The following is a 410,062-nucleotide window of genomic DNA, read 5'->3' as shown; positions in this document are numbered from 1 at the left end:
CTTTTTAAATCCATTTATATAATAAAACTATATATTCTAATTTAGGTCACATACCGGTACAAAATAGTAGCCAGAAATGGTCTCGTTCACACGATCTTGTAATATGTTAATTCCATGTCTTAGAATTAAACAATGAAAGTAATGTGTGAACCTTTGTGTTTCATAGTATTCTAAAAATACTACTCTCTGGTATCATCAGGTACAAAGCCCAAGAATTCGTCTTCATTTTCTTAGTGACCAGATAATCCTTTTTGGCTGTCTTGTCGTCGTAAATATTGTCCAACTCTTATTACTCGTCTTTACTGTCGTATGCCCTTGCATTTTTGGAGACCGAAAATTGGCTCTGTCAGAGATGCCTTGATCATACAGTCTGTGAAATCTATTAAAGGATGCATCAGAACAGGTTGATTTTGTGGCAAGATCACAGGGAGTTCAAATAACCACCGTCTGTTTCTTGGCATGGAACAAGTATCGAATTCATGGCTTAATCAAAGGGTTGTCATGAAGGAAAACAGAGGATACTGCCTTTACAAGATAAGCGATAAGGCTAAGTGTGCAGAGGGAGTTGGCACTAAACAGGTATCAAATTATTGACTCGATCAAAGGATTGTCAACTTTAAAACAGTGAGTGTTACCTTTACAAGCCAAGGGCTTATCGGCCACATGCACTGAAAGATAACTTTGGGAATATTAAATCAGGTTTATGGAAAAGGAAACTTTAAAACAAATAATAACTTGTATTTCGTCAAACACAGTGTTTATACAGCAAAACATAAAATAGAATACAAATTTGATTTATTTGGACTTAATGAAATTTGAAGCAATATACTTGCTAGTAAACACTCACAGTAAAAAGCATCGAAGTACACTCCAATTTGCAGTGGTAATATTTAATTTACCAGTAATATTTTTAAATTATTTAAATCCAAATAACTATCAATAGCAAGTATTGTGTAATGAATGCCATCATTAAAATGAATAAATACAATTTATATCATTTAAGTGTTTACGAATTGGAAAGCGGTAAACTTGGAGATATTTGACAGTATTTATACACAGTACCAACAAAGTTTCCAGTATTACTGTTAGATTTATCAAATGTTCTATATGTAATTGCTTATAAGATGACCTTTACACTGCATGAATCATCTTTTATAAAACATTTTATAAGTGAGTGTATCTGGTATGTACCCTTACCAAAGTTTGTGGATGGCTCACACATATGTAAAATAGAAACTTACAAAATGTGGGATCAAGTTCAAGGTCACTGACTTGAAAAAGAAATATATTCTGTTTATAAACACTTTAGTTATGGACCATATACCTTGACCAAATTTTTTCAGGGCATGCATTTAAGGTCAGGAAGATGCACTGTTGACTTTGATGCCAAAGGTCAGGGTCATTGGGACTCAGAGAAATATGGGTTTTGCACAGTAACCATTGTACCAGTTTGGGTTAGTTCCTTCACTAAGCTTTGTAAATGGCTTGCACTTGGAGTAAAAAAGAAACCTAAAGCAGTCTAAAAGTCAAAGGTCTCTTCTGCAGTGTGAAGTTGAATAAGAAAATAATGGTTTCGACAATACTGCATACCTTGACCTTTGGTCATTGAGATGTACTGATCAGTAACTTCCAGAATCAACTATGCCGTACTAGTGTCTGCAAAGAGGCTATTAAACATTGGTGAGTGTATAATGTACCAAATATGTTACCCTTTATTAGCAGACAGTTTTTGCATTTAATACATGTATGCTTCATTATCACTCACTGTCCTACCAAAATTGGGTTGCTGCAATGCATTTAATCACCTCAAGGTTTGGGAATAATGCAGCAAGCAATCATACCAGGCTTGTTGAATTCTATTTCTGCTGTTACTATATTGTTAAATTGTTTCAGGCATGATGGCCGTCCTATGTCAGGGGACAGGCGAGGTGGCTGGGAGGGGCAGTTCTTCCCCCGTAGTGACAGAGGAAACAGGGGAGGGTATGGAGGAAGCCCTAGGTTTAAAGATGACAGGTACAGTATATATGCCTATGTTTCACAAGCACTGGCCCATGAATTGCATAAACCCTAATCTGCCATTGCATAAATGTTGATCTACCATCACATCAGCTCTGGTCTACCATCTCATAAACCACAATCTATGAGAACATAAACACTAATTTACTATCGCATAAAAGTTAGTGTACCATCAGATAAACTTGGGGACCACTCCACTGGTCTAGTGGCTAGAGCATCAGCTTCAGATGCAGGAGGTAGCAGGTTCGAACCCAGGCCAAGTCAGACCAAAGACTTATAAAAATGGTACGAACAGCTGCCTCACTAGGCACTCCACATTAAGAGGTTAGTGTTAGGACTGGTCAGCCCGGTGTCAGGATAATGTGACTGGGTGGGACATCATGCTACCATCATAAAACCCAGATCTGTAATCATGTAAACCCCAATCTACCATTGCATAAACCTTGATCTACCATCATAAAACCTCTGTCATTGCATAAACCTTGATCTACCATCATAAAACCCAGATCTGTAATCATGTAAATTCCAATATGCCATTGCATAAACCTTAATCTACAATCACACAAACCCTGGTCTCCAGTATCACAAACTCTGGTTGACCATCAAATAAATCCTGATCAAACCAAGATTACTATAAAATACATCCTGATCTACCATTGTGTAAATTATGGTACAATATCATATAAACCTTATCCTTATCTTCCATCACCTAAACCCTTATCCTCCATCATATAAACTCTTAACTTCCATTATATAAACCCTTATCTTCTATTACTGAAACCCTTATCTTCCACCACTTAAACCCTTATCTTCCACTACTTAAACCCTTATCTTCCATCATATAAACACTTATCTTCCATTCATAATCCCTTATCTTCCATCACTTAAACCCTTATCATCCATCCATAAACCCTTATGTTCCATTCATAAACCCTTATCTTCCATCCATAAACCCTTATCTTCCATCCATAAACACTTATCTTCCATCCATAAACCCTTATCTTCCATCACTTAAACCCTTATCTTCATCCATAATCCCTTATCTTCCATTCATAAACCCTTACATCACTTAAACCCTTATCTTACATCATATAAACCCTTATCTTCCATCATATAAACCCTTCTCTTCCATCCACAAACCCTTCTCTTCTATTCATAAAACCTTATCTTCCCACCATAAACCCTTATCTTCAATCATAAACCCTTATCTTCCATCCATAAACCCTTCTCTTCCATCACTTAAACCCTTATCTTCCATTCATAAACTCTTACCTTCCATCCACAAACCCTTCTCTTCCATTCATAAACCCTTATCTTCCATTACTGAAACTCTTATCTTCTATCACTTAAACCCCTATCTTCTATCACTTAAACTCTTATCTCCTATCACTTAAATCCTTATCTTCTATCACTTAAACCCTTATCTTCCATCATATAAACCCTTATCTTCCATCCATAAACCCTTATCTTCCATCCATAAACCCTTACCTTCCATCCATAAACCCTTATCTTCCATCCATAAACCCTTATCTTCCATTACTTAAACCCTTATCTTCCATCCATAAACCCTTCCATTCATAAACCCTTACATCACTTAAACCCTTATCTTACATCATATAAACCCTTATCTTCCATCATATAAACCCTTCTCTTCCATCCACAAACCCTTCTCTTCCATTCATAAAACCTTGTCTTCCCACTATAAACCCTTATCTTCCATCACTTAAACCCTTATCTTCAATCATAAACCCTTATCTTCCATCTATAAACCCTTCTCTTCCATCGCTTAAACCCTTATCTTCCATTCATAAACTCTTACCTTCCATCCACAAACCCTTTTCTTCCATTCATAAACCCTTATCTTCCATTACTGAAACTCTTATCTTCAATCACTTAAACCCCTATCTTCTATCACTTAAACTCTTATCTTCTATCACTTAAACCCTTATCTTCCATCCATAAACCCATATCTTCCATCCATAAACCCTTATCTTCCATCCATAAACCCTTATCTTCCATCATATAAACCCTATCTTCCATTACTGAAACCCTTTTCTTCTATCACTTAAACCCTTCTCTTCTGTCACTTAAACCCTTATCTTCCATCCATAAACCCTTTTCTTCCATCCATAAACCCATTTCTTTCATTATATAAATCTGCATCTTTCATCACTTAAACCCTTATCTTCCACCATAAATCCTTATCTTCCATCCATAAACCTTTATCTTCCATCCATAAACCCTTTTCTTCCATCCATAAACCCTTTACTTCCATTATATAAACCTGCATCTTTCATTACTGAAACCCTTATCTTTATCACATAAGCTCTGATCTACCATAATGTTAACCCTGTTCTACCATCACATAATTTACAGAAAGATCATAGTCTAAGCTGTTCGTGGATGTATGTGGGAATTAATTTATTTATAAAATATTTGATCTTTATTTAATGGAAGCACATAAGAGCATGTACTATCTTTCTTGTCATTGTTGTCATTTAGTTACCATTTAACTTCTTCAGCATCCATAAAGAATTACATACAATGTGATCACATTATAACATGATGGTTTGGGTCCATAACTAAACAAGTGAGTTAGCTGAAGAAAAAAGCATGCACCCAAAAAAAACAACCTGGTGAGGGGTATGTAATGAAAGCAGGCACAAAAATATATGCTTCAGTTACCATCTTAAATCGGTGCATATTAAATATTGTTCCATTTTGCAGAAGTACTTGAAGCATGTTACTTGTTGAATATTTATTTTTATGTTTACCAGATCTGCAACATAAACATAAATAATTGTGTACATGTAATCACCAGTCGAATCTGTTTTTGTCCTTAATAGTAATTCCATAAAAATGTGTATAATGAGGCATGGTTTCTGTAATAAAATGTAGTTTTCATGAATGACACAAATATACAAATTTTCAGGATTCATGCCACAGTCATGTTATATCTGAATTTGTGCTATAATGAAGTGTGCTATTGTTTGGTTACACTGTAATTGATTCTGAACTTTTTTCTCCCAAGTATGGATTAATATTGTGATATGTTTACTTTTTCCCATCTTAATGTTTTTTAGCATAGTATCCTAATAAGAGCCGTTTGCTTATTTTTGCAAACCGCATCTTAACATGGTGGGACGTTGGTTATGTGACTGTTTAAGACTATGACATACGATAATGCAGTACTCTATATGAAAGAATTGCATATACATGACTGTTTAAGACTGTGACATATGATAATGCAATATTCTATATGAAAGAATTGCATATACATGACTGTTTAAGACTGTGACATACGATAATGCAGTACTCTATATGAAAGAATTGCATATGCATGACTGTTTAAGACTGTGACATAGATAATGCAGTATTCTACATGAAAGAATTGCATATACATGACTAAGACTGTGACATACAGATGAAGGAATTGCATATTCATGACTGTTTAAGAATGTGACATACAGATAATGCAGTACTCTATATGAAGGAATTGTATATACATGACTATTTAAGATTGTGACATACAGATAATGCAGTACTCTATATGAAGGAATTGTATATACATGACTAAGACTGTGACATACAGATAATGCAGTACTCTACATGAAGGAATTGCATATACATGACTAAGACTGACATACAGATAATGCAGTACTCTACATGAAGGAATTGTATATACATGACTAAGACTGTGACATACAGATAATGCAGTACTCTATATGAAGGAATTGTATATACATGACTAAGACTGACATACAGATAATGCAGTACTCTATATGAAGGAATTGTATATACATGACTAAGACTGTGACATACAGATAATGCAGTACTCTATATGAAGGAATTGTATATACATGACTAAGACTGTGACATACAGATAATGCAGTACTCTATATGAAGGAATTGTATATAAATGACTAAGACTGTGACATACAGATAATGCAGTACTCTATATGAAGGAGTTGTGTATACATGACTAAGACTGACATACAGATGAAGGAATTGCATATACATGACTGTTTAAGACTGTGACATACAGATAATGCAGTACTCTATATGAAGGAATTGTATATACATGACTATTTAAGATTGTGACATACGATAATGCAGTACTCTATATGAAGGAATTGTATATACGTGACTAAGACTGACATACAGATAATGCAGTACTCTACGTGAAGGAATTGTATAACATACAGATAATGCAGTACTCTATATGAAGGAATTGTATATACATGACTAAGACTGTGACATACAGATAATGCAGTACTCTACATGAAGGAATTGTATATACATGACTAAGACTGTGACATACAGATAATGCAGTACTCTACATGAAGGAATTGTATATACATGACTAAGACTGTGACATACAGATAATGCAGTACTCTATATGAAGGAATTGTATATACATGACTAAGACTGTGACATACAGATAATCCAGTACTCTACATGAAGGAATTGTATATACGTGACTAAGACTGTGACATACAGATAATGCAGTACTCTATATGAAGGAATTGTATATACATGACTATTTAAGATTGTGACATACAGATAATGTAGTACTCTGCATGAAAGAATTGCATATACATGACTAAGACTGTGACATACAGATGAAGGAATTGCATATGCATGACTAAGACTGTGACAAACATAATGCTATACTCTACATGAAGGAATTGCATATATATGACTGTTTAAGACTGTGACATACAGATAATGCAGTACTTTATATGAAGGAATTGTATATACATGACTAAGACTGACATACAGATAATGCAGTACTCTATATGAAGGAATTGTATATACATGACTAAGACTGTGACATACAGATAATGCAGTACTTTATATGAAGGAATTGTATATACATGACTAAGACTGTGACATACAGATAATGCAGTACTCTATATGAAGGAATTGCATATACATGACTAAGACTGTGACATACAGATAATGCAGTACTCTACATGAAGGAATTGCATATACATGACTGTTTAAGACTGTGACATACAGATAATGCAGTACTTTATATGAAAGAATTGCATATACATGACTAAGACTGACATACAGATAATGCAGTACTCTACATGAAGGAATTGTATATACATGACTAAGACTGTGACATACAGATAATGCAGTACTCTACATGAAGGAATTGCATATACATGATTGGATTATCCATGCTTACAACTGAGTAGGATGAAGTTGGCATACACTGAATTAATTAATTTGCATTTAAATACTTGCAGATCATTTAACTTTACAGCAGTGAAACTCGGTTGACATGGTTGATACATGTATATATCCAGTGGCATACACTTCTTGAATTTAATGGACACTTCAGCATAGAAGGCCTTACATTATATGGTATAACAGTATTGTTTTCGCTTCCAGATTCCAGCAGGGATTCAGAGGAGGAAGAAGAGATATACCTGGTCGACATGTGCGGTCATTTACGAAATGATTAGCTACATACAAAATAATGCATCTTTAAGTTTGGTCCGAGTGTAATTATTTGTCATAAATGAGACATTCTTTTAAAATGGAGCAAATTGTACCAACACCAAAAGTAGATGCAATAAGCCACAGTGTTCAGTATTTTATTATGTTGAGCAATTGTTTTTTGTCAAGGCTGTGGAACTTTTGTAATATTTTAATATGTGAATTGCACCCTGGACATGGAAATGCAACATTTCTCTAATGTGAGTTCACTTCACATCACAATGAACTAAATTATGGAATGCCCATTTTAATTTTTGAATTCATTCTGTTTTTTCATCATTGAATCAATAAAGAAGAACACATCACTGTGGTTCACTCTTGTTTTTTTTGTTCCCCAGTACATCTGAACATTTGAGGTACCTGGAGAGTCAACAGGAAGAGTATTCCTTGCCAAAAAATCCATTAGCAATGTTTTTGGTCACTGCTGATCCTAAACTACTTTTAGAAAAGTCATGAAATTTTACATCCTTTAGTTTAATTGCTCTTGTATGAAAATGATGTCCTTCAAACATCCAATATGAAAATGTTGCTGTTGCTTTGAGTCCTGAATGGATGGGTCGTGCCAACACAGGATTTTTATCTCACCTGACTGTAAAGCCAAATGAGCTTGTGGTATGGCCCATCATCAACAACAACAAAAACAACAATACTAATAATAATAATTTATATTTATGTCATTTTTTCAGTCCATGACATAATGATGAAAAACTGCTATTGTCATCTTAAGATAAATAAACATGAAAGGGGCTTTAGCAACAATTTATTTATATAAGATCTTTCCTGAGAAAAATTTTTTTTCTTCAATTTAGCTGACATTCATTGTGTCGTCCATCACGTATGGCTCATCAGTCAATAATTTCTGTTTTCAACTTCATCTCAAATGCCACTAAACAACATTTTTAAAATGGAAAAAACATTGAGTAGTTCTTCTTGGCAAAGAAAAACTCCTCACCTGAAGAGATTTGCGATTTTTTTATGAATGATGTTGATCTGCCGTAAAATGCTGCTTTCATTACTAAAAGTAGAAAACTCTTAAAATGACCTCTTTCCATAAACTGCTTAACAGTTTTTGGCTAAGTTTTCATGGAAGCATTCTGACATAAATAGAAAAATAATATTTAATTGACTCTTTTCTGAAATGGCTGAAAAGAATTTGAGGAAATTTAACAGCATCATGACACCAGAGTTACTGCAAAGACAAGTAAATGAGGGAATCACACAAAATTTCAAAAAATTCACACATGCTGGAGAGCAACGATGTATGAGAACTCTTGCAGATTAGTTTAAAGTCAATTACATAAAAACTTACTTACTCTATGCAGTATAGTTTTTATTTAAATGTTAACCCTTAAAGTGCTTGTTGCAACGTCATTCCACCAGTTAAGGTATCTTAGTGCTTCTTGTGACATCTGCCTCTTTTTAGGTAGGCAACTGTTTACACATCTGGGTTCTTCAGCTTGACATGAATGGCTGTGAAACTAAATTTGATTGGCATGTTGAGCCCTTGAACAAGCATTCTATCATAGTCTGAACGTTTCATCAAGGAAGTTGTACAAATGTGTGTTTAATACAGGCTAGCAAGAAAAATCAAAATGGCTAATTCCCACCATAGTTCATCTTAATATGAAGATTTCATTCTGCAAATAATGGCTGATGACATTGGCAGTGAGTGATATTTAACCCAAAAATGATGTTGAATATGAGTCTGATGTACATGTTGGATGGACAAAAACAGATGGCATGCAGGTCAGCCTGTCTTTCAGCAGTATTTCAAAATTAGATGTAGAAAAGGCAGAATACCAAGCCTAATTAAAATGCAGACAATTTAAAAGTATAATTCAATTTTCAGTTCTTTTCTCAAACAGTTTAGCCTTGTGGGATCTTGTGCTACAAAACTATACATCCTTATAAGGTTTAAGATAAGTTAAACTAATAAAAACCTAAAATGAAATTAAAAAGTAAAGATGTTTATTTGATTAAAATACCTCTATCTTAAAAAGGATAAACCCTAATATGGCATTATGGAACAGACAAGAAATCGGTCATAAAAGTTGGCAAAGCACAGGTTTAAGAAAGTGAAGTTTTGGAGGAGCTTATGATGGTGACATTTTATTTTGGAGCAATTTTATCCCCCAAAAATAATACCCATGAGCTTTGGAAAAAAGCACATAAGTACAGAACAACCACAAAGAACAGTTTTCAAACTGATTCCAGCTGGCCAAGGCAACTATGAATATGCTTTTTCATACAGCAGGCTGTGAAGGATGAATCTGAGCACAGTACAGTATTAATACACATATGGAATAGATTAAGCTCAGAAACAATTAACAGATTAATGCTTTTACAACTAGAGACATTTTTCAAAGTTATTTGATTTCAGTAAGGCTCTAGTAGTGTAAGCCTTTCAAGATGAGTACAAATTATGCCTCATTGCCATCAAATGTAGCCATCATTACTAACAGCAAAAAAAATTTGAATGACTTCTCAGAAACAGTTAACAGAATTTGAGCAACCTTGCCAGAAGGGTTTTGAATTCTGTACATGTCATGACAATCCACCATCACATTTGGCTGCTGTTACTAAAAATGAAAATACAATTACCTCTCAAAATCCACTGATTTAAAATAATTCAACCAAGTTTGTAAGGAGGCATCTCGGCTTGAAAACCTTTCAAAATTTAAAAACCTTCCATTAATAAAACATGTAAACAGACGGAAAACATCTGGGCATAAAGGCCTTTTAATACTGGACAGATAATAATGTGCCATCAAATATGAATGAACATACAAAGAACAGAAACCTTGGAGCAGTTTTTTGCCTCCGTAAAATATGATGTAAACAGCATTGGCAATAGTCTTTCAGAAACATAATGCCAAAATTGTATGACCAAGTGATATAAGACTGATGCCTTCCAGATGAATGCATTCACTCCAACTTTGGCCTCTTGTTACTAAAACATCTCCTATGATAAATGAAAATGAAAATTATGTCAATAAAATCACCAATAAAGCTGCTACTGCAGCCATCTTGAAAATACTTTTCCAGAATGGATACTTGTTTTGACATGGTTATTTTTTCCAGACTCATCACAGTGGCTTACCTCCCTAAGTTAGAATAACACCACAGCTACAGTGATGTAAGTTTAGCAATAAAATGCCACATGGGAAAAGCATACACTTCTTCACATTCAATTAGTACTGCATTTGCTGCAGTCTTCTCTCTATAATGGTTTTGATGCAGAATGTGAAAATTTTGCCAAACATGTAGGAGTACGGAATTCTTTAACTGCAGTAATGGAGTACAAGACTGATGATGTTCCAAGATAGCATGTGTCACACTATACTGTTGACTCAGTGAAGCACTTCTCAGCCTCCAAACAGTCTGGTTCTTTTTGCCTTGTTTTGTACTGATTTCAAACTGATTATGTATAAGGTTATATCCAGTCAGTGTGCTTGTGAATTAATGTGCAAACCCAGCACACTAAGATGACAGTGGAGTCATAACAGCCTTCTGAAAGCATATAACATACTAGTTAACAAGTGAACCCCAAATAGTTATAAGTCCAAAAGTTTCAAATGAATTCCAATATTGAGTGTGCTGATGTTCCAAAAGTCTTGAATAGGTTAATGTACCAGCAGTCATGATGTATCACAATGATATAATCAAGAATGCCTTTGAATGAGTCCTTATTGATCCAAAAAGTCAATGGGAACTTTGTAATTTTTGTAATTACAATGAATAAGTTAAATAAATGGTTCATCTCAAATCATATCTGAACACAACTAAGAATAATTCCACAGACTGAACTTAAAGTAAGAATGATTTTGTTCACTTTGTTTACAAAAGACACAATAAAATGACCAAGATGTGGGTCAAAAGTTCATTTCCAGAATATTCTAAATTTTTGTAAATAAGGCTAGACTTTGAACTCAAATATCAGTAAACAACTTATTTATAATTTACAAACATTGATAAAACGTAGCTATCCAAACATATATGCAGGTGAACATTTGCTTAAAATGCAACCTAAAATCTTATATATCAATTCACATCATAGCTGCAATTCTGAGATTTATGCTGCTTGTGTTTCTGCACTTCCACTGAAATACTCCTCAGTTCAAAGTCTGTAGCTCCAGTATGGATGAGACTTCAGGTGGAGCAATCCAGAGCGAAATCTTCCCAAGACAAAGGGTCTGTGTTGAAATGTGTGAAAGACGACTTCATGGATTCTTTGAAGTGTTTTTTCTGACCATTTTAAGACAACTTTCCCTCCTTAAGCTTGCGCAGCAGATCTTTAGTAGTGGATGTTCTGACAACCTGATGACATGGCCTGACCATCGCATATGTGATCACCAGAATGTGGATGCCATAGAGTCACTACCTATGTGCAGACCTCAGTGTCTTGGACTCAGTCCTGGCATGTTATCCTCATCAGTTTCCTAAGACAGCCCATGTGAAATTGGTGCAGATTTTTTGCATGTCATCTGCACCCTTTCCAGGTTTCACGTGCATTCAGCAGGATTGGCAACAAAGTGGCTTTGTAGACCTTACGTTTGGGGGCTGTTGCAGATTGATGCCTCTGCACTCCAATACATGTGCATATAGCACCAGAGGTCACATGTACTTTAGCGATTTTGGCATTGGTTTGATCCTCAATGTGGACTGCATATGAGACTGTAATGCCAAGATCAGTGACCTTGTCCACTGTCAGAAGGGTTTGGCCATTTGCTATGATGGTAGGCTCTACATAAGGCTTTTCTGGTTCAGGCTGGTGCATCATCTTGCTACTGAGTTTGAGACCGAAACTGTCGCAAACTGAAGAGAAATGGTCCGTACACTGTTGCACATCAAACACAGATTTGGCATTTAGGGAGAAGTTATAGATCATGAGCAGTAAGTAACTTTCTGTAAGTTAATCTTGGTTGTTAGTCTCCTTAGATTGAAGAGTTTGTCATCAGTCCAGTAGCTGATGTCAATCCCAGTGCCATAGTCATGGAAGGCATGACAGAGAACATCATACTGGAGGGGGTTGGGGCCAACGTACAGCCTTGTGTTATCAGTGACACGAGTGAGCATGCCTTAATGAAATTGCCGAATCAATGTGATTAATTTCTATGGGCAATTCAATTTTGCCATGATCGTCTAGTGTCAAAGGATTTTGTAAGGTCGATGAAGAAAGAAAAAAGTCGTGTACAGGTTGGATTTTTGTTCCTGACATTTCTCCTGGAGTAGACGAGCTACAATCACCATGTTTGTAGTCCTTTGTCATTTTCTGAAGACACAATGACTCTGCCTGGCGCCCTTGATCAATGTGTGTACAAGTTGATTCAGCAGAATTCTGGCAAATATTTTGCCAGCTATTTACAGCAAGGAGATAACCCTATATTTGTCACATGATTGTCTCTTGTCTTTCCGCTTGTACAAGTAGACAAAGGATACATCCGTATATTTCTGGAGTATAGTTCTTTGAGTCACCATTGACTGGAAAAGTTCAGCTGGTTTCTGTGCTAGGTGAGCCTCCGGCTTGGTAGACTTGGCTGATATAGTTTCTGTTCCAGGTGATCTGCAAATTTGCCATTTGCTTTCTCGGTTTCAATCAGCATTGGACGATCTGCAAATGACATGTTGATTTTAAGTTGGGCAGTCGATCGAATGCCTCCTCTCTGATAGATGATTGTTGATTGAGGATGCTGTTGAAGTAATATGCCTATCTTTGTCGTATCTTCTATTTGTCATTGAGCAGTGTGGTGTTGTTATCACTCGGTAATGGAGATGTTCCTGATAACTGTCACACGTAGATTGTCTTCAAAATATCACAGAAGTTCTTCATGTAATTCATGTCTGTGTTGTAACGGCAACATTAACAGAAGAACAAGAACTGAAACAATCCGTGAGTTAGCATAATATACAAACACCAAGAGGTGCAAGAAAATCTGACACTTGCAACAACATTTGCGCTACATCTGAAGGTAAAATAGCTTTGTGCCATAGCAACATGATTAAATATCAAAATTCCTTCCAGGGCAAGCGGGCTAAAATTGTACACATGACTGAGGATGAACAAGGCCGCCAATGCATCTCAACCACAATCACCGCTGAGGCAGCCAAGTATGTTCACTAACAAACCGTTCCAGAATTTAAGTTGCATAAGTTCTCGTGTGATCTTCCTGATTACCAAGCAATTATCCCAAAAGTATATTAGCCGAACTGAGCCACTGTAATACTATCAATACATATGCTCTGGGTTTCATATTAAGACTGGAGCATGTGGGGTGAAGCGGTGTTGCTGCCTAAATTGAAGGTTGATGGTGTTCTCGTGTGGAATATACCATACCTGGTCATTCAACCAAAGATGGGCAAACTTAACATTGTATTTCCTGCACACCATACTGAAAATGTTTGAACAACTCAACCCATATATTGCTGTTTGCTTGAATAAAAGCTTTTATGTAAAACAATTTATCCGCTACGAAAAATGAGCTGTAAAACATTGATTTGTTGTTGCTGATCGACATTGATGATTCAGATGCGAAGTATGACAGCGTAAGAAAAAGGAATCTTTCCAGGTTTGTGTATCAAAATAAGAAGCATAAGCGAAACAAGTTTCCTTGCTGACACTGCTTCATATTTAGCACGCAACAGTTGTTTGACAACCATGTATGTAAGTCCAGCAGACAATGATGCCAGAACGAAGCAAAAAACGCGACGTTATTGCTTTGCTTGAATTTTTGAATGTTCCCGTGGAAACCACTGCTTCCCCAACCGACTGTTCCAACGATATTCAGTCAAATACAACGCAAGTAGTTGAGTAAGTACCATGCAGGTTTGTTTCGTCGTCGTCAGCAGCGACGGAGCGACTGAGCAACCAATGCTGTATGTGGACAGGACCCAGTTGTGGTGTTTATAATCACTCAAAGTTACCTCGAAATGGATGCAACAACAACTCTCATCGCCGACTAACATAGCTGTGATTAATGATGATATTCGTAAGTTTTCGACAGCCAGTCATTGCTGGTTTATGTATTAAACCTTGCCGCGAGATGGTAAAGCCGTCCAACAACAAAAAATGTTACTGATTACTGGTGCATCACTGCAGAGGAGCAGTGCACCAAGGATGCAATCTGCGGTTACGAATTTATTCAAACAAACTCGAATTCCCGTAGTGCTTCATAATCTACGCGAGTTCGACGGTCACTTAATAATGAAAACAGTCTCAGAATTACAATATGTTTTAGGCTGGGGCAATTACAGTTTATTGATTCGCTGTACTTCCTAAATTCCAGTCTGGATAAACTCGTGAGCTATCTTTCAGCGGGAAGCGACCTCAGTTTTAAAATCATTCTTCAATACAGTTAATATGGCCCTGAAACGTTACTCACCCTCAAAGGACTTTATCCCAAAGTACTTGAGAGACTGGAACAAGTTTGATGAGACACAGTTACAACTGACTGAAGCATTCAATTCATTGTTGTCTCATAAAAGTATTTTCGCAAACGACTACGCACGTAGCAAAAATCTCTGATCCATGTTTGGTTGATAAATCTCGGTAACTATCACGACCCGTGTTTGCTCCTAGAAGTGTTACCGCTCGTGATGTCTTTTGAGATGTTTCCTGATACAACTAAGCGCGTGTGCAATTTCAATCCCACGCACTACTTTTCCTCACCTAAATAATCTGGGATGCGCTCCTTCAAAAAACAAGGTTGAGCTGGAACTACTTACCAATATTAACCAGTATCTGTGTGAAGTTCTAGTGACTCCCTGTTATGCGTTGGGGTGGGGTGCTCCCAATATTTATTTGAATTACTGTGGAATTTCCACCCTGACTCGTTTTTGTAGGAAGTGAAATTAGTGATAGAGAGAGGTAAAGCTCCGAGCCCCCAGTCAGCAATACCGACAATTAAATTTTTAAAAACAGAAAGGTGAAATCCAAAAGAATAACAATTTAATAAAAATTAAACGATATTAATTTCTCAACCAATCTACATCCTCTCGACCGTGTGACAACCTATTTCATCACGTGATTATAGTGTGAGATGGCTTCCCCTGTACTTGTTTCTACTCATCTGTGTTTACTACGCCAATTGCTTTCCTCCATCCGGCGTTCTCCGATTCTTCCTGTCCTCTTCCCCTTTTGTCTTCTTTCTCCTCCTCCTTTTCTTTCTCTCTTTCTCCTTCAACGAGGCTTGTTCCCCGCCTACTTCTATTCTCTATTTCTCCTTCAACGAAGCTTGTTCTCCGCCTACTTCTATCCTGTCTCTCTGAGACTCGGGACTTGACTACTTTGTCCCCAAAAGCTTCCTACGAAAAACACAAGGACGTTAGCATTTGTGTTAGCCATCTCGCTCACACTAAATCAACAATCAATCAATCATCCCATCAAGGTTATCTACATCTTTGGTCACGCAATCGTGCACATCGAAAAACACACACGTTCTTATAGAAACAACGTTGCAATAAGAGCGGTATCCTACTTATCATAAAGAAATCACTAAATTGCGTCACATCAATATATATATTTCCTTAATTTCATTATTCTCGACAATATCACAATAATCCGACGCATTTCTGTACATTACACTCCCACAAGTGTACTCAAATATTCAAATATTCATATTATTTAAATTTACACACTGCAGCCATTTTACAAGCTACCATTTAATTCACAATGGCAAAATCTAGAATATCACATGAATAAATACACTAGTTTACTACGAAGTAACTAAATAGCGAAATACAATATTAATTCTGACGAGCGAGCAATCTACATAATCATAGCTCATTTCTCACGTACGCTAGTAAATTAAACAATACAAGGGTAATTCTACGTGCTAACGATTCTAGTAAGTAAATATACATACTGCACTTAATTACAATTACAATGCCGTAACATTCTGCAGCAATCGAGCAAATAACTCACTGACCTTTACGAAGCTTTCTGTCCTTAGAATGTACTAAGAGTTTTCCCGCCAAATCACGAGTGGCTCCCTCGGAGTGAGTATATTCTGCTTTACCAGTACGACGGCTTACAAATCACTAATTCGTTATCAGTCCGACTAACTGTTAAGTTCTGGTTCGAATTGATGGCCCCACCCTTCATCAGTTCTGATTGGATATCAATTCTACCCCCAGTCGGTCTAATTTAACAGACGAGCCTCAGGCCATCTGTCAAAGCGGGGAGATTTACAATAGCGTTGAGGGTCCTTTGTTCTTAGAACAAAGCTTCTAACATCTATATGCGAGAGTTAACACCTAACGGGGGGCTCTTGTACAAACACAATCGCCGTAACAATGCAGGGTCGACATACTCATTGCGTTAACCCATTCCTTTGTTTACCGCTCCGGTGGCCTAGTGGTTAGAGCGTCCTCCTCGGATGCGGGAGGTCGTGGGTTCGATCCCCGGCCGAGTCATACCAAAGACTTACAAAAACGGTACTAACAGCTGCCTCGCTTGGCGCTCAGCATTAAGAGGTTAGTGTTAGGACTGGTCGGCCCGGTGTCAGGATAATGTGACTGGGTGGGACATCATGCTACATGTCTGCGGCATGATGCCCCAGTGCTAGACATCACTATAAACTGCCACATTGCAGACATCGTAGCGATATGACTGAAAAATTGTTAAAGCTACGTTAAAAATCCAAATCACATCACATCACATTGTTCCTGACTTACGTAATCGCGGGCAGGCAAACGTGACAATCTGTTTGTGGCACGTGCGTTCAGAGGTGGACTTTCTATAGAAAGATACTGATACGCTCGTACAAACAATCCAAACGTGGACGGATACGACACCGCTATATCAAACAGTTACATCATGTATTTTGTAATCAACAACCTTTATGAATAGGCAATGATGCAGCCCATACCTGTTTGTGGGTTTGAAAGGTTTGATTCCGATCAAATAGACATTGACAAACATATACACTATTACTACTGTAAGAGCGATCATGAATACTTCTTTGAAGTTGATCTAGGTTAGCCAGACAAACTTCACCACACCCATAATGTTTATCCGCTGACACCAGAAGCGCTAGTGGCGATTCGTGGGTGGTTTTTCCCGTATTAGTGTGCACTCGTGGACGAATCCTACCATAAGCTTACCGAATTTACCAAACTTGTCCCAAATATTCAGACTAAAAACAACTATGTAGTAGTCGACGTACGAAACCTGCAGTTGTAGTTATGGCTTGGAATTCATATAAGCGAAGTGATGAACGGCAACAATATCAATATGTTGAACATGGACACAGACTCGCTTTTGATGTACTTAACCAATGACGTGTACACGAGATGGCTGAACCGAGTTTAGCTAATGATTTTGATATCAGCAACCATCCGACCACTGATTACTAGCAAAAACATAAAGATTGGTTATAAGTTCAATCATGAGTGTTTAGGAAAGCCAGTTGAAGAGTATGTTTGCGGAGCCGCGAAAAGTACTCGATTTTGATCGGTCCGGCAAAAGCATAAAGAAAGTGAAAGAAGTTTCATGGGTGTTATTGCAAAAGATCTCAAACACGACATGTATGTGAAATGTCTACGTTATCGACTCGAATTTGCACACAGAGTAAATCTGATTCGATACGAGTTTGTTACCGTTTCAAAAACAACCCGTGTAGAAATCAAAGTTGCATACGCCAATTCAAAAATTTATCGCAGACACGACAGGAGATCTTTCATAATTCCCTAAGGTTTGCCGCTATAAAACCCGCCAATTGCAAAGAATTTATGTTGAAGCATAATTATACGAACCCGAAACGTATTGAAAGTGAATGGCGAAAATGGTTATTCCTGGAGTGGATTGGAAGTTTTAAGTTAAGCAGTACAAACCATCAGATGTGGGAAGAATTTAAGGAGCTTACTGGCATACAAATAGATCCTACGAAAAATGCAACCCATACTTTGGTGAATTTATGCGCAAACGTTACATCTTGAGAAACGTCTATAGGACTTATCATCTGAAGCATCAAAAAAGACGTACCTCCTGTTATCTATATTTAATTTTTGTATTGTTTCTTGGTTTTTCTCCATGCTTTTACTATATATATATATATATATATATATATATATATATATATATATATATATATATATATATATATATATATATATATATATATATATATTGACAGAGTATTTCTATAAAATGATAATTACAACCTAGGTCAAGTAGAGGGGTAAATAAATTTGTTTGCATTATAATTGTTCATTGTTCCCTTAACATCCGAAGCAGAATCAGTCTTATAAGTAGGGTGGATTTATTTATTCAAATAATTATTCACTGTGAATACAAGGTGTTCAATAATATTCTTAGAATAAAACAGTAATTTGAAATTATAGTGAATTGAGACAAGTACATTTTGGATTATATTATTGTAATACATCTCCACATTCCAAGGCCATTGACACAGTAGAACATTTGTGACTGCAGGCACACCAACACATTCAATTTTGGAATTTATTTGGAATACCAATATAATTCAACTGGAGCTTCATACACTTGGACATGTGATATAAATATTGGGACTATTTGGGATTTCATTCACAATACTGTAAGTTCTTTTTAAATTTTCACTGTGTATTCTAGAAAAATAAAGTATTTGTTGAATTTCACAAAACTTCTTGTTTTCGCTCTATCTGTTACTTAGTTTAAAACCACAGAGTCGTTACACACCAGAACATGTACCTCCATAGGAAGAAGCATATATCTCCCCACTGATGGAGGAGGATCTACCAGATGGAAAAGGTCTTGCTAGTCTGCATGCAAACGTGGAACAACCAAATCGTTTATGAAAAAGTGTTTAAAACCGTAGATTTCAAATTTTGTCTACGGACCAAGAAGAAGCAAATGAACTCGTGGAAACAGTAGTGGGATCACTTCGCGAGGAAAACAGCGCATCAGAAGCCATTAATGAGGCCGCATCGATGTCATTAGTGAGGCCGCATCGATTGGTGTAGCTTCTCACCAATGATATCATGTATCTGGGTTGGTGTGTGTGATTAGGATTTTTAATGTAGCTTTAACATTTTTTTCAGTCATATCGCAGTGTGGCAGCTTATAGTGATGTAGCACTGGGGCATCATGCTGCAGACAGGTGTCCCACCCAGTCACATTATCCTGACACCGGGCCGACCAGTCATAACACTAACCTCTTAATGCTGAGCGCCTAGCGAGGCAACTGTTAGTACCATTTTTGTAAGTCTTTGGTATTACTCGGTCGGGGATCGAACCCACGACCTCCCGCTTTCAAGGTGGACGCTCTAACAACTAGGCCACCGAAGCGGTTCATCATGTATCTGGTGACGTTATATTTGTTGATGCACAATCTCTTTGAATGTTTCTCACGAAATCTATGTCGTGATGCAGCGTGTCGTTGTAAATACAATTCCGAGCATAACTTGATGATTGCACTCTGTTCACTGAAACTATCATTCTTTGTGACTTTCTCCACACTGATATTCCCGCCAATAATTCGTTTGTGTTTTCGATCGGTGATGGTGCAATCAGCCAAGAAGTTGAACTCTTCATGCGGGCTCGTACTTCATGAAATCAGTCAATGACGAAATTCAACGAAGGATTTGTTAAAGACCAACATAATACAATTTTCGTACTCTACCATGAGCCCACACTCAACTTTGTCATCTCGAGCACGAGGTTGATATAGCACGGTCGTCAAATCGAACAATTATGGGTTGTTCAGAAGACATTAATGAAATTCCCGAGAGGAAACTAATTTTATACGCAGGGCCAATGATATCCAGGTGCCATATTGCACCAGACATTGTTAGGATTACATCAACGATTTAGATCAATTTAACCTGTGACGCCAGCAGTTTCAGTTATGAACGCGGAGCTTCATCAATCTTTCAGCTCAAGGTTACACACTGTTCGGGTTACCAACAATGGAGAAACCGAGGTATTTGATATCAAATACTACCGCAGCACTAGTGTATCTTCTATGTCACAATCCACGGTTGACACAATTTGATTTTACTCTTGCGGACCATGACAGGCAGATGATAGATCTATGTGGGAAGACCTTGGCAATACACCTGTACATTAGAAATGTTTAATACAAATCTGTGTCATTCTTGATACTATTCCACTTTATAATAAGTTTATCTTGGCACTTCATTTTGGTTTTTGTAGGATATGCTAGCAGATAATCGTTAAATAAAGACTGATATAATTTATTTTTATCCATTACTATGGGCTGCCGAAAAGTTATGAAAATTAAAATTAATGTAACACTGTACACATTACGTTGTATGGTTTCAATAGCGTAAATGTTACTAGTTCCGCACTCTTGCTCAATCCTCAAAGTTCTTCTCTCCCCTCATTCTGTCTTTTTTAGACTGTTTCTAAAAAAATAATATTATCAAGCTTCAAAGACTCTTTGTACTAGTAGTACCGTTTATAATCTAGCACATCAGTGGTGTCAACAAAACGTTTTAATAAAAAGAAAGAAAAAAGTTAACATTTGGTATATTTATTCCCTTTAATGTGCGGCGTCCCCGCGCGACACAGGGTCCAACCTTGGCGCTACTCACCTAATTACATTTGTTGTTTTTCACATAAAAATATTAAAAGATTAAGCGTTCACTGCAGACCGAATACCGTCTTTCAAAGTGCTAAACTCGTGTGTTTGCTAAACTCGTATGTCTTTGATCTCGTCGTACTGTTGTCAGCATGGTAATAACTTGTCAGCCTATTGTTTTGCTTGTCTTAAATCTAAGTTTAATCACCAGTAGTCCTGCAGTTTATTTAGTCTACATTTTGTTTTTAAAGTGTGTATTACGTTATATTATAAAAAGAATTACATAATTAAAAAAAAAACACAACAGTTTAAACCTGTTAAAGGTTATAACAATTACCAAATATTTCATCTGAAATGACAATATTAGTATAAGTCGTCCACGAGAGAGTTGTTATCTGTTGCGGAAAAAAGTGGACTGAGGATGCAGATCACAACAAAGTTATTTTTGTTCTAACATTATTTTTTAAAGAAGGTTCCACACTCATATTTATTGTGGCGTCATATTTCTTTACCCCCTCCCCTCCTCGTCACACTTCGTCACACTTCGTCACAAAAGTTTGACCCCCCTCAATGCGTGACGTCATATGTGAACGACCCCTTAATCATATATTCGGGGTTAGCAGATATGTTCGAACGTCCATTTTCAGAGTCGAAATACAATCACGTTGTACCGAAAATCCAAGGATAAAGGTATGCTTCTGGTGTTTATAATGGCAAAGTTGTATTGTAGAACTTAATATTGTGGATGCTTGTGATAATCTTTTCGGTGGCTGCAGAAGCACGTTTGTTGTTTATGAGTTCTGGAGGTACATCACTGCCAATATTTCACATGCTCGAGTCGTTGGAATTATGAGGATCGTAAGGAAAGATAGTTTTAGTTTGGAGTGGTAGTGAATTTATAGAGGAATTATGGATTTTTCTTTATTTATAAGTGGAACTTACTATAATAGATGGATAGGGGTAAACGTGTGCTGAACAGTAAGTGTAGGGTTTTGATAAAACATACCTGAGAGGTGAATAATAATATATCGATAGGTATTGTTCAGTCAAAGTGTATGCAAAACATATGTACGTTGTAGACATTATGTTTCCCATCAGAGGCCAGAGATCCCCACCTTGTCAATTCTCCGTAGTATTCTTTGTGCTATTCTCATGAAAAATTCCCCTTGTCCCCCGTAGTACCATTTCCGTGTCGAATGCAATTTTAGGTCCAGAGTACCATTCTCATGTTAAATTCTATCATCGGAAAAATGGCGACAAATGGCGGCCTAATATTAATTTCCTGTTAGATCCTTTTAGCATAAGATTCATGTTTGACTCCAGTTCCACAAATATACGCTAGATTGAGAATCAAGCATGTACGTTCCAAGTTCTAAGAATGCACGCTAAGTTTTGCCTTGTCACCAGACAAGCCATTCATAAAATTGGAAACGGTATAATCGCTTATGCTAAAAGATATTGAAATTATCACAAAACAGATCTTCTGTCATTTTTTGTAAGTGAACGTGGAAAATATCCACTATTCGTATAGAAAGGTCTACAAATTTGTTACATGTTATTAATTCGTCCATCATATAAGACTGGGCGTTTTAAACGACATTATCCCACCAACGGTTTCGTAGCGTAGGAGCCAGAGATACTCTTAAAGAAATAATTTTAATTCTGAAATATGATTTTGTTGTTTACAACTAACAAATAAGTCTTTTTTCACTCAACTATCAAATTATGGAACAAGTCAGTATATGGCTGGCATTTATAGCATTTGTCACCCCACCCATCTCAGTTAAGATGCTCTTCTCATAAGATGACGGTCGACTCACAAACGATGTACGAACACTTCGATAAATCAGTGTGTATGTCTTTTGTATGATATTGACTGTGAAGTGGCAAATTTTATGTCGATCTAACAAGAATACATTAGTTGAGACCAGACAACCATTAATTATATTTATGGAGACAAGCGCGTATCATATCGCCATACTACCGTGTACGGTAATGTCCTTTAGAGGGAGAATTCCGTTCCTAATTAAACATTTGTTTATACAGCAGCCGGGCGGACAATTTAGGACAAGGAAAACTTCATTTTCATGGTAAAGTTGTCACAATTGAGAGAACGCAGAAATCCTGTTACTCAAACTACCAGGGTCAAGTTGACCCTCACTTTGGCGCCTCTGGAAAAAGGCGGCAGAGATATTTGATTCTGATTGGTACGTTAAATGAGAGGGCGTGTTCCAACACAAAATTTCATAGGTTTTAATATCGCCCGCATCGAATTTTAATCATTCTAAGCTTTTCTACGTGAAAACCAAACTAGGACTCCGAGAATTTGCAAGAAATTCTCGTTAAAAGGAACTGTTGTCCAAAAAGGGGACGATTGTCGAAAGGAACCGACGAACTAATTTACCGATTGGAGGGAGGAACGTTGAAAGCAAAGGTAGTGTGACAATTCCATGTAATTTGTTGATGCCATATATAATGCTTTGCTGAAGTTATTTATTTGTATCTGCATGAATCTTTTTTCTACATTCGTGTAATAATTTGCTTTATGAAGTATAAATGTGTTGAGTTTATGCATAGGAAGTTGTACATTAATCTTCTTTAGATAAATTTGACGAATTGTTTGAATTTGTCGTCTTGTTTGCATAAGGATTATGTTCTAAGAATTTAATACATTACATTAGTTAATTTGATTACGAGAATCCGTGTGAATTCGCCGAATTTAGAAGATTTTACGTATGATTAAGAATAAGTGTGTATTGACGGAAATGATCTAGTAATTGATTGACGTGATGTATCCTATTTATTCACTGTGTAAATTGAGGCTGGCTCAGAACCCCAGGCCTCGCGTATGTGTTAATGTGTAAGGCCAAGGCGTAACGAATTATCCATTTGACTAACTAGGGTCATTATAGGACATGTGGAGTCGATTGATAGCCTTAGCGTCTGTTTAGCACTGACAGTGAAATCTGATAACGAGGGAGAATAATGAAGAATTAACCGTTTCATAAATAACGGGAAATTTAGGTTGTCTCTATTTATATTTATTTAAAAGGGAGAAAATAGCTCCAGAGACGTATGGGACGAATGAGGGATGTTATTCTGAGACCTATACGGAGAAGCATAGAGAAGAGTGCAGTGAGACGTATAATCCTGTGACGCAATCCTGCGACGTATTAATTTCTGAAGAAGTATTTTGAGAATATCCTGAGATGGGTGGTAGAAAGTATCATCCTGAGATCCAAGGGTCTGAACAGCGACAGAGGAAGCAAAAACAGACTGAGGACGAGCAGGTTATGAAATCGTACAAGACGTTGACTTCGATTGTCCACTCGATCCTATGATGAACTAAATCTATCAGTAACGGATCGGCTATCTTATTTAGATCTATTTGCGTTTTCTTTGTATTTCGGTGAAAGTTAAATTTCTAAAAGCAGAGTACATTCCTGATGTAATGAATTTTCACAGTGCTTGTATGTAATTGATTAAATTGTTTGTTTACATGTACGGGGGCTCGTGTTGGTTTGTTCTATATACCTGCTCAGATCTCTATCTATTCCACCTATAAGTTTCACCACTTATATTTATATTTACTCGAACCGGGCAATAACATCTAGGTCGGTCAACACCTAGATAACGAAAACCAAATACGGAGGGACATTCACTCCCCCCGTGTAACATTGACCTAATTGATGGTGAATTTCATTGTGTAATGTTTTATCCGGCCTGTGATGATGTTAAACAACATTTTAAGGAACAATATGTTCTGTATCAAAGTTATGAAAATTATTTTCATTAGTAAAATCAAAAGTCCCACTTATTACTTGTAATTTTGTGCATTGACCACTTTTTTCGAAGGTAATTTCTGATATTAAGAAGAACAAACTATAGGAACAGTGGGAATATATAGTATCTACTTGCTTGTAATATATTATTACGTTATTTGTGTAAGTGTTATCTTGAACTACATATATTCACTTTTGTAACCACCACTTTATCAGTGCTGCATATAATTTGTATTCTATCACAGTTTCTAATCCGGTACTATTTGTATTTGCTCGTTCTACAATTAGTACCACCCGGAAGATAAAATACTCTGCTTGACTCATCTAAGAACGATGCTTTATCACTAAACTGCTGTTGGAAAGTGCTCATTAAGAATAAAGAGGATCAGAACCAAAGGAATATTTTCAAATGGCTACTGCAAGCGGCGATTCATCCTCTAAAGACGGACATGGATGCCCGATCTGCTTAGACGTGTTCACCTCGCCCCGCCAGCTCCCGTGTTTACATTCTTTTTGTGATCGCTGCCTTCAGGACTATGTAACCAAGAAAGCGACTGGTACGATCGGAGTATTTGAGGAGTTTCTTTGTCCTGTGTGTAGAGCAGTAACTAGGCCCGCAGACTCAAATAAACCAGTGGAGGAATGGGCTTCGTTCTTCCCCGAAAGCCCCATTTCATTGATTGTCGAATCGAAAGTGAAAGTGGACCGACTCTGTGAAATCTGCTCATCAAAAACGTTGTCGAACCTCGCGACAAAAGTATGCATCATTTGCGAAGAGGCAATGTGTGATGACTGCTCCTTTGCGCACCAAACGATGAAAATGAGTAAAAACCATCAGTTGCTGAGTGTTGAGGAACTGGAGATTAACCCACAATGTCGCATGAGGCTCGCAAAAGGATTTGGATGTCCCGAACACCATGATAAGGAAATTGAGTTCTACTGTAAGATTCACGAGGCTGTTTGTTGTGCCACATGTTCATTTCTTCACCATAAGACATGCACAGAAGTACAAGAACTAAAAACAAATCTTGCCCATTTACTGAAAGATATGAATTCACATAAAATTATGGAAGAACTTTTAAAGCTTGAGGACTATTTGAAAGTATTTGCAGAGATGAATGAGACAAACATTGGCATCCTGGAGTCACGAGTGAATGATCTGACTGCACAGGTATGTGAAATCAGAAAGAAAATAAATGCTATACTTGATGATATTGAAGAAACAGTCAAAAGGGAAGGACATATAATTTATAAGGAGGAAATGATAAGGAAACAAGAACAAAATCAACAATGTCAGTCCTTTATAAATGCCATCAGAAATTCCCATGCGTTTCTAGAGACGGTCAGCCAGCATGGGACTGATACACAGAAGTTTATGGTGACCAACAAGACGATGAAACAGCTTAAGTCTTACAGGAGTCAGATTGAGGAGAAGTTTGAAAAATTGGATTCAATTAAAGTAATGCTTGACTTTGATAGCCATATGAAAGGTGTACTCGCAAAGGATGGAACAGGGCTTGTGAAGGTATTAAGCATAGAAGATAGTACGATCATGTATTCTACAAGCAACATTAAACCTCTTGGAGAACGGAAGGTGGAGATGTTAAGAGGTATGACTGTTAACTGTCCAAGTGGCTGGAACCCTGACTACAGAGGCATTGCCCAGTTACAAGGGGGAGAATTGGTGCTTGCTGACTCTAACAATGAGACATGCTACCTATATGACTCATCGTACAACTTTAGTACCATGTACAGATTACGTGACTGGCCATCTGACATATGTCTGATGGATGACCATGAAGTCGCCGTGGCTTTGCCTGTGATAAGAACAGTCCAGTTTCTGTCCACCAGTGATCGCACCATAAAGGACACGGGGACAATAACAACCAGGTATCGGTGTTATGGTGTGGCAGTTGTCAACACCGATGAGATCGTTGTGTCTGGTCATTGTGGCGGTGATCATGGTAGTAACAAGTGTTATTGGAGTCTTATCTCCAAGGATGGTATGGAAAAGTTCCATCATGAATTTGATTGCCAGGAAACATCACAGGCTTACATCGCTCTGAATACGTCCAAGTCACGTGTGTACATCTCTGTAAAAGGCAGCAACGCAGTGTATTGTTTTGGTCTTACAGATGGAATACAATACTTTGTCTACAGCTCTAGCGACCTGAAGTCTCCACTTGGTGTTGCTGTGGACAGGGAGGACAATGTTTATGTTGTGGGATATAATTCTTGCAACATCCATAAATTATCACCAGATGGGGTAATACTTCAGATTATTGCTTCTTTAGTTCCTAAATATCCAGGTAGAATGACATTCATTTCGAATAGAGAACAATTTATTCTCACAAATAGTAGCAGTGAAGAGTGCAGAATTCTTCACCACTTTATACATAAATAAGTATCGTATCAGATGCATTGAAGAATTTACAACACAGTAATTAATAGCTCTTCATAAAGAAGGTAATTTTGTTTTTTGATGGCTTGAAATGTATAATTTAAAAGTTATGATGTATTGCAGGCTACATCATTAATACGTTTGCAGTATGTTTAACTCACAACAGGGGCCCATAGTGGCCGAGTGGTCTAAAGCGCTCTCCGTTACGGACCACTGCCATCTCACCTCGGTCTGCGTGGGTTCGAGTCTCGGATTCGGCCAGTATGGGTATGTGAGAAAGTTTGCCAGTAGCTTCTCGTGGGCAGGTAGTTCTTTCCGGAGTTTTCCCGGGTTCTTCCTCCACCATTAATACTGACCGCAATGTATAGCCTATCGTGTGCTGGAAAATGGCGTTAAACCCTGCAACAACAACAACATAACTCACAACAATATAATATATACATATAAATGATGGAATCAAGAAAATAAGTCATTATATTAAATGCATGGTTTTTATTTTATTAAATCAACACACATTCTCGTTTAAACTGTTGGAGTATGATAGCTTGGAAAAAGATGATTGAGTACAGACGAACGCGTCTTGCAACACATATTCAATTTTGTTTTGTTCATGTATTTTATTGATGTGACCCATGAAACAAAAGATTCGCAAAGAGAGAGAGAGAGAAAGAGAGAGAGAGCTATAAATACTCTGACAGCTAAAAAGGGAGCGACAACTGTTTGAAGATGATGACATTGAAATTGTAAGCACAAACGTTGATGCCAACTTATTTATGCTGATTGTGTATTAAGAATAAGATTTATATTTTGTAAAGAACCTTTCAAGAACAAATAAATTTGAAAACAAGCAAAGGATACCGTTGGATTTTAGTGGCTTTTTATCGCTTCTCTTTTGTTATTCCACTGATCCATTCAAATAATCTCATACTTCCAGCACAGTGTTGTACTAATTTCCAATATCGTCTGCATAAATTCGAGGCTCTAATGTTTAAAGATTGAGGGTACTGAAATGATGGAAACTGGTCTGACCTGCCCATGAGAATTAAGTTTCTGAAATATGGACCTCTCTCACAATCTATTATTAATGATATGTCCCATCGTATTAAAAATTGGTCTCGTGGCTAACGTCTCTAAAGTTACAACAAAGATGTGTTGTTAATATATAAATCAATTTAGACTGACTTTCTTTTTTAATCGAAATCTTGTGCATGGAATCACAATTGCATCATCGTGCTAACTCAGTATTAAGATTGTACTAGATAAATTATATAATTATGTGTTGCGTTGAGGGAGAAAATTTATACAGGTTATTGCTAAAATAAAATAATTGTGGCTAATACATGTACTGGTACAGAAATGTGATTGACACAGTAACATAAACGGTATAGTGAACAAACTTTATCACCAAGAGTGTGATGAATGAGAAAAAGGTTAATACAAACCTTTTTATCAAAAGAGTTTCCTGAATCTCCTTGCTTGTATAGTTTCTAGGTGGTGGTTAAATGTTGAACTCGGTGCACATATTAGTGCTAATGATGGTATCCAATGAGAACCCGATTCCACGAGGCTTAATTTTAGACTGTTCTTATTCAAATTGATGAGTAATATAAGCTACAGAATTATATTTCTTTCGTCAGCATAAGACTGTGCAGAAAATGTTTTCATCCAGCAAGAGGTATGTCCTTCTGATAATACTAGGACTTGGCAGTGTAACACGCCTTGATAAACATTCTACAACGGCAATATTTTTCCCATTGTTTGCTAACTTTCGTCTTAACTCTCAATCATTTTCAGGCATCCATAATCGTACTCGATCAGCAGCAGTCATTTACTAGTATGGTGGAGCTCGTGGATGCTGGGGGTGGGGGTGGGGCGGGGTGGGGGTCAGGCAGGGGAATCTTGATGATTTTCTTCCAACACAGTGTAGTCCTAATGTTGGCACGCAATCAGTACGAAGCTGTGCAGGGTGGTTAAAATTATCTTGAGCAATAATTTTGTTGGGTATGTGATAACGGGGAAGAAAGAAAAAGGTAAGACATAAGAGAGGCTCTATCCACTATTCCTTGGCTTGTGCCTATTGGTTGTTATGTCGGCATCACGACTGTATTGGATGATTAAAGGTTAATGCATCATTTCGGGTCAAATGATCTACTCATTCCAGAAAAGGCTTGTGCTAAATTCCATTATCGTCATTGTCGAAAGACTGTTCTAGATAATCACGAATACGTTATTTTGAACTGTTGGAAAAAGAAAAGAAAAAATTGCGTGAAAGATGTATTACAGATTGGCAATAATTTGAATGCTCCTTTTAGGCTGACCATTCCATTTTCAGCAGTTAGGGTGGGTGGGGTCTTTCTAATCATAATATTTTTTGTGCAGCGCAAGGTAGTGAATTTTTTTTCCAAGTAATATAATGAAATAAATAATTGCTTTCTTGTTGGTTAAAAGTCAGAGCAAGAATTTTATCGAGCTTGTTGGGGCGGAGTTTATTTTTCTCACATAAATTTCAGCCTCCTTCCCCACCCTACCCCACACCCGCCTTTAATGTGCAGAGAATTTTGTATTTTATCAGCATGCACATCGTATTGTATGAAGAAAAAAATAAACATATAGACCCATTCTGTGTTTATAGATGGTAAAGATATTTGTAAAATTTTGAGCTGCCTGCACAAACAAGTGTCGCTGCTTGTATCCCATTAACAAGACAATGTACCACACGTATCCCATCAACAAGACAACGTACCACATGTAAAATAGTTTTGCTGCACTGTGAATGTTAATGTTAAATTTTGATAGTTTTTAAGATCATTGTCCATTTATTATGCCATGGGTAAAAATTGTATGCTGTAAAATTACATTCCCCTGTCATCACAGTGTGCACATATATCCATCTTAATCAACATAACATTTTTCTTTATCAGTTTCAAATGAAGAGGAGTCTCTTCGTAAGTTTCATGTTGTGGTGCAATTTAATAAAATATTATTCTCCCACCCCACCCCCAAGCATAAGCTAATTATAATGTTATTTACTACAGTTTCGCATAAATTAGAATTTATATCTTGACTGTAAAGTATTGTTGCTTTCAGTGCAACTTTCCATGTCTCTATGTTAATCATGGACAACTGTTAGCACAAAGATAAGTCAAACAATTCTCAATCGTTCGTTTTGTCAGTTAGGTGCTATATATATTTAATTTGTATTGTGTGCTTGACCTTTGTCAGTTATTGAGGGTAACATAGTTATAGCCTATCTGACTTTTTGTAATGTTTGTAAGTTATAAATAAGCTGTGTACTGATATTTGAGTTCTAGGTCTAGTCTTATATACAAACGTCCTAAAAGCGAGCTTGTGACCCAAATCCTGTCACTTTTGGCGTCTTAGATTTTTATATAAGATTGTGGTAAACAAAATTATTAATTCCTTTTTTCAATATCAATCATCGAGAATCTATAATCAGATTTTCAGATGTGTTCGGGTATCATCTGAGATGAATCATTTGTTAAATATTATTGATCAGAATTACACACAGTGCTCATTTACATTTTGGACTAATTCATTTGTTTGAGATTGTTGTAAGTTCGTTCAAAGACATTCTGGACTATATCATTATGATACATCAAGACTTGGTACGTCAGCATATTCAATACTATTGGTACATCAGCACAATCAGTATTAGAATTTATTCGGAGCACTCTATACCTTTGGATTTGTAACAGAAAAGTTAGGACTATGTTGGATTTAATTCATAATACTGTAAGTTCCTCTTAAATTTTCACTTTGTGACTTAGAAAAATAAATTTATTTGTTGATTTTACTATACTTGTTGGTTTCGCTTTTTTCTTTTACATCGGTTAAGACCACAACGTAGTAACAAATAACATATGTTAACATGAAGAAAGTCAGTATGCCGCTTTTCATCTGTTTTCCTTTATGTCAGTTAAGGAGTCATTTACTCTCACTCTGGCTAAGAGGCATTGACTCTGTTGCTGGGAAATAGAGACGTTGACTCTGGGTACTGCGCTTTTTTATCAGTCAGACAAATAATATGTGGTATGCAAAGTAAAGAGGGGCACTGTCTCTGTCTCGTTTGGAAACCTTGTTGCCGTCGTTTCAATTTTAAATTTGTGGAATTATCGATTATTGAAATTCTGTTTTATTTTTATGGAGTGGAATTGTAAATATATAGTGTCACTGTATGTTTGACATTTGCAAGGAATTTATATGCATCAATTAGTGAAATGAAACAATATTATTTACCAATAAGAATTTATTCTTTTTAATTTATGAACACTGTGATTATAACATTAGTTTTGTTACTGTAAATGATGTTTTTGCAGTCAACTTCATGATTTACGATAATTATTATTGAAAATGAATTCACATTTTGAAAGCTATAAACCTTGAATGTTCGACATTTATGGTGTAACATTCAATATGTTGTATTTAGTTGAATTTAGAAATAGTTGCTTCTTAATATATCGCAAGTATTTGGCTGTTTTGATTTTATTTTTAATTATTTACAGAATTTTATGTTTCGTAAAAGGAATTCTAGGGAAATATAAAGTTGGTAGTCCTTAATTAAGTATATTAATTTCATGTGCAATTTTAGATGTCTAGTGTTGTTTTGATTTAATAAAGCATAACTGTATGTGCAACCTGGAGTTGTTTTCTCTTGTTACAGATAGTATCGAATCCAGACACATCTCCCATCCAATGAAAAATGCTGCAATCTGTTCCAAATTCCCTGGATGGAATGACCCATATGAAGTCTTTGTGACAAAGCGAAGGACGGCATGCTTAACGAATTCTTACCTTTTTTGGTTTTGGGAGTTTTTCCGTCAAAAGCTATATTTTGGATTCACGGCGAGAGAGCAAATTTTTCAGTAAATTACGTTTTTCAGAGCATACTTACAAATACACTCTTTGATCAAAAGAACGTTAGGAGAATGGGTAATAGGAGGTGGGAATGCTGATCTTCCTACCTATACCACAGGCGTCTTAAGTAGAAGAAAATACTGGTGAATCCAGCAAAGGTGAAAAATTATTTATATGAGAAGGTTGTGCTGACGTCAGATGGGTCTAGTGGTTGGTCATATGGGCAGAAGACCAAAGACCCACCCAATTAAAATCTTGTCTCTGCGAATATGGGTAGCGGCTACGGTACCAACCAGATTCAGAACTTGCCTCTGCGAATATGGGAAGCAGCCGAAGGACCCACCATATTAAAAGCCTGTCTTTGTGAATATGGAAAGCCAAAGAACACACAGATTCAAACCGCATTTCTAAGAAGCTCAAAAAATGAGATAAAAGCTCGAAAAGATCGAATGTTCATGCCAGTCAGCAACTTCTATTACATCCCAAATGTACACGTTCGAAAGCGAAGCTCGTAAAGAGCGCTCTAATTTCATAAACTGAAATCTTCACGAGGCGACTCTGATCTTTTGAGACTTCAGAGGTTATGGTACGATGCCCTCTTTTTTCCGAAATTCACCTTTAGAAATAGCGTGGTGTGCGTGTGTGTGGTTGTTCCAGGGCTTTCCTCTGTGTGCTTCACACTGACGGCAGCCTATTCTTAGCAACAAAGCCTGGTTGTGTCATTAGGATAACGGAAAAATCAGTTCTGAAATGGATATATTTCGGGTCCACTGAAATCATATGTAAATCAAGCAACCTGGATGATAAAGCTAAAAAAAGTCATAAGCAAGTTCTGTATAATACTATCTTCAGTGAGATTCTGGTTAAATGCTCGAATGTATCTGAAATGAACCATATCAAAACCCATGACAGCCTCGTTCACGATCATGACATTTTGATCGAGTGGACTGGAAAAGAGACTCCACTGAGCGAGCAAGGTCGTTTGCAAGGGACACGAAAAGACGACCAAGCGGATCCAGATCTGTTCTCGCACTGAATAACCCAAGGAGTTGCAAACATTCTCTCACTGTAATCCACTTTGCGTTGCAAACGGACTCTACGAGTTTGACGATCTCTATCACGCGAACACGGATGAGTATTACGAGATTGAGATTGGTGATAAGCTTTATACCTAGGTGGACAAAACACTAAGATAGATGGAGCAGATCGTTCCTGCCAATGACAAGAACAAAACTTGCCATTCGTTTCTGGTTGATATCGCCCAAGAACGTCGCCGTCGCTGTGGATGACGTCAATCATGACAGGATGACAACGTAGTTCATAATCCTTCTAATGCCCAAGGGCTGATGTTTTCAAGGAAGGGAAGAACTAGACATTTTTTATATTGCCTAGATATATAATTCGGAGGAATTTCCGCTAAACCGGAAGGATAAGAACATAAAAGAATGCATAGAGACTGATGGCAAAATTTGTCCTTCCGATGAATCAGACTGTTCGTGCCATCTCCAGCTTGCATTTCGGCGGAATTGTGCATTGGGTGGGGAGGTTACCTTTTGCATAAGGAATAACTTGAAATAAAACCCGGAGATTGTGACTTTCCAACAATCTCAATTTTCCGCTTGTCGATTAAGGATAAGATATAATGCTGCATTATTTCGTTCTTCTCCGGATCTAACGGTATGTCCGTCATGAGCTGAGAGGACTAAATAGGACGGGGTTAGATGAACGAAACCTGAAGCCCCACGGAACCTAGTAGGATCGCCCACTCGTGTTGTCGAAATAGAGCGACAGTTGAAATGCAGAAGTTTGGTGCCCACATGTACGATGTCTGCGGGCTGTTGAGTTAACGGTGAAAGTTAGGAGGGTTGGGTAAAGAGATGCTGTTTCTTTCCCCATCTCTAAGAATGCCTCCTACAACTATGTGATTGTTGCATCCTGACATTCGATTGGCATGAAGAATGATTCTGTGGTGGGTAGTCAATGACTCCTTATCTCTTTATCTCTCATCTCTCCAATCAAATGATTTGACTTATAGGATTATCAGTAGTTAAGGGGGACGGTCTAGGGACTAGGGCAGTTCCATGTTAAAAAGGCAATATCCACTCCGGGGACTATGGAAAATTTAACATGGGAGAAAAAAATATCCACTCTGGGGACAAGGGAATTTAACATGGGAGAAAAAATATCCATTCTAGGGACAAGGGGAATTGAACATGGGAGAAAAAAATATCCATTCTAGGGACAAAGGGAATTGAACATGGGAGAAAAAATATCCATTCTAGGGACAAGGGGAAATTAACATGGGATTTGTTTTTTTTTTTGTTGTTTTTTTTTAAAAAAAAAAAGAGGTTTGGCAATTGAAAGTCAATCTCTTTTCGAGACCTATGAGTGGCCCTGAAAAGGGCCTTTGGATTTATGTTAATATGCCCTTAACATAAAGGACATCTGCGGCATCTTCTTGTCCTCAAGCTGCGTCTTACTCGAGGGCCATAAATCAGTGTCCTCTTGAGGCAACCTTGTCTCTCCACGTACACTCTTCGTATCCACAGACTGGTGTCTGACTTGTGGACAACTGTCCACTTGGATCGGACATACATTAGCATGTCCGTAATAAACATCATTGAAGAAACAAGGGTGGATGATTCGACTGTGGTCCACATCTTGAGGCGCCGAGAACAGGTGAATCAATGCAGTGAACTGCGCTTATTTATAGGGGTAGGAAGGATTGAAATGGATTGAGTTCATTGACCAATCCAAACACGCGTTACAAAATTCAGTCAGTACGCATCCAATCCGAAGAGAACAGTCTGTGACGTCACGTGGTCTATATAGATTCGCTAGCGCCTGTGTGCAGTCAATCGATGCGAGACAGTGATTCAACATGACGGAAACTCAGAAAACGATCCATTGGGGTGCACCAGCAGTGGAGACCGCCCAAGGGAACCCGGACTTACTTTCAGAAGAGGTAAATTGGGATTTTGTGGATTTTCTTACCTCGCAAGAATTTGTTCCGGAACCTTCGTCTCCTTCTTCATTACCGCAAGTGGAGAATTTTAGACAGAGACAGAAAGAAGAATTGGAGAAATTTATACAACGACAAAAGGAAGCGGAACAAGCTTTTCTCCTACAGCAACAGCAGCAAGAAGAGGTAAGAAAAAAACAAGAAGAAGAAGAAGTAGCAGCAAAGAAACAAGAGGGTGAAAGTCAAACCGTCACGGTACTGTTGGACATTTTAGCGGAGTTAAGAAGTCTGAAAGAAATGTATCAGACTTCTTTATCACGACCGAAGAGAATACGACCTTCCCGAGCTAAACACGCCAACCCTGTGACTAAGCCTACCGTACCACCCTTAGTGATTTCAACCAAATCATCATCATCAGAAGTAGGCCTCGGCCGTGGCAAAGGCTTAAAGCAGTTAAAGTTGATTGCTTAAACTCACCCCTACACCAAAAAAGGCCCTTTTCAGGGCCACCCACGTCTCTCGAAAAGAGATACACTTTCAATTGCCAATAACTAAAAAAAAAACAAAACATTTTACCCCTATAGTACGTGTATATGAGTGCGTGAGTGTAGCTTCTTATTTTAAAATCAAAACCCAAAGACACTTACCTTTTTTATACCTAATGTATTCTTTTCTCAATAGTTACAATCCAATTCACAATTCACAACAGATCACTTTAAAAAGTACATTCACTTCTTCTGTTTCTTTTTTTACTCTCTCTGTTTTTTAAATTTCTTCACCGTCACAGTCTTTTCCTCCTCTTCCTCCTCACTTTCTTCCCTTCTTCTTTTCTTCTCCTGTTTCTTTTTCTTCACCTGGCTGCTTTCTTCCTCTGAAGAATCCCTCTCTTCTTCTGAAGAATCCCTCTTTTCTTCTGACTCCTCTTGTTTCTTTTTTGGGCAATCTGGAGACCAATGTCCTTTTTCTTTACAATAATAACAGGTATCTTGACTTTTGTCTCTTTTAACCCCTGTTTTTCTTTTTTGACGGTCTGGACACTCTGAAGACCAATGCCCTTTCTTCTGACAGATATAGCAAGTATCTTCACTTTTATCTCGAAAGGAAGGAGAGTAGTCCGTCGGCTGGTCTGAAGAAAATTTTCTAATGACCCCTCGCAAAGCTCTGATGAAACGTTCGATTTGGCTAGTCTCTTCCATCGTTGTGCTCGGTTAGAGAGTGAAATGAATAGTGAAAGGACAAGACACATGCCCTTTATATACGCTGGTCTGCCATGACTATAAATTAGTCCATGGTGTTTAACCTTGAGTCATTTGACTTTTTGCACTCAAGATGAAACGATCCAATTCATTTGAGAAGAAAAAAGAATAAAGTAAGAGGCAGAAACGTGATCTATCGCCTCGTACCAGGGCTGAAGTCTTGGCACAAATTCATGCCAGTGATTTTGAAGAGGACATGAGTGAACCAGAATCCGAACCCTCTAAACAAAGTTCACCACCCTCAGTCAACCCTGAAAAGTACTATTCCATTCGAGAGACGGAAAAGCGCTCCTCTAGAAAATTTAGAACCACGGCTTACAAATACACGGTGAAGTTTAAAGATTTCAAGGCTAAAGTACCGTTAGAGAAAGCAGAAGGGTCCATCACCGGGGTGTGGGATTCTTTGCTCACCACACTCAAGCGACAATGTCAACCCAAAGAAGACGATCGCTTGAGACTTTCCATACAACACGACGGTTTGAAATCCCCTGTTTGGATCGAGTTTAGCACCCCTGCAGAATTGACTGCTTCCAAAGTCATGGACAAGATTCAACACGTACAACAATCCAATGACCAGTTTGACATCACCGATGGAAAAGCCACACTCGACATGACCCATGTCTCTCCTCCTCAAGGGACCGGACAACGCAGTAAGGTGTTATTGGTGAACGACCTTCGCATCACCAAAACGAGCCTCGTCCAAATTCACAACCCTCAAGACCAGATGTGTTTAGCCAGGGCTATCGTGGTGGGATGAACCTATGCCAGCAAGAACGACACGGTAGAATGGAAAAGAGCCTGGGAGAACATTCGAAAATCGAACCGAGCCAAACAACGAAGTGAAGCAGAACACCTGTTGCAACAAGCTGGCCTGTCCAAAGACACACCCTGTGGCATTCCTGAGATGCAAAAATTGCAAGATGTCCTAGCTCCACGATACACCTTGAAAGTGTACCCTCAAGAAATGCGTGGGCCTCTGTTGTTTCGAGGGAAAGACTTTAAGGATGGAAAATACATTCATGTCTATTATCACGATGAACATTTCGATACCATTACCAGTATCACCGGATTCCTGGGATACAAATATTACTGTAAGAAATGTGACCATGGTTATAATAATTGAGAGTAACACAAACATTGCGGATTGAAATGCTCAGGATGTTTGGCCTCTCCACCCTGTCTGAGCCAAGGACCAGTGCATTGTTCAACTTGTCTGCGCACGTTTGTCAACCCTACCTGTTACCAACAACATCTGAAGACGCAAGGTTCACAGCAGAAATGTGCTTGCCAACTGCTGAGATTGTGCCCTATGTGTGGACAAGGCCTACGTACCAATAATGCCAAGGCACACGTATGTTCAGGAAAGAAAAAATGTCACATTTGTCACCACATAGTGGACTTGGAACACCAATGCTTCGTGCAAAAATACCAACCCCCACCAGAGAAAGAGGACGGTCACAAGAAGAAAGGCAATTTCACCTTTTTCGATTTCGAATGCATGCAAGAGACTGGTATTCACATTCCTAATTTCTGCGTGGCTCATCGAGCGTGCGAGAAGTGCATTCAAGAACCTATCTTCAGTCATTGCCCTTACTGCAGCAAGATTCCTGGAAGACGTGAAAAAATCTTTCGGGGACCGAACACGCTAGCCGATTTCGCTCGATGGGTCTTAGACCCCATCGACAAGACGTGGAACCAAGAGGACATCGAACGTTACGGAGATTGTCATCGTGATGCCACGGTGATGGCTCACAATTTCTCCGGATACGATGGACAGCTTCTTTTGAGGTACTATACGGAACATGGCACCGAACGTCCTAAAGTGATTTTGAACGGAGCCAAAATCATTTTCATGCAAGTGGGACAAGTACAGTTTAAAGATTCGATGAGCTATTTGGCCATGCCTTTGAGCCGAATGCCTAAAACGTCTGGAATGACAGAAATGGCTAAAGGGTACTTTCCACACTTTTTCAATACGGAAGCCAATCAACACGCCGTTCTACCCCATTTACCTGAGGCTCACTATTACGACCCCGACAACATGCATACCGAACAACGAGAAGCTTTCTACGCTTGGTACCAGGCTCACGCCTCGGACCCTTTCGACTTTCAGGAAGAAATGCTAAAGTATTGTCGTTCCGACGTGGACATTTTACGGCGTTGCTGTAGAAAATTTCGAGAACTGTTCATGGAACACGGAGGGGTCGATCCTTTGAAAGAAGCTTGCACCATTGCCAAAGCGTGTTCCTTAGTGTATCGACAACGATTCATGCCTGAAAAGACCGTTGCTGTCATCAGTCCTCAAACGACTCACTATGTCAAACGTCAATACTCGGTCAAAACCCTACGCTGGTTACATTACTTGTGCGAAAAGGAAGACAAATGGATTCAGCATGTCCGCAACGGAGGAGGCGAAAAGACCATCGGAACGCATTCGGTCGATGGCTGGGACTTAGAAAACCCCAAGATCGTGTACGAGTTTAACGGTTGCTTATTTCACGGATGTCCCGTCTGTTACCCTGACCGCGACACTAAAAATCAGTTTTTACAACGAACCATGGAAGACTTGTACCAGGCCACTTGTCAGCGACGCCTAAAGTTAGAACAGGAAGGATACCAAGTGGTGGAAATGTGGGAACACGAGTACGATCACCGTTTGAAAACCGATCCCGAGTTTAAACGCCTCGTGGAAAGTTACCAGTTCATGGACCCGCTGAACCCGAGGGATAGTTTGTACGGAGGAAGGACCAATGCCACCTGTTTGCTGTACCAAGCCGACGAAGAGAAAGGAGAAGAAATCAAATACTTAGACGTGTGTTCGCTGTATCCTTACGTGTGCAAATATTGTCGCTTTCCTGTAGGGCACCCACAATTGTTGACGGAACACATCGACCTGAAAAACATTCGACAATACGAAAGTCTGATCAAGTGTAAAGTTTTGCCTCCCACGGACTTGTACCATCCCGTCTTACCTCACCATTGCCAAGGCAAACTGATGTTTCCTTTGTGCCGTACTTGTGCCGAAACGTGCAACCAAGATCAGCCTTGTCAGCACACCCAGGAAGAACGGGCCTTGACGGGAACCTGGGTCAGCGTAGAATTGTTCAAAGCTCTGGACATGGGATACCAACTGTTAGAAGTGTACGAAATTTGCCACTTTCCCAAGACACAACGATACCACAAGGGTGACCCCACGCAGAAAGGCATTTTCGCCGACTACGTGGATGCCTTTTTGAAACTGAAGCAAGAAGGCAGCGGCTATCCTTCCTGGTGTCACACTACGGAAGACCAAATAAAATTCAAAGAGAAATACTATGAACAAGAAGGCATCTCTTTAGACCACATCGAGAAAAACGAAGGCAGGCGATCGTTTGCCAAAGTGATGTTAAATTGCTTGTGGGGTAAAATGGCACAACGACCGTGTTTACCCAAGACGGAATATTTGACAGAACCTTCCCGCTACTTCCAGATGATTCACGACAAAACCAAATACATGAAACACGTGGACGTCGTTCGCGAGGATTTGACCTTGGTCAATTACGAAGAAGATCTGGACTTTGTACAAGACGGCCCCTTTGGAAATGTCATCATTGCGGCTTACGTGACAGCCCATGCTCTCTTAAAATTGTACGAAGCTTTAGAACTGTTAGGGGAACGCGTCCTGTACTTTGACACGGACAGTTGCATTTACATCCATCACCCGAGTCAAGAGCACCCTGACATCGAAGGAGACCGTTTAGGAGCCTGGACAGACGAGCATCCCGACGACAAGATTCTAAGTTTTGTCAGTGGTGGTCCTAAAAATTACGGCTACGAATACCGGGACAAACAAGAAGTGCACACGCAGTGCAAGGTGAAGGGATTGACTCTGAATTATCGTACCAGTCGTGTGGTGAACTTTGGGGTATTGAAAGAAGCCTTGCAATCTGGAAAAGATCAACACTTTAAAGTGACCACCTACCAGCCCCACAAGATTGTACGTTTACCCACTCACCACATCGTCAGTCGACCCTTGGAAAAAGTCTATCAAATCGTGTACCAGAAGCGAGTGCGACTTCCCAATCATTTCACCTTACCGTGTGGATACGTCGGTATTGGTCTGTATATAAAAAGGAACCCTAGGCAAGATCGATAGTTCATTGGGACTACCAAGACCAAGCGAACAAGATGAATACTTTCAGAGAAACACAAACCAAGTTTAGAAAGGCACAATTCAAGTGTGGGGCTTCTGAAGTGGAATGCGATTGTGAGCCTTGCGATGGGTACGATGCTGTACGTTGTGACCTGAGCGATGCCGTAAAGCATCATGGGAACTTTGTTCTCACTATCCCTATCATGGAAAGTGATGCTGTGCGTGTCAAACCTGAGGGATGCGAAAGCGATGCCGCTCGTCCTCTTGGACATTTTACTGGGTTTCGTTTTAAAGGGGAATGTTCACCTTCACGTCTACCCCCCTACGGATGTCATCCAGCTCTGAGCAAACTCCTGTCCATGTCACCCAACCCTCATCGAAACGAACCTGTGAAAGACGAATATTCGTTTCCTGTGCGTTTGTCGGAATATTGCGACTTTGAAAATCGTCTTCAATCGTTCAAAGGAAAATGGCCTAAGTATCTGGGAGGACCGACCCCCGAAGAATTAGCCAGAGCCGGATTGTTCTACTTGGGCGAAGGAGATAAAGTCAAGTGCTTCAGTTGCGGTGTGTCACTTCACCACTGGGAACCACAATATTCGGCCTACGTAGAAAATGCTCGATGGTCACCGAATTATCATTACTTACCCTTAGTGGGACCGAGATATTGAAGTAACTTACCATGTCGTTGACGAAGAAGAAACCATATTGGGTAGGAGTCAAATGTTGGACATCACCGAGACCAGTATTTAAACTTCATTTCAAAAACGATATTGAATCATTACCTAAAGAACTGCAAGAGAAGATTTACAAAGAAGTTTGGCAGGGTTTTGCCAGAGTGAAATCTCAATGGGTCACTGTAGAACTTTTGTGTCGAGAAATTCATAAGAGGAAAGTGAAAAAAGTCAACCAGTGTGTTAGATTTCTTTGGGTCAAGGGTGCATTCGTCCTATTGTATTACTCTAGACCGTTTACATCAAAAGAGTTCAGTGACATTCTTGGACGTTACCCTGAATGGCAGTGGCCAGAAATTACTCACTATGTGGATTACTTTTGCTCTAGGAGAAGATTGTGAATTGTACGGACTGACCTATTCATGCATACTTTACAAGAGAACATTCGTGCTTTGCCTGTTGAGTTAAGAGAACGCATTTACCGAGAGCTGGTCAAAATACAAGTCAAACGTAAAGAACAGTTGCATCGGTTACGTCACCGGTGTTTGAACCACTGGTACCTGAATGCTATACAAGGACTGATTGAGTTGAAAGTGTTCCATTGGACAGACATTGATCAACGACCCCCTGGTTTTAAAAAGGAATGGTTTGGTATGGATAATTCTATCTACTACATTGTAAACGTACTGGATCCAATTCCAGAGGAAGAGTTAACGAATTACCAACATCTTTTACGCAATGTCAACTTAGTGAAAGAGGAAACTTCTGAACGAATTGTAACGTGTAGATTAGTGTTTAAACGATTTAGATTCGACAATGAATTAAAACCATGTCTGTGCAAACAGTACATGTCTTGTGTCAGACAAAAGAGGATTTAGCATGACCTATTCATGGATACTTTACAAGAGAACATTCGTGCTTTGCCTGTGGAGTTGAGAGAACGCATTTACCGAGAGCTGGTCAAAATACAAGTCAAACGTAAAGAACAGTTGCATCCGTTACGTCACCGGTGTTTGAACCACTGGTACCTGAATGGTATAAAAGAACTGATTCGTCAGAAATTGTTTCAGTGGTCAGACATTGTTCAAAACTTTGAGGTCTCCAATGATCGACATGTTCATAATTTTGGTTAATTCGAGATTCACCTAGTGCAACGCATTGAGGAAGACAAGGTAAATGATTACCAACATATTTTACGTGGAATCTACTTAGCGGAAGAGGAAACTCCTAAACAAACTCTGACGTTTCGGTTACAGTATGCAAGATTTAGATTCCCTACTGGAGAACGAAGATGTCTGGCTAGAAAGTACGTGTATTGCATCCGAAAAAAAGAGAATATAAAAAGAGGCTGTCATGCCACGACTTATGTCACATGTAATTGAACAGATTCCGTGGAAGGAACTCAGTGACCATATTCAAACCGTGGATCATTACCATCGATTATTACAAGAACTGTATCCATTCAATTTGGGTCGACAAGTGGTGTGTGTCTTAGTGACTTGTTTTCTGGGATTTCGTTTACCAGCCGATTCCTTGTGGACTCTTTACGAACAGTATTTACCACCCCATTCAACATGAAAGTGGTGCCTTTAAATGTTCACGAGAGACTCATTTTGCTCAAAGCCTTACGTTTTCATCTGGATACTTCTCGACCTCTACGGGAAAAAAAGATTCGTCAACTTTTAGCTACCCAAGACGTGTATGACGATGTGTGTGTAGCTTGTGACTTACACCCCCATTGAACAGATGTCCGTGGCTGGAAAAAGAGGGGTTTTGAGGCTTGGACCCAAGAAGTGGCCCAGTATGCACGAGAGTTGTGATCCTTCCTTTCAATGTCCAAAGAAAAAGTTACTTTTCAACCTGTGCTAGTGACGGTGCCAGAAGAACCCGTCACCCAGGACAGGACTGTCGTGGACAGGCCTGAAAGACCCTTTCGGGAGGACACTTGTGTAACCTTACCCCCTATAGAACTGGTCAGAACTTTACCCAAAACATGTTGTACAGACACTTGTTTTTATTCCACGTTAATGATTTTCATGTACCTTTTATCGTTGTACTTAAGCCTTTGGCTTTTATGTATTTTTGTCTTTCGTATTCATGTTTAAAAAATTCAATAAACGTGTTCTGAAAAAAAGTATATAAACTCTCGTCTTGTTTGTTTTCGTGTCACAAGTGACATTCCTGACACTATGGCTACTTCTGCTGTCTCTGCTCCCTCTTCCTCCACTGTCAAAGTCATCGACGAACACTTAGATCGTGCCAGTTGGGAGGCTTTGTATCTTCGCCATCCCTTTAACATGCTCATTGCTGGACCTAGCGGTTCAGGCAAAACCGAATTCGTCAAACGTTTGATCGAACATAAACATCATTTGATCGATCGACCACCTCAACGCATCGTGTGGTGTTACAAAGAGTGGCAATCGGCGTACAGCCTCTTGCGAGAAAGTCAAGGCGATTCCATCGTGTTTGTGGAAGGCATTCCTAAAGAAGACGACGGCATCGTCTCTGACTCCCGTCAAACCCATTTGGTCATTTTTGACGACATGTTAGGAGAAGACGAAAAAGAAATTAAACTGTGGTTCACGCGCAAAGGGCATCACCGTAATGCCAGTGTCGTTTACATCACCCAAAATTTGTTTCAACAAAGTAAAGCCCATCGCACGATCAGTCTCAATGAGCATTACGTGGTCTTGTTTAAAAGCCCTCGAGATAAATCGCAAGTGCAAGTCTTAGCCAAACAGTTAGGAACGCCTTGGCTGACTCAGGCGTACGACGATGCCACTCAAACTCCACACGCCTATTTACTCGTCGATTTGAAACCTACGACCCCCGAGGATTTGCGATTTCGTACCCACTTGTTTCACCACTGGTGCCAAGACGGAGGGCCTGTCCTGTACACGTCTCCGTCCTCGACTTAACTTCATTCCACAAACAAATCTATAAAAACCTCAGACCCTTTTCGTCTGTCTCACATTTTGAACATGACGTCCCTTCAGTCGCATCTTCCCGTCAAATTGATTCGTGCTTTGTATGGCATCAGTCGAGAAAAAAATCCACAAATACGAGCTCGTGTCTTAGAAGCTAGTCTCAAAGAAGTCTTACGATGGTTCACGGTGACGGCACGTCAATTGCTCCAAGGAATCATTCAGATTCCTCATCAAACCAAACGCTTTTTTGATCGAAACAAAGTCGCTTTGACCCAACTGGCCGATCCCCGCATCGACACTCAAACCAAAAAACAAATCATTTTGAAACCTGGAGGGAGCGGTACTCTAGGAGGGGTCATCATTCGCTCTCTCTTAAGATGGGATCCTAATGCCCCCAAAGTTCTCCCCAAGAAGAAAGTCAAACGAAGCTCCAAGAAGAAAAGACCAGGTCCCCAAGGAGAACTTCTCCAGTGGCGGGACCCTCCTCTTACCAGACACCACCCCGGAAAAAGAAAAGAAGCCCCCAGAAAAAGAAACAGAGAAAAAGTCCCCAGAAAAAGAAAAGTCCACAGAAGAAAACTATTCGCAAGAGAGGCACTTCGGCCAGGAGGCAACCTTACACTCGCAAACCACGACCTGCCACGGCGGTGACTGCGTCTCCGGCATCCTCACGTTCATCCACTTCTCCGTTGATGACACCAATAACTGAAGAGTACTTGGAGACGTTGATCACACCAAGAACTTCTCCGTTGATGACCCCAAGAACTTCCCCAGTGGCAGGGCCCTCCAATTTAGTGGCAGTGGCTGCTGCTCACAAAGTACCTTCTCCCAAAATCAAAGTCCAAGAAAGATCGGGCATGTTACAAAGTTTACTGGATTTGTCCAAGCAAGAACTGGCTCGATTTAGTCCGTTGTGTACCCCTGCACGACGTGTCATGCCTGTCCTGAAGTTGATACGACGTAAAGACAATCAGTGGCGACGCGTTCCAGTATAAAAAAGGCCTGTGACCAAGTCGGGGTATCAGTGTTTTTGGTGCTGAAGACTCAAAGATGTCACCCTCCAGAAAACATCCCTCTTCTAAACATCCCCAAGGAAAGAAAAGAAAAGGACTGCCTCCTCGTTTAGTCAAACATGGGGACATGTTATCTGTCCTGTCCAAAGCTTCTCCACCTCTACGAAAAAAACTCATTCAATCAGCCTCCAAAGAGGTCATCGATACCGTGTGCGAATGCTGTTTGAATGTCTTGAAAGGCACGATCCCTTTGTCCAAACACCAGAAACAATGCTTAGGCAAACATCGTCACGTTCTTCGCCAAATGGTTCAAAAGAAAATTCCCATTCGTCAAAAGAAGAAGATGTTGATCCAACGTGGAGGCATTTTACCCCTCTTGTTAGATCCCTGACTGAAAGGAGTCTTGGGAACCATGTTGGGAGGACTGGTGGGAGCAAGATAAAAAGGCGCTCTGAAGTCCCAAGATCTCAGAATCGACCCCTGACAACCCCATGGAAGGATGAAAACTAGCTTTAGTGTCTTACAAACGATGGATGGAATACCATCGTTGGCAAGAACAACGCACCCCGCATTTACCTCCCAATCCCCATTTGAGCGAGATGTCCCAGTTACAACACGAATTGCAGTCCTTGATGGATCGCCAAGATTTGTCCGAAACAGAAAAATCGCAAAAGTACGGTCAACTCTTGCAACGACTACAACTCTTTCACCAGAAAGCTTTAGACGAAACAGCTCTACCCACTCTGAAAGATTTTAAGACCTTGATGAAAAGTCCAGCACCATCACCAGTACCACCACCACCACTACCAGTGACCAGGACAGAAAAAGAAGAAGAAGAAGAAGGGTTTCAAACTCCACCAGAAAAAGTACGCAAGTTAACAACACCAACTACCTCCAGAATTGGAAGGATTAAAAAGATGATGACCACCCCTTCTTCATCACAAGAGAAAAAGAAAGTGAAGACAGAAGTGAAGACAGAAGTGAAACAAGAACCGATATCCCCTGTTCCGACATCCTCCTCTGCGAGACCTATTGCTGGTCGCACACGCAAAGCATTGCAATCCAAGAAAGCACCCCAAGAGAAAAAGAGTAGCATCTTCCAAGAGTGGGTGCCTTATTAACACAGAAACACAAAATGGAAAAAGTGTTAGCCAGCATTTACTACGATCCCTCGCATCCTGCAGGTTACGCAGGAGTTCAAAAATTGTATCGTGCTGCTAAAACGCGACTGAAAAGTCTCCGTTTACCTCAAGTGCAACGATGGTTACAAGAACAAGCTACCTACACTTTACACAAACCCATTCGACGCAAGTTTTCCAGAAGTCGCACCTAAGTGGAAGGCATCGATCATCAATGGCAAGCCGATTTAGCCGATGTCTCTCATTTGGCCAGCTACAATCGTGGCTACAAATATTTGTTTTGTGTCATCGACGTCTTTTCCAAATTTGCCTGGGTCGTGCCCTTGACTTCCAAATCGAGCAGCGAGTTAGTGCGAGCCCTGCAACGGGTGTTGAAACAAAGCGGTCGTCACCCTCTTCGATTGCAAATGGACAAAGGTACCGAATTTCTGAACCAAGCTTTCCAAAAAGAATTAAAGAAACGTGACATTCATTTTTTTACCACCGAGAATCCCGAAACCAAAGCTAGCATCGTGGAACGTTTTCAACGCACTTTGAAAGAACGCATGTGGAAATATTTTACGCATCACCACACTCTGAAGTACATCGACATCTTACCGCACCTGGTGCAAGTGTACAACCAATCTTACCATCGAAGCATTGGACGTGCCCCGCAAGAAGTGACTCCCGACAACGAAGTGCTGGTGTTTGAGCGCCTGTTCGGTACGTCCCCGACGAGGGCTGTCCCCAAGAAAAGTGGAGAGGTGACCGTAGGAGATTGGGTGCGCATTGGCAAAACCAAACGCACTTTCGACAAAGGTTACTTACCTAACTGGACGACCGAATTGTTTCGTGTCACTGGACGAGTGCATGGCCGTCATCCTGCCGTCTATAAATTGGAAGACATGAACGGAGAAGTGCTCAAAGGAACGTTTTACTTGCCCGAGTTACAACGTGTCACCAAAAAAGAAGACGACGTGTGCGACATCGAAAGCATTCTCGAACGCAGAACCCGTAAAGTGGGCAAACGACATGTCAAAGAAGTCAAAGTACGTTGGAAAGGATATCCACCCAGTTTTGATTCTTGGATCGACGCTTCGCAAGTCATCGACTATAAAAAGAAGTGACCATCATGCCCTTTCACACAGACGCAGCTACGGCGACCATTCTTTCACCCAGTTCTTCTCTGCAAGATTTACAAAAACAACCTTTGTGTGTGTGAGGTGAACATGTGCCTAAAACGCAAATCGTCTTTTTCTGCCAAATCTTCGTGGTGTATTGTGTCATCGGGGCAGCCATCGCCAATTTGAGTTTGCAACAAGGAGACAAACAATTGTGGACCATTTTATTGAGCAGTTGCATCGGTTACCTGCTTCCCAATCCCTCGTTGAAATTCTCCTCGAACGGGAACCTTGTGTCCAGTGCCAGTGTCAGTCACCACTCCAACAACAACAACCCTATTTTGGGCGGAGACACGCCTCTGACGTCCAGTAACCCCTCGGACAGCCACAGAACTCTGGAATTATGAGTCACCAAAACCAATTTTACTTAACCTTACCTAGTGACAGTTCCATGGAGGTGTTTCCCAACAACACGTTGTGCTGTTACACGGCCAAATTACCTCAGGCCATCCCATTAGATCACGAAGCCCATTGGGAAGTCGCTTTAGTAGAAATGATTCACCCGACCCAAGTCCTCAATATCCTTCCTAATCAAAACTTTTGATGTGGAAGTTTTGACGAGCAAATGCAACAGTACTTGGATACCCATGGCAAATATGACAAGAAAACCCTAGCACAAAAAATCAAAAGTACACCACCTATCATTTGTTCGTTCCCCCAGGCTATTATTTTAGTGGTCAACATTTGGTGAGCACCATTACCTCCAGGTTTAATGTCGTGTTTCTGAAAGCTTTGGAAAGTGTCAAAAAAAGTGTCACTATGGAATACCACAAAGCAGCTCGTCGCTTCTTGATGAAATTTGACGGGAGTAAAATCATGTCCATTTTATTTTGTCCTGAATTGTTTGACATGTTGGGCGGAGACATGGACATGAGAAGGGCCATACTCAAGAAAAACGAATTGCCAATCGTTTACGACAACGAGTCTTTTAGCAAGTTATTTCGTGCCCCGGTAGAACTGAACCAAGGACTGAATTTGATGTTTGTATATTCCGATGTGGTGGAGTACAACGTGGTGGGACACACCTCCGCACCGTTACTGCGTGTCATTCCTTTCAAAGTGGATTCTGCCACGATCGCTGACGAGGAAGGTGGAAACACTTATCACGTCCACCGCGAATTTGTAAATCCTCACTATTTGCCTGTAGCAAGTCTTATTTGGACACGGTCAACATTGCTATAAAAGGAGATCTGGGACAAAGTATTTCATTCACCAAAGGAAAAGTCACGGTGAAACTCCATTTTCGAAAACGGTTCTCTCACGACTCGTAAGTCATGTATCCAGTGTACCGAGGGGTTGCTCGACAGCAAGGACACGGTTTAGGAGATATGTTAAAATCGGCTTTTCGTTCGGTGGCTCCGGTGTTGAAACCGATGACACGCGGATTGCACGCCTTGAAAGATGCCGCATTGACACAAAGCAAAGAATTTCTCCAAAATGTCATCATCGACAAAGAAAACCCCAAAGAAGCCTTCATGAGGGCTGGCAAAAATGTCTTGCTGCAAACGGGTAAAGACCTTTTGGGCCGACGAGAAACACCTATAAATGCCCTGCACGCTACCGAGTCAGGCATTCAGCAAGGACAAGGCAGAAAGAGACGACGAAGAAAACACCCTTTCACCAGACTTCATACCTCTAAAGCTAGAAAGACAAAGAAAAGAAGAACTGTTCGAGACTTAGACGTTTTCGATTATTGAGAAAGAACAAAAAAATGATGCACCGAGAGTCTTGCGCTTGTTCCAAGTCGGAACTGGATCTGTTTGCCATGCCCCCCACCATGATGACCATGCAAGAATCCCAGTGGGTGGAACTTCACCCCGTCTCCTCTTTGACAGCCTCAGCTCCCATCGAGTTTGAAATCAAAGGACAGCCCGAAGATTACATCGATCTGAATAGCAGTTACTTGTACCTGAAAGTCAAAGTTGTCGATGAGGATAATACGCCCCTAGATGGTGATGAGGTAATAGCTCCCGTCAACAATATCATGCATTCCTTGTTCAGTGGAGTGGACTTGTACTTGAATAACAAACTAGTCAGTAGCAGCATGGATACTTACCCTTATCGAGCGTACCTGGAAAATCTCTTGACGTACGGAATAGACGCCAAGAACACTCGTCTCAATGCCTGTGTGGTATGGGAAGCTGACGATGCAGGACAGTTTGAAGAATTCGAAATTAATATAACCAAAGAACACAATGCGGGATTTGTAGAACGAAGAGACAGAATCAAAAGTGGAGATAGTTTAGAACTGATGGATCGTTTGCATTTGGACATGTCTTTACAAGAAAAGTATTTGCTGAACGGAGTGAATGTTCGCCTGAGACTGAATCGTAGTAGTGCCGCTTTCCATTTGATAGGTACTAGTGCTTGCAAAACTGTCATCGAGGAAGCCAGGCTCTACGTACGACGCGTGGAAGTGTTACCTAAAGTGGGTAACGACATCAGTCAGACGTTGAGCAGAACGACCGCCAAGTATCCCATACGACGCGTGGAAGTGAAAACCTTCACCATTCCTACGGGGCTGCGATCCATGATCGAAGATCATCTGTTCTAAGGACAGTTACCCAAACGTTTGATCCTTGGTATCGTCGAGAATGCAGCCTTCAACGGAGCTTTGGCTAAAAATCCTTTCCACTTTAAACACTTTGACGTGTCCAAGATCGAAGTCAGTCGCGATGGCAAGACCTTGTGTACCCGACCTTTCGAACCTAACTTTGACAAGAAGAATTACTTGAGGTCGTACTTGTCCCTGTACGAAGCCACCGGTCAGTTAGGAACCAACACCAGTCACGGCATTACGTACGAGGATTACGCAGGAGGCTACGCTTTGTGGGCTTTCGATTTCACTCCAGACCAAGGCAGCGACGAGGGACATTTCCACCCTATAAAATCGGGCCAGATTCGTGTGGAAATTCAGTTTACTACAAATCTAACAGAGACGGTGAACATCCTCCTGTATGCCGAATTCGATAATACCATAGAAATCAACAGTTTGAGAGAAGTCATTCTAGACTATTAGAAGCCATGGAAGACTGTTATCCCTCTTTACCTAGTGGAGAAACTTTGAAGATGGAATGTGAGGAGACCGTGGAAGGAGAATCCCAAGACAAAGACGATGAAGTTATGATGAAGTCAAGATGGCCAGAACAAGAAGCCCATTTAGTCTCCTGTTTTGCCAAACACTTGGTCGAAAAAATGAGGGAATTGATCAAGAAAGATTGCTATGGATGTCAAAACGATCATCCCAGTCAAATTCAACACGATAAATTCCTGATGCTGAGTCAAGAAGAAAAGTTGGATGAGTATCTGGACGAAGCTTGGAGTCTCATCTCGGACGATGTCGTGTTGCATCAGTGGTATAAAGACTTGCGTGAACATTCTTGTCCACCATTAACCACGCAAGAGATTCATCGTATCGAAGCTGTCCTGAATCAGAGTGGGGAGACGAAGCGAAGAAACGGTTACTTGTCAGACATTTTCAAGCAAAAAGTCAGGATCGAATTGATCACTTATCATTACCTGTGAAGAAGAAAAAACATGGATACCTGGGAACTTTATTACCTTTTGAACCACAGTTCGTATACGGCTTCTTGGAATCATGTCGTCTGTGCTAAAGATGAACTCCCTCATCGCAAACCTCAAGACCATCTAGCTTATGTGATCAACACGGACGACAGTCATCTCCCAGGAACCCACTGGGTAGCCGTCTACTTTCCTCAAGAAGGATGTGTGGAATATTTCGATTCGTACGGATTGCCCCCTTTGGAAGACGATATCATTGACTTTATGAGAAGAAATGCTCAGACCACCCGATTCAATAATGTGAAATTACAAGGCACAGATTTCTTGGTGTGTGGACAGTACTGTGTGTATTTTCTGCATCATCGCAGCCTGGGATATTCCTTAGAACATTTAGTAACTCATTTTGATCCTCGTTCTTCTTCAAGAAACGATGTGAAAGTAGATTGATGGTTTTGTGACCATTATGCTTATCTTTTGTCTCAAGCTAGGAAATGTAGTGTCCATCAATGGCCTAATGACTTCCAACAGTGGAAATCACAATTTCATTCACAACGTTGTCAGCCCTGTCCAAAATAATGTGTAAATTGAAAAAAAATGTTTGTGATTTGAAAAAAATGTTCGATGTTATATTGTTGGATTATTGTTAAAAAATCTTAGAGTTGTTTGTTAGTGTTAAGTGATTTTGAATAAAAAATGTTGTGTTTTGAAAAAAATGCCTTTGTCTTTTGTTTGGCTATAAGAATGTTGACTCATGCTCTTTGACTTCTCTCTGTCCCTCTCATGACACTCATTGAACGTTGCGGCTCGAAAACCGTAGAGGGATGTTTTCCTTCACGTCAGCGCTTTGACTTTAAGAACCGGGGTAGTTTCCAGTCTAACCATCCATTGTCGACTCATCCTCCTACGAAGATGTGCTCCAAACTAGCTAAGCTAAACGAAGCCTACGTGAATTTGCATAGGGTCAGACACAGTCTGATACCGAAGCCAGAAGAGATAGAGAATGTGAGAATGTTAAAAGTCACTGAAGACCTGATAGAAGAGCTCTTCAGAGAAGAAGTGAACAGGGAGAAAGAAGAATGGACAGAAAAGTACAGACTTCAGAGACAGCAGCAACAGCAACAACAACAGCAGCAGCAGCAACCTGAACCTGACAGAGGCTTTGTCGATTGTCGTATCGACACCAAAGAGTTCTTCTCTTTCCGAAGAAGCAGACCTATCGTCAGAAAGTCTATCCTCAGAGGACGTCGCATTCTTAGAAACTAAAAGATTGCCATAGCAAACAAAAAACAGCCCTTTTCAGGGCTACCCAATACTCTAGAAAAGAAATAACAATCGATTTGCCAATGTGTGTAGGTAGAGTAGTGTGAATATAAGCACTGACTCTTTTTTATAGTGTGAGTGTATGTGTTTGTGTATAGGATTGTGTGTTTGTAAGTGCTCACGTACGTTAGTGTGGATAGTAGATTAAGATCATGTTTTTTGCTGTTTGAGGTGTGGGGAGAGTAGATTTGGGGTTTGATTGGATTGCTTTACGTATGTGAATAGTATATTGAAGTGATTAATGAAAATTTTTTAGAATAGTGATGGGCAGTATAAAAAAAGTGAGTGAGTGTTTCATTTAGGTCCGCGCGTTTGTTTGGTCATGATCTAGGTAAGATCAATTTTGTTTTAGGGGGATGTTTTCTTTCACGTCCGCGCTTTTAGTATAAATTGAAACTCGCTGGGCAGTCTAGCTACCCTATTCATTCGTTAACAAGACAATGAATACCAGAAATGTGAAACTGCTAGAACTCCAGATGCACCTGGAATATGCCAGGCGTATAGTAAATGAACTGGCCGCGGAGGCCATTGTCGAAGAGGGAAGGATGAAAGAGGAGGAGGAAAGAAGAAAAAAAGAAGAGGAGGAAAAGGAGAGAAGAAATTTCAGAATCCCAGAGGCAGAAAATTGGGATTCTGAAGCCACTTATCCCGCCTCTGCACTCGCAAGAAAAAAAGGTAAAAGGAGACTGGGGAAGAAGATGTGTGTGTGGTGCCAGGCCTGGAAGGTGCCATCATTAAGCAGGTGTCACTGGAGTTCAAAAACAAACAGCCCTTTTCAGGGCTACCCAAACCTTTAGAAAAGAAATAGTAATCAATTTGCCAATGTGTGTGTGTAGGTAGAGTAGTGTGAATATAAACACTGGCTCTTTTTTTATAGTGTTTGTGTTTGTGTTTGTAAGCGCTGACGTAGGTTCGTGTGGATAGTAGATTTGGGGTTTAATTTTAATGCTTTGCGTGTGTAAATAGTAGATTTGGGGTTTGTTTATTGCTGGTTCACGTATGTGGATAGTAGATCATATGAAATGAGAAAAGTAGGGGATGTTTTCCTTCACGTCCGCGCGTTGTTTGGTCATGATCTAGGTAAGATCAATTTTGTTTTGGGGGATGTTTTCCATCACGTCCGCGCTTTCACTATAAGAACCCACAGTATTCGTCGTTCAAAGCGACTAACACGACCGTTCAGGGACCTGATTAACTAAAACAAACTAAGGAATTACTGTTCTCAAAAAACTGAAATTTATACAAAAATTTAAACACAAATAATTAGGAACTGGGACGGCCGGATAGGTCCTGTGGGTTCACGGACCAACACGACCGTGCAGGGACCTGATTAACTAAAACAAACTAAGGATAAATCCAAACAATTATAAGCAAAACAAATCCACTGGCTGATAAAACTTTACAAATAACAAGAATAAAATAAAAAAACACCAACCACAAAAAAACAACTAGTACAAAAACCAGGAAGGAATATACAGGGGGGTAGGTGGTGAAAATAAAAATCCTACTCCACTCCTCCTTACCTTTCCTTCTCCTAACATCCTAACCAACAGCTACAAAAACTCTTTTCTCTATGCATAGGTGACAGCTAAGATAAACCTAGATATAACTATGTAATCCCAAAAATAGAACGCATAAGGTGGTCACAAGAATAGACCATCAGGGATACCCTTATTAAGACCCCAAAACTTGCAAATGTGAGGTAGTCGAAAAACCCAACGACTATCAGGGCCGGCGGCACAATGCTGCAAATATAACAATAACATAGATCAACACCTCAAAACATTACAAGCATAAGGTAGTCAAAAATCCCAATGACTATCAGGGCTGGCAGCACAAGGCTGCAACCAAAACTTATAACTAGAAAAATAGGACCCTAAATAATTACTCAGTAAGATGGAAAAAACACCAATTCCATCCAGGGCCAGCAGCACAATGCTGCAAAACAAACCAATCAAATTGCTGTCACCTATTAGCTAACATCTACCTCAATAAACTCTACCTCTCTTAAAAAAAGCACAGAGTTTTTTATTCAAATTCCAAAAGACGGAAATTTAGAACAAATATCCAGGATCGGAAAAAACCCTGCTAACCTGTGGCAAGAAAACTCCGCCCGAGCCCGACCACTTTCACCCATTACCACGGACAGACATCAAAACCCATATGTGCAGTGCACGCATCATAAATTAAAACGCGAACTAGATTGAGTCCAATCCCACTGGTCGCTCATCAATGCAAATGAATAACAGAGTGCGTGCTGGGTCCAATCCCACTCATACAAACAAAAATATAGGCCTTACAATCAGGTTGATATGTACACAAAAGTACTTCGATCTGACGGCCCAATCAATAAGTGTTCTGTGAACACATAAATGCCTGGAGGAAGTGGCACCATTCCTTCCCCCAGGAGTAATCAAAAAGGTGCCTGTGGCATCACAAACCAGTGGTACATGCTCATTGCGAGCGCACACCACTATAATCCAACTCAACAACAACAACAAAATCGTTCAAACCATTCTACAAAGAATAAAAAAGAAGATGGCTTCGAACCAGCTTGATAAAATGAAAACATTGCAAGACGTCCTGGACAATTTGGGTATGATGGAGCAAATGTTAGTGAGGTTAAACGAGGATCACTATTCTTATAGCCCCCATTGAGTGAAGATGGAGATTAACAACTTAAGAAAAGTAAAGGAAATGATAAGTGCTGTGATGAAAGAAATAAAGGAGGAGAAGGAGGATGAAGAGGAAAGGATAAGGATAAGAGCATGGAATGAAAAAATTGAAAAAGAAGAAGAAAATGAGAAGAGGAAGAAAGAAGAGGAGGAGAAGAAGAAAGAAGAGAAAAAAGGAAGAAAAGAAAGAAAAGAAGAGAAAGAGTGTAGGACAGAAAATAAGAAGTTGGTGGAGAAATAGAAGAAATTAGAAGAAGAAGAAACCCAAAGGCCCTTTTCAGGGCCACTCATAGGTCTCGAAAAGAGATTGACTTTCAATTGCCAACCCTCTTTTTTTTTAATTTTAAAAAAAACCACAAAAAAAACAAATCCCATGTTAATTTCCCCTTGTCCCTAGAATGGATATTTTTTTCTCCCATGTTCAATTCCCTTTGTCCCTAGAATGGATATTTTTTTCTCCCATGTTCAATTCCCCTTGTCCCTAGAATGGATATTTTTTCTCCCATGTTAAATTCCCTTGTCCCCAGAGTGGATATTTTTTTCTCCCATGTTAAATTTTCCATAGTCCCCAGAGTGGATATTGCCTTTTTAACATGGAACTCCCCTAGTCCCTAGGCCGTCCCCCTTAACTACTATTATGGAGGCTGAATGACCAATTAACGAGGCAGTTTCTGAACTGTCGGTCTTCTCACTTCCTCGATTTTGCCTCCAGACAGCAATGGCGACCAAAGAAGTGTTGTTCTTGTGCTGCTCAGTTGACGACTTTCGTAACTCGAGCCGATGACTCCCAGGCACAATCATTACCAGATTTTCGGCCAGCCGCAAAAGATCACAGCAACGATAAATGCAACATCGATGACGTGATTACGATAATACGTACTGGTCTGAGTATATCGTGAAAAACGTTTATGTCAACTTTGCAGATAATAGAAGCAGTCACGTTTACAGCCGCAAAATTCTTATATTCGGCTAGAAAATACATCTGAAAGGCGTCCCACTGTGTTTCATACTAGCGAGATGGAATTGTCGTTACCAATCGACTGAGAAAAAAGGCCTTAGAATTACTGGGCGATATATCTTGCTGGAGATGGTCTGGAATTTCCTTCATATCTGACGACTGTGGAAAAAGACAGAAGGATGTACTCTCCTCCTCCTCTAAGTTTACTGAAGCCCTGATCTTACATACTTAAGTTGTGGTAGGGGGTGGATAACATTCTGAAGTCAGCAATACCCAGTACATGCCTTCCACAGTACCCTTAATGCTGAACCCAGTTCTCTCCATAAATGGATCGGATTGCGTTAGATCTTCACACTAATACAGTGGCTTCAACTACATGTATTTGGTATGTTCCTGATGTGACCATCTACATTCACTGGATATGATGTACTTATAACTTGATGGCTGGACAGGCTGAGAAGTAGTTGTGATGGCATAGTGCAGTATTACATTATGATATAAAGAACCCTTTGTGCCCAGACTTACAGACCTGAATGATGGCAAATGTGGCTTATGTGATGTCAAACATTGACGTACGTTTTGCACAAACTTTAAGTTAACAGAGGGAGTCAAAGCATTTGGGACAGAATGATGAACTGCTCTGTTGATGACTTTCACAGTTCTAAATATCGACTCTCAGGCTTGATATTTTGATAACTGAGTAAACAAAAGTGAGCGTATAAACATGAACAATAAGATGTGTGAGTAATGTGTTGGAGAATATGGTCTGAAAAAGGAATTCTAAGAATTTAACAAATTGACATAAAAATTGGTCAAAATTAAATAAAATGTATACCACCTTCGGAACATTCTTCACTACAAACTCAAAACCCAAAATCTGGGATGGATGGCTGAAAACAGATTTGATATTGCATGTACTGAAGCTAATGCTTACAACTGAAAAACACCTGGAGGTGGCAGAGGAAGGTACTGGGCAGGAGTTACTTTGTACATATAATATTAGATTCAGAAAGTCCAAGCATAAATGTGATTAAAGAACATATTTGAAGGAGAATTAACTCTCATTACAAATTGATGGACTACACAAATCTTATAATGATAATATCCAATACACAGGAGAACAGCATTTTAACTGGGATAGAACTTTTGATGGGCATCTTATAACAACTGTAACAATTTCAACTTAAGGTGCTTTCAGCTCACCTGGCTGCAAGGCTAAGTGAGTTCAAGGGATGGCCATACATCTTTTGTCTGCACGTCAGCAATTGCTATTTACACTTTTATCCCAAACCACTGGACCGGGTTTTAGTAACTCTGACAGATCATCTTGGTATTATTTTTATTATTATTATTTCTATGGACAATACCCATCCTTTACCAAATGAGGTCACCTTGAGTGATAAAAATGTGTGTGTGATTTGGATTTTTAACGTAGCTTGAACAATTTTTCAGTCATTTCAGAAAAAAAACATCTTCTAAAAATCAGCTTAACATAATTTCTTTACTTTCATCTAAATCATCCTGGCAAATAAGCCCTTTAAGTTGGTACAGATCATGCTGCTCTGCCATCAACGATGACAGTCGTTATTAAAAGTACTAAAAGTTTTGTGCAACTTCTCATAAGAGCACTTAAAAATTTTACCAAATTTTGACAGAAAATGTCCTGGAATAGAGGTCTTTCAGCTTTTATGGAAATGATGCTGATCTGCAATCAGATATGGCCTCTATTTAAATCTGCTATCAAATATGGCCTCTATTTATATCTGATATCAGATATTGCCTCTATTTATATCTGCTATCAAATATGGTCTCTATTTATATCTGCTATCAAATATGTCCTCTATTTATATCTGCTATCAAATATGGCCTCTATTTATATCTGCTATCAAATATGGCCTCTATTTATATCTGATATCAGATATTGCCTCTATTTATATCTGCTATCAAATATGGCCTCTATTTATATCTGCTATCAAATATGGCCTCTATTTATATCTGATATCAGATATTGCCTCTATCTATATCTGCTATCAAATATGGCCTCTATTTATATCTGATATCAAATATGGCCTCTATTTATATCTGCTATCAAATATGGCCTCTATTTATATCTGCTGTCAAATATGGCCTCTATTTATATCTGCTATCATATATGGCCTCTATTTATATCTGCTCTTCCATCTCAGGAGAATGCTGACAACAATATTCAGTTAGCAGTAAGTTGTACAGGGTACGGCTAAATAGAACAGTTCCACTTGGGCACCGTACAATAAATTAAATGCCAAAAGAGTTAAGAAAAGAAAATGTAAATGGGCCTCAATATCTAACTAGTTTTTATTTGCTAGGTTTGTAATGGTACTTTCAGCACTTTATTTGCCTTTATCATGCTGAGGAAATCAAGCATTAAGTGCCTAATTTCCAAGGACACAATAAAACAGCTGACCAGTGCTGGCTTGGGTTGGTTACAAGCTCAAAGCTTTGCATACCGAGTTTGGAAAATTGTAGCTGCATACATGCTGTAAAATTTAGACAGTCTTTCTTTTGCTACTGGTTACCTCATAAGCGTATTCTGTCGAGTGACCTTCTATTTCCATCATAGGTCTCATGATTATTTTGATTAGCTTTGGCATCAAGACTGTATTGTACAAATCAGACTGAGGATTTTAACGTTTTGAAATTGTAGATGTCATGCCTTATCTGGTGGAACTCTGATATCTAAAATTTTCAACCAATACTTCCAAGTCTTGTAAATTCAGTGCTTTCTTTTGCGCTTATTGTCACTGTTTTGTAATTGTCAAAAAGAGTATGCATGTATGTATATAGACCAATGATTAAGGTATGTGGTCTTAAAATAAACACTGTGCATAAGCCATTATTTTCTTACTAGTACCACCATGACTGTCTGATTCCATTATCTAACACTTTCTATATTATACTAAGTGCAAGCCATCCAGAAAATTTAGTCAAATAAACTTATTCCAAAATGAATGTTGGTTTGCAAAAACCATATTTTGTTAGTCACAATTTTCTTGACCTTCAACTTTTTTACTCCAAAATCAATGGGTCTCTTCTATACCTTCTGTGCAAGCTCTTCAGAAACATTGAACAAGGTATGTAGTCTATATACTCAAATAATCATACAAATGAAATGTTTTCTTTCGATCAGTGACCTTGACTTTTGACCCCCCAAATGAATAAACTTCTTTCTTATCCATAGTGCAAGTCATCCATATAATGGTGGTGAAGGCAAATGGTCAAGAAATGAAACTTTGTGCACCAACCATTTTTTCAGCCAGTGACCTTAACCTATGGAGCCCAACAATCATGAGGCTTTTTCTTTAGCCCAAGTGCAAGCCATTCACAAATTTACTTAATGTCTGTCATGTAGAACTAAAGTTATTGTGCAGAAACCATTGTTCTTCTTTTTGTCAGTGACCTTGACCTTTGACCATTTTACCATGATAATAACAGGCTTCAGTAGCACTAAACAGTTTCAAATGATTAGCCATGGGATAAATTCATGACTGAAAAGACATCCACATTCGATCTCCACGTTTCTCTCTCATTATTTACAGTCTTGTCAAAAATGTAAAATGTTTCATGTTGCATGCAGATGGGGATGATTCCTGTGCTGACACATTTGTGCCAGTTGGGTTCATGTTTTGGCCTACATTGTGCATGGGAAGCTACCCAATTGTATGTTTACCATAATTTTCTGAGAAGGAAATTAATCTGTTCATGGTTCACTTTATTCTCCATTAAAGCAATATCTGAATGGCAATTATCACCACCTTATACATGATATATCTCTTTGATTTAGTATAGGTTCTGTGTGGGATTAAAAATTTAGTTTTAGAAATAAACATGTATGAGGGAGGGGGCTGGTGTGACCATAAAGAGGGTAACCGTGGATGGATCAGCTTTGTTGTGACAATCATTTTACCGATTCAGTTTCTTCATTCTCTTATGAGTTTGAAATGCACAAGTATGCATATGTAATGCATTTTAATGATGGTTATGGGGTTTTGTTTTTACAGTGAGTAGCTTCATAGGTGAGAGAGTACATTCTTGATCACAACCGAACACACTTTAGTGCTTCCTTTTCCTTATCCCATATATAATTTAGTTATTTAGGTAATAGTAGATGGTGGATAACTTAATTTATTGTGCAGAAGCAAAATTAGGAACAGAAGGAAAGATGGGCGGATGGATGGAAAGCTAGATGAATGACATAGTATGGCATGCACAAATAAAAAGCAATTCTCCCTCAAAAACTTGTTGGTTTATTACCAGCAATATACACATAAAATTGATAAAGTCAATATTACAATTATGTTATATACAAAAATGTATGACATTCACATACATCACTCTACTCCAGCACCAACAATTAAAAGAATAAAGGATATCCCTTTTATGTCCAAAACTTCTATTAAATTCATTACAAAACTTTTAACTGTAAAGATTATTTCCCTGAAGAGTTCAATGAGTGGTCTAAAGTGCTCACCATTATGGATCACTGCCATGTCACCTCTGTTTGCGTGTGTTTGAGTCTCGGGCTCGACCAATGTGGGTATGTGAGAAAGCTTGCCAGTAGCTTCTTGTGGGTCAGTGGTTCTTTCCGAGTTTTTCCTCCACCGAGTTTTTCCTCCACCATTTATGCCGCGACGTATGGCCTATCTTGTGCTGAAAATGGCATTAAACCCAATAAGGGCTGTTTAATTTAAACACACATGGTACCCAAGGAAGACATTTTTAAAAAAAATATATGCCATGGCACTTTAATTTCATAGAGTTCATATTAAAATGACGAGAAAATTCTAAATTGCATCTATGGGTGAGTACCCCACACCAAAAGTGCCTTCCCTGGTATGTTTTACTAGAACAGCCCTAACAACAACATTGACGGAAAAGAAAAGAGAATATAAATATACTAATGTACACACTATGTGACAAACATTCATCAGTAACTACTTTGTCTTTACAAGCTGGATAAAAACCTTAGGATGACGTTGCAAAATGACAAATACCATCATGTTCTTAATATTTCTACATGTAGGCAATGAAAGATGTTAACATGCACTAACATTAAATGGCTTGCTCTGTAACATGGTTGAGGTTCAGGACTGAGCATATTAAATCACAGTACTGGTCAATTTTTCAGATCCATTTGCAGAGTGAGGTTTAACAACATGGAATAAATATGTTCCTGTTTTCATATTTTCTTGAATTTTTACATATAAAAACTCTCATGGTAAGCCTACGATTATGGATAAGTCCACCACCCATCCCCAATTTTACAATATCCCTAACACTCACTTTTACACACATACCCCACCCCAACTCTGACAAAGAATTTTAAATTTTTTAATATTAGAAGGCTTTTTATTATAATAGGCTCACCTATCAACATTAATTATATGTTGGCCCACAAGGCATAACACAGAAGTACTATAAATAAAATTGTAGCCAATGTCTCAACAGCAAATCTTGAGATTTTATGACTAGAAATTTCTTGTTAATGCAAAGCTTAATCAACACTGCCCAATGGAAGGAAACCTGCAAATAAAACTGATACTTCGACTTGATGTCTGAAGATTAATTGATTGTGTATAGTAAATTTGCTAGGATTCGATGCCTGAAGATTGCATGATTGTGTATAGTAAATTTGCTAGGATTCGATGTCTGAAGATTGCATGACTGTGTATACTAAATTTAGTAAGAGTCACAGAATTTTTATAAATCAGCTTTTACATACCACTCATGTTTCATGATGAAATATCCCAAAATAACCACATTCCAAGGGCTTTGTTGGCATGGGTTTAATTCTCAAGTTTCATGTTGAAATTTCCCTACATAAACCACATTCCAAGATCTTTGTTGGTATGGGTTTAACATTCCTATACTTTGCTGGTGTGGGTTTAAACCTGTTGCTACATGCTGAATTTTAACCACATTCCAAGTAATTTGTTGCCATGGTGTTTGATCTCATGTTTTATGCCAAGCTGTCCCTATAAAACCACATTACAAGCACTCTGTTGGCATGGTTTTAACCTTCCTGTACTTTGCTGGTGTGGTTTAAGCCTGTTGCTGCATGCTTAGTATTCCCTATATAACCACATTCCAAGTAATTTGTTGGCATGGGTTTAACTGTCGTGTTTTATGCTGAATTTTACCTACATAACCACATCCCAGGGACTTTGTAGGCACGGGTTTTGATCTTAAGGTTGAGTTTTGTGCTAAATAATTTGTACAAGCCAGACAGGAGAACAAGAGTCCCTCAGGACTGATACTCTACAAATAGGATAACAACAGTCCCTTGAGACTGACACTCCACAGATAGGATAATAAATGGGCTTAAGTTGCCAGATTGCAGAAAGTAAAAATTTAATGAATTAAATTAATTTGGACAACACAATTTACATAATGCACAAAATTATGTAAGACATACAATATCATAACCTATAACTCTTCATAACACATGAAGCAAAGATGTATGACATACAATTATACAATAACTTGAACTCTTCATAATGGATGAAATGATGTTGTAAGGCATAATGATATGATAAGTAACTGTAAGTAATGCATGAACGATGCCATAAGACAAACAATGATACAATAACAAGTACTTTACATAATGCATGAAACAATGTTGTAAAAAATACAATGATGCAATAACCAGCAACTCTGCACAATGCATCATTCACAAGTCAACAGGCTGTACCTATGAATGAAATGCTCAGATCTTTCATAATGTACTTACTGGCTGAATCACAACTCACACCTATGAATGATCATGATGAAAAGGCACAGGTAAAATCAAGTCTTCCCCAATGGGGCTTACTTTTTTCAGATTGAAATCAAGACTTCCTTTTTCAGACTTAAATCAATGCTTTCTTTTTTCAGACTGAAAACAATGCTTCCAATTTCAGAATGAAATCAAGGCTTTCTTTTTCAGACTGAAATCAATGCTTTCTTTTTCAAACTGAAATCAATGCTTTCTTTTTTTCTCAGACAGAAATCAAGGCTTTTTTTCTCAGACTGAAATCAATGCTTCCTTTTTGAGACTGAAATCAATGCTTCCTTTTTTAAGACTGAAATCAATACTTCCTATTTCAGACTGAAATCAAGACTATTTCTCAGACTGAAATCAAGGCTTTCTTTCTCAGACTGAAATCAAGTCCAAGGTATAGTTGATGTCTGCAGTGGCCTTCCAAATTTTCAAATTATTCTTTCCCAGTGCAAGTTAATTTTCACATCAGGATCTAAATATCCCAAGGAAGATTGCCCAAGTGTGGAATTGTATATTAAGATTTAAATGAAACTTGTAGTGTCTGTATCCAAAATTTGTAGTGACTGTATGTGAAACCTGCAGTGACTGTATGTGAAATTTGCAGTGACTGTATGTGAAATTTGCAGTGACTGTATGTGAAACCTGCAGTGACTGTATGTGAAATTTGCAGTGACTGTATGCAAAACCTGCAGTGACTGTATGTGAAACCTGCAGTGACTGTATGTGAAATTTGTAGTGACTGTATGTGAAACCTGCAGTGACTGTATGTGAAATTTGTAGTGACTGTATGTGAAACCTGCAGTGACTGTATGCGAAACCTGCAGTGACTGTATGTGAAACCTGCAGTGACTGTATGTGAAATTTGTAGTGACTGTATGTGAAACCTGCAGTGACTGTATGTGAAATTTGCAGTGACTGTATGTGAATCCTGACTGGATTGTCATTTACTTTAGATAATACAATGGGAAAGTTTACATTTTAATGGGCAAGTAAAAGTCAGATACTCAAGGTATCAAATGCAAGCAAACTTTTAAAAAGTTTTCTAAACTGCACACTTTAAGTCTTTGCCACAGAATGACCATGTTAATTAAGTGGTGTCAATCATCAGAAGGTTTCATAAACTTTGTTGTTTTCTTCTTCTTGATTTTGTCATCTTCTGCAGAATTGTCTTTTGATGATGATTCCACTTGCTCCTCATCCTCCTGGCGTCTCTGTCTCTTCTTGGTAAATTTCTTTGCTACTGTCCCAATTAGAGACTCATACCTGATAGAATAAAATGTCATTTGTATAAAACTACTTCAATTAGATACAGCAGCAATGCATACAGGACATACAGTCATAGATACAGCAGCAATGCATACAGGACATACAGTTATAGATACAGCAGCAATGCATATAGGACATACAGTCATATATATAGCGGCAATGCATACAGGTCATACAGTCATAGATATGACAACAATGCATACAGGACATACAGTCGTAGATATGACAGCAATGCGTACAGGACATAGTCATAGATATGACAGCAATTCATACAGGACATACAGTCATAGATACAGCAGCAATGCATACTGGACATACAGTCATAGATATGACAGCAATGCATACAGGACATTCAGTCATAGATATGACAGCAATGCATAAAGGACATACAGTCATAGATACCACAGCAATGCATACAGGACATACATAGATACAGCAGCAATGCATACAGGACATAGTCATACATATGACAGCAATGCATACAGGACATACATAGATACAGCAGCAATGCATACAGGACATTCAGTCATAGATATGACAGCAATGCATACAGGACATTCAGTCATAGATATGACAACAATGCATACAGGACATACATTCAGATACGGCAGTAATGCATACAGGACATACAGTCATAGATATGACAGCAATGCATACAGGACATACAGTCATAGATACAGCAGCAATGCATACAGGACATACTGTCATAGATACGACAGCACAATGCATACAGTACATACATAGATACAGCAGCAATGCATACAGGACATACACAGATACAGCAGCAATGCATACAGGACATACATATATACAGCAGCAATGTATACAGGACATACAATCATACATACAGCAGCAATGCATACAGGACATAGTCATAGATACGATAGCAATGCATACAGGACATACAGTCATAGATATGACAGCAATGCATAAAGGACATACACAGATACAGCAGCAATGCATATAGGACATACAGTCATAGATACAACAGCAATGCATACAGGACATACAGTCATAGATACAACAGCAATACATACAGGACATACAATCATAGGTATGACAGCAATGCATCCAGGACATACACAGATACAGCAGCAATGCATACAGGACATACAGTCATAGATATGACAGCAGTGCATACAGGACATAAATAGATACAGCAGCAATGCATAAAGGACATACATAGATACAGCAGCGATGCATACAGGACATAGAATCATAGATACAGCAGCAATGCATATAGGACATTCAGTCATAGATATGACAACAATGCATACTGGACATACAGTCAGATACGGCAGTAATGCATACAGGACATACAGTCATAGATACAGCAGCCATGCATACAGGACATACAGTCATAGATACAGCAGCAATGCATATAGGGCATTCAGTCATAGATATAGCAGCAATGCATACACGACATACAGTCACAGATATGACAACAATGCATACAGGACATACATAGATACAGCAGCAATACATACAGGACGTACATAGTTATGACAGCAATGCATACAGGACATAATGTCATATGTATAAAGTTACTTCATGTAGATACGAAATGTGTTGCCTGCACTGTGCTATTATATTTGTCTGTGCTCCAGTAACTCATGAAAACATTATCTAGCTAATCTGAAATGAGATGCACCATGGAATTCTGACCAATAGTGTACACCTATTATCTACCATAAATTATTACAATAAATACCTAGCTTTTCTTTCCAAACTAACAATCATTTAATACATGACACATTTTATATTTGCATATATTCAATTAACCTTCAATCTCAAAATAAATTAAATCTTCCTCATGACAGGAGTGAATTTAACTTCAAAATTACATTACATTAATGTCAGTCAAACAAGTTATACTGCAACTGAGTAGACTATTACAAGTTTTGTTTTCATTGCCATATATACTGTTTTAACTTAGTTATTCACTGTCATCTTACAGCTGTATCACCTTTTGTGACTCTAGACACTGTCATCTTACAGTTTTACCACTTTTTTGTTTGTGTGTGTGTGTTTTGGATTTTTAATGTAGCTAACTGTCATCTTACAGTTTTACCACTTTGTGTGTGTGTGTGTGTGTTTGGATTTTTAACACAGCTAACTGTCATCTTACAGTTTTACCACTCTGTGTGTGTGTGTTTTGGGATTTTTAACATAGCTATCTGTCATCTTACAGTTTTATCATCTTTTCTGACTCTAGACACTGTCATCTTACAGTTTTACCACTTTGTGTGTGTTTTGGATTTTTAACATAGCTAAGTGTCATCTTACAGTTTTATAACCTTTTGTGACTCTAGACACTGTCATCTTACAGTTTTACCAGTTTGTGTGTGTGTGTATGTGTGTGTTTTGGATTTTTAACATAGCTTTAACAATTTTGCAGTCATATTGCTACGATGTCTGCAGTGTGGCAGCTTATAGCGATGTCTAGCACTGGGGCATCATGCCGCAGACATGTAGCATGATGTCCCACCCAGTCGCATTATCCTAACACCAGGCCAACCAGTCCTAACACTAACCTCTTAATGCTGATTGCATAGGGAGGCAGATGTTAGTACCATTGTTATAAGTCTTTGGTATGACGTGGTTGAGGTTTGAACCCACAACATCCTACATCCAAGGCAGACACTCTAACCACTAGGCCACTGGAGCAGTCCCACTTTTGTGACTGCAGACTCTGTCATCTTACAGTTTTATCACCTTTCGTGACTCTAGACACTTCTAGTGCCAATAGAGCATGGGTGAAAACGCACACCCATGAGGGCACATGGGGTCAAGATTTGGGGGACATGGGACAAACATTTGTGGGAAACCCATCTGCCAGCACACTGTGTACAACATCGTATAAATATTCTTCTGTTGGTATATCAATGAATATTGGCAATAGTATGTTATATGCATAAAACAAATATAGTTAGCTATGGCAATTGTTATGTATATTTGATTTAATTTAATTGTTTGTTGGTAAGTTTTAATTTTATTATTCCATTACATGTTTTAGTAATGTAATTTTGTTTACTGGAATTTGACATTTTCCAGAAATAAGTTTGACCTGTTATTTCATAAACACCTAATAACAGAACTTTGTATCTTTATGCTGACCTAGTTCCTGACCTTGATTCAAAATTAGTAACAGCTGAAGTAAACATTTTAGGGTGTAATCGAGGCTGTACTTTGTGTGTGTGTGTGACTTTTTACATGTAATAGCCTCAGTTTCAAAATTCTGGTTTTACCAGAATTGTGCTGTAGTCAGGTTTAATACTGATATTTTGAGAAATAATTTCAGGTGGGCTTTTAAACTCTTAGATATCAAGGTGGGTTTTTTTCTGCTGTGACCAGTTAGAGTTACATTTTAATTTTTCTTGAAATTATTTGGATTCTAAACGATTAATTCTTTTCCCTGGGAATATTAAAGTGTTCAAACAGAATTCTTGGACAAAGACATTTATTGAAATTTGATTCCAATTGAAATGCTGGATTACTATTTCCTCTGGTACAACAAAGAACTATGACATGTCAATACTATACTGGCTACAGTATAAGTCATTGCCTTCCAATCTGGATTTTCATCGGGACTTGAACTCACATTAATTAGAACATTTTATTACTAGGACTTCTAATTTTTAATTCTTGGAACCATAAGTTCTTTTTTCCATTTTTACCTTGTTTTTCAAATGAAATAAATTATTTGTTAAATTTTACAAAGCTTGTTGTCTTCATTCTTTTCTTGTTACTGTTTATGAGAGACTAAACACATAATACAATGCATACCAGGAAAAGTAATTTTTCTGGGAATTCATTTTTTGCATTTTTGCTTTAGACTGGATTATATAAAAAGGTAACAATCTGGAACTAAAGGAATTTTACAATTTGTTAATATGTTATGTATATTTAATTTGCATTTAATGTTAGGTTTTGATATTCATTTAATGATTACATACTATGGATAAATGTATTTTGGACCTGACCTTGTTGAAAATCAAGTTCATTTTCTAAATGACCTGAATCATTGATTTTGGTTTTGTAAACAACATGTTTTACTCAATCTGAATCCACAACATTGGAAAACTCCAGATGAAATGCTGGGTCTACCTGTTGTATTAATTTTATCAACAGATCTTCTAATAATAAAGATTTTATCTTGTAAACATTGGAACCTTCCAGAATTAAAATTTTCCGTTAGGAAAAGCTATTTTTTAAAGAAAATGTTAATTGTGACCTCAGGTCAAGTTGAGGACTTAACAATATTGTTTATTTTGAAACTATTTATTCATGGTGTAAGATCTGAGCAGAATCAGTTGTATTATTGCTGTGTCCAGTATTTTATATGGGCTACAATTTATTGATTCAAATTATTAAATTCAAATTATTCTTCTCTGGAAGTACAAAGTGCTCATCTAAATTAATACTCCTGGAAATAGAGACTTGATTTTTATTGAAATTCAAGTAAGGATATATTCTTGGATATTACTATTGCGATTCAGCAAAAGACTGCTGACTCATCACTATGATACATGCCATCAAAGGCACATCAACACTTCCAGCATTGGATTTATTTTGGAATACCAGTAAAGTTTAATCTAAACTATAATCATTAGGACTTGTGTCAGAAACTCTATGAATTTTTTTGGATTTAACTTGCAATACAGCAAGTTCTTTCTTTTTACATTTTCACTTTGTATCTTTGGGGAAAAAAGGTTTTGTTGAATTGTACAAAACTTGTTGGTTTTTACTCTTTTCTGTTACTTTAAGAGCATACAGCCATAACAACTCAAAACATATTTTTCCTGTGTTTCCAAATAATGACTAACAAACCTTGCAAATACATAATAATCCATCTCTTGACAAAATGTAAAATATGGGAATAAAAACCCCTTTCTCATAAGTTTTATTCAAAATAACATCACCTGAAAACAATGAAAAAATGGTCAATTAACAAAAGCGTTTAAAGCTACTGACCTTTCTGCCATCTCCATATCATCCACCCCAATCTCACTCTCTTTCCTACTTGCTTCCTCTAGTTCAATTTCCTGCATCTGGGACTTCATCAGTTTCTGCAGGAAAAGGGACCAGTCAATATCCACATCTTAAATGTACTAATATTTGGCAGGTTTAATGTGATTCTAGAGGACAATAGCTCTCTTGGTTCTCAGATTTTGGTGTCTTACTTTCTAAGAGGGAATCGCCAGTAGATTTTGGTGTCTTGCTTTCTAAGAGAGAATCCCCAGTAGATTTTGGTGTCTTGCTTTCTAAGATGGAATCGCCAGTAGATTTTGGTGTCTTATTTTCTAAGAGGGAATCCTCAGTAGATTTTGGTGTCTTACTTTCTAAGAGGGAATCCTCAGTAGATTTTGGTGTCTTACTTTCTAAGAGGGAATCCCCAGTAGATTTTGGTGTCTTACTTCCTAAGAGGGAATCCCCAGTAGATTTTGGCGTCTTACTTTCTAAAAGGGAATCCGCAGTAGCTCAGTTGGTAGAGCACCATACTTGTAATCTAAGGATCGCTGGTTTAATACCTGCCCAAGCCTGTTTGAAACAGCTGACTCAATATCCTTGGGAAAGGTACTTTGCTCACATTTCCTCTGCATGATCTATATAGCTAATAATGTGTTTAATTGGCCATTAAAACCAACAAAAACATTTTTTGGGGGAAGCTGCTTAACCCCTTTAAAAAAAACACAGTGGAAGTGGAGTGCATGCATCAAAGAAATGTAGCCCCGTAAATACAGCCCCAGACCAGTCTGAGTCAATTTGAGTCTTCCTAAGGACCTTATTATAACATCAGCCTTTACAGGAACCCCTTTTGTAAAAGCAGGGTTCAATATTGGCTACTTAAAAAAAATGTAAGGAACAGGAAGGGAAGAATAAAAATCAAGATATTTTATGAAGACATATAGTATGAATCTTGAGATAAAGATAAAATCTTTACTTGACTTGTCTTATTAAACCAACCAAAAGCATGCTCTTACAAACTAGCTGTCTCTTGAGTCCAGGTTGCCTCTATCTTCTTCAACACCGTTTTTGCCTTTTGCCAAAAGTAACCCATCCCAACATGTGGTTAGCAAAACGGATTTTTTTAAATGTTGACATAACTTTTAAGAAAGTAGGATTATAAGAATCAATTTGGAAAAAAGAAGAGAAAATATGGAATGTGACAAATAAAATAAAAAATATATCAGGGCCATTAGAAAGGCTGTCCTTGGTTTACCAACACCAAAATCATTTAAAGGTCTTTCCAATAAAACAAGAAAGGAAAGATAGAAGTTTTTAACCACTAAATCTGGTTACAGAAATCAATACATTTTGTGTACATGCTACAAATAATTACTGTAGTAGCTGAGTCACAATTTGAAATATTACTACTGAGTTGTTAAAGCGTTTGATTTAAATTCTTTTTCCAGGTCCATTACGGTTGGAAGACATTATGAAGCATATGGCACTGTTAATAAATTTGTGAGATCATTCTGGCTCAAAGATTTAGTGACAGATTAAAATGCAAAAACAAAAAAAAATCTAGATGACAACAAAGCATCTTGTCTCCATCAATTAACTAGATAATGACGAAATGGTAAATAACACAGCTAAACAGATGTGACCTTTGTATTAACAATTATGAAAACAAATGCTTTTTCAATGACATACAGATAAAATGGCTTGTTTTCAGAGCAACTTACAACAGAATTCAAGTAAAAAATGTAAATTAATCATTTTAAAGACAAATTCATATATTAACATTTAAATGTGTACATTTGCAATGAAAATAGCAGTACAAAATACCTCTTATGGGCTACATATGTTTCAATTCTTTTTTTATTATTATGGATCCTACAGAACATATTTAATTTATTTGTACCTCAATTTCTGGATTGCATCCTTTGAAAGACATTCTCCCAAAAAGCAAATCCTCACATCTGACATAACTGGGTTCCACAAGGTATTGGCTTCTGAAAATGTATCCAATGAACGGTTACTTTTAAAAAATATAATGACTGCTGTTATGTGTTTAGGCTCAAATAAACAGTAACACAAGAAAGAGTGAAAACAACAACAAACATGTCCGTGGCATGATGCCCCAGTGCTAGACATTACTATAAACTGCCACAGTGCAGACATCGTAGAAATATGACTGAAAAAGTGTTCAAGCTACGTTAAAAATTCAAATCACACACACACCAAAAATAAAGGGAATTAAAAGTTCTCCGATCTTTGAAAAAGACTTATTAAAGAGTCGAAAGCGCTGCCCCACTGCAGACACCATAGCATTATGACTAAAATCATTAAAGCTGCATTAAAAATCTAAATCACACATGCACACACACATCTCATCTCAAAAGCATGGAGTCTTCTCTCTAGTTCTGCTGTCAGGTTCATGTCTCATGCGTACATGAATATGGACATGATGAGGGAGCACATAAGCTGCATCTTGGACCCAAGTGTAATGTTTCTTGTAAAATCCTGGAAATAAGGTCAGGTTTGAACCTTCATCACAGGTTAAAGCACCTATAAGCTTATCAATACACCCAGCTTCTGACCATTTCATTCTTATTTCCTTTGGATGCCACATGGGTTGTTTGTCATTAATTTGGTCTTTTCAGTGCTGATCTCCATCCCATACCTTAGTGATGCTTGGCTGAGACAGTTCACCAAGGTTTCCAGTTCTTATTCTTACATACATACATACATACATACATACATACAAACATACACATTCATTCATATATGCATACATGCATGTATGCATATGTATGTACATACATACATACTGCAACATTTACACCTACAAACAGCTTTGTGTCCTTGCAAACATTTAAAAATTGTTAAACACATATACAGTGAAGAAGGAATCCCACCCCACCCCATCCCTGTTCCGATTAAATGATACATTTCACATCACTGCTAAAACCAACTGCTTAGTATGATTTTTAATGCTTTTCTTATACTATTGGAGATGTTCACATCAAATGCAAGGAAACAGTTAATGAGAATTGATTGTAGCACCTTACACAACTGAACACATCTGGTCGACTTCCCAATCTTGCTGGCACAAAATACTGTAAACATTATTTAATTTTGAAGAGAATATCTGATGAGTATCATTCTATTAAAAAAAAACACCACTTCAAGTCTGTAAGCCACTGCAGTTTCTTACAGTCACTGTATATACTAAACAAACATCCTGCGCAGATGTCCAGGTGTTACAGTCAACTTCATTATAGATTTTTTCCTCATGCATATGTATATGGATAAAACAATATCATGACGACCCTAAGGAGGCTTGTGCCAGAATTGTCCCATACAGTGAACAGATACATGCTTAAAAACTGGATACTGTCAAAATAAAAGGAGAAAGGTATGCAGTAGATGAAAAAATGGCAAGCTGAGTAATGAGAAATTGGCAAGCTGAGTAATGAGAAAATGGCAAACTGAGTAAGGTAAATGTATGGAAATCACATTAAGGGTTTTTCAAAATGTCTATCAGCTCCAAGCCTAATGTACATTTTGGCAGAAAGGTAAAGTTTTGAATGGTAAATGTTGCAACCTTAACATGCATGCATGCATCCATACATACATGCACACATACATATATACAGTTTGAAACCATAAGTGAACCTGTAATGACAGACAACAATGTGTCTAAGAAATAGGACTTCATTGTCTGTAAATCATTAGGTAAATATATTAAGTAAAATATACAATTCACAGAAACAAAGTCTAAATATTATGTGGTAGAAGATTTAGCAGTTAAAATCTTCATTTTGTTGGTTTAAATTAGAAAGTGCTCTTCATTGATTTCTTAAAAGACAAATTACTATTTACATACTGATGCTTAAATTTCCCAGCAGAAGTATGTTTTCGTCATCAAATGGTAGGCCTAACTTGTAGAAGTCAGGCAGAGATCAAGGGGTCAAGCTAGATTTAATTTTTGGGGATAAGTAACTTCTCCTTTTGGACAGAACTGGGAGAAGTGAGAGCTAAACAGGGATAAGTGGAAGCAAAGCAAGATACACACATACATATTGTGCATGTATGTGTTTGTTTTCATTATCTGATTTGAATTATACCCTCTATTTCTCAGGATTCATATCTGCATTTAACATTGGTTTTAAGCAATATTTTACATTCAAGTAAAAACTTTCTAAGTTGTAAGTATATTATAAAAACATGTATTAAGCGTATAAAAATTATCATATTCATATGCAGTGTATTTTGGCCACAAGACTTAAGAGCACTGTAGAAACTATACATTGTAATGAATTTTAACTTATAACAGTAACTAACTAGATTACAGTATTGTAATTTCAAGTTAGTAAAAATGCTTAATCAACTTCCCTTAAACAAGAATTAATTTTTTCCAACTTTGACAGTTCACTATAAAATGGCAGTTGAATTTTTTTTGTAAACTTGTTTGAAACAACCCCTGTAACATGTACATGAGAGCAAATGCACGTGGCTTCATACCATTTTATTTGTCTCAGTTTCTTCGTTGCCAATAAAACATTACCGTAACTATTCACAAATAAACATTACCGTAACTATTCACAAACAATACAAAAAAAGCATTAAAGTTAATATATGAATGAACTAAAACCTTCTTTCCAGCTACCAAAATGTGAGTGCATCTAATTTTAGAAAGAGGGGCTTTCTTATTGTAACCATGCACATTCTAGCTTCGTTACAACAATCCACTGATAGGATGCAAATGTATGACTTTAAGATTTGTCTATGTACATGTAGTAACATCAGGCATAGGTTAGATAGTATTTGCTTTGCTACTTCTTTTCCATATTTTCAGAAAAATGAGTGAAAGCAATTTTGACTTTACATTGGGACTTACATAATTGCATTTTTATGCTAAATCTTGAATAACATAATATTTAGACTTTGCTTTCTATGAGTTGAATATTTTCCTTATTATATTTGGTCAAATGTTGACGAAAACAGACAATCAAACAGAGTGAAACTGCCCATGATAGGTTCACTTAATTTCAAACTAATTTTATGAATAAAATAATGCACACACAGCACCGATTCTGTTCTTAAAACACAATTTTTTGTAACATACTATTAAGTGTTGAAACAAATTTGTATGCTTTTATCGTCAAATGATAACTTGCAGAAATCGGCCAGTGATAGGTGCTATAACTTTCACACATCTCTGCTATAACTTACTCGGGAAAGGGTAATGGTCAAACACCTATCAAAACACGTCTGTTTGTCAGTGCAATTGAAATCAACATTTATTTGATGGCTACATTTCACCCTGATCTACAACACAACTCCAGAAATAACTGGCTAAGGCAAAGAAGCATCTCAAAACCTATGGTCACTCAATGTACATCCATAAAATCACACGGTGAAGTCATTTTCGCTTTCCTAACAGAAAAATGTAAAGTTTTCATTATTCAGCCAACTTAGTCACTCACTTTGCCAAGCAGCATGACCCCTGAGTGATTAGTAACTCAGGAAAGGGTTAATGGTTAATCAGCTAATAAAACACATGCCTGATATATATCAAACCTGTCAATAGTGAACACTGATGGGAAAACAACACTATATAGCTAACAAATTGCTTCAAGCCTCTCTCATTAAAGATAAAATGTTTACATACTAATTCACATGAGATGCCTTTATTTAGACAATGCCTTGTTCATCAAACAGAAGTTTTATCTGCATGCTTAGAACAGTCACTCTTGATACACTACAGTGATCACTTGAGGCAAGCAAAAACCACTGTTGTTCATGAAACAATTGGCCACTGACCTCAAAAGGCAAGTGACCATTAAATATCACACAGTTATACAGGAATCTGCTTGGGCAATAAGAAAGGCCATGGTGACCAGGTGGCCACTATGTAGAGGTGACAGGACAGTCTTTAATGTATATACACTCACACACAGATTTACATTGTTCTTTTGAGCGTGTGTACCTACTGTCTGTGTTGCTTCTCCCCCTGAGGTACGGCCAGAACCCAGTGTTCTTCATCAATCATTTTTTGTGCCTCCTCTTCATTTTCTTCTTTTTCCATCCGCAGCACACTTCGCTGCATAAACTGAAAGAAACACAAGAAAAATATCAGGATTACCCATAAATTTTTATATATTTTTGTAGCATGACTAAGCACCAATATACTCTGATGAAATAAGTTTATAAACACATCTTGAACAGTTGTAATGAAAGTCCAACAGCTGAGTTAAATTTAATGAAAATAAATAGGGGTACGGAAAACAGTACATGTATTCCTCAGATGGCTACCGATGAATGCTACTTACTATAGCATTAATACTTCATCCTAATTAAAACTGAAGCTATATACACCTGTTTTACCACTATCAAGAGTTTCAATCATGGTAGCTTCATATGATAATGCAGGTTCTTTGGGAGCACAGTATTCAGGTTTTCAGTTCTGCATAGCGCCACCTATTTAGTACTTATCTTATATACACTGGATGACCATAAGTTACTAGTTCTGCATCACCAGTTTCATTTGTGAAAATGTTTTAACTTTTTGTAATTATGCAAGGATACTATTTTAAAATTTAAAATGCACTCATGAACTTCACTTTTTCAAATATGATGGCCATACCCCATGTAGTAGTATAGAGAAAGGCTGATACAGCTCATCTAGTCTAGAAACCTTTTTTTTTTCCAACAAATAACATCTACTACTAAGAAAATAAATCAGGAAAAAATCATGATTTTTAAGGTAATAGTATAGTAAAAAGCTGATATTGGCTCAACCGGGTCTAGAAGCCTTTTCTTATCAAATTCTTTACCCCCAGCCCATGCTCATCTTTAACCAGAAATTGAATATAAATAATGTTGCTACCGCTACCATCTCAGTTTGTCATTATTATTATTGCTACAATACAGTATTAAACTGGCTTGATATATATGGATATGAAATTAACATAATAAAAATGATTAATATAATTTGTTTTTATATCTTCTACTGATGAGATGTGATTGTTTTCTGTTAGAATAAAACAAAAAACATGCAAGATTTTTTGTTGCCTTTTAAAGTTTTTTTCTAGGCTGCCCACAGCTCAGGCTATTACAGCATCCATCCCCCTGCACAAACAACTTCATTTTCTGTGCTTTTATTTTACCCTTTTAAAAAAATAATACTTATGCTCCTCTTCTGACAATCGTATACTCATTATTCCTACTACGAAAACGAAGTCATATGGACAACGTTCTTTTGCATACCAGGGCCCAACAACGTGGAATGAATTTCCCACTGAACTTAGACACAAAGACACAGTGATCCCATTCAAGCGTTCTCTTAAAACTTACTTATTTCGACTGCAAAAACAAACTTAAAGACCTAATAATGTTCCCTACCTTAAATATTTTCAGCATGTTTTTATGTTTTCTAATTTCATGGTGTTTGTATTTTGTAATAATATCATTATGTTTCTTATCTTATAGGTGTTGTCTAATGTTGTAAAGCGCTTAGAGCTTCTAAAGATTAGGCGCTACACAAAGTCCTCATTATTATTATCATTATTATGGCATAAAAAATATCAGAACAACTATCCAATAAAAAAAATAAAAAGTATATACAGTACTGTATTTCACTTTTCATAGGAAATATTGAGGAAAAATATATATTTTATGTAACCCTGATATCATATTAAAAATATTTTTCAAAGAATTTGTCAAAAACATTTCTCATACAGTATGGCATTTATAAAGAATAAATACCTGGACTGTCTCGTTAACATATCTTTATTTGAAAAGCAAGGAAGGGGATGTTACCTTCTATTTTTCACTTTCAACTGAATAAAATGTAAATAAAGATGAGCTTTTCACATAATCTGGCCTTTGGATTGGATATATAATCTCATAATTGCAAATTCTATGTAATAAAATCGCAATGTATGGATTGACAGTCTCAGCATATTCACTAGCGCCTGCTTTAAGAATTACCCCCCTCCCCAAAATATGACATTCCCCAATTATTTCCATTATATACACTGTACAAACAAATGCTCACCTTTAGGAGAATTTTTTGTTGCAAGCAATAAAATAAGTTGTTTGCACTATCCGCAAAAACTATGACAAAGATTATATTTTATTTGGTAATTAGTGATTTCTGATGCTTTGACCTTCACAAAAATTACATTTTCATGAACATGATATTTTAAATTTGCCTATCCTGTTTTTCTACAAAAAATTAAATTTAAAAAAAAAAAGGCATTTTGGGAATTGCACACCCTACTCCTCAAGTCTCCGGAAATCGGGCCAGGTAGCATAACAGAAACTATGCAAACGTTATTTTCATCATTCTTGGATGCATCTCCGTTGAAACAAAAAAACAGCTTGGTTTAGTTTAAAACGCTTGTAGTTTAGTTTTCTTGTTCTGTATCTACGGGGGTGGGGAGAGAGAGAGAGAGAGAGACAGAGTCTACCTTCATTTGCAAAACATTTTTGGACAATTTTGATTTTGATGAGCCAACCGCCATTCTGCCAAGTGCTTAAGTTTAGTCTCAATACTAGTTGTGGCAAAATGATGTCCTCACGTTTCGATATATAGGATGAGAGGAAACATGTGTCAACACCGACAGTTAGACATATTGATTATCCAGCTCTCTATCTAATATGTTTAAGAGCATGATTTGGGAACCGGACTCTTCGGTTCCTATTAAAACAAAGTAAAGACGCGCAAAGACATACAAATGCGGGTTAAAGACGGTACAGGGATGTTTGCCCGGTCTTTTTGAAAGAATTTGTGCTGTCATAATTATGTCTTTTCGTATTTCTGTACTGTCTTTGCTTATTTGCATTCCTTATGTAATAAATTATTATAATGAAACATTTTAGAGAGTTACAATAAGGACTATACATAGTCAATAAAAAAAATAACAGTAGACGTGTCTGATGACGGAAAGCTACAGTATGGCAAAACGAAAATAACAAAATGAAATTCGTACAAACAATACCTTTTACAAAATCAACACATATCAACATATAGATTATATCCGTATGTCTCCTATTTCTTTAGAGAAACTTGTATCAATAACAGAACATTTCTAGCTAATTAAGTTTAAAATCGTCTTTGCGTATCCGTAGTATATGACGACGATATTATCTCTTGTGACTGTTATAAATAGTCGAACGTTTACGGGACTTTAACATGGGAAAATCTATGGTCGAAAGTTAATAGCCTCAAAGGAAGGAATTTATGGTCGAAAGTTTGAAACCCCCTACTGGAATTTAAAGGGGACAAACTACTGTTGAAAGTTTATTGTTGACACTATCTAACACATATTTTTATTACTATCAAACACAAAGTTTTATATACTATCCAACACTTATTTATTGCTATCCAGTAGATGTTTGTTTCATTACTATAATAATAATAACAATAATAATAATGTCGCGAGGGCTTAGTACAGATGAGCTTAATCTTCAGAGGCCCTAAGCGCTTTACAAGATTGGTAAGCATATAAGGAGATATATAGAGACTATGTTACAAAAACAAACACCATGAAAATGCAACAAAAAGAAAAACTTCTGATAATAATTAAGGCGAGGAAGCTATGTGAATTCTTAAGGTTTTCCTGCTGTCGAAATAGGCGAGTTTCAAGAGCGCTATGCAGAATGAGATCACAGTGTCCTTGTATCTAAGTTCAACGGGGCAATTTATTTCTGGTAGGTGAGCCCTGGCACGCAAAAGAACGTTGTCCGTACGACTTCGTTTTGATTATGTGAGTAATGAGAATACGATTGTCGGAACAGGAGCGTAAGTAACTAAGAGTGTAAAAGTGGGTGAGGATGGATAGTTAGTATGGACTGGAGGTAGTCAACATAATGTAGCAGAAGGAACAAAAATTGTGTTTGATTGTGGAGCGAACAAGGGAGGGTACATAGCCCGGGAAATTAGTCCTCGGCTATTGGTACTGCAAGGATGATCTGAGCAGCTGTGTTTTGAACTTTTTAAGTTTCTGTATTAGATGCTGAGCCAAACCAGATAGAAGAGAATTACAATAATCCAGTATAGAAAACACTAAGGAACACAACGTGTTTTAATGTCATCAACTGAAAGAAAGTTGTGAATGGAGGTCATATGTCTCAGCTACATGTATGCAGCCTTGCATATGTTGATGACATGTTGGTATAATGAAAGAGTACTGTCGAGAGGGACATCCGGGTTTGGTATAGATAGTGTGAATTTAATGTTGGTGTTACTGATACTTAATGTTTGAGGTAAAGGATGGGAATGAGAAAGCATTTGTACAGTGGTTAAAATGGCTTCTGTTTTATTGCTTTCATCTTCAGCTTGTTCATGTCAACCATAACTACGGATCGGAAATGCACGTCTCTTCGGCTTGGATGATAGCATCAACTTCCGTTGGATGGCTAGATTTGCAATAGGTGAGACAGCGGATGACGATCTATGAAACTTAACATTTGAGAGCAGGGTTGCGGACAGGGTACGATAACAGGGACATAATTCCGTGGCCCACAACGGTCAAAAAGCCTAATGCCGTCACAATTTGTGATTCATAGGGGCCTACTGGAGATTTTCTCTTGGGGCTTTCAAATTTTGTCCGCGGCCCGGCTTGAGAGTGTAGAGAATGTAGATACAACGTTTCAACTAATAGGGAGATCCATAGTTGTATGTGTGGCGTCATACCTTAATTATATAGGTGCCGTAGACTTACATGGACTTGCCACTTGGGGGTAAAATCGTAATTATATAGTGCCCATAGCATTGACATGGGAATGTCATTATGGGGTCAAAGGTGTTTATGGGGCCTAACGGGAATGGTAATGGTAGAGGATTTTAAGTTTTATATTGTTGTTATTAACATAGACATCGCCAAACAAACAAACAAACACAAATGGCAATGCATGAGTAGTATCTTTGCTTTCTATAGATGTCGGTGTCAGGGTTTTCTTCTACTTCTTTATCCCTGACCACAATTTCTTCCATGATGATTTCGTGGAGAATATTGGTTCTTCTTTTTCCTCAGTAAGGATCTAATCTGGATGGCCCAAGTTTCGACAAATTTCTGGACCTGCATACAACTGTCATTGCGACGTTAAAAGTTGATCTCTTTCTTATGTCGCTCCTCCATTTCTGTTCTCTCATGGAAGGTGGCCTTGATCTTCTCTGCTTCCTCCGCTATCACTTCTTTGACAAAACTCTTTGCTGTTTGAAGCGCAGCCACTTCCGGGTGAACACGACTTAGGGTGAACTATTGAGCCTCTTTTTATTCTAGGAGCTGTTCCAACACCACTATCAAATCCATCGCTTCAATAAACTTTCCCACATTACAGTGTTTTTCAACTTTTGTAATTCTTCTTGGTTGAGGACGAATGGTACGGCTATCTATCTGTCTGTCTCGGAGTTAAGTCGCGTGCGGTCATTAGGCCATGCGCTATAAGGGAGTGTGCACGAGGCGTAATACTTAATTTCTCCTCGATACTAAACTTTTTTTTTTGATAGCCCCATCGACACTTTAGTGTATGTGCCGTATACGTTTAAAGTTGCATGTCCGGAAGCCGGAGAAGAGGAGGAAATGGCCTCGTTCTGATATCACTAGATGGTTTCTGTTGTTTCAAGGTTGAGACTTTTTCCAAAGCGAATGTTGTTGTCTTGCACCTGGTTATTGAATTTATAATATACAGATTCTGTTCTTTTGGCGGTTTGGTTAGTAAGGTATTATTTAGAGTGGAGATGGTTATATTGTATATCAGATCACGAAAGTAAAGCATATTTTCTAAATTTGTGAAGTATCTGCAACTATATATTGAGTTGTAGTGTAGGTTTGTCTTAGTTTAATCAGTTCCACCTTGTTTGGATGGGCCTGATGGTTTTGGTTTTTTTTACCAACTTTTGCACTCTTATTTCGGGGCTAATTTAGTTATGTGCATCTGTTGGAACACTCGCTTACTTATGTTTCTGGTGTTTGTTAATAATCTCGTACCCCAGTTGGCTTTTGTGATCTGGAGATTCGACCACCTTCTTTTCTTACGTATTTTGGGTCAGGTAAATTGGTCCTACCGTTATTTCCTTGTTAGAGAAAGTCGAAAGGAAAACCACATGCAGTCAGGCGATTTTCGCCAGTCCGTCTTTGGAGACGTCCAACTCGAGTAGCAGACTGGCCATTAGCTGCACGTGGCAGCATGGATCCGTCATCTAGAGGTACTTGATATACTCTAGACGCACCAGAGTTTCACATTGCTTTCAGGCTTTGTTTTTGTGCATTTGTGTCTGGTTGACGACGAATGGTACGACTATCTGTCTGTCTGTCTGTCTGTCTTGGATTGCGACTGGCCAAGTACGACTGCTTAATGAGCGCACTGCGTACTACGTAATTTCTCGTCGATTGGTAACTTTTCAGTGCCTATGGACACATTAATGTATCACGGCATAATTTTTAACTTGCATGTCCGGAAGCGGGAAGGGAGGTGAAGGGTCAGAAAGGACTGCGCCTTGATGTAACTGGATGGCCCCTTTTGATCCACGGTCGAGATTTCGCCGAAAATAAATGGTGTCGTCTTGAATTTGTAATATACGGACTCGGCACTTTTTGGAGGATTTGTTAAGTTAGCTTAACTAATGATGATCCGAGAAAACTGCGATTAGGTTTCTGTCACGTTTTCGTTTTGCACTGAATGTCAGTTTAATGCTTGATTCCAAGCGTAGATATTGATCTTGAGTGGATCTTTTGTTGCGGAATCAACTTCGTTTTGGTATAACAAATTTTTACTTAGTAAGTGGTGCTTCACTCCCTTATTAATCGTTGTATCCGTTATTTGTTGATAAGGGAGATGGTGCGAACTTAAATCGGACGGATCCTTTCCGGCTTTCGCAATTGGAATTACAATTGCATATTCCAGACTTGTTGGTATTTCTCCACATCGCATTCAGCAGGTCCAAAATCGCTAGCTCATTTTGTTCAGGGAGATTTTTTTATTAAATCTATTAGCCTAGCTTGTCCTCCCTAGGGAAGTGGTTTTCTTGCTGTGTTTGAAGAAAGTTCTGTAGTCAAGAATATGACTGACGCAAATAATAAAACTACGTTTCTCAAAATTAGAGTGTGCACGGCTGTATTTGATATCCAATAATTGAATGCGTCTTGTTTCGGAGGAAGGGAATGAATGTCATCCAATGTTGACGTCAAGGGTTCCATCGTTTCGGTCAATGGTGAAATCCAAGACTATTCCAATGCAAAACGGCACTTCTAGATGGCATTTGTCCAGACGATAAAGCCGGGAACAATTATTGCATTTTCTCCATTATGTCACAAACTGAACGAAGTATGTCGAACTGCTTTGAAAATTGAACTATTCTTGATTAAGTTGGAAATTAGCAGACGCAATTAGGATAAACTAGCAGTGTTGGAACTACCGAGGGGTGCGGACTGGTGTCTTCTCCTGTGTTATATTGTTACAGGTTAGAACCTCCCCCCCCCCTTGATTCATGGACGGATACTCCAACTTTTCCTTGTAACGAACCTCTGTGCCTGAATGTATGGTCATAACAGCTTGGAGTTTTCACTGAACTACTTTGTATGGGGCCTGGTTAGTTCTGAATGAAAATGGTGCCAATCTGACACTCACTATAGCCGTTACAATGACCATCTTTAAAATCTTGCTATCGCTATTCCTCGTGAATGGACGGTGTAAACATGGGGGTTTCTACTAAAAGACTTCTTATGATGTATAGTTCTAATTGGTGACAGTGCCGATCTGACATACAATATGGCCGCCACAGCGGCCATGGGGAAAATCTTGTCATCGCTATTCCCCCTACATGGATGGTTATGTCAACATGGGATTTCCAATAAAAGTCCTCTCATATGATATCTAGTTGGTTCGAAATTAAAATGGTACTGATCCGATGTCACAATATCGCCGCCGTAGTGGCAATCTTGAAAATATTGATATTGCTACTCCACCTACATGGCCATAGGAAAATTGGCTTTTCGCTATAAGACGTGTATGATGTCTAGCTGGTCCTAATTGAATATGGTACATATCTGACACCCAATATGTCCGCCACAGCAGTCATCTTAAAACTCTTGTACTTGCGATGCCTTCTGAATGGAAAGTCCTATATTGAAAATATTATCTGTATTCCTCTCCAAATCAATGGATATGTCAACGTGATGCTTTGATCAATATACTCTTTATGATATCTGCCTGGTCCCATATTATCTTGTTTTTCATACGGCCCTCTCCCAATCGATGATCATTATGACAATGAGCTTTCAAATGCCCTGAATGAAAATGATACCAGTCGTACACCGAATTTGATTGGCCTGACGAAGGTCTTAAAAATGCTGTTGCTACCAAATTCCAAGAATGCGTGAACATTATGACATAAGGTTTTCGCCGAACGTCTTACAATGATGTCTACTTTAACCAAAAATGAAAATGGTATCAAGCTAACATACAGGATGTGCACGACAGCAAGTAATTTGAAAATCATGTTATCGCTGAAGAATATCAGAGATACTTTCAACACATAACAGCAAAAAGGAAGAAATGATCATATCTTGAAATTCGATCTACATGTATATCAAGCATGTGTTTTAAATTCCGCACCTACAGCATTAGGTGCTAATATCTGCCATGAGTGTTCTGAAGTCATATCTGCAAAAAGAACTGAGATTCTATCGACACAGCATTGTCTCTATTTTGTTTAGTTACAAACAGGGATATACTCTTAAAAAATATTAGTTTTACTTTTTGTTATCACCAACCAATCGACCAGCAAAACTCCAGTGTAGCTTCACTCTGTTTTAGACTGGTTCCCATTCTTATATATAACTGGACCCAGAACACAATGACTTTTGACATATATTCTCTACATTTGTTTCATAGTACTGAACTTTCTTCTGTGTGACAATCAATACAAATAATAATCTAAAATACATTCAAAGATGACTTCACTGTAAAGTTTTTGTCATAGGTTCACCAGCATTATTTTTGAGAGGCTGGACTGTAAACAATCCAGCGTACAACGGAACACAGATTTCACTTCCGGATCATCACTAAGATCTTATTACTCCCTGAACACTGTCGCCGAAACACACACACATACAACCACACCATAAACTCATATTCTAAAGAATAAACAATTACCTTTAAATCCATACCAAGACTGCATAAATCTAACTGTTGTATCACCACCAAAAGGAGACTGGAAAAATGTTCTAAAAATGTCTAGGACTACATTCGTGGGTACTGAACCTGAACTGTTAATTGTGATCAGTTTCCAGTTAGCACCGAGAGTCCTTTTCCTTGTAGTCTCGAAACAAAAGAAAGGGACAAAGACAGTCCGCTAATGTAGCCTTTGTTTATTTAAAATGTATGTATCCTGTCGAGAAGACCGTTGTTGGTCGGGATCTTTCTCAGTAACGAAAAGCAGGTCATATTGTGTTTTATATTTGCTGATATGTTGAAAACTGTGCAGAGACTGAAACAAAACTTTCAGATTAAATAAATATAATAAAGGAAATTTACGATAATACCAGCATAAGTGTCCATAAAAACAATTTTCTTTAAAAATAATGGTTCTCATCGACAACACACACTCATACACACACACACACACACACACACACACACACACACACACCGAGGCTTGCTTTGGTGTGATTATGAAGACCATTAGGGTTTATCTAAACATTCAAAATTTCCACGAATGCCAGCTAAAATATCAAGTCCTTAGCCAGAAATTATTTCATTGCGATATACAAAAAAATTAAGTTTTCATGCAAAACGAAGCATTCATAATGTATTGGATTATATCTGGGCTTATGAATTTTAATCTATCTACTGAAACATTTCATGCTGACATCTGTAGATATTTCCGTTGCTAACGGATCAGTCATCAGTGGTGTAGTATTAGCAGATCGTTATCCCAAACGGTGCTATTTGATACTTTAATTACTTGACAGTGCTGACGTGTAACGTGGGCATCGCATTATTAAATAATAACTGCTTAACCATTGTGTATATATTAGGTTAATTTTATAAATTGGTGATCTTAACATTTTAATCTTAGTCAATTTCGTATGACAGAGTCATATTGTTTTAAGCAAGGCTTACTTTCCAGTAGAGTTGGGTATCACGAAAAAATGAAATGGTCATTCCCTTAAAGTAGGGAGGTGAATTTGCTTTTTTGATGTTAATTGTTGAATAATTGGTAACTGGTAAAACATGTAACTAAAATAGGATGATTAAGCTTATACTATTGCTGAGACCATGTGAAAGACATGGAGCTGTCAGAGAGCTTGTGATACAAATAGGAAGTGTTAACACTGAAGCTTATACTTTCCTACCTGTACTATTGATATAATAGACAGGGAAACCTTGAGTGGGATGCCAACACTCGGGAAAGATATTTATAAAAGAAGTCTGGTAAACACAATGCACAGTAAACAAACTAGAAAATCTTACGATGACTGCCAAAATTACAAAGGAATATGCGTATTCTTAACACATTAACATACGCTATAAAGTAGTAAAAAAATAATTACAATATTCTTTTTTAATCTGAAGTTTTTCGAAAGGTTGGATTTAGTCCGAATAGTTTATGCAAAATCAGATTCGGATATCTCATTGACATTCACGTCATTTGTCATGCATATGATTAAAGGTTCAAGAGATGACAATTTCATAGAACGGCATTTGTATATATATTATATTTCTCTGGGCTCTACACCAAATTTTCACTTGCCTATGGGAAATAATCAACTTCCAAGTTTCAAAAGATGAGTGTACAAATGTATCATAATTCAGATTACAATGTTATTTTATATTAAACGTGATATATATATATATATATATATATATATATATATATATATATATATATATATATATATATATATATATATATATATATATATAATTGTTGTGTCCATTTTTGTATGTATATCTTTGGCCTTCTGAAGTTAACTATTAATAAAGCATTTGATACTTGCACCTGGTGAACTGTTATTAGGAAGACACACACACACACACACACACACACTGTATTAGTGTATTGAAACTTAAGTCTTTCCTGCATACAAAGTATTAACTAATAGTGAATCTTTAATTTTAAAAAAGGAACTCTATTTCATACGAACTCTACTACACCCAGGCCGTAATAACTGAAGCTAATTCTTTATAAAAATTAAAACATGATTATTGGTACTTACTATCAATACACTAATACATTTTCATATCATAATGACTTAATAACTTTCCAATGACTTTAATTTGTATATATATATATATATATATATATATATATATATATATATATATATATATATATATATATATAGAGAGAGAGAGAGAGAGAGAGAGAGAGAGAGAGAGAGAGAGAGAGATAGTGTGACCCGCTCTAACACACGGTAGTTGGGAGCCATATAACCCGACCGTGTTATCGAATCGTGTTACAGGCAACCTGGTCAGTTAGCTGAAGAAAATGATGCATGTACCCTAAACAATTTGCAAGGCTGGTAGGTAATAAATGCGGGCGGTAATTACGTGCTTCATCGGCTCAGTTACCATCTTAAGTCGATGCATATTAAATGAGAAATATACCTGTAGTGAAAACAGAGATGGCATATATAATAATTTACTTTATTTAGAGAACCACGAAATGGTACATATCTGTGAACATTGTGTTAAATATAAATGTCTAATGTCTAATGCATAGCATGAATAGAGTATCAACACAGTGTACTCACCTGCGAATCTCATCGTATACATTGAATCCACAATACAAGTGATTCCATCGAAAATATGCACACACAGAGATTTAAAATATTCAATAATTATGTCACAGGTCATATAAGTCTAAATTCAGTGGAAAAAACATAGCCCAATCAAGTAACGCATGACGAAGCACATTTATTGTTCAGTACGTCCCAAGTTGGTAATTTGTTTTTTAAAAAAATTTGGGGGGGGGGGCACCAGACAGATGCCCTCCCCACCTAGCCAAAGAAGTGGAAATTGCTTATTTTTTTTATTATTTTTTCCCCAAAGGTGTGTTGTATGTGTTATTTCTATAAAAAGAATTTTGAAATGAAATATTTTTAAATTTAGAAATTTGTTGGGGTATTTCTAAGAAGTCCCTAGTGTATCTGTAGGGGAGTTCATCCGCGAATGGTTTCTGTCACCTCCTCGGAGTTCGTTCCCTACTTCGTTAAAGTTGACCTTTGCTAGGGGTCGCCCTATGTACCCAGTTGTCCTAGCTTTTCCTATGAGTAATGATCTCAATAGGAGATTTGTGGCAGTTTTGAATTCTGGCGAGTCAGCGATGTACTGCTATATAAATTAAAACCCTAGTGGTTTATATATGTGCTATGTTGTGTTCGCTCTCGTTTTTTTTTTTTTATTATGAGATTAACTGTGCTCGAAGTGGGGTCCATACTTTTTTTATTAATTGTACTTCTCCCATCTCGAGCAGGTTATCTTTAATTTATTTAGCTGCCAAAGATAAAAAAAAAAAAATTATTATTATAGATGTATATATAGAAAGAAAAGTGAGATTTGTGAGGAAGATACTAGAATCCTATAGAAGGGGTTAAAGGCCTGGGGGTATGTAGTATAGTACGGGAGCTATACTGTTGTTAGTATTTCTAGAGGGATATAAACTTTGTTTCTTTGGTTTTGTACGTATTGATGTCACCTATAGGGGTTGTTTTTCCGGACTCTTCCGTGGGCCTGTTCACTTCGCGTAGCGCCATGTGACATAGCCCCACGGCATCATTATCTCGTACTTCCCCATAGGTGGTCCCTGTCCCCCTTGTTTAAAATCAAAATAATTTTCACAGAAATTTTATATAAAATAATCATGAATTTTGATATACTACTATTAAATTTCCAAAAAGTTTAAACATTAGCCCGGGGTGGGTGTGGGTGGGGGGCTATGTCCCTTTTGGGTAAATATCCACTGGGGATAGTATCATTGCCCCTCCCCCAACCCCTTTAAACCCTATCTTCCTATTACTATTATTTGGCCACATGCCCTCATTGTTGTGACAATATAGTCTGTTCTCGCGTATAGCGTTCTTTTATTAAAGTTGCCATCTAAGTATAAAATGTTTTGTTTTCTGTAATTATAGTTTTTATTTATTTCTACTATGACTTTTATTATATTATCCTTGGATTTTTCACATTGTGTCATAGTGTGTATTTTGGTGAAGGGCCCTTTTTTGCACAGTGGACATTTTGGCAGTACTCTGACCATGTGCCGTCGCACTGCAACCTCTCCCGTCAACCATGCATCGTGCATGTATTTGAAGGAGAGGCTTTGAATTTTTAGGTCCAGTACCCCCATTCTCTGTTCCAGTTTATGTGTAAGTTTTCTTTCTCTACCTTACTTTTTAGATTCTTTGTAATGTCTTCTCTTACCCAATTGTACGTTAATTTCACCTCTATTTCCCAGAGATCTTTTTTGTCCCTATATTTAAGTAATAGCTCTTTGATATTTCTAAATGTTCTGGGTATTTCTAGTTTCTTGGTAAGTTTATTATTTTTATATATATCCTTTCTGTTTCTTAATGTAAATCCATACCATTATATGTAAATTTCTTCCCATGGCGACTGGGGTTCTACTTGTATCCTTTTAAATCTGTTTAAAATATTTGTAACTTTCATTAGTATGGGGCTAGGAAGTGCTAGCCTCCCCCATCTCTGGCCCTATATAATGTTTCTTTATTTATATAATGCATTTTAAAATCCCAAATAAAGTCGATTATTTTATTATCGATTGTATTTAGTGTCGCTTTGCTTATATCTGTAGATTTTAAGATAAAGTTAGTATTAGCGTACATATATGTTTTTGCCACTTGGGCTCGTTCCATAAGGCATAGTGGCGTTAGTGCCCAGATTTTCACATTTTTTTCAATTGCTTCTTTCATTTTTTAATTTTTCTTCTCATCGCCTGCTCCGAAATAGATTCCTAATGCTTTGACCTCTTCTCTGATTAGATGTGGGGGTAATCCTGAGTGATTTTCCCTCCAGTTTCCTATTTTTAGGATTTCAGTTTTGTCATGATTGATTTGGGATCCTGATGTTTTTCCAAATTTTTCAAATTCCTTGATTAGGTGTTTAAAGGAATTTTGATCCCTTATAAAATTAGTGCAATAATCAGCATGTTGCAGCATTTTTGCTTCAGCTTTTACATTGGGAACTTTTATACCTTCAATGTTTTTGTTTAGTTGAATTTTTATACTTAGAATTTCAATTGCTATTACGCATGATAGCATAGATAGTGGGCAGCCATGACTCACTGATCTTTTAATATCAAACTTACCTGTCTTTGGTCCATTTACCTGCACTCTTGAGGTTATTATATTGTACAGGAGTTTAGTCCATTTCCGGAAATTGTTTCCAAAACCAAATTTTTCTAGCATTTTCTGTATATAGTTGTGTTCCAATCTATCAAAAGCTTTTTCCTGATCAAAAAGTACCATTACAGCTTTTTTTCCGCTTTCATTTTTATATTCTATAATTGTTTTAATGCTCAAAATATTGTTTTGGATGTCTATGCCCTTCGGTCCACCTGTCTGGTTTTTGTTTATAATTTTTCCCATTCCGTTCTTTATTCTCTCCGCTAGTACGTTACTTAATATTTTATAATCCGTATTTTAGAGGGAGATGGGCCTCCAATTTTTAAGATCTTCCCTATCTCCCTTCCCTTTATATATTATAGTTATAACCCCTTCCCTCATACTTTCTGTCATGGTATCATCTCTAAGTAATATATTGTTGTACAACCATTCTAATATAGGCGACAACTCACCACAGAATTTCATATAGAAATCCGTGGTGAGTCCATCTCCACCTGGGGATTTTCCTTTAGTGAGATTTTCTTCTTGCGAGATGAATTCATCACATAAGTCTTTATGTTCTGTTGATATCATCTCGCATTGAATTTCTTGTAGATATTCCTCTATTTCCGTATTTACAATTTCCTGTGATGTATGTAAGTGGCTGCAAAATTCCTTAATGTACTGTACAATTTCCTCTTTGTCTGTTGTACGCTTATTTCCATTTATTTTTAAACTATCCATGATTCCCCCCTCCTAAACTCTTCACGTTTGTATAACCCCTCTGCATTTTTATATAAATGGGTATATTTTCCTGCTCTTATTTCCCTACCCCATCTCTTTTCTTTTATAATTTGATTAAGTCTATCTTTTAAATGTTTGTCTAGTTCTGTTGTTTTGTTTTTCTTTAGCTGTAGTCCGATTGCTTCCAGTTCCATTTCCAGTTTTTATTTCTTATCTGTGATATTTTAATTGCAATTTTTTTAAATTTATTTTTTAAAAGGTCCCATTCACTAATTGTATCCTTATTTCCTTTTTCCACGAAAATTTTAATTTCCTTTTTTATTTCTTTTACAAAATCTGGGTCTTCTAATATTCTGTTGTTTAGCTTCCAACTTCCTTTGCCCCAGTTGCTTTTATTTTTAAATTTCAATCTTATATATATTAGTTTATAATCGGAAACTTTGAAATCTGTTATCCCTGCTTCTCTATGTGTTTTTTCATCATAGTTAGTACATACAAACTTGTCTAGTCTACTGCCTTTATTAAGTTTATATTCAAATGTGTATTCCTTCCGAGGCATATTTAATCGTCAATAAACGTCAGTAAATTTAAGTTTTTATATAAAATCCTCCATTTCTGGTTTGAACCTCATATCGTTGGTTGTTAAATCACCTTCCCTATCTATATTGTCCCATACCCAGTTCAAGTCCCCTCCTAGTATAACATTTTCCATAGTATATTTTTCTAAGTATTTTGATAATTTCCTCAGGAATTCGTGCTTGTGGTACTTATTTGCAGTCATATACAGGTTTATAAAATGTATTTTTTCAATTACAATATGAATTAGTCTACCTTTAAAATCTTCTCTTTTCTATCCTTTCCCAGTTTATCCCCCGTTTATTTTTTATAAGGGTTGCCACTCCCTCTCTTGTATCTTCTCCTTCATAATCGTTTATTTTTAGTATCCCATTTAGGTGGTTCTCAAAATAAGCTTTTAAATCATTTGTAAACCCATTATGTGTTTCCTGCATAAATAATATGTCATAATTTAAGTCTTTTCTGAATTTTGAGAGTTTCTTCTTGTTTACTCCGTTTACATTTATTGAAAAAACTTGTAAGTTTTTTCCTTCCATTTTTTTCTCCACCAGGTTGTCGCATTAATGGTTGTTCATAAGCTATTTTAGATACTAGTTTCCTTAAGTGGGTTTAGGATTTATTTGGAATTTATTTTTCTTCAGTGGGGGCACTGGTCTCAACCCCCCCCCCCCGTAGTGTTGTTGGGAGAGGTCTCTTCCCCTGTGGTAGTGTTTTCTGTCTTATTTTTTTGGTCAATTGTGATTTCCGTTGTGTCGTTATTTGTTTCCATTTCTTGTGTGTCGCTTTGGTATTCGTTTCCGGTACCAAAATTTTCATCATCTTCTTCTTCGCCATTTTTGTCATCATTTTTCTGTTCACTTCCTGTTTCGTTTTCTATCTCTCCTTCCTCATTTCCTTCCGCTCTTTTCTTTTTGGGTTTGATGTTTATCTTCAGTGTCACGTTTTTCTCTTGATCCGCATTTGGTGTATTATTACTGGCCCCCTTCTCCTCTTTCTCTTGGGGAGATTCAAGGCTTGAGTCCGCTTTCCTCTTACTCCTAATCTTTTTGGGTATTGGAGTAGACCCTAATGGTTTAATCCCTATCGGGGCATTTTCTGTTTTTTTTTTCTTCTTCTTCTTTCTGTTGGTTTCTCCCCTTATATTTCTTCCTCTCTTAAAACTTCGAATCTATTTCGTAGTGTCACAGTCTCTTCCTTGCCTGGAGTCTTTAACTTTTCCGTTTTATTTGGGCTCAGATAGTTTCCCCATTCTGGTGTTTTTTTGTTCATCTCCTTGTATCTCAGTCAAGTCAGTGCTTGGTAAGGAGTTAACTGTGTCAGTTTCCTTATCATTATTGATTTTTCTATTATTTCCTTCCTTTTCTTTCTCTGCTCTGATTTTTTGTATCAAGGTTAATATCTGGTCTTGTGCGTTACCGATGCAGCAGCTTTACTCGCATACGTGGATGTATTGGATGTTACAGGCTGTGCTGCTGGGCCGGGACCGGGGCACTCTCTTGGTCCATGCCCTGTTTGGAAACATCGTGGGCATTTCCGGTCGTTCTCTGACCCGTTATACCAACTCTTTAAGTCTAAATCCAAGTACTTAGAAGAACATGTGAATTTTCACTGCATCTTCTCTATCTACATAGATCACCCTGATTCCAGACTTTATTGATGCGAAACCCCATATGGTAGCCATTTTATGGGTGATAACCTTGGCGTGGAATTTTTCCTCTATTTTCCTCACTACTTCTTCAGTTGTGACTTCGATAGGTAGGCCTATGATGTGGACTTCTGTGGCCCTGGGTTCAATTTCTGTCTTCTGTACTGTCGCTGTTAGTCCTTTTATTTCAGTAGATGCCATTTCTAGTAAAGGGGTTGGATGATTAGGGTAAATCACATATTTGTTTAAACCCCAGTGTTGTAACCCATCTATTTTGCCAATATCAATGCCCATTGTATGTAATGCCATAAGGATTTCTCCTTGTTTTGGTACTGATGCTGCGTTACCAAAGTCAAGTGTCTGACACCTTTCTGGTTGGCACACTATTCACTTCCTGTCCTCTACTCTTGTGTTGGTAAAAGTTAGCGTTTTAAGCTGCTGTTGGTAGCGTTTGTAAATATAAACGTTTTCCCTGCAAAATGGAAACTTTCACGGCACAGTAACGAGTCACGTTGGAAAATGTTAAAGTCCGTCAGAATCCATTACTTTTATTTAAGTTTGGTACTGACTTCCTTTGAAGAAAAGTTTTTTGTTTTTATCGAAGAGTGTAGTCGGCTTTCTTTGATGAAGGGTGCGTGGGTTATTGAAGTCACCGTATAAGGACAGCTTTGGGGACGTCCATTAATTATGTCAACAATTTTTAGGCAATTTTTTACCCCCCTCCCCCCTTGTCAACAACCGTCAAACTTTCAGTGCCCCCCCAAAAAATTGTTTTTACCCCCCCAGAAACTAACAATATTTAATACGGCTGGCTTTTATGCTAAAAATAGAATTATGGAAATTAAAAGGTCCACAAATAAATTTTAATACATTTTTTTACTTGTTTAACAGATTTCAAATTGACTATAACACTTTGAATTCATGAAAATATCGAGAGTTTATATTCTAGCTTCTATCATCTTCCCACGGGGAAGCCAAATGTTCCTCAGTTGTTACAATGGGCATAGTGGCTGATTCATTAAGTTCTTGTGGAACCGATACTCCCGACAAGTCAACATCATCTTCATCGAACCATTCTGCACTTAACATCTCTCCATGAGCAATAATTGCCATCAGCTCTCTCTCTCTCTTTTGGCAGCCACTCGTATTGGCCGAATTCTTTGCGGTTGAGGAGCATGTGGTAATTACCTAGGCCCAAGATCGCGTTGTCGGTGCTGTTGAACATGCTTCTTCAACATGACTTGTGAAGCAACATAGAGGTGGCAGATTTTGCAGATCCGTTCAAGCAACGAAAACTGAATGGAAGGACAATATAGATCATATGAAAGAATTTTGAATGCCTTTGCCGATCGAGGCAGCATGTTATCAACTTTTCAACTGATTGAAGAAAAGAGATGGAAAATCTGTGCAAGTCGCTCTCAGATGCATCTGGTGCTTTAAGGCCTGTCTACAGTCTACAATCTACATTGAATAAAAGCAAAATATGATGATGCAAGACTATGACTTCCTCGGCAAGAGCTCAACCGGTTTAGGATTAAACTGGTGGACTGTTGACGGGCGAGCGAGTGTGTGCCATACCAACGCACCGACTAATTTCCTATTTTTTGATTTATTAAATTTATTGTAAAAAATAACATTGTTGACGTCAGTTTATCTTGAACAACCCCCTCTCCCATGTCAACAATTGTCAAACTTCTTCAACCCCCCCCCCCCACCACCATTTTGTTGACATAATTAATGGACGACCCCTTTGGAGAACCAAACAAATGCTCATTTCTTAATGTGGCTGCAACATCAAATAATTGTAATGCATTATTGAGACCGATTTTATCCATCTGCTGAGTATGTTTTCATAACAATCGGTGCTTCAAATGATCTGTTTCCTTTGAAATTTCAGCTTACATTTAATCTGGGTATATTTTTAAAAAGGAATTGGCCGTTGTTTGGTCTATTATAGTTACTGAATGTTGAATAAACCAATAAGATGTGGTTTTTTTTTTATTTTTATACATTTGTTGTAGCAGCGTGATGCTGCCTTTCACGTATGCATCATACGTCGGACGATAGAGACGCTAGTGTTCTGGTATGATGACGGATTCTTACAGAAAATGTGAGTGTTCTGAAGGATTTAATTCTGAGTGAAAAGAAGAGGAATTTTACTTACCATCCAAATACAAATGTCAGTCTACGTAAATATATTAATTACTAGACAGTGGCCGAAAATCCGACGAGATAATGCCTCGTTTGGTTGATCTCCATTACCAGAAATGTCAACAACAAAAAAGCAGATATCTCACAACAAAGTGTACTCATGCTACATGTCAAGATAAGCAAATTATGATATAACAATGCACTGTTTAGATGGTTTGTCAATATGGAAAAAGAGTTTGTTTATGCAGCAAAAGAAAAATTTCAGTGTATTTTATATCCAGTTTGTGGTTTCCTTTTATGGGGCCTCTGAATTTCTCCACTCCAACCAATGGTTGTATATACAAGTTTAAACAGCCAACAATTTCGGCAATTAAAAAAAAATCTCCAGATGGTATATTTTGCCGCCAATAAGGGGAAAAAAAATCCAAATTTGCGACATTGGCGAAGCCTTGCGAGATCCCAGAATAAACTTTTTACACGTTTCGTACTTTTAAGAAGAAAAAACTACTTTTTCATGTTCAAGAAAAATACATAAAATTTCAGGACCCACGCCACAATCGTCTTGTACTATCCATACGTGAGCTCTTCCCCAAAATGATATTACATTTTTTTATGGGGTTTTATTCGTAATTTTAAGAAAGATTTTTTTCGTGAACTAGAAAAATACATGTGTATGAAATTTCGGGAGCCACACTACTATCGTGTTATATCCGAATGCGTGTTATAACGGATCGTACTATAGCGGGACCACACACACACACTATATATATATATATATATATATATATATATATATATATATATATATATATATATATATATATGAATGTTGTTAATATCTCGGCATAAAAAACAACAAATTAATATTACAATAATGTCAAAATTGTTTATTTACAAAAATATTGTAAAGAAATGATGTATTCACCTGAAGAGCATCCATAAAATGATGTAAAAGCGTGAGAAGTAATAAAGGGAATAAGGCATGGATATATCTTCTGGTCTTCTGTTACATTAACTAATTTTTCTATGTATTACCCCAACACATGGAGAGGTTCTTTTTGTCATATATATATATATATATATATATATATATATATATATATATATATATTGTTACAACTCTCTGGTCATGATCTCAGTAACTGAAATAAGCAAAATCAACAAGTTTTGCAAAACTTTAAAGATTTACAGAGCTATCTCGATCAACATACTTCAACATACTCCTTTAACATATTGATATGGCAGAGCTGTTTCTGTTTCCGCCTCACAGGAGTATCGATATTATAATTTATGTCACTTACTTTCTTTTTAATTTCAAAAGTACCTTAATATCTAATCTTAAGAGGATTTTGAAGTATTGGCAAGAGAGACAGAACTTGATAACCAGGTAAAAGTTCTTACCTTTGTAGCTTTTACCTGCCTTAATTGTATTTTATTTTTGTGTGATTAGACAGAAGAGTATATTTTTCTACCACACAATCAAAGATATAATCTTAAAGATTAATGTCAGAATCCTCTGTTCAAAGAAGTTCTTCTTTTCACAATTCAAATGGTCCATGGTCAAGATGTTCAAAAGAACTAAAATATTTGGAAAATATTTGAAAAGATCACTTTTAATTTCTGGCCATTAAAAATTATGCAGAATCTTTTGGTAAGTCTTGACGTCTCTTAATTGACCAGTCAAATGAGTTTCCTGTGCTTCATTAAGAATTTCCTGTATATACAACTTAGGAGGAACAATTTCATAGCTCACTGACATCTGTCACTAGTGGGTACCTCAGGTGATCTCCGTTTTCTCATAAGGATACGATTAAGAAAAAAGCATTTTGGTAACCTAGCAGAATAAGTGTCACTAATAGCCCTCTGAAACATTTTCCTGCTCGACGACAAGTGATTGTGATTTGCCACCCTGTTCAGAAATAAGAAAAAGAGTCATAAAAAGAGATCAAAGTGATCAATATCTTTTGATTTATCAATGCAGGAGCAAATGTAAATTATTTGTTGAAATTAAAAGAAATACCCACACCTAGGATTTAGAAGCTGTTTTGAAATTAATGTGAAATCATTTAAAGACATTTTTGGATTATATCAATGTTATGCATCAAGACTATTGGCACATCAGAACAATAGACTGAACTTCATTCTGAATACCAATATAACTTAATTTAAGACCACAGCACCATAAGAATACAGACAAATATGATAAATACATGTACTTATTTCGATGACCATTACTGTTTTCTTTTTTTTCTCTATCTTCCTATGTATATACTTGCACAAATATACAAGCACAACTATGAAATCACATTTTTACTCTACCACACAAGTACAAAAGAAAAGAAAAGCATTTATTTCTTAATTTATTGATTTTTATTCTTTGAACCTTCAGGATTTACTGTCTCCTCTCTCTCTTCACACAAACCACACACCTAAGCACCAAGATAAAATATCAATTTAAAGTTATCTTTATTTCACTCTCAAAATATTTTCTATCTGCGCCTGTCACTCTTTGCACATACATAGAAACACACAGATGTGAAACAGTTCCTTTCACGCAACTATTCTCTCGTACAGAAAGAAACCTACATTTATTTATATTCCTCTCTCACCATCTCTTTTTTAATTGTGCATCTATCTGTCTCTTCACCCTATCCACACAAATTAGATTAACATTACACTTTAATATATCACGTAGGAATGATAACTCGCCGATGTGGCATCTCATAAAGCAGCAAATTCATGGACTGAAACATATCCAACAACAACAACAACAACAACAACAATAATAATAATAATAGTAATAATAATAGCAACAACAACAACAACAATAAATGTGTTCTGGAAATGTCATCATGTTGCAGCTATCATCGAAGAATGACTATTTAGTAAATTAGTCCCAATCAATTAGCAACAATTTCTAGTTTTCAACAAAAGTCATATAATTTCTGGGATTAAGCTTCAGTGTATACTATTCTATCCTTGTACATAAACCAATATATGTTATAAGTGATGCACATTTTGTCACGTTTTAATCAATTTTTTTGCTAATCAGTGGGGTTTTTTCATTGATTTAATTTCTGGAAGTCAGAGACAACTGTCATGTTTCCTCTATTATGAACTGCTAGGAGTCTATACTCTTGAAATAAGAAACAGAAAAGCGTGACTAGCAAAAAGCTTTGTGAAATTCAACAAGTAATTTATTTCCCTAGAATCCAACATGAAAATGAAACAAGAACTTACATTATTGCGAATAAAATCCTAAAATAATCCTAGAATTACAGACACAAGTCTTAACAATTTAAAGCTTTGAATAAACTTTAGTAGAAATCCAAAATAAATCCAATGCTGAAGTGTTGATGTGTATGTGATTACCTGTAAAATGTTGATGTGCCAACAGTCTTTTTTGGAAACATGGTAAGATAATTTCTGGTTTGAATTCACTATAAATCCAGGTGAATGTCTCTGTCCAATAATATTATTTTTTACGCGCACTCTGTATTTCTAGAGAAAATAATTGCTAAATAAATAATTTAAAGAAATAAATTCCAACCCAAATGAACAATAAACACAACAATAATACAAACTGAATCTGCTAGATTTTAAGCACAAATGAATAATGTTTCCAATGACAAGATTATACAGTCCTCTACTTGACCTCAGGTCACAGTTAACATTTTCTGAAAAATGTCTCATAACTTCCTAGAAAGTTCTTAATGTTTACAAAATAAAATGGTAGTAAATATTAAAAGTAATACTAAAATTATAATATATAACCCAGAAAATGTCTGGTACACCAGGTAAATTTTATGGAAATCTCAATAATCTAGATCAAGATCCAAACATTTACTTCTATAAATGATGATTCTGATAATAAACCAATATACACATAGAATTTTAGCCGTGTATTAGTTGTTTGTATAATAACATTGAAAGAAAATAAACGAATAATCAATAATTCAGGTCAAGTAGAAAAAACAAAACTTGATTTTGGACAAGGTTAAGTCCAGCATACAATGTTACATTACAATAGCATATAATAATAAAATAAAAACTAACTAACAACCAATGCAAATTAAAAATACATATGTTATGTATATTTAATTTAATTGCTTGTCTGTTAGTTTTAATCTTTTTTTTTTCATTACATGTTATTGTAATGTAACATTGTTTGCTGGACTTGACCTTGTCCAAAATTGAATTCATTTCTGCTTGACCTGATTGATTTTAAAAAAAAAATTCTTTTATGTAAACAACTAATAATAGCTTAATTATTCTCTATGTATATGAGGTTATTATGAGGATTATCATTAAGGTAAACAAGAACTGGTAAATATGTTGATCAGGGTCAGGGTTTTTGGAGATTCCTAAGAGAATTGTTTAAGTTTTTGTGTTATAAGTAAGCAAGGCTCATTAGATCATTCTAGAAGGTTATTGTCTATTAGGTAATGTTTGTTTTAGAAAATGCTAATGTGACCTGAGGTCAAGCAGAGAACTATATTATCTTGTGAATGTTAAGTTTTTACCAGTAGTTCTTTAACAGCTAGCACTTTAAGTTTTATTATGTTTTGACCAGTTTGGGGTGAATTTTATTTTCTTCAGATTGTTGAATTCACGTGATTATTTTCTCTGGAAATACAAAAGTGCTCTGATAAATTTCTTGGATAAAGACATTATTTGGAATTTATACTGAAAAATTCAAACCTGGAATAATATTTCTCTGATTAAGCAAGAGACTGTTGACACATAATTACTTTGTATGCCAACAAAGGCATGTTATTGTCTACAATTTTGAATCTCTTTAGGACCTGAACTGAGTTTTATTCAGGACTTTTTCTTACTGGGACTTGTGTCTTTAATTCTTGGATTATTTTTGAATTAAATTCACAATACCATAAGTTCTTCTTTCTCATTTTTCATTTTGTTTTCTAGGGAAATAAATTAATTTTTAAATTTTACAAAGCTTGTTGTCTTCACTCTTTTCTGCTGCTTATTTTAAGAGCATAGCCTCGTAACAAAAAAATTGGGCTCTCATCCTTGGGATAAGAATTTTGCTAAAATATTTTAGAAAATTTTGTTTTTGAAATTTAAATTACCCTAGTTTCTGAATTTTTAAAATCTCAAGTATTAATTCACAGTTTAGAAAATCTTTAGTAAAATCAACAAGCTTTTTTACAATGTCATCAAATGAGGAGATCTTTATTTCAAATCATACCCAGGAACAGTTTGACTTCTTGATAAAAGATGAATTGCTTCAACTTGCCATATGATCTTTCTGAGGCAAAAGCTTCTTTAACGATGCAAGAAATATGGTAAAAAAATATTTTGGTCTGATATTTGACGGAAAAGAATGTTTTGGATAAAAGTGCTTTCGTTTTGATTGTTAAGTCTGTATCATACTCTAACATAAAAATAAAGGAATTAAAATTAAAATACAAGATGGAATTAGAGTTAAGAAAGTTGAACTTCAGAAAGAGGAAGAGAAACAAATGCAAATGCAAAAATAGTAAATCAGGTCAAGCAGAAATGAACTCAATTTTAGACAAGGTAAAATCCAGCAAAGAATGTTACAACACAATAACATGTAATGAAGTTTTTAAAAAAATTCAAACTATCAGACAAACAATTAAATTAAATATACGTAAGACTAAGGAGTTAATGTATCTGCCACTTTCTAATCCTTTGCATTACTTAACTGAGCATATATAGACATTTATACATAATATGTTGGGCTTGAAGTAACCAACGAAATAATGATTGGTCAGAGTAATTTCGTAACCCTATTAAATCCCACTCCGTTTCCAACGAAATAATGATTGGTCAGAGTCATTTTGTAACCGGTTTAAATCCCACTCTGTTACCAACGAAATAATGATTGGTCAGAGTCATTTTGTAATCCTATTAAATCCCACTCTGTTACCAAGAGGAAACTAAACAAGATCATCTCATTTACGCATTATTAATTGTGAAACCATTTCTGATGAGACATGGTGAGCTATTGCTTGCTCTTGTTATTAATAATGTTTTGTTTACAGGTTGGGTAAAATTTTAAAACAAATCAAATTCCTCAATCGCAATGTTCTCCGTGTTTGAGTTACTGCGCTTGGTTAATTAGTCATATGGATTTTAGTTTGGTTGTCTGCTTATATTCTCATTATGTTGTACCATGCTTTTACGAATTGTTCTGTAACTAAATCTGTCTGGCAAGTGCAACGCTGGTATCAAAACAAAGCAGAGAAATCAGCTAGGACTCCAATCCTAGATGTCCTTAACGAACCGTGTAATCGGCTAGAACTCCGGTCTCTTGCTAAATAAAATATAAATAATATTTAATCTCAAAAAACATTAATAATACATAACTTAAAGAGGCAATATCTAAAAACTTATAAATAACATAACGTAGGAAGCACACCCTAAACACCTCGACTAGTAATACCATAATAACCTTGAAAGTCTCTCTTCATACATGATTTCTACTAACAACCTCTATATACAGCATAGACCCCCCCCCCCTTTTAGAACATTTTGAAGAAGAAAAAGAAAAAAAAAAAACAAAGAAGAAAAATAAAAAAGGAAAAAAACAAACAAACAAAAAAAAAAAAAAACCCACAAGAAACACCAGGCAGATGCAACAAGAAACCAGCGATGTGAGCAACCAGGACCGTTCCCGAGCTCTCCTTCCCACTAATGACAACCAACCATTCAACTGTAAGGGACCTTTATGGACCCACAGATTGAGGCTAAACTATCATGTTCCTTGAACCCATAAAAGACTTGGGGAGGTGGCACCATTCCCTTCGCCAGGAACAACTAGCAGGCTGCGGTGCAGTCAGAAAAAAGTGGCACATGCACAATTGTGCGCACGCCACTATAATTAAACTCAACAACAACAAAAGCAGGCAACCAGACTATGGTTTTGTCAATTGGAACATTTCGTAGCTTTCCCCGTACTTATGGCTTCTGGTCAGCCCTCATCTAGTTCGAAAGAAAGTGCGCGCAGCAGCATCACAGGTATCGCAGGTTATGATTAGGGGGCAGGGTCCAGTTTTTATGTACAAATTTAATGCCGCAATCAGCGACCTAGTATAAAAAATCATAAAAAATCAAATACACAAGTGAAGTCAAAAAGGTCCATATGTTTAGATACCTATATTACAACAAAGCTTAAGAATAGTATTCACTTGACCAGAGAAGTCAATGGCAATTCATTATTCACAGCAGAAGAGGTTTATGCACCCAACCCCTATTTTATACCTGCATTTTTCACATCCAAATGCCATTTTTGACAGCATGTGGTGCTCACAGTGCAAACGCAAGCCCTTTCCCTGGATGAAAATTTTGAAAAACATTGTCTACTAAATAGTTTGATGCAATTCAGAATAGTTGTCATCCAAGCCGTTTTTGAGATACTCTAGTTGAACCCACGTGTCTACTGCTATGGGAGGCTAGCTCTTCTTCCTAGCCAACTATTGGTATTTCACTACCAACATACTGCAGAGCAACTATGGAAGGTGTACATGCCTGACATCAATTTCAAGAACAACACAAGCCCAAAACACCTAGTTCACCAATATATCCATATCTATAAATACTAAACAATAATAGCTGAAAAAGTCACACCATAGCCTTAAGTTAAGAAACTTTCCAGGGGCCAATGTACGAAACTGGACCCTGCCACCTTAAGAATTTGGCTGAAAATGGTTTATGTCAAAAGTTGTGTACATATCACATATTTAGACATGATCTAGTACAATGGTATAAAGGAAAACTTTTTGTGCACAAAACTAAAAATGGTATTATGCTTTTGAAAAAGTTACCTCTTTGCGGCAAAAAGCACTGCATTATTTACATTGTGAATTATGACTGACTGCATTTCTTGAAAAATTTCAAATTGTTTGCAACCTACAATGGTTTTGGTCTTTGTTTACCACCATAGCATCAGTACAAAATCAGAATTCCTTTACGATGTTTCATGAATGTGAAGAAGAGATCTGGACGTTATAAATTTTAGGAGGGAATGACAGAAATGCTATGTTAGGTGTCAGTGACTGAAGTCAAAAATTTCTATAAACTCTTTTAGCAAACTTAAAGAAATCACACATTTAAGTAAATCATGTGCTTTAGAAGTACTCTTAGACATATAAAAGAAGTGATTCCTAACTTTTCATTATCATTCTGGAGATGTTAATAGCAGCATCAGTGTTGTGTCAGTGTGTGTTTTGGGGGGGGGGGTGTAATCGCAACACAAGTCTAGCTAGTCTGGAGAAGTCAAAGTTTAATCAATTAACATTAGACAATGCTGGAATATTGATATACTGATGTGTGGGACCCTAAAACTTACAAAGTGACATATCAAATAAATTCATTGATACATAGCCAATGAAATTGACCATACATATACAAATTACTCAATACATTTTAACAGAGAAATTTCTTCTCAGACACCAATTTACTTACAACTGACTTTAATGTTTTCTGGAGTTTACAAAATCATAGTAAATAATAAGATAAGGTATAGAACAAATATTTAAAGTGGAAAATCCAGTTCAAGGTAAAAATCATTTCACTGGCTTTGCTTTTGATAAGCACGTACCATAAAACAACTGCAGAAGATAAATCTGCCCGTCAAAGTCACTCTCTTGTGCACTTAGATCAGAATGAGTATCTGGATGAGATTGAAGCTATTGTTTCTTTCAGCATGACTTACCGATTAATCCTAATCTCCTACCACGCAAACTGAGACCTGCAAAAAGAAAAGAAACCAGTGATATTGATGTACATTTAACATTCAGTGAAAAATAAGACTTTCAGAGGAGAAACTGTATGTGTATTGTCAAATGCATGAAGCTACCACTTAATTTTAAGCTTTTCCCCCTTTGTTAACTGAACCTAGAAATTTCAAGATATATACATAACACTGAAACATTTTCTATTATCACCCAAGTGTGAGATATGAATCTCTTATGTCAACTTCAGAGTGGGGTCATGAAGGTAGAAACTATGTCAGTGTGCTAAAACGTTCATTCTTTTCACCAAAATATAGCAAGTAATATGCCATATGCATCATTATTTCTAAGACCGTTCCACTGGTGATATTAAATGTTCACAACAGTATGTTTATGTATGATTCCTCTGAATTCTATCTGCTCCTGTGGAGTTAAATTACTTTAAAGAATACATGTTGACATGCTATGCAATTGTTTAGGTGTGTCTGTATTGAAATGTGAATATTATTCATAAAAATAGGGGTGCAAAACCTTGACAGCTACAGAAAATACAAGACAATACATTATGGTTACCATTTTGTTCCCATATTTAGTAAGTTAAGTCCAAAATATGCTACTTTGTCATGATGTAAACAGTTCTCACATGGAGGTACAAAACACAGTTACCTCCCTCTCCAAAGAGCATTACATACAACACTAAGTGATATATGGAAAAAGGAAGGAGATATAATAAAGTTAATGCATACAAATTATTTAAATAAACACAAAGAAACAAAAAAGTATAATAGATGTGGCTGACTGCACCATCAAAAAACTCAATTTTCCTTAAGGGGGCAGGGTCCAGTTTTTATGTACAAATTTAATGACGCAATCAGCGACCTAGTATAAAAAAATCATAAAAAATCAAATACACAATTGAGGTCAGAAAGGTCCTTATTTTTAGATACCGATATTAAAACAAAGCATAAGAATAGTATTCACTTGACCAGAGAAGTCAATGGCAATTCATTATTCACAGCAGAAGAGGTTTATGCACCCAACCCCTATTTTATACCTGCATTTTTCACATCCAAATGCCATTTTTGACAGCATGTGGTGCTCACAGTGCAAATGCAAGCCCTTTCCCTGGATGAAAATTTTGAAAAACATTGTCTACTAAATAGTTTGATGCAATTCAGAATAGTTGTCATCCAAGCCATTTTTGAGATACTCTAGTTGCCTTGAACCCACGTGTCTACTGCTATGGGAGGCTAGCTCTTCTTCCTTGCCAACTACTGGTATTTCACTATCAACATACTGCAGAGCAACTATGGAAGGTGTACATGTCTGACATCAATTTCAAGAACACAAGCCCAAAACACCTAGTTCACCAATATATCCATATCTATAAATATTAAACAATAATAGCTGAAAAAGTCACACCATAACCTTAAGTTAAGAAATTTGCCAGGGGCCAATGTACGAAACTGGACCCTGCCACCTTACCTCCTTACAAAGCCATCTTAACTTTAATGCATAGGTAGCAAAACATATTTTGCTTATAAATAAATGAAGCCCAAGTTGACAAATAGAACTTAGAAATGCAGTTGATATATTGATAGAGAGAAGGTTCTTGCCTTCATTGCTGAGTGATGCTGGTTCCTAGCATAAACACCGCCAAGAGGTGCTCGGCACTAAAAAGTAAAAAAGAACACCAAAGAGGCACAAAGCAAACGCAGAAAGGCACTAAAATGTACAAACAATCAATGAAAAGCTCAAATTGTTGTTATGCAACTAAATCTGCAACAAAACATGTTTAATTTCTTAATGCCAGTACCTGAATATGGGATTTATGTCTGAATAGGTTGCTCCGTGCTCCAAGTAATTCATGAATATTAGAATTTTCCCTAGATTATCCAGACCTCATAGCATTAATATATGTAACAAACCATATGATTTTTTTAGAGAACAATTTTCACATGTGAAGTACAAAACAGAAAATTTTTGAAAAAAATTTGTGTGGTTTATCATCAAATATATTTGTTGTGAGAATGACTTTATTGGTGAAACAGGAAACAGGCAGGGTGTTAGAAACAAGGATTAAATACCACATCAGTAGACAGCCAATGGTAATGCATGAACATTGCAGCAATATGGGATATTTCATCATTCCCAATCAAGCCAAGGGACAATTCACGGAAAAGGAAGGTGAAGGAGGCAGTTGAAGTATAACAGTAGAGGACATCACTAGGCAGGGATGAGGGGCTTGAATTGCCACCCATAAACATCAGTCTCTTAAAAACATGTGACCGTTATAAGGCATGTGATGAACATTAACCACTGATGAAGGCAGTGTGATATTGCCAACAGTTTTTAACTATTATGCTCTGAGTAAGGGAAAATTATAATTGATAATCATTGCTTAGATGGTGGTAAATATACTTTGCACACTTAGTGGTCCAGATATTTACCCCAAACACTTAATACCACCTAAAATACAACAATTATTACAATTACAGTTATTATAAATAATATGAACTAGTTTCTAATAATAGTAATAATATTTTACACATAAGAATGACAATAAAAAAGCACAAAGAATCAGAACAACCCTAAAACTATTTTTGAAGGTAGTTATTATGTTAAGAGAAATTATACTTGCTTTCAATACTTAATATATTGTTTATTATAGACACAGTAAGAAAACAAAAATCCAACTGTAACAGAAGACTCGTATGAGGTACATGATGACAGATGTAATTTTCCATTACTAAATTCAAGTCACATGTTACGGAGTAAAAAGCTGTTTCATCCAGCTTTTTTATTTTCATTGTAATAAATTACTACTATTTTTGTCAAAATTAGAAAATGTGGGTAGAGGCTAGTTGTGTGGCTCCATTTGGCAGGAATTGCCATATATGAAAAGAAAATAAATATAAGTATAATTTTCTAAAGGAATAACATTTATTTCTAAAAATATATTTTAGTTTCCACATTTAATTTATTTTTATCTTTTTCTGATTTGAATGTAGTGAGTCAAATTTCATATAGGTATTCGTTTTCTTGTCAGATGTCTTTGTGTACCACACAGAAGGAGTGAATTTATGTCTGGAGACCTTTGGGTTAAGGCTAATGTTCCCCATGCCATACATAGCATGTTGCATGTCCACCATTTGAACTCAAACAATATTATGCAATCGCAAGAAGGGCATAGTTTGTTTTACACCTTTGAGTGAATTTTGATAACAAGGTATCCTTTTTGACTACATGTTTTATATTTAAATGCCTTTTTTTCGCATGATTCCAATAGAAATGTGGTTTGACACATTCTAGATTTCTTACCATTACTGGCAGGTATGAATATACCATTACTTCAAGACATGGGTATGAAATTACCATAAGCCCCTAAAAAGATGCTATCATTCCAAGAAAAGGATATTGAAAAAATGGCTGAAAAACTGTTCTTTTTGATATCTAGTCCTTTTTTGTAAATTAAAGGCATTCAAATTGTTGGTTTGTTTTTATTAAGTAGTATGTCAGTAGATTTCTTCCAACAATAATATTAAAAGGAACATGTTTAAAAAAAATATTATTAAAACATAAGTATGTTTTTTTGTTAATTATAACTAAAATTTTTTAACTACATGAAACCATTTATGCGTGATCCACATTCTTTATCAGTGGTGAGTGGTAAGAAATCGAAAACATAAAAAATAAATATTGTTTAAGTAGCAACAAACAAAACAACAAAAACAGAATAAAATATTTGTTCTGCTGCCTTATTTTGTTATAGTGTTATAATGTTTTTTACTGTCAAAGTAAAATACAGCTACAAGTATTTATATTGACTCACAGATAATTTCAATAATTTATTTACATCATGTTTATAATAATAACTTTATAATTAATTGTGAAGATCAATGATTTTTCTATTAATATTTAAGAGTCATGTGAAGATATAAACTGGAGTCACCGTTAATAAAATTAACACCGGTCTCATGTCATCCTAACAATAGTAATAAAGTAATAGTGCTACTATCTATTTTAAAATGTTAATCTATGTTTAAATTACACTTGTCAGCACCTTACTTAATTCACAAATGTGATGTTTTCAAAATCTTAAGTAACTTAAGTAGTGTATTAAACAGGTTTTGAAGAAGAGATGGATTTTAAATTTCTTAAGTACCTCCTAAGATTACTGTTATGATTTATAATTCAAATAAATTTACTCTTCAAATAAAATGAATAAATACATAAATAAATTTGATGTGTTTTCAGGTGTTTATTTTCATTGTAACATAAAGATATTTTTTTTATTAACAGAGTTATTAATGTACTTATTAAATTTTTGCATGTGGAAACAGAATGACAATTTCAGAATGTTGAAATGAATTACAAGTGATCATTTAAAAGTTGTGGAGGTTCTATGTGCTTTTTATTTTCATTCTTATGTGTAAAAAATGTTAAAATCCAGACTAGGTGATGAGTATGCATTTTGCACATGGTGTAGTACTGACACTAAGGTAGCTGATGGTGTTTGAACAGATTTAGAGACACTAAAATAAAACATCTGAAGGCTGAAGGAGATGATGTAATATTTCTGAGTGTGCATTTCTTTGTCATTCTTGTGGACTATAAATTTATTTTATTCTTAATTGATGTGTTTTATATTGCGATAATGGTAGACATTTCCTTGCAGTTTGAAAGATTACTTTTTTGGTATTTTTTGTGAAGTTCAGTTGCTAAACTAAGGTTTATGAGGGTCAGTAAAAATAAAATGTCTAAAACATGCATTTGCATTAAGGACTTTTATGCCCAGCAGTATAAAGAACTACACCAGATTGCACCATTTTTGGACTGTCTCTTCCTACCCACCTCTGCTTGATATACCGTTGCACTTCTGCCACTCAACAATGCTCAGATTTTATATTCTCAAATGTTGTTCTTTCTGAAAGACAATGATGTAACCACAATACTGTATTATGAGCTGTTTTGCATACACACTGCAGCTCGTTGTTAGTGATGGCATTATGTCGCAAAGAGCTGTCAAAGATGTTTTGGCGATTTTGCAATCCATAGTCGGCAAGTTCTGGCACACCATCCTGGCACAACAGCAGCTTGAAGAGCAGCAGGAAAAATTTGGCATTGCCCATAAGAAACTTGTCCAGGATGTCCAGACACGCTGAAATTCTGCATATAATATGTTTTGTTATATGAACAAAAACAAGTCTTGGGGGCTTACGGTACTCTCTATGACCTGCCTATTCTAACAGCCCGGCAGTGGACCTTGATTAATAATATTGTGGTCACATTAGGCCCATTTGTGGACATTACCAAGGAAGTAAGATATAGCCAAACATCAGTATCCATCATTCTTCCTATGTTGAAAATACTCTGAATGTTGCTGGCTTGAGGGCATGAAGTGATTCAAGGTATTCAGACAATGCGCCGCAATATGTTGATGTCACTGAACACGTTTTGCTGACATTGCCAGCAACAAGAGGCTTGTCCTGGCCACCATCTTAGATCCACAATTCAAACATTGCCTATTCAGTGAAGAATTACTTATAACCAGATCCAAAGACAGGCTTCGAGCAGAATGCATCATAGTTTGCATCAGCTGACAAGCAGAAGGAACCCCCGACCATAAAAAGAGAAACTGAAACAGATGCTTCTAAAGATTAGGTGCTATACAAGGTCCTCATTATTATTATTATTATGCCACTGGACCAACAATGTCGCATCTCTGGGATTTATTTTTTATGGCCTGTGATGAACCTATCCGTACCTTCAACAAAACAACCCACGTGGATGATGCCGTTGATGCGATGCTTGAGTTGTGTCTGGACAGCCCTCTGTTGCCACAAGAAGAAGACATGTGGCTAGTGGAATGTTCACAGGTTTCAGTTCCCCTACTTGGCCAGATTAGCTAGCTGCTATTTGTCTGCACCAGCTTCAAGTGTTCTGAGTGAGCAGCTGTTTAGTGGCGCAAGCCAAATTTTTTTTGATTGTCGTGGATTGTTACTGGTGAGAAGGGAGAAATGTTGCTGTTTCTTAAATACAACCTGCCTCAACTAGGCTTTCAGTATTAGCTGCAGCCAGCATACATGAAGTCTAACTTTAGTCTTAAAGCTTGCGTATTATTAATTTTAATTATTATAGGGCTGTTGTTATTAACATTTTTTAGTCATTTATTGAAATCTAGTAATGGCTACCTGCATCAATGAAGGTAAGTTAAAAGACTAGCTCTGTACATTTTCATTCATTTATATCTTGAATTGGCAAATGATAAGTTTTATCAGTGTTAGTTTTATAGTGTTTCAAGTTTTATGTTTGTGTGATCATTGTTTTCTATAAATAGCAGCGTACTGATCAGTTTCTGTTTGTTTTTGTATAGAAGTTCAAATTCACTTGCTGCATAAACAACCTTGTTATGACTCATACGGCAAATACCTGCTTGCATTACACTAATAGGTTTTTGTTTCTGAACCAGTCATTGTTATAAAACAAATAATAATGAAATAATCGGTCTCATTGGTATTGACAATTTTAATAATCGGCTATACGCTGTATCGGCATAATCGGCAAAAAGTGACATCGGTACAGCTTTATTACATAGCTAATATATCTCTATGATTTTTGATTATGTTTTAAGGTCGTTATTACTGGAGGTACACCTGTTAACTTTTATCAGAGATTACTACATTAATTTTTTCAGTTAGCAATTCCTGATCGTGTTGACAACTTAGAATGTTCTAGAAGCAAATTGTTTAAGAATTTGGTAGGAAGTTCTATCATCCTGGTTCTGTTATTGTGTCATAGCTTTTCATACCAATGTTGTTTACTTAAGAATTATTATTCCTACCTTAACAGCCAATGTGGAGTCAGTCTTATTGTTATGTTTCAATTGGAGTTGGGTACTGCAAAAAAATTTTGTACCATGGTATTTTTGAATGTATTGTGATATGTACCATGGTATACCACAATTACATGTATATATGGGGCTAACAATTCAATGCTTGGGGACAGGTGCCTGACATTATTTTAAAGAAAAATTCCTTCTGTCAATTGCTGGAAAAATATATTGTTCTGATTTATATTAAAATAACCACATATCATATCCAATTATTGGAAGAATGAAAGATATGATGCTATAAAAAATAATATATCTCAGCTCAAAAGAAAATTGCCCCCCCCCCCATTAAATGGTCAGTACCTTATATCAGGTGAATTTGCTATTTGTATGTTAATAGTTGTATAGGGTGTAATTTAAAGACTGTAAATAAAGTGAGTTGATTAAGCTTGCATTATAGCTGACACCCTGTAAAAGACAATGTGGTGACATTAGAGAGCTTGTTAATATAAATAGGAATTGCTAACACTAAAGTGTATAATTTACTAGTTGTAATATTGACATAATAGGCAGGGAAACTTTGAGTGGGATGCCTACACCCAGGCAAGGTATTTATAAGAGATGGCCAGTAAACATAGAACACACTGACTCAATAAATGAAAAAATATTTATTTGGACTTGAGAAATTTTGTAAATAGAATGCAAATGCTCTCTTAAAATTTGTAGGATGATTTGAAATCTTACAAAGGAGTACTTGTCACTACCTTATGCTAGAAAGTAACTAACAGCTGTCATCTATTTTTGGTTTTTGGTCAGAAATGTTTAAACAATTTGGATTTGAATAAAAAATCTTTCACAACATCCCATTTTTCCACCTCAATGGCATAATTGACAGGTGTCAAACAGGTAATTAAAAGATAATGAATCTAATTATAATTGCAATATTTTAAAAAAAGTTACATTAATTCTTGCAGTACTTTCTGGTTGTGTTTAATATCTTTTATATTCTTGGGAGCTTACATTTGCTGTTCTCTTTTTCCAAATATCAACTTCGTTTGGCCTTCCCTTTACCTCCCCCCCCCCAGTTTGGATAATGTTTCACATACAGATTTAGCAACTACAACATGAACTTGATTTCAGCTTGGTTTTCAAACACTTTATGATAGGGAATCAACCTTGCAGTTAGCTTCTGGGAAAAGACCAGCTCTTAAATAGGGATTATACTGGGATAATACCAGTACATTAAAATTGGAACACCCCAGCTCTTAAGTACAGATTATACTGAGATCACCCTTGTACAGACCTTGACCCCAGGTCAGTAGCATATTAGAATAAGGGGTATAGCAAGGCTGGGATTGACCAGCCTTGGGCTAATTTCTTTTTTCTTCAAGTGCGTAATTCGCAAAGAGAAGCCAGATTTATTTATATTTTAAATATATTGGGGAAGGTTTTCCAAATTCTAGAGTAACCATTAGTATGCTTGTAAGTCATGATATTTAGAATTAGATAACATTGTTTACATGACATTCTGGTTCCATTTGTTTAGAGATGTACATATTATTTTATATAGTCAATCAGAGAAGATATGAAATTGAACAGGCAAGTACTGGTCTTGATTTGTGTATAATTTAAAATTGATTTGTGACAAATACAGCTGTTTTAAAAAAATAATGTCTTGAATTATTTTATCATGTAAAATGAAAACTTGCTGTTAATAGCATGGAATTCATGACAAGATTATTTAGGTATTTCCATACATTCCTTACTGATCGAAACTACACAAGTACTGGTAAAGCGAGAAAGTACTGTGGTACATACCACAGGAAAAATATGCTGTGGTAAACCAGTATACCATTCACCTCTAGTTTGGTAATATTTGAGAGGAATTATTTATTTAAATTATTCAGTTTAATTACAAAGTACTCTTTGATTTATAGATTAAACCACTATTTTGGGATTACTGTGAATTAATTTAAGGGCTTTTTGGATTATATCAAGACTGTTAACTGTTATGAATCTGTGGTCATAAACTAAGTAACAAAAAGAAGAAAGACCACCAAGTTTTGTAAAAACTTAGTAAATAATTTAATTATCAAAGTTATAAAATGAAAATTTAGGAGGAACTTACATTATTATGAATTGAATCCAAAATAATCCTGAAAAGGTCCAAAAGAATCAAATATTCTGAATGATTTTCAGATCCTTGAATGTATTGGCCTGCCATCATATTTTACTTGTGACAATGGCACTGTCCAGAACTCCTTCGAATAATTTTCAATAGTCTGAGAATAACATCTTAGTCCAATGAACACTTTGTAATTCCAACACCTATCTCCTTAAATTATCTAAACACAGTATTAAATACATCTGTAGGCTGACATTAAACAAGAACATTTGAAATAAGAACCCAAAATAGGAACAAAATCAATTGCTTTGTTCTCTCCTTATACACAAGCATCCTAAAACATTTTCTTCTAGTGCTATGTGATTTTGCAAACACCTGATCATAAAAGAACCCAAACTGATGACTCGTCCAATGAAAAAAAAATTCTAAGAACCCATCGGATCGACCTGTCCAGTGGGAAGCAGGTTTGTTATTAATATTGTTAATAATCATAAACAGAGGCCCTGAGCGGCTGGGTGGTCTAAAGTGATTACGGATCATTGCCATCACACCTCTGTCTGTGTGGGTTCAAATCTTGGGCTTGGACATTGTGGGTATGTGAGAAAGCTTGCCAGTAGGTTCTTGTGGGTCACTGGTTCTTTCCGGGTTCTTTCTCCACCATTTATACTGGCTGCCATGTATAGCCTATTTTGTGCTGAAAAATGGCGTTAAACCCTACAACAACAACAGCAATAATCATAAACACCTATTTATAGATCCTATGCAATCTATTAATATCTTAAAATAGATTTATACCCATGTTCAGAATTAGCTGTGTAATATCTTGCTAGATAAGCAATTTACAGTCATGAACAAAATTTACAAAATATATAGATATACATCTCCACATTCCATGCTGTTAGCACATCATTACATTAAAAACTGAATTTGTGTGATCACCACTGGAATTCATATGGAACTCTATACTTTTGGACTTGTGATAGAACTTTTATGACTACAATATTTGGGATTTAATTAACAATACAGTAAGTTAATTTTTTTATTTTCACTTTGTTTTAGGGAAATAAATCGTTTGTGGAACTTTACTCAACTTTTTGGTTCTTGCTCTTTTATGTTACTTAGCTTAAAGACGTAGAGTCATAACATGGGCAAATATACATTACAAAATAAGCAGTGTGTATCATTGTATGTAAACTTGAAGCATATTAGTTGTGGCCCATTAAACATGCGAACTTTCATATATGGCCCGGATGTCTTTCCGCTCAAAGCCAGTGACACCATAGGGTCATCTGACCAGTAACCCTTTTTCAGGTTCAACAGGTGTGATACCACAAGCATTGAAGTCTGCATGTACAGATGAAAGGTACAACAAATTCTGATCAGTTAACCTGTATAAAACAAACATCTGACAAATTACACATGCTGCACATTTATGAGATATATATATATATACACACACACACAGTGTGACCCGGCTATAACACGATACACCGCTCCCTTGATAACTCATGCATAACATGGTCCACAAAAATAGACAGCACTAAAAGTTAGCACGAGTTATTGAGGGACCTCAAAAAAAAAAAAATTGCTTTGACATAATGGAAATAGGGGGAGTGGCGTTAGGGAACTGTGCTGTTTATTGACTGAATCCTCATTTTACAACCATGTCTATAATAATTTTGAATAACGCACTTTTTCTAATGAAGTTGTCCGTTATTCTGTTTAAATTACATTTATTTTCAAAATGTCCAACATATGAAAGATCATTACGACTGGCTTCAACCATCATGTATAAGCGAAAAAACTGTATTACATCACTGCATTTTGGTTTCTTGATGAGTCTGGTTCCCGTAGTGGTGTTTAACATCTTCCTGCAAAATCGGGAGTCCACAGGGCAGGGAACTAGACTAACACCATCAAACAAGTTTTTTTTTTTAAAACAAGAAACATTTATTTCATGAGACAATTGTCTACGTTGAAACTCAATTTTTGTATTGTTCAATTAGTACAATATTGATGTTGTGATTTCATTGGAAGTAATAATGAAACTTCTTATCATCCTTGAGGATATCTCTAAGTGCCAGTTCAAGAATTCTCTGAAACTTGCTTGCCCACAATGGTCCATATCTGTGAAATCAAGCTCTTTATTTTATGAAGTATTCATTTCACCTTTCTGCTTTGTTATTTTTGATCACAGTTATGAAACAGTCGGTTAATTTAAGATAGTTTATGTTACATATATGACAACATTGATAAGTGTTCGATTGATCAAATGAAGTGAGTTCACCCGACTTACGACCAGGGCCATTAGATATTAAGTTTGTAGGATTTTCGTGCCTTTTAACTTAACTTTTATTCTACCTCCTTTATTTGATTCAGAAGACATAATTAACGTGATAATTCAAAGGAGACCGGTTTTTAATTCAGTGCAACAAAACAACAAATACTTCTGGAAGTCAGTTATCAAAACAAGATTGGCACTTAATTAGGTTTCAGAAAAACGCTCACAACATAGCTGTTAGGGTAGATTGACGCATTTTACGTTTAATTACAAGAGGACACATTGCATTTATGACAATCACACTTAAAAGGAACTAAGATAGAACTAGGACACAAATTTCAATTGATAAATTTTTTTTATTTATTAAAGTACTGCATTCACTTGTAAGTGACATTTTCATTGATTGAAATTTCCTTACATATCATTAACTGCGGTGTACTAGGAATGCCGTTTGGAAAGAAAATGTAAAACATTGTATGATCTATTCTTAAATTTGATATTTCATAGTGTTGATTAAAATTTCCATGTCCTATCTACCATTTTTGACGTCAAAACGAGCGATACATCAAAAATCCCATTGCCAATTTTGATTGTGATTTTCTTAAAGTTAAAGATGGTATATTTTGCCGCCAATAAGGAAAAAACATCACTGTTTGCGACATTGGTGAAACCCTATTCAATCCCAGAATAAACTTTTTACATATTATTTTTCATACTTTTTTTGTGAACGAGAAAAATACATATAAAATTTCAGGAGCCATGCCCGATTGTCTTGTATTATTCATGTGTGATCTCTTCCCCAAATCGATAATAAACTTTAAACATTTTTTCTTCGTACTTTTATGCAAGTTTTTTTTTCGTGTATGAGAAAAATGCATGTATATAAAATTTTGGGAGCCACACCATGACTGTATTATATCAGAATTCGTGTACAACGGATCATGCTATAGCAGGGTCACACTGTATGTGTGTGTGTGTGTCTGTCTATATATATATATATATATATATATATATATATATATATATATATATATATATATATATACAGTTAAAGAATTATAATTACTGTATATCAATGAATAAGGAAGAATTCCAAATAATATTGCATAGATCATTGATAAAATAGATTATTGATAAAGGGTCTATTATTTTTTTTTGTGAAGTAAAGGCCACATGGCATACTATTAGGCCTAGGTGTAGAAATTGATCATGTAGGCTGTCACTGTATTGTTAATATTTGCCACTTCTTTGAAATGTACCGTACAGCACGAATAATGATCACAGAAATATCAAAGAATAATGTTTTTATTTCTGTTTTCAAGCTTTCAACATAAAATTGTCACATTTAAAGATGTAGTGAGTTGTAAATCATTATTTTTCATGGTTTTTTATAACAAAGATTTTTAACAATATATAAAATATTTGAATTAAAAATGTCAAAATGAATACTTTTCTATTAGATGCATTTTTTTCTAACATGATATAAGAAGTGCATATTGTAGTAACCAAATTGCCTTTGCTTCGCAAAAATCATTGTGGTTTTTCCACTAGCATACAAGTACTGAAACCATTCATGTGAACAGCCACCCTGACCTGGAGAGCCAACACTCATTCCAGGGACATAAGCATATGGCAAATATATTGCATTAATTAAATATTTTCATTTTGTTTTCTTGAAATTGAGTTGATCTAAGTACTAAGTGCATAAAGATGAACTCTTTCATTAATGAAAGGAATATGTTGAAGCTTTCTGCAATTACACAACACAGGCTGGACTTGACGTCTTTTTGACTTACAGCTGGATGCAATATATGAGAGAATTGTTTTGTAGTTTATTGCCCTTTTGGCTTGCAGCTAGGTGCACTATATTACAGAATTTTGCACACTACTCCCCTTGGTTTTAGACTTATTACATATTAAGGTCATCATCTGAAGATATTCATCTTGAATATTTAGTCTACTTGCACCACTTTTCAGAAGAATTATGTACATTGTTAACTATGTACATGGTTCATGTACTATGGCTCATCTTGGTCATATGGGATGTGGTGGGCTGGGCTGGTATGAAGTGGACTAGGGTATATTTGCATGAGCAAAATTGCTATCCATTCCACTAGTTCCTAATAAACTTATCCTGTTGAAGAAAAGTTTGTGTAAACCTTACGAATCAACTGAAATACATGCAAATACTAATGTCTCCTATCTTGTTTCCTTTCAGAGTGTATAAAGCCTGTCCACGATGGAGGGGCGCATCCTTAACATTGCCGTCGTGAAGGTAAGAATGAATTGTTTTGTAGGTTTTGTGCAGTTTTATCTTTCGATAGGCCCCTCACAAGAGAGGTCACTCCCTGATGAGGTGCCCCTTACAAGAGACCACACCATGATGAGATGCCACTCACAAGAGACCAATCCCTGGCAAGGTGCCGCTCACAAGAGACCACACCATGATGAGAGGCTTTTCTTAAGATAGGACAGTCACTGATGATAGGTCCTTGTAAAAAAAAATGCCACTTTCTGATAAGATGTCCTATCAAGAATGACCACTCCGTGTTTAGAGGTTACAATCTATGATGAATTGCCCCTCTCAAGAGAGGCCTTTCCAAGATGAGAAGCTATAATCTATGATGAATGGCCCCACAGGTGAGGTCTTTCCAAGATGAGAGGCTTTTTTCAAGAAAGACCAATTCCTGCCTTCTTAAACACCAAAAACAATGCAGACAAAATCTTGCATTAGTAGAAAAACCACTTAGTGTTTCCTAAAAAGAACCAGTTGTTCTGCATGTATATAAAATGAATCATATAAACTTTTCAAACCACACTTATGTTCTGTTTGTGTCAAAACATGTCCACAAAGAAATATACTGAATTAGGGCATTTGTAGATGTGAATTTGTAATATCAACAAACATGGGAAATCCTTTTAATTTCTGCTCACAAATACAATTTGTCTTCCAACTATGCTGCATGTATAAAGTTTGGTAAAAAGTATTATTTTGAATTGTACTGTAACTGCAATATTTTATGTCCCTAGGAGCCCGAGGGAAGGAGCCAAGATTAATATCCACTTGAAGATCGTTATCATAAAGTGTGGTCATTCTCTGATCAGTGGCCCCTCTCACTTCATGTTGATGCATGGGGATGGAAAAAGGTCATCAAAAGCCTGACAATACAAGATACAAGCTGAAAAATATTTGACCAGTTAAAGGCATTTAAAGTCCTGATCAGGAGACAGGAATCTTTAAAATCATAAATTTAGGAGTATTATGTTGTTGATTTTGAAAACATTATTATTGTATCCAGTATTAGTATATAATGGTATCAGGTTCTTATTGCTGTTTTGACAGCAAGTTATATCAACAAATATAATTATATCATATGTTGTCTTCATGGTTTCATTGTTCCAAGCTTGCTTTTGGTTGTTTGTTATACAGTGTTTTCCCCAGCCTATTTTAGATTGTTTGTTAATCAGTGTTTTCCCCTGCCAGTTTTAGATTGTTTGTTGCAGTGTTTTCTCATGCCTGTTTTGGATTGCTTTTTATCATGTTTTCTGTAGCTTGTTTTAGATGTCATGATGCAAATTATTTTCTCCTGCTCATTTTAGATTGCTTGTTAGACATTTTCATTTCCTGTTTTAGATTGTTTGTCGTAGATAGTTCGATTAATACAAGGCATCATGGAAGATCAGTGATATAATTATAGTTCACCTCTCAAAGCAATTATTCTTATTGCTTTTAATCTAATTTTTAGTTCACCTCACCTCTTTAAATAATTTGGTTTGTATTAATGACTCCATTTCTTGTGCTGTAGCCAAATAATGTGCATCCTGTGCAATCACAGCTTTTTAATCTCAGTATAAGATCTAAAAGTATATGTCAGGTGGCACACAACTTTATCATCATATTCATCACTTTCATCATCAGCATGATTGCTTTCACAAAACTGCCACACAAGTTTGCTCTCCCAGCTGTTAGAATTATCCTCAGCAGGAACATCATTCTCAAAATTATATTGGCACTCAGGGTCAATGTCCACTCGTCATTCATGAGCCAGTCAAACTATGGGAATATTGTTCTTATAGTCATTGTTATTGATGTTATCATCTGTATTAATAGGAGGCTGGCAACTCAAAGCACATGTTGGTTGAAATGGGTGTGTTGTCTCGGACCAGCTTTTGAAATCAGTTTGGATGACTTTCAGCTGAGTGATTTGAATCCATTGGACGACTTTCAGCTGAGTGATTTGAATCCATTGGATGACCTTCATCTGAGTGATTTGAATCCATTGGATGACCTTCAGCTGAGTGATTTGAATCCATTGGATGCCCTTCAGCTGAGTGATTTGAAATCCATAGGATGGTCTTCAAATGAGTGATATGAAATTCATTAGATGACCTTCAACTCAGTGATTTATTTACACTAAGATATTATCTATACTTGTCACACTGGCACAAATACAGATACATGTACGTAACAATGTTGGTATGTGAGAAAGCTTGCCAGTAGCTTCTCGTGGGTCTGTGGTTCTTTCCTGAGTTTTCCCGGGTTCTTCCTCCACCATTGATACTCGCCACCATGTATAGTCTATATTGTGTTGAAAAATGGCATTAAACCCTACAACAACAACCACAACAGATACACAGCTGTGGCCACTTAAGGCAGTCAGACCATTAATTGGTTAGGAAATGCATGGTCACTGACCGTAAAATGTAGGTATCCAATATATACAGAACAATGGGAATAGCTGCTGTGAACAGCTGACCACTGAGAAAAGATGACAGGGCAGGTTTGACTGTATATATGGAATCATAAAACTTGACAAGAGGATGCGCCTTGATGAGTACTGCATCCTCATTGTAAAGTTTGTCACTGAGCTATATTTCACACTTCACAAATGTTTGTTCAGTTTCACATATTTACTGTTAGTGCTTTAATCATTAACTACATCTCACTTATTAATACACCGATATTAAAAATGATCACTGTGACCTATATTTCATATTTTACTGGCTTATGTTAAGCTTTTGTATTTAGCTCATTGTCACATTGGTCTTTATCATGCTTTTTGCATCCTATCCTAGAATCATATTTGGGGATGGATCTTGATGAGCACCATTCATTCATTTCTGTAGTAGGTTGACCATATTTTATCCTTCACTAACATGGGTTAAATTTTGTGCCTGATGTTAATTTCATGGGCACTGTTCATGCTAGAATTGCAAACATGATGACGATATGCATCTCATTTACTACCGGACTTGTACAACAAAAGAGGGTTATTGTGACCTCTATTTTATCTTTATATGGCTTTGGTTACATTTTTGGCATTTAAATCATGAAACTTCGTGACTGAATGCATCTTGATAAGTTCTACATCCTGTTTGACAAATGAGGACTCTTTGACCTATATTTCATGCTCAATGACTTTCTTGAAATTGTTTGAAAATTCTTCGTTTCTTGAATACTTTTTATGTTCCAGTCATGAAAGCTCTTAGTTGGATGCATCTGTTATTACTACATGTTTAAAACCAAAGGTGACTGTGACCCACATTTATGCTTTACAAACATGGATTAAGTAATCTTGTTTATGATCTCATTGATTCATATATGCTAGAGCTTTATACTTCCTCGCTTACACAGTGACTCTTTCAGAACAATGCATTTTGAAGCACACTGCTCCGGTGGCCTAGTGGTTAGAGCATCCACCTCGGATGCGAGAGGTGGGTTTGATCCCTGGCTGAGTCATGGCGCTCAGCATCAAGAGGTTAGTGTTAGGGCTGGTCAGCCTGGTGTCAGGATAATGTGACTGGGTGGAACATTATGCAGCATGATGCCCCAGTGCTAAACATCACTATAAACTGCCACACTGCAGACATCGTAGTGATATGACTGAAAAATTGTTAAAGCTACGTTAAAAATTCAGATCACTTCACCTCCGCATTTTGAAGCTGGAATAAATATGTTTATTCATTGATACATATGACTGTACTTTGTAGGTATGTTACCATTGGCAGATTAACTCTGTATTTTACATGTGAATGAATATGGGAATTGGGTGAGTGGAATGCATGTTGCATGCTTTTCATGTGAGGCCTTACGGCTAAGCAAGGTAATTATTGATGCATGAATTATGTATTAATGTCTGTCACTCCTAGGTTACTTGTAGCCTGTAACTTGTACAGTATATGGGCAGTGATAATAACTTCTCAAGCAGATGTTTAAGTACAAAGATTAAAAAAATTAATGCAAAACAATAATCTGTTTATTATTAGCATATCACCTATACTTCGATATGAATTTCCTATTCTTATTATGTTTTATGCCTTGTTACAGTAGGTATGTAAGTAAATAATTGGGGAGGTAGGTTGATGGTTTCACACAACAAAACACTTTCGTTATAGTTCCAATTAAAAGTTCATATTTTTTAATTTAAAAATGACCGCAAATTTAAATGTAACGGTAACCAGTTTCAAAGCAAATCTTTAATTATAAGAAGGGGATAAAATTACTGCAGTCTTAGTTTATTTCTGCATGATAATGTTTGCAATGGCAACAAGAGATTAAAAAAGTAGAGCTCAGCTACTTAATCATTTATTGCACTCATTATTATTAATATTACAGTTATTATTATTTATATTTTCCTTCAGATCTCAGATCCAAGTCACTTTTTGGCCCGTATTATTACCAACGATGAAGATTTTCAGAAGTTATGTGAGGATATGAACAGCCATTTTAACAACAGCCAAGTCATTTCAACGCCCATAGAACGACCAAGAGGAGTAAGTATGGGTTATTTGCAGAACGTTTAGGAATTGTCAGATTTGGGGTTGGGGAAATCTGAAATCTTTTCCTTGCTCAGAGTTAGATACATGATATGTCATATTATAAGCCAAGCTTATGGGATGGCCTGTTGTGTGGTGTCCGTCCATCATTCATCATCTAGCCATCTATTTGTTAGCACAAGTTTGTAATCAAGGCATATCCTTCTAAAGTTGTTGGATGATTGCCATGAAACTTGACATGCACGTCCAGCCATTGGTTTAGTTGGTCCTAAACGAAAATGGTGCTATGGTGCTGCTTGGACAGTAATGTCTGTCCCAGTAGCCATCTTGAAAATCTTGTTATTACTACTTAGACTGGATGATCATGTTGGCAGTGGTTGTCATCAAAAGACTTGTGATTACAACTCCTCCAGACTAGAAAGTTATATATATGTTGCTGCTCAGGCATCCAATATGGCTGATACAGCTGCCATTACAAAAATCATGTTATGGCTTCTCATCTAGAATGGAAAGTCATATTGTCATATTATTTCACTGGAAGTTATAATGTCCCAAATGAAAATGTTGCCAAATCTTACATCCAGTCACATCAGTCATCTTCAATAACTTATTATTGCTGTTTGTCTGATATGGATGGTCATATGAATATGGTGATGTCATTGAAAGACTTCTTTTGATGTGTAGTTGGGCTTGATTGAAGAGATGCTGGTCTGACATGCAATATAGCCACCATTTTAGCCATTTTGAAAATCTTGTTATGGCTACTTGTCCTGAGCAGCAAGTCATATGTTACGAGTCTTTGCTCATAAAATAAGTAACAGAAAAGAGTGAAAGACAACAATCTTTGTGAAATTTAACAAATATAATTTATTTCCCAAGAATACAAAGTGAAAATGAGATAAAAGAACTTAACAGTATTGCGAATTAAATTCCAAAATAATCCAAGAATTACACACAAGTCCTAGTAATTTAAAGTCCTGTATAAAATTATATGTGTGTGTTTGTGTGTGATTCGGATTTTGAACTTAGTTTTAACAATTTTTCAGTCATATCGCTACTATGGCTGCAGTGTGGCAGTTTATAGTAATGTCTAGCACTAGGGCATCATGCTGCAGACATGTAGCATGATGTCCCACCCAGTCACATGATCCTGACACAGAATGGGTGGTCATATTGGCCTGTGGTGATTTCACCTAAAAGTCCTCTAATGAAGTAAAGCTTTTTAAAATGAAAATGGCGCTATCTTTGTCCAGTATGGTCACCATGGTGGCTAATTTGAAAATCTTATTGCTGATGATTATCTGAGCTGGTTTCTTCACTCAGCAGTTACAAAAAAGAAATTGTTTTATTTTGAATTCCTGAAAATTCATTATAGAAAGTTGAGTATCAGTCTGTTCGAGGAACTCTTGTTTGACATTGTGGTAATGTCTGATTGAGCTGTGTTTTCATGTAGCAGCTGTTTTCTGTCTTAAAGTTTTTGATGAACAGGAACTCTCAAGACACCCTTAATTTATGTTGCACAGGTCACTAATTATAAGCTATGCTTTATAATTCTGGACCATTGATTACAGTGACCCAGGTTTGGTCCAACATTGATTACTATGACCCAATTTTGGTCCAATGTTAATTACAGTGACCAAGTTTTGATCCAAAGTCAGTGTTCATGCCAAGATTCAGTCATGATGCAACTTTGTGGTAAGTTGGTTAAATTGTGTTGGAATAAGGGTCCATAAACAATTTATAATAAATGAAGAAACTGTCAAATTTAGGGCATTTAGTAAGGTGTGCAACAAACTTCCTTTCTGAGATGCACTTACACTGCAAGTTTGGTCTGAGTTGCTTTATTTTATACCCAGGAAAGGATGCATGCTGAAATGGATGAATAGTGAATTGTTTATATGCTTCTTGCTCCCATTCTCTTGTGTTCCTTAATCATGACATATTTACTGTTTCATAGCTGCCAACCCTCATGATTTTGGCGTGAATTTCACGACTTTTTCAGCGATTCATGGATTCATGCCGCAAGCAAAAAATTCACAAAGTCTCCAGTTCTCAATTATTTTAAATCTTTAATAAAATGACTGATTTCCCTTTAAGTGCTAGTCGTGATATTGTCAGTTGCCGAAATGGTCTGGTACTGCTGGTCGTGATATTAGTAGAACTACAGCCGATTGGTACAGTTGGCCCGGTAGCAAACATTTTAGCCTATTTTAATCTATATGTATAGGAGTGGTTTTCCAAATGCTTTTGAGAGAAAATGTGGCTTAACCAGAAGTTTGCTCCGCGCATGCGTCACCAACACTGATTTGAATTACTGTTCGGCATCGCATGTAAGATCTTGAAAGTTTAATTTGGAATATACAAAAAATTGGCTGTGCATTCTACCATTAAACGCTGATATACATCATGCTTTTTGCACGGTGTGCCACAATATTTAGTATTTGGCGTAGTGGCAGAGACATTATGTGGAAGCACATCTGTTTCAAAAAGCACATAGAAGTTGGGAAAATTAAGAATTCAGATTTCAGCTCTGGAATATTTTAAGCCATCGACCGAAGACCTGCAAGCTACCAACACTGAAGTATTATTTGTGAGTTTTCTTGTTGAACACAATCTATCTTTATAAGCTGGAGACCATGCTAAACATTTGTTTCGACAAATGTTCTCGGACTCAAAGATCACTTCCAAATTTTCTTGTGGAAGAACCAAAGTGCTGCAGCTCCTGTGCATTCCTCACAGCAACAGTGACAGTGAAAGAGTATTTTACCTAGAGAGGAAAAATAAGATCCTCCTTAGGTGCAGACAATTTGTCGGCAATGTTAGTCACCAAGATCAACCAGCAGGCAAGAAGCATGAACTGTTTTGAAAACACATTTACGATCAAGCAGTTGAGGAAGTTCACGTCTGCCACAGTATCATGTCTTGATAAGTAATCACAAGAACAAGTGAAGTTTATGAATACCATAATAAATAGAAATGCAGATATGTAGTGTATTAGTTATATATTGCGATCCTGATATAGTGTAGTATGGACTGTCAGAGTGGTTGGAGTTATTGTCATGGTATTTTGCACTAATTCATGTCCAAATTCACAAATTTTTATCCCTATTTTCACTAATTGCGAGCCTGGAAGGTTGGCAGCTATGCTGTTTCGATTCTAAATTAATGATATCTGCATGTTGTTTGTAGCTTGTTATTGTGAAATGTTTGATCTTAATAAATAACAGTCTTGACAGGTCATCATTAGAAAGTAACAGGAATATACAAATAACAGTCTTTGACATGTCATCATTAGAAAGTCATAGGAATAAACAAATAACAGTCTTGACATATCATCATTAGAAAGTCATAGGATTTGGATTTGGATTTTTTTTTTTAACGTAGCTTTAACAATTTTTCAGTCATATCGCTACGATGTCTGCAATGTGGCAGCTTAGAGTGATGTTTAGCACTGGGGCATCATGCCGCAGACATGTAGCATGATGTCCCACCCAGTCACATTATCCTGACACCAGGCCAACCAGTCCTAACACTAACATGACTCGGCTGGGGTTCAAACCCACAACCTCCCACTTTGGAGGCAGATGCTCTAACCACTATTCATAGGAATATACAAATAACAGTCTTGACATGTCATCAGTAGAAAGTCATAGGAATATACAAATAACAGTCTTGACATGTCATCAGTAGAAAGTCATAGGAATATACAAATAACAGTCTTGACAATCAGTAGAAAGTCATAAGAATATACTTTCTCTTTACTCAGGATCCAAAAGAAAGCCTCTACATGTCATGCTTAAAGCCAAATTTCATTTTCTCTGGGCTGAATGAAGTCATTGAATTGATGATGGTTTCAAATGATGCAGCTCTTGTTATATCATTGCCTTTATTTACATCTCAATCGCTGTTGTGGATAATAGGGGCCATTTTGTTTGTGGATAATAGGGGGCATCGTTTTATGGATAATAGGGGCCATTGTCCTGACAACTTGATGTTGTCCCTTGAAGTTGCAGTTGCTGATGAAGCTTTCTATATATATATATATATATATAACTAATCAGAGGTCTCGCTAGGATTTTAAAACTAGGAGTCCAGGACTCCCATTTTGGTAAAAATGGGAGTCCCATCAAAAGTTGCAGTCCGTTCTTTCCTTCAGAATCAACACAGATGCGAGTGCATCTATTTTTAGATGGAGAGGTTTTCTTAATGTAATCACTCACTATAATGTAGCTTCATTACAACAGTCCATTGACAGGATCGCAAATTTGTGGTTTATTTATTTGTATACATACTTGTAGTAATTTTAGGAAAATAAATAGTATCTGATTTGCTGTTTTTTTTCGTATTTTTGCAAATACGTTTCAAGTCAGAAAACAGCTTAGACCATAAAGTGCATCTCGTGAATTCCACAACATAACATTGTCCCATACATTTCTGACCTACATAATTTGCATTTTAAAGTTAAATCTTTAATAAAATCTATACCTAGGCATTGGTTTCGATGATTTGTATATTTTTTCTGAATATATTTGCCCGTTGATTTAAGAAAACAGAGAGTCTAATAAACTGGTACATCCCAGACTTAGTGAGGTCTGCCATTATTTCCCGTTATGCCTACTGGTTCACTTACAGATTCAGACTAATTTTATGATGAAATAGTGTATAAGAGGCAGTTAATATATATCCAGATCACCGATTCTGATTTTAAAACACAAGTTTGTATGTTTTATCATAAAAGAATAGCATGCAGGAAATTGATAGTTGCTACCTTACTCAAAGTAATTGATATAAAAACTAGGCCTAGCTGTTGATGCCTTGATGAATACATTTCGCTAGAACACTAGAACTAACTGGGCTGAGGCGAGGGGCATTAAAAAAAATTTGGTATAGTCAGTCAATATACCTCTTAAATAATGACAGGGCGAAGTCATTTTTGCTTTCCTAACAGAAGAAGGTGAAGTTTACATTATTAGGTGACTTGTCACCCACTTACAAATGGCATTTTGTCTAAGTCTCAATTTGTCTTAATTCTGAGGTCACGTGCGCTACTTATTCCGCTACTTTCGGAAAGAACACAATAACGAAAGCTGAAGTTGTTTGTTTGATGTATTTTTATAAATGACCACATGTACATCTCTGGGTCTTTCTGCCTCTGAATTCAATCACTGTAAATATCAGTACATTTGCCCACCTGGCTGCCAGTCAGAGCCTGTGAACTTGCTGCACAGCTATTGCATCATGTTCTTTTTTATGTACTCTTATAAAATGGCAACATGTATGTACATCAAGGGATCTTTCAGTCACTGAATTCTGTCATTGTAAAAATCAGCACAGCTAATTGATCAACATTTTCCCACAAAGCAGGTGGCTGAAGCAGGATTGGCAAGTCTTTGAATTGTGTTGCACATCTATTACATGCGTACAGGGGACTCCCGCCTCAGTGATTTTCTGCGTTGCAGAAAAAAAATTGGCATCCAAATACGCGTAATTAAGCATTTTCGAGATCTCTGCTAATGATATCTTCAAATACTTTCTTTGTATATGGAATTCATATTAATTAATCGTCTGAAAAAATCTTTATTGGATAAAAAGTAGGCAGTTAAATCAAAGACTTAACAGAAAAGAGATGAATAGTGAATAGACTGGAAGAGTAGTGTACCCAGAAAATATCATCACATCAATTAGGAAGTTTGGAATCTATCCCTGTAACATGTCCATAAGGATGCACCGGTACACAGAAATGAAGAGGATGAAATTGAGCAAGGAAAAACCTTTCTGTAAATGAGAAGAAACATCTTTAGAAAAGATGGGTGACAATCATAATAGTAGAAGAAAAGCCCAGAAGCTGATTTTTGTCTGGTAAGGGACAGGTGATGTTTAATCCCACTGGACTCACTTTGTGTACTACTTCAAGAATTGATGAGTGATTAACTGGATGTAAACATAGAGACTTGTAATGATTGTAAATGTGTAAATGCTTCTGAAAGTCCAACTCTTCTGCTGCAGACAGTGATTTGTTGTGTTAATAATTGCATCCTATTTATTTTGTAACATATTTGAACTTGAGAATCCAAGAATCTCATTTAATGTGGGGCCACATTTACAACGTTTGCTGAATTGATGATGATCATAAATAAACGTGTATGGCAACTTTCATTTGAAAAAGTTTATGAGTCATATTTGTTTAGGTCTGTTCCCAGGGAAGACACTTTTAAAGTTGGGTACTCAGCTGTAGATGCAATGTAGAAATTTCGTATCATTTTAATATGAACTCTGAAATCAAAGTACTCTGCATATATTTTTTAAAAAACTGCCTTCTCTGGGTACCATGTATGTTTAAATGGAACAACCCTTAGTACTGTGATGTATGGCATACCAGGCTATCATAATAAATACAATTGGAAGGAGGGAAGCAATGCATTAACAGTACCCTAATTATTTATATTTCATATTTCAGAATGAAATTTGTGCAGCAAAGGATGGAAGAAATTGGCATCGTGTAAAGGTAGAGGAAATTCTGCAAGGTGGAACAAAAATAAGGTAAATCTTTATGTACAGCTACATATGAATAGCAGATGAAAGGAGCTGGGCAGATGGAATGTTGCTTCAGTGGCACAGTTGACAAAGTGGCAGTGTTTTATCAGGAATTTCAATTATTAGAGATTCACTTGATTCAGTTACTGCAAAAATATGAGTCAGTTCCAAAAAATGGAGACATACTTGAAGAGATGGACAGTCTCCCATAATTAATATCATGAAGAGATAAGTGGTAAGTGGTAAGTGGTCTCATGATGTAAGTAAACTGAAACACACTGGAAGAGATCATCAGTCTATGTAATGAGAGTAAATAGAGATGAAACTATAAGCAGTTGCATGTAATGTGTGTCTACTCTTTCAGCCAGTTGGGAAGTAATGTGGACATACGTCTTCCCTTCATCATTTGTGATTATGAAGATGATTAAGAAAATGAGGGGCATAGACTACAGATAAATCTGATGTCCCTCACTAAGATGAAAAGGAAATATCTTGGATCAGTGATCTGCTTGATTTACTTGTAGTGACCTCCATTTTGCTCAAGCAGTAGGGATTGCCACTATTCCATCCATGTGCAGAAAAACTCTCCGGGATGTCCTAATTGAAAAGGAGTTAGAAACTTCAATTGTGCAGAGGACCACAACAGTAGAAGATTCTTCACTTTGAAGACATACAATGGGAAATCAGTGACCTCAGACTTCTGTTTGCACTCATTTCATGATGGCTGACTTCATTATCTTTTTCTTTGAAGACCATATATTTGGTGGCGGAAGAACCTAGGAAGACCAATGGAAGAACCACTGACCTTCAGGTTGTTACTAGCAAACTTTTGTACATACTAATGACTTGAACTGAGTCTGATAGGTGAGATGTGTGAGTGCTCTGTAAAGTGATCACCTTAGATCACTTAGCCACTAGGGGACTCCACTATAGGTAAAACACCTTAGATCATTTAGCCACTAAGGGTACTCCACAATAGGCAAAACACCTTAGATCACTTAGCCACTAGGGGACTCCACTATTGGTGAAACACTTTAGATCACTTAGCCACTAGGGGACTCCGCTATAGGTAAAACACTTTAGATCATTTAGACACTTGGGGACCCCACTACATGCACTTTTTGCATCTCTGTGGCCTTGTGTTTGGTCCACAAAGCAAATATGCATGTAAGGGTACATGATTACCCATCTAAGATTGGTAGTTCCTGGTTCCCTTGTATTTGTATGCCTCTATCCAGCTGCCAGATTTAGAGGTGGAGCAGATAGTGTTGCACGTGTCTGTTCTGTCACATTGTTTTGTTTAATGTTACATCTGTCACTTGCATCATTTTTACTCAGTTATCTTTTGCAGGACTTAATGGATATCAAGCAAATTTGGTGTAGAACGTTATATTAAGAAGTCCAGAGTCGTGTTTTATTTTTAGACAAAATTCAGGGAGTTTTGGTGCCTGTTTGACTAAGAAATTGGCAGCCATGTCACTTTTAGCCTACTCTATGATCAGCTGATGCCAGACATAGTCTTTGGAGATCACTTAATTGTTTTATTTTTATAGAATCATCATAATATGAACAACTATTTGAGAATAAAAACACTTGAAAATCAACAAGGCTTTTTTATGTCCATTTTAACAAATAGAGATGTGTTAAGATAACATTATAATTGCTAGTGTATAGCTTCACTGTGCTGTTCATTCTGCTGTTTAAACTTTGGAATATATCTGAATGTACCTTATGTAGAGTAGATTGGAATGTACTGTATGTTGAGTAGATTGGAATGTACTGTATTGAGTAGATTGGAATGTACTGTATATTGAGTAGATTGGAATGTACTGTATTGAGTAGATTGGAATGTACTGTATATTGAGTAGATTGGAATGTACTATATTGAGTTGATTGGAATGTACTGTATGTTGAGTAGATTGGAATGTACTGTATGTTGAGTACATTGGAGTATACTGTATATTGAGTACATGGAATGTACTGTATGTTGAGTAGATTAGAATGTACTGTATGTTGATTAGATTGGAATGTACTGTATGTTGAGTACATGGAATGTACTGTATGTTGAGTAGATTGGAATGTACTGTATTGAGTAGATTGGAATGTACTGTATGTTGAGTACATTGGAATGTACTGTATGTTGAGTAGATTGGAATGTACTGTATGTTGAGTAGATTGGAATGTACTGTATGTTGAGTAGATTGGAATGTACTTATGTTGAGTACATTGGAGTATACTGTATGTTGAGTACATTGGAGTATACTGTATATTGAGTACATGGAATGTACTGTATGTTGAGTAGATTAGAATGTACTGTATATTGAGATTTGCTGTTCTTTTTAAGCAAGGTTACCTTGATTTGTCATTTTTGTAGTATGTGTTTACCTGGCAAATTAAATTATTTTGAGAACTGATGACCTCATTTATAATTTCAGCTGTTTCTTTCTGGATATTGGTAAAACACAATTCCTTGGCAGAGAAGTGTAAGTATCAGTGTGATGAAATTCTGGCTTGTCATGTTGAATTGTAAATTTTTAACATTGCCACTTTGAGAAAACTATCTACTTGCATGAGTGTTGTTACTTTAAAAATGTCTTGAATCTGATTATATCAATGTGATGAAACTAAGAAAATTACATTTGTAAATTGCTCAGTATGACAGGTAGTTTTTTGTCTTTACTAGTTTCTTGTCAAAAGGCCAGGTGAGCTTATGGTATGGTGCTCTTTCTATTGTGTTTTGTGCATAGTCCCTCATGCATCATCTAATTTGTAAGAAAATATCATGGCATGAACAGGTTTCACATAGATCTGGAAAAGTAATGGAAATTTAAACTGTCCTTGAAAAGGGGTTTTATTCTGTAAAAATCCTCGAATTTAGTATTAAACTGCTGCTTAATTTGTTTTACAAACTTGAGTAACCAGAATGTAATTGACAAGTTAGTTTATATAGGAAATAATTTAAAAAGATTGTTCTCTAAAAACTGCAATTATGTGATCACAAACATTTTGTGTCGAGGGATAATAATTTAACATGGCACAGTCATCATTGAAACTAGTAATAAGAACATTCAGAACTCTTGGAACTGTTATGTATCAAGGTGAAGCGTGTTGTTGGTCAAGCAAATTAACTTAGCACTCAAGTAAACTATCATGGGGATGGGACTGAATATAACATTTCTTGCAAGTTCCCTGAAATCACATAATAAAAGTGACAGAAACAAGCAAAATGCCTTATATCAGCCAGTGTAAAATTACATTATTCTTTTGATGCATAATCTTCACTCACATAGAATGATATAAGTGTTAAATTTGGTGAGTTAACAGAACCCCTTTGCCCCAAGTCCATGGAAATATGAAATCAACCACGTCATGCAGTCTTGAAAAGTGTATGACTAAAGTAAACTGTTCTAACAGTTGAAATAGGATGGAAATTACAAATGTTGAACGGTCATTAATTGTTTATGACTCGATTGTAACAATGGGAAATCAAAAAAGTGTAAAAACCAAAAAGTTTTGTAAAATTGAAAATATAATCTATTTTTTCTAAATTACAAAGTTAAAATAACTTAGTTTGGTTAATTAAAACCTAAATAGTCCTAAATTTTCTATCAAATGCAAAACATCAAGTAAAAATGAATTCAAGTTATATTCTGGATGATGTTAACTGTTGTACTGATGTACCAATAGCACTGATGAATTTAAGCAGTATAATCCAATTATGTCGTTAAATAAATAAATTCACAGTAATTCCAAAGAGCTATGATTCCAAGTAGAGTACTTTGTAATTCCAATGAACGATTGAATTAAATAAATGAATGTTCTCAACTGAACTTTGCTAGAATGACTTCCAAGACTGATATTAATACTATGAATGCCTAATTCTCCATAATTTAGCTCATGTATACAAAGCTAAGCTGTAATACAGAGAGCATAACATATAGATTCTGGAGTAATCTAAACTGTAAACAAGATCAGTTGTTTTACCACTGACCAATCAGGAATTAGGTCAGTGTGGCCTTTCATGAACTTTTGTCCAGAAAATCAGATCAAGTGATGCTTACTTGATTAAGAGTACAACTCAGCCTTGGAACTTGTGAATGGATTAGATTTCTTTATGAAAAGAAGTTTAAAAGAAAACTTGAAAATACCTTGGAAAATGTCTTTGATTGCCAAGCCTGCATGAATCAGGATGAAGCTCTTTCAGATTTGTTCAAATGATGTATATCCTCCATCAGATTATGACACCATTACTAAAAAATGTGCCATCAAATTAGGACAGTGTTGCTGAGAACAGAAGAAGAAAAAAAACCTTTAAACTTCTAACAAACCTCTTACACAGTTTGACTGAATTAAACATAGCATCTGGACACTTAGCACTTTCAGGTTTGTTTAGATGATGCAGGTTCACCATCAGATATGGCCATTGTTACTTAAGCTCGACAACTTTTAAATGACTTCATAGAAAACAGCTTAACATGATTGGAAGAAAAAAAAAACCATCCCGACATGAAGCTCTGTCTTATTTTTTATAAACGATGCTGATTGACTGTCAAATATGGCTGCCATTCCTTAGAAATGAAAATCCTTTTCTCAACTTTCTCTGAAAAACTGTGTAAGAGATTTTGAACAGATTTGACAGAAAGCATCTTGGCAGAGATGACTTTCAGTTTTGTACATAACCGTGCTGATTATCCATCAGATATAGCTGCCATTTTCAAAATCCAATGTTAGCATGGCACATAATATTTTAAAAGGAGAATATAAAACTGTAGATAGTAGCTCATGCACTAATACTAAAAAATGAGACATCTTATTTGCTTTGACAATTTTGCCAAATTGACTTATCTGACTGCATTGTACTATATCATGCTTCTCTGTCAAACACATTATTGGTCACATTAAAACCTCCAGAATCAAGCCCTAATATCGACATGAAAAATCATTTTGTTTGTATGTGATATAGACAGAGGGAAGCAACTCTTAAAGAAGCCTCCTGGGAATCCAATGGATTAAATCTGTGTTTCCACCTATTCACATATTTGTGTTGGTGGTACAGTAAATCTACACATTGTTGAAGGTAGTATTTACTAAAACAAATTGCAGTTTATAGTGCATTTATTGATATTTTATACTTTGATATTGCTTCATTATGATAAAATGGTAACCACATGGCATTATATATTGACATTTCATAGGACATTTCTAAACACAAAGTAGCCTATACAAACTTTATTTATGATAAGAATTGTTATTATTCATTGTTTTGTCACTTAATGATTTGATAGGTAGCTCTACTTTACAGGCACCATTTTTCTTTGCACTTTGTGTTCTTTATCAATTCTGAATAAATATCAGTTAAATACATAAAATGCAGAGGCTTCAGAGTGAAGGAGGATAATTGCAGAACATGTCTGTTTTATTTGAATATGTTTATCTTCAAAGACCTGTAATGCAGGGTCCTTTTGGACTGAACAGACATGGGCCATAGTCCTAGCTAAGCAGCTGAAGGGCAGAGAGGACAGAGCTAAACTTAAATTCATCCAGTCCAGACATTAGGCCAACATCCAGACTCACACTGAGTGGGGAACTTTGGGGATGTGGAGATGCCTTCATCTCCTGCTAAAAAGACTAAGCATCCTTCCCCCACCCTTGAGGCACCTGCATCTGTTGACTGTACCATCAAACCATCTGGATATAGGTATATGAACCATTTCAAGCCGAGTCCATTGGTGATGAGGTCATATAGTAAATTTCTAGGTCACACTCGTCCATCTGAACCAGCTTTATCCACGATGTCTGTGTATGGAGATTTCACCAACCCAGCTGACTCAGCTCTCCATAACAGTTCAACCTGCTGCACTGTCCTTATCATTGCAACTGAGTGCACTGACCATACCAGTAGACCAACTATCAGTTCCAGCCTGGCAATGCCAATTAACTGCAAATCCAATTTGAAATTGTTCTAGACTGCCTCTGTTGGCACTGGCTGGTATTTGTAACATGAGCTGAAGATGCAGTATTGTCATTACCACGTGGTATGTACTAACATTTGACTTTGGTCTCGGAGGAGGACATTAGATAAGTGGAAGATTGCTCGACTTGGACCATGGAGTTCACAGAATTTAGTTTCCAGGCTGCGATTGAGGAGAATATTTATAATCTATATCTCCTATTGAATATCCTCCATCTTCAGTGCCAAACAAAATGACAGCTTCTGTGGATGTTGAAGATGCAGAAGAACATCAGTCATTTAGATTTAACCTGCAATCTTCCAAGATCACTGAGATTTATTGATGCTTTTCTGTGAAGATTTTGATCCAGGCTTTTTATCAGCGGGTCAGCTACCAGTTGGCTTTTCACCAAATTGATGTAGGATGCATACCAATATAAATCACTAAGGATCCTATGCATGTCCATCCCACTTTTTTTATAAAGTTGACAGGCAAGAATTTAATGCCATTTCAAAATTGGTTTAGAACATCTTTTTGATCTCATCTCTTCCTGATTTGGCATCTCTGGCCAATTTTAGCTTGGCAGAAAGAAAGGATATTACCATGCCTGGAATGTCATCAGCTGCATCTCCAATGTGATAATTAGGGCTTCACACCATGATGGCAAATGCTTTAATTACTTCAAGCAGTTTAGATCTAGTTACTTTTCTGTGGTTGTCCTCAAACAATGCAATGCTGCAACTCAGTGCTCTCTCTCTCTCTCTCTCTCTTGGCTTGTTTGAGGGCAGAATTGAGGAAGTTAGAAAACAGGCAGCATTGGACATTCAACTGTTAGTCCAGTCTTCTTTTGCATCATGCCATCACCAAGAGACATCTCAGAGATACGACAGTAAATGCCAGTGGAACTGCAGAGGCTATTATCACACAAGACCGCTCTATAAAAACCAAGCGAGTAATAGGCAGTCTTGCATAATTAATTTTTGCAGACGAACAGGAGACGGGGTGGGGGTGGGGGCGGCAGGGGGGAGAGAGAGAGTAAACAAGTTCTTTCTATGCATCCCAACAACAAACTGACTTAACTTTTGGAGGCCTCATTTGCTCCCAGACTTTTAATAACAGTCAGTGACAAGTAGTCATATAGGGAATCATGATCCTGCTGGATATGAAGGCTAGTGTTTATGTTTCCATTAAATGGGTGGATTTCATTTGTTCCTAGACTGTTTTGAATATGTGAGACAGTTCAACAGTGATGATCTACCTCAACAAATGGAGGAACAAAGTCACCAGATCTTTGCATTCTGATATGAGAATACCTCTGTTGGTGCACTCTTCATTCATGTTCGACATTCTGGGCAGGATCAATGTCCTGGCAGACTCTACTTCAAGTAGACACCAACTGTTTTACATGGAATGGTCTCTCCATCCATTTTTTGTGCATTGAGTCTGCACCTCATGGGGATGATCAACGTCATTCATAACAAGGTGGAACAACAAGTTGGCCACCTTTTTCTCTCTGTTCCTGTACCTGACTGCATAGTCTGGTGGCGCTTGAGTAATCATTTGGAAGGTAATGCTTTTCCTCCATCAGTTCTAATTACAAACTGATGGACATAAAATGCATGATGACTCTAATTGCCCACTCCAATAGGACAAATCATGTGTAACCAGTCTGCTCAACCTAGTAAGATTGTAGTGACCCTGCCACTACTTAGACAGCAGAGTTAGCCACTGTTCCATCCATTTCCAGAAAAGCTTGTCTTTGCACATGGTTCTTGTCAAGCATGAATCGTATAAAAAAGAAATTTGACTCCTTAATTGTGGAGATGATCTCAGCTAGATAGTTCTCCAGCCAAAAAGCATGAGGGAAAGTGGAAGTGACTAGTGTCATTTGATGTAACACCCCACTCAGTCACCATTCCACAACTATCCAACTTCTTATTATTTTTGAAGAGAAGCTAGCATCTATTATGATTAAGGTATATCAATCCAGATTTCCGATACCTTCAGACATATAAGAGAAGACAGCAGTCACAAAATGGTTCTTTCTGACATGCTGACCAATTACTGGCCCTGTTCCCAAAGTGGAACATGTCTTGGGTTTCGACATGGCTCAACTCAAATTAATCTGAGCCCTTATCTACCACTTCACCAGAAGAATAATCATACAAAACATATTTGTTGATTGTCCTTATTTCCACATTCAAGAGTTGGCAAACTACGCACCTGTCCATGGATCCAAAATATCTTCATTCTGATGGGTCTGTTACTTTAATGACACGGTCAGGGTTTATTGCAAAGAACTGGCTGCTATCCATTGGCAATAAAAAAAAATAATGTTACATGCACTGCCCAGTCAGTTACTATGCAGTGCCATCCAAAGCACAACCTCCTAACAGGGTATGAACAACCGACTTTTCTGGAATCATCAATATATCTATTATATGAAATTGACATGTTTGAGAACCCACAGGTCCTCTCTCATACACACGTGATCTCAGTCATATGGCTGTGCTAACTAATGTTGGGAGAGTTTCATCACTTTGGTTGACTTGTATAGGTTAAATGTGTCTGTTTAAGTTTCACTTTGTAACTTAGAGATATAAATTATTTGTTAATTCTACTAATTTTGTTGGTTTTGCTTCTTTCTCTTACTTAGTTTAAGACTATAGATTTGTAACAATGTCCAAGAAAAAGATTTGCATTAAGAGCATGTTTCTTGTAAAAACCATGTCTTAAGTTCTAAAAAAAAGTTAGTTGTTGAGAATTATTGCTTAGAACTTAACCAAATTTTTAATTCATTAATATTATGAAGCATGTTTCATTCCTTTAGTTAAATAGAATTTAACAGTTGCTTCTATTTCTTATTAAAGTGCCTGGAACATTCTTTTGTCCCACCTTGTTAAAGACAAATGGAGGACATAGTATTTGCATTTTTGTCCATCCTTCCAGATAACTTTTAAAGCTGTTTGAGATTAAGGGATCAAACTTGGTGTACTTCTACATCATCAGTAGTGTTACGTATATCTGATTTAATTCATATTTATTTTAATTTAATTGTTTGTCAGTTTTAAATTTTTTATTCTATTATATGCTATTATAATGTAAATGTATTCACTGGAGATGATATTTTTCCAGAAAATCAGTTGGCCTGAATCATTCTTTTGTAAACACCAGGTGTTGACCTAGATCCTGACCTTGATTCAAAATTAGTTACAACCATGTAAATACGTTTTTTATTTATTTTTATTCTCGGAATAAAATCATTGGTCTGATCAAGGCCATATTTTTTGCATGTGATTTTTTAAATATATAAACATGGTCACGTGGCCCTGTGTTTCGCAATTCTGTTTTTTCCATTACTGTGCATCTGTTAGTTTTAATAGAGATGCGTAGAGAGAGATTTCTCAGTTTTGGGCTGTTTACACTGATGTTAAGTTATTGTGTTGTACCCAGATTTTGAGTTATAATTTTCTTAGATCAGTTGGATTTCAAAAGGATTAATTATTTTTTTCTCTGGAAATATTTGGGGAGTGCTCACACAGAAATTTTGGAAAGACATTGCTTGCAAATTTAATTTGGATTTCCAACACCAGAGTGTCATTATTTGTATTTCTACAAGGAACTGTAGACTTAAACACTACAGATTATATAGAATATATCATCGTCTTCCATCTTGGATTCTTCATCGAGATTCGAACGTGAAATCAGTAGAACATTTTGTTATTAGGACTGCTAAATTTTATTCTCTCATTATTTTTGGATCATTTTTGAATTTGATTCCATAAAAACGTAAGTTCATATTTTTTTCATTTTTACAGAATTTTTCCAGGGAAATAAATTATTGTATTTTTCAAAGCTTGTTGTTTTCACTCTTTCTTGTGTTACTGTTTATTCGAGCCTAAACAAGTGACATAAGAGTAGAAATGTTATACACTTTAATGGTGGGGCTGTGAAAAGTTTTTAGGTTTTGAAATGGAGCCAATTTTCTAGGGGCTGGAAGTGTTCAGAGAATAATGTTGGTTGTGTAAATGACTTCCTCTGGAAGTAGTTCCAATATTAATTATTAATATCAAAGAAACCAGTTACATCAAAAAATCCTGAGAAATTTAGTAGTCAATTCAAGTTGATCAGATGGTGGGGTTTGGAACTGCAAACTTTCAGTCATGTGCGTAATACACTAACAGCTGAGTCTTTTCATTTTCCATGATTACAGGTCTCATTGGTTTTTGAGTTATGACTCCAGGGTCAGGGTCCCGGTGGGATGGCTGGGTAAAGACAGACTCGAGAATCAATGCTAACTGTACAGAGTAACTCCTTGTGTAATGACAAATAAGTGTACGAGATTTGCTCATAATGTTCATTCATAATTTTGGATGAAACATTGTAACTGTTGTAGTATATATATGTATCATTAATTGAATGAAAATCAATGCAATTTTATTTTACAGGCTGAGGCAGCTCCCAGGGAAATTTCAGACTGTGCTATACCAAGTTCGAAACTTTTGTCTGCATGGAGTGAAAGCCCTGACAATGACCATTGTAGGAGAAGATCTTATGCATGAACTCAGGTAGGTACTGACCAGTCAGCAGTTCAGTATCAGTATTTTAGTGATGGTCATCTATGTGTATTTTAAATCATCATATATTTACATGTATTAAGAATATCATAAAGAATTATTGCAAAAATACAGTTATCCATATCACCTTGGACACAAGTTAGGTTTGATATTTGTATGGTAAATTTTGCCTAGTTCTGATCTCAAACTGTGATGTTATTTTCCATAGTATTAGATGGAGGAAATAGATGGACAGATGCATGTTTTCTTTCAGTATTTTAAAAAAGAATTACTAAATCATAGGTGAATACAGTGAGTTTGATTTGATTCAGTCTCATTTTGTGAACATGCCATTCAGACAAGAAAACTGGTTGAGATAAATAGTTACTACTTAAATGTATTTGGTGGTCTCCATTTTTTCTGCTAAACAGTTCTCACATTATGGAATCTGATGCAGCGATCCTGAAAACACATTTGATTGGATTTGGCTCAAATTTTCATCAAAGTGTAAAAACAGAACAGTATATTAAAGACATTTAAGTATCACTGCATGTGTTTTTTGGCTGGAATGCTTTTATTTTTTGTCAGACACTTAATTCAGTTGTTTCATTTGCTGAGATTATAAGGCAAATGGAGAAAGGTCCAAAGTAAACCGAATGCCAGTTTTACTAAGTGGTGCTTTTTTTCTTCAAACCTTAATTTCCTTGAGTATTTCCTCATTTTGATTCCTTTGAACAGCTTTAATTTTTAGCTCTTATGGTCATAGACCAGAATAGCTTATGGGATGGTATGTTTTCTGTTGTACAGTTGCAGTTTGTTATGTCTTCTCCAAAAGTACTTGAATAATTGACATGAAACTGTACACACACTTTCTTCCAAAGTTTTGATTGGTTCTAAATGAAAATGATCCTGCTTGGATATCCACTATGGCTGCCATATTGGTTATCTTAAAATTCATAATTATTGGTACATCTCTTGAATGGATGGTTAAATCAGTGTTGGGTTTTCACTTAAAGACTTCCTATAATGTCTGTATGATCATGTGCTGATCTGACATCAAATATGGCCACCATTGCAGCCATCTTAAATAATCTTGTTATACTCCTCTCAGATATGACTCCCAATATAGCAGGAATGGTGGCAGTTTTGAAAATCTTGTTATTGCTACTCTTCTTATATAGATTGTCATATCACCATTGATATCTAGTTTGTCCTAAACGAAACTGGTCCTGATTAGGCATCCAATATGTCATCACAGAGACCATTATGAAAATCTTGTCATCACTATTCCTCATGAACAGATGTTCTTATCGGAATGACATTTTCATGTAAATACATTTTGTTATATCCAGTTGGTCCTGAATGATAATGGTACTGATCTAAAAAACAGTATGGTTGCTATGGCAGCTGTCTTGAAAATCTTATTGCTTCTCACTCCTCCAGGATTGATGGTTATTGTGACAGGGTGTTTTACCAAAATACTTCTTGGGATGCCTTGTTTGTTCTAGATGAAAATGGTACCAGTCTGACATCAGAATCTGATTCTTCTTTAATGAAAATGATTGTGGTCTTATATCCAGTATGGACACCATATGATCTTACATCCAAGATGGACACCATGATGGTCATCTTGATTTTTTTTTTATCACACTAGAATATCAGAGATGGCTTCAGCATTCAGCAGTTGCAAGGATGAAATGGTGTTATATTGGATTCCTTGAAATTCTTTTTGGACAATAGAGCAACAAGCAGTTTAGCAGACTGTTGTTTTATATTAATTTAATAAGCACAAATTGAATTTTAAATTTCTCCACAGGCCCAGCAGGAAGTGGGATTCGTCAGTAGTAACCTTCATGAGAAAGAAGTTGGATGGTAATCATTTTTATCTAATTTCTTCCAGGCAATATATATTTAGTATTAACCCGAGCAGCTCCTGTTTACACTATTATTGTCTCAAAATGTGTAATCTTTGACCTTAGTTTGACTTCATTATTACACAGAGAAATTCTTTCTTCTCAGAAAGCCACTTACCAGTGTTGTTGTCATCCTACTGGTACCGCACCATTTAGACTTGCAGATTTTGGATAAAAACATTGCAGCAGTAAACATACTGATATATGGTGAATCAGGATATTTTCTACTCCACTTCCATGTTGTTGTGGAATATGGTGACATTGTCTTTTATGTTATGTGTCCTTTGTGATTGAATTTTTGCTGACTTTAAAAATCTGATAGTTATCATGACTGGGAGTTCATCACATGCATTGCCAAAGTAATGAACAGGCTTTAGCAAATTTAGATCTGGTACTGGGAGTCCATGGCCCTCATTGCCAAAGTAATCAACATGGTTGTGCATCACTCTGGCAAAGGCCGTAATGGTTTTAACAACTTTAGATCTGGTACTGGGAGTCCATGGCCCCCATTGTCAAAGTTATAAACATGGTTGTGCATCACTCTGGCAAATGCCCTAATGGTTTTACCAAATTTAGATCTGGTACTGGGAGTCCATTGCCCTCATTGCCAAAGTAATCAACATGGTTGTGCATCACTCTGGCAAATGCCCTAATGGTTTTACCAAATTTAGATCTGGTACTGGGAGTCCATTGCCCTCATTGTCAAAGTTATAAACATGGTTGTGCATCACTCTGGCCAATGCTTTGATTTATTAAGATAAGATGCTTTTATCTGATCATATCATTATTTACCATTTTGTTTAGGTCCATTGGTATACAATTGATATTCATCAGTAGAATTTAGAATTTATGGAAGCAGGTAGTACAAGAGCTGTCTCTCTGACATCTTTTGCCTCCACCACTGAGTTCAGCTTGTGAGCTCTCTCCACTACCTCTTTTAGATCTCTAATCAGGTCTCCTTCTGCAAAATTTCTGCCTTCTCTTGATTAGATTGGATGTACATAATGGAAAATGATGATGAAAATGTTCATAGATGGATCAACAAAATCTGATGCCCCTCTGATGCAACTTGGATTACCAATTTGTTTTGCAGGAAGATGGATCCAAGCCTGTCAAAAATGAAGGAGTCTGACAACACAGATTGTTGGACTGACAATTTATTTGCAATTGTTAGAAGGCATGGAGGAGAAACTTTGTTTCCTATCCCCTTTGTTAACTGCCTCCTAAATTTTGTGGCCTGCTGCAGCTAGAAATTGCCTCAATACCAAAACTGCTGCTCTCTTCTTGCCAACAATGGTATCTCTGTTATGGTTAATCCTGATGCAGCCTAAACAATGGAGATGTTTAATTCGACTTTTGATAGTGCCCAGATTCAATGGTAAGCTCAGGCTAATCATAGATTTCAGCAGGCTGAACAAGTATATATTGCCATGCTGAGGTTCAAAATTGAAATGTCATGGCTGGATAGGCTTTCTTTAACCAGATATGAATTATGCAGTCATTTTGATCAAACTTATATTTTCATGTTAACTTATGCAAGTTTTGTTCTGTTTGGGCATCCAAGGAAAAACATACCAATTCCATGCACTCTCTTTCAATCTCATCATCAGTTGGTGGGTGTTCACAAAGTCCATTAACTGCCTTACCACCCCATTCACATTACCCTCATCAGCGGTGAATGCACCTTATCTGGTTGGTAGTTTTCAAAAACTCAATAATTCTATTTTCTTGAAGGGCAGAAACTATCTTTCCCTTTTTTCTTAGCAAGGGTTTCTAGTGGATTGGGAGAAGTCAGATCGAAGCACATCCCAGAATCAGGTACACTAATGAAGATTTCAGCTCACGAATAAATATGAACTACTTCCATGAGCCTGATCTTGAATATAATGTCTCAGTTCAAGAAATAGTGTAATCAGCTGACTGGCTTGCCCAGTCTCTCTTGTCTAACTTCTATTTACATGACATGACCTTCCTAAGGAGAGAATTGAATCTCATTGGGTTAATGGTACCTGTATAGACAGTGACCACACCTCATTCATGAAAGCACAGACATGAATTTGCCACTTTCACTGGATTCGCCTGGGAAACTTTTGATAGTGAGACAGTAATCAAGTGCAGACTCCCACAGGGTTCTACTGCATACATGTATAAACAGATTGCTTTGCTAAACTAACTTCAGGTTAACTTGAGTAAGAATGAAGATGAGGACTTAGAATATTGTTTTAGAGTGATTATGGTGAAGAGGGATTTGACTGAACTAATATAACTCCATCAACAAGGTAAACCTTAAGGGCCAACCAAAAAAATCGTTAAGATATACTTTTAATATTGCCACACTTTCATTCTGCTTAAACTGTTTAATGTTCATTTAACGGCTAGCCACCAAGCAGTTGTAATGAGAGGTCATGGATAAGTGTTTTTTCCTTAATGATCTTCATCATATAATGATGGGAAAGATAACCTTCCCAGAGGGCTGGATTCAAGATGTAGCAGAATTTATTTCTGAACATTTATTTAATTGGGTAAGTATTCTGCAAGAAATATAATTTAAAAAGAATTTGCTTTCTTTAAGCTTGATATTTTATTACACATTTATGCGGAATATAGTAAATATTGTTGAGCCAGATTTAATGATTATTGGGATACTGATGGGCAGTAAATTGTTTTGAAAAAATGAACTCTTCCCAACAGGCCCATATAGAATGTAAAGTTGATGATGTCAACAATCACAATTCAGATGTGTGAAAGGTTGTTTTCTAGAACTTGATCTGTGACCTCCTTAAAGCTGTTGTAAGTAATAAAAATTTGAGACCAGTCTGCTTTACCTCTGGTTAGTGTTTATTAGTACTGAAGAGTGTGTGGGTGAAGCATTTGCATGACCTTGAGCAAAACAAAATAGTAGCAACATTCTTCTTCTAGATACGCACATTTAAACATTTAAGCTAACTACTGTAGTTTTTTACTTGAGATTGCTAGCGATTTATATTTATATTTCACACAAAATTACTATACCAAACATTTACACAAATTTACTATTCCTAATATTCACACAAAATTCCAATCCGCTATTAATAACTTGCTGGCATTTGCAGGTCATGTGTCTGTCTGTTAAATGCCTCTGTGCTATTAATAACTCACTGGGATTTATAAAAAAAAATAATTACATATATTACAACATATGCTCTAAAGAGATTAGTGTCTGCTTCGTATAGTTATATATCTGAATGTCATCAGTATATCTCTAAGAGCTCGGTAGCCATGTGAATAAGAGGAAGCGACTTTGTGAGTTAACTCTGGAAAAACGCAATATACATATTGTCAGTGTTCCACAACAGACACTATTATAATGGGAAGAGCCTGCAATGCTTCGAAGAAGATGAGATATACTTAAATAGGTAATTGTAAAACTGTAGAAAAAAACTAATCCAGGTTCAGTACGATTGGCACTCCCGAACCTCAAGAAGGGCGTTTATTTTAAAGCGCTCATGGTTCACTTAGGGGGTGTACATGATTACAAACTCTATCGTGTTCAGTGATCCAACAACTGTAATGGAAAAAGAAAATGTAACAATTACCCATGATGAGAGATATCTAACGTCATTCAACCTGGACTTCCTTGTGCTATTTTTTTTACAGTATGGTGGATCATACGTAGGAGTCTGATTGATTAGACCATCCTTGGCTTTCTGTTAAGATTCCAGAGATACATTTAGCTTAGAAAGCTTGATATGAAACTGCAGTGTTTTTTTCATGTCCTTTTGCATGGCAAGCTGAGATGGAATTATTGGCTGAAGCAGATGATATAAGTTTGTGGCAGAGAAATTTGCTAGTAAACGTTTTTTATCGAATCAAAAACTGTTATCAAAACAAGCAAATGCTTTTGAGATTTTTATGGCCTGATATCTTTCTGTCAAGAACAGACTTTTCATCGCTATTTTGGCAAGTTTCAACATTCTTATATCTTCTATTTTATATTTAATGGAGTGTTCTGTGAAATTTGTCAATTAGAGAAATGAAAAAACTTATTGTGTTATGGAAAATTTATAACAGATGCTGATGATCATCAACAACCTCACAAGGTGTCAGGAAATATTTTGGGTTTATCCCAGATATAACCTCACAAGGTTTCAGGAAATATTTTGGGTTTATCCCAGATATAACCTCTTTGCTGGTAACAAGCTTGGCGTTGTGATAAACATAAAAACAAAAAAATGCAATTGGGATTCTAACTCCGATGGGTTATAAGATGAAAGTGAAAGTGGATGATGACGTTGAATATATTGGGATGTTCTTAGACAAATTTATCTGGACCTTTTTAAGTGGTGATGATCTTCCAGATGGAATGAGAGTTTACCATATCAATGGCAGCATTACTGTCAATAACATTGCCAACTTGTCATTACAAGATGAATTTCAACCACATCCAATCTATGATCTGTACGAGGCCAATGACAGAGGTGTAATCAGACATATTGAAACTAAAAAAAGTTGTTTGCAATACTGATAATATTGGTTATCTTACTATAAAGGTTGGTGGAACTAGTAGTAATCAAATTAATTATCGACCTCATAGGTTTGTGTTTGAAGTTTTTCATGGCATTTTTCCTAGTAGCTTTGTTATTGACCACAGGAACAGAATTAAAATTGATTATAGACTTCAGAATTTAGACCTTGTCAATTATAAAGAAAATACATGGAGACGTAATGTTGAAATCCTGACAATTTAAAAAATCGAAGACTGGTAGCATCAGATAATTCTAAAACTAGTGAAGAAATGTCATTTCCTTCTATTACATCAGCTTCAAAGTATTTTGATATTCGTGCAGCATCAGTCAAATGTTGGGAAGCTTTATTATGTTTTCCATCTTGTCATTTTACATTCAAATCTTTGGTTTTATATCGCTGGTCAATACGAAACCTTTTACCACTTTTAATTATATAACCATTTGTTTGGCACTAAATAGTCTAATTGTGCTGATGCACCGTAAAAATATAATAAATCAATCAATCAGTCAAATGTGTTACAGATGGAATTACAAAATATGCCACTTTAAAACGAACAAGATATAAAATTGTCTTTCGTAATGAATCACCTGTTATTTAAAATATTAGCGATGTCACTATTTGTCAAGCAGTAATTGATAGATTTGTTTAAGGTTTCCTTGCTGTATTTGACTAGGATTTTTCTATGTCGAAGTATGTGATCAACTTCTATGCTGCTTAACAAAATCAAATTATTTTTGTCTCGTTCTACTTCAAAGCGAGCTACCATGTCAGCATCACCATGAGACATATTTAATACAGCCTCTTCCAGCTGAAAGGGATTTATAATCAGGTATTCTGGGAGTTATTAAAGCTGTTTACGAACCATGGACAGTTAGAAGTTTATGGCCGTCGAAAAAATATAAAATTTGACAATATATGATATCATTATGCAGGCAAGTGAAGTGTAAGTCTGTCCTTTTGAAATATGAAAAGATTTATAGTGATTGGATTTGATCAGTACTGATTTAACTGAAGATTTTTGATTTCACTAGTTGGTATGCAGCCTAACCTCTCCATTTGACCAAACTTTTCTTACCTTTTCTTGTTATCACTTGCCTGATAAATATATCCTGCTCTGTCTTTTGTAGCGCCTGTTCGTAGAAACTTCCAATAATTTCTTCTGATGAATCTTTCAGCTTATACGTCACAGGTGTTGTTGTTAAAATGTTATCCACAATGAATACATCTCGGACCAGTTAGGAGTGAACCCTTTTTCAAAAGTTTTCTTCATTAGTGAAAGTCTACCTTTATCACCTATGCTAAACTTCTGTCTTCAGAACATATTCTTGTTTGCCAGTATTGGGTTATTTACAGCTTCATTTGGTGATGTTCCAAATGTTTTGTTGTTGTTGTTCTTGTCGGGTTTAATGCCATTTTTCAGCACATGATAGGCTATACATGGCGGCCAGTATTAATGCTGGAGGAAGAATCTGGGAAAATCCCAGAAAGAACCACTGACCCATGAGAAGCTACTGGCAAGCTTTCTCACATACCCACATTAGCTGAATCCGAGACTCGAACCCATGCAGACAGAGGTGAGATGGCAGTGATCCGTGACGGAGAGTGCTTTAGACCACTTGGCCACCCACCCCAAGTGTTTTGTGTCTTGTGTTAATATAATCCGACATAATCTTTGGCAGATCGTCCACATACCTGTTAGTGTTTTTGGCTGTAAGTTGCTTATAGATTTTTTTCTTTTAGCATATGATTAAATCTCTTGACGATGACACTTTTCACTTCATTTTTGGTGATGTATTTGGTGATATTATTTTGTTTGACGTTTCTGGATGCTTCGTCTTTTACGCTTTTTTTATTTATAATCATTAGACAAAAGTAAAATGCTTTCATTTTACACTAATTGTTTGAAACTGTCACCAGTAAATTTGTGGGAATGTTAGGTATAGTAATTTTTGGTAAAATATAAATATAAATCGCTAGCAATTTCAAGTAAAAAAAACCACTGCTCCGGTGGCCTTGTGGTTAGAGTGTCTGCCTTGGATGCGGGAGGTCATGGGTTCAATCCCCAGCCGAGTCATACCAAAGACTTATAACAATAGTACTAACAGCTGCCTCGCTTGGCGCTCAGCATTAAGAGGTTAGTGTTAGGACTGGTAGATCTGGTGTCAGGATAATGTAACTGGGTGGGTCATCATACTATATGTCTGCCACATGATGCCCCGGTGCTAGACATCACTATAAACTGCCACACTGCAGACATTGTAGCGATATGACTGAATTTTTTTAAAGCTACATTATAAATACACACACACATACACACACACATACTCCAATAAAAAAACACCGTAGTTAGCTTAAATGGGCGTATCTAAGCCAACTCTATTTTGTATGACAATGATCCTGATTCAGTAGAAGGTCCTTGACATGTAATCAGTGATGAAATCGATGCTGTTGCCTCAACAAAATTTGTGTCTTATTTTGTTTAGACTAACATGGGGGTTGGAGGGGGTAATCATGCTGTCGTCCTGATACAAAATAGGGGTTTGGCTTAGATACCCCATTTACGCTAACTACTACATCACCTTCCTTTCATTTATTTTGAGAGCATTAAGGAGAATTTTTTTGCGCTTGGAACTTAGATGAAATTACAGTACAATTTCAAAATGTGTAATCAAGCTTTTAGAACCCATGACATAGCTCATGTAATTCGGATTTGCAGAACTAAGAAAGTACATTTTGAGGAAATTCAAGGAAATTTAAGTATATTTTTGGCCATTCTAATTACCAGCTAAAGTAGACATGTTTATTCCTGGTCACTTGCATGCTTCGCCAGCTGTTATATCCTGTATGTCATCTATCACTAGCCTAAATCTGAAACATTGTATCAAAAACGTTAACATGGAAAATTGCAAAGCTGCTGGTGTGATATTTCATTCAGTCGGCGAAAATAAGAATTCTTTGTTTAGGCTTATTGTCTTTGGGGCCCTTGCTTTTCTACCAAAATATTCAGTTGTATTTTTCCCCCACAAATTGAGTCCTTTTCGCTTATAAAATGGTGCGTATTTGATAGATATGCAAGAGCCTTTGCCTTCAGTATGCTTTTATCTATTTTTATATACCCCAGAGACTACTGGTCATTGTCTGAACCATTCCATTAATGAAAAGGTATGAACATTTCACTTAAATAACTATTCAAATGATCAGAATGTTATTTTCAATTGTGCATCTCTCGCGTTTGTTGTGGACATTGCGAATATCACATTAATTCATTTGCTTGTTAGAAAGTTTAATTTGTGACTCATTAATCTCATCCACATTGTTCACTTTTATCATCTCTGCTTTCAAATAGACGAAATGGCTGTTTTAGTTCATTCACAGACCGATCTAATAAATTGAAACCTAAAGTCTGCTACATGAGTGAACATGATTTGTTGACAAAGTAGTTCCTGATACACTATACTATTTTTAGACATGTGTCATGCATATGTGTGCAATAGTAAGGTGTTAAGTATCATAGAGTACTGCACAATTCTGACAATGTAAAGTTAACAGAGAAAAAAGAGTATATAATAAAAAAAATAAATGATAAACCAGTAAATGTTACTATCTGATGAAAGTGTCAGCATCAGTCAGTGAATGAGACCAATCGCTTTTATGTGAAAACATCTTTGGTAAATTAATGGCTGGTAAATTAGTCCTTTATTTCTCTGGATGGAAAGAAATTGTCTGCAGACACCCATAAAGAATACAAATTTGCCACACTGAACTTGCAGGTTCAGTCCAACATCTTCTGTGTTAACTAGAACCTTGCTAGCTCCGGGTATAATAGTTGGTACTGAATCATTATCATCGTCATCACTTCACTAGCAGAAACATTGGTTGCCTTTTGGTGATCACTAATGTCACCAATGATATGCTCATTTAGTCAAAATACTGGTATAGAGTTATAGCTAAAGGATATTTCCAAATTAATCAGTCATAAAAAGTACAAAACAAAAATATTTTTTTTTTTCAGGCTTTAATTGCATTGAACCAGCAGCCTGTGATTCTGAAGCACTGATTATGAATAATGTGTTATTATCACGTTTTATTACGTAGCACATTTATTAGGTTTTTGTTATTTACCAATTGTGATATGTGATTATGACACTTCTGTTACTGAGTGCTGTAGATTAAATTATGCAGCAATCGGCTGTACTGATAAAATGGTAAAGTGCTTACCCATACTGTTGGTAGAGTACTTTTTATGTCTTTTTGACTGTTAAAGTAGTTTACCTGTGCTGAGCCATGGCAAGTAGCTTACCTGTACTGATCACTGGCAAAGTAGCTTATCAGTATTGATTGCCAGTAAAGTAGCTTAACTACTGATCAATGGTAAAGTAGTTTGCTGGTACTGATCACAGGTGAAGTAATTTACTGGTACTGATCACAGGTGAAGTAGTTTACTGGTACTGATCACTGGTGAAGTAGTTTATAAGTATTGATGACTGGTGAAGTAGTTTACTGGTACTGATCAGTGGTAAAGTAGTTTATAAGTACTGATCACTGGTGAAGTAGTTTACTGGTACTGATCACTGGTAAAGTAGTTTACTGGTACTGATCACTGGTGAAGTAGTTTACTGGTCCTGATCACTGGTAAAGTAGTTTACTGGTACTAATTATTGGTAAAGTAGTTTATAAGTACTGATCACTGGTGAAGTAGTTTACTGGTACTGATCACTGGTGAAGTAGTTTACTGGTACTGATCATTTGTAAAGTAGTTTACTGGTACTGATCATTGGTGAAGAAGTGTACTTGTACTGATCAGTGATAAAGAAGCTTACTTGTACTGATCAGTGGTAAAGTAGAAAGGACATGGTAGGAGATAGAGTTTGTCATGCATGATGCCAAACCTTGAAGAAGATAAAGAAAACCTTTAATTGTTGCCTTCCTTTACAGAATCCCTACAAAGTACAGCAGAAGTTGTGCATGAGGATGGAAATGGAACTCTGCATGTTATTCTTAAACTTCAAATGCCTGGTGGCAGTGTCCTGAACCTAAATGAGGAACTAGTAATGAAGAAATATGCCGTCTACGTTGCTGCTGGTACGTACATTTTCAACTCCTACATATCACAGTAAGGTGAGGTTAGTGTAATAGATGTGATGATGCAAATGCACTATGATTTTCTTCCTAAACAAAGTTTAAAATTCATTTTTTCTCCAAACAAGACAATATTCATTTATTAGAGAGTAATAGCATAAGGAAAAATTTGTTCAAAACGATAACCATTGCAAGGACATTAATAGACATTTATAATTAAGTTAATGTTTCATTGCAGCACAGTACAGTTATGTCTGTTGTATCTAATATCAGTGTCCAGATAAAAAAGGCAGCTTTCAATAGGTAACTTTATTCAATGTTATTAATACATAAAACATAACAATGAAATATTAGCCAGAATATGATAGTTAATTTTGGCCACAACAAGCAAGTTTCACTGCCAATGATATGCTAATAAAATCAGTTTATTAAATTTAATATGCAGAAGACATATGTACTTTTAATAACTAAATAGCTATCACCAGTTTCCATAGTAACTGAAGTGGAATCCAGTTCTTTTTTTTTTTCAGTGGATGTCAGTTGTAATTGTTTCGAGAAAAAAAAGGAAATTTTTGACAGTATTTAAATTCTGGATTGGGGAGGAGATCCTGTTGCTTTGACAGAAGGATTATTGTTCTCTGTGTCTTTAAATCCATGGTGGATTGGAGAAGGGATTCAGACATTGTTCTCTGTCCTTAAATTCATGGTGGATTGGGGAGGGGATCCTGTTGTTTTGACAGAAGGATTATTCATCTCTGTGTCTTTAAATCCATGGTGGATTGGGGAGGGGATCCTGATGTTTTGACAGAAGAATTATTGTTCTCTGTGTCTTTAAATTCATGAAGGATTGGGAAGGACAGTCATTGTTCTCTGTCTTTAAATTCATTGGTGGATTGGGTAAGATGATCATGTTTCTTTCTTTAAATTCATGGTGGATTGGAAAGGACGATCATTGTTCTCTGTGTCTTTAAATTCATGGTGGATTGGAAAAGATGATCATTGTTCTGTCTTTAAATTCATGATGGATTGGGTAGGATGATCACTGTTCTCTGTGTCTTTTAATCGATGGTGGATTGAGAAGGATGATCACTGTTCTCTGTGTCTTTAAACTCACGATGGATTGGAAAAGATGATCATTCTTCTGTCTTTAAATTCATGGTGGATTGGGTAGGATGATCACTGTTCTCTGTCTCTTTAAAGTCATGGTGGATTGGGTGGGGTGATTGTTGTTCTCTTTGTCTTTAAAGTCATGGTCTTTTGCAACCATGAAATCCACAAAAGTTGGTTGCCTCGACAAACAGTAGATTCATAGTAATGAAAGCAGTTTATCTTTGACATTGTTGTGCAACACAAGTTTGTCAACTTCATCTTAATTTTCCTTTGTAGAAACAAGACTGTTAAAAGGCAGGCCATTTATCTTGTACTGGTTTTGTATTTTTAGGTGAAGAAGTATTATCTGTTGGGAGAAGTTCGAGATTGATACATTCAGAATCTTCCGACCTAAGAGGATCTTTTGGATCTGGAGATCATCAGGTGCTGAGGAAAGATTTCCTTCATCATGTATCCCAGAACAGGGACTGTTTTAGTGATACAGAGGGCATTAATAGGCACTCAGGGTGTTTTCCTGGTAATTCCCTAGAGATTACCAAACCTTCCCTTGACCACGGATACATGACAGACACTGCCCCAAAAATCAGGATTCACCATAGAAGACACTTCCGAAAAGTAGGTGGAAACATCCCAGAACAGGCTCAAGTATCCATTACAGGTGAACAAGAAAAGAACCTTGTCATGGGGCCATTACAAGCCATTTTGGGAGGATCAGGAGAAATGCCTGTGTCATGTGTTGCCAAGAAATTACAAAGAAATGAACAAACTGTGTCAAAGAAATTACCTCGAGAAGGAGCAGATGAAAGAATTGTTTCCATGAATTCATCCCAAGTAAGAAATGAACTTAAAAGTGGTAGTAAGTTGAATGATTATCAGAGTGCAGTTAGTATCTCCTCCTTGTCCTCATCGTCAGCATCTATAGTAAATCTGCAAAACAACCAGTCTTCAGCATCATCACCATTACTATCATCATCATCATCATCATCATTGTCCTCATCACACTCATCTTTGTCGTGTTTTGACTCGGCACAAAGCAAAAGATCCCAAAGTTCAACAGGCTCAGTCCTTCTCAGTGGAATCCTGTCTGCTATGAAATCTTATAAAACTAAAATTCACGGTAAAACTCCCGAAGTAGCACAAAATCCACAGACATTGTTAGCAGCTGGTGGAAATGCAAGTTCTTATACAGCAAATTCATCAGAAAATAGCCAGGGGAGACAAACCCAGTCAAGTCCTGTTGGGATTGGAAGTGGTGGCATTCTCAAGTCATTGTCAGGGAAACAGTTGCTGTTGAAGCCCAGAGTACCAGGTATTTCTGGCAGTAATGTGCACACACAGTCAGATGCAGAAGGAAGCAAGCTAACTTCCAAACAGTTGAACAAATCACAGTAAGTATATTTTGTTTTAAATTTGTTAGTGGAAAATCTGTCTTGCAAAACCCAGTTAGGTCAGGATGTGGGTGCTTAAAGTTTGGGACATAGTTTTAGATCAGAGGTTTTCAGACAATTGGAACTTCAGCTGGATCAGAGTCAGGTCTTGTATTTGTGTATTCAGATAATAAAGAAGAAAATGATACTAAACTTTGTAGATGGCTTGCATTCAGGGTAAGGAAGAACCCTACTGATTACACGATGAAAAGGTCAAAGGTCAAGGTTAAGGTTAATGTAACTGAAAGAACATAATGGTTCTGCACGAAACTAAAGTTCTCATTTACAATTACAAAACCAGGGCTCAGGAATTTTTAGTCCAGGTGAACTGAAACAGTTACTTTCCCCCATTATCATTTTATTTGGTAGAGTATGTTTCTCCACCTTACTACTACTGCCCATACTAAAAACCTACAGGTACACAAGCTTGATATTAAAATGGGTGACAATTTTGAAAACGTTATGTTCATAGTGAAGACGTTGGCTTTAAAACCCATCAAATAGTCAAATAGATGCCCTCTTATATAAATATAAAATAGGAAAAAATGATTGTGACTAAAAATTGCAGTTTCTCTCCTAGCTCTTGATTAATGGCATTCACACTTAGAATCATCACTTGCTTAGTGTAGAAAATATTTATTCTAAAGGTGCATAGCTGCAGGTGCTTGACCCAGGGATGGGGAAGTAATAAATTTCTACTTGGCACAGCAACTTTTTCTCTGGTCAGGATGAGAGGATGAATGGTTTTCTTGACCCCTGAAAGCTTTGTTAATGACTGGGTATAGAAGAACCCTGTAAATTTTCACGTGAAAAGATCAGTCACCATGACTGAAAAAATTGTTTCTGAACAGCAACATCAATTCTACATCGCAGACCTAAACCCTATACTTTATGGGTAGCTTGCATTTGGGTAAAGAAAGAAGCCTATTGATTTTTGGGGTCAATAGGTCAAAGGTTAAGGTTGCAGTGAGTGAAAGAATAGAAATGGTTTTTAAATATTAGCTTCAGTTTCAAACCAGATACCTTGACCTTGAGGGCTTACAGTTAAGGTATGGCAGAGCCCAATTGATTTGGGGTCAGATGGTCAAAGATTTTTTTAAAAATTGGACTTTGCAGAACAACTTTTGTTCTAGAGTAAATTCCTTCCCCAAGCAATGTGGATTGCTTGCACTTACGATAATAAAGAAATGCATAGAGATTCTGAGGTATGAGATAAGGTTTATGCACATTAGGTTTAGTTCAAGAATGTTTACTTTGACCAAACATAATCACAGGGTGGGCATATTTTGTGATATTCATGGTATACTTGTCCATTTAGATTAGCTGAACAATTTTGTTTAGGCCGCTCTAGTGGCCTAGTGGTTAGAGTGTCTGCCTCGGATGTGGGAGGTTGTGGGTTCGATCCGTGGCCGAGTCATACCAAAGACTTGCACAAATGGTACTAACAGCTGCCTCGCTTGGTGCTCAGCATTAAGAGGTTAGTGTTAGGACTGGTCGGCCTGGTGTCAGGATAATGTGACTGGGTGGGACAACATGCTACATGTGTGCAGTATGATGCCTCAGTGCTAGACATCACTGTAAACTGCCACAATGCAGACATTGTTGCGATATGACTGAAAAATTGTTAAAGCAACATTAAAAATCCATATCACAGACACACACACACAGACATACATACAGACAGACACAGACACATACACAGACACACATACACACAGACAGACAGACACAGACACAGACACACACAGACCATTTTTGTTTAGATTTTGCATTTGGCTCATGGTTTTTGCACCCTGTATATTTAATATTATGTCTGGAATCTTGATGGTATGCATTTTGTTGATGAGCACTATCCTAGCACCACAAAAAGTTTGTTTTAAGTTTCCTTTACAAGCTTTGTTAATGCAAGAATCATCAAACTATATGATTTATATGTATCTCTGTGCCACACACTTGTAAGAAAAGACCATCATTGTGACCTACAAAGGTTAAGTCATGACCAGATAGGTTTATTTTGTACACTGTATACATAGTTTATTTTGTACACTGTATACATAGTTTATTTTGTACACTGTATACATAGTTTATTTTTTACACTGTATACATAGTTTATTTTTTACATTGCATACAGTTTATACATAGTTCATTTTGTACACTGTATACATAGTTTATTTTGTACACTATACATAGTTTATTTTGTACACTGTATACATAGTTATACATAGAATCATGAAAATTGATTGGGAGGTAAATCTTGATGAGTACTACACCAACACCACATAGAGTCTCCATGTTTTACTGATTATGGTTAAATTTTATGTTTGAAATGTTCATGCTAAACTCAACAAACGAAATATATAACATTAGAGATGTGTGGTATTGTTTACTGGTTTACTGCAGTATTATTTTTTGGTTGTACATACCACAATAGCTTTTCACTGTACCAGTATGTCAGTAGTTTCCACCAGTAAGGGATGTACAGAAATTCAAGAGGAATCTTGTTATGACTAAATGAATTTAACATTGTGTTTTCATTATATCTGACAAGATAGTTAAACAAATAAACTTTCTTTTTACAAAATGGTTGTATCATGTATGTATCAAAAATTAATGATGAATATGACCAATATAATTGTATCACATGCAATACAAACATTCATTCTGTGATTTTGTATCTCACACCTAAATTTCCTGTACCATACACCTAGTGTGGAACTACTTTTACAACTTGAAAAATTAAATATTGATCCACTTATAAAATATTTATGCTATACATTTTAAAATATTAAAAAATGCCAGCACACATTTGTAATTTTTAGACATGGAAAAATCTATGCAAGTTAACCTTACACTTAACCTATGCTAGTAAGCCATAAAATGAAGATTACAGTGGTCTACTTTGCATGTATTGGTATAGTACTAACAGATGGACATTGAATCATAGTTGTTGTTGTTCTAGGGTTTAACGCCATTTTTCAGCACACGATAGGCTATACATGGCAGCCAGTATTATAGGTGGAGGAGGAACCTGTGAAAGCCCCGGAAAGAACCACTAACCCTCGAGAAGTTACTGCTGAGCTTTCTCACATACCCACATTGGCCGAATCCGAGACTCAAACCCATGCAGACAGAGGTGAGATGGCAGTGATCCGTAATGGAGAACGCTTTAGACCACTCGGCCATTCGGGGCCCCTCATTGAATCATAGAGTTTTATGATTCAAACATAAGCAGCAGCCAATAAGTGACCTTTTTAAAGACAAATCAATAAACCATAAGCACATGACAACAGGATCTCTTTTTGCACAATAAGTGACCTTTTTAAAGACAAGTCAATGAACCATAAGCACATGACAACAGGATCTCTTTTTGCACAATAAGTGACCTTTTTAAAGACAAATCAATAAACCATAAGCACATGACAGCAGGATCTCTTTTTGCACAATAAGTGACCTTTTTAAAGACAAGTCAGTGAACCATAAGCACATGACAGCAGGATCTCTTTTTGCACAATAAGTGACCTTTTTAAAGACAAGTCAATGAACAATAAGCACATGACAACAGGATCTCTTTTTGCACAATAAGTGACCTTTTTAAAGACAAGTCAATGAACCATAAGCACATGACAACAGGATCTCTTTTTGCACAACAAGTGACCTTTTTAAAGACAAGTCAATGAACCATAAGCACATGACAACAGGATCTCTTTTTGCACAATAAGTGACCTTTTTAAAGACAAGTCAATGAACCATAAGCACATGACAACAGGATCTCTTTTTGCAACAAGAGTGCGGTGCTTATCAAGATGCATCCCTAAGTTTCATGATTGTAGAACGATAGTGTGCATATGTCTAAAATCTTGTGGTTGCAATAAACATAAAAACTAAATGCAGTAAATGATGAAATTGTGGATCATGGTGAACTTCTTTTTTTTGTAATGATGTAGTGCTTACAAAGATGTTAATCATCATCAATTTCATGATTCTATCTTTAACAGTGTCTGAAAAATGAAACAGAAAATGTAAATCAAGTCTCTGAAACAAAAAAATGGGCCAAAATGACCTACTTTTAAAATGTGGGAGTAGTGTTTGTCAAGATCCAACCCCTCATCAAGGTTCATGACTAGGATAGTAAAGAAATAGCATGCAAAAAACCTGTAGCCATTTGCAAAATCCAAAACTTAACCAGCAAAATGCAAATTGTAGTTTCATCGTCTTTTGTACTGTTGTGGTACTAAATGAAATGTATACAAAAATCAAGTTTAATGGTTAGAAAAACTGAAAACTGTCAGTGAAACAAAATATGGGTCACAGTGACCTACTTTTTGGTATTCATCAAGATGCAGTCTTTGGCCAAGTTTCATGATTCCAGGTAAAATTAAATGTTGGTCAAAGTGATCTTTATATGTATATAAAATTGTGTATTGCAGTATACCACATTATTTCTGAACATGCTGAGATATGTAACATGGTACACTGCAATTATATTAGGGACCAACAATTCAACATTCTGGGGCATGTCTCTGACACATTTTTGTTTAATTTCTGCCCATCAATAGTTAGAAAAAATATTCTGCTGTGATTTATAGCAAAATAACATATTCACAATATAATTTGGAAAAAATATTAATTTTCTTGAGCAAAAGAACAGAAAATTTTTCAGCTTATTTCAGATCAAAAGAAAGTCGTAGACCCACCACCACCCTGAAAATTAAATGGATGACACAACAGATGAATTTGCTATGTGTATGTAAACTGCTGTATAAGTTGCAGCCTAAAAACTATAACTAAGGTGTGATGATTAAGCTTACACTATGACATGGATGATTAAGTTTACACTATAAGGTGGGATGATTAAGCTTACACTATAAGGTGGGATGATTAAGCTTACACCATAAGGTGTGATGATTTAGTTTACACTATAAGGTGTGATGATTTAGTTTACACTATAAGGTGGGTTGATTAAGTTTACACTATAATATGGGATGATTAAATTTAACACTATAAGGTGGGATGATTAAGTTTACACTATAACGTGGGATGATTAAATTTAACACTATAAGGTGGGATGATTAAGTTTACACTATAATATGGGATGATTTAGTTTACACTATAAGGTGGGATGATTTAGTTTACACTATAAGGTGGGATGATTTAGTTTACACTATAAGGTGGGATTTAGCTTACACTATAAGGTGGGATGATTTAGCTTACACTGTAAGGTGGGATGATTTAGCTTACACTATAAGGTGGGTTGATTTAGCTTACACTATAAGGTGGGTTGATTTAGCTTACACTATAAGGTGGGTTGATTAAATTTAACACTATAAGGTGGGATGATTAAGTTTGCACTATAACATGGGATAATTAAGTTTACACTATAAGGTGGGATGATTTAGCTTACACTATAAGGTGTGATGATTTAGCTTACACTATAAGATGTGATGATTTAGCTTACACTTTAAGGTGTGATGATTTAGCTTACACTATAAGGTGTGATGATTTAGCTTACACTATAAGGTGGGATGATTTAGCTTACACTAAAAGGTGGGTTGATTAAGTTTACACTATAAGGTGGGATGATTTAGCTTACATTATAATGTGGGATGATTAAATTTAACACTATAAGGTGGGATGATTAAGTTTACACTATAACGTGGGATGATTAAGTTTACACTATAAGGTGTGATGATTTAGTTTACACTATAAGGTGTGATGATTTAGTTTACACTATAAGGTGTGATGATTTAGTTTACACTATAAGGTGGGATGATTTAGCTTACACTATAAGGTGGGTTGATTAAGTTTACACTATAATGTGGGATGATTAAATTTAACACTATATGGTGGGATGATTAAGTTTACACTATAAGGTTGGATGATTTAGCTTACACTATAAGGTGTGATTAAGTTTACGCTGTAAGGTGGGATGATTAAGCTTACACTACAAGGTGGGATGATTTAGCTTACACTATAAGGTGGGATGATTAAGTTTACACTATAATGTGGGATGATTAATTTAACACTATATGGTGGGATGATTAAGTTTACACTTTAAGGTGGGATGATTTAGCTTACACTATAAGGTGGGTTGATTAAGTTTACACTATAATGTGGGATGATTAAATTTAACACTATATGGTGGGATGATTAAGTTTACACTGTAAGGTTGGATGATTTAGCTTACACTATAAGGTGTGATGATTAAGTTTACGCTGTAAGGTGGGATGATTAAGCTTACACTACAAGGTGGGATGATTTAGTTTACACTATAAGGTGGATTGATTAAGTTTACACTATATGGTGGGATGATTTAGCTTACACTATAAGGTGTGATGATTAAGTTTATGTTATAAGTTGTGATGATTTAGTTTACACTATAAGGTGTGATGATTTAGTTTACACTACAAGGTGGGATGATTTAGCTTACACTATAAGGTGGGATGATTAAGTTTACACTATAATGTGGGATGATTAATTTAACACTATAAGGTGTGATGATTAAGTTTACACTATATGGTGGGATGATTTAGCTTACACTATAAGGTGTGATGATTAAGCTTATGCTATAAGGTGGGATAATTAAGCTTACACTATAAGGTGGGATGATTAAGCTTACACTATAGCTTTTAGCATAGTGCTGACATTCAAAAGCCTGTTGATTAAAATTGAGAGTGTTAATAATGAAGTCAACAGTTTACAAGCAACACTATTGGTATAACTATAATAGGGAGAAAACATTAAACACTAACATTTGGACAGGAAACAAGTGACTCTTAAAAACCAATGGATGGTCTTGTTACTCAAGGAAGTAGTCTTACTACTGCTTGTCCCAATAATATCCTTGCCGATGTTGAATGAGTAGAAATTTTGATTGGAGGAAAATGTGCAGGAAATAATTCCCCAGAAATCACTAATGAAGCAGCTGATATTTGTCAATGATTATTTACAGCCGGTATCATGGACATTAAGTTTTAGCGGTCCCTCATTGATGAAATCGTTGATGATTATCACAGTGACTGAGGGTATACAATTAGATCAATGACAAGAAGAAAAGATGATCATACATAATTCTCAATTTAGACCTAGATTGGCCATGGTGATAAATTCACGATTACCAACATACAAAGTTACCTATGGAGATGGACTCAGTGATGTTGTTTAGAAGGGTAGCTCCAAAAGCAATACTGGTTGCAAAACAATTATCAATGAAAGCTATTGATGTTGTTCGTGATAAAGGTTTTGGCACTATTGGTGATATTAACAGAAAAGCATTTTCAGCAATCAAGGATAGACTAGCACGATTAATACGAAGAAAACCTCAGCCAGTAAAATTTCCCAGCATTGAAGTTATGCTTGCAAATATCAGTAAAATAATAAATCATGCTGCAAATAAAAAACTAGCAGTGTTGGCTGGTATACCCATGTCAGAAAAAGAAAAAATATAACGGCAAGTTTAATAGCAGGAAGTGGTCTTTGTGTTAGATGATAACAATTATAATAAAAATGTTCAATGGTATATCTGATCCTGCATTTGACATGGATGCGCCGGCTCTCAAGGATGAATCCATGTGCGATTATCAGTATTCTTATGATGCACATGTACCTAGCGCACGAGGAAGAATCGAATTGCAAGTTCAGGATACAAATATATATTTCTTACCCGCTGAAGCGTTTGCTAAAGTAGAAGGTAGACTTTTAAAAGCAGATGATCCAGCATACAGACTTTTAGATCGGCCTGGTTTTGTTAATAATAGTGTCATTATTGCTACGACGATATTGGGTTTGGCAAGATACAGTGATGATTACTTGAGATCATCTGGTCCATCAGTGATGTTTGCAAAGGATACCACTGATCCCCCCCCTCGAGAGTAGCGACGTGAGACTAAATGCAGCTGGAAATGAAGTTGCATTGATGAATGAAAATTTCAGCTTAGGATTCACAGCTTGTAGATCAATGTTAAATGGAGAAGAAAATTTTTTGTGTGTGATTTCACTGTCACATATCTTTGGATTTTGTAGAAATGTTAGAAAGGTTATATTTGGAGCTAAACATTATTTAACGCAGTTATTACATTTGGTAATCTTGCAGCCCATTCACAAGATCTCGTATCTGTCTGAATTATTTCCTTCGAATATTGACATCCAAATAACCACTCAGCAAGTGTTCGATTAAATCATTCAACAATTGCCTGATTAGGATGAATAGCGGTATGTCCTCGTCTGATTTTGACGTTATGTTTTTTCATCAGAGATGATACTGTACCAAGAAATTCCTTGCCAGGATCAACCTGTAGTAAATGTCCTCGTTGATAAATTCGTTCAAAAGCAGAAGAAACTTCAGTTGCTGTTTTAGTTGATAATGGCTCTGCTCCCTTATATTTGCTTGCAACATCAATGACAGTCAACGCGTATTTGTATGTATGTGATTGACGTGTACCAATTTTAATATTATTGTGTGGTAAAAATAAAATATCTGCTTGATGAACTTCATTAGGAGTGCTGACATCAAAATGCGCATGCTGAATTTTGTTAGATGGTGGTAAATAAATTTGCCATATTGCCTGTTGTGCTAACCAATTGCAGCAACAGAGCGTGTAGCATTTGTTGCATCAGCAAGTGTACTAATCAAATATTTTCTCGCGGTGGACACAAAAACACAGATGTGATTTATGTTACTTGTGTTACTCAGTAATATACACAAATAGCTAAAGTTTTCCGAGATAACTGCAATATTTTAGTCATGTTTAATGGAGTTGATACACACACTCTGCGAAATATTCATCAGACATGGTGTAGTGGTGATATGGACATGATTAGGTTCAAAAACGTCTTTTCAAAAGCACAATCTACTCCACACGGATTTATTACAATAAAGTTACATGATCCTCACGTGCAGTATCATACAGGTCTTGATAAAATATTTGGTTGAGAGACTGATATAATAATGATTTAATTACTCACACATTTTTAGCAGCAGAGAGTGTGCGACCCCAAATAAGTGTCATGGTGGGTAAACAAAACACACATACGAATGTGAAAATCACAAACTACAAAGATAAAGTAACCCAGTTAGAGAAACTCTCAGTCAGTTAGAGGCTTTGATTTGACATTATTGACCTTATTTCTTTTTTTTTTTTCGTATTAGGTTTTATTATCATAAATGGACTATCAAGCAAGTGGTCTGTTCACCTCTCTGCTGCTTGGCTCTAGTTAGTAGGCTCCATAACTAGGAGACCCACTAATTCAGGTTAAAAAATTGGGAAGCTCACTAATCAGCCAGGAGACTGCAACACCAGAAGACTCACTGATTCATTGAGGGGACTCTAGAACAGTGAGACTGATTAAGAGACTGCAATTCAGAAGTTTGTGGAACGGAGGGATACATGCAAATTTAGCTAGGGAACTCTAGCATCAAAGGAGCATAGTTTCATAGGTTGATATAACTAATGGGGAAGATGTTTTTGTTTACAGTGCCTCTGACAATGCCTGTCAACCTTCAAGCCTATAAGTGTGTGTGTGTGTGATTTGGATTTTTAATGTAACCTTAACAATTTTTCAGTTATATCGCTATGTTGTCTGCAGTGTGACAGTTTATAGTGATGTCTAGCACTGGGGCACTAAGCTCTTAATGCTGAATACCAAGCGAGGCAGCTGTTAGTACCATTTTTGTAAGTCTTTGGTATGACTCAGCCGGGGATTGAACCCACAACCTCTTGCATCCAAGGCAGACGCTCTGACCACTAGGCCAATGGAGCGGTACAAGCCTTTTATGAAAAGCTCAGTCAGACCCAACTCTGGCGAATTGAAGACATGGTTTGTACATGCAGCTTAGATCTTTCACTGCCTCTTCTACTTCTTGTCTGAAAGGAATTTTAAATTATATATTGGATTGCATTTTATCTTTAAAACGGGCCTTGTATAATTCAAACACAGAATTTAATATTTCTTGTCAAAGAAAAATATGCATGTTATCTGTTGGGTGAATCTAGAAGGAAGAAAACAAACATTAACTAAAGTATCATGTAAAAGAGGTGCATCATGTAGCCAGGATTTTCAATAACAGGATTCAGTATTTATGTCAAGGTTTGTGATTATGGCATCGGCTGTCAGTCTATGATCCTTGAGGTGGTACAAGTATTTGTTGCAATAAATATTTCAGCTGACCACACTTATTAACATTGATTAACAAAGAAAGTGGCTAAATAATCCTGGCAGAGACAATTTGTTATTTTCTGTTACAGGCTGCAACCTTTGCCTGATGAGGTTGGTGATCTTGATGAACAGAAAACAAAGCTGATTAGAAGACTGACTGGGCAAAAGTAAGTAAATAACAACCATACCTTAGCTAAATTTCACCATTAGAACTTTAAGTCTGGACTAAAACTCAAGGCTAGATTCCAGCAAGCTGATTGGATAATATCAAGCCAGACTTAAAATTGACCAATCAAATATCTTAGGTCTGAATTTAAATTTGAAAACATATGGTGGCAAGATGGGAGCCAGGGCTTATAATCACAGAAAACCAAATTAAGCATAAAGTTTGTACTTGCTCATAAAATGAAATTTTTAAAAACTTAAATAACTTTGAAACTACTGATATTCACACCATGTTTGTGCCAGGATCATCTTATCCACTTTTTATCTATTTACACAACATAATTATGTAATTTTTAAAATTTTTTTTACTTTAACTCATTCAATCCCAGAGATTTTTGTAGTTTTTGCCTGAAATGTGCGTAGGAAAGACATTTGGGGGGCTATTTCTGAATACATTGTAATACATCGGCTTTCAACAGATTTTCCATGAGACTAATGCCTGGTTGTATTAGAAACATCATTTTCCATGGTTATTTTGCTTGCGTATGAGCAGAAGGGTAATTTTTTTTTTTTTTTTTGCTTAATGGACCCATCATTTTCGTATTGAGACCGCAATGTATTCCAAATGCCCACCTTATCCTAGTTTTTGCAAAGGTTCACCTGTATGTGTGCAGTTAAAACCAGTATGCCTTAGCTCTGAGGCCAAAAGGTCTAATATCCGGACACAAAATCTCATTCTGATCTCGAGCGAATTTTGAGTGGAAAAAAAACCGGGTCCAAAAAATGAGGTTTTTCTCTCTGTATTTTGTAGTGCAACTAGAACTTCAGATTATTTGATATCATTTTAGAGCTATATCTGTCTGCTTTTTTTAAATACCACCCACGTTGGTGTATCTTAAATGACCTTGATGCTGCGGAGCTTGGAAGTAGGGTACAGCCTCGTCAGGCCTACAGACGGGATCGGGGCTGAATCGGTTAAGGATGTTTTAAAACTATAGGTTTAAAACATGAGTTCTATTTTTATGGTTAAAATGGTTTCATTACTACAAGGTCTGGACCATAATTTACTCAGTAATAAGAATCAACATTGTGAAACCTTGAACCCATTTTGTATAATTGTCATTCAGGACAGAATGCCATGATTGTTTGGGTCATCAGAAATTAGCCATTAAGATTCAGATGTCAGGTTATAATATTGCTTATCTTGTTTGTGAATGGTGAGACACAGGTTTGGCCTATGTAATTAGCTGAATAGTCAAATAATCAAGCAATTTACATATTAAAAAGTTAAGCAATTGATGCATAGTGAATACAATTTCCTACTGTAAAAACTGATTAATTTACAACTTCAGTTTGTTTAATCTTTAATTTCCACAGTGGATGTCTTTAAAATCTTGTTATAGCTACTCCTCCAACATGGATGGTCATATCATCATGGAGGTTTCAGTAATGTTTCTTGATGTCCAATATTGCCACCATGATGGCCATATGGAAAATGCTATTGCAACTTCTTTATGGATGGTTACTTCCTATGCTGTCTAGATGGTCCAAAATAGAAAATGGTGTTGATCTTAGATCCAATATGGCTGCCATGGCAGCCATCTTAAAAATCTTATCGCAATTCATTGTGAACATAAAGTCACATTCATGTGAAGTTTTCACCAAGACTTCTAATTATGATAAGTTGGTCTTGAATGAACATGGTGCTAATCTGACCTCCATTATGGCCACCACACAGTGGTCATTTTGAAAAATTAGTTATCACTGCTTCTCCTGAGGTTTTTTTCACTGAAAGGTTTCTTAATGGTGCCTAGTTGCACCTGAATGAATATGTTGCCAATCTGGACTCCAAAATGGCTACCACATCATCCATCTTGAAAATCTTGGTTTTTCCACTACTTCTTCCAAATGGATGGTCATATCAGCATGGGGTTTTCCCTAACAAAATTCTGTCTAATTTGTCCTAAATGAAAATTGTGCTGATCTGATGTCCAGTAAGGCAACCACATTATCATCACTTTTCCATAAATGGTCATAGCAATGGATTTTTCTTAAAAGTCTTCTTATAATATTTCTGTAATTCTGAGTTGAAATGATCCTGATCTGATGCCCAACACATCGTCATCTTCCTTTGTTACGTGTTTAGGCTCGAATAAACAGTTACACAAGAAAGAGTGAAAACAACAAGCTTTGAAAAGTATAACAAATAATTTATTTCCCTGGAAAAATACTGTAAAAATGAAAAAATGTGAGAATTTACGGCTGCCAGAATCAAATCCAAAAATAATACAAGAATAATCCACGAATGAAGTTTTTGAAGTCCTAATATTAAAATGTTCTAATGATTCCAAGTTCAAGTCCCGACAAAGAATCCATGATGGAAGGTGACTATGTATGGTGTAGCCTGTACTGTGTTGATGTCTACAGTTCCTTGTAGAAATATAATAATTAATCCTCTTGCCTTGGAAATCCAAATAAAATTTTCAAGAAAAGTCCTTGTTCAAGAATTCAGTATGAATACAATATTATTTCCAGAGAAAACGAATTAATCTTTTAGAGTCCAAGTAATCAGAAGAAGAATTAACATATAGCTCAAAAACTCTAAAATTTCAATCATTCAGTACTGGTCACAGCAGAAGAAAACAACTTGACATCAAGTGTTTAAAAGCCCTGGACTCTGAGAGATCTCTCTCTCTAAACATTACTATTAATACTAAGTATTTTGCAGTTTCAGAAATGCCTAATTGCAAAATAGATAATAATGTGATTATGTTTACATGTAAAAGTCAAATAGTTCTGTATGTCCTTGATAAGAACCAATCATTTTACTCCTAGAAAAAATTGTTTACTTGACCCTCAATCAAGGCCAGGAACTATGTCAAAAATAGAAACAGTGTTTCTATTATTAGGTATCTAAGGAAAACTCAGATCAAACTGAATTTTCTGGAAAATATCAAATTAATAGTAAACAAAATTTCATTACATGGACATGTAAATAAAATAAAAAGACTCCAAAACCCACAAACAATCAAATCAAATCAGACACAACTTAAATCAAATATAAATTCAATCTAATTTATGTAACAATCTTAAAAATCTTATTTATAGTATCTGGTTGGTCTTAAATGAAAATGACTAACCCTCAATATTGTTATCTCTATTCCCAAATGGATGGCTATATCAACATGGGGTTTTTGACAGTAGACTTCTTATGAGACCTAGTTGGTCCAAAGTGAAATGCCAGTATTGTATATCCAAATTGCTGCCACAACAGGTATTTTGAAATTCATGTTGCTAATACCCCCCTCCTTTAATTAATGGTGATTATGACCATATTTTTTTTCTCACCTGCAGTAGCAAAATGTTTGGATTTGACTATAATTTTTCTGGTGGTGATGATATTGACATCAGCGTTAAGATATTTTCAGGCTGAGGTGAGATGCCATTTTCATTGATGCAGTTTTGTGTGGGTTTAAACAAAAGTATGCAGATTATTTTATTGTGTTTGTATGCATATAGTACAATTAATGATTGAGATTTTGGATGGGATTGTGTCTGTATATGCATAGTGTAGTGAAACTCCTTGTACAATTAATGTTTGAGACTTTTAATGGTGTTGTGTCTGTATGTGCATAGTGTAGTTTAACTCCTTGTACAATTAATGATTGAGACTTTGGATGGTGTTGTGTCTGTATATGCATAGTGTAGTTTAACTCCTTGTACAATTAATGATTGAGACTTTGGATGGTGTTGTGTCTGTATATGCATAGTGTAGTTTAACTCCTTGTACAATTAATGATTGAGACTTTGGATGGTGTTGTGTCTGTATATGCATACTGTATTTTAACTCCTTGTACAATTAATGATTGAGACTTTGGATGGTGTTTTGTCTGTATATACATAGTGTAGTGAAACACCTCTTGTACAATTAACGATAGAGACTTGGATGGGGTTGTGTTTGTATATGCATAGTGTAGTGAAACTCCTTGTACAATTAATGATAGAGACTTGGATGGGGTTGTGTTTGTTTATGCTTAGTGTAGTATACTCCTTGTACAGTTAATGATTGAGAGTTTGGATGGTGTTGTGTCTGTATATGCATAGTGAAGTGAAACTCCTTGTACAATTAATGATAGAAACTTTGGATGGGGTTGTGTCCATATTTGCATGGAATAGTAAAACTCCTTGTACAATCAATGCTTGAGACTTTGGATGGGGTTGTGTCTAAATATGCACAATCTTTTATATTGCTTGACCCAATGTAGAAAGAGGTACTTATGGGGTGAGCAGGTGTGAGGTGGACATGGGGGATGTGAATAAGTTTTAAAAAATTGTGGATGTTGCATTTTCCATTTCAGTAACAGAAAAGAGCAAAAAACCAACATGTTTAGTAAAATTCAACAAATAATTTATTTCCCTAGAAAAAGTAAAACATTTTAAAAGGAACTTAAGTATTGTGAATTAAATCCCAAAGAGTCGTAAATGTTCTGACACAAGTACAGAGTGCTTGGAAAGAATTCCAGTTGTGTTCTGAATGAATTCCTATCTTGAATGTGCTGATGCATCAATAGCCTGGCTGGGATAATGTTGATGTGTAAACAGTCTTGATGTATCACAGTGATATAATGTGAAATGTCTCTAAATGAATTCACAATAATCCCAAAATAGTGATTTAGTCTGAAAGTATTAATGAGTACTTTGTAATTCCAGTGTGTGTGTGTGCACGATTTGGATTTTTAACACAGCTTTAACACATTAACCCATGGAGTTTTTTGTCGTTTTCGCCAGAAATTTGAATAGGAAACACATTTTGAAAGCTATTTCGAAATGTATCTGAAAACACCAAAATCCCAGGTGATCTTTCAATAACATACTGCTTAGTTGTGTTAGAGAGATCATTTTTCATTGGCTATTTGGCTCGCGCATGAGCGGAAGGGTAAATGTTTGATTTTTTATATATATTGTTTTTTTGCTAAACAGACCCATTATTTTTGTATTGAGACCACTCTTTATTCCAAATGCCCATCTTATCCTACTTTTTGCAAAGGTTCATCTGTATGTTAGCAGTTCATACTGGTTTGCCTTAGATATGAGACCAAAAAGTCTAAAATCTGGACCATGAGCCGGTTTTGGATAGAAAAAAAATCAATTTCAGAAATTGAGGTTTTTCCCTCTGTATTTTCTCATGCAATTAGAAATTCCAGATTATTTGGTATCATTGTAGTTCGACATCTGTCTACCTTTCTATAATACCAACCACTTGAGAGTATCATACATGACCTTGACGCTACAGAGCTTGGCAGTAGCCTACTACCTCCTGCCATGTTAACTCATCGCTAGGGTTTAATGTTAAAAAAAGATTCAGTCATATCATTACAGTGTCAGCAGTGTGGCAGTTTATAGTGATATATAGTCTTGGGGCATCATGCTGCAGACATGTAGCATGATGTCCCACCCAGTCACATTATCCTGACACCAGACTGACTAGTCCTAACATTAACCTCTTAATGCTAAGCACCTAACAAGGCAGCTGTTAGTACCATTTTAAAAAGTCTTTGGTATGACTCGGCTGGGGATTGAACCCATGACCTCCTGCATTTGAGGCAGATTCTCTAACCACTAGGCCAGCAGAGTGGTCCATTTGAAATTCCAAAGAATAATTAGAATAAATCATTTCAAATCAAAACATAACACAACTGAAAGACTGATTGAACTTCAGATGTTAAGATATGACCAAATGTTGCTCACTTCAAAACTTTAAAGCCTTGGACACAATAAGAGTACCTGTCTTGACAGACCAGGTTCTCCTTGAACAGATTTATTGTTTATATAATTTTGTGACCTGTCTTGAGAGACCGTTATTTTTTGGCAGAAGGGGTGGTTTTTGAAGATAAGTTTTGCTGTATAATGTACAGTCTTAGACAAAAATTAGGTATGTAATATATTGTTTACAAAAAGGTAGGCTTATACATCACATTTTGTATCCCATAGATTAGGGATTTATCAACTTGAAACTGGAAATATATATGTTTTATTTCTTTTATTCAAAAGGCCAAAGGGGGGCCCCGAGTGGCCGAGTGGTCTGAAGTGCTTTTTGTTACGGATCACTGCCATCTCACCTTGTCTGCGTGGGTTCGAGTCTAGGAATTGGCCAATGTGGGTATTTGAGAAAGCTTGCCAGTAGCTTCTCATGGGTCAGTGGTTCTTCCCTGGGTTTTCCCGGGTTCTTCCTCCACTATTAATACTGGCTGCCATGAGTAGCCTATTGAGTGCTGAAAAATGGTGTTAAACCCCACAATAACAACAACAACAAAAGATTATTGTCACTCTGACAGAAGTTAAACAATTTTTACTCAACAACTCTAGTCCTACATCTACAGAGACCAAACTTTGTGGTTGGGTTTCACTTTGGTGAAAAGAAGAACCTTGATGAGTTCATGTTCAAAGGTCAGTGTCATCGTGACTGAAAGAAGAAAATTGGTTTCTGTACAATAACTCTAATTCTCTACCATTTACAGCTACCAATGAATGACTTGCACTTGGGGTAAGGAAGAACCCTATACATTTTGGGGTCAAAAGTTTGACCTTTAGATTAACTCCTCATGTTTATGCTAGGTGGCCATCAATGCCTTGGATATTTACGGGTCGAAAGTTTTGCTTGCAGCTTTGGATGATGTCTCTGAAGAATCCCTTGCAATTTATATTCAGTTTTGATCAGAGGATGTTTATTTTGATTGGTATAGAAAATCTGGTGTATATAACATTTGTTTTTCCTGGTGAGATTTATTCATTTTTATGCATTTTTTTGACAGGTCATTATTGTCCATGTAATACTAATTGGTAACATTTGATTTTTCAAAGGTGTAATTGTATTGTGTTGCGCTGAGAATCATTTGCATGTATTCAATAACCAGGTGCTGGACACCACAGGGATCACCTTTGCATGTGTATAAAAAGCATAATCTTTAGTTTTGCTAACTTCACACTGGACATTAATCTTTTCAGCAGAATTCTTGTCATGCTCCTACAGGGTAACATGGGTGAGGTTGAATGCTCAAGCATTACTTTTAATGTGTTCAGGTGATGTATTTGATAGAAAAGGAAAAAAAAAATTGTTTCATTCTCTATATTTTTCACATTACCCTCCCTCCATTCCCTGCAAGTATGAGAACCCTGTTATAGGTTTCAGTCATCCACTTTATCATGTTTACCAATTTCAACTTTTAGCCTGATTCCTGAGAAGCAATTCTAAATACATTGTTGTAAAACGGAGCATCATACAGCAGCAGCAGAAATTGTGATGACCTTCACCGTGTTTACTGGGGCCCTGAGTGGCTGAGTGGTCTAAAGTGCTCTCCTTTATGGATCACTGCCATCTCACCTCCATCTGCGTGTGTTTGATTCTCGTAATCGGCAAATGTGGGTATGTAAGAAGGCTTGCCAGTAGCTTCTCGTGGGTCGGTTGTTCTTTCCGTGGTTTTCCCGGCTTCTTCCTCCACCATTAATACTGGCGGCCATGTATAGCCTATCGTGTGCTGAAAAATGGCATTAAACCCTACAGCAACAGCAACACCATGTTTACTAAAAATATTGTAACATTGTTATTTCTTTTTTAAAGTTTATAAAACTATACATCTCTGAAAAGGTAATAAAATTAGCAGCAGAGTGATGTATGTTTTGTTATCATTTATCAATCTACATGCTCACAACTGTAATTTGAAATATGACTTGTAAGAAGAAAAAATCCATTAAAAAACTTACCATGATGTTTGTGATGATTCAAGTGAATTTTTTGTTCATGAAGATGAATGAAATGCTCCTTTAATTATGTGAATAAAATAAAGATATTTCTGTTTCTAGTATTTTGGTCAAAATTTGAAGTTCAAAAGTTATAATAATTTCACTAAAATTGGACAACAAAACACCTGGAACAATTTGTTTACTTTACATTCTAGAAAATGTACTTCAGCATGCAGTTTCTCATGAAAACTTGTCACAAATAAATCCTAGAAATCTTTCAGATAGAAAAAGATAATTAATCAGTACAATTTTTGTCCAAATTTTGAAGTCCACATCATCACTATGTCAGTAATAACAATATTACTTTAACGGTGAATAAAATTGTCCACATCACATTGCCGAGGTGATAAATCATCCCGGACCCAATCCTCTTGAAAGCCCTCAAAGTCAGCTTCATTCTCTGAATCACTATTGAAAAATGCATGAAGCCATGCATCATCTCTTTCATTACCTTGATTCAATTCTTACCAATCATTTAAGTCAATATTATCATTAGCAAGAACGTACTTCATTTTTAAAACTGCCAATTCTGCATCATTTGTTGTCTAAACATCAGCTTTTAAGCATTTATACACATAGTAATGTGTTTTCCCAGGCATTCGGTATGAACAGGGACAATGCATTCCCTGCAACCAAATTTTTTCACCCCTTTCTCCAAGTTGAGCAGCCAGTGAACATTCATGACAGGTTTTTTTTCTCTGTCAAACATTTTTTCAATGGTATGTTGCACTGTTCCTCTGGTAGGCTCTGGAATAAGTGTTGTAGCCTTTCCAGCTCTAGTGTCCAGATAGCTCTGAAATGTTGGCCACATACATGTACTTTTGACTTTCTCTGGATTTGTGTCCAGTGCAATCACATACACATTGCATGCTGAAGCTTCCATTATGTAAAAGAAAATTTGACGTCACCATTTATTTAACCGGTGATGAAGAAGATAGTACCCAACCATCTGGTCACAGAGATCTACTCCCTTCATGTTTTGCTGGTAATCCAATAGCATTTTGGGAACTTCAATTCAACCTGTTGCTGAACAGCCATACCAGAACATCTGTTTTACAAAGTCACATGATGATGGGTCATGAAAATTTGACACAAACAGCTTTTGTATCTTGCAAAACACAAAATGTAAGTTCATCCTTCTGTGCGACTTTGTATTCATGTTTCTTCAGTTTCAGCTGTTTTGGCAGCAACTCTTTTGGCAACCCCTTCCTGTTCTTATGGACCATTCCATGGGCCATCACCCTTCTAGTCGGCAAGTCTCTGAATAAATCTGTGCTTGTGTAAAAATAGACTCAGATTTTTTCCAAACATGTGTGAGCACAGATCCATTACCACTCTGTAAGCCAGACCCTTTTCTTGCCCATCATCTTTGCCTGTGTATACCTGGAATCTGTGAATGTATCCAGTTGAGCTGTCGGCCATATTCCAGTTTCATCCCCCATTTTGTTGGCTTTGCTGGGAGATGCTGTCTAAAAGAGAGTCTTCCTTTGAATTTTATCATGTTTTCATCAGTAGTTGCATCTGTTTAGGGTATGAAATTTGATGAAAATCTCAGTTCTAAATATTCCAGGTACCATCTAATTTTCTTTAATTTATCTGGTCTTCCCTCAGGCTGTGGCTCTGCAGCTTGTCATGGAGATGCAAGTACCTCCAGATCAGATCAAATCTGTCACGAGACATGATTTTATTGAAGGATGTGACAAATATATACCTATTTTATCACCAATAATTATGTCTTGATGGAAGATGAATTATTCCCATGGCAAAACATAAGCCTATAAAGGCCTTCATTATTGGAACATCAACTGGCATCCATCTTGGTGACTTTGGTTGGGGGGATTTTTTTCTACACTCCTGTTCAGCATAATGGTTTGTTTCATGAACAAGTTTTTTCCAGATTAAATCATCCCAAAGTAACTCAAAGTAATATTGTGCATTGGCTTCTTCTGGGTGTTGAACAGTTGCCCCTTCTTTCAATTTAAATCATGGCTGTAACCGAGATGAAAAATCATCCTGGACCCAATCCTCTTGTTTGCCCCCCAAGTCAGCTTCATTCTCCGAATCACTGTCAGAAAGTGCATGAAGCCATGCATCATCACTTTCATCAACTTGATTCAATTCTAACCCATCATTCAAGTCAATATTATCATCAGAATCATCCAAATCATCACCTTCATTGTCTCTACCCTCGCTTTCAACATCCATGTTTACATCTGAGTTGTCGTCGATCATTTTATTGATAGATTTTCAAGCCAACAATTTCTTTTCCAACCATGTTTTTTTTTAAATTTTTACTCCGTATACATGCTTTAACCATTTCCTGTGTTGGTGAAGAAGTACACAAATATTTGTGATGTATAAGACATGTTTCTAGAGACACTACACACATACTTTGTAGAGTACGACTGTAGTCATATTCAGGATAAAATGGATACTACGACCACAGGCATATTCAGGATAGAATGAGGTATTCTGACCGTAGTCGTATTCAGGATAAAATGGGCTAGTAATCATCTGGGATATGGGTGGCCACCTAGCTGGAACAAGGGGAATTAATGTATAAGAGCTACTTCCCTTATTCGATAAGCTATATTAACCGAAAGATGGTTTTGGTCTTTCAGGGAGGGCTGGATTTGAAGGTAGCAGAGAGTAATTTCCTAATGTTAATGTCATTGGGTAAATACTTTTAGAGAAAACAATTTACAAAAAAGTGGATTACTTGTGATTGGTAAGGCAGAAGTCTATTTATATCTGTGTTGAAAGGTAAAAGGTCAAAGTCACTGCCTACAAGAGGAGAAATAGTTTATGCACAAAAAAATTATGTTTATCAACTATGCACCTTCACAAGAGTTTGTGGATGACTTAACAAGTTCGATAAATTAAGAAGCTTATTGATTTTGGTGTTAATGTAACTGAAGGAAGAAAAATATATTTTTGCATCATAGTTTTAGTTCTAGACAACATACCCAGACCAGAGTTTGTTGGGGCTTCCACATAAGTTATCAAAAGGTCTGCTGATTTTGGAGTCAAACAGTCAAAGGTCAGGGCCATTGCAACTCAAAGAATAAAGGAGTTTGCAGAATTAGTTTTGTTCATGAAGACATTTCTTGACCAAAATTTTGTTGTGTGTTTCTTTGGATGGCTTACAGATAGATTATAAAAAACTTGTTGATTTGGGGTTGGAAAGTTAGAGGTATTGGTCATTGTAAAGAATGTTAAGAATATAATGGAGTTTGCACATTAAGTTTAGTTCAGGGTCATAGTCATTCAGACCCATTGGTCAGTAATTTCTAGTCAACAGTAATATCATTGTGCCAACATATGAAGCTGTTAAACATAGGTGGTAGGCATATAATGTGATGTTCATAGTACTTTTTTTTGTGTAAGTGTCCATACCATGAAATTTCATTGATATATGTTTTTCACACAAGCTGAATCGAGTTAGAATCATGATAGGTAGTTCTTTTAAGGGTTTCAAAGTCAGATATTGAAGTTTTTGTTTGAACTTATTTTTTTGTTTTCCATATTCATTGTTGCTATAAATCAATATAGCATCATTTATGTTTAAAAGTACAACCCACACAAACTTTAGCACAGGAATTACCTGCCTCTGATATGTATGTCATACCACTGGATCAGAGAACTTGCTAATGCACACAGATCATAGTGCAGTTTCTGTTGTTGCTCACAATTGGTGTCCAAATTCATAATTTTTACTTCAGTAGCCATCAGCTCATTCTGTATTTTTCTTCATTCTTTTTCATTGTCGCCTATATTTTGGTCTTTTTTTTCTGCAATTTAAGCAGGAGATAAAATAAAAATGTTTCTGGAGCCAGAGATAATCAACTTTAGTGGACAATGCTTACTTGATTCATGTACAGTCAGTTAAAACTCATTACCCAATATTTTCAGGGTCCTGGATGAAATATCTCGAATGAAAAGAACTTCACCTCGGGTTACAAAGCAGGTGAGTGAATCTTGCCATTATTACAGGGTTTGTATGCACCTTGAATATCCTTGGATTTTGAAATCACTTTTCATATCCTTGAATATTCTTGCATTTTGACCAGATGTGAACTGTGTCCTTGAATATACTTGAATTTTGGGAAAATGGGAACAAAGTAAAATATCTGATCCATATGTTTATGTATTTGTATTGTTGTATTGTTGTTATTGGCTTTTAAAGTTTGTAGTGGACATTGAGTGAATGTGTCACCTACTAATTGTATGCAAGTAGCTTCGTTTATCCAACATCCTGTGGAACGTGCATTCAGGGAGTACCTTGTTATTTACTTCATGAGGGGTGTACCCTCTGACCATTTACATAGCTGTTTAGAGAAGGTCAACAAGTAAGACAAAGTGATTGATAAATCATGAGCGTCACTATAAACAGGGCTTTTGTTGCTTCAATGAAACATGGCTTGAATGGAAGGAATATTGAGATTGGCTTTCAAAAACTGAAAAAAGGATTAACAAAGCATACTGCTTTCCATGTAAAAAGGCCATTGATAGTTTGGCAGTGGGAGAGTCTGCACTGACCAGCCGTGCAAATGGAAGTAATCATTTGGCGTTAATAAAATCAAATTGTCATGCTGTTGCAATTAGAGACTATTGGACACATCCAGAATCCATTATGGGAAGGCTTGGTACTGATGCTGTTCCAAAATGTGGACCCCCAACTCACATTGGCCTGAATTTGACCAATCTGAGTATGTTCGAACAAATGCATCAGATGTTCTTAAGGCAGAAATTTTTTGGACTCAGAAACTTATCACAAGCCATTTCAGTTTTCATTCCTTTGAAGACATTTCAGAAATTTTTAAGATTATGTTTCCTGACAGTGCCATTGCTGAGCAGTATGCATGTGGAGAACTGAAGTCTGCATATTTTGCCACCTTTGGTATAGCACATATATCTGCTCTTCCTTTGTTTTATGTTTGTTTTGCTTTTATATGTGTTTCAGTGTTGGTTATAAACCATATCAGTTTGGATTGCAATACTTGTATATTTTTTTATTTGTATTTCCACGGAATTGCTAATGGCAAACGCAGCTTGCTTTGCAGTATTTATTTCATCTTATTCTTAACATATTTTAGAGGCATTCTAACTTATTTCTTGATTCTTTCTTACTCCTTGAGAATCTGGTTTCTGTCCTTGAATTGTCATTTAATTTTTTTCACATAAACCTGTATGAGTCCTGTTATTATTAAAGTCTCAAACATTACTCATGTCTGCTTGTACACATACAGTAAAAGCCCATTGATCCAGACAAATGTTTCATATAGATACTGTAGCATCATTATGAACAGCTAAACAAAGATTCCATTTCATTTGCAAGGCATTGATTGGGAGGACTAAAGACTTTTTTCATGACGTGGTTGAATGAAAGCACTTTTGAAGATTATACCTATGTACAAAGTTTATTAGCTTGAATAAAATAGTGAATTGGTGTTTTTAAAATACATGTAATACAAAAACTGTCATTTTGCTGTGCATTCCAGAATGCAACTCTCATCCATGCTCATAAACCCAACTGCCCATTATATAGAATGTTCTAGAATTCTCTGCAGTGATTGCAAAATGACACAAAGTCCTGCAGATAGTGATTTACTCAAACAGGCAAGTCTGTGGTAGCAATCAGTATACACATACTGTCAGCCAGGAAAATGAAAGTATGCAATTATGCTATCTCTGCTGTCTATTGATTTTCATTGCAGATTATTATAATATGGTATATGTACATCAATTATTTTTGCTAGCAGAAAGAAAATATATAGTTGATTTGAGTTGTGACAAAACTTTATTCACAAAGTATACTGAAGGAATTTATATAAATTTCAAACAGTGCCATAAATCTTCCAAAAGAATTGAATATCAAAAATGTGACAGACAAATTGAGATCATTGCATCATACAGCACAAAAGATGCATGAATTCACCAAGCAAATCTAGAACACATTGACAAGTTGGTGAATCTGGGAGTGACCTTAGAAATGGAACAAAACAAACTCGGGTAGATTGTTGAGCAAACAGAACTAAAATGAATCTGCAGAATATCATATATGAAAGAGTACACCCTCAAAGGAAACAAGAACTTGCCCACTGTCTGAATGGAGTATGACTCATATCCATTGTTACGAGTCTATGCCCTCAAAATAAGTTAAAGAAAAGAGTGGAGAGCAACAAGCTTTGTAAAATTCAACAAATAATTTTTTTCCCTAGAATACAAAAGTGAAAATAAAATAAGAACTTATGGTGTTGCAAAAAATCCCAAAATAATCCTAGAATTACAGACACAAATCTTAATAATTTAAAGTTCTGAATTAACTTTAGTTGAAATCCAAGCTAAGTCCAATGTGGAAGTGTTGATGTGTCTTTGGTGGCTTGTAAAGTATTGATGTGCCAAGTATTTTGTAGACTCGCAATAATAGTCAGAAAATATACTGCACAACAATGATTCAACTTGATTCTGCCAGATGTTATCGCAAGAATGAATAATCTTTCCAGTACAAGATTATATAGTCCTCTACTTGACCTCAGGTTGCAAATAAAATTTTCTAAAAAATACCTTTACCTAATGGAAAATAACCTTCCAGAAAGTTCTTAATGTTTTCAAAATAAAATTGAAAGTCTGTTAACTAAAATTATAATATATAACCTTGACACTGTCAGGTACAACTGGTAAATTGGGAATCCTAATTACCTAGACCCAGACCCAGATAAACATATTTACTTCTATTAATAATGATCCTGATAATAAACTGATACACATAAATAATGTTTTACCTATGTAATAGTTGATTACAGAGTAAAATAAAATAATATAATTAAAGAAAATAATTCAGGCAGTAGAAACTAAACTTGATTTTGGATAGGGGTTAAGTCCAACATTCATTGTTACATTACAATAATAAATCTTTCAAAAAATATCTGGCAAATAATGTAAATGAAATACACATAATACCTGCCAGAGACTGCCAATCAGTTAACAATAGAATTGCAAGTACAAGACACATCTAGGTTCTCCCTCCATGCAAGTCAGTTTTAGAAGTGGAGGGAAAACTGGTATGTGATAACAATGCCAGTTATGATGCAGTATCCTAGTGGAATTTATTAACGGTATCATGGCATTGTTCAGCAGTGCACTTTACTCCATAATGCAAAGGAAATTAAATAAGTTCTGGAGATGTGGCCATGACAATTCTCAGTCTTGCTCTATATAGCAAGGATTACACAAGAACAGCCCAACCATGATGTTTGTCAATTATGTAGATGATCATGCAGATCAGAGGCCCGATATAATTAGATGGCCTTGAAATGCAGCTGTAGAAAATTTACCCTTTCCTAATCCCGATTTCAGTCTTGTTGTTCTAGGGTTTAACGCCATTTTTCAGCACAAGATAGGCTATACATGGCGGCCAGTATTAATGGTGGAGGAAGAACCCTGGAAAACCCAGGTAAGAACCACCGACCCACGAGAAGCTACTGGCAGGCTTTCCCACCTACCCACGCTAGCCGATTTTGGACTCGAACCCATGCAGACAGAGGTGAGATGGCAGTGATCTGGAACGTTGAGCGCTTTAGACCACTTGGCCACTCAGGGCCCCGATTTCAGTCTTGAATTTGTACAGTGTTGATCACTACTCAGTGGAGCTTAATTGAGATTTTCATGCACAATCCCCCCTCATTCACATCTTGGTTTTGCAGAGATGTTCACAAGGTGATGTTTGGAGCTAAACACGGTCACTTTGTTTTATAAAAAAAAACTCCAGTGATGCAGTTGCTGCTGCTGGCAAAGTTGTACCAGATACATTAACATTGTGGATGCTAACCCCCCTTGACTGAGTACAGAACCACATTTGTTATTGTTTATGTGGATGGAAACCACTTCAGCATTGTCATTGGTCATACATGCCACAACAACCAACTTGTGGGAAAGTTTACTTGGTGAAGAAGAATTCAGCATGGCCTTATTGCACCAAAACACGTTTTTGTGGTGTTTCAACTCGCAAATCAAGACAGTGACTGGGGACAGAGTGAAATGGTATCTGAATACAAAGAAGTGGCTGAGGTCTCTTTCTGGTTAAAAGGTCATCAGGAATCCTCTAAAGAAATTCAGCTTAGCTATGCAGAGTCACTCCATATTGCATGAACATATCACAGTCTGTGGTTGTACATGGACCTGCATCAAAACTTTGACATGGGTCTGCAGAATTCTCAACAAGACTTTCATACATTATATAGGGAATGGAATCGGACCATGGTGATGAAGTTGTGGAACTTACCATAGATGAAGTGCTGGACCAGCTGGCAGCAAATGTTAACATTGATAAAAAATTTGCTCCATTTCTCAAGGAATATCTACATCAAAATGGCATTACCAAACACTCATATGATCTGTCATATAATTGTATTAAGGGTCAGTAGAAATTGTGATTTGGAACACCCTGATATACTACTACCAACATTAGGCCAGCATGGAATCATCTCACGTGAAAACGCTCAGATATTAACTGCAGCAGTAGATGAAAAACCTCTCCAGGATTGTTTCTACAATGATGATGAAGCATTCACCATTGTATCCACCCCAGTTGTTTTTCCTGTTATTTATTTTAAGCCAACAACGACTCTGTTATCTGCAAGAGACAAACCTGGTTCACTGAAATTCATCAAAGATGCACTTGTTTGGGACAAAGATGATCATTAGATACAAGAGGTGCTGGTGTAATTGGTGTGTTCACTAGTGAACAGGGTGCTAAATAAGTAGATCACACTCTCACAAGAAATGTAAATATTCCAGAGGCTGATATTTTCTATAATTGTATGTCAGTTGTACCAGTAAAACAGTATAGTTTGTTAGAAGTTCATGTGTGTATTGCACCTGTGCATGATGATGAAACTGGACAAACTCTGCCTGTCATACGATTGTACAATGCGATTGTATCATTAATAGAAGAGCTATGATAGACTTTTAATCCTACCAATGTGACAAAATAATCGAAGCAGAACAAAAGTTGTAAAATGAAATTATCAAGGGAACCATGCTGATCATAAAATAACAAAGCAAGTGTTTTATTGTTGATGCTATTTGTGGTCTTGCTGTGGCAGGAGCTGTTGGTCTTTGTTGGTCACGACAAGATCAACCATTGTAGGTGTAATAATTGGTATTGTTGTCAGCTATATTGATACTAACTGGTATCTCTGGCGGTGTGAGCATGCAGCCACACAGTAGTCTCAATATGATGAATAAACTGTATGCAGTAGCAATTGAGGATAAAATAATCAGTGTAGCCGAGTTTGAGACTGACAGCAGAAATGGAAAATCACCGACATTTGTGACACAAATAAGAAACAGCATGGATTTACAAATAGAAAAAGTGAAATAAAAAAAAAATCTTCCATGCCGCATGCATATATTGATTGCTACCATAGACTTACCTGTCCGAGTACATTACTCTCTGTGGGACTTTTTGTCATTTCTACAATGACTGCAGAGTAGTACAAAACAGGGGCTGTTTGTCCCACTGGCCCACTTTGCTGGCATTTCCATCTGGATGACACTCTACCTGCCATGGCTGAATCTCTTAAGTCACATGTCTGTTGGCCTCTGTGAAGTCAAACTTAAAAGTGAATAAGAGACACTGCTACCATAGAGACTAATGGTCAGGAAGGGTAGAGACCATCAGTGGAAAGGCCACAAAGTGGGCCAGTGGGGCAAACCTGGCAGTTTTGTACTACTTGAGATTTAAGATTAATTCCCTTTGTTCATCAGTTGTGGGAATTTAATAATTATTGGCACCTGTAGGCAGTTCCCTTAATTGTTTTGTTCTATAATTCTGGAAATTTAATTTAATTATAAGTACTCAGTAGCACTTTATTTTCATGGGTTTCAAGCTTCCTGGTTAGAGTAAAGAAAAATATATATTCATGGGTTTGAGTAAAAAATATGTACGTATGGGTTCGAATAAAAAATACATATTCACGGGTTTTATTTTTAAAAAAATGGATTTCTGGGTTTGAATGAAAAAATACATATTTGTGTTGGGTAAAAATACATATTCATGGGTTTGAGTAAGAAATATATATGTCTGGGTTTGAGTGAAAAAATACGTATTTATGTTGAGTAAAAATACATATTCATGGGTTTGAGTAAGAAATACATATTTCTGGGTTTGAGTAAAAAATATATATTTGTGTTGAGTAAAAATACATATTCATGGGTTTGAATAAAAAATAGATATTCATGGGTTTGATTAAAAAAATACATATTCATGGGTTTGGGTAAGAAATACGTATTTCTGGGTTTTAGTTTAAAAAAATTACATATTTGTGTTGAGTAAAAATACATATTGATGGGTTTGAGTAAAAAAAATTACATATTTCTGTTGAGTAGAAATACATATTCATGGGTCTAAGTAAAAAATACATATTTCTGGGTTCAAGTAAAAAAAATACATAGACATAATTTCATGGATCTATCAATGTTCATTGAGTGTTCTCAAAGACTGCTATCAAAACACAAAGCCTGCCAAGCACTAAAACAAAACCATGACAACAGAGGTACTTTTTCAGAACTTATTTAACAACAAAGCTTCCATCTTTTTTATAAAACTGATTTCAAAAGGTCTTTGGCTAAGTGGTTAAAGAACAGGAAAACGGAAGTCAAATATCTTAATATTGTGAGCCTGTCTCTGTTTGTTAACTGGATTATAATACATGTACAATGTGAACCTTGTACATGAGATGATGCCCTGATCCTAAAATGTCCTCTGTTTGTCAACTGGATTATAATACATGTACAATGTGAACCTTGTACATGAGATGATGCCCTGATCCTAAAATGTCCTCTGTTTGTCATCTGGATTATAATACATGTACAATGTGATCCTTGTACATGAGATGCTGCCCTGATCCTAAAATGTCCTCTGTTTGTTAACTGGATTATAATACATATACAATGTGATCCTTGTACATGAGATGATGCCCTGATCCTAAAATGTTCTCTGTTTGTTAACTGGATTATAATACATGTACAATGTGATCCTTGTACATGAGATGATGCCCTGATCCTAAAATGTCCTCTGTTTGTCAACTGGATTATAATACATGTACAGTGTGATCCTTGTACATGAGATGCTGCCCTGATCCTAAAATGTCCTCTGTTTGTCAACTGGATTATAATACATGTACAATGTGATCCTTGTACATGAGATGCTGCCCTGATCCTAAAATGTCCTCTGTTTGTCAACTGGATATAATACATGTACAATGTGATCCTTGTACATGAGATGATGCCCTGATCCTAAAATGTCTCTGTTTGTTAACTGGATTATAATACATGTACAATGTGATCCTTGTACATGAGATGATGCCCATATTGTGAATGGAAGTTGATAGGGCTCTTTGATGGTTTCAGAGCACAATGTAGTGAGTGTCTCATTTAAAAGAAAATGGCATCATGTTTTTGCCAGTTGCATGCATGGATAAGTTGCAGACCTTGAATTTATGTGTTGACAGATTCTACAAAGAGGAACTTGAATCAAATTCTAGAAGGAGGATTTCAGATCAAGCTTTCATGAGTGGTATTCATACTAGGTGATTGCTCAGTCAAATGAGCCAGAGGACAGTGGAGTTTTACTGACAGAAACTATCCCCTTTGATCTGAAAACATCTGTTCTTAAGCCAATTAACACCAAGTGGATTAGATGCAATAAAGTGTCACTTAAGCCAATTAACACCAAGTGGATTAGATGCAAGAAAGTGTCATTTAAGCCAATTAACACCAAGTGGATTAGATGCAATAAAGTGTCACTTAAGCGAATTAACACCAAATGGATTAGATCACTTAAGACAAATGTAGTTTAAATGGGCATTGAAAAAGTGGGTCTGATCTGCTAATTGTGTATTTAGCAGTTAGTCATATGCACAAGGTTAACACCAAAAATGCAATGAAAACTTTTTTGAAATTGAAAATGACTCATGTTGGACTCACACATAGCAATTGCTTTGACGTTTATCTTTTCAGTACTGTGCAGAACTGTGGCAGACAGTAGATTATATGGTACTTTCATAATCATATATTATGCTTGATATTTTTATGGATAAAAAGCAAATAACATTAATTCAGGAATGCTTGTGCTTATGGAGGTGCGAACTGTAACTCATGCTTTTTTAAATTAGGTTTGATGCTTTTATGTTTCTCCAGTGTTTCCAAATTTCATTGTTTCACTAAGTTTTATGAAGATAACTGTTCTATTCATGTTGCCTATCATGGACCACTATTGCCTATTATGGACCACTATTGTATATTATGGACTACCATTGTATATTATGGACTACCATTGTACGTTATGGACTACCACTGTACGTTATGGACTACCACTGTACGTTATAGGGCTCATTCACACAAATAAATCTTTATCATATGATTAAACTTCAAAAAGCATGCAAGCATGAAGCTAGAATTAAACTTGATCCAGTAATAACATCTGCTGATATATTTCAGTCTTTAACACATTAACCCCTGTAGGTTTTGTCATTTTTGCCTGAAATTCGAGTAGAAACACATTTTGAAAGCTGTTTCTGAACAGATCTGAAAACACCAAATCCCAGATGATCTTTCAATAACATACTGCCAAGCTGTGTTAGAAACATCATTTTTCATTGGCTATTTGACTGGCGCATGGGCAGAAGGGTAAAAGTTGGAGTTCTTTTTTTTGCTAAATGGAGCCATTATTTTTGTATCAAGACCACTCTTTATTCCAAATGCCCATCTTATCCTACTTTTTGCAAAGGTTCATCTGTCTGTTTGCAGTTCATACCGGTTTGCCTTAGATCTGAGACCAAAAAGTCTAAAATCCAGACACAAAATTGGATTCCGACCACGGGTGAATTTTGGGTAGAAAACAATCAGGTCCAAAAAATGAGGTTTTTCCATCTGTATTTTGTAGTGCAACTAGATTTTCCAGATTATTTGGTATCATTGTAGAGCTACATCTGTCTACCTTTCTATAATACCACCCACTTTAGTGTATCATGCATGACCATGATGCTACAGAGCTCGGCAGTAGGCTACTACCTCCTGCCACGTTAACTTGTCGCTAGGGGTTAATGTGTTAAACTGGCTGCCTTTTGACAAAACAATCTCATATTACAGATGTATTTTGGTCTGTAAAGTCCTTAATAATTTAATACCTTTGTACATGAATGATTTGCTTGTCTAAATGCTGCCTCCATGTGTTCTTTTTGATTACTTCACACCTATCCTTAGTACTACCAAAACCCATGCATTGATTACTTCACACCTATCCTTAGTACTACCAAAACCCATGCATTGATTACTTCACACCTATCCTTAGTACTACCAAAACCCATGCATTGATTACTTCACACCTATCCTTAGTACTACCAAAACCCATGCATTGAAAAAGTCATTTACGCATATAGGACCTATTGTGCATTTGATCTAAAAGCAGTTTGACAATCTTACTGTGATCAAATCAGGATATTTCTTCTACCTAAACACATGATATCTGTCACTAAATAGTCCAGCAGTTTTTCCTTTGTTCTTATGCATATGCATGAATAAGCTACAAACAAGTTACAAAGATATACATATATGCATTTCAGTGAAATATTTGTGTGACATCAACCCATATTTAATACTTTAATTTTTTCTTTCATAAATATTAGGTACATATATAAAATTTTGTATGCCCTGAGGACCTCATCTGAGATTGGCTAAAGGTTTAGCTACACTAGTTGTAAATAAGACATTGTTATTATTATTATTATTATTACACTGTATTATTATTATTATTTGTATCCTGAAACAAAGCATTATTATTAATATTAATATTATTATTATTATTATTATTATTATCATTTGTTTTGGGCACGTTGCATTTAATACTATAACTTAAGCTCTTGAAAATCTAACAAGAAGACAAAGGTGACACAACTCACCATCCATGCCTGGAATGTTTGCACACAAATGGACAGTATATCATCAGATATATCAGAGAGAGCTTTAATACGTAGAAAATTAGCCGGATTCAACATCCAAAATGGCAGCCCAGAATGAAACTTGCCTTTTTCTGGAAGTGGCAGAGGTAAAGAAGAGTGATGTGTGTTGGGTTTGCCGTCACATCACCACTAGTCAACAAGAACAGAAATCTCCCAGAGAGTAGAAATGATAGATTAATGGAGATGGAATATGTGACTGTCATCAGCACCTATGAATCCACCATAACCAACCCAGATGAGATCAAGGACAAATTTTTATGAATACCTGGAATTTCTTATTGCTGAAGTAGTGAGGCAGACAAGCTCATTATCCTTGGTGATTTCAGTGCTAGAATTGGCACAGATCACCACATATTGGCCGGTATCATTGGCAGAAATGGCTTGGCAGATGCAACAACAGAATCTTCCTACTGAGGCAATGCACTGAACAGGACCTCCTGATCACCAAGTCTTCCACCTGCCAAACTGCAACAAGATGTCTTGGATGCACACCCACTCCAAGCACTGGCATCTCATTGATAATGTCATCACCAGGAGAAGAGACGGGTAGGATGTCTGAGTCAGGAAGTCCTTGAGAAGTGCAGAATGCTGGATTTACCATAGGTTCCTAGTCTCCAAGTTCATTATCAGGATTCAGCCTAGCAGACAACCGAAAGGCAAAAAGTGCAAAAGCTGGTATCTCTAAATTGAAACAGGATAATGTAAACAGGTATTTGTCAAAGAATTATGCAGTCAGTTAGAGCAAATAGATGCAAACTCCAAGAAGGCAGAGGAAAACTGTACATCCTTCACAGATTCTGTGTGTTCAGCTGTGTCCCTTTGTCCTACCAGACATAAACATCCAGATTAGTTTGATCAGAACAATGCTGCCATACAGAGACTTCATTTACCAAATGTCTGTCTAGAAGACAGCACTTCATCATCTAAGAAGGTATGGTTCAATAAAACCAAGAGGACTGTCCAGTGCAAGACTCATGGCAGAGCAGCAAGTTAGACAATATTCAGTCCAACACATATTATGACTTAAACTATGCCACAGCAAAGAAGTGAAATCAACAATTTGTGTAAAATTCAACAAATAATTTATTCCAATAATAAAAAATGAAATTCCAAATAATCTTAAATGTCCTGTGACAGGTTCAGAAGTGTATAATGTTCTGAATGGATTCCAGTAGTTGTTTGTGTCCTGATATACCAGAAGTGCAATCCAGAATGTCAGTGAATGAATTCACACTAATTCCAAAATAATGTGTTAATCCAGTCACTGAGCACTTAGAAATTCCAGTGAATGAGTCAGATAACTAATTCTAATAGAAGTATATCTAAATATACTTGCTAACCCTGATCATTGATTCCCAAAGTCCAATATGAAACAGAAATAAATTATTTGTCTATCAAGTCCCCTTTACAAATTTCACCTCACCAATGATGTAATAAATTTCTGACAGAAACCCCCCCACTAACTCATTTAAAAAAAGGTTAGGCCTTATCTTAAATTGAAATTAAGGTAAACATATTGTTTACTACTTACAATCATGACAAAAGTCCGGCAGGCAAAAACTCTAACCCTCAGTTACAGACTAAAATTAAGATATAAATAACACATGAACTGCTGTAATGTTTTGAAGACAGTATACAAGCCTCAGTTGCCAGGAACATATTTGATACCGAAATCTGATAATACCACATTGCTCACTGATAAAGAAATGATACTACAAAGATGGTCAGATCTGGGGATGATTAGGATAGAATCCTTTGCCCATTCAGGCCACCTACCATATTTACTGTATATATTGGGACATGATAACAAAATTATTTATTTTCCTGTCCCAGAACTTACGGTGAAACTTTTTTCACCTAGGTCATATGGCCCAAGACTTATAAACAAAATAAATTTGTATTGAACTTGTACCCTCTGCAAGTGCATTTTGCAATAAAGTAGATAAACAGAATGCTGAGTTGATAATAAAAAGAAAGAGTGTACCTTGTATTGTTATCATTTGTTCCTTTTTATTATCATGAGCATTAAAGAATAAAATATATCCATGAACTCTGTATATGTAGCATGAATCGCTTATGTCTGATAAAACAACTTGTTGTTCATTGACATGAACACTGAGAAACAGTTCATGTTTGGTTGTCCTCAAAGGTTTGAATATGTTATTCGACTGAAAACATGTTCCAACAAAATCGCAAACGAGAGGGAAATAATCAAATAATATCTTGAAGACAACTGCCGTTTATGCATGACACGGTGTCGGGTCCAAATAACCAAGATTGAATTATATCCAGATCAACTGTATGACAGTATCCTGCAAAAAAAATATCAGTATTTGAAAATACATTCACTTGAGTGCAAGTGACAATCTTTTCGCTAGCATGGATTACAGAAAGTATCATTAAAGCATGTTATTGCTGTGTATATTATTTACCCACAGACATCAATGCCCGTTTGTATTAATTATAACTATGGATGCCAAGCACATAGAAGCCTGGGTGGAGAATAAACACAACTGGCAGTGAGCAGTAAACCCATTCTCTGAACTTAGTGAAAGAACATCAAAGACAAAGGTTATTTTTATTAGAAAGTGAGCCGACCATGGAAGCTGACTTGGGATACTTTAAAGCCGGTTTATCTTTTCTTAAATAATATCAATGCAAAGGTTATTTTATTGCAAAGCAAGCTGACCTCAGAAGCCAACATTGGGTTCTTTTAAGTGTGACGATCTTTTTTGTGTTGAATATACAGAGACAGACAAGATATGGAAGTAACTTTGGTGCCTTTTAACTGGTATTCACAGGAATTTTGAAAATCAATTGAAACAACGGAACAAATTATAATGTGACACAATAGTGCTTCATGCAAGGACTTTGATGACCCAGCCTGGCCCAGAAGATTTGGAGAAAATAAAATCATTTGATGAATACGTAAAGACCAGAAGAGAAGCAGATGATTCTGCAGACGAGAGGGAAATAATCAGCTGATATCTAGAAGACAACTGCCATTCGTGCATGACACAATGTTAAGTGTAAAATAACCAAGATTGAATTATATCCAGGTCAACTATATGACAGTATCTCACAAATAAAAATATTATTTGAAAACACATTCACTTGAGTGCAGGGGCCCCGAGTGGCCGAGTGGTCTAAAGTGCTCATCATTACGGATCACTGCCATCTCACCTCTGTCTGTGTGGGTTCAAGTCTCCGATTCAGCCAGTGTGGGTATGTGAGAAAGCTTCCCTGTAGCGTCTCGTGGGTTGGTGGTTCTTTCCGGGATTTTCACGGGTTCTTCCTCCACCATTAATACTGGCTGCCATGTATAGCCTATTGTGTGCTGAAAAATGGCGTTAAACCCTACAACAACAACAACACTTGAGTGCAAGTGACAATCTTTTTGCTAGCACTGATTACAAAAGTATCATTAAAGCAAGTTATTGCTTTGTATACTATTTACCTGATGCCATCAATGCCTGTTTGTATTAATTATAACTACAGCTGCCAAGCACATAAAGCCCGGGTGGTGAATAAACACAACTGGCAGCGAGCAGTAAACTCATTCTCTGAACTTATGGAAAGGACATCAGAGACAAAGGTTATTCTTATTACAAAACAAGCTGGCCATGGAAGCTGACTTCAGACTCTTTTAAGTGTGCTGATTTTTTAATTTTTTAAATACATTTTGAATATACTAAGTTGGCTGAGATATGGAAGCTAACTTTTCACTGGTATTCATGGGAATTTTTAAAATAAATTGAACAATGGAACAGTTTTTAAAGTGACACAGTATAGTGCTTCGTGCACAGACATCGATGACCGAGTGTCACCCAGAAGATTTGAAGAAAATAAATCATTTGATGAATTCATGAAGGCCAGAAGAGAAGCAGATGATTTTGTCAACAATAGGATGATTAACATGGATGAAATTCTAGTGTACTTTGATCTCATTCCTGGACAGACTGACAATAACATGGGGGTCAGAAGTGTGTGAATTAGCACGACTGGTGCAGATTTGAAAAAAATCAGACTTTAGTTCTTGCAATTTCCACTTCAGGTGATGTGTTGCCTCTAATGATAATTTTTCACTGTATTACAAAGTTAAAAAAAAAATTACCCAGGCACTGAATGAATGGATTATATGTATGCAGGAAAAGGGTTGTGTTAATGAGATAATGCTGCAGTGGATTAAAAAGTTTAATCTCAGGCAGACAGTTTTAAAGTTTTTAAAATAAAATTTCAGTTGGAGTGTATTTTTCAACTTGCAATTTTTGAATGAGTTAAAGGTGTCCCACAACTCGAAAAAAAACGATTTGTCCCATAACATATGGTGCATAAAAGAATTACTTATAAAATTAATTTATGGTATCCCAACATACACCACTCCCTCAATAACTCGCGCACATCGAGGTCCAGAAACATCGACCGCACTATAAGTGAGGCGCGAGTTATCGAGGGACCTATAAAATAAGTCCAAAACCAATAAAGTGATTGACGACATAACGGAGAAATAAGGGGAGGGGGTAGGCAGATTATACTGTTGAATACTCACTTTATAATTGTTCTGAGATTAACTGTTAATAAATATCTCTTCATAACGGTGTACATTATTATTTCCTCATAGGACAACATTAATTTCAGGATAAATTACAGTATACTGAGGCGATCATCGAAAACATTATTCCACGTGGTTTCCGTTCGCTTAACATGTGTACCACTTCACACATTGTGTACTACGTCACTAATTTTTATGTTGAATTGGATACATTCTAGTTATATTGTTTGATCCAAATTAGACGTTTTTTTATATACAAAAGATCGACTCTTTTCAAGAAACAGTGTTGATTGGACGACAGATAGATAGATAGATAGATTTGAATGCGATAGGAGTAAAATGGAAAACAAAAAAAAACAAGGGTTAATCAGTATTAACATATTTAATTGTCTACAAATTTAAAACAACGTAAATTAGAACAAGTTAATACTTGCCGTTTGTGCCATGCTTGACAAATATCAATTCACTTTTTGAAAAAATCAGTTATTTTTGTGTGTGTGAGTTACTCCTTGGTTTCTCTGCCACCGAGCAAAATCCCTCAGATTTCTCAACTGCATGAGCGTTACGTAGTCAATATTTTGGGTCTCCAGCCACCTTATGGCAATATCAAAATATTTGATTGCTTCCTGTGCAGAGGGGTGGGGGGTGCAACATCTGCATCTGCATCACTTTCAACACTTGTGTTATTCCAGTTAGAATCGTCTTCTGCTGCAAATTTGTTCGCTATAGAAATAATTATAGTTTCATCTGACATGTATTCGGCTGTGAGGCAATCATTGTCAGCACAAATCCACTCCTCCATATCATCAAGAGAAACGCCCATCTCAGGACCATGAGTCTGTACGAATTTCTCCCAAACAGCCTCGGCATTAATGACATCAGTTTCACTGAAACATTCGAAGTCACTATCATCGTCGTTGTCTCTGTTACTGTTTTGCTTTACGTCAAAGGCAGCTCCAAGACCCTTAATCCAGCACCCGAGGTCTCTTGTAATCGATTTTTTTTTAAAATGCAACAAACACTTCCCCAAGTCGTTGAACAAAACAAAGCTGGCATGTACATGTAATTAGGTTCTCATAGAAGCACTCACGGGTTTCAATGTGACAGTCGATTGATTCTTTTCATGTTTTCAATGAACAGAATATGTTGTGATTATAATGTTTACACTGAAACGGAATTAAAGGATTAGAGCGTGACTTTCACACAGGAAGACGTTTAGTTGGTGTTTATTTCATTCTCTGTTGCCACCTATTAGCATTTACCAAGTTTTCATTGATCGCTATTTCACCAGACTGCTTATTTACAGTATACTGACAACTATTTATCATAAAAACTTACATAATATATGATATCTTTAAACAGAGGTCTCGCTAGGATTTTAAAACTGGGTCTTTCTGCCTCTGAATTCAATCAATAAATATCAGTACATTTTCTCACTCTGCTGCCAGTCAAAGCCTTTGAACTTGCCGCCTAGCTGTTGCATCATGTCCTTTTTTTTTTAATGTACTCTTAAAAAATGGCAACAGTACATCAAAGTCTTTCAGTCACTGAATTCTGTCATTGTAAATATCAGCACAGTTAACTGATCAACACATTTTCCCACAAAGCAGGTGGCTGAAACAGGACCGGCCAATCTTTGAATTTTCCCGCGCACCTATTCCATGCGTACAGAGGACTCCCGCCTCAGTGATTTTCTGCATCCCAGATCAAAAATTGGCATCCAAATACGCGTAATTAAGCGTTTTCGAGATCTCTGAAATTAATTCTTCTTTAGAACTTGCAAATTTCAAAATATGGATTATATTTTTACGGGTATTAATCACCATTTTCGATGATAAAACGAGCAATGTATCAAGGTTTAATTTATCAATTCTTATCGTAATTTTTTCATGTTCAGCATATTTTAAAGATATTTTAAATACATTTTCTCTGGAAAAAATTGGGAGCCAAGACGGACATCGCGTTATAAGTGGGATCACGAGTTATCCGGGTGCGAGTTATCAAGGGAGCGGTGTATACAGTAAATATGGTAGGTTCTATTTGGCCTCTTTAAAGTGAGAAGGAAGGGTAGAAAATGGCTTTTCCTGGATTTCATGTACTATCAAAAGATTTGTTTTGGGTCCCTCACTGAGAGAGACCTTTCATTCATGAGAATAACAACCCTTGAAATAATGTCTGTCACTACCTCTTGGGCCTGTCATAATCATTTGTCATTGGAGGACATTATGAAGGCTGCCTTTTGGCAATCATCTATGACTTCCTCCTTTTACCTTCAGTACAAATGAGAACCAAGGTATTTTTTCTCTGGGTACCATAGTTGCAGCAGAAAAATTGACCAGACTGCTGCTATCTAGCAGCAATTGACACTTTTCCTTAAGGAGAGTAACTGTGTTCTAAGTGAGGTCATCAGCCCCCCTTCTAACTTGCTACACAATAATGACAGGTAAAACAAAATACTGATATTAGAACATAGTTGGGGGGGGGGCAGGTAAAAATCTAATTATGTAATAATTACCTGTCACTTTTTGTTATATGCCCTCCTCCCACCCATGCTGATGTCATTCATTAGTCAAAATCCTAGAAGAGAATAAGGAGACTATGATGTATGAGCTGATGAAATGGACTCGATCAATGTAATATTATAAGAACTTTCTATAAAACAGAAGGATGGTACATCTGGCATGCATAAGCATTTGTCCATTGCAGAAAGGGTATGCCACAAAATAGTGACAGGTTAGAATTACATAATTAAAAAATAGTTTTACTCCTCCCAGCCAAATGTACATTTTTTGGTATTATGTAGACTGTGTTAATAAAGTTAGTTTATTACAGTGTTATCTTTGTGTCATATCTTTTGTATACTTGTGCCAAGTGTGAGTGTGCTATATTTAGAAAAATGTACATTCAATATCATATATACTGAAAAGAGCACATTATAGCAAAAGCAAATTATCATGGGGAATAAATATTAAATAGACTTTAATTCTGTAAGCACCATATCTGTCCTATCTCAATAGAACTGTACTTTTATCGTGATAAATGTAAGGCAGTTGATTTGGGAATTTACAGTGAACAGAAATAAGCACCCTGCCTGAAGAGCAGTTTCACAAAAGTACTGAAACAAGTTCTTGAAATTGAAAGTAAAAATAGAAAGTGAAAGTAGACACTTCAAATGCAGGCATATATTGGTGGTAAATGTACATATATGATGTACTGTGTAGCCCTTGAACAACCAACACAGATCTGGGTTTTCTCTGCTCACAGTTGAGTGCATGTCATGTACTGTTAAATGAGGTAAGTCTCATATCAAAACTAACCTTTTACCACAAAACCTAGGGAAAGCAAGAAAATAATGTACAAAACCTGAGAACTAAATTCCATGAAAGGTTTTTAAATGTCACTGTATCCCAGCTTTATGTATTACATATTGCATTACTAAGCAGAGTTCAATAAAAGTATTGATGCATGTTCTTGAGAAACTGAAAATTGAAGTTGAAAATCAGAGTAAGAAATAAAATTGAAACTAGAAGTTCCTTATATATTGGTATAATGTATTTATAGAATAAACTCTGTAGACCCTGAACAGCTCATACAGATCTGGGTCTTCTCTGCTCACAGTTGGTATGTGCATTTTGTTTCCTTTCAAAGCAGAAATTATTACAATATATGTAACCCACAATAGTCTTATTAATTTAATTAACTTTATCTTAAATATTTGTTTAGTGCTCACTTTTGAAAAAGTTTTTTATATTGATGGTAATTATATTTATTGAATTGCATGTGAAAAAATGTTAGTGAGACATGACTGTCACAGTGTAAAAGGGACATAGCTGTCACAATGTCACAGAGAGACATAGGTGTCACAATATCTATCCATCCATCTGGTGATAGTCACCAGACCTTTACTGACAAACGCATCAGAGGAAAATAAATATACTTAGAAATTGACAGCCAAGGTGCTCAAAGGTCAAGGTCACAAGGAGTAAAAGTTTATTTGTGTTACATTTCATTTATCTGTCTTTACTCTCAGTGATTGCTATGCATGAATTGATATTAAACAAAGGAAGGTGATTTCCATGGGATATTAATATTGATCCTGGTGTGGAGGTCAGAAGGTCCAAGCTCAAAAGTAACAGTAGTCAGTTTTGTAATCTTTTGGGAAACAACTTGTGTGTCTGTAGATAGACATTAGCCTTCCTGTCAGTCACCATGGTGCATCCTTGAGGATAATGGATCCAGGTGTCAGGTCAAGGTTGCAGGCTGAATTGTGTTGTTTTCCAGAATAAATTGCTAAGAACTGTATGAAGATGCTACATCTTTTGTTTCCATTTCAGATATTGTTATCAGATTTATCACTTATTAGCAATAGAAAAAACTTGGCTGAAAGGTCAGAGGTTACTGCATTTTTGCCAAGAAACATCAGTCCACTTTGGTTGCATATGCAGTTAGCCAGAACAATATGTACTGCTGCACTTTCTGAGTGAATGCATCTGAAATTCTCTTTCCCTTTAACATAGTTAGATGTGATTTTCATGGCCTTCATAAATAGTGAAAGCCATTCACACAAGTTTTTCTCTTGATTCAAGGCATGTGGAAATCATGGAAGTCCACATGATGCAGAAATTACTACAATATATGTAATATAAATTCAATACCAGCATGTGTCAGGAACTCTGTTATTTGTCAGTTGATTTAGCATGTGTAAGGAACTCTCTTATTGGTCAGTTGATTTAGCTTGCTACAGACAGTAACTCTTATCTCCAACATGACACTTGTTCAAAGCACTGTTTTGACAAACTGCATATGCCAAAGGTCAGTGTGGTCAGTGTGGAAAAAAGTGGATTGGTGTTTCTTGACTCTAAGAGATGTATTACTAGAGTTGCAGTAACCTACACAAGGTGAAAATACATTGTTAAAATAAACATACACTGCATATACCTTTGTTAAGATATATCTGTGTGTGTTTGAGAGAGAAAGAAAGAGACGGAGAGGTAATCCTTCAGTTTTTATTATAACCAATTGCTTAATTACTGTATTCAGAAAGTAGCAGCTACATTACCAGATTATTTAATAATAATTTTTTACTACCATTAAATTATTCTTTTTACAACATTTTTTGTGGACATTCGACTCTACACTGTACAGATACTGTAGCGACTCTATGGTTTTAAACTAAGTAACAGAAATGAGTGAAAAGCAACAAGTTTTGTAATATTCAACAAATAATTTATGAAAATTTCAAAAGAACTTAACACTACTCTGAATTAAATTGCAACTAGTCCATCAAAATTCTGTCCCTTGTCCAAAAGTATGTAGTATTCTGAATGAATTCCAGTGGAGTTTTGAATAAATTCCAATACTGAACATGCTGATGTACCTGTAGTCTTGAATGTGCTAATGTGCCATTGGTCTAGAATATGGCAATGTGTTAACAGTCATGATGTAACACAATAATAAAAAATGGTCCATGAATGAATTCACAATAATTTCACAATAATGATTTAGTCTAAAATTGTTGACCACTTTGTGGTTCCAGTGAATACTGTGAACCTGGATGTAGGTCAGTTTATTTTTAAAAAAACATAAGTTGTCAGCAAGATTAGGAATTTCCAAGTGAAAAACTAATGTCCTGGATTCAGACTTAGGTAAACATGTTTACCTCTATTGATAATGATCTGAATATTGAATCTATAATCATAGTGAAATATTAGCTATGTATATCTCACTGGTCAGGTAGACCATTAACTTGATTTTTTCAAAGGTCAGTTACTAAATACATGTAATTCTTTGAGAAAAGCCAACAAACAATACAACTTAAATATACATAACAGTATGTAACCAGACCATGACATGGCTGCCTTTTAACATCTTGTGTGGGCATTTGACCGGACACTGTATAGTTATCTAACCAGTCCATGACACAGTTGCCTTTTAAGTAGCTGTGGTATCTCACTGGTAAGGTGTTGGGCACATGACCAGAAGGGTGTTCGTTCAATTCACGCCATGGATCAGCTTATATCATCTACTGTTATGTGCCTTTTGAGGAAGGCATTTTAGTCCATTTGCCTTGGCATGACAAAGCTTTAAAGTTTTGCTATGTCATCAAACCTGCAGTCATTAAAAAACACTGAGAAGGGCTAATTATCTTGTAAACCTAACCTTAGAGATATACTACATGTAGTTTGAGCGAGTTAATGTGTTAATTGGGAGCAGGTATTCATATTGATTACAGAGTAGACAGAGTTCTAATATGTAGCTTAGCTGCTCTAAAGCTTATTGCATGCATAAAATCAGGACCAAAATTACTTTATGTTTTAAACAACTTACTGGTTTATTAAAGAATCAGTCTTGACAAGTTAAACGTTTTTAATTATTACCAGCATTTTGAAAAAGAAGCTTCTTGTTATTAAGGCCAATACAGAAAGGACTTTGCTAATTTTGGCCTGTCACATACACATTTGTATACACCTATGCACACCTTCCCCACCTAGGACCTTGCTAATTATGGCCTGTCACATACACATTCGTATACACCTATGCACACCTTCCCCACCTAGGACCTTGCTAATTTTGGCCTATCACATACACACTCATATACACCTATGCACACCTTCCCCACCTAGGACCTTGCTAATTTTGGCCTATCACATACACATTCCCATACACCTATGCATACCTTCCCCACCTAGGACCTTGCTAATTTTGGCCTGTCACATACACATTCGTATACACCTATGCACACCTTCCCCACCTAGGACCTTGCTAATTTTGGCCTATCACATACACATTCACATACACCTATGTACACCTTACCCACCTTGCTAATTTTGGCCTATCACCTACACATTCACATACACCTATGCACACCTTCCCCACCTTGCTAATTTTGGCCTATCACATACACATTCACATACACCTATACACACCTTCCCCACCTTCCCCACCTAGGACCTTGCTAATTTTGGCCTGTCACATACACATTCGTATACACCTATGCACACCTTTCCCACCTTGCTAATTTTGACCTGTCACATACATATACACCTATGCACACCTTCCCCACCTAGGACCTTGCTAATTTTGGTCTGTCACATACACATTCGTATACATCTATGCACACCTTTCCCACCTTGCTAATTTTGACCTGTCACATACACATTCGTATTCACCTATGCACACCTTCTCCACCTAGGACCTTGCTAATTTTGGCCTGTCACATACTCATTTGCATACACTATGCACACCTTCCCCACCTAGGACCTTGCTAATTTTGGCCTGTCACATACACATTCGTATACACCTATGCACACCTTCCCCACCTAGGACCTTGCTAATTTTGGCCTATCACATACACATTCCCATACACCTATGCACACCTTCACCACCTAGGACCTTGCTAATTTTGGCCTGTCACATACACATTCGTATACACCTATGCACACCTTCCCCACCTAGGACCTTGCTAATTTTGGCTTATCACGTACACATTCACCTACACCTATGCACACCTTCCCCACCTAGGACCTTGATAATTTTGGCCTGTCACATACATTCACATACACCTATGCACACCTTCCCCACCTTGCTAATTTTGGCTTGTCACATATTCATTCGCATACACCTATGCACACCTTATCCACCTTGCTAATTTTGGCTTGTCACATACTCATTCGCATACACCTATGCACACCTTCCCCACCTAGGACCTTGCTAATTTTGGCTTGTCTCATACACATTTGCATACACCTATGTACACCTTCCCCACCTTACTGATTTTGGCCTGTCACATACTCATTTGCATACACCTATGCACACCTTCCCCACCTAGGACCTTGCTAATTTTGGCTTGTCTCATACACATTTGCATACACCTATGTACACCTTCCCCACCTTACTGATTTTGGCCTGTCACATACTCATTTGCATACACCTATGCACACCTTCCCCACCTAGGACCTTGCTAATTTTGGCTTGTCACATACTCATTTGCATACACCTATGCACAGCTTCCCTACCTTACTGATTTTGGCCTGTCACATACACATTCGCATACACCTATGCACACCTTCCCCACCTAGGACCTTGCTAATTTTGGCTTATCACATACTCATTTGCATACACCTATGCACACCTTCCACACCTAGGACTTTGCTAATTTTGGCCTGTCACATACACATTCGCATACACTTATGCACACCTTGCTAATTTTGGCTTGTCACATACACATTAAAATGCACCGAGACAAACCATCCCCACCTGGGAGCTTTGGAGTTAGGTGTATCAGCATGTAAACATTATTATCCATATAGTTTTGATCACTGTTGTGGAGCATTTTGGATGGAATGTTGATATGATTCTGCATTGAATTTGACAAGACTCATGTGTAAATGTATCTATTGTTATTAGGCTCTTGTTGTCAAATAGCTGTGATAACTCAGTTTCATATAATTGTGATGGAGCAGATGTTGATGGTGTTGGGTCAGTTTATCTCGGATCATGTGGAATTTTACTTTCCAGTGTTGGAAATGAAATAAAGGTTATTAATCTCAGTAGAGTATACTTCAGAAAACTGAAGGTAAGTACATAAGTGCCTAACTGTTCTGAGACCAGTGACTCTAATAGATAATGTTTGTAATTTACTTGTGAAAATGTTTGAATGTTGCAGGTGAAATTGGCAGCAGGAATGTTTGGAGTGGAAGATAATGTACTTGTCCATGGAATTGTGCCACAACCTCCATACAGGGACTTTACTGATGCTCCATTTACAGAGTTTGTTATGACGGTAACACATGCACCCTGTATCTGTAAATACAGGTAAAACCTGATATAACACGCTGCCCAGGCTCTAAAAAATAACATCACGATATAAGCAGGATCGCGTTAAAATATTTTTAGAAAAACTTCCCCATAGAAAATGTGAGTTGAAATTTCAATGTCATCAGTTTTAACTCACCTCTTGATGTATATTGTTTGTTTTGTTCACCAGGTTTCATCAGACATCAAATATACTTCAGTTTTGAATGGCATACATGCCAATATGGTGGAAGCATTGCATGGTGAAGTTAAGGCAACATTAAACACAGTGCTGGGAATAAAATTCTGGTAGGGATATGAATAATTGGCTTTTCTGAGAGCATATATTTAGGATGTTATAAAGATAGGTCACCTTAAATAAAAAAATGAGAGCCATGCTGCCATTAGGTTATAAACCGAATCTTGTTATAATAAATCACATTATAATGGGTTTTACCTGTAATATGAATAAAACACTATTTTCTTAAAACTATTTAACAGGGTTTATATTTATTACATTTTTAAACAAAGATGGCCATGTACTCTATATCCTCAGATTTTCACTGTTGACACTCTATATTGAATCTGGACTTCCACTAACACACTCTTTAAGTCCACTTACATACTTTTTATACCATAAATGCAATCAGGACTTCAGTTATGCATCACATGCGTTGTAAATTGAATCAAGTCTTCTACTTACATACTCTTTACACTGTAAATTGAATCAGGACTTCCACTAACATTGTTTACACTGTAAATTGAATCAAGATTTCCTCTTCCACTAACATATTGTTTACACTGTAAATTGAATCAGGACTTCCACTAACATTGTTTACACTGTAAATTGAATCAGGACTTCCACTAACATTGTTTACACTGTAAATTGAATGAAGACTTCCACTAACATATTGTTTACACTGTAAATTGAATCAGGACTTCCACTAACATTGTTTACACTGTAAATTGAATCAAGACTTCCACTAACATATTGTTTACACTGTAAATTGAATCAGGACTTCCACTAACATATTGTTTACACTGTAAATTGAATCAAGACTTCCACTAACGTATTGTTTACACTGTAAATAGAATCAAGACTTTCACTAACGTATTGTTTACACTGTAAATTGAATCAGGACTTCCACTAACATATTGTTTATGTGGTAAATTGAATCAGGACTTCCACTAACATATTGTTTACACGGTAAATTGAATCAGGACTTCCACTAACATATTGTTTCTGTCATGTCTACTTTAGCATTACAGTCAACAATGTTAAAGTTTTGATTACATGTTTCTGAATGTCAGATACAGGGGTTATATTGACAAACATACGGATGCAGGTGAGACACCAGGTTCTACAGAATGTTTGTTTTCATACAACTTACTGTATCATATTTTGCTTCTTTTCATTTCACCTCTGGCTGTTTTATCTATTGCAGAGGCTAGAGCGATTCAATTTTCCATCTCCAACATTAGTACAAGCTTACACCTGGCCCCCAGTTTGTCGAGGACGTAATGTGATTGCTGTATCCCCATTCAACACAGGAAAAACAATTGCCTACCTTGCCCCAATGGTGTCATATGTCATGAAGATAGATCTCTATGAGTCTCTACCAAAAGAAAATGGAGTATGATTTGTATTCGTTTTTATTGAAATTGTTTCCCACATAAAAGTGCATCTGAAACCCCCAGCCTTATTACAGTGTAAGAACATTTCAGCACCTTAAAATGCATACCTCATTTCAGTGCAAGCACATTTCAGCACCTCAAATACATTTTGATGTGTGTTTGTTGTATGCCCATGACACATCTCCATACAAACACATCCAGATGCCCAATGTAAACAGCCATCATTTCTATGGTCGATTCACAGCACTACTTGATGGGAATATCCCTTCCTGTCAAAGAGGTGTTCTGGAAATTCTGTAACATAATGTGCATGTGTATTAAATGAATCATAAATAACCAGTTAGAGATAACAGAATATTGGACCCCAACCCACTTCCAAACAATGCAAATGGTTGCCCAGTCTTTTAATTTGAAATCATGGAATCAGGTTATCTGACCAGTTTTTGAGGATTCAGTTTATTTGAAGACCGTATCAGTAAAAACTTGAATCAGCATGAAAGAATAAAACATACCCAGAGCTAAAGCAAGAAAGAACAAACCCAAATATCTGTCCAATTTTTGAGGATTCAATTTATCTGAAGAACATATCAGTAAAAACTTATATCAGCATGAAAGAATAAAACATACCCAGAGCTAAAGCAAGAAAGAACAAACCCAAATAGCTTACAGCAAGGAAGAACAAAACAAACTCATATTGCCTACAGCAAGAAAGAACAAAACACTCACATATTGCCTACATCAAGAAATAACAAAACCAGTAGCTTACAGCAAGAACGAACAAAACAAACCCAGATAGCCTACAGCAAGAAAGAACTAAACAAACCCAAATAACCTGCATCAACATAGGAAACCCAAATAGCATACAACAAGAAAGCACAAAGCAAACCCCAGTAGCCTACAACAAGAAAGAACAAAACAAACCCCAGTAGCCTATAGCAAGATATAAAAAAAAAACCCAATAGCCTGCAACAAGAAAGAACAGAAAAAAACCCAGACAGCAGACATACCAAATACAGTTGTTGATTTTGAAGCCAAATGTTGAGTGGAATCTATTTATAGCACCTTAAATTCAACAGGTTACCTTAAAACACAATGAAATTTGAAAAGTTCATTTTATCCTTGAAAAGTTTTTGAATTTGTTGAAAAACTTAAATTTTACCGTAAAACTGCTTGAATTTGATGAAATACAAAATTTTAAACCAGAATAAAATGGATTGCATTTTTAATTCAGAAATGTTCTTATTTAGATATTGTCTAAAAATAAAGAATAAACAGATGGAGTAGCAATCATTTGCATTAGTAACTATTGTGTGTTTATTTCTTCCACTTTGTACTTGTATTGTTTGTGCACACCTGATAGAGTAGCAATCCTTTGCATTAGTAACTAATTGTGTGTTTATTTTGTCCACTTTGTACATGTATTGTTTGTGCACACCTGATAGAGTAGCAATCCTTTGCATTAGTAACTAATTGTGTGTTTACTTTGTCCACTTTGTACATGTATTGTTTGTGCACACCTGATAGAGTAGCAATCCTTTGCATTAGTAACTAATTGTGTGTTTATTTTGTCCACTTTGTACTTGTATTGTTTGTGCACACCTGATAGAGTAGCAATCCTTTGCATTAGTAACTAATTGTGTGTTTATTTTGTCCACTTTGTACTTGTATTGTTTGTGCACACCTGATAGAGTAGCAATCCTTTGCATTAGTAACTAATTGTGTGTTTATTTTGTCCACTTTGTACTTGTACTGTCTGTGCACACCTGATAGAGTAGCAATCCTTTGCATTAGTAACTAATTGTGTGTTTATTTTGTCCACTTTGTACATGTATTGTTTGTGCAGTGATAAAGTAATAATTGGATAAAGGTTAATTTTGGTATAAGAAAAATAATAATCCTTGAAAATTTTTGGTAGTCTTTGAAAACTCTTTGTAAAACTACCTTTGGGATTATACAAACCATGCATACTAATTTGAGACTCACAGCATGATGAAATGTCCCTGAAAAAAACAGTTCATTGGGGCTGTACATACCATGCACACTAACCTGAAACTTGTAGCTTGGTGAAAATACTTGAAAAAGGTCTTTGGGCCTATACAGACCATGCACACTAACCATAGGCTGACAGCTTGGTGAAAAAGTTCTTTGGGCTATACGAACCATGCACACTAACCATAGGCTGACAGCTTGGTGAAAAAGTCTTTGGGCCTATACAAACCATGCACACTAACCATAGGCTGATAGCTTGGTGAAAATGGTCTTTGGGCCTATACGAACCATGCACACTAACCATAGACTGATAGCTTGGTGAAAATGGTCTTTGGGACTATATGAACCATGCACGCTAACCATAGACTGATAGCTTGGTGAAAATGGTCTTTGGGCCTATATGAACCATAGACTGATAGCTTGGTGAAAATGGTCTTTGGGCCTATACAAACCATGCACACTAACCATGGACTGATAGCTTGGTGAAAATGTCTTTGGGCCTATACAAACCATGCACACTAACCATAGACTGATAGCTTGGTGAAAATGGTCTTTGGGCCTATACAAACCATGCACACTAACCATAGGCTGACAGCTTGGTGAAAAAGTAAGCAAGAAAATTTCTAGTTATCATTTTATACCTTGAAAGAAACAATAAGCACTAAATATTAAATTTGAAAGCTTTAAATATACATGAATAAAAGTGGAGGTTTTCTCAGCCAGTCATATTGGGATGCAATCAGTTGGTGTCATGTTCTGTTGATATCACATTGTACAATGTAGCAAGAGGCATGTATACTGAGCTGTAGTATAGTGTCAGTGGTGTCCTGTTCTGTTGATATCACATTGTACAATGTAGAAAGAGACATGTATACTGAGCTGTAGTATAGTGTCAGCTGGTGTCCTGTTATATTGTTATCACATTATACAATGTAGAAAGAGACATGTATACTGAGCTTTAGTATAGTGTCAGCTGGTGTCCTGTTATATTGCTATCACATTGTACAATGTAGAAAGAGACATGTATACTGAGCTGTAGTATAGTGTCAGCTGGTGTCCTGTTATATTGTTATCACATTGTACAATGTAGAAAGAGACATGTATACTGAGCTGTAGTATAGTGTCAGCTGGTGTCCTGTTATATTGTTATCACATTATACAATGTAGAAAGAGACATGTATACTGAGCTTTAGTATAGTGTCAGCTGGTGTCCTGTTATATTGTTATCACATTGTACAATGTAGAAAGAGACATGTATACTGAGCTGTAGTATAGTGTCAGCTGGTGTCCTGTTATATTGTTATCACATTATACAATGTAGAAAGAGACATGTATACTGAGCTTTAGTATAGTGTCAGCTGGTGTCCTGTTATATTGTTATCACATTAAACAATGTAGAAAGAGACATGTATACTGAGCCATAATTTAGTGGCAGGTGCTGTGAGGTAGTGGGTTTGCTATGTCTAAAATCTGGAAAAGAACATGGAACCACAGTAGCTCAGTTGATTCAGCAGACTCATAATCCATTAATTGCTGGTTTGATAAATGCACATGCCAGACCTGGTTTTGTGTCACTGTGTTTTTTGGGAAAGGCACTTGGCTCCCAGTTGCTTGACATGATATAGCCAGTAATGTGTTAAAAGTGCCATTAAACCCACCCAAAGCAACACAGAGTGGAAGGAAGATCCACACTACAGACTTTCTTACAGATTAAAGTAAAATCATGTAGTCTGCACTATATACTTTAAATCAGTCTTGTTGAGTCAGACTGTAGTATGATTTTCTACGATGTCTATGAACATAACCATGTACTGGATGGTGGATATGGCTGTTTATCAGACAGGGAAGTTGAAGAAAACTGCTGTGGTCCGAATATACAACTGTTTCAAAAGCATATAATGCTGAAAAGAATTGATATTTGCTGCCAAATTTGTTAAATCCAGGACATGATTGCCTGTGATAATGTTTGATTAAAGTTTCTTAAAATACCTTATTAGTATGACCACTACTTTGTCAATCCAGCTCACCCAGGCCAAACCTGCTGGTATATTTTAGTCGTAAAAACTTTCATCTTGTTAAGTTTAATCAACATTGCACACATCTCCTGTATATGATTCTGCTTATGTTTGTATACACACCAGTAATTTTTCTATAGATGGTGTATAGTCAACAATGTCTGTTTCATAGATATAAAATGATGTTTCAATGAATTCAGCTGTATAGGTTGTCACTTGGGCACTTGCTTTACAGGTATTTTTTGAGGAATTTTGTTGTAGTTGCTTAATGACTGCTGAGTGAGTATATCAAGCAACACTTGACTGGCTACACCTCTGTAATATTGTCTGCTCTATTTCTATTTACAGAGTCTGGATTGCAGGCAGGGCTAAATGTAAAATGTGCAAATGCCAGCAGGGCATTGATGATGACCATGATCCATGTTTACCATTTGGGGGAAATACATGTTGAATATGCACTGTATGGATGGAGAGTAGGTGGGCTTCAGTTCTTGACAGAAAGTCTAATCAGAAAGGGAAAGCAGAAGAACATTAGTACATAATTAGCATGGACACCTCCTTGTCAAAATGGATGAGTATCACATAGCAGAGAGTTAGCCAGCCAGTAAACACTTCATAAAATCTCTTTCAGTTGGTGGTACATCCCTGCTTCCAGCTTCATGCCTCAATTAGACAAGTCTCTTTTAAGCATATGAAGGCAATTCGTCTTTCCCTGATATGTGCTAGGTTGAGAATACACTAGAACAACTCGCACAGTACAGTGGATACTGGTTTTGTTGATCACATATCCTATATGCCAGCATAAAGAACTTGACATTGTTGTGGAAGATGGAAGATAATTATGCATTGTTCTACCATGACCAGACTCTGCCATCTGAACCAGGTCATGAGCTTAATGCCAAATTCAGTTTTGTCTTTAATATGATTGGAGGGAATCTCTTTGTCTAATATGCCATCCAGACGTGAGAACTCCAGCACTGTAATGTATCAGCTTGACCAGTACAGCACCATAAGGCACCAAGTGTACTCCAGACACAGTTCAGTGCCATGGTAACCACTTGATATGGAATCAGCTTGATCACATACCTATGGCCATAGGATATGCTAAGGATAGGCTGGACTTTCTTAGTAATTGCCTTTGAGTTACAATATCTCACTTGGGATGAACTTAATAGTTTTGTTAGCTAGCACTTTTTCTAGTCTTGATCAACATCATCAAAGTGTGTACTTAAGGTGTTGATGTTGCCACACTCTTCTAGAGTGACTTGACTGCAACACAGTATATGCTGGCCAGTGACTTGACAGCAGTGCAGTATATGCTGGCCAGTGACTTGGCAGAAACACAGTATATGCTGGCCAGTGGCTTGACAGCAGCAGTTAATTTACAACTTGCAGAAAGAGATGAAATGCTCTTCACTTTCAGCTTTTCAAAAAGACACATTTAGAATACAACCATTTTCTGTCAAAATCTAGCATGGCCATGTGGAGGAAGTACATAAGCAGGTCACCAAAGAAACAAATCTACCTCAGACACTGCATCAAAGACTGAGGAGTTTTTTTCAGGAGAGAGACCAAAGGAACAGAAAGAACACCCCTAGAACACATCAGATAGAAAAGCAGTTCTTCAGACCCATTTTCAAATGCAAGGTCAAGTTCTTGACAATAAATATTGACAAATCATTTTCACCATCTGTTTCTCTCTACAATGGCCTCTTCCAGAAAGAAATTACAACATTGTCATACTGGTCATATTAAATATACTGCTTGTGGGGAACACTCCACTTCTTTGCTGTCAGATAGGAAAGAATTTGCCATGATCATCTAGGGACACGGCAAGTCATTTCAGAGGGCCTCCTTGTCACATTCAAGACCCCTCCTCCACTGGTTAGGGTCCCTTCAGCTACAGACATTCATGGCCTATATCCTGCAGCAAAATATAAAGCCAGAAAAGGACAGTTCACAACACAAGATCACTGGGCTTTTAGATTCACTCACCTGTGTATGGGGTTCAAAACACATCTGATTTGAATATGTCTTCCTCAGTAATGTGCATTGAAAATCATTTCAGCCCAAGAATTTGTTTACTTTCTAGTCAGTTCAGCAGTGTACCTCATCATCCTGGGTCACCTATTCATAAGACTATCACAGATGATACTGTTATCCCAATGGGGAACAAAACATTGCCTTTTTGAGCAAACTGTACCAGTTTCCAATCATAAGGTCTCTTCTTGGCCAATGGGACAACCTCATGCTTGGCTTTGACAGTGTTTCCTTGCAGATCCAGACTACAAAGATAATGATTTGTTTGGCTGCAAACACAGTTGGCTGGGATGCTCATTTCCTATCATATATCAGAGATATATATTTGGAGATAAAGGCCACACAGAAAGCATTTCATTAGTGGCAGAAGAAGCTTTTTGAAAGGGCATACTCATTCTATTGGACAACTCCACTGTGTTGAGAACCCAAGCAGTTCAAAATCATATGAAGGGAAATGGAGAATTTTCTTACAGTGATGTGGGCAAAGACACATCAATACATAAAATAGCTTTCTACTAAGGCTCTTTGAAGTGAGGAAGTTATCTGCTATCAGGATGAAAGGTTACTGTTCCATTATCTTGGACTTCATAGAAGACAAAATAATGACCTGTCCAGTCATCCTGGAAAGTTTGATTTGTCTTGCCCAAAGGTGCTGGCTCGGTGCTCAAAGTGGAATCTATCATGGATTCCAGCAAAGCTGAATACAGCACCATTTAAAATGCTCTCAAGAGCTATGGTAGTTCATTTCTCATTAAAGACCTTCCTACTCCTACTGCCTACAGCAGGTGGGATCAGCGAAATCCATTTGTTGATTGATGTAAACTGTCTACAGTTCTTTCAGGATGGGTCATTATCACTCATCTCATTTAATTTTACCTTTGAAAGAGAGAAAGATTGATAGCTTAGGCTCTTTCATCCTGGATAAGATGGGTTGTTTATTCTGCATACAGAGAATTAACCCAGGATCAAATGAATTTTTTAAGTAATTCAGCTTGTGAGAAAAGGGCATTTATGACGAGCATTGCATTTGAGCATGCTTGTTCTCAAGGCATTATTATACAGACTATGGGATGGAATTCAGAACTGACTTTTTCCAGTTCTGCCTGCAAGATTGTTTGTCCCAAAGGTTCACATAAACCTGGTATGACCTGTCATCACAGTACAATAGGTTACCCTTCCAGAGTCGTTTTCCAGGATCTCCTTTATACAACAGTATTACTTCTGATGGATTTGTGATGAAATTTTTCGCCCTTCTCACAAAAGTTGTGTTTGGAACATGGAATCAATTCTCCACCTAGGTATTGCAAAGATTTAGAAACTGCCTCACATAACTTAAATAACCAGAGATTTTTTTCTGGGTTAAGGGGATTTAACTCCCTCTGCCTATTATTTTCCCTAAGGTAACATATTTGAAGAAGAAAAATATTTCTTCGATAAAACTTGCCCAATCATAATGGGTACACTTTCCCAGTGTTGTGGCAATTATATCCTATTAGGAGAACATACATTTCACTTCAGTAGTGATTGAAGTACAGATGGGATTTGGCACAAGTTTCTGTATTGGTATATCGGGGGAGATCACTCTTTCTGACTGCCACCTATGTTTGTAGAAAATGTAGTTTCTATGGCTAACAATTTTAGAGAGGGCTGGATTTGCAAGGTAGTGGTCATATGCCTAAGGTATTATGATCAGGTAAGTATTATTGAAGAATCATATTTTACTCCAAAATTTAGTTTCTTTAATTAACAAGAAATAGATGAGGATATTTGTGATCCCCTCTTTTTTAATTCAAATAACCCAACTTTTTTTTACCTGAAAGGGATCATTGGGCTCCCACTGTGTCATTTCTGGAATTAACACTGATTGAAGTACTTTTTATGGTTCATGAAGATTAAATGTATTTGTTAGAGTAAATAGCAGACACAAAACCTTGGGAAGTGTTTTCATTTATATCCTTCATAAAATTACATGGCTTGCAATGGGGATAAATTCAGGTAGAATGTGTAGAAAGCATATACACTAACTCGTGTAACTTTCACTCAGCCAGCCATCATGATACTCCGATTTGGCAAGTGGCTTGAAGTCTAAATTCCTCCATGAATATGGAGTTTCCTGTAGCCAGTTTTAGCTGTTCATTTATTCAGTTTATTAAAATTGTTAAACGTCTACAGCAAAAAACTATTTTAGGAAATAATAGGATTTTTTTAAGCAGCTAGATTTTCTTATCATTTTAAGTTGCATGTATCATAGAGTTTACTTAGTGTTTTTTTATAATGTAAGTTACAACTACTTTTGGGCTAGCAATTTAACTATCAACATACCTAAATGAACAATTTATTTTAACTGTTAATGTCCAACTCTGTCTAATATTTTTTCATTTGTAGCCATATGTAATCATTCTTGTCCAGTCCTGGAAGAAGGCAGAGGATGTTTATTCATATCTCCAGCAGATGACGTATACATGTACACCTGGTGAAGGACATGTACCCAATATAGCTCTCCTTTATGGTGGTGCGTGTGAGGAAAATCAAGCAGTAAGTATATGTACATCATTGTTGATTAATTCGAGTTATACGGATTGGTTTGACAGCGATATTGACAATGATATTGGCATGGCAGCGATTCATACTCTGCTCTGCCTACTCTTAAAATCCAAATGTTAGTGCAGTTTTATTTCAATCATAAAAATAATTTCTAGTTTTTCCATTGCTATTTCCAAAATCAAAACAAGTGAAAATAAGAACCTTTCAGTTTTCTTCCCCTAAATTTAGAAATTGTAAGTGCAGTAGATTTGTTGGCCAGTGAATGCCAGAGTGAGTGATGAGTTCTGCTTGTACCTCTTATGTTCCTGGATCAGTCCTGTAGTAGTAACAATCCCCCACAAGAATTGTCTGCATCAGCTTAGCACATTGTCAAAAACAATTGTCAGAGAGTAAGACGTTCATGATCCTGTCCTCACAATCCTCAACAATCTTTAACACTTTTGATGGATAAATAGTATTTATTGGTATAATCACATCTTTTTTGTAGATCAAATTGATAAATGGCTGTGAGATATTGGTTGCAACACCTGCATGCCTTCTGCGGATGATGGAGAAAGGATTCACAGATTTGAACAAACTTTGTCATCTGGTGAGTTGAAGCTGCATAACCAAAATGTGTATTTGTAATTATAATGGCCCATAGATAGTATAAAGTACTGTGTATTCATAATTATATAAACCATTGATAATGTCCCACAGATAGTATAAAGTAATGTGTATTCATAATTATATAAACCATTGATAACGGCCCACAGATAGCATAAAGTAATGTGTATTCATAATTATATAAACCATTAATAATGGCCCACAGATAGTATAAAGTAATGTGTATTCATAAGTATATAAACCATTGATAATGGCCTACAGATAGTATAAAGTAATGTGTATTCATAATTATATAAACCATTGATAACGGCCCACAGATAGCATAAAGTAATGTGTATTCATAATTATATAAACCATTAATAATGGCCCACAGATAGTATAAAGTAATGTGTATTCATAAGTATATAAACCATTGATAATGGCCCACAGATAGTATAAAGTAATGTGTATTCATAAGTATATAAACCATTGATAATGGCCCACAGATAGTATAAAGTAATGTGTATTCATAAGTATATAAACCATTGATAATGGCCCACAGATAGTATACAGTAATGTGTATTCATAAGTATATAAACCATTGATAATATCCCACAGATAGTATAAAGTAATGTGTATTCATAATTATATAAACCATTGATAATGGCCCACAGATAGTATAAAGTAATGTGTATTCATAAGTATATAAACCATTGATAACGGCCCACAGATAGTATACAGTAATGTGTATTCTTAATTATATAAACCATTGATAATGGCCCACAGATAGTATAAAGTAATGTGTATTCATAATTATATAAACCATTAATAATGGCCCGCAGATAGTATAAAGTAATGTGTATTCATAATTATATAAACCATTGATAACGGCCCACAGATAGCATAAAGTAATGTGTATTCATAATTATATAAACCATTGATAATGGCCCACAGATAGCATAAAGTAATGTGTATTCATAATTATATAAACCATTAATAATGGCCCACAGATAGTATAAAGTAATGTGTATTCATAAGTATATAAACCATTGATAATGGCCCACAGATAGTATAAAGTAATGTGTATTCATAATTATATAAACCATTGATAATGGCCCACAGATAGTATAAAGTAATGTGTATTCATAAGTATATAAACCATTGATAATGGCCCACAGATAGTATACAGTAATGTGTATTCATAAGTATATAAACCATTGATAATATCCCACAGATAGTATAAAGTAATGTGTATTCATAATTATATAAACCATTGATAATGGCCCACAGATAGTATAAAGTTATGTGTATTCATAAGTATATAAACCATTGATAACGGTCCACAGATAGTATACAGTAATGTGTATTCTTAATTATATAAACCATTGATAATGGCCCACAGATAGTATAAAGTAATGTGTATTCATAATTATATAAACCATTAATAATGGCCCACAGATAGTATAAAGTAATGTGTATTCATAATTATATAAACCATTGATAATGGCCCACAGATAGTATAAAGTAATGTGTATTCATAATTATATAAACCATTGATAATGGCCCACAGATAGTATACAGTAATGTGTATTCTTAATTATATAAACCACTGATAATGGCCCACAGATAGTATAAAGTAATGTGTATTCATAATTATATAAACCATTAATAATGGCCAACAGATAGTATAAAGTAATGTGTATTCATAAGTATTTAAACCATTAATAATGGCCCACAGATAGTATAAAGTACTGTGTATTCGTAAGTATATAAACCATTGATAATGTCCCACAGATAGTATACAGTAATGTGTATTCATAAGTATATAAACCATTGATAATGGCCCACAGATAGTATAAAGTAATGTGTATTCATAAGTATATAAACCATTGATAATGTCCCACAGATAGTATAAAGTAATGTGTATTCATAAGTATATAAACCATTGATAATGGCCCACAGATAGTATAAAGTAATGTGTATTCATAAGTATTTAAACCATTGATAATGGCCCACAGATAGTATACAGTAGTGTGTATTCATCATTAGATAAACCATTGATAATGTCCCACAGATAGTATACAGTAATGTGTATTCGTAAGTATATAAACCATTGATAATGTCCCACAGATAGTATACAGTAATGTGTATTCGTAAGTATATAAACCATTGATAATGTCCCACAGATAGTATACAGTAATGTGTATTCATAAGTATATAAACCATTGATAATGTCCCACAGATAGTATACAGTAATGTGTATTCTTAATTATATAAACCATTGATAATGGCCCACAGATAGTATACAGTAATGTTTATTCATAAGTATATAAACCATTAATAATGTCCCACAGATAGTATAAAGTACTGTGTATTCGTAAGTATATAAACCATTGATAATGGCCCACAGATAGTATACAGTAATGTGTATTCATAAGTATATAAACCATTGATAATGGCCCACAGATAGTATAAAGTAATGTGTATTCATAAGTATATAAACCATTGATAATGTCCCACAGATAGTATAAAGTAATGTGTATTCTTAATTATATAAACCATTGATAATGGCCCACAGATAGTATAAAGTAACGTGTATTCATAAGTATATAAACCATTGATAATGTCCAACAGATAGTATACAGTAATGTGTATTCATAAGTATATAAACCATTGATAATGGCCCACAGATAGTATAAAGTAATGTGTATTCATAATTATATAAACCATTGATAATGGCCCACAGATAGTATACAGTAAGGTGTATTCTTAATTATATAAACCATTGATAATGTCCCACAGATAGTATAAAGTAATGTGTATTCTTAATTATATAAACCATTGATAATGGCCCACAGATAGTATAAAGTAATGTGTATTCATAAGTATGTAAACCATTGATAATGGCCAACAGATAGTATAAAGTACTGTGTTTTCTTAATTATATAAACCATTGATAATGTCCCACAGATAGTATAAGATAATGTGTATTCTTAATTATATAAACCATTGATAATGTCCCACAGATAGTATAAAGTAATGTGTATTCTTAATTATATAAACCATTGATAATGGCCCACAGATAGTATAAAGTAATGTGTATTCATAAGTATACAAACCATTGATAATGTCCCTCAGATAGTATAAAGTAATGTGTATTCTTAATTATATAAACCATTGATAATGTCCCACAGATAGTATAAAGTAATGTGTATTCTTAATTATATAAACCATTGATAATGGCCCACAGATAGTATAAAGTAATGTGTATTCATAAGTATACAAACCATTGATAATGTCCCTCAGATAGTATAAAGTAATGTGTATTCTTAATTATATAAACCATTGATAATGTCCCACAGATAGTATAAAGTAATGTGTATTCATAAGTATGTAAACCATTGATAATGTCCCACAGATGGTATAAAGTAATGTGTATTCTTAATTATATAAACCATTGATAATGGCCCACAGATAGTATAAAGTAATGTTGATTCGTAAGTATACAAACCATTGATAATGTCCCACAGATAGTATAAAGTAATGTGTATTCATAAGTATACAAACCATTGATAATGTCCCACAGATAGTATAAAGTAATGTGTATTCATAAGTATACAAACCATTGATAATGTTCCACAGATAGTATAAAGTAATGTGTATTCTTAATTATATAAACCATTGATAATGGCCCACAGATAGTATAAAGTAATGTGTATTCATAAGTATGTAAACCATTGATAATGGCCCACAGATAGTGTAAAGTACTGTGTATTCATAAGTACATAAACCATTGATAATGGCCCACAGATAGTATAAAGTAATGTGTATTCTTAATTATATAAACCATTGATAATGGCCCACAGATAGTATAAAGTAATGTTGATTCGTAAGTATACAAACCATTGATAATGTCCCACAGATAGTATAAAGTAATGTGTATTCATAAGTATGTAAACCATTGATAATGTCCCACAGATAGTATAAAGTAATGTGTATTCTTAATTATATAAACCATTGATAATGGCCCACAAATAGTATAAAGTAATGTATATTCATAAGTATGTAAACCATTGATAATGTCCCACAGATAGTATAAAGTAATGTGTATTCTTAATTATATAAACCATTGATAATGTCCCACAGATAGTATAAAGTAATGTATAATCATAAGTATACAAACCATTGATAATGTCCAACAGATAGTATAAAGTAATGTGTATTCATAAGTATATAAACCATTGATAATGGCCCACAGATAGTATAAAGTAATGTATATTCGTAAGTATATAAGCCATTGATAATGGCCCACAGATGGTATAAAGTAATGTGTATTCTTAATTATATAAACCATTGATAATGGCCCACAGATAGTATAAAGTAATGTGTATTCATAAGTATGTAAACCATTAATAATGGCCCACAGATAGTATAAAGTAATGTGTATTCATAAGTATGTAAACCATTGATAATGTCCCACAGATAGTATAAAGTAATGTGTATTCTTAATTATATAAACCATTGATAATGGCCCACAAATAGTATAAAGTAATGTATATTCATAAGTATGTAAACCATTGATAATGGCCCACAGATAGTATAAAGTAATGTGTATTCGTAAGTATATAAGCCATTGATAATGGCCCACATATAGTATAAAGTAATGTGTATTCATAAGTATATAAGCCATTGATAATGGCCCACAGATAGTATAAAGTAATGTGTATTCGTAAGTATATAAGCCATTGATAATGGCCCACAGATAGTATAAAGTAATGTGTATTCATAAGTATATAAACCATTGATAATGGCCCACAGATAGTATAAAGTAATGTGTATTCATAATTATATAAACCATTAATAATGGCCCACAGATAGTATAAAGTAATGTGTATTCATAAGTATATAAACCATTGATAATGGCCCACAGATAGTATAAAGTAATGTGTATTCATAAGTATGTAAACCATTGATAATGTCCCACAGATAGTATAAAGTAATGTGTATTCGTAAGTATATAAGCCACTGATAATGGCCCACAGATAGTATAAAGTAATGTGTATTCGTAAGTATATAAGCCATTGATAATGGCCCACAGATAGTATAAAGTAATGTGTATTCATAAGTATATAAACCATTGATAATGGCCCACAGATAGTATAAAGTAATGTGTATTCGTAAGTATATAAGCCATTGATAATGGCCCACAGATAGTATAAAGTAATGTGTATTCTTAATTATATAAACCATTGATAATGGCCCACAGATAGTATAAAGTAATGTGTATTCATAAGTATGTAAACCATTGATAATGTCCCACAGATAGTATAAAGTAATGTGTATTCTTAATTATATAAACCATTGATAATGGCCCACAAATAGTATAAAGTAATGTATATTCATAAGTATATAAACCATTGATAATGTCCCACAGATAGTATACAGTAATGTGTATTCGTAAGTATATAAGCCATTGATAATGGCCCACAGATAGTATAAAGTAATGTGTATTCGTAAGTATATAAGCCATTGATAATGGCCCACAGATAGTATAAAGTAATGTGTATTCGTAAGTATATAAGCCATTGATAATGGCGCACAGATGGTATAAAGTACTGTAGTGTGTATTTCATTATTGACTTACATTGCAACATTCATGATATAGAATAAGTCCATGAAATTTACATATTGGTAGAAATTTAAACTGCAGTAACTCTGATGACCTCTAAATTATTAACAGATAATTAGGGTGGAATGATACACCTTTGCCACATATTGATTGATACATATCACAACACACAAACTTAATACAGAGCATTTCAATATGTCTCTTTAACTAAAAAATGTAGCATGAACACCATGCATTTTTAATCTGTTGTTATACTACCTCACAAACAAAGATAATGGTTTAAGTTTTACTCCAGTCCATATTGGTTTCAGATTGTCTGTCCAACCTTATTTTCCATCTATCCCTCCCGCTTGATATCTTATGAATCCATTGATGTGTATTTATGACATTTCATGAAGCATTTTAAGAACTGTTCCCAGTTTTATTTCAAGTTTTCTGTCCTTCCATTTGGACTTCTGTCCCTCTTTTCTGGTTAATGTCACCTGTATCATTTCAAATATTCTTCATGAAATTTGTATACATTAATATAACGATGAGAGTGTGTGTCCCATATAGAAGTTAGTATTTTCAGATTAGCAAGTTTGGAGTTATCTCCTCATATTTTTGAAAATTGTATTTACACTCCACATATCCATAGCCATTTGATGTATCTTCATGCAACTTTGTATGCTCTTGCATCATGTGTCCTGTTAAAAAAATGGGCTTTGTCTCATCAGAATTTTAAAAGTTGTCCCCAATTTAAAAAAGTAAAAATTTGCATCCATCCATTGCTTGGTCATGCTCTTGACAGTTAATATCTTACATGAAACTTGCTGTCGATTTGTATATGGAAACTTGGTATGGGATTTTTTATATGGAAACTTGGTATGGATTTGTATATGGAAACTTGGTATGGATTTGTATATGGAAACTTGGTATGGATTTGTATATGGAAACTTGGTATGGATTTGTATATGGAAACTTGGTATGGATTTGTATATGGAAACTTGGTATGGGATTTTTTATATGGAAACTTGGTATGGATTTGTATATGGAAACTTGGTACGGGATTTATTTCATTCCATTTTGTATGGATTTGTATCATGCCACTTTGTATGAATTTGTATCATGCCACTTGTATTTTGTATCATGCCACTAGGTATTGATTTGTATCATGCCACTTCATATTTGTATCATGTTACTTGCTGTTGATTTGCATCATTCCACTTGGTATTTGTATCATGCTACTAGGTGTTTGTATCATGCTACCTGGTATTTGTATCATGCTACTTGCTTTTAATTTTTATCATGCCACTTGGTATTTGTATCATGCCGCTTGGTATCATGCCGCTTGGTATTTGTATCATGCCACTTGGTATTTATATCATGCTACTTGCTGTTGATTTGTATCATGCCACTTGGTATGGATTTGTATCATGACAAGATTTATGCACATATAAGGATGGGCTTTTCAGATTATTTTTTTAGGGTTGGGGTATTCAGTGAACACTTGTTTATTGATGGATCTAGCTTATCATATTCTCAGTTAATATTCAAAAATTCATTGATTATATTAGTCAAAATATGTCAATTATGATTTATTTCAAAATAAGCTTTTGAAAAAATATTGAAATATTTGAATCTGGATGTATGTATTTTTATATTATTACTTTTGTATCAGCACCTGCCTGGTATTGTACAAATAGTGATACATTTGTATGTCTTGATGAATCATTTCAATTCTGCAAGTAATGTTGGCTACCCAAAGAATATAATGAAGCAGTATTTTAAAACCTTAGAAGAAACAAAACACTCTTTGTCCAAAGAAGATGGATGTGGTTTAGTGGATCTCAAATCAGAGCCCACAACAGACTGGTACCATCTCTGTTTGCTTTCAGGTTAGTTTTAGCTGCAGAATGCATGAAGTCAGATCTGCAATTTTGTAATGCACTGGCAAATCTGGGTCTATGCAGTTTGTTCAGAGTAATTAGTAGAGCAGACTACATAGACCCTGATCTGCCATTATGTAATATATGGGTGGATCTAGGTCTCTTCAGTTTGTTAGTAAGTAGTAGAACAAATAATGCAGACTGATCTGCCAGCATAGTAAGCAAAGGCAGATCAGGATCTCTGTTCTTTGCAGTCAGACCTGACTTGTAAGTGGGTATATACTTTAATGAAAGTTACTGCCCCAAAAACAAAACATTTGCACTTATTTTACAGCATTAGTGTTGTATAAAAGATAAGGCACTGAACAGAACACATGGGAAGGGATGCCTCTCTCCAGCAGTTAAATCTCTTCAGAGCTTGTATTATGAATAATAGTTATGATGTGTATGAATGATAACTTGTGCCCATTCATGTCTTGTACAAAAGTAGCCACTAAATATAGTGGGCCAGTAGATTTCACTGTACAGTTGCCCTTGAGTATGTGTTTAGTATGTTTGACCAGCCATGTGGGTAAACCAACAGCTGATAGATTTACAAGAGTATTAGTTTTATGTTAAATGAATAAAATAAATAAGGTGAATAATGATTTCTTATTTTTTTTAGGTGAAAGGTTAAAGTAATTCTGCAAGTTTTATCAATTTTATATAAAATGTAATGTCTGTTTGATATATCGTATGATATTAGTCGTGGTCTTGGATGAACTGCGAAATATTGTTACAGTGATTTGACTTTGAATTATGTTTTGATTCTCAATGACATCATAATGATAGCCACTGATGCATATTTAGTATTAGGCATGAGATCTGTTTCTGAAATGCCATATTAATCATACCATGTGATGTCTAGAAATGTGGGGCTAATTTAAAGAGACTGCTCTTTGTTTCTTTTAACAGGTGATAGACAATGCTGACTCATTGCTGGAGATCTACACAGAGGAGGTAAATAATGAATAAAAAAGCTCCTCTTTTATATATCCTTACATTTTTATAAGAAAATGGCAGGCATTATGATTCATTGGATGTCATATTTATGATTAATATAGGTCCTAGGACCAGTTATGTAGGCATACAATTGCAACTTAACAAGGTAGTTATAGTATTTCTACCATAATAAGACTAGAAACCTAGCCTAATCAAGTTTTTAAAGTTGGGATGGACTTGTTTAAAGATATCCTTTATAAATATATTTGCTAAAATTTTGTTAAAAGGAAGAGTTGGAGGGCTTATCAAGCATGGGTAAGTTTTCAGATAAATAAGGTAACATGCTTGATAAAAGCTATCCCTTTCTTTGTTGTATGACTACTGAATGGCTGTCCCATTGTATTTTGTATGACTACTGAATGGGTGTCCCATTTTATGTTGTATGAATACTGAATGGGTGTCACATTGTATATTGTATAACTACTGAATGGGTGCCCCATTGTACATTGTATAACTTCTGAATGGTTGTCCCAATGTATGTTGTATGACTATTGAATGGGTGTCTCATTATATATTGTTTGACTACTGAATGAGTGTCCCATTATATGTTTTATGACTGCTGAATGGGTGCCCCATTATATGTTGTATGACCACTGACAGGGTGCCCCATTCTATGTTGTATGACTGCTGAATGGATGTCCCATTGTATGTTGTATTACTACTGAATGGTTGCAGGGCCTCTGCTAGGCTTTGCATTCGTTGCCAAGTGCAAAAGAATTTTGAAAGTGGTGCTGTTTTTTTTACTGACTGGAGAAAGTTGCTGGCAACAGATTTTTGTAAAGTGAATTTTTAATTTTTCATTGATATAAGCAACTTGGGCTACTTAATACCTCCTGTTTTCACTATCTGTGGCAGTCAGTGGATCATGTCGGTAGATGACGAATAAGATGTTATTCAAACAATATTGCAGGTAACTGCAAGCTCTCAGTCAGTTTTGAGAAGCAATTAAATGTGATTAGTAGGAAATAAGGAATGAATGGGGGATATACTCTATTGTTCAACAGGTCAGCAAAAAGATTCAGTGTTATTTGCATGTGTTGTTTATTCATGTTTATTGCAAACTGTGAGTGTGAGATGTACTTGGGACTGCTTAGAGCTTTAGGGTTTGTTTACTTAGATGACACGTTTTTGTGGTCTGAACATAACTGAGTAACACACGATGCTGCTACAAGTATGCCAGTCATTGGCTGTAAAGGGCCTGAATTACTTATATGAATGAAAAATTAAAAATTAACTTTATAAAACAAGTCTGTCTCAAGCACAAAGAATATGGCTAATCTAGCTCTGAAAAACAAAGATTTGTATCCAGCTGTATCTGAGTCAGCCAATAGGTTACTTGTTGCCCCTATTTCAACTGCAGACTGCAAGATGGGGTTCAGTCACCAGAGTCTGATCAAAACAAACTTACGAAATTCTATGGTTACCTATGTCTACTCTGAAAAATTTAATGAGAATTTCTATTGATGTGCCCAGTGTTGAGAATTTCGATTTCAGGAAGGCATTTAAGAAATGATCTGAAAAAAAAATGAGGTGGATATTAATGAAGTGCCAGTGACGTTGCTCATAACGACTAAACAGTATTTTGAATTATCAGTTAATTAACAAACATTCTTATTCCTTCTTGCTTTTCATATGCTATACATTGAACTTAACACGTATGTAATGGTATTGTTATATTTATTAAAAATTATTCTTGTGCTTTGAAATGTAATAAAAACATGTAAAAACTGTTTTGTTGTCATGTTTATGGTACATAGATTAAAAATAGGGCCAATATAATATTACACATATATTTATGTCCCTGCATCATGGCATAAAATGGTTCCTCAGGCTGAAAAGTGGCTCCAAATTTTTAATTTGGTGAGTTACATGGTGCAAAGAAAAATACTTCCAAGAGAGGCCCTAGGTTGCCCCATTGTATGTTGTATGACTGCTGAATGGGTGTCTCATTATATGTTGCATTACTACTGAATGGGTGTCTCATTAAATGTTGCTTGATTACTGAATGGGTGTCTCATTAAATGTTGCATAACTACTGAATGGGTGTCCCGTTATATGTTGCATGACTACTGAATGGGTGTCCCATTATATGTTGCATGACTACTGAATAGGTGTCCCATTAAATGTTGCATGACTACTGAATATGTGTCTCATTATATGTTGCATGACTACTGAATAGGTGTTCCATTAAATGTTGCATGTCTACTGAATAGGTGTCATTAAATGTTGCATGGCTACTGAATGGGTGTCCCATTATATGTTGCATGACTACTGAATAGGTGTCCCCTTAAATGTTGCAGGACTACTGAATAGGTGTCTCATTAAATGTTGCATGACTACTGAATGGCTTCTCATCAAGGTATATTTTATAGTTAAAGTTAAATTACCAACAGATAAGACTGACTGATAATGTTTTTTCATTTACTTTGTTGCTTATTGTTGGCATGTACAAAATTAAAGGAGAGCTTATGTTGTTACTCAGGCATCTTCAGCATCAGCAGATGTTTACAGAATGCTAAAATTTTTATTTAAGTTTTGATTATAGTTTATGCAAAGGAATTATTCGTTTAAATTAAATTCTGTGTGTTAAAATGTGCATGTGCATGACCTTATATACTTTTAGTTCACTTCCATGACATGTAGCATAAAATCGTATACATATGTACAGCCTCACTGCATTTCAACTGTTCATCCTTCCTACGTCCTCAACAGTTTGATGTGAGTTTCATGGCACCTACCCCTTGGCTAATTAACATTGGTAATACATGTACATGATTTGTACATTCTTGGTTTTATTAACGTTGGTAATACATGTATATTATTTGTACATTCTTGGTTAATTAACATTGGTAATACATGTACATTATTTGTACATTCTTGATTAATTAACATTGGTAATAAATATACATTATTTGTACATTCTTGGTTAATTAACATTGGTAATACATGAACATTATTTGTACATTCTTGATTAATTAACATTGGTAATACATATACATTATTTGTACATTCTTGGTTAATTAACATTGGTAATACATGAACATTATTTGTACATTCTTGCTAAGTTTAGGCATGTAGCTCATGACCACTAAGGTTTTGGCACCCTGAATACATACATTATATCCAGGATTAGCACCCTGAATACATACTTTGTATCCATAATTAGCACCCTGAATACATACATTATATCCAGGATTAGCACCCTGAATACATACTTTGTATCCAGAATTAGCACCCTGAATACATACTTTGTATCCAGAATTAGCACCCAGAATACATACTTTGTATCCAGAATTAGCACCCTGAATACATACTTTATATCCAGAATTAGCACCCTGAATACATACTTTATATCCAGAATTAGCACCCTGAATACATACATTATATCCAGAATTAGCACCCTGAATACATACTTTATATCCATAATTAGCACCCTAAATACATACTTTATATCCAGAATTAGCACCCTGAATACATACTTTATATCCAGAATTAGCACCCTGAATACATACTTTGTATCCAGAATTAGCACCCTGAATACATACTTTATATCCAGAATTAGCACCCTGAATGCATACTTTATATCCAGAATTAGCACCCTGAATACATACTTTATATCCAGAATTAGCACCCTGAATACATACATTATATCCAGAATTAGCACCCTGAATACATACTTTATATCCAGGATTAGTACCCTGAAAACATACTTTATATCCAGGATTAACACTCTGAATACACACTTTATATCCAGGATTAGCACCCTGAATACATACTTTATATCCAGAATCATGAAACTTGGTAGGGGATGCATCTTGTTGGCTAGTACACTGTCATCCTAAAGGTGTACCAACTTTGTTTAAATTTTGTTTTAAGTTGATTTCTTAAGTAATATTCATACTATAATTATTAAACTAGATTATCATATGCATTCTTTTGTATAGTTTGCATTTAAAAGAATGTCACTGTGACCTAAATTTTACATTTGATTGCTTAGGTTACATTTTTGCAGTATGGCCATGAACACATAGGTTTTTGGAAGGATGTTTACATGGTATGTTCGTTTTCAGTCTTTTCAGGCTGCTATAATGAGATGATATGCATCTTTGTTTGTATCATACCCTTGCTCACCATGACCTAAATTTTATCTTTCGGTTAAAGTTAGCTCTAGACCACATGATATTTTGACATGCTGTATGCATACTATCCTACGTAGAATAATGAAATTTAGCAACATATTAATGAGTACTTTTTGCAGTCTCAGTGACCTATATTTCATACTTCAATGAATGTTTATAAATTTTGCATTAATTTCTTGGGTTCATGTTAGAATAATGCAATTTCATAATTGGATACATCTCTGTTAATGCGAAACTTGCGGAAGTTCACCTTATCATGGGAATTAGCTTATGAAGTAATTAAATACATTATTGCTTTTGTATCAGGTGAAGGACATTATGAGGAAGTACGCATCTCTTCTGAATGAGAGGAATGAGAGCTCCAAGGCATCCCAACAGTTTCTACTCTTTTCTTCACAGTGGAACCAAGCTATCGAGTCCTTCATGAATGCATATCTGGTGGAACCCCTCGTCATCATTACATCCATGTTTGAGGCAGCCATATATGGAAGGGTAAAACAGGTATCGTGGTTGCTGCAGACAGAAATTTTTTATCCACAGTATTACCATTTGTATCAACTCAAGCTCTGAGATCAAATTGTGATGCACACAGTGTATCAGTATTTTGAGTCATCGTGATCATTGATATCTCAAAAATTGTACTTATTACATTATTCCACTACCAGTTATGTTTGCTATAAACCATTTTACATGGTGTAGCACTATCATATAGCATAAATTTGTCTTGTCTGAGTTAGTGTATGTAAGCTCGACTGGCATCATAACAGTTATCATTAGAAAAAAGGATATAATTAAAACATTATGCTCTTTTCGCTGATTGTATATAATACCTAACTTCCTGTAGTGTACAATAATCAACCACAATAGTTGCTTTTTTGTGTAGAAGCAAGTCTTACGAAGCCTATATGAAATATAGCAAAACTGACATAGTTTTTGTCAACTCGCTTTTTACTTGTTGTGCAATAATCACATGGTATAACTATGCTACCATCCCATCTTGACCATTGGTCAGCATTTGCTTCTTATCTGTCCAGAGGTCTTGTTTCTGATCAGATAGGCTTATAAGAGTTATATTTTGAGTGAAATCAGTGCATAATAATGAGCTTGCAGCTGATCCCATTTTGAATAAACTTGGTAAATCAACTTAAACGATCAAGATCTTAGATGGGTAAGATCCATGCATAATAATTACGTGATAGTGCATCAAACTGGCTGAACTTGTCAGCACTGGTGCAACTTTGTTTTTCTTCTTCTGATCAGATATTATCATTCTTGGTAAAAAAGGGCTTATATCATCAAAATATCCATTGAGTATGATCAAGATTTATTTAGATTAATGAGGTGATCTTTCGTCTGAATGGCTGAGCATCTTGCCATCAGATAAAGTTTCAAACCTAAGATAAATAGGCAATTACAATGTGACCCCGCTATAACGGGGTAGTTGGGGTCCATAGAACCTGACTGTTATTGACCAAACCTTGTTATAACCAACCAGGTTAGTTAGCGCAAGAAAATGATGCATTTACTTAAAATATGAATGGCAGGGGGTGGGATCGGGTGGGGTGGAGTAAATAAAGCAAGCAGAAAAATACTTTCGATATATGAAGACAAAACTAGTCTGAAATAAACTTGTATATTGACAACTCAAGTTGTCTAGTACAGTGCTGCATAAGCCATTAAAGTTCTGTACATGTATATTTTAAAAAAAGCCATGAATTCGAGTATAGATCACATGTTATAAGATTCCTTTATCATTTACATTATTACACTAACATAAAGGTAACAATTGTATACAGAAATAACATTTTATATCATTCTCATCAGCGTTAATACTTGTGAAGACCCGTTCAGTGATCTAATGTCAAATGAAATGTAACTACTGTCACAGTTAAGTTTATTCGGCAACTTCATACTTTACATCTTAGGCAAAGGCTACCCGTGGTGTAAGCACATTTCTTTTCAGATAAAAAATAACATTCTTTTTTTTTGTAAGCACATTTCTTTTCAGATAAAAAATAACATTCTTTTTTTTAATTATAGTATGTCCTATACCTTTTTCATCAGTGGCATTAAAAGTTAACAAGACCCTTTCAGTTATCTAATCTGAAATTAAATGTGCAGTTGTTAAATGTAGAGTTGCTCACAAAACAGGCCATATATTTTGTTTGGTTCCAGTGGAGTGCTGGAAGGAATTAATGACTACACATCCTAAATAATTTAAATTAGCAAAATAATCACTTTTATGGATTATTATATACATATTTCAATGGTGTTAAGTCATATTACTGGAAACGGTAGTTTTACCATTTCAAAACTTTATTCTGTCTTTGATTAATGGTCTCATAAATATTTGTTTTTATTTTTGTGTAAGTGGTCATATTCACCAAACCACCAACATCCACACACGTTTCACATTATTTAAATAAGAAAAAAATTAAAAAAGTATTAAAAAAATACAGTGTGACCACTATAACACGTTAGTTGGGAGCCATAAAACCCGACCACGTTATATAGTTAGCTGAAGAAAATGTACCCCCCCCCCAAAAAAAAAATTGGGGGTGTGTTTAATAAATGCGGGCGGTAAAATACGTGCTTCGTCGGCACAGTTACCATCTTGAATTGATGCATATTAAATGAGAAATACACCTGTAGTGAAAACAGAGAAGACATAATATAATAGTTTACTTTATTTAGAGAACCATGAATTGATACATATACGTGAAACCTGTTTATATATAAATGTCTAATGTATAGCATGAATAGAGTATCAACACCGTGTACTCACCTGCAAACTTCATCATATACATTGAATCTACAATACAAGTGATTCCATCAAAAATATGCACACACAGCTTTAAAATATTAATTTTGTAACAGGTCATATTGGTCTGAATTCAGTGGAAAAAAATAGCACAATCATGTAACGAATGACGAAGCACATTTACTTTAAAGTATGTTCCAAGTCGGTAAAAGTTAGTTTGTGTTTTAAGCCGTCATTGGCATAAACTATTTCCCTACAAAAAAGAAACTTTCACAGCACAGTTAACGTGTTCCAGTCACATTGGAAAATGCAAAAATCCATCAGATTCCATCACTTTTATTTAAGTTTGGTACTGACTTCCTTTGAAGAAAAGTTCTTTGCTGTTATTAAATGATTGTAATCGGCTTTCTTTGATGAAGGGTGCATGCGCTATTGAAGTCAGCGCTAAAGGACAGCTTTTGAGAACCAAACAAATGCCCATTTCTTATTGTGGCGGCAACATCAAATAACTGTATTGCATGATTAAGACTGGCATTTTTTCCATTTGCTGAGTACGTTTTCATAACAGTCAGTGCTTCAAAGGTAATCTGTTTCCTTTGAAATTTCAGCAAACTATTTTATCTGGGTACATTTTAAAAAAGGAATTGGCCATCATTTAGACTATTCTAGTTACTGTCCCTCCATGCCTACTGAATAAACCAGTACATAAGATGTTTTTTTTTTTTTTCTACATTTGTGGTATTCGCGTGATGCTGCCTTCCACGCATGTGTCTGAAAATTAACAAAGGGTCAACGGATGATAGATGCAGGTGTTCTGACGACAGGGATTATTACAGAGAACATGAGCGTTCTGAAGGATTTAATTCTGAGTGAAATTAAGAGGAATTTTACTTACCATCCACATACAAATGTCAGTCTTTGTAAATATATTAATTACTAGCGAGCGGCCAAAAATCCGATGAAAGAGAGATTACGAGACAATGCCTCATCCGGTTGATCTCCGTTACCAGAAATGTCAACAACAAAAAAGCGGATATTTCACAACATACAGAACTCATGCTAGATGTCAGGATAAGCGGATTATGATATAACAATGCACTGTTTAGATGGTTTGTCAGTATGGACAAAGAAATTGTTTATGTAACAGTAGATAAATTTCAGTGCATTTTATGTCCAGTTTGCAGCTTCCTTTCATTGGGCCTCTGAATTTCTGCACTCCAAACCAATGGTTGTATATAAAAGTTTAAACAGCCAACAATGTCGCCAACAAATAAAAAATGCCACATGGTATGTTTTGCAGCCAATAAAGAAAAACAATCCAAGTTTGCAACATTGGCAAAGACCTATGTGATCCCAGAATAAAGTTTTTATTCGTTTTTTTCTTCTTCTTACTTTTAAGAAGAAAAAAAACTACTTTTTCATGTACGAGAAAAATACTTTTCGTGTTGGAGAAAAATGCTTATAAAATTTCAGGAGCCAGGCCACGATTTTCATGTATTGTTCATACATGATCTCTTCCCCAAAATGATAAGCAACTTTTTACATTTTTTTCGTACTTTTTAAGAATATTTTTGTGCACAAGAAAAATACATGTATATGAAATTTCGGGAGCCATGCCACGACCATGTTATATCCGAATTTGTGTTATAACAGAGCGCGCTATAGCAGGGTCACACTGTACCATTGAAAATGCCAATACCCCATTCTGTGTTTCGTTAGTAGCCTCTGAGTATTGATTTATTTCCATAGCTTTTAAGTCATCCTCAGATAATCTTGGTTTATATCCCTCAGCGGCCTCAAAATTGACGGACCCAGTTCCCATGTTATTGTTGTTGTTGTTGTGGATGGCTAGGGTGACTGAGGTCATGGGGTACTGTGTGAGGGAATTTATCAATCTCTTTTCTGTTTCATTTTCAGGGTTTGTAACATCCATCACATTATAGTCAAATCCATTTTCATCTGCTTCAGTTGTTGCTATTATTTCTTTTAACCCTTTGTCATTTGCTGAATAAAAAGTTTAAAAGATGAAACACAATGACGTGTCTGCAATGTTTATTTATATTGCAAACAGTAAAAAACCGAAAGTAGTCCCAGAATTTATCGATGTGTAAAAAATTCCAGATCAGTATCACGTGACCGTTTACAGCCAATCGTATTGCAGAAAATCCGTTTCATTTATAAAAATTGGAATTTTATATATATATATATATATATATATATGAGAAGAAAATGATATTGTCACAGTGATGATATCACTTTTGAAACCACTTTCTTTTTCCCTTTAGAAGTATACTTGTCCTTCTGTATGTTATTCAGACCTGTATTTCCATACTGAGGTTTATTTCAATTTTTCTTCTTTCCTTCACTCTCTCCATCCATTTTTCTCGACATTAGAATGAACATGTATTATATTGTGTCAAGACTGTTGACCCTCTGCTATACATTTAGGCGATCAATGAGAAGGAATCATCAAGAAGCTAAGAACTAAAAATGAACTCCAATGAATAAAAAGTGGCTTTCATATATTAACTTTTTCCACCTGAATCAAATTGTCAGTGTATGAACATGACCTATTGCAATTCAGTATTCTGTATCATCTATACTGTATTACATACCTGTTACACTCGGGAACAAATATGACTGCTTCAGTGGCCTAGTTGTTAGAACAACTGCCTCAGATGCAGGAGGTCTCGAGTTCGATCCCTGGCTGAGTCATATTAAAGACTTATAAAAATGGTATTCACAGCTCCCTCGCTAGGCACTCAGCATTAAGAGGTTAGTGTTAGGAGTGATTGGCCTGGTTCAGGATAATGTGACTGGGTGGGACCTGATGCTGCATGTCTGCGGCATGATGTCCCCATGCTAGACATCACTATAAACTGCCACACTTTAGACATTGTACCAATATTACTGTTTTTTTAAAGCTACATAAAAAAGCCAAATCACACTGAAAAATTGTTACAGGTATATTAAAAATCCATTTAACACACACACACACTCAGAAACATATTTTAATTCTCATTAATGCACAAACAATTACTTAAGAGTGCAGAAATAAACAAATTTTGAAACCACAATTCTTACTAGTAAACTCACAATCATTCAGATTTGTTGTTAAATCTGTTTGTTGTTAAATGAAATCTGTTGTTTAATGAAGTTATGCCCTGAAGTCCATTTGACAGTACTGGCATGTTTGTATAGTATCCCTACCCCATGAGTGTTCATTAATTTGACAAAACACACTATTTGAAGCATTGTATTTATAATCTAAATTTTTAAAAAAGGTGCTGTCTAAAATTATTGAAAAATTTCAGAACTTCTTTATATTGATAGACTAATGCAGTCATTAATCACATTTACTTAAAGTGGAGAAACAAATCAATGCAAAATTGAAGGTTTTAGATTTAAACCATACAAAATAACAAGTAAATTTGTATCATTGAGTCAATGTAAGGAAATATTTCCCTCATGATATAGTCATATTTTGTATTGTCACGAGTGGCTTTTTGGCTTTCTGCTTCACTCCTGAAATATTTCCTTATATCTGTTCAGAAAAAGTAGATATCCTCTATTTTTTTGGTGAACAGTTTCTTTTAGTTGGCTCACGTGCCGTATCATTTGTCTTCATTTCTCTGTTTTAATCTTTTCTACACATAAAAAATGCATGTACTACTGTTGCAACGTGATATGTAAACTGATGGGCAATGGGTTGTGTGCATAGGTTGAGTAAAAAAGCATTTGTTTATATCTTAAATAAGACTGCTCATCTGTGATCATCTTGAGCAAATTTCTAATGATCATGATGGGCACGTATAATTTAAGTTGTGAAATGTATTGATTTTAATAATTGACAATAACACTTGGGATATCTTTGCTTATCCCTTCTCAGCTGGCAATGTTGGCCTCAGTAGTGTTAGGATTTTGTGGTCAGCGTTCTGAAGGTCGGGGAGAAATTGTTGTTCATTTGGCAGAGCATCAGATTTTTATTCCAAAGGTCATCTGTTCATTACCTCATATATGCCAGCCATTACGCTTTTGGCGTAATCATTATACTTTTTTTCACTTAATTACGCCTTACGCGTAAACGTATTCGGATTACACACTTTTGGTGTGTCCCCCTCCCCAAAAAATTAATAATGTGCTTTCTTATTTTTATCAACATTCCATTAATCTTTCAGATTGTATTCTAGAAAAGACGTCATCTACGTAACTACGACATAAGAGTATGCTTGTCCATCCTTGCATGCACTTTCCTAACAGTATTATGTTTTATTTATAGCAGCTGCCCTATTTCCAAGAAACATGCTGGTTTTACTTTCAAACTTTCGACCTCGGTTTTTATTTTATAGCAGCTGTATGGCTTAGTTAGGAGAGAACAGACTGGTTTTCTAATTTTTAATCTTCGCTTGCAGATTTTTTGTTCTAATTCGTAACTGATACAGAAACAATCTGTGGGTATTTGGCACTAAAAGTCAAGTCAGATTTATTCTAGTAGATGTGTGTGTTAGAGCAAAAATGTTTCTCAAATAATTTCACAGATGGATTAGTAAAAGATGAAGAACCGATTCAAGGATGAATACATGAATTACACAATACAGCATTTCATTCTAGGGCAGCTTCACACCCACTGCAGTCTGTGTTGAAAGGATTTTAATATTGGTCATGATGGTAAAAGAAAGAAACCTTGAATTAGCTCGTTTTACAAACTCCAATACTAAGGTAACTTGTAACTTCTTTTTTAAAGCAAAACTAATAAATGCAGAGGCGTTATTTACAGAGTTCTTAATAGAACACGGACTACCCCTAGCAGTAGAAGACTATGTTGGTCCTTTGTTCAAACGGATGTTTTCTGATTCCAAAATTGCAGAAAATATGTATATGCAAGAACAAAATCATCTAATATTGTTAGGTGTTTAGCAGAAGATGATTTACTTAAAATTGCGGAAGCCATGAAAATTGGGCCGTTTAGTATTGCAACAGACAGTAGCAGTGATTATGATGACAAAACGTTTTACCCAGTCTGTGTAAGAGACTTGGACAATGTAAAAGGGCAGAGTCAGAGTGCTCTTCTTTCATTACCGGCATTAACAGTAGATTTCACTGGAGAAAACATTTTTTATTTGCTTGATAATGCTTTTAATAAACATTTGTTGGTAGAACTGTAGGGGGTTTTCAGCTGATAATACATCAGTGATGACTGGAAATTCATAAAGGAGTTGCATTCTATATTTTGAAAAATGTTTCCATCAGTGTACATGTCAGGTTGTCCCTGTCATATGATACACCTTGCTGTAGGAAAGGCTGCTGATAAATTAGAAGGAGAACCCCTGAAGTATCAAGGTGGCATTCTACCTGACAATATTTCATGCAGACAGAGTTGATGTGCAGTGGCACCTTATTACCCAGCTAAAAGATCCAATAACTGGAAGATATATTTTCCTCTTCTTTGTCAGGTTATGAAAGGAATATTGGTTCTTTACCATTGTAATGCTGCCTTTGAGAGATTGTTCAGTATTGTTAACAAAAATAAAACTAAATTCAGATCCAGGCTCTGTAACCCAGCACTTGGTTCTCTACTGGTGTGTAAAACCTTCTTAATCTCAGCTGGTACAAAGTGTTTTGAAATGCAGTATGATAGACTTGAGTTTTAAAGCTCAGTGTGCTGTATATGAAAATTTGAAGCAGTAATTGACGTTTAAAGACCAGAAGGAGTAAATAAATAATTTTGTACATATGTTCATTGAATTTTATTATGTTATATGTGGATTACTCTTTTTCTGCTTGGATTACTCTTTTTGTCCACATGAATCATACTAGTATGTTACCTGCCTAGACCAGTCTGGGTCAGCTACCTTGGTGTGACCTTGGGTAGGCACTTAGCTCCCACTTCCTCAGCACAATATAGCTGGTAAATGTTGCCCCCCCCCCCTTTTTTTTTTGACAATCATATGTATATTATACCATTGTGGCCAGGCATAAGACTGATTTTAATATATATATATTAATCCATCTCAGTCATTAATGCTAGGTTGTACAAATGTGTAAGACTGGTTTTAATATGTAACAATACATCATTCTCATTAATGCTAGGTTGTATGAATGTGTAAGACTGATTTTAATATGTAATAATAAATCGTTCTCATTATTGCTAGGTTGTACACATGTGTAAGACTAATTTTAATATGTAATAATACATCGTTCTCATTAATACTAGGTTGTACAAATGTGTAAGACTGATTTTAATATGCAATAATACATCGTTCTCGTTAATACTAGGTGGTACACATGTGTAAGACTGATCAGCGCAGTCAGCAGGTTTTAGCACTGATGGACACCGTTCCCCTGGACCAGAACAAGATCATCATCTTCAGCTCAAAGAAGTCCAGCATCATCGGTCTTAAACAAGTCTGTAACATTTTTCAGAATTTGAAATGAATATGAGTGTCATCAAAAGTTTTGTAGACATAAGTATACCTTCAGTTTATTTTCTCCTCCAAATGCATTCCTTGGTTATGTTAATATTGGCATATCAAATCTCACTATCTGTTGAAGACAGCCTTCATGAAAAGATTATTTGTTCTATTGCTGGTCCACAGTGACATTGCTAGGATTTGTGCTAAACCTAGAGAAATCAAAGTTCATTCCATCTTAGGATTTCATTTACATTCAAATGAACTTTCTCACCGGGGCGCCAAGTGGCCGAGTGGTCTAAAGCGCTCTCTGTTACGGATCATTACCATCTCACCTCTGTCTGTGTAGGTTCAAGTCTCAGATTCGGCCAATGTGGATATGTGAGAAAGCTTGCCAGTAGCTTCTCGAGGGTCGGTGGTTCTTTTGGGGGTTTTCCCGGGTTCTTCCTCCACCATTAATACTGGCCGCCATGTATAGCCTATCGTGTGCTGAAAAATGGCGTTAAACACTACAACAACAACAACAACTTTCTCACCTGCCTGGGGTGAGTTCTGGTATGCCCAGAAATAATAGACAGAATTCTTGCTCATGTGTCTTTATTGTTGGCCTGACCTAACCTTCCTAAGCTTTGCTGTGGACCTAGTTCCATTAGGGAGGCATCGCTTTCATCTTCCAGTTTCTGCTTCTGGCAAGCTAGAAATCTGACAGAGATTTTCCATCAGCCCAGATTTGTCTTGGGGTAAGATTTTCAGTGCTACTGCTATGTCTGTTTATAAATGTTTTTATTCTAGAGCATAAGTCATTACAGATATTTGAATCACACTTGATACCCAGGTTGTTCAGACATGTCTTTAGAAATTTTAGTGTTCAACATTTTTCATATTAACATGGTAACAAAGTGTAGCAAAAGTAGTGTATGAGCTGCTGCATACATAGATGGGTAGTGTATAAATTGAGTAGTGTATAAATTGAGAGCGCTGGACTATAGGGTATTTCCGTTATGAGTTTTTACATAATCTTGGGGAAAATCAACTTACTTTAGAAGACAGAAAAAAGATTTGTTTAAAAAGGTATTGAAGTTATTCCAACTAAGTTACTGTCTTTAGCATTCTGTACTTGTGAAATTAATAATCATTTCCTATCAGGCTGCGAATGAGTGAGCCCAGAAAAGTTAGATCAGGCAGTGAATTCCATCAAATGACCTATCAGCACATTTGGAATTTTCATTATTTCATTTTGATAAATAATTAAAGCTACAATAAACTGCATATCAAATTAACAAATTTGGCTTGTAAAGAGCACGTTTACTTTGATAATATTCAATCAAGGCAGAGATATTATTGACACAAAGACTAGTTTTAAAAAGAATTTTTTCTTTTCTTCTAAACCTTAATTTAAATTGGAAGATTTATAATGATTCCTTGGTATTAGAGATTACATGTGAGACATTGAAATGTGTTGCTTCCAAAAGAAAAGGAAAATATTTCTATCCATTGTGCTTGGAAATTCCACACAAATTGGCCCTTATTTGCTGAATACGAAGAAAATCACAATATAAATTTGTAAATGAAACTTTGATATATTGTTGCATTTTTGTTGTCATAAATGTTGGATATTATCCTGAAATTGGAATCAATATTATGAAAATCTCAACTTTTAATACAATGTCATATTTTGTTCATGTTTTTTTTTCTTCAAACAACATTATCGCTGAGTAAAAATATTTGACTAAATGTCAATGAAAACGTCACTAAGCCCTACTGATGGCAAGACTTTAATAAACCAAAACCAATGAAATAAAGTTTTGTCAAGTGAAATTCTTGGTTTAGTTCTATCTTTTAATTTGGTTTCAGTGTTATGAAAAACAAGTTTGAAAAACAAGAAGGCTGCTATCGCTTAACTGGTTTGAAGCAGCTGTTCCATTTTTTAGTGCCGTTTTCATGATATTTGTGCTTGTTGCCTGTCTTCATCTACGTTATTGTGTTCATTATGTATTGGCTGTTCAATACGTATGTGTTTCTTCATCTCCTTGTTTTGGAAATGAGAACAATTAGACTTTTTCTCAGCTGTCTTGCTCCACTGTTTTTGAACAAACCGCCATCATGTGATACTAGCCAGTCAACTCGTTTATGCTATGATGGACCCTCAATAATTGCTTTAAATGATCACTCCTTGGCTCTCTACACTACATTGTGCTCTAGACTAAATGAACTAGGACTACATTCATCATTACCTAAAGTAAACAGAAGCGAAAAAAGAAACGTTTCAAAGCTGGCCGGCGTAGAACAGGAAGAAAAATTCCAGTTATCTCCCTTATTTCAACTCAACAATTTTAAAAAAATTAGACTGTTAATTAGGTAACTTAATTCAAATCCCTATTAATTCATCAACCTTTGCGTCAACTATCCAAGAGATACCTCTGCGTATTGCATTATTCAATGCCCATTCAGTAGAACCACTGGAAAAGCACACAGAAATAGTTAATTTTATCAACAACCAGAATATTGACGTCTTTTTCCTGACAGAAACATGGCTAAAAAATCAGGCGATGAGCCCAAGTGTGTGGATCTAACACCCACTGGTTACTCCATCCAGTCGTTCCCCCGTAATTCTCGCGGAGGCGGAATTGCTGTCATCACAAAGAACTCCATGATCAAATGTCTTAACCACACCACAACATTCAATTTCAACCACACATCGTTTGAACTAGTCCAAACCACACTCAAACTGAAGCAAATGTCAGTCCATTGTTTCTGCCTATACCGCCCTCCTCCTAGTAGAAAAAATGAGCTGGCTGAATTTATCTTTTTGGAGCAGCTTCCAAATCTCCTGGAGTATAGAAAAAATTTGATAGGTGGCAACCTGATTATTCTTGGAGATTTCAGCTTTCACTTTGACTGTCCCGGAAACCCAAACACATCAAAACTCATAAATTCCATTAATGTTTTCAACCTCAAACAGTCAGTTAACCAACCCACCCATAAACATGGTCACATTTTAGACTGGATTCTTCATAGACCTGATGATAACATTCTACGGTCCTCCCTGGTATCCATGACCTTGCATCAGATCACCTCTGCATTATATGCCATCTTGACATATCAGTCCCTAACCCTCCACCTTTATCTGCTACTCAGAGAAACCTCCGTATGATAAATAGAACCAAACTAATGCATGACATCCAAGCAAACCTAACAACTTGCTTACCTCCTACAGCAGAACAACTCGATAACTGCCTGCGTTCATTGCTCGACAAACATGCCCCAGCTACCAAGTGCAGAGTATCAATTCACAAGTGTTCTCCATGGTATAGCAGTGTTAGGGACCAGCTTGCACTGCTAAAAAAGACCGCCATAAAGCTGAGAGGCTTTGGCTTTACACCAGACTCACTATTTATAAGCAAATCTTTGAAGCCGCTAAGAAGAATGTCACAAATATAGTCCATGCAGCGAAATCAGCCCACTACACTACTAAGATCATGGAAAGTTCCAGCTGCAAAGAACTCTTCGAGATTACTAACAAGCTAATGTCATGGAACAAATGTACACCACTTCCAACTACCTTCTCTCCAGTCGACCTTCCGGACATGTTTGCAGATTTCTTCCGTGACAAAGTACAAATCATTAGAGATAAGCTTAACACCACAATTTCAATTGACTCGTCGTCACCATACAGTTGGGATACAGAATTTGAGCAGCAACCATTAGCAGCATTTGAACCTGTCTCTATGGATTTCGTACGTACAATCCTGATGAAGAGTGCACCAAAGTCATGTGAACTTGATCCAGTTCCAACATCACTAGTGCTTGAGTGCTTAGATCCAGTATTGCCTTCACTAACTGATGTTATTAATACCTCTCTCTCATCTGGGGAATTTCCATCATTTTTCAAAACTGCCATTGTAAAGCCTCTGTTGAAGAAACCAACACTAGGTGATAATGATTTAAAGAACTACCGCCCAGTTTCTAATCTCCCATTCATATAAAAAAATCTTAGAAAAGTTTGTTCTATCCCAGCTTGTATCTCATCTGAATTCAGTCTGCATATTGTCCTTGCCACAGTACTGAAACTACTCTTCTAAATGTAGTTAATGACATTCTCTCTGCATTGGATAGCAGAAAGATTACAGTCCTCACCCTCCTTGATTTGTCTGCAGCATTTGACACAATAGATCATGATATATTACTTCACCGTCTTCAGCATGTATTTGGCATTCATGATACATCCTTACTGTGGTTCAAGTCCTACTTGGTCAACAGGACACAAATTGTATCTCAAATGGAATATACTCCAGCCCAGTTGATCTATGTTGTGGTGTTCCACAGGGGTCTGTTCTTGGACCCGTTCTTTTCATTCTATGCACTCGCTCTCAAGTGTCATAGATCATCTACCACAGTCTCACCATTTGTACGCTGATGACACCCAAATATACAAATCTAGCCACCCAATCGAAGTTGATGCTATCATTCAGGGTGTAGAGAGGTGCATTTCTGATGTGAAATCATGGATGACATGTAACAAGCTGCAGATGAATGATGATAAAACTGAGACCATTCTGATCACAACACAAATACTTTCTTATTCACATCCTTTACCTCAAACAATAAATATGAGCAACACCAACATTAAATTCACACAGTCGGAAACCTAGGTGTTACTCTGGACAGTACTCTCACATTACACCAACATGTCATGAACATATGCAAGGCTGCATATCTTGAGCTGAGATGCATCAGCTCAGTTTGCAAATATCTTTCACCTGATGCCACTAAAACACTTGTATGTTCATTGGGACTTTCAAGACTGGACTATTGTAACTCAATTCTGTCTGGTTCATCTCAATATCTGCTCTAGAAACTTCAAAAAGTTCAAAACACAGCTGCTCGGATCATACTTAGAGTATTACGATCAGAACACACCTTCCCGCTGCTCTGTACCCTACACTGGCTATCCATTCGATCCAGAATCAAACACAAAATTTGTTCTCTGTGCTTCGTTTCACTGTCGGACTCTAGTCCAACATACCTATCCGACCTCACCCATGTGTACACACCAGCAAGATACTTACGCTCCTCTTCTGACAATTGTATACTCATTATTCCCACTATGAAAACAAAGTCATATGGACAGCGTTCTTTTGCATACCAGGGCCCAGCATCATGGAATGAGTTGCCCACTGAACATAAACACAAAGACACAGTGATCTCATTCAAGAGTGCTCTCAAAACTCACTTATTTCGACTGCAAGAACAAACTTAAAGACCTGATAATGTTTCCTACTTTAAATATTCTCAGCATGTTTTTTTTGTTTTCTAATTTCATGGTGTTTGTTTTTTTAATCATATCATTATATGTTTTTCTTATCTTATAGGTGTTGTCTAATGTTGTAAAGCGCTTAGAGCTGCTAAAGATTAGGCGCTATACGAAGTCCTCATTATTATTATTATTATTGTCATCATAAATGCAATATGCTTTCATGTAGTGAAACTTGAAAGATGTTAATCTATTATCATGGCTTTGTCAATTAGCATTTTTGTGAGAACCTCATTAATTGCCAGCCTTGTTTGATCTCCATCTGTGGAAGTATTGGTTGTATTGTTACACTCAGTTAAGAACAAACCTGTTTGTATTGTCACATTAATGTTGTCTTTGTATTAAATCAAATCAACAAGGTGTAATAAAAAGAACTTAAAAGACATGCAAATCCTACCTGCATGAGAGCTAATGGTCACTGTCATGTGTCAGGTCAACTCATTAAAGATTATTATGAAAGTAATATAATTAAACTACCTTAAATTATCCCAGTCATTCACAGATGTGATCAAAGATAGCAAGGCAACCAAGTGAAATGACATGGAAAAATAAGTTCTAGAGTTTTTTCTCTCTCTCTTTTTTTCTCTCTCATTTTTATAAGTCTTTGGAGCAGTCTTCTGCAAATATAGGATTAGGAAGTATGTGAAAATGGAAAACATGTTTTTGAAGCATCGATGCCCATCCTAAAAACTGACCTTTACACTACACTGAAGCAAATTGACAGATAAATGTTTTCTGATCGACAAATAGCACTCTATATGCCTCTAGCACAACTATGGTGGGGCATAAGAATTGCAAGAAAATTCTTTAATTGATATTTTTTTTTTGTCTGTATTCAGTTGCTGTCACAAATATGTATATACAACTTGCTGGTACACCCTGAGATGAGTCTGGAAGACATTGAGTCAGTGAGGGAAGATTGGATATCCAGTAACCCAGTGCTTGGTGAGTAACCTTATGGTACCAGTTGCTTTTCCAGAAATGATTGTATGAGAATGGAATTGTTGGAAGACCCGTAATTAATTAAAATTTAATATGGTTGGTCAGTGTAATCTAGACTGTTCTAAAGGTTGAATTTTATCCACTTCAGTCAACATTTGATGGGTTCTGTGGTCTTGGAAGTGCCTTCCAGCCTCCCATGCATTGATTTCTGAAAAGCCCATACTATATGATGACTTGAGTGGCAAGTAATGTTGTAAAACCACAGAAATGTGACTAATATTATTTTAGGTTTCTCACTCACCAATACATTGAAATAGTAAAACCACAGAAATGTGACTCATAGCTCATCAGTTTAGGTGCCTCACTCACCAATACATTGAAATAGTAAAAGCACATAAATGTGACCCATAGCTCATCAGTTTAGGTGCCTCACTCACCAATACAGTGAAATAGTAAAACCACAGAAGTGTTACCCATAGCTCATCAGTTTAGGTGCCTCACTCACCAATACAGTGAAATAGTAAAACCACATCAGTTTAGGTGTCTCACTCACCACCTTCAGTAGTCTAGTAAAGCCACAGAAAAGTAATTCATAGCTCATAAATCCTAGTTGCCACTACTTGCCACCTTCAGTAATCTTGTAAAACAAAAGAAATGTAATCCATAGCTCATCAATTCTAGTTGCCACTACTTAACAGCTGCAGTAATCTTGAAGGACTGAAAATCTGAAAGATTGCCTAACTAATTCTAAATTAGAAAAAAACATCATATAAAATAGGATCGTCAACTAAATGTAATAGACCTAGATGTTCGCACTGTTCTTTTATTAATAAAAATACTTCTTTCAATAGTAATAATACGAAAGAAACTTTATATGCGTTGTGATACTAATTGTACAACATCAAATGTTATTTATTTGATCACATGCCAAAAAATGTGGCATCCAATATATTGGACAAACCAGTCAACAAATATCTAAATGTATGAACCAACATAGATCAGATATAAAAAATTATATCAATCACTCATTTTCATCTCATGTTGCCGCACATTTTAACTGAATTTCCCATACTTTGCAAGATTTCTCCTTCCAACCTATTGTTAAAGCAGTTTCTGAGATGGAACATCTGCTAAAAGAAACCTATTGGATTCACGGTCTTAATACGGTATATCCAAAAGGCCTAAATTCAAAAACACTATATGACATTCATTAATCCTTTTCTTCTTCTTTTTTTAATTTTTTTATTTCTTTCTGTTTTTATTTTTTGAATTATGTCCCCTGTTTACAATTAGATAAGAATATTTTTATATTATTCTACTTTGCAGAATAACTTAATTAGTGAAAGTGTAAACTAATATCATAAAAATAAGTTAACTAATTCTTTAAAAATGAAAGTGCATTTTTAAATTAATTATCAGTACATTATGGTTATTTATTTATAAAATACTTGATGGTAAGTGTTATGACCTTAAGTTTTTATTATATAAATTTTCGGAAGAAATATTGAACATTCGTCAATAATATTTTTTTCTTCAAATTTATTTATTTATTTATTTCCTGTATCTTTAATAAGTGTGCATTATACATAATAAAAATATTAATAAAACTCTTTATCTGTATTTAGTCATAAATTTTATGTAGTAAGAAAGCTATAAATAACTTAGGGCTGTTCCAGTAAAACATATACCCTACGGGGGGAAGGCACTTTCAAATTCAACCAACCCACACCAGAAGTAATTTAAAAAAATAATGATCCACCGTCAGATGTGTTTTAATCGAAAAACAGCGCCCCCTTACAGAAGCATATTATTTTAACAATTTCTGGCTATGGGTAAGTGGGCAGTAGAAGCGATTTTAATACTGGGTTGGGGACAGAAGCTAATTAAATGACAGCTGGCTGGAGGTAATCTCCTGAATTCTTATAGATCATACTGCATATTGTTATTTGTATTCATTCATTATAATCAATCTTTTGTCATTTTGTTTGTTTGTCTGTCAGCCAAGTATGTCTCTGATACTGTGAAATCACAGATTTTCATGGTGGCTTATTATTTGTAGATGTCATTGATCAGTCCCTTAATACCTACTAATTTAACATCCATGAATACAGATTTTATAATAGATATTTCTATTCTAATACTGAAGTCACGAATTAGTATCGTTACCAAACTGTGTGTTTACTAAAGTGATCATTATGTCTTGCTATTTTTGTTTTTTCTCAGGCATGCTGCTTTTGATTAGAATAATAGTTAAATCTTGTATATCTTTAAATGTGTGGTCAGATTCTATGATTCCTTGTTATTATTTTTTTCAATAAATGTTTTGGTAAACTTATAATACATGATTTGTCAGAAGAAAAAAAAACCATTGATGCATGTGGAAGTGATATTGCATTATTTGTCTACTTTTACACTATATCATTTCTTGTAAGAACATCTTTTTCAGTTACCGATGTCTTATTTTTATGCCTTGTTGCAAGACTAATATAAAGTTATTAAAAAAATATAGCAAGTCAAACATTTTTATATCATAAGTTAGATTTTAACAAATGGATGAAAGTCCAAGAAGCATTTTTCCCAGAGTACTTATAAAATCAATGTCATTGCAGTTAACTGTATTGTCAACAGCATCATCATCACTGATGGCCTAGCAGTAACATTCTGCACTTTCAGTCCAGTTGTCACAGGTTCTATCTCCCATTTCTAGTCTTTCATATGAGACTTATACCTATGGCCTGAGGGGCTTTCATGGCAAAGTGGTATAAGATGCTTGTCTTGTGATAGAGATCTGAGGGGCTTTCATGGCAGTGGTACATGATGCTTGTCATGTGATTACTTGCCTTCAGTGTGTAAATGAGAATGTTGCCAGTTACTTGTGGAAGGTCAGTGGTTCTACATAAGTGGTGTTTGGGGTCTCAAAAGGACTTGGATTTTCTTCAGCAGTAAAACTGGCTGCCATATATAGATTCTCTTCATCTGAAAATGGTGTAAAGGCCACAATGATCTACCGAAACCTGAGATCTCATGTCTAAATGACTTCGGCTGTTGTAGATAAACTTCAAATCAACAGTGGCTCCATGTGCCCAAGTGTACTAAGGTGCTTGCTTTTACATCACTTGCACATCTCACCAGGTGAGTTTGTGTCACAGATCAACCAATTTATGTTGGTGGTCTTTCGGGGTTCTTCATCCACCTAATATAATAGTGTTAAATAATCCACAAAAAAAACAAACCAAACTAAATCAACCAACTAATCAACTGTGGCAACAGCAGCAAAGGTACTAGTCAATCATATTTGCCACAGCTGTATGAGTTTATAACTTTTGACTAGAGTAATTTTTGTAGACCTTTGAATATCGTCAACTATGCCTTTCTGACAGTTACCTTAAAGTTATCATCAGTTGGTACAAATGGATTTTTCATGGTGACCATATGAGATGGAGAAGTCTTGAGCAATCCTGCATCACACACTGCCAAAACGTTTACATTTTAGCTCACTTAAAGTTTCTCCAACAATGTCCATTGTTCCAACTAGAACTGTTATAACTTATTCCAGCTATATTCACCGATACCTGGAGATATGCGTCTGTAATAAATATTTGTAACAAAGTATGAGGATGCATCAATGTTTTTCAATGATGCATTTGAACTGAGCAACAACCACAATCGCCAAACCAAGAAATAAAATTATTCACATCTCTCAGGCAGAAGTAGTGTATAATCATAATCTGCCAAAAGATTTTTCAATCTTTGAAATTTGCAGTATGTAATTTTTAAATTTGCCAAATAATTTTCCAACCATACTGATTCAGTGGACATATCACCAGAATGGACAGAAACAGACCAGAAGGTTAAAATCGATTTGATACATCTTTTAAGTTGCTAAATTCATATTGGTTTAGTTAACTGTACACCCTTTATTGTCTTCCTTTTGATGAAATTTCTTACAGAAGCTGAGAAAATAATATTGCACATATAAAAAAGAGGCACACTTCTACTCCTTATTGTTTTTATTATACTTCTCCATTCCAGCCTGTTCTTATGATCTTGTCCCCCCACCTACTGTGTCTTGTTTATGATATGTATCTAAATTTCTCACTTACTTTTCCTACTATTATACAACTGTTCTGTCAATATGCATATCAGTGTGAAACACAATGGGGAGACTAAATCCAAGATTGAAAACCTGTACATTTCTGGACGTATTCTGCTTGGATTCCATATTTCTGCACAAAACTCAAGAGTTCAGGACTCTATGTACTAATTCAGTTCCCACTGTAAACCTGTGCAGACACCATGATATTAAAATTCAGTAACTTAACATTTCGAGTGCTCATGATCAAATTTGTATCAGTATAGACACATCTATGACGACAGGTTTTGTGAAAAGAAAACCATAAGAAGCCACACCATTTTCTGGATCTGTACAAATGTGAAATGTGTGCTTTCAATACTGCACCAAAGAGTCAGCTGCTGATTTCAGTAATGTGTCATCCAAATTCAGGTCTGTAAAGGGACGGAAATTATGTTAATAAAACAATGTCCCTCACTTTTTTCAGTTACAAGTAGGACAAGCTCTCAAAAGATTGTTTTTACTAAATTCTTACTTTCATTATCAACCAATCAGGGACAGTCAAACACATATATACTCTATTTTATCTTCACTGATTTATAGTACGGTTCTCGTTCTTTCACATCTGTAGTAATGCGAGTCCTTGAACAACTCTCAATGGTTGTAAGCATTTTTCGACCATGCTGACTGGACACACTGTAAGATAATGTTCAAGCAACAGAAATACCATGGGATAACCAGAGACCAATAAAATCGAATATTCAAGTTATCTCCCCTGCAGGGATGCTGCCAGGATTTCAGGATTTACTCTAAGTTTTGTGTGTGTGTGATCTCCAATGAGGAAGTGGTGGCAGGAGGAATAGCCATTGTTAAATATCACCCTAATACTTAAATATCTGTCACTCTTTCTTACTGTTCCACTGTTAAGGCTCTACTGAAATCAAAATTCTCGAAGAGATGTCATCTCTAGTTGTATAGCGATTATTAATGTGATGTCATTGGGCATGGTCACGTGGTTGTGGTGGGGTCTTGGTTGGGATGGCAGAAAGAGCATAGGCTTACTCCATATTTGACAGCTAATTATGATTTTGTCAAAAGAATTAAAAACATTCTAACAATTCAGTTGGACTCGGATACTTGATTCATAGTCAGTGAACAAGTTCTAAAACTGATGTGTTTATTTTGGAGCTATGTTCCTCCATCACATTCAAGATTTGGATATACCAAAGGCGAAATTAGTACAGTTGTAGATTAAACTGCTATCATGGCTACTTCAAATGTTATTTAATGTGAGACTTTAATACAAGAACTCATAGCTTTAGTCATTTTCGGGTTAAAAAATTTAATTTCTTCTCAAACAACTCAATTTGGTTCAGATTACATTGTTTTTTAATGATACGGTGAGAATTCTTGATGTGTAAAAATTGCACAAGAAATGAACAACATCAGATCAGAAAATTACTACCAGTGGGAAAATACTGATAGGAATATACAGAAAGAATGATATTATTATTTAAGTAGAATATGTGGTGACAATACGATCGCTAGTTCTACAACTTTGCAAAAATACATCTTGTACAACTATTCTGTTGTTCCTAACAACACTGTAATATGGCAATAAATTTCTGCCCACTTTTTACTTTAGTCCCTTGCTAATTAATAGTTTTAGATTTTACAATACTAAACACATTTTACCTTTTGACAATAACACATCATTACAAATATTTAGATTGCAAGAAAATAGAAGTTACAGTTTTATTAAAAGCACTGGTACCAGTAAACCTAAAGGAGATGGCAAAAAAAAAGATTCAGGATGAACAGATTAGTAGTGTAGTAAAGAATCCATATATGAGAATGACATAAAGTATTTTTTCATCATTAGTTAATGACACTGCTTAAAAATGTAGTGTACTAGATAATAGACTTTTTTAGTTATCCAATTTGTAATACAAATACCAAATGATGGCATGGAACCAAGTGCCAAAAGGTCTGCAGAAAATACCACCATGATCAAAATATACATAGCAAGAACCGAACACAAACAGGACAACTTTTATCCATCGTACTTTGAGTTTACACAGATCAGTCAGTCTCTTATGTTTAATGTCATTTAATTTTTGCACATAGAGAGCATGTACTTCATTTGGTCATACATCTGCATGATATAAAAGTTTGTCTCTTTATTCTTTTGTTGCTATAGTGGTGCTGCCAACTAGAGATCTACACACACTTAATTATGTTGTATGGGGATTCTCTGATGTTCCTTATGAGCATTAATCTGTTAATTATTTCTGAATTTAATTTGATCCTCCTCCTCTTTGTATGAATATTATTCTATGCTGTGAACTCCTTTCATTGCCTGCTGTCTGAAACGCATATGCATAACTAGCTTGACTGTTCTTTATGGTTGTGCAATTGTCAACATCTCACAGGTATGGCCCCATGGGTATTCTCTCTTGGATATCTCTGTTCCAAAAAGAAAAGTTTTGAACCAAAGGTCTCGTTAGGATTTTAAAACTAAGAGTCCATGGCTCCCATTTTGGTAAAAATATGAGTCCCACCAGCAAAAGTTGTATTCCTCTCCCAGAAAACTATGCAAATTATAAGAACTACTGGTTGCCAGAGTTTAACTTCTACATTCAGTATGACACTGACATAGCTCTTGTTTGTCAGTCAGAGTGAGTCTGAATGTTTTTGGTCCAAGGAAGGTCTTATTCAAAGCACTAAGCTAGGCATCACACACTTTCTTACACTTGGCTACTGTCCCATCCAAACTATCAGTTCTAGCAACTTTAGCACTCTCCTGAATCTCATTACAATCTTCGTCAGTTTGCTGTCGAACCCCAAAATACTCATTCAAGTCCAAGTCTCTACATGTCATGATTCCGAGGTCATGTGCACTGCTTATTCCGTTACACTCGGAAATGAACAAAATAATGAAAGCTAGAGTTGTTTATTTGATGTACTGTTATAAATGACCATATGTACATCTCTGGGTCTTTCTGCTTCTGAATTCAGGCACTGTAAATATCAGTAGATTTTCCCACCCAGCTGCCAGTCAAAGCCTTTGATCTTGCTGCTTGGCTATTGCAGCATGTTCTTCTGATGTACTCTTATAATGGTGATGACTTGGGGGGTGGGGTGCTTTCAGCCACTAAATTATGTCATTGTAAATATCATCACAGCTAACTGATCAACACATTTTCCCACTATGCAGGTGACTGAAGGAGGACTGGCAAGTCTTTGAAATTTACCGCCCACCTAAATGAAAAAAATTGGTGTCCAAATACGCGTGATTATAAGCCTTTCTGAGACCTCTGTCAGTTTTCACTAACATGAACTCTGCCAAAGATTCACTTCCTTGAATCAGTGCTTTGCTGCCTCTTATGCCAGATTTTTCTCTTCCATAATGCTGTATTAGGGTTTTAAGTCCAACATTCCCATGTCTGCTTGTTCAGACATGGGTATCTTGAATAAACATAACCGGCATATTGTCCATCCAACACGTACATCGGATCGCACTCAGCATCAATTTTGGGCTCAAAATCATACACTGCTATTTCCAGTGACATTTTCCCAATGTCCAACAAACCGATATACATGAAATTCATTGTCATTATAGCTATCACCAGCCAGTATTTGCCGACTGAAAACGTCATCTGAGGACAAACCGTGTTGTGATTCAGCCATTTTGGTTTCCTTTGTGGCCCTTATTCAAAACACTCATTTGTAAAACTTCCATGATGAAAATAAGGCTAAAACTACCATAAAATGCTTGTTCCAGGGCCCATTGAATCAATCAAATTTAGTTGAACAGCCATTCATGTCGAACCGAAGTATCCAGAGATCTGGATGTTGCATCAAGTGTTGTGAGACAGCTGCGGCAGCGCGAAATACATCGTGAAATGCACTTTTAAAGTTAAAAGTTTAATAAATATTGCATACTGCGCAAAGCACATTTTTTATATCTGCGACGTTGAAGTAATTTGCTGAATGCATATCACTGCTTTAAAAGTACGCGAATTCGTACAAATTACGCGCACTCGCTTGTACTGGCATCATTTTCTGACCCAATGTTTTATTCACGTTAGACCGTAAGAAGGGGGATAGATGCGATTTTAAATATATATTCGGTTTTTTTCTTTCTGACAACCCCACCAGTGATTTCTCGTTTTGTTAACACAACCCGCCACAGAAGTGATTTTCCTAACCAACCTTCCACTGTCAGAATCAAAATAGTTTGAAACACAACCTTCTACAGAAGTTTTTTTGAAGTGCCGTCCCCGGGGGGGATGTATGTTTTACTGGAACAGCCCTTAAAATCATTTCACATCTTCATTTAAAAAGTACATGTAGCGCTAATTATTAAAAGGTTCTTCTTGTCTTAGGATCTGACTTATTCATATTAACATTCATGAATAGCTCTTATTCTTAAGCATGAAATGCGAGTAGGTGTTGTTGACATGTGCATGCTAAAATCATTCAGAGATTTAAATCTTGGTATATACATTGCTTGGCATTTAAAATAATTATCTTTCTGTTTACTCCATTTTCCCACTGTGGCAGAAGATTTTCTTTACCTGTTACAATGTTGCATATTTAAGTTTTCCCAACATAAAATTTTTCAGCATCCTCCCCATTGTTGTAAAGTCAAATAACTGTTACTTTTTCTTCTTCTTTTCTTCATTAAGTATTAATCCTCCATTTGTGTGATGACATGTTCAAGTTTTGTAATAATTTATTCCTATGTTGCTAATTGCTCAGTACTGAAACTTAATTATTCCGACAAAACTTTTCTAGAGTTGATGAAATTCTTTGTTTATTAAGGAATTGATACATGTACTGTCATGTGATTTTTCAGTCTTTGTCTGGTACCCTGTTTTGTTCAAAGTTAATTTCTCTCCGTGTGTTAATCCTCAAAATATATATTTAGCCAATGTTGACCATGTTATGATCTTGACAATTACATCTGGTTGTAATCATCAAATAAGACAACCATTGTGTGAAGCTTAAAACTTGATCACAACATTGTTGACCCCATTTCCTGTGAACTTTGACATTGATTATATAATATTAACCTTAGTGGTACATGTACTTTAGCCATCACTTCTTTCAGTAATGAAACCTGACTTTGGGAAAGATAATTGGACTACTTACTATATCGTATGAATTAAATATTGGTTCTGGACACATTAAAATAAAATGTGGCCATTTGTGAGGGGTAAAATTTACATTTTTGCACTAATATGTTGACAGCTGGTCGTGTTAGAATGGTACTTTTGAACACAAACTTGTTGCTGCCAAGGGATGCTGGCCATAAAATGTGGGTGGTGGTGGGGGGCATTCATGAGGGGGGCCACTGTATATTGAATTCTAATACCTCAAATTATAAATATTATCACATGGATTTTTTTATGTATGAAATCTGATACCTCCTGTTTAAAAATTATCACATGGATTTATTATGTATTGAATTCTAGTACACTGTATACAAGACTACCACATGGATTTATTATGTATTGAATTCTAGCACACTGTATAGAAGACTACCACATGGATTTATTATGTATTGAATTCTAGCACACTGTATAGAAGACTATCACATGGATTTATTATGTATTGAATTCTAGTACACTGTATAGAAGACTATCACATGGATTTATTATGTATTGAATTCTAGCACACTGTATAGAAGACTATCACATGGATTTATTATGTATTGAATTCTAGCACACTGTATAGAAGACTATCACATGGATTTATTATGTATTGAATTCTAGTACACTGTATAGAAGACTATCACATGGATTTATTATGTATTGAATTCTAGTACACTGTATAGAAGACTATCACATGGATTTATTATGTATTGAATTCTAGCACACTGTATAGAAGACTATCACATGGATTTATTATGTATTGAATTCTAGCACACTGTATAGAAGACTACCACATGGATTTATTATGTATTGAATTCTAGCACACTGTATAGAAGACTATCACATGGATTTATTATGTATTGAATTCTAGCACACTGTATAGAAGACTATCACATGGATTTATTATGTATTGAATTCTAGCACACTGTATAGAAGACTACCACATGGATTTATTATGTATTGAATTCTAGTACACTGTATAGAAGACTATCACATGGATTTATTATGTATTGAATTCTAGCACACTGTATAGAAGACTATCACATGGATTTATTATGTATTGAATTCTAGCACACTGTATAGAAGACTATCACATGGATTTATTATGTATTGAATTCTAGTACACTGTATAGAAGACTATTACACGGACTATTACATGGATACATGGATTTATTATGAATTGAATTATAATACCCCATATAAATATTATTACAGTCAAATATGCCAAAGTGTTTTGATCCCGGTTATTTTTCTCTTCAGTTTGTCATGATGAATTTGTCAGTGAACTCCGAGTCAGCAATGCAACCGTGGTTATACACTATGACCTTCCGGACTCCAAGACAAAGTTTGGCAACCGTTTGTCCTGTATGAGACAGTACTTTTTTGATTGCTCCAGTGAAACAGAGGTCAGGGAACTCATCCTACAATTTACTGTATAGCATGTTTTTTCCTTTAACTATTCCAATTATCCCTTCTCGTCGATGTATTCTTTCAATCTTCCCTTCTTTTTGATGTAGACTGCTCCGGTGGCCTAGTGGTTAGAGAGTCCGCCTCGGATACGGAGGTCGTGGGTTCGATCCCCGGTTGAGTCATACCAACAACTTACAAAAATGGTACTAACAGCTGCCTAGCTTGGCGCTCAGGATTGAGAGGTTGGTGTTAGGACTGGTCGGCCTAGTGTCAGGATAATGTGACTGGGTGGGACATCATGCTACATGTCTGTGGCATGATGACCCAGTGCTAGACATCACTATAAACTGTCATACTGCAGACATCGTAGTGATTTGACTGAATTTTTTTAAAGCTAAAATAAAAATACAAATCACACACACACACACACACTCTTTTTGATGTATTCAATCTTCCCTTCTTTTTAATGTATTCAATCATCCCTTCTTATTGATGTATTCATTGACTCATTCCTTAAGGCATTTACATTATTAAACTAGGCTGGATATAAAATTTTATTTCCCTGTACCCCATTAACTTTGGAATTTTGATGGAGAGTCTTTGATTAAGTCCATTTCAAATACACATAAAACCTAGAAGTGCATTACAGTGTTTTTATTGTAATACTGCAATCAACTTTGTTTTCCAAATTTTCCTCCTTTTCAAGCAGTAGGTTAAATAACCTTACCTTTGGATATATGATTGAATATATTCTTATTCTTTGATGTTGCACAGAGCATGGTATGTAACAGGTAACTTGGAATATTTATAAAAAAAATGTGTAAGTTTGTAATTGTATATTAATTTTTTCTTCAGAGGAGCAAGGAGCCAACATCTCACATATTGATCACAGAGGAGTGTGGGATGCAGATGCCAAGTCTCAACCAGCTACTTCGGAGATCAGGATGTAACATCCCAATCCATATGAAAGCAATGCTGGCAGGAATACATCAGGTTAAGCATCTTTACTTTATTATTATCAAGATAATATACCATCCACATACATGCCAGCCATTACGCTTTTGGCATAATCATTATGCTTTTTTTTCACAAAATTACGCATTACGCGTAACTGTATTCGGATTACGTGTTTTCGTTATATCCCCCTCCCAAAAAATTAATAATTTGTTTTCTCATTTTTAATAACATCCCATTAATCCCACAGACCGTATTCTAGAAAAGACGGCTTATGTGTATTTACGACATAAGAGTACGCTTATCCGAAGACTTGCATGCACTTTCCTAGCACAAGGTTCCCACGCTACCAGAAATCAGGGAAAAAGTCGGGAGAAATGATAATTTTTTTCCTGACCATGAAAAGTCCTTGAATTTTGCAAATATTGACGAAAGTATTAGGACATTAGAGATATTACAGTCTGTATTCAGTTTGATATTATGATGGCTTGAATTGGGACATTAGAGATATTGCAGTCTATATTCAGTTTGATATTACGATGGCTAGTTTTAATTGATAAATAAGATTTCTTCAAAATGAAGATCATTAATTTTCTTTTCTTCTTGGTATAGGTTAAAGAGGAGGATAGACAAAAAGGACTGTGTACTCAGCTGAAAGCATTTGGGTTATGCAGGTAATTAATACATTTTACATTCTTTATCTGTATCAACAGTTTTTATATAGTAAAGATGTCCCTGTTTACAGTCAGTTCTATTGTATTCAGTGTGTTAAATCAACAAAATATCTATAATATTTAATATTTTGGTGTTTTTTTGTATAGTCTGAAGTTATGACATTTAGTCTCTTGCAGTTTTTTGCAGTGACCACATTCCATGTTTGATTCACAATTGTTTAAAAATTGGGTCATCGCTTTAATCTTCTTGTGCCACCAAAGTTGACTTGTAGATGCATAGTTACATGAATATTTACAGAACTGCCAACTCTCATGATTTGACTGAAGCCTTATCGAAATGTCTTTTAATATACGGACTTGCAGAATAAAACCAAATTGCAGATTTATACACAACTCAAGACCAGAAGTCCTCTCAGACTGGTATACTCTTTGATTACCTATGTAAAAATGCTATGTACATCAATGTCTGACTCTGTCTTTCTCTCTCTCTCACCAACAGAACTAGAATCCAAATCATGTAAACAACGTTATTCTAAGGATCATGAAACACGGGCATCCTGACGGTTACTCTGGAGTTGGGAGAACCTTCCCCCCAACATATATGAGAAATTTGCTTTAGGCAGGTTGATCCCAGCCCTACTATTCCCCTTATTCTAATATTTTCCTGACCTGGGAACGTCACAAGGATTGTACTGGAGTTATCCCAATATAAACCCTACTTAAGAGCTGGGGTGCTCCAATTTAATGACCTGGGGTGATCCCAAGATCTATACTGGCATTAACCCAGTATCCCAGTATAATTCCTACTTTTGAGCTGGGTTTCTCCCAGAAGTTGCCTAAGGCAGATTGATTCCAGGCTTACTATACATTTAATTCTAATATTCTCCTGACTTGGGGTGATCCCAGGGTCTGTACTTCAGTAACCCCATCTGAATCCCTAATCTAAATATGGGATGATCCCAGAGGTTGAAAGACAACAATGATCCCCTAATCATGACATGTTTGAAAACCATGGTGTAATCAATTACCAAATAAGTAGGTAAAAGAGTATCCAAATTTGGGGTAAAACAAAGGCCAAAAAAGTTTGATATTTTGAGGGGGAAAAGAATGTTATTTAGCTTATGTAAGCAGTCTTGTATGAATGTTGTTTAGCTTATGTAAGTAGTTTTGTATGAATTTTATTTAATGTATGTAAGCAGTCTTGTATGAATGTTGTTTAGCTTATGTAAGCAGTCTTGTATGAATGTTGTTTAGCTTATGTAAGCAGTCTTGTATGAATATTGTTTAGCTTGCATACTCAGGTTTTTAAAAAAAAAATTATTTTGCTTACATGCTAAAGATCGTGATTCTAGTAATTATGTCTACATCCAGACTGATGTCACACTGTGGATATCGACATCTTCTGATACCAGAAGTTGATTACCCTGCATATTCTAACTGGATTCCTAATGAAGGAGAACTAAAGGTCAGTTCTAGTTATGTACCCTACTTTGTCAACCTCGGTTTCACCAATTCTACTTTTTTTAGGTCAGTATTGAACCCTAGATAGATTACTTCATGTAAATTGTAAAGAAATAAATCAGTCAGTAATCACAAGTTTCTTTATTCCATGATGTATTGAAATAAAGCATCGGTCAATAATCACAAGTTAACGCTAATGTGATAAATGTTGTCCATGTAATTTGTGATAGGTATTTTTGACACGACACCTGGACAGAGTGTAGGTCAGATTGCAAAGCAACTTAGCCTGTGGATTGATAACATCTTTCCATCCACTCATCTTTTAGCCTACCAGTCTGTCTGGTTTGCACCAGCACATAGATTATTCATTAGTTTCAAAGATAGCAGTCATGTAACTTGATGTAGATGTATTAAGATGGCTCGTTTAGCATATTTATGGTAATACTACTTGTGATCACATGACTGAACTTGCTTTAGCAGGGCAAGACAATTTATTTGTTAATTTCACTGTTTGATCCTATCAACATGGTTGGCTGGTTATGTTCTTTAAAGTTTGTTGAGGTGGATTATACTGTATGTGTGCATAAGTAATTCCAAAAGGATTAAAGACAATTGATTTTGGTTGAGTTACTAAAGAGCTCAGTCAGAATAAAACAATAAACATTCCTTTGATTCACCCTGCAGGGTATGTTTTGCTTGAGAGCTTAAAGTTGCTGAAATGGATTAGAGTTTATATTATATATGATCCAAAGTAATTTGCACCAGATTAAAGATGCAAATTGATTTTAGTTGGACTACCTTGCATGTGACGCCTTTGCACAGGAGGGCTTTTCTCCTGAGTTTAAGGGTATATCCCATCTGTCCCATTGCTCACTGAAATTGACTGTGTACACAAATTCATTAGTGACAAATTTTTTCCATTTGTTTTGTAATTGCATTGTGGTAATACTGCCTGTGATCATGTGACTGAACTGGCTTAGGCAGTACTTTCAAAAGTGCATGCATATGTGATGTGTTCTTTCTGTAAAACTGATTTTAAAGTCTGTTATGGGGACAAGAATGACATCATGCATCATGCAGAACCCCAACCTCATAAAAAGCACATTAACCATGGCAACAAATATTCCATCATTGAAATCCATTTTCTTGGAATCTGTATCAGATGTGGATAGAGTCAGATGTACCAAGACATTATTTGCCAACCTTTTAGCTGAGCATATTATCTTGTGAGTGACCATCTGACCAGCGATCACATGATTTTTAGGTAAAATACGCACTGACAAATTAGGATTAAGTCACAAAGGGTATGATGGTTTAAAATGTGTGTTTGTGTTTCACGTGAAAATTTTTACTGATATTAAAACAGTATTAGAATTAGAACCAAACAGTACCAGTCTTGAGCAGTTCTGTCAGGCAATCAGCAACCTGAATCTACCCATAGGCTGGAGATGATTTAAACTTAATGATGGAAACAATAGAGTTGTACTGTCACTATCACATTTCAATGCAGACACTAAAAAGGACATTGTCCTTTCTATGGAAAAAGTCCTTGAATTTTGCAAATATTTCTTTCATGTCGACTTTAGAGGTAACCTGGATCCAGTAACAGTACACCATCTCCCAAGTTATAAGATCAATAATGATGAGGACTTCCACATATATAAACTTTATATTACACAGAAATAATTAATCCTCAGTTTTGCATCTCCAGATAAATCTTTCTTGCATATACTCTTATATTATGGCTGGTTTTTACAGTATTAACAATCTTTTGGACAACATCAATTCATTCTTCTGATGTCTGTATAAAGTCAAACATAGTAGGAACACAGATGTAACACAGAGATAACCTGGTGTTAGGAATCTATTTTCCTAAACTAAGTAACATACAATAAATAACCAACAACTTTTGTAAAATTCAACAAATAATTTATTTCTATTAAAATAAAAAATGAAACTTCAAAAGGAACTTTAAGTATTGTGAATTAAATTCTAAGTAATCCTAAAAGTTCTATTACAAGTCTAATAATGAATTCCAGTGGTATTCCAAATTAATTTAAATCTCGAATGTGCTGATGTGCAAATAGTCTTTAATGTGCTGATGTGCTAACAATTTTGATGCGTGACAGTGATGTAATCCAGAATACCTTTAAATAAATTCAGAATAATCCCCCAAAGTGATTTAGTCAGAAATGTATCAATGAACACTTTGTAATGTCATTAAATGATTTAAATAAATATCTCCTGTCAGATAATAACTGAACACAACTAAAAAACTGATTCCATCATGTTAAGATAGGATTGAATAATTATTATCTAAACAACCGTAATATAAAAACCTATGATGATAAGAGGACCAGGATGAGGGTCAAAAGTCCATTTCCAGAGCATTCTGTGTTGTAAACAAGTCAGGTCTTTTAGTTAAATTATTTTTGTAAAGAACAGGACAAATATCCAGTTGCAGTTGTCCAAGAATTTCCAAGGGGGAAACTAATTTCCTGAACTCGGATCAAAGTAAACTTGTTTACAAAAACAATGACATTAGTCAGGTAGACCCAAACTCCTACCCACAAGTATGGACAAAGGTCAATCACACAGTTCATATTAAATATACATAATAATAATAATTATAATGAGGACTTTGTAGAGCACCTAATCTTTAGAAGCTCTAAGCACTTTACAACATTAGACAACACTTATAAGATAAAAAACATGTAATAATATTATTACAAAAACAAACACCATGAAATTAGAAAAAACATTAAAAATAAAAAACATGCTGAGAATATTTCAGGTAGGAAACATTATTAGATCTTTAAGTTTGTTCTTGCAGTCGTAATAAGTGAGTTTTGAGAGCCCTCTTGAATGTGATCACTGTGTCTTTGTGTCTAAGTTCAGTGGGCAATTCATTCGACGTTGCTGGGCCTTGGTATGCAAAAGAACGCTGTCCATATGACTTTGTTTTCATAGTGGGAATAATGAGTATACGATTGTCAGAAGAGGAGCGTAAGTATCTTACTGGTGTGTACACATGGGTGAAATCAGATAGGTATGTTGGACTAGAGTCCGACAGTGAAATGAAGCACAGAGAACAAATTTTGTGTTTGATTCTGGATCGAATGGATAACCAGTGTAGGGTACAGAGCAATGGGGAGGTGTGCTCTGATCGTGGTACTCAAAGTATGATCCGAGCAGCTGTGTTTTGAACTTTCTGAAGTTTCTGGAGTAGATATTGAGATGAACCAGACAGAATTGAGTTACAATAGTGCAGTCTTGAAAGTACTAATGAACACACAAGTGTTTTAGTGGCATCAGCTGAAAGATATTTGCGAACTGAGCTGATGCGCCTCAGCTCAAGATATGCAGCCTTGCATATGTTCATGACATGTTGGTGCAATGTGAGAGTTCTGTCCAGAGTAACACCTAGGTTTCGTACTGATTGTGTGAATTTAATGTTGGCGTTGCTGATATTTATTGTTTGAGGTAAAGGATGTGAATGAGAAAGTCTTTGTGTTGTGATCAGAATGGCCTCAGTTTTATCATCATTCATCTGCAGCTTGTTACATGTCATCCATGATTTCACATCAGAAATGCACCTCTCTACACCTTGGATGGTAGCATCAACTTTAGTTGGGTGGCTAGATTTGTATATTTGGGTGTCATCAGCGTACAATTGGTGAGACACTGGATGATGATCTATGACACTTGAGAGCAGCTGAGTGTACAGAATGAAGAGAACAGGTCCAAGAACAGACCCCTGTGGAACACCACAACATAGATCAACTGGGCTGGAATGTATTCCATTTGCAAATTCAATTTGTGCCCTGTTGACCAAGTAGGCCTTGAACCACAGTAAGGCTGTATCATGAATGCCAAATACATGCTGGAGATGGTGAAGTAATATATCATGGTCTATTATGATGTAACACATATATAACATGGATGTTAGATGGAAATAATAATTTCAGTGAATTTACATAAGTATACAGTAGCATAGGGATATATCAAATTAGGGATGCAATTCTTGTGATTCATGTAGGTTTGTATAAGTCTTTTACTCACATTTTTCAGGTCCATGTTTTATATGTGGTGAATGCTAATCATTATTTTGTACGCATCCTTGAACATCGGACCACAGGAAATTCCAGTTTAGGGCAGACAAATCTGTCAGCTACTTTTGGACGATTACAATGGGAGATGAGCTTCTACTATGCCAAGGAGGCAAACTGGAAGCAAGAAGGTAAGAGATGCTGACCCTGAATCATTTAAGTATCTCAGAAATGTGTGTTCAGATGCATTTAAAAGGAATTTAAAATATATGTTCAGATGCATTTAAAAGGAATTTAAAATGTGTTTTAGATGCATTTAAAAGGAATTTGTAATGTGTGTTCAGATGCCATTAAAAGGAATTTGAAATGTGTGTTCCGATGCATTTAAAAGGAATTTGAAATGTGTGTTCAGATGCAATTAAAAGGAATTTAAAATGTGTGTTCAGATGCATTTAAAAGGAATTAGATATGTGTGTTCAGATGCATTTAAAAGGAATTTGAAATATGTGTTCAGATGCATTTAAAAGGAATTTGAAATATGTATTAAGATGCATTTAAAAGGAATTTGAAATATGTGTTCAGATGCATTTAAAAGTAATTTGAAATGTGTTCCGATGCGTTTAAAAGGAATTTGAAATGTGTGTTCAGATGCAATTAAAAGGAATTTGAAATGTGTGTTCAGATGCATTTAAAAGGAATTTGAAATGTGTGTTCAGATGCATTTAAAAGGAATTTGAAATGTGCTTCAGATGAATTTAAAAGGAATTTGAAATGTGTTCAGATGCATTTAAAAGGAATTTGAAATGAGTTTCAGATATATTTTAGCATTTATATCAACTGTATTATTCATAGTCTCAAGATTCAAGATTTTTTTTGTAAACTCATCCATGTTTCATATATGTGCATTCAAAAATGCATCTGAAAATGCATTTTGAAATGTTTGTGAGAGACAACACAGAGGAAACAACTTGAATAAAATCATAATTTGTATGGTTTATCATTTAGTACTTGTGGCAAGCAGTATTTGTCATTTGCTGTTAAGTACTCATTCTTTCATTATGTTTTTACTCGATATTTGTTCTGCATTCATTTGATATTCATGCACTGTTTATCATTCTGTTTGAATTTCAAAGGGTAGTTAAATATTTCTTAATTTGTATGTGAATATGAAAATGATGTTATAACAAAAGGATGAAATTTATTATAGACATTATAATATTTTGGGTTGTTTGTTCTACTTTTCATCTTTTTAATGAGATTTACGTGTAAAGAAAAGAAATTAAAATAAATACTATGAAACTGTGTGTAAAAATGATTGAGAGCAGAAGAGATATGTGTGTGTGTAAAAATGAGAGCAAAAGAGATGTGTGTGTGTGTGTGTGTGTAAAAATGAGAGAGCAGGGAGGTGTGTGTGTGTAAAAATGAGTGAGCAGAAGAGATGTGTATGTGTAAAAATGAGTGAGAGCAGGAGAGATTGTGTGTGTGTTTGTGTGTTTGAAAATGAGTGAGAGTGGGAGAGATATATGTGTGTGTGTGTGTTTGTAAAAATGAGTGAGAGTGGGAGAGATATATGTGTGTACGTGGTTGTAAAAATGAGTGAGAGTGGGAGAGATAAATGTGTGTGTTTGTAAAAATGAGTGAGAGTGGGAGAGATGTGTGTGTGTGTGTTTGTAAAAATGAGTGAGAGCGGGAAAGATAAGTGTGTTTGTAAAAATGAGTGAGAGTGGGAGAGATATATATATGTGTGTTTGTGTTTGTAAAAATGAGTGAGAGCAGGAGAGATAAGTGTGTGTGTGTGTTTGTAAAAATGAATGAGAGTGGGAGAGATATATATTTGTGTGTTTGTGTGTGTTTGTAAAAATGAGTGAGAGCAGGAGAGATATATATGTGAGTGTCTGTGTGTATAAGAGAGAGAGAGAGAGAGAGAGAGAGAGAGAGAGAGATTGTTCAATAGAAATATCCTGTGAATTACAAAACTTATTTTTATTTTGACAGTTGAACCAGACACTGGAAGTCTGTGTTCTTACATGTCTGAAGAAGGAATCTTTTTCAGGTAAATTAGTTGAGATTATTTTATAGACTTACAAATGTTATGGACAATGAAGAAATTAGTTTACTAGTGAATGAATCAGTGATTTAGTTTATCAAATAGACAATCATAGTATTCAGTATACAACACTATCTCCAGCTTAGATGTATACTTGTTGCCTGTAACTCACCATTGTGTTTTTTTCATGTTGCATGTCTTTAATCTTAATTGCTTTGTCCAACTGATACTGTGTTGTAATATTACATGTCTGAAGTTTGCCCAGGTATGCAAGGGTTTCCTTTCTTGCCTGTAATGGCAGCATAATAATATTTCTCCTACACGAGTCACTGTATTCACCATTGTTATTGTGTAACTATGCCCACAGCTTGTACCTATATATATATATATATATATATATATATATATATATATATATATATATATATATATATGCTAGTGTTTTCTTTATTGTATCATAAGGAGAAAGTTGCACCATCTTAACATTGTTGATTTGATTTTTGTATTCATCATATCTCGTTAAAGCGTACTATGATTTGATTCCAGGGTCAGGGTCATTGGCCCCACAGAGATAGACGAGACGTGCAGAGTTATCACCCTTGTAAGTAGCCATGATAAAGTGAATAGCAATACGTATGGCTGTCTGTCATTGTAAGATAGCTTTTATCTCATTTCTTGATTGTGATAACTGTTTTCAAATATCAGTATTGGAACTCTTTTTTTTTAATCCCAAATCTATGAAGTGAATACATTTTTTATTGGATAATTGCTTATCATTGACTTTTTAGGATTATTTAAATATTTAGTTGCAGAATAAGAATCACTGTGACCTGTTTTAGCTGTTAGGCAGATAGTAACAGTATTTCTATAAACCTTATAGGATTTATGATAAAAGTAATTAATGCAATGATGAAAAAAGACAAGATTAGTATTATAGAGAAACAATTGTATAAAGAAAAAAAACCCAAGAATATAACAAGTACTTAAGACCATTTGTGGTGTAGATAAGCTTAAAACTGAAAACATATTGGCAAAATTATTTATGACCATACATATATTCAGTGTGTTTTCCTTCAAACCATGACTGTTGGCATTAGTGTAGATTTGCCTACTGGAAATTTCAGGTTCAATATATTGATATCGGAAAGGAAGCAAGAGTGCCAGCTGCCAAACTATTCTACATGCCAACCCACCTCAAAGATATTCCTCCTCAGGTAATTATCAAATACTGAATTAATGTCATTCTATGCGTGTTACAAGGTTGTTAGTAAATTCATTTGTAGTTTATAACCCATAAATATGTTGAACTTGTCTTGAAAAGTGCAGAATAACTTTAAAATTAACAGTGGATGTGCCACAATGAAATGGAAATACAGTAAGAAAAATAGTATTGGCCATTGAATGAAAAAGGTAAATAATGTGGGCTTTTCTACTTGTTACACTAAAGTTTCAAGGACATTTGAAGTTAATCGGACATGGAAATAAATTGTACATGAATGCAAAGAAGAAACTAGTTTTCCTTTAAAGTAGTCACAAGTGGCAGCCATCATTGTTTTGCTTAATACAAATACAGAGGTTGAATTTAGCTTTTGTTTTTATTACTTACATTTGTTGCAAGTGGAAATGAAAGTTGGGTTATAAAATCCTGTTTCTTCTGGATTCTTTTTCAAACCAGTTATACTATAATATTGAGTTTGGATACGAGAAGGAACTTAAATTGTAAATTGTTGTTTTTGTCATTATTTTAAATAAAAATTTTAAAAGATATATGTACAATTGAATTATCTGTCTTGATTACGACTGAGGTGTGATATGTTCACATGTCCAAGTTTGTATGTTTGGACCATGCAAGGTTTCTGAACAGTCTTCCTCAGCATTCAGCTGTTCTACACAGCAGCAACAAATTTCTAGCAGAGCAGGTCATGAGCAGAAACACTGTAAGAGAGTACACCTAAATGAGCGATTTCTAAAAATGTGAATAAAATTATTGGAATTGAAAGAGATAGCTTGCTTCCCAGTGAAAACAATGGATTTGCCCAGGTCTTTCAGTATTAGGCTATATGTCAAACAGCGTAGCTTGTGGGTAAAGGCATCAGTGCCAAGAAAGCTTTGTTCAAGGTTTTGAATTATGCATGTGCTGCGGTTACATACTTTTTGCTCATGATTTGCTAAACTAAAAAAGGATGCAAGAACTTAAACCCCACTAACTTCTGTAACATGCATTTTGTGAGTGTGCAAGCTTTTGGTCCTGAAATAATAAAGTTTACAGTTAAATTATTATGCAGCCCTGGCATATCATGGGCAGTAAAAGGAAGAATTAGTGGCAGAAATTGCTGATAATACAAAACGTTTACGTTTTAGGTGTAATTAGGAACATATGGTACCTGTACTTTTGTGTTTGTGTGAGTCCTTAGATATCTCCTTAACTTAATGTTAAAGTTTTGTACTTTCCATTTATTTTAGTACCATTTTATCCCACTCTCGTTTTATTTGGAGCTATGGGGCGGGCTTGATATGCAGGCCATGGACATGTTCTTGGGTACATTTTTTTGTATAATTTTTTGTGGGGATTCTGCTTTGATAAGGCTTTTAAAAAGAAGTCAACTCCTGTTGGAAGGTCATCTCATCGTGCATCAGAATTTTACCATTTTATCCCATCACATGAATGTCACTCCTGTTATAGGAATATTTTGCATCACAGCAGGGTTTTCCTTATAAGAGGTCACTCCTCTGATAAGCTCATTTTGTTTCATAGAAGGGTTTTCCTTGTCTCCTTTTAAGGTCACTGTGCTTCACAGAAGGGTTGCCCTTGTTTCCTTTTAGGGTCATCATGCTTCACAGAAGGGTTGTCCTTGTTTCCTTATAGGGTCATCATGCTTCACAGAAGGGTGTTCCTTATGTCATTGTAGGGTCATTGTGCTTCACAGAAGGGTTGTCCTTGTTTTCTTTTAGGGTCATCATGCTTCACAGAAGGGTGTTCCTTATGTCATTGCAGGGTCATCATGCTTCACAGAAGGGTGTTCCTTATGTCATTGTAGGGTCATTGTGCTTCACAGAAGGGTTGTCCTTGTTTCCTTATAGGGTCATCATGCTTCACAGAAGGGTGTTCCTTATGTCATTGTAGGGTCATTGTGCTTCACAGAAGGGTTGTCCTTGTTTTCTTTTAGGGTCATCATGCTTCACAGAAGGGTGTTCCTTATGTCATTGTAGGGTCATTGTGCTTCACAGAAGGGTGTTCCTTGTGTCATTGTAGGGTCATCATGCTTCACAGAAGGGTGTTCCTTATATCATTGTAGGGTCATCATGCTTCACAGAAGGGTTGTCCTTGTTTTCTTTTAGGGTCATCATGCTTCACAGAAGGGTGTTCCTTATGTCATTGCATAGTCATCATGCTTCACAGAAGGGTGTTCCTTATGTCATTGTAGGGTCATCATGCTTCACAGAAGGGTGTTCCTTATATCATTGTAGGGTCATCATGCTTCACAGAAGGGTGTTCCTTATGTCATTGTAGGGTCATTGTGCTTCACAGAAGGGTGTTCCTTGTGTCATTGTAGGGTCATCATGCTTCACAGAAGGGTGTTCCTTATATCATTGTAGGGTCATCATGCTTCACAGAAGGGTTGTCCTTGTTTTCTTTTAGGGTCATCATGCTTCACAGAAGGGTGTTCCTTATGTCATTGCATAGTCATCATGCTTCACAGAAGGGTGTTCCTTATGTCATTGTAGGGTCATCATGCTTCACAGAAGGGTGTTCCTTATATCATTGTAGGGTCATCATGCTTCACAGAAGGGTGTTCCTTATGTCATTGTAGGGTCGTCATGCTTCATAGAAGGGTGTTCCTTGTGTCCCTGTAGGGTCATTATGCTTCACATAAAGGTTTTTCTTATGTCCATCATGCTTTCTAAATTCATGGTGTTTGTTTTCTAATTTCTTGGTCTTTGTTTTTGTAATCATATTATTTTATGTTTTTTATCTTATAGGTGTTGTCTAATGTAAAGCGCTTAGGGCTTCTAAAGATTAGGTGCTATACAAAGTCCTCATTATTATTATTATTATTATCATGCTTCACAGAAGAGTTGTCCTCATTGGAGGTCACTTCTTTTATAGGGTTATTTTACATCACAGAAGGGTTGTCTTCATGTTAGGTCACTCATATAGGGCTCTTTTGCATCACGGAAGGGTTGTCTCCACATTAGGTCACTCCTCTTATAGGGCTATTTTGCATCACAGAAGGGTTTGCATCATGAGAGGGGACCATTTGTAATTGTATGTCACTTTTATTGGTGTGTCAGCCCAATTTGGACAACTGCGATTTGTGGAGAGAAGGGTTCACTTCAGGACACTGGGGTAACATTTTCTTTGTAATTTCCAGGCAGTGGAGGTGTTTGTATGCCGAATACAGCCTATGGATAAAGACACAGAGTGGACTAGCAAGGCAAGTTATAATTTATTGTTACAATATTTTTCCTGTCTGTAAAATTTAAAATCAATTTATGAAAGTTTTGTTGTGCAAGTTCTCACAACTTAAACTAATAACTTGGATGGTTTAGGTTGGGGACACCACACTACTTGGAGAAAACCTAATGACTTGCACAGCCAACCTTTAATCATTTCACATATAAACTGGGGCATTGAACCAATGTATGATGCAGTCAATCTTTAATCATTTCACATATAAACTGGGGCACTGAACCAATGTGTGATGCAGACAGTTTAATTGGTGTATCAGCCAGATTCCTATCTGCATTCCTAAAGGACAATATTGATTTCAGTTGGTGGATTATAACCTCCCTCACAGCTTGGGCATTTCTAGCTGTCAACACGGTAGATTTTATCCCTTCACCTTGAAAAAAGTCATAAAAAATGCTTTTTTTATAGATCTGTACTAGGTAGAATGTAGATTGTTATGATGTCAATCTGTCTATCTGTCAGTCTTTTGATGCTTATGTCTGTATGTCTATGCAGACCACATGTTTGAATGACAATACTTCCTTCTTTAGTCATCATAGATTTATTTACTGACATAGGGTAGCAATTAAAACTTCAACATATAAAACAAAGATTCAAGTACAAATACAGGCAAGAATTACAATTAAGACAATAAAATAGAAATTTCACACAATTTATACCTGATGCAAAATCATCCATAATTGTAAATTATGTACAATTCTTACCAGAACTATGACTTCTTTGTGGTATTTACTTATAATTCTTGTGAAAGAAATACAAAAGTTGTTGTTATTGTTGTTGTTCTAGGGTTTAACGCCATTTTTCGGCACAAGATAGGCTATACATGGCGGCCAGTATAACTGGTGGAGGAAGAACCCTGGAAAACCCAGGGAAGAACCACCAACCCACGAGAAGCTACTGGCAGGCTTTCCCAAGTACCCACGCTAGCCAAGCCTTGGACTTGAACCCACACAGAGGTGAGATGGCAGCGATCCAGAACGGTGAGTGCTTTAGACCACTCAGCCACTCAGGGCCCCAAATACAAAAGTAGATGTAAATATATATTCTACAAGTGCTACATACTGGAGAGAGTTTTGCAACTGCTGTCCATGAAGACTTCTGACTGTGTTGAGAGAAAAGAGGATAGGGCGGGATTAGTAATGTGCTCCAACATACAATGCATATGCCAACATGCAGTACACATGCTGTCATGTTGAATAGATACTTTCACTCAATCTACTTACTTACACATACATATACATGCTTCATGAGACGATCTCCACAAACATATTTTACTGCTCTGTAAACATAAAATGGCAAGACGACGCAGAGAACAAGTATAACATTTTTGCTCAATATAACACTGGCTACATCTTTATACCTATTACCTTTTACTATTCGGCACAATAAATTTAGTTTTACACTATCTACCTTTACCAAAGGTTGTGAACAGATTGCACTTGAGAATGATACCTTTTTGGTTGAGGTTCATTAGGTCAAAATGATTGAAAATTTGAAAATTGTTGCTGCACATCAGCTTCAGTTTGTACAACATGTTTTAAACAAACTTCATTCATTGCCCTTTATTGAGTCAAGGAAGACACTTATTGATTTTAAGATCAGTAGGTCAGATGTCAAGGTCATTGTTACCACAAATAGAAAAAGTCTGCACAAAAATTTCATTTCTGCACCTTATAATTGACCAAAAATTGATATATCGCATGCACTATAGGCAGACATACACCAGTTGATTTTAGACCCAATAGGTCAAAGGTCAAGCCACATTGACTTAAGAAAGAAAACTGATTTCTAACAGTGATTTTAATTTATACAACAGCTTAGACCTTAACATAATGTGGATTTAAGCTTAAAGCATCTCAAACACTAATGCGGTTCTCTATCACCTGAGATACCCAATCCCAATATCCGAGGCAATTCCTTTGCAAATGACTTCAAAATTTTTGGAATGTTGATGGTATAAAGACCATATGTTTGATCAGGGAAAAATGACCTATGTATTGACACACTACTGGTTTATGTCATATATTGGGTAACATAATCCCTTGTAAATTGTGTATTTCCTATTTTCCAGGCTGACCACTACATCTCCGAGGCAGTTGGTAACCAGACCTTAGAGGGCAACATTGTTCTAAGGTATGTGTTGATTGTGCATAATTAACACCCAGTCATTTAGACCAAGGTCTTTCTTTACATAAAGGGTCAGAAATTGGGCTTTACACTGTTTGTTACACTTGTGATTTTAAGTGAACAACATATACACTAATCAACTTGTGTACTTACTTCCTGACACAAACAGTTTATACTGGATGACAGTACCCAAGTTTTACTATTACCTATGAGTTCCCCAAACCTCTACTGACTCTTACTGGACATCCCCCCCCCAATTTTTTTTAAACACAGCCATATATTAGGGAAATTTAATGTGTCATTTTTGGTTCCAGATTTGCCATTGCTTCAGTTTGGTATTATCTTCCCTGTTGAGCCAGGTTTATCTTGAACTATTTATCTAAATGATTTGCTTTTCTTTCACAAAACTAGACTATAGAATCTCACCCAAAACAGTGTTTTGTGCCACTTTACTGTTTTAAAAATTAATTATTAATTGACAACAAGTATACTAACTACCTTGAAAATCGATACCATCCAGCTGGGAGGCATTTACAGTCAAGTCCAGTGGTAAAGTTTTATTTGATCAGGTCCTCAAACAAGTGTTTTAAGGTTGATAATAAAGAATGTTGCTATTATTTTTTAAAATTAGGGCCCAGGATACACCTATTTTGTTCTAAGGGTCAGATATGTGCTGACACACCACCACATGATGTTGTTGAAATTACAGTGAGGAAGTGATGTAATGTCTATGATACAGACAGTGTGACAATTGTCTAGTTATAGGGTAAGCTCCCTTACTACTTTTGTCATGCAATGTCTATGATACAGACACTGTGACAATTGTCTAGTTATAGGGTAAGCTCCCTTACTACTTTTGTCATGCAATGTCTATGATACAGACACTGTGACAATTGTCTAGTTATAGGGTAAGCTCCCTTACTACTTTTGTCATGTAATGTGTATGATACAGACACTGTGACAATTGTCTAGTTATAGGGTAAGCTCCCTTACTACTTTTGTCATGCAATGTCTATGATACAGACACTGTGACGATTGTCTAGTTATAGGGTAAGCTCCCTTACTACTTTTGTCATGCAATGTCTATGATACAGACACTGTGACAATTGTCTAGTTATAGGGTAAGCTCCCTTACTACTTTTGTCATGTAATGTCTATGATACAGACACTGACAATTGTCTAGTTATAGGGTAAGCTCCCTTACTACTTTTGTCATGTAATGTCTATGATACAGACACTGTGACAATTGTCTAGTTATAGGGTAAGCTCCCTTACTACTTTTGTCATGTAATGTCTATGATACAGACACTGTGACAATTGTCTAGTTATAGGGTAAGCTCCCTTACTACTTTTGTCATGTAATGTCTATGATACAGACAGTGTGACAATTGTCTAGTTATAGGGTAAGCTCCCTTACTACGTTTGTCATGTAATGTCTATGATACAGACACTGTGACAATTGTCTAGTTATAGGGTAAGCTCCCTTGCTACTTTTGTCATGTAATGTCTATGATACAGACACTGTGACAATTGTCTAGTTATAGGGTAAGCTCCCTTACTACTTTTGTCATGTAATGTCTATGATACAGACAGTGTGACAATTGTCTAGTTATAGGGTAAGCTCCCTTACTACTTTTGTCATGCAATGTCTATGATACAGACACTGTGACAATTGTCTAGTTATAGGGTAAGCTCCCTTACTACTTTTGTCATGTAATGTCTATGATACAGACAGTGTGACAATTGTCTAGTTATTGGGTAAGCTCCCTTACTACTTTTGTCATGTAATGTCTATGATACAGACACTGACAATTGTCTAGTTATAGGGTAAGCTCCCTTACTACTTTTGTCATGTAATGTCTATGATACAGACACTGACAATTGTCTAGTTATAGGGTAAGCTCCCTTACTACTTTTGTCATGTAATGTCTATGATACAGACAGTGTGACAATTGTCTAGTTATAGGGTAAGCTCCCTTACTACTTTTGTCATGTAATGTCTATGATACAGACACTGTGACAATTGTCTAGTTATAGGGTAAGCTCCCTTACTACTTTTGTCATGTAATGTCTATGATACAGACACTGACAATTGTCTAGTTATAGGGTAAGCTCCCTTACTACTTTTGTCATGTAATGTCTATGATACAGACAGTGTGACAATTGTCTAGTTATAGGGTAAGCTCCCTTACTACTTTTGTCATGTAATGTCTATGATACAGACAGTGTGACAATTGTCTAGTTATAGGGTAAGCTCCCTTACTACTTTTGTCATGTAATGTCTATGATACAGACACTGTGACAATTGTCTAGTTATAGGGTAAGCTCCCTTACTACTTTTGTCATGTAATGTCTATGATACAGACAGTGTGACAATTGTCTAGTTATAGGGTAAGCTCCCTTACTACTTTTGTCATGTAATGTCTATGATACAGACACTGTGACAATTGTCTAGTTATAGGGTAAGCTCCCTTACTACTTTTGTCATGTAATGTCTATGATACAGACACTGACAATTGTCTAGTTATAGGGTAAGCTCCCTTACTACTTTTGTCATGTAATGTCTATGATACAGACAGTGTGACAATTGTCTAGTTATAGGGTAAGCTCCCTTACTACTTTTGTCATGTAATGTCTATGATACAGACACTGTGACAATTGTCTAATTATAGGGTAAGCTCCCTTACTACTTTTGTCATGTAATGTCTATGATACAGACAGTGTGACAATTGTCTAGTTATAGGGTAAGCTCCCTTACTACTTTTGTCATGTAATGTCTATGATACAGACACTGACAATTGTCTAGTTATAGGGTAAGCTCCCTTACTACTTTTGTCATGTAATGTCTATGATACAGACACTGTGACAATTGTCTAATTATAGGGTAAGCTCCCTTACTACTTTTGTCATGTAATGTCTATGATACAGACACTGTGACAATTGTCTAGTTATAGGGTAAGCTCCCTTACTACTTTTGTCATGCAATGTCTATGATACAGACACTGTGACAATTGTCTAGTTATAGGGTAAGCTCCCTTACTACTTTTATCATGTAATGTCTATGATACAGACACTGTGACAATTGTCTAGTTATTGGGTAAGCTCCCTTACTACTTTTGTCATGTAATGTCTATGATACAGACACTGACAATTGTCTAGTTATAGGGTAAGCTCCCTTACTACTTTTGTCATGTAATGTCTATGATGCAGACACTGACAATTGTCTAGTTATAGGGTAAGCTCCCTTACTACTTTTGTCATGTAATGTCTATGATACAGACACTGACAATTGTCTAGTTATAGGGTAAGCTCCCTTACTACTTTTGTCATGTAATGTCTATGATACAGACACTGCAACAATTGTCCATTTAGAGGCTAAACTCTCAAATCATTCTTGTCATGTAATGTATGTGATTTTCCAATCTGAGGGTCATGACATAGAAACGGTTTCCAGTCATCAGCCAGTGTCCAGTCATCAGCATAACACTGGCATTAGTATTTAAAAATGGTTTCCAGTCATTAGCCAGTGTCCAGTCATCAGCACAACACTGGCATTAGTATTTAAAAATGTGATTTTCCAATCTGAGGGTCATGACATAGAAACGGTTTCCAGTCATTAGCCAGTGTCCAGTCATCGGCATAACACTGGCATTAGTATTTAAAAACGGTTTCCAGTCATTAGCCAGTGTCCAGTCATCAGCATAACACTGGCATTAGTATTTAAAAATGCACAACATTTGCACAGGTAAAATAGTGTCAATTCCTCTTATCAGATTCACTAAGAAAAGTATTTGCAGGTAGGTGATATTTTTTTTACATTGTTAAATATCAATTGCCATCTGAGGGTCAGTACATAGAAACAGTGCCTATTGCAAACTCTTCATAAAATATTATTGACATGAATATAGAAAAATTAATAATATTTTCAAAGGTAAAATCTGTAAATTCCTCTTGTCAGTTTCACTGAGAAAACTGTTTGTAGGTGAGTGAATGTTTTTCGCCATGACTCAATTATTAAGTGCACATCTGAATTCTGACAGAAAGACTTGAAGTGATTTGTGTCAGGTTGTAAATCTCTTTTGATTTCCCACTGTGTCGTATACTTTTTTTGACTTTATAAATTTCTTTCCTATCATTGTAAAATTGTTTAAAAACATTTGGGGTTTTATTGGTCATTAATACATAGAAGTCACAATTATTCCACTGTTCTTACTCTATGTTACACTGAGGTTACAAATTAAGACACAAAAGTCACAATCATGTCCACTGTTCTTACTCTGTGTTACAGTGAGGTTACAAATTAAGACAAAAGTTACAATCATGTCCACTGTTCTTACTCTATGTTACACTGAGGTTACAAATTAAGACACAAAAGTTACAATCATGTCCACTGTTCTTACTCTATGTTACACTGAGGTTACAAATTAAGACACAAAAGTCACAATCATGTCCACTGTTCTTTATGTTACACTGAGGTTACAAATTAAGCCACAAAAGTTACAACCATGTCCACTGTTCTTACTTTGTTACACTGATTTTACAAATTAAGACACAAAAGTTACAATCATATTTACTGTTCTTACCTTGATTATGTAATAATGCAGTTATCATGTATCCAGGAGACATGGCTTTTAGGACAGCCTTAATTATTCCCTTTTTTCATATACAGGGTTGGTAATACAGTGTGGTTTGACCCCCTGGTTCAACGGATGGTGTTGCAAGAGAGTGGATCTATAACCAATCATTTTATCATCCATCTGGAACTTCTGAGAAATGGACTGGCCATTGAAAATCCACAGGTATCATTCACTTGCTTTCAGAAATAACTTTTCTCATGTGTAAAATATAAAGCAAGGTCATGCTTGAACAGGACTCTTTTCCCATAGAAAATTTTGTTGCATTAATTAGAATACCACACATGAAAATGCCACCTTTGCTAATCGTCATCAAATAGCCCACACATTAAAACACCACCCTTGCTTATCACCATTAAATAACCCACACATTAGAACACCACCCTTGCTTATCATCATTAAATAGCCCACACTTTAGAACATCACCTTTGCTTATTGTCATGAAATAGCCCACACATTAGAAGACCTTTCTTGCTTATCATCATCAAACAAACCACAAATTAGAAAACCACCCTTGCTTATTGCCATCAAATAACCCAGATTGGATTTCCAGTCTATTCAATCCCTTCTTCATGTTGCAACCCTTGCCAACCAAATATACTATTGTTTTTATACCAGTTGCCTCTTGTATAACATTGTAACATAGATAATCCATTGTGAGGAATGTAGATGTAATGAAAATTGACATCATAATTTAGTGACAATATAGATTACAGTGTACAGTATAAACAGTACATAAAGACTGTTCAGGAGACCCTCTAGAAAAGCGTTTGATAAGCAAGTCTTTTTATTCATTGGCAAATATGAATTATATAGAAATGGCACCTGCGGAACATGGTCTTTTTATTCCTTATAATCACTCTTGTGCTGTAGTAGGTTAGAGTGTTTCATTATGATGTTCATATTTCATTATGATATGCACAATATTTCATTATGATAATCATGATATTTCATTATGATATTTCATTTTCCAGCACTTGGATCACTTGTATAAGCTGTGTAAAGGAAAGATTGATGTTCCCAAAAGTCTGCTTCAGAAGTCTAGTCTGGGGTAGGTGTATCTTTTATTTGAATGCATATTCCCAAATTTCACTTCCAAAAGTGTAATCTGTGGCAATTGTGCCTTTTTTTTTAATGGACATCCCCAAAAGACTAGTCTGGGGTAAGTGTACCTTTTATTTGAATAGACATCCCCATAAAGACTAGTCTGGGGCAAGTGTACCTTATTTTTGAATGGAAATCGCCAAAAGACTAGTCTGGGGTAAGTGTACCTTTTATTTGAATGGACATCCCCTAAAGACTAGTCTGTGGTAAGTGTGACATTTATTTGAATCAAAATCACCAAAGGACTGCTTCAGTAGTCTAGTCTGTGGTAAGTGTCTTTTATTTGAATGGACATCCCCTAAAGACTAGTCTGGTTTAAGTGTATCTTTTATTTGAATGGACATACCCCAAAAAGACTAGTCTGGGGGTAAGTGTGCCTTTTATTTGAATGGACATTCCCAAAAGACTGCTTCAAAAGTCTAGTCTGGGGTAAGTGTACCTTTTATTTGAATGGACATCCCCAAAAGACTAGTCTTTATTAAGTGTGCCTTTTATTTGAATGGACATCCCCAAAAGACTAGTCTGGGGTAAGTGTACCTTTTATTTGAATGGGCATCCACAAAAGACTGCTTCAGAAGTCTCGTCTGGAGTAAGTGTACCTTTTATTTGAATGGACATCCCCAAAAGACTAGTCTGGGGTAAGTGTACCTTTTATTTGAATGGGAATCCCCAAAAGACTGCTTCAAAAGTCTAGTCTAGGGTAAGCGTACCTTTGATTTGGACAAATGCAGATGGAGTTTCAAATATATAGATTAGGTTTGTAAATCAAGTTTCCAAATTATGATTATAATGCAAACATGTTATGCCCTTCTTTTTTCAGGAGGGTGTGTGTGATTTATAACAGAAAAGTTAAATTCTAGGTCTTTGTGTGAACTCCTACATAACCACAACAACACTGACATTAAATAAAAACAAGCCAAATTTCCATGTTTAAAATCTGTTGGATGATGACAACATATATGCTGAAGTAGTTACAGCCTTTGATGCTGTCAGTAGTTCTATAGGGAATGTGAAGGTATAGCAAGTGAAGTGTCGTTAGTTTTCATCTTTGCTCTCACTAGAGCTGGATGGCAGTGTTGTTAAAACTTCCCTGCTGGATTCTCTGAGTGAATCCAGGCTAGAACTGAGTTGTTCTTGATGACCATAATGTTAATGTTGTCAGAGCTGTATCATGTAAATGTTGAAGGGATGTTTATGCCTTCATTGCCATTGAAGGCACCTCTGAAGGTCCTCCAGGAGCATGTTAATAGATGTATACTGTAAAGGTCCTCCAGGAGCATGTTAATACATGTATACTGTAAAGATCCTCCAAGGGCATGTTAATATATGCATACTGTAAAGGTCCTCCAAGGGCATGTTAATATATGTATACCATGAAGGTCCTCCAGGGGCATGTTAATATATGCATACTGTGAAGGTCCTCCAAGTGCATGTTAATACATGTATACTATGAAGGTCCTCCAAGTGTATGTTAATATATGCATACTGTGAAGGTCCTCCAAGTGCATGTTAATACATGTATACTATGAAGGTCCTCCAAGTGTATGTTAATATATGCATACTGTGAAGGTCCTCCAAGTGCATGTTAATACATGTACACTATGAAGGTCCTCCAAGTGTATGTTAATATAGGTACACCTGTGAAGGTCTTTCAACAACATTTTAATATATGTACACCTGTGAGGGTCTTCCAAGAGCATTTTAATATATGTACACCTGTGAAGGTCCTCCAAGGGCATGTTTACACCTGTGAAGGTCTTCCAAGAGCATGTTAATATATGTACACCTGTGAAGGTCCTCCAAGGGCATGTTAATATAGGTACACCTATGAAGGTTCTCCAAAGGCATGTTAATACATGTTCATTTTTATCCTTGCAGTTCGTACAATTATTTCCTGTTATTTAGTCAGTGTTTGTGTTGCATGCTGTTCATTTAGCAGTCTCACTTATTAATAATTGAATTTAAAAAGTTTATGTTGCATGTTAAGGAGTAAATTTTTATACATTGTATGAGTACACATGATGGTTTTATTAGACTATAGAGCTTAATTCATTGGTTTGAGTGCTTAATTGTGTATTATGCTAGGGTGAATAATATTTCAAGAAAAATAAAAGTAAATTGTAATCATTTTTCAAATCTAGATGTATACCTATGGTAAATTTGACACCAGCAAACTTGCTTAAATCAACATCTGGCATCTTGAACCCTATTTTCAAGCACGTGTACATAATTAATTTGCATCATTAATTCTTTAAGGTATTAGGAAATTTGCTTTATTTCCAGGATCTTGAGAAATCTTATATCAACTGACATTCTGCCCGAGTGTGATGATTATTATGATGTGTATGTGCCACAGGTAGACACCCCTGATCTCTTATTTGTTCAGAGAAAACAAACCTTGCAAAGGTAAGTTCCATAGAAACTAGCAATTATTCACTTAATAATAACATGGAGGATACAGATTATCACTTGTTGTGATTACATTTACAAAACTATGGACAGAGCTCAAATAATTGTATGAAAATGATTCCACGTACACAAACACAGTTAAGATGAAATTACGTTTAATACAAAAATGATTCCACTTATACAAACAGTTAAATGAAGTGCCATTTAATACAGAAATGATTCCACTTATTCCGACATGGTTAAAATGAAATGCCATTTAATACAGAAATGAGTCCACTTATACAAACAGTTAAATGAAGTGCCATTTAATACAAAAACACTTTTGGTTTCTTTGATCCAAATTATTTGTTTTTTAATGCCTTTAATATAAATACTTCTTTTATTTACTTGATTCTTTACCTTTAATGTTGACAATCCTTATAGGTGAATTATCTTTTCTTGTTTTTCATGGAAAGTAAATGGGATAATTATTTATAGTTAATGTGAAATGTTTACTAAAAGCAGTTTAGCATGTTCATTGTTAATTCCTTTTCAAGTTTTGCTTGGAGAAAGAAAATAAGGTGACATAATGGATGACATCATCTTGAATTTAAATAAAATGGTGATTACAATAATCTTGATGTACAGTTACTGACCCAGACATGGTCAGTCTGCAATAATGTTTGTTTTCAGGTTGTCATGGTGATTACAATAATCTTGATGTACAGTTACTGGCCCAGACATGGTCAGTCTGCAGTACTGTTTGTTTTCAGGTCAACTTGGTGATTACAAGAATCTTGATGTACAGTTACTGGCCCAGACATGGTCAGTCAGTAATAATGTTTGTTTTCAGGTCGTCATGGTGATTACAATAATCTTGATGTACAGTTACTGGCCCAGACATGGTCAGTCTGCAATAATGTTTGTTTTCAGGTCTTCGAAACCATTAGTTTCAAGAAATGGCTAATGTATACTATGACAGTTGTGTAAAGTTACATGACTAAATTGTCACTAAGTGACTGTTTTAAAGGTTAATAACTAATACTGGATATAGGATCATCCTATACATCCAGTGTTGACACAGATTGCAAAATATATAATATTCATTAAAGCATGTATTGAAAAGTTGTTTTTTCTTTTAAATCTATCTGCCTGTCTATCTGTTCTCACTCATTAGATTGAAACTTCTTTTGATACAAAACTGATTCTTAAAACCATAAATCTCAAAGGTCATACTTGCTCAAAACATTAAGTGTGTGCTATTATGTCTTGAGGGTGAGCTATGAATCTAAAAGGTTAAAGGTCAAGGTCAAAGCAACCCCAAAATGAGAAAGTGGATTCTACATGATAAACTGTGTCATAAGAATTTTGTCTTTAAAAAAATATTCTTAAATGTTGTTTTACACTGGGAAAGGAGGGAAGCAACCTGTAGCTTTTGAGTTTTAGAGATCAAGGTCAAGGTGACTCAAAATGAAATATATTTTTTACCTGGTTGTACACAGGCATCAATCTTCATCAATGGGTGTCACATTGTGCAAGAGGTAAGCTAATGTCACAAACGAAGGATATGTGATTAGTGAAAGAATAAATGTTGTGCATAAAAATTTATAAAAATGTTACACAAAGAGCAAACAAAATATATATGATCATGTTTTTTTTTTCATCAGACACAATCTTTGTATGACAATATGTATTCATAATGCTGCTCAAAATTTTTTCTTTTTCCAGTGATATTTGAACTTGGTCATATAGCAGTGTCTCTCGCTTTTCAGTTTGATAGCTCATATACCATATTTATCAGATGATATATGCATGTATAGATCATATACCATATTTATCAGATGATATACCCATGTATAGATCATATACCATATTTATCAGATGATATACCCATGTATAGATCATATACCATATTTATCAGATGATATACCCGTGTATAGATCATATACCGTATTTATCGGATGATACACCCATGTATAGATCATATACCGTATTTATTGGATGATACACCCATGTATAGCTCATATACCGTATTTATCAGATGATATACCCATGTATAGATCATATACCGTATTTATCAGATGATATACCCATGTATAGATCATATACCATATTTATTGGATGATACACCCATGTATAGCTCATATACCATATTTATCGGATGATACACCCATGTATAGATCATATACCGTATTTATCAGATGATATACCCATGTATAGATCATATACCGTATTTATCAGATGATACACCCATGTATAGATCATATACCGTATTTATCAGATGATACACCCATGTACGGCTCATATACCATATTTATCAGATGATATACACATGTATAGATCATATACCATATTTATCGCATGATATACCCATGTATAGCTCATATACCATATTTATCGGATGATACACCCATGTATAGATCATATACCATATTTATCAGATGATACACCCATGAATGGCTCGTATACCATATTTATCAGATGATATACCCATGTATAGCTCATATACCATATTTATCAGATGATATACCTATGTATAGATCATATACCATATTTATCGGATGATACACCCATGTATAGATCATATACCATATTTATCGGATGATATACCCATGTATAGATCATATACCATATTTATCGGATGATATACCCATGTACGGCTCATATACCATATTTATCAGATGATATACCCGTGTTAAGATCATATACCATATTTATCAGATGATACACCCATGTATAGATCATATACCATATTTATCAGATGATATACCCATGCATAGATCATATACCATATTTATCAGATGATACACCCATGTATAGATCATATACCATATTTATCAGATGATATACCTATGTATAGATCATATACCATATTTATCAGATGATACACCCATGCATAGATCATATACCATATTTATCAGATGATACACCCATGTATAGATCATATACCATATTTATCGGATGATATACCCATGTACGGCTCATATACCATATTTATCAGATGATATACCCGTGTTAAGATCATATACCGTATTTATCAGATGATACACCCATGTATAGCTCATATACCGTATTTATCGGATGATATACACATGTATAGATTATATATTTATTGGATGATACACCCATGTATAGATCATATACCATATTTATCGGATGATATACCCATGTATAGCTCATATACCATATTTATCAGATGATATACCCATGTATAGATCATATACCATATTTATCAGATGATATACCTGTGTATAGATTATATACCGTATTTATCAGATGATATACCCATGTATAGATTATATATTTATTGGATGATACACCCATGTATAGATCATATACCATATTTATCAGATGATATACCTGTGTATAGATTATATACCGTATTTATCAGATGATATACCCATGTATAGCACATATACCATATTTATCGGATGATATACCCATGTATAGATTATATATTTATTGGATGATACACCCATGTATAGATCATATACCATATTTATCAGATGATACACCCATGTATAGATCATATACCATATTTATCAGATGATATACCCATGTATAGCTCATATACCATATTTATCGGATAATATACCCATGTATAGATTATATATTTATTGGATGATACACCCATGCATAGATCATATACCATATTTATCGGATGATATACCCATGTATAGCTCATATACCATATTTATCAGATGATATACCCATGTATAGATCATATACCGTATTTATCAGATGATATACCCGTGTATAGATTATATACCGTATTTATCAGATGATACACCCATGTATAGATCATATACCATATTTATCAGATGATATACCCATGTATAGCTCATATACCATATTTATCGGATAATATACCCATGTATAGATTATATATTTATTGGATGATACACCCATGCATAGATCATATACCATATTTATCGGATGATATACCCATGTATAGCTCATATTCCATATTTATCAGATGATATACCCATGTATAGATCATATTCCATATTTATCAGATGATATACCCATGTATAGATCATATACCGTATTTATCAGATGATATACCCGTGTATAGATTATATACCGTATTTATCGGATGATATACCCATGTATAGATCATATACCATATTTATCAGATGATATACCCATGTATAGATTATATACCGTATTTATCAGATGATATACACATGTATAGATTATATACCGTATTTATCAGATGATATACCCATGTATAGATCATATACCGTATTTATCAGATGATATACCCATGTATAGATCATATACCGTATTTATCAGATGATATACCCATGTATAGATCATATACCGTATTTATCAGATGATATACACATGTATAGATTATATACCGTATTTATCAGATGATATACCCATGTATAGCACATATACCGTATTTATCAGATGATATACCCATGTATAGATCATATACCGTATTTATCAGATGATATACCCATGTATAGATCATATACCATATTTATCAGATGATATACCCATGTATAGATCATATACCGTATTTATCAGATGATATACCCATGTATAGATCATATACCGTATTTATCAGATGATATACACATGTATAGATCATATACCGTATTTATCAGATGATATACACATGTATAGCACATATACCATATTTATCAGATGATATACCCATGTATAGATCGTATACCGTATTTATCAGATGATATACCCATGTATAGCACATATACCGTATTTATCAGATGATATACCCATGTATAGATCATATACCATATTTATCAGATGATATACCCATGTATAGCACATATACCATATTTATCGGATGATATACACATGTATAGATCATATACCATATTTATCAGATGATATACCCATGTATAGATCATATACTGTATTTATCAGATGATATACCCATGTATAGATCGTATACCGTATTTATCAGATGATATACCCATGTATAGCACATATACCATATTTATCGGATGATATACACATGTATAGATCATATACCATATTTTTTGGATGATACACCCATGTATAGATCATATACCATATTTATCAGATGATATACCCATGTATAGATCATATACCGTATTTATCAGATGATATACCCATGTCAGTCAAGTGCTAGACAAGACAGTGTATGCCAATCAAGCCATGCAAACAGGCTACCTTTGATCACATGATACATCATTTGAAAATATTACTGGTTGCCATGAAATGAAACTTGTAAAATATTGTGGTGATTGCCATGAGATGAAACTTGTAAAATATTGTGGTGATTGCCATGAAACTTGTAAAATATTGTGGTGATTGCCATGCAACTTGTAAACTATTGTGGTGATTGCCATGAAATGAAACTTGTAAAATATTGTGGTGATTGCCATGAAACTTGTAAAATATTGTGGTGATTGCCATGAAACTTGTAAACTTTTGTGGTGATTGCCATGAAATGAAACTTGTAAAATATTGTGGTGATTGCCATGAAACTTGTAAACTATTGTGGTGGTTGCCATGAAACTTGTAAAATATTGTGGTGATTGCCATGAAACTTGTAAAATATTTTGGTGATTGCCTGTAGATACAAATATCAATTATTTTGCTCATGGGAGAATCTTGTGATTGTAACTACCGGTAATCTCAGTTTTTATTGTGGTATGTATAGTTAATTTGCATTGTTAATTTTTTGTTCATTGTATGGTAGGGGTTATGTAAATGTTATTTTGTAGCTGACCTTGTCCAAATTCAAGTTTGTTGTCTACATTACCAGAAATCTTTGATTTTCTTATACCTGTAAATAGCTAATACAGTGTGATCCTGCTATGACATGGTAGTTGGGAGCCATAGAACCTGACCGTGTTATAGACCGAACCGTGTTTAAAGCAACCAGGTCAGATAGCTGAAGAAAATGATGTATGTACTCCAAAACATTTGCGGGGGGGGGGGGGGGCAGGTAATAAATGCAGACGGTAAAATATGTGTTTCATCGGCACAGTTACCATCTTAAATCGATGCATGTTAAATGAGAAATACACCTGTAGTGAAAACAGAGAAGGCATATATAATAGTTTACTTTATTTAGAGAACCACAAATTGGTACATATCTGTGAATGCTGTGTTAAATATAAATGTCTAATGTACAGCATGAATAGAGTATCAACACCATGTACTCACCCGCGAATCTCATCATATACATTGAATCCACAATACAAGTGATTCCATCGAAAATATGTATACACACAGATTTAAAATATTCAATAATTTTGTCACAGGTCATAATTGGTCTGAAATCAGTGGAAAAACATAGCAGTCACGTAAACAATAATGAAGCACATTTACTTTTCAGTACGTCCCATGTCGCTAAAAGTTAGCTTGCGTTTTAAGCCGCTGTTGGTAGCATTTGTAAGCATAAACCTTTTCCCTGTGAAAAGAAAACTTTCACGGCACAGGTAACATGTTCCAGTCACATTCGAAAATGCAAAAATTCATCAGATTCCATTACTTTTATTTCGGTTTGGTACTGACTTCCTTTGAAGAAAATTTCTTTGTTTCTATTGAAGATTGTAGTCGGCTTTCCTTCATAAAGGGTGCATGCATTATTGAAGTTACCACTGAAGGACAGCTTTGGAGAACCAAACAAATGCCCATTTCTTATTGTGGTGGCAACATCAAATAATTGTATTGCATGATTGAGACTGATTTCTTTTCCATTTGCTGAATATGTTTTCATAACAATCGGTGCTTCAAAGGTAATCTGTTTCCTTTGAAATTTCAGCAAACTATTTCATCTGCGTATATTTTTTAAGGGGAATTGGCCGTTGTTTAGTCTATTCTAGTTACTGTTCCTCCCCGCCTATTGAATAAACCAATAAGTTTTTTTTTTTACATTTTTGGTAGCAGCGTGATGCTGCCTTCCACACATGTGTCAGATGTTTAAGAAAGGTTCAATGGACAATACTTACCATCCACATATAAATGTCAGTCCATGTAAATATATTAATTACTAGCGAGTGGCCAAAAATCCAATGAAAGATAGATTACGAGATAATGCTAGATGTCAAGATAAGCGGATTATGATATAACAGTGCACTGTTTAGATGGTTTGTCAATATGGACAAAGAATTTGTTAATGTAACAATAGATAAATTTTGGTGCATTTTATATCCAGTTTGAGCCTTCCTTTCATGGGGCCTCTGAATTTCTCCACTTTAAACCAAATGCAGGTTTAAACAGGCAACAGTGTCAACAATAACAAAAATTGCCAGATGGTATATTTTGCCACCAGTAAGGAAAAAAACTACAAGTTTGCGACATTGGCGAAGCCTTATGCGATCCCTGAATAAACTTTTTAGTGAATCTTTGTGTACATTATGGTCAATGTGTAAAGATGTATGTATTGATAAATCTTAAAAGTTATTGTCTTAAGATGCACATATGATAAATCTTATGGTCAGTGTCTTAAGACAGACATAGGACAAATCCTGTGGTCATTGTCTTAAGATGGACATAGGACAAATCTTGTGGCCATTGTCTTAAGATGGACATATGATAAATGTTATGGTCATTGTCTTAAGATGGATATAGTACAAATCTAATGTCATAGTCTTAAGATGGACATATGATAAATATAACATTAAGTGTCTTAAGATGGAATATAACAAATCTTATGGTCATTGTCTAAAGATGGACATAGGACAGATCTTGTGGTCATTGTCTTAAGGTGGACATATGATAAATGTTATGGTCAGTGTCTTAAGATGGACATATAAATGTTATGGTCATTGTCTTAAGATGGACATATGATAAATGTTATGGTCACTGTCTTAAGATGGATATAGTACAAATCTAATGTCATAGTCTTAAGATGGACATAAGACAAATCTTATGGTCATTGTCTTAAGATGGATTGGAGGATGATTATGTAAAAAATTGTTCACCATTTGTTGAAAGTTTATTCATATTATGTAAAACTATGATTTTTACTACAGATTTCACATATTGTAAAACCATGATTTTTGCTACAGATTTCATATATTGTAAAACCATGATTTTTGCAGATTTCATGTCATTGACTGGGCAGAAAGATAATAAAATTTTGATATTTGGAAGTAACTTTCATCATGAAATTGCATGTTTCAGAAAAAGTTTTTGAGTGAGCAATAACCATTTTTAGAAACTTTCTTTTGTTTTTGATGAAGCCAGTACATGGCAAACCATCACCTTTCATATGTCTTTGTGTTTATTTGTATCTTTTTGACACAGAGCATTTTCATTAAACTTGAAAAATAAAAGAGACATGGAATATTATTTAATTGGTGATAAGCATGTTAAAAGATTCCAAAATGGCAACATTTGCTGCAGATTGACTTTTTCTAACACTTTTTCAGACTGGAGACCCTGATGGATGAGCTCAATGAATTCTTCAGTAAGAAAATGAAGGAGATTTCACGTCCCAAGTATGCTTCAGGAGTGTTTTGTGTAGCCCAGTTTAGCAAAGATAATCGGTATGTTTGCGTATTTCTTACCATGTTGGGTTGTAATTTTCATAATGATTCACATGCTTTCATGGGGGATTAATTTGACATGTACTCACACACTTTAATGGGGATAATGTGATAATGTACTCACACTTCAATGGGGATAATATGATATGTACTCACACACTTTAATGGGCATAATGTGATATGTACTCACTTGTGGATGACATGTTTTATCCTCACACACTTCTATTGGGATAATGTGATATATATACATATATAGCATTAATGGGGATAATGTGATTTGTACTCACACACTTTAATGGAGGATAATATTATATGGACTCACACTTTAATGGAGGATAATATTATATGTACTCACACACTTTAATGGGGAAAAATGTGATTTGTACTCACACACTTTAATGGGAGATAATATGATTTGTAATTGCACACTTTCATGGGGGATAATCTGATATGTACTCACACTTTAATGGTGTATATTATTATATCTACTCACTTTAATGGGGGATAGTATTATATGTACTCACAGACTTTAATGGGGGATAATGTGATTTGTACATGCACACTTGAATGGGGTTCATATGATTTGTACTTACACACATTAATAGGGATAATGTGATTTGTACTCACATGCTTTAATGGTGGATACTGTGATTTGTACTTGCACACTTTTATGGGGATACTATGATATGTATTTGCATACTTTGATGGTGGATAATATATTATGTACTCACACTTTAATGGGGGATGATATATGTACTCACACAGTAATGGGAGATAATGTGATTTGTACTCACACATTTTAATGGGGGATAATGTGATTTGTACTCACAATGTAATGGGGATGTGATTTATACTTACACACTTTAATGGGGGATAATGTGATTTTGTACTCACATTTAATGGGGATACTATTATATGTACTCACACACTTTAATGGGGATAGTGATATTTGTACTCAAACTTTAATGTGGATAATGTGATATATACTCACATTAATAGGGATAATGGGGGACAATATATGTACTCACACTTTAATGGGGATATGATATGTACTTATGCACTTTAATGGGGGATATTATGTGTACTCAATCACTTTAATGGGAGATAATGTGATTTGTACTTGTACAGTTTAATGGGGATAATGTGATATGTACTTGCACACATTAATGGGGATAATGTGATTTGTACTCACACACTGTAGTGGGGGATAATATGATATGTACTAACACACTTTAATGGGGGATATTATGTGTACTCAATCACTTTAGTGGGAGATAATGTGATTTGTACTTGTACAGTTTAATGGGGATAATGTGATATGTACTTGCACACATTAATGGGGATAATGTGATTTGTACTCACACACTAGTGGGGGATAATATGATATATACTAACACACTTTAATGGGGGATAATATGATATGTACTCACACACTTTAATGGGAGAAAATGTGATTTGTACTCACACTGTAATGGGGATAATGTGAGTTGTACTCGCACTTTAATGGGGGATAGTATGATATTTACTCACATCTTAATGGGGGATATAATATGTACTCACACACATTAATGGGGGATAATGTGATTTGTATGCACACACTTTAATTGGGATAATTGGATATGTACTCACATTAATGGGGATAATGTGATGTGTACTCACTTTAATGGGGGATACTGTGATTTGTACTTGCACACTTTAATGGGGATATTGTGATATGTACTCACACACATTAATGGGGATAATGTGATTTGTACTAACACACTTTAGTGGGGGATAATATATGTACTCACACACTTTATGGGGCTCTCATCAGTTATTATGTACTTTTGAGAGAGTGACATACGCAAGGTGAAGTTGTTTGCATTTAAAACATGAACAGTGGAGAGAATGTTGGCATACCTCTATGCTACTTTAATGTAATGTGGCCAACATTTCTTTGGATATTGTACTTTTTGAAATTGTACATGATCTAAGGGCACTGCTAACTATAATGACTGCTCCCTTGTGCTAAACAAATCAGCCTGTATTAGTCTAAAGTACACTATCTGTAGCAGCTATTAAAATAGGGAAAATTAATTTTACCAGACTAGTCAGTTCTAGCTTCTGAAAGGGCAATGAATTATCAAATATAAAAAATGTAAAAAAACAATTATTGACTCTTTTTTTTCCATACAATTTACCTCTTAAGTTCAGGAAGTGAAGCTAGCACTTTTTTGAATGGTGCACATCTGGAGTAAGACCATGCTGTATACTCTATAACCCATATTACACCCATCAGTCTTACACCAAAGTAAAGGGAATTAAAGGTTCTTTGAACTATACCTAAGATATACAAGGTCTTTTTTAAATAACCAATATAACCAGTGAGGAAAGCTGGGGAAATTCTTTTGCTTTAAAATGCTAACCCTATGCAGAAATATGAAGCTGTAGAGTGCCACTTTAGTCGGAATAATATGATATATACTCACACACTTGAATGGGGGATAATATTATATGTACTCACACACTTTAATGGGGATAATGTGATTTATACTCACACACTTTAATGGGGGATACTATTATATGTACTCACACACTTTAATGGGGATAATATTATATGTACTCACACACTTTAATGTGGATAATGTGATTTATAGTCACACACTTTAATGGGATATAATATTATATGTACTCAACACACTTTAATGGGGATAATGTGATTTATACTCACACACTTTAATGGGGGATACTATTATATGTACTCACACACTTTAATGGGGATAATATTATATGTACTCACACACTTTAATGTGGATAATGTGATTTATAGTCACACACTTTAATGGGCTATAATATTATATGTACTCAACACACTTTAATGGGGATAATGTGATTTATACTCACACACTTTAATGGGGGATACTATTATATGTACTCACACACTTTAATGGGGATAATATTATATGTACTCACACACTTTAATGGGGATAATGTGATTTATAGTCACACACTTTAATGGGGGATAATATTATATGTACTCACACTTTAATGGGGATAATATGATTTATACTCACACACTTTAATGGGGGATACTATTATATGTACTCACACACTTTAATGATGATAATATATGTACTCACACACTTTAATGGGGATAATGTGATTTATACTCACACACTTTATTGGGGTATACTATTATATGTACTCACACACTTTAATGGGGATAATATTATATGTACTCACACACTTTAATGGTGCTAATGTGATTTATACTCACACATTTTAATGGGGGATACTATTATATGTACTCGCACACTTTAATGGGAATAATGTGATACGTGCTCATGCTTTGGGGGGATACTGTGTTATGTACTTAAACACTTTACTGGGGGATAATGTGTTAATTACTTGCACTCTTTAGTGGGGATAATGTAATATGTACTCACACATTTTAGTAGGGGGTAATATGAAATGTAATAGCTTTAGGTCTAATATGATATTTACACACATTTTAATGGGGGTTATTGTGATTGGTACTCACACTCTAGTGGGGGATAATGTGATATGCACTCAAACACTTTAGTGGGGACAATGTGATAATTATTCATATACTCTAGTGGGGAATAGTGTGATATGTTCTTAACACTTTAGTGGGGGATTGTGTGATATGTACCCAAATATTTTAGTTGGGGATAATGTGATATGTACTATGACATATGTACTCACACACTTTAGTTGGGGATTGTGTGATATGTACTCAAATATTTTAGTGGGGGATAGTGTGATATGTACTCAAATACTTGTGTGGGTGATAATGTGATATGTACTCACTCTTTAGAGGGGAATTAGGTGATACCATCGATAAGACTGTCCATCCATCCATAGTAGGAAGATTGATCATGTAAGTGACAGCTTACGTATTATTGTTCCTGGGTCAATGTGTGTGTGTGTGTGTGAGTGCATATGCAAGTGATGATTTACAATATTGGGCTATTGCAGTTTTCAGTGTAAGAGAATTTAGTGGCAGATAAATTGTGTTTAAGTCACAGGCAGACAACATGGATTTTTATGGTTGTGTATGTCTGTTGGCTGTTATTCCTGCCACGTGTTAATGTCCCCAAATGACTTGATATCAGCTTGATTAAGTCAGGCATGCATAATAATCTCTCTTCCTACAGAAACCTATCACTTTAGAAACAGGTTGACTTTCTGACACTGAATTGGGTATTGTTCTATGACAGTTACCAGCTGTGGATAATAATCTCTCTATGTACTGACATTAGCAGTTTAGGACTGGCTAATACCAGATGTCACAGTCACTGTAAAAGACAGGTTGACTTTCTGACACTAGATTGGGTATTGTTGTCCAATGACAGTTTCCAGCCATGTGTAATAATCTCTCTTTGTTCTAAGATTAGCTGTTCAGGGCTGGCTTATGTCAGATGTTACACATGATGTAAGAGGCAGGTTAACTTTCTGACACAAAGATGGCTGTTGTCAGGCAAAAATTATCATTAGGAACATATCTTAATTTGAAATAATGACATTCTCTATTGGCATCATTCTTATACTTATTAAAAGTGTCAAAGGTTTGAATGTAACATATTTCATTATGTCACAAAATTCAGTGAATATTTATGTCATATTTTGAAGTAGCATTGGTCAGGAGAGGCAACAGCAACTGTATTGTCAAGAAAGTTGGTCATAGAATTATTATTTGTAGACAGTTGGTCATAGAATTATCATTTTTAGACAATGCAACAAAGCTTGGATTCAGTGCATTTATCGTGTTCTGGTCTCAGGAATGGAAAACAAATGTGAAGTTGCTAAAAATAAAACTTTTTGATTCATAAACAGTTTTGAACTAAGATTTAGAATTCACCAATCTGTTTTGTTAAGTTTTGGGATAGTAATTTTGGAAAATAGTCAAACAACTCTTCCTAAACGAATATCAGACCATCTTCATTAGAAGCAGCAATTATAACTTTGAAGTACCAAGAGTAAATAGTGTGCCCTCTACAGTCTTTAATTACAGTGCAGTCAAAGATTGGAAAACCTTACGTCGTAAACAGATAGCCATATTGACATTTGGTTTCTACCCAGAGATGACTTACATTGTCTATTGAAATTGGTTCCAGTCAAACATCAACATGAGCCTCCCATAGCAGTCATCTTTTAATTGCTATTCTTCCAGAATTTATTGTCTTCTTGACATGACTTCTAACGATATCTTAAGTGAAAATGATGACATTAAATGTGGCAACCATGGTGACCACCTTGGAAAATCTTGTTATTGCTACACCTTAATGGATGGTCATATTGATATGGCACCATGGCTGCCATCTTAAAAAGCTTGATGTCACTAATGCTTCTGAATTTATGGTTTTATTGGCATGGGGTTTTCACTGAAAGTCTTGCCACAGCAACAATCTTGAAAATCTTTTTATGGTTACTCTGCTTGAATTAATAATCAAATTGACATGAATGTTTCACTGAAAGACTTTTTACAATGTCTAGCTTGAATTTAATGTTTAATGAAATTGAGCCCCACAGACATCCAGTATGACTTTAAAATGGTGCTATTTGGACAATCTTTTTATAGCTACTATTCCAGAGTCACAGTAACATGTTGTTTATCCTAAAAGACATTGTTTGATGTGCAGTAGTTGGTCCTCAGTGTCAATCAGACCAACAGTATGGCCACCATAGTAGCCATCATTAATATCTTCCTATAGCTTCTTCTAAAAAGATGGTCCTGTCGATATGGTCCTCCTGAGCAGATAGTTCTATAGATATGGTCATTCTTTACAGATGGTTCTATAGATACGGTCATCCTGAAAAGATGGTCATTTATACAAAGTCTACCTGAACAGATAATCCTTCTGATCAGATGGTCCTATAGACATGGTCCTCCTCTCCTTCTGAGCAGATTGTCCAATAAATACAGCCATCCTGAATAGATGGTCCTATAGACAGGATCATCCTGAACAGATGGTACTATAGATAGGGTCATCTGGAACAGCTGGTCCTAAAGATATGGTCCTCATGTCATTCTGAGCATACGGTCCTGTTGAGATGGTCCTACAGATAGGGTCATTCAAAAAACCTCGTCCATAGACAGGATCACCCTGAACAGATGGCCCTATAGATATGGGCCTCTTGAAAAGATGGTCTTGTAGACATCCTCCAGGTCCTCCAGAACAGATGGTCCTTCTGATCCAATGGTCCTACAGATGTGGTTCTTCAGAACAGATGGTCCTATAGGCTTGGGGATTTCATTGAAAGATTTTATCATACCTAATTGGTCCTAAGTGAAAATGATGCCATTGGAACCTGCCAAAATTTGAAAAATCTCATAACAATTACTTCTAAATAAATGGCCACACTAACGTTTTTTTAAAAAGCCAAGAAAACACTTCAGTTTAGCAGTATATTCATATAATAAAATGCTTTGTGTTTGATATTATTTAATATCAGCATATTACAGTATGAATTTGCTGACTTTTCCTAAGAATAGATGGTTTTCATAATCAGGAATTTAAAATGAATAAAGGATATACAGTTTTATTAGATTCCTGGAAATTCTTTTCAGTCAGTATAACATCAGTCCTGTGTCCTGGGTGAGTGAAATCTGTTGTCATGTCTGAGAGAGAACATTGGTACTTTGACTTCTGTTCTTTATATTTTTTATTTGTAGCTCAGTGTCTAAAAAGAGATTTTATTCATTTTATGATGTGAATTTTCAGCCATTTTCATAATGGTTGAATTTGAAGTAAACGTGAGATTTACATCAAACTGTGCTCAGCAAACATACATCTGTATTCGGTTAGTCAACATACAACTGTATTCGGTTAGTCAACATACACCTGGACTCGGTTAGTCAAAATACAACTGTATTCAGTTAGTCAACATACAACTGTATTTGTTTAGTCAGCATACAACTGTATTCAGTTAGTCAACATGCAGCTGTATTCGGTTAGTCAACATACACTGTATTCGGTTAGTCAACATAGAACTACATTCGGTTAGTCAGCATACAGCTGTACTCAGATAGTCAACATAAAGCTATAGAATGATAACTAAAGTTTATTACTAAATTATTTAGTCAAAAAAGTACAAAACAGAAACATTTCTTTTCATGCTTTAACTGCATTGAACCAGAAACTAGTAATTCTAAAGTACTGATTATGAATGAGGTGAGATTATCACACCTTTCTTACTGGCATAATTGTAATATCTTTGTGTTTTACTCAGTTAATGAATGGCATGTGATTATCATGCTTTTGTTACCTGGCACCTTGTTTTTGTTTTTATGCCCTTGTTATTTAAATGTCTAACCGAGTCCAGGTGTATGTTGACTTATTTAAATGTCTGTGGTCTAAGGTTGACATTGCCCGGGGTGGGAGTGGGAGATAAGCGCCCCAATCCTCCAAAATGCCCCATACGGCCTGCGTCTCTTATTGCCTCTGTCAACTAAAATCCAGCTCCTGGCCTTCGCGAGTGGCTTAGATTTGAAGCCCGGCAGACCATGTTTTCTACTAACAGGAGAAGGGGTGAAGGCGGCCCACTGGCGCCTTAAAACCAGTTGCTTCGGGTAGATGGGACTCGTAAACCTTGGATGGTAGCTCATCTAGGAGAAGGAAAACTCCAATTCCAAACCTCTGCTGCCTTGTGGCTATACCCACTCATGGGAAAGGCTAAGGGAGTAAACCCCGACAGAAAATCCGGAGATGGAGTCCCTAAGGCAGTATGACATTGACTTCAACATCATTCCGGCAACTCCTGCGACGCCGTTGGTGCCAAGCTGTATCGGCATTCGTCGTTCCCTTGGGCACACCAGCTGCGTGGAGAGGGGGGATCTGCTGCATGGGCAACAGCTGATTCTCCATACCACCCTGCCCAGGCTTCATAGCTCCACTGGAGAGGACACTCCAGCGTCGTCGTACGGCGTCGGCACAACACGAGAAGTAGCAGTTTACCGGTTCTAAGTCAAAGCTCGATTGGCGTAGAGCTTGGCGCCAGGGGTTACTTCTGATGGGCAGCCCCCAGTCAGTAAGGTGCTGCCCGCCATGGCCTGCCTGCTTCACTGGGTGCGTGGAGCTTAGAGAACCATCTCGACAAGTGGGCCACAAAACTCTGCACCAGGAAAGACTAAAAGAAGAAATGAAAAGACTCCAACTCTTCGTTTTGCAACCTGGAACATCAGGACCATGTGTCCTGGATTGACCACTGACCTACAGCAGATCGATGATGCACGGAAGACTGCCGTCATTGACAGAGAACTCTCCCAATTGAACATCGACATTGCCTACCTCCAGGAGACCCGACTGGCTGACAGCGGCACCATCAGGGAAGCCAATTACACATTCTTTTGGCAGGGGAAGCCCTTGGATGAACCTAGGCAGCATGGTGTAGGCTTTGCCATCAAGAACACGCTAATCGCCTTCATTGAACCTCCATCATCAGGTACTGAGAGAATCCTTGCCCTCCGGCTGTCAACATCCTTAGGCCCGGTCAACATCTTCAGTGTGTACGCCCCAACCCTCTACTCCACCTACAAGGAGAAAGACAAGTTTTATGAGGCTCTGGATCAGGCAATATCCAGTATCCCCAACAATGAAAGCCTTTACTTACTAGGAGACTTAGAGTGGGAGCTGACCATGAGGCCTGGTCCACCTGTCTCGGCTTTTACGGAAGGGGCAAGATCAACGAGAATGGTCAGCGACTGCTGGAGATGTGCTGCTCCCACAGCCTATGTGTGACAAACACTTTCTTCAAATGCAAGGAGATCCACCAGGTGTCGTGGAGACACCCACGTTCACGCCACTGGCACCAGCTAGACCTCGTCATTACCAGGCGTGCAGAACTGGCCAGTGTCCTCCTTACCCGCAGCTACCACAGTGCCGATTGTGACACGGACCATTCCCTCGTGGCCAGCAAGGTGCGAATATTACCCAAGAAGCTGCACCACGCCAAGAAGAAGGGTCACCCACGTATCAACACCTACTGTGCAAGCAACCCAGAGAAAACACAGCAGTTCATCAGCAAACTGAAGGAAGCCCTCACCAAAGTGACACCTGATGACACCATTGATTCCAAGTGGTCCCATATCCGTGACTCTGTGTACAATTCAGCCATCACAGCTTACGGGAAGAGGGAGCGAAAGAATGTCGACTGGCATGAGGCAAACTGGGAGGAGATGGAGCCCGTGACTGAGGCAAAGAGGAAAGCCCTCCTGGCATACAAGGCTGCACCTAGCCCCAGAACACTACAAGCCCTCAGGATTGCAAGGAGTAACGCCCCCAGAAGACCGCCCGCCGCTGTGCCAACACCTACTGGCTGAACCTTTGCAACAGTATATAGACAGCTGCTGACACCGGGGATACAAGAGGAATGTATGAGGGTATCAAAAAAGCGACAGGCCCCCCCAGCTACAAGACCGCCCCCCTCAAGTCCAAGACGGGCGAAGTCATCACAGACCAGGGGAAACAACTGCAGTGATGGGTTGAGCACTATCTCGAGCTATATGCAACCCAAAACAATGTCACTGGAACTGCCCTGGACGCCATTCCAGACCTGCCTGTCATGGAGGAGCTAGACACACAGCCCACCCTGGAAGAGCTCGGAAAAGCCATCGATTGCCTTGCCTGTGGGAAGGCTCCTGGAAGCGACGGCATTCCGCCTGAAGTCCTCAAGAGCGGAAAACCAGCACTGCTCCAGCCCCTACACACACTCCTCTGCCTTTGCTGGGAACAGGGATACATCCCACAGGACATGCGTGATGCCAACATCATCACTTTGTACAAAAACAAAGGAGACCGTAGCGACTGCAACAACTATCGGGGCATCTCCCTCCTCAGCATCGTCGGAAAGGCCTTCGCCCGTGTTGCCTTGGCACGCTTGCAGATCCTAGCCTTCCGCGTCTACCCAGAATCCCAGTGTGGATTTCGAGCCGGCAGGTCAACTGTAGACATGATCTTCTCACTACGTCAGCTGCAGGAGAAGTGTCGCGAGCAGCGGATGCCCCTCTACATTGCCTTCATAGACCTGACGAAGGCGTTTGACATGGTTAGTCGGAGTGGACTCTTCAGACTCCTGCAGAAGATCGGCTGCCCCCCACGTCTGCTTGCTGTCATTATGTCGTTCCACGAGAACATGCACAGCACAGTGTGCTTCAATGGCGCAACATCTGAAGCATTCCCAGTCGTTAGCGGAGTCAAACAAGGCTGTGTCCTTGCACCGACGCTCTTTGCCATCTTCTTCTCCATGCTTCTCCAGTACGCATTCAAGGACTGCAGCGAGGGAGTGTACATCCATACCAGGGCTGACGGCAAGCTGTTCAACATCGCCCGTCTCCGTGCTAAGACTAAAGTCACAGAGGTACTCATCCGTGAATTGCTCTTTGCCGACGATGCAGTCTTGACATCACACACGGAAGATGGACTTCAGCAGCTGGTATGCTGCCTCTCCCATGCATGTAAGGAATTTGGACTGACCATCAGTTTGAAGAAAACAAATGTCATGGCACAGAACACAGACTCCCCTCCCTCTGTCTCCATCGATGGGTACAATTTGGAAGTTGTCGAGAACTTCACATACCTCGGGTCTAACATCTCCAGCTCACTCTCCATTGATTCTGAGGTGGGCGGCAGGATTGCCAAGGCAGCAGCAGTGATGGCCAGACTTAACCAGAGGGTCTGGAACAACCCCAACCTCACAGAGAAGACCAAACTGCGTGTCTACCAAGCGTGCGTGCTCAGCTCACTTCTCTACAGCAGCGAAACATGGACCACCTATGCAAGACACGAGAGGAAACTCAACAGCTTCCACCTGAGATGTCTGCGGCGCATTCTGCACATCCAGTGGCAGGACAAAGTACCCAACACAGAGGTTCTAGAACGCGCCAACATGAACAGCATGTTCTCCATACTCAGCGAGAGGCGCCTTCGCTGGCTCGGCCATGTCAAGAGAATGGACCCAGGTCGCATTCCCAAGGACCTGTTATATGGGGAGTTAGCAGAAGGTGCACGACCAACTGGACGACCACATCTGCGCTACAAAGATGTTTGCAAGAAGGATATGAAGACAGCAAACATCAATGTCAACGACTGGGAGAGCTGTGCAAACAACCGTTCCAGCTGGCGTCTAGCTGTCAGGCAGGGAGTTCAAAACGCAGAGGAAAAGAGAAGAATAAAGCAAGCTGAAAAGAGAGCTAAAAAGAAGGATAAGCAAAAGCGTACTTTGGAGCTATGCCATCGTCTCTCGTAGACGGACGGATGCCAAGATTTAAATGTCTGCCATTGTTCGTCAGGCTTCAGTGCACCAGGTGATAAAAACATTATATTTAAGCAAATCATCTATGGTGGACCACATATATCAGATGCTGTAGGCAATTAAATGTTACAACAAAGTCTTTAGAATACATATCAATTAGGAATTTGCTGGGGAAATTAAAAATTAAAAGAAAACCATGCATCCAGTAATGTAATAAATTATCTTTCCTTATTTTAGAACTTTGAAATGTTTGGTTTTTCACTGTTTGAGAATTTTTTTGTTCCAAGAGTATATAATGAAAATGATAAGATGTATATTGATTAAATCATATTTTTAATTATTTATTGACATAAAATTTGGCACCAGAAGCTATTAACTACTTAATAATCATTAGAATTACAACTGGGAATTTTGTTTTGACATCCAGATGTTTTTATTCAGCAACCAGAATTTTCCTGGCAGGTTTTCCAGTGGCCATCCATGCTTTTGAACAAATATTTCCAACTCTTGTACCAAATCAGCATCTTGGAACATTATTTTCTGTATTTATTTTTTTGCTCTGCTCATCAAAGACCTGAAGAACTTGTAGGATTATGGGAGAGTCTGTTGTCCATCCTGCCTTTTGTTCAAATTTATTATAGCTACTCTAAAGAAAGTACTTGGAACATCACCATGAAACTTTACACACATATTCATCCCATTAGACTATGTTGCTGCTCACCCATTCAGCATGGCCACTACAGTGGCCATTATGAAATCATGTTATCGATACTTCTGCTGAATGGATGGTCATATCAGCAATATAGTTGTGGGGTTTTCACTTAAAAACTTCTTATGAAGCCTAGTTGGTTTTAAGTGATATCCAACATGGCTGCCACAGTGGCCATATTGAAAAATCTTGTTGCTACTTCTCATGAATGGGTTGCCATATTGACATCAGGTTTTCTGCAGAAGACCTTTTATGACATCTAGTTGGTCATAAATGAAAATGGTGCCAAGCTGATATCCATTATGACCACCACTATCTTGAAAATTTTGTTATCACTAATCCTCTTGAATGGATGGTTTTATCAAAATGGGGTTTTACTAAAATACTTGTTATGATGTCTACTTGGTCCTAATTGAAAATATTGCTGATATGATGTCCAATATGGCTTCCACAGTGGCCATCTTGAAAATCTTGTTATCGCTACACCTCCTGAATGAAATTCAATATTGCCATTTTGTTTTCACCAGAAGACTTCTTTTGATATACAGTTGGTCCAAAGTGAAAATGGTTTCAATCTGATGTCCAGTATGGCCACCACAATATTTGTATTACTACTACTCCTGAATGGATGGTCATGTCAGCATCACGATTTTACCAAACACAATTTTGTGATGTCTAGTTGGTTCTAATGGTGCCATTCAGACATTCAACATGCCTGCCTCCGTAGTAATCTTGAAAATCTTGTTATCACTATTTCCCCTGAATGAACGGTCATATCACCATGTGATTTTACCCTAAAAGACTTGATATCTGGTTGGTTATAAATGAAAATGGCGCCGATCCAATGTTTATTATGACTGCCACAGTGGCTATCTTGAATAACTGGTTATAACTACTTCTCCTTGATGGCTGGTCCTATTAACATTGTGCTTTCACAAAATACTTTTTATGAGGTCTAGTTGTTACTGAACAGAAATTATGCCAGTCTGATAATGAATATGGCCACTATGGCATCCATTTTGAAATCTTGTTATTGTCACTCTTCCAAAGCAGAAAGTCATATCAGAAGGGTGTTTCCATGAAGGACTTCATAAGATGCCTTTTTGGTTGTAAATGAAAGTGGTGCCATGTTGACATGCAATATGTCTACCACAGCAGCTAATTTGATATTCTTCTCCTTGCTGAAGAATATGAAACAGATTGTTTAAACACAGTTTAGTTAAAAGGAAGAAATGATTTTATATTGAATTCCTGGAAATTCTTTTCAGATTGTAGAACATAAGTCCCTTCAAGGGACTCTTGTTTGTTGTCATGCAGGACTGTTAATGGCTTACACTATCTCTAAAATTTCCAGACATTTTTATGGAAATGGAGAAGACGTCAGTTCTTGTATAGGATCAGTATAATCATTGTCTTTTCATTTATATATTTTTTCTTCATCAGTGGATTAATCAGCACAAAAAAAATGTAGAAACAAATCAGTTTTAGCAAGTACATTCCTTCACCAGTACAATCAGAAATGTTGCATTTTCTTTCATTCAACTTTCTTGTCCTCATCTCTGCTCCACATGAACTTTTGAAATTTTCATGCCTATTTTTCTACATAATACATAGTCTAGTTCCCTGCTTCGTATGCTCCCTGCATTACCCTCCGCTATACAAAGTCAGATGAACGCTGGTGCCATATTGTCCACATGATCAAAACAAATGGCCTCATATGTAGAGATTTAGTTAATCTAGCCGCAGCACATTTATTTCTTTAATATTCTGTTTGTTAGTGACACAATATGAACTTTGCTAATACTTTCGATTTGAACTATAGCAATCGTTATCTTGTATTCAAGCTTAACTACCAATTCGGTCATATAATTGTTTGTACAGATATTTTTACTAATAGGCAAAGATGAAGGAAGAGGGTAAACAGAACAATATTTTGTTAATATTGCACATTTTACACAGTGTCATCTCAAAAATTCTTTCTCCAATTGATTCCTTGATACATTATACGTCAAGGTGATGTATGACGGCCTAAATATAGCAATGGTTAAGATGAAAGTATCACCCCTCTTGTACAATAGTGTGAGGGTAATGATTGTTCTGCAAATATTGTACACTTAAGATCATGTCATCTAAATTATTCTAGTTGCAATAAGTTCCTTGATCATTTTTACATCGATATTGATACCTCATGACGCCACAGACATTGCCAAATATTAGGAGCTAAATAGAAACCCTATTTCATGAGGGGGTGAATATGACAACATTTTGTCCAATATTGTACATTCCGACTGCATCATGTAATTTGTACAAGATTCCATTTGCAATCAATTTCTTGATACCTTTTACATCAGAATTGACCTAAGGCGACAGATGTCCAAAGAGTAAGACTACAATACTATCTCTTCTTTGAGCAGGAGGTTGTGCATATTAATTAAGCCTTTAATTTTAGAAAGAATTTTATCAGAATATAGCAAGAAAAGGTAAAATCAACATGATATAAAATTTGAATGTTTACATAGGTTGTGTTCTTACACTTGTACATATGCACACTTAGTGAAATGGTCAGCTGTCTTCTTGTTACAAATGATCAGACCTGCGAACTCTTACGATTTTGCCATAAGTCTTATGAAAATTACACATAAAATATGGAATTTACGGCGTACAAGCAAAAACGACGGACAAATGAAAGTTGCTGAAAAATCCGGATAATCGGTTTATCCATGTTTGATATGAATCCGGGTTTCATATTAGGATTATTGAAATAAGTCAGGGAACCAGATTGAATTTACAGCAGCACACCAGATGCTTTAAACTGCACCTATTTGTTCATGCAAAGTGTCTGCATGATCAAACTGTTGGTTATAGAAATTTTTTAAAATGGCGTCCAGAAGGCAATGCATGTTTAACTTTAAGACGAAAGGGAAAAATAGCGTTAATAATCAACACAGAAGAATAAAAAGGAGCATTCAGATTCTTATGAATAAAAGCTGGAATGGAAACAGTTACATTTATTGGACATCATGTGCCAATTTGAGTATGTCTCATGGTGGGAGATATGATTGCCGTCATCATGTGAAATGGAAAATGAATTTCCAAGAATTACGTCAAGTTGAGAGATAGCAACAAGCCACTGAGTTGCATTGGGTTTGGAACTAAAGTTTGTGCAACTGTACTAGTGGTAAATAAAGTCTACACGAACTTTACAAACTTTTAAGTTGAATATAATGTTTATTGTCGCTGCATCAAACTTTTAATTATGTTTTCCAGGTTTACGGTAGTAGTTATTGATATTTTGTTACACCTTACTGAAAACTGGTCAATCTTATGGAAAAAAATCAACTGCCTTACTGAGACCAATTCATCAGGATTGGCAGGTCTGCAAATGATTTAGATTCTGCTTAAGTACACAAACTTCACTGAGCACTCCAAAACTAGTTAAAAACAACTTTGATAGCACCAATATCTTCCAATTGATTACTGATACATTTAGCTTTTAGATGAATTCAGGTCACATGAAAAACCTTGGCCACTGGACCTCTGGTAATATTTATAACGTTTTTCCAACCCAGATCATCTGACCACTTGTTGATTAGGCTTTTACATGAATTCAGGCATTTAAAAAAAACTTGCACTCACAATGTTTATCACATTTTTTATTGATTTGGCTATTAGATGAATTTAGGCCATATAGGAAAACACTTGTACACACTATGACCTCCTGTAATGTTCATGACTTTCTTCCAGCTGGTACCGTGGGAAGATCTTGTCATTAGTTGGGAACGACAAGTGTGAGGTGTTCTTCACCGACTATGGAGACAAGGAGACAGTATCCACAACAAAGATGTATGAACTGCCAAAGGACTTTCAGGAACTTCCTTTTCAAGCTATTGAGTGCAGGTTGGCCCATATTACTCCATGGGGTAAGGAATGACGTTTAAAAGGGTAACAAATTGACTTTTTGATAGTGTTATTATTTTCATTTGCATAGGCAGTAAAATTGAGATTAGTATTTACCTCCATTTCTCTGAATCTGTTCACAGTTAGAATCTGGTGCATGTATTTTAAGGATTACTACTTACCTCCAGTAAAGACTGAGTTTTCATTTTCAGCCAATCAGGTGTGAGAATGCAATGTAAAATTATTTGTGATTGGCTTAACAAAATCTCATCTTAAAACTCAAACTCAGTCACAGTCACAGAAGTTGTATGGTTTTCATGCCAGGTGAGGCATACTTCATGATAATTGATCATGTAATAACATTTGATGGCACCTCATTACAGTAGTGGCTTTAATTATTGGACCACTAATTATTTTACAACCAGAGAACCAGTCTGCTAGTAGGGGAATAAAAAAACATAATACTAATTAGTTTGACATGCACTCATTGGTTAGTAAATTGATTATTTTTTTTCCATTATCAATTTCAATAATACTAATTAGTTTGACATGCACTCATTGGCTAGTAAATGGATTATTTTTTTTTTCCATTATCAATTTCATAAACTTCAATCTATATACAATAGTTGAAGAAAAATGTTTACTTTTATTTCAATATCCTGTGCTTCAATTCCTGCTGACAATATAGCATGTGTACTCTTGATGACTGATATGTTATTTGTACAAATTAGGAATTCAACTTGCTTAACAGCAATATATAGCATGTGTACTCTTGATGACTGATGATATATAATTTGTACAAACTAGGAATTCAACCTGCTTAACAGCAAGAAGCTCAGAATAATGCGGCAAATCACCTTCTTTTAAATTTTTTGTTCTAATTCCAATGAATTGTACCATGTGTGGTTTGTATGCTAATCTAATGCAGAAATTATTTATATTTTTTAAAACATTTACATTAAGTTCCATGTGAAAAGAATTAGTGGTGTGATATGATCCCAACTAAAGGTAAAGTTTAAATAATGTAAGAAAAATATTTTGCACAAAAAACATAAAGTCACATTCTGTGAAACTTTAATTTTTCCATGGACAAATTAAAACAAAAATGATAAAATTAAGTTGAAGATGTTAGGCTGCATACCAATCATTTAATTGAAGGTGTCTTATGGTTCAAGGTCTTATGATTAACTCTGTGGTTGCTGGAATAGGTGCACAATATTTGCAAACACATGTACATGCATACATGCATGTCATAGCAGAGTAGCTTAATCTTCAGATTCATGTACACTCATACATGCCTTTCAGAAGAAGCTAGCTTGATTTGCAAATTCATGTACACTCATACATGCCTTTCAGAACAGGGTAGCTTTATTTGCAAATTCATGTACACGCGTACATGCCTTTCAGAACAGGGTAGCTTTATTTGCAAATTCATGTACACTCATACATGCCTTTCAGAACAGGGTAGCTTTATTTGCAAATTCATGTACACTCATACATGCCTTTCAGAACAGGTTAGCTTTATTTGCAAATTCATGTACACTCGTACATGCCTTTCAAAACAGGGTAGCTTTATTTGCAAATTCATGTACACTCATACATGCCTTTCAGAACAGGGTAGCTTTATTTGCAAATTCATGTACACGCGTACATGCCTTTCAGAACAGGGTAGCTTTATTTGCAAATTCATGTACACTCGTACATGCCATTCACAACAGGGTAGCTTTATTTGCAAATTCATGTACACTCATACATGCCTTTCAGAACAGAGTAGCTTTATTTACAAATTCATGTACACGCGTACATGCCTTTCAGAACAGGGTAGCTTTATTTGCAAATTCATGTACACTCATACATGCCTTTCAGAACAGGGTAGCTTTATTTGCAAATTCATGTACACTCATACATGCCTTTCAGAACAGGGTAGCTTTATTTGCAAATTCATGTACACTCATACATGCCTTTCAGAACAGGGTAGCTTTATTTGCAAATTCATGTACACTCGTACATGCCATTCAAAACAGGGTAGCTTTATTTGCAAATTCATGTACACTCGTACATGCCTTTCAGAACAGGGTAGCTTTATTTGCAAATTCATGTACACTCGTACATGCCTTTCAGAACAGAGTAGCTTTATTTGCAAATTCATGTACACTCTTACATGCCTTTCAGAACAGGGTAGCTTTATTTGCAAATTCATGTACATTCATACATGCCTTTCAGAACAGGGTAGCTTTATTTGCAAATTCATGTACACTCGTACATGCCTTTCAGAACATGGTAGCTTTATTTGCAAATTTATGTACACTCGTACATGCCTTTCAGAACAGGTTAGCTTTATTTGCAAATTCATGTACACTCATACATGCCTTTCAGAACAGGGTAGCTTTATTTGCAAATTCATGTACACTCATACATGCCTTTCAGAACAGGGTAGCTTTATTTGCAAATTCATGTACACTCGTACATGCCTTTCAGAACATGGTAGCTTTATTTGCAAATTTATGTACACTCTTACATGCCTTTCAGAACAGAAACAAATTAGCTTTTGTTGCAAACACACATACACTCACACATGCCCTTCAGAACAGAGTAACTTCATTTGCAAGCACATGTACACTCACATGTGCCTTTCAAAACAGAGTAGTTTGTGCAAAGTTTGTCAGTTCTGTAAAAACCAAGGAGATAAAAATTAATGCACAGTGAAGACATAATTTATTCGGAAATCTGATGTAACCAAATAAGAAGAGACCTAACAAAAACTAAATGCATGTTTTCTAATTGAGGCTGATAAAAAGATGGAGCCAGTTGGTTTAATTATATTTTTGTTTGCTTTGGTTTTTCTCCCCACTGATATGGTAGTCTTGGCAGAGAAACTGTCTACTTAACATCTATTTGATGAACTCACAGAAAGTATTTAGTGGTATTCCTCAGCCTGTTGTTGAAATTTGATATGATCTTTACTGACTGTTCTTTTTAAATTGCTGTCCTATTTGGACCCTTCTTTCTCATGGCATCTTCAGGACCCTGTTAGATCATTGAAATTGTACCTGAAATATAAAGAGTCAATCAGAAGAGGGAAGTGTCTGTTCTTACCACTCAAAAAAGGAAGGGAAGACATTGCCATTCAGGCTTTTTCATCCTGGACTCAATGGGTTGTCGACACCGTCAAGAAGGATAATATTATCAGCTTATGAGGTTAAGGCAGCCACCACCAGCATGGAACCTGAGCTAACTTTCATGATTGACATCATTCAGTCCATGGAATGGAGGTCTGATACAGATTTCCCCTTGCGAGAGTGGTATTAAAAGCTGAATTTGTAGTACATTAGTTGTCCATTCATGGTTAAACCTTTTTATTTAGCTCAGGAGTTGTGTAGAGAATAAACACTTATGACTGGAATCATGAAACTTGATGAGGGGATGAATCATAATGAGAATTACACCCTCATCAGAATGCACTGGTCAACAGTGAAATCATTACTGACTTGAAAAGGCCCTAATCTGTAGTATTTTGGTGTGCCGAACACGAATATAACCGTGAAAAATTTGTATTGGCTCTCGTTTTGAAGATATTCATATACCTCATTTTCTATGTTTCACTGTGTAAATTTCTCCAGTAGGACTGCAGCAACATCCGGAATAATGATGTAACATTGCATAATACCATCATGCTCACATCATCCACAGTTGATTGCATCATTTTCTGATGCAATGCAATACTAATGCCATGCGGCTGCTGAAGTAAGTTGACGTCAGCAGTGTACTATACATGTGTAGGCCTATTATACTAATGCCAGGCGGCTGCTGAAGCTGACGTAAGCAGTGTACTATATAAAGCCCAATCAGATAGGTTCAGCATTTAAAATATTTTAGACGTTGTGCGAGACAGTTCAAGCTACTGTTACATAAAACTTATTATTTTATCCATTTACGTACAATAAAGAACAGTAATGCCTCGAAAGTGTGTTAATACCGCGGACAATTTTTGCTATATTTGTGGGGAAGTGACATTTGCCAACCAGAAGAAAAGTATCAATTCTCAAGTGAAGAAGGCATATCATCTTTACTTCGGATGCAAGGTTGGTGACCAAGACAAGCCTTGGGCTCCGCATATATGCTGTGCTACATGTACAACACAGCTTTCACAGTGGTTGAATTGCAAAAGGTCATCAATGCCGTTTGCAGTCCCAATGGTGTGGAGAGAGCCAAGCAACCACCTAAATGACTGTTACTTCTGCTTGGTTCCTCCTCTTTCCGGCGGAATAACGAAGCGAAAGAAGTCAAGAATAGTCTACCCAAACATTCCGTCTGCATTGAGACCAGTTCCACATGGTGAGGGACTTCCTATTCCAGAACCTCCAGCAGAATATTCTCTTGATTCATCTGACGAATACAAAGGTGAGTCGACCTGTTCTTCTCCTGGTCCATCAGCATGCAGTGATCCAGATTTTCACTGTGGTGCATCATCAACCCCACACAGAATAACACAGGAAGAACTAAATGACCTGATTCGTGATTTGGACTTATCAAAGAACAAGGCAGAATTGCTAGGAGCAAGACTCCAACAATGGAATCTTCTAGAAGAAGACGTCACAATTACTGCATATCGAAAGCGCCACCAGCAATTGGAGCCTTTCTTCAGAAAGGAAAGTAATCTGATATTCTGTTCCGATATTGAGGGCCTCATGAATGCTTTAAAAATCACTCATGACCCACAAGAATGGAGACTATTTGTGGACTCTTCGAAACTGAGTCTCAAGGCTGTGCTTTTGCACAATGGAAACATTCTTCCATCTATTCCAGTAGCGTATGCTGTCCACATGAAAGAGACATACGATAACTTAAGGCAGCTACTGAATTCCATTGAGTATAACAAGTACAGCTGGCACCTCTGTGGTGATTTGAAGGTAGTTGCCCTTTTAATGGGACTGCAGCAAGGATATACAAAATACATGTGTTTCTTATGCGAGTGGGATAGCCGAGCAAGGGAAATGCACTACATGAGGAAGGAATGGACTCACAGGCAGAATGTAGCCGTTGGAGAGAAGAATATCCAACACCCAGCTCTGGTTGAGGCTCAGAAAATCTTGCTACCACCCCTTCACATCAAACTAGGTTTGATGAAGAACTTCGTGAAAGCCATTGACCGGACTTTGCCAGCATTCCGATACCTGCATGAAAAATTCCCTCGACTCAGCGAAGCAAAGATTAAAGAGGGAGTTTTTGTGGGTCCTCAGATTCGAGAGCTTTTCAAAGATGACCGGTTCAACAACTTGCTGGAAGGTGACGCGAAACAAGCATGGAATGCTTTTCGCCTAGTTTCTACAAACTTCCTCGGAAATGTTAGGGCAGAAAACTATAAGGAACTAGTAGAAGACATGTTGATGAAGTATAAGAAACTTGGCTGCAATATGTCTCTAAAGATTCACTTCCTTCATTCCCATTTGGATTTCTTTCCTAGCAACTGTGGTATTGTTAGTGATGAACACGGCGAATGTTTTCATCAAGATATCGCAACAATGGAACAAAGATACCAGGGAAAATGGTCCACTACAATGCTGGCTGACTACTGCTGGACACTCCTCAGAGATGCTCCCGAACAGCTGTACAAGAGACAGGCGAAGAAATCTAAGATGTAGTCAATGACTTGATTTTTTATAGGTAGGCTATTACAGTTGACCTTTTACTATTGGAATGCATTTCGTTATGTAAACATTAATTTCTTGCAGATTACAAAAAAACTAGAGCCAATTTTGCAATTTGACTGTCATATTCGTGTTCAGCACATAAAAATTGATAAGAATTGACTAATTTTATTTCAGTAACATGACTTTTGTAAAAATTTGTTGTCCAGTGATGTAGATCACTGTGAACTATTCTTTAAATATGTTTCCAATCATAATACCTTGGCTGAACTACAACCTTGTTTATCCAGCCCTCCCAGATAGAACTTCTTTCTAAATGAGCTACGTTATCTGTCCACCTAGGTGGTGGTCAGGCAGAATGACCCCTTGGTATAGGGATATGGTGCCAGAACTCATGAATATCCCAGTTTCTACTTCCACTCATGCAGAGAAACATGCTGTCACGATGAGAGGCCTCACAAACACCAGAACCAATGTTGATACAAGTTGGAAGAGTTCTCACTTCACAAGGAAAATATACTTCATCTATATTTCCAACGATTCTTTTTTCTATCTCGACAGAGTTCTCCCTTTATAATTTTAGCCACATCTTTGTCATCTTTTCACATTTAATTGTACTTAGGTAGTTGCATAGGTAGCCTACGCGACTTAGCAAATAAGTTCAAGCAGTACTTTTAATTATATTAATGTACAAGTTCCTGAGATTTATAGAAAACTTTTAATATATGTATAATTCCACAACAACTGGCTACATACAGGGTTCCCACGCTACTGGGAAATTGGGAAAAAGTTGGGAGAAATGATAAATTTTTTCCTGATCATGAAAAGTCCTTGAATTTTGCAAATATTGATGAAAGTTGTGGAAAACCCGGCAATTTCTCTCCACAACTTGACACCCGAAATAAGTACATAATTGAGTCGAAACTGAAGTGATCGTGAATTAAATTTATCGAGTTCTAACTAGAATATTAGGATGTTGCAATATGGATCATTTGGGTGCTTGCTATAAATATATTTGTTGAGACAATCCAAATGCTCATTGGATTAGATTCAGCTAGAAGACTTTTTGTTTCACAGTTCGATATCCGTACATTTTTTAAATTTTTATGGAAGGTATGAAAACCAGTCTAGCATCACAAGAGGCCAACATGGTGGTGCTAAACCATAGCCGCTTAGCAGATGGCTAGCAAACTTAAACGTTGTTAAATATATTTATACCTGCATGAAATCGATATGAAAATTATTTATTTTCTCAGAAATTGAAAGTGTTAAAATTGTTATGTCTTTAATCTGCTGAACGATGATAAAACTAATGTGTTGATGAAATTTGAGCTGGTATTTCACAGTACTGAAACTACTCTTCTAAAAGTAGTTAATGACATTCTCTCTGCATTGGATAGCGGAAAGATTACAGTCCTCACCCTTTTTGATTTGTCTGCAGCATTTGACACAATAGACCATGATATATTACTTCACCGTCTCCAGCATGTATTTGGCATTCATGATACAGCCTTACTGTGGTTCAAGTTCTACTTGGTCAACAGGACACAAATTATATCTGCAAATGGAATACACTCCAGCCCAGTTGATCTACGTTGTGGTGTTCCAGAGGGGTCTGTTCTTGGACCTGTTCTCTTCATTCTGTACACTCAGTTGCTTTCAAGTGTCATAGATCATCATCCAGTGTCTCACCAATTGTACGCTGATGACACCCAAATATACAAATCTAGCCACCCAACTGAAGTTGATGCTACCATCCAGGGTGTAGAGAGGTGCATTTCTGATGTGAAATCATGGATGACATGTAACAAGCTGCAGATGAATGATGATAAAACTGAGGCCATTCTGATCACAACACAAAGACTTTCTCATTCACATCCTTTACCTCAAACAATAAATATCAGCAATGCCAACATTAAATTCACACAATCAGTATGAAACCTAGGTGTTACTCTGGACAGTACTCTCACATTGCACCAACATGTCATGAACATATGCAAGGCTGCATATGTTGAGCTGAGACGCATCAGCTCAGTTTACAAATATCTTTCAGTTGACACCACTAAAACACTTGTGTGTTCATTAGTACTTTCAAGACTGCACTATTGTAACTCCATTCTGTCTGGTTCATCTCAATATCTACTCCAGAAACTTCGAAAGGTTCAAAACACAGCTGCTCGGATCATACTTAGAGTACCACGATCAGAGCACACCTCCTCGCTGCTCTGTACCCTACGCTGGCTATCCATTCGATCCAGAATCAAACACAAAATTTGTTCTCTGTGTTACGTTTCTCTTTCTGACTCTAGTCCAACATACCTATCCGACCTTACCCATATGTACACACCAACAAGATACTTACGCTCCTCTTCTGACAATCGTATACTCATTATTCCCACTATGAAAACAAAGTCATATGGACAGCGTTCTTTTGCATACCAGGGCCCAGCAACGTGGAATGAATTGCACACTGAACTTAGACACAAAGACACAGTGATCACATTCAAGAGGGCTCTCAAAACTCACTTATTTCAGACTGCATGAACAAATTTAAAGACCTAATAATGTTTCCTACCTGAAATATTCTCAGCATGTTTTTAATTTTTAATGTTTTTCTAATTTCATGGTGTTTGTTTTTGTAATAATATTATTATATGTTTTTTATCTTATAGGTGTTGTCTAATGTTGTAAAGCACTTAGAGCTTCTAAAGATTAGGCGCTGTACAAAGTCCTCATTATTATTATTATTATTATTATTATTTCGATTGTTAGTCACTCGGGAACACACAATCTCACAACTGTCATTTTCAAATATTGTAGAAAAAAATTAAATGAAAGTCATTGAAATAAAAATACAAAAACAAAAGGGCATAAAATTCTCTATATTTATTCTGAGACCAACTTCCGGAGTTTGTTGTATTACGTGACTACCACGTGAACATGTGCTCTCTCATGCAGGGAGCATACGAAGCAGGGAACCAGACTACTCTTCTTGATGAATCAGACTGGCAAGTTTCTTTTAGTTGTTCTTGAAATAAAAATGTTGAGAATTATATGTTCTTTCTGGTTTTTACAAAAGGTATCAGACTTTCATTTAATATAATTGAAACTTTGTACAACAACATTGAGGAGTTTTTTATTGATATCACGTGACTATTAGATTCCGATGTTGTTGTTTAAGATTTGTGAAGTCATGTGACTATTAACGCAAATGGCTAGTACTAGGTCAAGTTTCATCTATGCTGAGTTTCGTCTAGTCTGTCAGCGGATTAAAGACATAACGATCATAACTTGCCATTTTTGAGAAAATAAATAATTTTCCTATCAATTTCATGCAGGTATAAGTCGATATAGCATAGTTTAAATTTGCTAGGCTCACTGGTAAGCTATCTTATGGTGGCGGCAGATTCCAATTTTTTTTTATATGTAATTGCTCTGAACCCACACTCCATCCTAAATGTCCATATGTGAAAAATGGGGTTGGAATATTCGGAGGAAACCCGGATTAGAAAAATGTCAAATCTCTGAGCTGGTCTTTGGTGCGAAATTATTACACAGTGACTTGTAGCTTGAAGCATTGGTTTCAGATCTTTAATGAACCGCAGGAGAAATGGGAAATTGTCATCCCTTTTATTATATATTAATAGATGATAAGAGCCCATGTATCAATACAGGTTTGGGGACTGGTTTATTGAACTACAAGAAGACAAGTTTATTTTACAGAAAGTTCAGCCCTTGTTCATACAGCAATGTATAATTTTGAAGGTCTTTTGTCAAAATTTAAATCAACTCTTTTGTAAATGTCTTTAAATGATGGAATTTTTAATCAGATCATCTTAAGGAGTTTAGGTTGTTTGAAAAATCTTGTTTGAGATTTTATTGGCACACACAAATGCAGGGTTAAACTTTTTTCGCTACAAGATAAGATTCTAATACATTGCATTTATTGGGGTTTTTTTCATACTGTGATAGGAAATGTTTACTTTGTATAACATGCACATATATTGCTCTAGAATTCTTTAGAACTAAAGGTTTGAAAGGAAACAAAACAATTTATGTTTATTATGTTGTTTCCACGTAGCAACATAATGCAGCTCAGCAAAGTAAAGTTAGAATTTGTATTCTGTACATTGAAATGGCTTTAAATGCCAGTTTATAGAAATATAATAAAATTTGTTTCGTGTGACTCATTTTGTGGTTTTGTTCATGATTATCTTTCCTGACATACATGTTTTGAAGAGTCTTGAAAAAGAAACATCTTCAGATTCGGAAAATGCATGTTTTGTAATCCAAAACGTTCTTTAATTCCATTCAGTAATGGTCATATGTTAACCTTGAAAAAATTAATTTCATACTGGAAAAGACCTGGAAATTTATATTTAGAAAAGCGTGGGAACCATGTACATACAGGTGAGTTTTCCCTGCTAATACATTTAATATCTGGACGCAACACTTCATTGAATTTAGTATGGTGAAGTATTTTAGTAACATTTGTCTGCTCTTGTCCAGGTAATGCTATAAGGCATAGCTCTGCATCAGCCTTGTCCAATAATATTAGACACGTGCAGAGCTACAACAGGTTTTATATGTTCTGCTCTGTTTATCTTGAAGACCATGGGTAAAGTACAGAAATGCACAACTAAGGACAAAGACAATAAGCCTAATTTTGATAGATAAGGGAGATAAATAAAAATGGGCTCTCCAGTTACAAAATGTGAGAACTCTACACAATCACAGACAGCCCCAGCACCTATGTCATGATAGGACTACTTATTGCTGGCGATACCTTTAGACTTCCCTTTTCAGGGTTCCATTCTACAGTTCTTGATGATAAACAGGAAGTAAATGAACAAAACAAGGTATCGTTTTGCTCCACCAATACATTGACCAGTCAGATAGATCAAACATCTTGTAACCTTAGCCTCCTCACATGGCCTATTTCTGTTTTATCTGGCCTAAACCTACTACAAGGGATCTTCCAGGACAAAGACCTGACCTCTATAGGTTCTCAGAAATCAATCTGTTGTCCAGTCTGTTGTATATAGACAATTATGGAGATCAGTGTAACTCACATATGGCCTTACTGCACTCTACATTTACACTGCTGAGTCTAGTTTCTCTCAACCACTGGTAAAATAGAAAGGACTCTTTAATTGGTAACATTGGAAATCACCGTTTCTACTTTAGGGTGCTCCTTAAGTTTGATCAATGGCATATTTTGTCATTCTTCACCAGTCCTTCAGTTAGGCAACAGTCTCATCTCATGCAAGAATAGATGATGATGATGGCTGTCTGGCTCCTTCTTCACTTCTTGATTTCTCTATTTTGCAGGAAGACTCAGTCTTCAGAGCTTCCAATGAAGAAGTTTTCAGCCTTTTGCCTTCAGAGTTCTGCTTGCCTCCTCCTGCCTTTTTTTCTCTAGGAAAACATGTTTCTTCACGAATACTTACCCATTCATAATGCACATACACCCTCCCAGCCTTCACACAGTTACATCCACATAGACAGCATGCCTTATGCTCAAGTAGTAACTAAGATATTCACAGGGTTTTTCCACCAATCCCTGTGTGAAGGGGACATCACTCTGACTGGTTGCCACCTAAGTGGCCAGTTAACTTTTACCTCTTTTTAGCAAAAAGTTTTATATGGGAGGGGTGGATTTGTAAGGTAGTAGTAGTTCTCCTGTGGTATTATGATTGGATAAGTATTCTTAAAGAAACATTTTACTAGAAAAAATTGGTTTCAGACTTCACTGACTTTAACTTTTGTGCTTTAACTTTTTTTTTTTCTCAAGCTCCGTTCATTTTAGAATTTGTTTTAGAAATATTGAAACTAGACATTGCAAATAATGGATGCAGACAAGACAGTATTTATTGAAATTGACTGTTCTAGAAGCCAGAAAAGGACAGTGATCAGTCTGTTTGCTTGTTTACATCGCGATGTTTTGTTTGGTTTGACATACCAATACATTGAACGTGTTAGGGACCCTCTGGTGAAGTAACATTACAGATTATAATTATATTATGAAATGACTAAGTTTTGTGCATTTTTTTTATATTGATGCTTTTCATTTTTAAAATTATAGGGGCAACAAGCAATGGGAATATTAGTCAGAATTTATTTTCTCTATGAGATAATTTACAGTAATTACTGGAAATTATATAAAAGTTGAGGTGAGCTATCTAATCATTGATTACATTCTGGTTTTCCTTTTAGAAGGGTTGTGCATTAGAAGATATAAAATATCACCAAAGAAACATTTACTCCCAAAAATGGTTTTACAGAACAATATGACTATCAGATGTTACTGGGATTATTAATGAATATATCAGAAAGTTAAGTTATAAAACATACATTAAAAAATTTGAGATTGTAGGAATAATGTGATATAAATCATAATAAATGAAGGAGAATTTAACAATAATGTGATCAAGCACATTTCTCTTGCAGGTGATAAGTGGGAGGAAGCAGCAGGGGATATTTTGTGGAATCTCACACGTTTTGTTGGGGGAGACATGAAGCTTTTAGTTGCCAAGGTAACTGCTCAGTAAAATTGTGAAACAACATGATTGTGACACTATTTTCTTACCATCCTTTGCAGATAGTGAGACAGTGATATTTCCTGAAGCAATAGAATTGTTTTTCTCAACAATGCTAACATTTTGTTTTCAAACACATTTATTAAAATTCTTCCTCTACAGATAAGTGATATAGTTTAAACAAATGCTCTTTGTAATATTGTCAGGCTGAATGAATAGTGATGCATGGCAGTTTGGCTATTACATAGACATCAACAAAATTTAATTAGAGTTAGTTTTGATAATGGGAAATATTATCTCATTGGACAGTAGGGGATATTAGTAGATGTTGTTCATGGTGAAAGAATGTTACACTGTCTTTCATCTTTGTTACACTGTCTTTCATCTTTGTTATTCATCTTTGTTACACTGTCTTTCATCTTTGTTATTCATCTTTGTTACACTGTCTTTCATCTTTGTTACACTGTCTTTCATCTTTTAGTTGTGATCTGTTTTACAGTTCATTTGAGCACATTTGAATTATGACAGTTTTCATTGACTTGCTGATTAAAGATTATCATAAAGTCCTGAGTCAAATTTATCAGTTTGCTTTCATTTCATAGTCTGAAAACCAAATAATCAAATTTGTGCAGAAAATTTTTGATATAGATTTCATAATATTAAAGTCATGGTGTGCATAAGCATTGTTATCCTCAGCATATTAGATGACAGTCATTTTTGAAAAAAAAAGCGGTTATTATTTTAAAACATTAAAATGTAGGGGTCTAAGAGTTGACCCATCGGTGACTCATTTATAGATATTTGTCCATGAATTAGTTCAGTTAACTATTTTGATACTTTTTCTTCTGTTTGAGAGGTAATCTGTCATGGTGTTTAATGCCAAATCTGAATGTCCATATGCTGCCATTTTCTGGTTGAGGTGTTTGTGGCATAAACAGTCGAATGCTTTTGATGTGTCCATCAAAATAGCTGAAGCATACTTGTTTTGATCTAGGACTAGTACAAGTTTTCTAGTTGTCTATTAGAGTAGACTGAAACCCTTTCAGAAAGCAGAAATGCATGCATTGTAAGATATTGTCAAAATAGTTATTGATCCAGGTACTGCACAATCATTCAGTCTTTTGATTGGTTCAGACAACACTAATTGGACAACATTTTTGTTTATTAATGGATCTTTTTCCTTGTAGATTGAAACAGCCTGAGCTTTCTTGAGTCTGGTTGGGATACTATTCTGAACTAGGCTGTAGTTTATGAGTTTGTGCATAGGACCAGTGATTGACCTCCAAATTTTAATAGTTTGGGTGAAAAATAATCTATCTTAGTTGCCTTTTTTATGGTGATGCTTGATGTGGTTTTATGTGTCAAGTCTTCTACAGCACTAGAGAAATCAGAATATTTGGACATATGAATGTTTTCTTTGATAGCCTGTGTGCTGGGTGTTTGTTTTGGACATGTGAATGTTTTCTTTGATAGCCTGTGTGCTGGGTGTTTGTTTTGGACATATGAATGTTTTCTTTGATAGCCTGTGTGCTGGGTGTTTGTTTTGGACATATGAATGTTTTCTTTGATAGCCTGTGTGCTGGGTGTTTGTTTTGGACATATGAATGTTTTCTTTGATAGCCTGTGTGCTGGGTGTTTGTTTTGGACATATGAATGTTTTCTTTGATAGCCTGTGTGCTGGGTGTTTGTTGTTGGGTAAGTGGTTATAGCCTGATAAAAATAACTTCATCATTTTGTTGTATGATAATTGAGTTTCATGATAAAATACATTTGTTTGCCAAGAAGGGTCAGATGTTTGGGCAGAAATCCTTATTTTTCTTCTGCCTGAACAGTATTAAAAAAAGAAGAATTTTATGCTTTCACATTTGAGTTTTTTCACAAAATTCCATTATTATTTGTAGTTCTTCCAACTTTGGTTGCTCTGGATGGTGGTTGTTTATGTGGTACTATTAGTTGACATTTCCCATGCATAGCTTTTCTTAGGTTGCCATTATTGCAATGATCACGTTGCTTTCCTGATCTTCTTTGCTTAACATTTGTAATTTCTTGAAGGTCTAGTAGATGTCATTAGAATCATCAAACACATAAGTTACACAAAAGGATGTAGACCGTAGATTGGGTATTGAAAGTTTCTTGATTAAAATCCTTAAAACTGTGGCAAGTAAATTATTTCAATTTGTTATTGGTACTCTTTGGGAAAATCAGATTATGGAAATCCCAAATACCAGTGTTAACATTTGCAAAATTACATGGATTCTGTTTTTTGTTTCCTAAAACATCTGCAAGTTTTTATCCTGATTGCTAAAACAGTTTGTCCAGAATTAGTTTTATGATGTTAAAATATGGACAGGATTAAGATGGGGTTAACACTTGATTTGAACTAAAAGGTCAGAACTGAGGTCATATTGGAAGCAAGATGTTATCATCCTGGGTAGCAATTTTATGTGAAAAGAAAATACGATTCATTTTGAAAGGACTTTCTGAAGCTAAAACTATCAGTAAGTCATTCCTTTCAAAACCATATTTCTCTGGTCTTGTCATTGAAAAGTTGTGTCCTAACATAATTGCTTAACTAAATTCTTATTAAACAGTGTTGAGAAACATACAGGGTATGAAAGAATTACTTTGGCAAATAATTTTTTTGTGTGTACATAAACGATTATACTTTGTCTGCCAACCAGCAGTACGTAGGCAGCCTTCTTTGAGAAATTTCAGTATAAGATATATTGGATGAGCACTATTGCATCTTACCAGTTTAAGAAATCTTAGTATAAGATATATTGGATGAGCACTATTGCATCTTGCCAGCTTAAGAAATCTTAGTATAAGATATATTGGATGAGCACTATTGCATCTTGCCAGTTTAAGAAATCTTAGTATAAAAAATATTGGTTGAGCACTACTTAAAAATATCGGTATAAAATATACTGGCTGAGCACTACTGTGATGTATCAGTATCACTATGTGCAGTTTTTAATTGAATTATAAGTTAGTGTATAGCCCTTATTTAAAACAGAAATTCAAATAGAATTGAAGATCAAATATGTCAGTAACATTTAGAGGAAGGTATTAGTAAGCAGGTGGTGATATAACAATACAATTGATGTTACTACATCAATGTAAATTCATTATTTCATTGAAGGTGGTGTTAAAATGAATACATTTATGCCTCAGATATATATGTCTATATGTCACTAATTGATAAATGTCAACAGTGTATCAGCATGTCATTGATGTCATCAGTAATACCAATACATTTGTTTACATCTTTGCACAGGTAATGGGAAAGGAATCTATATGTCATTGATGTAATTAGTAATACAAATACATTTGTTTTTATCTTTGCACAGGTAATGGGAAAGGAATGAAAATGTCATTGATGTAATCAGTAATACAAATACATTTGTTTTTATCTTTGCACAGGTAAAATGGAAAGGAATTGACATGTCATTGATGTAATCAGTAATACAAATACATTTGTTTACATCTTTGTGCAGGTAAAATGGAAAGGAGTTGACATGTCATTGATGTAATCAGTAATACCAGTACATTTGTTTACATCTTTGCACAGGTAAAATGGAAAGGAGTTGACATGTCATTGATGTAATCAGTCATATATTTGCTTATATCTTTGTACAGGTAATGGGAAAGGAAGCATCTGATTATGCAGGTATACATCGGTATATTGTGGAGCTATGTGAGATGTCACAAGTCAGCATTAACTTAGCCCAGGAGCTTGTTTGGCAGAAGGTTGCTAAACCAATGCCATCAAGTCCTCTTGAGGTATGCATTGTGAGTTTCATCACACCATCATTAAATGATGAGACATTGGCATTACTTTTTGACACTGCCAGCATCATTAATTTCCAAGTTTTATTTAAAGCTTCTGAAAGTCAGATACATTGGTGTTTACACAGACTTATACACAGGTAATGATACAGTAACAACACAGACTAACACACTGGTGATGATTCAGTAACACAGACATACACTCAGATGATTGTACAGTAACATACAGACATACATACATACATACATACATTAACACAGACTTACACATAATGATGATACAGTAACACACAGACTTACACAGTGATAATACAGTAATACACATACTTACACACAGGAGTAGACACAATCACACAGACATACACACAGGTGATGATACAGTAACACAGACATACACACAGGTGATGATACAGTAACACAGACATACATACAGGTGATGATACAGTAACACAGACATGCACACAGGTGATGATACAGTAACACAGACATGCACACAGGTGATGATACAGTAACACACAGAAATACAATGATTATACAGTAACACAGACATACAGGTGAGGGAGTAAATTCCTTTAGTAGGTAGAGAAATGTATCAATAGTGGCAGCAGTGGTGGCACTAACAGTCAATAATTGCTGTGAACATTATGTTTTAAAGGTTTGTAAAGTTATGAAAATGTACATCGGGGCATGATTTGAAGGCAGAATGGTGTTTTGGGGAACTGTTTTGAAGATAGTGAGGAAATTAGGCAGAATGGTGTTTTGGGGAACTGTTATGAAGATAGTGAGGAAATTAGGCAGAATGGTGTTTTGGGGAACTGTTATGAAGGTAGTGATGAAATTGGTATGTACATGGCTCAATGGCTGCCCATCTAATGTCAGTGGTTTATTCCGGGTTCTCTACAGACTTCTACCATATAAGTCACCATATGTCTTCACATGAGATGATGTGGGTACTTGATAAAATTTGACAAACTGTGTTGTGCAATAAATTTGACAATGAATTAAATTTAAACTAAACAGGTTTTTCTCATAAAATTTGTCCCACAAACAACTAGATATGCATTCCATCAGTGCTAGCAGTGTTGTATTTTATGCCAACAGTGTGCAGGTTCAAAGCTAGACATATTGACAGTTTATTGCTTTTTGGACAGAATATTCAAATACATTGTTTTAGTGTTTATGTAGTTTTGTGTCATAATAGTGAAAAATTACCTAAGATAATTTTTTGTGTTTGTACAGTGAAAAAATTACCTAAAGATAATTTTTTGTGTCAGTATAGTGCAAAAACACCTGAAGATAATGTTTTCAAAATGGAGAATGTATATATTGTAGAGAATGTATATAATGTAGAGATCTTTTTAAGCAGTTCCCCAGTTTCTGTTTTGATAATTTTTCAAAAGCATTGTCCAAATTTCTGTTTGATTTTTTGTCAAAAGCAATGTTCAAATTCCTGTTTAATATTTTCAGTCATATTCAGGTTTCTAAAGAAATTTTGAATCTGTTATAGTGAAAAGTCATTTTGAACTAATTTTGCTTTTGTTGGTTTCCTTCTGAATTTTTTATGTGTACATGTAAGCATAAAATTTAAACTAATGTGGGCTTGTTGATTATATTTTTTTCTCCATTCTAATTATTTCAAGTATACAGCAAACATTTCAGTGTAATATCTATAACAAGTGAAGGCTTGCATTGATATCTGTTGTAGGAGCTGTTCCCAAAACCATCTGCCATGAGCAGGAAGGTATATAGCTCAAGATTTGACAAGATTCCAGATCTTTGTGCTGCCATCTACTGGGTAAAGGTAAAACTCCAACATAAGTCAAAGTTTTATGTTGCATCTGATTTTACAAGGATTAAGGTAGAAATGAGAAAGTGATGTATGTGATTTGTATGTTGCAGCCACTTCTGCACTTGAAATTTACCTCTTCCTGCCTAATTCAGGCTTGTTAGCTAATGTAGCAAACATACGAGACCATTTCGTCAAATACTGCTTCTGTAGTTTGGCCAGTATTTGTACTTTCTTAATCACATGTGGAATACAGATAAATGTGAGTGCTTTCTAAGTCTTATTTAGAATACAGATAAATGTGAGTGCTTTCTAAGTCATTGTTAGAATACAAATAAATATTAGTAATTTCTAAGTCTTATTTAGAATACAGATAAATGTGAGTGCTAAGTCTTATTTAGAATACAGATAAATGTGTGTGCTTTCTAAGTCTTATTTAGAATACAGATAAATGTGAGCGCTTTCTAGGTCTTAGAATACAGATAAATGTGAGTGCTTTCTAAGTCTTAGAATACAGATAAATTTGAGTGCTTTCTAGGCCTTAGAATACAGATAAATGTGAGTGCTTTCTAAGTCTTAGTTAGAATACAGATAAATGTGAGTGCTTTCTAAGTCTTATTTAGAATACAGATAAATGTGAGTGCTTTCTAAGTCTTATTTAGAATACAGGTAAATGTGAGTGCTTTCTAAATCTTAGAATACAGATAAATGTGAGTGCTTTCTAAGTCTTATTTACAATACAGATAAATGTGAGTGCTTTCTAGGTCTTAGAATACAGATAAATGTGAGTGCTAAGTCTTAGAATACAGATAAATGTGAGTGCTTTCTAGGTCTTAGAATACAGATAAATGTGAGTGCTTTCTAAGTCTTAGAATACAGATAAATGTGAGTGCTTTCAGAGTCTTAGAATACAGATAAATGTGAGTGCTTTCTAAGTCTTAGTTGGAATACAGATAAATTTGAGTGCTTTCTAAGTCTTATTTAGAATACAGATAAATGTGTGTGCTTTCTAAGTCTTATTTAGAATACAGATAAATGTGAGTGCTTTCTAAGTCTTAGAATACAGATACATGTGAGTGCTTTCTAAGTCTTAGAATACAGATATTTGTGAGTGCTTTCTAAGTCTTATTTAGAATACAGATAAATGTGAGTGTTTTCTAAGTCTTATTTAGAATACAGATAAATGTGTGTGCTTTCTAAGTCTTATTTAGAATACAGATAAATGTGAGTGCTTTCTAAGTCTTAGAATACTGATAAATGTGAGTGCTTTCTAAGTCTTATTTAGAATACAGATAAATGTGTGTGCTTTCTAAGTCTTATTTAGAATACAGATAAATGTGGGTGCTTTCTAAGTCTTAGAATACAGATACATGTGAGTGCTTTCTAAGTCTTAGAATACAGATAAATGTGTGTGCTTTCTAAGTCTTAGTTTGAATACAGATAAATGTGAGTGTTTTCTAAGTCTAAGAATACAGATAAATGTGGGTGCTTTCTAAGTCTTAGTTTGAATACAGATAAATGTGAGTGTTTTCTAAGTCTTATTTAGAATACAGATAAATGTGAGTGCTTTCTAAGTCTTATTTAGAATACAGGTAAATGTGAGTGCTTTCTAAATCTTAGAATACAGATAAATGTGAGTGCTTTCTAAGTCTTATTTACAATACAGATAAATGTGAGTGCTTTCTAGGTCTTAGAATACAGATAAATGTGAGTGCTAAGTCTTAGAATACAGATAAATGTGAGTGCTTTCTAGGTCTTAGAATACAGATAAATGTGAGTGCTTTCTAAGTCTTATTTAGAATACTGATAAATGTGAGTGCTTTCTAAGTCTTAGAATACAGATAAATGTGAAAGCTTTCTAAGTCTTATTTAGAATACAGATAAATGTGAGTGCTTTCTAAGTCTTAGAATGCAGATAAATGTGAGTGCTTTCTAGGTCTTAGAATACAGATACATGTGAGTGCTCTCTAAGTCATAGTGAGAAAGTGTAGCATTAATAACATTTAACATATTCAGAATTGTCATCATTTTCCTTCAAAACTTTTAGTAATATAACTTAGATTTTCTAATTTATTTTGCCATTTTAACTTTCACAAAAATCTGTGATAGTTTATTAATTCATTCCTAATGATGATTCTAATGTGGCTTACAGTGACTTGTTTTTCAGAATGAAAATAACATAAATACCTCAAACACATCATATTTAATTCAGTTTATCAGTACTTTTTTATATACCTAAGTGTGAAACATAGAGACTTGTTGGCAGAATAATTTTCATATTTTTTTTCATTTCTGTTTTTGTGTGTGAAAATTATTTCCTTTTATTGTCACATGTGAAAATACAAGATTTCCCATCATGCCATGTGTTGCTTGATTGTGAGAACCTACAAAAGTTGTATCTGCAGCAACAAAATGAGAACTTTGTAAAACAGAAACTACCTTTTCGGACATGAAAATTTATCTTTCATAAAGAAATTTGACCAAATGTCATTACATTTCTCTGCATTTATTTCCCTTTCCATGACAACAACAACAAACCTGCTCTGTTGCATTGTTTTCATATGTGGTCAGATAGTTTGAAAAATTACAAAAATGTAATTCACTGCAACAGATTATGTCAACCCAAACCTACCACCATTTTTCTTAAGCCATGTATATTTATATGATCAACCTAGGAAAGTGAGGTGGATTTATGAAAAAGGGTAGGAGTGACTATGTTGTGCCAAAAAGTGAGCTAAATTTTCTAAACTTTGATTCTGGGGCAAAATTGGTGTATAATAAAAAGAAAATTTCTTTTCCCATGTTTATACTGGATATATTTCACCTTGTGTAACAAAAAATGATATATTTTAACTTGTAACTTTGACACTCATTAAAGTTTCGTGTTTTTGGCATCACATGATGAAATATGTCTGATATTGACATAGGAAAAGAGAATATCCTCAATATATTACGTGTGTAATATCACCTAATAATATCCTGATGTCATTATCAGGAAAAAGCAAAATGTACGAGGACACATATATTCAAGAAACAGTTGTCTTAAAATAAGTAATAAAAAGGAGTGAGAAGCAACAAGCTTTATAAAATTCAACAAATAATTTATTTCCCTTGGATACAAAGTGAAAATGCAAGAACTTAACGGTATTGTGAATTAAATCCCAAATAATTCTAGAATTACAGTCCTAATGATAAGTTTCTGAATAAACTTTTTTGGAAATCCAAATTAAATCCAATGCTGAAAGTGTAGATGTGCCTAAAATTATAATATAAAATATAGTAAATAACAGGTTGACCTGGCATTTCATATGGAATTTCCAAAGTTCTAGACTCATGGAGATAAACATGTTTACTACAAAACCAATATCATTAATTCAGGTCAGGTAGAAAATGAATTTGATTTTGAACAAGGTCAAATACAGCGTACAATGTTATATTGTCAATGGCAAATAATGAAATATACAAAATTTAAAGAACCTAACTAACGAACAATGCAAATTAAATATACATAACAACAATACATTCGCTTTCATTTTAAAGGGACAAAATTATGCAATAAATGCAAAATTAATATTATGCTCATTTCACCTGAAATTTATGAGACATGTTCAGTAGTTTCAATCTTTTTCTCGCCAAGCTATGCACAATAATAGAAATTATTTAACTGGTCTGGTAAATTTTATTTGAAATGAGAACTAATATAAGGTTATCTGTATATGACATCATGTGCAGACCTGCCAACTCTTACAATTTTACCGTAAGTCTTACAAAAATTACCCTTAAATACTGACTTACGGCATAAAAGCAAAAACTATGGAAAAATGATTGTTGCTGAAAAATAATTGATTCAGCTATGTTTTATTTGGATCTGGGTTTCATATTAGAATTAGTGAAATTAGGTAGGGAACCCGACTAACTTTACAGCAGCACCCCAGATGATTTAGACTGCACCTATTTGTTCATGCGAAGCGTCTGCATGATCAAACTGTTGATTATAGAATTTTTTTAAAATATCATTCCGAATGTGATGAATGTTTAAGACAAAATGGAAAATAATCATCTAGAAATGTGTTAATAATCAACACAGAAGAATGAAAAGGAATATTCAGATTCTTGTAAATAAAAGATGGAAAGGACACAGTTATGTTTATTGGACATCACATGCCAATTTGACTATGTCTAGTGCCGGAAGATATGATTGCTTTCATCATATGAAATGGAAAAAAGAATTTCCAAGAATTATGTCAAGTTGAGAGATAGCAACAAGCCATTGAGTTACATAGGGTTGGGAACTAAAGTTTTTGCAACTGTATTAGTGGTAAGTAAGGTCTATGCGTACTTTACACACTTTTCAGTTGAACATAATGTTATTGTTGCAGCATCAAACTTTCAGTTATGTTGTCCAGCTTGAAAATAGCAGTTACTGATAATTTTTTTCACCTTACTGAAAACTGGTAAATCTTACGGAAGATAATCAACTGCCTTACTGAGACATCAGGGTTGGCAGGTCTGCATGTGATTATATTTTTGTAATTGATAGAAAATTAAGAACAAATTGCAAGCAGCAGCAAATATAAGAATAACATAATGTTTCACCAATAGTTTTTTAAGTTTTGTTCAAAGAGAGTAAGGAAATGGAAATTTGATATACAGAAACCGGAAATCACTTATTTACTATCACTAATGGAAGTTGGACGTAGCAGGCAATTAAGTTTCTTCTGCCAATATTTCAGCAAACTTTTAACCAAAGATTAGCTTTTCTTCTAGAAATTTTATTCCTTGTTGTTATTTAATTTCATTTACCTTTTTATATTAGGAAGACGAAGCAAGAGCTCTCCAGATGTGCAAAGAGCTGTCAGTCATACTGTCAGCAGTTCCCACAGGGTGAGTTTCACTAAGATGTTTTTGGTTAATCAGGGATCAGTGGCTTGCCAGGCATATGTATCACATTATAGGAACATCAAGATTTTCTTCAAATTATTTAGAAGATACATACAGATACAGTTAGTTCTTCATGGTGTGATTTGAAAGTGAGATTTACTGTGATTTCACCATTTTGGTGGGATAGCAATTTTCATAGTTGTTACAAACCCTGAATTTAAAGACCCCATGAATAATAATTTTTAAAAAAAACAACAATTGGACTCCTATTTATGAATGTAAGAAATGGCACTTTCCATAAAACGTGAAAACTGATAACCTTGCAAACAAAGGATCTTCAGCAGTTCATGTTGTATGTAAGACACTGTTTTAGTTGACTTAACTCGGTAGTTGATTTCTATGGAAAACACAGTTTTAGGTGGCTGTATTCAATTTCCTTTGATTTTCTTCATGACCCTTCAGAAGGCAATATAAAATTATGTTTGTTTGCATCCCAGTCATGAAACAGTGGAATAAGGTCAATGCGCATGCTACCTTATGTGAAGTATTTAAGGTAGCAGCTTGAAGTGTACCTTACATCTTGTCACCTTGCATCCTGTCAGTACATCTGTTTTGGTAGAGTGAAAGGCTGTTATTCTTATACAAGGTTCATTTGTATGAAGGCTTATTTTTATCCACGTTTCATACTCATTTACAATTATTTCACACTAATTAAGAATATCTTGAAAGAAAGAACTGTAAATGTGTACAGTTATATCACACTCATTAAGAATGACTTGAAAGAAAGACCTGTAAATGTTTACAGTTATTTCACACTCATTAGGAATGACGTGAAAGAAAGACCTTTAAATGTTTTATGCATATGTTTAACAATTGTATTTGTTAATTAGATTTTCTGAGTTAATCAAATTTGAAAGTTGAAAAGGAATAGGTCATAGTTTGCTCCAATCGTTACCCACATTTTCTTGAAAAGAAGGTACATAGTATTTGCATAGCCATGCATCATAATTTCATTCTGTAGCTTTACATCAATTGCAGATCCATCCTACTTTCATTCCATAGCTTTACATCAATTGCAGATCCATCCTACTTACATTCCGTTGCTTTACATCAGTTGCAGATTAAGGTATGAAGATTGCTATGCTTGTACATCATAATTACATGGCGTGTCCCATATCACTTTGGGACCCCTGTCTTCATGATCGTGGTCATTTCTGAGTATTGTTAACCATGCAGGTCAAAGACCTAGAGATTTTTTGGATTGGGTCTGTGTCTGTTGTCTGTTAGCAATTTATTTGTTACACATTATAAACTACTTGGAGGAAAGTCATGAAGTGTGACTAAAGTGTAATTGGTTCTAAATATAAATGTGCCCCTTGAACATTCCGAATGGCCTCTAGAATGGCAAATTTGAAATTTTTTCAAATCTATTCATATCAATTTCTTAAAACGTCAAATCAACAAATATTTTTCACTGTGCGTCATTTTATGACATGGATAGTCCTAAATAAAAAGTTTGCTTATCTGATACCAACATGGACACCATTTTGAAAATATTATCACTATTTCTATTGAACAGATGGTCATATTGATATGGGATTTTCACAAAAAGACATCTTTTGGCTAGTAGATGGCATTATATAAAAATAGTGCTGGTCTGACGTTCAACATGGCTGTTGCTAATTCACCTGCATAGATGGTTAGATAGATTTTTGTATGGGCAGCATCTTGTGAAATCAAACATATAAGAAAATAGATTTGTTACCAGTCTGGCTGATTGGAGTTTCTCAGAAATATCTTAGATGATTGCAATACCAGCGTTTAAAACAGGAGAGAAGAAACAAAATAGACTTCTCAACAAGTACATTTTTTCAAAATGATCAGTATGGCAAAGAAGAATTACTGTCAGTCAGATTTAGAACATAATTGCAATAAGAATTCTATGCTGTGTGGAAACTTAAACCAGGCGCAGGTAAACATTCCTCAAGGCCATCCAGAATCCATCAGCTTAGCCAGGAAGGTCACAATATTGATGAGGATGTTAAAATAGCAGACATATTTAATGAATTTTTATTCAGTATAGCTTCCAAACTTTGGAACAAAATCAAAAAGTAAATTAGAGAATGTGAAGAACTGTCTCTCTTCCTCTTCATCATCATTCAGTGACTTTTTAGTTCCCATAAGGGGTCTGGATCTTTTTCCATGCTGGGGAAATCAACTCCCCCTGTGAATAATCTCACTGGTTCGGAGATTGCCCAAAGAGGATGAATACTTGATGCTTGTTACAAAACTGTCATATGAGAATTTGATGCTTAGCTCCACCCAAAGGAAGTAAAACATTAAGAGCAAGTCATGTTGTCCATCTAGGAAAGAAAAGCACCCTCTCAAGATCAGTGTGTTGGTGACAGATAAGTGACTTGTACCTTCATGAGACAGAGGAGTAAATAAAATAAATAATGGTAGTCTCTCGAGTCAAGGAAGACAAGTTGTGCGATCTCATTCAATGGTGGACGCGCATGTGGCTCCTGAGTCCAAATTCCGATGCACACAGGCAGTTGCAGGTGGGGCATGGGACACTGGTGGTTAGTGGTATTTGTGATACAGTTCTGTGACGTCTCTCCCGAGTTGCAGCAAGATGCTGGCGGCGGTCATCCTCAAAGGTGGAACAGGCTTTTCTGGTCAGCGCTCGCCAATGGCTTCTGTCTAAGGCAGCGAGCTCGAGCTGGCGGGGTTGGAGGTCTGTCCATTTGATGTTCATCTTGAGGTTGTCTTTGTACCTCTTATGAGGGCGGCCTTGGTTTCGGTTTCCTTGGGCTAGCTCACCATAGAACAACTGCTTTGGGATTCTGCTTTGACCCATGCAGATGACATGGCCAGTCCAACGAAGCTGGGCCTGGATTAGTTTGGCTTCGATGCTTGTTGTGTTGGCTCTGTCAAGGACTTCCTGGTTGGTGATTCGGTCCTGCCACTTGATCCGCATAATGGATCTCAGGGAGCGCTGATGGAATTGTTCCAACTGACTGATATGTCTTCAGGTAGAGTGTCCACGTTTCACAGCCATACAAGAGAGACGTGAGGACAACTGCATTGTACACTTTCATCTTTGTTGACAGGCGTATGTCCTTGTGCTGCAAAACCTTTGTTCGAAGTCATCCGAGTGCTTGACTTGCTTTTTGGATCCTCGCAGTGATTTCTTTGTCCAGGGAGCCGTCACTAGATATTGTGCTGCCAAGGTATTTGAAACTGTCCACATTCTTCAACTGCGTGTCGCCAATGGTGATACAGGGTTGTGAGGGCAGTGTTTGGGGCGGGCTGGAAGAGGACTTCTGTCTTTCCTAGGCTGATTGTGAGTCCAAATAAGTTGGTGGCTTCAGAAAATCTGTCTATGATTGCCTGTAGGTGAGTCTCTTCATGGGCCATGAGGGCACAGTCATCTGCAAAGAGTGCTTCAATGATGAGTCTTTCTAGCATCTTTGTTTTTGCAGCTTGGCGACAGAGATCAAACACTGATCCATCCAGGCGATACCTAATGTAGATGCCAATGTCAAGGTCATGGATGGCATGGAACAGTACCTGTGCGAAGAAGAGGTTGAAGAGTATCGGAGCAAGTACACAGCCCTGTTTGACACCATTAGATATTGGGAATTTCTCAGAGGGTTCACCGTCTGAGAGAATCTCTCCAGTCATGTCAACGTGGAGGAGCCGAATGAGGTTGATAAACTTCTGAGGACAACCAAGTTTCTTGAGTACTACCCACAGTGCGTCTCTGTTGACTGTATCAAAAGCCTTTGTCAGGTCCACGAAGACAGCATACAGATTCATGTTCTGCTCAAGGCACTTCTCTTGGACTTGTCTCACTGTGAAGATCATGTCAATGGTGCTGCGGTCTGGGCGAAAACCACACTGAGACTCGGGGAGGTTATCTTCTGATACTGCCGTAATAAGCCTGTTGAGGATGATGCGAGCGAGTATTTTGCCAGCTATGGACAGCAGGGAGATGCCTCTGTAGTTACTGCAGTCCACACGTGTGCCTTTATTTTTATAGACGGTCATGATTGATGCGTCCCTGAGGTCGTTTGGCATCTCTTCTTCCTTCCAGATGCTGATTAGCACATTGTGGAATGCCTCCAGAGTCTGTTCACTGAGAGCCTTGTACACCTCCGCTGGGATACCATCCTTTCCAGGTGCCCTGCCACAGTTAATTTGTTTAATGGCCCTCCTCAACTCTTCTATTTTTGGTGGAATATCCAGTTGGTCGTGCGTTGGCTGCTGGGGTATTTGGTCAAAAACAGATTGGCTGACCGATGAGGGCATGTTTAGGAGCTGACTAAAGTGTTCTTTCCATCTTTTCTTAATGCCATTCTTGTCCTTTATTAGTGTAATGCCATCTGCAGCGAGCAAGGGCACAGAGCTGGACTTTGCATGGCTGAAGATTGACCTGATGGCGTTATAGAACTCTTTGGAGTTGTTAGTGTCAGCATAGCTTTGCACTTCATCAGCTTTCTTTTCCCACCATGGTCATGCATCTTGCAGATTTCTCTCTGAGCTTCAGCTTGATAGAATTTGAAGCGGTCTTTTTTGTTGATGGAGTTTGTGTCATTCTGCCAGTCCATGAATGCTTTGTTCTTTCTGAAAAGCAGATCTTCAATGGCATCGTTGTTCTCGTCGAACCAGTCTTTATGGATTCGCTTCTTTGGGCCCAGGGTTGCCATAGCTGTTTCTCTTATCTTGTCCCTGAGCTTGTTCCATTTTTCGGAGGCATTTCCACATATCGGTCCATTTGTTGAGAGCTTGTCATCTAGTCTCTTCTGGAAATTGAGCTTGGTGGAAGGCTGTGCGCACAAGTTTAGGACGTCTTAGGTGATGAGGGGCAATGTGCAGCTGTAGGGTAGTTCGGACAAGTCTGTGGTCTGTCCAGCATTCTGCTCCTCGCATGGCCTTGGTGATGAGGACATCCTTGGCATCACGCTGGCGGACTATTACATAGTCGATTAAGTGCCATTGGCAAGATCTGGGGTGCATCCAGGTGTTCTTGTGTTTGTTTGCCATTCAGAACACAGGAGTAGCAGTATTGCATCAATAGATCTGAAGTGTGCTTGTCTGTCAGATATTGTTTGCTGAACCAGTCTTTGATCAGCAACCTGTAACTGACCACCAGTCATTCACTGATCACTGGGTTTCAAGCATCAGTCTCCAGGATTTGATTATTGGTCTGGGGACAGGAATCAGGTTAAACTTACTGCTTAATCCCTTTGGATGGGTCGTCAGCTTTTACTTGTCCAACTAAGGAGGGGATCGGATTAACATCCCCCTTCCCCTCCCTATGTGTCTGTTTTGTCCATGTGAGGAAGTGAGTTCCCCACACCCAGTGAAGTCATGGATGCCCCTGCCTTGGTTTCAGGGTAGGGTGGACATGACAGGTTGTGAACATGCTTCATTGCCTCTAGCCTTGTCCAATAAAAAAGAAGAGGGCAGCCACTTATCTCCAACATAGCTGAGAAGGGATCAGTGATCCCATTTGACTATGAGGACAACTAGTAGGGTTAGTCCCATCACTCAGTGAATGTTTAAGGTACAATGGAAAACATTTTTGTCTCCCTCTTCAGAGAGAGATACAGGAATGGTCAGTACTGTCTAACCATGAAAGTGGACTAAGGATAAAAATTTCCTTTCCATACCCAGATGAGTTCCTGGAGGAACCATTGATGATGATTCCTCCCCTTCTAATAGGGTCCCTCCCATTTGTCAAGTCAGGTGTTTGGAGGAGGAAGTTTGGATTTTCAATAATGCTTGAATGAAGTTTACTGCTTCCTTCTCCCAGAATTTTGTCCTAAAACTTCTGGTGCTAAGGACAAAAGTATACTGTCCAGTCTGGAGAGGCTTTATTAGGCCTCCACTCATCCAGATCTTCTGCTGCTACTGCACTCTGTGATGGTTGAGATCTTGCAAAAAATATCTGAACAGGGTTCACCAGGCAGCTGAAGGGGTAGTCTGCCTCCCTCCATCATATACTTATTAATGCCTAAATGGAACCTTTCACTTGTTCTTTGGTTGTTGTCTAAATCCTCTTATGAACACTTAAGTGAGGCTGTATTTGAGAACCTTTCCCTTTAGAGTTTTCCTGTTGTACTATTAGTAAAGCTTGATTTGGGAGTCTTACCCTTAAGAGTTTTCCTGCTGTCCTTTGTGTAACGCTTGATTCCAGAGTCTTACCATTAAGAGTTCTCCTGCTGTCCTTTGTGTAAAACTCCAGAGCCTTACCCTTATGAGTTTTCCTGCTGTCCTTTGTGTAACGCTTGATTCCAGTGCCTTACCCTTAAGAGTCTTCCTGCTGTTCTTTGTGTAACTCTTGATTCCAGAGCCTTACCCTTATGAGTTTTCCTGCTGTCCTTTGTGTAACGCTTGATTCCAGTGCCTTACCCATAAGAGTCTTCCTGCTGTCCTTTGTGTAACTCTTGATTCCAGAGCCTTACCCTTAAGAGTCTTCCTGCTGTCCTTTGTGTAACGCTTGATTCCAGTGCCTTACCCTTAAGAGTCTTCCTGCTGTCCTTTGTGTAACTCTTGATTCCAGAGCCTTACCCTTATGAGTTTTCCTGCTGTCCTTTATTAAACTCCAGAGCCTTACCCTTAAGAGTTTTCCTGCTGTCCTTTGTGTATCGCTTGATTCCAGTGCCTTACCCTTAAGAGTCTTCCTGCTGTCCTTTGTGTAAAACTCCAGAGCCTTACCCATAAGTTTTCCTGCTGTCCTTTGTGTAACGCTTTACCCTTAAGAGTTTTCCTGTTGTCCTTTGTGTAATGCTTGATTCCAGTGCCTTACCCTTAAGAGTCTTCCTGCTGTCCTTTGTGTAATGCTTGATTCCAGTGCCTTACCCTTAAGAGTCTTCCTGCTGTCCTTTGTGTAATGCTTGATTCCAGTGCCTTATCCTTAAGAGTCTTCCTGTTGTCCTTTGTGTAACGCTTGATTCCAGTGCCTTACCCTTGAGTCTTCCTGCTCTCCTTTGTGTAATGCTTGATTCCAGTACCTTACCCTTAAGAGTCTTCCTGCAGCAGCAGGGAAGTTCTACAGACCAGACCGTTCCAACAAAAAAAATCCTTCTACGAGAACTTTCTCCGTAGAAGCCTCAGATTTCAAAAATAAACCTTCCCAGGAAAAACAATTTGCGTAAATTCGACACAGAGTGCAATTTTTGTGTGCAAATTATATCATTCTGGACAAGGAAAAAATACGATTTTTTAGGGGGGGGGTGGGAAAAAGTTCGGGTGTCGATGAAGTTTGGCAAGGAAAGGGCTGCAATTTCATGAGTAAATTTGATCAAGACCGATTCGATACCTACTACGCGGATCATGAAGATTAATCGTGATAAATCCGTGCGGTGTTGCTTGAGCGTGACTGAAGAAATTTTTAAATTTATTTATATCCATATCGCCGTTACACCAAGTCTGATGAATGTTTCTCAGCGTGTGAATATCAACGCCATTGAATACTGATAAAATATTACAATTGTCCCTAATTACCTTTGGAATTTGTGTATATCGCTGCGTCACGTAAATCACATCGGTGTTCTTGTGTCGGCCACGCGAGAATATCCTAGCTGGGTTGGTCTGCTTATCCAGCATCACATCATCGAAAACAACAAGATTATTAACATCGCCATCTAAATTTTCCACTGATGGAGCTTCATTAATATCTGTGATGAATTCGATTGTGCCCTCATCGGTATTGTCGCTAAATTCTTTTAGTACTTGATAACATCGCTGATCATCAACAGATGGCGCAACCAAATACAATTTATCCCATTTCAACCATCGCATTATCAAATTTAATAACAACTGCGTTTTTCCAGATCCTGACGGTCCAATGATTATCATTCTTATCGAATTTGGTAACGCCGCGGTGTGTTTTATTTGCTCGCGTTTCTTCGTGGCCGAAAAATCAATTACATTCATGTTACTAGAATACATGGATCTATATTGTGTTAAGTGTCGCACGCGCACAGATACGATAAATCCAATCGAAATCGTTACACGCAACAACAGGAACGCAATCAAGGGTGAATGCGCAGTTTGCAAGACAATCAAATTTAGATTTGTAAAAAAAAAAGTAGAACCGGAGGAGACATCACAACCTCCTTAACAAATTTACCTGGAGCTCCTTGGGCGAAATATCCCGGAGAGAAGCATCTACCAGGATATAATTACTGCGGACCTGGCACGAGACTAGATATGAGACTCAACAATAATAATCAACCAAACCCGGGTGAAGATCCGATAAACGCCATCGATAACGCATGCTACTATCACGATCTTGCGTATCGTAGCGGGGATTTAGAACAAAGACATCTCGCTGATATTAAATTAATTCATGCAATAGACGCAATTCCTAACAAAAATTTTAAAGAGAAATTGGCAACTTGGCTGGTAAAGGGTGCGATGAAAGGTAAATTAGTTCTCGGTGCTGGTAAATTATAATGGAGCAGATATATTATTCTCCGCGAGGTTTTTGGCGAGGAAAATCAGCAATTGCCAAACTTGCCAAGGCAGCAAAAGTAAAACAGTCCGTTGCTGCGTCATGGTTATCGAAACAGGCAGTCTGGCAATTGTATCTTCCTCCACCTAAAAAAATACCGTACGCGAGTTTCTCTGTGAACGTACCTAATGAGGTCCATCAGGCTGATCTTATGTTTCTTCCTTACGATACCGTTGACGGCGTCACATACAAGTATGTTCTGACAGTCGTTGATATCGCTAGCAGGTATAAAGAAGCCGAGCCATTATCGAATAAAACAGCAACGGAGATCGCTAAGGCGTTTAGCGAAATTTATTCACGATCCCCGTTGACATGGCCAAATCTTCTTCAGGTTGATCCAGGTCGAGAATTTCTTGGCGCGGTTACTTCATTGATGAAAAAGAATAATGTTAAAATCCGTCGCGGTATTGTAGGTGTTCATCACAATCAAGCTATCGTCGAAAGATTCAACAAAACGCTTGCAGAACGATTATTCGGATACCAGTACGCGCGTGAATTTATTCAAGATAATCGATCTCACGATTGGGTATCAAGATTGCCTCAGGTAATTAACGCGCTGAATAATGAGACGACTCGAACAATAGCAATGAAGCCCGCAATTGCAATTACAAAATCGAATATACCCCTAAAGCGAGATTCTACAATTCAGCCTGTACTAGGTAGCGTCACAGTCAGATATTTATATAAAGAAGGCGAGGCCGAGGGAGGCAGAAAAAGAGCAACCGATCCAAACTGGAGCGTCACAACACATAAAATATCAGCCGTAACAAGATCATCGGGAAGACCAGCGATTTATATCCTAGATTCGTTAGCGCCACAACGAGGATTTACCAAGGAAGAATTACAAATAATACCAAAGGATACTCAACTACCGCCAGCTTCACTTATGTGAAATTTAATTCTACCTAACTGAGATAATTTTCTTACTCGAGATACGGCTAGATACACTAAATTTGACCAGGAAATTCTATCATCGACGATCCAAACTTGGCCGTCTACGGTCAATCCCTGTGACGAATGTATCGTTGTTGCGTATCCTAGTTTCCATGGCGATCTTTCTGCGTTTATCGCGTCATTGACAAGATTAATATCAACGAAAATAATATCATTCAAGACCAATATCTTTTCTTCTCCGCATGGCAAAGTAACACTGATATTTTGTTTCCTGGTATCAGCTGGCCTGTAACACAACGGTACCTGCAATGTTGAAAATTTCTCACAATGAAGTTTGAATAACATTTCCTGAATAGCATCGCGAACAATCTTTCTGCTAGCAACAATCAGATGATCTGGACGCCACGAATTTAGAAAAATATCCATCGGAGTTTCGTCGATTATTTTTCTCATTACATCGCATTGAAACTTATTCGGTTGTAATCGAATTATTTTTTTAAACTCGGTCAGTAAAATATCATCGGATCTATAATCAGCATCGATTTCTTCATAATAATCAACGAAGTTCCTGAGCCATTCATGTGGAGATTCGCCATCAATAGGATCTGGCTGACCATGATCTCCGCACATTATTACAGCGGTATTTTTCTCCTCTAACCAGGCCAGGAATGATTTTAGCGTGACAAGACTTACTGTACAAATTTCATCAAATATTATGATTTTGTTGATATATTTATTTCCCATGCGAGCCGAATCCCATAATCCACCGCTGTATTTGAAATAACTATGATACGTACAAGAATCAACGCCGCGTTGTCTTATTTCTCGCGCTAATCTGTGAGTTGGAGTCAACACGATCATATCAGATTTTGAAAATAAATTTATCGCTCTTGTTGTTTTACCGCTACCGCCAGGACCGTTCATGTAGACAAATTTACTTCGTGAAATCGGATCAAATGCAGATGCGGCCGTTGATACTTCATCGTATTTATCTCGATGAAACTTATCGCAATCTTCGACATCGGCGTCTTCGCAATAATCTAGAATATCCTCGTTTTTTATTCTCCAAGTTCCCCAAGAACCATCAGTGATTAAATTTTCTAGCCTACACTGATATTTCTTATCGATATAAAACGAGTCCGTTGCGACCCTTACCGCGATATCAGAAAATTTATTTATCATCGACAGCAAATTTATACTCACATAAGCTAGCATCGATGACCGCAAATGCGTATATTGCGCTGATTCTCCATCGAGATAACTAATCACGGTACCCAACTTTTCTCCATCAATGATAATATTCTCTCTGTTGCAGAATATTCCACGCGATACGGTATCGGCGATAATAAAATCCATCTCGGCATCATTGATAAATAACCTAGCGTGTCGGTGTTTATGATCAACTGATCCTCCTTGAGTAAATTTACCAATTATTTTTCTTCCGATATCTTTCGCATTTTCACAGTCCGTGGGCAACCACACTTCGGTCTGCTTTCTATACGATATAATCGCCTCGCTCACCGTCAACGATATTAACATCGACGAATCCAGCATATATCTCAACAATACCGTAGGAACCCATCTTCGCTGAGATAAATGCCTACCAAACCAAATATAACAAATTTTATGTAAATTTTCAGCAAACTCGAATGAAGTGACGTAAGCGAATCCTGTCATAACAAAATCAGGTAACGGTCCGTTAATTGCAACTCTCGTCATCTCGCTGGTTGGATGACCAAATTTAGCAAAGTAATCTGCACAATCGCCATATCCGAGGAAACTTCCAGGATAACACGCGCTCATGTCAACGGAAATCATATCTTCGAAATAATATTTGGTATTCCACAATCCTCCATGGCCGTATTCGATACAGCTAAGTTGAATATCAGTGAGAAATTCGTTCCTTGTAGGTTTCCACGAGTTTCTCTCTCTAGCAGCATGAGCAGTAACAGATGGAACAGTAAAGCAGTTCGTTAATAACTGATCAGGATTTGACGAATATTTCACCGCGATATTTTTCATCGATTTATGTAATATTTCATCACGGTAAATATCTCCTCGCGGTAAGATAAACTGATCGTATTTTTCTTCGCTCGAAAATAACCAGACCGATATTGGATCGGACGCGGCTAATATTTTGATATACCTAAACGTTGCATCGGAATTGTCTTTCCCGGAATCTACGGGATAAAATTTAACAGAACGATCTCGAGGAAATATCATCACCGACTGCGACCACGCATGTGAATTATGATCAACAATTTCGATTGGTGTTCCTCGAGAACTATACGGCGACGAATATAATATTTCTCCCGATAGTGTTTTAACCGTGATAGGAAATTTAAGTTTCTTACTTAACGCAGCAACATCATCAATCGATGCACCATTAACAACTGTCTTCGCCCATGAGTTAATTTTATCCAACCTCAATTGAGTCAAGCCAGATCCGCGTCGGGCATTTTTCATGTGCTCGATAACTCGCTCGGCAACACAATTTATCATCGGCGATTCTTTCATCGCAGGTAGATTTTTTACATCAGGATTATTATTCAGCCGATAGATTCCATAAACAACAGCACTAGATGGATAAGCTCTAGCATAATAAGGACCGTCAATTCCCAATAACAATCCTGGTTTCGAATTTTTATCAAGAACAACATTTTTCTTACCGCCGCGTATTGGGTCTCGTTTATCGCGAATGATCCAAGTATCATCGGGCATTTGTGCGATAAATTTTATTCCAAAGATAAATCGTTCTTCTTTATGTGAGTTTTTTATATGCTCGATTATCTTCTTCGCTCGCTCTAGATTCATCGTAGCATTAACGAAGTTAGTTTTCCACGTGGACCAGGTGTGAATCGCTCCATCATCAAAAAATTCCTTCTTCGCACGATCAACTTCAGGAATGATAAATTCTGCCTCATCAAGATCAAATATATCCATTATTATATTTTAGACAAATGTTTAAATATAATGAATCAGTGTTCATGGATACTAATCGGATCAACAAAATCATGTGACAAATCCTGCAGAGGTGAATATTGCGGCGCTCATATATACGCAATTCGACGAGGCAGTAAAGGACCACAGCGATGTTTAGTTTGTCAAATTGGCACCCGAGGAAAGACACGATTGTGTTTCTCCTGTGGAGGGAAAAAATATCGTGAGTTACGGAGATATTATGAAAGAAGATCTTCCTCAGTGATAAAATATGAAGAAGATTATATTAATAGATTCAAGGCAAATTTCGATTTAGACATATAAATATTATATAATGGATTCAAAATCAACGATTCCTACACACGAATATAGATCACATCCAACAATCATTGGATACGAGGCATCTGCCGATGGTAATGTCAGACACATCAAAACAAAAAATTGTATTGGTAGTGTTGTTAATTCGGGTTATCTCAGCTTCACCGCCTCCCGCAAAAACAAAACAAGATATTATAATCACAGATTCATTTACGAGTGTTTTCGAGGACCAATAGAAATTGGACTTGTTATTGATCATATCGATGGAAATAAACTCAATAACAAACTAAATAACCTTCGAGCGGTAACCCAGAGTCAAAATTGCGCCTTTGGTAATACAGGTGGTTCACGATTCGCTAAAGCTGTCAAATCGATAAATCAGGAAACAGGCGAAGAACTTGCATTCGAATCAATGAATGCTGCTGCAAAACATTATGAAATTAATTCCATCACAGTATGGCAAGTAGCAGAAGGAAAAATTCACGCTACATTTTCATATAATTCCGACGCATGGATCAGATTCACCTACATCCAAATAATACCAGACTCAGATAACGAAGATTTTGAAGAATAATTGAATATTACAAAATTAATATAATGAACGAACAAATCATAAGCAATATCATCGAAGCTATCGATGACCTGAGAAAAAAAATAAATCTTTCATCGGATCTAGATACAAATAAAATCAGATCAGAATTCGAGACGATTGTTCAAGGAAAACTCGAATACAAATACACACTGCCGTCCGAATACAAATTAATAAAAAAAATCCAAATTGCGATGTATCAATCGCTAGCTACAGTCAACGATGATCGCATCGAGGATTTCGTTAAATTATCTACGCTAGTGGAGAAAGCTAGGTTGATTTTATCTGACGCATACGAATCAAGAAAAATTACAAGTTCGCGTGTCAGGCAGTTGAAAAAACTTGTCGATGAAAACAAAATTAGGGAATCTTCCGATTCCTAATTCCACAAAACAAAAAAAAAAGATTAATTTTGAAAATTTCCCTGGATTTTATTTATTTTTTTCGCCCATTTTTCCCTGGGAGATAGATTGACTCTCACGATCTTGCTAGTAAATTGATACTTACAGTTTCTCCTCGTATATCAAGTAAATTTCCTTTTTGATCCGTTAGTTTGAAATTTATTCTCGACAATAATCGATTATGACATCGCAGGTAAAACGGATTAACAGGCTCCTTTATTATCAAATAACCAGGAGAGGCGCTAGGAGAAAACGAATACAAAATAAAACCTTGATGCGCTTGACTCGACACTGACGAATCAACACTATAGCTACCCTCGACAACATCCGCGTGAAGATAAATCGCGATAACATCCGTTATATTAACGATACCCGGCGATATATGCCGTCCACCTTTGTTAGGATCGTTATTGTGTTTAAGAATCAATTCTGAATGTACTTTTTTAGTCCACGCGGCGTGTAATTTCGGAAATAAATCATCGATGGTATCAGTGACGGATTTTCTCATTTCATCAACATCATAATTGGGAAATTTGAAATTTGGTAATGTCGCCGTGGTTAATTCAAATACTCTCATGAATTTTTGTTTTTCTCCTGAATTTCTGATCAACTCGAATTTGCTAATAGGAAGAATATAATCGGCAATTGATATATCGTCGACTATCGCCTGAATGAACATACCATGATAATATTCAATATCATTCGCGAGTTGATTTAAAATTTTCACGTGTTTGATAATTTCGCTACATGAACCAGATTTATTTAGGATGCATTCATGAAATGATCCTCGCAATAAATTTAATTGTAATTCGTGTTCTTGAATAAACTCGTCTAGGGTTCTTCTTACCAAGATACCGTCTATGGGGGCTATTATCCTGTTAATGTGGGTAGCGTCGAAGATTTTCACATCGGGGGGAATTTTAGGAAGAGGCAACCACGAGAGAATTCTTTCGTTAATAAAAGTAAAAGCGAACACTACTAGGTTAAATTTGTGGTTATTCATGAGGTTGATGGCGCTGTGGATCAAGGGTTTGTGTTTGTTATCTCCGTACCATCCTTCGTCGGTGGTAAAATCCGATTTTTTTGGTTCTGGTAGTTCTGGAAGCGTTTCCTCGTACCAACCTGGAATAATAACATCCGATTTTTTTGGTTCTGCTAGAGGTGCGACCTCGGGCCAACCTAATATTGTCCTAATCGATGATTGGTAAATATCAACAATATACGGTGATTTCACTTCTATCATTGACGATAGTGTTGGATCATGTGAAGATATCTTTATTCCCGGAGTAGCATCGCCGGTTAAATTTGATATTCTAGTTGTAAACTCATTATTCAGCTGATCAATTTCATAACTACCCGTTGGTATGCCAACGACGATCCAATCGGGCGTTCCATCGGGCTTACTTTTATTTGCAAAAACAAGTGAATTATTTGACATCAAATTACCGAATGACGTCGATCTAACATTGGGCCAGCTGTTGTAAACGCGCAATTGTGTTAACGCAATTTCGTTGACGTTGATTGGTGTTGAAAAATTAATGCTAAATTCTGGTTTCGTTGAACTTAGCGATATTAACGTTGTTGTCGGCGGCGTCGTGTTTGTCACAATCTGGGCTAGCTCGGACATTATTAATATTCATTTGTTCAATCTCCGAGTAAATACTGATCATTGCAGAAAATTCTAGATCGGATATAATACCGTCGTTGAGACTCTCAGAAAGTAGCGATGATAATTTCGAGTATGCGTCATTGATCTTAGTTAGTTTACTTTTGTACGATGATAACTTTTCACTTGTGCACGAAGATATCTTTTTTGCGATGATATTTAAAACACCGGCGATTGTTGTTGTTGATGATATTATTATTGTTGCTACAATTGGCGCGATTGTTGTTACCGCGGATAGAATAATTCCTGCACCAGCGACCACAGCTGATACTGCGTAAACAGCAACATCAATAGTAACTAATCTACGCTGATATTTCTTTATTTTTATCTGATAATCGTCGAGGAGTTTTTTTAACGAATCCTGCCATGATCGCGCCTGATTGTAGCGGTAATCAGATGCGGTCATTTATTAATCTACGATAACAATTGCGGGATTACAGCTTATATTCGGATAAAAATTCGAAAATTATACTATAGCCGAATGGTCCCATATTGGTTCTATCTGGTGGTTCTAGCACAAATATGGCATCGTAACCTGCGGCCATAATGTAATTAAAATTTTCATCGAAAATTTTACCACCTGCGGCTTTTATTTTAAAACCTGCCGAAGATTGAATGAATATTCGATATACTCCAGTAATTGGCGGGTTAAATTTAAATGTGTTATTCTCGGGTGTCCACCATGCTCCCCTTCGTACCTCTACAACAAAGGGCACTTTACATTGTAGATTTTTTGTTTCTACTTCCTCTGGTATCGAAATTCGCGATAATCTTCCAAGGTTCATTGACGATATTTTTGTGTTGATATCGTTAATTTTTGTAGATGCGTCGAGAAGATCCTCGTTGACTTTTTTTATTTTCTCATCTGTCGATTCACGCGCCGCGTTAAACCCCTTAGTAAATTCGGGAATAACAAGTTCGCTGAGTTTAATAATTTCCTCGCTGATTTTTTTGTTAAGATCGTCGATTGATGTTTTCTGACCCATCGAGATATTTATCTTGGTAATTTCCTCGTTGATGGATTTTACTCTCTCGATGAGATCGCTGTGTGTAGTTAAGGAGGTATCGATGAATTTTTTTATATCCTCGTCGAGTTTTTTATTGAGATTTTTTGATACCTCCTCGAGTTTTTTAAGATCATTATTTAGTTTGTTAAATCTTTTTGTTATTTTTTCCTGGAAATCATCCTGTGATGCCTTATCGGACTTTAGAAGCATCGCCGCTGATAACTCGCTATTTTTTTGTTTTATATCCATGAAATCAGCCTTTGGTGGAAACTCCGCGATGATATCGGTAATATCAGCGATAGATTTTAATACCATCTCCGATTGGCGAGTAAATTGACTAATGTGATCGTTGTATTCTTCTCGCTTAATTATATCAGCTATTTTGATATTGCTAGTTTGTAATCGCCCTTCGGTATTTTGAAAAACAGCAACTTCGCCAGGATCCACCTCTGACAATGATAGAAGATTGTTAATATCACTCTTGGTTGCAAATTTTGATGTATCGATGTCGACTGCTTCCCTTTTTTCCTTCCTAAAGAGGGATCTACCGTAAATGTCAACCATGATATTTATCTACGGTATATTCAAATAAAATTTTGCGATAAGGGTTGGATGATTTTGAAATTGCATCGAGGACGTTAATTGATTCTGGACCGCATATTGGTGGATCTGCTAATGTTTGTGTTGGAAGCGTCGAATACCAAATTGGAATATTTAATTTTGACACATACTTGATAAATTCATTTGGCGGCGTTAATCCGTATGAGTCAAAATAAATAACTTCGCGAGGATTAATCGCGTAAGCAACCCAGTGAGTGCCAGGACCGGTATTATCATCGAGATTAATTATTCCTGTCTCGGTAGGATTTGGTTTGTCTGGTAGTTGATCTCGCATAAATACGCCTCTGAAAAATTTTATTTTCTTTTTTTTTGCTTCACTTATTAAATCTAAATTTGAGGCTGGTAGGCTCGACTTAGGCCGGATCCGTACGGGGGTCGTCTTAGATAAAGGCCCGATCCTTGCTTTTGTTTTAATAATCCTATGAGGTGAGGGAGGAGAAATCCTCCCTTTTTTTTACGATATCTTCCTCCGGTAACTTTTTTTGCTATTGCGGAACCTATCCCTCCAAGCGCGCCTAATCCTAATGCTTTTGCACCTGCTATTACTGCGGGTATAAGCGCGGCCAATGGAAAAATACCACCTGTTTTTACCATGTCTCTGATGGCTCCTATGGAAAGGCTCACATGAACACCAGTATTTGCTGATTTGGCCTTAAAGAAACGTTCATGTTGACTTTTGCTCAACGATAGTTTGTTAGGCCCACCTTGAATTTGATCGTTTTTCAGGGTTAGTTTCATACCGCATCGTTTTGATATTGCTGATTGGAGCTTTTTTATCTGACCCGGGGTCAGAGTTACGCTGACATGATCGTACGGCATATTAATAATCACTTAATCTAAATTTAGAATTTATCACATGTTCTCTACGGGTGCATCGATGATTCTCATTCTGCCGCTAATTCCTTCCAAGATCATTGTTCTATCACTGAGGATTACCGCAATTACCTTGTGATTAATTCCTGCTGTGTTAATTCTAGCCTTGAAATGAATATCGACGACCGACTGCTTTATCAAATCGAGATGCTCCAAGGAAAAATAATAGATGGGATATTGAGTATTAAAATCTAGTTGTGATATTTGCAATCCAGTGTCAATATTTTGATCGCGACCCATGAAACTTAACAATCGATGATATGCGCGCGCCGTAGAATAGTTGTCAAAATCAATAGATATTTCCTCAGATGGTTCTTGCTGGCCGTTTATTCTCAATGATACGTTTGTTGCTTCAATGTGATCAAATATCATATGACTGTATAGTTGATGATATCTTTCGGTACGTAGAAATGCAATAAAGATATGCCTCGGTGCAGATGTTCCTTGCTGCGATGCAATGCGCCAAGTAAAATCACCGTTAATATTAGTAGTTGTGGAATCTGTTGTTGTTGTCAGCCATGACATGATAGATTTACCACCTTGGTTCATGAATGATAATAATTTTTCTTCCTCGATTATTGACGGAGTTATCGCTGGCATCCACAAAGTAAATTTTAGTAATCTTACCATGCCGTTATTATTCGCGGCATCATTTGGACCTATCACGCCGGTAGCGTAATCGACGGCACCTTCTCGCCAGATAGCATCGTTGCTATTTTCTTTTCTAATAAACGTAACGGTGTGTTTTGCTCCGTAAATAATTTTCCTAAAATGCCTGCAAAATCCAAATATATGAGATAACGGAATAGCACAAGAGAATCTTCTGTTACCCCCTGCTAGCATAAGTTTTCGCGTGGCAAATCCGAGATTGTAATCAGGGTAGGTGTTAATAATCATATTTTCGATATCACCATTGGGAACACCAGGAGCGGCGCGATTGTTGGGTTGTCTGATAAGAAACGGCCTACTTTCAGGACGATTAGTATTATCCTTGGTAAACATCATACTAGGGCCGGCTGATCTAGTAAAATCATCCGAGTATCTCGCTAGACCTACTATCGTTGTTGCTAAGTCAACATCATTGGTAATTGACTCAATCTCTCTTCCGTCAATCATGTAAGTGGCACTCTTGAATAATGCCATAATGCCGTTATTGACTAATCCAACTCTGAAATCTGCTGCATAATTGGTACCATCTGGTCTGACAATTTCCCCAATAACTTCGATATACGCCTCAGATGGAAGAAAATATCTTGTTGTATCGTGAACTTGAATTTCCAAGCGATTAGGTGTATTTGGTTCAACCGCAATATATGAAAAATACTGGAAATCTTTCACTGATGTGTCCCTACCTACAGGCTCGTCCATGTCAAATACTTCATTTGACACTTGTGCGAACATTATTATTAAGAATATCATCTAAAACGAAGACCACTGCCTGAAATAAAACTTGTATTAACAACTCCATTTGCTAGGTTTGTATTTGCAATTTCATGCGCTAGATTTGTCTTAGCAACTTCTTGTGCTAGATCATTTATTTTTTTATTTGCTGCGTCATTTATGGCTTTACTGACCTCAGGTGGCATTTCTCTGGTGCTAGGTAATTTAACGGGTTGTTTTTTGCGAGTTAAACTTAATATTTTATTTTTGACAGCGTTGAAGCCCTTACTGGCCAAATTACCGATACCAGAAATGGCAGTCTCGCCGATTTTTCCTATTGCTTTCAACCCAAATTGCTTAATCACTGGTCCAATTTTAGGTATTACTCGCGTGACGAGACTTCCAATGATATCGCCGAATCCATTACCGTGAATATATTTGTACACTGGCAATCGAGAGTTTACTATGCGGACCTGCTTAGGTCTGCGTTGATATTTGTGAACAATCATATTATTTCAATTGTATTGTTTTAATCGATGAGTTCATCGACAAACTCTTTATAAATGTGAGAATCGATGATACCGCCGCGAAATAATCGCTGACAAATATCTGATGCTTCGTTAGTTATTTCACGGGAGTTATTTCCAGCTCGTTTTCCTCCGATTAATACTTCGAGGCGAGATACGTCATTGACAACATTATCAGGGCAAATGGTATATCCTTCTCCCATTTTTGGTTCTTCAGGTGGTTTTAATATTTCTTCCCGATCTAATCGTCTTATTTCTCTTGTAAAAATTTTGTAATCAGGATCTTCGATATCAATAGGTTTTCCCACAGAAGCAAAATACACAGTGGGTATCCATTGTTCCCTTGACATTTTTAAATCACGATGTTTTGTTTTCAAATAATTTTCTGGTTCCATAAAACCAAACCTTACGATTCGAATTAATTCATCTTGGTCACTAAATTTTTCAAGAGTAACACGGGTAAAATATCTTGATGGCATGATTCTTTTTTGTCTAATTTCTGGAAATTTGGGTTCAAACTCTTCTGATTCAGTTTCAACTTTGTGAAATGAAGGCAAAGGTAGCGATAATGGTTTAGATTTGTGTATCTTTTCATAATTACCTACCAAAAGAATAAATTTAGTATATTCTGGATCATTAAATTTAACTACTTTGACACCCTTGTATGCATAATATACCCACCTTATCCAATTTGTGTATGTTACTCTCTCGGACTGACCCGGTTTCATCAGTTTTTTTCGTCTGTTTTTCTCAAAATTTTCCACAGTAAATTTTACAACCTCATCCGGATTCATTGATTTTATTCTTGCGATAGTTTCATCGGTAAATTTATCGGAACCCGAAATTTTTATTTTTTCACTTTGAGGTTGTTCTTGCGGCAATTGTTCTTGCAGCTCTTGTTCTCGTTGCAATTGTTCTTGTTGTGCTCGTGTTTCTGCTCGTTCTTGTGCTTGCACTCGTGTTTGTTCTTGTTCACGTCGAATTTGCTCAAGTTGACCCGGAACCACTCGAGTGTGTTGCTCGATATCTCTCATCATAGGAATAGCCCCGATTTCTCTAAGTTCCTTATCCTTCTGTTGTTTACCGTATGCGAATTGTTCGAACACCCCGGTGACTGGACTCAACCATTTTGACGATACCTCACCAATATGATATTGAGAATCATCGTACTCACGAACTTTTTTCTTAAATAATCGTTTTGTCGGAATAAGCTTCTTTACTGCCGCTAATTCTTCTCGCGCTAATCTGGCAGAATGAGGTTCTCCAACTGTACTAGTTTTCCGACTCATCTTATTTTCAACTATATTGTTTTAATGCAAGGTAAAATTAGTATCTGCAGCCGGATCCTTGCATGCACACTCGACACCCGATCATTTTCCCACCCCCCCCCCTAAAAAATCGTATTTTTTCCTTGTCCAGAATGATATAATTTGCACACAAAAATTGCACTCTGTGTCGAATTTACGCAAATTGTTTTTCCTGGGAAGGTTTATTTTTGAAATCTGAGGCTTCTACGGAGAAAGTTCTCGTAGAAGGATTTTTTTTGTTGGAACGGTCTGGTCTGTAGAACTTCCCTGCTGCTCTTCCTGCTGTCCTTTGTGTAACGCTTGATTCCAGTGCCTTACCCTTAAGAGTCTTCCTGCTGTCCTTTGTGTAACGCTTGATTCCAGTGCCTTACCCTTAAGAGTCTTCCTGCTGTCCTTTGCGTAATGCCTGCTGCCCTTTGTGAAACACTTGATTCCAGTGCCTTACCCTTAAGAGTCTTCCTGCTGCCCTTTGTGTAATGCTTGATTCCAGTGCCTTACCCTTAAGAGTCTTCCTGCTGTCCTTTGTGTAATGCTTGATTCCAGTGCCTTGCCCTTAAGAGTCTTCCTGCTGCCCTTTGTGTAATGCTTGATTCTAGTGCCTTACCCTTAAGAGTCTTCCTGCTGTCTTTTTTGTAATGCTTGATTCCAGTACCTTACCCTTAAGAGTCTTCCTGCTGTCCTTTGTGTAACGCTTGATTCCGGTGCCTTACCCTTAAGAGTCTTCCTGCTGCCCTTTGTGTAATGCTTGATTCCAGTGCCTTAACCTTAAGAGTCTTCCTGCCCTCCTTTGTGTAATGCTTGATTCCAGTGCCTTACCCTTAAGAGTCTTCCTGCTGTCCTTTGTGTAACGCTTGATTCCAGAGCCTTACCCTTAAGAGTCTTCCTGCTGTCCTTTGTGTAAAACTCCAGAGCCTTACCCTTAAGAGTCTTCCTGCTGTCCTTTGTGTAACGCTTGATTCCAGAGCCTTACCCTTAAGAGTCTTCCTGCTGTCCTTTGTGTAAAACTCCAGAGCCTTACCCTTAAGAGTTTTCCTGCTGTCCTTTGTGTAAAACTCCAGAGCCTTACCCTTAAGAGTCTTCCTGCTGTCCTTTGTGTAAAACTCCAGAGCCTTACCCTTAAGAGTCTTCCTGCTGTCCTTTGTGTAAAACTCCAGAGCCTTACCCTTAAGAGTTTTCCTGCTGTCCTTTGTGTAAAACTCCAGAGCCTTACCCTTAAGAGTCTTCCTGCTGTCCTTTGTGTAAAACTCCAGAGCCTTACCCTTAAGAGTTTTCCTGCTGTCCTTTGTGTAAAACTCCAGAGCCTTACCCTTAAGAGTCTTCCTGCTGTCCTTTGTGTAAAACTCCAGAGCCTTACCCTTAAGAGTTTTCCTGCTGTCCTTTGTGTAAAACTCCAGAGCCTTACCCTTAAGAGTCTTCCTGCTGTCCTTTGTGTAAAACTCCAGAGCCTTACCCTTAAGAGTCTTCCTGCTGTCCTTTGTGTAAAACTCCAGAGCCTTACCCTTAAGAGTCTTCCTGCTGTCCTTTGTGTAAAACTCCAGAGCCTTACCCTTAAGAGTCTTCCTGCTGTCCTTTGTGTAAAACTCCAGAGCCTTACCCTTAAGAGTTTTCCTGCTGTCCTTTGTGTAAAACTCCAGAGCCTTACCCTTAAGAGTCTTCCTGCTGTCCTTTGTGTAAAACTCCAGAGCCTTACCCTTAAGAGTCTTCCTGCTGTCCTTTGTGTAACGCTTGATTCCAGAGCCTTACCCTTAAGAGTCTTCCTGCTGTCCTTTGTGTAAAACTCCAGAGCCTTACCCTTAAGAGTCTTCCTGCTGTCCTTTGTGTAAAACTCCAGAGCCTTACCCTTAAGAGTCTTCCTGCTGTCCTTTGTGTAAAACTCCAGAGCCTTACCCTTAAGAGTCTTCCTGCTGTCCTTTGTGTAAAACTCCAGAGCCTTACCCTTAAGAGTCTTCCTGCTGTCCTTTGTGTAAAACTCCAGAGCCTTACCCTTAAGAGTCTTCCTGCTGTCCTTTGTGTAAAACTCCAGAGCCTTACCCTTAAGAGTCTTCCTGCTGTCCTTTGTGTAAAACTCCAGAGCCTTACCCTTAAGAGTCTTCCTGCTGTCCTTTGTGTAACGCTTGATTCCAGAGCCTTACCCTTAAGAGTCTTCCTGCTGTCCTTTGTGTAAAACTCCAGAGCCTTACCCTTAAGAGTCTTCCTGCTGTCCTTTGTGTAAAACTCCAGAGCCTTACCCTTAAGAGTCTTCCTGCTGTCCTTTGTGTAAAACTCCAGAGCCTTACCCTTAAGAGTCTTCCTGCTGTCATTTAACATGTGAATATAAGGTGCAAACTTCATGCCTTGTCAGTGGAAAATGGTTGTTTACAGTTCAGTGGTAGTTATGATTTGGTTTCTCTTTTCTTTTACTAATGTAAATACTGCTTTGACTAGTAGTTAAGTAGTTTGCCCAATAGGATCAAAGTTGCTGAGTCACAATATCACATTGTATGCATGGTCTCTGTTCAACATTTCTTAAATAGCAGCAGTTTTTATGTGAGTAATCTCTGGTATTATTTCTGTTTCAGTTCATACAATCAGGTGTGATCACATTGTTGATATCTTGTTAACATTTTTCTTGATTATATTTCTTCCTATTTTAAATTCATTAAAGACAACTTTATCATAATATTAATTCTTGGAAGTTTAAGCTTAAAGCTGGTAATTGGTGATGAAGGAAAAGATAACAGCCACCTCAGATGAAAAACAGCATTAAAATGAAAAATCTACAAGCTTTATGTTGGGTTCATAATAGAAAATATTTATAAAAGGCAATCAGAGTTGGGGAGATTCATGTAAATTTGTGTTATCCAGATGGGGAGATTCATGTAAGTTTGTGTTGTCCAGATGGGGAGATTCATGTAAATTTGTGTTATCCAAATGCGGAATCAAATTACTTTGACGTAATTTAAGGCTAAAGACAAAGGACAGAAAGCAATCATAGCAAAGAAAAATAACTCTATCTTACACCAGAAACTGCAGTATGTACTAAGTAATGGAATTTCATGTAGAGAGTTGAGTGTTGTTTATATGATTGGGTTGATATATATATGTTTCTCTGTGTGTGTGTGTGTGTGTGTATATATATATATAATATAGGGGGAGAGAGAGAGATGTGTTGTATTCCATATTTGGGGTTGTAGGGTCAGGGTCACAGGCCTCGACATATATTGTAAGATTTTTCCATTTCAGTTTTGCATCTGTCTTTTAAACTGTTTTAAGTACAGTGATAAACCATGGCACACTTACATTCTTAACTTCAAAGTATCACTGTCAAAGTTATGTTTTCAAGTCAAATGTCTCTGATGATTTTATTCCCCACTTTTCTGATTTTATCCTAATGCTCTTTTAGATTTGGTCATGATACTTGATTATTCTCAGTTTGCCCAGTGCCTATATGGTTAGATTTCATGACTGTATACTTTTGGTGACCTCACAACATTAGGGTACACACATTAACTGACTTTGCATTTTGTTGTTATCTGCATTTCTAGGGTCATGAAGAGCAGCAGGCTAATGACAGAAATAATTTCCAGTCTCTGTAAACTTGTTGGTCATGTTAGGAATGCCACTCTTCTGGCAGATATTCTGGACAAATGCATCCTGGGATTAGCAGAGTCAGATGTATGGTAAGGTCTTGTCCTCTTCATGAGAAAGGTCATTTAATGGGACATAAATCATGCACACATGTCCTCATTAAAGAAAGAAGAAAGAAAATGTTATAGATTGTTATAACTTTTTAAGATTTCATAAACTTAAAAAAACTTTTTCAAAGCTGTATATTCTTTCATATGTCTTACTCATTTCATATAATTTGTTGTTTTATATTTCTGCATATGTTGCATATATTCATGTTATCAATGTGGAATAAGTTGATTGTAATGGTCTTTTAGTCATGCGCAACAGTTAAATTCTGTGTCATTTGGTTGGAACATATTGAATGTAGTCATATGTAAAACTACTGCCTTATTTTGTTGTTGCAATTGCACATGAGCAATTTCAGTAACAAAACTTTTTTCATTTGAAAAACAGGTTTCAAGAGGAGATACTGAAAGAAGATGTTGTCACCATGATGACACTGTGTCTAGAGCAGGTAATTGGAATTACAGTTTATTATTCATATCAGTTTTACAAATGCTAAGAACTGGGACAAAGTAATACGAACCAGCCTTGATTGTTTGAGTGGTCCTGTTTATGTGGTGTGATGAGGCTGAAGCCCAAGGCTGGTGGTGTGGTCTGGTTCTTGAAGCTGAGGGCTGCGACTAGTTGGTGTAATGAGCACTGTGTGAAAATGCTGCCAGCCAGCTGCTCTGATGCCAACTTATTTCATGGTGTAATGAGCATTGTGTGAAAATGCCGCCTGCCAGCTGGTCTGATGCCAGCTAATTTCATGGTATAATGAGCACTGTGTGAAAATGCCACCAGCCAGCTGGTCTGATGCCAGCTAATTCATTGGGGCAAAATATTAGTAGCCAGGTTATCTGACCATTTGGAGAATCAAGAGTTAATTTAATCTACAAATTGTATATTTTATAATATTAAATGAAATAATGGAACCTAAGTGACCAATAAATAATGGGAATTATTTATGTTGACCACTAGCAAAACTAGGTGAGATGCAAAGATGAATAACTCACATGTAGTCAGTGTGCAACTCCAGTTAAAATTTTTTTTTACATCTATGTGATGTCCGATGACACATGCTGTTTCTATTTCTCAAAGTGAACATGTAGAGGTATTTGGATGCCTTGAAGCCAACAGAGTCTAAAAACCAAATACAGCCAGATCATGTATTTTATTTTCAGGAATCTTGGAACATTGTATTGTTTACTTAAAAATATAGGGTGAAAAATAATGACTACAACTCTGAGAAAAAAACTTTTGTCCAAAATAAAATGATTGACCAATACAATCTGAAAAGGCAGGCTGCATTCCAAAATTGTTCAGACAAAAAATGAAAAAATTTGTAGTGCTGAGAAAACTTAAAGAAGGCACTACATCATAACAGTATTGGACGTTATTTAAAATGTAACAGGTTGAAGTATTCATATTTTTGAGAAACAAAAATAATGACAGTAGTCCTCTAGGATAGTCTTAACATCGAACCCTGTGTCCCTAACTTGGATATATGGGATGGATCTTGCAATCGAAGGCCATATTTCTGTTTAAAGTATCTGGGATGGATCTTCCCATTTGACCTTGTATCCATTACCTGGATATCTGGAATAGATTTCCAGTTATACCCAGTAACTATAGCCTGGATATTTGGGATAGTTCTTCAGTCTAAGCCGATATATCTGACCTAGATATCTGAAATAGAGCTTCCCATTTAATCCTGTATCTCTGACAGATATCTGAAATAGCGCTACCCATTTAACCCAGTATCTCTGACCTAGATACCTCTTTCCACAGATATAAAAACTACAGAATTGATTTACCTCTTTACTTACCAAATGAGTAGCCTGTCAGTTGAAACATATAACGCTTCACATTCCAATCATAATGTAACATTCAACGCTTATCATTCCAATCATAATATAACATGTAATCCTTCCCATTCCAATCATAATGTAACATGTAACGCTTCCCATATCAATCATAATGTATCATATAACTCTTCCCATTCCAGTCATAATGTAACATAATGCTTCCCATTCCAATCATAATGTAATATGTAATGCTTCCCATTCCAATGATATTGTAACATATAACGCTTTCCATTCCAATCATAATGTGTCATATACCGCTTCCCATTCCAATCATAATGTAACATAATGCTTCCCATTCCAATCATAATATAACATATAATGCTTCCAATTCCAATCATAATGTAACATATAATGCTTTCCATTCCAATCATAATGTATCATATAACGCTTTCCATTCCAATCATAATGTATCATATAATATAATGCTTCCCATTCCAATCATAATGTAAGTTATAATGATTCCCATTCTAATCATAATGTATCATATAATGCTTCCCATTCCAATCATAATGTAACATATATTACTTCCCATTCCATTCATAATGTAACATATAATGCTTCCCATTCCAACCATAATGTAACATATAATGCTTCCCATTCCAATCAAAATGTATCATATAATGCTTCCCATTCCAATCATAATGTAACACATATTGCTTCCCATTCCAGTCATAATGTAACACAATGCTTCCCATTCCAATCATAATGTAACATATAATGCTTCCAATTCCAATCGTAATGTAACATAATGTTTCCCAATCCAATCATAATGTAGCATATAACGCTTTCAATTCCAGTCATAATGTAATATATAACACTTCCCATTCCAATCATAAAGTAACATATAATGCTTCCCATTCCAGTCATAATGTAACACATAATGCTTCCCATTCCAATATAATGTAACATATAATGCTTCCTATTCCAATCAAAATGTATCATAACGCTTCCCATTCCAGTCATAATGTAACACAATGCTTCCCATTCCAATCATAATGTAACATAATGCTTCCCATTCCAATCATAATGTAACATATAACGCTTCCCATTCTAATCATAATGTAACATATAACACTTCCCATTCCAATCATAATGTAACATATAATGCTTCCAATTCCAATCATAATGTAACAATGCTTCCCAATCCAATCATAACGTAACATATAACGCTTCCAATTCCAGTCATAATGTAACATATAACACTTCCCATTCCAATCATAAAGTAACATATAATGCTTCTCATTCCAGTCATAATGTAACACATAACGCTTCCCATTCCAATATAATGTAACATATAACGCTTCCCATTCCAATCATAAAGTAACATATAATGCTTCCCATTCCAGTCATAATGTAACACATAATGCTTCCCATTCCAGTCATAATGTAACATAATGCTTCCCATTCCAATCATAATGTAACATATAACGCTTCCCATTCTAATCATAATGTAACATACAACACTTCCCATTCCAATCATAATGTAACATATAATGCTTCCCATTCCAATCATACTGTAAGATATAACACTTCCAATTCCAATCATAATGTAACATAATGCTTCCCAATCCTATCATAATGTAACATATAACGCTTCCAATTCCAATCAAAATGTAACATATAATGCTTCCCATTCCAATCATAATGTAACATATAATGCTTCCCATTCCAATCATACTGTAAGATATAACACTTCCAATTCCAATCATAATGTAACATAATGCTTCCCAATCCTATCATAATGTAACATATAACGCTTCCAATTCCAATCATAATGTAACATATAATGCTTCCCATTCCAATCATAATGTAACATATAATGCTTTCCATTCCAATCATGATGTAATCAATATTTGGCTTTGAATACTAAGTGTTGAAGTAATTTTATGGTTGCATAATCCTTTGTCAAAAGACATTTCATTCACTGCAATACTTCTTGAAAAAGACATTTTTGTTTGTCATTTTCAAGATCATCCACAAGGTAATTAAATAATTGATTGAAGTTAATAACATGTTTAGTTATTTGGCTTGCTTTGAATTTTTTCAGTAAATGTTCTCTGCTTCAGAACTCTGATCCAGAAATCCAGAGAGTGGCTGCTGCGTCCATTGCCAGATTTTCCAGTTCAGTCAATAAGTGAGTACAGCTGTATCACTATCTAAAAAAAGTTTTCATTATGTTCTGATTAAAAAATGTCTGATTTGTTTTTTAAGTTTTTCTTCACAGCCATTATCACTAGTATACAAATGATCCATGAATCTAATAGGGTTTAGTACAATTTATGTATTAACATTTTGTTGGGCTGTTGTAATTTGAATTTAATTTTAGAATGGTAATAAATACCTTCATTGTTCTTGAATTTTGTACCCAGTTCTGTCTTTTGTTTTATTAGTAAATGAACCTATTTTATCCTGTTGACCAATTTCAACTGTAGTGTCTGAATCCTGAGAATCATTGCTAAATACAGTGTGGTAAAAATACAGTGTGGTAGAAATACAGTGTAGTAAAAATACAGTGTGGTAACAATACACTGTGGTAAAAATAGTGTGGTAGAAATACAGTGTGGTAAAAATACAGTGTGGTAACAATGCAGTGTAGTAGAAATACAGTGTGGTAAAAATACAGTGTGGTAACAATACAGTATGGTAACAATACAGTGTGTTAGAAATACAGTGTGGTAGAAGTGGTAACAATACAGTGTGTTAAAAATACAGTGTGGTAACAATACAGTGTGTTAAAAATACAGTGTGGTAGAAAAAGAGCATCATACTTCAGCAGCAGCAACAGAAATTATGACTTTCACAGTATTGCAAAAAATGTTGTATCATTGTTATTTCTTTCCTAAAGTACAGTATATACAACTATATATCTCTGAAACAGTAATAGAATTTGCAACATGGTTATTTATGTTTTATTAACATTTACCAATGTGAATGTTCACAATTGCATTTTGAAACTTGACTTAAGAGAAGACAAAAAAAATTGATTTTAAAACTTTTCTTGATGTCCAGTGGATCTTTTTCCATGAAGATAAATGAAATGCTCATGATGTGAATATCATCAAGGCAATTCAGTTTCAAGTATTTTGTCCAAATTTGAATCTTTTAGTACTGTCAATTCCAAAGTTATAATAATTTCCAGGATTGGATTCAAATTTGAATCTTTTAGTACTGTCAATTCCAAAGTTATAATAATTTCCAGGATTGGATTCAAATTTGAATCTTTTAGTACCGTCAGTTCTAAAGTTATAATAATTTCCAGTATTGGGTTTAGATTTGAACCTTTTAGTACTGTCAGTTCAAAAGTTATAATAATTTCCAGGATTTGGTTCAGATTTGAATCTTTTAGCACTGTCATTTCAAAAGTTATAATGATTTCCAGTATTGGGTTCACTATCAGTTCCAAAGTTATAATAATTTCCAGTATTGGGTTCAGATTTGAATCTTTTAGTACTGTCAGATCAAAAGTTGTAAGGGCTGTTCCAGTAAAACATATACCCCCCGGGGGGAAGGCACTTTCAAATTCAACCAACCCACAACAGAAGCAATTTTAAAAAATTATGATCCACTGTCATATGTGTTTTAATCGAGAAACACTGCCCCCTAGAGAAGTATATTTTTTAACATAATTTCTGGCTATGGGTTTGTGGGCGGTAGAAGCGATTTTAATATTGGGTTGGGGACAGAAGCGATTTAAATGACAGCTGGCTGGAGGTAATCTACTGAATTCATATACATCATATAATCTACTGCATATTTTTATTTATATTCATTCATTATAATCAGTCTTTTGTCCTTTTGTTTGTTTTTCTGTCAGCCAAGTATGTCTCTGATACTGTGAAATCACAGATTTTCATGGTGGCTTATTATTTGTAGATGTCATTGATCAGTCCCTTAATACCTACTAATTTAACATCCATGAATACAGATTTTATAATAGATATTTCCATTCTAATACAGAAATCGTGAATTTATATCCTTACTAAACTGTGTGTTTCCTAAAGTGATCAATATGTCTTGCTATTTTTCTTTGTTCTCAGGCATGCTGCTTTTGATTAGAATAATAGCTAAATCTTGTATTGCTTTAAATGTGTGGTCAGATTCTATGATTCATTGTTATTATTTTTTCCAATAAATGTTTTGGTAAACTTTTATGATTTGTCAGAGATAAAAAACAATGATGCCTGTGGAAGTGATGTTGCATCATTTGTCTACTTTTACACTTTATCATTTCTTGTAAAAACATCTTTTTCAGTTACTGATGTCTTATTTTTACGCCTTGTTTCAAGACAAATATAAAGTTATAACAAAATATAGCAAGTCAAACATTTTTATATCATAGATTAAAAAAAGTGGATGAAAGTCAAGGAATCATTTTTCCCAGAGCACTCATAAAATCAATATCATTGCAGTTAACTGCATTGTCAACAGCATCATCATCACTGATGGCCTAGCAGTAACGTTATACACTTTCAATCCAGTTGTCACAGGTTCCATCTCCCACTTCTTGTCTTTCATATGAGACTTATACCTATGGCCTGAGGGGCTTTCATGGCAGAGTGGTATAAGATGCTTGTCTTATGATACAGATCTGAGGGGCTTCCATGGCAGTGGTACAAGATGCTTGTCATGTGATTACTTGCCTCCAATGTGCTAATGAGAATGTTGCCAGTTACTTGTGGAAGGTCAGTGGTTCTACATAAGTGGTGTTTGGTGTCTCAAAAGGACTTGGATTTTCTTCAGCAGTAAAACTGGCTGCCATATATAGATTCTCTTCATCAGAAAATGGTGTAAAGGACATACTGATCTACTGAAACCCCGAGAGCTCATGTCTAAATGACTTCAGCTGTTGGAGATAAACGTCAAATCAACAGAGGCTCCATGTGCCCAAGTGTACTAAGGTGCTTGCTTTTACATCACTTAAACATCTCACAGAGTGAGTTTGTGTCACAGATCAACCAATTTAGGTTGGTGGTCTTTTGGGGTCCTTCCTCCACCTAATATATTGTAAAAAAATCACCAAAAAACCCAAAATCAAACCACACTGAATCAACCAACTAATCAACTGTAGCAACAGCAGCAAAGGTACTAGTCAATCATTTTTGCCACAGCTGTACGAGTTTACAACTTTTGACTCAAGTAATTTTTGTAGACTATAGAATATCGTCAATTATGCCTTTCTGACAGTTACCTAAAAGTCATCATCGGTTGGTGCAAATGGATTTTTCATGGTGAGCATGAGATGGAAAAGTCTTGAGCAATCCTCCATCACACACTGCTGAAAAGTTTACATTTTCGCTCACTTAAATTTTCTCTTAACAATGTTCATTGTTCAAAGTAGAACTGTTATAACTTATTCAAGCTATATTCACCAATATCTGATGATATGCATCTGTAACAAATATTTGTAACAAAGTATGAGAATGCATCAGTGTTTTTCAATGATGCATTTGAATTGAGCAACAACCACAATCAACAAACCAAGAAATAAAATTATTCACATCTCTCAGGCAGAAGTAGGGTATAATCATAATCTGCCAACAGGTTTTTAATTTTTTAAATTTGCCAAATATTTTTTCCAACCATACTGATTCAGTGGACATATCACCAGAATGGACAGAAACAGACCAGAAGGTTAAAATCAGTTTGATACAGCTTTTAAGTAGCTAAATTCATATTGGTTTAGTTAACTGTACACCCTTTATTGTCTTCCTTTTGATGAAATTTCTTACTGAATCTAAGAAAATAATATTGCACATAAAAAAGAGGCACACTTCTACTCATTATTGTTTTTATTATACTTCTCCATTCCAGCCTGTTCTTATGATCTTGTCCCCCCACATACTGTTTGTCTTGTTTATGATATGTATCTAAATTTCTCACTTACTTTTCCTACTACTGTCAAATGTTCTGTGAATATGCATATCAGTGTGAAACACAATGGGGAGACTAAATTCAAGATTAAAAACCTCTACATTTCTGGATGTATTCTGCTTGGATTCCATATTTCTGCACAAAACTCAAGAGTTCAGGACACTGCACTAATTCACTTCCCACTAAATTTGTGCAAACACCACGATATTAAAATTTAGTAACTTAAAATTTTGAGTGCTCATGATCAAATTTATATCAGTCTAGACACATCTATGACGACAGCTTTAGTGAAGAAAAAACCCATAACAGCCGCACCATTTTCTGGATCTATACAAATTTGAAATGTGTGCTTTCAATACTGCACCAGAGTCAGCTGCTGATTTCAGTAATGAGTCGTCCAAACTCAGGTCTGTAAAGGGATGGAAATTATGTTAATAAAACAATGTCCCTCACTTTTTTCAGTTACAAGTAGGACAAGCTCTCAAAAGATTGTTTTTACTAAAATCTTACTTTCATTATCAACCAATCAGGGACAGTCAAACACATATATACTCTATTTTATCTTCACTGATTTATAGTATGATTCGCGTTCTTTCACATCTGTAGTAATGGGAGTCCTTGAACAACTCAATGGTTGTAAGCCTTTTTCGACCATGCTGAATGGACACACTGTAAGATAATGTTCAAGTAACAGAAATACCATGGGATAACCAGAGACCAATAGAATTGAATAGTAAAGTTATCTCTTCTGCAGGGATGCTGCCAGGATTTCAGGATGTACTTAAGTTTTGTGTGTGTGTGATCTCCAATGAGGAAGTGGTGGTGGTGGGAATAACCATCGTTAAATATCTCCCTAACACTTAAATATCTGTCACTCTTTCTTACTGTTCCACTCTGTTACAGCTCTACTGAAATCAAAGTTCTCGAAGAGATGTCATCTCTAGTTGTATAGCGATTATTACTGTGATGTCTTTGGGCATGGTCACGTGGTTGTGGTGGGGCCTTGGTTGGGATGGCATAAAGACTATAGGCTTACTCTATATTTGACAGCTAATTATGATGTTGTCAAAAAAATTAAAAATTTCTAGCAATTCAGTTGTACTCGGATACTTGATTCATAGTCAATGAACAGGTTCTAATATTGATGTGTTTATTTTGGACCTATGTTCCTCCATCACATTTAAGATCTGGATATACCAAAGGTGAAATTGGTACAGTTGCATCCGAAACTACTATCATGGCTACTTCAGTTTTATTTAATGTGAGACCTTAATGCAAGAACTTGTAGCTTCAGTGATTTTTGGGTTAAAAAAATTCATTTCTTCTCAAACAACTCAATTTGGTGCAGATTACATTGTTTTTTAATGATACGGTGAGAATTCTTGATGTGTGAAAATTGCACAAGTAATGAACATCAGATCAGAAAATTACTACCACTGGGAAAATACTGATAGGAATATACAGAAATAATGATATAATTATTTAAGTAGAGTATGTGGTGACAATATGAGTGCTAGTTCTACAACTTTGTGCAAAATACATCTTGTACAGCTATTCTGTTGTTTCTAACAGCACTGTAATATGGTAATAATTTCTGTCCACTTTTTACTTTAGTCCCTTGCTAATTAATAGTTTTAGATTTTACAACACTAAGCACATTTTACCTTTTGACAATAACACATCGTTATAAATATTTAGATTGCAAGAAAACAGAAGTTACAATTTTATTAAAAGCACAGTACCAGTAAGACCAAAGGATTTGGTTAAAAAAAGAAAAGAATCAGGATGAACAGATTAGTAGTGTAGTAAAGAATCCATATATCAGAATGACATCAAGTATTTTTTCATCAGTTTCATCATCAGTTAATGATACTGCTTAAAAATGTATTGTACTAGATAATATACTTTTTTAGTTATCCATTTTGCGAAACAAATACCAAATGATGGCTTGGAACTAAGTGCCAAAAGGTCTGCAGAAAATACCACCATGATCTATATGGTATAACGGTACCAATTGCGCAAGTCCAGGTGGGCGGAGCTTAAGGTGTATGGAACATTGTATTCAGAATTAAAGAACAAAACTAGCTGTGATTGGTGCATTATGTAAGACTTGTACTTTCTGTTTGGCTTAAAAAAAAGTTGAGCCTCTTGGCAACATGTGAGTTTGTGTTAATTTCTATCTAGTCATATTTTGTATTTTTTATGATTTTTTTAAAATATGGTACACATGACTGAAAATGTGCTTGTTGTGACTAGATAACTCTTACCCCTGTCTAGTTCCAGTAGAGTTATCTCTCTTAAATGCAATGGAGTACCTGGTTATGTCATTGTCAAATTGACAATCTAGCATTGTTCTATATGACAGCATGTGACATGCATGCCCAAGTAGGACAGAAAGTATATTTATTTCACAAAACATTAGCATTGAGGTATATGGAAAAACAATTGGTACCGTGATACCTAAAGGAAAGAATAGCCTCACAGTGTTTCCATAGAAACGCATACATGTGGGCGGCATTTATGAACTATACTAGTTTGATGTAGGAAAACAAATGTATGCTGAACACTTTTGGTCAAATATTGAAAGTTCTTTAAGAATAAAATGTATGAAATCTTTAGAAAATAGCACAAGATGGCTTTGGATGGGGACTTTTGATAACTATAGCTATGATAGATATAGACTTGTGTTACCTGATGCCTTTATGTATGTGCTGTTACCTCCTAGATTGGAATGCATGCAACAAAATAAGTTATGTAAACATAATATAGTTGATTTTGGCCAAATATTGGCTATTGTACCTGCAAAAGATGAAAAATCATGTGTACAAAAACAACTATCTTGTTCTTGTAAGGCATGCCATAAACCAGGATAGAGAACATTCTAAGTACACTTGTAGATAGATCACTTGTACCATGTGGGATGTTCTGGCATGAGTAATTTTTAGGTAATTTATTAAGGATTTGGTATTCCTTCCCATTTTGATTTGAATTGTCCTGCTCTAATTGTCCCTTTTTTTTTTTTACACTCTCCTGCTTTGAAATTGTTCATGTAGTTAGTTCAGTTCTCTTGCATTCCCTTTTGTTGAAGTAGCAGTGAATACCAACAAACAAGAACAGTTTCCTTAAGTCAGCATTTCCCATTGGCACTTGTATAAGCCCAATTATAATCTACTACTGACTTTCAATTAATCCTATTTCTTTCTGTCAAGCTGCTCTTGTGGAATTTCCATGTTTGGTCCAACATTACAGAATGATAACCATTTTAGTCACACAGTGCGTATTCATTCCATTCAAATCCACACTGTTCTTGAAACTTTGCATCCCATCGCAAGAATCCAAATTGGCATGAGATGATATCTGCATGGTTATGGAAGGCTGCACTCTACATGCCGGCATTGTAGAAAATATGAACTATGTGATATGAAAGAGCTGCGTCATCTTAGAAATTAAAATTACATGACTCTTGAGGTCTCCACTAAACATAGGAGTCTAAATGTTAGGTTCTCACTTTGTCAGTAATGTATTTTGAGATAATTTAATTGCAATGAAGTTAATACAGGTTGTTGATGAACTCATCTATATTACATGGATAATGTATTCAAGGTTACCACACCTTATGTATATCATTCAGTTATCTCCCTTACACCAGTCATAACATTTCAAGGAAATAAAATCTCACATTTTCAGTGACTGATTATGAAAATAAAGAGAAGATTTGTGAAGTATTATATTAGCCCTCAATCTTGATGCAAATGTAAGTAGAAGCAATTTGATAATTTCTCACAGTAAAGTTTACAAGTTTAAAAACTGATAAGGTATGTTCTGCTTGGCTCTGAGATAAGTTTCTCTCTATCTTATGCCAATTATTATTAAATTCTTATGTAGAAGAAATATACTTTAGATGTATCTATATTATCTAAATTATTCACCCTTTTATATTAGATGGAAATGAACACAACTTCACTTGAAATTTGGGTCCTGTAAGGGATGTTATAGCACAGTTGCCTTTGGGCTGTCCTTGGACCTGTTGGGCCCTGCCCCATATATTTGTCCAAGGTAAGGTCATCAAACTTTCACTTCTCATTTTTCGCATTGCTGATTTTGCCACCTTTAATTCCTTTATCATAAGCTACCTCTCCCTTTTAGATAAACACTTTCCTCCTGTTTTTAACTCCATTTGATGTGCTATACTTAGTGTTTATATTTGGCATTTTTCTGTATTTTATTCCCCTAATTTCACCTCCCAATCCAAACATAACCACTTAGAAGCTGCGATTTACTATATTTGGTGACTGACTGGCTTATTGAAACAATTTTATTCACATTACAAAGGAGGAAAGCTTACTATTTGTGTTACAAAGAGGATGGGTAGGTGGACCTTTGTGTGAGGACTGGTGGTTAGTGACCTCTTGTATCTGTAGATAGTGTAAAGTGGTCAAAGCTTATACTTTATAATAAGATTGGGTCATGTCCACCTGTCTCTGATGTTAAGTTCTGCACCTACCAAACAAATATAAATTCCTTTCTTTTAGGTGAATTGTACATTTTGAAGTAGGACAGGTGCATACTATTTGGTACATTGACCTTTGACCTAGTTATTACATAATATGATATAATGTGATTTATCCCATATCACCTATGTGAAGTTCAATAATTGCTGATATGAATAATATACAACTCATAGTTGAAAGAATTCATTTTATTTCAAAAGATGATTTTGATGGTGAAGCAAAAGTATGAAAACAATAGTTCAAACAGCTCAATGACATTTCTATACACATTCATATAAGACATAGGTTAGTACCTCATCAAATTGTTTTTCACAAGTGAGACTAAGTATATTTGTTACTTATACAGTCCCGAACTATTTCACAGATTATTGGAAAAATTAAGGTTTGCTATAGGTATAACGGTACCAATTGCGCAAGTCCAGGTGGGCGGAGCTTAAGGTGTATGGAACATTGTATTCAGAATTAAAGAACAAAACTAGCTGTGATTGGTGCATTATGTAAGACTTGTACTTTCTGTTTGGCTTAAAAAAAAGTTGAGCCTCTTGGCAACATGTGAGTTTGTGTTAATTTCTATCTAGATCATATTTTGTATTTTTTATGATTTTTTTAAAATATGGTACACATGACTGAAAATGTGCTTGTTGTGACTAGATAACTCTTACCCCTGTCTAGTTCCAGTAGAGTTATCTCTCTTAAATGCAATGGAGTACCTGGTTATGTCATTGTCAAATTGACAATCTAGCATTGTTCTATATGACAGCATGTGACATGCATGCCCAAGTAGGACAGAAAGTATATTTATTTCACAAAACATTAGCATTGAGGTATATGGAAAAACAATTGGTACCGTGATACCATATATATGGAAGAACCGAACATAAACAGGTCAAATTTTATCCATCTTGCTTTGAGTTTACACAGATCAGCCAGTCTCTTATATTTAATGTCATTTAATTTTTGCACATAGAGAGCATGTACATCATTTGGTCATACATCTGCATATGATACAAAAGTTTGTCTTTTTATTCTTTTGTTGCTCAGTGGTTCTGCCAACTTGAGATCTACACACACTTATTTTCATTGCCTGCTGTCTGAAATGCATATGCATAACTAGCTTGAACAAGTTAACTGTTCTTTATTGTTGTGCAATTTTCAACATCTCACATGTATGGCCCCCTGGGTATTCTCTCTTGGATATCTCTGTCCCAGAAAGAAAAGTTTTGAACCAGAGGTCTCGTTAGGATTTTAAAACTAAGAGTCCATGGCTCCCATTTTGGTAAAAATATGAGTCCCATCAGGAAAAGTTGCAGTCCCCTCTCAGAAAACTATGCCAATTATAGTAACTATTGGTTGCCATAGAGTTTAATTTCTTCATTCTTTATAGCACTGACATATTTATAACACTGACATAGCTCTTGCTTGTCCATCAGAGTGAGTCTGAATTTTTTCAATCCAAGGAAGGTCTTATTCAAAGCACTAAGCTAGGCATCACACACTTTCATACACTTGGCTAATGTCCCTTTCAAATTATCAGTTCTAGCAACTTTAGCCCTCTCCTGAATCTCACAATCTTCGTCAGTTTGCCCTTGAACCCCAAAATACTCATTCAAGTCTATGTCTCAACATGTCATGATTCCAAGGTCACATGCACTGCTTATTCGGTTACACTCAGAAATGAACACAAGAATGAAAGCTGAAGTTGTTTATTTGATGTACTGTTATAAATGACCACATGTACATCTCTGGGTATTTCTGCTTCTAAATTCAAGCACTGTAAGTATCAGTAGATTTTCCCACCCAGCTGCCAGTCAAAGCCTTTGATCTCGCCGCTTAGCTATTGCAGCATGTTCTTTTGATGTACTCTTATAATGGTGATGACGGGGGGGAGGCTTTCAACCACTAAATTCTGTCATTGTAAATATCATCACAGCTAACTGATCAACACATTTTCCCCACTATGCAGGTGACTGAAGCAGGACTGGCAAGTATTTGAATTTTACCGCCCGCCTAAATAAAAAAATTGGCGACCAAATACGCGTGATTATAAGCGTTTCCGAGACCTCTGTCAGTTTTCACTAACATGAATCCTGCCAAAGATTCACTTCCTTGAATCAGTGTTTTGCTGCTTCTTATGCCAAATTTTTCTCTTCCATAATGTTGTATTAGGGTTTTAAGTTCAACATTCCCATAGTCTACTTGTTTAGACATGGGTATATTTAATAAATATAACCGGCATATTGTCCATCCAACACGTACATCGGACTCGCACTCAACATCAATTTTGGGCTCAAAATCACACACTGGTATTTCCAGTGACATTTTTCCAATTCACAACAGACCGATATACATAAAATTCGTTGTCATCATAGCTATCACCAGCCAGTATTTGCCGACTGAAAAACGTCGTCTGAACACAAACCGTGTTGTCATTCAACCATTTTGGTTTCCTGTGTGGCCCTTATTGGAAACACGCATTTGTAAAACTTTCACGATGAAAGTAAGGCTAAAATTCCATAAAATGACTGTTCCAGGGCCAATAAACGAATCAAATTTCGTTTAACAGCCATTCGTGTCGAACCGAAGTATCCAGATATCTGGATGTCGCATCAAGCGTTGTGAGACAGTTGGGGCAGCGCGAATTACGTCGCGAAATGCACTTTTAAAGTTAAAGTTAAAAGTTTAATAAAAATTGCATACTGCGCAAAGAACATTTTTTTATATCCGCGGCGTTGACGTAATTTGACGAACGCGTATCACTGCTTTAAAAGTACGCGAATTCGTACAAAGTACGTGCACTCGCGTGTACTGGCATCATTTTCTGACTCAATGTTTTATTCACGTTAGACCGCTAGGAGCGGGGTAGATGGGATTTTAAATATATTTTCGGGTTTTTTTCTTTCTTCTTTCTGACAAACCCACCAGCGATTTCTCATTTTGTTACCACAACCCACAACAGAAGTGATTTTCCTAACCAACCTTCCACTGTCAGAATTAAAATAGTTCGAAACACAACCTCCAACAGAAGTTTTTTTGAAGTGCCGTCCCCGGGGGGGATATATGTTTTACTGGAACAGCCCTAATTATTTCCAGTATTGGGTTCAGATTTGAGTCTTTTAGCACTGTCAGTTCAAACGTTATAATAATTTCCAGTATTTGGTCCAAATTTGAATCTTTTAGCACCGTCAGTTCAAACATTATAATAATTTCCAGTATTTGGTCCAAATTTTAATCTGTTAGTACTGTCAGATCAAAAGTTATAATTATTTCCAGTATTGGGTTCAGATTTGAGTCTTTTAGTACTGTCAGTCCAAAAGTTACAATAATTTCCAGTATTGGGTTCAGATTTGAATCTTAAAGCACTGTCAGTTCAAAAGTTATTAAGTGTGACCCCTCTATAGCACGCTCAGTTATAACATGAATTCGTGTATAACACGGTCATGGTGTGGCTCCCAAACTTTCTTATACATGTATATTTCTCATACATGAAATAAAAATCCTTATTAATAGTATGGAAAAACCGTTAGAGGTTTATTATCATTTTGGGGAAGAGATCTCATATGAATGATAAAGGACAATCGTGGCATGGCTCCTGAAATTTTATATGTATTTTTCTTGTGCATGAAAAAATTGTTTTTCTTCTTAAAAGTATGAAAAACAATGTGTAAAAGGTTTATTCAGGGATCACTCAGGGCTTCGCCAATGTCGTAAATTGTGATTTTTGTCCTCAGTAGGAGCAAAATATACTATCTGGCCATTTCATATTTTTTATTGGTGACATTGTTGGCTGTTTAAACTTGTATATACAACCATCGGTTTGTAGTGGAAAAATTCAGAGGCACCATGAAATGAAGCCGCAAACTTGATATAAAATATAGTGAAATTAATCTATTGTTAAATAAACATTCTTTGTCCATATTGACAAACCATCTTAACAGTGCATTATATATCATAAACTGCTTATGTTGACATCTAGCTTGAATATTGTATGTTGTGAGATATCCATTTATTTGTTGTTGACATTTCTGGTAGCAGAGATCAACCAGACAAGTCATTATCTCATAATTTATCTTTTGTTAGATTTTCGGCCACTCACAAGTAATTAATATATTTACATACACTGACATTTGTATGTGAATGGTAAGTAAAATTCCTCTTCTTTTCACTCAGAATTAAATCCTTCAGAACACCCTCATTTTCTGTACTAATCTTAAATCCTTCATAACAACTCACATTTTCTGTTGTTATCACTGACATCAGACCAGAACACCTGCATCTCTATCGTCTGTTCACCCTTTTTTAAATTTCTGGTGCATGCATGGAAGGCAGCATCACTCCGCTACCACAGATGTATAAAAAGACCCACAAAAAAAAACAAAATAAAAGAAAAAAGACACAAACAAAACAAGATCTTTTTGGTCTATTCAGTAGGCAGAGAGGAACAGTAACTATAATCGACCAAATGATGGCCAATTCAGTTTTTAAAAATGTACCCAGATAAAATAGGTTGCTGAAATTTCAAAGAAAATAGATTACCTTTGAAGCACTTATTGTTATGAAAACGTACTAAACAAATGGAAAAAAAATCAGTCTCAATCATGCAGTACAGTTATTTGATGTTGCTGTCACAATAAGAAATGGGCATTTGTTTGGTTCTCCAAAGCTGTCCTTTAGTGGTGACTTCTAAAACGCATGCACCATTCATCAAAGAAACCCAATTACAGTCTTCAATAAAAACAAAGAACTTTTCTTCAAAGGAAGTCAGTACCAAACTTAAATAAAAGCAATTGAATCTGATGGATTATTTCATTTTCCAGTGTGACTGGAATATGTTTACTGTGCTGTGAAAGCTTCCTTTTGCAGGAAAAAATATTTATGCTTACGAATGCTACCAATGGCAGCTTAAAACGCAAACTAAATTTTAGTGACTTGGGATGCACTGAAAAGTAAATGTGCTTCATCATTCGTTATGTGATTGTGCTATTTTTTTCTACTGAATTCAGACGTACATGACCTGTGACAAAATTATTATTACTTTAAATTTGTGTGCATATTTTTGATGGAATTACTTGTATTGTGGATTCAATGTATGTGATAAGATTTGCAGGTGAGTATAGTGTTGATACTCTGTTCATGCTATACATTGACATGTGGATATATACAGTATCGACATATATGTACCAATGCATGGTTCGCTGAATAAAGTAGAATATTTTATATGTCTTCTCTGTTTTCACTGCAGGTGTATTTCTCATTTAATATGCATCAATTTAAGATGGTAACCACGCCAATGAAGCACATAATTTTGCGTCCGCATTTATTACCTACCCCTCCTCTCTCTCTCTCTCTCTCTCTCTCTCCCCCCCCCCTCCCCCCCCCCCCCCCCGCAATGTTTGGGGTACATGCATCATTTTCTTCATCTAACTGACCTGGTTGCTTATAACACGGTTGGTTCTATGGCTCCCAACTACCTTGTTATAGGGGGGTCACACTGTAATAATTTCCAGTATTGGGTTCAAATTTGAATCTTTTAGCACTGTCAGTTCAAAAGTTATAATTATTTTACAACAACTGTTCAACAGAACTTCTCGAACAATTTTTTGCATCAAATTCTAAAACATGAACTTCGTTTTAAATCTTTAGTTTCTCATGAAAATATACTCTCATCGGATATTTTTTTTCTGTTAGCATCCAAGTTAACGTCTGAGTTGTCGTCCATGATTTTATTGATAAATTTTCAGTCAGCAGTGACATTTCCAACTATTTTTTTGTACTGTCTGACTGTGCTGGCATTTCCTTATTTGGTGATGAAGTACACAGCTATTTATGATGTATAACACATGTTTCTATAGAGACAACACATACACAGTAGATTATGGCCATAGTGATGTTCAGGATAAAATAAGATACTGACCATAGGCTTATTCAGGATAAAATGTGTTAGTGAATCACAAATTCGATTACACCATAGTCTATTTATTGTTAATTTTTTTATAGTACTTTCACTTTCTTTGGTACATGCACATTAATATTTTTTCAATGACAATTTCTTGCACCTCCATTACATTATACTCTCATGTTCTCAGATTCCAGCAGCAGTTCCAGGAAGATTGGCGTGTGTCTGCCTTGAAAGAACTTCTTGAATCTACAGAAAATCCACAGGTAAATAATTCTGTTCACTTGTCTCTCTTCCTGGTATTGTTTTTATCCAGAGAATTTGGTAATTTGTGTAACTGGAATTGGTTAAAGCAAACATTATCTTAGCTTGACATGATTTAAAATTTGTTGAAAAGAGAAACAGTTCATGCAGCTGTAATAATTATGTAATTTTTTTTCTTCATGGAAAATAAATTACATCCAGGAAGTCGTAACTAATAGAATTAGCAAATAACTTTACTGTCACACATGAGGTTCTCACAGTCTTGAAAAGTGCTTGAAATTTGGTGGTTACCTTGAATAGTTCTTAAATCAGTGGTCATCTTCAACAAGGATTGCAAAAGCACTTGAAAATGCTCAGTAGTCTTTGAAAAGTGCTTGAACTTTTGAACAAGTGCATTTCAGTGAGAAACACTGATTTACTGACATAAATATCAAGAAACAAAGTAAAAGATCCATTAAATAAAGCTAGAAAACCGATCATCCTGAAATTTTGTTTTTTCTTTAAATACATTACCCAATCATAATACCTTTGGAGAACTACTACTACCTTGCAAATCCAGCTCTCCCAGATAACACTTTTATCTAAAAGAAGCTAAAAGTTTTCTAGCCACCTAGTTGGTGGATGGGCAGAGTGATCTACTCTTGGTATAGGGACTGGCACCAAATAATGTGAATATCCCAGTTATTACTTCCATTCTTGCCAAGCAGCAAGAGGGACCTCACAAAATCCTCTAAACTCTGGAAGTTCTACATTTACAAGTTGGAGGAGTCTTCCCTTCCAGAGGGAAGTATACTCTATCCTCAGAGGGAAGTCTTCACTTCCAGAGGGAAGTATACTCTGTTTCCTACTTTTCTTTCTTCCTATGATGACAAAGCTCAGCCTTTACAATTTTCACTTTGCCATGACTTAATAGTATTACTTACTTAGAGGTAGCCTATGCTACTTCACAATAGTTCAGGCTGTAGTTTTACTTATATGTGCATGATAGTCTTTAGTGGCCATAGAAAACTTTTAACAAATGTATAATTTCCACTACAACCAGATACTGCAGGTAAATTTTCTAAACCAATGCAGTTTTAGCTTTTAGGTGCCAAGCTTCACTGAATTTACCTGTACAGGCTGTCATAGAGCCATGATGCAGGTAGTATTAAGATTTGATATTATATATTGACACTTCATTGCCTTCATTAGGCCATCTTCTAGCACTAATTCTATTGCTCATCAGTGAGAGAAAGAGCTAACCAACAACCAAAAGTATCCTCTCACACAGCAGATTCATGGTCTAGTTACAAGGATCAAACAGCCTGTAACCTATCCCAGCATAATGAATTGGACAATGTTCTCCACACATAGATGACCTACTTCTGTTTCGCCCAGACTAGGCCATATACAAGGAATCATAGGTTCCACAACATGTACATGATATGTTACAGTATCAATTCAGGGTGCTCAATAACTTCAGTCTACAGAATAAGTGGGGCATTATTTATAGTATGGCCAACTTCATAACAGAGACACAACATACTATACCTGTAATAGCAGCGATTAACTGACAACGGGTGGAAAAAGATGCAATGCTCTCTACCCTCACCATATAGACCATCCATGGCCCAAGATATAATCGCAACCTTTATTATCTATTCTCTTCTTTATGATCAGGTTGACAGAAATCACAACATGCAACCATTTCTCACATTCTCAGCTACAGTGGAGGGATTTGCAATGCAACCAACAAGGTTGAAGGAATGTCCTTAGAGCGCATGCCACTTGCCTACAACTAAAGGAAGGAGTCGGAGAGAGGTCAATCATTTTCACTAGCATTTGATGAGACCATCCCTATCTTAATTACATACAATACAGCCCCCCCCCCCATCCTGTCTTTATCACAGATTCCAGTAGGGACAAGGCCTAATTCTTTTTGTGGCTGATTGGGGCAGATTTAACATGACATCATGGGGACCCAACAAGTTTCCTGGGGACTCCATATCATGTTCAAAACACCTAAAAAGCTTTTGGCCAGAGTTCTTCAGCATCATTGCAGCACTCATATGTTGGTCCTCAACCAAAGCACATTCAGTCAACTGTTATGGTCTAGTGTTTGCAGTGGCATGCAACAACAGGTCCTAGCACGGTCCATTGTGGAGACTACGCAGTCTCTTTGTCAGCAAGAATATCTCAGACCTCATACCCTTTGAAAATTTGGTTGACTAGGTCTGGAATGAATGATCAAGTACAAGGAATGAGAATTGAATTCATGCAGTGGTAGGTTCCATGCCAATTTGGAACAAACCACCCACTAGAGAATTCCTTCGCAGGCTGAGTTTTGCTCATTGTGGTAGCAGATGTCTTAGTCCTGGTCACTTTAGTGTGGGACCCCATAACAATGATTATGTGGTTCAGGTGGAGACCCAACCTGTGACATTGGGTTGACTCTTGCAATTGAAGGTAGTGTGACCACATTGGACACAACCTCCGGCAATCACAATTGCTATAGATGTGAACGCAAAATGCTAACATCATTGGAATGGAAATCATTTAGGAAGCTTTTCATTGATGGCTGGCAGAATCTACACGGGAATGGAGTTCTCTTTCTGTCCAATTGCTTCACCATGGTGGCTCTTCTCAAGCAGCAAAGTGGAGCAAGTACACTGACCTATTTATGATTGTTTCAGATTTTCTAATGTGATGCCCTCATTGACAATCCACACTTATGTTCAACATTTACTAATCTGTCTTATGAATTGTCAGACTCATGTTATTGTGAGAGGGAATTAATACAAATAGAATGGTCCCTTCATTCCTCAGTTTTCACTCAAAAGACACTCCTTAGGATCGACCTATGATGGACATATTGGTGACAAGGTGGAATGCCAAAACCTCAGCCTTTGTCTCACCAGTCAGGGACGCTAAAGGCCTGAATAATTGATGCTCTTTCTATAGATTGCAATAGCCAAATGCATATATTCCTCCCACACCTGATCTGGAATGGGATACAGGAATAAGCAAATCTGCATGTCTTCTCATCCTGATTAATGCACTTAAATGGGAAAAATTGGAGCAATCCTTTCAGAGCCTCTCCCAGACAGATGGAGTCTTTTCCATTTGGGTTATCTTGAAGCTGTCTCACATACTTATCGCAGAGATGGTCTCTTCAAGGTAATGGGATGTATCTCCTTCCAACTCCTCTTTATTTCAGTAAAATTCTCAGTACAGGTAGATACAAATAAGAAAGGAAAAAAGATTTTATGGCTTTTTATTAACCTAACAAATATTAGAGTTCTGTCTGAACACAGTCATTGAATATTCAAACAGAAAATTTTGGTGTAAGTTTCAACTCTAGATATAATAGGTGTACCCTCTCTGCATCTGAAAGGATTAGTCATGTTAAAAAGTATGATTTTTTTTTCTTCTCCAGGTACAAGGTGCTGTATGTCAAGCTTTGGCCAGCATCTGTCAAGGGTCAGACAGGTAAGGATATATAAATTGACAACAAAAACTAGCAATCTGTCAAGGGTCAGTCAGGTAGGATGTATAAAGTGAAATAAAACCCAGCATCTGTCAAGGGTCAGACAGGTAAGGATATATAAATTGACAACAAAAACTAGCGTCTGTCAAGGGTCAGTCAGCTAGGATGTATAAAGTGAAATAAAAACCCAGCATCTGTCAAGGGTCAGATAGGTAAGGATATATAAATTGACAACAAAAACTGACATCTGTTAAGGGTTGGATATGTAAGGATATATAAAGTGACAACAAAACCAGGAGAAATAGTACAGTGTTACAATACTGAAACTTAGTGATCTACAAAACTAGATAGCTTCAGGCCAGTGCACACTCTGATGCAGTCTCTTGAAGATAATTTATTACCGCAGTAACTTCTATAGATCCACAGTTTGCTTGTTTAATCCATATAACCTTAAAGCCATTTGAAATTAAGAAATGACACTTGGTATTATACATCATCACCAGAAGGTATGTGTCATGTTTCACATTAGAAGTCCTGTCTTCATTCATTTTCATGACACTTTTCCATGTAACTCCATAACTGTAAAGTTATTTTTCACTTTAGAAGTCCTGTCTTCATTCATTTTCATGTCACTTTTCTATGTAACTCCATAACTGTAAAGCCATTTGTCACATTAGAAGTCCTATCTTCATTCATTTTCATGACACTTTCCCTATCACTCCATAACCATAAAGCCATTGGATTGGTGCACTTCATCACCTTAATGTGTGTCACTTATCACACAAGAGGTCATATCTTAAGGTCATGGTCACAGCTGAATATTTTAAGTTTTCTTTCATGGTTTCTGTTATATAATTTAAAAGCCTTGTGTAACTGCATCATCACTTAAGTTGTGATCAAAATCGTGGTCTTGGCTCAATATCGTATGTTTTACTCACATGTTTCCTTCTGCTACACAACTTTACAGTCATTTGAAATTAATGAATGAAACTTGGTATAATTCACCATCATCTGTCAAAGATGCATTACGTACTTTATAATGGTATCATCAAGGTTAAGGTTATGGTTCAATATTTCAGTTTGTCTTCTTACTTTCCCTTACACTTTATAATTGTATTGCCATTTGTGATTAAACTGGGATAAAAAATTCCTTGAATTTGCTTGTTTCACAGATAATTTCACAGGTCTGAATAAAGGTTTTTGCATCAGATTTCACTTGAGATAACAGTAGAGGTGAAACAATTAATCAGTATGTCGTTGTGTATTTTACTAGAAAAATCTGTTGTGTATTTTACCTTTTCATATCAATACCCATATTTATGAATCGATACCAAATGATACTTACCCTTTAAAAGTTACTTTAATCTTCAGCAACCATGAATAATTATTAGTCATTTAACTTTTTATTCTTTAAATTGAGAGTGCATCTGAGACAGCTGCAGCAGGCATATGCACTCATTTCTGTCAGTAAAAAACTATTGACAACACACTCATGTGTTAAAGAAAAGCTTGAACTGCTACACACAAGCAAGTCAAAGTTGCAGCACTTTGCTGATGATCTATGACTTGAAACAAATATTTTAAACTTCAAGAAGACATTTTGCTTGAAGTGGACAAAATAGCATAATCTTTCTGTTCTTGCAGATTTATATTAGCAGAATTTTTGGATCTTTCATTATGTTTTGTACCTGTTAAATTTATATCATACATGTATAATTGTTATGTAAGAATAAAACAACTCCTTGTTTATCTGCAATTAATAATTTAATTATGTTTTGGAAAAAACTATTGATGTTATAATAGATACAGTAGAACCTGTCTTGAAAGATCACCCCTTCTGCCAAGAAATAATGGTCTCTTAAGACAGGTGGTCTCATAACAGGTCATAACACTATATAATCAATAAATCTGTGCATGGAGATTCTAGTCTCTCAAACAGGTGGTCTCTCATAGCAGTGTTCTCTCAAGAAAGGTTATACTGTAAATAAATAATTTATACAAAGAAACCTCAGTGGTTAAAGGGAATGCTTAGGCTCCTTTTGCCCTGTTAACATGTATCTTCATTTGGACAGATAAAACATTTCACAAGGATATTATTGATAAACCTTTAAATTTAAATTGGATCCATCTCTCAAAAAAAGAAAGAAGTAATGGCACATCGAAATAAGAATATGCCACTTGAGGCACATTGACGGGGTATTTTTGTATCTGCTTTTAGGTTTGTTCACTAATTAGTTTGACTCATTTTATTTCCTAAGGTATTATGACTGGGTAACATATTTGAAAATGAAATATAATTTTCTATTAAAGTACGTTTCTTCAATAATACTTACCCAGTTATAATACTCATACACCATCCATGTCTGCCTGCAGTTATGTCTATAAAGAGAGCATGTACTTTACTAGAAAAATTCGTTTTAATATTTTAAACAACTTTAATGACATATTATTGTATGGTTTCATGGTAGTAGTTTATAACTTTTGTTTATAACCTGTGGTAGTCTTTGCTTCCTAATGGTACACTTTAATATTTTTGTCCCATGCATTAAAACACCTCATTATGCAGTCATTCTTGTATCCAATAAGTGGTCCCTCTCCCATTTTTAAAATGTTTCAACATCTTGCAGAATTCCTAATTTAGCAATATATGGTTGACACCTTTGTTCCTAATCTGTCAAACTACTTCCCAAATTGATGGATGGACCAAGATCCTATTCCCAATTACCCTAGAAAATCCCTGGCATAACACAGTTCTTCATATTACATGGTTTTGGTCACATGACCCCATTCTGGGATGGATGTTACCAGTTATACTCACATATAAGTTGGCCCATCTGCATACAATGTGGATCTTGATCCACTGGCTCATTGTGTAATGGCAGATCTGGACCTAGGCAGTTTGCATCTGGATCCAACTTGTATATGAGGATGTATGGTAGTATAAGCTAATGTTTAATGCTGTTTTGCATGGCTCCTCTAAACATCATTGTCGTAAGGGACTACTTTATTTGCATTTTCATCATATTTAAACTACCTCATCAACATTATAGTGAGGGACAACTGCATTTTCATCATATTTAAACTACCTCATCAACATTATAGTGAGGGACAAATGCATTTTTGTCATTTAAACTATATCATTAACATTATAGTGAGGGACAACTGCATTTTCATCATATTTAAACTACCTCATAGAGATTATAGTGAGGGACAACTGCATTTTTATATTTGAACTACCTCATAGAGATTATAGTGAGGGATAACTGCATTTTACCTAAACTGTACCTAAACAGCATTATAGTGGGGACAATTACCTTATCAACATTATAGTGAGGGACAGCATTATTTGCATTTTCATCATGTTTAAACTACCTCAACAACATTATAGTGAATAACACACTTTAAACTACCTAAACATCATTGTAATGAGGGACAACTTTATTTGCATTTTGTTCATATTTAATGTACCTAAACAGTTTTGCAGTGAGGGACTTTGTTTGCAATTCATCATATTTAAACTACCTTATCAGCATTATAGCAAGGGACAACTTTATTTATTTGCATTATCATACTTAAACTACCCCATCAGAATTTGTAGTGAGGGACTTTATTCACATTTTCATCATATTTAAACTACCTCATCAGCATTATATGAGGGACTGTAATTGCATTTTTGTCATAGCTAAAATAACTAACAGCATTATAGTGATGGACTTTGTTTGCATTTTCTTCATGTTTAAATTACCTCATTAACATTATAGTGAAGAATAACTGCATTGTAATCATAGTTAAACTACCTCAAGCAGATATGTGATTTTTGCAAACTTGATGGTGATGTTATTTTATCATGTATACATTAGTTTGATGGTCGCGGTCCTTGTGACCACACCGGTGACTTAGTGGGTGGTTAGAGCATCCGCCTCAGAAGCAGGAGGTCATGGGTTAAAACCCTGGCCGGGTCATTCCAAAGACTTACAAAAATGGTACTAACAGCTGCCTCACTAGGTGCTCAGCATTAAGAGGTTAGTGTTAGGACTGGTTGGCCTGGTGTCAGGATAATATGACTGGGTTGGACATCATGCTGTGTGTCTGCTGGATGATGCCCCAGTGCTTGACATCACTATAAACTGCCACACTGCAGACATCGTAGCGATACGACTGAAAAAATTGTTCAAGCTACCTTAAAAATCCTAATCACACACACACACACATGCAATCCTTGTCTTGACTTTCACTCTATATTTTTTATAGGTATATATATTTTGTTGTGGACACTTAAGAACAATAAGCTTTGTTAGTTTATTAAACTATTTAAAAGTTAAGGAATTAAATAAATGCCTGGCATCTTATGTTGAAATAATCAGTTTCAAGGGATATAAATGTAAATTGTGCCACCATACAGATTAAAATTGAAGACTGACATTTTTATTCTTATGTGCTCACAGGTTGTGCAGTCAGATGCTGAAGTCCCAGCTGTGTGTCACTGTAGGTAGGATCCTGGCTAGTTTCTGTGACAGCAGGGTAGCTGAGTCTTGTTTGGATCTTCTGTCAGTTTTGGCATCCTATGACAGGTAATTGAGTCACATGACTCAAAGGAAGAGAGGGATATGCAATCAATATTTTTGTAAGAAAGGACGGATTTTTTCTAGAACGTCCACTTGTGAGGGGTTTGGGTAATGAAAATGAACAACAAAGTCCAAATATCAATCAGGAATTACTCGTCATCATTGCCGACTTAGTCTCAAGAGACCATGTGAATAGTGCCCTTGGAGTGTTGTCTGTCTCTGGGGTTTAGGTATCATCTTTTTTGACTGTGCAGGCCTATGTGCAAGTGACAGTCCCTATTGCAGTTGGTGCAGACATACTGGGAAGTCTGAGTAGCTGGGGTTGCACTCTTTTTTTCTTTCACGTTTCTCTGCCACCAGCTGGCTTCTCCTTGCATCAGCGACTGCTATGCCCTTGATTACCATCAGTCTCCAGGTGCCTCGGTCCTTGGCCAGCACTTCCCAGCCATCGGGTGAAATGTTGCATGCCTTTATGTCCCTCTTGCACACTTCCTTGGAACGGAGTGAGGGGCAGCCAACTCTTCTGGTGCCAGTGGCCAGCTGTCCATATAGGATGACCTTTGGCAGCCTCCCATCCTCCATGTGTCGAACGTGTCCCAGCCATTGAAGGCAGCGTTTGCTCGGCAGGAAGTACATGCTGGAGATACTTGCATGCTGCAGGATCTTGCTGTGTGGGACCCATCTTACCAGCTGATTTTCAAGATGCTTTTTAGGCACCGTATATGGAAGGAGTTGAGCTGGTGCTCTTGCCTCATGTATGTGCTCCAGGTCTCACTTCCATATAGAAGGGTACTGAGAATGCAGGCCTGGTAGACTTGGATCTTGGTGTGATCTGTCAGTGCGTTGTTTTCCCACACCCTCTTCATTAGTCATGCCATGATGGTGTTTGCCTTTCCAAGCCTTCTGTCCAGCTCCACATCAAGCAAGAGAGTATTTCTGATGGTTGACCCCAGGTAAGTAAAGTTGCTGAGTGCTTCCAGGGTGACACCATAGATTTTGATGGAAGGGGCAATGGTGGTATCTTGCACAATGACGTTTGTCTTTTCCAGGCTGATCTTGAGCCCAAACAGCTTGTTGGCATCAGGGAAACGGTCTCCCAGTTTCTGGAGTGCATCCTTTTGTATGGGTCACAAAAGCCATGTCATGCAAAAATCTCCCTGATGAGCACCATCCTCACTTTGGTCTTCGAGTGCAGTTGTGCCAGGTTGAACAGTTTCCCGTCAGACCGGGTGTGCAGATGTATGCCATCAGTGGAGAGGACACTGTTAAGGGCAGAGCGCCTACTGATGACCAAGTTGAGCTGGTGACAGCAATGAGACCTGGGGTGTTTCCATGACACTGTGTTGTGGTTTACACTTGAAGAAGGTTTTTGTGATGCACAGGTCATGGTAGGTGCACAGCTCCAGAAGTCCTGACCGTTTTCATTGGTCTTTTCAGTGCCATGATTTTCAGGCAGGTAGGCCATGACTTGTGGTCCACACCTACTCTGGCATTAAAGTTGTTGAAGAGGAATAGTGGTTCGTCTTTGGGGCATCCTTTGATCTGTTCATCCAGCTGCCCATAGAACTGATCCTTTGTGTCTTCTGAAGACATGAGGGTGGGGGTGTAGACATTGAGGATGTTGACAGGACCTGCAGCAGTGGTGAGGCAGATGGACAAGAGACACTCATTGTCTCCTGAGGGAGGCTGAATCGAGGCCAGGAGGGTGTTTTTGATGGTGAAGCTCACTCCGTGCTGGCGGGGCTCCTCAGGTTCTCACCCCTTCCAGAAGAAGGTGTAGTTTTCCTCTCTGAGGGAGCTGCTAGAGGCGAGCCTGGTATCCTGGAGGGCAGCTATGCTGATATTTAGTCAGGTGATTTCTCTTTTGATGATGGCCAACTTACTGGTGTTGTCCGTCTCCCTGAGGTCACCAGAGATGCCTATGCACATGGTGCACATGTTCCAGCTTGCAGATCGAAGAGCTGGAGTCTTCTTTATTGGTTTCTTGTTTCATTTGTCTGGTGTGAAATTTCCGTCTGCTTGTCATGCTGAGCAACACACTGAGCTACAGACATCCACTGGAACAGGCAGACATTGACAGGTCAACACCTTACTGACCAGGGGCTGCCTGGCTTGAGGCGGGCGGTAGTTGGCCAGTGGGACACAATGATCCCTTCCACTGTCGAAGCTGACCCGTGGTGCCCCTTCCCCATGCCAATTGGGTGGGACTTATAACTCATAGGCTGCCAGTTTCCTCGCTCAGTAGCAAGACTGGTGTGACCTCTCCAGGGCGCAAGCCTGGGTGTGGAGTATGGTGATCCTTTGCTGCCCAGACATCAGGATCCCCCTCTTGTCCTTGCTGGTGGGGTCCAAAGGAATGCTGAGCATGACATTTGGCATTTGTTCAGATGCAGGAGCTGCCAGAAAGAAGTTGTAGCTGACACCCAGCTGCCTTAGGGGCTTCACTCTGGATTTTCTGTCTGGCTTTACTCTCATAGCCTTTCCTTCTCCCGAAGATATCCACAAGGCAGCGGAGCCATCATCCAATGGCTGGGACTTGATAGGTGGGTTTGGAATCAGAGTTTCCTTCTCCTATATGAACTGCCTGAGATGGCTAACGAGCTCCATCTGCCTGGGTTTGGAGTCAAGAGTTTTCCTTCTCTTAGACTGGCTGCCTGCCAAGGCTAACGAGCCCAGTCTGCCCACCCAGTTATACCACTGGGTACTTAGTCGTGCCACACAGCAGGCTCTGTGAAAACAGGGGGCCCCGCATGAAGGTGCTGCTGTGGACACAATAGTGTAGGAGAGGCCATATGCAAGTTACCTCCTACCCAGCAGAGCCAGACAGTGGTCCCACAGTGATCACTACACCTGGAAAGGAGAGGCTGTGATCAACACTTTACTTTCCTTTTGTGAGTGGGACGTCAGGCCCAGACCTTGCACACACCTCTATACCATTACTATAACAATACAAAACTCCAATTTTAGCAAATCACTCTTGAAAATTTTAGCCAGTTCATTTAATTTTCTTCTAATTTGGCCAAAATGCTAAATTCAGCCTCTCTGCCTCTCTCTCTCTATATGTATGTATGTATATATATATATATATATATATATATATATATATATATATATATATATATATATATATATTATGCTGATCTGCAATCACATGTCCATCTTCACTAAATGAGAAAACCTTTAAATTACCTTTTCTAAAGAAAACAATTTAGAATTTGATCTGCTTTGACACAAACAAATTTGCATCAAGGTCTTTTAAATAAATACAAATGAGGTAGATCCACGTTGAAATTTTATGTGTCAATGATTACTTACACAATTTCTTATTTGTATGTACCAGTGATTACTTCAACAATTGCTTATTTATATGTATCAGTGATTTTTACTTAGACAATTGCTTATTTATATATACCAATGACAATTGCTTATTTATTTGTACAAATAATTACTTGGACAATTGCCTATTTATCTTTACCAATGATCACTTTCACTATTGCTTATTTATGTGTGCCAATGACAATTCCTTATTCAGTTGCAACTGCTATTAGTTAAGCTGAGAAATTTAAAATGACTTCTCAAATACAGCTCAGTATAATTTAACAACATTTTACAGAAATCATGCTGGAATTCATGTTTGCCAATTAGTTTATTTATTGTTGACCTGTTAATTGATATAGCTGCTTTTACTGAAAAGAAACAAAAACATGCTAAAAAATAATTTTCTTGTATATAAATGCTAAAAAATTGACCAGATTGAACAAAAATTGTTCTTGCCTTCATTTTAATTTCGTATGAAGAACACAGTACTGCTGTCAGATGTGGCCACTATTACTAATGAAAAACAATTTGTGGTCAAAAACAGCTGGATTAATATTTACCAAAATTTGACAGAATGCATATCTGCAGGAAGGTCTTACGTAGAAATGAAACCAATGTGTCATCCAATAAAACTGCTCTAAGTTAATATTGAAAAACGTTATAAATTCTTCTCAACAGAATTTGACAGATATGATAAAAGTAATGTGAATCATTGGTTTGGCTTGGTGCTTTTTAGCACAGCAACACAAAAAATTTATTTAGTGCCAAAGCTGGTTTTATGGTAGGATTTGAATTTGCACACTTTCAGTTGTGAGTCTGGCATGCTAACCACTGAGCCACCACAGTTCCCTAACAAAAGAGAAACCTTCCAGCAACTTTTCCGTCACTTTCACTCAGCATGATTTTACTGAGTTTAATTGAAAGCATCATAACCAGAGAATGTAGACAACTTTCCATGTATTTGGCTGTTAGGCCAATATCGGCAAGCCAGATAAACAACCTCGGGTACTCTTGGACCTCTAGTTCTTCCAAGATGTTGAGTCTATGCTATACTCAATCACCTTACCCCCCCCCTGCAAAATAAATGAAGGACACGTGATAAAGTGATAAAGTTTTTTTTAGAGGAGACCTCTGCCCATGAGATGTTCAGGCTAGGTAGTCAGGCCAAACTATGATTTGGAAAGATTGTGGTAGTAGAAGTAAACTGTATGATTTGGATAGATTTTATTCGGAAGGCCAATTGTGTGATCAGAATGGATTGTGGTAGTAAAGTCAAATTGTATGATTTGGATGGATTGGGATATAGTCAAATTGTATGATTGGAATGGATTATGGTTATGTGAAACTATGTGATATGAATGAATAGGGGTAATGAAACCAAACTGTATGATTTGGATAGATTTTATTCGGAAGGCCAATTGTATGATCAGAATGGATTGTGGTAGGAAAGCCAAACTGCATGATTTGAATGGATTGTGGTAGTAAAGTCAAATTTTATGATTTGGATCGATTGGGATATAGTCAGTTTGTATTATTGGAATGGATTATGGTTATGTGAAACTATATGATATGAATGAATAGGGGTAATGAAACCAAACTGTATGATCGTAATCAACTGTGGCAAAGCAGAACTATATGATCAGAATATACCGTGGTAGTGAAGCCAAACCACATTTTTTAAAATTTATTGCCGTGAAGCCAAACTGCATTTTCAGAATGGGTTGAGGTTGTAAATTCAAACTATTATTTTTGATGGATTGTGGTAAAGCCAGACTGTTTGATCTGAATGGACTATTTTAAAGTCAGACTGTATGATCTAAATGGATAAGTTTTCTTCACATATACTTTAATGATCCGCATAACCAGTCAGCTCTGGATAAATATGGTTAATCCATGTTTTACTGCAGTAAGCTTGTTGGGTTGATATATATATGCAGATAAAGAATAATGTAGGGGTAGGCAGGTTGGCAGATAGGTACCACAACATTGGTCAAAGTATATAGTGTTTTAATTGTCCGTCTTTCCTATTTTGGGTAGGTTTTGCGTTTATATCAGTTTTCAGGTACTAAATGATGCATCCATTTGCCATTGACACATCTCTAGTTTCAATTTAATTCAAAGCGTCTTATCCTATGACCCTGTCTGTAAGTAAACGTTTTTATTTCCATGTTTCTACAGCATGTACCTTTGCCAGACTTTGTGGATGGCTTGTACTTGGGGTAAAGAAGAGGTCATGATCACTGTGATTGAAAAGAGAAATATGGTTTCTGCACAATAAATACTAAGTGTACATCATGTACTGGGTTTGCATCACATAACCGCACCATTCTTTGTCCATAGCTTTTACTCAGAGTATGGACAAAACTATTGATAGGGTCAATAGGTTAATGATTATAGTTGCTAACTGAAAGAAGAAAAATGGCTTCCCCACAATAACATTAGTTCTATGTTACATGCATGGACCAAACTTAGTGGATAGCTTGCACTAAGGTTAAGGAAAAAGCCTGTCAGTTTCAAGGTCAAAGATGAAGGTCACTGTGATTGAAAGAAGAAAAATGGTTCTGCACAAAAATATTGCTTCTATAGACCTGGACTGAACTTTGTGGTTAGCTGAATAGTCATGGTTATTTTGGCTCAAAGAAAAATGGGTTTTGCAGAGTAACATCTAGAGTAAGCTCCTTGAGCAAACTTTGTGGATGTCTTGCACTTAGAGTAATAAAGACACCTATTGATTCTGGGGTCTTAAGGTCAGAGGTCACAAGTATGGTAAGTCTAATAAGAAAATACACAACGGTTTCTGAACAGTAACTTTAGTTTAACGCTGCATACCTTTACTAAAGGTCCAGGTTATCGAGACCCATTGAACAATCATTTGCAGAGTCAGCCATGCCCGACTAGTTCTTACATGTGGGAGTACTGTTCATGGTTATCTTGTTACTTTATGGTATGACTTGGAGTGCATCATTCTTTAACTTGGCTGTTTTTTTACTTCCCAAAAGCCAGCTGGACAATTTCAGTCCAGATTGGTAGGAATGTTCCTTAGGTCATGATCTACCAAAATTTGAGTGACTCCCGTAGAAACCAAATTGGAAAACTTATTTTTGACTTCTCTTCCAGAACAACCTAGCCAGTTTGTATCTGACTTTGTAGGAATTTTTTTAGCATATGCTTTGTCTAAGCTGTGTTCAGGATGACGCTCCAAACAGTGGTGTGGCTTCCTTAGCAATAGGTATTTTACTTTTATGGAAAAGCTGGGTCAATTTTGATAGAAACCAGGTTGAAAACCAATAAATGATACTTAATTCCCATAAAGTATAGATATTGTTGCTAACATGTATAAAAGTTGACACAGGGCAACTTAATCTCCAAAACTGCCTTTGCATATCAGACCAAATTTGATAGATAGAGTCCTTGTGTGAACACCTTTTACATTCATACATGAGATGCTAATGCATCATCTAGTCCAGCTCAGGCTATTCATAATAAAACCACAGATAACAGCATGTCAAATAACACCAATTTCTATCAGGCTATTCATAATAAAACCACAGATAACAGCATGTCAGATAACACCAGTTTCTATCAGGCTATTCATAATAAAACCACAGATAACAGCATGTCAAATAACACCAATTTCTATCAGGCTATTCATAATAAAACCACAGATAACAGCATGTCAAAAAATAACACCAATTTCTATCAGGCTATTCATAATAAAACCACAGATAACAGCATGTCAAATAACACCAATTTCTATCAGGCTATTCATAATAAAACCACAGATAACAGCATGTCAAATAACACCAATTTCTATCAGGCTATTCATAATAAAACCACAGATAACAGCATGTCAAATAACACCAATTTCTATCAGGCAGTTTAAAATTAACAGGGGCCCTGGGTGGCAGAGTGGTCTAAAGTGCTTGCTTTTAATGATCACTCCTGTCTCACCTTTGTCTGCATGGGTTCAAGTCTGAATAAGCCAATGTTTGTGAGAAGGTTTGCCAGTAACGTCCCATGGGTCAGTTCTTACGGGGGCTTCCCAGCTTTTTCTCCATCAGTTGTCCTGGTCACCATGTATAGCCCATCATGTGCTGAAAAATGGCCTTAAACCCAAAATCGCAAGAACAAAATTAACTTTCTAGCGGTGTCTTTCAGTCTAAGTTACCTGCTTTATTACTACATTTTGCCTTTCAGACCAGTGTACGTGAAATGAGCACTATCTGACCCACTTCAAAATCTTGTTAATGTCAAAATTATAAAGAGTTAATATAATTTTATGAAAATTATGCTGCACAGATATAATGAATAATGTCTTGTTCTATTTGTCAGTTCTCACCCAGAGCTGAAGAAAGAGAGTCTAATAGAAGTGATTGTGAAGACTCTAGGCCAATCTACCTCAGATAAGGTGTGTAGCTTACAATGACCTTGTATGGGTGTGTAGTTTACAATGACCTTGTATGGGTGTGTAGTTTACAATTACCTTGTATGGATGTGTAGCTAATAATTAAGGGTGTGTAGCTAACAATTACCTTGTATGGGTGTGTAGCTAATAATTAAGGGTGTGTAGCTAACAATTACCTTGTATGGGTGTGTAGCTAACAATTACCTTGCATAGGTGTGTAGCTAATAATTAAGGGTGTGTAGCTAACAGTTACCTTGTATGGGTATGTAGCTAACAATTACCTTGTATAGGTGTATAAGCTAACAATTACCTTGTATGGGTGTGTAGCTTACATTTACCTTGTATGGATGTGTAGCTAACAATTACCATGTATAGGTGTGTAGCTAACAATTACCTTGTATGGGTGTGTAGCTTACAGTTACCTTGTATGGGTGTGTAGCTTACAGTTACCTTGTATACATTTACTTCCCATATATTTTTGTCACCAGTGTTTCATGTTGCCATGTTTACTTTGTGCTTCAGTTGACTAGTGCCACAATGCATATACAGTGCACTGTCAAGAAGATGTTTGTGTACACTGTCGACATTGGGGTCAAAGAGGGAGGAATGATGTATAGATTTACTTTTTTTTGTACCCCACACAGTGTACAGGTTGGCTTTTTTTTGTACCCCACACAGTGTACAGGTTGGCTTTTTTATATGTATCCCACACAGTGTACAGGTTGGCTTTTTTATATGTATCCCATGCAGTCTACATGTTGGCTTTTTTATATGTATCCCACACAGAGTACAGGTTGGCCTTTTTATATGTATCTCACACAGTCTACAAGTTGGCTTTTCTATGTATCCCACACAGTGTACAGGTTGGCCTTTTTATATGTATCCCACACAGAGTAGAGGTTGGCCTTTTTATATGTATCCACACAGAGTAGAGGTTGGCCTTTTTATATGTATCCCACACAGAGTAAAGGTTGGCTTTTTTATATGTATCTCACACAGTCTACAAGTTGGCTTTTTATGTATCCCACACAGTGTACAGGTTGGCCTTTTTATATGTATCCCACACAGAGTAGAGGTTGGCCTTTTTATATGTATCCACACAGAGTAGAGGTTGGCCTTTTTATATGTATCCCACACAGAGTAAAGGTTGGCTTTTTTATATGTATCTTACACAGTCTACAAGTTGGCTTTTTATGTATCCCACACAGAGTACATGTTGGCCTTTTTATATGCATCCCACTCAGTGAACATTTTGGCCTTTTTGTATGTACCCCACACAGAGTACAGTTTGGCCTTTTTTATATGTATCCCACACAGAGTACAGGTAGGCCTTTTTATATGTACCCCACACAGTGTACAGTTTGGCCTTTTTATATGTATCCCACACAGAGTAGAGGTTGGCCTTTTTATATGTACCCCACACAGTGTACAGTTTGGCCTTTTTATATGTATCCCACACAGAGTAGAGGTTGGCCTTTTTATATGTATCCCACACAGAGTAGAGGTTGGCCTTTTTATATGTATCCCACACAGAGTAAAGGTTGGCTTTTTTATATGTATCTCACACAGTCTACAAGTTGGCTTTTTATGTATCCCACACAGAGTACATGTTGGCCTTTTATGTGCATCCCGCTCAGTGAACATGTTGGCCTTTTTATATGTATCCCACACAGATTACAGGTTGGCTTTTTATATGTATCTCACACAGTCTACAAGTTGGCTTTTTTATGTATCCCACACAGTGAACAGGTTGGTCTTTTTTATATGTATCCCACACAGAGTACAAGTTGTCCTTTTTATATGTATCCCACACAGTGAACAGGTTGACGTTTTTATAGTATCCCACACAGACTACAGGTTGGCCTTTTTACATGTATCTCACACAGTGTACAGGTTGGCTTTTTTATTTTCCCCACACAGAATACAGGTTGGCCTTTTTATATGTATCCCACACAGAGAACAGGTTGGCCTTTTTATATGTATCCCACACAGTGTACAGGTTGGCTTTTATATATCCCACACAGAGTACAAGATGGCATTTTTGTATGTATCCCACACAGATTACAGGTTGTCCTTTTTATATGTATCCCACACAGAGTACAGGTTGGCATTTTTATATGTATCCCACACAGAGTACAAGATGGCATTTTTATATGTATCCCACACAGAGAACAGGTTGTCCTTTTTATATGTATCCCACACAGAGTACAGGTTGGCATTTTTATATGTATCCCAAACAGAGTACAGGTTGTCCTTTTTATATGTATCCCACACGGAGTACAGGTTGGGTTTTTTATATGAATCGCACACAGAGTACAAGTTGGCATTTTTATATGTATCCCACATAGAGTACAAGTTGGCTTTTTTATATGTATCCCACACAGACTACAAGATGGCATTTTTATATGTTTCCCACACAGAGTACAGGTTGACTTTTTTATCCCACACAGAGTATAAGTTGGTGTTTTTATGTGTATCCCACACAGAGTACAGATTGGCTTTTTTATATATATCTCACACAGAGTACAGGTTGGTGTTTTTATATGTATCTCACACAGAGTACAGAATTGCTTTTGCACATACATTTTTGTCTGCATCGGCATTAGACATAGATATTACTTTTCAGTGGTGAATTGGCATGGTTGTTACGGTTACAGGATTGTATTAAAGTTATCTTAAGTCGGTGTCAGGCATACATCATTGCATGGAAACCTGTGAGACAGCTGGTTCTGAAGAACGTTTGTAATGCTAGACTTTGCCATATGAGACACCTGGCTCTGAAGAATGCTTGTAAATCTAGACTTGGCCATTCCTTGTAGTTTGACTGATTCAATCTGCAGCTATTTCCTAAAATGTCTATTTTGTCAATGCAGCTATTTCCTAAAATGTCTATATTTTGTCAGTCTAGCTATTTCCTAAAATGTCTATATTTTGTCTTTTTTTTCTGCAGTGCATTAGAATCGCCATTACATTGTGTGACAGTTTTGCTGCTGTCAGGAGGAAAAACAAAACTTTTCTTTTGGAAAAAGAAATAGTCCCAGTTTTGTCAAGGTAAATTTTTATTGCATCATATGCCATATTAGTTAATCAGAGACTGCATATTTAAATTTAAGTTTCCAAATTGGTCATATTTAATAAATTCTTTATACATGATGTCATTGAAGTGTTTATTAATATTATACAAATAATTTTCTATATTTTTCATTAAAATGGAATGTAGGGAAGAAAGAACAAAGATATATTGCTTACACTTTTCAACAATTGTGTTTAGCTTTTGTTGTTTGGTACAATTCTTAGCCGTTAGCTAATAATGGATTTTGAGAAGTATAAAGCCATCTCGTGCATATGTGTTTTGTTGGTTTGTTTTTCTATCAGTCCAGTTGTACTTATTCAGTAAGGTTTTTTGTAGTATCCATACTGAGATCATACATATGAATTGACAAGATTAACCAGAAAAGCATTATTGTATCAGATAATACTGTTCACATATTTTAATCAAAGTTTATTTAATAGATCACCAATACTTTCTTCTATCTTCATAGCTGAAGATTTTTTTAAGGAGTTCACAGGAATATAATCTGTTTATCTTAGCTGTTTAATATAAATTAAAATAATGCGACTAGACCTGCAGATTTTTCTGCAGACTGAAGATTATTAATTGAGTTTGCTTATTTTTGTCATAATTTTTATATTTTCCCATCATCTGCAAATTTTGTATTTATTTTATTGATCATTTTTGTTTTTGGATAAATTACAATGATTGTTGACCTTGACCCTGTTGATAAATTATATGTAATCATTGTTTAAGATGTGAAACTGTGATGACTGAGTTTAGTACCCTTCATGGCTAAGATGAGTGATCACTGTTTCATACCCTTGATGGCTAAGATGAGTGATCACTCTGTTTCGTACCCTTGATGGCTAAGATGAGTGATCACTGTTTCATACCCTTGATGGCTAAGATGAGTGATCACTGCTGAGTACCTTTGATGGCTAAGATGAGTGATCACTGTTTCATACCAATGATGGCTAAGATGAGTGATCACTGTTTCATACCCATGATGGCTAAGATGAGTGATCACTTTCATACCCTTGATGGCTAAGATGAGAGATCACTCTGTTTTATACCCATGATGGGTAAGATAAGTGATCACTGTTTCATACCCTTGATGGCTAAGATGAGTGATCACTCTGTTTCATACCCATGATGGCTAAGATGAGTAATCACTCTGTTTCATACCATTGATGGCTAAGATGCGTGATCACTCTGTTTAGTACTTTTGATGGCTAAGATGGGTGATCACTCTGTTTCATACCCTTGATGGCTAAGAGGAGTGATCACTCTGTTTAGTACACTTGATGGCTAAGATGAGTGATCACTCTGTTTAGTACCTTTGTTAGCTAAGATGGGTGATCACTCTGTTTCATACCCTTGATAGCTAAGATGAGTGATCACTGTTTTATACCCATGATGACTAAGATGAGTGATCACTGTTTCATACCCTTGATGGCTAAGAGGAGTGATCACTGTTTAGTACACTTGATGGCTAAGATGAGTGATCACTCTGTTTAGTACCTTTGATGGCAAAGATGAGTGATCCCTCTTTTTCATACCCTTGATGGCTAAGATGAGTGATCACTCTGTTCAGTACCTTTCATGGCTAAGATGGGTGATCACTCTGTTTCATACCCTTGATGGCTAAGATGAGTGATCACTCTGTTTCATACCCATGATGGCTAAGATGAGTGATCACTGTTTCATACTCTTGATGGCTAAGATGAGTGATCACTGTTTCATACCCTTGATGGCTAAGATGAGTGATCACTCTGTTTAGTACACTTGATGGCTAAGATGAGTGATCACTCTGTTTAGTACCTTTAATGGCAAAGATGAATGATCAGGCTGTTTAGTACTTTTGATGGCTAAGATGGGTGATCACTCTGTTTCATACCCATGATGGCTAAGATGAGTGATCACTCTGTTTTATACCCATGATGGCTAAGATGAGTGATCACTGTTTCATACCCTTGATGGCTAAGATGTGATCCTGTTTCATTCCCTTGATGGCTAAGATGAGTGGTCATTCTGTTTAGTATCCTTGATGGCTAAGATGAGTGATCATTCTATTTAGTACCCTTGATGGCTAAGATGAGTGATCACTGTTTCATACCCTTGATGGCTAAGATGAGTGATCACTCTATTTAGTACCCTTGATGGCTAAGATGAGTGATCACTGTTTCATACCCTTGATGGCTAAGATGAGTGATCACTCTGTTTCATACCCATGATGGCTAAGATGAGTGATCACTCTGTTTCATACACTTGATGGCTAAGATGAGTGATCACTCTGTTGAGTACCTTTGATGGCTAAGATGAGTGATTAGTGTTTTGTACCTTTGATGGCTAAGATGAGTGATCAGTGTTTTGTACCTTTGATGGCTAAGATGAGTGATCACTCTGTTTAGTACCTTTGATAGCTAAGATAAGTGATCACTGTTTCACACCCTTCATGGCTAAGATGAGTGATCACTCTGTTTAGTACCTTTGATGGCTAAGATGGGTGATCACTCTGTTTCATACCTATGATGGCTAAGATAAGTGATCAATGTTTCATACCCTTGATGGCTAAGATGAGTGATCACTGTTTCATAGCCGTGATGACTAAGATGAGTGATCACTCTGTTTCATACCCTTGATGGCTAAGATGGGTGATCACTCTGTTTAGTACCTTTGATGGCTAAGATGGGTGATCACTCTGTTTCATACACTTGATGGCTAAGATGAGTGATCACTCTGTTTTATACCCATGATTGCTAAGATGAGTGATCACTGTTTCATACCCTTGATGGCTAAGAGGAGTGATCACTCTGTTTAGTACACTTGATGGCTAAGATGAGTGATCACTCTGTTTAGTACCTTTGATGGCAAAGATGATTGATCACTGTTTCATACCCATGATGGCTGAGTGATCACTCTGTTTAGTACCTTTGATGGCAAAGATGAGTGATCACTCTGTTTCATACCCTTGATGGCTAAGATGAGTGATCACTCTGTTCAGTACCTTTCATGGCTAAGATGGGTGATCACTCTGTTTCATACCCATGATGACTAAGATGAGTGATCACTGTTTCATACCCTTGATGGCTAAGATGAGTGATCCCTCTGCTTAGTACCCTTGATGGCTAAGAAGAATGATCGCTCTGTTTAGTAACCTTGAAGGCTAAGATGAGTGATCACTCTGTTTAGTACCTTTAATGGCAAAGATGAATGATCACGCTGTTTAGTACCTTTGATGGCTAAGATGGGTGATCACTCTGTTTTATACCCATGATGGCTAAGATGAGTGATCACTGTTTCATACCCTTGATGGCTAAGATGTGATCCTGTTTCATTCCCTTGATGGCTAAGATGAGTGATCATTCTGTTTAGTATCCTTGATGGCTAAGATGAGTGATCATTCTATTTAGTACCCTTGATGGCTAAGATGAGTGATCACTGTTTCATACCCTTGATGGCTAAGATGAGTGATCACTCTATTTAGTACCCTTGATGGCTAAGATGAGTGATCACTCTGTTTAGTACCTTTGATGGCTAAGATGAGTGATCACTGTTTCATACCCATGATGGCTAAGATGAGTGATCACTCTGTTTAGTACCCTTGATGGCTAAGATGAGTGATCATTCTATTTAGTACCCTTGATGGCTAAGATGGGTGATCACTCTGTTTCATACCCATGATGGCTAAGATGAGTGATCACTGTTTCATACCTTTGATGCCTAAGATGAGTGATCAGTGTTTTGTACCTTTGATGGCTAAGATGAGTGATCACTGTTTCATACCCTTGATGGCTAAGATGAGTGATCACTCTGTTTCATACCCATGATGGCTAAGATGAGTGATCACTCTGTTTAGTACCCACCATTAATACTGGCCGCCATGCATAGCCTATCGTGTGCCGAAAAATGGCGTTAAACCCCACAACAACAACAACAACTGTTTAGTACCTTTAATGGAAAAGATGAATGATCACACTGTTTAGTACCTTTGATGGCTAAGATGGGTGATCACTCTGTTTCATACCCATGATGGCTAAGATGAGTGATCACTGTTTCGTACCCTTGATGGCTAAGATGAGTGATCACTCTGTTTAGTACCTTTGATGGCTAAGATGAGTGATCACTCTGTTTAGTACCCTTGATGGCTAAGATGAGTGATCATTCTATTTAGTACCCTTGATGGCTAAGATGGGTGATCACTCTGTTTCATACCCGTGATGGCTAAGATGAGTGATCACTGTTTCATACCTTTGATGGCTAAGATGAGTGATCAGTGTTTTGTACCCTTGATGGCTAAGATGTTGTTGTTGTTGTTGTTGTGGGGTTTAACGCCATTTTTCAGCACGCGATAGGCTATACATGGCGGCCAGTATTAATGGTGGAGGAAGAACCCGGGAAAGAACCACCGACCCACGAGAAGCTACTGGCAAGCTTTCTCACATACCCACATTGGCTGAATCTGAGACTCGAACCGGCGCAGACAGAGGTGAGATGACAGTGATCCGTAACGGAGAGCGCTTTAAACCACTCGGCCACTCGGGGCCCCGATGGCTAAGATGAGTGATCACTCTGTTTCATACACTTGATGGCTAAGATGACTGATCACTCTGTTTCATACCCTTGATGGCTAAGATGAGTGATCACTCTGTTTAGTACCTTTGATAGCTAAGATAAGTGATCACTCTGTTTCACACCCTTCATGGCTAAGATGAGTGATCACTCTGTTTAGTACCATTGATCGCTAAGATGGGTGATCACTCTGTTTTATACCCATGATGGCTAAGATGAGTGATCACTGTTTCATTCCCTTGATGGCTAAGATGAGTGATCACTGTTTCATACCCTTGATGGCTAAGATGAGTGATCAATGTTAAGTACCTTTGTTGACTAAGATGAGTGATCACTCTGTTTAGTACCTTTGATGGCTAAGATGGGTGATCACTCTGTTTCATACCCATGATGGCTAAGATGAGTGATCACTCTGTTTAGTACCTTTAATGGCAAAGATGAATGATCAGGCTGTTTAGTACCTTTGATGGCTAAGATGGGTGATCACTCTGTTTCATACCCATGATGGCTAAGATGAGTGATCACTCTGTTTTATACCCATGATGGCTAAGATGAGTGATCACTGTTTCATACCCTTGATGGCTAAGATGTGATCCTGTTTCATTCCCTTGATGGCTAAGATGAGTGATCATTCTGTTTAGTATCCTTGATGGCTAAGATGAGTGATCATTCTATTTAGTACCCTTGATGGCTAAGATGAGTGATCACTGTTTCATACCCTTGATGGCTAAGATGAGTGATCACTCTATTTAGTACCCTTGATGGCTAAGATGAGTGATCACTCTGTTTAGTACCTTTGATGGCTAAGATGAGTGATCACTGTTTCATACCCATGATGGCTAAGATGAGTGATCACTCTGTTTAGTACCCTTGATGGCTAAGATGAGTGATCATTCTATTTAGTACCCTTGATGGCTAAGATGGGTGATCACTCTGTTTCATACCCATGATGGCTAAGATGAGTGATCACTGTTTCATACCTTAGATGGCTAAGATGAGTGATCAGTGTTTTGTACCTTTGATGGCTAAGATGAGTGATCACTGTTTCATACCCTTGACAGCTAAGATGAGTGATCACTCTGTTTCATACCCATGATGGCTAAGATGAGTGATCACTCTGTTTCATACACTTGATGGCTAAGATGAGTGATCACTCTGTTGAGTACCTTTGATGGCTAAGATGAGTGATCAGTGTTTTGTACCTTTGATGGCTAAGATGAGTGATCACTCTATTTAGTACCTTTGATAGCTAAGATAAGTGATCACTCTGTTTCACACCCTTCATGGCTAAGATGAGTGATCACTCTGTTTAGTACCTTTGATGGCTAAGATGGGTGATCACTCTGTTTCATACCCATGATGGCTAAGATAAGTGATCAATGTTTCATACCCTTGATGGCTAAGATGAGTGATCACTGTTTCATAGCCGTGATGGGTAAGATGAGTGATCACTCTGTTTCATACCCTTGATGGCTAAGATGGGTGATCACTCTGTTTAGTACCTTTGATGGCTAAGATGGGTGATCACTCTGTTTCATACACTTGATGACTAAGATGAGTGATCGCTCTGTTTTATACCCATGATTGCTAAGATGAGTGATCACTCTGTTTAGTACCTTTGATGGCAAAGATGAGTGATCACTCTGTTTCATACCCTTGATGGCTAAGATGAGTGATCACTCTGTTCAGTACCTTTCATGGCTAAGATGGGTGATCACTCTGTTTCATACCCATGATGACTAAGATGAGTGATCACTGTTTCATACCCTTGATGGCTAAGATGAGTGATCACTCTGTTTAGTACACTTGATGGCTAAGATGAGTGATCACTGTTTCATACCCTTGATGGCTAAGATGAGTGATCACTCTGTTTAGTACACTTGATGGCTAAGATGAGTGATCACTCTGTTTAGTACCCACCATTAATACTGGCCGCCATGCATAGCCTATCGTGTGCTGAAAAATGGCGTTAAACCCCACAACAACAACAACAACTGTTTAGTACCTTTAATGGAAAAGATGAATGATCACACTGTTTAGTACCTTTGATGGCTAAGATGGGTGATCACTCTGTTTCATACCCATGATGGCTAAGATGAGTGATCACTGTTTCGTACCCTTGATGGCTAAGATGAGTGATCACTCTGTTTAGTACCTTTGATGGCTAAGATGAGTGATCACTCTGTTTAGTACCCTTGATGGCTAAGATGAGTGATCATTCTATTTAGTACCCTTGATGGCTAAGATGGGTGATCACTCTGTTTCATACCCGTGATGGCTAAGATGAGTGATCACTGTTTCATACCTTTGATGGCTAAGATGAGTGATCAGAGTTTTGTACCCTTGATGGCTAAGATGTTGTTGTTGTTGTTGTTGTGGGGTTTAACGCCATTTTTCAGCACGCGATAGGCTATACATGGCGGCCAGTATTAATGGTGGAGGAAGAACCCGGGAAAGAACCACCGACCCACGAGAAGCTACTGGCAAGCTTTCTCACATACCCACATTGGCTGAATCTGAGACTCGAACCGGCGCAGACAGAGGTGAGATGACAGTGATCTGTAACGGAGAGCGCTTTAAACCACTCGGCCACTCGGGGCCCCGATGGCTAAGATGAGTGATCACTCTGTTTCATACACTTGATGGCTAAGATGACTGATCACTCTGTTTCATACCCTTGATGGCTAAGATGAGTGATCACTCTGTTTAGTACCTTTGATAGCTAAGATAAGTGATCACTCTGTTTCACACCCTTCATGGCTAAGATGAGTGATCACTCTGTTTAGTACCATTGATCGCTAAGATGGGTGATCACTCTGTTTTATACCCATGATGGCTAAGATGAGTGATCACTGTTTCATTCCCTTGATGGCTAAGATGAGTGATCACTGTTTCATACCCTTGATGGCTAAGATGAGTGATCAATGTTAAGTACCTTTGTTGACTAAGATGAGTGATCACTCTGTTTAGTACCTTTGATGGCTAAGATGGGTGATCACTCTGTTTCATACCCATGATGGCTAAGATGAGAGATCACTCTGTTTTATACCCATGATGGCTAAGATGAGTGATCACTGTTTCATACCCTTGATGGCTAAGATGTGATCCTGTTTCATTCTCTTGATGGCTAAGATGAGTGATCATTCTATTTAGTACCCTTGATGGCTAAGATGATTGATCACTGTTTCATACCCTTGATGGCTAAGATGAGTGATCACTCTGCTTAGTACCCTTGATGGCTAAGAAGAGTGATCGCTCTGTTTAGTAACCTTGAAGGCTAAGATGAGTGATCACTCTGTTTAGTAACCTTGATGGCTAAGATGTGATTCTATCATCACTGTGTTTTACTTTGATTGAACAAGTTCTCATAACTCATTATGAAGTGCATATACCCTAGGTAGTTACAATGTGGTCCTATTGTCACTATCTTTCACATTGATTACATGAGTTACCATGGCTTGATATGAAATACACTTGCCATTGATGGGCTACAATTTGGTCCAATGGTCACTATCTTTCACATTGATTGCATGAGTTACCATGGCTTGATATGAAATACACTTGCCATTGATGGGCTACAATTTGGTCCAATGGTCACTATCTTTCACATTGATTACGTGAGTTACCATGGCTTGATATGAAATACACTTGCCATTGATGGGCTACAATTTGGTCCAATGGTCACTATCTTTCACATTGATTACGTGAGTTACCATGGCTTGATATGAAATACATATGCCATTGATGGGTAAGATGTGGTCCTATGGTCACTATCTTTCACATTGATTACATGGGTTCCCATGGCTTGATATGAAATACACATGCCATTGATGGGAAAGATTTGGTCCGATGGTCACTATCTTTCATATTGATTGCATGAGTTCCCATAGCTTAATATGAAATACACATGCCATTGATGGGTAAGATGTGGTCCTATGGTCACTATCTTTCATATTGATTACATGGGTTCCCATGGCTTGATATGAAATACACATACCATTAATGGGTAAGATGTGGTCCTGCAGTCACACTGCTTGATTTCAGAAGTTCTAACAACTTAGTATTGAAGTAAAGGTACCCGGGAAGGGTAAGATGTCATGAAGTCCCATGTTAAACAATGATTTCACAAGGTCTCTCAACTGAATACGTAGTACCACTACAGTTGATAGGTAAGGTGTCCACCAGGGGTAGTCTTTTAGTCTTTAATGCCAAGGAAATCACTGAACTTTGATACTTGACCTCTTATCCATATTGATACATATGTATGTACCAGAGATTGAATCGAGGACTGCAGAGGTACAAAGCAGGTGTTGATTCCATCTGTATGTCTGCATCATTATCAGGATCCTGCAGAGACAGTTGTCGACCACTACAAAACAGTTATGTAAGGACTTGCTTAGTTCACTGGTGGTCAGGATTCCCCAGGAACCAATGTCCAGTACAGCGGTCATTCCAGAACACTCATCTGATCAGCAGACTAACAACCAGTCAAGGTCAGTTCAACAAAAATTTGCATAGTTTGTTACAGTATTTCAATTTCAAGTGAGATGTTATTTGCCGTGTGTGTGAGCATGTATATGTGTGTATGCATGCATGTGAATATGTGTGTGTTCTTGAATGGATCCACTCTAATTCAGTTTATAATTATTTTTTTTTATTCCTATTGCTTCTCATGCATTTGGTGTCACTTGTTTGGCAAGGATGTAAGCATTAACAATATTAAGATTTTTTGTTGTACTATTCAAGCTTTTTAAAAGTAATATATGTACGTCTTTATACAAGTCCAAGGTCAGACACTGTTTCTATGAATTCATATTTTTAATGATCAGCTAGCTCTACAATTGAGAATTTTTGTTCTTAAACAAAATATTTCTTCTGTTTCTCAGAATTCTTCCAGAGGTCAGTTGGTCCCAGAACAGCTTTGCAATCCTTTTGAGTGTCAAGGTCAATGGAGTAAATGGCAGTCCTGTCAGAATGGACGAGAAAAGTGTTCATTTTGAGTAAGTCTTCAGAACTTGCCCCGCTTATTGAAGAAAAAGGAGGAGATATTAAAATAGAGTTTTTTGTTCCGTTATGTCTGATTCCAACCAAATTTGAGTAAAATTTGGAAGAAATATTACTTATGCACAACAACTTTATTTTTCATGCTAAAATCCCTTTGCTCTTAGTATCATAGTGGCGATTAGTAACAGAAAGATCTTGGAAATAATGTACAGCAAGTTGTACAATTCCTGATAAAACTTGAGGTAACATTTCTTTTAAGTATTATCCAACCAGTATGTAATACAAGAGATATAGCTGTCATTAAGTAATACAAGTGATATAGCTATTACTATGTACTACAAGGGATATTGCTATCACTGTGTGATACAAGGCATATAGCTGTCATTATGTAATACAAGGGATAGAGCTGTCTCTGCAATAGAAGGGATGTAGCTATTACTATGTAATACAAGGGATATTGCTATTACTATTTACTACAAGGGATATAGCTATTACTATGTACTACAAGGGATATTGCTATTACTATGTACTACAAGGGATATAGCTATTACTATGTGACACAAAGGATATAGCTGTCATTATGTAATACAAGGGATATTGCTATTACTATTTACTACAAGGGATACAGCTATTACTATGTACTACAAGGGATATAGCTATTACTATATACTACAAGGGATATTGCTATTACTGTGTACTACAAGGGATATAGCCGTCATTATGTAATACAAGGGATAGAACTGTCTCTGTGTAATAGAAGGGATATAGCTATTACTATGTACTACAAGGGATATAGCTATTACTGTGTACTACAAGGAATATAGCTATTACTATATACTGTAAGGGATATTGCTATTAATATGTACTACAAGGGATATAGCTATTACTATGTACTACAAGGGATATAGCTATTACTATGTACTACAAGGGATATTGCTATTACTATGTACTATAAGGGATATAGCCATCATTATGTAATACAAGGGATAGAACTGCCTCTGTGTAATAGAAGTGATATAGCTATTACTATGTGCTACAAGGGATATTGCTATTGCTATGTAATACAAGGGATATTGCTATTACTATGTACTACAAGGGCTATAGCTGTCATTATGTAATACAAGGGATAGAACTGTCTCTGTGTAATAGAAGGGCTATAGCTGTCATTATGTAATACAAGGGATATAGCTATTACTATGTATTACAAGGGATAATATTATTACTATGTACTACAAGGGATATGGCTATCACTGCGAAATACAAGAGATATAGCTGTCACTGTGTAATACAAGTGATAGAACTGTCTCTGTGCAATACAAGGGATATAGCTATTACTATGTACTACAAGGGATATAGGTGTCACTGTGTTATACAAGGAAAATAGCTATTGCCATGCAATACAAGGGATACAGCTATTGCTATGTATTACAAGGGATATAGCTATTATTATGTACTACAAGGGATATAGCTATTACTATATACTACAAGGGATATTGCTATTACTGTGTACTACAAGGGATATAGCCGTCATTATGTAATACAAGGGATAGAACTGTCTCTGTGTAATAGAAGGGATATAGCTATTACTATGTATTACAAGGGATATAGCTATTACTATGTACTACAAGGGATATAGGTGTCACTGTGTTATACAAGGAAAATAGCTATTGCCATGCAATACAAGGGATACAGCTATTGCTATGTATTACAAGGGATACAGCTATTACTATGTACTACAAGGGATATAGCTATTACTATATACTACAAGGGATATTGCTATTACTGTGTACTACAAGGGATATAGCCGTCATTATGTAATACAAGGGATAGAACTGTCTCTGTGTAATAGAAGGGATATAGCTATTACTATGTACTACAAGGGATATAGCTATTACTGTGTACTACAAGGGATATAGCTATTACTATATACTGTAAGGGATATTGCTATTAATATGTACTACAAGGGATATAGCTATTACTATGTACTACAAGGGATATAGCTATTACTATGTACTACAAGGGATATTGCTATTACTATGTACTATAAGGGATATAGCCATCATTATGTAATACAAGGGATAGAACTGCCTCTGTGTAATAGAAGTGATATAGCTATTACTATGTGCTACAAGGGATATTGCTATTGCTATGTAATACAAGGGATATTGCTATTACTATGTACTACAAGGGCTATAGCTGTCATTATGTAATACAAGGGATAGAACTGTCTCTGTGTAATAGAAGGGCTATAGCTGTCATTATGTAATACAAGGGATATAGCTATTACTATGTATTACAAGGGATAATATTATTACTATGTACTACAAGGGATATGGCTATCACTGCGAAATACAAGAGATATAGCTGTCACTGTGTAATACAAGTGATAGAACTGTCTCTGTGCAATACAAGGGATATAGCTATTACTATGTACTACAAGGGATATAGGTGTCACTGTGTTATACAAGGAAAATAGCTATTGCCATGCAATACAAGGGATACAGCTATTGCTATGTATTACAAGGGATATAGCTGTCACAGTGTAATGCAAGGGATATAGTACAGGTTACTGCATTTGTATGGGAAAGAACAAACTGCAAGAACAAACTTAAAGACCTAATAATATTTCCTACCTTAAATATTTTCAGCATGTTTTTTTATGTTTTCTAATTTTGTGGTGTTTGTTTTTTGTGATCATATCATTATATATGTTTTTTATGTTATAGGTGTTGTCTAATGTTGCAAAGCACTTGGAGCTTCTAAAGATTAGGCGCTATACATGCTCCTCATTATTATTATTATTAATATGAAGAACAAAAATTCAGAGTAATGAGGTATGAGTGCAGTGCTAGAAAAAACTAGTTCGTATTTTCCCATGCAAAAGCAGTAACCATTTTATTATATACTCATTTTGTTATTCTACCTAAGGCTTAATTATACAAAAATACTCTTAAGAAACAAATTAATTGAATTTATGCAGTATTCCAAAATGAATACACAGCCATAGTTTCATCAATACATAATAACAATATTAATGCACATGTAGCACCACCCAGTGACCTTTGCACTTTGTTGTGCACTCAACACTTGTTTATAACAGAATTGTCAATTTGGTCTACTTAAAATTGAAATTTAGTTGTGTTTTGAATGAATATGCATTGCAACAACTTGTCAGGTTGGTCAGGAAAGGATGGATTTTAGGTTTTTTGTTGATTATACTCAAATCTGCTTGTCATGGACTGGATTTATTAGCTGTGTCAATTCACACAAAGTACATGTGATTTGAGCATGGAGGGATGTGCTTGAATCAGCTGCATGTTTGTTTTTGTTCTGTCATTGAATGTTTGGAATCGTAATGTGGGAAGTAATGTGGGAAAAAATGAAATCTTTCAATGGAAATTGTCAAAAATATGCTAAAAAAATTACAGTACCAGTTTGCACCGTGTGATCAAGTTTTAGAACGCATGATATAGTTCATGTAATTCAGATTTGCAGAACTAAGAAAGTACATTTTTAGGAAATTCAAAATGTAAAAATGTAAGTATATTTTTTTTGACATTCTTATTACCAGCTAAAGAAGACGTGTTTATGCCTTGTCATTTGCCTGCTTTTTGTATGGACTCCAGCTATGCAGTGACATGTATGGCATCTTTTTCTAGCCTAAATCCGAAAAATTGTTACAAAATTTAACTTGGAAAATTGCAAAGCAGCTGGTGTGTGACAGTCGATTCATCCAGCAGAAGTAAGAATTCTTCACCATCTTGACTTATTGCATCTTTATTAACCAAGGTTCCGATATGATAACCCTATCTACACCATGGCATATAGAGCAGATATTTCTGAGCTTCAGGTCTGTGAATTTCATTGGATGTGGTGGCAAGCTACTGAATCCAGTCTAAATTAAGTTTTTCAGATTTGAACACTGTTCCTACATGATCAAAGGGAACACGGCTTGAATGGACTGATAAATAAGCAGTTGTCCACTATCCGTGTTTGTACAAATACCTTTCACTTAAATACACCTGCAATGGCTTCCCTCTGGTAAATGGTCATACTTTCGATGTTAAAGTTACAAAGTACCCTTTTTAAGTCAATTGCCTCCACCATTTTCGGCTGATGTACAATGCACCACTGTTACACACTCTTGGTTAGATGGTATTACATACTAAGGAAGGCAACTCTTCAAATCCAATATATGTCACTATGAACAAAACAATAAAACATGTTTGATAGGCTGTGTCAGATTTTTGTGTTTCAATTCTGTATGGACTGTGTCGTCTGTGCAAGCCAGTCTTTTGTGTTCCAGTTCCATATGAGCTGTGTCATCTTTGTAAGCCAGTTTTTTGTGTTGCAGTTCTATATGGGATGTGTCATCTATGCAAGCCAGTTTTTTTATATTGCAGTTCCGTATGGACTGTGTCATTGTTGTAAGTCAGTTCTTTTGTTTTACGATTTTATATGGGCTGTGTCATCTTTGTAAGTCAGATTTTTGTGTTTCAATTCTGTATGGACTGTGTCGTCTGTGCAAGCCAGTTTTTTGTGTTGCGATTCTGTATGGGCTGTGTCATCTTTGCAAGCCAGTTTTTGTGTTGCAGTTCTGTATGGGATGTGTCATCTTTGCAAGCCAGTTTTTGTGTTGCAGTTCTGTATTGGATGTGTCATCTATGCATGCCAGTTTTTTGTGTTGAATTCTGTATGGGCCATGTCATTGTTGTAAGCCAGGTTTATGTGTTGCAATTATGTATGGGCTGTGTCATCTTTGCAAGCCAGAGTTTTATTGATACACATAGTTTTACATCAGTGGTAAAATAGGTTAATTGATGACCCATGGCTAGCAAAACAGGAGATAGGTATTCTTGTGCCATATGAAGATAAGAAAATGATTTTATCCTGGTATTTGTATGAGTATAAATTATACCTAATCACTCATAAAGTTAATATCAAATTGTCCTTTGGACTTAATTTTAACTTAGTGAGTGATTAGGTAAAACTTACAACTAAAAAATTATCCAACCATGATCATTTTAACTTCATACTAACATAAGTATTATAACAATTGAGGGGCTGGACCAAGGAGTATTTTCACTATTGTCTGACTCCGGTCCATTGTCAATCTTACCCACTTCAGTTTTAAAAAGTATTTTACCTGGCACAGTTACTATCCTGGCACAGGTACTATCCTGCTGAAGATTAATCCCTTTCACCCTTCTAAATTTCAAACCAAACATTATTTTGCCTGTGCAAACCTTTTTATGTTTGAAAAGTCTGGCCATTAACATTGAGTGCAGGGTTAATATAGACAGCCTAAGGAACATGGTAAGGTGCATTGTTGTGACATGGATGCTTGTACATGGTAAAAATAAATCCTTCCTGTCTGCAGTAACCAATAAAATTAAAGGGGATGAAACAACCATGACAAAACTCTCTGAATCATAAAAATGTAAAGTTCTTTTTAACCCTTTTCAATCCTTAAACATAATAATTCACCAATATTTAGTGACAATGCATTTTTCAAAAATTGTGCAAAGAAAGTACATTTGCAAAAGTATTTTTCAGTAAGGATGTATAGTAGTAACAAACATTCAGAACAATGTGTGTTACATATGGTGATTTTACAGTATTCGTGAAAATTTCATGACAGAATCCCATAGCATAGTTTGATATTGTTTAGGAAAATTTTGTTTGCACCGATGCCAGACTTCATGTTACTCTGTAGAAATGCTGTGATAGAAAAATTGATAGAATGAAATAAGTTAATCATTAATATGTATTTGATATAGGGCTACTGTAGATGGAAGGTGTTACAGTTTTGACTATGGTCTGTATGGTAGGATAATTCCCAACAAAAGTCGCATGGTCACTCACCAGCGTGAAGTCCTTATCTCACTAAAGAAACTGGAGAAGGGAAGATGGCCAAGACTTGTGCATCAGAAAGAAAAGGTTTGTAGCCAAATTTAAAGGAATAATTACTTTTCAGACAGTTTTATTTGCAATGATAAACCATATGTTATTGATTTTAGGAATGAAAAATGTTGCTTTTGTAACAAATACAAATTTGAGATTAAGCTGTAAACATGTTTTTCTGTGTTTTGTTATTTGAATAAAAAGTATTAATCTAGGATAGGTGTATTATCCTGTCACAGTATGGTGTATTAGCTTATTGTAGTATGGTGTTTTATCTTATCACAGTATGGGCTTTATCTTATCACAGTATGGTGTATTATCCTGTCACAGTATGGTGTATTATTCAATCACAGTATGGTTTAGTATGCCAACACAGTGTGATGAATTATCCTGTCACAGTGTGATCTATTATCCTGTCACAGTGTGATGTATTATCCTGTCACAGTATGGTGTATTATCTTCTCACAGTATGGTGTAGTATCCTATCAGAGTATAGTTATTATCGTATAATAGTATGGTGTGTTATCTTATCAGAGTATGGTGTATTTTATCTCAGTATGGTGTATTTTATCACAGTATGGTGTATTATCTTGTCACAGTATGGTGTATTATTCCCATGACAGTATGGTGTATTATCCTGTCACAGTATGGTGTATTCTATCACCATATGATGTATTATCCTATTACAGTATGGTGTATTATCTTGTCACAGTATGGTGTATTATCCTCAGCACACAAACACAAAAGTTAAGTTAAAAAATTGTGAGAAGGAAGAATGAAACAAAAACTAAGAAGGCAAATCCTTTCAAAGAAATGTAAACATGAAGTAGTACAAAAAAGGTAAAAATGTCTTTATTCTGAAAATGAAAATAAAATAAAATATAAAGGCAAAATAAAATAAAATTCTAAAAGTATATTGTAAAAATTTCTTATATTAACCACATTTCCTAACAAAGTCTAAGACTTTCTTGAGTAGTATATGAAGTTCCTAATTTCAGATGACCTTTTGAAGACTTGTGCTTGTGAAAGTCTATATGTTGGACAAAAATAATTAGTTCCACTGTCAGGTGACATTAATGGTATGCGCTCTGGTCAAATGCTCCCAGGAGGCATGCATTTAAGTATATGTAACCTACACTTGATCAACACAATATGCATTCAAGTATGTGTAACCTATGCTTGATCAACACAATATGCATTTAAGTATGTGTAACCTATACTTGATCAACACAATATGCATTCAAGTATGTGTAACCTATGCTTGATCAACACAAAGTGCATTCAAGTATGTGTAACCTTTGCTTGATCAACACAATATGCATTCAAGTATGTGTAACCTATGCTTGATCAACACAATATGCATTTAAGTATGTGTAACCTATACTTGATCAACACAATATGCATTCAAGTATGTGTAACCTATGCTTGATCAACACAAAGTGCATTCAAGTATGTGTAACCTTTGCTTGATCAACACAATATGCATTCAAGTATGTGTAACCTATGCTTGATCAACACAATATGCATTTAAGTATGTGTAACCTATACTTGATCAACACAATATGCATTCAAGTATGTGTAACCTATGCTTGATCAACACAATGTGCATTCAAGTATGTGTAACCTTTGCTTGATCAACACAATATGCATTCAAGTATGTGTAACCTATGCTTGATCAACACAATATGCATTTGAGTATGTGTAACCTATACTTGATCAACACAATATGCATTCAAGTATGTGTAACCTTTGCTTGATCAACACAATATGCATTTAAGTATGTGTAACCTATGCTTGATCAACACAATATGCATTTAAGTATGTGTAACCTATGCTTGATCAACACAATATGCATTTAAGTATGTGTAACCTATGCTTGATCAACACAATATGCATCCAAGTATGTGTAACCTATACTTGATCAGCACAGTATACATTCATGTATGTAACCTATGCTTGATCAACACAGTATGCATTTAAGTATGTGTAACCTATACTTGATCAACACAATATACATTCAAGTATGTGTAACCTATGCTTGATCAACACAATATGCATTCAGGTATGTGTAACCTATACTTGATCAACACAGTATGCATTTAAGTATGTGTAACCTATAATTGATCAACACAATATACATTCAGTTATGTGTAACCTATACTTGATCAACACAATATGCATTCAGGTATGTGTAACCTATACTTGATCAACATAATATGCATTCAGGTATGTGTATCCTATACTTTGATCAACACAATATGCATTCAAGTATGTGTAACCTATATTTGATCAACAAATATGCATTCAGGTATGTGTAACCTATACTTGATCAACACAATATGCATACAAGTATGTGTAACCTATACTTGATCAACACAATATGCATTCAGGTATGTGTAACCTGTGCTTGATCAACACAATATGCATTCAAGTATGTGTAACCTATATTTGATCAACAAATATGCATTCAAGTATGTGTAACCTATATCTGATCAACACAATATGCATTCAACTATGTGTAACCTATACATGATCAACACAATATGCATTCAGGTATATGTGACCTATATCTGATCAACACAGTATGCATTCAGTTATGTGTAACCTATACTTGATCAACACAATATGCATTCAAGTATGTGTAACCTATACTTGATCAACACAATATGCATTCAGGTATGTGTAACCTATACTTGATCAACACAATATGCATTCAAGTATGTGTAACCTATATTTGATCAACACAATATACATTCAAGTATGTGTAACCTATACTTGATCAACACAATATGCATTCAAGTATGTATAACTTGTACTTGATCAACACAGTTCCACTCTCCAGAAATGGTTGGATGTTATGCCGCTTGTTTGTGGAGTTTTCATTCCACATTTTTTGCCAAGTATAAATAACATGCAAATTCATTCAGTATTTTTAAGTCAGTGTATGAAATCTTCGTTCTGATAGGGTTGCTTCGTGACAGTTTGGCTGCTTCATGACAGCTTTGGCTGCTTCATCTTCCCTTTCATTACCTTAATACCAGTATCAAAAGGCTGTCAGCATTACAGAATACATTTTCCAGATTGTATGAGCGAAATGATGTTCCTTTAAGATCTGGGGTATTGATGGCTTGTCAAATTTCAGATTTTATAAGGTTTTCAGTGTGGAAAGACAATCTGTAAATATTAAAAAAATTCTTTTAGGACATTTCATAGTGTTGCAGTGGTAGCGCCATCTTTCAGACCTTCCATATACATAGACATGCTTAGCCTTGATGGGAAACTCTGATTTCATTGAATTTACTTGGAAAAAGGAGAATATTTGTTAGGTCTTTTTGAATATACAAAGGTGTTAAGACTCTATGGTCATAAATTAAGTAACAGGAAGAAGCATTAAGACTCTATGGTCATAAATTAAGTAACAGGAAGAAGCAAAACCAACAAGTTTTGTAAAACTTAATAAATAATTTAATTATCAAAGTTATAGAATGAAAATGTGAGAGTAATTTAAAGGATTATGAACTGAATTCAAAGTAATCCTGATAAAATTATATTAAAGTCCAGAAGAATGAAACGTTCCATATAAATTTCAGAATCAGAAATGTACTGTTCCGCCAAGAATAGGGATGTCAAAATGGCGTTGTCCAGAACTCCTTTAAATAATTTACAACAGTTCCAGAATAATGTTATAGTCCAAATAATGAGCACTTTCTATTTCCACTGAATAATCCAAACAAATGTTTTTCCTCTCAAATAATATCTAAGGACAACATAAGACACATCTGCAGATATGATATTACAACAGGAACACAAGAAGGAATGACTTCCGAAATAAGAATCAGTCTTATTACTCAGTTTTCTTTTTGTATATACACCTTAAAGAGTCTATTATGACTATATATCGCAGTGAACCCCACATGATAGACCTTGCTACTCAATCTAATTAAAAATATCTGTTAACGTGACCTAAATCATCCAATAAGAATTAACTTAATTATTCTAAGATACCACATGGCCGATCCATCCGGTGGGTAAAAGGATGAATCTTGTAAACATATTTATTTAAAATTGTATTATTAGTTCCTGTCAACATGTATGTAAACATCTATTTATACATCCTATGCGATTTAATGTTCTTTGATATATCAGAGCAAACCCTTTTGCACATACAAAATCCAGCTATAGATAATCAATGCAATTTACAGCAATGAATAAAACTTACAAAAATTAGACAAAATCATGTACAAGTAGTTACAAATCATGTACGAGTAGTTACAAATCATGTACGAGTAGTTGCAACAAATATAGATATGCATAACACCTCAGGAAAAGAAATATTTATGCAATGAAGCTTTCTTTTTCCATATTAATCAGACACAGAAACAATAACAACAAAAGAAATTACACAGGAAGATATATAATGAATGTCCAAAAATTTATACAAAATAAAATAATATAAAAATCCTATTCATATGAAATTGCATCTGCAATTAAATTTTCTTTTCTCTTGATGTGCCAAATATTGATGTTGTATTCGTACAACATTAAACTCAATCTCAACATTCTCTGATGTTTTTTTCCTTCATTTTGTTGATGAAAGTAAGGAGGTGGGGTTATCAGTAAATATAATAATCATAAAGGATCAGAATTAATATACAATTCAAAGTTTTGTAAAGCCAAAATTAAAGCCAAGCATTCCTTCTTGATAGTGGAATAATTTCTCTGGTGATTATTTAATGTTTTAGATAAATAGCACAGTGGCTGATTGACACTATTTTTATCTTCCTAAATTAATACACCACCAACCCCTATGTCACTTGCATCAACAGAAATTTGTAATGGTTGATTGAAATCTGCAGCTGAAAGAACTAGTGCACTTTTAAGTATGGCCTTTAATTTATCAAAAGCCTCCTGATATATGCAAGACCAATAAAACTTTACTTTCTTACTTAATAAATTGGTCAGGGGCTCAACAATTATGGACAAAGTTAAGCAAAATTTCTGATAATATCCAACCATACCCCAAAAATTGCATCAGTTGCTTTTTACTGACAGGTACAGGGAATTCAGCTATAGCTTCTACAAGATTGACTTGACCATATCCCATAATATGTCCTAAAAATGTGACAGACTTTGGCAAAACTCAGTTTTACTTGAATTATATGTCTAATTTGCTTCATTCAAGCGAAAGAAGAATTTCTGGATAGTTTCCAGGTGATCTTTCATCTTTGATGTACTCATCACAGCATTCTATACAAGATGTTATCATGTTCATTAAGTGCTGGAGTGTAGAAGGTAATACAATAGCTGAAGTGCCATTGACCGCTAAATAGATATAATGCACATTTACAGTGCAGCCTGGTCTGAATCTGCCTGTTGAATTCTTTGAGATCAGAAATTAATGTTGTTCTTTGGGCAGGCTGTTCCAGACTCTGGGAGCATCAAATTTGAAAAAGAGATTACCATACCTGGCTAGTGGTCAAAATACTTGGTACTGTTGCCAGATTTTGGTTTGTTATATTGTATTTGCAGATTTTGAAAGTGACCAGATTACTCAAGTAACTCAGTGGTTTTTCTTGTGAAGTATCTTGTTTACATCAGTTACCAAGTGTCTTAATCTACTAATGTGAAGAGTTGGAAGGTCTGCTTTTCTAAGCAGAGAATCATGGGATCTAGTAAAGTCATTAAACACCAGTTTAGTGCCCAATATTGTATTTCTTCAGTTTTTTCTGAGTTTTGTTTGCTACAGAAATGCTAAATAATGGGGCAGTGGTTGAAATCTGACCTGTTAAAGCATTGATAGATTGGTAGCTTAGTATTAGTGGACTAACTGTGGTTGAGACATTTTAAGACATTTGATTGTATTGTGTTTTTGGACAGATCTAAGATATATGTTTGCTAAATTTAATTGAGAATCATTATCTACTCCAAGGAGTATCTGAATTAGAGGTTCTGATTTGCACCGATGACAGTTATCCAGTATGGAGGCAGGGCTAACCTGTTGCTTCACTTCCCCATGGTTTATATAAACTGGAGCCCAGAGAACCTGTGCTGGAATTTGATCCTCATAATGCCAGATAATAATGCAGTAGTCGCCCACCTCCTCAGATGAGGGGAACCAAGTCGCCTGATTTATGCATCCTGGTGTGGGACTTTCTCTGCTGGTGTTCCTGGTGCGAATTAACGGTCCAGATCAGACACATTCCTTGCAGACTCTGTGTTTGTAGCAAGATAACCGGGTTGGATTTCAGTTTTATAACAGAACTCTTTTGATAGTGATACAAATACAATGTTTATTGATGAATGACTTGAATGGAAAAAGAATTATGATTATTACATGTGTGTATAAGATCCAAATATTGGACTAACTGACACAATCTGCACAAACCTAATAATAAATGTGAATACAAGTAAATGACCTTAAACAGTACAAGGACAAAGGTTAATGATTCACAGTAATTTCACACGAAAAGAACGATGGGTTTTACTCAGTAAAAATGATTCACGGTAATTTCACACGCCAAAAAGAATGTGTTTTACTCAAATAGTAAAAATGATGTACTTTACTCATATAGTAAAATTATGTATTCACTCAAATAGTGAAAAATTAGGTACTTTACTCAAATAGTAAAATGATGAAATGATGGGAAAGATATTGTACAAAATATCTTTACAGTCCCAAAACACTGGGTGTAACAAACCCCAAAATTATTCCACAGCTAAAAGATTACATATATGGAGTTGCACAAAACACTCTGGCACTAGCATACTTGGCTACCAGTCACGCTGGTCAATCAAGCAGTCAGTATTACAGGTAGTCACTGACCACCATTCAATTCCTTGGTCAATCAAGCAATCAGTGCCCACCAATCAGTCAGCAATGCCCGACCACCTGCTACTCAACAAATAACACACTGTTCAATAAGCTGCATGGCCACCATTCAACCAGCTTCATTGCGAGCTCCATCACCAGCTCCACAGCCATCATGGTCAACTCCTATGGTCAGCTCTACAGCTGGCACCCTGTCAACCCTAACCACCATGGTCATCTCCAGATCTGCCACGGTCAGTTCTGATAACCATGGATCAGCTCCACAGCTGCCACGGTCAGCTCTGATCAGCTGAAAATATAACACCGTGTACTGAGAATGTCACAGGCATGTATGATAACACATAATGACATTATATATGGTAAGCTATACAAATTACATTATTGGCACAACATTACGAAGCAGTAAATCGGTTCAGAAGTGAACCTACCTGTGTCTGATGGTACTAAACATTTCTTAATTGCTAATATAAATCTCCTGTTAAGTCACATACAGGAATAGAAAATATTTGCATTATACTTCACAAGCGGGAGTTACATAGAAAATATACAAAAAGTAAATGTGGTAGTACAGTATGTATAACCTATAATATATATAAGAAATTAATGATTAACTCACATACCTCTACAGCTGAAGATTTACAAGTCCTTTAGAAGACTGCTCACTGACAAGACATTCCATATGTAAAGATTTCGTCCTATGGGGAGGCATTTATACACAGACAATGTAGCCCTACATCATCTTTGTGCTTGATGAATATCAGTTTTTCCCAATGAAAGCACTTCACATGTGCGGCATAGGATGATATTGTACAATATACATAAATCACTCTCTGGTATTGTTGTACACAAAAAACGAAACCCCAGTACATGTATTTAATAAATAGCAGAGGGATTTATACAATTCCATGATAGTGTTTCTGACTGGTTATCTGTCAAGAGGGGCGCAGGTTCTGTACACCAAGGGGTCCCTTCTTTATATCTTTCAACAGATTTACACACTTTAGGAGTGCTGATAGATCCCTTTGCAACAAGAAGGAATCATATTCTGCCCACGGGGACCCCAAGTGGCAAAGTGGTCTAAAGCACTCACCATTATGGATCACTGCCATCTCAACTCTGTCTGCACCGGTTCGAGTCTCAGATTCAGCCAATGTGGGTATGTGAGAAAGCTTGCCAGTAGCTTCTCGTGGGTCAGTGGTTCTTTCCAGGGTTTTTCTTGGTTCTTCCTCCACCATTAATACTGGCCACCATGAATAGCCTATCATGTGCTGAAAAATGGCGTTAAACCCAACAACAACAACAATATCTCACCGCTGTGTGGGTTCGAGTCTCAGGCTCGGCCAATGTGGGTACATGAGAAAGCTTGCCAGTAGCTTCTTGTGGGTCAGTGATTCTTTCCGGTGTTTTCCCTGGTTCTTCCTCCACTATTTATACTGGCTGCCATGTATAGCCTATCTTGTGCTGAAAAAATGGTGTTTAACCCTATAACAACAACAATCTGCCCACTTTTGTCTCTCCTGCCCTTGACCTATGAGCTATGGACAATCTGGCACTCATTTTGAATGGAATCTGCTTCCTGAAAAAGTCCTGGACACAAACTTCTATCCAGAACAGCTTAGTAGAACTGACATCATCCTGGCATCAAGGCCTTTCAGATTTGTTCATGCGATGTTTATCTGTCATCAAATGCCTGCTTGATGGCCAAGTGATCTAAAGCACTCACCGTTATAGATCACTCACATCTCACCTCTTTCCACATGGTTTTGAATCTCTATTCAGCCAACATGGATATATGAGAAAGTTTTCCTGTAGCTTCCCGTGGGTCATTGGTCCTTTTCAAGATCTTCCTAGGTTCTTCCTTTGCCAAATATGCTGGCTGTCATGTGCTGTAAGAAGGCTTGTTAAACCCACAAAAAAAAAATCTGCCATCAAATAATGTGGCTGCTGTTACTGAAAATAGAGATATTGAAATGACTTCTGTTGAAAAAATGCTGGGGGAGAATCAGACCTAATTTGACAGACAGAATCCTGGCATAAAGTATTGTTAATCAGCCTTCAAATATGGCAGCCATTACATAAAAAAAATGGAAAAGTCTTTGAACAGCTTCTCAAAAGTTGCTCAGCACTTTATGACCAGATTTGACAGTAATTAAACTGACAATAAAGTTTTATTGTTTTTTTTTTTATTCTTTAAATTTATTTTTCTATCAAATAATGCTGTCATTACTTAAGATAGAGAAACCTTCAGTTGAGTTCTCAAAAACTTTTCCATAGTAGTGTACCAAATTGCATCAGTGCCTTCAGTATTTTTTTCAAATGACAAATCACCAGCAGATATGATATTCATGGGCCTCTAGTTTCTTATTGTCACAGAATCACATATTATAGTGAGAAATCATGCTGTAAAGTAGGTGGATTATTCATAGATTGATAATATTAATCATGTGTGTTGGAAAGACCTTCATAATGGTCTCATCTGACAGTACTTCATTTCTTTGTAGCCTGCCAATCTTACTGTGGACTTTGAGAGGTTTGTGGACAGTTCTGATGACTCTGAGGTGGATGAAGATGAGGTCGCACCTTTGACCTTCAAGAAAAGTAATCTGTCCCTCTGCCTTTCTCTCTCTCCTTCACACCCTCTTTGCTGGTAAAGGTTACAAGCTGTCTCTTGACATATAATATCCTTAATGATACCAAAATAAATTTTCTTGCTAGTGCTGTCAGATTTACAAAATATACCAAACATTTACAGTCTTTTATAAAATGAAATGATACTCTTTATAACTGTTCTTACATTTCTGTACAATACACAATAATGAAGTTGGCTTTCTTTAACAAGAAAGTTGGTGATAACCAGTCTTGATGTTGAGTCAGGTAAGTCTTAACTTTATAGAATAATTAGTCTGTTTTTAAAAGAGAAGAAACCAAAAAAATATGTTTTAAACTTTGTTACACTTTTCAAAAGCTTGATCATCATCAGTGACAGACAGAACCATCCCAATGACTTCAGTTGAACATAAAATAATGCTCAAGGCTTTACTAGTTTTCACTTTGTACCTTGGTATCTAGTTTTCACCTGGTACCTAGGTATCTAATTTTCACCTGGTACCTTATTATCTAGTTTTCACCTGGTACCTTGTTGTCTAGGTTTCTCCTGGTTCCTTGGTATCTAGTTTTCTCAGAGACTGGCAAAGCTGACATTATATAGAGCTTTTAGTGGTTTACAGGTTGTCAACATGAATATTAAAAAAACATAATGGGTTTATTTCAGGACAAGCAGTTTTAAAACATCCGCCTTCCATCATGCAGAGAGGTCCCAGATCACATGCACACATCACAGCTAGATTTTTAGAACAATTTTGCCATTATACTTTTAACATCAATGAAATTGCATGTACATGACCTTTGAGAGCTGTAAATGGATGCTGCTCTGTTGATAAGGATTTTGCCTAAGTTACTTTGATGTTGTATCAATACTACTGCATGTGTAGACCACTCCGGTAGCCTAGTGGTTAATGTTAATTCTCATGCATATAAACATCTATAGGTGTTTAATGTTAATTCTCATATGCATATACACATCTACAGGTGTTAGTATTCTCACATTCATATACATATCTACAGGTGTTTATTGTTAATTCTCATGTGCATATACACATCTACAGGTATTTAATGTCAATTCTTATATGCATATACACATCTGCAGGTGTTTTTAATGTTAATTCTTATATGCATATACACATCTACAGGTGTTAGTATTCTCACATATAGATATCTACAGGTGTTTAATGTTAATTCTCATATGCATATACACATCTACAGGTATTAATGTCAGTTCTTATATGCATATACACATCTACAGGTATTTAATGTTAATTCTCATATGCATATACACATCTACAGGTATTTAATGTCAATTCTTATATGCATATACACATCTGCAGGTATTTAATGTCAATTCTTATATGCATATACACATCTACAGGTATTTAATGTCAGTTCTTATATGCATATACACATCTACAGGTGTTTAATGTTAATTCTCATATGCATATACACATCTACAGGTGTTTGATGTTAATTTTCATATGCATATACACATCTACAGGTGTTTAATGTTAATTCTCATATGCATATACACATCTACAGATGTTTAATGTTAATTATCATATGCATATACACATCTACAGGTGTTAGTATTCTCACATTCATATGCATATCTACAGGTGTTTATTGTTAATTCTCGTGCATATGCACATCTACAGGTGTCTGATGCATAAACAGAAGGAGCGTTTTTAAGCTTGAAAATAATATTAAGGGATTCTGTGAACATCATCCTTTTCAAAAGTCCTCTATTTGGATAAAAACAAGATTTAATTTTTTAATTCCCAGTTTCATGGCAATGATTATATTTCATTTCAAGGAGAAGGTTCTGAATCGATGTTATGCACTCATAAAAATGTTATTTCAAAGTTAAATTGTGGTATAGTGTGAAGCATTTTGTAAGTCCTTAGCATTTCAGTTTTAGAGCAGAGGAAGAAGTTAAATGAAGCACATGTTACAATTTTGGGCTAGGGTAAAATTCGAATAATCCGGGTTTTAAGTTTGAATAACATCTGAATGAAACATTCCTCTATATTACAGACAGGAAGAAGCGGTGTCTACCCCCCATACAGAGGCAGAGGGAGCCGCTAGATCCAACCATTCCAGCAACTGATTCGGACGATGAAAGTAGCGAAAATATCCTGATAGATTATCGTGATGACGAACCTGACCCCTATAGCATATTTGATTAAATACAAGTCACATCACACCATGTTTTTGTGTTAAGTCATTTCAGCTTACTAACTGAGCACTGAGAATACCATGTACATGTAACATCATTACAATATCAAACATAGTAGTTTTTCATACTCCTTCATAAATGTGATCAATGATAGAAAAAGAAGCAAGCAAAAGGCATACTAGGTGCATAAAAAGCATCATTTCACAGATAGAATTAATTATGGAAAAGCAGGTTCCAAAGTCTGTAATGAACTTAAAATTTCAAAATTGGCATTCGGATATTTGCTTAAGGCTGAACAGAAATTTCATTTCACATGCAATAAAATCACTGCATCAATAGTTTACTGAGAATTTTATTCAAAGTTTCACCATTGTTTATCCAAAGAACTGTAACTCATTTTTAAAATCAAGAATCTTATTTTATTCTGAATCCATGTTTAAACCAAAATGTGTTCACATGCAAAAGTCAGCGATACGATGCACAGTGGTATTACTGGTATGTGATGCATGTTTAAACCATTTGGAGCAGTGTTTTAAAATGATCTTTCAGAGATTGAATGTATTGAAAATTGTGTAATTATACAGAAATGTGAAGAACTCATTAGCGGTTATTAAATGTGTATTCAGCTACTTAACCCACCCCATGCACCCTATATTTACACTTGATGTCCGTCCCTTTTTTCATTGTTCACTGTGATTGTGAAAGCTAAAACAAAAGCACTGTGATGATAATTATCATCGTCATCATCAGTGGGAAAAGTCTAAGCAAGACTGAAAAATCTTTTGTTAATCATGACATAAAATGGATAGAATTAAAATGTTTGATGGATAGTAAGAATTACCATATCGGTTTTACATAATGCACATGGTACCAAAAACCACATATAAAATCAGCCTTGATTTATCTAGATTTATGTATGATCCAATTAAACCCCAAATTTAACGTTTTTTTTAATTTTTTATGTGGACGTGTGTGCAGTGTACTAATATAATTTTGTAGGGAAACTAGTCCCTTCTCTGACATAATTGCATCATTAATGTTGAGTGAATCAATCACAGGAAGTTAAGTTGCCATTTTGTATTTACAACAGATTTGATGCAAGTAGGCACAGGATGGGTTTGTAAATACACAGCAGTTTGAAACCTTCGATAGAAACCCTTTTAGATTCTGGACAGAGGGTTTGAAACCTCTGATAGAAACCCTTTTAGATTCTGTACAGAGGGTTTAAAACCTTTGATGGAAACCCTTTAGTTGGTGCTCTACAGTTTTTGCATAGGGTTAGAATTTTAAAGATAAAGAATTTCCCTGGCTTTCCTCACTGTTATATTGGCTATTTAAAAAAAGACCTTGTATATCTTAGGTATAGTTCATAGAACCTTTAATTCCCTCTGTTTTGGTGTATGATTGATGTGTGTAATATTGGTTATAGAGTATACAGCATGGCCTTACTACAGATCTGCACCTTTCAAAAAAGTGCTAGCTCTACTTGGTCATTTTCACTTCCTGAACTTCAGAGGTAAATTCTATAAAAAGAGCCAATAACTTTTTTTTACATTTTTTATATTTTGTAATTCATTCATTGCAATTTCAGAAGCTAGTATTGTCTGGTCTGGTAAAATTCATTTTCTCTAGTTTAATAGCTGATATGGATAGTGTACTTCAGACTAATTTAGGCTGATTTTTTTAGCACAAGGGAGCAGTCATTTTAGTTAGCAATGTGCTTAGATTATGTACAATTTCCAAAAGTACATTATCCAAAGAAATGTCAGCCACATTACATTAAAGTAGTGTAGAGGTATGCCTACATTCTCTCTACTGTGCATGTTTTAAATGCAAACAACTTCACCTTACATACATCACTCTCTCAAAAGTACATAATAACTGGTGAGTGCCCACTTTAGTATCGGTACAGAGGGTTTTAAACCTTTGATAGATTAATTGCAATATTGAGTGGAAACCTTCGAGTACAATACTACTGTTTGTCTTGAATTGATAGAATGATATACCTGGATTCTTATCACATCTGTATTATTTAGCATATCTTACCTTGTCACATTTCTCCATCAGATACATTACCTGATAACATCACCTTAGGATAACTTCTGCTACGTCCAAATCCAGCCCTGTTGTCCTGTCTATAGTACTCTCCTTTCTACCTGGTTACTATTATACCAGGACATACCAGTTTTTACTTTCACCATCAGTTAAGATATTCTCCATAGAGTCCATTTAATCTTATACTTAAATTTCATCCTCATCGATCTTATATCAGTGGTATAGTAAAGCAGAAGGTTGTTTTATATGGTACATAAAACATTTTTGTGAAATTTGGTGAATTTATTCATAATTTTCCGATTATCTTACTGTTTGTTATTGTCACATGCCTTTTTTTATCAGCAGTAATCAGTTTTATAATGTGCTATAACTATTACAGTTCATTTTTGTTTATTGCTTGTTTGTTTTTTCAGATTCATGACAATGATAACAGCCATGTACAAGAAGTGTAAATGATTTCAAGTTGTGGAGGATGGACATGGAGACATGTCTACAAGCACATGTAATGTGCCCAGTGTGGTTGGAAATATTTGGTCCAGCATTTTTAAAAATGCTCAAGGGTTGCAAAAATAAGCATGCTTCAGTACATCTTAGCAAGACTTTTAACATGCACTTCATATCCAAGTCTCGTGTCAAGATGCACTCTCCACCCACCCACCAACCCACCATGCCAATGCAGACACAATTACCAGAACATATTGTATCTGTGAATACAGTAGATTACATTGGAAATACATGTGATCAGTATGGCACAGAAGTCTTTGTTGTGGATATATTGAGTAGAATTGGTGTTTATATATTGTAACTCCACTGGGGATAAGCCTGAGATGCTGCTAATGAGACATGAGGGCTCTCAAACAAATAGGGCAGTGCCCATGCAGGCT

The 410,062-nt window shown here is 36.2% G+C and overlaps 3 protein-coding genes and 1 long non-coding RNA gene across 12 annotated transcripts; 3 read left to right on the top strand and 1 right to left on the bottom strand.

The window, feature by feature from the left end:
• Positions 1 to 1,859: 1,859 nt before the first annotated feature.
• Positions 1,860 to 7,837, top strand: LOC149785857 (uncharacterized). The gene is made up of 2 exons (XR_016425468.1): positions 1,860 to 2,013; positions 7,420 to 7,837. It is a non-coding gene; the product is annotated as an uncharacterized LOC149785857 (long non-coding RNA).
• Positions 7,838 to 25,147: 17,310 nt separating this feature from the next.
• On the top strand, positions 25,148 to 29,101 carry LOC149785856 (tripartite motif-containing protein 2-like). The gene has a single exon (XM_089979823.1). The coding sequence runs from the start codon at positions 25,257 to 25,259 to the stop codon at positions 27,249 to 27,251; it is 1,995 nt and encodes a 664-aa protein (XP_089835949.1). The 5' UTR covers positions 25,148 to 25,256; the 3' UTR covers positions 27,252 to 29,101.
• A 31,027-nt stretch (positions 29,102 to 60,128) lies between these two features.
• Positions 60,129 to 77,559, bottom strand: LOC149785855 (M-phase phosphoprotein 6-like). The gene is made up of 5 exons (XM_089979822.1): positions 77,351 to 77,559; positions 74,870 to 74,988; positions 70,792 to 70,882; positions 68,898 to 68,992; positions 60,129 to 63,920 (listed from the first exon to the last, which is right to left on the bottom strand). Exons 1-5 carry the CDS (start codon positions 77,402 to 77,404, stop codon positions 63,755 to 63,757), a joined length of 525 nt encoding a protein of 174 aa, XP_089835948.1. The 5' UTR covers positions 77,405 to 77,559; the 3' UTR covers positions 60,129 to 63,754.
• A 23,706-nt stretch (positions 77,560 to 101,265) lies between these two features.
• Positions 101,266 to 407,150, top strand: LOC149785854 (uncharacterized). Of its 9 annotated transcripts, XM_089979815.1 has the most exons (52): positions 101,337 to 101,357; positions 113,341 to 113,392; positions 116,529 to 116,585; positions 120,953 to 121,084; positions 127,545 to 127,627; positions 130,057 to 130,104; positions 138,021 to 138,140; positions 139,945 to 140,000; positions 149,483 to 149,629; positions 151,068 to 152,124; positions 162,405 to 162,482; positions 174,193 to 174,247; positions 197,522 to 197,638; positions 199,095 to 199,283; positions 207,714 to 207,863; positions 208,360 to 208,461; positions 216,909 to 216,953; positions 221,441 to 221,635; positions 230,172 to 230,300; positions 236,459 to 236,564; positions 247,053 to 247,198; positions 248,058 to 248,195; positions 248,769 to 248,830; positions 250,202 to 250,295; positions 254,363 to 254,531; positions 256,336 to 256,393; positions 256,934 to 256,988; positions 257,512 to 257,601; positions 260,761 to 260,823; positions 262,930 to 262,991; positions 267,655 to 267,784; positions 268,594 to 268,670; positions 271,007 to 271,129; positions 279,493 to 279,609; positions 295,316 to 295,491; positions 307,567 to 307,652; positions 311,295 to 311,438; positions 313,150 to 313,245; positions 318,047 to 318,114; positions 342,686 to 342,820; positions 343,224 to 343,284; positions 346,747 to 346,814; positions 361,146 to 361,221; positions 364,635 to 364,687; positions 369,131 to 369,256; positions 376,901 to 376,976; positions 379,924 to 380,024; positions 388,944 to 389,093; positions 389,487 to 389,600; positions 395,385 to 395,544; positions 404,839 to 404,935; positions 406,982 to 407,150. In XM_089979815.1, the coding sequence occupies exons 3-52, from the start codon at positions 116,550 to 116,552 to the stop codon at positions 407,131 to 407,133; spliced, it is 6,168 nt and encodes a 2,055-aa protein (XP_089835941.1). In that variant the 5' UTR covers positions 101,337 to 101,357; positions 113,341 to 113,392; positions 116,529 to 116,549; the 3' UTR covers positions 407,134 to 407,150. The 9 variants fall into 9 exon arrangements, 8 of the variants coding, with proteins under 8 accessions (XP_089835945.1, XP_089835946.1, XP_089835947.1 ...); XM_089979816.1 differs by lacking the exons at positions 113,341 to 113,392; positions 376,901 to 376,976 and adding an exon at positions 374,688 to 374,712 and having other exon boundaries at positions 101,272 to 101,357; XM_089979814.1 differs by lacking the exon at positions 113,341 to 113,392 and having other exon boundaries at positions 101,273 to 101,357.
• Positions 407,151 to 410,062: the final 2,912 nt, after the last annotated feature.

Source organism: Sinohyriopsis cumingii, chromosome 13 (genome assembly GCF_028554795.1).
Source record: "Sinohyriopsis cumingii isolate HCF-2022 chromosome 13, ASM2855479v2, whole genome shotgun sequence".
In the NCBI taxonomy this organism is placed as follows: Eukaryota; Metazoa; Mollusca; class Bivalvia; order Unionida; family Unionidae; genus Sinohyriopsis; species Sinohyriopsis cumingii.
The sequence above is the reverse complement of the archived record's forward strand: the minus strand, read 5'-3'. Positions and strand labels throughout refer to the sequence as shown.

Excerpts from the sequence above, each read along its gene's own strand:
- LOC149785856 (XM_089979823.1), top strand. The coding sequence starts at position 25,257 with ATGGCTACTGCAAGCGGCGATTCATCCTCTAAAGACGGACATGGATGC.
- LOC149785854 (XM_089979814.1), top strand. The coding sequence starts at position 116,550 with ATGGAGGGGCGCATCCTTAACATTGCCGTCGTGAAG. Across the intron at positions 279,610-295,315 it reads CAGTTTAGCAAAGATAATCG|CTGGTACCGTGGGAAGATCT; the intron begins GTATGTTTGCGT and ends ACTTTCTTCCAG. Across the intron at positions 376,977-379,923 it reads GCCAATCTACCTCAGATAAG|TGCATTAGAATCGCCATTAC; the intron begins GTGTGTAGCTTA and ends TTTTTTCTGCAG.
- LOC149785855 (XM_089979822.1), bottom strand. The coding sequence starts at position 77,404 with ATGGCGGTTGGCTCATCAAAATCAAAATTGTCCAAAAATGTTTTGCAA. Across the intron at positions 74,989-77,350 it reads AAAATGTTTTGCAAATGAAG|TTTATGCAGCGAAGTGTGCT; the intron begins GTAGACTCTGTC and ends TGTTTCTTTCAG. Across the intron at positions 63,921-68,897 it reads GATATGGAGATGGCAGAAAG|GTATGAGTCTCTAATTGGGA; the intron begins GTCAGTAGCTTT and ends TTATTCTATCAG.